This window comes from Ursus americanus, chromosome 6 (genome assembly GCF_024610735.1).
Source record: "Ursus americanus isolate L20-20 chromosome 6, mUrsAme1.1.p, whole genome shotgun sequence".
Lineage (NCBI taxonomy): Eukaryota > Metazoa > Chordata > Mammalia > Carnivora > Ursidae > Ursus > Ursus americanus.
The window spans coordinates 33,867,627-34,444,342 of NC_142132.1; the positions used below are offsets into that span (position 1 = coordinate 33,867,627).

The window sequence follows — 576,716 nt, forward strand, 5'->3', positions numbered from 1 at the left end:
TCAACCTACTTTTTTTTAATTAACAGATTTTATTTTGGGAGGAATAGTTTTAGGTTCATAGAAAAACTGGGCAGAAAGTACAGATTCCAAAATACCCCATTTTACCCCCCAACACAAGTTACTTTATTATTAACTTCTCACATTAGTGTACATTTGTTATAATTGATGAATCGGTATTGATTCATTATTATTAACTGAAGTCTATAGTTAACATTAGGGCTCACTCTTTTGTGTTGTAAATCCTTTGTACAAAAGGTTTTTGTACAAACACGTGTCCATTATTACAAAACCAAACAGAATAGTTTCATTACCTTAAAAATCCCATATTCTGCCTATTCATCTATCCCTCGCCCAGAACCTCTGTCAACCACTGATCATTTTCTGTCTCCATAGTTTTGCCTTTTCCAGAGTGTCATAGTAAGGATAACACAATACATGGTCTTCAGAATGGCTTCTTTCACCTAACAATATACATTTACATTTCTTTCAAGTCTTTTTTTGGCTTGATAGTTCATTTCTTTCTATTGCTGAATAATCCATTGTTGGACGTACCACAGTATATGCACTCACCTACTAAAGGACATCTTTGTTGCTTTTAAATTTGGGGAATTATGAGTAAGACTGCAGTAAATGTGCACGTGCAGGTTTCTGTGTGGAATGAGTTTTCATCCGGGGAACTACCAAGGAGCATGATGGCAGGATCATATGGCAAAACTATGTTTAGCTCTGTAAGCAACTACCAATCTGTCTTCCAAAGTGACTGTACTATTTCACATTCCCTCCAGCAATGAATGAGAGCTCCTTTGGCTCTATTTTCAGGCCAGCATTTGGGATTGTCAGTATTTGGATTTCAGACATCCTAATGGATGTATAGTGGTATCTCATTGTTTTAATTTGCAATTCCCTAATGACATTTGATGTTGAGCATATTTTAACCCACTATTTGCCATCTTTGGTGTCTGTTCAAATGTTTTGTCCACTTTTTAATAAGGTTGTTTGTTTCCTCATTACTGAGTTTTAAGAGTTCTTTGCATAATTTGGCTACAAGTCCTTTACCAGATAAGTGTTTTTGCAAATATTTTCTCCCAGCCTATAGATTGTCATTTCATTCTCCTAATGGTGTCTTTCACAGAACAGAGGTTTTTAATTTTTTAAAAAGATTTTATTTATTTGAGAGAGAGACAGAGAGAGAGCCAGAACTCTCTCTGAGCAGGGGGGTAGGGCAGGGGGGAAGGGCAGAGGGATCAAGTGTGACACAGGGCTTGATCCCAGGACCCTTTAGCATCAGTCTGTTGATATTCACAAAGTAACTTGCTAGGATTTTGATTGGGATTGTGATGAATCCATAGATCAAGTTGGGAAGAACTGATATCTTGACAATATGAGTCTTCTTGTCCATGAATATGGACTATCTTTCCATTTATTTAGAACTTCCTTGATTTCTTTCATCAAAGTTTTATAGTTTTCCTCATGTAGATTTTGTACATATTTTTATAATATGTATAATCCAACCCTATGTTGTCTACAAGAGACTTATTTTGGATTCAAAGACACAAAGAGGATGACAGTTAATGGAAGGAAAAGATATTCCATGCAAATAGTAACCAAAAGAGAGCTAGGTTTGCTATTTTATTGTAAGACAAAATTGATTATAAGTCAAAAAAAGTTATGAGACAAAAAAGAATATTATTTACTTATAAAGTTTTGATTCACCAAGAATATGTAACAATTTTAAATATATGCACATCTAATAGCATAGCCCCAAAATATATGAAGTAAAAACGGACAGAACTGAAGGGGAATATGCAACTACAATGACGGTTATTTTAATATCCCATTTTCAATAATGGATAGAACAACCAGACAGAAGATCAATAAGGAAAGAGAGGACTATAAACCAATTAGACTTAAGGGACGTATACAAAACATCTCATCCGACAATGGCAGAATATACATTTGTCTCAAGTACAAACAGAACATTCTCCAGAATAGACCATATGTTAGTTCACAGGTCAAATCTTAATAAATTTAAAAAGGTTGACATCATACAGAATATCTTTTCTGATCACAATGGAATGAAATTGAAAATCACTAACAGAAGAAAAAGTGGAAAACTCACATATATGTGGAAATTGAACAACATACGCTTAAGCAACCAATGGGTTGAAAAAGAGATCACAATGGGAAATTAGAAAATACTATGAGGCAAATGGAAATGAAAATCTAATATACCAAAAATTATGGGATACAGCACAGCAATGCTGGGGGGGATTAATAGTTATAAATGCATACATTAACAAAGAAGAAAGATCTTAGATCAATCACCTAACTATAGACCTTAAACAATTAGAAAAAGAAGAGCAAACTAAACCCAAAGGTAACAGAAGGAAGGAAATAATAACAATTACAGAGGAGATAAGTGAAATGAGAATAGAAAAATAGAAAAAAATTAACAAATCCAAAATTTGGTCCTTTAAAAAGATCAACAGGATTTGTGGGCACAGAGCTGTTCATAACATTCCTTTGTTATCCTTTTAATGTCTGTGGGGTCAGTAGTAATGGCCTCTTTTTCATTTCTATTAGTCATTTGTGTCCTCTCTCTTTTTCTTGGAAAAGAACCGGTAGCTAGGCTAGAGGTTTATTGATTTTACTGATCATTTCAAAGAATCAACTTTTGGTTTCTTTGATTTTCTCTATTAATCTCGTGTCTTCAATTTCACTGAAAAAACAGAAATCTCTGCTCCAATTTTTAAAAATTTCCTTTCTTCCATTTCCTTTGGATTTAATTTGCTCTTCTTTTCTAGTTTATTAAGATGGGACTTAGATGATAATTTTCGATTTTTTTTCCTAATAGATGCCTTCAATGCTATAAATGTCCCTCCAAGCACTGCTTTTGTTGCATCCCAGATTTTGTAAGTTGTATTTTCATTTTCATTTAGTTGAAAACATTTTTAAATTTCTTTTGAGACCTCTTCTTTCACCCATGTGTTATTTAGAAGTATGTTGCTTCATCTTTTAATAACAGGCCTGCTGGTTCTGTCCATTTCTGATAGAGGAGTGCTGGAGTCTCCAACTTTAACAGTGAATTGGTTTCTTTCTCCTTGCAGTTCTACCCAATCTTGGCTCATGTATTTGGGTGCTCTGTTGTGAGGTTCACTCACATTAAAGATTGTTATGTCTTTTTAGTGAATGGACTCCCTTTTCCTTATGTAATGCCCCTCTTTATCCCTGATCATTTTCCTTGCCCTGCCCTGGGCCACTGTAGACTCTGGCGTGGGAAGACTCTCCATCGCTTTGTGAAGGAATGGACCATCCCTCTTTTTCTGAGGTTGTTGTAGATGACCTGCTGTCATCGACAGAGGAACAGCCAGGAACCGGTCATGAAATGTCAAGCATCAGTGTCAGAACTCCGGGCCTTTTCCGCATCAACACCCACTCCCGCGGTGGTCTCTCGCCTTGGCTTAATACTCTGAACGTTCTGCAAGACCACCTGCAGTTCTGCCCAGAGTCTAAGGTCTTTTCACCCTGAGTAGGCAACTTGCAAATGAATTTTTCGTTGTGTAAAGTCTCCTGGCGCTTCATCGCCTCTTACAGCTCCGCCACACTTGGCTGCCCTGCGTTCGCAGTCCTGGGCGCTGGGGCTCAGAACTGCGGCCGCGAGGACGTCCACAGCCGGGCGTGGGGCGGGCGGGTTCGGAACCGGCCTCGCGCCCATCGCGGCGGTTAAGGATATTGCGGTACGTTAGGAAACCGCGGTTGGAAAGCCAGTCACCCTGTGGATTTCCATCAGAAATCATTTCATTACTGCGGGACTGGATCTTATTTTGGGTACCTATCTTGCAATCTATTTGATATTGGGGGGAAGAGATTGAATTTTTAAAATGTATTCTTTTTGCCAAAAAAGTGAGAATAACTAGTTCCCAGTAATGAGTCTGCCAGTCCAGATCTGTGGGTGGCGGCTTGATGTGATTTACAGAGGCGCTGAGCTCTTCAAGCACTGGAGCGGGGCTTAGACTTTGGAGCGGACAGATGCGTTTGAATTCTGGTCATTTATTACTTGTGCTATCTTAATGCCAATTTCTTCCTCTTTAAAGGATTGCTCAACTAGGTCTGTGCAAAGGGCCAATGGATCCTGGTGAATAATAGTGGATTATTATCAAGTTAATCAGATGGTCACCCCAAGTTGGCTGCTGTTTCAGATGTCTTTTCATTGCTGAAACAGATGGACACATTCCTTGGTGCCTGGAATACCTAAGTTGGCTATAATTCACCCCTGAACGTTTGCTTATGCACATAAGTAACACTTGTCCTTGTAAAGAATTCAAAACATAAATCAGAAGAAGGTCAAGGCAGTCTGAATGCTGCACCCTAAATTAACCAGCGGGATTCAGGGAGCCTAGTGGACAAGGGAGCCAGGGGGTCCCACCATCTGTCAGTAGCTCACTTGGTCCCCTGTTTTTCAGCACAGCTTACTGCCTGCATGGGGAGCCTGGGGCCCTGAAGTCCAGAGTGTTGTTGGACGAACATTTCCAGAGTAAACCTGGGGTCTTCTGCCAGACAGGAGCGGATATGGGCTTCTGACCACCCTGTATTCACACTTCCAGGGGCTCCCCGGACATTTCACCCACGTGCCCTCCGACTCACGATGCCTCCAGTTCAGAGCTTGAGAGGGACCCGTGGCAAGAGGGCGGTTGCTCACAGCAGCTCTGCCTCTGGGGGCTGGGGCTTCGCTCATGTTCACTCAAGAGTCACTCCGCCCACATCTGCAGACTTGCTCCCCAAGGTTCTTGCTCTGTCTCTCTGCCACTTCTATTTACCCTCGCGGCTTGACCTTTCAATCCAACCCCTTTACTATTATTTCAGTGGAGTTATAGGAGGGAGTGGAGGTAGATGTCCATGTTCATTTTTTGATGATTAGTGGAAAGTGTCTCAAAATTTTTACATTTTAATGCATTATTTAAGCTTCATTTAGTGTCCTAGACCCCTTAGAGCAAAGTCACTATTTTGCTGTGTGTGTGTGTGTGTGTGTGTGTGTGTGTGTGTGTGTCGAGGATCAGAGGGCATCAGTACTAGACTCGGATCCTTAGTTGAGCCTTAATTTTATGCTATTAATCACAGATTGAATCTCCCTTATTCCCTTCCCCTCATATAGTTTTAAAATCTGTTCTTTCACATATTGACATAAAATCTATGTCAAAGTTTATTTCTTTCCAGGAACAAATAGAACCTTCCTTGCCTGGAACTTAAAATGTTTCCAGAAGACAGTAGGACCTCTTCTTTTTTTGTTAAACATGTTTTTGTCCCACTTTAAGAAAAACTAAACCCTAAAAACTAAGAAGACCTTGTAAAGAAAACAAAATTTACCAAAGCTCTCACAGATGGAGGGTTGTAAAAATAAATCTATAATCATTTCCATTTTTATTCTCCATTTCCTTCTGATAGGACTTTAGAGTAGTTACTTAAGTCCATTTATGTTTGTCATCCAAACAAACAGAATCAACCAATGTTAAGTGCCAGTTTTATTCAAATACAGTTGTTTGTTCAATCCAGATTCTCTTGGGTATAAGTAATAGAAACTTATCTCAAACTAACTGGAATTGAAAAGGTAATTTGCTTGAATACCTGGAAATTCCAAGGGTTTACTCAGCTCTAGTAAGAGCTGAATCCAGGGGGGTGTCAAATGATATTGTCAGGATTTGAGTGTTTGTCATATCACAAATATTGTTTTATAAAAGTTTTATATGCTGTTGACAATATTTAAACAATTATCTGAACAAGTGTTTTCATTTAAGGTGGTTCCCTCAGGACATTGATTTTTCTCTTGGATTTTCCTTCTGGTAGTGTGGATCCGAGCCACAGAAGGAAATCAGTCCGGTAATTTTATAACCCTAGGACATTTGCTGGTCCCCATCTGATAGACTTTTCTTCTGGATAATTGTGTGTGTATTCTTTTAAGTCTGCTCAGCATCTGCAAGCCCTTGTGTGTTTGCTGTGTCCCCAGCCTTATTAGTCATAGTGGGATGCAGAGGCTGATGACAATGACAAACGCTTGCTTCCCCAGATTCCCTTGCAGCGATCACATGGTCAAGTGCCTTGCATGGACTCAGGAGCGGGAGCCTGTGACTCAAAGAGGTAGGGACTGGGAGCCTCTACTTGGATTGAGTTCCTACAGCAGTCGAGGCAGCGGGATTGGGGTGGGATGGAGGCAGGGCGCAGTGCTAGAGACGTGGATGGTGCGAACTGCAGGGCCTTTAGCTTGCTGCTTCTGCTGCTGGTGGGGACACCCGCCCGCGACGAGCTGTGCCGGGTGGTAGTGGACACTGACCCTGTGTTCCAGAGAGCCTGGCTCTCCATGCGCATTGGCAATGTGGCGATCTACTCAATATCATTATCATAAATTCCTTTCCTGTCGAGATCAAGCTGAGTTGGTTTCTGTCGCTTACAATGGAGACCGTGAACTGAGGGCCTTCTCTTCCTCGGTGCTACCTCTCCTTTCACTCTATACTTATTAATTTGCATCTTAGATGACTTCTTTTGGACTCTGCTGCTTGGCTCTTCTGATATTAGCTGGAAGAGGGGGTCCGGGAGAAGAGACAGAAGAGGACGGAAGGCCCTCCTGGGCCTGGGAGGCAGAGAGAGCCGGGCCGGAGGCCCCTCGGAAGTCATGCCCTGCTGGCTAATTCCACAGGTACGAGCTGCCGGACACAGGGACGCGCTCCTCTTCACTTTGCTTCCATAATCCTGGTCCTGTCCACCATCACCAGTCCCCTGGATGATGGCAATATTTCCTGGTGTTCCCTACTTCTGCCCCAGTCCCCAAACACTTTACCAAACACAGGGATCCTGTTAAAACAGTCAGTCAGTTTGGAGCACCTGGGTGGCTCAATTGGTTAAGAGAACGACTCCTGATTTCAGCCCAGGTTATGATCTCAGGGTTGTGAGATCGAGTGCCACAATCGGGCTCTGCACTGGGCCTAGAGCCTGCTTAAGATTCTCCCTCTCCCCCGCCCCCTAAAAAACCCAACAACAAATCAGTCAGCTTATGTCAGTTCTCTGTGAAAATACCAATGTCTCCCCATTCCTCTCAGATTAAAAGTCGTACAGAGGCCTAAAGTTTCCCTCCCCCACCCAAACATTCTTTTTACTATGTGTTTGATCCTGGGGAAAAATTAAGTGCAAGAGGGTTGCTGGGCGGTGGGGAGGGGGCCCTGGCTGGGGTTCCCCTGGCCCCACACCTGTCGGGAGCCAAGCCATGCCCTCCTGGACCCACTGGAGCATCTGGACAGTTCACAGGGCAGGAATAGGCAGTAGAGGGAAGAGGAACCCTAGATCTGAGCCTTGTCTCACGAACAGAAACAGCAGAGAAATAAATTGAGGGCTCCAGTGGCCACCACCGGCCAGCACCCGTAACCATCCAGCAGTGAGGCTGGCAGACAGGGAGCCACTTTGCCCTGCTTGTCCCCAGCCCAAGGATGGACCCCATTGTCGGGAAGTGACAGCTAGGGAGACAGATTGATGAGGTAGCAGGTGGGGTGAGACAAGGTCACTGTGGTGGAACTAGAGAGTGTCCAGATCAGTGCAAACCAAGGGGAAGAGGATGACGGGCAGTGGGTGCTTTCAGACAAAGTCTCTCCTAGAGTGGAGAATGCTCAGTGTCCCTGTCACTGCAGAGACAGATAACCCAGTGGACCCCAGAGGAGCCCTGCAGTCAGTCCCCTCCACACTCCAAGACCTGGAGGGCGGTGGGGAAGGTGATGGCACAGGCTGAAGGAAGGGGACAAGTACCCCTTTCATAGCACCTTGTGGAGAAGTGCCTGGCTCTGGGGAAGGAGGGAGGGCGGAGGGCTTGGGGCGGAAGGTGGCCAGAGCCCCCCAGCCACACCTCTGCAGCCCCAGAGCAGTGCCAGCCCACCATAGGGGAGGAGGGGCTGGTGGTCTGCCTGGAGGGAAGATGGGGAGAACAGGGTAGGAGTGGAATGGGCCTGGGGAGGCCCTGAGAGGGCTCCAGCCCCGACCACCACTGGCAGGAAGGCGCGCAGCTCGCACTGGAGCAGGGAGGACAGGTGGCCGCTGGCGCGACAGCCAGCAGTCCGCACCGGGGAGCCTTCCTTCTGCCCCGGGAAGCTTCCCCCCGCCCTGGCTGCTGGAGGCTCCGCCTAACGCGGTGAGGGTGGCGTCGGGGCGGCGCAGCCGGGCTCCCACAGCCTCGCGTGCTCTCCCTGCCGCTGTGTCTGTCCCCCTACAGGGCCGGCAGGAGCCGTGTCGCCGGCGGTGGTGTGGCCGTCCCCTCCAGTCCTCCGAGGTCGTGGAGGCGCGGGGGCGCTGTCGGGTGGAGCGGCGGCCGCCTCCCGCAGCAGCTCGGGGCCCCCACGGAGCTGTCACCTCCGTCCTCTCGGTCACCGCCGTCACCTCCGTCCTCCACCTGCAGCGCGGCCGCCTGCAGCTCCTTCTCTCGGCGTCACCGGCTCCGTCGCCACCATGGAGCGCTGGTGTCGTCCCTCGGCCTTTGCGCTCGGGCTCATTCGGGTTCCTGTCGGCGACCGTCGGACAAATATTCTGCCTGTAGATTCGAAATGGAACCGCCCGAAGACGCTTCCAGGGGCCGTGCGGCCGCAGGCAGAGGCCGGGGTCTGGCCGAGGGCGGAACCTTCGGGTCTGGCACCTGCCGGGCGGCCAGCGGGGGGCGCTCCCTGTGGCCACGCGGGGCTCCACCTCCCGGGGACCGGGTGGGTAGAGGGGAGGCCGCAGGCGCCTGCTGGGGGCGCTGTGCCGGGCGGTGGCTCCTCACAAGCACTCTGCAAGGGCGCAGCCCAGAGGCCTGACCCGGCCTTGGGTTCCCGGTTCAGGGGCCTGGGGGCCGGTGGCAGAAGCAGGGGCCGGGGGCCGGGGCCCCGGCTGGCTTAGGCTGTCTTTGCCGTTGTGCATGGAGGCCTGGCCGAGGCTGGTTCTCTCCCAAAGTGAGGAATTCCTGCTCTGATTTGTGCTGCTGGAGAGGCTGGTGATGGCAGCGGGGACGGGGCGGTCTTCCCCTCAGACGGGTAGAGGGCTGGCAGGCACGCGGGCTGCGCTGTTGCCTGGTCGTCCTCGGGAGCTGCGTGGCTCCTCGCAGCGGTCCTGGAGCAGCAGTGAGGGTGGGAAGGGCTTGCGCTTGGCAGAGAAGGTGCTGGCCCTGGGCGGTCGGAGGGGAGCTGCTGTTGGGTGGGTCAGCTGAAGGCGCGGGCTTCAGGGAGCGCGGTCACCCTCGGGTCTCTTAGAACCCAGGAGCGGAGATGCGCCATTGCCTCACGGCCTTTCTGGCCTCTGAGTCCCCGATCTCTCCTTCCCAAACCGCGTGCAGTCCGCCGGGGGTCCTTGTAGCCACAGACTGGCTCCTCGCAGGCCTTTGGGCCGTCGGATTCATGACCCCCGCAATCCGTGGAGCCTCCCCAGGATCCTCCACCTGCCGCTCTCACTGGGGTGGCAACGAGCAATGTCTCAAGCAGATTTCCACGTTCCACGGGTGAGAATGGAATGTGATCTATTCTGCCCGGTACCGGCCCCCACGGCTCCTTGAAGTTCCGTCCCTTAAAAGGCAGGAATGTGTGGACCAGTGTGGTAGGATGACTCCCTCTGGGTCTCCTCTGGGCGAGCTGGGGCAGCACGAGGGCCGGCCACAGACGGCGTCCGGCTTGTTGGAAAAGGCGAATTTGCTGCTGAAGCCAGAGTTTGCGATCGTGATGTTCCCGTCAGCTTCCAAGAGCAGGTTTTCCGCCTTCAAGTCTCTATGGACAGCGCGGCTCCGGGTCGGTGTGCACCGCGGCCACCGTGGGATGGAACTTGCCTCAGCCTCGTCCCTTCCCTGCTGCCACGAGCCACTGGCTGCTCGACCCCCCTCCGCCGCCAGCGCCCTCCCTCACGAGGCCTCGTCCAGTACTTCCCTGTGTTGGGGTGACCGGCGCCTTCCTGATTCCTGCTTTGCGGGGAAGTCTCCGGAGGCAGGAGGAGTTCTGCCGCGTCTCACCCGTGATCTTCGCGGCCTTCGCCTTCCCGGCCAGGAGGTGCTGGGCCAACCTCCCCGCAGCTGAGTCACGCTTGCCAGTGGCCTGGACGAGACCGCTGGCAGTACGAGTGAGTGTCCCCTCAGCAGAGGTGGCTGAGAGGCTCCGCAGCTGTTGGCCCTGCTGCGCTGGGAGTCAAGGTGTGCCAAGGTCGGCTTACATTTGGGAAAAGCTGGGGAGAGGCTTGGTCCAAGTCACCTCAAAAGAAAATCAGTTCAAAGTTCACCTGAGGAACTGATCTTTGGAATCAAAACACAATGCCAGACAAAAAGCAAATATCAACAAACTATAATTGAGTGAAAAACTGTAAAAAATGATAAAAGTAAAAATAAAAGAAAAATGAGAAAAACAAAAGAATAGGGTGGTGGGGGTAACCCAACAACCAAAACAGACCAAAGTGCCAAGGAGGAAACAAGCTAACTTTGGTCAGAGTCCTTCAGGTCGCTGAAAAGCAGCTTCCTGAGCTACAAAGAATGATAACCTAAGCCCAACTAAGGATTTATTTGGTTGTTGGAATTTCAAAAACAATAGTTCCGTATGAGGTTATAGGAAGAAACAGACCTATCAACAAGGTTGGCTGGGGATTACCCACAGTGGTCTTATCCCTTTCAGGCCCAAGTGAGACCCTTTACTCTCTCAAAATTATTGAGACCCCAAAGAGCTTTTTGTTTATATGGGTCATGGCTATCGATATTTAACTTATTAGAAATTAAAACCTGCAGGATGCTTCAGTGCCTTTTTATTTCTAGATTGAAAAGCTGTGCTAATTTTGGCTTTTAAAGAGCTTATAATGTCTACATTTAAAATATTCAACCCTTTAAATGATTCCAAAATGATACCACAACTTAACTGGCATCATGATCCTGTGTAAGAATGTTCTGTTGGGTAAGATACAATAAGGTCCCTTATCAACATTCGTAATGCTGAGGCGAAGAGAGCTGTCCTCGTATTTTCATTTCTTGTTTACAGTTTTGCCCTGTTTCTTTGGAGTAGATGCTCACCCAGGAGCCAGAGAACTCGCCATGCCGGTTTCAGCGTCTGGAACCCTAGAGGTTGCAGCTGTGAGCTGAGCAGGCACGTCTTCTTTCTTTTTCAGGCAACAATCCCCGTGCTCCGTGTTGCTCTTATTCAGCGTGGGATGGGGGAGAGGGGCGTCTGCGTGGAGGACCTGCCATTGCTCACCGTGGAGGGGGGAACCAAGATGCCCCTGCATGATTTTTAAACATTTTATTGAAGCATACTATACAGAAAAGTGCACACATCGTCAGTGTGCGGCTTGGTGGCTGTCCACACATCGAACACACGCACTTAACTAGCATCCAGATCAGGAAACAGGACATCACCAGTTCGTCCCCAAGCCCCATCCTCCTTTCCAGTCCCTTTCTCCACAGCGGTGTCTTCCCACGGCATAGATGAGTTTTGCTTGTTTTCGAACTTTGCATAAACGGAATCACAGTATTCTTTGTGTCTGCTTCCTTTGCTCACTGTTTTTGTGAGATCCATCTGCGTGGTCTACTTTGTTAATCTAAATGCTGTAGAGTCGCCCTCGTTTACCCTTTTCACAGTTACTGGGCATTTGGGTCGTTCTCAGCCGCCGGCTGTTAAGGATGGTGCTGCTCTGGACTTTGTTCCAGGCTTTGGTGGACATCTACATGGCTTTCTGTTGGACATATACCTAGAAATGGAACTGATTGCTTAAGAGGTATGTGTGTCTCTAGTGTCAGTACACGCCGCATATGTACCGATTTACACGCATCAATACTAATTCCTAGTGTTGCCTGGCTTTTAATTTTAACCTTTCTGTGGGCGTGTGGTGGTGTAGCATTGTGGTTTGAATTTGCATTTCCCTGATGATGAAGTAGAGCACCTTTTTATATGCTCATTGGCCATTTCCTTTCCTGTGAAGGGCTTGTTCCAAGTCTTCTGCCCATTTTTCTATTGGGTTGCCTGCAGTTTTCTTACTGGTTTCTAAGTATTCTGATACAGTTTGGGTATGGATTCTTTGTTGGCTCTGTAGCCTTACCCTCCCCCCACTCATCCCTGTGGCTCTGATGCCATCTCCTGCTCTTTTACCCATTGATCATCCCCTTCCCGCCATTGACTTCTTATTCCTTGAACATGCCCTGCCAGGCACACTCTCGCTCTACACTGGCTTCCATTTCTGCCTGGAATGTTCTTTCCCAGAGATCCACATGGGTCTCTTCCCCATCTCCTTCAAGTCTTTGTTCCACCATCCCCTTCTTGGTGACGACTTCCCTGATTTACATATGTGGTCTCACAATATCCTTCATACATTGTATCTGCCACCCTTATCCATCACTTAAAAAAAGAAAAGCTTTCTACCAACAGAATTTTCAAACATACACAAAATTAGAATAGTATATAAAGGCCTTTCCTCATGTATCTATTATTCAGCATCAATAATTAGCATCATTTTTGCAATCTTTATTTTGTCCATAACTACTTCAGTCTGCATCTTTAATAGATAAGTACTTTTTTGGGGAACAGTCACCACACCATTATCAAATCTAACAAAATTAATAGTATCATACAATGTTAGCCCATATTCAAATTTCTCAGTTGTCTCAGAAATGTTTTGTTCTAGTTGATATGTTTGAATTAAGGTCCGAAGTATGTACATCGCTTTAAATTGTTTCCATGGCAATATTACCATCCAAAATACTATACATTTTCCATATTCATTTGCTTATTGTCAGTCTCTCCCAACTGAGCATCAGCTGTAAGAGAGTAGGATTTTTGTTTTGTTCTTTGCTAATTCTTCAGCACTTAGTAGGCTTGAATAAATGTAGAATGAATGGATGGACAAAGTTGGCACTATTGGCCCAATAACCCCAAGAGTATTCTGTGTCACCCTGGTCGGATCTGTTCCTTTCCAGCTCTAAAACTTTGGACAACTTCATGAGCTTCAATTTTCTTATCTGTGAAATGGGCCTAATACCAACTTTGCAGAATTATTATGGCAATTAGACAAAGTATGTGTACAGGGTCTCACACCCAGTATGCTCTCAGTAAAGGTATTATGTTAACTGTAACTGCCTTTATAAGGCGTAAGCAGGTGAAGGGTGTGTATAAGGAATTTGGCCTTGCCAAAGAGGTCTGGCTTTTGTTTATGGTTCCTGGGAGGTAACCTTTAAACCCTTGGTATTTCCCAAGGGTTATTCATGGTAGGCCCCTTAGCTCACCCCTGATAATTTATGCTGAGGTGACTCCTCAGGGACTGCTTAGGCCAGGTGATATGAACCTGACCTCCAGGGAGTGGTGTGTGGCTGGAGTCTGAGCTCACAGCTCATGGGCAATTAGTCACTCATACCTCTGTAATAAGCTCCCAATAAAAACTCTAGACACTGAAGGGTGGGTGAGCTTCCCTGGCTGGCCAGACTCGGTGCATATTGCCACACATTGCTATCCATGCCAGGAAGGTAATGCATTTTGAGGACAATGGAAGCTTCACACTTGGAACCCTCTCGGGCTCTACCTTATGTGCCTCTCCTGGGTAATTTTGATCTGTATCCCTTTCCTGAAATAAATTGTAACTATGAGTATAATAGCTTTCAGTGAGTTCTCTGATTCCTTCAAGCAATTGTTGAACTTGAGGGTGGTTCTGGAAGCCTGAACCTGAAGGTGGTGTCAAGGCAAGCAGGACAGCCAGGTTCTAGTCCAGGCCCGCTAACAGGCTGTGTGAACTAGGACGAGCCATTTGGCCACAATGGCCTCAGTTTGCTCATCAGTTAAATGAGGAGGGTAAATAAAATTGTCTGTTGGTTTCTTTAAGGTCTGTTGTTAAATGAAGTTCTTTCCTTCTCAGGGAGTGTGTGTGTCTGTCTCTCACACACAAACACACACAGGTATGCAGAAACCACGTGAGAGGCCACAACACCTTTACTGTTAGGTGAAGACAACAAGAGACCATTTTCCTGGAGTAGTTGAGCTGACCTGATGAATTAACAAATCGCTTCTTCCCTGTTCCTGGAGAGAGTCAGCTGTGCTTGCTTCCTGGGTTGACAAATGTCTGCAGATGCTGGGCCTCCTGGGCCATCATGAGTTTCTTCAAGTGCCTCCTGAGGCCCTGCATGGAGGTTTGCCCCACACCAACCCTCCCAGCCCCACCCCCATATCTTCTCCCTCCCAGACTCCGGCTCATCCTCCACATCTCGCTTAAAGCCTGGAGGAGAGAGGGGTAGTTAGGGCTTCCCTGGGATCCCCCACTACTCCAGAGCCAGGCTTTAAGTCTTGCATATTCTAACACCTGCTACCAATCTTTGAGCACTTGTTACGGGTCAGGTAGAGTCTTTTCATAATTCACATCATTTCACATTCAGAGCTCTGAGGGAGAGAGATTATTATCCTGATTTTACAGATGAGGAACCTAAGGCCAGAGTGGTTAAGCAACGTGCCCAAACACAGATGAAAAAGTAGACATGATTCAAATATGGTGCATCCCAAAGTCTGAATCACTCATTCTGCTGTTTTCTGGGGCCTCTTTGACAATGGGATAGCAGACTTGAAATTGGGGCTGGTATGGTATGGTGGCTTGATTATGGCCCCAATTTTTCACCGCTCTGTATCCACACCTTGGGTAGTATCCTTCCCTAATGACTCTGAGTTTGGCCTCAGGAGGTGCTTTGGCCAATAGAATGTGGTGGCAGTGACCGGTATGTCAATTTCAAGCCTACAGCTGCAGAGTCCTTACATACTTGTGTTCTCTCTCACTTGGGTGTCTCTCACCATCTTCCAGAGAGGATAAGGAGCACAGGCGAAGCAGCCCACCCTAAACCAACCTAAACCAGGCTGCAAACCTGCCCAAATGTGGGAAAAAACTCAGCCACAATCAGCAGATCTCACAGCTGATAACTGTCGCAGAAATGAGCACAGTCAAAAAAAGAACCACCCAAATGACCTGTAGATTTGTGGGCAGCAATAAATTCTTACTGTTTTAAGCTATTGATTTTGGAGTGATTGGTTATGTTGCAATAACTAAAATACGAGGAAAACTTAGTTACGAGTTTCATCATTTTTTAGAGCAGAGAGAACTTCTAAAATCCTTAGTTCCTCTGATTTCTTCTCTGGCCCCTTAACACTCTCCTTCCCTGTGTTCCTTTATACCGTCTCTAACTCAAAAGTAACCCCGTCCTCACCCCACCCCCCAACCCCGCCTCGTCTTTGAGATGAACGTTCCAGTCTCTCTGTGCCCTACTTGTTAGCCTGCGTGTCCTTCCTGCTCCACAGTAGCTTGCCCTCCTCTCAGAAGCCCATGGTATAAGGGCTGCCTGGGTGTCACAGTCGGTTAACTGTCCAACGTTTGGTTTTAGCTCAGGTCGTGATCTCAGGGTTGTGAGATCAAGCCCCACATCAGGCTCCATGCTGAACACAGAGCCTGCTTTGGATTCTTTCTTCCTCTTCCTTTCCCCTCCTCATGCTCTCTCTCTCAAATAAATCTTTAAGAAAAAAAAAAGCCTGTGGTATTTCCTTCTTTTTAAGGCTCAATAATAGGCCACTGTATGTATATACCCTATTTTATTTATCCATCTACTGACGGACGTTTAAATGGACTCCATACGTTGCCTGTTGTGAGCAGTGCTGCAGTGAACACGGGAGCACAGACGCCTCTCTGAGATTCCACGGATGAGCCTGTGGACATGAAGTTACGTGAAATAAGCCAGTCATGGGGCACCTGGCGGCCTCAGTCAGTGGAGCGTGACTCTTAAACTCAGGGTCATAAGTTCAAGCCCACATTGGGCATGGAGCCTACTTAAAAAAATAAAAACGATTTACTTAAAAATAAGCCAGTCATAGGACAAATCCTGAATGACTCCACTTACTGAGGTACGTAAAACATAGTCAAACTGATAGAATCAGAGAGCACGGTGGAGGTTACCAGGTAATAACATCTCACTTCTGCAAGATGAATTTGCTCCGGAGCTGTGCCCTGCAGCATATGGTGCCGATGGTCCCCGATACCGCGTGATGCGCTTAAAAATTTGGTGAGAGGGTAGATCCGTGTTAAGAGTTCTTATCACCAAAACAAAACAAAGGGACACGAGGTGATGGTATGTCTATTACTTTGATTGTGGTGATGGTTTTGTGGGTGTCCCTATATGCCCACTCTCATCAAGTTGTATATTAAATATGTGCAACTTCTTTATATGCCAAATACACCTCAATGGAGCTGTTAAAAAAAAGCAGCAACAGCCCATGAAACAGGTGAAGCCAGTCCTTCGGGCACAACTGTAAGCTGTGGGCTTTGATTAAACTGGCCTGTTGCTCCACAGGAGACTGGTGAAGCTCGTTTCCCGTTCTCTAATCTCGCGTGTTGGGGAGACGAGGGCAGCTGCTGGAGAGGATACTGGAGTTCGAGGTGCAGAAGCTCAGGAAGAAAGGTAAGCCCCTCTCTCTCCTGGTGTTCAAGCCTGTGCCACGGTTCTGCATGCGGCCCCCGGAGGCCTGCTGGAAGGAAGCGCTGTTCTCGCCGCCCTGAAGGTAGCTAGCGGCCCAGGCCTCCGGAGCAAATCCAGCTTCCTCCCTGGCCCTGTAGTCTCTCCCATTCTTCCTGGGTCAAGGAACCACCGTTGCCTGGCGAGGCACCCTGGCCACGGGTTCCTGCGCTGTCCAACTGTTTTCTTCTGAGAGCTCTGAGCGGACGCAGAAAGTGACATCACATTTTAACGGGCGCCCTCCGGTTGCCGGTCTGCAAGGACGCAGGGCAGGGCGGCGAGACGGGTCAGGAGGTGACGGGTGGCGCCTTAGATGGGGCTTGGGTCGGGCGGGGCCCGCAGTGTGGTGAGATGGGGTTGGATTCTGGATATATTTTGGGAGGAGGGCCAGGGAGAGTTGCTGATGGATTAGCTGTGGGGACTAAAAGAAAAAGGCTTCAAGATTTGGGGACTGAACAACAGGAAAGGCAGAGATTAACGGTGGGGGTGGCGGGAGGAGGAGCAGGCTGGGATGAGAGGAGGAGACAAGGAGCTCCAACCACTGGACTGGGGATCCAGAAATCAAAGCCCTGATACCAGTTCTGCCACACAGGACACACAGCAGTTACCGATCATTTCTGCGGGCCAGACCCTCTTCTAAGCACTTGACACACATCTTCCCATCCTCCTCACCACTGCAGCCCCAGAAGGTAGATTTCTTCCTTGTTTTGCAGATGGCAGGAAATGGGCTCAAAGAGGTTAAGGGATATGCTGCCTGGGGGCACACAGCAGAAACGCCAGGACTCTAACCCCCTGTGTCTAACTGCAAAGCCCGAGCTCCCAGCTCCTGAGCGGGTGAAAACCGCCTCCTGAATCCTATATTCACTTTGACCTGCTGGGGTCTAATCAAGGGGCTAGTGGGGAAGTTCGTTATGTCCTGGCTCTGTAAACGTGCCTAACGGGGGCCTGTGCCTCCCTCTCTGAATGAGGACATGCGGTGCTGGCAGTCAGCGCACCGGCTTTGGGAAGCAGCTGCCCTGAAAAGCAGGGCGAGGAAAACGCCAAGATGACCCACATTCTCAGTTTGAGAATATTGTGATGTATTATGAATGGGTCCTTCTGAAGTTGGTTTGAACACGTAGCTAAATAATTCATTCTCTGATATGAGGCGTTTTGAAAGCTAGGCTCTGATGGAATAATATTATTTCTTGTGAATTGGAACATTCCATTAAATACGACATTACATTCTTTTCTGCCATCTCCAGCTTTCTCCTTGAGAAAAAAACAATCCTGAATTTTTCTGGAAAGCAGAGGCTCCCAAGCGCCCTCACAGGGGGTGTTTTGTCATTAATAAGCCAATCTTACTGGGAATAAGAGGAAAAACAGAATCTTGTTATGGGATTTTCACTCGCATATTAAGACCTGACCCTCCATAGGGACCTGAAGTGCTCAAGGCTCTGGTCTCTGAGCTGGGCCAGACCTCTGTGTGAATCCTGGATCAATGGCTTACTAGCCAGGGAACCTGTTACAGATGCAGGGACCATTTAGGAAACGTTTCCTGTTACAGATGCAGGGACCATTTAGGAAACGTTTCCCTTGTGAGTTACTTAAAAGTGCATTGTTTAATTTCCAAATATCTGTGGAATTGATAACTTTTCTACTGTGTTAGCTTTCTAACTTCATTCCGTTGTGGTCAAAAACCCTACTTCCTGCGATTTCAATCCTTTCATATTTATTGAGGCTTGCCTCTTTTCCTGTTGTTTTTATTCTGGAGAGTGTTCTGTGCTTGAAAAGAATGTATGTTCTGCTGTCATTGGGTGGAATATTCTATAACTGTCAGATCAAGCTGGAAAGCGCTGTCTGTATATCCTTCCTGATGTCCTGTCTAGTTGTTGTAGTTCTCGTTTCAGTTGTCAGCTTTTCCCCCCACATATTTTGAGTCTCTATTAGGAGGTGCGTAAACCATTGTAATCATCCTGTCTTCTCGATGTCATGACCCTTTCATTACGATGGTATATCTCCCTGTGTTTCTAGTATTATTTCTTAAATTTCATTTTGTTTGGCATTAGTACAGCTGTTCCAGTTCTCTTTTGGATCCTGTGTGCCTGGCATATCTTTTTCCATCCTTTCACTTTCAAATTATTTGTGTCTTTAAAACTACAATGTGTCTCTTCTATGGAGTGTGTAGTTGATCTTGCTTCGTTTTTAATCTATCCTGAGAATTCCTGTCTTTTGATTGTGATATTTAGTCTATTCATACTTAATGTAATTATTAATATAGTTGAATTTATAATCAGCCACCCGATTTTTTTTACTATTTGTTTTTTTAATAATTTTTATTTTGTTATATTAGTCACCATACAGTACATCCCCAGTTTTTGATGCAACGTTCGATGATTCATTATTTACTATTTGTTTTTTGTATGTATTATGTCTTGCTCATTTTCTGACTTTTGTATTAAATATTTCTGGCTTATCATGTTTTAATTCTTCTGTTGACTTTTTTTCCTGTCCATTTAAAAAATCTATTTCTTCAGATTGTTTTCTCAGTGGTTGCTCTAGGATGGTGGTTCCCAGCTAGGGCTGGTTTCCTCCCTCAACCTGGACATTTGGAAATATCTAGAGACCTTTTAATTTGCCACAACGGGGAGGGGGTGGGATGGGAGAATGCTACTAGCAGGAAGAGGCAGGAATGATGCCAAATAGCATACAGTGAAAGGGCAGCCCACTGCAAAGGAACAATCACCTGGCCCAAAATGTCAATAATGCCAACACCTACAATACACATCTTAATGTATCACGGTCTACTTACAATCAATACTGACTTAATTCTGGCAAAATACAGAAACTCTATTCCAGGGGCTTCTGGGTGGCTCAGTCAGTTAAGCGTCAGCCTTCGGCTCAGGTCAGGATCTCAGGATCCTGGGATCAAGCCCCGGATCGGGCTCCCTACTCAGGGGGGAGCCTGCTTCTCCCTCTCCCCCTGCTTGTGTTCCCTCTCTCACTGTCTCTCTCTCTCTGTGTCAAATAAATAAATAAATCTTTAAAAAGAAAAAAAAAACTTTATTCCAGTAAAGCTCATTTCCTCCCCCTCCACTGTGCTATTATTGTCATTTTTAATACAACTATATATATTATGAATCCAACATTACAGTGTTTTTATTTTTATTTTACTTATGCATTTTTTACATATTTTTATAATTCTTGGGTAACTTTATTGAAGTATAAGTTATGTCCCATAAAGTTTACCTGTTCAAAGTGTAGAATTCAATGGTTTTTTTATTATGTAATCATATTTTATAAGAAATTAAGAGGAGAACAGAAAAGCATTTATATTTATACACTTTTTTTTTTAAAGATTTTATTTATTTATTTGACAGAGATAGAGACAGCCAGCGAGAGAGGGAGCACAAGCAGGGGGAGTGGGAGAGGAAGAAGCAGGCTCACAGCGGAAGAGCCCGATGTGGGGCTCGATCCCACAACGCCGGGATCACGCCCTGAGCTGAAGGCAGACACTTAACCGCTGTGCCACCCAGGCGCCCCTATACACTTTTTAAAAAAAGGTTTCATTTATTTAATTGACAGAGACAGCCAGCGAGAGAGGGAACATGAGCAGGGGGAGTGGGAGAGGAAGAAGCAGGCTCATAGCGGAGGAGCCTGATGTGGGGCTCGATCCCAGACCGCCAGGATCACGCCCTGAGCCGTAGGCAGACGCTTAACGGCTGAGCCACCCAGGCGCCCCACATTTATACACTTTCTAATTTGCCCGTATATTTAATATTTTGGGAGCTCTTCATTTACTCTTGTGGATTCAAGTTACTACCTGTGTGATTTCCCATCAGCCTGAAGGACTTCCTTTAGTGTTTCTTTTTTTTTTTCTTTTTTTTTTAAAGATTTTATTTATTTATTTGACAGAGATAGAGACAGCCAGCGAGAGAGGGAACACAAGCAGGGGGAGTGGGAGAGGAAGAAGCAGGCTCATAGTGGAGGAGCCTGATGTGGGGCTCGATCCCATATCGCCAGGATCACGCCCTGAGCCGAAGGCAGACGCTTAACCGCTGTGCCACCCAGGCGCCCCTCCTTTAGTATTTCTTAAAATGCAGGTCTACTAGCAACAAATTCTCTCTAACGTTCTCTCTCTCTCTCTCTTTTTTTTAAATAATTTTTTATTATGTTATGTTAGTCAGCATACAGTACATCCTTAGTTTTTGATGTAAAGTTCCATGATTCATTGTTTGCGTATAACACCCAGTGTACCATGCAATACATGCCCTCCTTACTACCCATCACCAGCCTATCCCAGTCCCCCACCCCCCTCCCCCCTCCCCTCTGAAGCCCTCAGTTTGTTTCCCAGAGCCCATAGTCTATCATGGTTCATTCCCCCTTCTGTTTACCCCCCCTTCATTCTTCCCTTCCTTCTCCTACTGATCTTCCTGCTATTTCTTATGTTCCATAAATGAGTGAAACCATATGATAATTGTCTTTCTCTGCTTGACTTATTTCACTTAGCACAATCCCCTCCAGTCCCATCCATGTTGCTGCAAATGTTGGGTAATCGTTCTTTCTGATGGCTGAGTAATATTCCATTGTATATATGGACCACATCTTCTTAATCCATTCATCTGTTGAAGGGCATCTTGGCTCCTTCCACGATTTAGCTATTGTGGACAATGCTGCCATGAACATTGGGGTGCATCTGGCCCTTCTCTTCACTACATCTGTATCTTTGGGGTAAATACACAGTAGTGCTATGGCTGGGTCATAGGGTAGCTCAATTTTTAACTTTTTAAGGGACCTCCACACTGTTTTCCAGAGTGGCTGTACCAACTTGCATTCCCACCAACAGTGTAAGAGGGATCCGCTTTCTCCACATCCTCTCCAACATTTGTTGTTTCTTGCCTTGTCAATTTTTGCCATTCTAACTGGCGTAAGGTGGTATCTTAGTGTGGTTTTGATTTGAATTTCCTCCAACATTCTCTCTTTGGGAATGTCTTCCTTTTGTTTTCATTTTTTTTTAAAAGATTTTATTTATTTATTTGACAGAGATAGAGACAGCCAGCGAGAGAGGGGACACAAGCAGGGGGAGTGGGAGAGGAAGAAGCAGGCTCCCAGCGGAGGAGCCTGATGTGGGACTCGATCCCGTCACGCCGGGATCACGCCCTGAGCCGAAGGCAGACGGCTAACCGCTGTGCCACCCAGGCGCCCCTGTTTTCATTTTTAAAGAGTAATTTTGCTGAATCTCTAATTATTTGTTGACTTCTGTTTAGTACTTTACGGCACTTCACTGCCTTTTGGCCTTGTTTCTGATGATGTATTATGGTTCCTCTGTACACAGTGAATTTTTTTTCTCTTGTTACTTTCAACATTTTCCCTTTGTTTTGGCTTTGAGCAATTTGACTATGATGTGTCTAGATATGGATTTTTTTGTGTGCCTATTTTGGGGTTTGTTGAGCTTTTCCATAAAATTTGGAATGATTTCGGCCATTATTTCTTCAAATATTTTTTGTGCTATTCTCTCCTCTCCTGCTGGGACTCTCATTACACATAAGTTGATTTGTTTGAAGTTTTCCCCACAGGTCTTTGAGGTTCTATTCATATTTCTTCATTCTCTCCCCATCTTTGTTCATCAGATTGGATAATTTTTATTGATCTTTTAGTTCACTGATTCTGCCTCCTGCCCTCTCACATCTGTTGCTGGACCTATCCATTGAACCAAAAATTTCATTTGGGTTATTTTATTTTTCAACTCTAGAACTCCATTTGTTTTCATCTAGTTGATATTTTTTATCGATATTCACTATTCCCTGAATTCCTGTCATTATATTTTCTTTTAATTCTTTAAATGGTTTCCTTTAATACTTTGAGTATATTTAAAATCCTTGCTTTGAAATCTTCATCTGCTGGTATCAACATTTGGACTTATTCAGAGTTTCTATGGAGAGCTTTTTTCCCCCTTTGTGTGGAGCACATTTTCCTGTTTCTCTGTATCTCTCTCTCTCTCTCTCTTTTTTTTTTTTTGTCGAAAGCTAAAGAACATTTAATGTAATAGAATACCTAGAGATTCTGATTTTTTTTTCCTTGAGCACTTCTTTTAAATGCAGGGTTTTTTGTTGTTGTTGTTGTTGTTTGTTTTTATTTATTTTAATTTATTTATTTAAAGTAGGCTCCATGCCCAGTGTGGGGCTTGAACACATGACCTGAGCTCAAGAGTCACGTGCTGGGGCGCCTGGGTAGCTCAGTCTGTTAAATATCTACCTTCTGTTCAGGTCATGATCTCAGGGTCCTGGAATCTAACCCCCATAGGGCTCTCTGCTCAGCAGGTAGTCTGCTTCTCCCTCTCTGTCCTTCTCCCTCTGTGATCTCTCTCGCTCTTGCTCTCTCTCAAATAAGTAAATAAAATCTTTAAAAAAAAAAAGAGTCGCCTGCTCCCCTGACGGAGCTAGCCAGGTGCCCCTCCTGCGCACTTCTTTTAGTTTGTTTCTTTGTTTTGCTTTGGTTTGGTTTTAGTAACTTGCTTGGAACTGTTCTGCAGAATGTGCTTTTCTTACAGCACATGGCAACTGAAGTCTCCGCTCAGTGTTTTCATTCTGTTTTAGCCTGACTTCCTAAGGGAAGTCCCTGTGTCTACGTGGCTCAGCCCTTAGCCCTTGACTCAGGCAGACATTGTGTTTAAACACTTGGAGCTCCTAACAGTTTCACCCCCCACTGTTGGGTCGGTGGGCGGGCGCTCAGAGTTCAGGCAGTTCTTCTGTCTCAGCTTTTCCATTTCCCTGTGTCCTCTCTGGTTTTCCTGAACGTGTGTGTAGTTTCCCAGCCAACCAGAGAGATGTAGAGCTCTTATTTAGGCCTTTTATTGCTCTACGATTTCCGCAGGAAGACCTATGAGATTTCTGGCGGATCCAGCACTCGCCCCAACGGGGACCACAGCCGCGGGCAGCCGGAGGGGCACATTTTCTGTGTTCATTTTCTAGGGAGCTTGCTACTTTCATTGACGATGTTATCAGGCAGGGACTTTCCACTCTCCCTACCAACTCCAGTTTGCCCCGACTTGCAGCCAAGCCGTCCTGCCCTGGTTGAAACAAGGGCAGCTGTGAGCTGGTGGGCTGAAGCAGACTCCCGGTATTCTTATACGAAGTTGTAGACGGTTCTCTTGGAATAAATCCCTCTCAATGGGTTGTTTGCCTTTGGATGGTCTCCACAGCGTTGGCATGATTTGGTTTTGATAATTTTGTCCAGTTTTATTCTTGTGTTTTGGGAGGGAAGATTTGTCTACTTCATTCTGTCCTAGCTGGAATTCTAATTTCTGCCCATTTTAAAGTTTTTAATATCCGTGGTCTAACTTCTCTCAAAAAGGCTTTACCAGCAAGATTTTAAAGCACAAAAAGATAGATTAAAAAAAAAGATATTTATTTATTTATTTATTTATTTATTTATTTGAGAGAGAGCAAGAGTGAGAGATCACAAAGGGAGAGAGAGAAGTGGACTCCCTGCTGAGCAGAGAGCCCTATGTGGGGCTGATCCCAGGACCCTGTGATCATGACCTGAGCTGGAGACAGGCACTTAACTGAGCCGCCCAGGTGCCCCCAAAAGACAGACTTTTACATTTTATATTGGTCCTAGTTATCCAGATGTTGCCTAACACTAATGGGGACTTTTTACTTGGTTTTAGTAGTAAAACTCATGCTCTTTAATAGATTTAGCATTTTTTAAAGCTTTCATGGAGGATAAACAGAAATTGGAGAGTGACCTAAAGAGTTTCAAATAATTGCATATAAATATTCTTTGCCTCTTTCTTTACTTTTTCCCCTCCTTGGTGTGTATCTCCTCAGTTTCCATGGGAATATGGGTTTGGGAAGAAATCTCATCACATCGGCTTATGTTCCTAGCTTAGAGAGATAGGGACAGTGGGTAAGAAGTATCTTGAAAAGGGCATATCTGGCCCTACTAAGCTTTGGTGAAATGAATCCAGATTTCACAAGACAAACTGATTTGGTAGTTTGGTAGTAAAGATAATGCACACATAGTAATTTTTAAGATCTTATACAATACCAAAAAAATGAATGTATATGGTAAAGAGTCTTCCTTCCAACCCTGTCAGGTCCAGGTCCCCACCTCAGTGGCAACCAAGCTTACCAATTGTTTGCATTTTCTTTAAGACATATTCTATGTAGATTCAAGAATGTGAGTATGTGTATCCCTTTTTTACACAAAAAGTAACATTTAAAAAAATTTTTTGAAATAATTTCAGACTTAAAAATAAAATTGTAGGGGTGCTTAGCTGGCTTAGTCAGTGGAATGTGCAACTCTTGATCTTGAGGTTATGAGTTCGAGCCCCACATTGGGTGTAGAGATGGATTTTTTTAAAAAATCTTAAAAAAATAAAATTGTGTAAGTAGTACAAGAATTCCTGCATACCCTTTCTACAGCTCTCCCATGTGCTAACATCATCTATAAACACAAAACAGTTATCAAAACCAGGAAATTAGTATTGACACACTATTCATAATCTGACCTTATTCAAGTATTTCAGATGATCTCTTGAATTATATTTTTCTGGCCCAGGACCAAATTAAGGATTATACATTGCATTTAGTTTTCGTGTCTCCAAATTTTCTCCAGTTCTTTTCTCAGACTTTTTTTGTCTTTCATGATCTTGACACTTTTGAAAAAGCACTGTCCAGTGATTTATAGGGTATCTTTCAATTTGAGTTTATTTCATGTTTCCTCATGGTTACATTCAGGTTATACATTTAAAAAAAAAAAAGAATACCACAGAAGTTAATTTGTGTCCTTCTCATTGCATCATATCAGGAGGCATACGATGCCAATACATCCTATTACTAGTGATGTTCACTTTGAGCTGTTAGTTAAGTGGGATGCACCAGATTTCCCCACTGTAAAGTTACTATTTTCCCCTTTGCAATTAATAAGTGTCTTATAGAGAGATACTTTGAGACTATGTAAATATCCTGTTTCTATCATACGCTTACCCGCAAATTTTAGCATTGATAATCCTTGCTTGTAACAGTTATTACTATGGTATTTGCCAAGTGATGATTTTCTATTCAAGTCATCCCTTGTACATTTTTTAATTGGAATTCTACTGTAAGGAAAAACTTTCACTTTTCCTGCAATTTAAAGTTTATCCAACTATATAAACAAGGACTTATATTTTACTATGAGCAACAATCCACCACCATTATTATTAATTTCATTGCTCAAACTATACCAGATTTGGCCATTGGGAGCTCCTTCACATCATCTCCTGATTCATTCTTTGTTCTATTTTAAGTCCCCTAATAATTTTGATTAATGATTAGAATATCTTAAATTTACACTTGACAATTCCTTTTTTTAAAAGATTTATTTATTTATTAGAGAGAGAGAGAGAGCACACAAGCCAAGGGAGGGGCAGAGGGAGAGAATCTCAAGTAGACTCCCTGCTGAGTGCAGAGCCTCATGCCAGCTTGATCTTACAGCCCTGAGATCATGACCTGAGCTGAAACCAAGAGTTGGCGCTCAACCACCTGAGCCACCCAGGAGCCCCTACACTTCACAATTTCTAAAACAATTTCACAATTACGTCACATGATCCTTGTCAGATGAGGCTTATATTATTTCAGCACAAGGTAGAATTAATTTCCTGTGCCAACCAAACCTCATCAAGGATCTGCACCCATCTACCCCCAACCACAGTCCACTGAACTAGGGATGGATACTTTACTCAAACAGCCATTTCAAAGACCAGCTAATATTTTATACCCTGATGGACATGAAACAAGCAATCAGATGTTCTATTCTAGAGTCTACTTAAGAGACTGAAAGCATTATAGTTAGTTGTGGGGCACTCAGACTGGAAAATGAGGGGCTCCAAGAAAAAAGAAGGGAGGAACACAGGGAGAAGCAGAAACCATCCAAGAGACATGCTCACACTGCCCCCCAAAAGAGACAAGAAATATTGCCATGAAGCCCTGCTTCACCTTCCTTCCTGTGCTTGGCTTCTGTGTGATCCCTCCACCTTCCCACTGAGTATCTGCACACGCACATTTGACCTGGTGTGACTTGAGTAAACCTTGATTTCTTTAATTTAATTTATTTTAATTTAATTTAATTTAAATTTATTTGAGAGAGAGAGGAAGAGAGAGACAGAGACAGAGATAGCAGCAGAGAGCACAAGCAGGGAGGAGAGGGAGAAGCAGGCTCCTCGTTGAGCAGGGAGCCTGATGCGGGGCTCGATCCCAGGACCTGGGATCATGATCTGAGCCGAAGGCAGATGCTTAACTGACTGAGCCACCAAGGCACCTCTAAACCTTGATTTCTTATATCTAGAAGATTGTAGACTAGAACAAACCCATTCTAAAGTGGAAAGCCAGGCCTTGAGTATGTCCTGAATTCCACAGATGGTTGGCTATAGAACTAGGCCCCGAGTCCCAGACTGCTGCTCTGTTCTCAGCAAATCTCCAAAACAGCTTTCAAGGGTGGTATTTTAGAATACTTTTAAAGTTCTGATTCTGTTCCTCTAACTTAGGATGGAACAAGGAAATATGAAAAGCATTTTGGCCCATGCTCTGGGAATTTTCCTCTGCTAAATCTCATCATAAATGTTCTTCCAAAAGACAACCATGGATCATATTCATTATCAAGGTTCAGAGAGAAAAAATTGGTTTTAAAAATTTGATATGTCCGAGGCTCCTGTGTGGCTCAGTCAGTTAAGCGTCTGCCTTCGGCTCAGGTCATGATCCCAGGGTCCTGGGATTGAGCCCCGCATCTGGCTCCCTGTTCAGTGGGGAGTCTGACTCTCCATCTTCATCTGCCTTTCCCCTGTGCTCATGCTCGCTCTCTCTCTCAAATAAATAAATAAAATCTTCTAAAAATTTGATAGGTCCAAAATATTACTATATTAGTGATCTGGCAAGATAAAATTTTTAAAAGATTTTATTTATTTATTTGACAGAGAGAGAGACAGCCAGTGAGAGAGGGAACACAGGGGGAATGGGAGAGGAAGAAGCAGGCTCCCAGCAGAGGAGCCTGATGTGGGGCTCGATCCCAGGACTCTGGGATCACGCCCTGAGCCGAAGGCAGACAGTTAACAACTGAGCCACCCAGGCGCCCCAAGATAAATGTTTTGATTTCTAGTATTGCCAAAGATTGTCTCCCTAAGTGGAGTTTGACAGTCACTCAAACACCATAACTTTGTCTTACCACTTTCCTGCTTAGACTCACTGGCTTTCAAGCCATTTCTAATGAACATCCCCTGGTGCCTAGATCCGTTTGTCCTGCAATCCGATCTTGCATGCCTAAAAATACCTTTCTTTTATGTTTTACCCTGGCTTTTCAGATCTCCCTAGAGGTCTCTCATCTGGGCCCTTGCTTCTTGTCTAATTACCTCTGTCCCGGAACCTCTACCAGGCAATTCTCCCTCCCCCACATAATGCAAACTTTAACCCACTTCAGCATCCACTAATTGGAATTTTTTTCCTACCCTAGCCAGATAGGGATACTCTCAAAACCACATGCAAAGGGTACAGGCATTTTTGTCATGCTTCCCTACTCCCATATGTACCTCCTACTTGGAGAAACGATGCTCTGGAATTATACTACTGGGGATTATTACCTCCAGTCCTGAAGTCCTTTTGATCTTTCAGTATTTTTTGTTATGGATCTAATACTCCTGGGAGTGTAAATATCATACACGTTCACTACCCTGCAGTGCCATAGGACGGAACAAACTGAGCTCAGTGTTCTGATGGAGGGGTTCACATTGCGCCAGCTCCTCAGAGAGGACAAACATTGTAAATGTCATACAAAGAGCTGCAGTGAAATCAGCCATGGAAACCATGTAGCATAAATTAAAAATATCAGGGACAGAGTAAAAGTAACTGTCTCTCAGAGAGAAAATAAAAACCAAGGAAATCTGTTAATGCTTTGGTGACACTCAACCTAGGAACCTAGGACATTTCTGCTGGTGGTGTATCAATATTGGTCCTGCCTGTCCTCCTGGACCCATCCATACTTTTGACTCTTCTTTAGTCAAGTGATGTTTAGGCCATGGTTGGTTGAGGTTTCATTCTTGTTAGCTGATTTTTTTGAAAACGTGTCCAAATTAGAGCCATTCCTCCCTGGCAACCATTCAGCTTCTTTTCCTTGTTCTCACTCTGGCCTCAGCTCTTCTCCTCCGTGCTGCCTCTTCTCTTGCTTGATTCAGAATTTGTAGAAGAGAATTCTTAGGGGGGGGATGCATAAGAGTCACCAGAGTCCCAAGAAAGGTAGTCAGATTTGGTTGCAAGTAACAAAAACTCAACCCAAACTGGTTTAAGCAACAAAGGGAATGTATTGGTTCACCTGTCTAAAAAGTCCAGGGGAAATTCTGACTTCAAAGCCACTTGATTCAGAGCCTCAAACAAGGTTATTTGAGCCTGGCCTCCCTTTATCTCTCAGCTCTGCCTGCCTCTGAGTTGGCCCTATTAAAATGAAGGACCTCACCTCACACCTCCCAGCCCCATCCTTGGTTCACACTGGATCATCTTACAGTCAGTGGTCAGGAAGTTGAGATAAGTTAGATGCCCCAGAGCAGGGCCAGCCTTGCCCAAATCTGAGAATGGAGAGGAATGGCTCTCCTCATAAGAATCAGGGTGCATTTTTGCATTGGGGAATGAAGCTAACAGGAAAACAACAACAGATGCCCACTGTATAGGCTTAGAAGCAATAAGCCCACCCTAGGACAGTGATTTCCAAGCTGTAATCCATGGGATGACTATCAGATTCACCTGTGCTCTTGTTTTTTGTTTTGCTTTGTTTGACGCACAGACCTACTGAGTCAGAATATCTGGGGATGGGGCTTTGCAATCAGTACATTTATCAAGCTTTTACCATTGACTCAAATTTGCAGCCAGGTTGTGAATTACTGCTGCAATTCATAATGTTGGTTCAGGACCAAGGATAGCGGTCCAGATGCCCTACTCCTGACAGACCATGGTGAGTTTGCTCTTTCAGGAGAGGCCTGGGGGAAATGGGGCAGGGCTCCAGGAGGGGGAGAGAATCTCCAAAGGGGGCCTCTCCTGTAAAAGCCCCTTGTTAAGGCAACACCAGATGAAGGGATATGAAACTGGTCTTCTTTGCCATTCAGATCTTGCTTTTACTGTTCAGAGCCTTTGTGCTGGTAAAGCCTGGTGCTTGCTTTGTCCCTTGGCACCTGGATTCAAGGCCTTGCAAAATTTAATCTTCATCATTACCTTGATACAGCAATACATGTATAGCTGCTCCCTGTGAAAGAGGCACCACTGAGAAAGGGAGAATGCAGCTGCTGGTTTAACTGTCCATCTTTATCCAAAAAGTTGTGTAAGAGTGGGGCAAACGTTTTAATATCTATCAGTTTAAAAAGATCAAGGTTGTTAGAGCAGAGGCCTCTCTCAGATCTCTTGGACGTCAGCAGCCCCTAAGAAAGCCAAGCTAGAGTAAAAAACCCTACCCTACTGTCACCAGGAACTACCTGTCCACATGTCCTGAGGATGGATAGGAGGTGTCGATGTGTGGAGACCAGTTTGTGGTGGAATTCCAGGGGTGCCTTTATGGATCTCCTAGAGTCCATTCCTCATCCTTCTGTGAGCAGCACCTCAAGTTTCCTGTTGAGAAATCACCTCTTCCTCATGGGGAAGTTGACCAGAGATTAGATGTTCTTTAGGGGCTCTGCCCAGTGCTTCCCCAATTGCAGCATGCACAGATCTGGGCAGTCTGTTGAAATACAGATCTTGATACCAGAAATCCAGGGTGGGGACTGAGATTTTGCATTTCTAACAAGCTCCCAAGTGATGCTGAAGCTGCTGGCCTAAGTACCCATTCTCAAGCACTTGGCAGTCAGGCAGTTCTGGATTCTGGAATTTGAATCTGAGCTGTGTGTTGAAAAGCTTGGCGGAGCCCAGGCCAGACCTTTCTGCTCTTAGATTTGGTTCCTGCCTCTGTCCTTTGTCACTGGCAGGATCCTGTCTGGTTCTGGTCTGGGCTCTCCAGCCACCCCTCCCACCCTGTGAGCTCCCAATATCCCTGCTTAGAAATCCCCTTCCCTTCAGTCAGCTTGGTTTCTGAAGGATGTGAACCAAAAATCCTATATGATATGGTATCTGAGCCTCAGTTTCCAAGCTATAAAAGTATCTCAAGCTATAAGCTTCCTTATAGTTTCCCAAGCTATACATTCCTAGTGAGAAGATATTCATAATATTAAAATGACCTAGATGCAGGCCCTGCCCTGAGGTGCTGCTAGTCTCTAGGAAGTCCTAAATGGAGGCTCTGCCAGGAACCCTCATGGCCCTGCCCCCCCCCCCCAGGCTCTGCTTAGGGCCAGGTAACACATTAGGATAAAAGAACAAAGGAAGCTATTAAAACTTTCAGCTAAGGGATTGATTTTTTTTTTTCTAATTATCAGTTAATCTTGTTCACTCTTATTTAAAATATAAACCATTTGGATTTTCTCATGTAAATAGTTTAATGTAAAATTCTTCACATATGAAAATGTACTTCCATTAACTGACCTGTCTTGAGGTGGTAATGATAGAATTTTCTTAATTACTACTTTCTCAATTTACCCTGTTTTTGCTTTCTTGAAAAGTGATGATAATCATAATACTAGGGACTATTTATTAATTTTATTCATGGTAAAAATTAGGAGCCAATGTTTAATGAGTATTTAGGTGTGCCAAGTAATGAACTAAGCAGTTTATATAGTCTGTGTCATTTAATTCTTACAATACACCCTATGATTTTACAGCTGGGGAAATTGAGGCACAAAAAAATTTGGCAACTTGGCCAAGGTTACAAAACGGTGGAGTTGGAACTGGTATTTCTAACCCAGGCAGTTTAGATTCCAGAGTGCATCCTGGTAACCAGTATGCCAGACTTGAGATATGCTTGCACAAATGTGTGAGAAAGAAACAACCAAAACGGATTGAGTCAATAGGGCCTGATGTATCAAATACCATAGAACACGGGGCAACTATTAAGCAGCCAAGACAGACCTACATGAGCAGACATAGAAAGAAGTCCAAGATACATCATTGGTGAAAAAAGTATGTTACAGGATAAGCTCATGATGTTTTCAAAAAACCCAAAATACATGGATGTCTTTGTATCTAAGTATAAAAAGGTCTGGAAAGTAAGGTACATACAAAATTAACTCTATGAATTAGGATGCGGAAGGGTGGACGTTTTTGCTTTAAATTTTGATATGCTTCTATATCCACTGAATTTTTTTTCCAACTAGCACATAATATTTAGGAAATTAAGGAGAAAAATATTTTTTTGCTCTATAGAAAAACAAACAAACAAAACCCTGGGAGAATGTACTCCAAACTATTAACTGTTGTCATTTCTAGGGGCTGGAGAGGGGGATGATTTTTGTTTTCTATTACATATTTCTGTAATGTTAACATTTTTCAAGGGGAATGTATTAATTTTACAAGGTGAAAACCACAATATGTATTAATTTATCTAATATTTAATTAGTATTAATTTAGTATTTAATTTTAATTAATTAATGTATTAATTTTATTGTGGTGAAAACCACTATATATATATATTACAAAAGGTATTTTGCCTTGGTAAGGAGACTTGATAAGAAATCCATGGCATCCTGTTTTGAGAGTCCAAATTGCATTTTCCCCTGCAACGTAATTCCTTATTCCCATGTATCACTGTTATTCTAATGAAGGTGATATTTCATTTGCTAAAATGAATAATATCACCCTATAGTTGAGATGAACTGTGTTCAGATTGCAGGGATTGGGCATTTCTTCAGTTGGAATCCTTTACTGGGGCCCAGACTGCAAAGTACAGCAATCAAAACAAAATGTACAGAAGTGTTGAATTACTGTATTGTACATCTGAAAGTAATATAACACTATGTTAACTGGAATTAAAATTAAAAAAAAAAATAAAGCAACAACAAAAGAACCCAAATCCCCTAAGGCTGAAGTCAAGCATGGCCCTTCTTGGCTCATACACAATTAGTGCTACCTGAAGAATGCTCTGCAATACGTAGTTAAGAGTCCCAAGTCCCCAGTGAATTATTTTCATTTTTCTTTATTTACTTAGACTCCTGTGAGTTATTTTTATTTTATTTTAGATTTTATTTATTTGACAGAGAGAGCACGCAGAAGCAGGCAGAGCAGCAGGCAGAGGGAGAGGGAGAAGCAGGCCCCCCACTGAGCAGGGATCCTGATTTTGGGGGGAGGGGGCGCGATCCCAGTACCCTGGGGTCATGACCTGAGCCAAAGGCAGAGGCTTAACTGACTGAGCCACCCAGGTGCCCCCTGTGGGTTATTTTTAGAAGAGATGATGGAAATATCAAAAGCTAATAGAGGCAAAACAAACAAAGAAATAGAGGCTAGTAACATGTGGAAAATGGAACTGAGGAAATACTTCTATATCAGTAGAAGTTTTTACAACAGACACATGATATTGAGGAAATTAGGGAGCAAATAGGATAGGCCAGGGCTGACTTTAACTTTTTATTTTGCTGTTTTGTGTTTGGATTTTTAAAAGGAATAGCATATATTACTTCACAATAATTTATTTTTATAAAAAAGAGATGATATATTTATATTGTCCATGTGGTGTTTTTGAATCCATGGTATCTTGGGGACTTTCTTAGACTGTTTCTTTTTTTTTTTTTTTTTAAAGGTTTTATTTATTTATTTGACAGAGATAGAGACAGCCAGCGAGAGAGGGAACACAAGCAGGGGGAGTGGGAGAGGAAGAAGCAGGCTCATAGCGGAGGAGCCTGATGTGGGGCTCGATCCCGTAACACCGGGATCACACCCTGAGCCGAAGGCAGACGCTTAACCACCGTGCCACCCAGGCGCCCCTCTTAGACTGTTTCTAAGTTGACAAAATGAAGTGTTCATTGATTAAAAAAAAAAACTATGTAGAATTTGGCCATTTCTATAATCCTTTGCATTTTTAGACAATCATTATATTCTAGAGAAAGGGTCAGATTTGTCAATAACCAAAGAAAGCCAAGTACTAGGAGGAGAGAGCAGGGTACGAAAAGACTTCCTTCTTGGTACCTTTATGATGAAAACTTAGGAAATCTATACTAGATCCTGGGAAACATGGCATGTTAAGGAGAGCATTCTCTAAATGACACTTCTGGTAGCATGTGTAACAACCTAAAGGAAAGGATCAATTCTAGCTGGAGCCCAAGAAATAGTCAATTCTCTGGGAGGATGGATGTATCACAGCCAGTCAGCACAGAGCCTGGCCTGGGGTTGGTCCTTTGCAAAGAATGAAATGCGAATCAGTACTGTGTATAAAATTTACTCACAGTGTAGACTCTTAGACTTGTGTTCTAATCATGATGCCTCTCGTTTACTAGTGTATTGGCCTTGGCTGAGTTACTGTACCTCACTCAGCCCCATTTCCTCACCTATAAAATGGGCATAATCATAATTATATTTAGTTTTCAGGACTTGGTAAAGATTTAATGAGGTAATGCATGTGAATTTAATGAAGTGCCTTGCACATGACAAGCAATCAATGAATGATAGCTTTGCAAATTGTATTTCTCTTTTGGATTTCCAGTTTTAAGATGAAGAATAGGGGCGCCTGGGTGGCTCAGTCATTTAAATGTCTGCCTTCAGCTCAGGTCATGATCCCAGGGTCCTGGTATCCAGTTGCGCATCGGGCTCCTTGCTCAGCAGGGAACCTCCTTCTCCCTCTGCCTGCCGCACCCCGTGCTTCTGCCCTCTCTCTGATAAATAAATAAATAAAATCTTAAAAAAAAAAGATGAAGAATAAAAGACTCTCCTCCCTAAACCTTGTAAATCATTCTAGAATGAAACAAAAACAATGAGGAATGAAAACACAAATTGCATCTTTGATGAAATTGTAAATGCAGCTACTCTGTATGAGAACAGAAAGCTGATAATGGAGTGGTAACTAATTAGCAGAGTAGAGGAAAGGTAAAAAAACAAGCACCTAGAAGGGAAAACTAATGAGGGAGACTGGAGACAACACCTCGGAAGACAGGGATGAAAACAAGGTTAATCTGGGTCTTTACAAAACCATTTACACCAACACCACCTCAAGCAATAAGGCAAGTCTCCCACCGTCACTTACACAAGATATTGGAGGTGCATTCTTTGGAGGAATTGAACCTAAGAAGTTCAGAACTGCAGAACACCAAGCACATGGAAAGCAGCAGCGAGAACAGTAGTAAGGGCTAGGTGACAAATGGAGAGAGCAAAGGACAGCCTGCTGTCACTGGTCAAGGAGAGCCCTAAGCCCCTCCCGTACCTTTTCTGAGAACACCTGTTGTCTGGTGTGTTCAGGCCTGACAGTAGATTAGAGGACTGTTCGGGGGAAACACTGAATAGCCTGAGATAAAAGACTTAGAATATTAGATTGGATTATTGGTCCCAACTCCTGTATAAGAAAGTTCACCTCCTCTTTCTTGTGGTCTCATGGTAGGTAGAGTGTACTGCCTCACCCCTTGACTTTGAGTTTGGCCATGTGAATTGCTTGGTCCTGTTAGCGGATATGAAATGAGCAGAGACTTGAAATAAGCTTGCATGGTTAGTTTGCTCTCTTGGTCTCCTGCTTTTCACCATGAGACAAATGTACCATGGGTAGGCACTTGTCTAAGGAAGATGAGAGACACGTGGAGCAGACCTGAACCCAACATGAGGCTTGGAATCAGGCCCAGCAGAGCCCAGCCTACAGATGGAGGAAGCAAGAAATAAATGCTTGTGCTGTATGCCATTGCAATATTGTGATTGTTTGTAAGGGAAAAAAGCTAATACAGATATTGATTTATGGAAGTCCTCCCCAGAGAAAAAGTTGGTTTCCTACCCTTTCACTAAGAAGTCAGGGACAACAATTGACAAGCACCTCCCATTTTCATACTTTCAGTCAGCTTTTTAATGTAGTAATTTTACACTTTATTATTTATTTAAAAGTAAGCTCTACACCCAGTGTGGGGCTTGAACTCATCACCCAAGATCAATAGTTTCATGCTCTACCAACTGAGGCAGCCAGGTGCCATTAATGCAATTTTAAATGTGAAAAGACAGCCAAGGGGGTGCCTGGATGGCTCAGTAGGTTGGTTAAGTGTCCGACTTTTGGTCTGGCTCAGGTCATGATGTCAGGGTTATGAGATCAAGCCCTGCATCAGGCTTTGTGCTCAGCAGGGAGTCTGTTTGAGATTCTTTCTTTCTCTCCCCTATCCTCCCCCCTGCATGTGTGCTCTCTCTCTCTTTCTCTCTCTCTCTAAAATAAATAAATAAATAAATAAATAAATAAATAAATAAATAAGTCTCTTTTTTAAAAAAGGACAGCCAAGGTTCACCAGGCATAAGGAAATAAAGCAATGCAGAAAGTAGAACAAAATATGTTTTAAAAGCTATAATTAGGGGTACCTGAGTGGCAAAATCATTTGAATGTCAGACTCTTGGTTCTGGCTTGGGTCATGCTCTCAGGGCCGTGGGATTGAGGCCCCCATTAGGCTCTGTGCTTGGCAAAGTCTCTAGACTCTGCTTGAGATTCTCTCTCCCTCTGTTCCTCCCCACTGCTCTCTCTCAAATAAATAAATAAGTAAATAAATAAATCTTTAAAAAGCTCTAATTAATATTCTTGATGACCTAAAGAAGATATATCCACCAGCAAAGGTCAAGGACAGGATACTATTACTATACGGGGAAAAAAGATGGAAACTTCAGGGAATAATAATGAAAGAGCTCTTAGAAACTCAAAATAGGATAGTTGAAATGAAAATTGCAGTAAAAGTATTGGAAGTTAAAGCCAAGTAACTGTTGTTAGAGAGTTAGATCACCAGAGGGAGAAGATAAGAAAATTAGAGGATTGATTCAGGAAATTTAATACCTGGCTAATTGGGAATTGTAGAAAAAGCAATCAAAGGGGAGAGAATTATCAAGAAATGATTCTGAGAATGTTTCCTATAAACAAAACTCATGATTGAAAAGGTCCACCAAGTGTCCATCACATGGTCACAAAATTTCAGAATACCAGAGAGAAAGAGAAATTTCTAAAAGCATCTAGGGAAAATACAGGCCATGGTCAAAGGATCAGGATTTTATGGTTTTGGCCTTTTCAGCATCAGCATTAAAAGCAAGACACTATGAAGTAGTGCTTTAAATTTCTGCAGGAAAATGATTTCTGAGCCAGAATTCATTCAGTCAAGTGTTAAGAGCAGAGTGAAGACATTTAAAAACCTACAAAATTTCTTTGTACCTGATGTACTCCACTTAAAAAATATATAAGAAATAATGAATAAATGATGTCATCAGATCAAGGAAACAGGAATCTAATACCAGGGATGCCTAAATGGTGCTTTTGTGTGAACTATAAAATAATTCCCCCTCCTATAAGGATGAATTAGAGAAAGGGTTCCCTCTAGCCCGTTGGAACTGCAAGGATGCACATCCTTGGTAAGCAAAGGAGGGACTAAATTTCATTGCCCCCTCCACTGGGCACAAACTGAGGTAGCTCTACCAATATGGAGAGTGAAATCCCAGGATTTCAGTTGTGGCAAACTAAGATAGCAAGTCTTCCAGTTTGGAGCAGAAAGACAAAAGTCTCCAGGAGAAAGAACCTAGGGGAAAAAAGGAAAAAATATATTTGAAAGAACAGAAAATATTACTGATAGGCATGTGGCAGGTAGTATAGAATTTAGGTTAAAAAAATTTCCCCTTTTTATTTAAATTCAATTAACATATAACATTATTTGTTTCAGGGGTACAGGTCTGTGATTCATCAGTCTAATATAATACCCAGTGTTCATTACAACACATAACCTCCCCAATGTCCATCACCCGGTCACCCCATCCCTCTACCCCTCTCCCCTCCAGCAACCCTCAGTTTGTTTCCTATTATTAGGAGTCTCTTGTGGTTTGTCTCCTCCTCTGGTTTCATCTTGTTTCATTTTTTCCTCTCTTCCCCTATGATCCTCTGCCTTGTTTCTTAAATTCCATGTATCAGTGAGATCATATGATAATTGTCTTTCTCTGATTGACTTATTTCACTTAGCCTAATACCCTCTAGTTCCAATGAACCATGAGAGACTGTGGACTCTGGGAAACAAACTGAGGGCTTCAAAGGGGAGGGGGGTGGGGGATTGGGATAGGCCGGTGATGGGTATTAAGGAGGGCACATATTGCATGGTGCACTGGGTGTTATATGCAACTAATGAATCATGGAACATTGCATCGAGAACTGGGGATGTAATGTATGGTGACTAATATAATAAAATAAATATTATTTAAAAAAAAGAAAAGGAAAAAAATACCCTCTAGTTCCATCCACATCATTGCAAATGGCAAGATTTCATTTTTAGATGGCTGCGTAATATACCAGTGTGTGTGTGTGTGTGTGTGTGTGTGTGTGTGTGTGTGTGTGTGTGTATAACATCTGGGCTCTTTCCATAGTTTGGCTATTGTGCACTGTGTAAAATTTTTAATAAGTACATACAGGGTTAAGCCACTGGAAAAAAAGAGGCAAGTATGAACTCTAGGAGAAAATAATGGGATAACAGAAACAAAGTATGCTTCAGTAAATAAATTTATATAGTCATAATAATGTGATATAACTATATACTGGGGGGATGAAGAGAAGGTAAAATAAGGTGTTGGTCTTTGAGAGAGCTAATTTCTATACACCAGAGTGAGAAGTCAATAGATAACAGTTTTTAAAAAATGATAAAGCAAGAAGTAGGTGTATATCCTTTAGAAATGTGCAGATTGATGCCAGGGGAATTAGCTGAAACGGTGGAGTATCTACCTTAGGGGGGTGAGACTTGGAGATTTGTTTTTTTACAAATATAACCATGTATTACTTTGATACAAATAAAAACTAATTTTAGGGTCTTCTGGGTGGCTTAGTTGGTTAAGCTTCTGGTTCTTGATTTCGGCTCAGGTCATGATCTCAGGGTCATGAGCTCAAGCTCTGCATCGGGCTCCATGTTCAGCAGGGAGTCTACTTGAGATTCTCTCTCTCCCTCTGCCTCTCCACCCATATGCTCTCTCTCTCTCTCTCTAAATCTGGGGCACGTGGGTGGCTCAATCAGTTAAGTGTTTTGATCCTGGGGTCCTGGGATTGAGCCCCATGTCATCGGGCTCCTGCTCAGTGGGGAGTCTGCTTCCTCTCCCTGCCCCCCATTTGTGCTCTTTCTATCTCTCTCTCTCAAATAAAATCTTTTAAAAGATTAATAAATCTTTAAAAAATAAATAATTTAAAAATTGATTTCCAGAAAAATTTAATTTCCAGGTTCAGATATGAAATAATTGCATGTGGTAAGCAGTACATGGGAATATTTTTATCCAAGTTAGGACCTAGAGTTGTCAGGCCAAACTGAGTCAGTTACTCTCACCAGGGCTTTAGGCAAATAGCACATTAACAGAAGTTGGTCCTGGGCACCTAGGCTCTATGCCTTCCCCTTTTTGACAGCTCAGTACTTCCTGGGACTATAGAGGACTCCTGTGGGCCACTGGGTGTCCAAACATCCCCGTTAGCAGCTCCGCATGTATACAAGCTGCAAAAGAGATTCACTGGCCAGGGTCTAGTCCTACTTCTTTCATTTAATTAGTTTTTCAGCCTTGGGGAAGCCCATAAAATCCACTTTAACTCATAACCTGGTTGACTATTGGTTTAAAAGTCACCCTAGGGAGTCCTCAGAGGAATTACAAAATTGTTTGTATTAGGTAAAAATGATAAATGAGGCATTATTGAGTAATGTATGAAGGAAGGAAAACTTTTAAAAAGATAAGTCAGTTTAAGACATTAAGAACTCATTTTGGGGTTAAGATGGTAAATGTTTTTTAAAACTACAATTAAAAAAGCCATTTGGTGGACCTCTAGGTGGTAATTTGGCAAGAAACTTTGAAGAGAAATGATAAAAGAGGAGTGTTGAACTGATTAAACAAGATTTGGTCAGAAAGTTCTTGTTTTGATTAATTACTGTAAGAAGGAGAGAAAGGACCATTAATTGACAATTGCACTGGTGTGAACAATCAACCAAATTAGGACCAGCAGTTGCTGGTAAAAGAAGGGGGTACAGCAAAGGCTTCAAGGCCTCTTAGAAGTCTGTCAAATAGGTAAATTAAATTAATGGCTGTATTAACTACAAGTTAGAGGTTTCTTATAAAAGCAGACCACAAGCTCCAGGAGGACAAAGGCCATGTCTTGTTTCATTTGCTGCTGTAGCATACAGGAAAGCCACATAATGATTTATTGTGGAATAAATGACATACAATATTTGCTATAAATGTTATTTTTTCTGATTTAGTAATACAACTACAGAATTTTAATTGTACATATATCAATAGATTCCTTTTTATATAGAAGTGAGGAAATAATTGGGATTATAATTTGAATTATCACCATCTAAATAATAAAAAAATTGGGATTGCTTGATTGTTCAGCCAAAGCAATTAAATCCTTGCTACTTACTAACCCTCTTTTGTAGCAGTCTGAGGGCCGAGGTAGCACATTAGTTGTAACCTTAACAACCTTATTTAAAAATTACATCACTGTAATGAGATACTGCTACTATACATGCACCAACATGAAAATTAAAAAGACTGTTGATTGATGTCCAGGTAGGGTTGCCGCTAGGTGGGGGATGTATTAACTGGGAAGAGGGCTTTTTCTAGGGAGATAGAAATGTTCTATATGGAGTGGACTGTGGTCACACAGAAGTTATACATATATAAACATCCACTGAGTTGGGGGTGCCTGGGTGGCTCAGTCGGTTAAATGTCTGCCTTCGGCTCGGGTCACGATCCCAGGGTCCTGGGATCAAGCCCCGAGTCAGGCTCTCTGCTCAGCAGGGAGCCTGCTTCTCCCTCTCCCTCTACTGCTCCCCCTGCTTGTACTCTCTTGCTCTCTCTCTCAAATAAATAAATAAAATCTTTTTTTAAAGCCCACTGGGTTGTTACCTTTATAAATTGGTGTATTTTATTATACATAATTATAATAATAAAAAATGGCCTCAAATTCAAAATCACAGACATGTGGTAGATTTCTTGAGGAATGAATAAATCGGCCGAGGGAAGCGAGTGGAGCATTCAAAGCACTTAATCTCCACATTCCCTTTTGCTAAGTGGGGAGAATAAAGAGTGTAGAAACTAATAAAAGACAGGTACATTTGGAATTGGTTCATAAATGAGTCATCTAAGCAAAAAAGTTGAAATTGTACCTCTTCTGCTCTGAAAACTTACACACTTGTTCTCCTCTGTCCTTAAAGACCAACTAAGAGAAAAGCTTCTGTAAGAAGGGGGTATATTTGAACTGAAGTTCTCATATGGACAGATAAGCATACTTGTGGCCTCATAATCAGCACATTCTGGCCTAGTGACCAAGCTGCAGGAAAGACAATGAGATCATTTTATTAATTAGCCACGGGCGCCAGCAAGGCCAGGATGGGACACCCAAGAGGTGGGCAACATCTTCTTTAGGCTGGTCTCTGCAAGCCTCGGCGAGTTCGTCTGATGGACATGGCATGAGAACAAGAACAGCTGGATAGCTCCAACTGTATCAGCCTCAGCTGAGGGGCCCTCACGCCTTCTTCACACAGGGATGCCCTTAACAATGGAACAGAAATACTTGAGGTCCACCTCCTAAGATGCCCCACATCAGTGACCAATGCGTGTCACCCTGTGTCTCTGTTATTTATTGCTGCATAAACAAACAAACAAACAAAAACTTACCCTTTTATTTTGTTGGCAATTTTGTGTGTCAGGAATTCAGGAAGGGCCCAGCCATGTATATTGCCTCTGATCCCTATGGCATTAACTGGGACTGGTTGGGGCAGGCAGGGCCGGAAGGTCAATTTCCAGAATGGCTCCAGAACTCCCGTTATCTGTCACCTCTATGCTCCTTGTTCTCCCCCATCCCCTCTCTCTCCATAGACCATCTCACCCTCCGCAGATTCTCCACACAGCTTAGGGTAAATGTGAGATGCCTGTTCATATATATATGAAGATGTTGAATAGGAAATACTTAAGTTGGGAATTTAGTAGAGCAATTTGGGCTGGAGTACAGACTTGGGAATTATCATCAAATTATAGGTGACCAAATTTCTGATAGATGGTCAGGAGTCTGGATGAGTTCACTTGAACAGAGAAGTCCTAGGACTCTACCCTGGGGCTCATCAACACTTAGAGGTTGGAAAGATAAAGAAGGTCCAAAAAAAAAAAAAAAAAAACAAAACCCCAAAACAAAAAACCCTGGAAATGAGCAGCCAACGAGGTGAGAGGAGAATCAGGAGTGTGGCACTCCAAAAGCCAAGTGGAGAAACGGTTTCAGGACTGAAGCTATAACTTTGTCAAATACTTCATGTAAATTAAGTAAGGCGAAGACTAGGAACTGACCATTAGATTTAGTGATGAGGTAACCCATGACCTCGATTAGAGTAGTTTTGGTGAAGTATGGGATATGGGGACTAAAAGCATGATTGGAGTAGGCTCAAGAAAGAAAGGAACCAAATGTCTATCAATGGATGAATGGATAAACAAAATGCAGTATATTCATACAGTGGAATATATTATTCAGCCATAAAAAGGAATGAAGTACTGAAACATGCTATGACATAGATGAACCATGAAAACATGCTGAGTGACAGAGCCAGACACAAATGACCACATATTATATAATTCCATTTAAATGAAATGTCCAGAACAGGCAATTCCAAACAGAAGGTGTGTTAGTGGTTTCCAGGCACTGGAGGATGGGGAATTTGGGACTGACTGCTATTAAGTGCAGGGGTTCTTAGGGGGTAATAGAAATGTTCTGGAATTAGATAGTGGTAGTGGTTGTAGAACTCCATGAAAATACTACATGCTTTAGTATAAACCCCTGAATTGTACACATTTAAATGACAAATTTTGTTATAGAAATTGTATGTCAATAAAAAAATTTAAAAAGAGAATGGGAGGAGAGAGAGTTAAGACGTAAACAATACTTTTAAGGAGCTTTGCTGTAAGAAAATAGAGAAATGACAGTTATCTAGAAGGGGAGTGGGTCTTGTCTTTTTTTTTTTTTAAGATGTAAGGTGTGTGTGTGTGTGTGGTGTTTCATTAAAAAGGGAAAAATTTCTTATACAGATGGCCTTGGATAGGAACACTGACCGTTTGCCCAATGTAAGAAGAGGAAAGGTAGATTGCACTGCATATGGATGAGTGTGGTCATAGTGTAGTTATGTGTAGATATGTACTGTATATGGATGAGTGTTGATGAATGCAGGCATAGATGTCTGTAGTTGTGAGGGATTTGGAGGAGTTTATGGGTTTACTTCTGACTGCTTCTAATTTCTCAGTGAAACAGGAGGCAAGAAGCAAGATCATCAGTTGAAAGCAAAGATGGGCAAGGAGGTGTTAGAGATTTGAAGAGAGAGAAGAAAGTGTGAAGGGGTCTACTGGATGTGAGATGTTGAGTAGACAGGCAGTTATAAGAGAGTCCCTGTTTCCTCACATCCTGACCCATACTCTCGGATAGCAAGACTTTTGAATTGACTCAGGTTGTGAATTTAAATGAGCTAATACACATAAAGGATTTTGAATACCACTTGGCACAGAGCAGGTGCTCAGTAATTCTCACTGTTTGCTAAGATGATAGGTGAAACGTATCTCATTAAATTTTTAATTTGGATATTTCTTATGAATTAGGTTGAACATATTTTTATATTTTTCAGTGCCACATTTTTTTGGTAAACTTATTACATCCTTTGACTATTTTAAAAAATTGGATAGGGACACCTGGGTGGCTCAGTCAGTTATGTGTCTGACTCTTGATTTCAGCTCAGGTCATGATTCCAGGGTCCTGTGATTAAGCCCTGCATCAGGCTCTGTGCTCAGTGGGGAGTCTGCTTCTCTCCCTTTCTCTCTCCCTCTCTCAAATCAATAAATCAATAACTCAATCTTCAAAAACAAAAGATTCTCTTCTTCTCCCTCTGCCCCTCCGAGTCCTGCTCTCTCTCTCTCAAAAAAAAAAAAACTAGTCCTTTGTATATTGATTGATTTTTATTATTATTATTACTTTTTTAAAAAAATTATTTGTCAGAGGGAGAGCACAAGCTGGAGGGGTGGCAGGCAGAGGAAGAAACATACTTCCCACTGAGCAGGGAAGCCTGATGTGGGGCTTGATCCCAGGACTCTGGGATCATGACCTGAGCCGAAGGCAGTTGCCTAACCCACTGAGCCACTCAGGTGTCCCTACTTTTTTTTTTAATAAAGATTTTATTTATTTATTTGAGAGAGAGAGAGCGCACAGGGGGAGAGTGAGAGGGAGAAGCAGACTCTCCACTAAGCAGAGAGCGTGATGTGGGGTTCCATCCCAGGACCCCAAGATCATGACCTGAGCCAAAGGCAGACGCTTAACTGACTGAGCCACCCAGAAGCCCCTATTTTTATTATTACTTTTTAAAGATTTATTTATTTGAGAGAGGGAGAGAGAGAGAGAGAGAGCGCGAGTGGGCAGAAGTGCAGGGGAGAGAGAGAATCTCAAGCAGACTCCCTGCTGAGTGCAGAGCCCAATGCAGGGCTCCATCTCATGACCCATGAGATCATGACCTGAGCTGAAATCATGAGTCCGATGCTTAACCAATTGGGCCACCCAGGTGGCCCTGTTTATTGATTTAAAGAGACTTTATATGTAAAGGAAATTCATTTTGTATAATGAATTGTGATTTTTTTCCTTTTTGTATTTAACTTAGTGTTATTTTATGCAGTAATGTAGCTTAAAGTTTTCAGTCTTTTATTTTTTATTTTTTGTTTTTAATTTTAATTCCAACATAATTAACATACAATCTTTTATTTTTTTTAAAGATTTGTTTAGTTTAGAGAGGGGGGAGGGGCAAGGAAGAGGGGGAGAGAATCCAAGCTGATTCCATGCTGAGCTCGAGCCTGACTCGAGGCTCAGTCTCATGACCCTGAGACCATGACCTGAGCCAAAACCAAGAGTTAGATGTTCAAACAACTGAGCAACCCAGGTGCCCCTTTTTGTTTTTTGATGTTTTATTGTTTTGTTTTTATTGAAGAATAAGTGACATACAGTACTGTATTAGTTTCAGGCATACAACATAATGATTCAATATTTTTATATATTGTGAAATGGTCATCACATTAATTCTAGTTACTATCTGTCACCATACAAATTTGTGACAATATTATTGACTATATTCCCTATACTGTACATTACTTCCCCATGTCTTATTTATTTGATACCTGTACCTGTTAATCCCCTCCACCTATTTCATCCATTCCTCTACGCTTCTGGCACCCATCAGTTTGATTTATGTATTTATGAGTCTCTTTCTGTTTTGTTCATTCTTTGCTTTGTGTTTTAGGTCCCACATAAAGGTGAGGTTATATGATATTTGTCTTTCTCTGTTTGACTTATTTCACTAAGCATAAAACCTTCTAGGTCTATTCATGTTGTTGCAAATGGCAAGATTTCATTCTTTCTTATGTCTAAGTAATATTCCAGTGTGCATGTGTGTACATTTTCTTTATCCATTCACTTATTTATGGACATTTAGTTTGCTTCCATATTTTAGTTATTGTAAATAATGCTGCAATGGACATAGGAGTGCATGTGTCTTTTCCAATTAATGCCTTCATTTCTTAGGATAAATACTTAGAAGTGGAATTGCTGGATTGTATGGTAGTTCTATTTTTAATGTTTTGAGGAACCTTCATACTGTTTTCCATAGTTGCTTCACCAACTCATATTCCCACCAATAGTGCACAAGTGCTCCCTTTTCTCTACATCCTTATCAATACTTGTTATTTCTTATCTTTTTTTTTTAGGGGTGGGGAGGGAGAGAGAGAATCCCAAGCAGGCTCCATGCCCAGTGTGGAGCCAACTCAGGGCTCAGTCTCACAACCCTGAGATCATGACCTGAGCTGAAATCAGGTGTGGGACGCTTAACTGACTGAGCCACCCAGGCACCCCTATTTCTTGTCTTTTTTATTTATTTGTAAAGATTTTATTTATTTGAGAGAGAAAGAGAGAGTATGAGTTGGGGGGAGGGGTGGAGGGAGAGGGAAGAGCAGACTCCCAGCTGAGCAGGGAGCCCATCTGAGCTGAAGACAGATGCTTAACCAATGGAGTCACCCAGGCACCCCTATTTCTTGTTGTTTTAAAAATCTCCTGGTAAGAATGCAGTCATTCTCACCAAACCTCATTTTGCTGAATTGTCTGTAAATATAGCTTATTCATTAATTTTAATTCCACTATTGTTAATATACAGTGTTATATTAGTTTCAGGTGTACAATATAGTGATTCAACAATTCTGTACATTATAGTATTCTCTTCATCCCTTTCATCTATTTCACCCATCCCTCCACCCACCACCCCTCAGAAAACCATCAGTTTGTTCTCTTTAAAGAGTCTGTTTCCTAGTTGTTTTTTTTTCCTTTGTTGGCTTGTTTTGTGTCTTAAATTCCACACATGAATAAAATCATACAGTATTTGTCTTTCTCTGACTTATTTCACTTAGCATTATACTCTTTAGCTCCATCCATATTGTTGCCAATGGCAAGATTTCATTCTTTTTTATGACTGAATAATATTCCATTGTAGATATACACCAACTCTTTACTCATTCATCTATCAATAGATACTTGTGCTGTTCCCATAATTTGGCTATTGGAAATAATGCTGCTATAAACTTTAGGAATGCATGTATTTTTTTGAGTTAGTGTTTTCATATTCCTTGGGTAAATACCCAGTAGTGGAATTACTGGATCATATGGTAATTCTATTTTTAATTTTTTGAGGAATCTTCATACTGTTTTTCACAGTGGCCACACCAGTTTGCATTCCCATCAACAGTACACAAGGGTTCCTTTTTCTCCAGATCCTCACCAAAACTTGTTGTCTCTTGTGTGTTTTTTTATTATCATTTTTTAAAAGTTTTTATTCCAACTTCAGTTAACATACAGTATAACATTAGTTTCAGGTGTAGAGTTTTGATTTTAGCATTCTGATAGGTGTGAGGTGATATCTCATTGTGGTTTTGATTTGCATTTTCCTGATGATGAGTTTTGTCGAGCGCTTTTTCATGTGTCTGTCGACCATCTGGATGGCTTCTTTGGAGAAATGTCTGTTCAGGTCTTCTGCCCATTTTTAAATTGGATTATTTGTTTTTTTGTGTGTCTTGAGTTGTGTGAGTTCTTAAATATTTTGGATACTAACCCTTTGATATGTCATTTGCAAATATCTTCTCCCGTTCAGAAGGTTCCCTTTTAGTTTTTTTATTGTTTTCTTTGCTGTGCAGAAGCTTTTTATTTTGATGTAGTCCCAATAGTTTATTTTGCTTTTGTTTCCCTTGCTTCAAGAGACATATCTTGACATATCTGCCAAAGCAGATGTCAGAGACATTACTGCCTATTTTCTCTTCTAGGATTTTGTATGTTTTCAGGTCTCTTAGGTCCTTAATCCATTTTGAGTTTATTTTGGGGTATGGTGTAAGAAAGTGGTCCAGTTTCATTCCTTTGCATGTGGCTGTCCAGTTTTCCTAACGCCATTTGTTGAAGAGACCGTCTTTTCCTCATTGCAGATTCTTGCCTCCTTTGTTGAAGATTAATTGACCATATAATTGTGGGTTTATTTCTGGGCTCTCTGTTCTGTTCTATTGATCTATGTGTCTACTTTTGTGCCAGTACAATACTGTTTTATTTAGCTTTGTAGTACATCTTGAAATCTGGGATTGCAATACCTCTAGTTTTGTTCTTTTTCAAGATTTCTTTGGCTATTTGGGGTCTTTTGTGGTTCCATTCAAATTTTAGGATTATTTGTTCTAGTTCTATGAAAAATGCTGTTGGTATTTTGGTAGGGGTTGCATTAAATCTGTAGATAGCTTTGGATAGTATAGACATCTGAACAATATTTGTTCTTCCAATCCATGAGCACAGAATCTTTCCACTTGTGTCATCTTCAATTTCTTTCATCTGTGTTTTATCGTTTTCAAAGTACAGGTCTTTCACTTCTTTGATTAAGTTAATGCTAGGTATTTTATTATTTTTGGTGCAATTGTAAATGGGACCATTTTCTTAATTTCTCTGTTACTTCATTATTAGTGTATAGAAATGCAATGGATTTGATTTTGTATTCTGCAACCTCGCTGAATCCATTTACCGTTTCTAGTAGTTTTTTGGTGGAGTTTTTAGGGTGTTCTATCATGTTATCTGCAAATCATGAAAGTTTTACTTCTTCCTTACCAGTTTGGATGCTGTTTATTTCTTTTTCTTGTCTGATTGCTTTGGCTAGGACTTCCAGTACTACACTGAATAAAAATGGTGAGAATAGACATCCTTGTCTTTTTCCTGATCTTAGGAGAAAACTCTTCAGTTTTTCCCCATTGGGTATGATGTTAGCTGTGGGTTTTTCATATATGACCTTTATTATGTTGACGTATGTTCTATCTAAATGTACTTTGTTGAGGGTTATCATAAATGGTATTTCTTATCCTTTTGATGATAGCCATTCTTGGGTGAGATGTGATATTTCATTGTGGTTTTGATTTCCATTTCCCTGATGGTTAGTGATGTTGATCTTTTCATGTGCCTTATGATTTCTTAAAATTTTTTATGCTGTGACCTTATTAAAAATATAACTTTGGGGGTGCCTTGCTGGCTCATTCAGTGGAGCATGTGACTTAGGATTGTGGGTTGAAGTCCCACATTGGGAATTAGAGATTACCTAAAAAGAAAAATCTTAAAAAAATACAATTAAAAAAATAAATACAATCCTATATTTTCATGTAGTATTAAAATTTTTATATTAATAGATTTTTAAAAGAAGTTTTAGATTTACAGAAAAATTGAGCAGATAGTACAAAACAGTTTTGCCTCCCACCACCTCGTTTCTCTTATCATTAACAGCTTACATTAGTTACATTTGTTACAGTGAATGAACCAATACTGATACATAATTGTTAACTAAAATCTGCATTTTACATTAAGGTTAATTCTTGGTGTTACACAATTCTACGGATTTTGACAAATGTATAATGTCATGTGTTTACCATTAACATAATTAATATGTTAATTGCCATTATCATATAGAATATTTTCACTGCCTTAAAATTCCTGTGCTTCACCTATTTATTATCCATATCCTCTACTTCCTGCTCCAATCCCTGGTAAACAACTGATTTTTAAATTTTGTTTCTGTAGTTTCGTCTTTTCCAGAATGCTATATAGTTGAATTCATACAGCTTTTCAAGACTGCTTTTTTACTTAGCAATATGCTTTTAGGGTTTCTCCATGTCTTTTTTGTGGCTGTATAGCTCATTTTTCTTTCCTTGCTGAATAATCCACTGTATGAATGTACCACAGTTTATTCAACTTGAAGGACAACTTGGCTGCTTCTAGTTTTTGACAAATATGAATAAGCTGCTACAAACACTTGTATGCAGGTTTTTGTGTGAACCTAAGTTTTCAGTTTATTTGGGTAAATATCTCTGAGTGTGACTGTTGGAGGACATGGGAAGACTGTTGACCTTTGTAAGAAACTACCTAACCTCCAAAGTGACTGTATCAGGTTGCATTTTTATCAGAATAAGTGAAAGTTCCTCTCATTCTACATTATTTACCGGCATTTGATAATTGTCAGGTTTGGGGGCTTTAGCCATTCTAAAGCTGTGTAGTGATATCTCATTGTTATTTTAATTTGCAATTCCCTAATGATATATGCTGTTGAGCATCCTTTCATATTTTTTTCTTTGCCATCTGTAGGTCTTTTTCAGTGAGCAGTATGTTCAGATCTTTTGCTCAGTTTTGATTGGGTTTGTTTTTTTTTTATCATTGAGTTTTAAGAGTTATTTGTGTATTTTGGATACAAGTCCTTTATCAGATACATGTCTTGGATAGGAGAAAAAATATTTTCTCCCATTTGTTGTGTTTAAATGGTTAAGATTTTCATGCTTAAATTTTTGTTCCATCTGGAGTTTATTTTGGTAAAGGGAATTTCCAGATGGTACCAGTTGCTCCAAGACTATATTCTGATTAATCCATCTTCGTTTTCACTGATTTAAATGCTACCTTTTTCATATATAAAATACCCATTTATTTTTGGGTCTGTTTTAGGACTGCTAGTCTTCCAAGTGTTTTGTTCATTTGACAGCACCTCAGGTTTAAAGGTTCCCCCTTTCAATATATTTGAGTATATGATGCTAGTACATCAATACCACTCTCTACTTTTCAGAATTTTCCTCAAGACACTATCTGTCCCTTTCTTCCCACCTGTCAAGTTCATATTTATCTTCCAAGATCCACCTTTAAGAAGCTCTACTCCCTGCTATCTCTGTACCTCTTCTGTCCTTACACTTTTTTTCTTTTTTACACTATTCATGCTTTATTGGGATTTATGTTTTCCTTTCTGTCCTCTCTAGTAGAGTGTGAGTTCTATGAGGGTAGAGGAAATGTAACCCTGTGTAATTTACTTAAAAAACAAAACCCGAAACAGGGTGCCTCATTTTCCTCATTTGTAGTATACTATAACTTATAAAAACTATGTTTAGGTTGTTATGAAGATTAAATGAGTTAATATTCATATCTGGATCAGTACCTGGCATATAGTAAACATGTAACAAATAATTGGATACTATAAATTATTAGTATTATTAATTCTGAATTTTCTGTGCCTAGCATACTGTCAGATAGATACTAAGTTCTCAAGAAATGTTGACTCAACAAATGAATGAATGCATAAATACGTGAATAAGTGATAAACCTTTAAGATATGTTATTTCCCTGTTTTAATAAGTTCTAATATCCATTTTTATGGGTTGGATAGCTTTGTCTCAAAACAAACTCATTTGTACACTGCTGGACAAAACTAGTTGTCAAATGTTTTGTCAAAATCTAATCTTATGGGAAGCGAAATCAGTTCAATAGCATTTATTGAATACCTACTGGAAGATCTACTTGAGGGAACTGCAAAATTATTTCTCAAAAGGCAAACACATCAGTCTTTGGGAAGGAGAAATTTTTGTCATACAGTTCAAATATTGCTGTCTTCAAAAGAAACAAATTCCCCTTTGATTTTCAGCACTGCCCTCAGTGGGGAAATTTAATTCTTACTTACTTTAAAAATAATGTATTTACATGGTTGGGAAAAAAGTATAAAAGGTGACAGTAAAGAATATCCCTCCTATACCAACCTGCATTCTCCCAGTTCTCAAACTTCCTGTGGACAACTACAGTCTTCTTATGTCCTTCCAAAGATTTCTTTTTTAAGGCATAAACAAATATTTAATTTTCCCATCCCCTATTTTCCACTAGTGGTAACATACTATAAGCACTGTTCTACATCTTGAGGTTTTTAAAATAATATACATTAGAAATATTTTCATATCAGTAGGTAAACAGCTTCATTTTTTTTAATAGCTTGTAGTAGTATTCCATTATGGATGTACCACAATTTATTTAACCAATTCCATGCTTACAGACTCTTGATTCCAATCTCTTGTTACTAAATATACTGTGACAAGAAATAACTTTATAGATATGTTGCTGTACTTAAGTTCAAGTATATCTTAAGATAAATTCCTGGAATTGGAACTGCTGGGTCAATGGGTACATGCATTTGAAATCTTAACAGCTACTGATTGCCTTCTATACCAATTTATACCCTAACCAAAATATATGAAAATGGCCCATTTATCATCCTGGATGTTATGCTATTAAGTCACTTAGGACCGCTTATCCTGTGAATCAAGTATATTAAGGTTAGGTTTCCTTGTGGTAGGGGTGGGGTGGCGTGTTAGAGATTATTAGGAGGGGTCACAAAGAGGGGAGCTGGTTACATTGCCAACTTACCGTCTCAGTTGTAAATCCACCCTTCTTTGCCCAACTTTGTGACCTTGAACTGGATTCTGTAAACATTTTTCCTTTGGAACAGTAGGCTTTTTCAACAGAAGGCACAGGAGTGACACCACAAGGCAATTAGGTCAGGAAGACACCTTCCTTTCAGATTCCAGCCTCCATTATGACCTTTTAAGCATTGGAGCTCAGCAGCCTGGACACGTCCAGTTGCATCCTCAGGCCTCTCTCCCCACCTGCTCTGCTTCTACACACCAGCTCCATTTTGCCCTCTGGCAAATTCCTCTACCGCCCCTTGACAGAACTGCTGTGGGAGCTGCACCCTTTTCAAAAGTGTCTGAATCTCAGCCTTTTAGGGAAAGAGACCTCCAAGTCCTAGTTCCCTTAATGTCTACCCTCCTTCAGCCTAGAAGGAGTAGCTGCTTTTCTGCCCCTGCTACTTTTCTTCAAAGTCTTTTATCATTTCTTCCTACCAGCTAACAATTTGTGTTCCTTGTTCAAATAGCTGATTTGTATCTCCTGAATGGACCCTGACTGATAACGCGTGATCATTTTGCAAAAATTCACTGACTTATACTTAAAAATTCTTTTGATGTCTTATTTTTGCTGTACAATTATCTGAATTGATAAATACACTGATAAATGTGTATTATCAAAAGATCATGAACGACCTCTTAGTTCCTGTTATAGATTGTTTCTTGCCGATTTTAAACTGGAGAGTCCATATTCAAGCAGAGCACATCTTCTATGGGTTCAAAGTATTCCAGTTTAATCTTTAAGTGTACTTTTAAGGATAAATATTTCAAAGCAGGCTTATTCCGCATTGTACCCCAGGACTTGGCAGTGTCTGGCTCATACAGGTGCTCAGCGAACACCTGGTAAAGTATAGTATATATTGCTGACATATACTAATCTTAGCACGTGGTTATCAGTAAGTGGCTTAAATTTGCACAGGTTGACCAGAATGATAATATCTATCCTCTGTTGCATGTCCAAAGCTTCTACAGCCATTCAGCTGCAAATGCTTTCTTTCTTCCCTTTGCTCAGAATCTTTGGTCCAGGAAGGCAGTTAAGACATTTTATCGCTCTACCATTTCTCATGGGTGTATGGGGTGGCAGGTAGCAAAAAGGCAACCCTGAGATCCCAGGGGACCAAAAGAAGGCTATGGGCAAACAAACGTTTACTTAAATTGGCACGGATTTAGTTTTCCCGTATATCAAATTATCGTAGAATGTTTCCTTACTTAATTCTAATAACTGGGGAGATAGGTTTTATAATCTTCATTTCATTGATGAACTAAGGGTCTGAGAGATAAAGTAACTTGCCCTACAAATAATTACCAGAATATGCATCCAGGACTGTCTGACTCTATGCCACTTCTCCTCTGCTAGTCTCTCAGATGGGGGTAATAAACTAGAAAAAATATAATCCCCATGGATGGAAGGGTCTTTATTTGATGTACTCATTCTAGAAGATTCTCATCTTCAGAAACTTAAATCCTTAGTATCTCAGTGAAGTAACTTTTTTTTTTTTTATGTGTTCTTAACCCACCTGAATATACCCTGTAGCATGAGACCACCCACAGATCTTGTGTGTGGTTATTCATCTAGTCATAGTCAGTCCAAGTGGCTGGTATACATTTTAAATCTTAAAATGGTATACATTTTAAAAATCAGAATGTAGTTGGAATTTAGGCCAATCTGCTTGTATTATTGAGAGAGTTTCTCTTTAGTTTTTTTTTAAATTTCAGATTTTTTACTAAAAGAAAAATCTCACTAATAGCTCAATAATTAGGATTTAAAAAAACAAATTATGTTCTGGAAGTTGTTCAACAGACAAAGTACACCTAGAGAACATAAAAATTCTTTATTTAACCTAATCCAGCCAGTATTGAGATAGTCCGCTATATTAAAAACAAGACGTTTAAAAAAATTACAGCACAGTTAGCAAGGCAGTGACTAATGAAGTCACTAAGTTTAATTTTATATTCTTCACAGTCATTTGATAATCATGTAATGATGAACATTTTCAGCCACTTTGGAGATAAGTTAACTTCTGCAAAGGAGAGAATTTTACTAGTTGTCACTGAATTTTATAAAAGAGATTTAAAACATTAAAGTTCATAGAAATAACACAGTAAAGCAATGTGAAAATAAACTGGAAAACACAAGATGTACCCACCCATCCCAAAAGTCTACAACATCCCTTTAATCTGTCCCCTAACACCATTCTCTTACTTCTTCGTTCCCCTTTCCTGGAGCACGAACAGACTATTTAACAATTAAGAAACAGCTACTGCTCTATAGGGGCTGTCTTGAGCCTAAAGTGCCTCTGTTCGTTTAATTTCTCAGTTAATCCTAGAAACAGTCTTCCGAGACACAAGTATTACTTGCATTTCAGAGATGATGAAAACCGTAGCTGAAAGAAAGCCCCTCGGCCAGGTCACATATCCAGTTATTAAAAGCAGAATCAGGATTGGAAGCAGTCCGTCAACTTTAGTCAGCCCATTCTCTTTTGTTGTTCATGGTGGTACAGGCCACCCTTCTGAAGACTGGTACACAGTACTTTCTAAGATTTTTTTATACTTAAAAGTGTTCAATTCTAGGGCTAGAGGGACAATCTGGTTCCCAGGTACTTGCAATTCCCTCCCCCACAGCCCTAGAAACCCCTCCCTGCTGCCCCCAAAGAATTAAAGTTGTTTTCCTGGCCCTCATGAGCCCTGATGCCAATAGATGCAAGCAGCTACTCCCCCCATCTTGGGCATCAAAGTAGTAATTGGGGAATGGTGTGCTTGTATCATTTTATTAACGGTTGCCTAAAAGCTGTTCTATATAACAAAATTATGCAGGAAATATCTACTAGGTCTTTTTATATTGAAAATTAAAGAAGAGCCAATATATTTTATAATTACAGCTATATAATCTAAGTTATTTTTATATATAATCATAGATTTTATATTTCCCCTTCAGAACTGTAGCAGTGTTCTTAATAAGGCTGTCAAATATTCCCTTCCTCCCAAAATAATTACAACTCTGAATGTTCAACAGCCATTCACATAAATGTTATAACAATTAAGACATTCATACTATAGAAAGGTACCAGTCTTAAATTTAACTAAAGTTAACATACATTATTGCAATCTAACATAGCTCAATCTATATTTGCTACACTCCTAAAGAGAAGTGACCACTTATCAGTAAGGGAATCGTTAATTAGTGTCATGCATTAGATACTGTGAACAAGAAAATAAATAGGGTTTTTGGAACTATCTTTTAAAAATTTAATTTTAATTAATGAAAATAACTGTGAGACCATTTGGATTGCTGAACAACATTAAAAGGGCCACTACTGAAAATGGCTTAAAATAAATAATTGCTTTTTAAAAATGAACATAAAACTAGTTAAACAGTGATTAAGGTGCTAGCCTCATCAATATGACAAGCAGTTAAAAATCTAAAAACATTAGTATTGGTTTTAATAATAGATTGACTTAAGCCAAAAACCTCAATATTTACTCAAGACTTCTTGTTTTCATAATTATCTCTTCACTGACTGGTATAAAAACAAAGAGCTCAAGGCCTCACCTTGGTTTACTCACTGCTGGTTTTCTATCTGTTGAAACTAGACGGTAAACTGCATAAAAGCAGGAACCAAGTCTGTCGTGTTCACCACTGTATCCCACAGCACTTTGTATAATGCCTGGGCAAATAGGAGGTGATCAACAAATTCCTGAATAACTGAATCAATGAAAGAGAAGAGTAAAATAACTTTATTGATTTTTTTTTTTTTTTTGCAAATCGTTCTCTGTGCTCAAACTACTAGAAACTGGCAGCTCTAATTTCTAGAAATATGGATTTAAAAACCTTACTCCAGTGATTGAAGGTCCTGATGATATTCTCTCTCTCTCTCTCTCTCTCTCTCTCACACACACACACAGTAATTATGACTGCATGAGTCAAAATTACATTATGAACTATGAGATGTCAATATTATATAAATAAAATTTAATAGTGAAAAAGTGATTTGGAAGCCCTGTGAATTTTTACCCTACACATTTTGGAGGACGTCACATGGGTTAAGAAAAACACAACAAAATCGCATTTGTTCAGATAATCATTTGAATGTTTACATACATTTTTGGTTTGTTATTTTTTATAACTAATTTACATTTCCTTATATTAACATATACTCCTGTTTAGCATGTAATCAAATTATGCCAGTGAGAAAAATCCTCATAGTACCTTCATTGAGTTGCTGATTCTAAGAAAACACTGAACATGAACATGTACAAAAGAGGCATTTGAATAAAACAGCATGTGCATTTTTAAATATTTGCACAGTTTGATCTTTACATTTCTATCTGGAGAAAATATGAACAAAACCCAGGTTTACCATGCTAAGATAATGGTTCAGATGACTGCCATAAAAGAAGTACATACAAAACAATGAAAACAAATCACAACCTTAGGTTCCGTGATTACTGAGAGGATTTCCCCTGCCCTAAGTGCTTTATTATATTTCTTAAAAATATGAGCAGCAGCTTATCATAAGTCTCCACTACTGTGCATTAATAATGGAATCAGAACAACACAACAGACTCATAAGGATGAGAAGACTGCAGAACAACTAGAAGTCACAGTTTTATGCTTCTTCTTGCTCTGGATAATTTAGAATTTTGCGGTGTGCCTGACGTAAATATTGCTGTTGTTTGAAGTAAACCTTGAATGCTCCTTTTATGGCAACAAAAGCAATTCCACCCTAAAATAAAAAAGAAAATTAGCTTTTTATAATGCAGATTTAGAGAACATAATAATAAAAATAATCTTACTTAGATCAAAAAAGACACAGACATTGCTGCTAATTCAGATGAATGCAAAAGAAACAGTTTTTTTCCTACTATGGGGTGCGATAGGAGGAGACACTATAACAGAGACACCTTCCTTGTTCTCCTATTGAGTAATCTCTCCACTTAGCTCTACGTCCATTCTGGTATAACAGGGAGAAGGCGTGGGCACACGTGCAGGCTGTCATCAGAGAGGGGAAGTGAGAATAATAATGACATCAACACAAGGGTTGACTGTGTGAAAGCACTTCAAATTAATTATCTCATTTAATCCTCCCAGTAATCCTGATATAGCTACCAATATGATCTTTATTTTATAGGCACAGAGAATTCAAGAAGTTTGATTTAGGTTTTTCAGCAAAGCAGTATCTGTGATAGGATATGAATCAGGCAGTCTGACCCTAGAGCAGAAGCTCTTCATCATAATCATGTTGGCAAGAGGGATGGGTGTGATAATAATGCCTATTCTAGGAGAGAAATCACCCACAGCATTGTTCTGGAAGGCCAGAAGTAATGTAATGGATCCTCCCCTCTTTCTTGCTATTGGATAACAAGTGGGGATCAAATAGAACCTTAAGGCACAGGAGCCACAGAATGAATATTTATATAGTCCCACTGGGTTTTTTTTTTTTTTTTTTTTTAATATACAGTTCATTCTCTTTTGCATGGTCACTTAAAAAAAAAACAATATTAAAACCATCTTACCAAGATTGTCCTTTGTAAATTAGAGTTAACACTACTGAACATCAGTTTACCAACTATTGTTGCAATAGTAGGAAAGACAAGGGCTCCACACAAAATTCGGGTGGCAGAGACGTGATCTGCTAAAGGATTAGCCTCAGCTGGAATTCGAGGAACAGGACAACCAATGCCTAGAGAAAGAAAATGCAGGGTATTAGTGCTAATACATCAGAATACCTAAGATATCTATGCATACTAAGATTCTTCCACAAAATTAATTTGGTGCACTCATTCTAGCCACAATTCAGGGCCTTACCTGGAAATATACTGTTCAAAATTTGTAGTTTATTCGAGTATTTGCGCCATAGTCTAAGCACGTAGTCTTCCCAGCGTATCATCTTGCCTAATATCAGCATGACAGGAATAGTAGGAAGTCCAATTAAAAGGAATAAAGGATCAGCTCTCTCCATAACATCCAGACCTTCTTTATGGCCTACAACCTGTGAAACAGACAGCATTCGCTAGAATCATTTTCTTATCTAATGAAGGGTTGCATGCTTGAATTGAATTCATTTTAGAGGAAATGCTAAATTTCGAAAGAATACAGAAAAAAAAGTTTTAAAAATAAGCTGGAAAGCTATCAGTCCTGATTTATTTGTAAGTGTCTCTCATTCAGGGGAAGAAAAGCTCCTAAGCTATTTCATATTATATTGGAATAAAATTTAAAAAATGGTTGACCCACAGTGATTATAATTCAATAGAGGGGAGAGGACTTCTGGTTCTTTAATTCCTCTGATTGGATTAGACTGGACTACAATTTTAAGTCCTATCTGTGCTTCAGCACAGCATCTCTCTTCCTGCTCGTCTAGTAGGGTAAGCACAGGCAGCCAAGGGGTGGCACCAGCCTTCAGGAGATGGCCTGAAAGCTCACTTCTCTTTGGTTCTTTCTCCATACGCAGTGACGTCTGGGATAGAGTGGTTTTTCTGGCTGGCTAAATGCCTGTTCTACAGACCTAACTCGGCCAAAATGCAATTCCAAGGTCTACTGCAGTAGTTTTTGCTATAGGATCCAGTCATTTTTCCAGTCCAGGAACCCTAGCATATCCTATCTATGGGGTAATGAAGCTAAAACAATCCTTCCCTTCTTATCTGGGTCTTAGGGCTATTTCGCAATTGCATTAGATCCCAGAGGGCAAGAAGGACATGATTAATTCTTATTTGTGAATCTTCATACTTCCCCTCCCAAGAAAATCCTTTTTACTCGATCAATCTTGGCCTTATACTTCTCTCAAGATCTCCATTTTATTGGTGAGCTTCTTACTTTTAATTGGAGATTTTCCCTGAAAATTCTCTTTCAAAGGTCTCAAATGATCTTCCCTTTAGCCAAAGTCTCAATTGCTTCCAAATTAAACCTATTTCTCTGAGTGATTATTCTTGGCAGTTATGACAGGAGAAGGAGACTATTTCTGAATCTTAGTCTTATACCCCACCCAGGTATTACACAGTGAGGACAGCTTGCTAGGAGGATACTACCATAAAGACTTCATATAGTTTTTCTGATCACACTTGACGAGTAAACCAGAAGAAAGGATTGGGAAGAACCTTGTCTCTATCTTTGATAGGGAGGAGGTGAAAGGAAGGAAGGGCAGGCAAGGAGGAAAGGGAGGAAGAAAGAAGGTAGGGAAAACTAAAAGCTGCCAGGGACACTGAGGAAAACAAGTTCATGAAAAAGTAAAAAACTTTTTTTTTTTTTTTTAATGAGTTGCTCTTTATGTCAACATCATAGCAGCTTTTTTTTTTTTTTTTTTTTTAGGTGGACTACTGTAAAGAGATGTGAAATAACATAAAGCTGAGAATGGTCACAGCAAACCGAAATTCTAGACAACACACTCAATCCAGGTAAAAATACTTTATAAGTATGTGGGGAGAGCCAAAATGGATGCTTTTATTTATTTATTTTTTAAAGATTTTATTTATTTATTTGACAGAGATAGAGACAGCCAGCGAGAGAGGGAACACAAGCAGGGGGAGTGGGAGAGGAAGAAGCAGGCCCACAGCAGAGGAGCCTGATGTGGGGCTCGATCCCATAACGCCGGGATCACGCCCTGAGCCGAAGGCAGACGCCCAACCACTATGCCACCCAGGCGCCCCAAAATGGATGCTTTTAAAATCTGAGCTAGGGATACACAGTCCAGGCTTGTACTTCATTAATTTACCTAAATACAATGTAATATTAAAGGGCAGGAGGCTAACCTCTTCCAAGTGGTCAAAAACCATGGTATAGGTACCTGATATTCTTCTGTGTCTCCACGGAGAAATCTGACACACTGTATGTAAAGGATGATTGATCTGAGTTGCCCTAAAGTGAAATAGTCCGGTTCACAGTTGACCCTTGAACGCCACGGGTTTGAACTGTACTGGTCCACTTATATATATACTGATAGATACTGTACAGTACTGTTATTTTCTCTTCCTTAAGATTTCCTTAATAACATCTGCTTTTCTCTAGCTTGCTTTACTGTAAGAATATAGCATACAATACATATACAAAAATGTGTGTTAGTTGACTTTATGTTATTAGTAAGGCTTCAGGACACAGTAGGCTGTTAGTAGTTAAGTTTCTGGAGAGTCAAAAGTTATCCATGGATTCTCTACTGCATGAGGGGGGTTATCAGTGCTCCTAACCCCCATGCTGTCCAAGGGTCCACTGTATTTCATAAACCCTAATCCCATATCAGTGGCGACAGTGGATTAGCCCAGAGATTGTGTCTTTACCTATGCCTTTTCAGGACCTTCTATTTTTATATCATTTTATTATTTTCAATATAATGATCATTTACAAAGTTACAACTAAATGTGATTTAAATATTCTCAAAGTAGAAAATAAATTCAGAAATTTCAAAAATTCCTGTTGGGTTACACTATTCTTTTTAGAATTTGGGGTTCAGAAATATAAAGCAAGAGTGAATATTCAAGTAGAGACTATAGTAAGGGTAAGTTTATTCCTCATGGGTAGCAGTAAAAACCTTACAACCTGGTGTCTAAGAATGAGGAAACAAAAAAGGAAATAAATAGGACAAACAGTAAGAAAAAGACCCACTGTCCCACTTGTTATATCTAAAGTGGAGAGAGATGCTTTGTACTCAAGCTGGGCTCACTATGTATGCATTCAACTGAATACTGATTATGTGCCAGACACAGGCATAGGTGTTGGGGATAAAACAGTAAACTAAATAGATATCTTTTGGAGGTGAGAGACAATCAAATCAAACAAGCATGCAAATATAAATGCTGCAAAGGAAACAGAATAGTAAACAATTATAGTTTACCACCTGCTACTATAGTCAGACTCAAGGGCAGAAAATGAAAGCTGAATTAAGCAATGGGGGCTGATTTAGCTTTGGTCAATACAAATCCAGTGAATTGTGTATGATCATGTACATTCTGGTTTTATGCCCCAAGATTTAAAAAGATTATTTTTAAGACTTCAATTTTGGGGTGAGATTCAGGAACTATAGATTGTCTTCTCTAAGAATTTGTTATCTGTGTATAAAATAAAGGCCTAGGAATTGTAGGTGTACAGGAGGATTTGTTTTTCTGCTTAAGAGCTGAAAGCTAGATCTTCATACCCAGGAGTTCTGAAAGGCTGAGAGTTTTAACTAAGGCCTGATCTTATAAAGCACTTCCTTTTAGGAACCTACTTTTAAATGAGATAATGAAACAGTGGTGAACTAATAGGTTTTCTTAGTCAGAATTAAAGATAATTAAGGATAGTTATAAGAGTTAAGAATGGTCAATGCTTATGGGGGTTATCTTTACACTAGAGGCAAAAGTGGAACTAGGCTGGACATTAAGGTCCTGTTGTTCCAGGGTAAAATGTTCCCACTGCCTTTGGAACCAGGTTTCACCTAAGGAGCCCTAGATTAGGGACAGGGGTAGGGGGTCCTAATGCTTCTTTCTTGCTGTGTGGTAATGGACATGTAAACTCGCCAAATCTGTAAACTAGGAATAATTGATAGTATCTAGATCATAAGACTGTTACAAGGATTAAATATATCAGTGCTAGAAAGGTGTTTAGCCCAGTGCTGGGAAAAAAAGTTACCCATTATGTTGTCTTTTCAATAAAAATGTAAGCAGAAGGTCTCATTCAAATTCCTCACAACTAACAGGGATTGAACCTAAAAGTGGTTCATGGGAAAGTAAGTGGGAAAAGAACAGTAGTCTGGGGGCGTCTGGGTGGCTCAGTGGGTTAAGTGTCTGACTCTTGATTTCAGCTCAGGTCATGATCTCACGGTCGAGGGAGTGAGCCCCGTGCTGGGTTCTGTGTTCAATGTGAGAGTCTGTGTGAGATTTTCTCTCTCCCTCTAAAATAAATAAATATATAAAGTCTTAACCAAAAAACAAAACAAAACAGAACAAAAACGAGTGGTCTGATTTCTTAATCTGATTCATTGAAAACCTCAGACTAGTCAGAGAACAAAAGAAAAGAACACTCAAGGGTTAAAAAAGAAACCCCTAAATACTGCTGATGGTGTAGTGGGGCACATTTTCTATCACATAGGCTCAGATAGGTAAAAAATCTTCCCAATACTCTTAAATCATACAATATCTACCTACTGTCACAGGTAATCTCTTTCATTCTAGGCTTAAAAAAAAAAATCTTTTCAAGTGAGATAGTACATGTGAAGATTATTTCTAAATTGCAACAAACAATATATATGTATCATCATAATTTTAGGTCTTCTTCTTTACTGTCACCATTAACCAACATGTTCATTTTTGTCTCCTTGCTTGTATCATTTCTTCCCCTCTCCCAATCCAAATTATTGCCTTCAAGGGTCAGCTCAAGATTTACTTTTTTTGTAATTTCAAATGATCTTTCATTTTACTGAATTAAAATATTGTTTATGTAGTCTTCTGTACTCTTCATATTTGTTTATATAATGTAATAACTGTTCTCCAGTTATTCACTTATATACATCTTGTCTTAGACTATATTTCTTGGGGCTGGGGATCAGGGCTTTCAATTTGTCTTGTATTTTACATAGACCTTAGCTCGGTGTTAACTTTTCAAATGAATCATACCAATATGGATTCAAAGTGCCAAAATCCAGCTTGAAGCCCTGTTTAGGGGATACAAACTATATTCCTTAATTGGCTCTTGTTAATTATCAAATTTCTTTTACGACTGAGCGAGCCTAAAATCTTTCCTCAAAAAGAGCCATCCTACTTCTTATGGTCAATTAGGTCAAAAAGAGCCATCCTACTTCTTATGGTCAATTAGGTATTAAGAGAAATCACTCAGAGGGCCTTAGTTTCCTCATCTGCCAAAAATACATGTCTATAAAATGTGTTTGTGCATTAAATAATGTATATATCTGCTCTAAGTTTTTGTGTCTTTGTCAGTCCTACTGAATCATTCTAAACCTCCCTGAACTAATGATGTACTCATTACTGGAGTTTTAACAAATTATTGCAGAGAATATAGTCAGTCAAACAAACCTGCTACTACCTGATAGAACCAGTCATATAAAAAAAGCCCCAATGTTTATGAAAGCCTTTTAAGTGTTATTCTCTGTGTATATTCTATATTAGGAATATATAAGTGTAAGACAGTCTCTACTTTCAAGGAAACTACCTTCTCATAGGAAAAGCAAGGCCTGAATATAGGAAAAGTTAAGTAACAGGTAATCTATATAAGAAATACCACTTGGTCAGCACAAGATTAGCTGCCATTTGAGGACTGAAAATGTCATGAATGCAGAGGGAAAAGAAATAACAGTGGGCAGGAGTTGCCAGGTAGGTTTAGGGGGGAAAAGCAGCTGAACTAAGCCTGGAAGGAGAGTTTAGATTTGGATGAGTAGACAGAGGAATGGAAGGACAGGTATGAGGCAGGGAGGGTGACAAAAGCCAAAGGACAGAGGTAAAAAAACTAAACTGCATAAGGATGGGTTGGAGGTTCTCCTCCAATAGGCCTCGAAGTAGAATGAAGTGAGACTGTGATGCACCCTGTGTAACAAATCAGGTTAAGTAAATGGAATCTTTTTTTTTTAAGTTAGTGGTTCTTAATCTTTACCCATTACACTCATGACAAATGATGCAATTCATTCTACTGACTATATCCAGATTTTGGGGGTGTCATCAACACTTCATGAAGAAGCCTTGCAATATCTGTCCCACCATGACTATTAATGAAGCAACCAGAAACGCCATTCACTATGGATCCAGCATAGATAGGTTATGTGCAATTTCTAGAATATTATATAGTGTTTTAACTATTACTGAGTTATTTATGAAACACTTACCCAATCTAAGTGGTGCACTGGTAAAGCACTACTGAAGGCAGAGGAGATGGTGAGCTTGGAGTAGATGTTGAAGGTATTATTTTAGGAAGACTGATTTAGAAGAATGGACTGAGAGAAGAGAATGAAATTAAGAGAAACCAATCAAGAGCCTCCTTTAGCCCTCTGGTATAATGGGGAGTGACAAGGTCAGGGGGTTAAGACTGTGGAAAAGAAGCTACAGATATAAGACATATAAAAATGAAAATTGCTTGGACTTGGGTCAGTGGACTGATATAGATGTATGAAGTAAGAAGAGCTAAAGGTAATCCTAAGAATGTATGATACAGACTGAGTAGATGCGAAAATAATAGTAGTGATCAAAGGTATAGAAAAATTATAACGGGGAATAAATTTAGGTTTCAAATTGAGGAAAAGACTAGTCTGATTTCAATAATATTGACTGTGAAATCACAAGAGGTCATTTAAGGAGAAGGGACAAACTGTGACTGTAGGACTGGATTTGAGGCTAGATTAGGGTAAAGGCATAGATCTAAGCACAAAAAGCACAGAGATGATAGCTGGAAATCTTTAGAGAAGAAGTATAAAGAGAGGAGTCAAGGGTCTAGGACTAAATCTTGAAATTTAAGTCTGATAATCTTCACCAACAGTTAGCAACTAATTGTCTAATCAAACAGACTGGTTAGTAAATTGTTCTAATTCCACACATAGAATGCTATGGAGAGTTCTGCATACTTATATGAAAAGATCTCCAAGGTTCGCTGTTTGTGGGGGAAAAAACAAAGCGGGGTTATGCTTCCTTTAAGGGGAAAAAAAGTATGTGTGTGTGTGTGTGTGTGTGTGTGTGTGTGTGTGAACAAATTTATTTTTTTCTTGCACATGCACAAAGAAGACGGCTTTTCACTAGATAGTTTCTTACGTATTTCTTATTTTTAAGCCATGAGAAGGTTATTACTTGTTCGAAATAATAGTAATAATTTTTAAAACTCTCCTAACAGAAATATATTTAATAGATCTTCACATAAAAAATATTATCATTGAACAGAGTAAAATAGTGAACCTGCATCACTGTCACTGCTCCATAAGTCACAGCTGTCCAATAGATAGAGCCAACCATTATTCCCGCTGCAGCAAATGGACAAGCTTTTGAGATCAGTCTATCCGCAAGATCCAAGACGTAAACAACTGGACCTGTAATAAAAAAAGAAAGTAACGTTTCAACACAAGACAGATTTTTTAAAAATGACTTATTCAATATTTTCCATTGATCTAAATATTTTTATGAAGTTGGATATTCTGGTGCTTTAGAGATAACTATTATAAATGTGATGGGAACCTAGATTTGAATAAATTTAGAATTTCTCAGTTGTTTGCATGAATAGCTAAGTTTTACTTCCTAAATTCTAGGAAATAGCATCTTCAAATTTTTACCTTCATCAGTAAACCTATTAAAGGCTCAAACACAGCTGCTTCTTATGAAGAAAATAGATTCTCTCAATTCTTTTATTCACACTGGTTACTGCAGAACAAAATGGCCATTTCGGCTTGCTCTTCCCAAACAGTTCTTGCCCACATTTAGATTCTCTAGTACTTGGTAAAAATATCACTTCTTTGACTTCACTCATTACTTCCGTGGTGCAGTATGTGAAGGTAACCAAGACTATTTTCTTGTAGTTATACAAAGTCAATCTATCTTACTTTGATTTTCAATATGGAATAGTTGAGTATTATTCTCTAACAAACTTTTTCTTTTTTTTCAAGTTTGTATGTAAATTCCAGTTAGCTAACATATTATTAATTTCAGGAGTAGAATTTGGTGGTTCTAACAAACTTCTTCTAATGATCACAATGCCAGTTTTTATGGCATTTCAACAGCTGTATGTGCCAATTATATTTCCATTATTGTATACTTACTGTGAAATCTGGCTACCACCTTTCTATGGAAGGTATTTAGAATAGCTATATTTGGAGGTTTTCTAGTTGCTTAAGTCCAATATAATTTAGCTTCGGAATTTTTCAGAATAGTGGAAGGGTCTCAGGCCTGAATTAGAGCAAGTCCTAAAGAACTGAGTATCTAAGTTTAGTCACAGAAATATGATTTACTAATCACCATATTTGTTGAATACCCTCTATATACAAACTATCACTTGAGACATTTTCTTGGAAATGTATAAGAATTATTACCTACCTTCTGGGGGGTTACAATCTATAGGAGGATGCTGTATATAAAAAATTTATTTTTATTGCACAAAGAAATTAACATAGCAATATGATAAAATAATTAAAACACGTAAGAACAAGCACCCATCTATGGAGCCCCTGGTCGCTGGAGCCAGTAATATCACTAGTCACTGTATAAAGAAAGACCACACTGTGAAGTAGAAAGAACATTAGGAGGGACATCAAAGGACCTATGGTTTCAATTTAGCGTATTTACTATGTTCTCTAATAATAGTTAGCACTTCTTGAGTGTCTATAGGATACCAGGCACTGTGCCATAGGCATTACATGTTTCATTATTCAATCTCATAATGTAGGGTTTAATCCTTAAAATATACAAATTTGCTAGGTTAAGTTTAAAACTCCCTCAGAGGGTACAATAAAAGTCATTTTAGTGAGTGACCAAAGATCCCTCAAATGCTGGTACTAAAAGTAAAAAACCATAGGTATATATGAAACCTCCACACTTCAACTTTCATATTCTCTACTGATAATTCTTTAATCAGAAAATTGAAGCCACAAGTCCAAACTCTCCATGGCACATGTACCCACCTACCAACAGCACACCTATCTGAAGTTAATCCCTCCACTGACACACCAGATCCCATTCCCTTGCCAACTCAAAGCCACAGCTCCAGCAACTGTCTCCCACATTTCCTCTCTACTTTTTATTGGATTATTTCCATCAGACATGTCATTATTTCTTCTATCTTAAAAAACTCAAATTCTTCTCTTGATCCGTCTTCCCTCACTGCTCCACCTTTGCTTCCTTTCCAACAAAATTCCTCAAAAGATTTCCTGTTTTCACTCTCTCCTTCAATTCTCTCCACCAAAACTGCTCATAACGGTCACTAACAACCTAAGATTAGTTACGTTCAATGTTGTAATCTCAGCCTTCCTCCTATTTGGCCTAGCAGCAACATCTGACACAGATGTTCTCTTCCTCTTCCCAGTATGTGGTTCTTCATTATATTTCTAGGACATCACCATTTCTTGGTTTTCTTTCCATCACCAGTCATTAACTTCTCAGTCTTTCTTGGTTCCTTCTCTTCTTGACTTCAGTGAGACTCACGCTGCCAACTTCTACCTCATGATACTCCCTATTTAATTATTCTGCACTATTTTTTTTTCCCAAAGCACTTATCACCTAACATACTCTAATTTAATCATTCTGTTTCCACCTAAAAGAATATGGGTTGGGAAACTACGGGCCATGGACCAAATCCAGCCGGCCGCTTGCTTTTGTAAAGAAAGTTTTATATGGAACATGGCCACACACAAAGCCTAAAATATTTACTCTCTGGTTTTTAACAGAAAAAGTCTGCTGACTTTTGAACTAGAACATAAGCTCTAAAGGGAAAAATAATGTTTTTGCTTTGCTTATTGATGAATCCGAAGTTCCTATGACTCTCAAATATTTGTTGAATTCTCTATTGAGGTACTTATTTAAAACTATGATATGAAAATCTCTAGGTCTTTCTTTTTCACTATTCTGTACCAAGTCTAAGTTAACTGCAGGACTATTTTCCACCCAGTCAGAATAAAAATTGGTAAGGAAATAAGGTATTTTACATGCTTCCAATGTACCTTCTTCCTCTCTCCTTTCAAGAGGGTACTTGGAACTATCTACTGATGGAGTGAAACAATACAATTCCTAAAAAAAACCATCACTACCACTTTTACCTATCATGAACATGGGCAGTCTAGAGATGTTTGAATTGTTTTTCCTTTAAAGATCTCAGATGGTTCTAATATAACAAGCTCAATTTTCCTTTTTCTTCCTGAGTCAATGGGTGTGAATTCTTTCTGTGCAAGCAAAAACAAAAAATCTGTACACTTTTGGAAATTTTCTACTCATTCCTTGAATCACATACAAAAGATGTGCTAGAGTAAACGAAGACATTGGCTGTATTTTATAGTTCCTATTTCCAGTTTTTCTGAAATAATTTTGTCTAGACTTCTGTCTTTATTTTGCCTAAACCTCTCTTCAGGCTCTTCAGATAGACTAGTTCAAGAATAGTTTAATATTTAAAAGACAAATGTTTAGTAGTGAACATACCATGAGAATAAACTGCCACCCAGGGGAGGTGTTTAAGATTATCTAGGCAAGCTATTTAGTGAGTAAAAACAATTACTGAATTTCTCTGGATGGCAGTCCCTAAATCATACTCTTCCTATTAGGAAGCTTACCATGTGCTACTATCCCATGACTTGGGGTCAAAAGAAAAATAGCAAGTTACTAGATTCTTCTTACTGTTGTACTACAGCACAAAGAGTTATGGAAAGCAAGGAAAGACAAGACTAGCCCTATAAAACCTCAATTCTAGCGAGGAGGAAGAAGTATGAATAAGTGCACATCACACAAGTCAAATACCTAAGGGCATAAAAAGGCTTCAATATTTTAAAAAGGCATTATTGAATTTTTAATGTCTCAGTGGGCTTCACCACTTACGTTTTCAATGTACTGTATTTACACAATGGATGGCAACTGAAGAAGCTCTGTATAAATGTAAGTTTTGAAAACCCAATAATTTAAAGGGCACTAGGGAAGCTTGCAATTAAAAGAAAATCTATTGTGAATTCTTTTGTATAATAAAGAAGCTTTTGTAAAGAAAATACACCCTAATACTCTGGGTAAATTCAAATTTTCACATTTCAGAGGTGAATGACATCAAACAGTGAGCTGAAACTATTGGGGAAACTCCTAAGTCTGTATCTACTGAAAAAGAAGTAATCAGTTTTATCTGGCAGACATGCGAAAGTAGATTTGCTGCAGCTGTGATTTAAATTCAAATTTATGTATGCATGGTGTTAAAGGCACATCTTGGAAGATAAGAAATTAATGACTGAAGGGCAGGTAATATTTAGGGCTCAACATCTATGGGCACTGCTTACAGTAACAACCAGAATTTCTACGACCTTTCTCTGGCATAGAAAGGTATCCTTAAAACAAAACAAAACAAAACAAAACAAAACAAAACAAAACAACCTCTCACCAGTTCTTGAGAAATAATTTCCATATGTTGTCAGAGTGCTAAAGTTTCTAACACAGAACACAATTTAATGAACAAAAATAGGTGCTTCACAAGACAACCTTGTGTAAGTTCCTGAGATGATAACAGCCCCAGTGAAGTTTTCTGTTAAGTGGCCAATGGTTTATAAAAGAGTTTTAATAAGCAAAACAGACTGTTTTCAAAAGCTATGCAAGTTTCCAGGTTTTGTGGTTTGCTTTTTGCTCTGCATTGAACTAGTTTTGATCTAGACCCAACTTTAATGACAATCTGCTAAGCCAAAATGTCAACCCCACTTTCAGATTCGGAACCATGCAGAATTACAGATTTTGGATGTCATGAAGAGTCCAACAATACAGTTCTGAACTTCTCTGTTTGCTCCAAGTCTTCTTTTTATTGTATTCTATTTCTGGAATGTCCTGTCCCTACTTTAAATCTGTCTGTATGTAAACCCAAATTCCCAATGAAAACTAATCTAACCTGATAGAGGTTGACTAATTGCTCTACCCCCCCCTGCTCATGTCCCAAGAGGCTTCCTTTAATACTATTCCACAAAATGCACTTACCCCTTTGCTTGTGCATAATGTTAGTACTTTATGTTCTTGTTCAATGTTTGTTCAGTTGTCTCAATATCCTTATGTCTGTCCATGTCAGCATCATCTTAGATTGAAAATTCCCAGGGGGCAGGGGCCAAGTCTGTTTAACTCGTTTTGTACAGTGCCTAGGATAGAACCATGTACAGATAGGTGCTTAAAAAATGCTTTTGATGATGATTGGCATCACTCTCAGGGACTCTGTGGGCCACAGCTATCTTAGCACATGGTACTTGGCAGTACATTGGGGCACTTTGGCCTGTTCCACAGGACATTAGAATATAATGGCATAGGACCTAGCTGTAGCACTCTGTGGCAAGTATTTGATTTAATCCATTGTTAAACAAGGACCTTTAACAAGGGCACCTGGCTGGCTTAGTCAGTGGAGTGTATAACTCCTGATCTCAGGGTTGTGGGTTTGAGCCCCACATTAGGTGTAGAGATTACTTTAAAATAAAATCTTAAAAAAAAAAAAGTATATGGTTCCAAGTCAACAAATGTGGATTTTATTGAAGACATGAAATAATATCACAACAACCAACTCAAAAGTTAAAAGTAAGTGGAAATCCTGATGGGACAGTAGAGTTTTAACTCTTTCCCTAGCATTCATCACTACTTTAAACACTAGACTTCAGAGGCCAGGTTCAAGAGCCTCAGGCAAGCTTATGTAAATGTCATCTTTGATTGTTCTGCTTGTAGGCTGAGGTTTTACCAATTTTATTTAAGAATAAATATCCTGCAAACTCAGGCTATAAATTATTTGCTTAATAACAAGAAGTTAGACATTAAAGTATAAACAGAGAAGAAAGGATATACTGTTGGGCAATTTTTTAGATAACTGAACCAAAGCCCTCAAAACTAAACAAAAAAACAGCCCTGAGGAATAAAAGATCCAGAGTCAAAGTAGATGAGTACCATTCCTTCATGTGTATATATAGCATATTACCATGAACAGCAACTAAAGATCATCATAGTAACTCTTTATTACATAGTCTGTGCCAAAGGAAAGCTTAAATCTACCTCATAAGAATAGAATAGCCTACAGAATATCTGTGGGCTATAAGGTCAACAACTAAGTACCTATTAAGCACCTACTGTACACATAGCATTTTACTTTTCATTAAAATAAATGTAAATAAAATTTAACACACCAGCCTCTGCCTCCAAGGAGCCTCCAATCTAGTTAAGGACAATGAATAAATACACATTAAACAACTGAGAAACTTTTTTTTTTTTTTTTTTAGAGATAAGTACAAGTCTCTCTCTCTTTTTTTTTTAAAGATTTATTTGAGAGAGAGAGTGTGCACCAGGAGGAGGGGCAGAGGGAGAGGGAGAGGGAGAGAGAATCTTAAGCAGATTCCACACTGAGCCCCTTGTGGGACTCGATCCCATGACCCCGAGATCACGATCTGAGCTGAAACCAAGAGTCAACCACGTAACTGACTGCGCCACCCAGGCACCCCAACAACTGAAAAACTTTAAGGCAAATTTAGCATATGTACAGTAGTATGGTACAAACTTAACAGATACATGTTAATGAAATTTTAAGTAAAGATTATAGGGAGATAAGGATACAAAGAGTTTTTTAATGAATCAATGCATGTATGTATTTACTAATTAACAGAAGTGAATTTTTTTTTTTTTTATATACATCCCAGTATATTTGAGTTCACAGCAAGGAGGAATGCTACATTTTTCTTTTAAAGAATGAAATAATCTAATCCAGGGTCATTTATTTACATAATTATTATACATTTTAGCTTACATAGTAGTTTCCTAGAAATGGAAGTGGGTCTGAAATATTCCTTAGACTGACCATCCATGGGCTTGTTTCCTCATCTGTAGAACAAAAGAATAGGACTAGGTGATATCTAAGCAGTGGAGATCATCAAGAGAACTACTAGTTGACCTTAACAGAAGTGAATCTTGACCTAGACTTGAAGTCTATGATCTAAAAAGGGGGCATTCTAGGGGCGCCTGGGTGGCAGGTGTCTGCCTTCGGCTCAGGGCGTGATCCCGGCGTTGTGGGATAGAGCCCCACATCAGGCTCCTCCGCTATGAGCCTGCTTCTTCCTCTCCCACTCCCCCTGCTTGCGTTCCCTCTCTCGCTGGCTCTCTTTATCTCTGTCAAATAAATAAATAAAATCTTTAAAAAAATAAAAAATAAAAAGGGGGCATTCTAAGAGACCTTCTAACTGAGGCAAAAAGACTCAACAGGTTTATATGTTTTTTGTTGTTGTTGTTGTTGTTTTTTAAGCTAGTACACCATTAAGATCTGGGTTACTTGACAGAAACCCTGACTAGATCTTTGACACAATATGTAGGAAGTTCCTGAGAGACATGCTAAAATGAAAATGATATTTTACAAAAACTAATCTTATAATGGATTATTAAAGTCAGAATAAACTAGAATAAAATCCACAAGATTTTGTATCCAAAACAAGGATAAAGAAAGAGAAAGTAGTATCAGTCCAGAGAAACTTAATATAAGAGAGTTGAATTAGAAAACTCCATTTCTTCTAGAAGTTTTATAGTTTCAGGTTTTATATTGAAGCCTTTAATCCATTTCAAATTAATTTTTGTAAGTGGTATAAGGATCCAATTTCATTTGTTTGCATGTGAATATCCAGTTTTCCCAACACCATTTATTGAAGGGACTGTTCTTTCCCCATTGAGTATTCTAGGGTCCTTTTGTCAAATATTAGTTGAATGTATATGCATGGGTTTACTCCTGGGCTCTCGATTCTGTTCCATTGGCCTATGTGTCTCTTTTTATGCCAGCAGTACCATACTGTTTTGATTACCACAGCTTCATAATAAAGTTTGAAATCAGGAAATGTGATGCTTCCTACTTTGTTCTTTCTCAGGACTGCTTTAGTTATTTGGGGTCTTTTGTGATTCTATACAAATTTTAGGATTATTTTTTCTACCTCTGTAAAAAATGCCATTGGGATTTTGACAGGGATTACACTGAATCCATATATGGCTTTGGTAGTATGGACATTTTAAACAATATTAATTCTTTCGGGGTGCCTGGGTGGCTCAGCTGTTAAGCGTCTGCCTTCGGCTCAGGGCGTGATCCTGGAGTTCTGGGATTGAGCCCCACATCAGGCTCCTCCACTGGGAGCCTGCTTCTTCCTCTCCCACTTCCCCTGCTTGTGTTCCCTCTCTCGCTGGCTGTCTCTCTCCCTGTCAAATAAATAAAATCTTTAAAACAAAACAAAACAAAAACAATATTCTTTCAATCCATGAACATGAAATATCTTTTCATTTATGTCTTCAATTTCTTGCATCAATGTCTTATAATTTTTAGTTCTATTCATAAGTAATTACTTTTGATATTATAAATGGGATTTTCTTTCCTTTTCAGATAATTTGTTGTTAACTGTACAGAAATGCACTGATTTTTGTATGTTGATTTTGTATCCTGCAACTCTACTGAATTTATTTAACTTTTTTGGGGGGCAGTCTTTAGGATTTTCCATGTTATGACATCATCTGCAAACAAAGACAACTTTACTTCTTTCTGATTTGGATGCCTTTTATTTCTTTTTCTTGCCTACTACTCTGGCTAGGACTTCCAGTGTTACGCTGAATTGGAGTGGTAAGAATGGATCCTCCTGTCTTGATCTTAGTGGGATAGCTTTCAGCCTTTCAATGTTAAGTATGATGTTAGCTGTGGGTTTGTCACATATAGCCTTTATTATATTGGGGCATATTCCTTCCGTACAAAATTTGTTGAGAGTTTTTTATCATGAAAGGATACTGAATTCTGTCAAATGCTTTTTTTCTGCATCTATTGAGATAATCATATGATTTTTAACTTTCATTCTATTAATGTGGCATATCACAGTGATTGATTTGCAGATGTTGAACCATCCCAGGGATAAATCCCACTGGGTCATGGTGTGGACCCTTTTAACGTGCTGTTGAATTTGGTTTGCTAGTACTTCGTTGGGAATCTTTGCATCTATAGTCATCAAGATACTGGCTTGTGATTTTCTTTTCTTGTAGTGTCTTTATATGGCTTTGAAAGTGGGATAATGCTGGCCTCATAAAATGAGTTTGAGAATTTTCTTTTCCATTTTTGGGAAGAGGAAGGACTAGCACCGAATTGTCCTTAAATGTTTAGAATTCTCCACTGAAACCATTTGGTCCTGGGTTTTTCTTTGTTGAGAGGTTTATACCTTCTTGCTGTTGGTCTGTTCACATTTTCTATTTCTTCATGATTCGGTCTTGGTAGGTTGTATGTTTCCAGGAATTTATGCTTTACTTTTAGGTTATCCAGTTTGTTGGCTACAATTGTTCACAGAAGTCTCTTAAGATCCTTTGTATTTCTGAGAGGTCAGTTGTAATGTTTCTTCTTTTAAAGACACTATGCATTATATGCCTTCTGATGTAGTAAGTACATAGAACTACGAAATATTCTTGAAAAAAAATCATAGAGGCATCTGGGTGGCTCAATTGGTTAAGTGTCTGCCTTCGGCTCAGGTCATGATCTCAGGGTCCTGGGATTGAGCCCTGCATCAGGCTCCCTGCTCAGCAGGGAGTCTGCTTCTCCCTTGCTGCCTCCACCCCTGCTTGTGCTCTCTCATTCACTCTCTGTCTGAAATAAAATCTAAAAAAAAAAAAAAAAAAAAATCTAACTTCACTGATGAGATCTAACCACCATGATAAGAAATGCAGGGAATAGAGCAACATATTGCCCAAGTATTCTTGGGGTGTGAGTATAAACAAAATCCAGAAAATGGGAAATCCTATGATGACAAATGATCCTTTCATCTAATGAACAAGTTACAAGGGGAAAAGCTAAAATACTGGGGTTTATAAGTCATGCTAAGATTTAGGTCCATACATAGTTGGAGAGCTGACTCGGAGACCCGCAGAAGGGTTGCATGAACCATCAGTGAAAGGGTAAGCCAGAAAAAAAACAACCACCCACATGACAACGAAGTGAGCCAACAAGGAAAACTCTTATCTTCAAGAAGAAAAGTATGATGAGAAGGATAGTTTCCTCTAAAAATTTGTAACTACAGTCTACCTGATTACAGGTTAGAAATTCCTCTGTGCTAAAGGAGAAATCCCTAATGCAAATCCTTTCGTATCCACAGTTTACAAATAAGAACACAAATGTGAATGTAATCCCCACACTCAAGAGAAATAAAGCATCGTGAATAAGAACCAGAAGAGAAACAACAGATTTAGGCTACCAAAGACTTTAGATAATGGAATTATCAACCCAATCATAAAAATGATGTAATAAAATACAAGATAACTTTTAAATGAACAAAATGGAAGAGACTATGAACAATTACCAGGCACATTTAAGAAAAAACTAGAACTTATAGAAAGCAAAACCCCTTGCAGATTAGACACTGCTTGAAAAGAGAATTTGAGAACCAGGTAACAGTTAAGAAGAAAGAAAGGGGGGGTAATCAGAAGGAGGAATGAAGCATGAGAGACTATGGACTCTGAGAAACAAACTGAGGGCTTCAGAGGGGAGAGGGGTGGGGGAATGGGATAGGCTGATGATGGGTAGTAAGGAGGGCACGTATTGCATGGGGCACTGGGTGTTATACGCCAACTAATGAATCATCGAACTTTACATCAAAAATCAGGGATGTATTGTATGGTGACTAACATAATAAAAAAATATAAGAAAAAAAAGAAATATAATGCTGCAGCACAGAAACTAAAGATGAAAATCCATAAAAGTTAAAAGGCATGAAAGAAAATAAAAATGTCTAACGTAACTCTAATCAGAGGTCTAGAACGGGGGAGAGGCAGTATTTGAAGAGATAAAAGCTAAGACTTTTCAAGGGTAGCCATTTAAATAGGGAAAAAGTATAAAAGTTAAAAATTAATACAGGGGAAAATACAGTATCAGAGGAAAAAACACTTCAACCCAGGAGATAGCCAAGAAAAAGGGGCAGGGAAGGAAAAAGTGCTACAAATAGAACACACAAAATTTGACAGTAAAAACCCAACTACCGGTATCACAATAAATGTCAAGTAAAATAACTGAAGAACTGAAAATAAAAGGATGAGAAAAGATAAAAAGGCAAATACAACATCGTCAAAAAAAAGCTGATATAAAGGAGGAAAACAGTAGCATTGTAGTGGGGAAATCTGACAAACACTACCTTAGCCAGATGATCAAGGTCAGTATTACCAGCGATAAGTAATGTTGACAAGATTTGTCTTTGATGTGATGTGATGAAAATGGGACTTCAACTCTGTAGTTTTGCTCCCTAAAACTCATAACCCCAACAGATAATGGGAAAAACATCAGACAAAACCCAACTGAGGGACAGTCTACAAAACATCTGACCATTACTCATCAAAATTGTCAAGGTCCTCAAAAACAAGGAAAAGTCTAAACAACTATTACAGCCAAGAGGAGCCTAAGGAGACATGACTAAATGTAATATGGTATCCTGGAAAAGAATGAAGACATTAGGTAATAATTAAAGAAATCTGAATAAAATATGGACTTTAAGTTAATAACAATGTAACAACATTGGTTCATTAAGTATAACAAATGTACCACACTAAGATAAAATGTTAACAGTAGAGGAAACTGGATGTGGGGTATATGGGAACTCTCTGTAGTATTTCTGTAATTTTTCTATAAATCAGAAATTGTCCTAAAGCAAAAAGTTGATTTAAAAAAAGATTGTGTAGGTGCTCAGTCAGTTAAGCATCTGCCTTCAGCTCAGCAAGGAGCCTGCTTCTCCCTCTCCTGCTCCCCCTGCTTGTGCTCTAATAAATAAGATCTTAAAAAAAATAATACAAAAAGATGGTGTAGGTATATTATGATGTCCATTCTGTATTATCATGTCTATATTATATACAAGTTTAAGACAAAAAAAGTACTATTGTGGATAAAATAGTCATTACTTAATGATAAAATGTTGAACTCACCAGGATATTTTATTTCTAAACCTAAGGGGTAGGTTGGCAAGTGATGGTTTGTTAGTCTTTATTCCTCATATGTAGTTATGATATATTCTTTTTCAACAAATAAAATATTTTATAATAACAGAGAAAAAAATACCTGAGTGAACATTCTGCTGAGCTTTGATCAATGTTAAGGCAGTAGATATAATTAGTTCTGTATATTGATAGCAGCATGCTGGCAAAGGCAATGGAAAAGCAGGCACGCCAATACGCTGTTGGGAAGATTAAATAGGTATAATCTCTACAAAAACCAATTTGATGATCTCTATTAATGTTATAAATGCACATACTCTTTGACCCAGCAATTCTACTCTAGTCATTTAGATAGACTACATCTAGTCATCTTAGATATATTTGCGCATGTGCATAAAATTATTTTACACAGTTGTTTTTGACAGCACTGTTTGTAGTAGAGAAAGATTAGAAACAGCCTTTATGTCCATTAACAAGACTGTTTATAGAAATAACCATACATACATCTGTGTAATGGAATATTATGTAACTGTAAAGAAAAAAAGCTCTTTATACACTAATAAAAAACGGTATCTACCATATATTGCTGAGAAAAAAAAGCAAGTATAGAACATGATCTATAATATACTTGTACATAGTGTTTTGACATATAATCTAATTGTGCTCAATACTCTGCCTCTCCAGGTTTACTGCTCATCTTTCTCCACTCTGTTCTGTGCACAATTTGCCAAACAAATTGCATCTTCCAGGCAACCTTGCCCTCTAGCTTCTGGTGTGTTAAAACAATAAGTGGGATGGCTAGAAAATCAGAGGGTGGTAAAAGTGTCCCCCCCACCCTGTTCCCTCACTACAGGCAGTTGGCATTTCTTTCTCTAAAACCACAGATCCTGTTAAACAGTTTCTCTCCTTCTGTTAAAGCTCTTGTCAAGTTCTTCCCTTGCACTTTCAGGCCTAAGAGTGGGAATGATTTCATATAGTTGCTGATTCCTGGGTATTTTCCTGTCCCTTGTTTATTCCTTTAAGTCTACTCTAATATTTATAGCTTTTCATGGAGCGGGGGAGAGAGAAGAGAAACATCCTGGAAAAAAACACTGAGTCTGCTAACATTGGTTGCCTCCAAGTAAGAAACTTGGCATTATGGCTGGTGGACATGGTAAGAAGACTTTCATTGAACACCCTAGTATATTCAGTATCTTTTGAAATTGGTCCATGTGAATATATTATCTAGAGGGAAAATACATAAAGTAAACTCAAACACTTAAAAGAGACAAAAGAAAATACTAAGAGATACTACAGTTGTGGCATCTTTTCTTTCAAACTTTTGCTATTCTTTGCCATGTCCAGCAGCGCAGATATGGACACAAAGGAAAAAGAGAATAGACTATTTGTTGGTGCAAGCCCCTAGCCATCACTCTGCTTCTTGGCCATGTTTCTCCTTCAATTCTAATAGCATCAAACCACTGAAAATCTTTACTTACACATCATACACATAATTTATTAACAGTATCTCAAATAAATTCAAATTCACACCATCCCTGTTAATTCTTACAGTACGTGAAACTATTTCTTATCTATATGTGGGCTGGTAGCTGATCCACTGAGTGACAGTAACAAGAAATTCAGCAGTTTAAAATCCTGGCTCCCTCACTTACTTGCTAGAAGCCCATGGGATTCCATTAAATAAATCTGCTGAATCTGTTTTCTTATCTGTAAAATAAGGACAGTATCTGACTGTGTAGAGCTTTAGAGAGGTTTAAATAAAATAGCACAGGCAAAGCAACCCAAATAGTGTCTGGCAAATAGTAGGAGCCTGTTAACAAATGATAGCTATTGATATCACTGTTAATATTATTTAAAAAAAAACTACAAAATAAATTTTATTTGCTAGATTCTCTAGGAAAGGTTTCTCTTAAGTTTTACACTCAACATTTGATAACCACTTTTTTTTTAAAGATTTTTCATTTTTAAGTAATTTTTATACCCAGTGTGGGGCTCTAACTTACTACCCAAGATCAAGAGTCACATGTTCTATTGACTGAGCCAGCTAGGCACCCCTGATAACCATTTTTTTGAGGATGACTGTTATCTTCAACTCTACATAGATGTTTGAATTAATGTTTAGGTGAGAATAACAAAGAAATAAAAACAAAATTATAATAAAAATTTAGCTTGAAAGTAATCTAAGGGGGCACCTGACTCACTCAGTTGGTAGAACATGTGACTATTAATCTCAAGGTCCTGAGTTTAAACCTCATGTCAGGCATGGAGGCTACTTAAAAAAAAAAAAAAAGTAAGACTATACTAATAATCTACGAACACAAAAAAGCAGAAGTGGCTACATTAATATCAGTTAAAACCAACTTTAAGACAAAAATTATTAGAAATAAAGGACATTTTGGGGTACCTGGGTGGCTCAGTCAGCTAAGCATCTGCCTTTGGCTCAGGTCATGATCTTGGGGTCCTGGGATCGAGCCCCACGTTGGGATCCCTGCTCAGTGGGGAGTCTGCTTCTCTCTCTCCCTCTGCCCCCCAATCATGCTTGCTCTCTCTCAAATAAATATTTTTTTTTAAAAAAGGACATTTTATAATGACAAAAAGGACAAATCCATCAGTAAGATATAACAATTAAGAACATATATGCACCTCATAATAAAGTCCAAAATAAACGAAAGCAAAAATGGACAGAACTGGAGAAAGACAATTCAACAATAGTTGGAGACTTCAATATACTACTTTCAATGAAGGATAGGTAAAAGATCGACAAGGAAATAGAGAAGATTTGAAAGTACTATGAACCAACTAGATATTTACAGAATACTCATTCTTCTCAAGGTACATGGAACATTTGTCAGAATAAACCATGTTAGGCACAAAACAAGCCTTAATACATTTAAAAGGACAGAAATCAAAGTATGGTCTTCGATCACAATGGAATAAAATTAAAAATCAATAACAGACATCTGGCAAGTTTATAAGTATGTGAAAATTAAACAACACACTTCTAAGTAACCAATGGTCAAAGAAGAAGTCTAAGCAGTGCTTAGATGTTTACAGCTGTAAGTGACTTCATTAAAAAAGAAGAAAGAGCAAGAGAATGAGAAGACAACCTACAGACTGAGGAAAAAAACATCTGCAAAAGACAATCTGATAAAGGAATGTCATCCACAATATACAAAACACTTAAAACGCAACAGTAAGAAAACAATCTGATTTAAAAAATGATCAAAAGATCTGACAGACACTTCACCAAAGACATAAAATTACAAATAAACACATGAAAAGATGCTCCACATGTCATTAGGGATTGCAAACTGAAACAATGAGATATCACTAAACATCTATTAGAATAGCTAAAATCCAAAACATTGACAACACCAAATGCTGACAAGGATACAGAATAGGAATTCACTGCTGTGGGAATGCAAAATTTCAGCCACTTTGAAAGACAGTTTGGCAGTTTCTTACAAAACTAAATATACTCTTACCACATGATCCAGCAACCACGCTCCTTGGTATTTACCTAAATAAACTGAAAACCCATGTCCACACAAAAACTGGCACGCAGATGTTTATTGCAGCTTTATTTTTAATTGTCAAAACTTGGGAACAAGATGTCCTTTAGTAGGTGAATGGAAAATGAACTGTGTATATCCAGACAATGGAATATTATTCAGTGCTAAAAAGAAATGAACTATCAAAGCCATGAAAGATATGGAGAAATTCTATATATATTTTATATACATACATATATATTACTAAGTGAAAGAAGCCCCAATCTGAAAACCCTGCATTCTGTATGATTACAACTATATGGCATTTTCTAAAAGGCAAAAATATGGAGGTAGTACAAAGACCAGTGGCTGACAGGGGTTAGGGAGGAGGGAGGGATGAATATGTGGAGCGCAGAGGATTTTCAGTGGAATAAAAATACTATGTGTTATACGATAACGGTGGATATATGTCATTACACATTTGTCTATATCCATAGAATATACAACTATCAAGTGAATCCTAATGGATTCAAACTATGGACTTTGGGTGATAATGAAGTATCAATATAGTTTTGTTAATTATGACAAATGTGTACCTTTAGTGAAGGATGTTGATAATGGAGAAGGCTATGCATATGACGAGGCAGGGAATATACAGGCTTTTTCTGTACTTTCCTCTCAATTTTGCTGTGAACCTAAAACTGCTCTAAAAAACAGTCTACAAAAAAGCAAAAACTCAAACCAATAACCTAAACTTCTACCTTAAGAAACTAGAAAAGGAAAGCAAACTAAAGCAAACCAAGCATAAAGAAGGAAATAATAAAGACTAGCGTGGAAATAAATGACATAGAAAATGGAAAAATGGAGAAAAATCAATGAAGCCAAAATCTGGGTCTTTAAAAAAGATCAACAAAACTGACAAACCTTTAGCTATACTGACCAAGAAAAAAAAAGATTCAAATTACTAAAATTATGAATGAAAGAGGGGACATTAATACTAACCATATAGAAATAAAAAGTATTATAAAGGAATACTATAATCACAGGCCAACAAATTAGATAATCTAGATGAAATGAACAAATCTGTAGAAAGACACAAATTACTGAAACTGACTCAAGAAGAAACAGAAAATCTGAACAGACCTTTATAACAAGTGAAAAGATTTAACTAGTAATCCAAAAACTTCCTATAAAGAAAAGCCCAGGACCACATGGCTTCACTGCCACCAAACATTTAAAGAATTAACAACCATTCACAAACTCTTCCCAAAATAATGTAAGAGGAGAGATCACTTGCCAACTCATTCTATGAGGGCAGTATTACCCCAATACCAAAACCAGTGAAAGAAATCACAAGAAAACCACTGACCAATATCCATTATGACTACAGACAGAAAAATTCTCAAAAAAATACTAGCAAACCAAATCCAGCAACATCTAAAATCCATTAAATACCATGAGTAAGTGGAATTTATCCCATGAATGTAAAGTTGGTTTAACATGAAAATCAATCAGTGTAATACACAACAATAAAGAACAAAAACTACATGATCTCAATAGATTCAGAAAAAGTATTTACCCTTGCATGTAAAAACACTCAACAAAAGAGGAACATAAGAAACATTCTCAACCTGATAAAAGCCACATGAAAAACTCAGAGATAACATACTTAATAGGGAAAGACTTTCTCCTAAGACTAAAAACAAGACAAGGATGTCTGTCCTAACCACTTCCACTGAAGTACTGGTGGCTGCAGCCAGAGCAATTAGGTAAGAGAATGAAATAAAAGCATCAAGACTGGGAAAGAGGAAGTAAAACTATATTGACAGATAAAATGATCCTGTAAATAGAAAATGCTTAAAAACTATCAGAACCATTAAAAGAGTTCAGCATAGTTTTAGGACACGAGATTAAAATACAAAAATCAATTGTGTTCTATGCACTCACAATAAACAATCTGAAAATAAAATTAAGAAAACAATTCCATTTTTAAAAAGTGGAAAAAAAGTGAGATACTTAGGAATAAATTTAACAAAGCAAAAGACCTGCACACTGAAAACTACAAAATATCATTGAAAGAAATTAAAGAAAAAGAAGCTAATGTGAATCAGTCTCTGCTACTTTTGGGAATCAAGAACTCTGCCCTTGAGATACTCTCCTTTGAATTTTTCTGTTTGGCTAACCAAGATTACTACCTGATCTTAAATTTCATAGAAATGCTTTATTTTTAATAAAAGACAAACGTTTTCCAGCTGGTACTCTCTTCATGTTTTAAAGCAAAGCTTCTTAAATTTAACATGTACATGACTTATCTGGTGATCTCATAAAAATACAGATTTGAATTCAAACAGACGATGGGGGAAGGAAAAGTTAAAGTTCGAGAGGACACTCTGACCTTTTTAAGTAGTTGCATACATGCAACTGGCCTAACTCACTAGCAGAAAGAAGAAACCAAACCCTAAGATGGCTGACAAAGTGAGAGGAATGAAAGTCTGAGGAGTCTGCTAAGTTTTTCATAACTGAGCACAATACATTCCCTATATTGTGCTCCCTATATAATTAACACACACTTGCCACCACCCCTCCATTCTGACCACCATTAAGTACTAGAGAAGATGCAGATTTGGCAGCTCCCCAGCCAGACTGAGTTTAAATCCATATAAAACTTAAAATACCTGCTACACAGAGATCATCCCACAGAATATTAACCATCACCTCTTCCTCTCTGCAAATTCTCTTATCTTGTATTCCTTTGTCTAGCCAGTGTCTCTCACGTGTTGTTTGGAGACCAAAGGTAGTGCCTGGCAATTTATTAACTGGTCTACAAACAATTTGATGAAAAAGTAATAAAAATTCTGATCACAAACATTTCCCAAATTTGAAAAGTAAAATAATTAATTTCAAGAAAATTCTTGTTAGTTCTTAATTGTTATGTTTTCAGGGTCACACATACTCTACAAGAATAGTTAAGAGGAGACTGTTTTAGCTAACAAGCCTTCACATCACGTGAGTTGTTTACACTGGTTAAACATGTATTTTGTTAATATTGTCATGTGTTAAATCCCAAATTTAAGAATGAGAATCAATGCCTCAAATGTTCACTGAAGAGTAAAAGTGATAAAAACACATTTAACTCAGAATGTCACAAATGATAAATGGTATAATATCAGAGTGAAAATAGTGTGATCTAGGAATGGGCTGTGACCAGTGAATTAGGATTAGTTTGTACAAGGAGACCTCCTTGTTCCCACTGTACTGTAACACATTATTAAACAGGGACTGAAAAGTTATAAAACAGGGACAAGAAGTCACTGAAGCATTCATATAATTTTCAACCACTCCAGCTTGCAATCAAAGTCTGTATTATGAATTGTGTCACTGAAAACAAAGATTAAAAACTGTAGTCAAAGGAACTTCAACTTATTTTAACAAAAACAGGTATAAATGGTCAGTGCAAAATTAATCATGAATATGCTAAAAGAGAAAACAATCTACTGGCAAAATTCTATCATCACATGACACTACAGTACATCATGTATTTGGTACACAGCAAGGAACAACAATTAGTATCACAGATGTATGTTCTTAAATATTTTGTTTTATGGCTGAAAGAAACCACTAGTGTTCAGAGTATGAATCAACTCTTGGCATTTACATAACACGTAAATCAAGAAATATATGCAACTTTTAACTGATCATCAGTGAAAAAATGCTATAGAGGAGGGATTTTCTTTTAACCAACAGTTATTTTTGAACTTGACTTGAAAAGGTATACTGGGATCAGGGCCAAGAACACTAGCCATTTGTGTAGCAAGAAAGAGTATGGCACTTGAAAGCTAATTCACACATGGCTTCATTTACAGACAACAGCTGGCATTTGACAGTAAGTCTTGTGTTCTTGGGTCAGTGTTAAAAACTGCATGGAAGGGGATGCCTGAGTGGCTCAGTCGGCTAAACGTCTGACTCTTGATTTCAGCTCAGGTCATGATCCCAGGTTTGTAAGATTGAGCCCTGCGCTGGGCTCCATGCTGCGTGTGGAGCCTACTTAAGACTCTCTTCCTTCTTCTCCCTCTGCCCCTCCTCCCGGCTCACAAGTGCATGCACACACACTCTCTAAAGAAAATCTTAAAAAAAAAAGGATAAAATATAAAGACCAAATCATGATACAGATGACTTAACCACACAGAGTCTGAACTTTTCAACATCTACCCATTTTCTTTCCTTGCCGTAAGGGAAAGAAAAAAAAAATCAATGTCTTAGTATTAGGTATACCTAAAAATCGTATTACTAACACTAGACCTAAAAATTTATTTCCTAGAACTGAATACAACCAAAAGGACAGATTTACCCACTGCCATCTTCCAAAATTAAATATTTAGCTTCACTGCTGAGTGCCATTCGTCAACTCAGTGCCTCATATAACAATGTATGTAATTTTCAGTGAGAATTCTTACAGTAATTTTTGTATCCATCCATTTCAACATCTAAAACATTTAACAGAATCATCCTGTACTTGCTGCTATTCTCAAAAACCTATAGTTGAAAAGTGGGATTATCAGTAGAATTAAAGAGTAGGAAAAGAAACAGTTAAATATGAAACCTTTGACTTTAGCGAGCTAGGTATCAGTATGGTGAAAGAATGCAGCAGTAATTGCTTTTCCTAATGTTTAAATTATTTTAGAATACTGCTTTAATATTATAGTTGACTCCTGAACAACATGGTTTGACCTGTGTGGCTCTACTTATATGTGGATTTTTTTTTTATACAAAATCAGTACAGTACTATAAATGTGTTTTCTCTTATGATTTTTTTGTTAATTTTATTTATTTTATTTGAGAGCGAGAGAGCAGGAGCAGGGGGGAGAGGGAGAGGGAGAAGCAGACTCCCTGCTAAACAGGGAGCATGATGTGGGGCTCAATTCCAGGACCCTGAGATCATGACTTGAGCCAAAAGCAGAAGCTTAACTGACTGAGCCACGCAGGTGCCCTTCTCTTAGGATTTTCTTAACATTTTCTTTTCTCCAGCTTACTTTATTGTAAGAATACAGTATCTCATACATAAAATATATAAAATATGTGTGAATCAACGTTTATATTAATGGTAAGGCTATTAGTAGATAAGTTTTAGGGGGGTCAAAAACTGTAGGTGAATTTTTAATATTTTTATTTTTTAAGAGAGAGAGAGCGAGCGAGCCCACATGAGCGGGGAGGTGCAGAGGAGGAGAGAATCTCAAGCAGGCTCTGCACTCAGGATGGAGCTGACACAGGGCTCGATTTCACGACCCTGAGATCATGACTTGAGTGGAAATCAAGAGTCGGACACTTAACAGACTGAGCCATCCAGGAGCCCCGCTGTAGGTGAATTTTTAACTGCGCAGGGGGTGGGTCAGTGCCCCTAACCACTGTGTTGTTCAAGGGTCAACTTTTGGATTACTTTTTTGTCTTTATCTAAAATCCGTGGTGTACATGAAGACCCATCATGTGGTCCACATATTCTAAATGTTTGAGAAAACTACTTTCTCTACTACTTTCCTTTCACAAGAAGCTATTATTTCTTCCTTCATATTCCTTATGAATTACGCTAGAGAAATACAGACAATCAAGGAAATTTTGTTTGCCCTGATTAACTGTCTCACATTAGAAAAGCATTTCATTATCTGCATTTATGTTGCCTTATTTTTTTTAAAGGGGGTCTTATTTCAGTATGTATAGCCCCTAGAAAACACACATCTAATAATTATTTCAAATTTCTCCTTGAATTCTCCTCCCCCTTGAAAGTCATTCTTTGTCTGACCTTCCCAGAACCCAAAGTGCCTTCATATATCTCTTGACTACAGTCAAAGGTGGTATTAAAAATGTTTAACAACTGGTATGGCATAAACATCAAACAGACACCAGTTCATAATCACATGGCTGTAATGGAACATGGTAACTAAGTATCAGCCTTAGTTACAGCTTCCTTTAAATAGCGTGCTCTACTTTTTTCAATGCTAGTCCCATTCTAGAAGATCTTTGGTCATTCCTTGCCTGCCAAGTTACAGAAAGAAGAAAGCAGTTTTCATGAAGGACCACCACATAAATTGGATTCCAAAGATGAGATTAACACTATTAAGTCTTTAACTTCCCTACTTTTATTCCTTAATGGAAGAATTAAGGATAAGTATTAGAAAGAACACATTGTTCTCTTTCTCCTACATCAATGGTCTCCAGAGAATAAGGCTCTTTTGGTCAGCCTTTTTATTATAGTTTTGTTATTTGATTTTATCCACCGAATTAGATGTCCAAGTTTTTTATCCACTCAACCAAAATAAAAACATTTAACACACAAATGGGTGGATTTGAGGATACATTAAGGATAATGTAAACTGCTGGCAAAACAAATAACATTTAGAGAGGAAACAACAGAAAGAGAGAAATTTACAAAGCAGCAAACAGATGGGTCACTTTAAAATAAACCTGAGATCATAGAGTTATATAAAATAACATCACATATATCTCTGTTGTTTTTAAGGATCTGCTTACCCAACTTTGGAAAAACTATTAAGTATTCAGCATTGCACTGAGGACATGCCACTCTGGCTGTACTGTTTCCTCTTTGTTTTTCATCTACCCAGCGCTGTAGACAAGCCTGGTGAACCCATTTTGTAGATCCTCTGCACCTGCATGGTCTCACCCATTCAGCTGTTCTATCATCTTCATCAGTGGCAAAACACACCCAGCAACTTCTGTAAATTAAAACAGAAATAATGATGTTATCTTTAAGACCCCAGTCTCCTTTCTACTGTAGCTCTAACTTAATGGGATGAGCCCACTATTTTATATTATAGAACCTCTACTTTACATTTAAATACCAAGAAGACAAAACAATCAATACATTTCCAGTAGACGAATTTCTGCTTTTTCTTGTATTCCTCTGAAGAATCTTGTATTCTGAATTTTGCTTTTATGTAATTTCCTCCATCTTTCTAAAAATTATGCATCAGCACAAAATGACAACCCTCAAGCTGCTTTTGTTTTATAAGACCTAGTAATTCTTTGAGGAGTGGTAAGCACAGGAATATGTGAAATTCAGTATTTTCCCCACTTCAACAGCACTAACCTCTTAACCTCTTCAACTTGGGAAACTAAGTATTACAGAAATAATTTCACTATGGTCTTATTCAATTTTCAACCAAGGAAAAAAAACCATTTCTCTCTCTGGTAAAGTATGATTATGAGAAGAGAGATTATTAAGTTTTAAAAAAGAGCACAAAGGGAAGAGATGAAGGCATTAGGATCACTTGTTTTAGTATAGTGATATAGTAAATTTGGGCCTGAATGTTTCCATTATAGGTATGAGTGGCTTTCCTTTTTTGTGAAATTATAATTATTATATTTGAAATTTAGAAGTCTCAACTCTGAGGTGCTTATATTAAAAATTCTATTGAGATAGTTAATTTTAAAACATTTCCCATTTTGCTTTTAAGAGTACTTACTTCATGGGGACGCCTGGGTGGTTCAGTTGGTTAAGCGTCCAACTCTTTATTAGGTTCAGTGCTCAGTGGGAAGTCTGCTTAAGATTCTTTCCCTCTTCCTCTACTCCCCCCAACACACACTCTTTCTCTCTCTCCCTCCCTTTCTCTCCTAGAGAAAGAGAATGTCCAGCAGACTCTCCACTGAGCATAGAACTTGATATGGGACTTGATCCCACAACCCTATCATGACCTGAGATGAAATCAAGAGTCAGATGCTTAACCAACTGAGCCACCCAGGCACCCCTAAAAAAAAAAAAAAAAAAATCTTGAAAAAAAAAAAAAAGAGTACCTCATGAAGTCTAATTTGTTCTTGTGGGATTAGGTTTCAATTCTTTATTTTTTCTCCCAATTGACACAAGTTTTGACACTAATTTCCATTAGGGCAGAAACAATTCAACTCAGTGAAACCATTCACTCCTCCCTCTATTAAAGTTTGTACAACTGGAAACTGCTAATTAAAGCTTGCTACCTACTGTGTACTTTTCATTTAATTAGATGAGTGGCTTCTGTCAGAACAACTAGCTTAACTATGCTCAATGGGAAAGACTATATAATCAGGTACTATAGATGCGTGAGGTCTCCAGTCCTTGTAGAACAACATAAATTTTAATTGTGTTCTCCAATTAAAATTTTCCAACTAGAATAGGGAAAAAAGCTTAACTGAATTCACAGCAATAACATCCAAAATTGTGATTTTACTCTGCTTTCAAATTCAGTCAGGTTTCATATGACTTTGGTAAAAAATGGTAGGTAGGTAGTGTTTCTTTAGCACTCTGACCCACCTCAGCCAAGCGGTCTGAATTGGTTATCCAAAAGTGCAGTGCCCCCTCCTCCTCTCCACCTTTTAAATTTTATTGTAGGAAAATATACATAAATTGTACTACTTTAACCATTTTTTAGAGTATAATCAGCATGAAGTGCATTCATACTGTTATGCAACCATCATCATTAGCCATGGTTTGACTGGGATGTAACTCTATAATCTACAAAGTTTTCCACAGAACTTCAACTGACAAGTAGAGAGCAAACAGACTTCGTTAACTGACGTGTTAGTATGTATCTGACCCACAACTGAGGTAATTTTGTAAATATATTTATATACCTCTGGGAAATGAGATACAGAGTTTTGGTAACAACACACAGGCAGAATACCTAGAAACTTTCTAAGTTCTTCTAAATTTTTCATTTCAACAATGAGCATATTCTAGACTAGCATGATTAATCAGTATTACGGTGAATTGAATAAAGGCAATTTCAGTCATCAGGAAAAAAACCAAAATGTAAAAATACATCTACTCAGAACAACTTTAATACTAGGTTGAACCAAATGAAATTGCCTGTATTGTCTGTTTTTGACCTATATAAATGGCAATTTCGTATTTCAATCTAAAGCAAGTACTTGTATAGCTATATTCCCCACAAATTCTATTTAGTGTTAAGGTTATCTTTCCCCAAATTTTATTATGAAAAATTTCAAACTTTCAAAAAAAAGGTGAAAAACTGTTCAGTGACTATCCATATTCTCAATATCTAGATTTTATAATTCTTACCATTTTGCTTTATATGCGCTATACTACATATTCATCCATCAATCCATTTTTTTTGACGCATTTCAAAGTTAAGGCATCAGTATACCCCTAAACACTTTTTATAGTTTACTTTTTAGAAGGTACTCAACTGACATTTAAAGCATTTTAGGTATTTTTTCTAATTTCACAACTATGGTAGGTAAGATAGTTGAACAATTATTTATTTTCCATATGATTTATATGGAAACATACTAGGAGTTAAGCCCAATAAGAACTGCTAATACAAATAACCTTGCTTTTATTGTTTGATTCATAGTGATAGTATACAGTTTACAAATTTGGGTTTTGAAGCTAATGCTTGTTACAGATTAATTGAATTTATCTTACAGAGGAGATATTAAAAGAAACATTACTGATACCAATACTCTCAAACCCACTGACTTACCATATCCATTTTCTCTTTATTCCAGTCATTACACAGTTAATTTGATGATGGTCATTTGAGATCAAATATTAAACTTCTGATAACACCAAATTACTTCATCTAAAAATTATAGGTTAGCTACAAATATGTAATGCAATTTTCTAACAATAGTACACATGTTGCCAGCAACATTTACTGAGCATTCACTGGGTCCATGTTGTTGCACAAAATAAATGGATGATTGTATCTATTTGGAAAATCCTACAATTAGGGCACATCCAGTAGACAGAAGAGATTAAAGGTTCCAGTGAAATTACCATAGGTATATCCATTTTAAGAAGAAATTGAGGGATCAATTTGGATAGATCAGAGAAGGCTTCAGGGAGGAGTGACAGAAATTAGCAGAGGCAGGGACAGGTGATTACAGAGATTCTTGAAACAAAGTTTCCTGGACCAGCAGCTTCAGCCTCCCTTGGTAACCTGCAAATTCTCAGAGCTAGTGAATCAGAAACTCTGGAGGAGGAGGGCCTTGAATTCTGTGAAGGTGATCCTGAGGTGAAGTTTGAGAACTGCTGGTATAGAAAAATGGCAGGTGAGGGGCGCCTGGGTGGCTCATTTGATTAAGCATCCGACTCTTGGTTTGGGCTCAGGTCATGATCAGGTCATGAGACAGGACCCTGTGTAGGGCTCCATGCTCAGCACCAAGTCTGTTTGTCCCTCTCCCTTCCCGTTGCCCTTCCTCCCATTGGCTCACAGGTGCTCTCTAATAATTAAATATCTTAGAAAGAAAGAAAAAAGAAAAATGGCAGGTGAAAAAAAAAGTAAAGGGATTGGTGAAAGCAAACTGTATGAAGGAGACACATACTGGATTTGCTTATGTTATAAATAACTGCTTTTTAAAAAATATAAGTGATAGTACAGAAAATGTTAAGTTCTAAAGAATTTATTAACTGATTTACAACCTTACTAGATATATGAGTTTAATCTACCTAATATGTAAAGAACATTAGTCTGTGATAAAAGGGCCAGACACATGGGAAATTAACTTAAAGTATATAAAAATGGTCACATAAATGTTTTTAGGCAAATAGCTTATATAGGACAGAGTTACTAGTCTTCAGGGCTGGAAAACGGGGGAGGGAATAAAATATGTATATTTATGAATCCTTCCTTTCTTCATTTTCATAAAACTTCTGATAGACTGACCAGGAACATAAGCTGAGAAGATCTTATAATTATGCTTTCCCTCTTTCCTTCCTTATACCCTACTCCCTTCTTGGTGCAGTCTATTTCAGTTATTTATTCTCTGATTCCCCACCTCCCTCCTTTTAGGGAGAAAGAGGTCACTGAAAATGATGGGTTTACAGTTTCTCAAGATCTTAGAATGCTGAGGACAGAGAAGAAATTTGTGGTTTAATGGACAGCATGATTTCTCCTCTTTTTTAGGAACAGCACCCCACGCTTTCAATGGAAAACCACCCTTCTCTTATAACATCAGTCCTGTATGTAGTTTAGGCAGTTCGTCCTCCCCCATCCCCAGCTCCAGGAAAAGTAATCCTGAGATTGGTTTGAGAGCATATCCCACCCCCAAATTACAGTGATTGAAGACTGGGCCCATGAAGCTGGTTTTAAAGGACTGATCTTGGAATTTTTGCTGGCAAAGCTGGTAACACAGGCTTTCTCTTTTTTTACTGAGCTTGAAGGCAGGAAAGTGTGAAACTAAATGAAGGTGTAAGGCTATACTGCCAGGAGAACCACCATGTGGAGCCTAAGAACCCAGAGGAAGCTGAAAGAAACTGATAGCTTTGAGACATGTATCAAGCTGTGCTTAAAGCTAAATATACTTCTGCACTGTTCACTTACATAAACCTATAGCTGTTTTTTTTTTTTTTTTTTAGTTTAACCAGTTTGGGGCAGATTTCCCACCAAGTGCAACCCAAACAATCTTGATAGAGTGTGAAAAACTAGATATAGGAGACGGGCCCAGAACAATCATATGATATAAACTCCAAACAGCTTTTATAAGTACACACAGTATTTTTTGTCAACAGCTTTGTTTCCTACTGACCAGAACTTGAACAGAAAAGTCTTAAATAAACCTAATTCTCATTGCAAGTACTTTGAGTCTTCAAGCTTTTTTTTTTTTTTTTTAAAGATTTTATTTATTTATTCGACAGAGAGAGACAGCCAGCGAGAGAGGGAACACAAGCAGGGGGAGTGGGAAAGGAAGAAGCAGGTTCATAGCGGAAGAGCCTGATGTGGGGCTCGATCCCGCAACGCCAGGATCACGCCCTGAGCCAAAGGCAGACGCTTAACTGCTGTGCCACCCAGGCGCCCCTTTTTTTTCTTTTTTCTTTTTTTTTTTTTTTTCAAGCTTTTCTTAGATAAAAACAGACAACAAAGATAAAACCCAACATTTTGAAATTAAAAATTTTACTGATAATGCCATAATATTTGCATTTTAGGGTCGATATAACAATTCTACTTTAATTCGAGTTATCACAATTTTAATGTTATAATTTATGGGATGCATTCTGAATGTCCTAATAAGGGAGAATAACTGGCTATTTCCTATTTCAAAGAACAAAGCCAAAAACCTTTCAAAGTCCACACTCAAGAAGAGGTTGTAATTTCCGACCAAAGTCTAAGTTTCTCTTTAAGTCATCCCCTGCTCCCTGGTCCCCTTCAATCTTCCAATCTGTTCAATGTGATGCACAAACATCATTTGAGAACTTACTAGAAATGTAAATTCTCAGGCCCTACCGAAGACCATACAGAATGAGAAACTCTGGGAGTAGGAAGTGACACTACATTTAAAAATTTTATTTAAAAAACCCCATTTAATTATTTTTCTTTTTTATTGTGGCAAAATACATATAACATAAAATTTACCATCTTAAGCATTTTTAAGTGTATAGTTTAGTGGTATTAAATACATTCACAGGGGCACCTGGGTGGCTCAGTCGTTAAGCGTCTTCCTTCGGCCCAGGGCATGATCCCAGAGTCCTGGGATCGAGTCCCACATCAGGCTCCTCTGCTGGGAGCCTGCTTCTTCCTCTCCCACTCCCCCTGCTTGTGTTCCTTCTCTCGCTGACTGCCTCTCTCTCTGTCAAATAAATAAAATCTTAAATAAATAAATAAATTAATTAATTAATTAATTAATTCACAATGTTGAGGTGCCTGGGTGGCTCAGTCAGTTAAGTGCCTACCTTCAGCTCAGGTCACGATCTCAGGGTCCTGGGATCAAGCCCCCTGTTGTGCTCCCTGCTCAGTGGGGAGTCTGCTTCTCCCTCTCCCTCTGCCACTCCCCCTACTTATGCTCTTTCCCTCTCTCTGTCAAATAAATAAATAAAACCTTAAAAAAAAATACATTCACAGTGTTTTGCAACCATCACAACCACCCATCTGAAACTCTATACCTATTAAGCAACTCCCCATTCTCTCTTCCCCTCAGCCCCTGACAAACACCATTATAGAATAGTCAAAATCATAAAGACACTAAGTACCTCATATAAATGGAAACATCCAGTATTTGTCTCGTGACTGGCTTATTTCACTTAGCACAATGTCCTCAAGGTTGATCCACGTTGTAGCTTACCGCAGAATATCCTTCCTTTTTTAAAGCTGAATAATATTCCATAATGCTTATCCGCTTATCCGTTCACTGTTCAATAGCTACTTGGGTTGCTTCCATATTTAGCTACTGTAAATAATGCTATGAACATGGGTATACAAATATTTCTTTGAGGCCCTGCTTTCAATTCTTTGAGGTATATACACCCAGAAGTGGCACCGCTGGATTACATACGGTAATTCTAATTTTCTTGAGGAACTGTTGACATTGTATTTTTTGATCACAGGCTGACAGGTGATCACAATACTTGAAGTTTGAGAATCTGCTCTAGCTATCCTTCTTTTCTTTTTCCTTCTTTATTTCCTTTTTAAGTCTCCTCAACTCACCACAATACAGAAATAAAATTTCATCTTACACTCAATGTAAACTTTAAATTATTTGGTTTTTCATTTAAACAAAAATGCTTAAGATTTTTTTTTTCCTAAAGAAAAGAGCTAGCTAAATTTGGGGGAAAAGACTATGTGATTTCAGGATGTTCTAAATGAGTAAAGAACCTGGGCTTTAGAGCCAGATTGCCAGAGTTCAAATCCCTGCTCACCACTTACTATAGATATAATGACAGAATCTCTTGTATCGTAAAGAAGGGGTTCTTAATCTGGGGTCCATGGAAACTTACAGGGTTTGGCAAATTTGGATGGGGAAAGAAATCACATCTTATTTTTGCTAACCCTAAATAAAATTTAATTTTCTTCCAGTGATGAAGGTAAGCAAACCATAGTAATACTAAGCAGTACAGAAATTAGAAATTAGTATAGTGACCAGAAATTTTCATATTATTTTACAGGTAGAGGTGCATATCCCAAAATAACATTTAGCTCATTGCTAATTTGAATTTAGTTCTCAGACCAACCAACAGATCTTATACCTTAAGATGTTAAAGCTCATATTACTATGTCAGATTTTTAATATGATGATTTGCTATAGTTCAACATAATTGGTTTCATTTCTGATCCTATATATTTTGTTTCATTCCTTCAAAACATTCTGAGCAGGAGCCCATAGGCTCAGCCAGTCTGCCAAAGGAGTTCTCTGCATAAAAAAGGTTTAATGTTAAGATCCCTTATTGTAAAGGATTAAACAAGTGACCATAAAACTGCTTAAGAATTGCCTGGCAGGGGGCGCCTGGGTGGCGCAACCGTCAGGCGTCTGCCTTTGGCTCAGGGCGTGATCCCGGCCTTATGGGATCGAGCCCCACATCAGGCTCTTCTGCTAGGAGCCTGCTTCTTCCTCTCCCACTCCCCCTGCTTGTGTTCCCTCTCTCGCTGGCTGTCTCTGTCAAATAAATAAAATCTTAAAAAAAAAAAAAAAAAAAAAAAAAGAATTGCCTGGCAGGGGTGCCTGAGTGGCTCAGTCAGTTAAGCTTCTGACTCTTAATTTCAGCTCAGGTCATGATCTCAGGGTTGTGAGATCAAGCCCCTGTTGGGGGGCTCTGTGCTGGGCATGGAGCCTGCTTAAATTTCTCTCTCCCTCTAAACCTCCCCAAATGTCTGGCGTATATATAACCACCAAATGAACACCAGCAATAATGGCACTGATAAAGATGAAAAAGATGGTGTCAACTTTACATCTATGTCTAGATTTTATGGATACACTTTGTTACCTAAATTAGCACATAAAGCAATCCTGTTTGGCACCCTCGTATTCAGCGGAAAAAGTCCTGGATTCCTAATCATCCCCCCAAATTTTTCAATAGGCCACCACCACTGCTTAAGATACTCATTCAAGTCCTCTCAATTCTTTTTCTTCCACTGTCTTTTCTTTCCACTAGCTTTTCTTTTGTTTTTTAAAGATTTTATCCATTTATGAGAGAGAGAGAGAGAGAAAGCATGTGTTGGGGGGGAGGGCCAGAGGGAGAGAGACAAGCAGAGTCCCTGGCGAGGGAGCAGCCTGACACAGGGCTTGATCCCCAGACCCCAAGATCATGACCCGAGCCGAAGGCAGACCCTTAACTGACTGAGCCACCCAGGCACCCCTCCACTAGGTTCTCTAAATGCCTCCTGCTTGCTGATATATACACTGCTTACTTCCATGCCTTCCCACCTGCCAAGATGGGGCACATTACTTTCTAAAGTAAAGGGAAATCTGGGAATTATCACAACTGGCTCAGAGGTTAAAAAACAAATCACTATTATCATACCATGAAGACAAGAAAAAGAACTAGATGAACCTAAAGAATATTACTTATTCCCTAACATAAATGTATAGCCTTATTGGTATTGGTAATATCACTAAATCTGTACATGTAACATGCCACTCTTTATAAAAGATCATTTTATTCTACATGACTTTAAAATTGTAACTTTTTTCCAGTGACATATCCTTCCTAACAGTAAACTTTATATAAACTGTTTAAGGAATACATGGCTTATTTGCCTTAAACCTAAGATTATTCAAGATCTCCTCTTAAATCAACTTGAGTATCTACTAAGTACATTCACTATTTGATGCCACAAGGAATACACTAAATGTCAAGGAAAGATGTCAGAGACCATAATACAGAAATGTGATGATGACAGTAAGAAACACAGGATGAAAGAGCTGAGATGGTTTCATGAAAAGACTGAGAATTCATGCTGAATTGGGAATGAAAAGGGTATTCTAAGTAAGCAAAACAGCAAAAACAAGCTTACAGACAGAAATGAGCATATGGTCATGGACAATGAGAAGACCAACATGGTTTTAAGATAAAGCTATTACATAGATACTACATAGATTTTATAAACCAGTTAGGAAAGGTTGGATGACAAAGATAACCTCACTTCGTAAGGCTCATTTGTGAGTCATCCACTGTTTATATAATTATTTCTTAAAAGTATGTGAAAAAAAGGGGAGGAAACTTTATCAATAAAATAGTTTCTTGATAGCACATAAATTTACTGAGCAAGATAGGTATGCTATCTAATGCAACAACTGGCAGTAAAGTCTATCTTTACAGACTCAAATTACAGGTGTTTATCTTGGATTATCAGAAAGATGTGGGAAATCATAGGTTCCTACCTTAGAGATCACTTTAATGAAAACTGGGGTAGCAGAATAGAAGAATTTCAGGAGGTAGGAGAGAGAACAATGAAACAAGCTTTAAATTGCTGTGGTTTTATTATATATGGTGCCTTAACAATGTATTTGCAGGACTATTTTAAGTAAAGAGAACAAGCACTCCTTAATTCAGAACATGCTTTAGAGATCCATACTCTGGTTAATGCAAGAAAGGCCCCATTTAACAATGGAAAGAACCGCACACTGCTTGCTTTGTTTAAGGATTAAAAGTGTCACACCCCATGTATTCTGGAACAGGAACTATACCATCAAGAAGACTAAAAATCCCTTTATATGTCTGTTCACCCAAGTGGAATGGAAGTTAAAGTATCTGGATTCATCACAAAGATATAACCACAATCACGACACATTACCGAAGGGTAAAACTGAAGGGAAATATACCACAATGAAAGCAATCAAGCATATATTCATGCCATACATACACTTTGTCTCTGATCTTCATAAACTCTGCAAGCATAATTATTTCCATCTTAAATAAATAAGGAAACAAAAGCCCAAAAAGGTTAAGTAATCTGCCCAAAGCCTCATAGAGAGGCACAGATGCAATCTAGGCCTCAACTCCAAAACACTGGCTTTTTTCACTATACCACACTGCCACATGTATAGTGAATTCTGAGAAAAATTTCCATTTCTTATTTCATAGGACATTAGAGCCAGTATAAGAAATTGTTTCATTTTTGCTAAGATACTTTTAAGTAGTCATAAGGAGCTTTCACCAGACATCTAAATTCCTTCCAGTCTATTCCACTGTGCCATATAAATATTACCATCTCTCATCAATTTATGAACTTTGGCATGTAAAGAGTTAGGAGTCATGTATGTATACAGGGCATGTAAAGTATTGCTACATAAGTCTGGAGAAGAGGGGAAAATATTTCTGGCTAAAATAGCCAGAAAAGCTTTATAAATGAGGCAGAATCGAAACTGGGTCTTGAAGAATGGGCAGAACTTTGAAAGGCAAGATGCTAAAGAACATCTTGTGTTCAGAGGACAGTGAGCAAATAAATCAGTTGGCCTGGCCAACAGATATGTATGTATTCATTCTTCAAGAGAAACAAAGCTTTAAAAAGGTAGTTGGTGCCAGCCATACTCTCAGTGTCTTAAATGGTGTTTTTGCAAGATGATTCTAAGCACGGATGTCATAAAGAATGAAAAGAAAAGACACAGATTCAACAGCGTCTCCAATGTACTCCAAGGCTCTTGTGGGTAAAAGGAATAGGGAATAGTTTCTGTTCTCAATGAACTTCCAGTTGAATGTGCATGGTGGTGGTGGTAATGAGTATGTGCAGAAGGCTGAGACATAGGATAGGTGCATTAACAAAATTACAATACAATGTGATTTACTATGCTAAATGTGTAAATGTTCTATGGAAACACAGGAAGGGAGTAACTCACTCTGCCTAAAGGGGCTACATAATGCTTCAAGGTGATATTTGAGCTAATTCTTAAGATGGTAAGAGTTAGCCAGGTATTAAAAGGGAGGAAGTCACCTAAAACAAAAATAAGGAAATGAAAGCATAGGATATCAGGGTGACTGGGTGGCTCAGTCAGTTAAGCATATGACTTTTGGTTTCAGCTCAGGGGATGATCTCAGGCATGATCTCAGGGAACAAGCTCCATTTGGTGCTCTGTGTTCGGCTGGAGTCTACTTGAGGATTCTCTCTCTCTCTCCATCTGTCCCTCCACCTGCATGCACACACTCTCAATCAATCAATCAATCAATCAATCAGTCAAATCTTTAAAAAGAAAGCATAGGATATATCCAGAGGACAATGTAGTGGAATGCAGAAGAGTATGATGAAGGTATGTTGAGGCTGAACTACATTAACAGACCTAAACCCCTTCACCAGGGTCTTGAAAGTTTACATTTTATCATATCGGTGATGAGCAGACTGGCAGGTTTTGCATGGAAATGAGGTGATTATAATTATGCCTTGGCCAATTCTGATACTACTCTATAAGTCAAACTGGAAGAGAAAAAGTAGAACCAGAGAAAGAATCTATATTATTTGATGAGTGAATTTGGAGGGAAAGAAGCAAAAAAAGCAAAAAGCAAAACAAAACAAAAGACTTAGGTTTCATGGTTGGTGGACTAGAAGGATGGTCTAATCAAAATCCAAAAACTGGGAAGAAAAGTAAAAGCCAGGGAAATATCAGTTTAGTTTTAGATATGTTAAGGTGCTAGCAATACCACGTATACACAAAATGGAAATGTCTATTGGCCAGCTAGGAAAGAGACCCTGAAATATGGAAAAGTGGTCAGGAATAAAGACACACATCTGGGAGTCATTTAAACAGAGGTGAAAGTGAGATAGTTAGTGGGTACACTTCAGAGAAGAATGGTTAAGTGCTGAGGCTTAAGCCATACTTACGTGACTGAAGGGAGTAAAGGTAAGGTAATATATGAGTGGGGGGAAGCAAAAGATAGAAAAATAGTATGGTATAATAGAATAGAATTTCAGGGGCGCCTGGGTGGCTCAGTCGTTAAGCGTCTGCCTTTGGCTCAGGGCGTGATCCCGGGGTCCTGGGATCGAGCCCCACATCAGGCTCCTCCGCAGGAAGCCTGCTTCTTCCTCTCCCACTCCCCGCTAGTGTTCCCTCTCTCACTGGCTGTCTCTCTCTTTCTGTCAAATAAATAAATAAATAAATAAATAAATAAAATCTTTAAAAAAAAATAGAATAGAATTTCAAGAAGTTAGGGGGTGGTGATCATCAGTTTCATCTTCACTAAATATATGTCAAGGATATGAGGACCAAGCAAAAAAGGCGTTAGGTTTAGTAGTTAAGAAATTACTGGTGACCTTTACAGGGCACCTGGGTGGCTCAGTCAGTTCAGCTTCCAACTGTTTTTTGTTTTTTTTTTTTAAAGATTTTATTTATTTATTCGACAGAGATAGAGACAGCCAGCGAGAGAGGGAACACAAGCAAGGGGAGTGGGAGAGAAAGAAGCAGGCTCATAGCAGAGGAGCCTGATGTGGGGCTCCATCCCATAACGCCAGGATCACGCCCTGAGCCGAAGGCAGACGCTTAACCGCTGTGCCACCCAGGTGCCCCTCAGCTTCCAACTCTTAATTTCCACTCAAGTCATGATCTCAGGGTCATGAGTCAAGCCCCACATTGGGCTCCATGCTCAGTGAGGAGGATGTTTGATAGTTTCTCTCTCCCTCTCCCTCTGCCCCCCACTTCCCTCCACCCCTGCCCCCGGCTCTCGCTCTAAAATAAAATCTTAAAGAAAAAAAAAAGAAATTATTGGTGACCTTTAGTATACTTTTAGTATAGCTGAGGACAAAGTCCAATTATAAGGAAAGCTAATAAAAAGAAAATAAGGACCTAAATATCATGAACAGGGGAATAGATTAAGTAAAAAAGAATAATATGTCAATCCAATGAATAATATATATATATATATTCTCTTTAATTGCTGACCTAAATATCATGAACAGGGGAATAGATTAAGTAAAAAAGAATAATACGTCAATCCAATGAATATTATATATATATATATATATATATATATATCATTTGGTTTCATGAACCAAATATCATGAACAGGGGAATAGATTAAGTAAAAAAGAATAATATGTCAATCCAATGAATATTATATATATATATTCTCTTTAATTGCTGAGTATCACAGAACTCAAAATAGTATTTAGGGGCGCCTGGGTGGCACAGCGGTTAAGCGTCTGCCTTCGGCTCAGGGCGTGATCCCGGCGTTCTGGGATCGAGCCCCACATCAGGCTCCTCCGCTATGAGCCTGCTTCTTCCTCTCCCACTCCCCCTGCTTGTGTTCCCTCTCTCGCTGGCTGTCTGTATCCTGTCAAATAAATAAATAAAATCTTTAAAAAAAAAAAAAAAAAAAAAGCAAATTGTAGGCCGATTTAAATTTTAGCAACAAAAACAAAACCATGAATTATATATAGTATATATAAAAGCATTAAACAAAGGAGATGGGAAGACTATAAATCCATTTATGATACTGCAACGGGGATGGAGAAAAGATATGGAACTGATGAGAGTGATCAAAGGGGCTTTTTCTCTAATGTTTCCACTTTTAACATACAGATAGGCAAATATAACTAATTGCTATGCTTTTTAATTCTACGTATTGGTCTGTAGTTGTCAAAATGGGATAGTGATGTGATTGAGGAAAAGATACCAAATGACAAAGAAAATGAGAAATTGCTTTAATGGAAATTAAGAGATGATTATATAAATCCAAAGATAATATGGCATGGTCCTATCAGAACAGTGTACATCCTCCAAAGGGATGTACACCTGTGTTTGATAACACTCACAGAATGAGGATCCTAATTCACTTTGCCACTGCAGGAGAGGGGCAGGGAAGAGATTATTCTCTCCTCTTTCCCTCCCATATGACTGTATCAGGACACTGGCTAAGTGCCGGGCCTACTCACTAGGTGCAAATAAGTGATACAAAACCACCTCAACAAATTCCTGAGTGTTTACTGTGGGATGCGGTATACATAAGTCAAGTTTCCAGAAGCAAAACTCAGCAGGCCCAGGCTTCAAACATAAGGTCCGTTCCTGCAGTTTGTTACAATATTCTTTGTACTCTCTATACATTTAATCCTAATTTTGAGAAACATAAGAGAAATCAAGAAAATAGTTGGTGATAGAATAATGATATAAAACGTTTGAGTTTATAAATGCTTATAATTTCAGGGCAATGATTTGTGATCCCAAATCATTCACGATACTAGAAAACCACCCCTCTTCGCACTACTCTCAAAATCTGTTTACCCACAGCAATTTAAAAGATTTGAATAATAAATTTACACAGGACAGTTGCTTACTGTTACTAAAATGAAAGGCAATCAAAATATATATCTATATATATTCTTTCCACCTACAAAAACTGCGATAAAATTTATCAAGATAAACAATCGCTAAACCAGTTTATTCACAAAGGACAAGGCAATTTGACTTCAGCTATTAATAAGTTGCCATTAATTTATAAACCCTGAAAGACTAAGTAGTATAAACTGAACGCACAATCCGTGTTACAATTAAACACAATCGTCACTAGAATTTAAGACCCATATGAGCATTTTTGTCTGTGTTCACTATATATACCAAAGACCTAGAATGGTACCAGGTAAATGTAGGCAGTCAATATTTACTACATAAATTCAATAAATACAAATACATATTAATTCACTATCAAATACCCAACTTTTTTTTTTTAAGATTTTTATTTATTTATTCGATAGAGATAAAGATAGCCAGCGAGAGAGGGAACACAAGCAGGGGGAGTGGGAGAGAAGAAGCAGGCTCCCAGCGGAAGAGCCTGATGTGGGGCTCGATCCCATAATGCCGGAATCACACCCTGAGCCGAAGGCAGATGCTTAACCGCTGTGCCACCCAGGCGCCCCCAAATACCCAACTTTTAACCTGGAAGCAACAGAACAATTCATGTGTTACACATATTTCCTTAATCTTCTCAAGAATAAAACCTGCATTTGAGAAATAAACATATGGGCAGGTTTCTGAGCTAAATTCTGTCCCTCAAAAACTGCCACCCAAAAACCAAGCTGGGGGGGAGCCAAATTCATGGCAAGAATTATGAACCCGAGTAGGTTGACACATTTTAATCTGTTACGCTTGTCAGTATTCCTCAAATGAATCAATCAAGTATCTTTGTGTTCAATTTGTATGCAGGGCCAGCCCACATTAAGATGACAGTAAATATGAAGGAGATCAGGGGGGAGGACAGTGCCACACTGGTTGATTATAGGAGAATCTTAAGTACCTTCTGTATGCCTAACACACGAATAGCATTTTACTGTTTTATAAAGTGCTTACATGTGTTCTCATTTGATACAAGCCTGTGAGGATATCCTCATTTTTTTTTTAAGATTTTATTTATTTGAGAGAGAGGGAGAGAAGGAGAGAGAGCACAGAGGGAGTGGGGGAGGGAGAAGCAAACTTCCCGCTGAGCCCAGAGCCTGACATGGGGCTTCATCCCAAGACTCCCAAGATCATGACCAGAACTGAAGGCAGATGCTTAACTGATTGAGCCACCCAGGCACCCCATATATTCTCATTTTATAAATGAGGATGGATAGCCTCAGAATTTAAGTCCAAAATCACATTTTGCCGCTTACTAGGGGTAAAATGAAAATCTCACAATTATGGTCTCTAAAGCCCAAACTTTTCTCACGAATCTGTACTTTTATCATGAAATAATCCCTTATTTCAGGTCCCATCCTTCTAGAAATGTGATCTGACTGGTCTTGGGCACAGCCAGGCATCCTTCCATATATATATATATATATATATATTTTAAGATTTACTTATTTAGGGGCACCTGGGTGGCACAGCTGGTTAAGTGTCTGCCTTCGGGCTAAGGTCATGATCCCAGGGTTGGGCTCCCTGTTCAGCAGGGGAGTCTGTTTCTCCCTCTCCCTCTGCTTGTGTGCTCTCTTACTCTTTCAAATAAATTTTAAAAACTTTTAAAAAAAATTTATTTATTTGAGAAAGCCGGTGTACATGGTGGGAGTGGGGGGAGGAGTGAGAGGCACCTGCGGAGGTGGGTGGGGAGGGACAGGAGAGGGAGAGAGAGAAAATCCCAAGCAGATTCCCAGCTGAGCAGGGAGCCTGGAGGGGCGGGGGGGGGGGGGGGCTCGATCTCAAAACCCTGAGATCATGACCTGCGCCGAAATCGAGTCAGATGCTTAACCGACTGAGCCATGCAGGTGCTCTCCCATGCATATTTTTAAAATGTTCTCCAGGTGATTCTAATGTGAAGCCAGGTTGCAAAGTACTGAGATAATAAAAGTCTTTGAATGTCATCTTAAGAATCTATGTTGAGGTATGTCAAAAAGGTACAAAAGATGAGGTTTAGCCAATATTATAGTCATCAGCTTTAGTAAACGCACTCAGAATTTCCAAGTTTCTGTTGAGAAGTTGTAAATGTCTCATGAGTACCCCTTGGCTTTTTACTTTTATGGAAATGTCCAAAGAACATACGAAAGCCAGGTCATCTTTTGGACATAAAAATCCTTCTAAAAGTCATCTATGTAAGACTGAAAGCAGCAGACACTCAAAGGAAAAAAAAATCTAATTACAACATATCCTGCAACAGAACAGGGTCTCATTTGATTGGAACTGGCAGTGGAATGAGGAGGTTTCCTCTGGGCATTAGTAGTCCTTTGCAATTTGCCAGTATGCTAAATTATAACGAAGGAAAAACCTAGTAACTTATCAGACCCCTAGACAACTGGGGAAAATGACAAAAAAATTCATGCATTTGTTCATCAAACAAATACTTACTGATGATCTACCGAGTATCAGGCTCTGTTCTAGGATTTAAGATAAATAATGAGGACGTTTCTGCCTTCTAGGAGCTTATAAATGAGTTGTTACATTAAAAAGGGGATAGTCAATACAACCTGACCTGAATGCTGACCTCAAACAAGGCTGGATTAATCACTGGGTCATTCCAACTGAATAAAGTAAGGAACATGATTTTCATCAACACTGATGTCTCAAAATTCTAAGCTCCAGAGAAAATGTCACTCTGGGAGGAGATGTACTCTTGGGTGATCTGTGTTCTGGGTGTGGCTGATCCAAACAGTTTTTAACTGGGTATAATCTCAGGGAGGCCTTTCATTTAACGTCTTAACAGTTAGACCTCTACTCAACAGGAAGAACTGTACCACCTGCTTAACAGGGTGACCAGTGGTCTGTTGACAACTGTCAGCAACCACAAACATTATGCATTAGCCTGTAGCATTGGCAATGCCAGGAATTTAAGACTTGGCTAGGGAGAAATGTAGATTGAGTATCCAAAAACTCATGGTAGAACCCATAACTAGAATCTGAACAGCAGAGGGCGGTGCAACCGACTTCACAACAAGAGTTTCACAGACAGGAGCCCCCCAAAAATGGGCCACTTGTCTTCAGTACAAGATAAACCTTTCTCAGTGAACTCAACGAATCATAAAATATGCTAACTGTTCAGTGTTGGACTCATGTGGCTGTTTTCCATAACCTCTACTCTGGTCTGACCGTTAAAACTCCCTTGTGGATACGCTCGACCTTACAGTTTGGGGGTGGGGTGGGATGGGGGAAAGGAGGAACGAAATCGGACTCTCAGGCTTTCCAAAAGAATGCTTACCCTTGGTTTTTGGAAAGAGTCTTAAAACTGTAGGGGATCACTCCCCTGAAAGATAGTCTGGTTGTTCTTGCCAGTGACATCGCGACAAACACGTTACAACGTAGTTTTGGGGGGAGGGGAGGAGTGTAAGAAACCGAAAAAGAAACTAATTCTGTGGATTAACCCAAGCCCCTTTCACTTCAAAAGGGCGTTGCAACAAAGCTAGACGCCACTCCCTAAGTTTCGCTTTAAGTCTAAGCACCCGAGCCATCCGCCCTGTCCTCCCCCAGCACGGACTCCAAACTTTCTGCCCCTCACACGGCCCCCCGGCCGTGGAACTCCTCCCGGCACGCCGGGCTCCGCTTACGGAGAGCCTCGAGGCCCGGCGCGGGCAGGGCCAGAGTCAGAGCGAGGATCCGCGGCTCGCCTTCTCCCCCCAAAGCTGACCGTACCTGTCCAGCATCTGCTGTAGTGCTTGGTCCGGCATCTTCCGTGAAGCCGGCGCACTCGGCCCTCCCCAGTGGACCTGGTCAGGGCCGGGCCCAGGGACAATAGCACTGAGAGGCGGCGGAGTAGGCCTCAGTCCGGCGGTAGCCGCGAACCCGCCACCCAGCCTCCTGAGTTGGCTCCGCGAGCCCGGAGGCGGCGGTGCGCGTCCTGCGGGCGTCCGGAGGAGGCGGTGGAGAGCGAGGAGGAGGAGTCTGGGGTGGGGAGGCGGCGATAGCGGCCCGGGTTCCTGCCCGTCGGCCCGGGGTTCCGGTCCATGGACCGCGGGAGCCGAGTTGCTGCCGGCGGAGGAGCTACCTCTGTGAGGTAAGAGTCACCGCCTCCGTGCGCGCCGGGGTCACGACGCAAGGCGGCCCAGAGCAGCCTGGGAGATGTAGTCCTCGGACCGTCCCCGCTAGAGGCTGCACAGCCCGCCCTGACCACCGCCGCCGCGCCCGCCGCCGCCCGGCCGGCGCCCTCCCGTTTCCTTCCTCCAGGGGGAAAAATGTCCTTCGGGCCGCTTTCCAGGAAGCAGCAGGATGTGCCGCTCCACTGTCAGTAGCAACAAGGTCAGCCCTTCCTGCCTGTTTCTTTTCTCAGCTCTTGCCCTCAGGTGGGACCGAGCCAGGTGAGGGAAGGGGGCTGAAGGGCCATTTCTCGTCAGGGTCCCCAGCCCGGGTCGTGGCGTCGGGGCGGGCCGTGGCGGGGGTGGGGGGTGGCAGAAGCGCCTTCAGAAGCCCTCGGGCTGGGGCCAGCCTCTGGCGCGTCTGAGCTCATTTTGGGGAGTTACACAACCCGCGCAAGGGGTCGGATGCACTGGTGCGGGAGGTTATTCCTAAGGGGTCGGGGGAGGGGGGGCTGCCTTGACCAGATGGTTCCCACCGGAGCTTCTCAGTGTGTGTTTTGGGGGAGTGGCGGGGGAGAAAAGATTATTCTCTCCCTCTCTAGGAGCCTTCTAAAATGTGCCTGGTCTTTCAAGGGCTCGCCGACAGTCTCCAAATGGAACATGTTCGTGAATAAACAGCTCTTGCTTACTCAGCTGTGGGTTGTCAGGGGTGTTTGTTTCTTTCTCTGTTGCTGGTCACTGTTAACCATTTCCAGTCGCGTTGACACCTCCAAGCAGGTGGATGTGTGTGGAGGAGGGGGGCGGAGGGGAATCAAAAGGGAAAAATCATCAGTCACTCGTTGGATTATTCTTTGACGCTCTAGGGACAGCTTTGGCGGGAGGCAAGAGCTGTTGGCTAAAACGAATGCGTCTTTTGGACGACCTGTGGCGTTCTCCAGTGCTGTGATTGGTAGGACGTCTGGTAGTTTCCCTAGATTATGCCGCATTTCTGCTGCAAGATGTTTGATTCTTCTTTAAAATTAAAATTAAAATGTGTCTTTATGCTCTTTTTTTAATGTGGAATTTTACAATCAGCTCTTAATTCTCTGTTTAAAGTTTGCTTCCTGAGTATATTTGAACTAGAGTGTACATTGCCAGAAAAAAAAAGAAAAGAAAATATGTGAACAGAAGTTTATTTGGACTCCAATTTCTGAAAGATGCTTTTATGAAAGGCTTTGGGAATTTACATGACTAATTATAATTAACGATTCACCTTTTTCTCATGAAATGTAAGACAGGCCCCCGCTAGTGGAGGGAAATAAGAATTTAGTTTACTCAGGGTGTTTGATATTTTAAATTCCTATTTATCGCTCCTCCTACTGGGTAAGCCTTCCCTTACTGTGTATTTATCTCTTAAGCACTTGTGCAAGGCAAGGAGATGGATATATACATCCTGCTCAAAAAATAGAATTTGATCCTAGCATATCGATTAAGTAGGCTAGTGCAAACTCGGTCTAGTTTTATGATTTACACTAAAAGGAGTTCTCACCGCATTTTATAATTTCCACTTGAACCCCAAATTGAAAAGTAATATGATAACAGTTCTGTTGATAGAGAAGCTGTGTGCAGATTAACCTTATTTTCTTTAAAAAAAAAAAAAGGATTTTATATTAGATTTTCATGAAAAGTCTGTTTCTGGACTGTGTCAAAAATCCTTTGAATAGAAAAAAAAAATGTATGTTATTCATTGTAAGAGTGATTAGCACCTGACCTAGTAATTGCACTCCTTGTTGTTTACCCAAGAAAAATAAAAACGTGTGTCTAGACAAAGCTTGTATACAAATGTTCATAGCAGCATTATTCCTAACAGTCAAAAAAGTGGAAACAACCCAAATATCCATCAATTAATGAAAGGATAAATCAGATGTGGTAGCCTACACAATAGAATATTATTAGGTGATAACAGGGAATGACGTTCTGAAAAATGCAGCAACATGGATAAGTCTTGAAAACATGCTAAGTAAGAGGAGCCAGTCACAAAACCACTTATTTATTGTATGATTCCATTTATATTAAATGTTAAGAGAAAAATTCATAGAAACAGAAAGTAGATTAGTGATTGCCTAGGGCTGGAGGGGTAAGAGAGAAAAGGGGAGAGATTGCTAATGAGTACAAGGTTTCTTTTTGGGGTGAAGAAAATGTTCCAGAATTAGAGTGGTAATAGTTATACAATGTTGTGCATTATATCTCAATTTAAAAAATAATATAAAATAAAATTAGATTCTAGTGGTTGCACAGCTCTTTAAATATACTGAAAAAATTGAATTGTACAGTTAGTATGAGTGAATTTTATGGTATGTAAATTATATCTCAATAAAGCTGTTAAAAAAGCAATTAGCTCCATATAAAATGTTCATAACGACATCCAAAGAGAAACAGATAACTCATAATTCTTTATTATCAAACTTTAATTTTTAAATATTTTTAATTAGTATGGGCAAAAATCATGATTGATAAAACTCATGAAATAAATTAATTCCTTGCATTTGAAATGGGTGACACATATAGCCTGAATTTTAATATATATATATTTTTAAAGATTTTATTTATTTATTTGACAGAGATAGAGACAGCCAGCGAGAGAGGGAACACAAGCAGGGGGAGTGGGAGAGGAAGAAGCAGGCTCATAGCAGAGGAGCCTGATGCGGGGCTCGATCCCATAACGCTGGGATCACGCCCTGAGCCGAAGGCAGACGCCCAACCGCTGTGCCACCCAGGCGCCCCTGAATTTTAATATTTTCTGTTGATTTTGTTGTCCTCAGCTCTTGCATTTAAAAATAAGACTCAGGGGGACCTGGGTGGCTCAGTTCGTTAAGCTACTGCCTTCGGCTCAGGTCATGATCCCAGGGTCCTGGGATTGAGCCCCCCCTCCCCCGCATTGGGCTCCCTGCTCAGGGAGCCCGTTTCTCCGTCTGCTGTGCCCCCTGCTTGTGCTTTCTTGCCCTGTCAAATAAATAAATAAAAATCTTTAAAAAAAATAATAAAAATAAGACTCAGGGTGCCTGGATGGCCCAGTCGGTTAAGGATTCAACTCTTGGTTCTGGCTCAGGTCGTGATCTCAGGGTCTTGAGATCAAATCCGGCATCAGGCTCTGCGCTCAGCATGGAGTCGGCTTGTGACTCTCTCTCCCTCTCCCCCTTCCCCCTGTGCACGTACTCTCTCTCAAATAAATAAAAATGAAAAAAAAAAAGACTCAGATAATTGGAATTATAATTTACTTTCCGATTTTGAAAGGAAAAAAGTCTTAATTACTTAGATCTTAGTCTCACCGAAGGGGGAAAAAGTTGAAATGTACTACATTTTACATAGGGTTAAAGGTTTGTGGTAAAAGATAGTCGGCCAAGAGAGTTATGGAATCCTAGAGAGTTATGAAATATATTAATAATTCTGTAATGGATTTAGAAATCCCTGAGTACAGAACTTCTCTAAATATGTCAGGAAATTTAAAATAGTATCTTACTTTAATGTTCTTCCATCACACTTGTTTTGAACTGTCTGCCAAAAGGGTCCCTGGAGGTATTCCATGGAGAAATAGTGTAAAATAAACAGGTGCCCTCCAAAGAGAATTGTCTTTTGGTAAATTTGTTGATAACTGCAGGCTGACACATTTCAGGCCACAGAAAGTTCTTCATTAATTCATTCTGCAGATGTTTACAGAGGACTTATGACATGCCTGGGTACTCCAGTAGCAAATTAAACTACTGTTTAAGAACATGCAAACTCCCTAACAATGGTTATATTAAAAAAATAAAACAGGTTATATTAAAAAAATAAAATAAATAAAATAAATCGACTGCGTGACTCAGTCGATTAGGCGTCCAGCTCTTGATTTCAGCTCAGGTCATGATCTCAGGTTTGTGGAATCGAGCCCCACATCAGGCTCCACGCTCAGTGGGGTGTCTGCTTGAAGATTCTCTCTCCCTCTGCCCCTCCCCCTGCTCATGGGCTCATGCACTCTAAAAGATAAATAAATCGTTAAAAAAATAAAACAAGGTACTTGCATATGAAATATTACATAACGCAGCATATGATGAAGTACCAAATGGATGGCATGGAAATACAAAGTGATTTAGAAGTTTAGAGGCATTTGTTAGGGGCTGGTGTATTGAAGAGAACTTTGTGAAACAAAGGAAATTTAGTTTCTACCTTGTAGCAGTAGGAAGAATTATAGGTGAATAGGTGAATTATAAGTGTATATAGGTGAGGAGGTAGAGAAGGATCTTGAGTCTGGATAAGGATGAAAAGATGTAGAGAGAAGAGTTAACCTCTTCTGTTACTAGAACTGTAGGTCTCTGTTGAGTAAGAGTGAAAAATACATTTGATTAGTTAAATAGGGAATAGTTCAAAAGGCCTTGAATCTATTAATTCTTTCAACAAATATTTATTGAACATTCAGTATTTATGTGACAGGCACTAAGCTAGGCACTGGGAATACCATAATGGGCAAAAACAAGCATATTACCTATCTTTGTATAGTTTATAGTGAGAGAGAGATTATCACATAAATATTTTTTAATTTGTAAATGTGGTACATAGTGTTATGAGAGATTATACCTATCTTTGTATAGTTTATAGTGAGAGAGAGATTATCACATAAATATTTTTTAATTTGTAAATGTGGTACATAGTGTTATGAGAGATTATAACTAGGGATTTGACCTAGGCAGTTCAGGAAAGTTTTTCTCAGGAAGTGTCCATTATGCTGAAGCCTAAAGAAGAGCAAGAGCTAACTAGACAACGGGAGGGGGGTGAGCATCCCAGACCAAAGAACAGCATGTGCGAATACCCTGTAAAGGAAAGCCCTGTAATGAATAGAGGAGACCGAAACAAAAGGGAAGTTGGGGCAAGATGAGACCAAAAAAGGTCAATCAAATGACAGGCAATGAAGAACTTTGTAGGCCAATTTAAGGAATTTTGCCCTTATTCTAGAATCCTCCTAAGAGGAGTAATTTAGACATAGGAAATCCACTCCATTCTCTAGGAAATGGGAAGTTAACTTGTGGTTCCTAAACCTGGTGTGAGTCAGAGACTCGCCCTGGAAATTCTGATGTGTGTGCCTTGTCATTATGCCCAATTAGCTGTTTAAAAAAAAAAAAAAACAAAAAAAAAAAACGAAAAAACAAGTTCCCTAAGTGATTATTAGACCAGTAGTATCTCTGCGAAAATACTGCAGTAGTCAAGAGCTTGGGTTTGAGTCTTGGTATTGCCACTCAGAAGCTCAGCAACTTTGGGCAGGTTATCGAATCTATTTAAGCCAGGTTTCTTCATCTCCAGGAAAAGAACTATAGAATATATCTCATTGGATTACTGGGAGGATTAAATGAGAAAATTCATTTAAATTGTCCAGTATAGTGCTGGGCACATGGTTAAGAGCTCCATTAGTGTTAGCTTTTAATTACTACTGAAAGTTCTTGAATAAAGGTGAGAGTGATTTAGGGGGATTAACTTTGAAGTGGTATGCAGGATGGATTAGAAAGAAAGACAAGTTAGATCCCGGTAACTTGGCCATGGTCTGTAACTATTTTCAAGTTTGCTTAAACACAGCTATTAGTGCTTGAAGATCCTTAGATAAAGTAAGTAGTTCCTAAGTAGATAAGGCCCCTGTCTCTAAAGGACTTTCAACGGGAGAGTTTGGTCTCCAGAGTACATTTTACTGGCTTAGAATCTATAGGATTACTCTGAATTGACTTTGCTTAATTCTGGACAGAAGCTTCACTGGCCTTACAGAGGACAGTCTAAGACCTGTCTATCTTTATTTGCTACTTAGAGAATAGAATCCTAACAACTTATATCCACTCTAATGCAGTAGATATTTACAAAGGGTAAATAATTTTACATAATATCATCATCCACTAACTGGCCTTCTCCTCATACATACGGTGGAAGACCCATTACTTTTCATTATCCTTGCTTAAATTCCTCTCTCTGGGTTATGTGTCCCTGGGATGTGCAATGGTATGTCAAAGGTAGGCAAAAATCAGAAGATAACATGTCACATATTCCCTCTTGTATCTTGTTCCCGGAGTATCAGTTTATTAGAAAACATACATATAAGGAATTTTTTTTCCTTTTCAAATAAACATGAATGTCATAGAGTAGCAGTTCTCAAAATGTGGCCTAGCAGACCCCTAGGGCTCCTTGAGAACCTGTCCAGGAGTATGTCAGGTCAAGATTATTTTCATAATAATACTAAAACATTATTTGCCCTTTTCACTGTATTGCCCTTTTCATGTAAATTGGCATTTACATTGATGGCACAAGCAACGATGGATGAAACTGCTTGTACCTTAGCACCATTAAAGACATTGGCGCTAAACTGTACTAATGTTATATACTTTTTACCATCATGCACATGCAGTAAAAGCAAAACAAAAGTTCACTTAAGAATGTTCTTAATTGGGGTGCCTGGGTGGCTCAGTTGGTTAAGTGTCCAACTCTTGATTTGGGCTTAGGTCATGATCTCAGGATTGTGAGATTGAGCCCCACGTTGGGCTCCCCTGCTTAAGATCTCTCTCTCTGCCCCTCTCCACCCCTTGAGCATTCTTGTGCTCTTTCTCTCTCACACACTCAAAAAAAGATTGTTCTTGAGTAAGCAGTAAAAAATATTCACTATTTTTCAATATTTCATTAAATCTTGACCCTTACATACACACATTTTTAATATTCTGTGTGGTGAAATGGGAAATGTGTACACATCTGCATCCAAATATGATGGTTGTCTCAGAGAAACACACAGACATGATTGAGGTGCAAACTGAACTGGCTGCTCACGGCACACTATTTTTACCTGAAAGATTGACAAAAAATTTAAATTTTTGTGCTGTGGGGGATACTGTTAAGAAAGTGAAAGGACATCCCATGGGGTGGGAAAAAATTTTTGGAATCGTGTATCTGAGAGGGGACTTGTATCTAGAATATATGAAGATTTATTACAACTCTATAGTAAGAAAGACAACCCAATTTAAAAATGGACAAAGGGTCTGAATAGACATTTCTCCAAAGATATACAAACGGCCACTAAGTATATGAAGAGATGATCACCAACATTAACTATCAAGGAGATACAAATAAAAGAAAGGACAAATGTTGGTAAGAATGTGAAGAAATTGGAGCTCTAGTATACTGCTGTTGGGGAGAGAAAATGGTGTGGCCACGTTGGAAAACATTCTGGTAGCTCCTCAGAAGGTAAAACATAAAGTTTCCAAATGACCCAGCAATTCTACCTCCAGGTCTATAGCCAAGAAAAGTGAAAACATGTCTACATAAAAGCTTGTACATGAATATTCATAGCAGCATTGTTCATAATAGACAAAAAGTAGAGCAACCCAATGCCCATCAATTGATAAATGGATAGATAAAATGTGGTGTGTCCATGCAATGGAATATTGTTCAATAATAAAAAGGAATGAAGTACTGATACATGCTACAACATGGATGAACCTTGAAAACATTACACTAAGTGAAATAATTCCAAAGAGCACATGTTCTAGGATTCCATTTCATGAAATGTTAAGAAGACGTAAGTCTGCAGAGATAGAAAATAGATTAGTAGTTGCCTAGAGCTGTGGCAGACAGGGCTTTGGGGGTGGTAACTACTAAGTTGTGCAGGAATTTCTTTTTGAGGTGATGAAATTGTTCTAAAGTTGATTGCAGTGAGGATTGCAACTCTGAGTACACTAAAAGCCATTGAATTGTAAACTTTCAGTGGATGAATTATATAGCGTTATATCTCCATAAAGCTGCTGTTTAAAGTAACTTCAGATAAGGCACCTGGCTGCCTCAGTTGGTAGAAAAAGTGACTCTTGATCTTGGGGTTGTGAGTTCAAGCCCCATGTTGAGTTGTAAAGATTACTTAAAAATAAAATCTTCTAAAAAATTATAAAATAACGCCAGAGAAAAACCTTGAAATCCATTATTAGTAGACTGTTTTAATAACGTATAGTTAAAAATTATATCATATAATATGATATAGCTGAGATATTTAAACAAATGAGATATTTCTATACAGGCCATAGGAAAAATTGCCAAAGATATAGTAGCCATCAGTTAGGATTTTATTTTATTTTATTTTTTTGTTCCAAAGAAATCAGCTAGCTAATTCAGACCCTTTAGGGGACATTTGTTAATGTCTGGAGACATTTTTGATTGTTACACCAGGGGATGCTACTGGCATCTGGTGGGTAGAGACCAGTAATGCTGCTAAACATATGCAATGCACAGAAGAGCCCCTCAGAACAAAGAATTATGTAGCTCAAAATGTCAGCAGTGCTAGGGCACCTGGCTGGCTCAGTCAGTGGAGCATGGTACTCTTGATCTCGGGGTTGTGAGTTTGAGCCCCACGTGGGGTGTAGAGCTTACTTAAAAAAAAGAAAATTAAAAAAAATGCCACTAGTGCTGAGGTTGAGAAATGCTGAACTAACGACAGAAGGGAAAATCATTGGGAAGATATGCGTTAGTTCACAAGATTGGAGGTAAGGCAGGAGATCCAGGCTAGGACAGTGAAGTAGCAGCCACCCCAGAGAATATTGATAGCAGGAACATTCCTCATCCTTAAATGGGTTCAGCCCTGGAATGAAGAAACTATAACTGTTTTTATTCTGCTCACAGTTCAAAATCTAAGGATGGAGCATCTAATCAATCTTTCTTGCCACTTGGCTAAGAGTGGGCAGTATACCTTAAATGAATGAAGGCAATTCCTCAAAAGGAAGTACATTCATTAGCAAATACTTATTGACCATATGCTTATGTTTCAGGTTTTATTTAGGTGCTGGGGATAGAGTAGAGCAACAGAGATGAAAAGACCCTTGTGGAGCTTATATTAATAAGATATTAATCAGGGAAAATCTTTAAGAAAATCTTTAAACCTTTAAAGAAGGTAAGATAGTTGCCAGACCCCAAAACCAATAAATACTACCTATATATTAAGTGAAAAAAGCAGGTAGTTGATAGTCTCTATAGTACTATCCCATTCACTTGTTTTATTTTATTTTAACTTTAGGATGTATATGTAAGGAGATTTCTAGAAGAATACATAGGAAATTGCTTTTTAAAAAATATTACCTCTGGATGGTAAGACTGAATATGGGGAGAGGAGCCTGCTTTTCATTTTATTACCTCATAACGTTTTCATTTTCACCATGAGCATATATTTTATAGTTAAATTTTTTTTGTTTGTTTAGTTAGATTAAAAAGTAACAGAAGAAATCCTTGGTGCAAGTGAAGGATGATTAAAAACTTTTAAAAAGTCACAATATTGTGGTGTTTTGCTTATTATGGAAAAAGCTGAAAGGAAGAAAAAACATCTGACTGGAAAGTGTGGCTCGTAATCATTTAACAAATATTTGTTGAACACCTAGCTGCCTTAAATCTTTTTTGGAAAAGGTGGAGTAAAAATAAACTAAATATCAAGCAGCAGTCATGTGTGAGGCACTCTGTGAAGTGCTATATCTGGGACAGGATTGAAATTTGGAAAAGGTCTGACAACTGCCCTCACTGGTGCTTGTTGGCATCTATTTGTTGAATACCAAATATGTGGCATATGCTGGACCCTTTACACACATTATTTCAAATCCTAACAACAACCTTACCAGATAGGTATCTATGTCTCCCGTTTTACAGATGAGAACATTGAAAATTGGGAAGATGAAGTCATAGCAAATAAGTGGCATAGCTGACTTCACATTGATGTATGAAGACATATCTGACTTCACTGGAGAACAGTGTATGAGTATGTGAGTAGCTAAATAACAAGTAAAAAAGAAAGCGATTTTTTACAAGAGCAATCACAGTACTACCCTTGATTAATTTTTGAAGAATTTTATTAGATAAGTATTCCACGAGCTCAGAGAAGGAAAAAGAGATTGCTGCATATTGGTGGTCTGGGCAGGTTTCCTAGTTGGAGGAGTGGTTTGAATTGGGTCTTGAAGGAGTATGTAGATATATGAAGAGAAAGAGTGTCAACTTTTACGGAATGCTTGCTTAAGGCTAGAAACTTCTCACCTAAACCCCATAGCCCCATTTGAGAGGTGAGAAAATGGAGACCTCTCCTTACCTCCATGCCCTGCCAGGGATAGGCAATTAACAGGCATTAATTTTTGGCAATCTGATAGGTGCAAAGTGAAATTCATTGTTAAAACCAAACACTTAGCTCTATTTTATAGCTTCTGTGTTTTAAGTCTTGGGTAAGATGAATTTATGATAGAAGAGAAAGTATATATAATAAACTAATAGACCAGGAATATGGTCTATTATACCCTTTTGGGAGGATAGATATTCAGCATACGTACTTTTCCTCTGTGTAGGGAGTTTTAGGCCTTTATGAGGGTGTTTTATCTAATTTAAATCTCTACAGCTGAAATCTCAACTTGGTAATTCTGAGGAAGATCATCCATTCAATCATTTATTCAACATTTCTTGAGCTCCAACTATGTACCAGACACTGTAGGAGATATTGGGGATACAAAGATATGAATCATACACTGTTACACTGTTCTTGTCATCAGGTTGTTTACAGTTTAATGGAAGAGACGTAGTCATGTTTATAATATATGGAGATGTGAACCAGTATTTTGTACATACTCTGAGAAACCTAGGAGTCCTCCTTGAGTCATTTTTCTCCCTTATCCTCCTACCCTTCGGTCAGTCACCCAAATGGTCCATTTATCTCCTAAATATTTCTCAAATATAGTTGTTTCCATTCTTCCTGCCTTCACCTCAGTCCAGTTGACTGTCATCTCTTACCTTGGACTACTTAACAGCCTTAAATTGGTCTCTCCACATTTTCTTTCACCCCCCCTTCAACTGATGTGACAGTTGGCCTTTGACAATTTGACAATCTTTCTTCCTTTGATTCTCCAGTAGAATGACCCCTTAAGAAGTGTAAACTAAAAAGAAAAGAAAAGGAAAGAAAAGAAATGTAGAACTGGTCATGTTACCTGCTTAAAATCCTTCTGTGGCCTGTTTAAATCCTTACCGTGGAGGTAAGGAGAGGTCTCCATTTTCTCACCTCTCAAATGGGGCTATGGGGTTTAGGTGAGAAGTTTCTAGCCTTAAGCAAGCATTCCGTAAAAGTTGACACTCTTTCTCTTCATATATCTACATACTCCTTCAAGACCCAATTCAAACCACTCCTCCACTGGTTAAGCACCAGTGAAAAGCATAAATTTAAATTTAGCAATTTTGGAGAAAAGGGGAATAATTAATAAATTGGACCTTCTAGAATCTAAGCTTCAAGAGGGCAGGGACAGGGACCAAGGGACCATACCGATTTTGTTCAATATTATATCCTCAATATCTAGCACAGAACCAGGCCAATGGCAGGTGTTCAGTAAATATTTATTGAAGTAAAAAAAAAAAAAAAAAGGACCCTTCTGGGGCACCTGGGTGGCTCAGTGGGTTAAACGTCCAACTCTTGGTTTCAGCTCAGGTCAGGATCCCAGGGTTGTGAAATGGAGCCCCATGTTGGGCTCTGCACTCAGTGTGGAGTCTGCTTAAGATTCTATCTCCATCTCCCTCCCCATCTTCCCCTTCCCCCACTCACAGTGGCGGGCATGCACTCTCTCTCTCTCAAAAAAAAGAAAAAAAAATGACACTTCTAAGGTTATAATGAACCCTGTAATGTTTGATTGGAATTGGATGTATCAATACAAACTCATGATTTAATAGATGTATGCATAAATATACTTTTTAGTTCTATCTTCTGAGAGAGCCTAAGGCAATGACACCCCCAAACTAGTGAATATACCAAGAGGTGTCTCAACCTAGGCTCTTTAGAGAAATTATCTCTTTGCTAATTCCAAACTGGGGCAGGAAAAGTACATGAGCTGGAACATCTGCAGTGCCATAAAGTAGGGATGTGCTAAAAAAAAAAAGACCTCGCAATCAACCTGAAGGGATTCCAATGGAACAGGGGACATTTTAGTGACAGAATAGTAATAGTAATAAATTACAACTCATGGAATAAAATATGAATCCATGAGTCATTACTGATAAAAATAAATGAATAAATAGGGGAGAAAGAAAAACTCTTCCTTAGAGTAGCATTACAGTTAATGTAGAAGAGTTGATGAAAAGAGCAGATCACTGTTTGCAAATACCACAGAAATAATTGATGCAGGTAAGAATCGTTAATGGATGCTAAAATTATTGGGTGAAAGTATGTTGAGAAACAGAATATTCACATAGAAAATATCTTCCCAAAGATGGGATGCTTGGATGGCTCAGTTGGTTAAACGTCCGACTCTTGATTTCAGCTCATGTCGTGATCTTATGGGTCCTGAGACTGAGCCCATTGTAGGGCTCTGAGCTCAGTGGGGAGTCTGCTTGAAGATTCTCTTCCTTTGTCCCTCCCCTGACTCATGCGCGCACTCTCTCTCTCTCTCTCTCGCTCGCTCTAAAATAAGTAAATCTTAAAAAAAAAAAAAAGGATCTTCTCAAAGATATTTAAGTCAAAAGTGAATAGTTTTACAGTGGAGAAATCTGGCAGACACTATCCTAACCAAGTGATCAACATTAATAGCACAGTGGGACAAATCCACATCATATGATGTTCCCTCTGAAATGATGCACTGAGAAGGACAACATCCCTTTTGTGGTAAAAATGTATAACCTGAATTTGATCATGAGGAGACATTAGATAAACCATAATTGAAGTACATTCTACCTAATAACTGGCCTGTACTTCTCAAAAGTGTCAAGGCAATGAAAGATAAACACTGAGGAACTATCCTATTTAAAGGAAACTAAGGGAAAAAAAAATAAAGGAAACTAAGGAGACATGACAATGAAAGCAATGTGTGATCCTAGATTGGATTCTTAGAAGGGACATTAGTGGAGCAATTGGTAAAATAAGGTCTGTAAGTTAGATAATAAGTGTAGAATCAATTGATTTTGGTGATTCTGTGGTCACTTAAGTTGTTAACATTTGGAGAATGTGGTTGAAAAGTATAAGGAAATTATTTTTTATAATTTTGCAATTGTGAAATTATCTCAAGATGAAAAGATTTTTAAAAAAGCAAAATAAAATCCTACTTCTAATGGCTTTATATTGCCCTTGCTTACTTACCAGTTTCCCAGCTGAACCCTAAGCTCCAGAATGTGGCTACTGGCTTTCTCCCTTAGTTCCTTGAGTACACTGTGCACCTTCTCTCCAGAGCCTGAAGGTAGCCAGAAGCTATTCTCTTTGCATGGAACATACTTCCTTTGAACTTTATTCTTTTGTTCTTTAAGACTCATTTTGCTTACTTTAGAAAACACCCTGACCTCCTAATCCAGATCCTGACATCATATGGTTTCATACATCTGGTACTTTTTCATAGCATTTTTATCCCAACTTCTGTGAAATTATTTATCATGATATTGACTAAGACCTCACTCACTGAAAATTAATGTTTGTAAGAGATGGAGGGATTGTGTCTTCTTGCCCAAAGTTATTTCCCCAAAGCCTTATACAGACTTTCAATGACTGTTTGAGGAATTAATGCAAGTCATGCAGTGGAGCAACTTGGGTGAAATTGGACACAAGAGGCATTTTAGGTTTGAGGAGATGTAGGTGGGAACCAGAATTGGTGGCAGTGACAGAAGAGGATAGAGGAGTCTTATCACAGAAGGAGCCATATGACTTGATAGAAAAGAACCAAGAGTGAAAAATGGCTTAGGTTTAATCATCAGCTGCATAATGGTGCACAGTTGAAATGGTACTTGAGTCACTTTTCTAGCAGTATTTTTTTTTTAAAGATTTTATTTATTTATTTGACAGAGACAGCCAGCGAGAGAGGGAACACAAGCAGGGGGAGTGGGAGAGGAAGAAGCAGGCTCCTAGTGGAGGAACCTGATGTGGGGCTCAATCCCAGAATACCGGGATCACGCCCTGAGCCGAAGGCAGACGTTTAATGACTGCGCCACCCAGGCGCCTCTCTAGCAGTATTTTTTAAAAGTGTGTTCCTAAATATTTTAACATGAATGCTGTTTATTTTTAATAAAAATGCTGTGTGCTCAATAGTAAGATACTATATTACATAGTAAAACTTAGTGTTTTAGTGAAAATACTAATTAGCATGGTAATTAGTATATTTAACATACTAAACTTTACTAGAGTATTTTAATTAAAATACTATATACCCATGGTAAAATACTATGCACCATGATAAGCATTAAACAGTAAAACTGACTATACGAGAATACCTGAATATCCCTCTGTAGTGGATACTGTGATGCTTCAACCCAGATCCTCTCTTCATAGCTGAAGTGCTTATCCCATAGCTGATGGAAATACTAGCTCCCCATGGTGTGAATGTGAAGGTGTTTTTTTTGTTTGTTTGTTTGTTTTACTGGGCATTCCTTTAGGATGCAGGGAACTCCCTCACTTTAGGTTATGTTCCCGGGAACCCACAGTCAGTGACTGGCTGATTTAAGATGCAAAGGTTTAGCTTCCTTGCCTCGTTTGAGGCAAGTCTGAGGGCCATTTCAGCTCCAGAGCTCATCACAAGATCTGCTGAGTACTCAGTTGTAACCAGTTTGGGGGTCAATGTATCTCTCTGACTTTCCCTGCCTTCTTCATTTCATTGTAGATGTATTTGCCAATTGTGTCCTATCTGCAATAAAACATTTGCATGCAAAACTTGGTCTCAGAATCTGCCTCCAAGAAGCTCAACATATGACATGGTCTAATCTGCCTACCCCTTAAAGGTTGTGATCATTGGAACCTCTCTGTGTATCTGGATATTCCACCCCCACACACAATTTCTAAAAAAAGTCATAAGAAATATACAAAAAAAAAAAAAAATGCCCAAACTAAATGTACAGCTTGACGAATTTTCAAAACTTGGCAGTATTTTTTAAAAAAGATTTTATTTATTTGAGACGGGGGGGGGGGGAGTATGTGCACCAGCGGGAAAGGGGGGCAGAAGGAGAGGAAGAGGCAGACTCCCCGCTGAGCAGGGAGCCTGACCTTCGGCTGGATCCCAGGACCCTGAGATCATGATCTGAGCTGAAGGCAGACGCTTAACTGACTGAGCCACCCTGGTGCCCCTCTGCAGTATTTTAATGAAAGAAAGAACAAGGAAATGATTTTGGATAGTGTGAGAATCACTTATATTTACAACTTCCTCATGGTGGAAATTTTGAGAGAGAGGGGTGTATTGCCAAGAGAAGTTGGAAGTTTCTCAGATTTTAAGAGTAGTTATCTTTTGGTTGACTGCAGTGCAATCTGAAATGAGAGGAACATTCTAAGTCTATAATTCATTTAGGTGAAAAGGGGAAAATAATGAGTATGAGGAATCAGTGGAGATACTGTGAATCATTTCACTAGGAGGAGAGAGAAAAAGATGATCTTCCTGAAAGTCAAATAACTATAAATCAAAAATGTCAAAATATTGCTAAAATTTTGAGTAATGAACATTTTCCTATGAATCAAACTTAATACTATTTATAGCTCCACCTAAGCTCTTTATACTACTGTTGTGATTTTAAGGTAAAATTTCAAGAATCCATCCATGATTTTGTTCATCAGTGATATACATAGCTTTCATTAAGGGTATTCAGTTCACGTTCTGTCTGTACCACCACCACCCTCGTTTTTTCTGGCCTGGATGATACAATAGCTGCCCCCCTAATCAACTCTGCTTCTACTCTGACCCCAGCTACAGTCTATTCTCCACAGAGAGCCACAGTGGTCTTTTTAAAGCTTAAAGCAGACCATGTCACTGTTTTGCTTAAGATTCTCCAGGGGATTCCCATCGAACTTAGAAAAAAATTCAAAATCTTAACTTAGCCTAAAAGGCCCTACATGATCTGGCTCCTGCCTACCTTCCAGATCTCATCTTGTACCACTTTCCTCATTGTTTACTTGCTCTCTAGCTACAGTAGATTAGATGTTCTTCTAAAACGGGTCAGAAAACTAAGGCAGGGGCCAAATTTTGCCAGAGGCTTATTTTTATACCTTCAGAGGACTAAGAATGATTTTTACATTTCTAAAGGATTGTAAAACAACTACAACAACAAGAACAAAACCAGTTATATTCAGGAGAACTTATGTGACTTGCAAAGCCTGTAATATTGACTTCGTGGCTCTTTTACAGAAAAAGTGTGCCAACCTCTGCTCCAAGGCTTATTCCTCCTCCTTGCATGGATGGGTCCTTTTAATTCAGGAGGGAGCTTAATTCAGGTGTCATTGAGAATTTAAGCGATCATCTAATCTAAATACCCTACCAGATTCTCTCAGTCACATCACCCTTTTGTTCTTTGTAGCACTTATTTTTTTTTTTTAAGATTTTATTTATTTATTCGACAGATAGAGGCAGCCAGCGAGAGAGGGAACACAAGCAGGGGGAGTGGGAGAGGAAGAAGCAGGCTCATAGCGGAGGAGCCTGATGTGGGGCTCGATCCCAGAACGCCGGGATCATGCCCTGAGCCGAAGGCAGACGCTTAACCGCTGTGCCACCCAGGCGCCCCTGTAGCACTTATTTTTATCTGGTATTTTCTTATTTATTTTTATTTTTTCAACAACCATTCCTCCCTTCCCCCATGTAGAAGAACTTTTCTTTCTTGTTTACTACTTTTGAGTGTTCTTGATCTTGCATTTAGGTGGAAGAGAGCAATAGTGAATTTTGGGAGCCTACTGCGTAGTAGGTGCTCAATAAATATGTTGAATGAATGAATTTGCAGATTATTTCTGTAAATAAAATTTAGGGTTTGTGCTTTCTTTTTTTGTCTTCTCTTTTGTAGGGAGGACCTACAGTGCAAACAGCAATGAAGAGCCACTTTATAAAGGAGAGGCAGGAGCACCTGGCTGGCTCAGTTGGAAGAACATGTGACTCTTGGTCTTGGGGTCTTGAGTTTGAGCCCCACATTGGGTATAGAGATTACTTAAATAAATAAAATTAATTAATAAATACACTTTAAAAAATGAAAAGGAGAGGCATAATAATGTCTTTCCCTTAAGAGAACAGGTAAACTTCTCTTTTTCCTCCTCTCTGCTCTCCCCGGGAGAGACCATTTCTAGAAGAGTGGGATGTTTCAAAGGGATGTCTGAAGAACTTCTTTTTTTAAAAAATAAAAAAAAAAGAGGAAGGAAAACCTTTCTTCCTTTCATCTTTTTCTTCTGAGAGAGGAGTTTTTCAGAATAATAAGGCTAATTGAGGTTTCATTCTCTAAGAGACTCTCAGACTTTTCGGTAAAGATCGGTTTAACACTAAAGAAGATGGTTTAACACTAAGATGAGGCAGGCCTGGGCTCAAAAGAAAAGCCAAGAATGCTCTGAATAGGGCTTGTTTTCAGTGGTCAGGTATGGAGGAGAAAGACAAACAACCACAGGACCTAGATTTTTCTGGAGTTTATTTAAGATTGTCAGACCACATGTTTTCACTTTTGTTTGGAAAATATATGGTCACTAAAGTAAGAAGCAGTGGGAGGCAGAAGCCTGATTGTAAGGAAGAAAATGTGGGCACTGTTGTAAGTCCTCTGGGTTGTGCCTGGGTGTGGCAGGAGATAAGGGATAAGCGCTAGGCTTTAGAGCTTGAGTTTTGAAGTCAAAATAGACCTGAGCTTATTTATTCACAACTTACATCACCTTGGGCAAATTATTTAGCATTTTTTTAAAAAAGATTTCATTTATTCGTGAGAGAGAGAGAGAGAAGGAGAGAGAAAGAGAGCACAAGCGGGGAGCAGCAGGCGGAGGGAGAAGCAGGCTCCCCACTGAGCAAGGAGCCCGATGTGGGACTCGATCTTGTGACCCTGGGATCATGACCTGAGCCAAAGACAGATGCTTAACTGCTTAAAGGACTGAGCCACCCAGGTGTCCCTACTTAGGATTTCTAAGCCCTAGTTTCCTTATGTGAAAAATGAGAAGAATGATAACTTCTGTCTCTCGAGTTATTATGAGGATTAGCTGATAAGGCATATAAAATGCTTACCTAGATGCCTACGTAGACTAAATGATCAGTTAGTACGAATATCATCATCATCATCATCGTCATCACTAGATGATGAAGAAATTCTCTCAATCCACTGATTTTGAAACTAATAAAATCTATATCCTGTGGCACTTTAAGGGTATGTATGTCCTACTGTACCTGCTTCCATAGTAGGGAACACAGGTTATAGAAAGAGGTGGGATAAGAAATGTCTGGATAGGGGCTCCTGGGTGGCTCAGTCGTTAAGCATCTGCCTTTGGCTCAGGGCGTGATCCCGGGGTCCTGGGATTGAGCCCCACATCAGGCTCCTACACTGGGAGGCTGCTTCTTCCTCTCCCACTCCCCCTGCTTGTGTTCCCTCTCTCACTGGCTGTCTCTCTCTGTCAAATAAATAAATAAAAATCTTAAAAAAAAAAAGAAAAAAAAATGAAATGTCCAGATAGCAAGATCATTGTTGCTACAAGAAGCATGGGCTTAACGTAGGTCTTTTGACTCCTGGTGTTAAGTGGAAAAGAGACAAGGAAATATGTACTTGAGTGTAGACCTTCCAGATAAACACATCTGCCTGTCAGTATTAGCTTTAGATTTCATACATTGACCTTTGCTGCTTTATAGTTTATTAAAAATGCCCTCGTACACACTAATATAATTCTGATTTAGGTAGGGCAGCTGTTATTATAATCCCTATTTAATTCTAGAGGAAACAGAGACTGAGAAATTGAGAACGTGGGTTTTAGAATCATATTGCAGGGTTTAAATCCTGGCTTCTCCACTTACCAACAGTGTAATGTAGGGTAAGTTACTTGGACTTCTCAGAGCCTCAATATTTTTCATCTGCGAAATGGGGATAATGAAGGCACATAACTTATTAGGGTTGTGTGCAGTTATTCATCATGTAAACAAAGTACATGACAAAGCAAATAGTGTGTGCTTAATAAATATTTGTTTTTGTTATCTCCCAGGGCCAGGCAGCTAACAAGTGGTAATGCTGGTATCTAAACTTAGATAATTGGATTTCATATCCAATGTCCTTTCCACATACCACCTCCCATAATATTAATAATGTTGATTCCCTGCCACTGTGATGGTGTATGATCCATTAACATTAGGGCAGGTGGTCCAATGTGCTTTTCCAAAAGTGGTGGGAGATCCATCTAAAGTATCCCTCTTGGTACAGTTGACACATGTATCTGATTCTTAGTTTCCTCAATAAGAGAACAGCTATGGCCTCAGGACAGAGCTACACCAAAAAGCTGTGGATTTTGGTTCAGCCATTTGTAGCAAAGTGCTGAAGATACAGGTCTGCCACATGAGAAGACAGAGATCACCTGCATTAAACTGAACCAATGGGAAACTTATAGTGTCGTTGACAAAATGTGTTACCTAGTGAGTTGGAAGACCTGAATCCTAATCTTAGATCCACTACGTATTAACTATATCTTGAAACATCTTTGAACCTGGGTTTCCACATCTTTATTTTTAATTTTTCTAGCTGTATTTAGGTATAATTGACATCCACATCTTTAAAGTAGGGATCCCAATGGTTATCCTTGGGACTGTTACCTGTTCATACAGTCCCTTTGTGGAAATTAGGAAAAGGTGCCTCTTTTTCCAAGTAGATGCAGCTCTACATTAAGGTTCATGAGCTGGGTGAGCAGAACACGTACTAGATTTCATTCTCCACTAGCCTCAGAGGCTAGCCTTCTGGTGCATTGCACAATCTGGAGAAGTGAGTGTGAGGGCCCTACGTTGTCTATCCACTGTACAGGGCTGTTAACATCGAGTGAGATGATAAAGGTGAAAGAGTTTGGTAAAGTCTAATGTCTGTGAATGTTAGGCACTAACATTACACAAACACCATTTGGTTTCAAATACTAAGACCCACGGGCTACCTGGGTAGACATACTGACCGTTGCCCTTCCTTTTCTGATGATCCCTCTGATCATTAACTTGTACAGCACCTATAAATTACTGGCTGTTAAAGCAGATTATGGCAAAGAAAGCTTCTCTCCATCACTTTAAGGCCTGGACCAGTGTTGCTCTTGGGATCCTTGAGGACTAAAATCAGTTCTTTTGATGATTCATTCTCTTGAAGACATATTATTTTTAGAACACCTTGGAGTAGGATTGGGTCTTGCCCATGGGTGGAATTTGGAATCCCTTGGTTAGAGCTTATCTCTGGTTTTCAGGCAAAGGTCATTGTATAAAAGCTTTGTATCAATGGGAGAGAGAAAAGTTGCTGAGCCACAATTTTCCCTCTTTTCATACCTTTGAAGCCCAAACTGTGTCGTAGGCTGTATGGATCAAGTAGAACAAGAGGATCTGCTTGTATGAGTCTAACAAAAAGACAGCTTTAGAATTAGACAAACCTGAAATTAGGTCTTAGATCTGGCATTTACTAGTTTTGTAACTTGGACAGGTAAATCACCATTCTAAGTTTCCATTTTATCATCTGGAATTAGGGACAGTAACTATCTCATGAGTTTTTTACGTGGATTAAATGAACTAATATGTGGAAAGCACTTAGCATTTTATCTAGCACACATTATGTGTTCCATAAATGTTAGCTCTTATTACTAAGCTCACTGCAAAATACTCTGCCAGACTTTGCTGAGCTTTCCCCAGGAAGCTTAGAGTTCTAGTTGGGGAGTTAACATAATTATACCAGAGAAGATAAATAGAAATTGAAAGCAATAAATGCATGATACAGATAGATGCTATTGTTAGGAACTGGTGTTTGAAGGAGGCTCTGAAGAAAGGTGAAATTAGGATAAGTAGAAAGGAGGAGGAGGGCATTCCATATGGGATCAGTAACATTGGCAAGCTTCAGACCCTGAGTAGACCAACTTGCCTGGAGAAGTGGGGATAATACTATCTGGGAACATAGGTTAGGATTAGAAGGGGAGAGCGCTAAATACTTAGGGTAAGTGGTTGACCCTTGTTCTATAGATAATGATGAGTGACACGATGAACCTTGTGCATGGAAATGTCTAGCAGGTAGTTGGAAAGCTCTTAGGAAAATGCTCATAGCCATAGCTAAAACTTTGGGGATAGAAGTTGAAACTGTGGAAGTTGGTGGTACATCTTAGGCTAGCTCCCTGAGAGGTGCCTGTTGATTCCAATTTAGTGAGGGTGGCTTTTGAACAGCATTTAAAGTGAAATGGTGAAATTGTCAGGAGATTTGACGACAACTTAAAACATTAACTGGGTAGGGTTTGCTTCTCTGAAGTCTTCTGAAAGAACATGTGGCCTCTCAGAATAATTTTTTAATGGAAATTTAAAATCAAAATGAAATTAGTATGGGGAGAGAAAAATGACCCATTTAAGCTTAACTATATTTCTGAAATATTCTGCAATTTTTGCATTGTTCTGAGGGTTCTTTTGACTGAGTTACCATGATGAGAGTAGGAAAATGAATAAGATCTAGTAAAGGGAGGTATGCTGTATCAAATTGGCGAGTTTATTTATTTATTTTTAAAGATTTTATTTAAGAGAGTGAATGAGAGAGAGTACGAGCAGGGGCAGAGGGAGAGGGAGAAGCAGACTCCCATTTAGCAGGGAGCCCAACACAGGGCTCCATCCCAGGACTCAGGGATCATGACCTGAGCCAAAGGCAGATGCTTAGCCAACTGAGCCACCCAAGCACCCTGGGGCACTTTTTAAAGAGTGTATATTTAGTTTCTCTATAAGTTCACAAATTTTTATTTTAAAGATTTTATTTTTAAGTAATCTCTACAGCCAACATGGGGCTTGAACTTACAACTCTGAGATCAAGAGTCACATGCTTTACCTACTGAGCCAGCCAAGCACCCCAAGATCACAAATCTTTGATGTATAAAACTTTTTATATAAAATATCTGGGCCCCTGTGCATTATTTAGATCCTGGATGAATACAGATTCTTAAAATATATATGAATATTTTTAAATTGAGGTATAATTGACATAGAACATTTAATTAGTTTCAGGTGTACAACATGATCAATATTTGTATATATTGCAAAATGATCACCATAATAAGAGAACATCTATTACCACACAGTTACAATTTTTTTTTCTTGTGAAAAACTTTTAAAGTCTACTCTCTTAGCAACTTTGAAATATGCAATACAATATTACTAACTATAGTCACCATGTTGTACATTACAGCCCTAGGCCTTATTTTATAACTGGAAACTTGTACCTTTTGTCCACCTTCATGGATATTTGGTTTTAAAATAAAATTAATTACAACTGAAATATAGAAACATAGGAAACATAGATGAAGTGTGTTCATGTTTTTTTCTAATGGACTACACACATACACAGGTTGACATGTCATTTGAAATGGAATCTCCAGCTAATAAACATAGGCTGTAAGTATACAAACTTATCTGTAGTATTTCCTTACCACATGAAAGTATGATGAAGAATGACAAAAGTATTGAATATATTAGGGTGCTGAAAGACACTGAATTTTATTTATTATATATTTATTTAACTTTATATCAAAAGAATAGAGTTTTTCTACAGTAGGTTGTTATTGGAACAGTAACTATATTATTCTTTGTTATATACACTAATCATGGATTGTTTTCATATTAGAAGTTAATTTCTGCACGAGCTAGAAACTGCTGCAACCTTTTAAAAACAATTTGTTAATATGTATCTAAGGTCTTAAGGTTATGCCTTTCAACCAAGTAACTTTTTCTTTAGAAATGGCTTAAAGAAACATTCAGTTTGGAAAATGGTGAACATTTGTAAACAAATTAAATGTCCTGTGATAGGAGAAAGAGTAGATTAATTCCACGAAATTTTAGTATGGAATGTCTTCATTAAACATTAAATATAGCCTCATTAAACATAATGTCTTTGAAATACTTTTAATGGCAAGAGCATTTCTCTTCACCTAATGTTCAAGAAGTGCTCTCAGCTTTTATAATTTGTGGTAAAAACCTTGTTCTATTTGGTCAACAAACTTTCATCCAGCAAACTTTTATTTTATCTTTAAGTTTCAGGCCTGGGCCTGGGTTACAAAGATGAATAGAGTCCTGATCCTGGAGCTTTTCTAGGAAAGATAGGTGTATAAGCAGATAATTAAACTAAAGTATGAAGAATATTGTAATAGAGGTATGTTTGTATTATGGGGGGTTGTGAAGGAGGGAATGGACAATTCTGCTTCCATGGCCAGGGAAAGCTTCAAAGAGGTGACATTTGAACTAGATTCTATTGGGTCAGTAAGAGGAGGTTATCAAGAGGTAGAAAGATATTTCAGGCAGAAGTAATATGTGCAGAGGCATTATGGTAGAAGACCATGGCCCATCCAGGGACCTGTAATAGTTAGGTCTGGGAAGAAGAGTAGAAGAAGAGTTAAGTTTGTATTTTATCCTCTTGTCAGGGGAAAAATAATTTGAAAGTTTTAGGAAGGGGTATACCATAGTAAAACTGTATTTGAATGATTATTTGGGCTTTAGTGTAGAGGCCACATTTGAAGGGGTACTAGATGAGATATATTAGTGCATTACTGCCACAATCCAGGTGAAGTGTAAAACTGGCTGCAAATGAAGAGGAGGGGATGTCAGGCAGAAATTTAGGAGGCTGAATTAATGAATTTTAGTGACCAGTTTGACTTGTCCCTCAGTGAGAGAGAAGGGAAAAGACAAAACATGTCCAGATTCCTAACTTGGGTGACTACGTGGATGGTAGTCCCATTAAGTAGGATAAAGATAAGTAGACCAGAAATAAAGGCAGAAGCACATGTGGGAGAAGAGGTGCTGTAGGATCCTCAGAGAAGTTGTTAGTTAAATAGTGGTTTGGAGCTTAGCAAGAAGATTTGATCTGGAAACCTAGGTGGCAGTGAACTCAGTTTCCCAGTTCATGAATATAATATTGTTCAGGGAGAGTGGAGAATTAGGAGAACCCTGGGGAAAGGTCTGTTTAGTAGCCAGGAGACTGAAGAAACTTTAGAAGAACCAGGAAAGCAGTGTCTTCAAAGAAAATATAATAGTGTTGTGTTAGTTTGCTACTGCTGTGTAACAAATTACCCCAAGCTTAATGGCTTAAAACAACACTCATTTATGACTTAACAGTTTTAGGGATCAGAAGTCTGATGCAGTATGACTGGGTTCTCTGTTCAGATTGTCAAATCTGTTTTCAAGCTCATTCTTGTTGGCAGAATTGCAGTTACAGGACTAAGGTTCCTGTTGTCCTTGTAGCCTGGAATACTGGAGGGCCATCTTAGAATTCTGCTTACTACAAGTGTTTTATGAAGGATGAATGGCAAAGTAAAAAAATAATTGAGAAGTGTCAGTTGGTCATTGGTGACTTTAGTAAGATTGGTAATAAGAGTACTTTCAGCAGGATAGTAGGGGCAGAAACCACATGCAGTTAGATTTGGAAGTCAACTGGAAATGAACATAGAGCTAGGACCTAGAGGTTTCTTTCAAGCAACCTGTCTGGAATGGGAAGGAGAATGCTGGGAATAATTAACTAATGAACTAGGTTTTAAGGAAACTAGAAGGAATGAGCTCTAGACTATAGATGGAGTGATTAATTATGGACGTGTAGGGGAACTCAGCTTCCTCTGAGATAGAAGGGAAGGAAGTATGGTGGGGATTACAGGTAAGTTTGTAAGGGGAGACTTGCTGATAGGCAGCTGAGAAATTGAGGGCATTATTCTCTAATAGCCTCAGTTTTCCCTTCTAGGTTAGAGACAAGGTCAAGAAAAAAGTAGGTGAAGTTTTATAATTACTTCTTTATGGCTAGGAGGCCTTTCATTAAATTGTTGAATGAATGAATGAACTCAAAGCTAGTGGAGAGGTGAGAAACACGAACTCCAGGTGCTCTCCACATTGCCCACTAAACCACATTTGGTTCACCTGGTTCCCTTTTTGCTCCCTTTTCTCTTGTTACGTTCTCAAACTTAGTCTGATCTAGAATTGCTTAATAGATCCTCACTCAGAATATGTGGATTTCCTGCTTGTAAATTGCCTTAGGCTTTAACAATCTTAAAGGCTTTCTAGGTTACCTAGGGGATATCTAATTTACCATAGTTGGACGCAATTATTTTTACCTCCTTAGGCTGCGAGGTATTTGAAGTCAAGGGACTTTGGCTTTTTTCATCTTTGCATGTAGTGCCCATAGCACAGGCTTGGCATGTAGGGAACCCCCCCTCCATTTATTTTTCTAGCTTCATGACCTAGACTTAGGGCTCTTCTTTTTACTTGGCCAGATTGTGCTATTTTTTCTCTTTATCTTACAGAAGTCAGTCTTTGCAAATATATGTATGTAAGTTTTAGAAATTTAATGGAAATATAACAAAAATGCAGAAAAGTGCATAAATTGTAAGTGTCCAGTTTTCTGAAATTTCAAAGTAAATACACCTGTGTAACAGCATCCAGTTTAAGAAATAGAGCATATCACCAGAATCCCTGCAGTCCCCTTTTATAAATCCCCTGCCAATCATTATTTCTCTGCAGAGCTAACCACTATGGTGAATTCCAACCCATAAATTAGTTTTATTAGAACTTTATGTAAGTCAAATCATACAGTATGTCCTCTGCTTTTGTTAGGCTTCACTCAGCATTGTATTCATGCAGATTATCTATGTAGTTCTGTAGAGTAATAATCTCTTCTTTATCTTTGCCTTATGATATTCCTTGTATGAATCTATCACAAATTTACTTATCCATTTGTGGATGAATATTTGGATTGTTTCCAGGTGTGGGCTATTTCTGATTAATGCTGCTTTGAATATGTCTTTTGGTGAACATGTTTGGATTTCTGATGGGTATATATCTAGATGCAGAATTGGTGGGTCATAAGGTGTATGAATGTTGCCTTTTAAAAAATATTTATTTGAGAGAGAGAGCGCGTGTGCACACGCACATGTTCCCGCACATGCAGGAGCAGGGAGGGGGAGAGGGAGAGGGAGAGAGAGTATAAGCAAGAGCATACCATGGGGCTTAATCCCACCACCTCAAGAACACAACCTGAGCCTAGACCTGAGCCCAAACCAAGAGTCAGATGCTCAACTGACTGCACTACCCATGTGTGCCTGAATGTTTGCTTTAATAGATCCTGCTAAATAGTTTTGTAATGTGGTTGTATAATTATATTATTCTTCCACCACCGGTGTTTGAGAATGAGTTGTTCCCACATCTTTGCTAATATATGGTATTATCTGCCTTTTCCAATTTTAGCATTTTTGGTTTTATTTTGTATTTCTTTGATGATTAGTGAGGTGTTCATATGCTTTTTTTTTCATGTATTTTTGAGCATTTGAATATTTTTGGTTGAAGTCAGTTGCCTTTTTCTTTGGGATGTTTACTATTAATTTGTAAGGGTCCTTTTTATATTCTGATTACAAATCTTTTATTGAAAAATGTACATATTGCATATATTTCTCTCATTCTATGAGTTTTCACTCTTAAAGCTGTCCTTGGGTAAACAGATGTTCTTAATTTACTTTGTTTAGCTTATTAAATTTTTCCTTTATGGTTAATGGTTTTGTGACCTGTTGAAATTGTTGCCTATGCCAGTGTCATGAAAATATTCTCCTATGTTCTTTAAAGGCTTTATTGTTTACCTTTTACATTTAGACCTACAATCCATCTGGAATTGATTTTTGTGTATGTTGTGGCAAGGGTGAAAGTCTCTTTTTTGCCATGTGGATATTTAGTTGACTTCAATATACTTTATTGAAAAAAAATTCTTTCACTACTGTAGTGTTACTATTTTCATAAATCTGGTGACCATACATATTTGATCTGTTTCTGGACTTTTTATTTTGTTTCATGTGTCTATTTGCTTATCCTTGTGCCAATACCACACCCTAATTACTATAGCTTTATAATAGGTCTTGATATCTAGTAGTGTGAGTCCTCTAGGTTTATTATTTTTTGCCATCTAGATTGCCTTGGCATTTTTGGCCCTTTGCACATAAATGTAACTTTAATCCAACAAATATTTACTGAATGCCTACTTCTTATGTGCTAGGCACAGTGATAGATGTTGGGAATATAGCTATCAATATGACAGGCCTGGTCCTTTCCTTAGAGTTGGGGAAAACCATACACACAGAGTGAGGTGAGAAAACAGCCTAGGATAGAGCCCTGAGGAATTCAATATTTAAAGTCAGCAAAGAAGACTGAGAGCTAGTGAGAGAGAGCACCAGCATGCCAGAGGGCACATAACCCCAAATGTGGAAAAAACAAAACAAAACAAGACAGCATGAAGGCAGCAAAGGGAAGATATATCCAGAAAGTGTGGTCAGTTAGTCAGTGTTGCTGCAAGAGCAAGCAAGATCAAGACTGACAAAACATCCACTGGATTTAGCTCTGAGTGCTATTGTGAACTTAAGCAGTTTTGGGGGTGGGGGTGTCTTTATTAGATTGTAAACTCTTAGATGGGAACAAAGTTCCTTGTTCAATTAGTGCTGAGTATCTGTTATTTCATAATGATAATCAAATGATCTAGATAGTGCTCACCATCCTAAGGATCAAAACCAAAAATGGTTTTCTGTTTTATACCACTCCTTTCCATATCCATTCACGCAGCTGATGAAAAAGCAATTGCTCTTCTAAAGGGAGAATAATTTAATACTTACTCAAAATTTGGCTGTTTTAGATAATCAAAAACTATATTTCATCCATCCATTCATTCATTTATTCATTCAGCAAACATCTGTGGAGCAACCACCAATTACCCAGGAGTCATAAACCCTGTGCTAGAGATGTAAGTAGGGAAGGCAGGGAAGAAAGCCAGCAGGATGTACTTGACCCATGTATATCCCAGTGAGTTAACTCTGCAGAGTCTATTTTTACAGCTTTCCATGACTATTCAAAGGGATATATGGTTAAGCTCTGTGACCTGAAGACAAAATTTAGAAAGTTCTTCCTTTCTGGTTAAATAAAAAACAGGATTTCAGTAGAGGTCTTTATCCTTGTTGGGGGGGGGAGGGTCATCCTGTAATTTATAGTTTGCTTGGTATTTATACATCTTGGTATTTATGTTTAAGTCATTTTCTTGTGGGTTTGTTTGTTTGTTTTTTTACTTTTTTAAAAAAGATTTTATTTATTTGAGAGAGAGAGAGTAGGAGGTGTGGGAGGAACAGAGGGAGAAGCAGAAGCAGACTACCCATTGAGCAGGGCCCTAGCCCAGCTCTGGACTCCATCCCAGAACCCTGGGATAGTGACCTGAACCGAAGGCAGGCACTTAACCGACTGAGCCACCCAGGTGCCCTGAGTCATTTTCTTTTTAGATTTGAATGCTCATTTTAGCAAAGGAAGAGCAGAAATTACTTCATATAATAAGATTACATTAAGTATGGGCAGTGCAAATAATTACTGATTGCCGTTTATCATGGGTCGGTGCCAAAGTTTATTTATTTTTTTTTATTGTGTGAATTATTATTAGACCTGCACTTGGGGTCAGGTGGATAAATAAATGTCCAAGTAAACCACTTTCAAGCACACCTGAATAACAAGAATTTCTACCAATAAAATCTTGCCATATTAATTATAAATCATTTTAAAAATTATATTTTAAAAACAAATCTTTGTAAGGTTTTTATGAAGGAACTTTTTTTGTTTGGTATCTAATTGATGTACTTGAAAATGTAGAAGTTTGGTAGGTTAAGGAGGTCTTCAGGAATAAGATTAACCTTGAGTGATCCTGAGGGACTCTGGAATGCAAATAGTAAGTACAGCACATTGGCAGAAGTGAAGCTTTCTTTAGGAGAGCAGAGGAAGAGAAAAATGGGGAGTATAAAATAAGTTCACAGTAGGAATAAGAAGGCCATTTAGTTCTTTTAAAAAGAGTGTTTCACAGGTTGATTTACAATAATTTGTAAATTGTTTTGGTTTTTTTCCTTAGAAATAACTAGAAACAAAGACCACTAATGCTGCAAATTGGTAGTCTCTGGTAATTCTTTAAATTCTAATTGGCGAAGAAAGGAAATAGAGAATTAAGATAGTTTTAAATGATGCTTAACATTTTTAGTTCCAAGTTCAATCAGCATAGTCATCAACTGACATTTACTCTGAACCCCTTGGGTGAATAGCGTTGAACCAAATCCCACAAGAAGTAGTATCTTCTGCCTACGTGAGCAAACTGGTAGTTGAACTATTGCTCTCAGAAGCTATGGATAATAAGGGTTGACGCTAATATGTTGTGAGATTCTAGCCTTGGAGTCATGAGGTTAAGATAGGAAAAATATACACCAAAAATTTTTTTTTGAAAAATAGAAATTGTATTTACTTTTTGTGTTGAATAAAGAAGTCACTGTCCTATGCAATGAAACACTAAATGTCAAATTATTTTTAAATATTTCACCAAATATTATTTTAGCTTAAAAGAGTTGAATTTTTTTTGATTGATCATTGTATGAATAATGCAAAGTAAACTTTCATTTTGACAAGTAAAATAAGGAGGTGAGTTGATTCAGAGCATATCAAGTAGAATCTTAAGTGATTTGTGCCTTCATTGAAAACTCAAATACAAAGAAATCTTGGTGGATAAGATGTCAGAAATTTGTGACTGAAACCTATTTTTACCTGATCTCCACGGTTAATATCACATTTAATATTAAGGTATTTTTCATTCTATGATACTAAAAATGTTTCTTTGAAGGATGGTCAGATTTTAAGTATTTATCTTTTCCTTGTAGTCCTCCTCCTTTTCTAATCCCTCCCCACCCCAATCTCTTTTTGCTCCGGTAGGGTTCCTATTGCTGGCTACCCAGTCATTACCATTCTAATACCATTTAAGGTAGCTCTGCTGGGTTTATTTATTTTGAGTCCTTCAATCCAGTTTCTCTTTTAACCTGGCTTCCTAAATCAAGTAGACAAACCAGTTTATTTTTCTCCCTTTTCATTTCAACAATTCGTGATTCAGATTGGTAGGAAAATATAATGTAATCCGGGCACAACCGCTTCCCCTTGGAATCAGTATTTTCGAGGCTTCCTCCTTTCCTTGGCTGAACGTGCTTAAGTCAGGCAGAGTACCTAGTGAAGGACTTCAGCCCCCACAGTTCCCTGTGTGCGCATGCCCTCTCTTCTTACAGTTGTCAAAGTGCTTTTGCCAGAGCGGTCACATAATCAACCTGAAAGAAGAAAATAAATACTGTACACTTTTTAATTTTATCGATCCTTAAAAACTGGACACTCAAAGGTAACTGCTACTAAGAATTTGTTACTTGAGATTGGGTGATTGCATGTAAAGGAAGATCTATTGTGTGTGTGGTGGGGGGAGGGGAAGGAGGTATCTATTTCTCGGACTTTGCTGTAAATAAGAAAAAAGAAAAAAGAAAAAAAGAAACACATACAAAGAAACTATACAAGCAGTTACCGAGAGACATTGCATATTAACTTTGTAAATGTTATCTTAATCTATTGCTTTCCTTTTGTTTAAAAGGATCTTATTTATTAAAGATGGGTCTTGACCTTGACAGAGTGAATTTATGCAGAAAGTGAAATTTATATCTTTAAGGAGTGTTGAGAAGAGAAATGGGTGTTCCTGGTATGATAAAAAAATTTTTAAATTCAATAAATATTAATTATAGCCTTCACAAAAGATTGAGTCCAGCTTACTTTTTAGCTTTTTTTGCTATAGTATAGCATTAATTTTTCCATCAAGAGCATGTGGTTTAAACTGAAGGCATTAACAAAAAGCATCGATATAAACATCGGGAAAGCTGAGTGATATTAAAATTATAATCAAATGCATATTTCAGCCATGATGATATGGCTATTGTAAAGATAATTCTAGCCCACTGGAAGCAACTCAGATCCCAGATTATTATAATGGTTTACTGCAGCACTGCTTAAACCAAGTATGAAAATGTCTCTTTCTATGACCATTTCCTTTGGCAGCAATAGAACTTTGTGCTGTTGGAATCTAAGCTTTGCTTGCCTCTTTGTGTCATATTTTACAATACTGATCAAAGCCATTGTTTTAGACCAAGGGAACTGAGGAACATCAAATCAATCTTACGTAGGTTTTATTGGTAGTAGCTGGCAATTTGTGAGGTATGTTGGGCTGGGTTTTGAGTGCGGGGTAAAAGGGGAGGGAAGAGAAGAGAGTGAGGTGGCTATGAAGCATTTCCTTGAGCCTACTATTTTGTGTATGAAACTTTAAAATTAAAGATTAACCATTTTAAAGATAGTCTTTAATAAAATAGTACTACTTTAATCCCATTTCTTGATCTGACATATTTTGCATAGTAGTTAAGAGTGGTGGCATCTCCATTTTCCAATACATTTATTTTATAACAGTTGTCATGAGGATGTCCAAAGGCAGAGCTTCTGTGTGATTCTGAATGTCCTTTCACAAGTGTTCTGGGAAGGATGCTTCTCCAAGTATCTGAGTTAATTAAGTAACTGCATTAAATATATTAATAACTTTGTTGCAATTCTACTGAATCATCATCTAAAAATAATTGTTTGGTTATATGCTCCTTTAATATCTCAAAATATTTGTTTTTAGGGTCTCAGCACTGTAATATTCATATATTTAAAACAATTAACATGTTCTAAAGGACAAGCTAACTCAGTGATAACTATGTGTATGGAAATCTCCTGATTTTGAGTGATTACTATTTTCATCCTTGAATGAGAAAACAGGCTGTATGGCAGAGGTGAATATAGCCCTTCTATGAGAGATGGAAAATACCATACGCTCCTTATATGGCTAAATGAAGCAGTGATGGCAATGCTCTATAATTACAATGTATGAGAATTTGGGACTTTGTACTATGCTATTTTTAACACTTTTGCTAGCATATGGTAATTCAGGGTCTTCAAACCATAATCTCTCATTGCTAATACCAGTGATAAGAGAATGGATTCTAAATTTGCCGAAGTCTTGTGACCAAGGCAGCATCAGGAGGATTCAAAAATGAAAATCTGGCAACCCCAGAAGTATCTTGACTTTGTACTTAAATCTCAGGGGGATTTTTTTAAAGCTCCGCCCCCACCCCATCTCACAGTCAGTCTGTCTCTCTCTTTCGTTCTCTCTGACCTCAAATCCAACCAGAACATTTCTGCACGCTGCAGAGAAATTCTCAGGCTCCTGTTGAGACCTGAACCGCTGAGAAGCCAAGAAATTTCTTGTATGGCAGAATTGGAGACAAGAAGATTGGAGAATAAGCAGAAAAACCCTAATCCTTAGAGTGTAACAAGAAGCAAGCGTTTACAAACGTTTCAGTAGATTCTTACCTCTTTAAAAACGGTGTTTTTTTTTTTAAATGTCTCCTAACAAAATGGAGTAGCTGCAGCTACTGGGAGGCCAGAGAATGATTGTGCAGCTGAGTCCTCCTAACAAATGCCAAGGATTTCCTCCCTCGTGGTTCGCTGCTGCTAAATGAAACAATTATCAACGCAAGAAGGCAGTTTGCTAATCAAGAGGGATAAGACTGCTGTTTCTTTAAAGTGCCGAGCAGGGAAGGGGGAAGAAAGGGTCGTGTGCGGTGTCTTTTTAACCTTGCTGAAGGACGCAGCAGTATTTATTGACGTATGCAAATAACTGGGGGAGGGTGGTGCTTGGGAAAAAACAGGAACCAGAATCAGTTTCTCATTGCAGGGTGAACGTTCTGAGTTCCGGTGAAGGGAAAAGAGACGTGGCGAAATTGCTGTCTTTCTGTCTTATAAGCACATCTCTCACTAATACAGAAAAGGAACCAAGACATCAGAAAGGGTGAAGACGCTCTCACAGTATTTTTAGAGATCTTGCACGAACCGCCCCCCCCCCCCCATCCCCAGCCCGACCTGTTCTTCTAAATGGGAGATTATGGATTTGCATTGCAATTGGCTAGTAGCAGTGGCACTGGATTTTCGCAAGTAAAACACCCGCCCGCTTTAGCTAGGGGCATTAACGATCACATTGACAATAACGCGTCTCTCTTTTTTCCCGTTTCAGCTGCGCAAACCATGCAGGATGATTTACTGATGGACAAAAGCAAAACCCAGCCCCAGCCCCAGCAGCAGCGGCAGCAGCAGCAGCAGCCCCAGCCCGAACCCAGCGCAGCCGAAGCCCCGTCCACGCCCCTCTCCTCAGAGACCCCCAAGCCGGAGGACAGCAGCGCAGTGCCGGCCCTCAGCCCCGCCGCGGCCCCGCCGGCCCCCAACGGCCCCGACAAGATGCAGATGGAATCGCCGCTCCTGCCGGGCTTGAGTTTCCACCAGCCCCCTCAGCAGCCGCCGCCGCCGCAGGAGCCCGCGGCGCCGGGCGCGTCGCTGTCGCCGTCCTTCGGCAGCACCTGGTCCACGGGCACCACGAACGCGGTGGAGGACAGCTTCTTCCAGGGGATCACCCCAGTCAACGGGACCATGCTCTTCCAGAACTTCCCGCACCATGTCAACCCAGTCTTCGGAGGCACCTTCTCTCCGCAGATCGGCCTGGCGCAGACCCAGCACCACCAGCAGCCGCCACCGCCGGCGCCGCAGCCCGCGCAGCCCGCGCAGCCCCCGCAGGCGCAGCCCCCGCAGCAGCGCCGCTCGCCCGCCAGCCCCAGCCAGGCGCCCTACGCGCAAAGGAGTGCCGCCGCGGCGTACGGCCACCAGCCCATCATGACCAGCAAGCCGTCCTCGTCCTCGGCTGCAGTAGCCGCCGCGGCCGCAGCTGCCGCTTCGTCCGCCTCGTCCAGCTGGAACACGCACCAGAGTGTGAACGCCGCCTGGAGCGCGCCGTCCAACCCGTGGGGCGGCCTGCCGGCGGGCCGGGACCCTCGCCGGGCAGTCGGCGTGGGCGTAGGCGTGGGCGTCGGGGTGCCCTCTCCGCTCAACCCCATTTCGCCGCTCAAAAAGCCCTTCTCCAGCAATGTGATCGCGCCGCCCAAGTTCCCTCGTGCGGCCCCGCTCACCTCCAAGTCCTGGATGGAGGATAACGCTTTCCGGACGGATAATGGTAACAATCTGTTGCCATTTCAGGTAATGCTCCAGTGCACCTGCACACACCTTCCTTCTACCCCACTCCCTGTGCCCCTTCTTCCCTGCCATTTAATCGTCCACGGATTTTTGTTCTTTAGAAAGGGCAGCGATGTCCAACTCCCTTGTCCGCTTCCAAAGCCTCCATTTCACCGGGGCTGTTCCGGTACCGGGGACAAGATTGGGGGAACATTGTGACTGAGGAATCGTATTTAAGCACCCTGATAAGACAGAAAAGGGCCTTTTTCTTTTGGTATGTTTTTCCTTTAGCGTGTATGTGCCTGTTATTTTGACCCTCTTTGAGAAGTAAAGGTGCAAGCGTATGGCAAAGTGCTGGTTTGGTCCCAGGATGAGTAGGGTGAGATTCCTGTCATTTTAAGTAGCTACACATTTCAGGTTATGCAATCCTGGGTTCAGAGTGCCTCCTGAAAGCCATCCACTCCCAAACTAAGCTGGGCCTATTCTTAAAGAGGTTAACAGCCTTTGAGTGGTGCTATTTCAGACAGTTGCATATGCTCAATTAAACTAATGTGAACACATGTGTTTATGTCTCACTAAGGTGCTGGCATCATTAATAGCAATCAGCATATTGCCCCTGCTGGGAAAATTATGAGTGTGAGATTCCAATAAACTCCCAAACTCCTTAGGGAACTGGTTGGAAAAGTGGAAATTCTAGGGGTAACCCTTCCTATGTTACCTAGAAGAAGGACTTAGACATTGTTTTTTTCTAGAGCAAAGAGACAATAGGACACGACCTTCAGAGCCATATTGCAATGGAGTCTATTTGCTAGCTAGCACTGAAATATTTAAAGCTGCAGTGTCCTTCAGATGGGTTATTTAAGAAGACAGTACAGATCAATTACACCATTTGAAACTGGGCAAAGTGAAAGTCTTGCAACTTTAATGAAAAATGAGCCTTGTGTCTTGGTGTTAAATACCAGTGAAAAACCCAGGAAGTGCCCCAGACAAAAAGGTTGAATGGAGTGTCCTTATTCTGTTCTTGTTTTCTGATCCAGCCCACAGCCACATCGGTTGGCAGTGTCCTGAACATCTTGAGTTGGAAAGGGGTGGTGAGGGTGAGTGTTCACTGGGGACTTTTGTTCTCAGGCAAACATTTATCCTTCACTTACAGATTGATTGGGTACAAGCTTCTAGGCTCAGTTAAAAAAGAAGAGAAGAAAGGAAGGAGAGAGGAGGGCTTTGGATAGACCCAGTCAGCGTGGTCAAGGAAATGAAACAAATCTTTTGAGCATTGCTAAAAAATGGCAGAACCGAAATTTGACAGAGGTTTTTGAAAGCATCAGGTGCAATTGGAACCTTCATTTTGTTGTTCTTTACATTTCAGATGTGATGTTTGGGGTGGCTCCCATCCATGAAGAAGGAGAGAGGGTTATTGAGAAGCACATGATTCTCTAGGCTACAGCAAGGATTTTTAACCTTGACAGTTCAAGGGGGTCCATGAAACTTGTAAATTGTGTATATGAGAGTTTTTCATGAGAGAGGATCTTAACAAATTTTCACAGGGGTCCTTTAGGAATGGATGATTTTAATATTAAAGTGTATTTCTTTCCATTCTAGTTTGTCTTGATAAAATGAAGAGACACTGCAAGATGGGATTAGTTTGGTAGAGAAAAGGAGGAATCTGATTTCTGGAATTTCTCTATGTGCTTATTTTTGTGATGAGAACGTAGAACAGGGAGGCTGCATTTGGATGGAGAGCGCTTCTTTTTTCCAGCAGTTCCTCTTTTTATTCTGATGCTCCCTATCCAAGCCCAGGCTTAGAAGATAACGTAAAATCTGAGCGGGAGTTTTAGGGGTGAGAGCTGATGGTGTAGACATCAGTTACCTTTTTCTAGGCACTGAATCTGAATACAGCTAGCTTTTGATTAATTGTCTCTGGAAGTGAGGGCTGGGGAGAGATTAAATCCATAAAATTTCCCCCAAACTGATATTGACAAGTAGTGCATGGATTGCCAATTGTTTCTGAGCAATTTACCAGCGATGCTAATGAGAGCCAGACAGACTGGTTTGAGTTTGGTTTCTTGTCTTTTCGTCCCTGGTGGTGCTATTGAGTAGGCAAAGATGGCCAAGAGACTTGTAGGAGGAGAGATTTTATTAAAAATTGAGCTTTATATATTTGGCCTCAGGAAAAATTACATGGACTTTATGTCTCACTTCTTTGCCTTACTTAAAATGGAGCTTCAGGGTTTTGAAGCAATATTAGAACCAGATTAGAAGTAACCTGGTTGTGTTTTAGTTTGGGGTTAGAATATTATAAGACTTTGTGTTAAGTGTATCACATATGTTTAAAAAACAAAAACAAAACACCTTGAGTCTTGTGTTTAGAATTGTACATGTTCGTGTATTTATTTAAATCATTTTTCTATGAAAAGGAGGAAATATTTTAAGTAGTCCTGGAGACTATTTTACAGACTCTGAGCTAAAAGGATCTTGCAACAGTGACCTGCTCTACTGTGTCTTAATATGTATTTGTAAAATCCATATCCCCTCAGTGTTGTTTCACTTTCTTTTGCCATCCAACACAATAGATTTTTTTGGAGCTTTATTTCTGTGGTTTATATTGTAAAAGCAATAACTGTATTTGGATGTGCTTTTCCAAACCATACATTTCCTTACCCCCTTCTCTCAATTCTAACAAAGTCGATTGGTTTCGCTGAGTTGGGGTGGCTGCTTCCTTCAGGTTTACCACTTCATATCTGTAAACAAGGGAACTGAGGTCCTCAGAGGTAGAGTGACATAGCTCCAGTCCTAGGGGTTTGGCTAATTTTGTTGATGTGTGAGCATAACTTCCTTGTAGCACTCGTGGTGTCAGGTAGAATTCATTTTAAGTCAGGTTCTCTTTGGGCTCCATTCAAAGGGACTTAGTTATGGAACTATCAGGTAAGGTTCTCTGTCTGGCTGATGCCTCTTGGTGATGTATCTCCCACTAATGGGCTCAGGAACAGTGAGACAATCCACTGGGGGAATTATAAATATGCATCATTCTATATTTGTATAAGACCGAGAAGCCTAGGTATGTAAAAGGACCAAAGCAGAGATGTTTTCTATATGTAGTGAATTTGGGTTTAAATAGCATTTTTGTCCAGAGGAGTTTAGAAGGGACTTTTAAGAATATCTGTTCCACCACTCTATTCATTTTCTAGAGGAGGAAATTGAAATCCCAATATGTGAAATTCCTTGCCCAAGTTTAGGTGGGTAGTTTCTGTCAGAAGCAGGCTATGGAGGCAGATTGTCTAAGTTCAGATCTCAACTATGCCAGTTACTTGCTTTGTAATCTTGAGCAAATTATGTATACATGTTGACCCTCATCTGTAAAATGGGAATAATAATAATTCCTTGCTTCATATGAATTCAAGTGAGAAACTGCATATTAGCACAGTGCTTGGTCCATGGTAAAGTACCACATAAACGTTGGGCTACAATTATTGTTATTGTAATGGTGACCAGAGGTTCTGCATGATTTTGTAGTATGGATTACTGATTTTTCATACAGCGCACTCTGAATATCTGTAAGTTTATTTATAGTGTCATTTGGTCTTTTTTTTCTGTCTGAAGGTATCCTCTGGTTACTGTAACAATTTGGTGACCTGCAATTTACTTATGGGCCAGGCCCTGTGCTAAACACTTCAGTTATAATTCCTCATTGGAACTCCTTTGAGGCTTAGGACTATTATAACACTCATTATACTGATAGAGAAATTGAGTGTTAATACATTTACTTTATTTGCTTAAGATCACACAGCCGATAACTGGCAGGTTTGGGATATGAACCCAGGCAGTCTGCCTCTGGAGCTAAGTCTCCACTGTAATACCCTGAGTGTAATAACTCTAGGACATCAGTTAACATTGTAGTGTAGAAGCAGGAGACAAGGCTGAATCTGTACTTGACCTTATGATATACCCTGAAAATAGTGCTTTTTAAAAAATCTGTATTGTTGGAAATGGAGGAAGAAAAATACGGTGCTCATACGTTTACTATCACTTATTTGCAACAGTAGTCAATATATTCCCCTATTTTATTTATTTATTTATTTATTTACCTAATTTATGTATTTTTGAATATCGATTTTTGGAAAAAAAATTCAAATTATGTTTTGCTTTCTTTCTGCATCTCTGCCTTTATCCCTCTCCTCTTCCTTCACCTCAAATTTAAAGTGATTATACAGATTTCATATTTTCTGGCATAAGTCTAGTTAATTGTAATTTAGTGTTAATTTTGCTAGTGGGTTATCTATAACAGAGGAACAAATTCCTTACGTGAATTAATGGAAATATAGATTATTATTATTATTATATATTTTTAGAGAGAGCGTGGGAGAGGGAGGGGAAGGGGAGATGGAGAGGGAGACAGAGAATCTTTAAGCAGGGTTTATGTTCATCTTAGAGCCCAACGTGGGACTGGATGTCAGGATGCTGAACTCATGACCTGAACCAAAATCAAGAGTCAGACGCTTAACCCACTAAGCTACCCAGGCGCCCCAGGAATATAGATTATTTTAAAAAATAAATACACCTATTCATAATAAATTTTGAGGAAACAGTAATATTTTCAACCAGTCTATGCTCCTTTTTTTTTTTTTTTTGTAAACCATCTTTTTAGGAAGTAGTATAAATTGTCTAGTTTATGCTTACTTTTGACCAAGGATAGTATGACCTAGATTTAAAACTGGAGACTCTTCTGTAGTTGGTTTCTTAACTACTGCTCTAATGCAAAACCGCTTAAGGTCCACCCAACCCCACAAACTTTCAGAGCCTATTATGGCATGGTAACTGTGAATGCCAACAAAGCCACATTATCTATATTCTATTTAAGAGATGGGCTGGTTAGGAAATATTAGAAGGTTTTCTATGCTACTGGAAACGTTAATCTAATAATATAAACTGTATGCCTCAAAATTGCATTTTGAAAAGTAGTTAGCTTCAAACTTTTCATGACCTTGCAGTGAGTTGATACAAAAGTACACCCTCAGAAATGTAGTGTTTTTAGATATTCTGGACAACACAGTTTTCTACTTAAATAGCTTTCTCCATTGGTTGGTCTACTTTGCTGTTTTTCAAGGGCTACATAAGGTATAATGCTTGTCTATTTGGAACTTGTCATTGCTCAGGTGAGTTTTATAGTGTTTTGATTCACAAGTGTCAGAAGATTATGGTTTTGTTTTCTACAATATGAAAAGTTTGATTAAGTTGTGTGGATTTTACAGAGGAGAGAGATGGAAAGGAGCATAGAGTAGTGGACAGCCCATGAAGCTTGGAATGAGAAAGACACTGGTCAAAGCCACAGCTCTGTCACTGGTGATTGAGTCATGTCATTTATCAAATGATTCTTTTTCCCAGTCTGCAAAAATGGAGAGAGAGCACATGTCTTCGTTTGCTTTTGAGAGAATGCGTACAAAGTGTTCAGAAAATTAGGTACTCTTATGGCCCTTAGATGCCTACCTAACTACCTCTAATTATAGTCAGAGTTTAATAGAGGAAATATTATTGATAATCAGTAGTTCAGAGTTAAACACTAGTTGATGGCATCTGGAGATGGAGAGGGGCTGGAAAGATGTGTCCAGCAGGAATGGAAGAACAATGAAAGGCTCTTTGTATATTATGGTGACTACCTGACCTAGAAAGGCAGTTAACTACCTGCTTTTTGTAACTACCTGCTTCTGCTTATGGTTGACTCACCAATGCAAGTGTAAGCATTTTCCTTGTTCTGTGAGCATTTGATTTGTTATGGGAGAAATGCTTAAACTTTTAATTTCCAGACTGCTACCAATGCTGATTTTGGTAGTTCTGGAGCTAAAAAGGCTGTAATTTGAAGCTCCTTATCACCACTTTCTGGAAGATGATGCCTGGCTCTCTGTAAGGCCAGTGTGGTTGTCAGAGGTAGAATTCAGTATAGAGTCACAAGTTTGGATCTTGAAAATCGGGAAATATGGCCACCACTTCAGAGGGGCTTTCTTGGAGAGATTGCGGTGTTTGCAGTAGTATGCAGCCTAACAAGGAATTTTCCACAGCTGGTCCTTATTCCTTGTAAATGGCTTGTATGGGGGATCTGTTATGTTTTGGTTCTGTTACATTTAGTTTTCCTATCTTTTAGTGTTCTTTACAGTTGCTGGGCATGTAAATTTCTTAATGTGAAACCATTCTAATATTTGCATTTTGACTTAACTTGAAATAGAAAGGTACTACTAAATGAAAATAATACCCTAAATTAGTATCTTGGAATCAAGCCTACTTTTCTTTCCCCAGAAGCTTTATTATATAATCCTCAAAAATAATAAATATATGATATGAACCCTTGTTGGCATACGTCAGAGGAGAGAAACAGAAGTGGGCACCAAACAGCCTTTATATCATTTGAGATGATCATAGAATTAATACACATGAAGGGAAGGAAACATTGTGTACTAATTTTGTGTGGGTAAGACTGTTGTACAGCCAAATATCTTCATTTCTTAAGCATTCAGACTTATTTCAAAGTCAAGATCAAGTACAAGAGGAAAAAAAATAACTCCCTCTCTTTAGTAACTCAATGCAATTAATTAAATGGTCAGTGCTACCAAATGAACCAGTGTCTAGACGTTCACAAGCCTGACACTTAGTAGCTGCTCATTAAATGACTGAATAAACATTTAAACACAAGGTACTATAGTTTTGTTTTTTCTACAATATAGTATTTTTAACATTTTTGAGACAGATTTGACATTGTACCATTTCTGTACAAGATGTCTGTAGAATGTGGAAGCGTGAATGTATGTAACGTCATAAAGGACATCTTCAATTTGTAAAAATAGAAAATATTATCTGTGTTCCCAGATTTAATGGACATCCGATAGTTTCTGGGCTGTGACTCTGTTTGCAGGTTTGGTATGCCAAAAAGCAAGCAGAGTTCTTGTTTTGACATAACAGATTTTGGCAGCCAGTAGATGGGAACACTGGCTTGCATCTTACGAGTTAAATTTTCCTTTACCTACTCAATGTTAATCAACTCATTCTTGTGGAGTTAATTTATCCTGTCATGGTAATCTGTTTTGTTCCTGATGTCTCAAATCAAGTTATTAATACTAGAACTGATCAGAATGAGGGTCTGAATAATTCTGACAATAGCACTTAGAAATATTAAGAAGAGAATTCTTTGGTCTAAGTGTTTAGGTTGTAGTAGGCCCATTCAATCAGTCATTCATTTGAGGAAGGTACGATTGGAAAGCAGAGAGGTAAAGGGCAAAACACTTTCTATCTTAAATATATGGTGGGTTTGGGGAACTAATAAGGGACTGAAATACTTCAGAGGAAACATTTTCATGATCTGACAATTTAACCCCCTACTCCAAGTCCAGGAGACCTAGTTCTTAGGTTTCAGATACACAGCAATTAAAAAGGACAAGAAGTAAATGTGCCCAGCTCCTCTCTTTTGCAATCTGCTGTGGAAAATTTCCTTTCCTCTTTTGGATCAGAAAAATATAACTGAGATTTGCAGGGGATTAAAAATAGTGAAGATCAGTAATGTTTATGAGATTGTGGGGAAAGGCTGAGAGACGATTTTTGGATATGAATCTGTTTGAATCTGTTTTTATGTGTTTGCATTTGATTTTGTGGGGAGACTATTCAACTCTTTGCCACATTGTTGTTTAAAGCAATTGTAATCAATAGAATCCTGAGTTCAGATAAATAGTTAAGAAGGATAGCATATGCAGTATTTTTATTACTACAAATCTATTACAGAATTCTTTGATCAAAGGGGTAAGATTGACATTGTTGAGTTTCTTTTGACATATTCACTCACAGTCATAATCCATGTACTCCAGTTTTTGGGTGTTGTATTATTTTTGATGTTCTTGTCCAAATAGAGCTAAAAAAACCCCAAAAAACAAAAAACCCCACAGGGAACCCTGAATGCCAAGTGCTGGCCTCACCCTTTTCATGTAAATTATCTTATTTAATCCTTACATGTTCTTGTAAATTAGGGATTGTCATTTCTAATTTAGAAATATTGAGACTCAGAGAAGATTACCTGACTAGTGGATGACAGAGCAGGAATGGAAACTTAGGTCTTTTGACACCACGTCCAGTTCTGTTCTGCTATCCCTGCTTGCCTCTTGTCATGCACCATCTTTCAATATGCCTTTGATGTCACGTCTTTAGCCAGATCTTCCCTGATTCCCCTCATCCCACACTGTCTTTGTAACACTTGTCACTCTCTGAAATGAGCTGCTTTGTTTGGTTTTGTTTCTCCACACTAGAGTATAGCCTCCACAAGGGCAAGGACCTTTTCACTGCAGTGCCTGCAGGCGTTGTGATAGCCTGGGTTATTTTAGGCATATGGTAAATATTTGTTGAATGTGTTAATGATTTACATTTAAAAATGATTGATTAGGCCTTTATTGGTCATTTGCATGTAGCTAGCAATGTAAAAGTAATTTCATTTTATAGACATTTAACTGGCCTCTAGTTGAGATCAGGCAGTGAGGATTAAAGCTGAACCAAATCCTGTCAGACATCTCCCTGACAAACATGAATTAAAACATAGGGTAATAAGGTTTATAACAGTGTGAAATATACACAACAAAGAGAGTGTGTACTTGAATCAAAGGAGGGAATGATTACATTTTTGTGTATGTGTGTGTGTTTGTTGGTTGAGACATCTCCAGGTAAGTCTTTACAGTTTAAAATATTTTCAGTTTTTCTGATTTTGGAAGTAATACATGTTTACCATTTAAAACTGGAGGGAAAAATTTGCTTATAATCCTATTACCCAGAGATAAGTACTGTTGTTTTGGTGCACTTCTGTCAGTTATCTCTTTTTTATGTGAATGTATAATGTACTTTATATGGTTGAGATGATTCTGTGTAAACAATTTTATAGCCATATTTTTTAGCTTTTCATATCATTAAATTTATAAACACTTTTTATTACTGCATAATATTCCATTGTGGAAATCCATTGTAATTTAACAAATTGTTTTTATATTTGGAGGATTTAGGTTGTTTTCAGGTTTGTTTGTTTTTTTAAGATTTTATTTCTCTGAAAGAGAGAAAGATCGAGCACGAGCAGGAGCAGAGGCAGAGAGAGAGAAAGGGAGAAGCAGACTCTCTGTCAAGCAGGGAGCCCAATGTGGGGCTGGATCCCAGCCCCTGGGATCATGACCTGAACTGAAGGCAGACGCCCAACTAACTGAGCCACCCAGGCACCCCTGTTTTCAGTTTTTAACCATTTTTTTTTTAAGATTTAATTTATTTGAGAGAGCACACAAGGGCTTGCGCACACAAGCAGGAGGGGCAGAGGTAGAGTGAGAGAGAATATCAAGCAGGCTGAGCATTGAGCTGGACTTGGGGCTCGATCCCACAACCCTGAGATCACCACCTAAGCTGAAATCAAGAGCCAGATGCTTAACCGAACTGTGCCACCCAGGTACCTCCAGTTTTCAACTATTAAATACTGTCACAAAGATCTTTGGGCATTTTAAAGCTTTATTTAGAGCTGAATGGACAGGATTCCATAGGCAGACCAGGGGGGGAGTTGCAGGGGTAGGAATTGCAGCAAAAAGAAGATTAGCTTTAAGCAGAGAGAACAGCAGGTATACAGGTAAGAACAACAAGGTGTGTTGAGAGAGCAGATGATTCAGGGTGAGGCAACTGAGAAATGAGGCTGAAGAAGCAGAAAGGGGCCAGAGCACAAGGACATTCCAGCATTCTTTGCCTTCAGCTTTGTCCAATGGGGACATTGAAGGATTTTTAAACTGAGAAAGATAGCCATTTTAAGGCTTTTAAATTGGTGAGTGAAGTGATCACATCTTTGTTTCAGAAAGATTATTCTGGGATATAGATTGTCAGGGACAAACATAGGCAGGGAGGCCAGTTAATATGTAAGGACCTAAAGCTATTGAGAGGAAAAGACAGACTTGAGAAATAAATTAGGAGGCTGACTAGAAGGACTGATAATTGCTTGGATGTGGGGAAAAGGGGAGAAGGAGGAGTTTAGAATGACTCCTAGGCTTTGGTTTAGGCAGCTGGGGAAAATGATCTAGAGGTGAAAATGCTCAATAGTGGCAGATTAGAATTTTCATGACTCATAAGCCAGGTGGGTTTATAGTGGAGGAACTTCAGAAGGGAAGGCTATGTGTTGGGAATATTTGAACAAGTGATTTGACATCTCTTATCCTCCCATGCTTTTGTGTGACTCTCAATGTGTGGGAAGGAAAACCTTATTAAGATAGATTACTTTGTGGACTACTTATTAGAACACTAAATCTGAGAGAAGAAATAACTACCATTCTAAGTCAAGAGCTTTTTCTGATTCTAGCCTGATTTTATTTTATTTTTTTGTACCCTGAGAATTAGAGTGTATGCTAGCTGATTAGTCATCTTGTTTATGAGTTACAGCCTGGCATTGCAAAGAACTACAAGGAATTGCTAACCAATCAATCATATGGGAGGATCACAGGCAAGAAGAGAAATGAAACCTGGAATCTGTTATTTTTAAGTTGAATAAACTCACTTGAGAGGTAGTGGATATTATTAGCCAATTTGAAATACCATTGAGGTCTTAACAAAGTCGAGATTAGACCTTATGGAATTTAGTTGGCTACACTAAGATGTGCTTAGTTTTTTAGTGGGCATAAACATGGTAAAATCTTTAGAAGCTTAGGATCCATTGAGCCACAAGGGGATGTGCTTTGGGGAAGCTTGGAGGGTGGAGGGGAAAGGAAATGGGGCCAGGGTGTAGGAACCACCAGAATTGTATGTTGTTTATTCATTTGTAATTCTAGGGAAAAGGGTGGAATGTACCATTCATTAAATTTCCAAAGGGGCCCATAACTCAAAAATGGTTAAGAATCCTGGATTAAAAGCACTGCTGCATCACACCCAATAAACCTTTAAAATATTTGAAAAACTTAGATGTCTCATAAAATTTTTCTCCCTCTTCATATTTTCAGAGAAATTCTGCCTAACTCTAATTTGAAAGCTTTCTAAATAAAAAGGTCCCAACTCCTTTTTTATCAAGCTTTCTGTAGAGCATTCAAAAATACTTTTCATCATACAAGTAATTTTTGGCATTTGTTTCATTGGTTTACATATATTAAATTAAATCACATAATTACAGTGACACAGGCATTAAAAAGGCTTGGGGGCAAACCCACTACCTCTAGGTAAGCTTTCAGCTTATCTGATAGGACAGAAGTTTATGGGTTAATCCCCATAACAGGTGTTGAGTATACTATGGGTATTTTATATATGGAAGATGTAAGTCATGGGTTAACCTGGAAAGTCAATTAAGCAAAGTTTCAACTATAGTAGATGCTTATGTATTTTAATAAATAAATGGGCCAGCAAGTTTTAACTCAAGAAAGGGATGTTGTTTCATTTTGGTTTAGGAAGTACAGCTTAGAAATACTGACTTTCAGAAATTGCTAATACACAAATGATCTCTCCTCAGGGGAACATTTGCACTCTCCCATTCACTTCTTTATTGTTGCTATGACCTTAGAAGGCCTACTCCTATTACTGTAACTTAACGAAGAGAGAGTAGAACTTGGGGAGGGGGGTAGAAGTTGGGGGTTTGTGCTGTAGGGGCCGTTGGCCTAGATCTCTGTGATAGATCTACAACTCACTGAAGAGAAGTGCATTAGACCTTAGGGTTTCACATGGAGACAACGTTGGCTGCTGATCCAGGTTTTTGTCTGTTTGTTTGTTTAGCTTTGTAACCAGTTAGCTACTTAAAAGCTAGTGTGGAAACCTATCCATCATCTATTTCCTGATTTCTGTTGGTAAAGAGCATTTTAACAGCAGAGCATTTTGGAATACAGGTTAAGATGTGTGATATCAAGTCCTAGTAAGAACAATTGACCAAACGTTTGTCAGTTCTCAGTATTTTCCAGCATCATGTTTTGCATATACCTAGTTTAAAAGAGACCCTGTTTTGTTTGTTTTGGGGAAGGTAGTTGCTGTTTTTTAATTGGTAGTTTAAGTTAAAGCTTTACCAGGCTTTTCATTGCCATCGTGCTCTTTCAAAGGGCAAAAATTATCTGGAGAAAGAAAAAGACTTTATTATTTAAATCTTTGTAATGACAGCATCAAAATAGTCAAATCTGGTTAAAAATAGTTGGTCTTTAAGCTGCAAAAACACAATCTAAATACTTTGAACCATTTTATAATGCTGATGAAACATTATTTTGCAATGTTTGTCAGATTAAACTTTGTATTGATTTTAAGTAGAATAAAAACAGATGAATTGTGTTAATGCTTCAGGCTATTGAACAGTAAAACTTTGATGAATGGAAAATTTTAAACTCCCCCTTTCAAAGGCCTTATGAATTTAGCATTTTAGAAGATTTAAGACTGGGTAGGGAGATTGATTTTATCATATTTTGACCTTGAATTCCTCAACATTCCAAAGATATGAGCTCATCTGAAGGTAGCAGAATTTTTTAGTTAACATTTTAGAGCTTACTGCGTACTTTCTACTTATTTGCCAGTATAGATGATCCTAATTGACCTATCAACTGGTGTGATCTAGCACAAGAAATGTTATTCCTTTGTAGCTATTTTAAAGTTATTGAGCAGAATTAAAGTTGGTGAATCATGCAAGTATAACACATGATTTTCATTTTAAAATACAATGGGGATATTTGATATTCTAATTTAGGCCTAGATTCTGTTAAATGTGAAACACAGAGACTAAGGAAAATTATAGCTTAATATCAAAAATGTAAGGCCTGAGCGAGGAGGAAAGGAAGAAAAATCTTTTGATAGTGAATATATTGCTTCACACTGAGGGACAAATGGAGGGTTGAAGCAGACAAGGGAGTTGGAGTGACATATTCTTTCAGAGGGACATAAATAATAGAGAATGTATTGAATGCTGAGACGTCAGAGGACATTGAAAGACACGAAGAAGATTTCAATGAAGAGGACAAAGCTAGGTAAAAGGATGCTTCAGCTTTTGTTACAATAATTAAATATTCAAAAAGGCAGCCATTTTATACTGTCCAGGAAGTTAAGCAATTACTCATTTGATATTCTAGTTTTATGCAAGCAAGCCATAGGCAAGTACGCTGACACCAGGGATTTATATTAAGAAGTTTCTTCTAGGGAATATTATAAGCAAGTTCAAAACCCAATCTTTTAATCTCCTGTGGCATGATCATAATATTTATGATGCCTCTAAGACACTTCGTGTTTGTTCTAAACCATCAAAGACCATGTGTTCAGTATAATTTGCATTGTGTATATTATTAATGGTCTAGTCTGATGACTTCTTACAGTACTCAGTTATTGTAAAAAGACAACCTATGTAGAAAAGAAATGTTCTATAGATTTATGTTCCATAGAGATAGCTATATAAACCATAATGCTATGCAAAAGTCTTATATATTCTTTTGCATATTTTCTCTTTCTTTTAAATCCAGAGAAATTCACATGCATTATATATGGCAGTGTTGTTAACTGGAGTTTGATTTCAGTGTTTACAAGTTACATACTGTGTTCTTGGACTGGTGTAGGTATTGTGTATGACACAAATTATCTGAATCCTGTCCTTAGGAACTAACATACATGCAATAGAGTATTATGTGAAAGCAAGTAGCAGATGGTGCGATGTGTTAGTTGTCATGAACAGCCAAGGAGGGGCAAGAATTTGGCCTAGGATGGCTAAAAAAAAAAAAAAAAAAAAGTGATAGAGATGGTCCTTGTAGCTCTGCTTTGTAGGATAGATAGGATTTGGCTACAGAGAATGGGAATCCAAAATAAGGAAAGAAAAATGAGCAATAAGTGGGGTTATTGAGCAGAGCTTCCTGACTAGAGTGGGGGACTTTTAGATCTTACTGGGAGATAAGGATGGATTGAATTTTTTTAGGATTAAAAAAAAACCAATGCATTTTTATTTACTAGATTCTACTTGATTTAAAAAAGCATTTAAGATGTGTTTGTACATACTACACTGCAAGAGAACATAGATTAGAAGTAGGTGAGAAAGATGAGATAAAAGTAAATTAGGAGTAGGGATACAAAATGGAGTCCAGAATTAGACTAATACTGATGATGCTTATCATGACAGTGACAGTCTTCAGTATCTGGTTTAGGGATGTGGATTCTACTGCAGACAATGGGAACCCTGAAGGACTAAGATCACAGCAGTGGGACAATAAAAACATATGTTTAGAAAGACCAGGCAGGTGGATTGGAGAAATGTGTGTGCCTGCCACAGTACAGCTTGGGGTCAGGGAAGGTGGTGAGAAGGCATATCATGGATAGTTGTCTTGGGTTTAGCACATGGAAGGTAAAACTGTGAGAAACCTTTCAAAGGAAAATATGTCACAAGTGCTGATGGAGTAGAGGATATGAAGGAGAACAAGCTGTTATGCTTAAAACGTATCTACTTTTAGGCTTTTTTTTTTTTTTTTAATCTTTCTATTTCGTTACATGGTTTTGCCCCAGCTAAAACTTGGTGACACTGTGTTGCTCACAGCATTCTTCGTAGAGGTCCCTATCCATTAAAAGGTTTAGGAAGAAGAAAAGACGATGGTTTGTCTCCCTGCCCCCCTTTCTTTTTTTGGTACTTCCAGAGCACCAAACTGCTGCTTTCTGAATTTTATCATTTGAAGTTAAAGAAGTCAAAAGTGCTGTTGCTTATTCTCATTCTTAAACTATGGATAAGGGTATTTCCACTTCTTGAATATCTGTCGCCATATTAGGTTGAGTGTTACAGCACTGAGGGGCTATTCAAATGAGAATGAACAGCAGGCATGCAATTCAAAGTGGGAAAGTAGAACCAATACAAGGTCAGGCCCTGGGAGTGAATGAGAGCATCTTTTTATGTTATATATATATAGAACTGTATATAGTGTTCCTTATAAGAACTTCTGCTCTTCCTCCATAGACTTCATAAAAGGGTCATCTTATCTGTTCAGCAATTTATGTTGACTCACTGTGAGTAGAACCCAGCAGGTAGGCTGGAGAACAGAACAGTGTCTGTGCTTGTAATATTTTTTACATGAAAACATACCCATATATCTCTCTCTTATGTTTTTGTATGCACACACATATACATGCAGCCTTGTAGAGACTGAGTAGGGGACATCTTGAGTAGACCATGTAATCGTGAAGTAATACTAATGATTTAAAAGTCAGAATTTCTCTGATTTTTGGAATACTGTTTGTCATTGGTCGTTCTTACTCGTGTTCTGTTAATATGAACTTGATTTGAGCATTCGTTGATGGTAGAGAGACTTAGCATGCTTAAAATCAAAGTAAAGCAGCTAAAGTTGCAAAATTGGTTGTGGATCATCATATTGATAAATCAAGTAAATGTGTTACTGTTTAGATGGCACCACAATGGGTTTTGTCATTGGCGTATGGCTCTGAGTTGGGAAAGATTTTTATTTTCATATTCTATAGTTACATTGCCATAGGATTTGGAATGTATCTGATATCTTTGTTTATTTTTAAAATTTTTAAAGATTTTATTTATTTATTTATTTATTTAGAGAGTACAAGTCGGGGAAGGGGCAGAGGGAGAGGTGGAGAGTCCCAAGCAGACTCAGTGCTGCGCTTGGAACCCGACACGGGGCTCCATCTCACAACCCTGTGATCATGACCTAATCTGAAATCAAGAGTCAGATACTCAACTGAGCACCAGCTGCCCCTGATGTTTGTTTATTAAAAAAAAAAAAATCTTTGAATTTACTGATGTAGAGAACACTGAAAAAGTTGAAAGTAAATATTTAAAACAAGTTTGGGTGGGATGGATGACTATTTGGGGTAAGCAAAATATGTGTTACTTGAGATTAATATGTGTTCAATGATGAAAAGTTGAAAACTGAGTCATATATAGGGTTTTCTGTTTTGTGATTTGGGGATAAGTTTAAGTTTCATAAATATGGCCTACTTAAGTAGTTATAATTCTAGAGTTTAAATGTGGCCATTGATTGGAATCTAAATGGCAGGGTGTAATTCACTCTACTGGGGAGACTTGGTGGACTTCAGCTAACTTGCCACATTATAATCAGCTCTAGACTAGGGGGTATATCCTGGCTGTTGGGCTTTAAGATGGTGTTCCACTGAGTCCTGAGACTAAAAGAAAAGTAGTAGAGATGGCCACATTTGCTTTGTGTCTCCCCTAAAACCCTACCCACTTCTGTTCTGGTACCAAGAGTTGGGTACCAAATCATGAAAATAGTAAGAGTTCTATAATGTCTAAAAATTTAAATCATGATTCTAGCCTATTTATAAGACTCAGAAACCTCAGTGAAACTGATATGCCTGTTTCTAACTTAAATGTTACGGTCTTCTGCTCTGGCATAACAGGAACCTTAGGGCCCACGTGATTTGTTCTTTCGTTCTTCCAAAATAAGGTGTATTGCTACAAGTATGGATTTTCATTAAGTAATTTAAATCACTTAGGACAACTTATACATGCATTTGACCTTTGAACAATACAGGGGTTAGGGTCACCGACCCCCTGCACATCCAAAAACCCACATATAACTTTGGATTCCCTGAAAACTTAACTAATAGCCTCCTGTTGACTAGAAGCTTTACTGATTATACAAACAATTGATTAACACATGTTTTCCATGTGAAATGTTTTATATACTATATTCTTACAATAAAGTAAACTAGAGAAAAGAAAATGTTATTAAGAAAATCATAAGGGAGGGCGCCTGGGTGGCTCAGTTGGTTAGATGTCCAATTTTGGTTTCAGCTCAGGTCATCATCTCATGGTCGTGGGATCAAGCCCCACATTGGATTCTGCACTCAGTGGGGAGTTTGCTTGAAGATTCTCTCCCTCTGCCCCTCCCCTGACTCATTTTCTCTCTCTCAAATAAATAAATAAATAAATAAATTTTAAAAAAACCATAAGGAAAACATATTTCCAGTACCGTACTGTATTTATTGGAAAAAATTCACATATAAGTGGACCCACGCAGTTCAAACCTGTGCTGTTAAGGGTCAACTGTAATTACTTTTTTCTAACTGTTCTTGTTCATTATGCATCCTCAACACAACTTACTGCATTTACAAGGCATAGTCGTTAACTTTGGCAAAGCCCTGTGCAAAGACTACCGGGAAACCTGTTGATCATACGAAGCTGGTTTTCCTAAACATGCTGAACAAGCACTACCTTGACATTGGCTCAAGAGTGTCTTAGAAGAGGGGGAGGGGAGAATTAAGGTACTTAAATGAAGTTTTGGGGGCCAAGGTTAGTAATTGGGTGCTTTTAGGGCAGAAATTAATAAATGATATTTGGGCAGGGATTATTGGTTAAATTTGTAAACTGGTCTAGTTGGTGGGATAGTCAGTGGTCTTAACTTTGGAATATAAAAATTCAAGCTCAGTTTCTGTTAAGCTTGTCTGTAGCCCAATAGAAATAGACAGCAAGGCACATATGATAATTTTGAATTTTCTAATAGCACATTGACAAAGAAAAAAGAAATAGGTAAAATTAATTTTAATAATATATTGTGTTTAACCTGCTATATCCAGAACGTCATTTCAACATGTGATCAATATAAAAATTATTAATTAGGTATTTTACTTTATTTTTTTCATACTAAGTCTTTGAAATCCAGGGTGTATTTGATACTTATAATACATCTCAATTTGTTCTAGCAATATTTCAATTACTCAATAGCCACATGTAGGTAGTAGCTACTATATTGGACAGTGAAGATATTTTAGAACAAATGGGTCTGAATGAGCTGATATTAAAACAGTTTGATCTTAGATAGTGTATGTTCCATGTCATGATTTGGCAGTTTATCTATATTGGAAATCATAGTATAGTTTTATAATTTGTGGTTTCTGTTTCATTTTGCACTTTTATGCATAGATCTGTGGTCTTCCATTAGCATGCCATTATTAATAAAACATGTTAGATACAATATGTAATTTATAAGGAGAATAAAAGAGTTTTCTTGTATACTTGATAGACTACTAGATTAAGCCTTTGTTTCTAGTAGATAGAATGTTTCATCATATTTTCTAAAGCTGTTGAGTTTTTGAAACAACAAATATTGCCCAGAAATGGGCAAATAAATATAATGTACCGCCACTGTTTCTATTAATTTTATGTAGTGCTTTCTTTGCAGTTGAGAAAAACATTTTAAGTGTGTTCTCATTGTTTATCACTGAAGGTATCCCTAGTTTACTATCTTTGAGCTTTTATGCTTACATTTTAAATGAAATTGTTTTTATATAGGATAGATGAGTTGTCGACAAAATCATAAAATTTTTCAAGTGAAACGTGTCTTAAAAAGCACTGTATATCCACTGAAGCTTTGTTCATACCTACAGTTTTTCTAAGTGGCTACAGATTGCTCAATAATTTAGATATCACTCCTTAAAGTGTGTATGTGTGTATAATATTTTTGTTCCTTTCTTTGGTCTTCACAACTTCCCTATCTTCCATTATTTCAAGATAATCACTGCAGATTTTTCTTATGCCTTCTGTATAATCAGTTCCACTGAGTGTGTGTAGTTGAATGTAATTTATTTGCCACTTGCTTTTTTCACAGTTCCATAGTTTTAAGCCCGTAAATCATGCCTGACTTTTATGTTGGTTCATCATTATTTCATGAAAACAGAATTGAGGTTCATTCTGGACTTCCATACCATGCTATATAACCACCTTACCTTCCTGCACGATAGAGAAGATAGTATTCATTTGCTTATTTTAACATTTATTTGGTGTTTGCTTTATACTACATAGTGTACTAAGTGCTTTACAAATATTGTTGTCATAACATCCATATGAGGTAGGTATTATTGTTATCCACATTTTTATCGTTATTGTTATTCACATATGAGGAAACTGATTCACAGGGAGATTGAGTAACTTGTCCAAGTCTACTGAAATTTGAGTGCCTGTGCTGTGATTTACTATCTTTACTTTTACCTAACTACAGAGCAACAAAGCATTATAATTCTGGCTATCACTGGTCATCCCAGTGAAGAGACTGATTATCTCGTGTGTACAGTTGTGCAAATAGTGAGTTCTGTCTGCTTTTTCTTTTTTATATTTTCATAGCTTTTCTCTCCTTTTTCCTTCCTCAAATTTACTTTCCTTGAAATTCCTTTTTAATCTTTGCTTTTGGAATATTGTATATACTCCCCCCAAAGTAATAAATAAATCTTAAAAAGGCGGGGGTTGTGGCTGGGTGGCTCAGTCGGTTAAGCATTGGACTCTTGGTTTCGACTCAGGTCATGATCTCAGAGTCATGAGACCGAGCCCTGCATCAGGCTCAGCAGGGATCTGCTTGAGATTCTCTCTCTCCCTCTGCCCCTTCCCCCCATGTGCATATACACGTGCTCTCTCGCTCTCTCTCTCAAATAAATAAATAAATAAATCTTTAGAATGTTGTATATACCCTATAGTTTCATTGAATGAGGGTAATCATAACACTGCCAATCAGCTTGCTTGTTTTTTCCTCCAGAAGGCATAATATATTCCAGCGATGATAGAGTCTGTGCAAAGAGTAATGTGTGTGTATTTATACATAAACATGTATTTATGTTTATATATAAAAATTTTTTACATTGGAGGGTGTCCGGGTGGCTCATTTGGTTAAGCGTCTGCCTTCAGCTCAGGTAATGATCCCCGAGGTCCTGGGATCGAACCCTGTGTCAGGTTCCCTGCTTGCCGTGAGGCCGGCTTCTCCATCTCTTTCTGCCTTCCTCTCTCCCTGCTTGTGCTCTCTCTCTCTCTGTCAAATAAATAAATAAAATCTTTAAAAAAAATTTTTTTTACATTGGTATCTCACTTTTTAGGCAGTAAATGTTTCCACAACATTTTGGGATTAAAATTAATTTTGTAAATTGAATCAGTTTAAGAACCTCCAAATAGCTATACCTTAAAAGGAGATCCTACTTCAATTACTTTCCCCCTTTTTTTTTAAAGATTTATTTATTTGAGAGAGAGAGTACGTGGAGGAGAGGCAGAAGGAGAAGGGGAAAGAATCTTAAGCAGAATCTGAGCTGAGCACGAGGCCGCCACTGGGCTCCATCCCACGATCATGAGATCATGACCTGAGCTGAAATCAAAAGTCCAACACTTAACTGACTGAGCCACCCAGACGCCCCTTTAATTACTTTTCAGAAGCAAATTATTACTTCGTGTTTTTCACTGAATTATTTCCCTAAAATAGAGTTTGACAGATAAATTTAAGTAAAACATTAAGTTTTTTTCAGTTTTTAATAGGTCTGGAATTCAGCTTAATGAATAAGCAATATATAAGGAGGTACATTTCTCTTTCATACTCTATTCCCCTCCCCCCCACACCAGGATGAATGGAAAAATAAAGGTTAGGCAATAACAGAAACAAGAATTATTAACTGAAAATGATTCTCAACCTAGAGGCAGAAGAGCACAATGGTTTTATGGTTCTGAATTGCCTGGGTTTGACTCCTGTCTCACATACTTTCTGTGTGATATCTTTGTGCCTCAGTTTTCTCATTTGTAAAATGGGATGATAATAGTATTTACTTCCATAGACTTTTGTGAGGAGGAAATGAGATAAAACATGTAAAGTGCTTAAAACAGCACCAGGCACATAGCCAGTATTGATCAGTTCTGCTATTATTTAATTCCAAGAGTTTTTGATAGCCCTGTTGTTGGTTTAATAGGAGGAAGATTCTGAGATATGTCAGAGTGGGATAGGGCATGCTAAATAAGGCTCAAAAGAACACCTTAATGAGATTCATATGAGCAAGGGTGTGTGTGAAAATGCTTTATGTGGTGTAAAGTACTCTATAAATAAAAGGTAATAGGAAGAAATTAGATTATTTATAGCTTAGTATGCTGGAGAGTGAATGTTTGCAGATCTAGCTCAATAGATAATGGTAATATTCCCTTCTAGATCCCCTAAGTTGAATACCAGGAAAAAGATTTAAGGCCTCACATACACACAAAAGTCTTTAAAATAAAGTTGGGCTCTTTTGTGGTAGAATATTATTCTGAAATTGTGCTTATTTACATATAAGTTAACCTGATACTGTCCTGTAGAAAGGATTTGCTAAATTACATCCTTAATGTTAATGTATTCACAAAAAAGTGTTATCTGCTTGTCACCTACATCTAGCCTATATATCCTTTGGAGAATCACTTCTTGGGTCCTTCCAAATTTCTTGAGGAAGTTGGGCCCAGATGTCTGTGCAAGTCACTGTGCCTCTGGCCTTCCTTTTCTGGAAGCCTTTTTGATCTCTCCATCATTCTTGCTCCCATAATTCCAAGCACATAGCTCTGTCATTGCATTTACCTCATTATATAGTAATTATCTGTAAACTCGACAGCTGGCTTCTGTGGATGGAGACTATGCCTCACTTAACTTTTTAATCTTTAATGCCCGGCATATTAAAATTCCCAATAAATCTAAGTGGAATAAATGAAGAAAGAGTAAAACAGCCCTCAGCACCCACGGCAAAATTTTGTTAGCACTAACATTTGAAAGTAATAAAGCTGTTCTTCGGGGTACCTGAATGGCTCAGTTGGTTAAGCATCTGCCTTCGGCTCAGGTCATTACCTCTGGGTTCTGGGATTAACCCCTGCCTTGGGCTCCCTACTCAGTGAGGGGTCTGCTTCTCCCTCTCCCTCTGCTCCTCCCCCCACCCGTGTGTGCACGTGCTCTCTCTCTCTTCCCCCCCCCAAATAAATAAATCTTTAAAGCTGTTCTTTTTTTTCTAAGATTTTATTTTTTAAGTAATCTCCACCCAGTGTGGGGCTTGAACTCACAACCCCAAGATCAAGAGTCACATACTTTACCAACTGAGCCAGCCAGGCACCCCAAGAAAGCTTCTTCTAAAAAATATTCGGTGATGTGGACATTTTGGAAATTCTGACTGAATTTCCCTTAATCTAAATTATTGCATTTTACATTATGATCTCTGAAGTACCTTAAGATAGCATTACTAGAATTATACAGGCTTTATTTTAAAGTAAATTTTTTTAACCTTCCACATACCAAATATTTTAATAAATGTAGATGCTTTGCATTTTAGATGCTTTAATATGTTCATCTTTTTTTTATTGGAATGGTTGATATACTTCTTTTTTCTTCCCTCAAGATCCATTTATTTATCCTGTAGAGAGAGAGCGCACGTGCATGAGTGTGTGCAAGTCGGGGAGGGGCAGAGGGAGAGAATCCTAAAGCAGACTCCCCACTGAGCATGGAGCCCAATAGGGGCTGGATCCCATGACCCGTGAGATTGTGACCTGAGCTGAAACCAAGTGCTGAATGCTTAACCAACTGAGCCACCCACGTGCACCTTTAATATGTTCATCTTAAGTGTGGTAATAATTAAATTGAAGATTAGGATAAGGGTTTATAAGTGTTCTTTTCTTCCTGGAATGCTTACATAACAAATAATTTGTGTGTAGATAGCCTTCTTCAAGGGCACCTGATCTATATTAAAAACTAATTTAATATTTAGTTTCCTCATCTGTAAAATAGAGAGTGTAATACCTTATAGCACAGTTGTAAAGATTAAAGATGTAAAGATTAAATAAAGTAATCTAAGTAAAGTTCTCAGCACAGGTTCTGGCATGTATTAATCATTATATGGTAACTATGACAATAAATTTTACAAGTTATACACATCCATTTCTCTCTCCCCAGAGGCAGATTGATAGAGGCAGATTGATGTTTTTATAAACCTGCATTATCTTATATCAGAGATGGGCTGGGCATAAAGGGGGCTAGGGAGTAAGCCCTGCTCAAATTCAGAAGTCATAAAGCTTTAAAAATGGTTAAGACGGTTTGCGCTTTGACCAAACTATCCTATTATATTTGTTTTGTTACTTAATCTATTTTTATTACTGGTCTCATCTGGAATCAGAATTATAATAAACTTGAGATGTGGGCTTTTTGTTTGTTTTCCTTTCTCCTTCCATTAGAAGAGAAGGGTTCAAAAACTGAGAAAAACTGATGTGCTTCTCTTCTTCTGTTCCCAGTCCGTCAACTTGGAGTCAAATTTTTTGGTACTTACCAGGCACCCTGCTTAAAAATAAACACTTGTGTACATTGGTGACCTCTTCACTGGTGGCCAGGGAGTGACAGTGAAGAACTATAGCCCATAGCTCTTAATCTGTGTGTACACTGGGCATAGCATCACCTTAGTTTCTGAAAGGAGGAAGAACCTTAGCTGCTAGAGCTGCTATAACAGACACATGAAAAGATGCTCAACATCACTCATCATCAAGGAAATACAAATCAAAATCACGATGAGATAACACCTCACACCTGTCAGAATAGCTAAAATCAACAACACAAGAAACAACAGCTGTTGTTGAGGATGTGGAGGAAGGGAAACCCTCTCGCACTGTTGGTGAGAATGCAAACTGGTGCAGCCACTGTGGAAAACAGTATGGAGGTTCCTCCATACCGTTAAAAGTAGAACTTCCCTATAATCCAGCAATTGCACTACTAGGTATTTACCCAAAGGATACAAATATACAGATTTGAAGGGGTACATGCACTCCAATGTTTATAGCAGCATTATCAACAATAGGCAAACTATGAAAGAGCTCAAATATCCGTTGACTGATGAATAGATAAAGAAGATGTGTGTGTGTGTGTGTTTGTGTGTTGGAATATTACAATGGAATATTATTCAGCCATCAAAAAGAATGAAATCTTGCCATTTGCAACAACATGGATGGAGCCAGAGTATAATTATGCTAAGTGAAATAAGTCAGTCAGAGAAAGACAAATACCATATGATTTCACTCGTGTGGAATTTAAGACACAAAACAGATGAACATATGGGAGGAGAAAAAAAGAAGGAAACAAACCATAAGAGACTTTTTTTTTTGAGTAGGCTTTATGCCCAGTGTGGAGCCCAATGTGGGGCTTGAACTCATGACCCTGAGATCAAGACCTGAGCTGAGGTCAAGAGTTGGGTGCTTAACCAACTAAGCCACCTAGGCACCCCAAACCATAAGAGACTTTTTAACAATTGAGAACAAACTGAGAGTTGATGGAGGGAGGTGGGTGGGGGATGGGCTAGATGGATAATGGGTATTAAGGAGGGCACTTGTTATGATGAGCAGTAAGTGTTGTATGTAAGTGATGAACCACTGAATTCTACTCCTGAAACCAATATTGCACTGTATGTTAACTAACTTGAATTTTTTTTGACCAATAGTGAAGTTTATTGAGTGATAGAGTACAATGCTCCCGAAGAGGGAGGGGACCCAAGAGGGTTGCCCAACTCACTAGAACTTAAATAAAAAGCTGAAAAGAAAAAAAGAAAGGATACTTTGTAGCTAGATCATGTTGGCACAGTTTTGCTTTATTGCTTTCATTGTCATAGGGCAGTCTTTCTTTCCTCTTTCTTTCTTTCTTTCTTTCTTTCTTTCTTTCAGGGAAGAAGAGGGAAGGGGAGAGGGAGAGGGAGAGATAATCTTAAGCAGGCTCCATGCCCAGTGTGGAGCCCAATACAGGGCTTGATTTCATGACCCTGAGCTCATGAGCCAAAATTAAAGTAAGACACTTAAGCAACTGAGCCACCCAGGTGCCCCAGGACTATTTGCGTAAAAGTAGCTGTGTTTTGCTGCTCAGTTTTTAAATACAAGGATCATAGAGGGTAACAGGGGGCCACAGCAGAAGCGTTCACGTCGCGGCCCCTGTCAGATTCTGGTGAATCTGCGAATTCTGCTGTGTAACTCCTCATTTATCCATTCAAGCCAAACAACAATTGAAATGAACAGGGGCAGGGCTGACTTTGGTGTTTATGGATATAGGTGTCCTTTGTGGTCTAGTAATAGTTCTAGATAGAAGCTGGAGCATATCCTTTTTAAAATGTGCCTTGGTTACAAGTATGGGATAAGCTGGGTCTCTGAAGGACACAGCACATCACTCTAAGATTGGAATCTCTGGAATAAAAAAAAAAAAAACTCCTTAGAAACAATGGGAGAGAGAACATGCTGTTTGTGGGCAATATGGTTAATAACTGCTGGTAGGTCTCTGCAGGAGTATTAAAGACGTCCTTAGAAATGTAAATGACACATTGTGACAAGGGATGGCATTAGTTATTTGACTGGCAGTAGGTTTGCCTCTTGAGCTTTACTACTGTCTGATTTAGATTTTATTACCTGAGTCCTGTTGTGGCTCTTGAATGGAACAGCTACAGTCAAGACTTTGCCTTCCTTCAGTCATAGCTGAAGAAAGTTACTAGATCTTATGTCCTATACCTAAAATAGACAATTTGCAGGTAGTATCATAGTTCCTGTTAAAACATTAGAAAAACTTTAAAAAAATAATACCTTTCTTAAGATATAATTAACATACCATAAAGTTCATTCACCTTTTAAAATTTTATTTAAATGCTGTGGTTTTTAGTATATATACAAAATTGTGTGTCAATAATCACCATCTAATTCTAAAACATTTTTGTCACCCCAAAAAAGAAACACCTTAACCACCAGCAGTTAATTTCAGTTACCCTCTTGACTACCCCAGCCGAGGCAATAAGCAGTCTACTTTCTGTCTCTTTGGCTAATTTACCTATTGTGCGTATTTCATGTAATTGGAATTATACAACATGTGATCCTTTGTGACTGGCTTCTCATAGTGTTTTCAAAGCTTATCCATGTTATAGCACATATCAGTACTTCATTTTTTTAATTGCTGAATAATATTCCATTATGTGAATGTACACAATTTGTTTATCCATTTACCAGTTGATGGGCATTTGGGTAGTTTCCACTTTGGGGAAATTATGAATAAAGTTGTTATAAATATTTGTTTACCGGTTTTTGTATGGACGTATGTTTTTATTTATCTTGGGTAAATACTTAGGGTTGCTCGGTTATACGGTTTAGGGTATGTTTAACTTTTTAAGTAGCTCCCAAGTTGTTTTTCCAAAGTTACTGTACCATTTTGCATTCCCACCAGTAATTTATGAGAGTTCTAGTTGTTCTGTGTCCTCATCAACATTTGGAATTGTCAGGGATTTCTTTGTTTGCTTTTTAGTCATTCTAATAGGTATGCAGTTCTTCATCAGTTTTAAGTGAAAATCATGTCATATGAAACCATCTGAAGGATGATTAAAGTGTAAAAAAAGCATTTACTGAAAGCCTATGATGTGCTAGGCCCTCTGCTAGGTGATGGGAATACGAGTAAGACACATCTCTGCTCCCATAGAATTTGCAATTTATTGATGATGGTAGACATGTAAAAAGTTATAACAATATACTGAGTTAATGCTAATTATTTGGAGCAAAAATATTGGGGTGGGGAAGGAGAGTCACAACTATACTTAGAATTGGTCAGTTTTATGGAAGGATTTTGACATTTATGATCAGTAGAAAGATAACAATATGAAGGGCTACATGTATTTTTGCCTAATATTCTAAGGTAGGTTTTGGTTGCAAAGGTTAAGCCTCTCCCTGCATTATCATACCTAATAAACCAATGCCTAATAGGCTGCTTGGGTTGATATTCTGCTTGCTAACCACCTAGTGATTTGGGGCAACGCCAGTTAGTCCCATATGCCCAGTAATCAAGGAAGGGGGCAACTCTAATTTTTGTAGTTTCTTGAAGCCTGCTCTTTTGAGCGTTGTATTTATTTTTCTCCCTTTCTATATCCTTCCTAGGTCTGGCTTTCTGCCTTTTACCTAACACACTGCTAAACTACTCCTGCTCCTTTTTTAAGTGCATATTACTTAGCTCTGAAGTCTTTACCATAGTCAGAAATGGTAGCAATGGACATTTGTACTTTTTGTCCAGTTCACCTCTTTACCCTTCATCCAGCTAGATTTGGCCTTGATATATAAGTTATTTCAAGTGAATAAGGTGATTCCAAAAACCATGTTTCTTGGTGTCTGGTGAACTGGGCTTCTTACCTGGTCTGGGTGGCAAACCAGTGAGAAGAGCTGTGTAGGAAGATTGGGGATAGCCAGGAGCTGGAAGAGGCTAGGTGAAAATTGCCATTTGTCGTTCTCATCTGATTGTTGAATGAAACTATCATCTTGCTTTTTTTTTTTTTTAAACTCCTTAAGAACCTTAGTTTGGTTTGCTTTTAACAGCAAGAAAAAAAAATAATCTGATTAGAAAAAAAAAAAAGGTTAAAGTAACTGGAATTAGTCAACCTCAAGAAGGAAAAGATGAGGAAGTCGTAATTTCTTTGTATACCCTAATTGTACCCCAGGCTGTATTGAGGGTTCTTGAGAATTTTTTGTATGGAAGACTGGGTTGAACAATAATCTTAAAGAATATTAAAATTTGCAGCAGGTCCTGATCAGTTATTTCTCTTCTGAGAATAGAGAAGGGAGAAAGGTTTCAACTTTGTAAGGACTTTAGGTTAAATATAAGGAGCATTATCTGCTTGCTGTTGAGTGACAAGGAGAATCTACGATCATGTTTTCCAGAAGGCTACAAATGTAATAGTCTCATTTGGAATGGTTAAAATTGACCACAGACTGAAGAACTTGATACATACTGAAGATGGGATGAAAATCTTCATTTGAAAAGTTATTTTTTCCCCTTTCTGTCATGTGAGTGACAGGTTTTCCTTTATTTGGGAAAGGTTTTAATCTTAGGGCAAATGTATGTCAAGCTGCTCAGTACTATAGTAAAGTTCAATTTGATCTAGGAACCTCAGTTTTTGATAGATTCTGACAAATAATGACAATAATTGGTTTAGAACTATAAATTCCTAGACTTCTGTTTTGTGATACATAGAAATTTTATGTTACTACTCCTCTAATTGTTTGTTGCCCCCATCTAGTATTTGTTGTTACATGTCCTGTCTATTCTTTATGGTACTCTTAAGCAGATTCTGTGCTTGAAATCACTACATGTTGAACTTTCGGACTTATTGGCTCTTCGGTTTTTACTCAGGACTGATAAGTTGTATAGATTCTTATGTTTTGTTATTAGTAGAGTCTTTCATAGAAACTGGAGATCAGAAAACCATTATGCTAAAGTAGATCAAGCATGGAACAGATGCAGTTAAAGGGCCAGAACAGAAATTTTGAGAAAACTGGGGGATGGGAAAGAAATCTCAAAATCAGAAATTATTTTATAGAATGTATATGGAAGTAATTACTTGACTCTTTTAATATAGTTACTATGCATATATTTTGTAGGAGGGGTGTGTATATGGTTGGGTGGGGGAGAGGCAGGAACATACCTATTAAAAGGGACCGATCTCAGAAGCACAGTATTGGTCGAAGAAAGCAAATTGCAGAACAATATGCATACTTCTTGCTTAGGGGAATAAATAACATGAAACATTTTTCTATGGGTACATATATGTATGAATGTATTTTTAAACATCTGAAAGAATACATACCAAATGTGTGTAGTGGTCTGAAGAGTATAAGAAGGCAGGATTGGAGACTTTTGCTTTTTCTGTAATAGTCTTTTGTTTGTTTGTGTTCAGGAAGAATGGATTTATGTGTGAGTTATGTGATTAAATGTTCATTTAAAATAAGTAAAGCATATTAATTACCACTAACAGTGTTTATAGTGTAAATAGGAAGCTGAGATAGTTTCAAATAATGTAAACCCATTAGAATATAAGAGTGGTAGGGGTGCCTGGATGGCTCAGTCGGTTAAGTGTCCAACTCTTGATTTGGGCTCAGGTCGTGATCTTGGGGTCATGGGATTGAGCCCCGTGTTGGGCTCTGTGCTGCGTGTGGAGCCTGATTGAGATTTTCTCTTTCTGCCCCTCCCCCCCCCATAAAAAGAATTTAGAAAGTAAGAGCAGTAGAGTGGAAATTTAAAAATGGCTAGTTTTTGAGTTAATCTTCCCATATATGTTGAATGCATTTAACTTTGAAATGTTTTATCCATACTTATGTTGAAACCATATGATAAATGTAAAAACCTTCCTTCAGTAATTCCTCCTGTTTTTCTATATTGTTTCACAACCCCAATTATCCTTTCCTAGCCTTTTCAAACATCTACCCACCTTTTGATTTTTGATCCTGCCTGTGCCTCTGTTTTTGCTAGCCAAGTGCCCACTGTCTATGGGACACAAAGCAACTGATCAGTGTAGAAGTTCTGGAACATTACTGGCATAGACTTGAAAGTCACAGACCTGGGTTCACATCTTGCTTTCTGCCTAGCTTTGTGACTTTGAGCAGTTACATAACCTTTGTGAGCCTCAGTTTTCTTTTCTGTGAGATGGAGATAATGCTGACCCTATAGGGTTGTGGTGAGGGTTGAGATCATGGTAATAAAGCATTTAGCCCAGTTCCTACCACATAGTAAACACCATGATTAATTTTATCATTTGGTTCTGGAGCTGCTTTTTCTCAGCTGTTGTTGGGCCCTTACAGCCTTCTATCTTGTATCTCTAAGAGAGGATATGTCTGGGGATAAGCCAGAAAGAATAGGAAAGGGTCCTAGATTTCTCTTTCAAGAAAAAGGCAGGTGAATGGATTAGGGCTGGTGGAGGTGGGTCTGTGGCAATGCTAGAGGGTAGATAAGCTACTTCTTGAGTTTAACTGTCATTTGAATAAGAGTAAATGACTAAGGGCAAGTGAGGATTAATTAGGTTGCCTGTGTGCCAGGGTGGTGGTCAAAGAAGCCCCTCTCTGAATGTGTTAGGATTGGGTTGAGGGAATGTTTGTGAAAAGGATTTAAGGTAGAGGGAGTCAGAGGAAGTCAGGCAGTAGAGTGAGACTCCTTCTTAAGAGTACAGTTCGGATTTGAGTGGATTGGGGCCTTGGCTCTGTTGCTTACTGTCCTGTAATATTGGGCCAGTTATTAATCTCTCCAAGATTTAATTGCTTAATTTATAAAATAGAGTTGTGAGGGAATGCATTTAGCGTGCTTAGAATAGTGACAAGCACGTATTAAATACCTTATAAATTTACTAATATTAAGTCAAGCTGAGGGAAGAAAATAAGCAGGGCTAGTGAACTGTACAATGGGAGTGGACTCCCTCTATGTACAACCAACTGTTGTCATAGGTTATCTTCAAAGAAAGAGCCAATAATGGGATGCATTATTTATAGATGTTCTAATACTTCCTGATGTATTTGCTTGTTAAAAACAAATGAAAAAAGATGTGTTCCTTATTTTCCCTATATTGAGAACCAAAACTTACTTAAAAAAAGCTTAAAAGGTTAGTTGCCACTTCTAACTTTTGTTGTTGAATGATAAATTATGGTCTAGTTTTCTCTATGTATGATTTCTGCTTGAATTTCACTGCAAATTTTGTAGTGTTTCTGTCCTTTTTATTCTGTTTCTTGCAGTTGTTAATCTGGTTAATCAGTTGTTTTTTAGCAATGTTTACTACTTATGGAACAAAAAGGATGAATAGTATGCTGCAAATATAAATCAGTGAGTCATAGATGAATAAATTTTAATGAGAAAATAAGTCTCCGCATTGAAATTTGTTCAATTAAGAAGGCTGTGCAAATTTTGTCCTGCATTCCACCTGTCATCTTTTCATTTGTTCAGCACTAGTGAACCTCTGGGTTTTTAAATATATGTCCCAGTACTCTAAGGTGGCATCATAGAAGTTTCTTAGTGTTCTTGCTAATATTCCAGTAGCCACCACTGTACAGATGCCTTGTTGTACATTCTGTCATTTAGTACTGAAAATAACCATAGGAAAAATTATCATCATTTTATAGATGAAGATACCCAAGGTTTAGAAACTTGTTCAGAGTGACGTGCCAGCCACTGGCAGAGCCAGAATTTGAAAATCAGATGGCTGATTTCAGAGTGTGTACTTATAAATGCCAGACCACCAACTGCTTTCCTAACCCGCAATCAATGAGAGACTGCAAAGCTGACCCTTGGCAAAGTGGCCATGCTTGTTTCTTTCCTGCTGCTATCCTTGTAGTCCCTCCCTCACTTCACCATTCCATTTTACTGATCAGATACAGGTTTGAAGGCTTAACTTGAAGAATCATCCAGTCTAGTGGTTCTCAAATCTTGCCAGTCAAAAGAGTCACCTGGGACACTTATTTCTTTTAAAATTATGACTAAGTTGGTTTTAGCTGGAGCCCTGGAACCTGCATTTTAACCATTCTACATGTGATTTTGACAATTTGACAGGTTTGAGTACCACTTCAGATGCATGAGTCCCCACCCAAACGCCCCCTCCAATTTTCCTGACAGTCATTTAATAATCCAATATTGTCTTCTGACGGGGACTCACTACCATCTTGCCAAGAAGGTCATTTCATTGGTATTTAGATGCAATGCTGTGCTTCTATAGAACTTTTCATTTACTATCCTGTCTGGACCAGATCAGTTTCTTTGGGCTTGTGTCTGTACTCCATAGGTATTGGCTTTGAGGTTAGATCCAGGCTGGAATCTTCTCTGAACCTCACCTTTCTCATTTGTGAAATGAGTATATTGTTATCTACCTTGAAGAATTATATCAAGAACTAAATGAAAAAAATAAACTGTCCTGACTGGAAAGATTCTTGAATGCCTTCAAACAGCCATTTCTTTTAGTCCCTTCACCTTATCAGTCTTTTTTGAAACAGTCCCACACCTTCAGGGCTCTAGTTAGCAGTGTGGAAATTATATATATATATATATATATATATATATATATATATATATATATATGAAGGCTCCTAGACATCCATTCCAGGATTGTCAGTGCCAGAAATAGGTTGTCATTTTGACTTCTCATCTGTACACTTCCTTTTTTTTTTTCACCTGTGGCCTTTCCTCTGGACAAAGAATATGATACCTCTTATGGGGACACATAAGCCAACATTTCTGGAAATTCAGTTTTACTCCTTAAGTAATTGGAGTTTCCACTGATAACTTGAACCCAGTGCAAAACAAATGATCTGCAGGAAGACCTTAAAGGTAAAAGACCTTGAATTATATAGAGAACAAAATGGAGAACCAAAGAAAATATTTTATGTCTCTTTCTTATCCAACAGTAGACAGATAATTGATGACTGTTAAAAAGAAAAAAATGGGGAAGGGTGCCTGGATGGCTCAGTTGGTTAAGTGTCTAACACTTGATTTCAGCTCAGATCATGTTCTCAGGGTTGTGAGATTGAGCCCCATGTTGGGCTCCGAGCCCAGCGTGGAGTCTGCTTGGGATTCTTTCCCGCCTCCCTCCTGCTCTGTTCCTCCCCTACCACCCCCCACCCCATGCTTTCCCTCAAATAAATAAATAAAATCTTAAAAAAAAGAAAAAAGGAAAAAAAATGGGGTGGAGGTAGCAAGTGAGAGAGGGCAGTGGCAGTAAACTAAGAAATGTTGAATGCTTGCTCTTTGGCAAACACGATGTGAGTAAAATAAATACTTAAGTAATTTCAACCTAATCTTCACAGGTAAGTTCCCATTTTACCAATGAGAGTACAGAAGACCACTGAGAATAACTAAGACAAGCCTCATACCTGGTCAGATGGCAGGTCCAGATTGAGGAGACCTGGGATTTTTCAGAATGTGATTTTTAAAAAATTATAATACATACATGTTCTTTAAGAAATAAATGTCTTAGTTTCCATTGTACTGTACACATTCCCCTGTCAAAACACCTGTCATTCTCTTATTTTAATTGGTTATGTCTCTCTCCTTCTACTAGTTACTTGTACATAGGGACTAGGTTGCAACATTCATCTCTGAATCATCAGGGCCTAGTATAGGAGTTGACCCTTGACTTGTGCATTAAAGATTTGTAAAAATGGAATTTCTGTCTGTTTGAAAACATCTGCACCCTCCACCCCTACTCCTCATCTCTGAGTTTAAAGAAAAGTATAAGTTGTAAGGGTTATTAGAGATACTCTACCTCAGTCCTCTCATTTGTATAAAGGGAGGAATTTCAGGCACACACTGGAGAGACAGATCATGATGTACCCCAAAGCCCCCAATTGATAGTAGTTATTCTAGCATTCTTGCCTCCTGCTTCTCAGTTCAGGGCTCTTCTTAGAATCTGCATGTATACATTCTGCTTTCATTCATTCAGTACCCTCTGATTCTCCTTTATGCTCAGTGCTGAGGAAATGCCACTTTCCTTTCTGCCTCCCCGAATAAATATACAGCCGTGCTTTCCAGAAACCAGAAGAAAAATAGCTTCCCAAGAGTTAAGACTTAAGCTAGAAAATGATCACTGAAGTTGGATTTTTACCTGTTGTATCCCATTTTGCTCATCCAGACAGTTACTTATTATTGTTGTTCATTGGAGACGATAAGTGATCATTTGTAGGGCTGGGTAAACTGTTCAGGACCCTGAAAATAATCTCTCATTGCTATAGTTTGATTTGGTGTGGTTGTTGAAATGTGTGTTTTGCTTTTCTTTTTTAAAGATGTATTTGTTTATTTGAGAGAAGAGCCCACGCGGGCGTGTGGGGGGAGGGGGCATGGGAGGGGGAGAGGGAGAGTAAATCGTAAGCATACTCTGCTTTGAGCCCAGAGCCCCACACAGAGCTCGATCTCAAGACCCTTAGATCACAACCTGAGCTGAAATCAAGAGTCAGATACAACCGACGAAGCCACCCACGTGCCCCTGTTTGCTTTTCTTAATCAAAAGCAAACTTAATCTGTAACGTAATGTATTCTGTAAGGTTAAATTAAGCTGTGAGTTGTGCTTCCTTTTAGCTCAGACTCGTAAAAATAATTTGTACATGATGGTTTCCCATGGGCTTGAGTGAAATGTGGTGGAACGATGATTTTTCTTCACTTAGGTTGTGTTAGCTCTCTACTTTCAAAACGTTTTTGACTCTAGCATCATGTAAACACTATCTTGGGTTAAAGTTTTTTCATGTGAGTGCTTTTCAAAAGTTAATTTTAGTAGTACTTTGGACACATTTTAAGTTTTATAGAGTATATCTAATGTATGGAACTTACCAGTAATGAATATTAAAGATACCCAATAAAATTACATTGAAACTATAGTCACCTTTTGATTTTTCAGGAAAGTGATACTGTTTGTAGACTGAGAGTTCTTAATTATGGACTTCCTCTAGATAAAAAATTCTCTGTTCATTTGAATAGAATGTTTATTTGACAATGGAGCCGGAGGAGAAGGACTGAGGGCAGAGTCAACTGGCTTGACTCTTTCCTTTGAATTACTTTAAGTTCTTTAGAGAGAAAGTCTGAAGTAGTGGGACATATACATTAAAGAATATTGGAGAAAAGGATGCAATTAATTATAGAAACTTGTATTAAGCTTAATTTTGCCAAATCATTATTCTTAATGAAAAGAATGTGTGTTATTAGAACTATCTGGAACTTTGATTCATGTCATCAATCCATGGCAAGAAGCAAATGATATAGTATTAATTTTATGAAGTAATTTTATGTATTGTCATGTTCTGTGTTTTTTTGTTTTTTTGTTTTTTTTTTTTTAGGACCGGAGTAGGCCGTATGACACTTTTAACTTGCACTCGTTGGAGAACTCCTTAATGGATATGATAAGGACTGATCATGAGCCTCTGAAAGGTAAACACTACCCTCCCAGTGGCCCACCAATGAGTTTCGCTGATATAATGTGGAGGAATCATTTTGCAGGTTAGGAATATTCATATGTCCATTCCTTGCTTGGTGTTTTAAATAAAAATCAGCTTCTTAATAATTGTGATTTTTTTCTTTTTTTTTTTTCCCGTTTGTTTTTTTTTGCTTCTGTAAAGCATTGTGGAATGTATTTAAAGTTGATTTTTTTTTTTTAACCTGGGTTTAGCTACCTACAATAATCAAGGTTGATTGCTTTAATCATAATGTCTGGCAGAAGCATGTGTTGGGTAGCATGAGACCAGGAGTCAAGTTTTCTGGGCTTGGTGCGTTTGGAATCCTTAGCTGAACCTGCATTTAAGTCAAAGTACACTGCAAGGAAATGTGAGATTTAGTAAACCAATCTCCAAAGACTACTTCAGAAAACTGCATAGAAAAAGAGTTCCATTTTATTAAAATATAATCACTCTCCTCATATAGGAAGTATCACTACACAGACTTAAGAGCAGCCAGTGATTCTTTACATTCTCTAAGGCTAAAACAGAAAGAAAATGTCTTAAAGTGTGTAAATGTTTTGGGTTAAATGTAAGGCAGAAAGTCCCAAGGTCAGCAGTATTAGGACTTGCTATTTTTAGAGCCCATGTAAATTCAGGTTAGTGGTTGATGTTACATTCCTAAGTACAGATAGTTCTTTTTATGTGTTATGGGACTTTTTAGGGGCCCTGTGATATTTTAAAATACCGTAATGGAAATTTCCTGTGGAAATATCCACTTGGGTTTAGAGCCTAAATATCTGAAAACTGTGAAGAGTTGGCCACAAGAATGCCCATCTTGTTTGAATCCTTATGTTCCCTGGAGCTGTGAGGAATTGGATCCTCTCTGGTTCTCTCCAGGCTTTTATATAGGGTGTGACTGACTATGAACACCTGATAGTCATTTCCTCAAGCCACCTCAGAAATCCATTTCATCATTTTCTTGTCACACTCATGATTTTCTGTTGCTTTCCTCAATTTCCAGTGAAAATAAAGTAGTTAACAGGCTATCAAGAAAGTAAAGGATTTTGAGAAAAGCTGTATTTTAAGGCCTTCAGAATTAGAAAAAAAGATCTTTCATTTATTCATTGTTATATTTAGTCACCGTTACCACGTCTTTGCTCAGTTGAAAGATTAGGTACATGATAATTTAGAGAATATTTCACTTAGAAGTGAGAATGGTGTTAAAAAAAAAAAAAAACCAGTGATATTCACAGACTGTTTTGTGTTTTTAGTATCTTCTAAGGCTGCATTTGTCTTCCTTCTCTACCACAAACAGCTATAAGCCTCTCCTAATTATTCTAAAATATTCAGCCTTTGTCCTTTATGCATACCTGTTTTATCTTGATCTGTATTCTTTTCTTCTAGCAATAAAAGATTATGAAAGGATCTTATATTATAGTCTGTAAATAATTTTCCAGAATTTTGTGAATATTGTTTACACAGGAGCTATTGTGCCCTGTTCAGAGTAGCAGTGGCAAAGTGTAAAAGAGGGTACTTCACTATGGGGTAATGTAAACCCCTTATTCCATTTTTGGAGGCGCCTTTTTAAAGTGCGTGTCCAACTACCTCTGCATATATTTCTCTGCCACATTTGCAAATGTGAGGTTTCATCTGTAAAAGTCTTTTGCATTGTACTCACAATATGTCCTAATAAGTTGGGAGGCGTATAATATGTACTTTTTTGCAGCCTTAGTATGCTTGCAACTTCTCTGTTCATCATACCACCCACCTTGATTTCCTACTAATGGACTATTTCCCATGGTCAATTACATCACCATGTCATTGTCCTCTGGTTAGAGTGTTTGAGCTTCCTGCTTCCCTTTTCCAGCTGGGAGACTTTTAGATCTGGCCTATGGCACCATGTATTTGATTCTTATTACTTCTAATAACATAATTATGATGCTGGCATTTTAAAGGAAAAATTTTAAGTAATTTTTGACTTAAAAATGGAGAAAATTATAATAACAAAAATGTAACTGAAAAAATAAACGTGATAGTGTATCCTTATTTTTATATATCTTACGTGGTAAACGTTATCCATGTTTTTATCTGATCTTTATAATTTATTAATAGGCCTGAACTTTGGACTCTTAGATTGTTTCCAGCTTTTTCTCCATAATAGGTGATGCTGCCATGGATAAGTTCTTGCACATAGCTTTTCCTTAAGGTAAAGTCATAGAGAAGATCTCTGGGTCAAAAGATGCAGACATCTAGGTGAACAGAGCTTTAAGAGAAAGGTGGTAGGCTAGGGGACTTACCATGTGGCTTCCCTAGGAGTCTGTCCAAAAACACTTTCTTCTACTCCATCCTGTTTTTCCTCCTACCTTTAATATCTTCTCCCACTTGACGATGGGAGCACTTTTTTGAGCGTCTCAAAACTCAAGTTACAGAATCATAGGTTTTTGTATGCTTGTTTTGTTTTTCTTCCTGGAGTTTGATTTTCTTTAGGAAAAAAATACTTTCTTACTTAGTGTGGGAATTTCAGATAGTACATTAAAAAAACAAAAAGGAAAGTGAAAAAATAATCCGAGACTTACTACCTAGAGATAACAAAGATTATTATTTTTATTAACATTTTTCCAGGCATTTTGTATTCTCTTGGTAGGAGATTAAATTTCAACTTAGCCTTTCTGACTTTGCAGTCATTCAAACCTGGGTTTGAATCCTGGCTCTGTCTCTATGGCCGTTGATCTAGATAAATCAGTTAGCCTCTTCAAAGCCTTAGTTTCCTCATCATTGAAATAAAGCACCCACTTCATGGAGTGGCTGCAAAGGTCAGATAAAGTTCCTTGAGACTAGAAACTGCTCAGATGTTATCTTTTTTTTTTTTTTTTGGCTGACAGTGGTAGTGGTGTGCTATTGCCTGGCCTGGGTAATAAATTAAACCTTATATTCCTACAATATTTACTTTCCTTTTAGCTAGACTGTAGCTAAATGTTAAAAGCTTTCAGATGCAAGTTGTCAAAATTTTGTATTTGCCATAGATAAGTAGTGATTACTGAAGGATAAACATTTTGTCATTATAAAAAATCACCTGAAGGAGAAAGGAAAATAATCCTCTTAAGTTATGTTGGCTTTCCAAAATTGTGTATCTAAACAATGTAAAGAAAATATAATAGGATATCACATTCATGAAAAATAAAGTACTTCATGATGTATTTAAAGTGAACCCAATGAAATATGTTCACAGCAAAATTTCGTCTTAGAAATGTATGCAATGAGGGGTGCCTGGGTGGCTCAGTGTTAAGCGTCTGCCTTAGGCTCAGGGTGTGATCCCAGAGTCCTAGGATCGAGTCCCACATCAGGCTGATCTGCTGGGAGCCTGCTTCTTCCTCTCCCACGCTCCCTGCTTGTGTTCCCTCTCTCGCTGGCTGTCTCTCTCTCTCTGTCAAATAAATAAATAAAATCTTAAAAAAAAAAAAAAGAAATGTATGCAATGAGGGGTGCCTGGGTGGCTCAGTTGGTTAAGTGTCTGGCTCTTGGTTTCAACTCAGGTCATGATCTCACGGTCGTGGGATTGAGCCCCACACCTGGCTCTGAGCTCAGTGTGGAGGCTGCTTCAGATTCTCTCCCTCTTCCACTCACTCTCTCTCAAATAAATAAATAAAATCTAAAAAAAAAATGTATGCAATGAGAAATCCCTTTAACTGTTAGTGGGAGAAATGACAGAATAGGAAGTTCAGAAAGTAATGACATCTGTTTTAGTAAAGAATTTTATTTTTTTTTAAATATTTTATTTATTTATTAGAGGGAGAGAGAGAACGAGCAGGGGGAAGGAGCAGAGGGAGAGAGAAAGAGAAGCAGACTCCCTGCTGAGGAGGGAGCCTGATATGGGGCTGGATCCCAGGACCTGGAGATCATGACCTGAGCCAGAGGCAGTCGCTTAACCAACGGAGCCACCCAGGCACCCCTAGTAAAGAACTTTAATGGTTTTTCAGTCACATTTATACTTATACTCAGTAAAACTAAGGCAGTCTTGAAGATGTTTGTGGAAAATATCGAAGAGTCTCTACCTCCTCCCCCATGATAAAAATGTCAAGTAATATGGAGGAAAAGTTGAATTAAGCTTTCTTCACAGCACTTGAGGAAAGTGTTGTTTAGTAGTGTTGATCAGATCACAGCACCCTTATTTAAATAAAAATTAGACTAATTTATTTGGCTTCTTAAAGATATCAAACTACAGTTCTTGGTTATAACAGAATAACATATTAATAATTATCAATCGTCTTTTACCATATTATGTATGACTTTTCCTATTGTTTATTTGAGAGAATGCCTCCAAGAAGTGAGAAGGATGGTTTTGAGAAGGGTGATCAACTAATGAAAACTGTCCCTTATTTCTTTTCTAAGTGCAGAAATCCTTGGGTTGATAGAGATATGAGTGAGACCTAGGAGAGAGGAATTGTTCTCTGCATACTTTTCACGTGGGCTGAAGGGAAGGAAAGCCACAATTTTCCTTACAACTATGAAGATTAAAGGGATTTCTGGCATTGGGAGAGGTAGGATTAAAGATAGGGAAAAAGCGAGCACCTGGGTGGCTCAGTCGATTAAGTGTCTGCCTTCAGCTCAGGTCATGATCTCAGGGTCCTGGGTTCAAGCCCTGTATCGGGCTCCCTGCTCAGCGGGGAGTCCTCTTCTCCCTCTCCCTCTGCCCCTCCTCCCTACTCATGTTCTCTCTCTCTCTCTCTCAAATAAATAAATAAAATCTTTAAAAAAAATTGTTTGCTGTGAAGATAGGAAAGATTCCTCTCTGTACCCTTCTTATAGGTGTTCCCCAGCTTGCTACTAATGATGAAAGTTTACCTAGCCACTGGGGAACCCCTATGAAAATCCAGGGTCATTAGGTCTGATTAATCATAGCCTCCCTTAGGATTAACATTCAAAGAGTACAAAGTGATAAGAGGAGGGATAATAGGGAAATACCAAGCAGAGTGTTGGGCAGTGTAGGTGACATTGTAAAGCAAGGTCCATCCCCTGGTTGGGGTAGCACTTTATAGAAGATATCTTGGCAAAGAGTCCCCTTTCTGTCATCCATGTAGTCTCCCTCTTACAACAGAAGAGTAGACCTGGCTGACCACTTGGGGGTTGTACCTGATGAAACATTTCTATATATTTGAATTTTCTCTTTCCTCACTATTCGTGGAACTGAAATTTGAAAAATGAAAAGACCAGGTGTCAGTTGAGAACTGATATTGAAGGGTTTGCTTTTCAAATGTATACTGAATCTGGGAAAAAATAACTATCTTCTGATAATAGTGCTTTAAAACATTTAAACTGACAGAAACTTGGAAGAAATAAGTGCCACCCTTTTGGTGTTATGGAAGCATTTTTCTTTATTCATCATAATTTAAATTTAGTATTGTATAGCCTTTCACAAAATTGGCCCCTTTTGTGATATGTCGAGGTTCCCTTGTTTCAGAAAAAGTGCATCTTCATTACATTTAGTTTGTTCCAGAAAAATATGCTGTCTCCTTACTTATATTGTTGCTTGAGTTCTATTTTTGTGCTACCTACCTTTGGCCCATAGCAGTTTGTCTTGTATAAAAGTTAGCAGAGTCTACAAATTGTTTGGGGCACAGGTTCTGAGTTAGCAAAAAGTGATTGTTCTGTTTCTATACAAGAGGGGGCAGTAAATACAAGTTGAGTGATTTTTTTTTTAAATAAGAATCTCCCATTAATTTACTCAGTGGTCCTTTCTATATAGCAGTGTAATCACCTGAGAGTTTTACTTATTTATTTTTTAAAGATTTATTTGTTCATTTTAGAGAGAGCACAAGCAGGGGGAGGGACAAAGGGAGAGGGAGAGAGAATCTTCAAGCAAACCTCCTGCTGAGCACGGAGCCGGACACACCTGCCATCCCGGGACCCTGAGATCATGACTGGAGCCAAAATCAAGAGTTAGGTGCTTAACCCACTGAGCCACCCAAGCACCACTATCTGAGAGTTTTAAAAGAATGATTTAACTATTTTAGAGTAGAGCCTGTAATGAGGAAACATAGGAACAAAGAAATTGATAGCATGCCAAAAATTATCCATTACTGGTATGAAAAGAAACTAGAATTTGACCTCAGGTCTAAGCTCATAGCTTTTGCTTCTTTGTTCTTTGGAACATATTTAGAATACTTTAGTGCCAAAATTTTATCATTTTTCCTTAAAAGGACTTTAAAACACCATTTTATTGTATTCTTACATAATATGTTATTTATCTTGTGGATACTTTTTCTGAAGGAATGTATCTTCAATTTTATAGAGAAAATTGGTGGAAAGTACAACCCAGCAGAATATGCATTTTTCTTATAACCTTTTCTAGAATACAGCACTTACATTCTATTATGTGAAGGTCTCTGAAGGGCTTGACTTTTTAGAGCAAATAGGAATGATTAGAGGAAGATATAGCGGTTGTTCCCTATCTCATAACATATTGCAGAAGTGAAGAGGTGACTTTCGTAATTAATTATGAATTCATAAAAATTCCAGTTTTTATTTTGGACATGTAATAATATGGGTTGGTTGGACTCTGAAACTTTGGATAACAGTAGAGGTCATTTTTTATAACTAGCCTTTTAAATATGAATGTGACTTGAGCTTATGAGATTGTGATTTTCACAGTCCGGATAAACATATGTAACCCTATTCTCTAACCTCTCCCTCCAACCCCTCACCTCCATTTATCAGGCCCTGTACAGTGGGGAAAATAGGACAGTCTCAGATTTCCACAGCATCATTTAACTCTGTAAAACCAAGTATGCCTTTCAGTTTTTGAAACCTTATATTTTACACTATACTTAAAAGATAGCTGGCTGACAAGAACAATTTAAAAATAGCAGACCATAGACAGGTGACAAAATGTCACGCTGGCAGCACCAGACTGCATTAACAAAAATCACCAGATGTCACACACTTGATTCTATTTTCACAGCTGATTAAACAGCAGTATTTGTTGGACAAAAGGAAGAAAAAAGAAATGGCCTCATCTGAATTTAGAATCAGTTTTTCTTTTGCTGTTATATATTTTCTCCTTCAAAATCTCATAACAATAAAATTTAAGATGCAAAATATATTAAGAAAAAAACATATAATTCTACTTTTAGAAAAGAATCTTTACAGATAAACACTCCTTAAACTGGAAGACTATAAACCAAAGTGTTAATAGAGCTAGTATTTAATTGGTGATCTTATTGTTTGCATTTTTTTGTATCATCCAATTTTTCTCCTATGAAAATATATTGCATTTTGTAATCTAAACAATTTTTGAAGAGGTAAAGAAAGTAGCTTAAAGAAACCATAAGTGGTTTAATAGAAAGAATTTGCATTTAGTTGGGAAACAGATTGTATTTAAATAATTGGTTCTGATGGGTCTGGCGTGACACAGTTTCTTATAAAATCTTTTGTGGATGATGTTGATCAAGAGATCCACTGACGTTAGAGAGACCAACAGAATCAGGAAGGATACCAGGAAAGGCAAAAAGTTTTCTGCTTTTCAGCGAATTCTGATGCCTTCATCTACAAAACATTGCCTAAGGCTCTTTTTTTTTTTTTTTTTTTTCTGCATCTTTAGAAAGATTGAATTGGAAGTCATCAGTGTGGGCTAGGGGATGATAATCGGAAAACTACTGAGCTTCCTTTCAGTCATCTTTTCAAGCTGTAAAGTCCTAAGACCTCCTGGAAAGAGCCCAAAAAGGACCCAGCTTCTGGACGAATGCAGAGAGGGCTACCCTTTAAATGTGGGAACAGCAGTGGTTCCAGAAACATATAAAAACTGTTATTTGATGTAGCCAATTTAAAATCCCATAATTCTTTAACATAAATGATTGTAGCATGGGAAATAAAAGAAGTTTAACGAGGATGAACTAAATTTGGGCTTGCTTGGTTTTTGTTTTTGTTTTAGAGGGGGCGGGAGGGACAGAGGAAGAGGGAGAGAGAGAATTCCAAGCAAGCTCCATGCTGAGCACAGAACCAGATGCGGGACTTGATCTCAGGACCCTGTGATCATGACCCTGACATCATGACCTGAGTTGAAATCAAGAGTTGGATGCCCAACCCACTGAGCCATGCAGGTGCCCCAAGCCTTGCTTAGTTTTCTTGATAACGCTTTATGATTTTAGGGAACACCCTGGCTTTTTAGGAACCACACCCACGTCTGAATATTCCTTGGTCAGAGATTGAAGAGACCATCTCTATATGCCATTTCCTTGGGTTCTCCTGGGCAGTGATTTTGATCTCTTGTTGGGTTTTTAGGCATACTTTCCAGTGACTGTCTATTTACTGTTAAATTTGGGTATCTTAGAATATAATGAGTAAATCACATCTAGTTCTTATGGATGTTAGTATTTGGTGGTAATGAATATAAATAAGGTCTTGATTATCTGAAAATAATAGAATATTGATATAGCTAACTAAAACCAGAATGTAAATTCTCCCTACTGATCCGCAAGACTTATTCTCATGACAAATTTTCCTATTATAGGTTCTGATCAAGGTGGTGGTAGGAGGTAGCACTCATTGCATATGGAGTAGACTATAATTTTTAGAAACTCTAAAATGACTTAGGAGCTGGAAGAACATAAGACACCAGAGTAATTACATATATAGATACTGTTAAATGTGTCTTTAAACAATGGGTAGTTTCTGAAACTCCTCACAATTAACTTCTAGTAAATATGAAAAGATCTATGAAATCAACAAAAAATAAAACAAGCAATTCTATTATTTAAAAAATGGTTCTTTACTAATATGATTTTTCTCTAGAAAACATTAAAATACATTCTAAAAATGATATTACTGTAATATAAATGCTAGCAAAATAGTTTCCATAAAATTAGAGATAGATGTATGTAACATCTTCCTCCTAATAAGTTTAAAATAATGAAAGCTAAAAATAATTTTTACTGAAAGTCCTATAATGCTTCACAGTAAAATTAGAATAATCTCCTTAGAATCCATCAATTGTTGAAGAGCTTGGTCTAGAAAATTTAAATACATTTTTTTTTCCACATAAGACTCTCTGTTCCATTATTCTTTTAATATATCCACCTCCTTTTCCCAAATAATTCATGAAACACATACCAGCTGTCTACATCTTACACTCTCTTAACCCTGGAGGCTATTTGTTAAAACATCTGATTCAGACTTACCATGTTATAGACCAGAGATTGGCAAACTTTAGTCTGTAAAGGTCCAGAGAGGAAATATTTTAAGCCTGTGGTTCATATGGTCTCTGTCACTATTATTCTTTGTTTTTTAGTTTTTATTTTTACAACCCTTCAACAATGTAAAAATGATTCTTAGCTCAGAGGTGTACCAAAATAGGCAGCCAGTCAGTGTGGGCAAATGTTTGAAATCCGTTACTATAAGGATGAAGGTCTGGAGATAAGCATTATGCCCAAGGTCATATAACTAGTTAGAGGTAAGGAAAGCTTAAGAACCCTAGATTTTTAGGCCGGTCGTTGTTCCCCACTATACCTGTTGTATAAATTTTACCATCTTTCTTCTTGCTGCCATTCTGATAATTATGTTGCATTTTTGAGCCACTGTGAAACATTTATCTTCTATTCCCTCTATATAAGCTTCAAGTTTATATACTTCTCTGAATTCATTTTTTGCGGCTTGAATTTGAAGGGCAGTATGAATGATTGTTTAAATAAAATGCTTAATCCAGTTGGCATGTTTAAATCGGAATGCGAGAAATGCTTTAAAATTTCAGTGTATTGTAATGGAAGCTTCTTTTTCATTTTGTTTTATTTATTTGTTGTTATTGAGATTTTGGCTTTGTTTTTAAGATTTTTTTCATTCGTATGTTTTATGACTTGATTTAAAAACTGTCGTAACTGCTATGGCCTTGTTATAGATTATGGCATTGTTATAGATTAATCTGTTTTAGCTTTTTGTAATGTTTATCTTTTACAGTGTATTTGAAATTATATTAAGCATTCTTTTCTTTGTGCTTAAAATAAAATTATTTTATTTTTTAGGACGCATGGGAATAAATTTCCATCATCCAGGAACAGATAATATTATGGCACTTAACAGTAAGTCTTCATATGAAATATTCTATAAAATTAGCAGTAAAGGTTACAGCATATAATTTCCACTTTCTTAATTGTTCATTACATTTCAGCCTCCCACTTAGTGCAGGATAGACCATTATTCTCTCCCTGTGGTTCTTGAAGTGTGGTCCCTGGACCAGCAGCATCAGCATTACTTGGGAACTTAGTAAAAATGCAAAATCTCAGGCCCCATAACAGACCTGCTGCATCAGAAACTTTAAGGATGGGGTTGAGAAATCTGGGTATTAACAAATTCTATAGGAGATTCTAATGCAGGCCGAAAGTTGAGAACTGCTACTCTATGCCAGGGGTTCACAAACTACAGCCCTTTGAGCCAAATCTGGCCCATTGTCTGGTTTTATAGTTTTGTTGAAACACAGCCACGCCCATTCATTTAGGGATTATTTCTAGCCATTTTTGTGCCACAGTGGCATAGCCCAAAAAGTCTGAACTATTTACTGTCTGGCCCTTAAAAGAGAAGTTTGCGGACCCCTGCTGCATACCATTGGGGTGGGGGAAGGAAGGAGGAAAGGAAGAAAGGAGGCAGGTGAAGGGAGAGAGGAGGAGTAGGGTAGAGAATGTGAATGGATAGATCGATTTATTTATTCATAACTCAGGCTTTTCTCATTTTGGTGGATAGCCAGCAGGTGCTTCAAACTGGACATCAGGGGTCTCCCATTAGTGGAATTTGTGTGGGATAGGTGGCCAGCAGCTTTGCAGGTTAGAAATGGTTTTGTCAGTATAATTGTTGGGTTGAGTTCTGGAGCATCAAAACCTAATTAACCAAAAAGTCATTGTATTAGTTAATACTGGAAGAAATGTCTGGCTGGCATCAGTTCTTCTTCCTAGTGTCTGTGGACTGAATAGCTTTGCAAAACAGTCTCTAAATAGAAATTGTCAGTTGTCAGAAGGAACATAAAAGCCATTGAATCTCTCAGGACTTAGGTTTTTTTTCCTCTGTTAAATGAGTGATATCAAATTGTTCCCTGTTATCCTCCGAGATATACAAGCTGACTGTGGATGCACATAGGAGACATACTGGTAAATCTAGAGCTGTGTACAATATTACCCCTTTCCTTCCTACCATTGGAGTTCCTTAGGGGAGATTTTACCTACGTTATCTCTAAAATACGTATTCTACATTTCTTTTGGTTCTGACATGTAGCCTACCTCGCAGCGGCCACTGCTGAGAACCACGGGCAGTACTCGATGACACAGGTCCTAATCCACTGCATGCGCATTTTTTTCTAAATAGCGAGTATCCCCTCTTTTGGAGTGTCTTGGAAACTGTAAAAATTTCAGACTATCCACCTCTATTTTCTAATTTCTAAAAGAAAGGTCACTTTACCTTTAGATTATGGTACCTCTATTTTTTTTTTTCCTTAGAAGCAGGTGCATTGGGATGAGGATTAATAAACATGCTTAACTTGCTGAACCTCAGCAATTTTGTGAAACTTTGTGGAAACACCTGAGTGAGGTGATGGATCTAGAGTTGAATGTAAATGGAAAAAACAGTATGGTAGAATGTCTGCCTGAAGGAATGAGTGTGTATTTTAGAAAAGACCGGATTTGCTGTGGTGTGAGTCCTCTTCCGCAAGAAGGAGAGGATATAATTTACCATTGTTTTGTGTATAAAATGAAGCTAAAAGACACTTTTCTTTTTAAAAGGGTTTGATTCTCTTTGATTTGATTCTCTTTAATTATCTGCTTTTAAATAAGATTTTGTTTATGTTCTTTCCAGTTTGTGCATGATGCTTAAATCCCCCTTTGAGCCTCTAAGTTTCCTTATCTGTAAGAGAAGGGGACTGAATTAGGTCATCTTTAATGATTGTTTTGAGAATGAAGATTCCGTGAGTCTGTAATATTTTTTTATTTTCTTATTTTTACTTTCTATTTTTACTATTTTTTTTTTAAGTAAGCTCTATGCCTACCCAACCTGGGGCTTGAACTCAAGACCCTGAGATCAAGAGTCACATGCCCTACCGACTGAGCCTCATGTAATGTTTTCTTAAAGTACCAAAAGGGGCATTTTGCCAATATCTATATCAAATGTTGATGAGTTACAGATATTTGCTACATTATGGCAGATATGAGAGTATATCTATCTTCAAATGACTCTGAGTACTGCCCTGTAGGCTCCTCAAAGTAAACCATAAAAACAACCAGAATTTGACATTTGCATTACTGTCAGTTCTCTTTCAAAGTTGACTCCAACTTGAAATGATGAGAATAAACAAAATATCCTCCTTGGTAGATAACTTGTGAGACCTACAGATTTTGACAGACTTGCTGTGATAAAGCTTTGCTTCCCTTTTGTGCGGTTGAGCCTACTCAACCAGTGCCTTATATATGTGACACATGGACAAGCACATCTATGTATTGTCTTTCCTTTTATATCTACCATTTGTCGGCCCAACAGTTATTGTCTTGTGACTTGTCTGTCCTTCCTTCCCCTCAGCCTTCATATAGACATAATTGAAATCACTGAAACTTTTTTGGTGCTTACTGAAAGGGACTGGGTTGAATTGTATTTTCAGACAAGAAGGGACTGGCTAAGAAAATTAAAGAGAACTGAATCAAGTTTAAATTTTTAAAAAAGAAATTCCTTCTTTGTTACCCTTTTTTGCTTAATTTTTTCCCTTTTTTTTTTTTTTGCTTTACAAAATCCATGCTTCCTAATTCTGCACATAATGCTGCCATTCATTGTGTCTTCAAAAAACGTCCATCCTTATTTTATTTCCTTGGCCTTACCAAACCGCAGTCTCTTCTGAAGACACCATATTCTAACCTCTCCTGACTTGAGGGGAATGACAAAGGTCTATGGTGAGCATTCTTACTTCTCAGTACTGCTTCCCAGCTGTGAACGGGCCAGTTTCCCATGTTTTGGTGTTCTTCAGGCATGTCTTCCAGTTACACTTTCCTCTGAGGATCACTGCCGCTGAAGTCATCTACAAGACAGAAAGTGGGAGTGGAGGATAGGATACTAACTTTAGAAAATAGTAACTCTATAGACATGTAGGGTATGGAAGAACTAGCAAGATTTGTGTGAAACCAAAGAATCTACTGATTTTTCCTGTTCAAGACTATGAATCTAGTAAGAATTAGCAAGCCAGCCTTCGGGGAGGAAACCAAGAGACATATCTAAATTTTAGCTTTCCCCCAAATTATTAGGTCCTCAAGCATTATAGAGTATGGAAGGGAAGATTGGGGGAGGAAATTCTGATCCATCAGTAAGACCTGCCACTTGTCTGGTATTTCCAAAATAAAATTAGTTTTGAAGCAGTAAGTCCCTTCCATTTAAACTGATAATATATTTTTTCTTAACTTTGTAAAAATTCTGTCCTTTCGTCTCTTCACATTTACAGCAAAAACACTAGAAATTTGCATAATGTATTTTTATTTTTCCTGCTGGAGGAGGAAGAAGGGTACTGAGAATGCATCCAGCTATATATGTAGTAGTTCTATCAGCCAGATTTTTTCTAACACCAGCAGTAGCTTTTGGTTTTGGTTTTGTTTTGTTAAACTCTTAGGTATAGAGTTGAGCTTAGCAGTTGTGGGCTTGTGTAGCATTGATACCTGACTTTGATGATTTTTCCCCTGTTATGATGATCCTCTGAAAAGAATATTAGTTACCTCCATGATTAGTCAAGTGAACCAAATTTATGGTCAAATTAATGTTCAAAGCCAGAATGCCTGGTCTGATAATTTACTCTAAGAGATAATCACTGCCAGGTGTATCCACTTTATGTTTCTTGACCAGTCAGCTCTTCTTTTTCCACGTAGAGATTAGGCTTGGAAAACCAGTTGAATATCAGAAAGTTGCTGATGAGTATGAAATTGGAAGTGTTGCTGAAGGGGTAGGATCATTCAGCTTCAAGAAGGCATCCTCCAAGCAGGCTGGAAGGCGTGTAAAACCTGAGGATGAAGCAGTAAATTAGCAAAGCCATGAAAAGCATTGTCTAGAGCCAGGCTGTTCTCCTTCCGTGCCTTACGAGCCATATGACCTTAGTGCCACATTCTTAACTCCTCTGCCTCTGGTTTCTTCCCTGGAAAAATGGAGATAGTGACCACTGAAGTAGGCGTATATAAATCTTATGAAGCTTAGCATAGTGTCTGACTAGGAAATAATGCTCTGGTGAGCTGCTGTTGTGATTGCTTGCATCAGCTTTATTGCTGCCTTTTAAAGATTTTTTTTTTTCCTTGCATGTGACTTCCCAAACACGAGTCTATATTATATTGGTTGTTTTTAAATAGATGTTTTCCTGAGGTGGTTTAACGCAGCACACCTACAAGTTGCTCATAAACTACAATGACTGTACCAGGGAACAATGCCACTTCTTTTTTAATGAATCTTTTTTTCTGTATGAAATGCCTTCTGCCTCTATCCCCTGACTTTGGGACATGCACCTTTGGGGCCTTAGAGTTGCTCCATCTCTAGTGAAGTTTAGCACCTTTAGAGATGCCATACTGTAATGTTTGTAATGTAAAATGGTATAGTCATTTTGGACAACATTTTGGCAGTTTCTTAAAAAGTTAAACATACACACACACAAAGTTAAACATACATCTACCATATGATGCAGCAGTTAGTTCTACTCCTAGGACTGTACTTTAGAGTAAAAATGAAAATGTATCTCCATGTAAAGATTTTATGCACATGTTCAAAGCAGCATTATTCATGATTGCCAAAATTACAAATAATCCAAATGTTTCTCAACTGGAGAATGGGTAAACAAATTGTGGTACATTGATACAATGGAATACTTTCAGCAGTAAAAGGAAGTAAACTATTGATACATGTAACAACACGAATGACTCAATTATGCTGAGTTGAAAAGCTGGACAGAGTATGTACTAGATGATTCCGTTAATATAAAATTCTAGAAAATGTAAACTGATATAGAGTGGTAAAAATATGACAGCTTCAAGGATATTTTGAAGTAATATTGTCTCCCTTTCTTCAGATGACAGATGTAAGGGCTTAGATCTTGGAGGAGTCATGCGATCAGGATGGCAACTAGCTGAACAAGTCTCTGAATCTCCTAAGTCTCTCCTTGTTTAAGAACCTGTAAGAGGACAGTTAGGATACTCTAGCTCATTGTTTTGTGAGATTTAGAGAAGATTAGGTACATGTACAAATAAGGTATCACTACTGCTACATTTGGAAAGTAAGGGGCATAGTCTCATTCAGAGAAGATATGCCAGAGAATGATTTTTTTTTTAGACAACAGTTTTGTAATGTAACAGTGTTTCAATTTTATTTAAATTAAAAGTTTTCTTGGCATTTATTTTCTGATATCTTTCGGTTTGTAACTAGAGTCTATTCTAAGTTACAAGAGGTGAAGACTTAAACTTTTAATATCTTAAAAAAGCCACAAAGACATTCACCTGCTTGAGAAACTGAGGTCAGTGATTGTTAAACAACTTATACATAGCCGATGCACTAGGAAACTTGGAGCTTTAGTTTATGCTGTCTTCCACTTTTTTCCTCTTGAAAATATTTTGGAAGATTTTGCTTATATTTCTGTTTGAACTGTGGGCTGCTAGAGCATTTGTTGAATCAAAAGAGGAAACATGAAAGGGTTTTTTTCTGAACTTTCAAGTTGGGCAGAGACTCCTGTGTGGTTGCAGGGCTTCCTCTTCCTCCACCCTTTCTTTCTGTGCTGGGAGTGAGCTCCTTGGGGAAAGGCTCAGCTGAGAGGAAGTGGCAGAGAGGGAGCTGAACACATGATGCTTTTATGCCAAAACGGGAAGAGAGCCAGGTTTGCTAGAATTCCAAATGGAATTTTCCAAAATTTGAAGAGTGCATTGTGTTTCTGCTCACCATGAGTGGATATAAGTAAATAATTTTTTAGCAGAGTAATGAGATAGTGAAGGAATTATTTTGAGATTCTCATATTAAAGACGTCATCTCTGAGTATTTTGAACATTTAGAGACAAGATCTGCTGTTGCTTCCGTATGAACAGATTTAGGAGTAAAATTAGTATACAGCTGTGGTATGAATATATTGTAAAAGATGGCTAATTTAAAAATGAAAAACAGTAATTATAGAGATATGTGATGTTCTATAACTTTTAAGTACTCAAGCTTCAAACTATATTAAGTGGATGCTGTATGTGAATGTGGTAGGGAACCCAAGGGCATTGCTGTTTTGTTCTGTTTTGACCTTCTCATTTACAGATGTGGAAGCTGAGGTTCCAGAGACTGTGTGAATTGGGTAGGGTGACAAGGGAGGCAGGAGTAGAACCTTTTGCCTCCAGGTTGAGGATGATAACCTTTGCTTTAAATACTTAATTGTTAAGAATGGTTGTATTATTTTTATACTAGTTTAGCACAAACACACAAATTCATTGTCTTAGGGAAAATTGTTTTGCTAATAATGTTCCTTGTCACCTTGTTTATGCTCTGAATGCTTAATAAAGCCTCTTTTCCTGAAAAATAGAGCAATAAACCTGGTCTACATAGTCGGACATTGAACATTGTAAATAAGTGTAGTCTGAAATATTCTTGACTTATTAATTGGATTTTGGAAGAAGTTCCTTACGTGTGTGACTATGTCCAAAGTGCTAGTAATTAGGTGCTTCCAATCCAATAATAAAAGATACAGGAAACTGAAAAGTTACCTACTTTTCCCTCCCCTCCCTGTTTGCTTTCTCCTCTTGTGTAGGCTGTAGAACCTGGACTTCCCATTTATGGCACTCACCACACTTATAATTAACTATTTAATGTTGGTCTTTAATATGTATGTTTCAAGAGAGCTGAGACTAGCTTTTATTCACAGGTCTTCACTGGCTTCAAGTGCAGTGCCAAACCTATTCAGTAGGTACTCAATATTGGAGACCAAAAGACATGGAAAAATAGCTCAGAGAAACTGTGAAAAGCACAGTGTAACAGCCTGAGAGAATATCCAGGCTACCTTAGTTCCTTTATAAAGATTTGTTTTAACTCTTCTTTTGGAAAATGGTAATGATATATATGGATCTAGCAATGAACAGTTTATGAAGTGCTTTCTTAGACCTCTGTGCTTTTGTAATGCATATAATGGGTTGACAGGACATGGTCAAAATCCACTTTCCTGAACACCAGTTTTACCCAAGATTCTTCTCTTATCCAAACAAAACATGGGTTATGTGATAGAGTAATATATGAAATTGATATGCAGTTTTTAAGAGAAAGCTGACTATTTCAAAGAGGATCCTAAGATTTTTTTTTTAAGATTTTTATTTATTTATTTATTTATTTGACAGAGATAGACAGCCAGCGAGAGAGGGAACACAAGCAGGGGGAGTGGGAGAGGAAGAAGCAGGCTGCCAGCAGAGCAGGGAGCCTGATGCGGGGCTCGATCCCAGAACGCCAGGATCACGCCCTGAGCCAAAGGCAGACACCTAACGACTGCGCTACCCAGGCGCCCCGAGGATCCTAAGATTTTAATAAGTTTTAAGAATGCTCTGTGATCTGTTTCCCTCTGCTTTGGGGGCACTTTGATAGAAAAGTTGAGAATCATGGCCATTCATTTCATTTATTGCAGCCTTATTTAAAACATAGCAGTATCTTCATTTTCTGAAAAAGGTAAAGGAACTTGCTGGTGTCCTACAGCCAACGAATAGTCATCTATGGCTTATACATAAAGATTATTCTGCCAGCCAGCCCCTTAATCTAGTGTGACTTCTACTCTTGGATTTTCCCAAAAAGATACTTACGTTTCATTTAGCTTCTTTTGTAACATTAGTTAAATAATACTTTATTGATTGTGGAGAATTAGTGCATTTCCAAAAGTGACCAGTTTTACTTTCTAGAACATAGTCTCCCTTGTCAGTGGCAGGAATTTTAACCACCCTTCCACTCAGGCCTTTAGTATGTGCAGACAGGGAGTCTGAGACTTGAACAAAAACTTGGTATACAGGTGATCCCTAGGTAAAGTTAAGTAGGTGAAACTCTGCCTTTTCTGTTATCCTCTGCATACTTATACCTTTGTTATCTAACTAAAGGGGTTTTCCCCCCTAAAATAAGTGGTAATAATGAAGTTTTGGGTGGCCGAACAGATCTGAAAGTAAATCCTAGATCTATCACTTATTTTCTCTGTGACCTTAGACAAGTTACCTGTGTTTTTTTATTTTAAATGGAGTTATTAACCCCTTCTTTACAAACAGTAAGGACAAGTGTGCAATGCTTCTGTTACCAGACCTGGCAAGAAATACACACCTAACAAATGCTAGGCTCTGCTTCTTCCCTCTTTTCCCCCTCGTCCCCCTTTTTCCCTTTTTGAGTTAGCAGTAATTCTTTTTCTTTTTAAATTAGTTTCAGAGGTAGAATTTAGTGATTCATCAGTTGCATAAAACACCCAGTGCTCATTACATCAAGTACCCTCCTTAATGCCCATCACCCAGTTATCCCATTCCCCCACTCACATCCCCTCCAGCAGCCCTCTGTTTGTTTCCTAGAGTTAAGAGTCTCTTACGGTTTTCCTCCCTCTCAATTTTCATCTTATTTTATTTTTCCCTTCCCCTATGTTCATCTGTTTTACTACTGGGTATTTATCTAAAGGATACAAACATAGTGATATTTGAAGGGGCACATGCACCCTGATGTTTATAGCAGCAATGTCCACAATAGCCAAAATTTGGAGAGAGCCCAGATATCCATCAACAAATGAATGGATAAAGAAGATGTGTGATATATATGTATGTATGTATATACATACATACATAGATTTATATACACAATGGAATATTACTCAGCCATCAAAAAGAGTGAAATCTTACCATTTGCAGTGACATGGATAGAACTAGAGGGTATAATGCTATAAGCAAAATAAGTCAGAGAAAGATACCATATGATTTCACTCATATGGAATTTAAGAGTTAACAGTAATTCTTAATCCCAGCTGTATGGTCAAAATGGGAATAAAAATAGAAAATTCCTGTGACACTGTACCAGAGACTGTAATTTAATTTATTTGAACTGTAATTTAATTTATTTGAAACTTGGCTGTGAGTGGTGGGCAAGGGGTGGATGGAAAAGAACAATTAGAAATTACCTCTTGGGAGATCCAGTGCCACTCCTCCTTGCCAACGTCTGTCTTTATCTGAGCATGAAGGAATCAAGTAGCATAAGGACTATGCTATGCATTCCCTTCTATTCTTCCTTCCCTCTCAAAGCATGCTCTGCCTTTATCATTCCCTGAGGTTTTCCCAAGTCCAGGTCAGAAAAGGAAGCTGTTTTGGGGCGGTCAGGGCAAGGGTGAGGCTAATGAGCAGCATTCCATGTTGCTGGAGCTCTTCCCAAATTCTCAAGTCATTTCTTTTCCATAATTTTCTTCCATGAAGGAACCCTCCTTCTCACATGATAAGAGCCTTGTTGACAGGGAGGACAAAGGAATGGTGACCAAGGGGCTGGGCCTTTGGTTCTTTTTAGACTCCTGAGCACACTAGCACCCATTTATTCATACTTTCTTCTCTCTGTATAATTCCCTACATTATTTTGGAGTTCAAAAATGTAGGATTAGCAAGTATTGTTTGTCCTGAACAGTCTAGAAATTGAGTTGTTATATAAAGTTTGAAGAGACCTCATCAGATTTTGACATAGTGGTTCAGAGAAGATGGTTTCTTGAGAACATATGCCAGATATTTGGGTGCATACTTCTATAGTAGGCCTGACCTGATCTGGACAGGTTGATCTGTGTAAAATACAAAATACTCTGGCATGTGATTAGAATTCTCAGGACTTTTCTTGATTTCTTCCCTTTTTTGGTGGGGGGGACAGTTATTCTATGATTTAATAACATTCTACTGAAAGTAAGGTGGTAGTTACTCTCAGTGGAATGCTATTAGGCTACAGATGTGAAGGTGCATAGACATCACCTGATGTGAGTAGCTGTGGATGCCCACCCTCTACAAGTAGGGAGAGCAGTATAATGCAGAGATTCTTTAGGTTTACTTCCAGAGAGATCTTGTTAGACATACAGATTTTGATTGATTTTTTTTTCTGCTTTCATGAGGAATTTAGGAAATGGGCTTAGAAGTTCTAAAGTGATTACTTTGATAACATATCACATATTGAGATTCTTTAAGTAACCTATATGGTAAATGTACTTTGGAAACTAACTTAATACTGAGTATGTGTGGATACAGCAAGATGATATAGAGAAGCCTTGAACTTATATTTTGAATGAGATGGGAAAAATAATAGTGCGTGGAAGTGGACTAATGGGGTTAAGGGTTTCTTAGGGTCAGAGAAGAATAGATGTTAAGACATGGATATCCAGATTCTTATGCTGACCAGATAAGTGTTTATATTATATTGATAGTATGGGAAGAGTGGGTTGAATTGGTGCGACTGGAATATATGGGTTTGATGTGTAGAATAATAGGTATGAGGATCTGAAAGGTGGTTAGGGGTCAGATGGTGAAGGGCCTTGGATGTTCCCATGAGAAGCTTGGGAAAGACAAGTGTTGTCTTACTGGAAAATTAGGTTTATCCAAAGGAGAATGTTCAGGATGATATGGGTTAAGGAAAACCATTTCTTATGAAGAGTAGCTAACTATATTTTCTTTATAGAAAAGAGAAAACCAAAAAGAGATTAAGCAATGACCTTCAAATAAAAGTGGGATTAGGCTGGGGTCTGTGGTTAAGGATAGTAGAGAGGCACATGTTAGAAAGAACTTTCTACCTCGTAAGAATGGTCCTACCATAGAGTATAGCTCTTTAGTTTTCTAATCATGTTCTCTGGAACCCCAGCATCCAAGGAGGTACTTTAAAAGCCACTGTGGGGGAAGGATACATGACAGGTTGGGCTCTGGGTCCTTGTAATGCTTTGGGGAACAGTTATTTCACATCTGTTGGGGTTCAGCTTTTGAAGGAGAGAGAGTTCTGCTTTAAAAAAAAAATGACTGGAAGAGGCTGAAGTGTGAGTCTCCTTAGTCTTTTATCTTAACTCTTGATTTTAAGGTATTCTAGCTGAACCAGGTAGAACACCTTTGTGTTGGTTAAAGAAGGAATTCCTGTTTTGTTTGTGAGATTGATTAAAATCTATAGGTTTCCTATAAGATTTTGTAAGCAGTGAAGCAGAATATTGCAAAAGTTCAGTTGTTTAGGATGCAGGATACAATTTCATATGTTATTAATGACAATTAGATTTTTCTGACCAATCCACAAAAATGTCTATTAAAAATACTGATTTTAATTCATAAAATAGCAGTGTAGTGATTAATAGAAAACATTAGTGCTATGGTAGTAAAAATGAAATAAAACAAAAAAAATTGGAGTGAAAAGTTCCTTTTTATTAAACTTGGATTATGCTGCTAAAAGCAAACACTTAAAGGATGATGAAGTTGTAGAAATTCTAAAGGGAATTTTTAAGTACTTTCACGGACTTTATAGGTTTGAAATACTGGCTCTTCAGTCTTGCTAAGTTAAGAGTAAGGGCTTTTCAAATGTCCATGGACTGATGTATTTCTTTACTAGGGCTGTCGTAACAAAATAGCATAGGCTGGATGGTTTAAACAACAGAAATTTATTTTCTCACAGTCTGGAGGCTGGAAGTCCAAGATTAAGGTGCTGGCAGGGTTGGCTTCTCTTGAGGGCTCTCTCCTTGACTGGCGGATGGCTGTCTTCTTGCTGTGACCTTCCATGGCCTTTTCTGTGTTCTGAGCATTCTTGGTATCTCCTTTTCTTATAAGGACACCAGTTGTATTGGATTAGAGCTCTACCCTTATGACTTCATTTAACCTTAATTACCTCTTTAAAGACCCTGTCTTCAACTAAATCACACTGGGGATGCTTCAGCCTATGTGTTTTGGGGGCACACATTTTAGCCTATAACAACTGATGAGTAGATAAATTGTGGTATTTCCATACTATGGAATATTAGTAATGAGAAACAAAACATGCACATATGTAACAACATGGATAAATCTCAAAAACATTAAAGGAAGTCAAACACATTGATTCTATTAATATGAAGTTGTGGAAGGGGCAAACAAAACTATAGTACAGAAAGCAGATTAAGGGGCACCTGGGTGGCAGGGTTGATTAAGTGACCGACTCTTGGTTCTGGCTCAGGACGTGATCTTGAGTTTGTGAGATGGAGCCCCACGTTGGCTCTGTGCTCAGTGTAGAGTCTGCTTGAGATTCTCTCTCCCTCTAAAATAAAATAAATAAATCTTTTCTTAAAAAAGCAGATTAAGTAGGAAGATCAATTGTTCTGTATGATGTAACACAGTGGTGACATGACTATATATGATTACCAAAATTGGTCAAACTGTACATTTACAGGGGATGAGTTTTATTGAATGTAAATAATACCTCAACTTAAAGAAAGAATAAATGCCTTAGAACCAGTGTGGACCTGGATTCAGTCCCAGTTCTGTGTAGCTGAACAACCTGGAGCCAGTCATCCTTTCTGGCCCTCAGTTTACCCATCTGAAAATGTATATTATGATAGCTGTTTGTGTTACTTTTTAGGCTTGCAAATTGAATAGAAAGATTTTTCTGAGAAAAATGGATGAGTCAAAGTGAGAAGGGTAGGAAGAAGAGATTTTAAAACATCCAAATACTTTATGTGAATATAACAGTGGAAAATGTATCCCGTCCTTTCAAGCATAATTTTTACCTAAGTTCATATTGTTTGTGGAAAAATTGATCACTTTTCAATTATAATTTGCTAGATTTGGGACTCATTGGGCTAAAAGTGTCTTCCCTGCCATTATAAAGACAAAGAGGAGGAGCATTTATGGGACAAACTCCATCACTCCTGCTCTTTGGGAATTATCTAATTAGGGAAAGAAGGGGGTATTTTTGTACAAATTTTAAGATCTTACCCCATCTTAGGTGGAATTTTTTAAAAGATCCCTCCCTCCTTCCCTTTCTTTCAGAGAGAGAGAGCACAAGCAGAGGGAGGGGTGGAGGGAGAGGGAGAGAGCATCTCAAGTGGACTCTGTGCTGAGTGCAGAGCCCAACTCAGGGCTTGATCTCACGACCCTGAGATCTGACCTGAGCTGAAACCAAGAGTCAGACGCTTAACTGACTGAGTCACTCAGGCGCCCCTTGGGTGGGATTTTTTTATTTTTTGTATGACTTAGATGGAAGCTGAAAGGGACCATTAGATGTTTCAATAGAATTTAATTTTGTATACTGAAATGATATTCAAAACATAAGTTTACAAGGGTTTTTTTGTTTTTTGTTTTTTTAAGAGAGAGAGAGGTGAGGGGAAGGGCAGAGGGAGAGATAATCTTAAGCAGGCTCCACATCCCGTGTGGAGCCCAATGTGGGACTTGATCCTACAACCCTAAGATCATGACCTGAGCTGAAATCAAGAGTCAGACACTTAATTGACTGTGCCAGCCAGGTGCCCCAAGTTTACAAGGGGTTTTTAAGAAACTGATTTTATTACAAGGAAAGTAATTAACAATTTGTTCCTAGAGTTGACTTCTAACCGTCTTGACAGATATTTCCAGGCCAGTTAGTAAAATGTTGTACTAAGGTCTTTATATCTTGTTCATTTGTTTTACATCAGTACAGGATCCCAGGGACTCTGCTTAAGTTCCTGAAATGGTGCATGCTACTTTGATACACAATAGAATAGAGATCTTTCTCTGCCCTGCTTCCCTTTCCCTCTCTCTCCTCTCTCTCTCTCCCTCTCTCTCTCTCTCTCTCTCTCTCTCATTTTTGAGCCTCTGTGGTGGAATCTGTTTATGTTGTTACTCTGCTTAGAGAAACTTCAGCATATTTGGGTGAATCCATGTGGCTGAAGAATTAGTTTAGATTTTAAAATCAGATCATAACACGCTCTTGGGGAATCATATGGATGAATGCAGCCATTTAAGACTCAGTGCAGGCCAAGTCATAAAGAGTAACAGATGATCCATTTTATTTTGTTGCCTCATATGCCTAATAAACCATAACATTTACATGAAAGTATCATTCACAACGTACTAGTCACTGATCACATAAGCTTATTTTTAGAATAACTCTGGCATATCCCATTGTAAAATACATGTACCTTTTCATATTTATTGTGATGGATGAAAAATCTTTAATGTTTTCAATTTTAAATTATGCAGATTTAAGATTTAAAGACTATAAAAATGTTAGCATTATGGATTTTCTACATTAGTCTTATAACCTTTTATCTTAGTGAAACAATCTAAAATGTTTGTGTTTTGTTTTTTATTGAACTATAACATACGTACCAAATAATGCACAAATTATAAATATATAAGTTAATGTATTATTACAAGTTGAACACACCCATATAACCAGTACCTAGATCAAGACCAAAACATTAGCAACACCCCAGAACTCCCGCTTAGTCTGCCTTCTGGTTAATACCCCTAGCCAAGGGTAACCATTACCATGACTTCTAAAAATTAAATGTAACTTTTTATGAGTTCTAAAAGTAATACATATGAAATGGTAAAAAGAATTTTATCTGTAATGATGATGATGGTTGACAAATAACAAAGTTATTGGAGAAACTATTTAAGACTTTGAAAGTATATCATACCGTCTTACATCTGGTATAAAACTGTACTAGCATAAGACGTATTATGCAGATGGTATTAGTCATATTTACTCCCCCTTTTTTAATGTGGGATCGTTTTGTGTCAATCCATGTAAGTTTATGTGTCTGATATTCTTGTTTAAAAGTCATATTTGTTCTCAAGGGAAAGCACTATTTTTGTGCTCCCAAATTTCTCTCCGTGATGTTCATTTCATTACCTTTCCCTTAGGGAAGAGGTTGACTCTAATTAGTCTATTTGCAAGTGGCCTTCATATGAGCAAATTTTTAATCACCAACAGAGGTGGCATATATTCCAAAGGCCATCAAGGCATGTGTTACTCCTTCCCTAGATTACACACTCAGCTAACAAACCTGTATTTGTTGAATACCAGCTTGGTACAGAGCATTCTACCAAGTGCATGAGAGGATATTAAAAGGAATACAAGATATTGACCTTGCCCTCTAGGAATTTAATAGTACAGTGAGGTGGTTGCAAGTGTGAACTCTGGAGCTGGAGTGCTTAGATTCATATTCCAAGTCCTCCACTTCCTTGCTGTAAGATTTTAGGCAAGTTACTTAATTCTGTGTCCCATTTTCTTCATCTATAAGAAGAGGCTAATAAGAATTCTTATGTCATAAAGTTATCAGTTGTATTAAATGGCATTAATACATGTAAAGCATTTGAACTATTCTGGTACATAGCAAGTACTCATTAAGTGGTAGCTGCTATAATAATAACCACCATAGGGATCATAGATAAAATACTGAAATTAGAACCAGGGTAGCACATAATTAAATTCCACAATGAATGATGAAAGCACACTGAAGCATCTCACATCACCACTTTAAATTGGCTACCTATCCCATATGTTGTCTTGCCCCCATATCCGTCACCAGGCCAATGTGAGCCAGTTTACTGTTTGTGATTAGAAATGGAAAAAGAAAAAAAAAATCCATAAAAATCATGAATTATTTAAGGAAGCTTTGACTAAAACTCCCAAGTATGTCTTTTGCAAGTCTTACCCACTCCCCAACTCAGGATGCTCCACCTCACCCCAGGACTGGATCTATTCACTTCATGTTCTCTATTACCTGAAAATTTGGCAGTTGAAGACTCGAGTGAACAGCATTCTCATTTATCTTTTAGGGGTGTTAAGGTCTGATGAGTCATTTGTACCTTAGTATTGTAATCAGATTCTTTTTCATTGAGCATCTGGCCAGAAATCAGATATAATGAAAGAATGGGAATTTGTTGTTTGGGAGAGAAATGAGTAATTTTGAAATACAGAATGTTTTATTTCCTCTCTAAATAAAGGTTTGCAGTGGGGGGTGTTGGGCAGTATGACATCATTGGGCATGGGAATGGGGGAAGGGACAAAGAAATAATGGTATGATATCAAAACATACTTAATCTCTCTCTTTTTTAAAGGATTTTATTTATTTATTTGAGAGAGAGAGCGCACGAGAGACAGAGAGGGGAGAAAGCTCAAGCAGGGGTAGGGGCAGAGGGAGAGAATCCAAGCAAACCCAGTGCTGAGAGTAGAGCCCAACATGGGGCTCGACCCCACAACCCCAAGATTATGACGTGAGCTGAAATCAAGAATTGAATGCTCAGCTGACTGAGCCACCCAAATGCCCCCATACTTAATCTCTTTTTAAGTGTTGTCTATTAGTATTAACTCACCCATGTTATTATAAATGAAGTAGGCTTTTTGGGGGCCAAACTAGGAAACTAACTACCATTTATTATACATTCTGTGGGGAGATGAATTCCATGTTCTACATAATGAAAAGTATTAAAGTTCCTTAATTTTTTTTTTTTTGGTAATATGTTCCTTTTGTAACTGATGTAAGCGGTACTGCTATGTAAATTCAGAAGAGATTGTGTTTTTTAATTTTTAAATTTTTTAAAGATTTTATTTATTTGACACAGAGAAAGAACACAGCAGGGGGAGTGGCAGGCAGAGGGAGAGGGAGACGCAGGCTCTCAGCTGAGCAGGGAGCCCAATGTGGGGCTCGATCCTATTACCCTGGGATCATGACCTGAGCTGAAGGCAGACGCTTAACTGACTGAGCCACCCAGGTGCCCCAAGATTGTGTGTTTTTAAGTTGAGAGTTATAGTGGTGGAAGGAGTTAGGGAGAAAGTAGGGCTTGAACTGGAAAATCCTTTTTACTATTTATGTCATGGGAAAGTGAAGAGGCCAAATGTGTGTAGGTGAGGGTATGATGTCTGAAGAAAAGAGGGAACTGGCAGAAGATGAGATTGGCCACCTGGTATTTCAACTTTCTAGCTGAAAAAGTCTGAATTCTTTTTCTAGGAGAGAAATAGTTTTCTTACTACCTTATACTGTATATGTCACCACAAATTATCTTTGTTTTTTGTTTTGATTTGTGTTAAGCTAATATTATAACATGTCATGCCTTAAAAAATGAATTAAAGTTCTCATTTATTTGATAGACCTCGAGTTTTCAAATTTGAAAAACTTTCTACTTTGAAAGTTATTTTAGATGACAGGATCTCCTAGCAATTTATGTATGATACCAGTCTAGCTCTATTAAATGTTGTAATAATGTGTTCTGTGGGCCTTGAGTTTTGAAAGGGAAGAAAATCTTCAAAGCATTCTCTTTTTCAACCTGACCTGGATGTACCTAGTACCTTAATCCCTTTCTACTTTTTCAATTCACATCTCAGGTGAAAAGATGTTGTTTTCTCCCTATCTGTGCTACTGCATGGAAAGTAAATGGGGAGATCATGAGAAGCTTCACTGAAATTTTCACACAAACATATTCTGTAAAACCAGAGTTAATTGTGTGTAGAATTTCTATGTGGTTTTCAGGGGACTCTATTTATAAGGTGTGTGTGTGTGTGTGTGTGTGTGTGTGTGTGTAGGTGTGTGTGTGTGCGTGTGTGTGAGGAAATTTAGAATGACCACCACATGCTACAGTTTTTAACTTAGAATGAATGAATTTTCTTTAAAGTGATGTCTGATGGTAATTTATAGCACAAATGAAGATTTATAAATCAGAAAAAAATTTTTTGAAGAACTCTATTTATCTATATCTGATATAGATAATGGACCACAGTATAAATCCTTATAAAACTGTGTAACTTAAGCACCCATTGTATCTTTTCCAGTGGCTGCCATATCCAGGTGAATTTCTCTTTGTGAGTGTGTTTTAACTTGTGCTTCATAAAGGTTTTTTTTTTTTAATATAATATCTCTGCCGTCAGGTTGAACAGTATCTCCAGATTAATTAATACTGAAAATACTTAGAAAAGGTTTATATGAATATTTTTTTACTTCTAAATTCACCATTTTGATACAGATACCCATGGTTTTCTTCTGTGTTTACATGCAGCCAGGAGCTATGGGCGGAGACGAGGTAAATTTTTTTTTAATGAGATCTTTTGCTTGCCAAATTGTGAGTAAATATGAGTGTGTGCGTGTTTATACCCGTGTGTGTGTAAAACAATAATTATTGTATGGTATGATGTTCTAGCTTATTTTAGCAAAATAATTCTCATCACTTCGTTATAGTTATTTTTTGTTGTTAGTTGGTAGTTTGTTCTTTTAATCCTAATGTAGACATAGCCAAGACTATTTCTACCTGGAAATTTTTGTTACATGGTTTATTATGAATAATCTTGAGAGAATAAAGGCCAAGCATACATATGTTTTTGTCCTTTATTTGCAGTGTTCTTTTCATACTACTTAGAAGGCAAAAGTTAGGTTTTAGAGGGCAATTCTTGGTTTTAGTAGGTTGACTGGTGAATTCTTCTGTGTTATATCCAGAGGCAGATTTACCTTGAAGATAAAGAAGCCTAAGTTTCAGGGACCCTCACTTTCAAGGGGATCCCCTCCAAGTTCTTAACCTTATCTTTGTGTTCTTTTTCTTGAAGTGGATCCCCAACTTATATAGGCTCTAAGCCCCATAAAACTTGCATCCTCTCCTGATCACACCCAAACAAAATAATGTTGCTTTTATTTGTGTAATGCTGTTACCTTTCTAAAGCATTTCCATATCTGTAATTCATTCAAATAGCTTTATGAAGTAAGTAAGCTAAGCCTAACGTAGTGTTTCAACGGAGTATGAGACTTAGGGTCAAAGACCTAGGTTGTCATCACTGCCTTATTACTTCTGTCTGGTATCATCATCTGTAAATTATGAGGTAATAAAACCAATCTTGTCCAACTTTGAGCGTTAGTGAAGTTATAGTGTAAAAAACGGGAGAGGAAAACCTATTCATGTACACTAAAAGCATTCCACAAATGTAAGTTGCTTTGAAAGGACTCACTTTCATTTCTTTTTTTTTAAGATTCTATTTTTATTTATATTTATTTGAGAGAGAGTGGGGGAAGGGGGAGAGGGGAAAGGAGAGAGGGATAAGCAGACGCTGTGCTGAGCGCAGAGCCTGACGTGGGGCTCGATCTGACAATCCTGTGACCATGACCTGAGCCAAAACCAAGGGTTGGACACTTAACCAACTGAGCCACCCAGGTGCCCCAAATTCATAGTATTTTATTATTTATTCCACAGTAAATATTTGTTGAGGGGATGAAAATTGGCAGAACCTAATATGTATTCGAGTTACTACTCAAAACGTCTTTCATAGTGGAATCATATAGTCAGTTTTGTTTTCAAATCATGGTGAAGAAAAACATTTGTGTAGTTTATTATTTTTTAGCTATGGAAATAAATGCCATTTAATATTTTTAACCTTATTGTTTTTAAATTGAAAGTATAGACAATAATATTACTGGAAACCATTTTGTACTATACATATAATTTTTCATGTTGCTAGAAAATTGATCGCTCTTGGGAAGGAGTAAGGAAAGGACAATTTTACACAGAAAATAGACATCGTCTGGAAGGTAGATAGCAGGGACTAGCCTCTCCCCTTCTTACACACTGATTAGTTACCACATCTTGTTGAAATTTTTTCCCTAGTGTCTTGGGCCTCATCCTTCCCTTTTCATTTCTATTGTTTTTCACTTCTGTTGTTTCTTTCTTTCTGAAACACCACTTAGACCATGTTGTCCTCCTCCCCATCATCTGGCTCTCCCTGTTTTACCAGCCTCATCATCTTCATTTTCCCCATCTCACCTTCCCCTACTAGTCTCTGTACTTTTCCCACAGTCTGGCTGTTGAATGTACTGTCCTCCCTTCCTTTCATTTACTTATCTAAGGCCTATCCTTAGTTCATGCATTTAAGCCAAATTTAAGCTTTATCTCTCCCATGAAGCCTTGCCCAGTGGCCTTGCAGGCAGTGTTTTCCTCTGCTTCTACTGCCTTACTTTTCTCTTGTTTTTTCTGTATGCTCTGATTCTTCAACTGGAGATAAGTTCTTTGAAGACAGCTGTATCTTGTGCCTAACACTGTGACCTACATACAATTAGCACTTATTAAATGTTTATTGATGAGGATTGTTTTTGAAGTAACATCCTACATCTATGCAGACCAGAGTTTGGCATCATATTTTTAAAAATTATTTTATTTTTACAAATCATAGTATATTAAGTACCAGACATCAAGAATATTAAGATCACCTATAATTTCTGAGTGCCTGAAAAAATTACTCTTCCTGTTTCGATGTTACCTTCCCCATATCTATTTGTAAAGCTTGACTTAATTGTTTTCACAAACATGGTCATCTTTGCATCAAGTGTTAAGCTAAACACGGCCTAGAATGACTTGGTCCCTGCTGTCTGTAAGTCTGCAGTTCGATAATTGTAGATGAAGAAGATAATAATGAGAGGGTGTGTGTGTGTGAGAGAGAGAGAGAGGGAGAGAGAGAGACAGACAGCGAGAACATTAAAAGACGGAAGGCTGACTTTTTGTAATGAGAAAAGAACAAATAGAAAAATTTTCTTCCATTTTATTTAGTCTTCTATTCCCAAAGCTGAAAAAGAAGTCATCTTCCTTAAATGTGGTGACATAGCATGTGAAATGGGGCAGGAATACCTCATACCTACTCTCATTTCCTAAAGCATACTGATCTGGGCCACTGCTACATAGTATAAATTTGGTGAGCTGGCAGATTTCCTCATGCTCATTTATTTGTGTAATCAGGGATTATATTATTGCTCGACTTCTTTCCTCCAAACAGAGCTTAGACTTTCCCAAAAAAGCATGAAACATCAGCTTGGCTGGAATTTAAATAAAAAATTAAAAAACTGAACTTGCTGATGTATGTTACATTATTATTAAGAATTACCTGTAACTCATATTCTATACATTACATATACATGTTGGTAAATATTTTAGGAATAGAAAGCAAAGGAACTTACCCATGACAGTTTTGAGATCTGTCAGTAAGTATTAGGCCAGTGGAATCTTTCACCTCTCCTGATAAACCTGGCAAAGCTTCCTGGAACAGGTAGAATTTCAGGAACTATTTGGATAATGGAAGAGGAGTGGGAAGGAGGCCTCTCCAGGTGTATGATTCAACTTAAAAGAAAACTTCAAGGTGAGATTGGCATGACCAGATACTTGGAGCGTATGTCCCTGAGTATATGCATTGGGGGCCAGCTGGAGAGGAGAAATTTGCAATGAAATGGTCTGTGTTGCCCTGATGAATAGTTTTTGAAACAAAAGGGAAGACTCCTAGACAGAGATATATCAGGCTTTCGAAAGAGGGTTTCATGATCAAGTGACAAAAACAGGAGAGAACCTGGACATCAGCTGAAGGCTTAGCTGGGGGTACAAGTATTGAAGGGTAGACCTTGGCAAACCAAGCACTTTTAGTAGTGTAGTTGAAACCATAGTAGGGAAGCAGAATTAGATGTGTAAGAATAGAACTTGAAAATGAGTGATTGTATATAAAGTTTTTAAATATCCAAGTATATTTCCTATTATACCCACTTTTATTTTAAAGATGTGTTCCTTTAGAGAAATGTTAATTTCTCTTCCCGTATTCCCTTATGGAATAGAAATGACTCCAAATAATTTTAACATTTTCTTTCTGGAGTATTTTGACTTTCACAAGCTTTGATATGTGCCTTCCTGTATAACTGCAGACCCTGTTAGAAACTAGTCTAAAAGGTAGTGTCATACAAGAACTTCGCCTACATATTTCACACCTGATTAAAATATATGTTTTATTTTTCATTTCATATGAGCTCTTAAGGTCTCTTGGAGACTTCTATTCATAAGTAGGCATATTTAGCTGTGCCAGTGCTCTTGATGTTTAACGGAATTGCTTAAAAAGCAGCAAGGAAAATATAAAAGATCTTTTTAAACAATGTAAATAAGCAAATACAAAGAATGATCGGTTACTTTACTATTGGAGTTACTGTTGAATTGGAGTTACACTTGTAAAATATACTTCTGTGTATATTTAATCCATAAAAGTCTGTTGACATGATATGAGGTATTAAGCTTAGTTAATAACAAAGGTTCAAAAAATCCAATGAAACAAACTTCTGTGCCAAATTGAAGTTGGGTCTTTGTGCCAAAAGCCTTCCCAAGGGAGGGGAGATCACCCATATCAGTGAGACCATGGTACAAACATGCCATTCTGCTAATTCAAACCCAGTTACATGAGCTTTCTTCTCTCAAGGAATGGTTGGTCCCTCGGTGAAACATGGACAGCTGAAGAAATTTCCAACTGTTCATGGTTATAATATCTGAAATGTTACTCCTTATAGTAATATGGAAATTTGAGCACAGAAAATGGTAGGGGAATAAAATAACAGTTTTTCCTTTTTGCAGGAAGTTGGTCTGGGAGTGTCTTAAACAATGATGGAGGAGTTCTAGGCTGTCCTCCCTGATTTCATTCATTAAGAGTTTGTGTGCTTACTATCAGATCAGATGCTGTGCCAGACTCTAGATGTGTTCTGTCTCCCTATAGAGTGTTTATTCTAGTAGGAGAGAGACAATAAGTGAAACATTTCCATACTCAATAATTGTGAAAAGTAGTAGGCAAGAAAAATGTGAGGTTCCCTCTAACCTGGGATGGTTTTCTCTGAAAAGATATTATTTAAACTGAAACCCAAAGGATGGCAAGACAAGTATCTTTAAAGAAAAATTTTTATTGTGGAAATTTTCAAACATACACAAAAATAGAATAGTTTATTGAACTATCTACCCATCAGTTAGCTTCATTTTTGCCAATCTTGTTTCATATGTTCCCTCTTTTTCCCCCCTTAGAATGTCTTAAAGGAAATTCCAGACATTATAAGACAGCTATTTTAAGGGGCTTGAGGCAAAATACTGATAGATGCGACAACATTGATAAACTTTGAAAACATTATACTAAGTGAAAGAAGGCAATTACAAAAGATTGCGTATTATATTATTCCACTTTTATGAAATGTCCTTTCTGTTGACACAGAAAATAGACTAGTGTTTGCCTAGGCCTGAGAGAGTTCAAGGAAAATGGGGAGTGGCTGCTAATGGGTTAAATGGATGAATTGTATGATAGGTGAATTATATCTTCATAAAGCTTTTATTTAAAAAGTGGGGGGGGGGTAGGTGAGGCCTGAAAGGGCTTTGTGTATTTGAGGAAGTAGAGACCAGAATGACTGAGCTTGATAGGAGAAAGAGGAGGGTATATTAAGATGAAGCTGGAGGAAGGAAGGAAATATGATCTTGCTGTGCTTTAGCTCCCGGTAAGGATTTTGAGTGTGGTCCAAGTACAAGAGGAAATCTATGAATGTTTTAAAGCAGGGTCAAATGATCAGATATATGTTTTTAAAAGAACACTGTGGCTCCTACTGTTTAAAGGGAAGTGAGAAGAGAAGTGGGTTGTCTAGTTCAGAAAGAAGGTAGTAGTAATCCAGGCAAGAGATGATGGTGTTTTAAAATAGAGTGATGGCAATAGAATTGGAAAGAAATGAACAAATGGAAAATATCTTCTAGAGGGTAGAATGAACCTTTGTTAATGGCATTAAACTGAAGGATTGAATGTGGGAAGTAAATAAGGAAGACTCAAAAATGATGTTCAGCTTCTAGCTTGAGCAATTGGGTGAATTGCGATGCCACGTATTGAAATGGGACTGGGAGAGAATATGTTCAAGGTGGATGTCAAGAGTTCATTTAAAAACACATTAAGTTTGTGATGCCTAAGAGATACCTACATAATAATGCCAAGTAAGATGCACTTTAATATTTGTATATTAAAGTTTTATGAAAGATTTTTGTGTAATAAGAGGAATTCTGCTCCCAGAGACTTGAAAACCATTCATCTAGTTCAAATCTCTCATTACGTAAATGAGACTCAGATGTGTGAAATGTTTTGTCCAAGGTTACAGAGTAAAGCTGGAACCTGACTGTCAGGCAATTTTTTTTTCCTTAGGGGAGTCATGCCTCATAATCCATTTAAAAAAAAAAAAAAAGCAAAACTCCTGAAGTGACTAATTTCTGAGCTACTTACAAAAACTAAGATGAAAATGGTCAGGCTTGGAATGGAATTACTGGGCTAGAAGTATGCTGGAGCTGCTGGATTGACCACAGAGGCTTTGGTGGGAGCTTAGAGGTGAGGCCTGGGCTGCTTTGGCAACCCATCATGGCCAGTGGCTTTTGTTTCCCCATCATAAGCTGCAGGAAAGGGAGCCTCCTAAGTAAGCAAGAGTTTTGGACAAGCCTTCCTGCTTAACTAGTGCTTTGTGGGTTTCTTATTTTGTACTTTTCCTACAAGGCTCCTACCTCTTCCAGAGCATTCAACATAGTTTTAAGTTACCTCTACATTCAGAGATTATTTGTTCAATTACATTCTGGTTATTAATTGAAAATAAATATCATAAACCAGACCATTGGTGGAAGGGAAAGCCAAATGGCCAAATGGCAGCTGTTGGGAAGTATTCTCCTTCTCTTGAAATACTCAATAAGAATATTATACAAGGAAGTATCAGATTCTAAAGCAGACTAATATGCTAGGTACATAAGAATATAATTTTGGGGAAGTAACATGGCTTACTTAAAACGTTTTGGTCTTGGGTGATGTTGTTATTAAAGAAAAGTAGTGTGTCAGAGAGATGCTAGCTTGTAAAGTAGGGCCTCTCATGGGACACAATTTGGGTGTAGCCTCTTAAAGTTTCAGTTTCTAGTAACACATATGTGAGAACTAAAACTTTACCAGTCTTCCCAGGGATGGTTTGTCTTGGGGGGAATGGATTTATGCCAACCAAATGAATGCACGAATACTAACCTCATGAGGAACCCTGGACAAACCAGAATACCAATGTTTTAACTTACAGAGATGAATGTAACAGAAGACAATTTTAGTGGCTGATTTGTCTACTAGTTTAGGAGTCACAGTGGTACCTCTTCCCAGTAGCAAGGTACTAAAGTAATTAATAGAACAGTCCTTCAGGAGCTTATAATTAGAGCATGGGGAAATAGATGGTTTTCAGGCTATGGAAACATCAAACGAACCATTCTCTCCACAGAGGAGTAGTCTTACCCGTATGATAAAACCCTCCTAACTTCTTTTGGTCTACAATTCTGTCTTTTAAATGCTTCCTACAGACTAACTTTTTGTCCATCAGCACTTAGGCAGTCATATTACAGTACGGTTGACTAGATTATAGATTTTACATTCTGTTCTGAGGATATACTTTCTTTAACTTGACTGAACTTGGATGTTTCCCAACACTCCATACACCTCACACAATATCACTTTCAGTGGATGCCTGCTCTACAGACAGTTAACCTCCATTTTAGTTGCTTTTAAACTTGAGCATAGGGATCACTGGGGAACTTTGTTAAAAGTGCAGACTTTCAAATTTGAACGCCATGCATTCAGATTAAGTAGATCTGGGGATTGGACTCTGAGACCTATAGTCTTCGTTCTTATCCACAGAGAAATGTCATATATGTTTGGATTGTTCACAGTTTCATTTCCAAGGGCAACTTTATCACTAAAGTCCATGGTACTCTAAATATTAATAATCAGAGGTTTGGTTTTAAAACCTTGGCAAGTTTCTTAAGTACCCATAAACAATTTTTAAAACAGTCCCAATTTTTACATTTAACTCTTGCTTTTCTTTTCTTTGCCAAAATATTCTGGGAAGCTGTGGTTATGTCGGCCATGCACAAAGGCAGTTCTCTTTGTTCCGAAATGTCTTGAATATCTACTACTTCTCCTTCTTCACAGCTCTTGTTCAAAATTTCCTTGTTTCTCATTTGGACGGTCCCAGATTTCTTCAGACTCTCACCCCATCCCCTCTTTCCCTGGGTACAAATTGCTGGTGAAGGTCATGGTAGCTTTTGTAGGGTGTGGGGTGGAGGGAATCACATGGTCATAGGCATCTCAGAAAAGTCATTCTGACAGGATGGAAGATGAATTAGATAGGAGTATCAGTCTCCAGGAAGTGAGTGAAGTTTTTTTTTTTTAAACTAGTATTAGAAGGAAATATTAAACTTGGGAAATGGGGAAATTTCTTATTGCTTTTGTAGTATAGAGTATGGAATATGTTTGAGCAAATAGAAGCAATAGAAAAGGCCTCAATTTCCTAGGATGTGGTTCCATCTCTTGCCATTCTCACACGTGGGTGCCAGCATATACTTGCAGCCGCATGTCTTTGCATGTACTGTTATCCTTTTCTGGATGCTGCCTCACTTTTAATATTTATTGAATACCTTTTATGTGCCCTCATTAGGACATGAAGATACAGTGGTGAACAAGATTAAATTGGTCCCTGTCCTAATAGAGCTTACAATTTAATGGGGCTGGGGAATGAGATACCAAATTAAAACCCACATGATAGTATAATGGTAATTGGGAAAAGTGTTAGGAGACGTGCTATGAGTGGATAGAAACGGGAACCTAACCTGATCTAGAAGTTCAGGAAAGTTCCACTTGAGGAAATGACTTTTCAACTGAGACCTGAAGGATTAGTGGGAATTAACTAGAAAACTGGGGAGTTGGGAAGAGACTATTTATTTGGGGGAAGGGGGTAACACCTTGTCCTTAGTGCCAAGGCAAGGAGGAATTAGGAAATTCAGAGGAGGTCTGAATGATAGGAGGTTAGTGAACCAGACAGAAGGAGAAAGGCAGCAACTATGATGTAGGAGATGGCAGAGGGCTTAGAGTTTACCGTGATGTTTTTGTACTTGATCCAGAAACAGTGGGACGTTATCGAGGGGTTTTAAGAATGAAGGTGAGGAGTGTGGCTATGTGGTCAGATTAATATTTGAAAATGATGACTTGGGCTGTTGTGTGGAGAAAGCATTGTGGGGTTCAAGATAGAAACCAGTAGACTAAATAGGCTGTCATATAGACTTGTTGGAACCCATTAGTTCAGGGCAGAGATGATGACGATTGGGACCCTAGGGTGTTAGGACCGAAGATGGGAGAAGTGAATGGATTGAAGAGTTACTTCATAGCTCGAATTGATAGGAGTTAGAGATTAGATGTGGAGTAAGAAAGAAAGGGAGATGTCAAGGAGGACTCCTAGATTTTTGGATTGAATTGGGTGTGGATAATAGTCATTTCTGTTGAGATTGCAGGGAATGCTAGAGGACCTGGTTTGGAGGGAAAAGTCTAAGCTGTTTTGAAAGTTCTTTCTCTGTGGATTCTTGTTCTTTATCTTAGAAACTCCCAGCCCCACAAGATTCTGCTCAAGGTTGCCTTCCTATGAAATCACTCTAAAGGTCTCTGCCCGCCCCATCTCCCATAGGGCAGTAAATTGAGCTCTTGGTACGGTCTTCACTTAGTACTTATTTCTCTTTTTTATACTTATGCACTTGCCTATCTCTTACCAGACTTGATTTCTTTGTCAAGAACTTTCAAATAACTCATATTAGTTTGGTGATTCTAGAATATGGATAAATATTTCTTCAAGTGTTTTCCCCTGAGTTATATATGTTAACATTTCCTTTATCTTAAATCCAGGTAATGCTGGATCAATTTATTTTACTGCATGACTTTTCCCAGCCTTTTATATTCTAATGTGGATTGCGAATGTCTGGGAAGGGCATAAGGTGTGCAGTATTTTCCAGTATTATTTTGTTGTCTCCCCACTCCCTGCCCCCAACAGCCTTTGTTTTCTGAGCATCTCACGTTGCTAGTGTTGAGGGTAAGAGGTGGGGATAGGTGTTTTCGGCGGGCAATGCTGATTTGGGTGTGTGCCTGTCACAGAGCAAGCATAGAACTCACTGAGTGTGGCCTCCGTGAAAAGCAAACCTGACAGTTGTGTGAGTACTTCTCTGGGTGTCTTTGGAAAGGTCATTTTGCCTATAGTTGCTGCAAATCTATTTCTTTTACCCCCAGTGATCAAAACAGACATCAAGGGATGAGAATTTACTGCCTATTGTTTGTTCCCCCCAGGCTAAGAAGCTAGGTGGCATGAGGTGACAAATTTTATTCTGTTTCTTTGTAGCTAATCTGGGAAGAGCTGAACAAAAAATTCTTAGGTCCTTTTATTTATTAACTCCCAACATCAAAATAGGGCCTTTCTTGTACCACCTGGGTTGTTCATAAAATAAATAGTTATATTAATAGCCATTTTTTTTGTAAAAGAAATAAATGTTCAGTATTTTTATAAGGCTATTTATATTCTGTTTGAGAGTTGGCTATAGTGACGCAGAAACTAGGTTTCAGGGAAAGATAGACAGGATAGACTAAATGCGGAAGACACTGTTCTTTTTTTGAAGAGTATATGAATTTATTTTAGAGGGGAATTCTTCTTTTTTCAAAAGTTAGGATGTTCAAGACAGTTCATTTTTAGAGTGTAACCTAATGGAAAGTTTTACCAGGAACTCACTGACTCAAACAGGAAATATATTTGTTTTTAAACTTAGATTTTATTTTGTAATGCCGGATGGAATTATTATGTTACGTTTATTAACAGACTCTAACTGCTGGCATCTTTCTTACAGTCTTGTGGAATGGGTAGATGCCTTTGCTGTATAAACTCTATTTGGCTATAGAAATTAACAATGTAAATAACTTTTTGAGGGATATAAAATACTGCCTAGATTAGTAGGGTAAAAATGTCGTAACCACATCTACATACTCCCACATCTTAATTTATGTCTTTTCATTTACTTGTTTCACCTGGTATTACTGCAAATGTTTATTCCCAAATTGGATTAGTTCAGAGTGGCAGGGAAAACTTGATCATCTTTAGCCCTGCTATCAGAGAGGCTATCAGCCTTTGTCATCAGTTTAATATTCCTTCCGTGGTTAGGGCCAGCCAGCCTGAACCTTTGAGCAAATAAAAATCTGTGAATAAAGATTACTTTTCCATTTATTTTAAGAAATGTCTGGGGAAAGGAAAAATAGCTGCTGAATACTTTTAGTAGCAGTGATAGGGACTCTATGAGTAAAAGGTGGTGATTTTTAGCAGTGAAAACAGCTGTAATTTTTGATGCTTTCTCCTATTAGTCCAGGTATTTCTGTGCTATGCATACCTTTACACAAAAATGATGGTATTGTCTAGGCTCTGCAATCTACAGTTGCTTGTCCTATTGTAAAAATCACAGTTCAGGATACATTTTTTTGGATGATTCACTCTACGCTTTGGCTCCTAAAAAAGCATTTGTTGTCCAAGAAAATAATTTTAACTGTAGAAACTTCCACATTTGTTTCAGGTCGGTCTTCTCTCTTTCCCTTTGAAGATGCCTTCCTGGACGACAGTCATGGCGATCAATCCTTGTCATCTGGCTTAAGTTCTCCCACTCGCTGTCAAAACGGAGAACGAGTAGAACGTTACTCTAGGAAGGTGTTTGTTGGAGGCCTTCCTCCTGATATTGATGAAGGTATGATGCATTCATTAATGACTTTATAAAGGCCAGGTTTGTTCTTTGTGTGATTTGACCCTGCCTCTCCTCTCCAAGCACCTTTGGGACATTCCTATTTTAGTGTTTGGAGGAGGAAAATATTCCATAGATGGGGAAGTAATAGATGGTGCATTTCAGGTCTGCTCTTCAGATGTGTTCATACAGGGCAGTCTCCCAACAACTTCCTGTTTCCCAGTCATTAATTTGGGGGTAAGCTGTAAAATAATAATGAAAGTTAATATTTATGAAATTCTTTATAAGCCCATAATTATGCTAAGAGCTTCACATTACATTATCTCATTTAATCCTTACAGCTATCCCTTAAGACATATCCTACCAACTCCATTTTATAGATGAGGAAACTGAGGATCAGAGCGAGACAGTTTGTCCCAGGTTATGTGGCTAATGGTGCAGCTGACATTCAAAATTAGTCTTATTCCAGTGCTTTTGCCCATGTTCATCACACTATCCCATCTCATATTTTAATATAGATATCTATTAGTGAAAAGCCCCCCTTGCCTTTAAAAGAATAAAGACTAATTAGAATTTTTCTTAATAATGTTCTTAAGATACTATCAATCCAAAAGTGAGTTTTCACTAATGCCCGAAGCCAATGAGCACATAGTAGGTTGTCAATAAATATTTGTTGAACAGATGAATGAAATAAAATTGCGACAGTTAAAGGAGAAAAACAACTCTAGTCCTAGTTAGTAGGCTTTGGATCTGCTGTAAAAATATTGTTAAAACAATTGCTTCATCAACATTGTTCTAGTTGTGACATTTCTCTAATTTATCATGATTTTCTTTTTCATGATGAGAAAGGAATAGTGTAAAAATATTTTTATTTAAGACTTATTGCTTTAAAGTTGTACAGAGCTGGAGACTCATTTTCCTCCAAACTATTCTCATACTAGTGTTAATCTCCTCTATCAATTGGATTTTTTTTTTACGACATAGTTTAGATCATGGCTAAGAGAGTAGCAACTTAAATCTGAGTTGGACTAAGTTATAACCTTCTGCTTTGAGTCAGGAGTCAGAAGGAAAAGGTAAATTTATTGAGCCTATAACTTTGGAAACATTTTCTTTATAGGATGTGTAGTAGGTAAGTATGAGGGAAAGAGATCATTGGTTTATTAACTTTTATCATCAAATAGAATTACCTACTTATTGCCCCTATTTCTTACCAAAAAAATTGTATCCATTTGTAAAATAATCTTATAGATAATAATCTTAGATTACTAATAATCATAACCTAATATTAATGATCTTAGATATTTTAGAGATTATCTTACATAAGTGAAAGCACACTTTAAACATTTTGTGTACTTCTGCCTTTTTTCTCAGAACAGAGAACATTTCTATTTTTAGAATTTTTTTTTTCTTGACAGAGAGGTCACCTTGGTTATGTCAGATTTTTTCCTTCCAAATTCTTTATATCAAATTTGTTGGCAGTGAAGAGCAGTGAATTATAGTTAGAAACACATTCTGCATGGTTGAAAGTGAATAACCAAACGTACCCAGCAAACAATTGTATTTCACTTAGTAGGTCTGACTTCTGTAAAAATGCTTTAGAAATAGTTCTCAAAATATTTTTTAAATAAAAAGATACGCTTTATGCTATTCCGCTTGCAATATTTTTTTTTCTCTTGCTGAGATTACTTCTTTACTTTGTAGATGAGATCACTGCCAGCTTTCGCAGGTTTGGACCTCTCGTTGTAGACTGGCCTCACAAAGCTGAAAGCAAGTCCTATTTTCCTCCTAAAGGTAATGCACTTAAAATGTCTCCACTGCCTGCCTGTTGGAGAGCTAGCATGACAGTTCAATAAAAGACAGCCTTTTAATTCTAGAAATAGCAATTCGCTTTTTTCCCCTAAGAAAATATTTTAATGTTGATCATCTTTTTGTGTCTTACTGTTTTCATTTGGAGACTATTCCCCGAGGAGCACACTGATTATTTCAGGGCATCTATTGTACTGACAGTGAGATCCTGTGAGTCTGTTGTAAATGAGCCTTGTGCTAAATTTTCATTATTTGAGAGAAAAAAATCTAGGGGTTTGAAGAATGTCAGTGATGGGAGAGGAAAAGATCATTTAGAGTCAAATTTTATTTGTGTTCTGTAGTCCTGTGATTTTATAGATCTTATAAACCCCAAACTTGGAAAACCTGGTGGCTAAAAAGTGACATTGTATGAAATTACCTTTATTCATGTCTGTATTTTAAGTGACTTAGCTTGTTGAGGGGTGGAGGCAAACTAGCAAAGAACTCCTCACGTGACCTCATCCCTTATGTTTGGGGTGTAGGCTTTTTGGTCATTACAAAGACATGAAAATATATTATTTTGTTCATAGTTTGTCATTTCTGCAGAATTCAGGGAACTTTTCTAGTGATGTTAACTCTGGGTGAGTTCCTAGAATTATATAGAAGAGTGTTTTGGGTTAAAAAGGAAGTTTTCTTCATGTGTTGTGTTCTGTAGATATGTTTCAAGGATGTCTTTCATCTCTAAAGAATTGGTTTTTTTTATATGTATTATTACATAACATTAGTCACCACAAGACGATGGAGCCAAAATACTGACCCTTCCTGTGCTTTCTTACAGGAATGAAATTATAGCTTAACTTGGGAAAGGCAGGTGGCTTCCTTTTATGTCTGGTTTATTAGGTTTCTTTGCCACCTGTATTTCTCCCCACTCCCTCTACAACCTATGAAAAGAAGTTACTCACTAAATAGAGGCTGTTTGTTTACTTTTAACATTTCCTTTTTAATTTTCTCCAAGAATTTTTAAAGTTAAAAAATAAGTTTTGTATTAATCAGAAAAGATAAAAATCACCATGTTGATTATTCCACTGAAGGAACGTGTTTACCACTTCGTACTACATGTTTGACACTCTGTAAAGCCACATGTTTATAACGTGTTTCTAAGAGTGCTAATAATTCCTTGAATCAGAGTAGGGTTATTTCAGTGAGCGAGTGAGTTCACCACCCTGTGCTGTAGGTAATATGCTCTGGAAAGTCACATGTATAAAAAGATACTCCTAAGAGTACGAGTTGCACATGAGCATCAAGACATGTTATCTCAGTGAAACAATGTCTTCAGTACACTGTGGTGCATGTAGCACACTCTGTAAAATACATGTATAAAAGATATTTCTAAGGGTTCTGGTTAAAAAAAATCATACTGAGAAGGTTATAAAAACAACTCTGGGATAAAAGGTGTCAGGTGATCATCATAAAAAAATGAAGATAAACATATATAGTTGTGTCCAAAGAAAATTATCCCAAACCTATATCAGACATAACCACTGTAAACATTTTATTAAGTTTCCTTCTGATGTCTCTTTATGAATATGAACATTTATATGAAATTTTGCATTTTGCATAAGTGGGATCACACTGTACATGCTGTTCAGTAACCTGCATTTCCCCCTCCACAATGTAAACATCTTTCTGTAAGAGACCCACATAATTTCAATGACCTTATTTTATTTAATCTGTCCTTTTGATGGACACGTAAGTTGCTTCCAGCTTTTTCTTCTTATGGATCATGCTTCAGTGAATATCCTTGTGCCTTCATCTTTTTGCTCTTTATCATTACCTCTTAGGGTGAATTTCCAGAAGTGAGGTACATATTTATACAGATAGCAAAGCTGCCCTTAAGAAAGGTCATATACATTTATGTTCCCACCAATAGTATCTGATTTGTAAAGCAGTTTTATTAAGTCTGAAGAAATGACTGTTTTTCAATCTTTGCCAATCTGAGGGTTAAAATAACATCCTCTTCCCCCCCCCCCCCTTTTTTTGCATTCTTTTCTCTTTACTGGCCTTTAAATGTATTTTACTTTCTTAGATTGACTTCTCATCTTTCTCTGGACTTCATATTGGAGTAAGGCACAAGAAGAGATCCAGTTCTCTTTTTCCAAGTAGATGCCAGTCATCTCAGTAGTCATTTATTGACTAATAAATTTTTTCTCATCAATTTGAATCATTAGAAATAAGTGTAAGAAAAAAAAGAAAAGTGTTGATTGGAAGGTTATCACTTCTGTTTCTCAGTGGAGTGCACAAGTTTCTCTGGAACTACTCTGTCCAGTGTGATAGCTACTAGCCACGTGTAGCTAATGAGCACTTGAAAGGTAACTAATTTGAATTGAGATATGCTGTAAGGGTAAAATAGACACTGGATTTTGAAGACTTAGTTTTAGAAAAAAGTAAAATATCTCATCAGTAATTTTGTATTCATGTTAGAATGATAATTTTTTGATATATTGGATTAAATAAAATATATTAAAATGAACTTCACCTGTTTCTTTTTGCCTTTACAATGTAGATATTAGAAAATTTTTGTGTGGGTTTTTTTTTTTTTTTGGTGTTTTTTGTTAGTGAAAATTTTAAGTTACATATGTGACTCATCTTTCTATTGGAAAGCACTTCTCTAGAACAGGAATCCGCAAACTACCTGTTTTTATATGGCCTATAAGCTAAGGATGGTTTTTATATTTTTAAAGGTTGTAAAAATACACATGCAGGAAGAATATGTAGCAGAGACTATATGTGGCCCTCAAATTCCTTTGCAGAAAGTTCGTTGTCCCCTGCTTTAAAATAGTCTTTGGATCTACTCAGTAGCTTCTGAGACACCCAGTGACAAAGGAGGCAGTTTATTTTAGAGGAAGTCTATATATTTGCTAGACCTAGCTAATTCTTAAGTTTGCTTTTCAATTAAGTCAAATGCTTCCCTGCGATCTTTACCCTACTGATCAATTGTGTCCTATAAAGTAAAATAGAATAAATTAGCATTGTGACATCTGTCTCTTGGTACTTAGAAGACTACTAGTTTCTCTTTAAGTCTTCTCTTTTCAAAGATAAATATTTTCACTTCTCTCAGTCATAACTTATGTCTAATGGTTTGTGTATCACCATTTTTTTGGTCTGCCTCTTCTGTATATATGTCACGTTTACAATATCCTACTTAAATTTGTTGCTTAGAGTTGGAGAGAAAACATTTGTGTTGGTATGAGCAGTACAAATGTTAGTTTGTAAAACTAAAAACTCCATGGTTTTTGGTGCCATTCCTATATACCAGCATAATAATATAGAGCTGTAGAACATTATTATATCTGGTGCCTTTATTTTGCACCTGAGGTTAAGTGTTGAGATGGGCCAGTGACAGCAAGGCCAAGAGGAGAATCTAGATGTCCCAGTTCTGGTCCACAGGCTTGGATCCTTGCAGAAGAGATAGCCTTCCCTGTGATTAGGGGTTAGGAAGAGAAATAATTATTATACTGTTGGTTCCTTTTGTGTTTTGGCTTTCAGCTAAAGTCTGAAGGTTGACCTGTTTTGGGAGGACCTAAAGAGATTCGGGGTTACTCCAAGATTGAAGTAACTTTGAGAATCCATGCCCATTGCTTTGAATGTTGGGGACATCTAAGGAGTTCACCCCAACTGTTCTTAATAATGCCCCCCTTGTGCTATTTTTACTTTTCCTTAAATTCCTTAGGTTTTAATTCGGGTCCATGCCTTCTTGCTAATGCCCTTCATGCTGAGTGTACCTTTCTTTAGGTTACCTTAGGTTGGCCATTAGGTACAGTTTGTTTGGCTGTCCTTTATGGTTTATATGTAAGTAGAAAGGAACCATCCACTATTGAGCCCTTTGGCCTGTTTCTCAGAAAGTATATGCCTAATGAAATACACATTCATTCATCTGGCAGGTTTACCTCTACAGATATAGGGTAAGGCTTGTAAAAACCATGACCATTTCAATGGACTATGGAGAGTTTAAAATCCATGTAGAGAAACAGTGACCAGGCACTTCAGTTGTCCCTTCAAGTGCTGTTGGGCCAACACAATGGGAGGTAATGAAGTCTGGGGCTCTCTCCCGCACAAAGACCACTGAGGTATTTGATCAGCCATTTGAGGTTATGCAAAGTCCTGTGGATCAGTTTGTCTGTAGGCCACAAGCAGGTAATTGCTGCTTGTTCTCCAGAGCAACACTGAGAACATGAAAAGTGGAGGAAGGCATAGAAGTCAGAATGTGTCCTTATAGTCCTGTGGGGAAAATAAGAAATTAGTCAACTAGTCAAAAGATAAACACAATTACAAACTGTGATAGTTCTGTAAAGGGTAAGTAGAGAGTGCAGTGACTCTAAAAAGGGGGCATCAATTTAGAGGAGGAATATGGAGAAAGCTTCTCTGAGAAGATGACAGTTAGGCAGACCTGAAAATTGAGGAGTTAGCTAGATAGTTAGTGAAGCAGGTTCTGAGTGGAGGAGTACCATATGGGAACGACTGAGTATGAAAGGGTGTTAGTGCCTTTGAATAAATGAAGTGTGGTTGGAATGTTAGGAGAAAATGATGCAAAAGAATGAGCCTTGAAACAGTAGGATTTATTTTTCTTCCTTAAGTTGATTTCATCCCCCAGAGAGAGTGGACGTGGAGGCATTTGTGTGGTGTTTTTGTCTTTGGGGTGAAGGAAGAATGGAGTTGGTCTAATAGAAATATCAGTTTAAAATACTTTCAAATAGCTATTGATAAAATTGAAGCAAAGTCTTGTTTTGTGTTTTCTGCATTTAGTTCTTGATATGAAAAGAAATCCAACTCTAGCCAAGCTATTGAGGAAAAGTTTTCAAGATTGTGTTTGCATACTTTTTAGTTCTGGAATAGCAGAGTTGAAATTGTGAGGTCTGTAAAGAGAGGTTCTTCCAAGTCTTAGGGCATGAACCCAATCCCACACTTATATGGAATAGTGTCAATGTCACTTACGTTTATAATAGCTTGGGTGCAGGTAATTTAAAGATAGTTCTTGAAAGGGGATGGCGAGAGAACAGAATAAATGCAAACAGAGGGGTTAGGTCCTGATGCAAGTGATTATGCAGCATTGGGAATATCAATCCATCAAATGTTTGTTGCTTGTCAATCTGTGAAGGAGTCCATATTTGGCCTTATGGGGGATCTAGAGAAGATACCATTCTTGTTTTTGAGAAGGTTGCAGTTTCCTGGAGGAGACATGGAAACAACAGATGTGAAATACTAAGTAATGGTAAAGAGCATGGATTCTGGGACTAGACTTGCTAGGCTCCTCCATCTATTGTATGACCTTAAGCTTGCTGTTTAACCTTTCTGTGCCTTAGTTTCATCATCTGCAAAAGAGGGATCATGATAGTACCTACTTCAGAAGGTCACGATGAGGATTAAAATGAGTACATAAGTTCATGTGGGGTGATTAAAGCAGTCCCTGCATACAGTAGATATTATGAATGATACTGTTATTTTTATTAAAATACAGATCAACTTATGCTTAATGACAAATGAGCAAAAAATATTCTACGCAGCCAGAAGAGGAACAGATTGCTGCAGGCTATGCAAGACCTTGATCTTCAAAGCTAGGCAGGAAAAGAATAGGCAGAAATTGCAGGGGTCTGGAATTATGATAATTAGGATGGCTAACCTTTACTGAGGGCTTGCCATCAGCCAGGCATTGGGTTACTGTTTTCTAAATCATATTTAATCTTCCCAACTGCACAAGGTAGATACCCTTAGTATTTCCGTTTTATATAGAAGAAGAAACAGATTTAGAAGAGGGCAGTTTGGGGCGCCTGGGTGGCTCAGTTGTTAAGCGTCTTGCCTTCAGCTCAGGGCATGATCCTGGAGTCCTGGGATCAAGCCCCACATCAGGCTCCTCTGCTGGGAGCCTGCTTCTTCCTCTCCCATTCCCCCTGCCTGTGTTCCCTCTCTCGCTGGCTGTCTCTGTCAAATAAATAAATAAAATCTAAAAAAAAAAAAAAAAAAGAAGAAGAAGAGGAGGGCAGTTTGTCCGTGGTCATGTGTTAAATGCTAGAGCTGGGATTTGAGCCTAAATAGGCTGGCCTCAGAGCCCAAGGCTCTTAAATATTGCATTCTACTATTCTCATTTAGGAATAAGGATGGCCCAGAGATAGGCAGCAGGCTTAATTCAGGCAAGATTATGTGGTAGCCCGACTGCCAAGCCTAGGGTTTAGGCCGAGTTATCAGTGATCAAGAATAAAGGCTCTGGAGCAAGCTGTCTGGGTTGGATTCCTGTTCCACTACTTACCATATCTGTATCCCTGGGCTGGTTATTTTCCTAAATCTCTATTTTTTTTTTAATCTACAAAATGGAAATAATAATAGTGTCTAATTCTGGTTTGTTATGAGGATTAAATGTATATAGAATTGTTATGAGGAAAATGTATATAGAATACTTTCATAGTACCTAGATATCATTGAAGCCTTTTTTTTTTTTAAAGCAAGGGAGAGGTGGTTGAGTTTTTTTGTTTGATTTTGGTGTTTTAGCCAGCATCAGAAAAACTAGGAATTTTCTGTAATCCAGTTTATAAGCAGTAATAAGGACCGCAAAGACCTAAGATATTAGCGTTGAGATGTTACCAGAACAGTGGCAGTAAGAGACCAGTGGTTCTGAATGAGAGTAGGTCGTGATAGTGGTAAACTTTGATGGTAGGGTTGTACTTAAATTACTTCCACTGAATGGGAGAGTCGTGATTTTGCTGAATGTAGGGCAGTTAATTGAGAGAAAACCAGTTTGATGATGTGACAATTTGATTAAAGACATATAGAGTTCGGTGTGTCTTCACATGTGATCTGAGAGGAAATTACTAATAGGCAATGAGATTGTGGTGAGGTAGTTTGGGAAAAGAGACTGGGGCTAGAGACACACATCTCTTGAGAGTCATCTTTACAGAGAAGAGGGAGAAGAAAATGATAAATAATAAGTAAATGTTGTTAGGAACTAAAAGAAAATAAAAAACATGTCAGTAGAGATGTGGGTGAGTGAAGGACTGGGAGTATATTTGTGGCCTCAGAGGCTAAGGAAAGAAGCTTCAAGAAAGTACATCAGCACCATCAGATATTGTAGAGTCACTGAGAAGATCTCCAGGGAGGGGCATCTGGCTGGCTCAGCCAGTGGAGTGTGTGACTTCATCAACAACAGTGTGTGAGTTCAAGCCCCACGTTTGGTGTGGAGATTACTCAAGAAAAACATTTTTTTAATTAAAAAATAAGTAAAATGTTTAAAAAAAAAGACTGCTATGGAATAGAAATGAGTGTGGCCCTCTTGTCAACTACATGATCATAGGAATTTCTATTGTTATCTTAATTCTAGGTGTTAGTGTTGTAATGAAGTAGGAAAACCAGAACAAAGAAATCTAGTTTGCACTGAACGAGTGTTATAAATAAGAATAATCCTGCCTCCCCAGCAGAACCAACCATCATCATTTTTTGTTTCTTTCCAGTCTCTATTCATATATATCCTTTTTTGTGGGGGGTGTAATTATAGCAGAAATAGTTTTCTATCCTTCTTCTCTGCCACGTTACTACATAATTTTCATATTTTTCAAGAGTCTTCCAACCTGTTGTTACACTTTAATTACTTGCTTGCTGGTTATTTAGGCTATTATAAATAATATTCCTTCCTGTTAATATATACTTGTATGTGGTTTTTTCTTTCATAGGATTCTCTTTAGGATAAATTGGCAGAAGCTTAACTAGAGTTAAAAGAAATGAAAATCTTAATGACTCCAGATTTGATGTCACATGGCTTCCCAAAGCAATTTTCTTTATGAAGTTTATGCTAATTTAGACATCTGCAGCACCATTTTTGCTTTGTTCCAAGTTAGATAGATGGTACGTTGCAGTGTAGACTTACCTTTTGCCTGTGGGCTTGGAATGTAATGGACCCCGGCAGAAGCCAGAAACCACATTGGTATGAATCTTCTACTTGAAGCATTTAAACCTTTCCACTTGGGTCACATCTGTTGAATCTTGGTGTTCTTTGACTTCATCTCCTATCATTCTCTCCTTTACCCATTCTGGCCACACTGACTTCCTTGCTATTCCTGGAGGTCCACTCAGGCCCTTCAGGGCTTTTGTACTTCCTTTTGTCTGAAACCAACTTTTCCCAGATTTCTGAATGGACTGCTCATCTCTTCCCTTAGGCAGATCTCTACTCAAATGTCACCTTAACAGAGGGATCTTTCCTGATTTCCTTATCTAAAATAGCAGTCCCTCCATCCTCTTGCTCTTTGTCCCTCTTACCCTCATTTTATTTCTTTTTTAGTCTCATTTTATTTTTCTTCAAAGTGCTTATCATGACCTGAAAAACTGACATTTCTCTCTGTTTTCTGGATCGGAATGTAAGTTTTATGAGAGTAGGGTGTTTTTATGTTTTGTTCACTCCTCTGTGCTCAGTACCAGTGGCTGGCCCTCAGATATTTGTTAAATGAATGAATTTTATCTTTGCAAATGATGTGTTCACTACTTGCTCAGAGAGTAGAAGTCTATCATATTTTAAAGCTGGGAAGTTCCATAAAGATCGGCTCATTTTACTATAATCATTATTTTAAACTGAGATTCGAAGAGGTAAAGTGTCTTTTTCTAAAGAACACATAGCTTTTATCAGACCGTCTTGGAACTGGCTGACCAAGAGATTATACTATTTTTTTTTAAAGATTTTATTTATTTATTTGACAGAGATAGAGACAGCCGGTGAGAGAGGGAACACAAACAGGGGGAGTGGGAGAGGAAGAAGCAGGCTCATAGCGGAGGAGCCTGATGTGGGGCTCGATCCCAGATCGCCGGGATCACGCCCTGAGCCGAAGGCAGACGCTCAACCACTGTGCCACCCAGGCGCCCCAAGAGATTATACTATTTTATCTGGTGAATTATAAAAAAAGTCGTTTTTATTTGTTTGACTGGTGTGTATCATTTGTGGGAAAGGAATATTGGTTTAAACTATAAAATCTGATAAATTATGCTGTTACTTACAAGACTGGATTTTATATAAAAATTTGCAACTTAAGTTGTGTGACCTGTGGAACGCTTTCACAGCTTTTTAAAAATGAAAGTGGTCCTTGGCTTTTTCCTGAATGCTTCTGTTCTCTCCGTCACGCTCACATAACGGGGCTATTTCCAAGAGCTGGTTTAGGCTCAGGCTGTGGGTCTGAGCTGTCCTTTAGCTATAGCTATGAGCATGGGATTACATCCCATGTAGTGTAACCGTGGGGGTCTGCCTCTTGGGTGATGCCACACCATTTCCGGACATGAGTGCTCTGCTTTGTAATTGAGTTCTTTGAGTACAAGGATCAGAGGTTCTCTTGTACTACCTCAAATTGGGGATGTGGTTATAAGCGACAAGGAGAGCCCCAAAGTAGGAGCTGTGGTAGAACCAGATATCATGGAGGTATCTTGCTAGGGGGTGGCAGGCTGCAGGGATTCAAACAGTGGGAGCTATGAATTCTCCATTTTTATATTTCACCATTATCGTGACTCAGCTCTTCTCTGCATGTGTGCTCATCTCTGACTGTGCTTCCAGTGGGAAAATTGTTTTCATATTTCTACTTGAATTCCAGAAAGAGGGAATCTGATTGGCCCAGTTCATTTTTTAGCACCTAGCTGTGACATAGGCCGTCCTAAAGACAGTGGCCTAGAACCCTTGACTGCTTAGTAAAGAAACAGCTTAGTTCTGCTTCCTTGAATGTGGGGCTGTGAATGTGACTAGTAGGAGGATAAGGCGGGCATGACAAGCTTTTATGATGATAGGTATGTTTATCATAACCTCCCTCCTGGAAGACTAGCCTATGTCCAAAGTTGCTATCACTAGAGCTACAAAAAAATCTCTGTCCACCCTGAGCCTTCTACCCCTCGTTCTGTACTAAGCAGCTGCTCTTGATACTGCCAATAGTCCCACGTCTTGTGGTGGGGCGGGGGCCAGGGAAAAGAACTGGCATCTCCTGGGCAGTCACTACAACTGCAGTACCACTGTTGGCAGAGGCTTCTGGGACAAAGGTAAGGAGAGCAGCCAGCTGCAGATGTTGGGCAGGAGATTGACCACATGGGTCTGAAACCATGTTCAGAAGTTGGCGATGCAGGCCGCAGAGTGGAGGAGGCTGCCTCAGCCCACATGGGCAGCCAGTTTCAGTTCCGGCAAGTCCAGGGGCACAGGATTCAGATGCACAGCTGGGTGAACAGGAGTGGTAACAGGCATGCAGATTTATGCAAGAATAACTCGTGCCTTTCCATCTGGTGATTCCCAGCCACCTCGAGTAAAATGTGCAGTTGTGAGTGGCTGTTCTGGTGATCATGTATTCCTTCTGCGCTGGCCAGGCTGGCTTGACTACTGGTTCTCGGAACCAGGGTCATGCAGTTGTGGGAGGGTATACAATAGCAGCGTAGTTTATGAACCTGGCTCGAGCCAGGCCACATGGGTTTCAGATTAACTTTGAGGCAGCCTGCAACAGAGATACTGTTTGAAGAACAGGAAAGAAGACTGTAGTTTAAATGGACAAAAGTAGGTCATTGTGAAGTTGCATAGGCTGGATTCATGGCATCTATTTCTTTTTCCTTCAGTTTATCTAAATCTGGCTTTGGAAAGGAAGGTTTTCAAACTTCACATTTTTTTCCCTTGTAGTATAACTTGAATGGAAATAAGTCTGTTGTTTTAGGCCCAGATTCCAAGTTTTTCTGCTCTCTGAGTTACATAAACTGATCCAAGTTGGGAAACTAAAGGGTTTTAGCCTGTACTTAACCTTTTGCAGTTTGCAAGCTTTTGAGTAATACTTTGCCCTTTTTTAAAAAGCAGGCCCTGCCTTATAAAACTCATACTCTTTAGTGAATTCTGTATTTTAATTGATCAAAGTTTTCATCCTCCAGAAGGATTTTCTTATAAAAATATGGAAACTGTACTGCAGGGTGGCAGGAGTGGGCTTTTTGTTTTGTTTTGTCCTTTTTCGACCTATTACTGCTTTTCAAAGCTTAGGACAACCTCAGTTTAAGCTGTTTTATTAAACATCTATCTCTTCTGCATTGTACCAAAGGTGAACTGAAAGAGTGAGTCTTTGATTTCCGAGCATTTATGGTTTGAGGGGCGGTATAGAAAGGAGTAGGCAGAGGAATGTACAGGCGACAAGACGGAGCCTGAGCGGCCGCATACATAACAGACACCCTGTAGTCTGTCATAGCAGTACCTGTCATGCTATGTCCACACAGAAGTGCTAGGAACGGGGGAGATGCTTGTTTATACTAGTATAGAGAGGTCAGAACCACCCCTGAGGAGAACGTTCTTTGGAAGAGAGTAGCTCTCAGGAAGTGAAATGGAAGGTGCAAATTTGACAGGCCGAGGCAGGGTGAATGTTTTCGCAGAGGGTGTAGATTGGGACAGGACTTGCTGACAGGAATTGGATGAGCAAGTGAGACCCGGAGAGGATATGTCAGTTGAAAAGGTTTGGAATGGGAAACTGAGAGTATCTGGTGAACAATTTTGAAAGCTGAGAACAAAGACTTGGGTTGTCTTTTAAAATAGAATGGAGAGCTTTAATCATGGCTTTAGTCTTGCGCAGGGGAAGTGGTGGCACAGAGAAAACCTGTTGTCAGCAGCGTCAGGAACTCATCAGAGGAGTATTAAAGTGCAAGAAGGAGGAGAAATTAGATTGTCCAAATTCAAACACTGTGCAAGCAGGTTTGGACCAAAGCTTCATCTGTAGAGAAGTGTCTGTTAGGTTAAAAGTTGTCTGGTGCTAAATGAGGAGAGTGACAAGCAGTGGGGCAAGAGCTGGGTATTTATGGACTCAGACATGGGCAGCAGTTACTAACTGGGTGACACTGAGCAAATTATTTAATCTCTGACCCTCAGTTTACTCATCTGAGTTAATACTACTCATTGGGTTACTAAATGGATTTGGAAACAGGGCACATTCATACCAACACAGTACTTAGGCTTAATAGATGTTAAGTAATATTAGTGTCGTCCCCCCCCACCCATGAAAATGTAATGCTCAGTAATAGTAAAACTGCCCAGCGAGTTTGACCAGTTTCCTCCCACACCCCCAGTCTGGTGTCAGTTTTCATGGTCAGGTGCTTGTTAGAACTGACTGTGACTAGAAATGACAGACTGGCTGACTTCACAAGGACCTCTTTATGTAGGAAATGTGAGGTTACATAAACAGAGCAGGTTTTAAGCCCAAATGCCCCAGGTCACTGCCCTGGACTGCAGGACTTTACTAAGAACACGGAAAGTAGATTGCCAATTTTTAGCTCTGAGGTGGTTCTGCCCATCAGACTTGTTTTCTTGTCCATTCCCACTTTCCTCTGCCCCTGTCTGTCAAGCCAGAAGTCCACAAAGAAACAGTTACTAGTGCAATAAAAACACAAAACAGGCTAGACCAAAATGTTTGAGCCTCAGCCTTACGTAGGAAATATAGTCAAAGAAATATGTTTAGTTCTGAATCCACAGGAAACGTTCAGGAATCCATGGATTTGGGCAGTATCTGCAGAGCCATCTCTATGTCTTATCTTAGGCTAATTCCTTCGCTTGGAATGTCCTCCATTTTTTTCACCTATGTCATGCCATTGAGCTCTGCTACCACCTACAGAAAGACTTCCCTGATTTCTCTATCCGTGTCTTCCTCACTGAAAGATCTGTCTTCTTTCTATGAAGTCCAACTTTTACAAACACTTCAAAAAAATACTTCTTGGGATCCTTACTGTGTTGTTCCTAGATTACAGGTCTTTATGTACTTATTCTTCATGACTTTCTTGAACTAGCTTAAAAATTCCTTAAGAACAAAGTCTTTCTTATGTTGGTATTCCTCTGCAGTGCCTAGAGCACATAGTAAGTGTTCAGTAAGTTTTGGAAGTCGCATGTTTTCATCCAAGAGGGAAAATGAATAGGGAATCCAGTTCAGAGACCTACAGTGTTCTCCAGGCAGCAGGCAGGGAATTGATGAGGTGTTCCAGCTCTTCCTGCCCACTGCCCCTAATCCTATACTCTTAACTAATGAACTCTAGTCTCTGTTTTCCAAATGAGCCAAACCTTTGACCTTCTATGCCTTGGCCTGCACTCTTTTCTGAACTTGGAATGCCCTTACTTCCTGGAAGACTAATTTTCATCCAGCTCATATATGGCCTTTGTTCTCTGGCTTTCCCAGAGTTTGGGCACCTCTGCTCCATTAGTATCTCACCTGTGTTCTGTAGGACACACCCCTAACACAACACTTTTCATGGTATCCCTTAGTCATTTATTTGTAGGTTGGATTTTTCTAGGACTTGGCTTCTTCATCTTTGTAGCTTCATTGCCTAGCTTCATACCTTGTCCCTCATAAGTATTTTTGGTTCTATTGAATTGAATCTAAAGACAAAGACTCCTGAGGCAAACCAAGTAAGTCTTCTGACCTGAGAGCCAAGGTTAGTGAGAATGTTTAGAACAGCCTTCTGTGCCAAAATGTGTCTGAATTCAGGCAGCTCTGGCTGGGGGGGGGGGGGGCGCCCTTCAGGTCTGTCTAGGAAGGTCAGAGGAAATCAGGGAGCCTGGATTCTGTGCAAGGAGAGATCTCTCTCTGTGTATCCAGACCATGGATTTTTTTCCTTCTGCGGCTGATCTCACTTAATCAGAAACTGGCTATCCCTTAATCAACTACTGTTTTATGAATGTAGTAGTGGTTTGGGGCACAGCCCTACAAGCCGAAATTGTTTTCCCGTTGTAGTTGATACTTGAAACATATAAATCACCAAGAGCATTAGTTGATTTTAAGAACTGTTGGGTCCTTAAAAATACCAAACAGCTCTTGAGAGAATGGGAGAATACATTACTCTCTTCCCCAAAAAGACCTTGTGGTTTTTATTTTTTTTTCCTCACAAATTTTTATTTTCAGAAATTAAAAACCTACAGAAATACAAATCAAAGTCATGATGAGATACCACCTCACACCTGTCAGAATGTCTAAAATTAACAACACAGGAAACAACAGATGTTGGCGAGGATGCAGAGAAAGGAGAACCCTCTTACACTGTTGGTAGGAATGCAAGCTGATACAGACACTCTGAGAAACAGCATGGAGGTTCTTCAAAAAGTTAAAAATAGAACTACCCTATGACCCAGCAATTGCACTGTTAGGTATTAACCCAAAGGATACAAAAATACAGATTTGAAGGGGTACATGCACCCCGATGTTTATAGCAGCATTATCAACAATAGCCAAACTATGGAAAGAGCCCAAATGTCCATCGACTGATTAATGGATAAAGATGTGGCAGATATACACAATGGAATATTACTCAGCCATCAAAAAGAATGAACTCTTGCCATTTGCGGCAACATGGGTGGAGCTAGAGGATATTACGCTAAGCAAAATAAGTCAGTCAGACAAAGGCAAATGCCACATGATTTCACTCATATGTGGAATTTAAGAAACAAAGCAGATGAACATATTGGAAGGAAAAAAAAAAGAGAGAGGGAAGCAAACCATAAAAGACACTTAAATGATAGAGAACAAACTGAGGGTTGATGGAGGGGAGGAGGGTGAGGGGATGGGCATAATGGGTGATGGGCATTAAGGAGCACACTTGTTGTGATGAGCACTGGGTGTTATATGTAAGTGATGGATCACTAAATTCTACTCCTGAAACCAATATTACATGTACTACATGTTGACGAGTATTTAAACAAAAATTTGAACAAACAAAAAATTCAAACCTAAAAAAAAGCTGTAAGAATAAATGCAACAAACACCTGTTTAACCTTTTTCTAGATTTACCAGTTGTCAGCATTTTGCCATATTTGTTTTTTCTTTTTTTTCTCTGTGTGTGTGTTTGTGTGTGTGATTATCATTTGAGAGTAAGTTGTAGACATCAAGACCCCTCACTCCTAAGTGCTTCTGAATGTCTCCTATGAACAAGAAATATCCGGATTGTTCCAGTAATGTCCTTTAGAGCTGTTTTTTTTTTTTTTTTAATATCCAAGATCCAAACATATAGCCTTAACATCCAGATGTAGTCTTACATTTAGTTTTCAGATCTCTCTATGGTCATATCTCATATCTGTCCTTTAATTTAGACAGTTTCCTAGGCTTTTTATCTTTTGTATCATTGACAGGTCCATGTCAGATGTTTTATAGAATATTGCTTAATTTGGAATTATCTGATATTTTCCTCATAATGAGATTCAAGTAAAAAACCGTTAGCAGGAATAGTATGTAGATGAGATGCCACATTAAGAAGGACGTAGTGCAGAAGGCACATTAAGTCAGTTTGCCCCTTTGTTGGTGATGTTAAGTTTGATCATTTGGTTAAGGTATTGTCTGCCAGGTTCCTCCATTTGAAAAGTGCCTCTCTCTCCCTTTGCAAATGCTGATTAATCTGTGAAGTGATACTTTAAGAGTATGTTAAATATCTGGTATCCCCTTCCCAAATTTACCAGATGGTTTTAGAATCCATTGATGATTCTTGCTTAAGTCAATTATTACTGTAATGATGATATTCATTTTTTTAAAATCTTAATTTAGTGAGATATATGCTTTTTCACGCCCTCAAGTACCTTTATCCTAAATACATAATTTATGGGGCACCTAGGTGGTTCAGTCGGTTGAGCGTCTGACTCTTGGTTTAGGCTTAGGTCATGATCTTTCGGTCATGGGATTGAGCCCCATGTCTGTTTCAGATTCTCTGTCACTTTCCCTCCTGCTCACTCTCTCTCTCAAATAAATAAATAAATAAATAAATAAATAAATAAATAAATAAATAAATAAATAAAGTCTTTAAAATAAATAAATACATAACTACATAACTTAGAAATACATTGAAAGCCAATAAGCATCTTTACTAAATATGACAATTCGATTGACCTAAATAAAACTAAATCCAAACTTCTCCTGATGATTTTGAAATTCATCATTTCAATTCTTCTTAATATAGTACTGTGTGCTTTAGAGCAAATATATCTGCATAGGCCTTAAATTGTAGCATTAAAGCACAGGTGACCACTCTCTGCTACTTAAAACACTGGGAAATGATCACTGTCACAAAAGTAACCATAAATAATAAACAGGCCAATCCTCATTTGCTAATGATAATGAAATTTTTGCCTCATCATTTTTAGGCAAGACAGTATAAGTGAATGGATAAAGAATGAGGGCTCTGTAAACTGACCTGGTTTTTAATCTGAGGTGTCCCTTAAACCCTTGGAGTTTCGGTGTGCTCATCTGTAGAATAAGAATAACAACTGTATTTACCTCATAGAATTACTGTGAGGACGAAAAGAGCTTGCAGATGTAAAGTGTTTATCATCAGCAAAGTGGTACACTGTAAGCACTTTGTAACTGGTGTTTGTGGTGGTGAAGTTGGTGGTGATGGTTGTTTGTACTAGGGATCAAGTATGAAAAAATTCTAACATCAAAAATTATGTATTTAAGAGCTCAGGAAGCGTTGTTTTTATAGGTAGCCAAGAACATTTTGGAGATTGTTGTACTTAATGTGTTCTCTGGTATTAAGAAAAAAAAATCTATTAATTAAATTTACCCTGTAAAAACCTGGCCAAATAAAAATGGAATTATCCCAATTAAGTCCCCTAAGCCCATACCTTCCTGTTCCTCTTTACCCCAGAGAAGTGTGGTCAGTCCAGGCTTGTCTAAAAGTCCCTCACTGTTTTCCCCTTCCTCTCCCAACCTATTTGGCACCAGTGGGAAAGCAAACAGTTTCCTGTCATCCATTCTGCCCAACCCAGAGTCATGATGGTGATAGTGTTAAGAGTTCCTGTTACTTCCCCCAGAGCCCATAGTTCCACCCACAGACTGGCTCTGAGTTGAGGGCCTCCCACAGCTCACCACATCTCTGAAACCCCCTCACCCTCCTCAGGTATGTGGGAAACAAAGTACCATTTCTGAAACTTGAGTTTTATGATCCTGTTGTTTCTTACTGGCTTAGATGGCAAGGGAGAACCTTATAAATTTTTTGTCAAGCTTTTTTATATACCTTTCAAACTAATAGAAGAACCTGCCATCATAGTGACAGTTTGAGGAGATCTATTTGTAAGTATAATAGGCTTTTATTTGTTTTTTTTTTTAAGATTTATTTACTTATTTGAGAGAGAGAGAAAGCCCATGCACATGTAGGGGGAGGGGTAGAGTCTTAAGCAGACTCCCCGCTAAGCATGGAGCCCAACACCGGGCTCGATGCCACCACCCTGAGATCATACCCTTAGCTGAAATCAAGAGTCAGATATTCAACTGACTGAACCACCCAGGTACCCCAATAACAGGCTTTTTTTTTAAAGAATGTATTAGAATCAGCAAATAATATCACATGGGATAATTCTCTCTCCTGGTGGAAATGGCTAATTATGTATGGAAGCAAAATATTCAGTCACTTTATTATTTGTTTACAGTAATACTCAGCCTATTATTCAAATAACTTTAAGGTTTATCTTTAGTATCTAGATTACTGCCCTTTATTCACCAAACACTTGAAAATGCACAGTAGAAAGTGTACATCATTAATTTGAACTCCAAATTTTATGAGACTGTATGCAAAACTCAATTTTACATATCACACAAATAACTGAAAATGCAGAAAGAAAAATTGACACTTGCACAATACCTAGTTTACAAAGTACCTTTACATATGTTCATTTCAAAACCTACAGCTCTGTAAGTTAATCAGGACAAATACTTTCTTTTTTCATTTTACAGAGAAAAAAGCCAAGACTCAGAAACTTTAAGTTAATATTCAAATTCATGGTTCCACCACTTGTTAGGTTACCTTGAGCAAGTTGCTTAATCATTCTGTGCAATTTCTTTAACTGTGAAACAACTAAAAGTAATCCCTACTTCACAGGGTGTGTGTGATGATGAATGAATGCACTTAGAATGGTGCCTTGTACATAGTAGATAGATGCTCACTAAATGTTAGCTATTATTACACACAGCTAGTAAATGTGAGAACTTGAATCTAATTCTAGACCTCTGACTCCTAGTTCAGAACTCTTTTTATAGTACCATGTGGAATTTGCCTTTTAGTAAATAATTGGTTTAATTTTCATTTCACATTGACCTTGTTATTCTAGAAGGAATCTTTTTCTACTTTGTTTACTTTGGTCTTAAATTTCCGAAGGTCAAAAGGGAGACATGTTTGAAGGATTCTTCCTTCCTGATTTGTTTTTAAGTACTCTGATTTCTGTTGTCATCTGGGTTTAGTTGACCTTGAGGTGTCAGAAGGTGTTTTTAGTAGGTGAAGGTACAATAAAGTTGTGTTCATTAGTGATTTTGGGTGTCTCTGGTGAATTTTGTTTTGGTTGGAAGGCCTGAGGTACAAAGTAGGGTTGAAGGAAATTGTTGAACTGGAGTCAACACCCCTTATCTATAACGCTAGGAGAATATTGTCATTACTGTGAGTGGCAGCTTGCTGATCAGGGAGTAGAGATGATTTATTATAAAAGATTATTTGTTGTAAAAGAGTTATCCTGAAAAAATTGGTAAAGTATTATGAGCCATTCTTGGGAAAGGAGAAGAAGTTGTTTGTAGATATTTTTTTTTTAAAGATTTTATTTATTTATTCAACAGAGATAGAGACAGCCAGCGAGAGAGGGAACACAAGCAGGGGGAGTGGGAGAGGAAGAAGCAGACTCACAGCGGAGGAGCCTGATGTGGGGCTCAATCCCATAACGCTGGGATCACGCCCTGAGCCGAAGGCAGACGCTTAACCGCTGTGCCACCCAGGCGCCCCTGTAGATATTTTTCTTGATAATAGTATTTGTAGCAAGCTTTTACTTCTGACTCCCCATTGTTTTTACTCTGTCTACTGCTAATGTTAACATTCATGGCTGTGAGAGAGGCCTGATTGAAGATCTCCAGGCTTTTGTGGTAGCTACTCAGCTGCTATGGGGAGATGCTCTCCCTCTCTTCTGATGCACAAGTTGAGCTCAGTGCAGGAATCGATGTGGAAGATTCCAGAGTGTGGGCAGCAATGTGCCAGAAAAATGTATTCAGCTTGGTGACCTTCTGATGGCAAGGAGCTGGAGAAAGCCCCAGCTCAGTGAGCATGCCTCATTCCCAGGCCTTTTTTTTTTTTTTTTTTTAAAGTAGGCTCCATGGCCAGCTTGAAGCCCATCACGGGGCCTGAACTCATGACCCTAAGATCAAGACTCAAGCCAAAATCAAGAGTTGGACGCTCAGCTGACTGAGCCACCCAGATGCCCCTCCCCAGGCCTTTTTGATGGGCCTGTGCGTAATGTACACAGATGGGGTCCTCTCCAAGAACAAGATATCCAGAGTGCCTCTTAGGACCTTTGTGGGCCATCTGTACCAGGGTTTAACGTGGTGAGACAGGAAGTTTGAGAGGACATGCTGAGACCTCCTCTTTGTGATTGGCATTTTTTAACTCACTCATCTTTAATATTCACTTTGGCAAGTGGAATTAATGTTCTCACATTAAATGAAAACACTGAATTTTTAATAGATTCCTTGGGGCTTGGTGATTGTTTGATACTGTTTCCAGTAGAGAAGGGATATGAAGAAATGATATTTTTTCTGGTTTTGCAGTTAGGTTTTATTTTTCTTGCCTAGCCACCTGCTGAATCTTCTGACCCATCTAGCCTAGGAGCAGAGCCCAGAAAACAGCTCTGGATCCCCCATGTCAGCAGCCTCCCTGTCGTATCTATATACCCACTCCTGTGGGCTTGGTGTTCCCCTGTGCATTGACGTCTTCCTGTTGAATTGGCCACTCTTGGTGTGTCAGGTAATGGTTGATCTTTTTCCTGCTGTGTGTTTGGATGTAGTGGTTAACCTTTCTTTGCTCTTATTTGCTTGGATGTTGTGTATAGTAGACAAGGAGTTGAGAAAAAGGATTTAAAAAAAAAGTACCCATTATTCATTATCTGTTGCTACTGTCATTATGTGCTGCCCAGGACTCCAAGAGCTTTGCTTCTAGGCCAGTTGATTAACATCTTTGTTTGATGTGTGGGAATCTTCTGAATATTGAGGTTCTTATTCTTCTCCACCATTTACACCTTTCTGGTATGCAGTGCACCAGGGTAGAACCATATTGGTGATGGGCTTTTTTTGAGGTCAGTAGCAGGACTGGGGTGACAGCTGAGAGACTGAGCAAAGCTAGAGGGGTTGCAGAGGGGTTGAATAGTTGACTAGTCAAACATAGACTAGCTCATGATGGGCCTTTGCGCAGCTGCCATACTTGAATGCCGGTTTGGCAGCAGATGCCAGAATTGGTCCCTTGAACATCTGTTGACCTGTTTGAAGTCTGCTGATTCTCTCAAGTCAGAGTCCTTGCTCCTCTGGGCAACCAAGGCACTTTTTGTCCCCATATATCTCCTTCAGTTTTGTAGCAAATAGTTAATTGTCTAAATGTTTGTTTCTTCTACTACGTAAGTCTCTTAACAGTAGGAGTGTACTCTCCTCCATCTCAGTTTTCTCATAATCCATAGATTGTGTCCCACTTGTAACAGTTGCTCAATAAATCTTACTGAATCTAAGTGAGCAAAGCTGGCTGTCTCTATGGAAATTCTGCAGCTGGTATCCATGTTTATCAGTTGTATACTCTTCCGTGAGATAGGGGAATATCCTTGGAGAAAGCAAGCAACATCATCAGAAGTAACATGTAAAAACATTAGACTGTTATTGGGCTTTTTTTTTTTTTTTTGGACAGCTTTTGTTGGGATATAATTCACATACCATACAGTTTACCTGTTTCAAGTGTAAAATTCAGTGGTTTTCAGTATGTCCATTGAGTTATGCCACTATCATCACCACAATCAATCTTAGAAAATACTCATCATCTTCAAAAGAAACCCTGTACCTATTCCCTCCAGTTCTTAACCCTAGGCAACCACTAATCTATTTTTTGTCTCCATAGATTTGCTTATTCTGGGTATTTTATATAAATGGAATCATACGATATTTGTGCCTGGTTTCTTCACTTAGCATAATATTTTCAAGGTGCATCCATGTTGTAGCATGTGTCAAACCTAAAGCTTGATGGAAGTTGGGGGGCAGATGATGCTAGTTTTTTGGCTAGTGGTTGTAGGTCAGGCCAGTGATGATTCTGCCTACTCTCTTGATGATCAGATCTACAGTCATACCATGGAGATATTGTGGGGTCAGTTCTAGACCACCCCAATAAAGCAAATATTTCAACAAAGTGAATCAAATTTTTTAGTTTCCCAGTGCATATAAAAGTTGTGTTTACACAGTATTGTAGTCTATTAAGTGTGCAGTAGCATTATATCTAAAAAAACTCTACATACCTTAATTAAAAATTACTTTATTGCTAAAATATATCTAAGCTTTTGGTGAGTTGTAATCTTTTTGTTCGTGGAGAATCTTATCGTTTATGAGTGCTGACAGATCAGGGTATGGGGATTGTTAAAAGTTGGGATGGATGTGGAGATTTCTTAAAATAAGACAACAATTAACTTTGCCACATCGATTGACTTCTTTCACAAGTGATTTCTCTGTAGCATACAATGCTGTTTGATGGCATTTTACCTACGGTAGAACTTCTTTCAAAATTGGGGTCATTCCTTTCAGACTGCTCTGCTTTATCAGCTAAGTTTATGTAATATTCTAAATCTTTTGTTATCATTTCAACAATCTTCATATCATCTTCACTGGGAAGAGATTGCATCTCAAGAAACCACTTTCTTCGCTCATCCACGAGAAACAGCTCCTCATCTGTTAAAGTTTTATCATTAAAACTGGCTGAGATTACAGCCATTCAGTTACATCTTCACCTTACGTATGCTTATTCAAATTCTCTTGCTATTTCTACCACATCTGCAGTTACTTCCTCCACTTAAGTCTTGAACCCCTCAAAGCCATCCTTAAGTTGGAATCAACTTCTTCCAAACTCCTGTCATGGTGATATTTTGACCTCTTCCTGTGATCATAATTGTTCTTAATGACATCTAAAACAGTAGATCTTTTCCAAAAGGTTTTCAATTTACTTTGCGCAGATCCATCAGAGGAGTCTCTGGCAGCTATAGTCTTATGAAATGTATTTCTTAAATAGTAAGACTGGGAGGTGCCTGGCTATTTCAGTTGGAGGCGCATGTGACTCTTGATCTTGGGGTGTGAGATTGCTACTAAAATAAGTAAATAAACTCTAAAAAAAATAATAATAAAACTTGAAAGTTGAAATGACTCCTTGATCCATGGGCTGCAGAACAGACATTGTGTTAGCACGCATGAAGACAACATTCATTTCATTGTACATCTCCATCGGTGCTCTCGCGTGACCTAGTATGTTGTCAAAGAGCAGTAATATTTTGAAAGGTATCTATTTTTCTGAGCAGTATATCAACAGTGGGCCTAAAATATTCAATAAACTATCTTGTACACAGATGTGCTGTCATCCAGGCTTTATTGTTCCATTTATAGAGCACAGGCAAAGTAAATCTATCATAATTCTTAAGGGCTGCAGGATTTTCAGAACAGTCAGTGAGCTTTGGCTTCAGCATAAAGTCACCAGCTGTATTAACGCCTAATAAGAGAGTGAGCCTGTCCTTGGAAGCTTTGAAGGTTAGCATTGACTTCTCTTTAGCTGTAAAAGTCCTAGATGGCATCTTCTACCAATAGAAGGCTGTTTCATCTACGTTGGAAAAGCTGCTGTTTAGTGCAGGCACCTTCATTAATTACCTTAGCGAGAGCTTCTGGATAACCTGCTGCATCTTCTACATCAGCGCTTGCTGCTTTACCTTGCACTTTTATGTCATAGAAATGGCTGCTCTCTTTAAACTTCATGAATCAACCTCTGCTAGCTTCCAACTTTTCTTTTTTTTTTTTAATTTTTTTTATTATGTTATGTTAGTCACCATACAGTACATCCCTGGTTTTTGATGTAAAGTTCGATGATTCATTAGTTGCGTATAACACCCGGTGCACCATGCAATATGTGCCCTCCCCACCACCCATCACCAGTCTATCCCATTCCCCTACCCCCTTCCCCTCTGAAGCCCTCAGTTTGTTTCTCAGAGTCCATAGTCTGTCATGCTTCATTCCCCCTTCTGATTACCCCCCCTTTCTTTATCCCTTTCTTCTCTTACCGATCTTCCTAGTTCTTATGTTCCATAGATGAGAGAAACCATATGATAATTGTCTTTCTCTGCTTGAAATAAGCTTCCAACTTTTCTTCTTCAGCTTCCTCACCTCTCTCAGCCTTCACAGAATTGCGAGAGTTAAGGCCTTGCTCTGGATTAGGCTTTGGTTGAAGGGAATGTTGTGCCGGTTTGCTTTATCTAGACCACTAGAACTTTTTTCATATCAGCCATAAAGCTGTTTTGCTTTCTTATCATTCATGTGTTCACTGGAGCAGCACTTTTAATTTCCTTCAAGAACTTTTCTTTTGCATTTGCAACTTGACTAACTGGCCCAAGAGGCCTAGCCTTCAGCCTCTCTCAGCTTTCAACATGTCTTCTACGCTATGCTTAATCATTTCTAGCTGTTGATTTAAAGTGAGTGACGTGAGACTCTTCCTTTTACTTGAACACTTAGAGGCCATTGTAGGGTTATTAATTGGCCTATTTTCAATATTGTTGTGTCTCAGGAAATAGGCCCACAGAGAGGGAGAGAGACAGTGGAATGGCTGGTCAGTGGAGCAGTCAGAACAGACACAATATCTGTTAAGTTCGCTTTCCCATGTGGGACCGGTTCATGGCTCCCCAGAACAATCATGGTAGTAATCTCAAAGGTCCCCGATCACAGATCGCCATGACAAATATAATAATAATGGTGAAAAATTTTGAAATATTGTGAGAATTGCCAAAATGTGACACGGTGACACAAAGTAAGCAAATGCTGTTGAAAAAATGGCTCCAATAGATTTACTTGATGTAGGGTTGTCACAGGCTTTCAATTTGTAAAAAAAAATGCAGTATCTGCAAAACACAAAAAGTGAAGGACAATAAAATGAGGTATGCTTGTATTTCATGGAAATTCCATAGAGGAGTTCTGAACTTGCTCCCCTGAGTAATTACGAGAATTAAGCAAGATAATGTCCACAAGTACCTAACTCAATGCTTGGCATATGAAGGTCTCAGTGGCTATTACGTCCCTGTGTCCCATTTCAAGTTCTTGGATTTTAGTAAGAATTTGCCAAAGTGAAACAACATGTAAATTTTTATTTGGTACTTTGAGTTTAATGTACTGATTTCTCTCTCTATCCTTTTGTTTTTGTTCTCCCAAGGCTATGCCTTTCTGCTGTTCCAGGAGGAAAGCTCAGTGCAAGCGTTGATAGATGCCTGCCTAGAAGAAGATGGGAAGCTGTACCTGTGCGTGTCAAGCCCCACCATCAAGGACAAACCGGTAAGTGGTATGCAGCCCGCTGGTGCTTTTCTAGAGCACATATGCATTTGAAATAGCTGATCACCTCCTTTTTGTAATGGGAATGCTGGTAACTAGGATCGTCTTACCCGGGGTGACCTTGCTATGCAGTAGAGCTGGACTGTTGTGGATGAGGAACTAATAACAAATTACTCAGTATTTCATTTTATACCTTTGGGACTGCGTGTAAACAAATGTGTCCTTGTCTTTCACTTTACAGCTCTTTTAAGCTAATTCCTATTCAGTAACTCTGAATTGAAGTAAACAATGCACTTAGTGGTTTTGGCAACTGGTTTCTGTCATTATTTCAGATCAAGGACAGAATAATTTATTTTTTTTATAAAGATCATAATCGGCAATGTTTATGCTCCTATGAATGCAAGGCATTGTGCTGGATGGTACCCACAATCGACTAACTAGAGCCTTCTGGGCCAGGAGCTTACACTCTCAAATGGATAGCTTCGAAGGGCAGGAGAAGGCAAGGACAGAGAACATGAAACCAAAACCATAAATAAATGTACACTTATATGGAGTTTGTGTTAACAGTTTGTGGTTTCTGAGCCAAAGGGTGTGAGTAAGTCGTTGGGTAAGAGAAGAAGACTGTTTCTTTTCTCCTGACAGAAGGGTGATCAGTGGAGAAGGGGCAATACTGTATACAGAACAACAACAACAAAAGAAATTGGTTAACATGGTAGAAGTAGGATGGAGGAAAATTGGGAGGGGGTGAGTTTGTGTATCAAGACTTAGTGCTAGGAATGGGAAATAGGGTAAAAATAGTGATATAGACCAAGGGACCAATGCAGATATCTCTCATGGGGCCTGCAGCATGTCCTATCAGACTTACACCAGACATGTGGGGCTTGCTTGGCAGTTAGGTTTATTCTCAGAAATGCGCATGGGGGAAGAGTTGGGGTCAGAAGTAGAAGTCCTGACTCCAGCTCATTTAAATTATCTGCTTCACTCAGAATAAGTCACCTAATACTTGTAGAATCTTGGTTTCCTTATCTATAAAATGGCAGGGATATGGTTTCTCTCTGGGATGTTGAGCAGCTCAGGTAAGAGGAAAATGAATGCGAAAGCATTTGGAACTTGTACAAATATAACTGGATGATGCTATTAGTGCCAAATAATGCTGTAGTTAGGAGAGCAAGTTTAGAGCTTATCTACATGGTAAGGTCTGCTGAGAAGAATGGTGACAGCTAGAACAGGGTTTACAGTTGGTTGCAAAACAATGATGCTAGGACTTGTCCACCTATAAGGGGAAGACTGCAGCATGGAAAGTAGAAGGAGTTACTAAAGAATGGGGATATTGAGTCATAGAATGATGGATGCAGAAGAAGCAAGGATTTTAGCAAGTGTGACAGTGCCACTGTATTTTTCAAATTCTGGGGTCATTACCAAATTTTTATAGCAGACTTGGATAAGGTAGTTGTACAGGTCAGGAAAAAGAGTAGGGAACCTTTGTTAACTTTGATCTTAATTTAAATGGTGTGGAGAGGCTGTGCTTTGTGTCTAGAATGGGAGTATGCTGTGTTTCATCTGAGTAAATAATGAGAACGCTGAAGTAACGTCTCTAAATCTCTTTGGGATAGTGATTTGGGAAAGACTGATCCCAATTTGGCAGGGTCGGATATCTGAAAGGTAAATGGTCAACCTCCAGAGAGCCTCTGTCGCTGTAGGAGAGGATTTGAAATATATTTACACATAAAGAAGGCAGAGGGGTAGAGGCCCACATGGAGATAGTTGTGCCCAGAGTAGACTAAGAAGCTGCTGAATTGAGGGGAGGAGAATGGAGATGAGCAAATGGGCTTGTGTACCTTGGAAGGGTCACGTTACTGGCTTTGTGAGAGAAGGAGGATATTATGGCTTGTCAGGGCAAGCCTTCACCAGGACTGGACATCTCATGAAAAGGGAATGAGCAGTGGTGGTTGCAGATGGCTGTGGTATGTTGATTGTTTTCCCTCCAAATACATGTATTACCCTGGGCTTGAAGGACTTTTGAAAATAATTAGTGTAATTATCTGTTTTGGAAATGTTGATGGGAAAACTAACTTTCACTGTTTGTGTTTCTACAAATTTCTGCCTTATTGCAGTTTTCATTTTCTGAACTCAAGTGAAGCGGTCTTATTGGAGCTTGGTGAATTCTGAATGGTGGCTGCTGATCACGTATTTCTTTAACCCAGGCATACTCAGAATTTTCAGCATAAACAATTTGAATAAAACTTAGGATGGGAAACAGAAAAGTCCCCAAATACCTGTAATTCTAATGAACTGGATCCCATTTTGGGTTCCAGCTCTTTTGGTTCCATTTTTGAAAGCTTCTCTTTCTTGGCTTCAGCTCCACATCTATCACTCCCAACCTCATTTGGCCACACTTCCCCACCCAAGTTTCAGTACATTCCACCTCATTTTGGATGCTCCCACAGAAAGTGAGAGCTGGGTTGAACTATTGGGAGTACATGAGGACCTTGGCGATAACTCAAGGCAAAGTCAACCTTTGGAACTCATTTACCAAACCTTCTGAGCTATGGCTCTTTCTTGCTTTTTCTACTTCTTGGCTTGGCTACCTTTCAGGATCCTAGTGCCCTCGTTCTATTGTTTAGTTCTCTCTGATCCTCCCTGGATTTCTCCTTGGAAATACACAGTGTTCCAGAATGGTCTCACAGATTTTCTATCCTTTGACCTTCTCCCTTATCCCTTCCTCCCAATCAAACCCACATTCCTTTTGTGTGGATTAGGTTAATCAGATTGTTTTCCTAATACAGAGCCTGATAGCAAGGTCCCCTCTCACCTTTCTAAGATCGTATTTGTTTTTTAACTCAAACAAATCCCTAATCATTGGATTTCAGATAGTATTAGGGAGATATTTTTGGTCGGTGATTACATTTCATTTATGACCACGCAGCCTACCCTATGTATAGGTCTGATCCTGAAAGATGGCAGAGGACTGTATTTATAGCTTGTTCAATTGACTTCTTGGTCCCAAAGAAGGGTTAACAAATTGGCAAGGGCAGGAGTTATTGCAAAGCTTCTAGATGTGTGATTTTTTTTTCCTCCTCCAGCAAGAGAAGTTCCATTGTTCAGATGTTCTAGGCATCCCAAAGGATAGCTGTGTTCTTGTCCAGGCTTCCAGTGAAGTGGACAGACATTGTGACAGTGGTCTCTCTTGTCAAAGTGACTCCACTTTTTGAACGTATAAAAAGACTGAACCTGAAGGTTCAAAACAGCAAATTGATAGAGCAGGAAACTTGCCAGAGACTAACAGAGATAGGGGCTGAAAAACAGTAACCTTGAAGATCAGGTATGGAAGGAGATGTTTATGGTTCTTAACCTTCTAAAACACTTTGGCCAGAGATGTGAAATAATAGACACCTTGAAAAAAGTATCCTAGAAGTTTCCTGCTTCCTCCTCCTTATAATTTATAGCATAATCACAATTTATAAATATCCTGAAATATGACAGATTGATTTTGCTATGCAGTTGACTCTTGAACAATGGAGTGGGGTAGCGGTAATAGGGTCACTGACCCCCATGTAGTTGAAAAATCCACATATAACTTTTGACTCCCTAGAAACTTAACTACCAATATTGTACTATTGACCACAAGACTTAACGATAACATATACACTTGATTAAACATATTGTATGTTTTATGTACTGTATATCATATTCTTACAACAAAGTAAGCTAGAGAAAAGAGAATGTTACTAAGAAAATCATAAGGAAAAGAAAGTGTACCATCCTGCATTTATCGAAAAAAATCTGCATGTAAGTGGACTTGTGCATTTCAAATCTGTGTCGTTCAAGGGTCAACCGTATATTTAAAACTGAAGTTTGGTTATTTCTCAGGTAACATGGTCATCCACTCAAAATTTGAAAAACAAAAACTGAAAAAAATGTTGGGAGCAAGGAAGCTGGAAACCAGTTGGAGGCTGGTTCAGTTCTTTAATTTTTAATTCTGTCCAATCTGTCTGTAATTCTGGTCTTTCCTACTCCCGTTTATATATCAGCGGGATCTCTAGCACTTTTAGTCTCTCTTTAGGTACAAAGACAGTCCAGATCCTTTTGCCTGGGACTGAAGACCTTCCCAGTCTGACTTCAAGATTTTTTTCAATCTTTCTTTTTTCTGCTTTCCTTCTGAACCCTGTATTCCAGTCAACTGCAATATTTCTGTTCCTGTCTCAATTTCTAATTGCTACACTCATTTTAAGATCCCTCTCAAATGCCATCTCTCTCCTGAAGCCTTCTCTGATCACTACACCATCTATAGTGACTCACACCTACTATTATAGCTATCTCCAGCCCACATACAGCCATCTTTTCAAAATAATGTGCCTTCCTTCCTTTAAATCATGTTTGAGTGCCAGCTATGGGCAAGACATTAGAGCTGGTTACTATGAATTAGACATAAAATCCTGTGTTCAGAAAGTTAATAGTATAATGGGTAGATAAAACAAGTATATAAACACACAAACCTATAGAGCCTGGCACATAAAAGTTTTCCAAATATTTGTCAAATTAGGAAAAATAACAAATACAATGAAGATAAGATTTAGTGCTTTGGAGAGTTTATATATACCTGGAGTGATGAAAGAAAGCCTCTTGGATGAAGTGTCATTGGAACCAGGCCTTGAAAGTTGAAAAGGGTTTGGAGATTAGCCAGAGGAGAGGTGGAGCTGTGGAAGTGTGGGAAATGGACATTGCAGAGAAAGGCAACGGTATAAACACAGAAATGAGAAAGTGTGCAGAATGAGTGGAGAACATTTAGGTTGGTTAGATGGAGCACAAATGTATGAAAGGGAGCAGAGGGAAATTAAATTGGGAAAATAAGTAGGGGCTAAGTTACAGGGCTCCTTGACTGATGGCTTCAGCCCTTGGGTTTGTGGTTTATTTACTTAAACTCTTTCATTCTCCACCTACTACCTCCTAAGACAATAACTATAATTTTATCTTGGCTCGGTCAAATTGGATTTGTCATATCCCTCCTTGGAAATCTTCAGCATTTCTAATCTTCTTTATTTATTTATTTGTTCCTTTTGGTCTAAATTCGTGGTTTGGGCATCTTCTATCATAGGAATTTCTCCAAAGAAGGAATTTCTCCTCTAAAATGAGAGAAATGCCCTTTATTCATAATAAATCATTCTCCTCTCCCCAGTCTCTGAATTTGCATTTAGTCCAGAGTTTCTTAGTGTTTGAGTCTTTGGACCTATTTTTCTTTTCTAGGAAGGTCTAAAAGATGCTGCAGTTCTGATATACTAAAATAGTTTCTAGTGGACAAAATAGCTAATACCATCCCCTAAGGGACCATATTTAGTGTTTTTCAAACTGTATTCTGAAGAACACCTGTCCCATCAGACACTGATCTCTTGAGAGCATCCTTGACAAAAGATTTGCTCATAACAATAATAGGTGTCATTTGTTGAGAACTTCATGCATTTTCTATCCATTTCCTCCTTCTATTATAGGTTCCATAGCCAAGAACATTTGGGAAAAATTGATATATTAAGGTTCTGAGAAGTCTTCTAGTAAATAAATTTGTGTAGTATTTTTTAATCCAGCATTTGATATACCTGTTTGGGGATTATACTTGTGAAAATTTTGGTGGAATTAGTATTCCATGAAGCTCATTCAAAGAATAGGCTTCTTCCCAGGAAAAACTTAGGTAACTTGAACTTTTATGTGTACATTACTCTCAAGAGTTTTAGTGATTTGCATGCCAGTAACAACATCCTTGTCCTAGTACCATGGAGCTGAAAATACACATTTCTGTAGACATTGGACAAAATTGTCTGGCTGCAAGAGCACAATTGCTTGAGGCTATGAATCTGAAAGTTAAAATAGCTGAACATAATGCCAGTTCATTGCTAAATCATTTTCTTCAGCTTTTCTAACTGCTAATTTTGTTAGTAGGTTTAAGAAGAATCTATCAGTCATTTCTTAATTGGAAAGGAGCAGAATGAATTTAGAAAGAAGAGAGAAATTAATCATTCACAAATCAAAATGCATTTTGACTTGTTCAGGTAACTCTCAGGAATCATGGCTGGTGGCCAGTAGCCTGGAGGACAAGGAGTGTTGCAGGCACAGGACATCATTGCATTGGAAAGAGTATCTATATAGACTCTGGGTCAGGTAAACCTGAGTTTCAGTTCTGACTTGACTTCAGTCTTCTTAGCCTTAGTTTCCTTATCTCTAAAGTAGGGATAATGTTTACAGCATAACAGTTATGGTGAGTTTAAGTGTGACAGTGTGTTAAAATGCCTAGCACAGTGGTGTAGTGTATGTCTTCAAAAGTGCTAGTTTCTTCATTCTTTCAAAAGGAAATCATCTGTCATGCTTATGTTTTCTAAATGATGTTAAGAGTATCAGCAGCGATGATGAGCACTAGGTAATTCTGATCACTGAGTAGGTCACGGTGGGGGGAGGGGAGCATCAGAAATTTGCACTGATTAGGCCAAGCTTTGGGGCACCCACTGGTGATCAGACACACTGTATTTCCATATCCCTGGCAGGTGGCTTTCAGTGGAGTGAGGAGGGTGATCTGGGAGCTTTAGAAAGGCAGCAGCTGGACATCTTGTGGCATCAGCATCTGCCCTTCAAGAAAACTTTTGTTAATTCACCAGAACACCAAGGAGCACAGAGAGCTCACTCTGTTGGGCACTTTGCCAGGCAGTTGGGACCCCACTCAGATATATGGTCTCAGCCTTAGAGTACCCTAGAGCCCAGTGGAAGGAAATAGACATGTAAATGCTAAGTGAAGTAAGGAGTCAAAGGTGCTATGAGATAAGTTTTCTAGGGAGTGGCCATGGGTGGGGGCTCAAAGGCAGAGTGGTCACATGTACCTGAGGGAGTCAGGAAAGCCTTTAGAGAGAAGGTATTCCCTTGAATCTTCCAGTTAGAAGTATGGGTATTAATCATTGTATTTAATTGATAATTGCTTTACTAAGTCAAGCACAGAACAAGGGTATACATCACCCTTTTCAGGGCACAGTTTATGCGTGTTCTGTTTTTGTACTGGGTGCCCTTATGAAAAACAGTATGCAGAGTGCTATTTGAATTGTTCAAAAGTAGCTGAAGCGCTGAAAGCGCTGAAAGCCTGTGGTTTCCGTACGTCAGACAGGTTGTGCAGCTTGGTACAGATGGCAGGGGTTTCCTTTTTGTACCCAGACCATTTCCTGACCCTGATGGTGGACCTGGAGCATTCTGGGAGGACATGAGAGAATTTCCCAGGGTTACTTTTGGCTCCCTGTCCAGGAAGAATCCTGCCTATTTTTGATGAAGCTCTCTGGGGCCTGTAATCTATTTCTATCTAAGGAATGGGAGGAATAGTTTGAGTCTGAGAGTTAGTTTTTTGCTTAGAGACCCAGTGGAGTTCTGACTGGAGGCCCCAGAGCAGCCCAGGGTAGAAAACTCTTATCTAGAGCAATGAAACCAATGAGCTATTAAGCTGCTCTCTGGCCACTTCCCCCAGAAGATACAGGGAGGGTATCTCCTCCTCTCCAATAGGTAGAGAGAAGCACTTGAGAATAATAAGTAGCATCTAAACTCCTGGAAATTGGCTGACCTTTTTGTTAGGGTGCTGTATGGTAGAAATTATGTTGAGGGACGCCTGGGTGGCTCAGTCGGTTAAACATCCGCCTTCAGCTCAGGTCATAATCCCAGGGTCCTGGGATGGAGTCCCACATCCGATGGCTGCTTGCTCAGTAGGGAGCCTGCTTCTCTCACTGCCTGCACTCCCTCTGCTTGTGCTCTCTCTCTCTCTCTCTGACAAATAAATAAATAAAATCTTTTAAAAATTAATTAATTTAAAAAAAAAGAAATTAGGTTGAAATGAGATAGCAAATATGAATGTACATTGGGGAATCCAAACCACAATTATTGCTGTTGTGGTTGTTAGTTTTGGTGGTTAATAATAATAAAACAACCCATTATAGCATGGAAGAGATAAAGATGCCTCACAAACCACAAACTAGTTTATTTGTGATACTGTGGGGCACTCCAGTCATTCTGTGAGGTCTGTGATGCTTAAAATAGAATTGCTGACAGCTGGGGTGGGCCTGAGTTCATTACCAGTACAGCCGAGCTGTTGCAGCTGTAAGTCAGCGGACCTAGTTTAGCTGACTCATCCTGGCCGTCAGAAGAGCCGCGATGGTGCTGCTTGCTAGAGAGAGCAGTCCTGACAGTTCTGCAGTGTTGCTTTTGTGATTCATGTAGATTGAAAGGATTGTGTACGACTAGGGGAGAAAAAATGGAGACCTTCTCCTGAGTAGGAGTTTGAAGGGTATTGAGAAAACAAAGAGGAAATGGAAGGTAGGGAGACTAGGCCATGTGCTTTATGGGAAATTCATGGGAAAGAAAACAGCCAGGAAGGGGGTTTTGATCAGGTAGTTTCCTGAGCTGGCCACCAGATTGCACTGTTGACTCTGAACAGTTTGGTTGCTCTGTGGCGCTGTACTGAGATGACTAGATGAAAGGAAAGGCACTATGTAGAAGGATGTTTCTGTGTTGGATGTTTGTAACCTAAAGAGATGATCAGATAAGGATGAAATATAGGTGAAATGTTCAAAATGAGCTCAAGATACTATTATTTATTGGTAGGTAAATGTCCAAATTCTAAATAGTGGTCTAAACAGAGAATTCTAGAGCCATAGGGTGGCTTGGTCATGTGTGGAGACTTAAAGCCCTAAGGTTTATGTTAAAAAACTGTTCTTACTAAAGCTATGTGTTTTCTCTTATCCAGTTATTAAAGATACAATAAAAATGCATTTTGTATTGAATTTTTACTTAGAGGCTTTTGCAAATTTTCAACGAAATTTATTTTTTAGAAAATGATCTTATAGCTTCTGGTCAAAAAAAGTGACCCATACTCTATTTCTTAAACTTTTTCCCCTAGCACTTGGCCTGATCTTATACCTATTAATGATTTTTAGTTTTAAATAGGAAGCTTCAGTTTTTATACAGAACTGTAATTTAATACTTTATACTTTATTGATATCAAAGTAGTTGAACATCTCTTTTGTGCAGTTTAGTCAGAAAGCTTTCAATTCTTTGAACAGCTATAATTTATATTTACTATACTCTTAACCACTTAACGTTAATTTCTACAAGAACAACCCTTTTAGAGCAATATCAGGAAATAAGTGAGAAAAAGCTGTGATCGGAGTGAAGTTTCTACATTTTGTTTAGTTGGTTCAACCTTGTTATGCCATATATTTTTTTAAAGATTTTATTTATTTATTCAACAGAGATAGAGACAGCCAGCGAGAGAGGGAACACAAGCAGGGGGAGTGGGAGAGGAAGAAGCAGGCTCATAGTGGAGGAGCCTGATGTGGGGCTCGATCCCATAACGCCGGGATCATGCCCTGAGCCGAAGGCAGATGCTTAACCACTGTGCCACCCAGGTGCCCCTTGTTATGCCATATTTTGATACAAACTAAAAGTAAGATATAATAGGGCAGTATTATCCAAAGTATGGATATTAGTAGGTGTTATGAAAAAAAATTTGGAAATGCTGGATTAAACAACATTTGAACAGACTTCTTTCCTGTAGAACTTCTTAGAGCCTTTGATTAATATACACCAATAGGTACCATGAAACTCCAAGAAGGAAGAGATCTCCTGTAACTTTTCCTAAACACTGCTTGTCTGGCAGAACAACCCTACGGACCTGCTGTTCACAGAACACACATTAGGAAACCTTGAAAAGGAAAATGAGCGCTTTCTGTACTAACTGTTGATATGATTAATTCTTTTAGGTTTCTTGAAGGTTATTAGAGTCACTATATGGCATAAATTGATATATTAATAGCACCACCTTTACGTTTGGTTTTTGCCTTTATCCTTAAAAAGATTTGCCTTTGGAGATAAGCAATTATGCAAAGAAGATTATTAATTCAGATAATAATTCATATCACTAGTTCTTAAGAATTCAGAGGCAAATAATTCAGCCAAAGACTAGGTTTCATGATCCTCACCAGAACTTCCATAGGAACATACGCTTAAAAAAGAAACTAAGGAAAAACCATTTTTTGTTTTTTCTCTCATGAGTGCTTATGGAAGACAACATTCCATTGGGAGCTGTGGGGTAAGTAAACCTTTCTAGTCAGAGATCACAAGTCTGGGGCCCACAGGATAGATCTGGTTTGCACTTAGTTTGGTTTAGCTGTACAGTGGCTTTAACGTTTGAATTCTTTCTCAATATTTTAAAATCTTGAAGTTACACATAAAAATCTGAATTCTAGTTACTCTTGAAAAATGGAAAAATCTGACAACACATTCACAAATGGTAACTACTTGCTGGAGCTGACAAGTGTCTGCTTCCTTTAAAAGGAATGTTTTACTCCAGTGTGTCATTGCCTGCCTAACAACTGTTGTCCTGCTGGCTGGTAAATTTATGCTACCTGTCCATCCCTAAGGACTTTTGGTTTTACGTGACCCCTGCTATGAGGACATGGCGTGGCTGAAGGGCTATGGGCCATGCCTCTTTCTAGAGTGACCTTTTTAAGCAAATGTAGTCAGGTTTCTCCAGGAAGGAGTGTTGGAATCACTGTCAGGCTCATTTAAGAGAATTTTCACCATGTCTGATGAAGTCCCTAAACTTCCAACCCTCAGGATGTCAAGGCTCTTACTGCCCAGAGTATAGCCTATTTGACAACATACTGAAAGAGTTGTTTCACACATACACACAGTGATCCCTATATATGTAAAGGTTGTTTTGCTGGGGGAAGTTTATATTGAATTAGAACAGAGCTCTAATTTCATCCGTTCTCAAAAATAATTATTAAAGAAAGGAAGATAATAAAAAAGCAGTTCTTTTATTTGAATTCCACCCCTTCCTGCAGTATATTTGAGTCAGCTTAGAAAGCATGGTATTTAAAAAGTAGAAAAATATCCATATATATAAATGAGGACCAGAAAATATATTCAAGGAGTAAGTCAGAAAGATAAAATATGGATATCAGGCCCCGAGGGCTGAGAATAAACTTAGCAGATGGAGAACATGCCTTATGTGAGAATGGGCTTATATTTCAGAGAGAAACCAGAGTGTGAATGTAACTTCCCGGTGCAAACAGTACCACAATATTACTTTTTGCTTAGCGTGTAGAATGTGCTGATGTTGGCCTATGTTGACATTTCTCTGATTCTATAGTGGTGGGAGCTCTGAGGAGCTATTTTCTGGTGGCAGCTGGGAAATGCAGGTTCTGTGAATAGGGTTTAATCATTACAGTCTCTTGAGTCTTCTTCCTGTATTTTTACCTAATCTATAATACACGAATAGGCTTAGGGAATGGGTTGCGTGTGATGTAATGAAGCGAGGGTGGGCGGGAGAAGAGGCAGTAATGAAAGCTCTCAGCGGGAAGGTTTGAGATCTTTTGCAGAGTTCTTTTGAGCAGCAGTAACCTACAGCTATTATAGAAGGCTGCATTTTCTGTACTTCCATTGAAATGAAACTGGAACACCATGGATACTACAAGGGGGACTAGTTTTCATTTGTGAAACAAAGTGACCCGCAATTAAATTCAGTTATCCTTAAGTGATTGGAATTGCCTTACCAGGTCCTGAAGCTGCCTTAAATTATCGTGGATGAGACTGGAAGAAGAGAGGGCTCTGTGTAGAAAAAGATATGTCCTACTTTTTTGTTATTGGTGACATTAAAATCTTTGTTCTTACAGTATGAAGAAATTATGTTTTTAATTAAAAATTAGTAGTGGGCCCTCATGAAGGGATTTAGAAGTGGTGCTTTATGGTATTCATGAATCTGCCTTTGTGGTAAATGTCAAGGGAACAGTAATTTAGTCAAACAGACCAAATGTTTCAAGGAAAGAGCAAGGATTTTTTTTTTTTTTCACATGATAAAGGTGGAGCAGATGCCTAAATGTTAGCAGAATTGCAAACAGGTCTATGTTTTTAGGGTCTAGGGAAGAAATGGAGATTTTACCGCTTCTCACTAACTGGTGAAGGCAACAGTGTTATAAATGACAAAAAGTTATGTGGGGGGTGGTGAACTTTGTAGCAATCATAAGGAATATGTGGACTGGCCAGTTCTAGAGTTGATTTAAGGTGCTTTGAAACTGTAATTGACAGATTTACTACCTTTCAAATGAGAGTACTTCTAGATATAAGTCAAGTCACATAAAAAATCTTATGAGTTTTTTTTGCATTAAGTGATGACAGTTGGGCAATGGGGAAAATGAAGAATTGTGTTGATACTAAGGAAATGAAAATTCATCTGTTTTGTTTCCTGTCCTATTGGTGAGACTGGGAAAGGAGAAGCGTGTTCCCTAAAGATAGAGGCTGGTTTCTCTGCTTCTACACCTAGCTCATTTCCTAGAGCACCTGGCTGGCTGAGTGACTGGTCAATTCTCAGGCAGTACTGACGCTCCCCTTTTGGTATGGGAGGGGTTTTTTGTGGTTTTGTTTTAAGCTATTCTTTGATGATTGAGTTATGGATTGAAAGGAATATGTTTAAAGGTTACGATTCTGATGAAATACCTTATTTTTTGTAGGTAGGAAGTCAGAGTACCAGTGAAGAGATATTACCAAATAGAAAGAAGTATGTCCATAAAGATTTCTTTTTCTACTCTTTGAAAAGTAACTTCAGTTTCTAGGCTCACCTTTGTTTAACCAAACTTGTTTAGGAAAATCAGATAAATCAAAAATAGATAACACTATGTGCTTCAGTATTTGATATTGCTGGTAATTCCATGCTAACCTGATGAGTGTCGATCTGTGTTAAACCATATTTCTGAAAGATAAATGTTTCAATTTTAGGGGTTGATAAAAATTTTTAAAGCCAGACGTATAGATAATTTTTAGAAAATATTCCTAATGTTCCTGTTCCCTTTCTTCAAGTGAGCTCTTAAAAAGCTAATTGCTGAACTGTAACATGTTATAAACAGTCTTATCATGTGGTAAAGTGGATCTGATTCAAAACCCCAAGTCTGTCTCTAAAAAACTTCCTTTTTTCAAAACCACAGGTGGTTTCTGAAGGTTTCATGGTATATGGCTTTTAGAGTGTTGAGTAGAGTACCTGTAAGTAGATTCCCCAAGTTCTGTTGAAAGGCACCTAATGCAGATAACATAAATTAATAACTGGGATTCTGTTTGGGTTATGTATGTTGTAAAATGCACAAATCAGTGGGTTTGTCTTTAGTCACCTTATTCTCATTTGGGGTTGATGGAAATGAAGTAAGGACCAAGTAAACGACTTTTTTTCAGGTGCAAATTCGACCATGGAACCTAAGTGACAGTGACTTTGTAATGGATGGTTCTCAGCCTTTGGACCCCAGAAAAACTATCTTTGTTGGGGGAGTTCCACGACCCCTTCGAGCTGGTGAGTGGAAATAGTAACACCGCAACAAACAAAACCACCAACAACAAAATCCCCAATGTAGTTAGTCTTCAATATTTTCTAGATTTCTGCTCAGCTTTACACAGTCTCCAAAAAGAAGTTTCACTGAGCTAACTCTTTCAGGATTAAACATTTTCTCCCCAAATGCTTTATTTTCTTATGGTACAAAAGTCAATTTCATTTAACTGTTATTTTGAAAGGATGAATTCCATTTAGTGCTCTCAACCACACGTTTTAAAAATAATAACAATACATTTGGCAGTGTGCATTCTCGTGCTAGTCAGCATTGTTATGTGTGACAGAAAAAGAAGTCACCCCATCAGAAATCTGTCCAGCGCAGCTGTGTACCCCTCAGTGACAAGCCAAACCACTGCTAGGAATTGTGTCGCTGGGAATCAAACTGAACTCTTCCCAAGTGAAACAGATTCCTGTTATATGGCACTTTGAAAAATGACTAATGTATTTGAGCATCTTTATTACGACTTTTTAAAAGCTTCCCTGTTTTTTTTTCTTTTTTAAGTTCCTTTCCAATGATGAAATAATTGTGGGCTGAGATTGGGCAGAATCATAATTGACTGGGGCATTTGATGTGATGCTGAGCCGATGACTTCAATATTTAAATCCAAAGATAAATCTGATCAGTTGCGGTTCGGTGTTCTACCAGTAGAATACAATAGAATTATTTATAAGAACGAAGTTTTTAAAGTGCTTAAAATAATTGAGTTTATTTTCAAAAGTAAGATGAAAAATAAGGTTACTTTTGCCCTGTAGTTGCAAAAGTGCAATGTTCTCTCTGCTATTTGTAAGCAAGCAGACTTAGTTTTACCTTAAAAAGAAAAGAAAAAGCAGAGACCATTGAAATCAAGTAGTGAAAAAAAATTATAAAAGAATTATAAAAAAGAATTACAGCTATTTGTCTCTACTTTGATGACTTCTTAGTTCTGAATATTCATCCACATTTCTAATGTATTTATTCAAATCTCAACTTCAGTATACTCCTAAAAGATAACTGTAGGCCCATCTAAAGATATATTCATAATTCCGTTTTGAAAGGACTTTAAAACACATTAATTGTAATTATGAAGTTTGTAATTTTACAGTTTTTCAGAAAATCAAACATCGTTAGGTCTTGTTCTCACTGTAAGAAAACTGAGCCGAGAGGAAGAAAGCCAAGCAGCAGAGATGCCTCCCTTTTATCCTCTGTCAGAGAATAGAGTCTAGGAAGGCCTAACCCAAACGTGAACAGCATTATGAGATGAGGGCAAATGTAGTCCTTTGTTTCTAAACTGCTTGTGCTTTAAAAAAAAAAAAAAGTGTGGGTGGGGGCATGGAATATTCCTGTCTTTTTCTAACTGGTGGTATATTTGGGATGAGGGAGAAGAATCCCCTTTGATAGTCTTAATCGCATATGTATTCTAAAAGAATGAACATTCATTGCTAGCATTCTAGTTATTCTTTTTTTGCAGCGAACTACAAGCACAAAGTGGTTTTCGTATTCTAGTCCCTCTCCTTTTTTTCTAGATGGGGATCTGAAAAAAAGAATTCTGAAAGAAAAAGTCCCACAGTTATAAAAATAACAGAACTGGCTTTAACTTTTTATGTCTGTTTTTAAGTCGCAGACACAAAAGTTTACAAACTAAATTCCCTTTTTACTTATTATTATTCACCCTTTTTACTATTATTCACAAGATGCTGCAAGTCCTAGGATTAGACAAGAATTATATTTAGTTGTCTAGTCAGAAATGGGATTTTGCATTCCCTATCTAGAGAGTATACCTTTTATAAGTCTCGATGTTCTCTCTCTTTTTTTTAAAGCTAAGCTAAAGCTTTTTGTTTTAAAATGGTTTTGTTTTACATGTGTGTGGATAGTAATCTACATTCACTTGGTCTAGTGAAAATGTTCCCCCATCCACACTTCCTGTAAGTGTAGCTGGTTTCTAGATAGCTAAACAATCCATGTTGGCATCTTAGCATTTTACTCTATACAAGCCCTTCAGGTTGGAATCCATGTAATCTAAACAAAAAGAATTAACATCTGCAGCTTTTATCCATGTGCATAGAATTGGGTTTCTTTGCAACACACTGAGCTTTGTGGACTGGTGTGTGCCTTGGAATAGAAGACTGTTTTTTAAAGGAATTCATTTTGACTCTTCTAGGTAGTCTTGAATCGAATACAATGCGGTTCACTTGAACAATAAACATTTATTGAGCATCCCCGTGTTACTGGCCCAGAGCAAGTTCATGTCCATGCCAAACTGAATGAACATCCCACTGTCGTGTTAAACAGGTCATCATCTACAGAGTCAGAGATTTCAGAAGCAAAGAAGACAAGAAATGTATTAATAGAATGCTAACTCAGAAGTACTTGGATACTAAATTATATTCTTCAACACAGTGATTCTCAGATTTGGTTTTTAAATACTTCAGGGCATTTTTTATTACTTCTAGAGGGTATTGTGGTTATGGAATTCTGAAAAGTCTTTCAGATACTGTATATAGCGTGATCCTGGACTAGACATGGTTCAATAGTACTCAACAGGTGAGCTTTTTAGGTGTCCAGATTGATTTTCACCTCACTGTAGGCCAAAAACTGTCCTTTAACATGTTACAGTGACTAAAATGTTATCACTCAAGAATTATTCCTTTGAATCTTGGGAGGCTTTTTCTTTTTGATATCTTCCCATTGTAGACAGGGAGTATTATCACTAATAAATTATTCTACCAAACAGAAACACACAAACCCTTCTAAAGAAACAAGGCAACCTGTTTTAAGCAGTATTGCCCTGGCTGAATTTAAGTTGGTGCTTCCAGTCTTTTTGACAAGCCTTCCTTTTTAAAATTCAGGTTGGGGAAAAAAAATCATAGGCCTAAAAAAATTAACCAGAAAATGGGAAAATATCAATGGAAAATCTAGATGTTTACCCAAGGTTAGATTGCCTGATTATTGGTTGCTCTAGGTTAAATAATACACATTCCTGTTGTCTCTTGTCCATCCCTTCCATTGCTGGTCAGTGACAGTGGCAAGTCAAGGATGGTTCGCCTTGAGTCTCTCGGTGTTTCTCGGGTCTTGTTCTCCTTCCACTCCCCACCTCTTCCCACCACCATCCTAGGAAATACTCTAGGTAGACTCACCATGCCATCATGTGGCTAAAGTTTACATATTCTTCAGAGAGTCAGTACCAGAAAAGGGGTAGTCTGTCTGGTTCTCTACTTGCTACCACCTGCAGGTACAACAGCTTGTCGCCACTCTTTATTCAAGTAATGTAAACAGCATGTCTTCCTGAATCTCAATACAGAAATAGCCCTGTTGTATTTCCCTGGGGGATTAGGACCTCTCTAGAATGTATCTCTTTGCTCTGAGAGGAAATGAATGCCAGTCTTGGGGATTATAAAGAGGCCACCGGGAAAAGGTGGAGAATGAAGCGTCTGGTCCCTGTATGCTCCCCCAGGTTATAAACATGAGTGTTCTGACCCCAGCTTAGACTCTGACCCCAAGAGGCTTAGATATCTAATCTGAGGACTGCCTCAGTGATCAAGCTTTGGGTTCCATCCACTTCCAGCTTTAATCATGCTTGGAAAAGCCTCAGACTTCCTCTTTAATTAGGGACACGTGAGCTGTTCTACTTCATGACTTCCTTCTGACAGTTTATCAGCCAGGTCCTGCAGAACAGATCAGTTCTGAGAGATAGCTCATCTGAGTCCCTGGAGCCTACATTTGCTTGTCATCTTTGGATCTCCTGCCTTTCCTATTGCTCTGATAATTCTTTCCCGTCTGTTAGTCCCCTACTAATATTCTGTGATAGATCCTGAAATTTCCTTCTTTGCCTTTTTCCCCCCACTGACTATTATGAGGATGGCTTTTCTGGGAGGAACACAAAACAATAAAAAAAAACTTTTGAGGTAAATATTCAGTGACATACGGTGTACATTTAGAGAACATCCTGAATTTTTCTTAGAGCATTTATTTCAGACATTCTGGGGCGCCCAGGTGGCCCAGTTGGTTAAGTGACTGCCTTGGGCTCAGGTCATGATCCTGGAGTTCCAGGTTTGAGTCCTGCGTTGGTCTCCCTGCTCAGCCGGGAGTCTGCTTCTCCCTCTGACCCTCCCCCTCTCATGCTCTCTCTCTCTCTCATTCTCTCTCTCTCAAATAAATAAAATATTTAAAAAATAATATTTCAGATATTCTGTACAAACATTCTGGTAGTTCATAAGTATTAGTGATCACATCCTGATTTGTGACTTAGGAAATAGGAGGATCGTAACCATATCCTTTTGTTGTTGTTGTTCTATAAATGGTAGCAGGCAGAAATCATACCAGATTTCTCAGTAGTAGAAGTTTTCTCTTCACCAAGTCCCAAGTTCAGTATGAGTTGTCCCAGATAAACTCCAGATTTGGCACACTGACTTGATTAACTGGATTGCTTTTAGGGTTAAGGATTTTTTAATGCTAGTACATGCTTGTGTTCTCTCTCACCCTGAAAAGCTAACACTCACCCACAACTGATATCAAACTTTGCCATATCATTGGCAGGTTGAGTAACTTTAGCATAAAGCCAAAGTAAGTCTGGGACGAATTGGTGCTTATGGAGCAGAAACCAAGCCAAGTTAATATTAAGCAAAGATTTATGAGTAGACAGAAAAACACCCCCTGGGCAAAACTAAACATTTGAGCACCACTCTGTGCTGAGCCGTGTGTTTAGAGCTCTCATGTATGTTTAATCGTCATGATAACCTTATGAGATTGTAAGTGGTAGACTTTTCATTTTAGTGATAAGGAAGCAGAGTTCAAAGGGGGTGATTGGCCAAGGCCACAATAAGTAAAAATGCCAAGATTGAAACTCCGATTTCCAGACTTCAAGTATGGATATTCTTTGCACAGAAGGAAGCTTCTTTATCAAGCTGAGATCTGAGATGTTGTCTCAGTAACAGTATTAACAGTCAACTTGGTACCAATCTGATTTAATCAAGTTAAACACTTAATCTCTCTGGCTTAGTTTGTTGTTCATACCACTTGTTTGAAAATATTCTTAACTTCCCAATATTTGGTGCAGAATGGAAGTTTATGAGCACATTTCCTCTACTTAAGGTGTGTGAACTGCCTTGTGAACCAATTTGGCAATTGTGGAAAACCTAGACAGTCCAGCTTCTAGTTGAATTGTGCTTTCTTTCCGAAGTCCAGACCTCTTCGTCCTCCTGAGGTGCCTTATACTTTCCCGTCTGCTTTGTTCTTATTTCCAAAGGGAAGAAAATGTGGCTTCTAGATTCACAATTTGGAATCTGGAAAGATGAATGTGTTGATATTTCCCTTGGGAGTTCTCATTCCTGCTCTACCCCATTTGATTCTCATAGTGTCTCAAATTTAGACACTACCTATGGCTGCCTTTGAAATACAATTAAATGATAGGAACAGAATCCCAGTGTAGTACCCAGTGTAGTCATCATGATTTTCTCTCTGGTGAGCTAAAGTCCCTTTCAGATCTCTGTGAAGATTCAGAAGCAAATCCAAGGAACCATAATTGGGGTTTAGATTCAATTTCAGAGGCATAGTCCCCACAACCCAGAGGAATTTATAGATTTCTATATGCTACACAGAACTGCAGTAGTCTTGTTTCCCTCTCCAGCTGTGGCACAGGGAAGCTCATCACAAGAGCCAATATGTAGATTAGAGTCATAGTAGTGTTGCTGTTCCCATTCATGAGAAGACTTGAGTTGTCTTAGGAGCACAGAGCATCTCACCCAAAGTACAAAATGCCATTGGCTACCAGACCTGCTCGTTTCCACCCCTGTGGTGACCAGACAGATCCTGTGAACACTGTCTGGATAGGAAGGAAAAAATACAAAGTGGTCCAAAAACTCCTGACCTCCACATGGCCTCTGGCTATGCCTGCTGTCACTTCCAACTGTCTGAATTCCAGCCTCCACCTGTATGCCCTGCTCCTGGGAGCTGCACTGTCCCCATCTTCTACAGAGGATAGTTTAGAATGAGGATTCACTGTCAGAGGCTTAGTAAAGGTAGTTTGACTACGTTTTCTGAATAAGACACATCCTTGATCAAAGGCTCACATTTCATGAGGAGGGTTGAGACCACAAGATATACATAAGTCCATGAAGGTTTTAGTTTACTTCTGCCAGATCCTTACTGCCTTTCTTCTGTTTTTCTCTCCTTCTCCCAAGTAGTCAAAGTGGGTGGCCCTCCTCATGGCTCAGTTTCACCCACATCAGAGGAAGGGAATCTATGTGGGACTTTCCTGTATTAACTGGTGATATTCACTTTAAAGAATCCTTTAAAACCTGGTCTCTAAAACTAGTTGTACATTTTGACATCTGTAGGTGAAGTTTTATGTTCTATATACAAAAGTGTTTCAGATTAGAAATTTTTAGGACTTAAGGAAGGCTTATCCTGTGTTTCTGTTAGTCACCTATGTTGTGGATGAATTAAATTAGTCTCTCTCTCTTTTTTTTCAATGCTGTTTTTACCAAACATGGCTACTTTTCTCAATAATTAGAAACTCTGTTTAGTACTTAAATAACACCACTCTCGTGTTAGAGCCCAGCGTGAGGCTAGCCTGCAGGAAGTGTGCTTTTAGTGAAGATTTGCTGATTGAATAAAGGACCAAATATAAACAGCAGTTGTTTGACTATTACTTACTTTTCTTCAAGGGTGATCACAGTATTAGACCTTCTGTAGTTAAAACATGGATTAGGGTAGAAAGAGAGATGGGAAATCTTAATACTCTTTCCCAAAACAACTCTTTAGTCACCTTGGTTTCCTCTAGCTTCTCAACAAATTGCTCTTCACACGAGTGAGATTTCATTAGCTCAAATGTCTGCAGACTTTTTGGTGGCCAAGAAAATGACTGTATATAGGGTTGTAAGTGGAAATGATTTATTTATAATTTGCTTTCATAAAAGCATAAATGAGTGAGGGTTTGCTTCCTATCAGAAGTACTTAACTGCCAGCAACATCAGTCATGACCTAATCTTTGGCATGTGAAGATGATTTTCTAATAGCCAGATCCACGAAGTAATAGAGGGTTTGTGCTATGGAAGGCACCTTCTCTGACATCCAAGGATCCCTAAAATTCCTTTGGAGACCACTATGCTGTAGAAGAACCTGGGGTTTTAGTAACTTTGTGGTTAACTCTCCTCCTTAACTGGAGCTTCAAGCTTGCAGGTGATATACCTTCTTTCTAAATCAGATGCAATCCTGAGTCCTTTCTAGGTGTGGAAGACAAGTGCCATTCAGCCCCTTGCCAGCATTCTTCCCCTGGCTGTTCACCAGGCTGGTGGAGTGTTTACTCTCTTATTCCAGTCCATGAGAAGCTTGGTCTTTGGAAAATTGGTGTTTAATTTCCAGTTCCTGAGGTTGCTTATTTTAGTAAGTCCATTGACTAATAAGGGAAATTCATTAATGACTACATTTAATTATTTCTACCTTCAATGTGTTGGTCTCTGCTACTGGAATACTATTAGCCATGGGAGGAAGTCCTCAAGCCATCGGAAGTTGTTGGGCTGAAGTATGAGGACTCACTGAACTCTGATATTCAGGGTATGTGCGTGACTCTTATTGCATAATCTGAATGAATGTGATTCCTGGATCCTGCCCCAAGACTGCAATCAGAGTCCACTTGGGCTGTAATCAGCAATGTCCTTTGGTTGATATGACTCAGAAATTCTGATCATAATGGGATAATTGGGATAGCTTTCTGCTGTTCTATCTTCAGTAGTACCTATTGTAGGGCTCAGTTATTGCCAGCTTATTTTCTTACCTTCTGAACATTCCAGAATCTGTTGGTTGCAGATCATTCTTCTTCTTAAAAACAGGCGCTTAGGAAATAGTCACCAATATTAGGCCATCTGGTATGGAGAGAAATTTTGGAGAAGTTAAGTAGAAAGACATCCTTTCTGTCATAGCAACACAGCTTTTCTTACCGGCTCTGCAGCTTCCTGCTGCAGGAACCAGTACTATTTGGCTTTCCTTCTGTTTGTAGAAATCTGGTGGGGTTCTTACACCATTCAACCCTTCAACTCTTGTATCTGCTACAAAATTCCTCCTCTACCCCACTGGCTTGTGCTGCTTTCCTTCTCCCCAAATACTAATTCCCACGGAGATCTGTTGTGTGATGTGACGGTCTTTGCACACTGGCTGTGACCCAGGTCATCATCCACCTACCCTCTTCTCCTTTCTAAATACCATATGTAGGTGTTTGAGGGAAATGGGTTCTTTGGTCATTCCCCAGGGGTAGGGCTAAGTCTTCTGGACTTAAGTCATATGAGTAGCCTGAAAGAAATGGTCATACGTGGAGGAAGTGACATCCAGTATCAAGTAAACAATTACCTTCAGGCAGTTTGGATCCAGGTAAGTAACTGCTCCCTGTCTCTCCTTGACACCTTTATGGTGAGGGTAATTCTAGGATATCAGACCTTTGGAATGTTCCAATTTCCAAATGCCTTCTGTATAGGTGTTTTGTAAATATACCAATATAAAGGTCTATGTAGAAGAAATGTGGCAAAGAGTGCAGACCAGACCTCTGGATTTATAGCAGAGTACAGGATGGGTATGTTTTTACTGCCTTCATAGCAGCTTAGTGTTTCCTGGTACATTGTAAGTGCTCAATAAATGTTCATTGCTGCTATTATCATTACTAGTATTATTATTTAGAATTCAGTGTGAGAGGCTAGTGTGGAGATTTCTCAGTTGGGATAGAATATACTAAAAAATACATATTTTTCATTGTAGAGATTTATCTTAAGGTTATAAATATATTGCCTCTAGTTAAAATGAGCAGTTAATTCTTTCTATAGCTTAATCTTAATATAGCAGTGTGACTGTAGTAATTGCTTTTTGTCTTAGAGGTCAGTAAATAGGGCTATTTATAATTAACTTGTTAGGGCATTGTTTGAAATGCTTTGCCTACCCAGGGCCCACTCCAGTGGACTAAACAGTTAGAAATTAGAACAGGAAGATTGCTGATAGATCCTTTTATACTGTTGCTAAAGTTCCGATTATGTAAATTTGTGTGTGTACTGTGTAAATTCTAATTTTTTTTTCATTTTATTTTTAAATATGAGGAGCTCCCCTACTTGAGTTGTAAGACTGATGTGGACACTCTTCATGATACCTAACATGGGTTTTCCTTTTCTTAATTATACTGCATGATCTTTAAATAGTTCTTTCTTCCCCTGGGCAAAAGTACCTTCTAAACATTTATACCGAATTGTGTTTATTTTCTTGCAGTTGAATTGGCAATGATCATGGACCGTTTGTACGGTGGCGTCTGCTATGCTGGCATCGATACGGACCCAGAGCTGAAGTACCCCAAAGGTGCTGGCCGTGTGGCGTTCTCCAATCAGCAGAGTTACATTGCAGCCATCAGCGCTCGCTTTGTGCAGCTCCAACACAACGACATTGACAAACGGGTGAGCAACCACTCGGGGTATGATTGCTATGGGAAAGAAATGAAGTTTATTTTCTGGGCCCCCAAGGAGAAAAGCACCTCGTGATCATAAGTGAGCAGCTCTACCTTACATGCTATCAGTCCCGGAGTCCCTCTAGACCGCCTGAAAAAGAGAGTACCCACGGTATTTCAGGCGTTAATGAACCTTCTGCCTCACCCATCCCCAGGGTGATGTTACACTTATGAAAATAACCCTGCAGAATTTAGCATACCCAACTGGTGCTGTTTAAAAGATGATGCCAACAGCGTATTAACAAAGGTCGCAAGCTGGTGACCTGTTTGACCCATGTGGTGCTCTTAAAACAAGTAAGTTTGGACTCACATTTAATGTTAATGTTCAGGAGTATACATAAAATTTTGAAATTCTGATTTCTCTTAAAATTGCAAGATCGCACATGATAGCAATCATTGGAGCCAAATAACTGCTGTCTGTTTCAGTTCCCTCCAATTCCCTGTAGTCCTCCAGTTCCCTTTCGTCCCATTCTTTAAACACACACACACACACACACACACACACATGCATATACATTACCTGCCCTCTTCTGCTCCATGGTGTTGCCTGCCTGGCCACCAGAGGCATTCTGATTTGCTGCCTCTAATCTAAAGAGGGGACACATGACAGAGTTGTAGGGAATTGGTGCGCTCTATTGATTTTGTGGACAGACATAGGTCTAAATCCCTAAAATCCCAGCTCTGCCACTCTTTGGAAGTTTGGGGAAATAGAAGGTGGTAGGAGGAGATAATCTGAGACTATATTAATGGATTAATAGAGCAAGTAGGAGAATAGATCAGGTATTGAACACCTACCTCCCTTTGCAATTGTACAGTGGCTGTTAACACTTCCAGCAAAGGATATTCTTGGGGCATACATTGGACAGGAATAAATAAAGTAGGAAATATGTTCTTTTTTTTTTTTTTTTAAGATTTAGTTATTTGAGAGAGAGAGTGAGGGAGAGAGAGAGAGTCTTAAGCAGACTCCACACTGAGCGCACAGCCTGACACAGGGCTCAGTCTCAGGACCCTGAGATTGCGACCTGAGCCAAAACCAAGAGTCGGACGCTTACCGGCCAGGCACCCCAAATACGTTCTATTTTGAAGTTTCACCTATACTCTCTATGGTCGACTTTGACTAATTTTGTGTAGCGACTTAAGTTTCTTAGAAGGTGAAAGTTTCAGTTGGTGGTGAATTCTTAAATATTCAGCAAGTTATGTTTTTATTAAGACATATATCTGATCAAGTTTCAAAAGCCAGTGCCTAAAATAAACAGTTGCTACATTACCGGGCTCCTTATAAGTAAGTAGTGGTGGTTTGTTTGTTTTTTAATTAAAATAAACAAAATAATTCTTTTTTCAGAATTTTGAAACACTCTCTGAATTAGGGGAGACTCAGAGGTGTGATAAAGACTCAGCTCCATTCCTAGCTTTCAAGCACCCAGAGCATCGAGCTTCCCCTTTTGTAGCAGTAATCCCCCTACAGACTGTAAGCTCCACAGAGATAGGCACGGGGTCTGTCTCCTTCTCTGCTTCCTTCCCAGTGCTTACCCATTGCTTGATGTATACCGTAGAAGGTGCTCGATAAACCTTTGTTGAACTGACAAATGGTTATACTTAGAGGAGTTTCTTTACTGCTGCTGGTGCCAGTGGACTTTCTTGTCCCTGTGCTTTTGTGAGTCTGAAACACCAGATTTTAGACACCAAACATTTAGACTGCGATGGCACTCACCACTGGTGATCCCAGGTCATAAACTTAACCTGAAGAGCCTTAGATTCTCATCTTTGTGCTTTCTGAAGCCAGAAGTAGTGACTGGACAGGAGGTGGTACTAGGGAGATAGAGAAGGCTCCATTTCCCCATGCTTCTATCTTCCCTTTGCCCCCAGGCTAACAACCTCCTGGCCTATTCCTTAATGGAGGGAAGTACACTTGCCCCAGGGAATATGGCGATTTTTGAGCACCTTTTAAAATCACAGGAAATTCAGATGCTATTTGTTTTGTTGCCCACCCCTACTCCTTCCCCTGCTATACTCAGGTCCTCAGTATTTCTTCCCACAAGAGTTAGACCTAGGTAAAAAAGAGAAAGGTGGCTTTGCTTTTGTGAGCATGATCATAGGCCACACTTATGAAAATGTATTTGGAACATCAAACTTCTGAGGACTCGAGAAAGTCATTGACAATTTTCTGCCTACTGCATTTGGGTCAGCTGTCTGTCGTTCCACCTTGTAGAGTAGTCCTTGATAAACATGTAGAGTAGCAGCCAGGTGCAGTGGAAAGAATATGGAGTTTAGAGCTAGAATAGATTTCAGTGCTTTTAAATCTCTGCTGCGCGAGTCCACGGTGACCCCAAGTCAGTTAATGCCGGGAGCCTTGGGTCCTCATCTGTAACTCCCTCCCGGGGATGGTCTGAAGAGTAAATGCGATTTGAGGATTGAACAGCCAGAGCTATACGACCTTTGGATAGATGTTTAGTAACTAGCACTTGATGGTTCACAGTATTTGTCTTGCTACAAATGCACTTAATACTGACGTCGTTAATATTATGTAGCTTGAATTTTATCAGTTGTTCGCTGAAGATGTAGTGAACAGACAGATGGTTAGTGAAAAGAGCACTGGTCACACGGCTGGGTCTACAACTGGTCCTGTTCCCTGTGGGCTTTGTGACTTTGGGTAGGCCACTTGCATGCTGAGCTTCCATGTGTAATGAAGGCAGGAGGAATAGCCCTGTGGGAAACCTGGAAGAGGAAGCAATATATACAACTACACATATGTAGATACATATGTATATAAGTAATTATATATTATATCTTATATATATATAAAGCAATAATGGTGTCTGGAAGGGACCTGTCCATTCTGCAATGCCCTGAGGTGAGAATCGTCTAAGGGAGAGAATTAGAAATCATTACAAGTGGCACAGTCCCTCCTCTCCTCTGCCTCCCAGCTCCATCTTCGTGCTCTTTGTTTTCCCTGCCCAATATGGAGACCACTTTCTTCATTACAAGAGATAAAAGCCAGCTTCCATCCTGAAATAGGTTCCTTTTTCACTGTTCTTCTGTGAACATTACATTCCCTTCCCGCAAATTGTTACTCTGTCCTCTTGTTTTCTTCTTAATTTGAATGTAGCCAGCAATACCTTATTTTTTTTGACTCTGGCATTTTTTTTGACTCTGGCATTTTGACTCTGGCATGTTAACTGCACCCTTCTTAGATGCTTTTTAAAATTCATCCCTAGTTTTAATTTTGTTTATCTTTCTCCTAAAGCTTAAGTTTGAGCTTTCCAGAGATCCCCAATTATATATAATCACATCAGTATTTCCTTAGGTAATGCTCTATTTCTTGGGCACTCTGTTCTTGATTGTCTACAGAGAATTTCTATTAGGCACAACCTTCTTTCCTGAATAACCCTCTAGGTTTTTAGCAATAGTCTCATAGCTAAGGTTTTGGAACTTGTCCTAAAAGTCAGGAGCAGATATCTTCCTGTACCCATAATCCCTTTCCCTTACTATTGCAAATTCCAAGATGCTACAGTCCTACTCTCCTTCCTTCTTATGTTAGCCTACAGTTGCCTTTAAACCAAGACCTTGACTGTTTTAAACAGCATCAACCTTTGTTACCCTTCTGGTCAAAGGAACTTCCTTTGTTGTCTGCATCATTATGAATGCAGATACAGTGCAATCAGATAGCAATTTATGGGGCACTTCCTTGCTTTTGCAGCCCCATATGGAGAGTAGAAGAGGGCCACCTGCAGAGCAGCAATGCCAGGAACCCGGAAGTTCTAGGACTCTTAGAGGTGTGTGCTCTCAGCTTGCACCTTTCCTAGGTAAACTGTGGGAGGTACATGAAGAAGAATTTGGTGTATTTCTTTTACCTCTTTTGTATGGAACCAGCTTTTCTCGAAAAACACATCTCTTTTGAGAATTTAAATGTTTATGTATTTATTATTGTTGTTGTTATTGCTGCTCCTTGGCTGAGTGTTTAGATGGAGTGGTCCATGTTCAGTTAGCCACCGTATAGTACACATCATTAGTTTTTGATGTAGTGTTCAGTAATTCATTAGTTGCAAATAATACCCAGTGCTCATCACCACGTGTGCCCTCCTTAATACCCATCACCCGGCAGAGTGGTCTACAGAGAAAATACAACCTTTATAGATTCGATTTCTTCTCATAGACTTAGAGACGTTTTGGTTTGCCTATGAATATAAAATAAAATATGTCAATATGCAACATCTGGGGGAAGTGTCAGTCCTATAGCTTCGGGACTTTCATATCTCTGCTGTCCTGTCACTCATCATTACTGCCATCTTCTTTAAGGAAGAGATGGCATCTTTATTTTTTGTTTTGGTAACAGCATTATTTAGATATAATTCACATACCATACAAATCACCAATTTAAGTGTACAGGTCAACAGTTTTTAGCATATTTACATAGTTGTGCAGCCATCACCACAGTAGAATTTAGAACATAGGAAGAGGTATTGTAATGTACGGCCTTCAAGCCTGCGGTAGGAGGACCAACGGAACAGTAACCCCAGGGGGGGACGGAGTGGGGGCACTGCACTTATCCTACTTAGTTATTAGAGGGAGGGGATCCTCCTTACTTAACCTGTACTCTTTGAAGTCACAGGAACAAGGTAGCCCAGGCTGCAGGGACAAGCTTCTGACGCTATAACTGTAATTAGAGTCCCCCAAGAATATGTGTGTTGCCGGAGTTGGCTGATAAAGCCACACCACAGACTTCTTGCGGTGGTCTGGCTAGCGATGGGAGGACTCACAGAGGTGGAAGGGGCTTCTGATGGTACTTCCTGACAGAGCTGCTAGGATCTTGATTCTGCCAATGTGCCCAGAGGTCTGAATGGGGTGCTTGGCACATGGGTGGTGCTCAGTAACTGTATAGAGTAGATCAGGCTGATGTGTGGGAGAACAAGGACCAGAAGCGAGCATGGAAGGCTCTCAAGTATCCTGGAGTAAGTCACTCTCATCTATCACCTGGATATCTAGAGGAGGCTCCTCACTGGTCTCCCCAGTTCAGCTTAGCCAATTCCAGTACATTCTTTACATAAAAACTTGAGTGACTTTTTAAAATCATAATGTCCTCCTTTAAACCTTTTGGTTATGTCCTACTGCCATTAGGATAAAGGTCAGAATCCTTCATTAATACTGCCTACATGACCCTTCATGCACTACACACTTCTTTTGCCTGAGCTCTCTCTTCCTCATCTTGAGCCAGTCACAACTGGCCTTTTTCTCTCTTTTTCAGGGTCGTTGTACATACTGTTTCTTCTGCCTGCCTAATACCTACTTTTCCTTTAGGTCTCAGCGTAATTATAATATTTTTAGGAATCCTGTCTTCAGCGGAGCTTACATGTCTGTTACAGATCATTGTCATAAAGCATCTACCATTCCTTTGTGGCCTTAAATACCTCTGTAATGAAATATTGCTTCATTTAATGTCCATCTACTCTGTTAGACTATACAATCCATGAGGGCAGTGACTGTCTTTCATGTTAGCTACTGTATACTTAATACTTGACACATAGTGGACACATTAATTATTTGTTTTTAGATGAATAAATGAGTGTCGACTGAGAGGTAGCTCAGATGGGAAGCCCTTAGATAGCAACCTTTGGCATAACCAGCTGCCCACCAAAGGGCACTTTGCACAGCTTTCCTTTTCTACTTCATTAAGAACACTCACTTGTGGGGGTACCTGGGTGGCTCAGTCGGTTAAGCGTCTGCCTTTGGCTCGGGTCATGATCCCAGGGTCCTGGGTTCAAGCCCTGCATGGGGCTCCCTGCTCAGCGTGGGGGGCCTGCTTCTCCCTCTCCCTCTGCCTGCTGCTCCCCTGCTTGTGCTGTCCCTCTCTCTGTCAAATAAATAGATAAAATCTAAAAAAGAAGAACACTCACTTGTGTGGGGCACCTGGGTGGCTCAATCGGTTAAGCTTCCAACTCCTGATTTTGGCTCAGGTCATGATCTCAGGGTCATGGGAATGAGCTCCACATCGGGTTCCATGCTCAGCGGGAGTCTGCTTGAGATCATCTCCCTCTGCCCCTCCCCCTGCTCCCTTGCTCGCACACACATGCATGCTCTTTCTTGCTCTCTCTCAAATAAGTAAATCTTTAAAAAAAAAACACTCATTTATGTAATAAATTTAGAATGTCAAAAAATGTTCTTTGACATTAAAGCTGGACTTACTAACTTTAGACATGACGTGGTCCAACCTCCTTTATTTTGCAACAAGTGAGACTCTAGGAGAGGTTTGGAGACTGTCAAGAAACCTGTCAATTCAGGGCAGAGCTGCCTTTGCTCATGGGACTCCCTCCCAGAACCTTGGGCTCACCCAGGGTCCAGTGTCTCTTCAACCCACTTCTTTCATGAAGTCCTTTTTCCACAGACCTTATATTTGGGATGTCTGAGTTAGATTACAGGTCCTTTGTGGGTTTTATATATGTTTCAGTAGTTCATATAACTTCCCAGGTGAACATATTCTACAGAGAGCAGAGCACATCTGGGGTTTGTTATCAAGCGTTTCTGATATGTCTGTAGGTCATTTTTAACATTAGCCAAATGAGCTGGAAAATTTTCTGTGTCTTTTTGCAGTTGCTTTGCTTTGGATTTTCACTTTTATGTTGTCTTCATATGAAACCTTTTACAAGTGAGTGCGAACCAGTGCAGCTCCACTGGATTATAGCATTTGATTGAAATGTTTGGCATTTTAAGTGCTATAATGACCCTTGTTATGAAACATAATTATTATAAATGACACAAGTGGTGGGGAAAATAAAAAAATTAAAAAATGTTTTAAATGATACCTACAACTTATGCTTGTTTTTACTTCCAAGGAAACATTATTAGCATCTTGAAATAAATACTTTAAAGGTTACATAAGGCATATGTTAATGGCAAATATTCACCAGTTATCAGCCAATTGGTAATTTGTCCCTGTGTTGACAATATTAAGGTTGTGTGATGCCCAGCACAGCAGTTCTTGGTGTCTTTCATGTAAGCTACTGAACACTTAATTCTTGACACGTAGTGGACACACATTAATTATTTGTGTTTAGATGAATAAATGAGTGAGTTGCCTCATTTATCTTCTGCCTTGGCACGCAGGAGACATGTGATATGTTCTCCTGGGTAACAGGTTCCCTAGAACACTAATAGGGTGTGGCATTTCTGGGGCATGGCCATCAGTATCTTAGAGGGGGTACACCCCATGCCCACCCGTGTCCTGGCTACACAGAGAGCTATGGTGATAGCGAAAAAGTGTTCTGTTCTGGCTTGGGAATTGTGAGATCTGAGTCAACACTCCTAGCTCTTCCCCCAGGAATGGTGTGACCTTGGACAATTTACCACCTTTTAGAGGCTTGATTTTATTGATGTTATTGATTTCATTTTCCAGTAGTCGTAAGAAGCCCAGTCTGTCTTACAGTTTGTGGTGCTGATAAACGATGACAGATGAAGGAGCGCTTTGGAAGGTGATTTGGCTGTGTAGATACTGATTTGTATTATTGCCGAGCCCGGTATTTAAATTGGGCAGTTGCCTAATCATGCATCCAAGGCCAATTTGTTGACTCTCTTTTTTTTTTCCTTTAAAGCACCTACTTAGTTCTGCTAAGGATCTTTAATATAGAGAATGAAATAGTTGAAGTTCACACACACACACACACACACACACACACACAATTAACACAGCTGCTAATCTGCCGACACGCGGGTTGGGTGTTAGTCAAGACACACACAGAGACTCCTAAGTCCCTTTTATAGATGTAAACACCTAAATGCATTTTCCATGTAAATGGCTGAAGAAAGAAAGAAGTCCTGTCCAGAAAGAAGTATTTTTACCAGTATCTTTTCTCTGATAATGAAAAGATTTTGAACCTGAAGTTGAATAGAAGGTTAGGATTAAATTTTGCTTATAATCCGTGAATAGTGTTTCTGTGAAAAACTGAAACAGTTTAAAGTATTTAAGTACACTAAGGGCAAAAGAGGGCACCTGTACTCATTCTGTCTGTTTTAATGGTATTTTTAGAAGTGATGCCAAATGAACACTTAGGACGTGAAAGCCCTGCTAAATTCCGTTTTCTTTATAACTCAAGGCTAGGTCACTCACATATGAAAGATTTTTGTAGTGTGAAAAATGAGATCATTAGAAAAAAGGTAATCTTTTTACATGGCCATTTTCTACCCTTTTGTCTACTCTGTGTGGTCCTAAGAAAATTCATAAAGATTGAATCAGTTAAATCTCCTTTAGTCTAACAAAAGCATATTTGATTGATATGAACAATTTCTTTATAAAAATCTGAGGGGTTCCCCCCACACACAGCTATTGTTTACCACAACTTGGTCATATTGTCTCCTAGCAATTTTTTAAAAGTTTTTTTTATTTATTTTGGAGAGAGAGCATGGGAGAGGGGCAGAAGGAGAGAGGGAGACTCTCAAGCAAACTCCAAGCTGAGCATGGAGCCCAATGGGGAGGCTCAATCGCATGACCCTGAGATCATGACCTGAGCTGAAATCAAGAGTCAGCCACTTAACCGACTGAGCCACCCAGGTGCCCCTTCCTAGAAATTTGTAAGTTAGATGTTTATAACTTGAAATGCATCATGCAGCAGACGTTGGTTAAAGTCTGCCAACTCAGCCAACAGAGACCTTTTTACTACTAGAAAGGATAATAGGCTGTAATCAGCCAATCTGGAGTTTGGTCCTCACTAAACCACTTACTGTATAACTTGACGGAAGAATACATAGGGGTGTGGGTGTCTGGGTGTGTGTATGTGTGTGTTAATGAAAGCAATTTTAGAAACTTAAAGCACTCTGTCAGTATACAGGGGTACTGAGAATACATTGATTTACATGAAACCATGACTAATATTTGAACTCTTCTGTAAGATACTCATTAGACAATCTAATTAGAATTTCACAAGATAAAAGGGGTTAAATATGTCAGGCAGGACAGGGGTACGTTGGTTGGTTATCTCAGTTTTTGAAACAGGAGAAGGAGCTCTCAGTAGGCAGGTCCGGCCTGCCTTGCAATCTGTCCCTAAAATTAGTTCCTCTAAACCACCATTTCCTAAATTGTTTTCTGTAAAACATGAGTCCCTTTTGATTTTAATATCTATTTTATTTTTTTTAAGTCTTTTTCTGAGTCAGATGAGTTTGGAAATGCTTTCTTGAAGAAAGTTAAATAGACAGGTTTATTCTAAGACTTCTTAGAATCTTTTATATACCAGTCTTCATTGTGAAGACCCAAGAAGGAAACAATATGCAGTTTTTCATAAATTTTTTGATCACGGAACTCTTCTGAAGTTTATCATCTCTTGGAAATAATGTTCTAGGAAAGCCAGTTGAGAAAATACTATGTTTTCAGCTGCTTCTTCATGCTCAAATTCAGAAGTTTAATATGTATGTAGTGGTGGTTTGGAGTTTTGTTGTTGTTTCAAATTTTTATTTAAATTGTAGGTAACATGTAGTGTAATATTGGTTTCAGGAGTAGAATTTAGTGATTCATCACTTACATACAACACCCGTTGCTCATCACAAGTGCCCTCCTTAATCCCCATCACCAGTTAAGCCCATCCCCTTCCTCCTCCCTTCCAGCAACTCTCGGTTTGTTCCCTATTGTTTAGAGTCTCTTACAGCTTGTTTCCCTCCCTCCTTTTTTTCTTTTCCCCCTTCCCATATGTTCCTCTGTTTTGTTTCTTAAATTTCGCATATGAGTCAAGTCATATGGTATTTGTCTTTCTCTGACTGACTTATTTCACTTTGTGTAATACCCTCTAGTTCCATCCACGTCACTACAAATGGCAAGATTTCATTTTTTTTTTAAGATTTTATGTATTTATTTGACAGAGAGAGACAGCGAGAGAGGGAACACAAGCAAGGGGAGTGTGAGAGGGAGAAGCAGGCTTCCTGCTGAGCAGGGAGCCCAATGTGGACCTCGATCCCAGGACCCTGGGATCTGACCTGAGCCGAAGGCAGACGCTTAATGGCTGAGCCATCCAGGCACCCCAAGATTTCATTCTTTTTCATGGCTGAATAATGTTCCATTGTGTGTATCTGCCATATCTTCTTTATCCATTCATCAGTGGACGGACATTTGGGCTCTTTCCATAGTCTGGCTATTGTTGATGGTGCTGCTATAAGCATTGTATGTTGATATAACACATTTTCTTTATCCATTAATTGATCTGTGGACACTTAGGTTGCTTCCACATCTTGACTATTGTGAATAATGCTGCAGGGAACGTGGGCCTGATTTCAATTCTTTTGACTAAATAGCCAGAAATGGGGTTGCTGGGCATATATTTTCTGTCTACAGAGATTTGGGGTGAGGCAGGGGAAGAACTACTGCTTGGCCAGAGCTGGTGGTGGGACGTTGAAGCTGTGTTTGATAATTCCCTGTAGTATTTATAGTCCTTTGTCTTTTGATTACTTGAGATTATCTAGTGTCTCTCTCTGACATAACAGTCTCTATCTATATTAGAAGGGAAATCAGTGGTTTTGAAATCAATATGCCTTTGACAAATAACGTTCCCTTGACTATTTTGTTTTAGCTGAACGTAGAGGACCAGAGAGACTGCCTTTCGGTTAGCTAATTTGGGGCTTTCTGATACTTTTATTTAAGGAACATTGTGATAGTGAAGCCATAGCGCATAATATTTGCTTTGAATAGCATACTTTAAAATAACCCATTTTTGATTTAATGAGATGTTATCCATTGCACCTTCCTTTGCAAGTACTTCAAGTACTTCACATATTTAATCTTTTTTTCTCTCTTACCTGGAAACATGTGGGGCCTGAATTTTAGCTACAGACTATCAAAGGCTTTATATTTTTAGCCTGCATGAAGATTAATACGACCCAGTAACCATACGAACAGAAATGCCGATGATACTACACGTTGTCCTCAGCCACAGCTGGAATATATATGATGACTCAATAGCAAAAGATGGGCAGGTCCTGATGGCTCGTTCTCGGACTAGTTCTGCCTCAGCCTTAGCCTGCGGCTCCGACAGCCCAGCCTTTATTCTGCCGCTGCCTTTGGCCCCTGCCGGATCTGGCTTGAAAACTTCCCAGCTGTAGCTAGAGCTATGTTTGATTTGACCCTTTGAGAGGAAGCAGCACCCAGAAGTGAGTTCATATGTCATCTGAACTAATCCTTCCTGGGCTTGTTTTGAAGCTCTGGGTATCTCAGAGCCTTTGACTAGAAATAGTTTTTAAATGGAGTTTGGGTCATCTAAAGAAAGCTATCCCTCTTCTCCAAAGAGCATGGAACCTTTTTGTCTTGTCTCTCCTTCCTAGTCTTGGACCTTGATCGCTCCTGTCCTGTTATCTCTTTTTATGTCTTCTCTCTTGGAATTGGGATAATTTTTAATTTGAAGACTCTTTAGAATGATTAAATGTTGTTCTTTCCTGCTTATATTTGAGCAATGAGGCTGCTTGTGAGAATACTAATGGGGAAAGTATCACCCCCATTTTTCTAAGTAGTTATCTCAGTAGGACATTCAAGTTCTTTAACCCCAGAAGTCCGATAGTATTAGTCAATTAGCAGTTTGTTGGTGAGTGCTGATTCTCACTTGGAAGAGCTGGTGCACAGCTCTCATGGGGTAGGAGAAACTGAGGCCTGAAGACCATGACATAGCCGGTGAATGGATAGAGCCAGGGCGCTCTGCACTTCTGCGTTCTGGGAGGGTGGTGATGCCTTGGCAGTTATGCATTTCACAGATCTTTAATGAATTTTCTTACCCTATGTTCTCCACGTGATACACTCTTCTGCTACTAGAACACATCCTCACCCCCAGACCCATTCCCAAGCAGCGCTGAACAAGACCAGACTAGGGGGTGAATCTATGGATTGCACGGGATACTGTCAGCTGGCCCTTCTTTGTTTCATGAAACAGAGCACTCACAGATCTCTCCGCACTCCAGAAACATATGGCAAAGGTGGCAACATAAGCACTCATAAGCACACTCAGAATTGTGGGAAAGGCACAAGGACGATTTTAAAACCTTCCTTCCCCTCACACTTGAGAATATGAAAAATAGTAAGTCCCATCCTTTGAAAGGTAAAAAGAAAATTCAAACCATTTATTTCTTTAAATCTACCCCAGATTGCTTCTAAAATTAATAACTGTGAATTTGCTATATCTGGAAGGTTGTGGATAACTTTGTTGCTAAGGAAAAGCCATTTTCACATCACTGCTTTAATTTCCTAGGCATCTGTCATCTGTTTTCTAAACAGCAGGATTCCAGCTCATGGTCTGTTGAAACACTAAAAATTTATGTCAATACAATCTTTGTATTGCCTGCTGGTAGAGGACCTGCGTTAGCAACTGTAAAGACACCATGTTCGGTGGGAATGTTAATGAGGTTACTGTGATTTTTAGGCATGGGTAGATGTACTCTGTGACACATGCCAGGGAGATTAGGAGCACATCATGTTTTAAAGCTTTAGTACACCAAATAAAATGGTTTTTCCAGGGAGTATGTTATTCCCGATGATAAAAAATGGCCTACCTGACTTCTGAGCAAGCCTTTTCATCTATCCCTATTAAATTATACCTCTTGGCCTCTTTCTCCAATTTGTCCGCTCTGACCCCATTATCTAAAATCTTTGCTTCTACTCAACTTCCAGCCCACTGTGAGCGTGCCTTACCTGCCTTGGGGTGGCTGGGTATCTGGCAGACTTAATTTGGTGGTTCCTGTCACCATGGGGCAGACTACAGCAGGGACCATTCTTTAGTTGTCCTTAATAGGACATTTAGAACATCACTCAAACTGAGCTTTTACCTTGACTAATGCCCCTCTTCTCTTTTCTACAACCTTTCAGGCCCAAGGAGAGGGAATTCTGGATCTGTGAATAGTTTATATTCTCCCCGCTGCCCCCAAGAGCTGTTTGGTCATTGCTTTATTTTATTGGGAGGTCATTTTGTTGACTGATATCAAAAAAACTGCGTAAAGAAATATTTTCTGTAGCTTATTAGATACAAAACAGTGTCAGCATTGAGAACAGTTCGTTCAGGTATGGCTTTCTCTTTGTTTATATCATTCTAAATATATTATTCCCTTTATCCAGCTTACAGCTGCTTATCCTCATTCAGCCCTTCTTATCCTTAATGGGTATCATGGTTCATCAAGAAGTTCCACGTATTTGTCAGCATCCTTGGGCGTGGCCATCTCCTTTAGGTGTGTTGTGTGACTCCAGTGTCCCTCTGTAGGAAGTTTTCATCTCCTGTACCTGCAGATCCCTTTAAAGCAGAAGGTCTATTTCATGATATGACTGGCTTTGCATAGCATTGTAATATTTGGACTTTAATAATGGAAGTGTCGATCAGTAATATGATCCCAATGGGTTGGTGTCTCCATGTGTTACAGTTTATTGGTAACAGAGAAACCCTCATTTTTATTTTAATAGCTACATGTCTGTGTATTGGGAAAAACAGAATCTGGATAGTCAAGTAAAACATCATGTAATAGTAGATAGCATTAAGGTACAGCAAAAATTACAAATGGTTTGGGAGTGCCTTTAAGAAACCCTCACAGGAGCCTGGGTGGCTCCGATGGTTAGACGTCTGACTCTTTTTTTTTTTTTTTTTTTTTAAGATTTTATTTATTTACTTGACAGAGAGACAGCCAGCGAGAGAGGGAACACAAGCAGGGGGAGTGGAGAGGAAGAAACAGGCTCCCAGCAGAGGAGGGAGCCCAATGCGGGGCTCGATCCCAGGACCCTGGGATCACGTCCTGAGCTGAAGGCAGATGCTTAACGACCGAGCCACCCAGGCGCCCCTAGACGTCTGACTCTTGATTTTGGCTCAGGTCATGATCGAGCCTCACGGCTGGCTCTGTGCTTGGCAGGGAGTCTGCTTGAAGATTTCTCTTCCTCTCCCTCTGTCCCTCCCCTCTCTCTCTTCTCTCTCTCTCTCTCAAATCTTTAAAAAAGTTAATAAAATAAAATGGTTAATTTTTTATGACTTTAACCTCAATTAAGAAAAATTGATTTCAGGGGCGCCTGGGTGGCTCAATCAGTTGAGTGTCTGCCTTCAGCTCAGGTCATGATCCCAGGGATTGAGCCCTGTGTCAGGCTGTCTGTTCAGCTGGAAGTCTACTTCTCCCTCTGTCCCTCCCCTTCCCCCTGCTCCTTCGCTCTCTCTCTCAAATAAATAAATAAAATCTTAAAAAAAATAATCGAAGCTCTTAAAAGAAACAGAGGAAAGAAAAATTCATATAACCACAATACCTTGTTTATACCTGAACAAAAGTAACCTTTTTAAAATATATATTACCAGACTGTCTCCTTTGTGCTAGACTTAAATCTCCTTACGTGCTCTTTTTATATTTGTATGTATTATAAATGGCTATTGTCTTTCTCCTCCAGCAGCTTTCTTTTGCTGAATGTGCATTCTGTTTGTTCAGACTCTGATCTAGGCTTATTGAGGCGCAGATCTGGTTTCTGGAGCACCCTGAGTATAGGGATCTGTGTGGTGGTAGAAGCAATGTGGTCTTCAGCTCATGGACTGGAGGTGGAAAAGCAGTTCCCTGAATGTCCTGTGTCTACCAGTAGTCCTCTAGCTTCAGGACAGAGGGGGTTCATTCCACCATTTGGACTCCTTCTTGGCTTTCAGATGCAAGGAGATCAGGCCAAGTTGATACACTCTCATAAGCCAATAGCTCCACTCCCCCAGGAGTCCACAGTCTCTGAAGACCACCTCTGGACCACCCGCTGTCCTGTCTTGCTCCAGGACTTTGTCATCAAATTGCTTGAAACTCAGGAGAGATGCTGACCAAGGAACTACTATAGACAGGAAATGCCAGAGGAGCAATATGGAGTAATAAGCTCAAAGGAGGAAGGAATAGACCCCTTGGGGACTGAAATAGTTAAGGAAGGCTAGGCCTGTCGTTCATATTTGACGAGGTTGCCATTCAATGGGTAAAGAGCAGTTCTCTTCAACAAATGGTGCTGGGGTAACTGGATATCCACATTCAAACTAATGAATGAATGAAGTTGGACACCTGCCTCACACTATATACAACATTAATTAAAAATCAACCTAAATACAGGAGCTAAAACCATGAAACTCTTAGAAGAAAACAGGTAAATCTTTATGACCTTGGATTTGGCAGTGGATTCTTAGACATGACACCAAAAGGAGGAGCAACAAAAGAAAAAATAGATAAATTGGACTTCATCAAAATTAAACTTTTGTGCATCAAAGGACCTTGTCAACAAAGTAAAACAATTTAGAAACTATTTGCAAATCATATGTCTGATGAAAGTGTCTAGTATCTAACATATGTAAAGAGCTCTCACAACTCAACAACAAAAAGACAATACAATTTAAAAATGGGCAGGGGATTGTTCACTTCAAGAATGGTAATAGCCATTTATAATACAGATAAGAAAAGAGCAATGAAGGAGATTCAAGTGTAGCACAGAGAGACCTTTTGGTGATTTTTTTAAAGGTTACTTATGTTTAGGGATAAAAATGATAATATAATAGAATATAGTTAGTTATGTGGGTTTTTCCCCCTCTAGTATTTTTAAGAGTTTAAATTAATTTTTTAATTGAGGTTAAAGTCATAAAAAATTAGCCATTTGAAGTGAACAATCCAGACCACTTAATACATTCATATTAAATAGACCTTTTTCCAGAGATCTACACCAGCAAGCACATGAAAAATGCTCAGTGTCATTAGTTAGTAAAGAAATGAAAATCAAGCCACAGTGAAATACCTCTTCACACCTACTAGGATGGTGAGTCACAGAATAGAAAACAAGTGTTAATGAGTAGAGAAACTGGAACCCTGTGACTTTGCTGGTGGGAGTGTAAAATGGTACAGCCTCTATGGAAAATGATTTGGCAGTCCCTCAAAGAGTTAAACACAGAATTGCTATATGCCCAGCAGTTCTTCTTCTAGGTATATCCTCAAAAGAATTGAAAACCGGTTTTCAAGCAAATATATGTATATACATGTTCATAGCACCATTCACAATAGCCAAAAGGTGGAAACCACCCAGTGTCCCTCAATGAGCAAATGGATAGACAGAATGTGTGTGTGTGTGTATCTGTCTGTCTGTCTCTCTCTCTCTCACACACACACACAGGAATATTATTCAGTCATAAAAAGGAATGAAATCCTGCTGCAAGATACAGCACGGATTGAACACTGTATGATGACGATAAGTGAAAGAAATCAGACACAGAAGGTCACCATACTATGTGATGCCGTTCCTATAGAGTAGCTAAATCCCTAGGGACAGAAGGTGGGCTGGCCGTTGACGGGGGTTGGGGAGGGATCACTGCTGAGTAGGTACCGGGTCTTGGGGGATGAAACTGTTTGGGGACCAGATAGAGGTGGTGGTTGTCGAGCGCTGTGAATGTATTAAATGGCACTGAATGGTCACTTTAAAATTGTTAATTTTATGTTAAAAAGAAAAGAAAGACCTGGCCTCATTGGGTACATAAAATTGAGTGGGCTGAGCATTGAAGGTGAGAAGAAAGTATAAGTAAAGGTGGGGGCCAGGTAGAGTGTGAGTTGAGACTTTTTTGAAGCCCATTTACTAACTTGTCAGGTTGAGGAGGGGGAAATTGGGGGAAGGGAACCAGAGCCCTTTTCCCCTGGGTAAAGAACCGATACAGGTCTTCTCAGGCGGGTCTTCCAAGCCAGAGTATCTGGCTGGCTGACAGTCCTGTGGACTGGAGTCGTGGCTAGAGACAGAACTCGGAGGAGGCCAGCAGAGGGGCCTTCCAAAGGGGAGGGGCACCAGGAAAGTAGAGTGTCTGATCCTAGGTAGGCCCCCTTGCGGGGGGGCTGTCCGCCCTGCTGCCCCTCTCCTGTACCCTGCCTCGTGCCCTGCTAGACCCTCCCGGCTGCACCCAGAGGCAGCTTGAATGGCCAGGCAGTTAGCCCCTGTCAGAAAGCCCTGGGTCCTCATCTCTATAGCCACAGTGGTCACTTTCCCCCAGAATGGCTCTGGAGGGCTGCGTGGGAAGGGGCCCTATCACAGACTTGCCACCTTCTTGCTAATTTCTAACATTCGAGATGAAAATATGAACGATGTCCCTTTTCTGAGGTTCTAGGAAGGGGACATGAGGAAAACTCTGGTAACTCTATTCTTCCTTGCTTTTGGTTTCCACATATACAGCATTGCTTCATTTCAGTTATGAAATGCCTCCTGAAGGGCTGTGAAGAAAATCTCTCCTCTAGTGAAGCTTCCAGTTATGGGGGGAGATTAAGGCAATAAAGTCCAAAAAATAAGAAAGTCTCAATGATTATAGTAGCTTAGCATTTCACTAGTCCCCTCGGCTTTCCCATTTAGTCCTCTGGACACGGCGCTTAGTTGATAGACTTTTGGAAGCCTTGTCACTGAAACACAGAGGCCCAGAGCCTCGCTGTGGTATCACATCTCGGCCCGTCTGGCCAGCCAGCGTGACTCATCCCCTTCCGCCTGGCTCGCACCACACTGTTCCCCAACTACATGCCCTACCTTTGCCTGCTGTGGCCTTTGTCCCAGCTGGTTCCTCTCCCTGCCCCGCACTCTCTCGCCCCGCATGGCCAGGTGCTGCCTGGCCTTCCGGATTCCACTCAGGGGCGTTTACACGCACTGCCTCTCTTAAGCCTCACCAGCGCCCTTGGAGGCGGACATTGTTGTACCCATTTTACAGATATGCAGATATGTGTGCACATCTGTGTATAAATTACACACACTTCACAGACACACGAGTGAAGGTTAAGAATTTGCCTGTGATCATACATCTGTGAATGGAGCGATTCCAAAGCCTTGGTTTGCACTTTGACTCTCGCCTTCGTCTGCCCGACGCCCATCCTTAAGCCGTACTGTAAACCCTCACAGGAAGAAGTGGGACGGAGCTTTGCTAAACATGTTTTCCTGTCTTTCCTCTTTGGGTGCAGGTGGAAGTGAAGCCATATGTGCTGGATGATCAGATGTGTGATGAGTGCCAGGGCACGCGCTGTGGTGGGAAGTTTGCCCCGTTCTTCTGTGCCAACGTCACCTGTCTGCAGTATTACTGCGAATACTGCTGGGCGAGCATACATTCCCGCGCCGGGCGGGAGTTCCACAAACCGCTGGTGAAGGAGGGAGGCGACCGCCCTCGGCACGTCCCGTTCCGCTGGAGCTGAGCCCAGGGCAGACCCAGCCACAAGTACTGGAGTAGATAACGAGGAGGGAAAAAGAGAGGGCACTGCCTCAGGGCTTACAGTGTTCTGGAAATCTGTGCATTCGTTCTCGATTTTTAAAGAAGAAATGGGTCTTTTTATTATTACTATTATTTACAGTCATATTACTGAACTCAGTGTCCAGTATAATGCAAAATTGCAGAGTGTATAACGGTACTGATTTGCACTTTGATTCACACCTTTGTCTGCTTGGTACCTTAATTTCTTACACCTGATTTGTCACTCGTAGACTGCCATTCTCATCAGCGGCCATCAGGTTGATGTCTGTGATTTTGTCTGTTTGTTGTTGTTGTGTTGTTGTTGTTGTTGTTCCGATTGTTTTTGAACTGGAGCATGCACTTATTTTCAGAAACTTAGAGAGTTGCCCCTAGGAGAAGACTTACCAAAGGTAATACTCGTGAGTAGGTGGCAGATGTAGCAAAAACTTCACAACAGTTCAGCAATCATTAGTTGGGGTCATTTAGAATAAGGGTAACCCTTAATGAAAACAGGCCTTTAGTTTTCTATTTGACATGTAAGGATACCTCATAAGCTGAATCTTTATTTTTCCTTCATGTTTGATTTTTGTTTTGCTGAGGATTTTGGTTAGATCTTTTAGTGTTATGTAAATTTATGCTGCAATAGCTTTTGCTGCTATTAAGATGGTATTATTAATACCATAATACTCTCTTCAGGCTAAGGTATCAATTTAAAGAAACCCAACAACACACGTTTGTGATTTAGGGATAGAATCAGCTGCCGAAAGGAGATCAGAATAGACTACAGAAAGCTTCAACGGAAGGTCACTATTTCTGACTGCATGTTTACTTAATCAGGTTGCTGCATGCAATAAATTTTATATCCAATGTCTAGTATAAAACCTTCCCACAATGCACAAATTAAGAATCTATATAAGCTATAAAATACGGATTTTTTTTAAAAGAGTTTTTTTCACTCAAAGAATTGGTAATTGACGGGAGGAAGGCATGCCTCAATAAATGGAATGCTTCTGAAATTAGGAAGAGCCCATAACAGAATGACCTATATTACAACCAATATAAAACCTAGGTGTAGGATATTCTTAAAGCAAATTTGTGGATGGTAGATGAAGTACTTTGCGGTGCTCTGTTATATATTGTGCAATTTATTTTATATAGTAAAGTGATTATGTCTAACTGTGATCAAACTTAACTGTTTAAAGCCTCTGTGTCAGACATTAATGAACTTGACGGTTCATAACTGGTATATTATTAACTAACACATGAGCTCTTAGTTACACTCTCCTAGTGCTTGCACCATTTTACATAGCTTCAGACCTTGTCCAGAAAACCAAAGAGCTCATCTTAGCTTACAAACACTAGGAATATATACAGTATATAGAGATAAGTTGTCAGATTGACAAACTAGGCACATTTTAAGAAGGATGCGGGGCGGTGATGCTAAAGAAATGTCTGTCCAAAACAAGATGGCCTGGGCAGGGCTGGTTGTCCGAGTGAGAAGTTGAACTACTTAATTCCCTGGATTTATCCTGTAAAGCTTGAACAGAACTGAGACCTGCTAGAACCACCGTGGACATTTTTTTAGCATTCACTCCTGGGCTGCAGATAGTAATCTATAGACACACACAGTGATTGTGAGACTATGTAAATCTTTTTTTTTTTTTAATCTTCTTCCTATGTTTTGGAATTCTGGGGACAATCTGACTGGATATGACACTGCAGAATAGATTTAAGTCGCTGTTTTATGTGCTGTGATGTCCTTGTCCTGTCTCTTAAGTTAAGACTGCTTGGTTTGGTTTTGTTTTGTTTCTCCAGTGTTTAGTTGCAATTACCAGCTCTCAAACTATAGTTTGTTTTCAAAAAGGAAAAAACAAAATAGTTTTTTACTGGATTAAAAATGCTTATTAGAATTCTCCCCTTTTGAGGTTACCTCTGGGCTTTTTGGTAATAATTGCTTTTTTCCAGCCCAGCTGTGGTTTTCTGTTTGTTTGGTTTTTTTTTTTTTCTATGTTTGTGGTTTTTTTCATCTGTACAAGAAATTTTGTTATGCACTACTACTTTTTGTATTCTAGACAGTTTTCAAAAGTTGGCTGAAGATTTTTTTGTTTGTTTGTTTTTAAGGAAAAAGGCATGCTTTCTGACTGACATGATCTTTTGCAATACCTCAATTTTGAAATATAGGAAAGAAAATGATATTTTCTAAGTAAGTTTATTCAGAAAAATATATATTAATTTAATTCTGCAAGAAAAAATGATTTAACAGATGGGTAACTTTATTTTTTTCATGCTTATTTGTGTTTTTTGAAAATGAAGAAGTTAGAGCTTTATAACTATAATATTAAAGATCATATCTAACCTACAGAAATCTACCTAATTATGTGAAAGAAGCAAAACTTTTTGAAGAAGCACCCCTCTTTCATGTACTAAAACAACACTGAGATTTAAAAAAAAAAAAATAAAGCTGGAAGCTTTTACAGCGGGAAGCTGATGTGGAGGTGAAAACCATTGTCACGAAGAATAGGTTACAAAGAATAAACTCCCTTTGGTGCTGAAGGTTGTGGATAGATGGTGGAAACTACTTTCCCTTCATTTGTATATTTATAATCAAGCGTTGATTGTGCACGACTGACCAGGATTGTGAAAGAGTTCTTCTGTTTGTATTTTTTTAAAGAGAACTTTTTTAGTTTATTAAATTATAACATGTTCCCTTTTGTTTTGTAAATAAATGTGCCCCCAAGTTGTTAATGTTATATTAAAAGAGAGGGTCCTTCAAAAAAAAATTATTTTTTAAAACACAAGAGGTGTTCTGACCTGCAACTTGACTGGGAAGCCCCTGGGTATCACAGGTCCTGTTGTGGCCTTTCCTTGATGTGACACTTGAACTAGTCGATTTTTTGAAGGCTATAACCTAACCTCGACTATTTGTTGTTATGTGCAATACTGTTTGTACTGTTTGTATAAAAAATAGAAAAAAAAAGAAAAGAAAAAAGGCATAAATCTTTATTGCAGATTTATTTTCATTGCAAACTTTAGACATTGTGATTCACTGAAATCATTTTTCTACTGTCAAATATGTACCTTTTCTTCATGCTGGTATTTTTTCAATAGTAATGTAGCCTTTGTACTGAGACAAATTTTCATTGTTATTTTTAGAAAGATTTTTTGCTAAGAAAAAAATTAAACATATTTACATATTTTTCATTTTATTTCGTATTTTCTTTAAGGAGTGCTTTCTCAATCATTAATAGAGTTGTTTCTGGGAGGGACTTTCATATCTGGTCAATGTCATAATATTATTTTGTATTTTTACTTGGAATAAATTAATTTTATGATGCTAATTCTTTAAAAGTTTATTTTTTTCATTTTCAGTTATTTTTGAAGCTAAAACCTTTGTAATATTGTTACTAAAGTGTCTAGTTTTTTGAAATGCAAAGCTTTATGTATTAACTTGCTGATGTGGTTTACAATAGTGTGACAACGATGAACATGGTTGGTTATGTAAAGTGATTGGAAAATGTAATGGATAATTGGGTAATAAAATGACAGAATGAGCAGAACATGTGAGATTTTGACAAGCCTTTTCCTTTATTACAGTGGTTTAGTGTAAGACTAGGGATGTCACAGTACAGTTCTCTAGGGATGTCACAGTGGATTTATACAACACCAGGTGCAGCCAGATCTGGGGCCCTGATAATGGAGTCACCCCCACCGAAATACCACCAGGTTGAAAACCCGGCTAGGTCAACAGAATGATTCATTGTTTTTCCCCTCTAACTCTTCATTATGTCCTGTGTGCGTGTGTGTGCGTACGTGTGTGTGTGAGAGAGAGAGAGAGAGAGAATCTGCCACCAACTGCTGTCCATGTGTGAGACGGTGCCTTTCGCCCAGGCCAAATCTTCCCCATGCATTTACAGTGGTGACGTCGGAGAGCAGAGGGGCGCTGCCGGGTGACACCGGCTTCTCTGTAGTTAGACTTGGATCTCGGTGTCTCTCCTGACTTCCCTCCCGTCCGGCGTGGGTCGCGTGCTGAGGACGCACACTCGGACGTCACCACTGTATATGGACAGTCTCCGACTTCATCTTCCTCCACCACCACCCCCTCCCCTGTTATGGTGCCCCTTGTTTGTCCCTCTTTGTGGCAACATCTGGCCACTCCAAGCATGATCTGTCCACCCTCCTGCTTCTTTTCCAACACCCACCTCACCTTGAAGCTGTGCTGTTAGGGCAGCGTGTCCCTGTAATGGCACCTAAAACGAAAACAAAGTACCTACGACTGCAAAACTGGTGTTGCGTAAACAGAACATTCGATGACTTGCTCTAGATAGATGGTGTGTTTCTACTAGTCCTTGATGGCCCCCTTCCAGCTCCGTTGCCATGGAGGTGAGGTTATCAATAACTTGGAGAAACGTGTGTCCAGAGTTGGCTCCTGGGTATGCTCTATGTATTCAGTTTTGTAAATAATATATAGATTAGATCAAGTCGTGATGTAAAATTTTAACTCAAATTGGGTACTACTGGCTGGAATTTTACATTAACTACAAATAAGTGATTAGGAACAGAAGAAAAGAAATTGGAAAATTCTTGCTTAGTGGTATAAAGATTATGCTTAGATTTCTGCCTATTTCTTGTGTTTTATAGCTTGTTAGTGAGGCATGGGCTAATGCAGAGTGTACTGCATTTATGCAATTAGCAAGTAACTGCTAGTTTTCATTTTATCTATTATATTAGCAACAAAATGGCATTTAACTGGGTAAAGCTCCTACCTAAATATTTGAGTATTGTGACATCTCTACTTGCAGGTTTGAGTGAAAGATTAGTCACAGATTAGTGAAAAAAAAAGTATCTTTTTGTTAAAACTGGCTTATTTGTATGGATTGTTGCTTTTTCACCAGTTTGTATGGTATGTCGGCTAACATTTTCTGTTTGTTTTTTTTTTAAATAATAACCAAACTTCTCTATCTCAGCTGCAATAGTGTTCCATTTTACCACAGAGTATTTTATAATTAATGCTGTTGACTTTATACCCCAAAATGGGTCAAGAAGTGGATATGTGATTTGGGGATGTTTAAATTTGTATGGTAGTAAATGGCAACAAGTAGAAAACTCGGGTGCTAATACAGGATAACTTCTGCTCTCTTTCTTTTCTGGATATAGTTCTGTTGGGGTATAAAGTATTAGGTATTTGTATTTTTGCTGTCAAAATAATGGACATAACTTTTAGAGTGTTCACAGCTAGGATCTCTGTATTTGTTTTTCAACTAACAACTAATTTTAAATGTATTGTATCTTTTATTACCTGTTCTCTTAGATTGTTTTGCTAGTAACCCTTACTCGGCTTCTGCCTTTGGGGCTTGGACTAATATTGCTTGTATGGAACTGCAGTACTGTGACTACACATGGAGCTCAATGCAGCTATTGCTTACAACTGCTTAAACTTTGTAGTTTGGACTTCATTTTTTTCTGTAATAACAACTTATTAAATATAGTTGTATGAAGTACTGACACTTGTCATCCTTTGCATTTGCTAAGGAATAGCTTGGAGTATGTGGATTGCATCTGGGAATATTTGCGCATTCAAATTCGCTTGCCTTTGGGGGGGGGACAAACGACTGCAGGTTAAGTACAGCAAAATTCACCTTTTCTCTGACACAACACTTTTTTTTTTTTTTTTAACACGAGTATAGGGGCCCCTGGGTGGCTCAGTCGGTTAAGTGTCTGCCTTTGGCTCAGGTCATGACCTCAGGGTCCTGGGATCCAGCCCTACATGGGGCTCCCTGCTCAGCGGGGAGCCTGCTTCTCCCTCTCCTCTCTCACTATCTCTGCCTCTCGCTCTCAAATACATAAATAAAATCTTTAAAAAGACAAAACAAGTATAAAGCACAAGTGTACTCGAAAAAGGAAGGTATTTGTTGACACCATGCACGTGTATTCAATACAAGGTTTTTAAAGGGCCAGTTAGGTTTTTATGCCAGCACTTGAAACCAATTTTCAAAATCAAAACCAAGAAAGTCCATGAAAACGTTAAGTACGCCCCTTTCGTTTGACTTTTTACCCTAGACTCTCTCTGATCATTTCAGAAAATGGGTAAAATCCCGTATTGACTTTGGACGCTCTAGAAGCTCTGTAATAGGCACTAAGTTTAATCCTTTTAGAAAATGGATCACAGGTCGCTGCACAAAGAAATCCCCTGGAGAGCTTTTACAAACTGCAGGTGCGGGAGGCCCACCCCCCGAGACTGGTTTCGCTGGTTTGGGGTAGGGTCTGGCGCCGGTGTTTTTAAGCTCCCCCAGCTGTCCGCCAAGTCCCAGGGCCGTGCGTGGGCGCCCGGGGTGGCCGGGACCCGCGGCCGCGCAGCGCTCGGGCCCTCGGGGAGCCCAGCCGCGGCTCGGGGCCCTCCCGCCGCCCCACCGTGACCGGGGCGGACAGAGCCGCGCGCAGTGCTCGGCTCCGGGAAGGGGTGGGGGCCGCTGGGGGGCGTCCGCAGGCTCCCTCGGTCCCCGCTCGGGCCGCGGCCTAGGGGCGCCCGGTTGCGCACACGCTCTGTCGTCGCGGGCTCCCGCAGGCCTTCCCCCACCTAGAGCTTCCGCACCGCACCCGCTCCTGCAGCCGGCCCCCAGATCCGGGGCCCACGGCCGCCCCTCCCCCGAGGAGGCCCCGTTTGCCCCTCGCCCAGCCCGGCAGGTAAGCTGACCCCGCGAGTGCGCCGCGCTCCTTGCGGCCGGGGGTGCGGGTGGGGGGGCTCGGGTTGCCGGGCTCCGCGTGCGCGGCCGGCAGGGTGCCCCGGAGCCTGGCGCCGACGCGGGAGGCCGGAGTCGGAGCCCAGCCGTCCGGCGGCACTTCACATTTGGATCCCTCCCGCAGCTCCCTCCAAGATGGGCGGAGGAATATTAAGTTTCAGGTCCCTTTTACTTTTGATTTTCTAAAAATATATCCTCCTACACTAAGCCACAAATGGAACCCTACTTTCAGAATGCTGGGCTGACTTAGGCCCCACATTTATCCCCTGGCAAAAAAAACCGTTCTGCTGCCCCAGCTCCTGGCGTGGAGGGGAAGTGGGGCAGTGGAGGGGAAGTGGGGCAGTGAATGGCGCCTTTGTGAGCAGGGGCCCCTTCCTTCCAGGGGCGGGCGTCGGGAGCTCCTTTTTTTGCGGGTGCTCCTGGCTAGACGGGAGCCCCGCCGAGCACATGTGCGGACAGAGCGGACTGCCCCCCAGGCTGGGGCACTCCTCACCCGCAAACGCGGAGGAGCACTCCGCTTGAAAATTGGACTTGGGTGGCTTCTCCCCAGACCCTTGTCACAGACGTGGGTCCCTGGGGCCGTCCCCAAATCCTGAACGGCTGTGCTACCTAGGTTAATGTTCGGGGAAATGGGGCGACGGGAGTCCGGGTGATGGGTCCTACTGCTCTTCCCAGGGCGGTTGACACGAAAATCCTTGCCTCGACCGTTTTGGGTCGTGATTAAGCGCCTTCGAATGAGCTGACAACAGACAGATTACGAGAGAGGAGATGGAGTTTCCTCTTACGCACGTGGGTGACAGTAGCCAATGCAGGAGGCGACTCACCGTGCGAACGCGGGTGGGCTTTGGAACCCAGCGTAATGCGAGAACGCGAGGGGGAGAACAGGGCTTCAGACGGTGTCTTTAGGAAAGACGGTGGGTTTCCGGGAGGAGAAATGAGAAAGTCGGTGATGAGGTGGGTGTGTGCAGGTGCGTCTTCCTCCCGGCCCGTGAAGACCTCCCCGGAGATCCCTGCCTGTGGCTTCGCTCTCGGGACTCGCCGCCAGGAGCCACACGAGGGAGGCTCGGCAAAGCTGCCTTTGGGCCTCCGGAATCGCAGAGGCCTTCCGTTTAAAATCCTCTTCAACTCTGGGGGCCCGAGGGGGTCCCCGCGGATATACGGCTGGAATGCAGCTGTCACCGGCAACCTCCATCTGGGTCGGTGTATAGTGTTGGGGACCGAGTGAGATTCTGAGTTTGCACCTCGTTGGGGTCCCGGGAAAGGGGCGGCGGCCGTGCCCGTGAGCGCGCTCACCGCGGCGTTTCCTTCTGGCCCCGCAAGGGGCAGCCCAGGTCGTGTCATTTTCTTCCTTGTTGTTACTGGTCAGATCTTTGGCTAAGATGGTTTGCGCTGTAATGTCACTTATATGTGGAATCTAAAAAACGGAGCAAAACCCAGACTCAGAACTGATTGGTGGTTACCAGACAGAAGAGGGGAAGGGGGGGCACAAAAACGGGTGAAGGGGAATAAAAGTACAAACTTGCAGCTGTGAAATAAGTCGTGAGGAAGCCATGGACAGCATGGGGAATATGGTCGGTAATAATGTCTTGACTTCTTGGGTGACAGCAGGTAAGGAGACTCACTGTGGTGACCATGTCACAACACAGACAAACGTTGAATCACTGTTGCACACCTGAAACTAATAGAGTATGTCACACCTCTAATGAAGAAGATGGTTTGAGCTGAACTGTTCAGTGAATTGGAAACATTCCAGCTTGTCACCGTCAGTGCAGGCCTAGACCAATGAGATTTTGTGAAGGGAAAGACTCTCTGGCTCTGGTTCCTATGAGGACCTGTCTGGGTGCTTGGGCTCCCCTTTCAAAGACAGAGCCCTCTTGCTCAATTTCATTACTCCTCATTAAAACCAAAACGCCAGGGGGGCGCCTGGGAGTGGGTTAAGCATCTGACTCTTGGTTTCGGCTCAGGTCCTGAGATCGAGGCCCCGTGTCAGGCTCCGTGCTCAGCAGGGAGCCTGCTTAAGACTCTTTCCCTCTCCCTCCGCCTTCCCCCCACCATCTGTAAAATGAATAGATCTTTTAAAAAACAAAACACAATTCCAATCCATACCCACAAAAATGAATAAAAATGAAAATACCAAACATTAGAGAGGCTCTAGATAAATCCCAGTGGAATGGGAGGGGGTGCAGCCATTCTAGAAAGGGGTTTTACAAGAGCTAAATGTGTATATATCGTATGACTCGTGTTTTTCATTCATATGCCCAACAGAAATATGTAGCCTGTTCCCCCAAAGACATGTAGAGAAGTGATCGTAACGCTGCTCGCGTAGCCCGGAACTGGGAGCTCTCCCCCGGCCCCGCCACATTAGGATGGACACTAATGGAGTACGTACTGAAAGGGGCGTGAAGGGGTGCAGGTGACTTTCTTGACCTGCGTTGAATACTCGGGTGTGTTCAGTTTTGAGAATTCCCCGAGCTATACGCGGTAATCAGTGCCCTTTTCTGTTCGATGCAATGTTTTTAGAAAATGGCTCCATTTCTCCAGGTAAAAGCTGATGCGTGGACAACATGGAATTCTTTGCAGGCAACCTCCCTATAATCCATTTTTCATACTCCTGAAGAACTAGATGTGATTTCCATTGGTCATTGCTACCAGTTTCCCCTCTGGACTGGCCTACTTTCCCAATCCCCCAAACCCCAATTTCCCTGCTCCCAATTTCCCCCCTTCCCATCTCCAGCCTCTTTTCTGCCCTTCCTTAAGTCTACCAACATCTGGGAGGGGTTGATTTTGTTTTAATTAGTCAATTTATGGGGAGAGATAGAGAAGTATATGAAAAAAAACACCCATCCATTAATCTTTGCACTTCATGGTTGAGTATGAAACATTGAAAGCCAGTTACTTTCACAGGGCATGTGCCTGCTGGCTTCACAAGTCTCGTTTAATAACATCCAACATCTGTTGGCTCTACTACCAAATAGTCTGATTTTTTTTTCACCTAAAAACTTAATTTTGAAATACCTGTAGCTTCAGATACTGTTGTAAGAAATGGCAGGGATCCCATGTATTCTTCACCCAGTTTCCCCCTAACATTTTGCAAAACGATATTAAATATCACAACCAGAATCTTGACATTGATACAAAGAACACTTCCATCACCATGAAGAATAACACTCAGGTTTCACCTACTTTTCTACCATTCCCACTCCCCTTCATCCCTGGTGATGACTAACCTGGTTCTCTAGCTATAGGACTTTCTCATTTCAAGAATGGTATATAAATGGAAACCTACAATATATAACCTGATGGGCTTTTTTCTGTCCGCATAATTCTCCACAGACTCGTCCTGGTTGTTGTATCAATAGTTGGTTCCTTTTGACGGCCAACTAATGTTCCATGGTGTGAATGTACCCTAACTCGCTTAACCATTTACTTGTTGAAGAACATCTGGATGGTGTCTAGCTTGGAGCAATTACAAATGAAGCTGTTACGAACGTTCGTGTACAGGTTTTTGTGTGAACCTGTTTTCAGTTTCTCTGGGATAACCCAGGAGTACGGTTGCAAGGTAACATGGTAGTTTCATGTTTAGTTGTTTGTTTGTTTGTTTGTTTGTTTTAATTTTTTTTAAAGAAAGGATCTTTCATATCTTTTTTCTTTTTTTAAAGATTTTATTTATTTGAGAGTGAGAGAGAGCATGCAGGGGGAGAGTGAGAAGAGAAGCAGGCTCCCCACTGAGCAGGGAGCCCCATGCAGGGCTCGATCCCAGGACCCTGAGATCATGACCCGAGATGAAGGCAGACGCTTCACCAACTGAGCCACCATTAGGCACCCCTCATGTTTAGTTTTTAAGGAAACTACCAAATTGTTTTCTAGAGTGGGTGTGCCTTTTTACGTATCGACCAAAATGTATAGTGATCCAGTTAGTCTATACCTTCTCCAGCATTTGGTTTTGTCACTACTTTTTAGTTCAGCCATTTTGTTTGGTGTGCAGTAATAGCCCATTGTCGTTTTAATTGGCATTTTCCCTAACAGCTAATAACGTTGAACATCTCCTCATGGGCACATGCACATACGTCATCTCCGTATCCTCTCCAGTGTCTTTTGCCCGTTTTCTAATTAGACTTTTTTTTTATCACATGCCTATTTTTTTTTAAAGACTTATTTATTTTAGAGAGAGAAGTGCGTGTATGTGCACACACGTGTGCGAGCGGGGGAGGGGCGGGGGGAGAGAAGCCATCCCAAGCCGACTCTGCGCTGAGCACGGAGCCCAGCGTGGGGCTCCATCTCACAGCCCTGAGATCATGACCTGAGCCGCAGGCAGGCACTCCACCGACTGAGCCACCCGCTCCTACATCTACTTTTTAGATTTATACCTAAGCTTTTCATTTTGGGGATGCTAACGCTGGTATATCCAAAAATGATGAACTTTTTAGCCCTATATCCCACAACCTTGCTATAATCACTTCCAGTAGCGTTTTTTGTGTGTTGATTCTTTGGGATTGTCTACAGACAACCCTATGTCATCTGCGAATGAAGACAGTTTGTCTTCCTTCCTAATCCATAGGTCTTTTATGTCCCTTTCTTATCGTAGTAGCTAGACTTCCAGTATAATACCGAATAGGAATGAGTGGTGAGAGCAGAGCTACCCTTGCCTCGTTTCCAGTTTCAAGGGGAAAACATCTAGTATGATGTTAGCTGTAGCTGTTTGGTCGTTGTTCTTTATCAAGTTGAAGTTCCCCTCTATTCCTAGTTTGCTAGTTTTTATAGTGAATGGGTGTTGTGTTTTGTCAAATGCTTTTTCTACATTTTTGGTCATACAATTTTTCTTCTTTAGCCTGTTGACGTAAGGGATTATATTGATTTTTGAATGCTGAATCAGCCTCCTATGGCTCCAATATATCCCACGTGGTCATAGTGTATAATCTATGTATACATTGTTGGGTTCAATTTGCCAATATTTTGAGGATTTTTGCATCTGTGTTCATGAGAGATATTGATCTGTAGTTTTCCTTTCTTGTAATAACTTTTTTGTTTTTATTTTTTTATTTTAATTTTTTTAAAGATTTTATTTATTTGAGAGAGAGAGAGACAAGGGGGGTGTGGGGGAGGAGCAGAGAGAGAGGGACAAGCAGACTCTGTGCTGAGCTCCATGAGGGGCTCTATCTTGGGGCTTGATCTCATGACCCTGAGATCATGACCTAAGCCAAAATCAAGAGTTGGTTGCTTAACTTACTGAGCCACCCAGGTGCTCCTCCTTTCTTGTAATATCTTTATCTGGTCTGTTAGGAGCATAATACTCTGCTTATAGAATTGGTTGAGATGTGTTCATTCTGCTTTTATTTTCTAAAAGACATTTGTAGAGAATCAGTATTATTTTTTCCTTCAGTGTTTGGTAGAATTCATCAGTGAAACTATCTGGGTCTGGTGCTTTCTGTTTTGGAAAGTTATTAAGGATTGATTCAATTTCTTTATATATGTGCCTATTCAGAGTATCTGTTTCTCCTTGTGTGAGTTTTGGTGGACTATACTTTTCAAAGAATTGATCTGTTTCGTGTAAGTTATCAAATCTGTGGGAATAGAGTTGTTTACAATCCTTTATTCTTTTAATGTCCATGGGCTCAGTAGTAGTGGCCTCTACTGCCTCTCCTTCAGTTCTAATATTAGTAATGTTTTCTTTTTTTTTCTAGCTAGACAAGGGTTTATCAATTGTATTGATCTTTTCAAAGAACCAACATTCTTGGTTTCATTGAATTTTTTTCCCCCTCTATCACTTTCCTGTTTTCAGTGTCACTGATTTTTTTACTTGAATTTTTATTTTTCTGCATTAGGTTTATCTTTCTTTCTTTCTTTCTTTCTTTCTTTCTTTCTTCTTTTTAATATTACTCTTCTTTCTATAGTTTACTGAAGTGGAAGCTTAGATTTTGATTTGAAATCTTTCTTCATTTGTAATGTGCACATTCAATGCTAGAAATTTCCCCTCTATGTGCTTCTTTCATTGCATCCCACAAACTGATGTTTTATTTTCATTTAATTAAAAATATTATTTTAATTTTTTTTTTTGAGATTTCTCCTTTGACCCATGTTATTTAAAAATGTGTTATTCAGGGGCGCCTTTCTGGCTCAGTCAAGTAGAGCATGTGACCCTTGATCTCCGGGTCATGAATTTGAGTCCCATATTGGGTGTAGAAATTACATAAGTAAATAAATAAACAACCAACCAAACAAACAAACATCTGAGAGCACCTGGGTGGCTCAGTCAGTTGAGCATCTGACTCTTGATTTTGGCTCAGGTCATGATCTCGGGCTTGTGGGATCAGGCCCCACATCAGGGTCCGTGCTGGGTGTGGAGCCTGCTTGGGATTCTTTCTCCCTCTTCCTCTGCCCCTCCCCTCCCTCTCAATCAATGTGTTGTCAATCTCCAAATATTTTGGGATTTTCCAGCATTTTTATGCTAATTTCCAGTTTAATCTCACTGTAGTCTGAGAGCACACTTTGAATGATTTTTTTCTTTTGCGTTTATTGAGGAGTGTGTTATGGCCCAGAACGCAGCCTGTCTTGGTTAGTGTTCCATGGCAGTTTGAGAAATATGTATATTCTGCTTTTGGGTATTGTTCTGTTCTATATCCTTTCTTTCTTTTTTTTTTTAAGATTTTATTTTTAAGTAATCTCTACACCCAACATGGGAAACTCTGCGATCAAGAATCACACGCTCTACTGACCGACCCAGCCAGGTGCCCCACCTCTATGTCCTTTCTGACTCTTTGCCTGCTGGATCTGTCGATTACCAGTCGAGCTCTATTGATGCCTGCAAGTATGAGAGTGGATTTGTCTATTTTTCCGTGCAGTTCCACCAGTTTTTGCCTCACATATTTGGGTGCTCTGTTGTTAGGCACATACATCTTAAGAACTGTTAATTCTTCTTGGAGAATGATCCTTTTATCATTATGTAATGCCCCTTTTTGTCCCTGATAATTTTCTTCGTTGTGAAGTCTGCTTTGTCTAAAATTAGTACAACTACTGCAGCTTTTGTTGTTGTTGTTGACAGCAGTGATTCTGGTGAGTGGCTTTGGAGTAGAGAAGTTTCATTTTTTTTAAGATTTTATTTATTCGTTTGACAGAGAGCACAAGTGGTGGGGAGAGGCAAAGGGAGAGGGAGAAGCAGACTCCCTGCTGAGCAGGGAGCCCGACATGGGACTCGATCCCAAGACCCTGAGATCATGACCTGAGCTGAAGGCAGACGCTTAACCATCTGAGCCACCCAGGCACCCTAGAAGTTTCATTCTGTATCTTTGAAAAAAAATTTTACAATCCTGTCAGTTGAAAGATGCTTCCTAATCTCCAACCCTGCCAAGACCCCACATCCCCAGGTCTTATACCATCTAAACCAGAGCGTGAACTCCAAATTTGGTCCTTATTCAGCCCAGGAGTCCTATCTCCCAGCCTCCTCCTCCCTTAGACCCAGGAGTCCAGCCTTCCCACCCCTGTATCCAGACTCCAGCCCCACCCCTCACTACCCTGCAGCTTTCTTTTGATTTATGTTAGCATGGGATAGCTTCATCTCTTTTTTTTTTCTTTTAAAGATTGATTTATTTACTTTAGAGAGAGAGTGCAAGTGAGGGGAGAGGCAGAGGGAGAGACTCTTCAAGCAGACTCCCCCTTGAGCATGGAACCCCAATGTGGGGCTCAATCTCATGGCCCATGAGATCATGACCTGAGCTGAAACCAAGAATTGGACGCTCGACAGACTGAGCCACCCAGGCGCCCCTTCATCTCTACTTTAAAAATGTTTTAATTTTTAATTCTTAAAAAAAACCCACATAACACAAAATTTACCATCTTAACCATTTCTAAGTATACAGTTCAACAGTGTTAAGTATGTTGTTGTGCGATGGATCTCTATAGAACGTTTTTAATCCTGCAAAACTGAAACTCTATGCCCGTTAAGCAACAGCTCCCCACTTCCTCCTCCTCAAGCCCTGGCAACTATCATTCTTTCTGTTTCTAAGAATTTGCTTACTCCAACTACTCTAGCTACTTCATTTAAAAAGACAAATACACTTTGTGATTCCATTTATGACTAGCTTATTTCATTTAGCATAATATCCTCAAGGTTCATTCATGTTATAACATATGTCAGAATTTCCTTCCTTTTTAAAGGTAATATTTCATTGTTGGTCTGAACCACATTTTGTTTCTCCATTGATACACTTTGGTTGCTCCTACCTCTTGGGTATTGTGAATAATGCTGCTATGAAAATAGGTGTGGCAAATATCTCTTCAAGATCCTGCTTTCAATTGTATTGGATACTCAGAAGTAGAACTGCTTGATCATATGGCAATTTTATTTCTAATTTCTGAGGGACCACCATACTGTTTTCCATAGTGGTGGTACCATTTTACTTCCTACCAGCAGTGCACAAGGGTTCCTATTTCTTCACATTCCTCTGAATCCTTGTTATTTATTTTTTAAGATTTATTAGAGTGAGCACAGCAGGGGGAGGGACAGAGAGGGAGAAGCACACTCCCAGCAGAGCAGAGAATCAGACATGGGGCTCAATCCTAGGACCCTGGGATCATGACCTGAGCTGAAGGCAGACATTTTGACTGAACCACCCCGGCACCCCTGTTTTTTTGGTAGTAGCCATCCTAGTTAGTATAAAGTGATTCCATCCCTTTACTTTTAATCTATGTCTTTATATTTAAGGTGGCTTTCTTGTAGATAATGTGTAGTTGGGTCTTATTTTTCAACTCAACTCTCTCAGTCTCTGCCTTGGTGTATTTAGGTCATTTACACTTTTTTTTAAAATTATGATATGTTAGTCACCATACAGTACATCATTAGTTTTTGATGTAGTGTTCCATGATTCATTGTTTGCGTATAACACCCAGTGTTCCATGTAATACGTGTCCTCCTTAATACTCATCACCAGGCTAGCCCATCCCCCCACCCCTCTCCCCTCTAAAACCCTCAGTTTGTTTCCTAGAGCCCATAGTCTCTCGTGGTTCATTTCCCCTTCTGTTTACCCCCCCTTCATTTTTCCCTTCCTTCTCCTACCTGTCTCCCTGCTATTCCTTATGTTCCACAAATGAATGAAACCATATGATAATTGTCTTTCTCTGCTTGTCTTATTTCACTTAGCATAATCTCCTCCAGTCCTTCCATGTTGATGCAAATGTTGGGTAATCATTCTTTCTGATGGCTGAGTAATATTCCATCGTATATATGGACCACATCTTCTTTATCCATTCATCTGTTGAAGGGCATCTCGGTTCCCTCCACAGTTTGGCTATTGTGGACAATGCTGCTATGAACGTTGGGGTGCATATGGCCTTGCTCTTCACTACGTCTGTATCTTTGGGTAAATACCCAGTAGTGTAATTGCTGGATCATAGGGTAGCTCTATTTTTAAATTTTTGAGGGACCTCCACACGGTTTTCCAATGTGGCTGTACCAACTTGTATTCCCACCAACATGTAAGAGGGTTCCCCTTTCTCCACATCCTCTCCAACATTTGTTGTTTCTTGCCTTGTCAATTTTTGCCATTCTAACTGGCGTAAGGTGGTATCTCAGTGTGGTTTTGATTTGAATTTCCCTGATGGCTAATGATGTTGAACATTTTTTCATGTGTCTGTTAGCCATTTGTATGTCATCATTGGAAAAGTGTTCATATCTTCTGCCCATTTTTTGATTTGATTATTTGTTTCTTGGGTATTGAATTTGAGAAGTTCTTTATAGATCTTGGATACCAGCCTTTTATCTGTAGTGTCATTTGCAAATATAATCTCCCATTCTATGGGTTGCCTCTTTGTTTTGTTGACTGTTTCGTTTGCTGTGCAGAAGCTTTTATCTTGATGAAGTCCCAAAAGTTCATTTTTGCTTTTGTTTCCCTTGCCTTTGGAGATGTGTCGTGAAAGAAGTTGCTGTGGCCAATGTTGAAGAGGTTACAGCCTATGTTCTTCTCTATGACTTTGATGGATTCCTGTCTCACATCGAGGTCTTCCATCCATTTGGAGTTTATCTTTGTGTATGGTGTGAGAGAGTGGTCAAGTTCCATTCTTCTGTATATAGCTGTCCAATTTTCCAGACACTATTTATTGAAGAGACTGTCTTTTTTCCACTGGATGTTTTTTCCTGCTTTGTCAAAGATTAGTTGACATAGAGTTGAGGGTCCATTTCTGGAGTCTGTATTCTGTTCCATTGGTCTATGTGTCTGTTTTTGTGCCAGTACCATGCTGTCTTGGTGATCACAGCTTTGTAGTATAACTTGAAATCAGGCAATGTGATGCCCCCAGCTTTGTTTTTCTTTTTAAACATTTCCTTGGTGATTCGGGGTATTTTCTGGTACACAAATTTTAGGATTGTTTGTTCCAGCAGTTGGAAAAATGTCATTGGTATTTCGATCGGGATGGCGTTGAAAGTGTAGATTGCTCTGGGTAACATAGACATTTTAACTATGTTTATTCTTCCAGTCCATGAGCATTGAATGTTTTTCCATCTTTTTGTGTCTTCTTCAATGTCTTTCATCAGTGTTCTATAGTTTCTAGAGTATAGATCCTTTACCTCTCTGGTTAAGTTTATTCTGAGATATCTTATGTTTTTTGGTGCTATTGTAAATGGAATTGATTCCCTAATTTCTTTCTTCAGTCTCATTGTTCGTGTATAGAAATGCAGCTGTTTTCTGAGCATTGATTTTTGTATCCTGCCACATTACTGAATTGTATGAGTTCCAGTAGTTTGCAGGTGGAGTCTTTTGGGTTTTCCATATAAGGTATCATGTCATCTGTGAAGAGAGAGAGTTTGTCTTCTTCTTTGCCAATTTGAATACCTTTTATTCTTTTTTGTTGTCTGATTGCTGTTGCAAGGACTTCTAGTACTATATTGAACAATAGTGGCGAGAGTGGGCATCCTTGTCATGTTCCTGATCTTAAGGGAAAGGCTCTCAGCTTTTCCCCATTGAGAATGATATTTGTTGTAGGCTTTTCATAGATGGTTTTTATGAAATTGAGGAATGTACCCTCTATCCCTACACTCTGAAGGGTTTTAACCAGGAAAGGATGCTGTATTTTGTCAAATGATTTTTCTGCATCAATTGAGAGGATCATATGGTTCTTGTCTCTCATCTTATTAATGTGTTCTATCCCACTGATCGATTTGTGAATGTTGAACCACCCTTGCATCCCAGGGATGAATCCCACTTGGTCGTGATGGATAATCCTTTTAATGTACTGTTGGATCCTATTAGCTAGGATCTCATTGAGAATTTTGGCATCCATATTCATCAGGGATATCGGTCTGTAATTCTCCTTTTTTTGGATGGAGTCTTTGCCTGGTTTGGGGATCAAGGTAATACTGGCCTCATAGAATGAGTTTGGTAGTTTTCCTTCTGTTTCTATTTTTTTGAAACAGCTTCAGGAGAATAGGTATTATTTCTTCTTTGAATGTTTGGTAGAATTCCCTGGGGAATCCATCAGGCCTAGACTCTTGTTTTTTGGGAGGTTTTTGATCACTGCTTCAATCTCTTCACAGTTAATTGCTCTATTTAGATAATAAATTTCTTCCTGTTTCAATCTTTTTTTTTTTTTAAAGATTTATTTATTTATTAGAGAGAGACAGCCAGTGAGAGAGGGAACACAAGCAGGGGGAGTGAGAGAGGAAGAAGCAGGCTCCTAGTGGAGGAGCCTGATGTGGGGCTTGATCCCAGAACGCCGGGATCACACCCTGAGCCGAAGGCAGACGCTTAACGACTGCGCCACCCAGGTGCTGTAGTTCCTGTATCAGTCTTGGTAGTTGATAGATTTCTGGGAAGGCATCCGTTTCTTCCAGGTTGCTTGATTTATTGGCATATACTTGTTGATAATAGTCTCTAATGATTGTTTCCATGTCCTTGGTGTTAGTTGTGATCTCTCCCCTTCCATTCATAATTTTATTAATTTGGGTCCTTTCTCTACTCTTTTGAATAAGTCTGGTCAGTGGCTTATCGATCTTATTAATTCTTTCAAAGAACCAGCTTCTAGTTTTGTTGATCTGCTCTACTGTATTTGTGGTTTCTAATTCATTGATCTCTGCTCTAATCTTAATCGTCTTTTCGTGCATGGCTTAGGCCTGTTCTTCTGTGCCATCTCCAGCTGTTTAAGGTGAGAGTATAAGGGCTGCATTTTAGATTTTTCTTTCTTTTAAGTGAGGCTTGGACGGCTATGTATTGCCCCCTTAGGACTGCCTTTGCAGTGTCCCATAGGTTTTGGACTGATGTGTTTTCATTCTCATTGGTCTCCATAAATTGCTTAAGTTCTTCTTTAATTTCCTGGTTTACACAATCATTCTTAAACAGGATGGTTTTTAGTTTCCAAGTGTTTGAGTTTCTTCCAAATTTTTCCTTGTGATTGAGTTCCAGTTTCAAAGCATTGTGGTCTGAGAACAGGCAGGGAATAATCTCAGTCTTTTGGTATCGGTTGAGACCTGTTTTGTGACCCAGTATATGGTCTATTCTGGAGAAAGTTCCATGTGCATTAGATAAGATTGAGTATTCTGTTGTTCTAGGGTGTAGTTTTCTGTATATATCTATGAGGTCCATCTGGTCCAGTATGTCATTCAAAGCTCTTGTTTCTTTGTTGATTTTCTGCTTAGATAATGTCTATTGCTGAGAGTGGAGTATTGAGGTCCCCTACTATTAACGTATTATTATCTATATGTCTCTATTCTGATTAAGAGTTGGCTTATGTATCTGGCTGCTTCCCTGTTGGGGGCATAGAAATTTATAATTATTAAAGGCTGTATCCAACAAGAGGATCTAAGAATAATACAGTGTCCTTCTCTAACTACAGTCTTTAGCTTAAAATCTAATTTGTCTGATATGAGAATTGCTACTCCAGCTTTCTTTTGAGGTCCGTTGGCATGAAAAATGGTTCTCCATCCCTTCACTTTTGATACGTCTTGATGTATCTTTAGGTTCAAAATGAGTCTCTTGTAGACAGCAAATGGATGGGTCATGTCTTTTTATCCATTCTGCAACCCTGTGGCATTTTATGGGAGCATTTAGGCCATTCACATTAAGAGTGATTACTGAGAGAGATGATTTTAATGTTGTCATGTTGCCTGTGAAGTCCTTGTTTCTATAGGTTGTCTCTGTAAATTTCTGTTCTGTATCACTCTTGGGGTCTTTTTATTTTATAGAACCCCCCCCCTTAATATTTCTTGTAGGGCTGGCTTGGTGGTCACATATTCTTTCAGTTTCTGCCAGTCTTGGAAGCTCCTTGTCTTCCCATCCATTCTGAATGACAGCCTTGCTGGATAAAGGATCCTTGGCTGCATGTTCTTCTCACTTAGTGCTCTGAATATGTCTTGCCAGCCTTTTCTGGCTTGCCAAGTCTCTGTGGATAGGTCTGACGTTATTCTGATGTTCCTCCCTCTGTACGTGAGGAATCTCTTCCCCCTCGCAGCTTTCAAGATTGTTTCCTTGGATCTAAGATTTGCGAATTGTACTATTATATGTCGTGGTATTGGTCTGTTCTCATTGATCTTGGGAGGGGTCCTCTCTGCCTCCTGGACATGAATGCTTGTTTCCTTTGCCAGATTAGGGAAGTTCTCAGCTACAATTTGTTCAAATATCTCTTCTAGATCTCTCTCTTTCTCCATCCCCTCAGGGATGCAGATGATTCTGACATTGGAATGTTTCATTGAGTCAGTAATCTCCTGTAGCCTTTTTTCTTGAAAATGGAGCTTCTTTTCCCATGTTTCTTCTCTTTCCTTCTTTTCTATCATCTTATCCTCTAACTCACTAATTCATTCTTCTGCCTCATTTACCCTGGCAGTCAGAGCATCCAGTTTAGACTGCATGTGATTCATAGAATTCTTAATTTCTGCCAGATTCATTCTCATTTCAGCCCTTAGAGATTCTATATTTTCGTTAATATTTTTCTCAAGCCTATACATCACCTTGACCATTGTTACTCTGAACTCCATTTCTGACAATTTGGTTATATCCATACCCATCAGTTCTGTGGCAGAGGCTTCAGTTTCTGTTTCTTTCCTTTGGGGGTTCCTCCTCCTTGTCATTCTGATGAGGAGAGGTTGTGGGAATGTACAGAGCCCAAATTATTGACCAGGACCCAAGCAAGATGCATTTGTTTTATAGGGACCTTAGGGATGTGGGCTTCTTGTTCTTCCAGCCTGCCTTACGGGGGAGGGGCCTGCCTTGCTGATACTCAGGCAACCCTGTTTGGTCAGAGTTGCCCTGTCCTGGGCAGGGGGAGGAGGCACAGTGAGAACGGGTTTTTCAGGGCTTTTTGTTCTCTGGCAGCTTTCCGTTCTCTTCTGAGAGTCAGAGCAGCAGTGACTGTATCCAAACCTCTGTCTCAGAACAGAGAGATCACAGTCTGCTCTTCACTGAGCTCTCCAGGCCACATTGACTGTCGGTGCTGCTAAAAACCCACAGCATCCTGGGTTGTGCGCCCCACAGTCACTCTCCCAGTCCTCGCTCCCAGGGCTGGCACGTTTCTGCCCTTTGTGTTTCTAGAACCACCAGCCGCCCCGAGTTCCCACACTCCGGTTTCAGTCTGGTTTCCCCGCGGCTACTGATCTGCAGTCCGCGAGTCTGGCCTGCTCCCCAGTGCAGGAGGCTACTGCTTCCCGGTGCCTGAGCGCGGCGGCTCCCTTCTCCCTTCCGTTTATCTTCCTATATCTGTGCGAGGACTCTCGGCTCCCCACTTCGTACCTCTATACCCAGCGCCGGAGATGTTCGTTTGTAGAGATCCAGATGTATCTTCCTACGTCTCAGGCTGATTTCGTGGGTGTTCAGGATGGTCTGGTAGATATCCAGCTCGATTCAGGGGACCAGATGAAAAAGGGGCCCCCTACTCCTCCACCATCTTTCCCCAGGTCATTTACACTTGAAATGATTACTGATGTCATTGGATTAAAATCTACCATATTGTAGCTGTTTTTTTACCCATTGTTCTCATTTTTTGTTTCTTCTAAAGACTCCCAAACTTTTTCTGCCTTCTCTGGATTCTTTTGAGCAAATTTTAAGATTCTCTCATAGAATGTCAATTTTCCTTATTTTACAAAATTTTTACTGGTGGCCCTAGGGTTGGCAGTTTACATTGGCACTACTCTAAGTCCACTTTTACATAACACTATACTGTGCTTCATGGGTAGTGCGGATACCTCATAAGAGAGCATTTCCAATTCCTTCCTCTTGTTCTTTATAACATGGTTGTCATTCATGTCACTTATGTATAATCACCAAGTACATTGCTGCTGTTTTTTATTACTAAATTGTAATTCCAGTATAGTTAACATACAGTGTGTTATGTGAATTTCAGGTGTACAATGTAGTGATTCAACAATTCCATACGTCACCAGTGCTCACCATGACAAGTGTTCTCCTTAATCCCTGTCACCCATTTCACCCCCCCAACCATCAGTTTGTTCTCTATAGTTAAAAGACTCTCTATAGAGTTTGTTGGTTTGTCTCTCTCGTTTTTGTCCCCCCTTTAGTTATTTCTTAAATTCCACCCATGAGTGAAATCATATGGTATTTGTCTTTCTCTGACTTATTTCACTTAGCATTATAGTCTTTAGCTCCATCCACATCATTGCAAATGGCAAGATTTCATTCTTTTTATGACTGAGTAGTATTCCATTGTGTATACATACAACATCTTCTTTATCCATTACTATTGATGGACACTTGGGCTACTCACCAGTAGTTTGACTAGTGTAAATAATGCTGCAATAAACATAGGGGAGCATACATCCCTTTGAGTTAGTTTTTGTATTATTATTATTTTGAACAGTTTTCTGTTAGATCAATTATGCACAAAAAAAGTTAAAGGTGTTATTTTACCTTCATTTATTCCTTTTCATTTTCCCTTCACGTGGATCAGAGTTTCTGACTTGTACCATGTATTTTCTTTCTTCCTGAAGAATTTCTTTCAACACTCCATGCAAGGCAGGTCTACTGGTGACAAATTCCCTCAGTTTGTGTCTGAGAAAGTCTTTATTTCTCCATTTTTAAAGGATAATTTTGCTTGACACAGAACTGTAGGTTGGTGGTGTTTTTACTTTCACCACTTTAAAGATTTCATTCCACTCTTTGTTTGCATGATTTGTGAAGAAAAGTCTGATAAATTTTTATCATTGTTCCTTTATAGCTAAGGAGTTTTCCTCCTCCAGCTTCTTTCAAAATTTTTTGTCTTTGGCTTTCTTTTTTTTTTTTTAAGATTTTATTTATTTATTTGACAGAGATAGAGACAGCCAGCGAGAGAGGGAACACAAGCAGGGGGAGTGAGAGAGGAAGAAGCAGGCTCATAGCAGAGGATCCTGATGTGGGGCTCGATCCCAGAACGCCGGGATCACGCCCTGAGCTGAAGGCAGACGCTCAACCACTGTGCCACCCAGGCGCCCCTGTCTCTGGCTTTCTGCAGTTTAAATATAATATGCCTAGGTGTCGATTTGGGTATTTATTCTGCTTGCTGTTCTGAGCTTCCTGACATTAATTTTAAAATCCTCTCAGTCATTATTACTTAAAATATTTCTTTTGCTTTCTGTTTCGATAGTCCATTACACATATGGTACACCTTTTGTAATTGTCCTTTGGTTCTTGGGTATTTTTCATTCTTTTTTCCCCTCTCTTTGCATTTCAGTTAAGTTTCTATTGACATATCTTCAAGTTCACTTGCCTCAGTGACAAGTCTGCTGATGAGGCCAAAGATATTTTCATTTCTGGTACAGTGCTTTGATTTTTAGCATTTACTTTTAATTCTGTCTCAGGTTTCAGTCTCTTGGTTATTATTCATCTATTCTTGCATGTTGTTTGCATGTTCCATTAAAGCCCATGGCATGTTAATCATAGTTATTTTTAATTTCTGTTAATTCCAAAATCATTGCCATAGGAGTCTGGTAGTATTGCTTGCTTTGTCACTTCATATCATATCTTTCTTGCCTTAGCATGTTTTGTAATTTTTTGTTGAAAGTTGGGCATGAATGGTCAATGGGCCTTTAGTGTGAAACTTTATCTGAGTGTATGGGAGTTTCAGTTGCTCTGCATCTTTAACAGTTTATAAAATTTTTGAACTATTCTCCTAGGTGACATGCCACTACACTATTGGAAAAGATGTTGTGCATCTTTTCATGTGCTTATTTGCTTTCCAGACATGTTCTTTGATGATGTGTCTATTCAAATCTTTTTAAACTGGGTTGTTTGGGGGGGGGGAGGTGCCTGGCTGGCTCAGTCAGCAGAGCATGCAACTCTTGATCTTGGGGTTGTTTGAGCCCTGTGTTGGACATAGAGATTACTTAAACAACAACAAACGAGTTGCTCACTTGCTGAGTTTGGGGATTTCATTATATATTCTTGATATATTCAAGATAGAAGTCTTTTATCAGATGTGATTTGGAAATATTTTCTTCCTAGCTCTTCATTCTTTCTAAAGTATCTTTCAAATAGTGTAAATTCTTATTGTTTAAAAAACTATGATGTATAATTTTTTCTCTATGACTGTTTTTGGTATCCTAAGAAATCTTTTGCCCAATGCAAACACAGAAATTGTTTCCTCCTAGAAGTTAGTTTTATCATGTATGTCCATGATTAATTCTGAATTAAACTTTGCATGAGGTATAAGGTATGTCTGGAGTTGTTGGGTTTTATTTAAGCATAGGAATACCCATGTTTAGAAAAGAGTATCCTTCCTCTATTGTCTTGCCTTAGCACATTTGTAGAAAATCAATTGACTAAAGTGTGAGTATATTTGTGGGCAATCAATTCTGTTCCATTGATCTATCTTTAATGCCAATACTACACTCTTGATTACTACCAGTTTATAATTTTAAAATCTAACTGGGTGAGTCTTCCAACTGTTGCTTTTCATAGTTGTTTTTTTATTACTCTGGTTCTTTTGCCTTTCCATATAAATTTTAGAATCTGTTTATTGACTTCTACAAAATATCCTGCTGGAATTTTGATTGGAATTGCTTTGCGTCTACAGATCAGTCTGGAGAGAAGAACTGAAATCTTAACAATATTGAGTTTTCAATCCATTACATTTTTTAAGGTCTTCTTGATTTCTTTCATCAGCATTTTGTAGTTTTCAGATTTTAAAAAAACAGATTTTGTAATAGTTATACCTATTTCATGGGATTTGGTGCTACTATATAAAGTTTAAAATTTTCAAATTCCAATATTTTATTGCTAGTATATAGACATACAACTTTTTGTATATTGACCTTGTATCCTGTGAACTTGCTAAACTCCTTTACTTCTAAGTAGGTGGGTTTTTTTGTTTTTGTTTTTTTTTGGGGGGTTTTTTTTTGTAGATTCTCTGGAATTTAATACAATCTATACTATCATTTTAAGTATAAAGTTTTACTTTCTAATCTGTATGCCTTCCTTTTATGGCCTTACTGCACTGGGTAGGACCTCAAGTATATCTTTGATCTATCTTTATGCCAATACTACACTCTCTTGGAGGAAGTAGACACAACATATGATTTCTTGAAATTTGCCAGGACTTGCATTATGGTTCAGAGATGGTCAGTTTGGCAAATATTCCCAAGACTGTATTCTGGAGTTGTTGGGTATCTCTCTCTCTCTCTCTCGAATCAATTAACTCACGTTCGTTAATTATATTACAATTATCTATATCCTGTTGCATTTTTTTTTTCCTGGTCTGCTTGTTCTGCTGAAGGAGGTGTGTTAAAATCTCTGTGACCTTGTCCATTTCCTTTTCAGTTTTGTTTATTTCTGCATCATGGATCTTGAGGTGTGTATCAAGTTGGAGTTATAACAGGTTAACTGAATCTCATCATGAGATAATTCTTTTATTACAAATAGTACCATTTTGCCTTGAAGGGTAGTTTTTCTGAAATTAATGTAACTGTACCAGTTGTTGACCTTGGTAACCTCCCTCTTCACTGGTCTTTGAGCTTCTCTCATTGTGTTTGGCACAGAGTAGAAAATGACAAATAAATGATGTGCAGATGACTGCCATTTAATTTTCTATTTTTCAAATGCGAGATAACTATATAGGTGATTTGTATTTCCCCAGTGTTTCATTTCTGCCTAATCCATGTTTTCCTACACATTGATTTTTCACTGCTGTATTTCATTATATAAACCCCCATCTTATTCAGTTTCATGCCTTCAAATATTATCTTCCAAATTTGTTTCTAGTCTTGATCTTTCTTTTGAGCTCTAGATTCCTATAACCTACTATAACCTAGACTCTACTCACATCATTTCTACCTTTGATATATAACAAATCTCAAATTTAATGACCAAAAGACAATTCTTGATTTCCTAACCCTTCTTCTCTCCCAGATTTCCTCCGTTTTTAGTCTTCTGTATCTTCCCATTACACCACTGCTGTGCAAGAACCAAACCAAGATGGAAATACATTTAGATTTGTGTTGAGGTACAGGCAGGAGGACTGATTTGACTGGGGTAAATATGGTGGGATATGATTTAGAGGAAATCAGAGGCAGGGGCCTGTAGACTGTGATAAGGAGTTCACATCCAGTGTGAGTGTTAGAGGAAGCTACTGGAGGATCTGGCAAGCAGGGAAGACCAGCTAGAAAACAGTAGTTCAAGAGAGTTAAGATGATGGAAATTATAGGAGTAGTAATGGAGAAAGATGAACAGATTTGGAATTTATCTTAGAGCTAGAGATGGTACAACTTGCTGCTGGACTAGATGCAGGGATGTGCAAGAAATAGATGTAGGTCAAAGGTGACTTCCTGTCTCTTGTCCCATAATCTCCCTTTCCTTCTGGACTTCCTGTTTAGTGTATATTAGATGCTTTCATCCCATCTCCCAGGATTTTTGCCTGCTCTTTCATAGTTTCTATTAATTTATCTCCATATCCCATTGTAGGTGATTTTGTAAGATCAATCTCCCAGTTCAAAGTCTCTCCTGTTGTGTCAAATCTGCCTTGATAACTATCAAATTTTCAATTATAGTACTCATTTATGGATCTTTCATGAAATTTGCCTTTTTTATATTTAATTATCTTAATCATATTACTTTACAGTTGTTGAGATTCTTCTATTTGCAGTTAAGAACTAATTCTGTTTGCAGCTCCTGACTTTTCTTCCTGGTAGTTCACTCCCTCCTATAGAATGTCTGTGTAAGCTTAATCTTAGAATCTTTCCCCCTATGGTAGTCCAATGGGACCCTAATCTGAAACTGTCCCTAAATGGCAATTTTATATTTGCTTCTGCTGGGGTCCCAGAATTGTTATTTTCTTGATTTGTGGTTTCTACAGTATACACTTAGCATAAACCCAGACCTTAAGCTTACCTGTGGTACAAGTCTAGGACTCTGATTTCTCACAGACTGTGTTTCTGGGCTGATGGACAATTTGTGGGAGTCCCATTTGAATACATGAGCTCTATGATGCTTTATAAAGGGAATTAAGTTATAGTTCCATTTTCTGCTAAAACCTGAACCCAAGTCTCTTGTCCCTACACAGGTTATAAGATCTCAGCCCCTACATTCTTCAACGGAACTTCACTGGTTTGAGGGAATCTACCACACACTGGCAGGAATTCTTAAAGTAGGAGGCAATTTTTGTCATTTTAGAAATGACGACTGACACTGATTTGTGTGCCTAGCAAACATTTCTATTAAGTGGCAAAACTCTATGTTTTTGCTTTATAGATTCACAATGAGTATCTGGCACTTGGTAACAGATGTTTCTGCAATCAATTTCACTTTAGATTCCACCAATGCCAGTATATATTCTGAGAAACTGAGATCTACCTTTAATCAAGAGGTATAAGATTGTATTGGGATTAAGTATTTCTAACAGATGTGCAATGCCACACTAGCTGCTCTTCTATAACTTCTATTAATTACTTAGTTACCCCACTTTTGCCTCTATTTTGTATAGTTCATAAAGTGTTATTAAAAGTATTTACTTTTGAATAAGCTTATATAACCACCCAGAAGGAATAAGGCTATACTGCACTGGTTCAATTGGTCCCAACATCAGAGACTTACCCATGTTACCATTATAATAAGCTCTTGCTGAAAGACTAGAATAGTTTTTTGGGAAATGTTTGTGGATATATACATGTAACAAAATTATACCCAGAACCTCAAATTTTAGTATTTCTTTAGTGCTAATAATGTAAGATTTTCCTGTAAATATTACTGATGACAGATTATTTTTAACTTTTTGAAATTTTCCATAATAAACACAAAACAAGGGAACTAGTACAATGGACCCATTACTCATCTTAAAATATTAACATTCTTATGCTTATTTTGTTTCCCACATGCACACTTTTTTTAAAAAGTTAGTTAACTACCCTATCCTTATCACATCCACAAAATTAATATCATGTACCAGTCAGTTCAGTTTTCCCTATGTATCCAACAGTCCTAAGCTAGACTACTGTGACTTTAAATGGGTCAATTAACTGAGAACACTTAGTTCTTACCTGTTTAATTTGGAAAGCTGCAATGTGTGATTTTAATTTTATACAATTCAAAAGAGGGTTTTTGTTTGTGTTTGGTTTTTTTTTAAATATTTTATTTATTTATTTGACATGACAGAGACAGCCAGCGAGAGAGGGAACAGAAGCAGGGGAATTGGGAGAGGAAGAAGTAGGCTCCCAGCGGAGCAGCCTGACGTGGGGCTTGATCCCAGAACGCTGAGATCACGCCCTGAGCCAAAGGCAGACGCTTAACGACTGCGCCACGCAGGCGCCCCTGTTTTTGTTTTTTAAATGTTACAGTCACACTAAGTCTTCCTCTGACCTCCAACCCATCTTTTTCCATTGAGGGGCAATCACTTTGGTGTCTATGCGTGCTACTAGAAATATTTTACGCTCTCAAAACTTAAACTATCTAAATATCTGACCTTTCAAATTGGAAAAAGACCTTTAACTTTTATGGTGTGAATTCTTTTGCTCCTTCCTATTTCTTTAATTATACATTGTTGCCTACATATTCTTAGAAAACATGGGTTATTATGAGCTATGTTAAAATAGGCGGCTTATGTAAATGGCAAATATTTAACTCAGGTATACTGGTTCAGCTACCCAGTGCTATTACGATGGATGTTCTAGATAAGAATTTCCTTTTGTCTTCTATAATCTGAATATAAATACTAAACAGTGAAGAAATAACCATTTAGTAAGAAAAAAACATGAGCTTTTTTAGAACCTTGATAACTGAACTAATAATTTTGCTTTTTCTAGTGGTATTTCCTACAAATAACACACAGTTGCATATATTTTACAGTTTCAATCTTGTTTTTTTATTCTCTGTGGAATGCTAGGTTTAATGTTACAGTATGGTTGTCAAAGCTACTGAAATGTGACAAATGTCCATGTCTAAATGCTGCAGAACAGTATAACTTTAATGATTTTAAACAAAAAAGTTGTTTTACAGCTGAGGTCTGATGGTTTTTAAACCGATGCCTATATGTATGGCCAGCCACAAACCTTGGGGATGTTTATTACCTGTACACGTATATACAAATATATCCCATACATATCTATGCACATAGGCATGTATTAATTTATGTGTGAAATTTATAAAATTATATACATACACATACATGCATATCTATATACATATACCCACCCTCACCATTGAGCTCACTTTTCTAACACTAATCAGCTTCATGCCCAATTATTATTGCTGCCCAGTATAACTACATGATTTTAGTGCCAATACCAAGCACCTTGTAGGATGCAGGATAGGTATGTCTGTGCATATAGATATGTGTATTTATGTATGTTTGTGTATATAAAGGAATTATTTCTCCCTTTTATGCTTCGGTCATGCATTACTACAATAAACAGTCTTTTCACCATAGGTTTTGGAATTCTAAACAGTGTAAAATCTACTTCTGGAAAACTGTATATGTTCATAGTTACAAAAAATATATTATATATATATGAATCATATATATATATGATTGAAACCTATTGAGTACATATGTTCTCTGAATCTGGCTATATCCTAGCCATTAGATAAATTAAAAAAACACCCTATTAATAGGATGTTATGATAGCCTTAAATAGACCATTACCTGTATTTAGAATAGTTGATATATTTTAAAAGTTGACAAAATGATGTTAAAGATTTGAAAAACACTATGCATCTGCATTAAATATATAAAGGTTTCCACCAAGGGCCAGGTTCAATTCATTGTCTAAGATTTTCATGTTCTAAGAGTGACCAATATCATAGTCATTATTCTTAAAATTATGGCTCATTAAGGCTTTTATACAAAAAAAGCCCTATTTTTAATCATTTATAAAAACAAGTTCTATTTAAAAGAAAAAATGTACATGAACATTAAAGTACTCATGGATATTATCCTGTACAAAGTGACTATGTAAAGATAGGAGGCTCGTTCCCAGTAAGAACACCTCATGGTAGCACATGTAAACCTGGTTTGGTTCCTCTGCTCTGCAGCTATTCAGCATGTAAAATTTAAACCATTTCACATTAACACTTAAATTTAATACAGTGCAAATATTTGAGAATAACTTGTTCCCCCCAGTGAAACAAGAACCAGCGTTATGCTGAATATTCTTCAGATCTATTTACACATTGAGCTAAAAGTTCACCATAAACTTTGAAATTTGCTGAATATCAGCAGAAATATAACTGAACTAGCAGCAATTGCATTTACAATATTTGATGGTTACTTGAGAGAATGCATAAAATTTTCCAGGCTGTATTCTGAATCATATTGCTCTTGATCCCAAAGATCACTCAGGTTTTCAAGAATTGATTTCATACTTGCTTTTCCGGAAGTAGAGGTGTCAGCTTTTTCTGCTTTGCCATCCTTAAGAAAAATTGGCAGAAAGATAAAATGAAAGATGATGAACTTCAGAAATAACATTGCACTCATTCAACAGAGTTAAACACTTCAAGTGATGTGCAGGTTTGTGATCTCATAAGATAACCTATTTTCCCACAGTCCTAACAGTTTTATCATTTTAAGCTTTTTATTTAGGAAGAATTATAAGTACAAAGAACTCATACTCATTGTTAATTGTATATATATTAGATGAATAAATTATCAGCTTTTCTCCCAAACCATTTGAGAGTTAAGTTGTAGATATTATGCCTTTTTATCCCTAGACAGGAATCATCCTATATTCTTAAGAACAAGGATGTTCTCTTACATAATCAACATATAATGATCAAATTAAGGAAACTTAATACTGCTATACAGTCCATATTAAAATTTTGCCAATTATCACAAAAAAGTCCTTTATGGCAATAGCTTTTGCTTCCTTGGAACATCGCACAGTTCTGCTTGCTAAAAGTCACCCATAGGAATATTCTTTCAGACAGAATAAAAGCTATTTGAAAATAGCAATCCAGGTTTCTTTGAGCCTTCTTTTTTGTAGATTACATGTATCTTATTCAACCTTACTTACATGACATGACTGAACAACCTTCCTCTACCTGGGCCATCTCTTGAGTATTTACTTATTAATTACCGTTTAAAATGCAGCACCCAGCACCAGACATAATATTCTAAATGTGGGTTTAACACAGAGTACAATGGAACTACTTTCTCTCATATTTGGACATTACAATTCTTAGAGCTAGTTTAATTATGTAAGGTCATTTCTCACCATAATTTATACTGAGTGTGCAGTGGATTTTCTGAACCTATGCAGGACTTTAAATCCAACACTATTGGTTTTACATTATTATACCCATATTTCTAAGCTGTTGCATCTTTTGATTATGGACTGTTATCTAATGTATTAGCTCCATCATCCAAAATAACAATAATGGCTATTTATTGAGACTCTATATTAAGTACCTTTTCTAAGTGCTTACATATACTATTTAATTTTATCTTCACAACCATGTAGTGATACCAGCATTTTTATCCTCCTAAGGGCACAGAAGTTTCTGAGCAGACAAGTTAATTTGCCACAGGTTACGAGTTAATAGGCAGGGCAAGAAACACAGACCCGGTCTAGCTGACTTCAGTGATAGCTGTCATTTAGCAGGAAAGGGCTAAGAAACCTTGAGGCAAGACACTAAAGACAGCAATCAGAAAGTCAAAACAAGAGTTTTATCTGGACATCAAAAATTCCCTCAAAGGGTTGCCTAGTTAAAGTGAATGCCTTTTGCTGCTTTCTTTAATACTTTCACCAAGCAGTCCCAGGAAGTCTGTGAACACATTAAAGATACAGCAAATTGTGTAAGTTCTTTACCTTATCAAGAGTAAACAGATCAAGAAGTTGATCTGTCCCCATACTCTGCAGACTAGAATTCTCTTGGCTAATAACAGTATTTGCTATGTTCATCTTGAATTTCTGCAAACCCATTATTTTCTCTTCCAACGTTCCTCTCGTTATCAATCGGTACACGTTAACCACACGTTTCTGAATGACAAAAAGAAGTTAAACAACTGTAGTACAAAGAAACTGATAAGCTTTGAGGTTCACCAAGGCAGGGGGCTTCCATACTTGAACCAAGTACTTAACTACTATCTAGTTAGGATTGGATTTTCCTTCTCTGGCTTCATGAACTTCAAATTTTATTTTGCAGAGAATTAAGTATTAGGAAGGGACAGTGTCCAAGGTTTCCTTAGCCCAAGTACCTTATTTAATGCATGAAGAAGTGGTGCCACAGATTGGATGACTTCCTAAGGTTACAACACTTAGCATCAGAAAAGGAACTTAAACCATGACTTCCTGGCTTTTTTGGGTGAGTATTTTTCCCAGGGTACAAGATAACACCTGTGAGTGATGACTTTTTACCTGCCCAATGCGATGGGCCCGGTCCATGGCTTGTAGATCACGCATAGGATTCCAGTCGTGTTCCACAAATACTACTGTGTCAGCGCCTGTTAAGTTAAGCCCCAGGCCGCCAACATGAGTTGTAAGTAAAAGAACATCTATGGATGGATCATTATTAAACCTAAAAGTATAGATATTAGAAAATAAAATTAGTACATTTCTAAGGTTTCTGTAATAAACTTGACTGTTTAAAGAGCACAAATGAGAACACTACTTTAAAAATCTATGATATGTGGGAGGTGCCTAGGTGGCTCAGTGGGTTAAGTGTCCAACTCTTGGTTTTGGCTCAGGTCATGATCTCAAGCCCCACACTGAGCTCCACGCTCAGGAGGAGTCTGCTTGAGATTCTCGTCTCTTTCCCTCTGCCCCTCCTCCCACTTGCATGCTTGCTTGCTCTCTCAAATAATCTTAAAAAAAAAAATGTGATATGGGGGTGCCTGGCTGGTTCAGTCAGTAGAGCATATGACTCTTGATCTCAGGGTTGTAAGTTCAAGCCCCACACTGGGCACAGAGCTTACTTTAAAAAAAAATATGTGGACATTTCTGTGACCACTTGAGATGAAACGATCTTCTTTTAATGTACATATATATTCAGTAATATAAAGAATGTATTCTAGAAATTTCACAAAAAACAAGTCAACTGGGTTGTATTTTAGGATGCCAGATAAAAACTAACTTGAAAAAAATGTAATTAAACACTAATTAAGACAAAACCCAACTATGAACCTTTAACATGTAGAGACAGAAGATTTGGGCGAAAGGGTAGATCAGTCAGGAAAACTAGAGGATGAGGGGGTTGCTACTATTGTGCTAATCCTAGAAGATACGGATAAAAGTTCTGACATCTAATAACTTCTAGGAAAAAGAAAAACTAACATTATTACCAAACTACCATTTATTCCATTCTCACTATGAATCTAAGGATGTGCTTTTGTACTTTATGTGCATTACGTTGTTACGATAGCTCCATAAGGATATCATCATTGTCCTTATAGATATTATCATTTTTGATAAATAGGCCCAACAGAACAATGTCTAGAGTCAGGAGTCAAACCTGGGTTTGTCTGCCTCCAAAGCCCCTTTGTGGGTCTCTAATACTACTATGCCTAACAATCTCTTAGAGATGCTTGTAAAACAAACAAACACCTCACTCTTAAAGTCAGCAGGTCTGGGACAAAACCTAGGAATTTCCATTTAAAAACCCAACCCCTGAGGTTTCTAAAGTAGAGAATGCAGACCACACTTTAACACTGCACTCACCAATTCTGCTTCCTACCTGGGCCGGCTTCCAACTTGTTCTCAGCAGAGACACAGAGATGTTAGAGATCAAGTAGCTAAGCCACTTGTTTGCTTCCTCCTACCCTAACCCCCAAAAAAGGTAAGGGAGAAAGTCGTTGTCTCTATCTTTTGTTGATGCCTTTAATTTCTTCCATGCCCTTCAGAGCGCTTTCCTAGTATTGTCATGCTTTTTCTCTAACTAGAACTATTCAATTGTATTTCTGGAGTTCTGTATTTTAAAATGGGTTTAGTTGTGTTTTGTTATTGTATAATTCAACCCATGTGTAGATATTAAGTCAAAGAAAGTTTCATAAGGCAAACGTCTATTTAAGTAATAACTGACTATAGCTTGCTTTCTAAGACTTTTAGAAGCCACTTACCGTGAAACAATGGAATGCCTCTGACCAGGAGGTATGCTGCCATCTAATCTCAGGTAAGTGACAGAGGGTAAGTGAGGTTTGAGAAGATCATGTTCCACTATATCAAGCATGCTTTTAAGCTGACAGAAGATCAGTATCCTGTGCTGGGCCACAACGGACTCTGTGCCACTCTCTGAAGTGCTGCCATTTCCCAAACCACAGTCCAACAGCAACTTTAAGAAAGAATCAACTGTTACACAGGTATTCAATAAAGTAGGCAACCCATTTCGCTGTGACAAATACTTCTCCTGTGGTAAGGAAAGGTTAAGCTTATCTGTCACCTGGGAAGCAGATCAGCACTCTGGGCTGTAACCTGTTAACCTGCACCCTCTGGAACTAGTTTTTGCGGTGTTCAGGCTTAGAATTTCCTGAACACCTCTTCAGGAGGTTCTCGAATAGGCCCTTCTCCCCTTTCCTGAGTTACCCAAGGCTCACTAGAGTCTCAATAAATGTTTATTAAAAATGAAGATCTCCATGGGGCGCCTGGATGGCTCAGTCAGTTGAGTGCCTTTGGCTCAGGTCATGATCCCAGGGTCTTGGGATCAAGTCCCACATCGGGCTCCCTGCTCAGCGGGGAGTCTGCTTCTCCCTCTGCCTGCCACTCCCCTTGCTTGTGCTCTCACTCACTCTCTCTGATAAATAAAATCTGAAAGAGAGGAAATGAAAATCTCTGGCAAGATGGTTCATGAAAAGTTATAAAAGAACAGACTGGGGATGCCTGGCTGGCTCAGTCAGTAGAGCATGTGACTCTTGATCTCCGGGTCCTGAGTTCAAGCCCCACATTGGCTGTGGAGCCTACTTAATTAAAAAAAAAGAAAAGAAAGAACAGTATGAAGAAAACATAATGGAGCAGCTCAATCTGGCAGAAATCAAAATTACAAAAAAGAGAACCAAAAGCATCTAGTGAGATCTCCTGGATTCCTGAGCTTACTACTATAGCTAGCGACCAGTATCTTTAACAGGAAGAACTATGCTGCTGTAGATCTTTTGTAGTTCCAGCTACATCATGGTTTAGTGCCTGGCACACAACAGGTACAATAAATGAACAAGTGAACAAAATCCAAGAGAATCATGTAGATATCTTTTTGGGAAACTAAAGTACCCAGTATTAATCTTCATTCCTAGGACCATAAGATAGTGAATTCTGTCCAAAATGTAAGATCTTAATGCAAGAGGCTTTCTCTTTTCTACTCCTGAAAGTTACTTAGAAAACCAAAAGCTCAGATGGGCAAGATAACCAAAAGGCCACCCAGGTAAACTCCAAATTCAATGTAAAACTCTTAGAGTATTGTGCAGAAAAAAGCTAACATAACAGACCTGAAATGCTTTTCTTAGAAAGTCCAACTTGCAAGGTCTGTCCTTAGCTAAAACAGATCTTGCAACTTGCGTTTTGAGTCTTTCCATTGTTTCCTACCTGATAAGGGTAGCCTACTATGCTTGAACTGTTGTGCAAACAATATGATTATACTGAGACTGGCTTGCTTTCTGGGAGTCTAGAATTTTGGAATCTACATGATCAGACCCAATAAAAACTTTGGGCACTGAGTCTCTAATGAGCCCACCTGGTAGGTTGTCATATTTGATGCTGGGGGAAGAACAGATGTTCTTTCTCTTCTACCTTAGTAGCCCTTAAATTATAAATTTTAATTATAAATTTTAATTAGATTGCCCTAATCTTTCCCCCCTCCTTGATATAGAGTACACATAGGGTATACTACCAAGGAACTCCTCCAGGTAGACTAAAGAAATCTGATAAATGTAATTATCTCTATCCCTTACCCCTAAATCTGCAATCAGATTCCTATCTTTGTTCTTAAAAATCTGGGGTGTTTTAGGAGAGTATAACTGGGTGGTACTACGTATAAAGACTGTGATATCAGTGGAACATTCTACATGGCTTCTTTATATAAAAGGAATTCTAGAGAGTGAGAAGTTATCAGAATGTGTGTCACGCACATTCAATTATCTTAATCCCTTAGGCAACAATATCAAACCTTCCAGATAACGAGTCATATTAAGAACATCCACCTAAAACTTCTCCCAAGTCCACACTTACCATACAATCTTCCTAATATCTTCTTCCAGTGTAGCTATCCTACTGGATGTATATGAACTCATCTGACATAAATATTCTTGTCTGGCAGAACTGGCTTTCTCATTTTCCCAATAATGTCTTATAACCTGAGTTTGCCCTGAGAGACTGATGAACTCCAAGTATTCTGGCAAAATCTAGTTTGCAGCCTTGAAAAATTGATTACTAGAGTCTAGAAAATGGTTACCAAGACCACCTGATATGGGTGTCTGAGAGGCCAGCTGCCTCCCTAGAGAGTAATTTTATCTTGCCCTCATATACGATGGTTTCCAGATTCTTTTGATCTTCCACTTAGAGTTCTCAGAACTATAAATGATACTCAAAATCTGGTGTGACAGATATAAAAAGACAGTGAAACTACGATGCTCTCATTTTGGCCATTACATTATTATTAATCCCGCCCAAGATCATATGAGCTTTATTTACCAGTAACTAAGTCATACAACAAGTTTATAGTGAACCTGCCATCAAATCAAACTCAACTTTACACTACATGAAATGTTTGCCAAGTCTGACAGAATCTGTACCTTAGTTTAAAACTGACTTTGCTTAATTAAATTTTACCTACAGTTTCAGTTCACCAATCCAGTATTCTGAGATTTTAAAATTCTGGCAATATTAGATAATTCTGGCACTATTACTTGCTGATAAACATGTTTATATTTCTAGTGCCAGATTTTTTAAAAAGCAAATAAGACTTCTCCCCTAATTCAGAGAACAGACATATTTTAGATGAAAGCAAGCTAGTTCTTTCTCCCCTAAGACAGAACCTTTGACTGAATGGCTGAAAAGACCTGGGAAAATGGAAAAGACGGGTTCTAGAAAAGTACTCCATAAGTATGGCCGGAAACAATCTGGGCCTAAGCTGCAGAGTTCCTAAGCATTTTAATTCCAGACACTTCAGAATAACAAGAAGCATTCTAAAATGAGACATCAGTTTAAGTACTAACTGCAGGGGGAAAAAAATAATGTGCAAAAGGATAAACTAAAGCATATAATTAAAGTGGATGAAATTAAACATTTTTTGGAAATCTAATTAGCTGATTCCTTGACTAAGTTTATCTTACGGCTTTATCTAATGTATCCACTATGTGGGCACCTAGATGGCTCAATCAGTTAAGCGTCTGCCTTCGGCTCAGGTCATGATCCCAGGGTTCTGGGATCGAGTTCCACATTGGGGGCAGTCTGCTTCTCCCTCTCTTTTCCCTCCTCCCCACTAGTGCTCTCTCTCTAATAAATGAATAAAATCTTAAAAAAAAATCAGCTATGTTAAGAAAATTGTGAACATTTTATATACAAAATTTGGTCAAATAAAACTATTCTATATATAAACAATCTAAAGGCAGTAAGTCATTCTTCCATTTTATGGTAAAAATCCATTCTTTTACATTTAGTGATATAAGGATACATGCCTAGATTTCATATGTCATTATGTAACATTTTCTATATTAACCCACATGAAATCTAAAATCTTCTTTCATTAGTTCATTCTCAATGAAATTTAGGCCAGAATAACTACAGAGAGCAAACACAATTACTAAAGTCCAGATTTTATAGTAAGCTCTTAATTTTTAAGACGAGTTAGAACTAAATGTATTTGCTCAACATTTTGGTGCTTGAAATTGGTTCTTTTAAAAAGTTTAACCTTTTGAAATCTTAGAATTTTCAAAACATTGTTTCTGAAAGCTATATACCAAGAGAGCAAAATGGCAGAGTAGGCAGCTCCGAATAAACCTCAGAGGACCATACTGACACACATTACAATCAAACCATTCAAATAGAGTCCTGAAAACAGCAAGAGAAAAGTGAATTCATCATGTAAAAGGAATCCTCAATAAGGTCAACATTGGATTTCTCATCAGAAACCAGGGAAGACATTATTGAAAAAAGTGAAAGGATAATCTATACTAATGGGAGAAAATATTTGCAAAATCATGTATCTGGTAAAGGCTTAATATCTAGAATATAAAAGAACTTTTAAAACTCAACCAAAGGACAGACCATCCAATTTAAAAATGATCCAAGAACTTAGAAGGCATTTTCAAAAATGAGATAGCACTTTATACCTACTAGGATGGCTACAATATTTATTAAAAAAAAAAAAAAGTTGGCTAGGATGTGGAGAAACTGAAACCAATGGCATATTGCTGACGGAAATGTAAATCGTACAACCACTGTGGAGAAGTCTGACAGTCCCTGAAAAAGTTAAACATAGAATTTCTATAAGATCCAGCAATTCCACTCCTAGGTTTACATCCAAAAGAACTGAAAAGAGGGGCTGTTTAAACAGATACTTATTAGCCTATGTTCACTGCAGTATTACAACAGCCAAAAGGTAGAAACAACCCAAGTGTCCCTCAACACATGGCTAGATAAACAAAATGTGGTATATACATAATAATAATGGAATATTATTCGGCCATAAAAATGAAGTACTGATACATGCTACAAACACAAATGAACCTTGAAAACCAAGAGAAATAAGCTAGTCACAAAAGCACAAATATTGGATGATTCCACTTACGTGATCTATTTAGAACTTACAATATCAAGTAGACTAGAGGGTACCAGGGTTTGGAGGAAAGGAGAATAGGAAGTTGTTACTGCTTAAGGTGTACAGTTTCTGTTTAGGTGATGGAAAAATTTTGGAAATAGTGGTGATAGCTGCCCAACATTGTGAATGTAATTAATGACACAGAATTGTACACTTACACATTGTTAAAATGGCATATCTTATACTATATATATTTACCACAGTTTTTTAAAAAGCTATACCAAAAATGGAAAAAACCAAATTAAAAAATAAATGGTAAACACATCAGTAATCTTTTGGAAAAGCAAATTTACCCAGTGTTACAGATCAAGAACGTATAACACACATCTAACACTCATGAGACCTACATACCTGTTTCAAAGCTGAGAGTTTAGGGGCATGCTGAATATCATGAAGAGAAGAATTCTGAACTGCCAGTTTTTCAGTAGTACTCTTGAACTCTGGATGTTGAGGTGTTAAGACTAATGCTGGATGGTTGCACAGTTTACGTAAGTACTGTAATGCCTTCAAGGGGGAAAAGAAGTATATACAAGTCCATACATGCCACAAATGTCCATGTCTCAGTATCTTTTCTTATCCTACTCCATCCACAGAATGCCATTTTTCCTCTTCTTGCTACTACTCATTCTTCAAGAACCAGTTCAAATATCTCATCTGGGATGCCTTCATCTGTGCTTCTTGTGCAGTATATGAGAGTATTTATAGCTTGTATAAACTGTACAGTTTATGTCTCCATCACTAGACAATGAGCTTCTCATGGCATTAAGACCTCTTTCCCATTCAAAGTGCCTGATAATGCTTACAGATGCTTCTGGAATAAGGCAACATTTCCTAAAGATTTCCTAAGGTTTTTTCAAACTTCAGTGGGTATAAAAATTGCTCAAGGACCTTATAAATCTGCAAATCTCTCCCCTACACAGTATTCTAATTCAGCAAGTCAGGGAGAGGGGAAGGTGGAACAAGGTAGTTATTTCAAGTGGTTGTGTTTAAGAATCAGAACCCTATACGGTCCTTCTTTAATTAAGCTACATTCTTTCTCTTGCCTTTTACTTGGCTTATGATTTGGGTCTTGAGATTTGTATTAGAAAGCTCCACTGACAAGGCTCAAGAGACTCCGGGACACTATGATAGAAACTGTGGTAGAGGGGCACCTGGGTGGCACAGCGGTTAAGCGTCTGCCTTCGGCTCAGGGCGTGATCCCAGTGTTACGGGATCGAGCCCCACGTCGGGCTCCTCTGCTATAAGCCTGCTTCTTCCTCTCCCACTCCCCCTGCTTGTGTTCCCTCTCTCACTGGCTGTCTCTATCTCTGTCGAATAAATAAATAAAATCTTTAAAAAAAAAAAAAAAACTGTGGTAGAGTGGGGTGCCTGGGTGGTGCAGGTTAAGCGTCTGCCTTCAGCTCAGGGCGTGATCCCAGCGTTCTGGGATTGAGCCCCACATCAGGCTCCTCTGCTAGGAGCCTGCTTCTTCCTCTCCCACTCCCCCTGCTTGTGTTCCCTCTCTCGCTGGCTGTCTCTGTCAAATAAATAAAATCTTAAAAAAAAAATATGTGGTAGAGGTATGAGCCTTCACAACTACCTTTCCCCTCCTCTTCTATCTTTAAAAATGTTACAGTATTTAATTTACTGGTGAAAAAGGGGTTTGGGAAGATTTTCTATGGTGGAATATTTCAAAAGGGACAGAAAGACCAAGTTGACACGTTCTCTTTTTCATTTGCTATTCCCTTGAGCACATGAGGCATACATGTCTCAAGACGTCTGTACTGTTGGTATCCTTACCTGGAATCACTCCCCCCCCCCCACATATCTGCATGCCTCAATCCTCCAGATCTCTGCTCATATGTCGTCATCTCAACGAAGCCATTCCTGATCCTGTGGCTTTTATGAAAAACAACTCCTATACTGTGTAACCCCATACTCTGCTTTATTTTCTCTTATATAATACATATTTTACTTTTTTACTTTTTCAATGTTACAAAGGAAGCAGTTTGTTTTTTCCACTGCTTTAATTAAACCCTGACCTTACAGAAATTACTGCCTTATAGCAGGCATTCCAATATTTTTTTAATGTAAAAGCAAAAGATTCTCTAAAACTCTTCATGTAATATACAAAAATATACTGCATTTTGTATAATTTTAATATTAATTATAAATATGAAAATATATTACTTTTATTTTCAACAATGTATATGCGATATTGAAAAAATTTAAATAAACCCATACACTTCAGTATTCCATGTAAAAATTGCTGCACTGAAGAACATGATTCTTCAAGAATTAAAAAGAAGACTATAATCTATACCTGGAATACATGGCCTGTAGCTTTAAGCTTTGGTTTTTCAGTTTCTTCAGAAAGTGCAGCTGAAGAAACTGTTTCATCAACATCACACTTGGCGCGAGACTTAGCAAAATCCTCATAGAGCTGAACCTGTAAAATTGCCCCCCCCAAAGCAGTAAGTATATTTTCAATTATTCAAAGCATAGCTAGCAAATGCCAATAAGAGCAGTAATTTAAACCAACCCTCATTAAAGAAAGTATGATACCTATGCTTTCCTTCTGATCACAAATTATCCACTGCATCTTGGTAAATTCCTTTAAAATTACATTTAGAACAAGTATAACACATTAAGCTTGGCTGCTAAAATATTAAAAACTAGTCAAACAGTCCTAGGCTCAATTTTTCTACTCTGTTGAGGAAGATAAATACATTACCAATAAAAGAGAACCTGAACTTTTACAAGTGAGAAAATCTTCTCTAAGTGAAGTTATGTGGTACCCTATAAGTACATTCCAAAGACCAACTTTTAAAAGAATACTATTGCTGGGGTGCCTGGCTGGCTCAGTTAGTTGAGCATGTGACTCTTGATCTCAGGACTATGAGTTCGAGCCTCAGGTAGGGTGCAGAGATTACTTCTGAAATAAAACTAAAAAAAAAAGGTAAAAAGAATACTATTGCTACCTAAAAGGAGAACTCATGAACGTTGAAGCATTTCCTTGGGGTCTGGGTTCCTGCCTTGTACATGCTAAAACACTATGAAAGGGAAGAAAATCTAGAGTGCTAAAAAACAGAAGTCAGTATAAAAACCCATAAATGCAAAATAAAGCCAAATGTCACTTCCCTCCCAGCTTCTCTCCTCCAGGCTACTTAAATGTGTTTTATACCACCATCATACCATGGATTTTTTTTTTAAAGTAATCTCTGTACTCAACGTGGGGTTCAAACTCACAACCCCGCGATCAAGAGTTGCATGCTCTACCGAATGAGCCAGCCAGGTGCCCCTACCATGGATTTTTTTCATATGGCACCTCTTCTCTATTGTACTTCAAAAAGTCTTCATCTCATTGTTCCTAAAATATTCCTTTCCAGAAATCCTAATCCAGTTTTTACAAATGAGGAATGGAGACCCAGAGAGATGAGGTAGATAATATAAAGGATCACAGAGACCTCAGCATCTAGATTAGTGTCCTGCTAAGCTCTAAACTCAAGTTGTACAGATAAGAGAAGAAAGAGTAAGTTTCTGGGTGTGTCTGTGTATCTTTTACTCATTTTACCATACTAAATCAACTCATAATACTGAAATGGATGGATTCAAACTAACCTAGAACCTAAAGTTAAAACAGAAAATTCTGATTTTGGCCATGTCTTACTAAGACAAGGGATAGTTTCCCCTCACAAAATACTACACAGGGAAAGGCATACAGTAAGTTCCTTTGGAAAAAAATAAATAAAATAAATTCCTTTGATAATGGTCTCTGTACAAAATCAGAACTGTACAAAAGCCTTAAAAAATACTGGCAATACAACGGTACTTTTAAAGGGATGCAGTCCCACTTCCCAGGTTTGAAACTCAGCCCTGATATTTATTAGCTGTGTAACCTTGAGCAAGTTACTTAAATTTTCTGAGCTTCCCTTTCCTTATTTGCAAAAATGGGGATTGACAATACCTATAATGTCATTGTGAAGATACGACATTACAGGCAGATTTTTGCCCTTATAAACACTGGCTCATTTTTTAATCAGTTTAACCTTGCAATTTTTTGGATTAATTCAACATGTAAGAAAGCAACTATGATACTGGTTTTTATTTTAATGCCATAACCAAAAATGCATATATTCAAATGTATATCCACATGTCCAAATGGGTTCATGCAGATCCTATCTCTACCTGTTTGGAACAGAATATTCCTAAAGTCTATGAAAGTAGAAGCTAGATTTCAGTGATAAAGCCGAAGTCTAATCCCCTTTATTCAATAGTTGTATGGCTTTTTCAAAGCATTCTAATAAACATACCACCAACAACCACAATCACCAGATTTCTAACCTGAAGAGGACTAAGAGTACAGTAGTAGTCTTGAATAATTTTGGGTGGAAGATCCTGCAAAACATCTTCTTTCATTCTTCTCAAAAGAAAAGGCAGGACTTGGCGGTGCAGTGCATCCATTGCAAGAACACCTGTTAACAGTAAAAGAAAATGGCTTCAAAAAAGTTAGGAATAAGTTATAGTCACTTGCATGGTATAGAATTATATATTTTTCATACCTGCTTCTTGTTCTCGACTAGAGCTTCGAGCATCCCTACTTGCTAATATAGGTTTACCATATCGAGCAGCAAACTGGCGTTCAGTCCCCAAAAATCCTGGCATGAGGAAATCGAATAATGACCACAGCTCCAAAACGTTATTCTGAATATAAGAAAGGAACATCAGTTATCTTTTGTACTGGGATTATTTCCTTACACTTGAAAAATGGATATTAATGAAAGTCCATTATGATGACATACATCAGGGGTAATCAACCACATATATATATATGTGTATGTGTATGTATATATATATACACACACACACACACACACACACACACACATATTTTACATATATTGTGTAAGTCTGTATTTTAATGTGTAAAATTCACATCAGTATCCTTGGAGAAAATATTCTATCCTATTGGGTGGAATTTTCAAGTCTCTTCTACCAGAATAAGCCTTGGTCCATAGTGTTTAAATCCTACTGGTAGCATCTATCAAGTAATAAACAGAGGAGCAGAAAGATGAGTATGTTTCTGAATCTTGTATCTTCGACACTAAAATTAACAGCAAGATTTAAAGAACTTGGCCAACATCACTATTTCTTAAGGAAAACCTAGAAGAGTTTCGTTATAGGTCAAGTCTATCCATTATTCAAGGGTCATGACGAACAGGCATAGGTTCTTTCCAATTCTATGGCCGAAGTTTCATTTTAAAAAAAGGAAGAAAGAAAAAAAAAAGAAATCAGCACTTTTTCATTTTAGATGCATTCCCAGTATGTGTGGATCCTAAGGTACCATCCCACCCCCTTATCTCGTTCCAGAAACCCTCTTCATCCTGCTGAGGCTCTGGTTCACCATGGTAGGCTGCCCTCCCATATGGACACTTCTAATCCCACTTAGGCTCTGCCTCCTAACTCTGGGCTACCATGGGTCTTCAGTGCAGAAACCCTCATAGCTTCAGAGCTAAAATGTTCAGGTGGGGAAGGAAGAAAGAAAGAGGGCCTTTAAGCAAACAAAAAAACCAAACTTGTTATGAAAGTAATATTGTGAACAAAAAGCGTTCACTTAATGAACAAAACCCTAACACAATAATCACTCCATCACCAAAAATAAATTTAAAAGAAAAGTAACAAAGATGTAAATAAAGAACTGTCAATGTTTTTTAGAATCAGAGGGAGTCTTAGATGTCACTTGGTGTTCACCCTTCTACTCTCTGGAGAATGATGAAGGGTATCTTCCCATTAGAGTTGGCTATCCAAGCTAGGTGTGAACATTTGCAACCAATTCCTCCAGAAGATAAAAGAATCTCTCAGAAGTATCAGATTTCTATAAAGTTACCCATGTCTGTCGTCTTCCAAAACAAGCTTCTATAATCTCTTCCAATTCCCTCCTAACCCCAGGTATCCATACCTCTACTATATGATGATTCCCTCTGAATCAGCTCTAGCTTTTCAATGTTAAATCAGATTGTAGTGTAAATCCACAGAAGGAGAATGGCCAGTGTGGAATGAAGTCTGATTAGTCTCCCATACTTTGGACACAAGACTTCTATTTACATAGCCTAAAATCACATTTTATTATTTTAATCCCAGTATAGTTAACATACATACAGTGTTATATTAGTTTCAGGTGTACAATAGAGTGATTCAACAATTCCATACATCACCCAGTGCTCTTCACATTGCTTTTTTTTTTTTTTAAGATTTATTTATTTTAGGGGCGCCTGGGTGGCTCAGTCAGTTAAGCGTCTGCCTTCAGCTCAGGTCATAATCTTGGGGTCCTGGGATCGAGCCCAACATTGGGCTCCCAGCTCAGTGGGGTGTCTGCTTCTCCCTCTTCCTCTGCCCCTCCCCCTGCTTGTGCTCTCTCTCAAATAAATAAAATCTTAAAAAAAGAGATTTATTTATTTGAGAGAGAGAGAGAGAGAGAGAGAGAGAGCACAAGCATGGTGGGGAGGGGCAGAGGGAGAGAGAATCTCAAGTGGGCTCCACCCTGAGCGCGGGCTCAATTTCATGACCCTGAGATCATGACCCGAGCTGAAACCAGGAATCGGTCACTTACCCAACTGCACCACCCAGGTATCCCTTCATATTGCTTTTAAAACCCAGTTTGCTCAGGTACTGTTACATACCAAATGAACAATTATAAAACACAATTACTGGAAATTATCATTCCTATAGACAAAAAAAAAAAAGAAAGAAAGAAAGAAAGAAAGAAAGAAAGAAAGAAAGAAAGAAAGAAAGAAAAGTAAAGAAAAATACTTCTTTACCAAATGTCCAGCCTTCCTTCCACATGGCAAATAAATAGAGAGAGAACAGTAAATAATTACCTGGATTGGTGTTCCGGAAAGAATAATCCTATAATTAGCAGTCAGTTGTTTTACTGCTTTTGACAATTTTGTTTTTCCATTTTTGATGACATGGCCTTCATCAAGAATACAGTAGTTAAATTTAATATTCCTAAGGGAGAATAAGCAAAAAAATTTAGCATCTTTTAGTATATGGCAAGAACTATCTGAAGAGTCTTTCAGGCAGGAAAATACTAACTAACTCTCCTTCAAATCTGACACTAAGTTTTTCTAAAGAAAAAAATTTTAATTCTTACCTAAAGAAATCTATGTCATTTCTCACAACATCATATGAAGCCACTATCAGATTGTGCCTTTTTACTTGATGCTGTAACCTGTATTTAAAAAGAAATAAGATTAGGAAGCAAGGAACCTGCAAAGTTTGTAATATAATTTCAAAGGGGATGAGACTGCTACCATCTTACAAGGTGTTTTCAATGTGCCTACTAAGTCCAACATTCCTTTCTGCTTACTCTACATCCATGACCCTGCCACTTGAAGACCATTCTTCTTTTGACTTGGCCTTGTTAGCCTAATTCAGTCTGACTAGAAAAGAGATGCGCACCTGATTCACACTGTGGTGGGGGGACACTTTAACTTTATTTGCTAACACCTCTTCCTTAAAGGCCCTATTCCTTCTAAACTTCATGTTGTCCTGGGGGTGAGGGGAAGTCACATGTGCCCTAATCACCGAACAGATGCACTGAATCAGGGTGAGCTATTCACGATATTTTATCCCCAGACCACAAAGACTAGTTTGGGAGCATGACCCAAACAAGGCCAGTCAGTCATTTCTAGTATTGATATAATCATGATGGGAGAGGGAAGATCTCTATTTACTACAGCTGCCAAGTTAGGAGAATGTGGGTCTAAGACTGTCTGTGGTCTTTTTTTTTTTTTAATTTTAATTTTATTTTTATTTATTATTTATAATAATAATAATAATATTTTTTATTATGTTAGTCACCATACAGTACATCCCTGGTTTTTTATGTAAAGTTCCATGATTCATTAGTTGCATATAACACCCAGTGCACCATGCAATACATGCCCTCCTTACTACCCATCACCAGCCTATCCCATTCCCCCACCCCCCTCCCCTCTGAGGCCCTCAGTTTGTTTCCCAGAGTCCATAATCTCTCATGCTTCATTCCCCCTTCTGATTACCCCCCCTTTCTTTATCCCTTTCTTCTCCTACCGATCTTCCTACTTCTTATGTTCCATAAATGAGTGAAACCATATGATAATTGTCTTTCTCTGCTTGACTTATTTCACTTAGCATTATCTCCATATATAATCATGATGGGAGAGGGAAGATCTCTATTTACAACAGCTGCCAAGTTAGGAGAATGTGGAGCTAAGAGTGTCTATGGTCATCTTTTTTTTTTTTTTTTTAATTTTTAAAGTATACTCCCATGGAGCCCAACACGGGGCTTGAACTCACAACCTGAAGATCAAGACCTGAGCTGAGATCAAGAGTCAGATGCTCAACCTACTGAGCCACCCAGGTGCCCCTATCTATGGTCATCTTATCCACCAACTGCCCAGACCAATAAAACAAGCTATATATGGGGAGGAAGAGCAAATGAGAGCAATCTAGATGTACCTGAAGCAAGAATTCACCCTTGAAATTCTCAATTTAGTGAATTAATGAGTTTCCTGTTTGCTTCAGCTAGTTTGAGTTTCTGTACTTTTAAATGAATAAATTCTGACAGACACTACAGTAAAGTCTTTTAAAAATGCAAGCTGTTGACTTGCCTGTGTTCAAATCCTCACTCTGCCCATTTAATTAGCTTTATGACCTCAGACCCAGGCCCCATGTCTTAGATTTTTATTTGCAAACTGGGAACAAAAATAATAACCATACCTCATATGGTGATTGTGCAAATACATAATACACAATTTTACATAAATGTGAAACTACTAAGAATAATGCCTGGCTAATAAATGCTCAACATATGTTAGCTATTACAGATACAGAGGAGCAGCAAATCTATGAACTAATCAGCAACCTATGACTCTCCATGCTTTAAAAGATGACCTGAAACCAATGAAATTCTGCTCTTCAAAATTTGTATTTAGGAACATAAAGGATGTACTAGTGAAAGAGAGAAAGAGTAAAGCTAATAGAACTCTAGCAATGCTATGGTATCAGGGCAGCCAGAGGAGCTACTGTGAAGCAAAAGCATTTCGGAGATGAGGGAGCTCTAAGAGATAGATATGCTATGATCACAAGGCTCCCAAGAAGGGCACAGAGAATGGCTTGATTCCTAGGTCAGATACTTAGAAAACCCAACTGACTGTTAACAATGGCTGAAGTCCTTAAACTTTGATGAGTCTTACTGATTATATCTTTATAATGTATATTCATCTTTCTTATTAAATAAGTTAAAGTTTCTGACAACCAAAAAAAACTAGAATTCATTTTTAATAAATTTTATCCTAAAGTTCTTAAAACAAAAGATTAAACATTTTTTGTTGTATAGTTCTTACCTTATTCTTTCAGTAGGAGGTCCAGTATAGTGCAATGGATTGAGATATTCTTTGGAGCAAAATTTACCTACTTCATCCACCCAGTGACCTGTTAATGTTGGCGGACAAACAACCAAGGAAGGAAGTGGCATACATTCTGCCAATTTTGATCTTGCATATTCTTGGGCCCTTTACAACAATAAAACACAATGAATTAATAGCTCGTTTGCATTTTATAGCATCTGAAAACTCTTTTTAAAAAATAATAGTTTAAATTACCTATGACAATGATCTCCTGCTAGAATGCAGATGGACTGTAAAGTTTTTCCTAAACCCATGTCATCACACAGAATTCCATGAAGCTTATACTTATTAAGAAATGCCAACCAGTTCACACCATCCTGAAAGGTTGGGAGAAAGAGGAAAATTATAAATGTGAACAGATCATAAAAAATTTTTTCTTGTAAAACATGTATGCACAGACCAAAAATCTTTATTTTTATAGACAAAAGAGAAACAAATGGGTACAAGACACTCAACACAAGCTTTCATTAAGTCAATTTTAAAAACTCTTCAAGGTACATTCAAAGGAATAATCACTATTTATAAGATAAGCATAAAACTTTACCTGCTGATATTTTCTGAGTTCAGCATTGATTGGTACGGGTATTTTGTAATTTTCTAATTTTTTCCCATCTAATAATTGCTCCAAAAAGTGTCGCTCCTTGGCTTTCAATTGGATTAGTTCTTCTGACATATTTGGAGGGTCTGGAATGCCTGCCTGAAGCGATTTTTTTAAAGGGTATTAAAACTATTTACCACAGTTAATTTTTTCATACTCAGATTATGAATAATTTCAAATCTTATCAAAATGCAAATATGGAGAATAATTCAAAAACTGTAATAAATTAAAATAAGTAATAGTAATAAGTAATATATTTTTAAAAGATTTTGAGAGGAAGAATGCGTGAGTGAGCACACCAGCAGGGAGGCAGGAGCAGAGGAAGTATGCTCCAATAATAAATAATTTTAGAGACTGGACAATAGAGTTTAAATTTGACAGGTATTAAAAGTGCTATGGGGGGGGGGCACCTGGGTGGCTCAGTCATTAAGCATCTGCCTGTGGCTCAGGGCGTGATCCCAGCGTTCTGGGATCGAGCCCCGCATCAGGCTCCTCTGCTAGGAGCCTGCTTCTTCCTCTCCCACTCCCCCTGCTTGTGTTCTTCCTCTCTCACTGGCTGTCTCTCTCTAATAAATAAATAAGATCTTTAAAAAAATAAAAATAAAAGTACTAAAGGACTACTAAATAAACACATTTGAGGTATTTTAAAGAACACTGTTGCAACTTTTTTCCCTACACCAGGCATTACTTGATAAAGAGGCAGACACAAGCCGTAAACTATTTTAAATACAATGCCGTTATTGACGCTTCTCAATTTTAGTGTTATGATGCCCCAGGGTACTGATTCTCAAAATGTACTCTGCAGACCCCTCAGAATCCCTAAGACTTTTTCAAAGATCACTGAGGTCAAAACTATTTCATATTGGGGCGCCTGGGTGGCACAGCGGTTGAGCGTCTGCCTTCAGCTCAGGGCGTGATCCTGGCGTTGTGGGATCGAGCCCCACATCAGGCTCCTCCGCTATGAGCCTGCTTCTTCCTCTCCCACTCCCCCTGCTTGTGTTCCCTCTCTCGCTGGCTGTCTCTATCTCTGTCGAATAAATAAAAAATCTTTAAAAAAAAAAAAACTATTTCATATTAAATAAAGGAAAGACACTGCTTTTTTCACTGTGTTGACATTTACACTGATGCTGCAAAGATAATGATGGGCAAAACTGCTTATGTCTCAGAAAGAACTGAGGCAACAGCATTAAATGTACCAGTAGTCACTGTGTTACAGCCATGCACCAGCATTTTTTTAAGCCAGTTTCACCTAAGAATGCCCTTAAAGCAGTAAAAATGATTTTATTAGACTTCAACCCTTGAATGCACATCTTTTTAACATTCTGTGCAACAAAATGTGAAATTCACATAAAGCACTTTTCCTGCTTATCAAAATACAATATGCTAAGGAAAACCACTTGTGAGACTGTTTAAATTGTGATCTGAATGAGCCATTTTTCATAGAACAACATTTTACTTGGATGGACGGACAAACTATAGTTATTTTGACTTGGCGACATGGCCAACATTTTCTCAAAATAAATCTGTCACTTCAAGGAAAACAACTGACATAACTTGTTGTCAGTCGTAAAATTCAATCTTCCAAAAGAAATAGCATTGTGAGCTTGAACATAACTATAAGCTTCCCAATACTTGAAAAGAATTTCTGTTGGTGATACTATGAATCTGATTTTTTGCTTTTTTTTTTTTTTTTAAAGATTTTATTTATTTATGTGACAGAGAGACAGCCAGCAAGAGAGGGAACACAGCAGGGGAGTGGGAGAGGAAGAAGCAGACTCCTAGCTGAGGAGCCCGATGTGGGACTCGATCCCGGAACGCCAGGATCATGCCCTGAGCCGAAGGCAGAAGCTTAATGACTGTGCTACCCAGGTGCCCCCTGATTTTTTGCTATTTTATGACACAATACACCATAAAAGATTTAGATTACCCAGTGAACCAATATTTTCCAAATGACCAAGACTTATGTTAAAAAACATGTGTGGATAAAAGATAAACCAATAAATTTTAATGCAGAGAGATTTTACATTCATCGATTGGATTTTAGATTCCACACTGCATATAAATTTAATAAGCTTTTGAGTTTTGGTATGCTCCTTTTGAGTTTTGGTATGCTATCAGATAAAAGAATATCTACAATTATTTGAAAAGGTTGTCAAAATACTGCTTACTTTTCCAACTACCTACCTCTGAGGCTTGACTTTCTTCATATACCTCAACCCAAGAAACATTTTACAACAGAGTGAACGCCCAAGCAAATACAAGAATCAAGTTATCTAGGGTACTAAACAAACAAACAAAAAAATATGCAGCCAAGAATACTATATCCAGCTAGGCTATCATTGAAAATAGAAGGAGAGATAAAAAGCTTCCTGACAAACAAAAACTAAAAGAATCTGTGATCACCAAACCAGCCCTGCAAGAAATATTGAAAGGGGTTCTCGGGTTCTCTAAGCAAAGAGTGACCATAAAAGTACCATAGACCAGAAAGGAACAGAAACAATATACAGTAACAGTCACCTTACAGGCAATACAATGGCACTAAATTCATATCTTTCAATAGTTATCCTGAATATAAATGGGCTAAATGCCCCAATCAAAAGACACAGGGTATCAGATTGGTTTAAAAAACAAGATCCATTGCTATGCTGTCTGCAGGAGACTCATTTTAGACCCAAAGACACCTCCGGATTTAAAGTAGGGGGTGGAAAACCATTTACCATGCTAATGGACATCAAAAGAAAGCTGGGGTGGCAATCCTTATATAAGATAAATCAGATTTTAAACCAAAGACTATATATATAATAAGAGATGAGGAAGGACATTATATCATACTTAAAGGGTCTATCCAACAAGAAGATCTAACATGGGGTCAGCCAATTATATAAGCTAATTAATAACAAAATTAAAAAAAAAACATACAATAATACAATAACAGTAAGGGACTTTAACACCCCCCTTGCTGAAATGGACAGATCATCTAAGCAAAAGATCAACAAGGAAATAAGGGTTTTAAATGATGCACTGGACCAGAAGGACTTCACAGATATATTCAGAACATTCCATCCCAAAGCAACAGAATACACATTCTTCTCTAGCGCACATGGAACATTCTTGAGAATAGATCACATCCTGGGTCACAAATCAGGTCTCAACCAGTACCAAAAGACTAGGATCATTCCCTGAATATTTCTGGACCACAATGCTTTGAAATTTGAACTTAATCACAAGAGAAAAGTTGGGGAGAACTCAAATACATGGAGGTGAAAGAGCATCCTACAAAAGAATGAATGGGTCAACCAGAAAATTAAAGAAGAATTTAAAAAATTCATGGAAACAAAATGAAAACACAACTGTTCAAAATCTTTGGGAGGCAACAAAGGTGGTCCTGAGAAGAAAGTATATAGCAATACAAGCCTTTCTCAAGAAATAAGAAAGCTCTCAAATACACAACCTAACCTTACACCTAAAGGAGATGGAGAAAGAACAGCAAATACACCCTAAACCCAGCAGGAAAAGAGAAATAATAAAGATCAGAGCAGAAATCAATGAAATAGAAACCAAAAAGAACAGAACAGATCAATGAAACTAGCAGGAGCTGGTTTTTTGAAAGAATTAGTAAGATTGATAAACCCCCAGCCAGACTTACCAAAAAGAAAAGAGAAAGGACCCAAATAAATATAATCATGAATGAAAGAAGAGAGATCACAACCAACACCAAAGAAATACAAACAACTATAAGAACATATTATAAGCAACTATATGCCAACAAATCAGACAATCTGGAAGAAGTGGATGCATTCCTAGAGACGTATAAACTACCAAAACTGAACCAGAAAGAAATAGAAAACCTGAACAAACCTACAACCAGCAAGGAAATTGAAGCAGTAATCAAAAATCTCCCACCAAACAAGAGCCCAGGGCCAGGTAGCTTCCCAGGGGAATTTTACCAAACATTAAAGAAGAATTAATATCTACTCTTCTGAAACTGTTCCAAAAAATAGAAATGGAAGGAAAACTTCCAAACTCATTTTATGAGGCCAGCATTATCTTGATCCCCAAACCAAACAAAGACTCCAACGAAAAAGGAGAATTACAGACCAATATCCCTGATGAACATGAATGCAGAAATTCTCACCAAAATACTAGCTAATAGGATCCAGCAGTACATTAAAAGGATTATTCACCACGACCAAGTGGGATTTATTCTTGGGCTGCAAGGTGGGTTCAAAATCTGCAAATTGATCAATGTGATACACTACATTAATAAAAGAAAGAACAAGACCATATGATCCTCTCAATTGATGCAGAAAAAGCATTTGACAAAGTATTGCATCCTTTCTTGATTAAAACTCTTCACAGTGTAGGGATAGAGGGTACATACCTCAATATCATAAAAGCCATCTATGAAAAACCCACAGCGAATATCATTCTCAATTGGGGAAAAACTGAGAGCTTTTTTCCTACAGTAAGGAACATGGCAGGGATGTCCAATATCACTGCTGCTGTTCCACACAGTACTATTAGTCCTAGCCTCAGCAATCAGACAACAAAAAGAAATAAAAGGCATCCAGACTGGCAAAGAAGTTAAACTCTCACTCTTTGCAGGTGATATGCTATTTTATGTGGAAAACCCAAAAGACTCCACCCCAAAACTACTAGAACTCATACAGGAATTCAGTAAGTGGCAGGATATAAAATCAATGTACAGAAATCAGTTGCATTTCTATACACCACCACCAAGACAGAAGAAAGAGAAATTAAGGAGTTGGTCCCATTTACAATTGTACCCCAAACCATGATACCTAGAAATAAATCTAGCCAAAGAGGCAAAGAATCCGTACTCAGAAAACTACAGGATATTCATGAAAGGAATTGAGGAAAACACAAAGAAATGGAAAAACGTTCCATGCTCATAGATTCGAAGAACAAATATTGTGAAAATGTCTATGCTACCTAGAGCAATCTACACATTTAATGCAATCCCTATCAAAACACCATCAACTTTTTTCACAGAAATGGAACAAAGAATCCTAAAATTTGTATGGAAACAGAAAAGACCCCGAATAGCCAAAGGAATGTTGGAAAAGAAAACCAAAGCTGGAGGCATCATAATTCCAGACTTCAAACTCTATTACAAAGCTGTAATCATCAAGACAGTATGGTACTGATACAAAGACAGACACATAGATCAACGGAACAGAATAGAGAGTCCAGAAATGGACCCTCAACTCTATGGTCAACTAATCTTCGACAAAGCAGGAGAGAATATCCAATGGAAAAAAGATAACTGGGGAAAACTGGACAGCCACATGCGGAAGAATGAAAATGGACCATTTCCTTACACCATACACAAAAATAGACTCAAAATGGATGAAAGACCTCAATGTGAGACAGGAATTCATCAAAATCCTAGAGGAGAACTCAGACAGCAATCTCTTCGACCTCAGCTGCAGCACCTTCTTCCTAGACACATCGCCAAAGGCAAGGGAAGCAAAGGCAAAAATGAACTACTGGGACTTCATCAAGATAAAAAGGTTCTGTGCAGCAAAGGAAACAGTCAACAAAACCAGAAGACAGCCAACAGAATGGGAGAAGATATTTGCAAGACATCAGATAAAGGGCTAGTATCCAAAATCTATGAAGAACTTATCAAACTCAACACCCAAGAAACAAATAATCCAATCAAGGAATGAGCAGAAGACATGGACAGACATTTCTGCAAAGAAGACATCCAAATGGCCAACAAACACATGAAAAAGTGTTCAACATCACTCAGCATCAGAGAAATACAAATCAAAATCACAATGAGACACTATCTCACACCAGTCAGAATGGCTAAAATTAAGACGGAAACAAGAGATGTTGGTGAGGATGTGGAGAAAGGGGTACCCTCTTACACTGTTGGTGGGAATGCAAGCTGGTATAACCACTCTGGAAAAGAGTATGGAGGTTCCTCAAAAAGTTGAAAACAGAGCTACCCTACAACCCAGCAATTGCACTATACTGGGTATTTACCCCAAAGATACAAATGTAGTAATCTGAAGGGGCACACGACCCCAATGTTTATAGCAGCAGTGTCCACAATAGCCAAACCATGGAAAGAGTATAGATGTCTAACGACAGATGAATGGATAAAGAAAGTATGGTGTATGTATATATACAATGAAATATTTTGCAACCATCAAAAAAAAAAAAAAGAAATCTTGCCATCTGCAACTATGTGGATGGAACTAGAGGGTATTATACTAAGTGAAAATAAGTCAATTAGAGAAAGATAATTATCATATGATCTCACTAATATGTGGAATTTGAGAAACACGGCAGAGGATCATAGGGGAAGAGAGGAAAAAATCAAACAAGATGAAACCAGAGAAGGAGACAAACCATAAGAGACTCTTAATCTCAAGAAACAAACTGAGGGTTTCTGGAGTGGAGGGGGGTGGGAGGGATGGGGTGGCTGGGTGATGGACACTGGGGAGGGTGTGTGCTATGGTGAGCGCTGCAAATACTGTGTAAGACTGATGAATCACAGACCTGTAACCTTGAAACAATACATTATATGTTAATTAAAAAAAAAATCATGCTATCTACTATTGGGCCAGGCATAAAAGAGATATGCAAACATGTCAAACAATATCACTCTTCTCACGAATGTATTTTCAATTTAGAAAAAAAGTTATTTTCCATTTAAAAATGTTACTGATGGTAACATCTGATGGGTTTATTAAATGAATTAATAAATCTTTTTTTACATTTCTCAGTTTTAATTTCCATTATAGAAAATATGATAAAAGGTCTTTGGGGTCTTTAGTTTTTAAGAATGTAATGAGATCCTCAGACCAAAAAGTTTGAAAACTACTGCCCTGTGGTGTCTCTAAAGTTAAGAAATGTCAAATTCGGTAGGGGCGGTGGTGGTAGAGAAAGAAATGTAAAATTCTGGAAACAGAATTTTAATTAAAGTCAATTAAAATACATATTCCATATAACATGAGAAATAGTATTGGAGGAATGAGATGTGTACACTGAGTCTTAAAAATAACTACCCGTTATATTTTCAAAAGGTTTTGGAATTAACAACTGTATCTAGTAAGATAGAAACTAACACTTTAGCACATCTAATAGCATAATGATAATCATCAAAATGGGCCCTTTCTGCACAATGCTTTACAAAGAAATAACAAAATTTTCAAACATCTGTCTTCATGGAATTTTTAGTAGGTGACAACCAGCTATAAGGCCATATAACGAGGTCCATTTCCTACCAACGAAACCCTAAGCCCAAGAGTCATAAATTTTACTCAGTGCCAGGAACCTTTCCTATGAATATCTTCCTCATTCCAATTCCTATAAAATCAGTAACAGTTACTAATAGTGCAGGGAATTAGAGCTTTTGTCAAAATCAAGGTTGATATTCCCTGAATCCTCCTCACTGTATATTTCAGAAAAGTACATGTTCTTTCTGTGAAGATGTAACAGAGGAAATCAAGACAGAGTGGAACAGGAATATACTTGCATGATATTGTTTCTACTGCTACATCTTCAAACTCAGTAATTTTTCTTTTGTAGTATCTAATCTGCTATTAATTCCATCCAGTGTTTTTACTTATAATTGTATTTTTTCATCTCAAGAAGTTCAATTTGTTCTTTTATCTTCCATTTTGCTCATTACATTCATGCTTTTCTCTACTTTCTTGAACATATGGGGTATATTTTACTGTCCTTGCCTACTATTTCTATTATCTGGGTCATTTCAGGGTCTGTTTCTATTGACTGACTTTTTTGATGTTATTGGATATATTTTCATACCTGGTCATTTTTTGATGGGTGCTAAACATCATTTACGTGGTTGGGTGCTGGATTTTTTGGTTTTACTATTTTAGAGTTATTTTCTAGGATGCAGTTGAAGTTATTTGAAATCTTTTTAATCCCCCCTTTAAGGCTTATTTTAAAGCTTCCTTAAGGTAGGTCCAAATAAACATTTTGCTAAGGGCTAATTGATCCCACTACACAGGCAATAGACTTCTAAGGACTATAATTAATGCTCTAAATGGTGGAAGGTCTTCTGATTCAGTTTGGTGGAAACACAAACTATTCCTGGCCCTTTGTGAGCTCCACCTATGCCTTTAATCATCCTTTTCTTCTAGTCTCAAATATAAATATGCCCAGATACTCAGCCCTGGTGTGACTTCTGAAGTTTCTTCTCCATGCCGCTAGTACTTCTTGGGTACTCTGCCTTGCAAATTCTAGCCATTTTGTCCTATCTACACTCTGAACTCTTGACCATTCAACTTGGTGAGACTGTGAGGCTCTGTTTAGGTTTCACTTCCCTATCCTATGGCCTGGAAACTCACTCCAGGCAGCAAGCTAGGACAATTCATTTGTTTCTCTTCTCTCATGAATCACTATCCTATGTTGCTTGTTGTTTAATATCTGAAAACCACTACCTGATTCATTTTGTTTCGTCTTCTAGTTAAGATGGGAAGATATATCTGGTTGTTCTTTTTTCTTTTGAAGATCTTATTTTTAAGTAACTGTACACCCAATGTAGGACTTGAACTTACAACCCTGAGATCAAGAGTTGCATGCTCTACCAACTGAGCCCGTCAGGTGCCCTGGTCCCTGTGTTTCTATCATGGCCAAAAGTAAAATACAGAGCACATTCTTGTATTTTTGACATTAAAGAGAATTTTACCAATCTTTTCTCAATCTGTAAAGGTCAAAGTCTCTTTACTTTGACAATCTGTTTATCAAATATTGTCAGTCTCCCCTTAAAAAAAAAAAAAAAGATTCTAGCAACTGGCCAGCTCAGTTGGAGGAACATGTGACTCCTGATCTTGGGGTTTTAAGTTCAAGCCCCACACTGGGCATTGAGATTACTTAAAAATAAAATCTAAAAAAGACTTTATCACCTCATAGTGGATTGGGCTCTGTTTTGGGGTACTTCCATTCTAATCCATAAATAGCTACTAAACTGATTTTCCTAACAGCTTTCAGTTGTTAGTTTCCCTAAAACACTGTTTTTAGCATCTACTCTTTTCCTCAAAGAATACATGATGGTTTCCTATCACTTACTGATTCCAAAGCAGAAAAGAGCCAAAGAGAACAAATTCAGTTTACAAATAAGATGATGCAAGGACCAAGAATTTAAAAATACTAATAAGACCCAGGAAGCAGAGGATGGAAACTATTCTGGAAATGACTTGTGTCTTTCAATACAGTAGTCTAGTATTTTTTTTTTAAGATTTATTTATTCATTTGAGAGAGAGAGAGAGAACACAAGTGGGGTAAAGGGCAGAGGGAGAAGCAGACTCCCTGCTGAGCAGGGAGCCTGATGAGTGGCTCGATCCCGGGACTCTGGGATCATGACCTGAGCCAAAGGCAGACACTTAACCCACTGAGCCACCCAGGCACCCATAATCTAGTATTTCTTTTTTTTGTCATGGTAGTTATTTTATTACTTTTTATTGTGGAATAAACCATGTAGAGAAATATATAAATAAATGCACAGTTTTATAAAACAACTTTATAACCATTACCAGATCAAAAAAAAAAAAAATAGCTCTGCCACAATCCTAGAAGATCCCATATGCTCCTTCTCAGTGACAACCCACTCTCCTTTCCCCTAGAGGTAATCACTTCACTGACTTTCACGGCAACCTCTTTCTTACTTTTCTTTATGCCTTGATCACCTAAGTTTGCATCCCATGTACTTTTTTTTTTTTAAGATTTTATTTATTTATTTGACAGAGAGAGAGACAGCCAGCGAGAGAGGGAACACAAGCAGGGGGAGTGGGAGAGGAAGAAGCAGGCTCCCAGTGGAGAAGCCTGATGTGGGACTCAATCCCAGAATGCCAGGATCACGCCCTGAGCCGAAGGCAGACGTTTAATGACTAAGCCACCCAGGCGCCCCTGCATCCCATGTACTTTTAACTATTTTTGAACTTCATAAAAAATAAATCTTATGTTAAAAATTAATATTGCTGTGTTTCTACTTTGTTCATTTTTTGTAGTATCATCATCACCATTATCATCCAGTTAACATATTTACTCCACCAATGATGAATATTTGAGTGGTCTTAGACTACTACGAATAATGCTATGATAAATATTCTTGAAGATATGTCTTGGTACATGTGTATGAATTTCTGTAGGCTATATATCTAGGATGAATTTGCTGAGTTATTGTGATGGGAATCTTCAACTTCAGCAGGCATAGCTGAACTGTTTTTTATAGAAGCTATCCAACTTATGCTCATAGTTTGCGGTAGGAATCTAAAATGGTACGGTTACTTTGGAAAACAGTTTGGCAATTTCTCAAAAAGTTCAACATCATATGACCCAGTAATTCCATTTCTAGATATCTGCTCAAAAGAAATAAAAACATATATCCACACAAAGACTTGTAAGTGCATGTTCATCATAGCATTACTTGTGATAGTCAAAAGGTGGTAATAATCCAAAAGTCCATCAACTGGTGAGTGGATAAACAAAATGTGGTACATTCACACAATGGAATACTATTTGGCCAAAAAAGAGAAGTACTGATACTAAAACATGGATCAACTGTGTATTTACTTATTTCCTGAATTATAAAAATCCCATCGAAATATTTTAAGCAGTTTGGTGGCAGGGTCCTGGTCCTTCCCTTGCTTCAAGCCACTTTTATTTCCTGTACTGGCCACATATTTTATTTCTGGCCCATGAATATACTCCAAAATTCTCCAACCAACCTTCTAGTCTGCTTTCTCCACACTCCCACAGACACTTCATTTGCTTTTTACACTTTCTTTTACCATCTCTCACATTTACCTTTCATGTAAACATTGGCACAGATTCTTTACCTAGATGTTACCAGGGATACTTAGGAACAGTAATTCTGTTTCTAGAATAGCATCAATAAATGATCATTCTTTTAGGAATGATAGTTTTACTTAAAACCCTATGTTAAAAACATATATATATATATATATATATATATATATATATATCTCCATCCATTAAAGTATAAGATTCCTAGTGCTTGGAAAAATAAACATATTCACGATTTTTTTTTAACCTGACATTGTTTTAAAAGAATTACAATTATTACAGATGAAGTTATAGAAAACATTAAGTCTGTAAACCAAGTATTTCAACTTACCTCAAGTGGCATGAGTCTAATTAGTGTTGCAAAGCACTGTGTAGCCATGAATCTTACGCTGTCTGTCTGATCACTCATTCTTCCCAACACAGGCACAACTAAAAGGACAATATATGGAACAATACCAACATCCAGTTGTTCCATTACACCTGAGTAAGTTATTAAGGAAATTTCCAAACTGTTCTGAGGTAAATGTTTTCACAAACTGATATATCAAGATTTTAACTTCTAAAATGGTTCTCCATTTTCTCATCTATATCATGAGGGAATAGACTGTCCCTTGAGATCTATGATTCAATTATAACAGCATTTGTAAACTGTTCCTCCTTTGTAAATACTATGTAACTTTCTCTTAAGACTATAAAATTGGGTTTTTCACCTAAAAGAGGCTGGAGGAAGTTTTAATCAGGTTTTTCTCACAGAGAAATTCTTACAAGTTGCTAGAATTCCAGTACCAAAATAAAATGAGTTACACTGCAAGCAAGGGAGAATTCAATGTCACTCAAAGGTTAATTCCAAATATCCAACCAGGATCTGGACAATCATCAACTGGACACAGCCGGGCCCAGTAAGTTCAGTCCTCCTGCAATCCTCAGCATTTCTGAACCAGAGTTTCTACTGATTTGATCTCCATCCATATTTCTTACTCTTAGAAATATCTTTCAGATACTTCAAGTTAAAGAATGTCAATGGATGCTGTACCCATAGCAAAAAGCTTGCCTGTATATTTCTAGTTATTTAGTACAGTTAGTCATTTTCCACCCACATAATGAACTTTGAAAGTACAGTATGTTTATAAAATACAAACTACATAGTGTCTGATTAGTACTAATACAACACTGATTATAAACCAATAGATCAGTTACCAGAAATACATTTCATAAAGTACCTAAAATTATTTTTGCCTATTAAAAAAGATCTCTTAAAATTAGAGTTCTTCAAACTCTCCATGTAAAAATTTTCAAAATAAAATGTAAATACATTTTAATGTATTTATAATGTAATATAAAGATACTTCAAAATAAGATATAACAAAGTAGTTTTCTTTTTGGAATAAGACAGGTTATGTATGAATATTTAAATGAATTAATGAATTTTATTTTAGTCATCCTTAAATAAAATGAACATAATTTCTAAAGTTTGTAAAAATAAAAAAGGATACATGCAAGTGCTTCAATTGCACCCTCTTGTTTGATATTGTCATCAATTGCTCCCAGCCATGGAAGAACCTTCTCCAAAAAAATATTCATTGTTTCCATGGTAGCTATTTTGCTCATGACGCCTACACAACGAGCAGCCATGTGCCTCACTGCAGTGCTGGGATACTGAAGGCACGTATAAAGATGAGGCAAATGCTGTACCAACTAAAAGAAAAAGTTTAAGACAATCAGAATATTCATTAGGGGATCTACTGTTTAAAATAGAACTATTATAGCCCATACTCAGAGGATCTTGATATTCTAAATAACTAAATCCAAGAATATCTCCAATTACCCCAACCATTATTGCCAAACATCCTCAATAAAAAATTAATCTAAATCCAACCTAAGGTACTGAAACTCTTTTTAAAATTAAAGGTGCATAACTTCTCCTCTGTTCCTTTTCTCTTAAGGCATCAGGGTGCACATCAAAAGGTACCTGTAAGATTCTCCTGAGGTTGGAGAAATGACACACCACCAGTCCCCTCCCAATTTGGTAGCTCTGGCTTAGGTTTAGGTACATATGTTTTGTTTTGTTTTGTTTTTCAAGTAAGCTCTACACCCAATGTGGGGCTTGAACTCATGACCCCAAGATCAAGAGTCACATGCTCTTCTAACTGAGCCAGCCTGGTACCCCTAGATATATACTTTCTATTCACTGGGTTGAGTGATCCTGATCTTGCTCTAGGCACCATCCTTTGGTAGCTATTTCCCACTTTCACTTCCTGGCTTACCATAGGCATTATGATCACAAGAACATGATATATCTCATTAATAAATGCCTACTGCATGGAGTACCAGGATAAATCTTAACGAGAGTCCGGTCCATGCTGACCTTACAGCTCAGATGAATGTTAAGCTGATCACAGAAGGGTGAGAGCACACAGATGGATTCTGCCCTTCTCTAATGATAAATCAGCGAAATTTAACAAGTAAAAAGATGTAACTTCATTACTATATATAAACAGAAAAGGGTTGCTCTTCTTTTTCTTCTAGATTCACCCTTTTCTGTTAGATATGAATAGGGAATTGGAGCTAGCACACATAACAGCACTATAAATTGCAGAGTTATATGGAAAGAATACTGCTTCCTTCTATGGAAAAACCAGATATTAAACTCTCTAGTCTATTTTTCTCCTCCCTCGGTCACAATTTTTTTTAAAAGAAATATTTATTTTAATAGTCAAAAAACACAAACCAGTGTTCTTTCTTTGCCACTGACTAGCTTCATCTCAGGCAGGTAACTTCCTCTACCTTTACACTTATCTTAGGAAGAAGTGTTATTACCTGTGCTCTTCCTTTCTTGGAGCTGTATTACTAAATATGACATAAATTAACAGGGCTGTAACTTTCTTTCCGTTTACACCTGGCTTCTGTGTCATTAGAGCCCTGTCCCCACTGCTCCATATTCAAAACTCTCAAAGTGAGTTTTCTAACATTCATGCACCCAACTCTGCCACAAAGCCCACAAGAAATGTGCTGTCAATAAAGGACTCTAGTTATACCACATAAAAGAAAATGCAATTACTAGGGATGACACCAAAGTTATACATTTTAAGCCTTAAGACTTTTTAATAAAATCACTTGTTTTATTAGAAGAAAACTACACTTGCATTAGTTAGTTACCAAGGGATGAAGCTCAGAATCCATTGAGGCTGCTGCTGTTTCAAAAACTTGCAGAGAATTCACCAATTCTTGGGCAGGACCATCTCCCTTTTCCAAGAGGGACTTTCCATCTATTAAAATATATTGATTTAAGTGTGTATCACCTTGCAAATAATTTTTCAAAGTCCAACTCAGAAAAATATGTACACACCAAAATTATTTATGTCAATTGTATTCCTCAGTGGACCAACCATAGCGTCCCAGAGGTGTGGCAACTTCACTGCCATTTCACTACCAAAATGCTTCACTATAGTCGTCAAAGCAAATTCAGCTCCTCTTCGCTGTACCAGGTAAGGCTTCTGGGCCTAAAATGAAATGTTAGTTAATAAGAGAGTTAAAAAAAAAAAAAGTATAATGGATTTGAAATTTTATTGACAGAATTTAAAAGTCACCATTTAAGAATTCATGGTGTTACCATTAACCAACTATAAACATATTTATCACTATAAATGTCTTTTAATAATTAAATTTACATGGGCATAAAACCCCAAATTAGATTCTTCCATCCAAAGTAAAATACTTCTTTGGAGCTGAAAAGTAAGGAAAAGAAGAATATGCAGTTTCTAGAGGTAGTTCTAAGTGATGGTTTTTTCCCCTCTCCCTGCCCCAAAGAAACTTACCAGCCAGGGAGAAGATAAGGAGATAAAACAATCTGTCCTTATATTTATATTCACTTAAAGGATACAATAAAAGCATCTGTTTAATCTAATCACAAGATTAATAACCTCTTGTCAATAATTTCATTGTAATACAAAAAAACTGTCCCTCCAGAAAGATGCATAGATTTTTACAATTATTTTTTAAGGAAGAACTATGTAAAACATAGATATAAATTCCAAAATCACAGTAAAGTTTTTATTAAAATTATTATGGGAAGAATAGGATCAGAGAAAAAAATTCATTCATAGCATATTTTAAAAGAAATACAGGTAAGAAAGTGATTTTTATTTAAAAGAAACTTAAAATATTCATATTTTACAGAAATATATTAGACACATGTCTTTTAGCATTGATAATTTATTGCTGAACTCAGGTAAGTTTCTATGTCATGCTAACCAAAAGAGCTTCCTAGAGCATCATTCCACCGTTAATACTATGACTATAAACATTTCAAAAAACACTTTTTAATTGTCCTTAAAGAAGACTGTACTGTAGACAAGTAGACCACTGAAACAGAAAAGAAAGCCCAAATAGATACTCACATATATGAAGCATGACATATAACAGAGATGCCATTTTAAGTCAGGGAGGAAAGGATTCAACAGTGGATAACTAACTGTTCATATGGAAAAATAAATTTAGATCCCTACCTCATACCACACATTTAATAAATTCCAGGCTGACTAAAAGCCAAGCAGGTGATAATTATTTAACACCTATAAACTAGTACCAACAGAAATTTGAAGAAGTTTGCAGTTTTTCTGCATCATGTTGGGGGGTAACTACAGAAGATTAACTCCAGTTCTATCACTTAAAAATATAAAAATATAATAATGGAGGCTCATATGACAATTTAGCTCTCAATCTAGAAGGTATTTGTTTAAAATTCAGAGTAGTCAGAAAAACCCAAAACAACTATTTACCTCATCAAGTTCAACAAGGATATTTCCACTACTTCCTGCAGGAAGATCTGCTATTTGAGCTTTTACTGCTTTGGGGGTAGGACCTCGCCTACTTGTGATAGCAAAAGCAGCTTTCTGATGCCTGTAGAGTGTAATTATACCTCTGTGTTTGGTGACCGTATGGTGCATACCATCTTTTTCGGAGTTGGATCCTAAAAGGAAAAAAGTTAAATAACTTTTTAAGAATAATATAGGTGCGCCCAAATACTTCCTGCTCCAAAAGAGATATGACATATTTTTAAAACTATGTTTTTCAGTCTCAATTTTTATAAGCCAATGACATTTTCTTTAGCCAATGAAATGGTAACAAAATAGTCAATCATTTACAACATTAAATATTTTGATATTTGCATAGGACCATACTTATTATAAAATTGTAGAATCATGTTAACAAGAACTATAACATGCAAGAATGATTTTGACTGAAGTTAAAGTGTATTAATTTTAAAAAAATGAATGCTTCTAGGCATAAAAAAAAAACAATAAAAAACACTGCAAGCACGTTCTAAAAGAAATGTCCACAGTCACCATAAATTCAGAATTATCGACCACTGTAAAATATTACTGGCTCAAATAACACTAGGGGTTGGCGGTAGGGAAGGGAGGGAGATATATGATACATGATATGATATGATATGATATATTACAGTTTTAAGATGAGGATATTCAAAATGTCACTTTCCTCCTTTGTTCACGTTTTTTTAAGACCTACACTGCACCAAAGTTGTAAATCTATTACAATTTGAATAATTCGCTTTTCCAAAATCTTATAAACAAACAAAAAATTAAACATATAGGACTAAGGCATGTAAAGAAACATCAGTCCTTGATACTAGCCTGCAGAGAGCAATTCTTATTTTCCAGATGAAATCAGAATGGCTATGCATTATTTGCTGAAGGTAATTAGAGTTCACTTATAAGACATGCACTAAATTAGAGAAACCAGAGTTTTATAGGAAGAATTTTTATTCAACATTTGATACATTAAGTTTTCTAGCCCCATAAACAGTAAAACCTTGTAATGATGGTCTGGAAAGAGAGGGCAAGGGTTAACAACGGTTTCATAGATTTCAGTCATCTTATATGAAATATCAGGTCTTTCAGGTCCCTTATGAATAGTCTGAGTTTAGACAGTTGTTATTTGATTACCAATATGCAAAATGGGAAAAAGCTCACACACAAACTGGATCTATGCTTAAATGATACCTACAGTAAATGAAAACAAATTTAAATGGTTAATTCTCTACCCCAAATGTAGGTTTAGATATGTACCTTTAGAATTGTCCTGGCCACTTTGTGTTGGTACTGGACATGTGACACAAGGAGTCAGATATGGGTCCACACAAAGTGAACTACAGAGGTTTTTAATAATTTTTGAATTGGGGCAGGGCGTCCTTGTTGTGCACTGCTGAAGCAGCTTTGCTATGCACTGAGCTGCATAGTTTTGCACTAGTGTATTCTCTTCTTTTTTAATTGTCTCCATTAAAGGCTTTATGATAGGATTTAATTTCTCTGGAAGCTGCTGCAAACTCACAACTGCACATGCAGCAAAAGTATGCACTCTCAACTGCAGCACTTGCCACTCCTGGTTGGTCTCTGTAACTGTCATGTGGACCTGCTGTCGTTTACTATCTAACTGCTGTAACACTTGAGGATTTAAATCGAAAGATGATGTGACTTCATTAAAAACAGTAGTGACCTATTAAAAAAGAGAAATAAAAAATCATTAAGGACATCAATCCCAAGTAGTCTGTAAACTAAAGGGCAACAGCAAGCTTTGTTTCAATTTTGAGTTTCACAATATCTAGTATTATTTTAGTATTCAGTACACGAAATAAACGTCTAAAATCTCCCAACTTTGAACTTTCATCATTAGCACTGTATTCTTTAAGACAGTCTTCATGCAACACCATCACAATACCACTGACTACATTGCCTGTTATGTCACATACCCGAAACTAACACTGGTGTGTCAACTACACACACACACACACAGTCTTCTAAGATGAACAAAATTACCTATCCTTTAAACATATCCAGTAAGCTTAAGAGAAAATTACACGGAATGCCGACACAGTAGTTTGGTGAAATGAGAAACCTATCAGCAAATATAAACTAACTTAATTAAGGAATACCAAATCTCACAAACTTCCTTTCAGGGAAAATATTCTCAATTTAAAAGCTTTTCGGACAGCCATTGTTAAGTGGCTAAGTGTTGCTAACTGGATTATTTTCATTCTTTCTTTAACCTCCCTTCTCGTAAAAATGCCCGGAAGTGGGGGGGGGGCATAAAAAAGGGAAAGAAACTGTGCAATAGTCATGAATATTTTACTTACCAAGAGCTGCCTAAAGCTGTAACCCTATGACATCAGACTATTTTACAAGCCACATTAAATGACTGCTCAATACATCTTTAACAATTTTGAGATATAATTCCCATATAATACATCCATTTAAAGTATATAATTCAATGATTTTTATTCTATTCACAGAGTTGTACAACCATCACAATTTTAGAACATTTCCATCATCCCCAATATAAAATTCGTACCAATTAGCAATCATTCCTCATTTCTTTCCAGCTGTATGCAACCACTTACATATTTTCTATCTTTATAGATTTGCCTATTCTGGACATTTCATATGAATGTACTAATACATGTAATCTCTTGTGACTGGTTTCTTTCATTTAGCATAATGCTTTCAAGGTTCATCAGTGCTGTAGTAATGAATATGGTTCTTTTTTTTTAATAGTTTTTTCTTAAGATGTTATTTACTTATTTGTCAGATAGAGAGCGGGACAGAAAGAGGACAAGCAGGCAGGCACAGGGAGAAGAAGGCTCCCTGCTGAGCAAGGAGCCTGATGTGGGACTTGATCCCAGGACCCTGGAATCATAACCTGAGGTGAAGACAGATGCTTAACCAACTGAGCCACCCAGGCATCCTGAATGTGGTACTTTTTTTCCTTTTCTTGCCAAATAATATCCCACACTATATGGCTATATACCACACTGTATTCATCCATTCATTAGTTGAAGAACACTTCCACCCTTTAGCTACTATATTGAATAATGATTCTATGAAGATTTATGTACAAGTTTTTGTTCCTGTGAGCATGTTTTTTTAATTACCATCTAAAGATTGTGTGACGGCTTCTTGTTTGACAGGTAACTGTAATCATATAGAGGCTGTATAAATAGATTCACTCTGATGAATATTAGAGAAGCCTGTAACGCTGAAGAACTTTTTTTTTTTAAATGGAGAACCTAATTTTTCAGCCTTACAAATAATTCTATTATGGACAAGACTGATAATACTGGCCTACTATTATGAAAAAACAAAACAGGCACACAATTAAGATCTCCTTTTATCATTATAAAATATGAAACTCTTTAAATTGAGTTATATCTGCTTGACCTTGTCCATTTACTCACCACAAAGAAACACATTCACATACCAGCTTATACTTTCCATTTCGAGTTCTGCATAAGATTTATCGGAAACGGGATTTCACTGCTAAAAGTCTGAGAACACTGTCCTAAATATACTATGCTTCTGTGAATTTTCAATTATTCTAAGCTAAGGAAAAGTTTTCCAATCACCCCAAATTCATTAATTCATTCACTCACTCAACAAGTATCTGTTGATGAATACTAAAAGATGAGTAAGACCCAATGGCTTCATACACTCAAAAAATGTAGAGACTAATATGGGAGAAAGATACATAAGTAAACAAGACAATGTAACATATAATCTAGGTAAGTGCAAGTTACCGTGGGACACAATGGGTTGCTTAATTCTTCTCAGAGGATAAGATTAGTGGAGGCTTGCCAGACTAGGTTAACACTTGTGATTTTTATTTTTAATTTTCTTAAAGATTTTATTTGAGAGAGAGAGTGGGAAAGAGAGGTATGCACAAGCAGGGAAAGGGGGCAGAGGGAGAGGGAAAGTAGCTCAAGCAAACTCTGTGCCCAGCACGGAACTGGGCGTGGGGCTCCATCTCACGACTCTAATATCACGCACAACCTGAGCTGAAAGCAAGAGTTGGATGCTTAACCAACTGAGCCACCCGGGTGTCCCTTGTGATGGGTTCTTAAAGAATGGGTTAAGTCTGGAGTTGTGAGACATCTTGGCAAATAGAGTGAGGTGGTGAGTGGAAAATAAGTCACTGTCCAGGGAACTGAGAACAGATGATCATGGCTTGAGTATAGGGTACAGATGGAGGAATGTTAAAAGATGAACCTGGGATAAACACAGAGGGTTGAGGGCAGGGAATTCCTGACAAAAAAACAGGAGCTCAGACTCAGAAGTGAGAATGAGGCACAGGAAGTGAGTGACCATGGTACACTTCTGCAAGAAAAAAGCCAACTACGCTGAAGGGGAGGAAGTTTGAGAAATAATGAAAAGAAAAAGAGATGAGGAATTTAGAGAAGGTGTGAAAAGAAAGAAAGAAAAAAACTATAATTAAGGAAAACAAAAATAATGTTTTTGGGCAGGGGAGGGATGCCTTTAGAGCGGAACTAAAGGACTTCACAAGTCTGGCACAACATGTGAGATGAAATGGACCAGAGACTGCCTAGAGCTTTAGAGATGAGTCAGCACCTAGTCATAAAGTACTAAGGCCCCTGACCAGGTTGTGGCAATGAAAACAGAGAAAAGATAAACATATGAGGTTTTCTGAAAGGAAATGGTAGCAAGATTTACAACTGTAAAAGGCAAATTGAAAAAGGCAATTTATTGTTAAAGAAAATTCCAGTTTTGGTTGTGTTAAGCTAAAGTGACAGTGAGCTATCTAACTAAAAATCCCTAATAGAAGAACTTAAAGAGATCAAGAGAAGATAGCATAGCACAAGGATAAGAACTAAATTGTGAGAATGGTGACAAAGAAAGATCTTAGGGAAATGCTTTTATTGGCAGGTAAGAGAAAAATAGGGAGTCAATGGAAAGATTAATAAAGTACTGACTCTTAGCCAAGACTAAGACCAATCTTTTAAAATCGCTTTTCCTGGGGAAATAAATAAATAAATAAAATTAAATTGCCCTTCCTGGGTAGGGAGGTGGTGAAATAGGTGATGGGGACTAAGGAGTGCACTTGTCATGATGAACACCGGGTGATGTACAGAATTGATGAATCACTATATTGTAAATCTGAAACTAATATAACACGATATGTTAACTGCAATTAAAATAAAAACTTTTTTAAGTGAGCCAAGACTAGTATTTTTATTTGCCAGTACTTTTAGGTCAGATATAATTTACAAAGAATGATCTGCACATAATTTAAGGAGAACAAAAGTGTAAAATTTGTTGATACACCCATGTAACTACCAGTCCCATCAAAATACAGAACATTTTCATTCCCCAGAAACTTCTGCCCCTTTTTAGTCAATGCCTCCCCCCACCTGCTTAAGAACTAACCAGTTTTCCAATTTCTATCTCTATGGGTTAATTTTGCCTTTGTAGAACATCATATAAATGGAATCTCACAGTATTTACTCTTGTATGCGGGTATAAAATAAAAACTTTAAATTAAATAGCCTTTCCCTCAATACTTTCTTCCTGATATTCTGATGTGCTCGGTCAAGACCATTGGACTAATTAAGTTGATGAAACAGAACAGTTTCACTGAAGAGTAAGAGTAAGAGGTTTGAATAAGAAAAGCTTGAAGAAGGGGTCATTTGATAGCTTTACTTTTATTTAAAGATTTCATTTATTTATTTTAATGAGACAGAGAGCTCCTGTGCACGAATAGGGGGAGGGGCAGAGGGAGAGGGAGAAGCAGACTCCGTGCTGAGCAGAGAGTCCAAAGTCGGGCTGGATCCCACAACCCTGAGATCATGACCTTAGCTGAAATCAAGAGTTGGACACTTAACCGACTGAGAAACCCAGGTGCCCCTGATAGCTTTAAAAAGAAAACGTTTCCATACAAAAGCAAAAATACAAAACAAAAAAACAAAAAACAAACAAAAAGCCACACACAAAAACCACCAAAAACCAAGTGGGACTATATCAAAACGAAAAAGCAGAGGTGCCTGGGTGGTTCAGTCAGTTAAATGTCTGCCTTTGGCCCAGGTCATGATCCTGGGGTCCTGGGATGGAGCCGATGGAGCCTCCGCAGCCTCAGCAGGGAGTCTGCTTCTCCCTCTCCCCCCACTCATGCACCTGTGCACGCTTTCTTGCTCTGTCTCAAATAAATAAATAAAATCTTTAAAAGGGGCGGGGGGAGGCGTGCCAGGGTGGCTCAGTCAGTTAATTGTCTGCCTTCGGCTTGAGTCATGATCCTGGAGTCCTGGGATTGAGCCCCATGTCGGGCTCCCTGCGTATCAGAAAGTCTGCTTCACCCCCTCCCTCTACCCCTCCCTCTGCTCCCTCTTTCTCTCTCTCTCTCAAATAAATAAATAAAATCTTTAAAAAATAAATTAAAAAAAAACTAAAAAGCTTCTGCACAGGAAGAAAACCACCAACAAAATGAAAAGGCAACCTACTGAATGGGAAAAGATATTTGCAAATCATATATTTGATAAGGAATTAATATGTAAAATATATAAAGAACTCATGTAACTCAATAACAAAACAAAAACAATCTGATTTTAAAATGGGCCGATGGGGACACCTGGGTGGCTGAGTCAGTTAAGCATCTGCCTTCGGCTCAGGTCATGAACCCAGAATCCTGGGATCAAGTTCCACATGGGCTCCCTACTCAGTGGGGAGCCTGCTTCTCTCTCTGCCTGCCGCTCCCCATCCTTCTACTCTCTCTCTCTCTCTGACAAATAATCTTAAAAAGGGGGGGGGCAGATGATCTGAATAGATATTTTTCCAGAGAAGACATACAGATGGCCAATAGGTACATGAAAAGATGCTCAATACCACACGCATCATTATCAGGGAAATGCAAATAAAACCACGATGAGATAACATTTCACACCTACTGGAATGGCTTATCAAGAAGACAAGAAATAACAAGTGTTGGCAAGGATGTGGAAAAAGGGAACCCTTGTGCACTGTTAGTGGGAATGTAAATTGGTGCAGCTACTATGGAAAACAGTATGGAGGTTCCTCAAAAAATTAAAAATAGTACTACCATATTATCCAGCAGAGCCACTTCCAGATATTTATCTGAAGCAAATGAAAACACTAACTTGAAAAGATATATGCACCCTTCTGTTCACTACAGCATCATTCACAATAGCAAGATACAGAAACAATCTAAGTGTTCATGGATGGATGAATGGATAAAGAAGATGCAGTATATATCCACAATGGAATACTACTTAGCCATAAAAGAGAATGAAATTTTCCATCTGTGACAACATGGATAGGCCTTAAGGGCATTCTGCTAAGTGAAATACATCAGAGAAAGACAAATACCTTATGATTTCACTTACATGTGCAATCTAAAAAACACATGAACAAACAAAGGTAATAGATACAAAAAGTAGACTGGTAGCTGCCCAGAGGGGAGGGAGGTTTGGAGGAGGACGGCAAAATGGGTGAAGGAGATCAAGAGGTACAAACTTCTAGTTATAAAATAAATAAGTTACGGAAACGTAATGTACAGCATGATGGCCATACTCAATAATATTACACTGCATATTTGCAAGTTGCTAAGACAGTAAACCTTAAAAGTTTTCATCGTAAGAAAAATAAAATAAAAAAATAAAATTCCCTCAGTGTGTAGGGAAGACAGACTGAAATTTGAGATTTCACTGCAAGGCAAAAAAAAAAAAAAAAGAAGAAGAAGAAGAAGAAGAAGAAGAAGAAGAAGAAGAAGAAGAAGGGGAAGAGGGGAAATGGATAAATTATAGAACAGCAACAATCTGAAAACAACTTTATCAACAACTCAAAAAAAAGCAATTTTAACTTTTTCTCACAGGTAAGAACAAAAAAATTTCAACTATTTAATTTTCTAATTAGAAAAGGGGTAAGAAATGAAGACTACTCTTTCACAGGAACCAACACAAGTGAAGTGACTGAGCTTCTGATCCTGTAACTCAAAAAAGGAAGAACTCATTCACACCTAAATTCAAGAACCTACTAAGTACAAAGCTACAGTCATCAAGATATTGGTGATGGCATCAGAGACAAATAGATTGACTAGAGTACAGATATAGATCTACACTTACACTTCAACAAATGTTTGACAAAGGTGCCAAAGCAACCTAATGGGGAATGGAAAATCTTTTCAATAAATGATGCTAGAAAAAATGGTTATCTTTATGAAAAACAATTCAATTTGTACTTTGCACTATAAACATTAATTCAATATGGATGACAACTCTAAATACAAAAGCTAAAACCGCAAAGCTTTAGAAGAAAAATGTAGGTGAATACCTTCACAACTTGGAGAAAAGGTACTTTAGGTCAAAGAACACAATAACCATAAAAGAAAACAACTGATAAATTAGACTTCATCAAAATTAAAAATATCTGCTTATCTAAAGACAATTAAGAAAATGAAAAGGCAAGCCACATACTGGGAGAAAATATTCAGAAAGCATCTATCTTACAAAGGACTGGTATTCTAAGATACATTAAAAAAAAAATTCCCAGGAGCGCTTGGGTGGCTCAGTTGGTTAAGCGTCCAACTCTTGGTTTTGGCTCAGGTCATAATCTCAGGGTTGTGAGATCAAGCCCAGTGTTGGGCTCCATGCTCAGCATGGAGTCTGTTCAGATTCTCTCTCCCTCTCCCTCTGCCCTTCCTGGCTCACGTTCTCTCTCTCTCTCTCTCAAATAAATAAATCTTTAAAAAAAAAAATTCCTATAACTCAATAATAAAAAGACAACCTAATTAAAAATTACAAAAAATCTGAACAGACATTTCAGAAAGGAAGATCTACAAATGGTAAGACATAAAAGTGTCTGAACATATTAATCATCAAGGAAACACAAAGTAAAACCACACCAAATGCTGGTGATGATGCCGAATAACTAGAACTCACACATATTGTCAGTTAGAAGGTAAAATGGTTTAGCCACTTTGGGAAATGGTCTGCAGTTTTTTATAAAACTAAATAAACACCTTCCCTATGACCCAGCAATTCTACTCATACATATTTATCCAAGAGAAATAAAAATATAGGCCTACAAAAAGACTTGTATAAGTATGTTTATAGCAGCTCTGTTCATAATAGCCAAAAACTTGGAACAGCTCAAATGTTCATCAATAGAAGAGCTTATCTGTGGTGTATTTATACAATGGAATAAAACTAATCAATAAAAAACAATGAGTCATTGATACACATAACAACATGGATGCATTTTAAAAATACCATGCTGAAAAAAAACCTTATACCAAACAGCACAGAGTGTATGATTCCAATTATATGAAATTTAAGAATTGGCAAAAGTAATCTATGGTGGAGGAAAAATCAGAACAATGGTTACTTGTGGGCAGGGATAGGCAGGGATTGACTGCAAAGTGGTGATGATATATCTATAACTTGATGGGTTTGAGTTTCATAGGTATATACATCTGTTAAAATTCATCAAATAGTTTAAGATTTGTATACTTTATAGTAAATAAATTTTACCTCACAATAGAGCAAAAAACAAATACTGAATTTTAGTTAAAGATATATACATCCTGAAGTGTACTGATATCTGCAACTTACTTAGAAATGCATCAAAAAAATAAGATGGACTGATGGCTGGATAAGTAGATAGCTGCATATATACGTGATAAAGGAAATTTAGTAAAATGTTAACTATGCAATCTAGGTGGTGAGTATATGAATACTCACTGTATAATTCTCTTCTTACCTTTTCTTTATGTTTGAATATTTTCATTGTAAGTTGAGAGAGGGGATGAGAAACACTCAGGAACTTATATAGAAGCAGTTTTTTCTATACTCTGACAGTTTCACTTTTTTTTTTTTTAAGGTTTTTATTTATTTGAGAGAGAGAGCCCTTGCACAGGCAGAGGGTGGGACAGAGGGAGAGGGAAAGAATCTCAAGCAGATCACACGCTGAGTGCAGAGCCTCATACAGGGGTGACCTCAGGACCCCGAGATCATGACCTGAGCCGAAACCAAGAGTCAGACCCTTAACCAACTGAGCCACTTAGGTGCCCCTCTACTCTGCCAGTTTTAAGCAAAACTGAGAAAGGACCAAAAAATGGAACAGCTTTCTCTGATAAAGGTACACTGGTTTGTTAGAATCTGAGATTTAAAGAAAATTCCTTCCCCATTCTCTAAGTTCAAAAAAAGTCAATACAATGACTTTTCTATAGGGTATGGGTGGCAGGCTATCAGGCCATGGACAGATTCAACAAATTAGTGTTATTGTGGTAAACATCACATGACAAATTTCTAATCTTTATTTCATGCTCAGTCTAAAATTAAAAAAGTCACTTCTTGGGGCTCCTGGGTGGCTCAGTCAGTTAAGCATCTGCCTTCGGCTCAGGTCATGATCCCAGAGTCCTGGGATCGAGCACCGAGTCAGGCTCCCTGCTCCAGGGGGAGTCTGCTTCTCCCTCTGCCTGCTGCTCCCCCTGCTTGTACACACGCACTCTCTCTCTGTCTAATAAATAAAATCTTAAAAAAAAAAAAAAAAAACCCTTAAAAAAAAAAAAAGAAAGTCACTTCTTTACTCACCAGGTCATTAGCTTGATCTATTGTAAAAACACTGTTGTTTACTCTATTACCAAGTTCAATATGTGCATCAGCTAATGATGAAATAAGCTGTTTACACTCATTCTGCATTCGCGTGAATGGAACGGCAATTTCATCATAATACAAATGTTCTGAAAGGATATCAAGTAAACGTGGCTGCACAGCTAGGGTAACAGCTTTACATTCCTAAAATATAACAGACAAAAAATACTCAGGGCAAATATATAAACATAATTCTAGAGATACATACATCTTCACTTGCAAACTATAAAGTTCTAAATTCCTATTCATTTTGAATCTATGTTCTGTTACCTCCCAGAACAACATCGTTAGTTGCACAGAGAAAAGGTATCGCACCCAAACTACTCTAAAATTTTAATATAAATGACTTCAGAACATGCACATGGAACTATTACAATTCGATTAAATTTTGCACCTAATTACTCTTACTTCACTCAGAATTTATACTAAGTTTACATACATATAGCACAGACTTAAAAATATGTAACTGTAAAAAGAAATCAGTCAGAAAAGAACACTTAGCATGCACTAAAAATGTTATTTGAAAACTCATTATTTTATTAGACTTCTTAACAGTTGAACCCATAGCTTCACATGCCATACTGTAGAAATGGATATATAATTTAAAAGCTACTTACCTGCCCCCAAATTTAACTAACCCTTCCCACTCTCTCTGGTTGTTGCCTGCCCCAACCAGAGGGGGAATGGCCTCAGTGGTGAGCCATGAGGGGTTCTGTGGGATCTGGGTGATCAGCCTGGGCTTCACAGAGTAAGTCCAGAGAAGCTCTGTGAGGGTCCAGAAACCGAACTGTCAACACTTGCTGCTGAGTCTGAGAGGCACAAAAACACAGCATCACTGCCTCTCCAGCACACCGAGTCCTGCCTAAAAACAGATGAGCCTTGCTTCTTTCCAGAGGCAAAGCTGGGGTCTCAGTTGCAACAGAGCATCGCTCAATTACTTTTAGACATAGCTTATAGCTTTGACAAACTGCTAAGAGGCAGTAACAAGAAACTCTCACAGCAAGTGCAGACAGTTAAATTTCCAGAATTCCAGTTAATGGAATAAACAAAGCCAGCAGGAAGTTTCTCTGATTTACAGCAGTCAGTCTTACACAATATCACACATCTTATTGGAAGTTAAAGGTTAAAGGGGCTGCAAGGAATGGCTTATTTGAAAACATGAAGATTTTCATTTAAATGTGGAGGTTTTATTCTTCCTGTGACCCAAAATTCTGCCCTTGCTACTACTCATACAAATGGATCTCTATTACTCAAAGCCTCTTATCTTTTGTAGTTTTCAGGAACATCTCAGATATAAAGGAACGAATGACCAACAGTGTCTGGACTGCTTCCATACATACACGTGTTTTTAGGAGGGGCATTTCTTAACAGACTGTAGTATCAAGAGCAAACATTAAGCACGGTCATAGCTCGTAGTCTCAGGTACCAGACTAGGGGTCATAAGAAAAAAGTCTAAGGTTAAAAGCAAATGGAAGAGAAATAATGTTTCACATTATATAATTTTGAATACTTTTCTGTAACTGTTGGGTTTTTAAACAGGGAAATTTTTTTTCTGTTTGTAAAATATAATGAAAATAATCCTAACAGCTAACGGAAATTGGTTTACTTATTTTGTCTTCATTACTTTCTGGGCAAAATCTTACCTTTTGCAAAGCAGCCCATTCACAGATTACCAAAGCAACGCTAATTCTCTGTAAGGCAGATTTGGAGTTCAAATGGAAGAGTAGTAACTGGCCAAGGGATTCAGCTGGTTTAATTTCCTGGGTTACCACATTTACACCTGGATCACAAATACAGCAACAAAGCGCTCCTAACAATCTACAAATGAGAAAAAAGAAGTTACTACAGAAATTAAAGTTTCCCTTCTTGAAGCTACAACTTTTCCCAACAGACATAACTCCTATTTTAACTTCATAAGAAGACAGACATCTTATTTAAAACTTCAAGAAAGTGAAAAATATTTTTCTTACACCTTTTCTTACTCTGTAACTAGTATGCTGGAGGAAGTACTGACAAACACATTAGAAGAATATTTTGGTTAAAAAGCTTCTGAATTTTTGCATACTCACTTGGCTGCCATGATTCTGGCCCGCATAACCACAAAATCCCTAGTGGAGGGGTCTTCCATGATGGTGTCTGCACCTGCAATGTATTCCTGAAGGACTTCTTTCGTTTGGCTTTGGCCTTGGCGTACCTTACCACCTGTTTTTTCCTAGAGGGAAAGAGGGGAAAAAAACAAGTAAAAATTAATCATTAAAATTTAATAGGCAATTCTCCTTTATACACAAAAATACTCTGATTTGTTCTCCCAGTAAAATACATTCTTCTCACAAAATTTAAATGGATAAAAATTATTATGCATTTGTAAAGGTCCTCATAAAGTAATAATTTCTCCATACAGTAAATTAATTAAATCACAATTAAAGCAATACAAATTTCTTGCATGGTTACTGTATTAATAATTAGAGCTGAACATACAAATACATTTTGTCCCTCTACACTTACCTTGGCTCTAGCTTTTACTTCTAGCAACATATTTAAATCAATAGGTAAATGAGAAGGCTGCATCATTAAGCAAAGCCAAGCACCCATCCATGGACAAGCAGCTGCTACCACATATTGAACTGAAGCTTTGCTCAACAGTTCCATCCAAACCTACACAGTGAAAGAGAAACATGAAAAGTGAAATTTTCGCAGTGAGAGCTAATAAAACCTAATACTCATTTTTAGAGATACTGAATTGGGAAAAAAAAAAAAAAGTAGGAAATAGCACAGATGAATTTTAAAAGTCAATATAAAGGCTTATTTTTAAATATTGCTTGATAGGTTTGTGTACTAAAAAATAGAAAAAGTTTTAAAGAGAGGAACAGAAAGAATTTCCTTCAATATTCTGTGAAAATCACTTAAAATGTGAGATATTCATAACAATAAAAGTTGTCAAAATTTCAGTTATTGAAATCTTTTGCATATATCATAAGCTTGATACTAATGCAGCCCTATATTCAACACACACACTTCAGGGGCACCCGGGTGGCTCAGCTGGCTAAGCGTCTGCCTTCGGCTCAGGTCATGATCTCGGGGTCCTGGGATTGAGCCCCACATCGGGCTCCCTGCTCAGCGGGGAATCTGCTTCTCTCTCTCCTTCTGCCCCTCCCACCCCACTCGTGCTCTAATTAATAAATAAAACCTTAAAAAAAAAAAAACCACATGCACACACACTTCAAGATATAATAGCTCCTGACAGATATCTTCTGCTAAAGTTAGAGGTAGTAATATCCTAGCATAAATTAAGAACAGTTTAAGTCTTGATTCATAATCTTACTCAATAAGGTACCATTCTTGATGCCTAACATTAAACGTAACTAAAAACAAATAGAAATAATACCACTTCAGCTGCCTCAGAGGCAATAATTCAAGACTGAATTACAACAGTACCATTTCCCTTCATAAACATTATTAAATATATCAAATGGCTCTTCTTTAAAGATTCTAACACATATGACCAATCTTGCTAAAGGAAGAAAGTATAAATCTAAACCGCAACAATCAGACTTTATATATTACCAATGAATCCCAAAAGATACTTTGCAGAATCAATAACCATAGGAATAAACAGCAAAATAAGTGATAGAGAAAAACAGTCTTTTATTCATTTTATTTTCTGTATTGAGGCTATCAGAAAGGCTTTAAACACTTGCCTAGTAGACTTAACTATTATACTCCATAAGAAGCCTATTTCTTTTTCTCATAGATCTCTACACTTTTCAAATGTCTTGATTTCCAATTTCTTAAAATCTTTGACCAACAATTATGTACAGCAATTATGAAAAATTTTAAAAATCTACGATGTTACCAAGGAAAAGAGTACAGATATATTCAATGTGTACCTTGTGAATGAGATCCAGAATTTCCTGGCTGCTTTCTAAAACACAAAACTGAAAAATGTGTCGCAGCATATCAGGCAGGATAGGTATAAGCCAAGATGAAGAGTTCTGAAAACAAAAACAGCATCAAATCTATAACACAAAATTCTTACGTGTTAGCTTTTTTGAAGAGCTACAAGTCAAATAATACAAGTGTTACCATGAAAAGATGGTATGGCTTTATCAAAAAGGTTCGACTGGGTGATAAATTTTAACAAGATTTTGGAGCAACAGTATCATATTTGTTATTCCAATGGTTTAGAGAAATTAAATATCATAAGAACTAGTATTATTAAAATGCAGATTCTCTAGTAGTATTGCATAAAGTCTGCTTAGTAGAAAATACAAGATAAAGCTGGGAAAACAGCTGAAGGCCAAATTCACTTCACCTGAACAACTGTGCAAGCATCTCCTTTTCCACGTGGTTGCAAAAAGTAATAGGGCTTTAGTTCACCATTAGTATTATCTTTTAAAAAAATCATAAGGTATAATCTGGCCCATCCAGGGCCAATCTGTCTCTTGCAGATCTGAAAGTTGGATCACTTATTTTCACTAATTTTGCACCTGTCTTCCAGGAGTCAATGATTTAGGCAGGAAATCTAATGCTGTTGCTTTGTATTTATAGGTTTATTTAATTAGATTGGTGGGGAAAACACGGTACAGTGAAGACTGCATTATTATTTTTCAGTCCTTTAGAGATTATCCTCCTTCGAATTCCTCTCTCCAGAACTTTTTAAAAAAGTAGTTAACAGACTTTTAGTATGCTACTAACTAGGACTCTACTTATCAAAAATAGCCCCCCTAATCTTAGGGAATATCTACAAAGTATTGATGACCATTTAGCATTAGTCTAGCACAGTGTAACTAAAATAAAGAAAAACTCCTACCACAGTCTGTTTACTTCACCAAGTTTAAGTTAACAATAATCAGGAACACTATTACTCAAGTTATAAGTGAATTCAAGCATTACAAGGGCTTTTGAAAAAAAATTTTGGTCTGTGTTAAATAACAGAGTAATTATTGGCACTTCATGTTAGTACTAAACATAGTCCCCAATATTTTTGTAGTGAGTATCAGACGGCGGGGGGGGGGGGGGGATTTGTGGGAATTACTGAGGAAAATGACTAATGGTTATGGAGTGTGACACTGACGGGGTACTTTCTCCCCAGTTGCTTTATTAAGATTGATGTTCCTTGCTGTGTTCTGCCTTTCTGGAATGCAGAGTAAAGAGAATTGATAACAAATGGAAATAGGACTACCAGACCGTTCACTGTACCAGACAATCAAGGTGAAACTTCTAGCCATCTATACTCCCTCACACTCTACCCTCCAGCCAATTTCCTTTCACTTCCTCTTTAGTGCCATTATGCTCTCTCTTGCTTCCAGAGCTTCACATGCTGTTCCTAACCTGCTTAAAGTCTACTCATCCTTCAGCTTAATCTTCACTTTTAGCAGGCAGGGTACCTTCCCTGACCTTCCTAATTTCCCTAGCTAGGATCCAACAGCATCGTCTACTTCCCCTACCAAATACTTACCTCATTATGTTATTAGAGCTTGTCTAGTTGTCTGTGTTTCTCCTTTCTTGTTTAGTTTCCTGTTTTAAGCTCTACAGAAGGGCAGAGACCTTGTCTCTTACTGATCAGTATCTAAAGAATTGCAAGCACAGAGTAGGCACTAAAATATTTGTTGAATAAATTCATATTTCTTATAGGAAATGGTCCCATGTCACAGAGAGTAGTTAGTAATATGTGAAATTTCTCACAGTTGTAGTTGGTAATAAATCCCTAATTTGCAAAATTGACAGGGTAAGCTCTTATCAGTACCCTTTTGCTACACCCCTTCTTTTATCTTCCACAAAATGGTTAGATGTGGAAAAAAGCAGCAGTCTGAGCATCACTCCCATGAACACCTAATTCCTGCCTGTAGGCAAATTCATCATCGCTTCTTATCTCCATATCGAATGATTTTGGGTTGCAGGGGAGGAGATTTGGAAAGAAGCTACAACAAAGTGATGAATCACACCCAGTTCTTTCATTAATTTGGTCTGAAATCCCATTTTGGCCCAGTGCCAAAAGACACACACACACACACACACACACACACACACGAACCAAACTCTATTTTCATAATTTATAATGCCCTGTTCTAGTCATTTGTCCAATCAATACTAACTGAAAGTCAGCTAAATATTTAACCTTTGCTCTTGCCTTTTAATACCTTTGTAAAATCTGGCCAATACCTAATGATGCTAATGTTCTCTAATGCCAATCTTAGTTAAATGTAATTTTTTTGGTCTTTCTTTCCCTCTCTACATATGAATATGAAAATTTTTACATCCTAGATCCTTAGATTCCAACTCAATCTCATATTTATCTTTATGCTAAATATAAGTTTCATGCTAAAGCTTGCCTTTCAAACAACTCAATGCTGCATGTAACTGAAATTTTGGAATGACCCATAAAGGGGCTGTGATGCAAGTGGAATGGAAAAGTTGACCCAGTCAGCAGAACAAAAGAGTATTGTCCAACATATTCTTCTAGATTGAGGAGTCAAGTTCTACCTGTAACACTTACTGGTAACCATGCTAGTTACTCTAGATAGTCCAGTAATGTAGTTCACTGATAGACATACAGACTCATAGATATATTCTTATATGTATAAACACAGTCACAGGCTAAAGAGACAATACAGAAAGGAAAATCAAATGGTAAATTCCTTCACTTTGATTGCCAAACTGCCAGTTTAACAAAAAAAGTTACGCCTTGATTTTATGTCCTTACCAAATGAAACTAGTTTGGTTTTGCTTAAAAGTTCTCATTTCATGCTCCCTAAGAAGCCAGGCTTGCCAATACTTTCACATGTTAACATCACAGATGCTATGGTATATCACAGAGAGTCTAATGGTAATAAGATTTCATAAATAACTGTATTAACTGTCATTTTATTTAAGGATATTTTAGAAATGTACATGCCTGCATACATACTCATGATGGGATAAATTTTAAGATTAAGGACATTTTTGTTATAAAATCTTCTGGTTTCATAAAGCAAAACAAAACAAAAAAATTACTGAAGATAATCAGAATACTTTCAAGGAAATAAAGGCATCAGACTTTAAGGGTTATTGATGCACTGAGCTACAGCCAGATTTAGCCCCAACATTGTAGTTATTGAGAGGAAAGGGTTGAGAAGTTAGAAAATGAAACCAGAATAGAACTACTAGTAATTTAAAGATGAGTTCATTTTTTTCACTTTGTACTTAAGATGACTTCATACACAAAAATGAGAAAGTAATTCAATAGACGCTTAATCCATTTCGTCTCCATGTAAAATTTAAAACGGAAAGTCAACCAGAATTGGACCTGAATCTGAGCCAAATCACTTACTATGAGTTGTGTAGGTGCACGAACTTGGGGAAGTTTAATTTTTGGTCATCAGTTCCCTCTTCTGCAACACAGGAATGGTGGTAGCCACCCATGTTACATGTTTACCAGGGTTCACAGCATAAAGTAAGCCCTCAATAATAACTTGGATTATTACTATAATTAAATATCATTCTTACACCTCAGTATATAAATGAGAGTTCCAAACTGTTAGGAAAGAATTCCCATAAATGGAAGTGTTAATTATTGTTCTTACTATCTGTACTATTATTTGTATAGCATTAACATTTTAAAGAATTTCATGTACATTATCTTACTTAGCCCATATAATTCTGAGAAAGACTGGGTGGAGATTATCGCCAGAAGGGTTAAGTAAACTTGACCAAGGTCATAAATTTAACATATTAGGTTAGAGCCCAGATTCTTTATTAGTTAAGCGATCTTTTCATTACACCACTAAAGAAACAACAGTGACAGAAAGCAGATCAGAAAAAGTAAGACAAGTTAAAGTGAGAACAGATTTTTATCACCTAGGCCTATCATCTCTCATCCAAATTCTCTGGGGCCAAATGTGTTTTGAAATTCAGAATTTTTCTAATTTTAGAATAATGAGGTTGTACATGCTGCATGCTACATAATATCCCCAACAGGGTCTGAGGTAGCACCCAAATAAAGCATGTTAATATTCTGAAGCAAAATTTGTGAATGGGCACATTTAGTAGGATAAAGACTTATGAACAGTCTCTCTTCAGAATGAGCAAGTTTTTCCAATAATGAGTAGCTTTATAAGTTTATCCACCTTACAAAAAACTCTTTGGATTTCAAAACTGCAAATAAGAGATTGTAAACTTATATTACAAGACAGTTTTCAGGTAGCAATGAAGCAATCAATAGTAACCATCAGGGAGCGGTGCCTAGATGGCTCAGTCAGTCAAGACATGCTGTCAGCTCAGGTCATGATCTTAAGGTCCTGGGATTGAGCCCCACGTCGGGCTCCCTGCTCAGCGGGGAGTCTGCTTCTCACTCTGCCCCTGCTCCCATTCATGTGCATGCTCTAATAGATGTATAAATATCTTTTAAAATTTTTTTAAAAACATGAGTAACCATCAGGAAATGCTGTAGTGAAGAATACAATAACAGAACCATCAGACATGGTTTATTCTGATACTGTCTCAGAAAGCAAATAATGTTGCTGAGATCATAAGAGTAATAATAACCATTAAGTGTTCGCTTATTAATGACTTTAGATAAAGAAAAAATCACAGTGAGTTGTAGAAGTTGGAATTGTTTTGTGGCACCTGTTCCCTGAAGTAAAGGAAAGACAGAGGAAGAAAGGGAGATAATATTTTGGAAGGACAGTGGTTATATGTAGGGGAGGGAATTGTAGGGGGCAGGTGATGAGCCACGTGCCATATACTCTCAACAAAGGAATCAAAAGGCATCCAAATAGGTAAAGAAGAAGTAAAGCTTTTACTATTTGCAGATAACATGGTATTATATGGAGATAACTCTAAGGACTCCACCAAAAGCCTACTAGAACTGACAAATGAATTCAGTAAGGTCAAAGGATACAAAATCAATATACAGAAATCTGCAGCATTTCTATACAGCAATAGTGAAGCAACAGAAAGAGAAATTAAGAAAACAATCCCATTTACAATTGCACCAAAAATAATAAAATACCTAAGAATACAATTAATCAAGGAAGTGAAAGACCTGTACCCTGAAAAATGAAAACATTGATGAAAGAAACTGAAGATAACACAAACAAACAGAAAGACATCCACACTCACGGACTGGAAGTACAAATATTGTTAAAATGTCCATACCATCCAAAGCAGTGTACAGATTTAATGCAACCCCTATCAAAAATACCGAAGCATTTTTCACAGACCTATGACAAAGATTCCTAAAATTTGTATAGAACCACAAAAGACCCTGAACAGCCAAAGTTATTTTGAAAAAGAAGAACAAAACTGGAGGTATCACATTTCCAGATTTCAAGTTATACTACAAAGCTATAGTAATCAAAATAGTATGGTAGTGGCACACAAAACACAGATCAATGAAATAAAATAGAGAGCCAGAAATAAACCCATGACTATATGGTCAATAAATTTTAATAAAGGAGGTAACAATATGCACTGGGAAAAAGAGTCTCTTCAACAAATAATGTTGGGAAAACTAGACCACTACATGCAAAAGAAAGAAACTGGACCACCTTCTAACACCATACACAAAAATTAAAACTCAAAATGGATTAAGGACTTAAATGTGAACCTGAAACCATAAAAATCCTAGAAGAGAGCACAGGCAGTAATTTCCCTGACACTGGCTGTAGGAACATTTTTTAGATAAGTCTCCTCAGGCAAGGAAACAAAAGCAAAAATAAACTATTGGGACTACAAAATAAAGAGCTTCTGCAGAGCAAAGGAAACAATCAAGAAAACTAAAAGGCAATCTACTGAATGGGAGGAGATATTTGCAAATGACATATTCAATAAAGGGTTAGTATCCAAAATATCTAAAGAACTTAGAAACTCAATGCCAAAAAACCCCAAATAACCCAACTAAACAATGCACAGAAGACATGAACAGACATTTCTCCAAAGAAGACATACAGATGGGCCAACACACACATGAAAAGATGCTCAACATTACTCATCACCAGGGAAATGCAAATCAAAACTACAATGAAATATCACCTCATACCTGTCAGAATGGCTAAAATCAACAACACAAGAAACAACAGCTGTTGGTGAGGATATGGAGAAAAAGGAATCCCTGTGCACCATCGGTGGGAATGCAAACTGGTGCAGCCACTGTGGAAAACAGTATATAGAGTTTTCTCAAAAAGTTAAATATAGAACTACCAAATGACCCAGTAATTGCTGTACTGGGTATTTACCCAAAGAATATGAAAACATTAATTCAAAAAGACACATGCATCTCTAAGTTTATTCAGCAATATTTACAGCAGTCAAAATATGGAAGCAGCCCAGTGTCCATCAATAAATGGATAAAGGAAATGTGAAAACGTGGAAACGTGGGGTGCATACATACGTGCACACACACACACACACACACACACATTACTCAGCCATAAAAAAGAATGAAATCTTGCCATTTGCAACAACGTGGATGGATCTAGAGATAGAATGCTAAGTGAAATAAGTCAGAGAAAGACAAATACTATATGATTTCACTCTTGTGGAATTTAAGAAAGAAAACAAATGAACAACAACAAAAACGACAGACTCGACCATAGAGAACAAACTGATGGTTACCAGATGGGAGATGGATAAAACAGGTGAAGCAGACTGAGTACACTTATCTTGATGAGCACCGAGTAATGTACAGAACTGTTGAGACACTATATTGTATACCTAAAAATGATATAATACTGTATGCTAACTATACTGGATTTTTTTAAAAAATTCATCAAATAGAACACTGTTAGAGTAAACAAAAAAATTCTCATCAAATAAATATAACATGGTTACAGTTGGGATACAGAGGTGGACTTGACAATTTTTCTTGACTCCAGGTTATATACCAGGAAATAGCAGGGGAAAGGATTGATAAGAGCCAAATAACAGAAGACCAAGAGACAGGCATTTAATTCTAATGTACCAGGCAATAACAAATTACTAACCAGTTTGCAAGTAACTGAGGCTATAGTCCCCCAAATTATCCTTAACTCAAATTCTCCCCTTTTACAAATATTACTGTGTAGATACTAAACATGCAAAACCTGATTCCAAACTATAAGGAGCAAACTACTAAGGAAAGCAGGATACTATTTTTTATAAACATAGAGAAGGAAGAACGTGGGTAAACTAGAAAACAGGTGAAGTTCTAAGGGGATTACAACTTACAGTTAATATTTTGGTTACAAAATCTTGAAGCAAATAAAACAGAATTATAACTGGATGGTGGATATATAAATCTTGTTTTATAATTCCTTGCTCTTTTGTGTATTTTTAAAAGTTCCCAAAATTAAAAAATGGGAATAGGTGGTGGTCTTGAGGAAAGCTGGTTTTTTTTTTAAAGATTTTATTTATTTATTTGAGAGAGAGAACAACTGGAGGGGAGAGGCAGAGCGAGAGGTAGAAGCAGGCTCTCCACTGAGCAGACAGCCCGATGCAGGACTCAATCCCAGGACCCTGAGATCATGACCTGAGCTTAAGGCAGACGCTTAACCAACTGAGCCACCCAGAAACCCCGAGAAAAGTTTCCTAAAAGGGTTTGGCTTCGGGACACCTGGGTGGCTCAGTCAGTTAAGCAAGGCTCAGGGCAGTGACAAAGCACAAAATATTCTATATGCATCCACATTAAGTTTCGCTGACAGTGTGACTTTCAGTAAAGAGACAATCTGAAGGTAGAAGCTAGACAGAAACTGGAAATTTCATTAGTGATACCACTGAAAATTTTTCAAGAAGAAAAAAAGAACTTAGAAGGCATAGATAACACAAAAGGATATTGAAAACACAATAAACATTAAAACTCAAAAAATAAAGGATCATGCACATACCAGAATAACGAAGAAAAATACAAAAGCGGGATAAGTTTAAATGTCTAAAGGGAGTAGACTGGAAAAGCTCTTTTATTCCAAAACATATTCCGTATGCTTGCCTAATTTAAAATTGACCTATTACTCAGAAAAATGGTATATGTTTGTAAAAGTACATACTGAAGATATTAGATATTAAATAGGGACAAGATTAGTTTTTTAACCCTATCACCCAAATCCTCCTGGTCTTTCAGGACTTAGTCTAGCCCTCAATGCCGCTTTCTGACACCTATCATATTCTGCTCTTCCATTATTTAACTCTTTGCAGGGGTTATTAAACTTATCATGGAAGAGTCTTGTCATGATTACACTGTAAACTTTTGCAAGGCAAGAATAAGAACAATGTTGGATTTTTAAAAAATTTCTCAGAACACCCTGCAGAGAATTTTACACAAATTTATTTAACAAATATTGGAGACTTATGCATAAGTAAGTGGTGGCTGACATGCTACAAATTTTGGTATATGACCAAGAGTTATCATCATCAATTCTTTATATATGTAAGGCCAAAGTTTTCATTTACAAGCTAGTAAAGGCAAATTCAAAAGACAAAAATAATAAGTCCTGGATAAGAAAAGCAACACCACCAAACACAGAGATGTTTTCAAAACCATGTAATTTTAATAGCCAGTATCAACACTCATTTAGGGGCTAAAAAATATGGAAGAGGATTTGGAACAATCGTGGGATCTTATCTAAACTGTGAAAAATTTTGAAATATAAGAGGAAACACCACACTATAAGACCAACAAGAATGAGAAGTCTCAGTTGACAGATGAGAGGAAAAAAGTAGGAAAGAGCAATTGAAAAAGAACAGTTTAATCACCAACAGCAGTGGCTCTTGTATATCACAACATTCTCACACTATACTGTAATAAACACCATATAAATACTAATAACCAACAAATAATATTGGTGGGCTGATTCATCGAAAAATATTACCTTATGTTCAATATAGTTTAAGATAATTATCAGGTGTGTCAATCATTTTAATGTTAACTATTTTGGGCTAGAAAATATGTTTATTTTAAAAATTCATTTATATATAATGCTTTTTCCCCAATACTATACATAACTAAAATAAGTAACTTTAGTAAATAAGTTACTAAATAATTAAAAACCACAAAAATAAGTTAAAAAGAGCCTGCAGGTGATTTAATTACCTTATAAAGATCAGAAAGGCTTAAAAGAACAATGCGGGACTCATATACAAAACACGCAAAGAGGGGCACCTGGCTGGTTCAGTCGGAAGAGCATGCAACTCCTGATCTTAGGGTCATGAGTTCAAACCCCATGTTGAGTACAGAGATTAAATAAATAAAACTTAAAAAAAAAAATACACAAAAAAATCTTAAAATTCAAGAGTAATAAAACAACTCAATTTTTAAAAAAAGAAAAGACCTGAATAGACACTTCACTGAAGAAGAGAGATGGATGGCAAATAAGCATGTGAAAAGGTGCTCAACGTCATATATCATTGGGGAACTACAAATTTAAACAATAAGATACCACTACACGCTTATTAGAAAGGCTAAAATCTATAACACTGACAAAATCCAAAGCTGGTGAAGATGTGGAGCACTAAGAACTCTCATTCACTGCTGATGGAAATGCAAAATGGTATGGCAATTCTGGAAGACACTTTCTTACAAAATTAGAAGACACTTTCTTACAAAATTAAACCTATTCCTTGTGCTCTTTGGTGTTTACCTAAGTGCACTGAAAACTTGTGCCCATACAAAAACCTGCACATGAATGTTTAAAACTTTATTCATGGACGCCTGGGTGACTTAATTGGTTAAGTGTCTGACTTCAGCTCATGTCACGATCTCCAGGTCCTGCGATCAAGCCCTGCCATCAGGCTCCCCACTCAGAGAGGAGTCTGCTTCTCACCCTCTCCCTCTGCCCCTTCCCCCGCTTGTGCATGCACACTTTCTCTCCCTCTCATATAAATAAAATCTTAAAAAAAAACTTTATTCATAATTGCCCAAAATAGGAAGTAACCAAGATATCCTTCAATAGGTGAGTAAATGAAATGTGGTACATCCATACAGTGAAATATCATTCAGTGATATAAAGAAATGAGCTATCAGACCACAGAAAGACATGAAGAAACCTTAATTTCACATGGCTAAATGAAACAAGCCAATCTCAAAAGGCTATACAGTATATGATTCTAACTATTTGACATTCTGGAAAAGGCAAAACTATGGAGATCAAAAAAGGAGAAGTGATTGTTAAGAATTTGGAAGGAGGAAAAGAGGGATCCATAGATGGAGCGTAGGAATTTTTTTAGGGCAATTAAACTATTTTGTATGATACTGTAATGGTGGATACATATCCCTGGGCATTTGTCAAAACCCATAAAATCTACAATACAAAGAGTGAATCCTAATATAAACTATGGACTTTAGTGATAATTGATCTATACTGGGGCACTGAGATGGCTCAGTTGGTTAAGTATCCTATCTTGATTTCAGCTCAGGTCATGATCTCAGGGTTGTGAGATCAAGCCCCACATCAGGCTCCACACCCCGTGTGGAGCCTGCTTAAGATTCTCTCCCTCTCTGCGCACCACCCCCCCAAAAAATTTTTTTAATGGATCGATACTATTTCATCAAGTATAACAAATGTACTACACTAATGCAAGATGTTAACTATGGGGAAAACTTGTGCATATGGTGTGTGTGTGTGTGTGTGTGTGTGTGTGTAGGGGCATATAAGAACTATGTACTTTTTGCTCAATTTTTTGGTAAACTTAAAACTGCTCTTTAAAGTCTATTAGAAAAATAATAAAGAACAACATGAAGTGAAGAAATCTGCCAACTTCAAGAGGGCTAACGAAAGTAAATTTAAGAATACTTCCATCAAAACATTTAGACAGGGGCGCCTGGGTGGCATAGCGGTTAAGCGTCTGCCTTCGGCTCAGGGAGTGATCCCAGCGTTATGGGATCGAGCCTCGCATCAGGCTCCTTCGCTATGAGCCTGCTTCTTCCTCTCCCACTCCCCCTGCTTGTGTTCCCTCTCTCGCTGGCTGTCTCTATCTCTGTCAAATAAATAAAATCTTAAAAAAAAAACCAAACATTTAGACAAAACCACAAAACAGAAATGAAGTGAAAATTCAGAACAACTCATGCCATTTTTGTCATGCCTGATCAACTGAGAAACATAAAACAAACCTAACAGTTTTTTCTCAGAAGATTCTGATTAGATAAAATTAAAAAAAAATAAGGCAAAACAAAAGTTAACACATACTGAGTCAAAGAAGTACAACACAATACCATGTTGCAGATTAAAGCAAGTCTACGTGGAATATCCCCCCCTTTCTTAATATTCCTAATTTATACAGAAATGCATGATTAGTGAACACAGTTCTATACTATAACCTATGGTCTAAAAATTAAATAACCAACCAACCAACCACTGCTTTGTAAAGATGACTGGCTCAAACTGTTGTACCCACAAATAATAGCATGTCAGAATGGATTCTTTATGTTATCTCCCCAAATTCTAGTATTTTGTTTGACCTATACTTATTTTTAAAATAGAATGTGAAGCCTTTTATAGGCACGGCAAAGACCCCTCAAGTCAGCACAGACTCCATTCACACAGTGCTATCATCTGAATGATCTTTCTAGGCACTCCCATGTATGACTCCTGAAGTACACTATCCTTGGAAATACCATGGTCTTAAGATTAAGTAATTCTTGGGTGCCTGGGTGGCTCAGTGGTTAAGTGCCTGCCTTCAGCTCAGGTCATGATCCCAGGATCCTGGGATCGAGTCCCACATTGGGCTTTCTGCACAGCGGGGAGTCTGCTCTTCCCTCTCCCTCTGATCCCACCCCCTGCTTGTGCATGTGAGCCCTTTCTTTTTCTCAAGTAAAAAAATAAAATCTTTAAGGAAAAAAAAAAAGATTAAGTAATTCTTAAGAGGAGGCAAGTACCTAGCAATTTCATCATCAGTCTTTAGGAGTCATACTGTAGCTACAAATGTAGCCTCCTAACCTCGCATGAGCTCTGCCAACCATCCAGCTGTCAAGCACACAAAGCAAGCAAAAACTGAATAACAGGTCTCTGACAGACTATTCAATCCTCTACTCAACAAATATTTGTTGAAGGCTCTTACGTGTTAAGCACTATTCCAAGAACTGGGAATATGACCTAGAACAAAATATTAAAATATTTCTGCCCTCATGGTGATTATATTCTTATGTGTCTACATTGGTCACCATACAACTTCTATTACGCCCAGAATTCTCCTGATCTTTGAATATGTAGCATGGATAACCTGATGGTCAGATTTATTTTATAAAATTATTTTATATAATTTCAAGATCACTATACATAGTTATTAGTTCTTACCTGGTCCTGTGTTGATAATAACGTAAACAGAGTTTCCAATGCTGCTCTTCGAACTGATGATATAGTATGATGCAAAAAAGGCCAGACACGTGGAACTAAAACTGTGAGTGACTGCTGAATACTAATAAAGAAAAGAGATTAATCTTACTCATTCTCATTTGAAACTCTCTTGATATATTATCTAAATACATCCTTGTGGACCTAGTATCTTTCTTGATGAATAAATTCTAAAAACACAATACAGTTTTCATATGAACATTCATTTAACATCCTTTTTCAGAACTGTTATTATAGCACCAGAATAGCCAGAGCAAATGTAGTCAGAAAAAAACATTAAGTTCTATGGCACTAATGCCATGAATTACCTTTTTCAAATAAGAACTCTCTAATATAACTGCCCTTATTTTCAAACTGTTCTTACACAGCAAAATGGGACACGTATCTTAACTGATAATCAGGCTACACAAAATCAAGATAACTGTTGTTTCTTCTTTCCCATGGCTAACCCCAATGGGTAATCCTTAGATGCACATAATTTATATTCCCCTTTGGGGTCACCTCTGCTGCATATCAAATGAACAAGAGGTGGTATGGTACTAACTTTGAAATTTGTTATCCTGATGTAGCATTACTAAGTTAAGAAAACTCATTTATCTTTCTTCTCACAGATTAGAATTTAAGTGGAAAAACAAGCAAAGCCACATCTATGCTAACAACATGGACCACAAAATTCCTGTCACAACCATGAGTCATTTATAAAAATTACCTTGGATTAGGAAATGATTTATAAATAGCATTTGAAATATGTAATTCTGTAGAAAAAGGCATGAATAAAAAAGAATATGGAGGGTGTAACTATCTGTTCTTTTGTAGTTTCCCTCAGGGGGCCTATCTTTTAACACTATTTTCATTACTTGCAGGTTTATATGAACATCACTTCTTACATTTACTTACACATTTAGTAAATTTACTTATAAAATTCTAACTTACACACATGCACACAAAGACCTAAAACAGAGCTGATCTATGTAAAAGCATTGTAACAAGGTCTTGTTAATAGTGTAACTGTTCATGCTCCCAAATGACATGCTGCATTGCTTACATAGGCTGGAAAGTATCTGCCAAATATAATATATGAAGCAAATTTTCTAATAAGACAACTTTGAAAAAAATTAAAAACTGTATTATTTTACATTGAATTAACAGAATTTTCATTACTACCTTCATTTTCTTACATCATCTAACTTTCCTGACATTATCTACTCAATGACTTTTTTTTTAAAGTCCTAATTCCTTTATTTAGGGCAGCTGTTAACAAAGGCTCATGGTCCAAACCTACTCCACCTCGTTTTTTTAAATAAAATTTCACTGGAACACGGCCATGTCCATTCCTTTATGTACTGTCTATGGCTGCTTTCGCACTACAACGGCATAGTTGAGTGGTTTTAACGATGATATGGCCCACAAAACCAAAACTACCACCATCTGGGCTTTCACAGAAAAAGTTTGCCAACCTCTGATTTAGGGTAATTAAAAACTCTTGCATTTTGCAGCTTGAAAAGGGCTTTCACATAGATGAACTCATTTAGTCCCTACAGCTTTCACTACTAATTGAAAGTACCTGAAAATGAGGAAATCCCGTGCATGCACTACTACCTTTTCTCTTTGTTTGCTTTTACAGGCACTTATTTTGCTACTCCAACTTGTAGGCTGTCTCACTGGCCTAAATTTAACACTTTGAAACATTCTGTACATATTTTTAATGCATCTATGATTTTCATTGGAAATAGAATCACAGAGCCAGAAATCATTTATCATCATACTGAGTATTCACTAAACATCCTCAACTAGCCTAAGAATGAACAGTACTTAATTTTCTCATCTGTGGTATTTAAAGCTGCATTATGAATTTTTCTTCGGTATCTCCAAAGATACTATTAATAGAAACAGTATTATTCAGTGGCAGTCTAAAAGGTAGGGAAAACATTAATTAGCTGAACTTTATTTCACTTATCAGGGCAGGAAAACAAGTGACACTTAAAATTTTTGGTTTGCGTTTTGGCTTCACTCAATCTCTACCTTTGGACATTACATTATTATGTATTCCCTTCCTGCTGAGTAATTAGTGAAGTCAAGAGCAAGAGCTGGAAAGAACATTACAAGAAAAAGTTCACAGAGGAGCAAATTTTGGAAAATGTAATGCTGATATTCAATGATAATTCTATTAGCTAAATGTCTCTAAACAAAGCTGAAATTCTATATTCTGGGGCTAGAGATGAAGATAATATGCAATGATTCTATTTCTGAAGTTAACTATCATAGGATGAATAAGATGAAAAATTATACAACCAAAGTAGCCCAAGGGTAAAGAATACGACCTTTTTAAGTTCCTGCCCCAAATGTGCTGGTGGTCAGAGATTAAAGAAGAAAAGGCTGCTTGAAAACAGTAGTCTCTGGCATCCCCAACTTACAGTGCTGTTCTTAAAGATGCTAGACTACTGTATTTTTAGGTTTCATTATCTGGAAATGTATGTAAACACTTCTTACTTTACTCCACTAACTACAAATAATTACCTGCATTGTTGGACCTGAGGATAAGTTAGTAAGGATGAAAGAAGAGTCATAATGCTATTTGTTGAAGCTGTAAGATCATCTAGTTCCAGAAGAGCATCCCATAATGTATTTATAATGAAGGGTACCTATAAGATCAGTTATTAAGAAAACAGTTATTTATTTTACACAAAATATGCACAAGCCATACCAGATTGTAGCCACTACTGATTCAAAAATATATACAATCTCCACGTCCTTGGACAGTACCAGTTTTGAGCAAAATTGAAGAGACATTATTTGCCTTTAGTAATTCTCTACCCCTCTTTAAATGCCACTCAACTCTACTTTGGGACTTTCGTTTCTAACCAGGCTCATAATGGGAGGGAGAATTCAGGAATTAAGACAGCCAATACTCCACTTTATGCCAATACTCTATTTTATGTAAAAAAACAAACTCTGAAAACAATATAGTATACACACACAAGACATGACCAGCTGCGTAAACTAACATTAACATATTTAAAACAATACTAATCGTCATAAAAACACAAATTTAGTTTTTGAGATTTTAAGTAAATACTGCTTGCTGTACTTCCAAATATACATGTTCTGGTTTTGATAATACAAAACAAAGTCATATCTTAAAAGAGGCCATTCAAAAAATGAGATCAGATTAAATAAACCTAAAGTCAAAACCAAAATCAAAACAAAAAATCCCATACGTCTAAAAACCAGGAGTGAAATAAAGAAGAAATGGTTGCTTTCTTCCCCAAGAAGTTCCCTATGAATATTCTGTATATGAAAGGGAAGTAGATTAGTAGACAAAATTCACTCCTCCACAGATAATATATAATTGAAATTGCACACAACAGAGCCCTATCTGTCATAAGAAAAATGGAGGATGGGGTGCCTGGCTGGCTTAGTTGGGTAGAGCATGCAACTCTCAATCTCAGGGCTGTAAGTTTGAGCCCCACGTTGGGTGTAGAGATTACTTAAAAATAAAATCTTAAAAAAAATAAAATAAAAAAGGAGGATGAAGGAGAAAAAAGTACTTAATGTTTTTCCTAATACTTTAAACCCTGAATGTAAACAAGCTCTATAGAAGAAAATGCAAAAATATCAAATTTACCTTCTGTGTCTGAAGATACACAAGGCTTTCTACCACAGGTACTAATGATGCTGCAGCAACAGCTCTGACATCATCATCCAGGTCCTGAAGTCCTTCAATTATTCTAGTTAAAACTTTAGGCAATAAAGTATTAATTACGTCCTGTAAAACAGTACATCAAAATAGATTAATTTTCTGTAATTTAATTATTGTGCTTAAACATTTTTTATTAAATTTACCATATGAAAGCATAAATCCTAATCATTTTTTAAAGTTAATTTAAGTAATCTCTACACCCAGTGTGGGGCTCGAACTCACAATCCTGAGATCACAAGTCACACACTCTTCTGAGCCAGCCAGATGCCCCATAAATCCCAATCTTTATTAAAAAGGAATCACATAGGGGAGACTGGTTGGCTCAGTCAGTTAAGCATCTGCCTTTGGCTCAGGTCATGATCTCAGGGTCCCGGGATTGAGCCCTGCATCAGGATCCCTGCTCAGCAGGGAGTCTGCTTCTCCTTCTGTCTTTCCCCACCACTCGTGCTTGCTTGCTTTTCTTCAAAAAAGAAAAAAAAAAAAAAGGAATCATATAAACAAAAAAGAAAAATAACAATAACAGAAGCCTATATGTAACTAATCCCATTTGAAAAAGACTACAACAGTATCAAGTACCTTATTATTCAGTGGGGCTTAAAACATCAAAACATGTTTTCAAGGTAAGACTGTGCACTCCCTATGTGAACACACACACACACACACACACACACATCCACTGGTGCTGGAACCTCAACTTCTATTTCTTATTCTACACCAATGACAACCAAAAGGGGTATGCGAGAAAAAGGCAGGAAAAGCCATCCCTTCCTGCTTCTCCTAACTCCAATCTAATCTTCTTTCAATTTCCCCAAAAGAGCTAGCCCACAGGGCTATTCCTAGGATCACACACTAGCAATCTCCCTGGGAATTGGTCTTGCTATGAAACAGAAACAGGTTTTCAAACCTAACAAACCATCTTTTGATTTGTACTTAAACTCTTATTAGCTCTATCTAGCTCTATGACATTACCTCAAGAAGGCAAATCTTGAAATACTGGCTTATCTGTAATACTAAGAATCTAGAGCCATTTCATATGATTAATGAAAATAAACTAAGAGAGGAAAAAAACTATCCCATACATGCTTCAAAAACTGAAGTGTTTACCTGACGAACTGCCAAAGCATACTTTATTCCCAGCAGACCACCATGCCTAACTTCCCATTGTTCTTGTGTAAGTAACTTAAGCAGCACATCCACAGTCTTATGAACTCCTGTTTCATTCATGTGTTTTAACACCACACCTAATGTCTGAGCACAAGTTTCACGAACTGGTGCCACAACCTACGAATGAGAAAGGAAGAAAACTCATATTTACAGAAAATCTATTCTGTTGAATTTGAAATTTGATTGGGCAAAGCCTCCTTTAGGTGATACTTACTTCATCAGAAACAAAGTCTCCAAATCTGTCTAATGCAAAAACACAAAGGAGTCTAATAACTAAGTCTTCCAACCACTCTTGATGCTGCTGAATCATCTGTTAAAACAATCATTTTTTAATTAACAAATCAAGATCATACTTCATATTAGGGATTGAGGAAACATTAGGTCCAAAATCAAAACTAAAATATTGGGACAGACTATTTTAGCTATAGGAACAATAAACAAAATATAGCATACTCCCAATTACTACCTTTACTATTAACCACATCATGTCTGTTGATTAATTAGGTTCAAATATACTATACCAAAATCTTTAAAATTCAAGAATTCTATTATGTTACTTGCACTCCAAGAGAAATTAAGAAACTACTCAAAGTTGCTCTGATTTCAATCATATCTGTCACGTATCTATTATCTATCCTATTGCCAGTGTCTCATGCTACACCAATCATATTGCTTAATGACCTCCAAACTATCTTCTTATTCCTCTATTTTCTAATCCATTATATCCTGCTCAAATACTCTTGCTTCTACATATTCCTCCACTCAGTGTTTCTGAATATATCTTTCCCATGAACTCAATCTTTCTCTGTTTATAAACAGACTTCTTTCTAAACTTTCTACTTTTTCCCTCATATTCACCTTTCCATATTTCTTATTATTTATCTATTATACCTATGTCATGGCCCAAACTCTAACTTCCCTGTCTTGGGGAAAAAAAGCCAATTACTGAAATTTGGTAGTAACTGGTCCTTCATTACATTTACCTCTTCTAAAGTGCTATCTCCCATTTTACCACCACTTTTTCCATGAGCTTTAAGGATTTCCCTAAGTCCAGTGCCTGCACCATGTCGAACCTAAAAACAACAAGAAGCAAATGTCAGAGGCTAAATGCTTAAGAAAATGAGTTTAACTTTTCTTCAATATGAAAAAGGGATATTAAATTTTTAAGAAATCAGAAGAAACTAAAGTGACACTTCAAAAGAATATATTTTTCTTCTGCTATCCAAGAAAAATTACATATATTAATTTCACAATTTGGTTATGTCAAATTTTTCTAAAATGAAGCTAAGAAAACAATTACTCTAAAATCCTTCTGAGATATTAATCTATTTGGCTATCACTTCCCTACCCTTTATCTGCATTCAGCATTATCCTCAGCCAGAGAAGAAAGAATGCTGTTTTAAGTCCAACATCAATATTTTAGAAACATACACATTAAAACTAAGTTCCAAAGCTACCAGGGTAAATGTGAAAGGAAAATTATTCAACTCTCATGACTAATGCTTCACTGTCACCCCATGGCCTTCTGAAGCGTCATATGGAAGGGAGGAAATGGGCCACTGACACTGCACCCACTTATTCAAGACCCAATTTAAGACTTGAATAACTTTAAACAGAAGTATATCAAGGAGCAGAAACACTACAAGGTATTCCAAAGCAGTGCTTTTTAAATTACCCAGAAACCAACCAAGGTAGGAAAGAATGCTTTGAGACCACCAACCCTCAACTTCAACCAGAGGAACTTCACTTTCATCTCTTTTACATATTGGGATCTGATCAAGATTTTCTTTGAAGAAATATTTCTGAGACTAAAAAGCTGGTTTGGAAACTACTGCTCCTAACCAAAACTGTCCACTTAAAAAGGAAGTTTTTACTATTTGGGAGAGATATACAAGTCCTTATACTATAGCAAAAAAATGAAAAGAAAGGAACAGCTCACTAAAGAAATATTACCAAAATGCATATGAAAGGTAAAAATCAGTCTCAAGTTTTCTACTTAGAAGGTGATTGATATGAAGTGCCAGGTCAGTGTTTCTGAGAGGTACACAGGGAAGAATAGGGACCCTAACAAAACAGACTGTGCTTGACATGACTCCCTTCATTAGTAAAAGGAAAAAAAAAAAAAAAAAAAAGAGGTAAAGCTGAGAAAAGTGGAATGAAGAAATCTTACCTCCCAGGAGGGATTAAAAAGGTCATTGCAAAGTTCTTCGCAAAAGCTTTCTAAAGGCCATTCGTTTGTCTGAATAAGAAAAACAGAATTACTACTAATTCAAAAGGTCTGTTTTATGCTAACAATTTAAGTAATTTAATAAAGTGCAGATCAAGTAATAATAGGCTTTAAAATTTTAAATAATTAAAATTTTTACTAATGAAGTAAAGATACTTAAAATTTCTCAATGGATTATTAAATATTATCTACTGACACATTAGTATGAAAAAATTATAAACAATTTCAAAAGACACCTTAGGGCATTTCAATAATACCTCTTCAATTAAGGAAGAACTGTCTGGAATATTATCAATTAAGACTTTGGAATCATTTGCAGACTGATTAATAACAACATTTGTTATTTTTCGTCTCTTTTCTTCTGGTTCCCCATCAGTGCTATCATTGCTGAAAAATAAAAGGCACCATTTAAAAAAGTGAATAAGGAATAATGTGAACCACAATAAATGTAAGAGAATCCATCATTTGAACAAACGTTTTGCCATATGCTACTTATACGGTTTGCTTAAAATTTCATGTATCAAGTAAGATTAACCACTTAAAACATTTTGAGTAAAATATATTCTCCTACCCTCACTGATGAATGTAAAATAGGTCCATGGATTCTTGCTTTCAAACTGAATCTCAAATCTAACAAGTCTTTTTTACTTACTCTCAACAACCTGCTCTTCTCCTTTTTATTTTAAACTGTCTTGGTCTAACAACCTAAATCTGGCCCAGCATAACTTTACTAGGCTTTTGGACCCTGGAGGAAACTAATATATTGAGTAACATACTATAATCCTACTAGCTCTTGAAAAACATAGAGATAATTGACCAATGAAAAATGTGTCCAGAAAATCTGAGGAATGTTATTTTAGGACTAAAACAAAAATATTAAGGCTAGCCTAATAGTAAAACATTACAAAAGAGAAGGCAAATAAAACTATTCAGTATTAAAAGAAAGGACAATTATCACAGTTAAGGTATATACAGCATTATTCTCTAGAAATATCCCTCCATCTTAATGATTTATTTGGCCAACCATTTCTTCTAAAGGTGATGAAAGAAATCTGACCCTCCTTAATATCATTCTTAATTATTATTCCCCTAATTCACTCCCAATTATTCCTCCCCTAATTCTCTCCAATCTAACCACACTGGTTGGTCACCGTACTGTCCTTGAATTTGTTAGGCATGTTTCTCCATCCAGGCATTTGCCCTGTTGTTTCCTCTACTTGGAATGTCTTTTCCAAATATTCATAGGACTAGCATCCTCACTTCTTTCTGATCTTTAATGAAAAGTCACTTCTGTGAATCCCTCCCTGACCATCCTATCTAAAATTTCAAACTCCCCACAAAACATTTCACGTGTTCCTTGTTTTATCTTTGTCTTTCCTAACCCTTATCATTAACATGATATATAAATATATATACACTATATTTACTTATTTATCTTCTTTTTTAAAAAAATTTTATTTTGGGGGCACCTGGGTGGCTCATTCGGTTAAGCATCTGCCTTTAGCTCAGGTACCCCCCCATCGCGCTCCCTGCTCAGCGGGGAGCCTGCTTCTCCCTCTCACTCTGCCTCCCCTTCCCACCCCTCATGCTCTCTCTCTCTCTCAAATAAATAAATAAAATCTTTAAAAAAAAGAAAGATTCTATTTTTAAGTAATCTCTACACCTACCGTGGGACTTGAACTTACAACGCTGAGATGGAGAGTTGCATGCTCTACTGACTGACTCAGCCAGGTGCCCCTCTTCCTCACTTATTTTTCCCTCTAGAATATAAGCTCCATGAAGGCAGAATTCTTATCTTTTTTTTTATTCCACTGCATCCTGAGGGCCTAAAACAGTACCTAGCACTTAGAAGGTAGTCAGCAAATATTTGTGGAATGAATGAATCATAAACTGTGAAAAATACGGTTGATTATTTCAATATTCAAATATTTGGGTAAACATGCTTATATGACTAAAGCCAAAAGAAACTGATTAGATTACTACATATCATCCTAGTAAGTTGTTCGCTTAAAAAACCCTGTAGTTTAAGAAAGCCTAATAGAAATTTTCATAATAAAAAAACCCACCAAAAAAACAACCTAACAAGTAAAAATTTATACCAAGTAGATGTTCATTATTTATTCCACCTTTGTGCCTAGTCTTTAAATAAATGCCGTGGACACTTACTTTTTTAGCTTTATATGAATGGAAAAAAAACAAAAGGTTCTGTCGCCCGCAAAAAAAACTTTTAAGTTCTCATGCGTTTAATTTATCCTTTACTCAAATACTTCTAGACCACCACTAAAGATCCTAATTCAACACAGCAAAGTGTGGCATGAAAATCTGTATTTTAATACATCCCTCAAAGTGTTTCTGAAGAAGGTTGTTTTGAATAACTCTAAGAAATGCTGTTTCAAACCATACACAAAATACCACTTTTATTATTTCATTAAGAAAATGAGGACAGTGATTTTGTCCAGAGTTTTTCTTACAACAAGATTAGGTAAACAAACCTGCATTATTACCTACTAGACCCCAGGCTGGAAGGCAGAAGACGTAACACTGGGACAATTCTATACTCATTCTTAACTTGTGGCCCTTAGATCATCTCTCTGACCTCACTGTCTACCCTCACTTCTGTCTACTCATCCTAGACACATTGCCTTTCTGTTTCTTGAATAGTCTATGATTAAGGCATTTACACTTGTTCTCTCTACCTAGAATGCACTTCCCTTGGAAGATCTTCAGCCTCCATCCAAAGGTCGAAACTAGTACGGAAAAAATCTGCATATGTAAATTATTCCGGGAAGCCGTCCTGGTCCCTAGTAATAGTAAATAATCTCTGACAATTGAGCAAGACAATCCAAATGATATTCCACAGCCAAAGACAATGTCAGCAAATATTTTTAAAAATCAAGCAGACACAGATTTAAGCTACAAAGCAGCATTATTTTAAATGAATAAGCAAAAAAAGATTACTACCTCTTCTCATTAGTTTCCACTGCATCCCTGGATCTCTGTTTTGCAAATAACTTGGCCATTCTTTTAGCTTTGTTCTTTTGTCTATTGCTCATTCCTGCTCGAAATTCTGAGTCAATCAATTCAGCTGCCTGGAGAGTCTAAAAGAATAAAAGAATACTGTTTTAACTTCTGAAGTTAAAATAAATACCCATAGTCTTAGCCTCAGAAGAGGATTATGTCTATATATAAATTTCACTATATCCATATTGACCACATTTTGACAGTATCATGCTATTCTGTTGTATGGCTCTACCATAATTTCACTCTCTTCTTCCTTTTTCCCTATTCTTCCAATTCCCGAAAGATGCTTGTGTTTTAACTTTTATTGTCACAGATGTGGCACAAATATATGATCATAACCCACAAAATAACCACAGTAATAAAGGAGATGCAGTATATAGATACAGTTGAATATAAAATGAAATCTTTCCATTTGCAATAACATGGACGGATCTAGAGAGGTTAATGCTAAGCAAAATAAGTCAGAGAAAGACAAATACTGTATGATTTCACTCATATGTGGAATTTAAAGAACAAACAAACGAACAAAGAAAAAAAAAAAGAGACAAACCAAAAAACAGACTCTTAATCATAGAGAACAAACTGATGGTTACCAAAGGGGAGGGGGATGGAAGTATGGGTAAAATAGGTGAAGGAGATTAAAAGTACACTTATCTTGATCTTGATGAGCTCTGAGTAACGTACAGAACTGCTGAATCAATATACTGTACACCCAAAACTAATGTAACACTGTATGTTAACTATACCGGATTTAAAATAAAAACAAAACAAAAATAATAAATAACCATAATACCACCCAAAAGTTATAATAGAGAACATCAATAAAAGAAACTAATAATCGGGGCGCCTGGGTGGCACAGCGGTTAAGTGTCTGCCTTCGGCTCAGGGCGTGATCCCGGCGTTATGGGATCGAGTCCCACATCAGGCTCCTTCGCTATGAGCCTGCTTCTTCCTCTCCCACTCCCCCTGCTTGTGTTCCCTCTCTCGCTGGCTGTCTCTATCTCTGTCAAATAAATAAATAAAATCTTTTAAAAAAAAAAAAGAAACTAATAATCATCTGCTGAAAATACTAAAAATTACAGCCATAAGTGATCCAGCATTCTATAGTTAACTTAGCCCATATTGCTCCTCCCCTCTTAAGCAATCACTGTCTACTGTTTTTTGCTTTTATGTTTTTTGGGGTTTTTTAAAAGATTTACATATTTACTTAAGAGACAGAACGTGTGTGCGTGCATGCATGTGCACAGGAAGGAGCAGGAGAGGGAGAGAGAAACTCTGCAGACTGCTTGCTGAGCTCGGAGCCCAATTTCAGGCTCAATCTCACGATCCTGAGATCATGACTTGAGCAGAAACCAAGAATCAGACACTCAACTGACTGCGTCACCCGGGGCCCTGTCTACTATTTTTGCTGTCTTTTCCATTCATGACATCATAAAGGCTGTGAGGTAGAAATGCTTTGAACTCAAGCCTAAAAATCCTTTCTGCTCTCAAGTGATTTAAGATTCAACTGATATTCACACTTTGACAACCAATCAGGGTCACTCATATGGACTGGCATAAATACATGCAGTGATGAACCTAAGACAATAAGTAACATTAAGCAACTCCTACCACAGGTCCATGACATATAAGGCCAACCCAACTTGGATCCTGCAAACCTCAAACTGGCTGTTGCACATCCCATGTACAACTATTCTGTCTATAGCCCATTTTCTCTAATATACCTGGCCCATCTTTTTTCTTATATCATACACAATTACCACACTGTGATCACATTACTACATTTTTATCTTCCTTTATTCTATTTTCTTCTTTACTTTTTATTTACACCTTATGCTTCCCTTCGTACCCCATTTCTTTCTGTTCCTTCCTGATGTCATTATATCTCCTGCCTCTTTATACTCTTCCTTTTTTCCTCTGGAATTTGCCAATTATTTTCTTGTCTGCAAAAGTTTTTCATTAACACATACTCCCTTAACCCTAAATAATAGTTTGCAAATTCTGATACTTTAGAGAACAACTAGTATAAAGGCAAAGGAAAAGGCCAAAAGAAAGAGAACATAAGTGTTTCAAGACTACAAAGCAGGAATTCTTAACAAGGACCAGGAAGCCGTAAAAGATACCGCCGGGACAAGAGGAAAGAATACTAAATCCCTTGAATGGTAATATTTCACCTGCATGTGAATTTTTCTGAGCAGAGAGCCACAGTTTTTACTGGAGCTTAAATAGTTGGGACATTAAAAAAAAAAAAAAAAAAGGCAGTAGCAGCACATAGGCATCCAACAGGAATTGGTAGAGAAAACGGAGAAATACAGCCAATACAACAAAAGAGCATGAAGCTATCAAAAAAATATATAATCAATCTGTATATACTGATATATTCAGCTATATGAAATGGGAAAAGGTAAATATGGCTTAAAAGGACACAAATACTCGTGTATATATGTACAAGTAATTTATAAAGGGTTGCCTGTGGGGTATGGGGACATAGGCGTCCATCAATTATTGAAAACTTCTTTTACTTCATATTGTATACCTTTTTGTACTGTTTGAAAGTGTTCTTGTTATCATGTCGGTTATCTTCTCAAATAAAAGAGTAAGTCATAGCTCTAAAGATTTTTAGGAGCATCATACTAGCTAGCCCTTACTATCTTCCACTCTCTCAAGCATTTACTATTTTTTTCTCACTAAAGAACAGAAGGAAAAAGCAACTAAGATCCCTCAACAGCAGTGACTCCTAAAAGGTCTCCCACAGCTTTTATCCAACAGTCAATTCAGAATCTACAACATAGGTTGAACTACGGTCTCTTAAGAATCTGTTGTTAGAAATCCATTTAAGAAGACACTAATTATGGTGGCACAAGCGGCAATGAGCAGAATTAAGAACAGCATTTTTTAAATTGCAATTACATGGTAAAATGAGGCAAAACCTTCGTATTATTACTTGCAATCAAACAACCAAAGATTTTACCTACAGGTTGTTTGTTTACAAGGGCTGCTGAAGTCGGGGTATAATCCAAATCTTCATCATTGAAGAGTTCTTCAGTACTCATTCCAATGGCTTCTCCCATATTAAGACCAAGTTTCTTCTGTAATAGTTTCCGTTGGCGTGCTATCCTCTCCTTAGGATCCACTTCACCTTTAAACAGAAAAGAAATACATTTCCTCCAAATCAGGTAAGAAGTTTTCTAATAAATGAAGACCAAACTTGATTAAAAATTTTAGCTATTAAAATTACAATAAAACCATACTCACAATCTCTGTGAGTCATAACTATGATTAAAAAATAGTGTTCTACCTAACAAAACACTCTAGGACTTTTCATTGAGATTCCCCCATTGCCCTACTGTTAATGATCACATATATGTAAAATGAGATCCATTCCTATGGAAATAAACCAATTTTATTTATTTATTTTTTAAGTAGGCTCCACGCCCAGTGTGACTTTATTTCCTTTGTGTGAGTGAACTGAAATCATGCCTTCAATCAAAACAACCTAGGGTTTTCACTTCCCCAAAATGGGAACTCGAAGCTGAGGACCTACATGTCAACTCCATGGGTAGTTTATGCATTCTCATTCAGCAGGTCATAATCTGCATGTTCTTAATTTAATACACCACCTACGGGCCCCCCAACACAGCAAGGATGTGGAGAAACCGGAAACCTTGTGCACTGCTGGTGTGAATGTAAAATGGTATACCCACTATGGAAAACAGTATGGCAGTTCCTAAAAAAATTAAAAATAGAAATACAATGTGATCCAGTATTTCCTCTTCTGGGTATATAACCAAAGAATTAAAGGCAAAAATTCAAACAGATATTTGTATACCCATGTTCATAGCAGCATTATTTACAATAACCAAAAACCAGAAGCAACCCAAGTATCTACTGATGGATGAATAAACAAAATGTGGTATAAACACACATTGGAATATTATTCAGCCTTAAAAAAAGAAGGAAATTCTGACACATACTATGCCATAGATGAACGCTGAGGAGATTACAATAAGTGAAACAAGCCAATCACAAAAGGACAAATACTGTTATGACAAATACTGTTATAACAAGTACCTAGAGTAGTAGTCAAATTCAAAAAGACAGAAAGTAGAATGGTGGTTGCCAGGGGCTAGAGGGAGGGAGGAATGGGAATTGTTTAATGGGTACAGTAATCCCCATTCATCCATGGTTTCACGTGATATGGTCTCAGTTACCCACAGTCAACAGTAGTCCAGAGGCAGATGATTCTGCTTTCGACATATTGTCAGAAGGTCAACAGTAGCCTAACGCAACATCACAATGCCTATGTCATTCACCTTACTTCATCTCATCACCTAGCATTTTATTATCTCACATCACAAGAAGGGTCAGTACATTACAATAAGATATTTCGAGAGAGATTTACATAATTTTTATTAAAGTATATTGTTAAAATAGTTCTATTTTATTATTCATTATTATTGTCAATTTCTTACTGTCCCTAGCTTATAAACTTTATCATGGCTCTGTATGTACAGGAAAAAACAGTATATATATGGTTTGGTACTACTACCTACACTTTCAGGCTTGAAATATATCCTTTGTGGATAAAGTTTCAGTTTTGCAACATGAAAAGAGTCCTGCAGATTGGCTCACAACAATGTAAATGTACTTAATATTACCAAACTGTACACTTAAAAAATAGTTAAAATGTAAATTTTATGTTATATACACTCTACCACAATTAAAAAAACTGATACATCCAGTAATAAAAACTATTTAGGGAAACAAAAGAAGTATTGATATATATTACAGGGTGGATAAACCTTGGAAACACACCACTAAGAAGCCAACCACAAAAGATCACATATTAGATGTGGGAACTGTCCAGAATAGGCAGAGACAGAAAGATGCTTAGGGCCTGGAAGGGAACAGAAGAAGTAGGGCATAGGAGGTTCACAGCTAAAGGATATAGGGTTTCTTATTGAGATAAGGAAAATACTCTAAAATTGACTGCATATATCTGTGAATGTATTAAACACCAATGAACTGTACACTTTAAAAAAGGGTGAATTGTATGGTATGTGAATTATATCTCAATAAAGCTATTTTAAAAAAAAATTAAGACTGCTCTACCTGGAGGGAAAAACACTAGGCATCCAAAACTGAAAACTGCCAGATCACAACTCCATGACACATACACAGAACCCAAAATCAGTCCTCTCATTCCAGGGAAAGTCCTATAGGGGAAAATAACCTATACAACTGCAAAGGAAAATCAGACTAGCACCTATACTAATCATGTATGTGTCCCTCATTATGAGGAAACACACACAGATAGACAGATATGTAAAGAAAATCTAATTAGAGAATTTTAAATGAGCACTAATCAGCGTACTGAGACTTAAGAGCATTAAAATATGAGTTGCTCAAAATTGGGGTTCCCGAGGAGTTAAGATGGCGGAGGAGTAGGAGACACCGTTTTCAGCCGGTCCTCCGAGTCGAGCTGGATAGGTACCAGACCAGCCTAAACAACCACGGAACCAGCCTGAGACGCAGGAAGACGCATCTGGATCTCTACAAATGAACATCTCCAGCGCTGAGTATTGAGGTACAAGCGGGGAGCCATGAAACTGTGCACAGATATCGGAAGATAAACGGAAGGGGGAGGGAGCCGCCGCGTTTGGGCACCGGGAAGCGGTAGCCACTTGCACGGGAGAGCGGGCGGGCTCGTGGTCGGCACTCGCAAAACAGCAGACTGAGACCGTGAGCTGGGTGCGCGCGCCACCAGGCATCTCGCGGAACCCCGGAATCCCGGTGCGCTCACTGGATCCAGACTGACACCGGGAGATCCGGGAGCGCGCGCGGGGCGGCTGGCGGCATTAGAAACACAAAGGACAGAGACGCGCCGGCCCTGGAAGTGAGGGCTGGGACGCCGGGTGTGGGGCGCACATCCCGGGACGCTGCAGGGTTGAGCAGCACCAACAGTAACAGAGTTAAAGTGGCCAGAACATTAGTAGAGAACGGGCCGCAATCCCTCTGTTCTGTGACAGAGGCTGAAATTTGGCCGCTGCTGCTCTGACTCTCAGAAGAGGCACAGCAAACCGCCAGGGAAAGCCGCCAGAGAACAAAAGCCTGGAAATACCGGCTCAGGGAGTGCCCATCCCCATCCCCCCTCGCAGGGGACGCCGAGACTCTACCCAAACATGGCTGCCTGAGTATCGGCGCGGCAGGCCCCTCCCCCAGAACACAGAAGGCAGGCTGAAAAATCAAGAAGCCCACAACCCGGGCGCCTGGGTGGCGCAGTCATTGAGCGCCTGCCTTCGGCTTAGGGCGTGATCCCGGCGTTCCGGAAAGGAGTCCCTCATCGGGCTCCTCCGCTGGGAGCCTGCTTCTTCCTCTCCCACTCCCCTGCTTCTGTTCCCTCTCTCGCTGGTTGGCTGCCACATAAATAAATAAATAAAATCTTTAAAGAAGAAGCCCACATCCCTAAGATCCCTATAAAACAAGGGGCACGGCCTGGGACCCAGTCAATAATTTGGGCTCTGGAAACCCCGCAACCTCTCTTCATCAGAATGACAAGAAGGAGAAGCCCCCCCCCAGCAAAGAAAAGACAGTGAGTCTGTGGCCTCTGCCACAGAAATAATGGATATGGATGTAACCAAATTATCAGAAATGGAATTCAGAGTAACGATGGTCAAAATGATGAGTAGAATTGAAAAAACTATTAACGAAAAGGTTACTGAGAATATAGAATCCCTAAGGACAGAAATGAGAGCGAATCTGACAGAAATTAAAAATTCTATGAGCCAAATGCAGGCAAAACTAGAGGCTCTGACGGCCAGGGTCGCAGAAGCAGAGGAACGGGTTAGTGAATTGGAGGATGGGTTAATAGAGGAAAAAATGAAAATAGAAGATGGTCTTAAAAAAATCCACGCCCACGAATGTAGGTTACGGGAGATTACTGACTCAATGAAACGATCCAATGTTAGAATCATCGGCATCCCCGAGGGGGTGGAGAAAAACAGAGGTCTAGAAGAGATATTTGAACAAATTGTAGCTGAAAACTTCCCTAATCTAGCAAGGGAAACAAACATTCGTGTCCAAGAGGCAGAGAGGACCCCTCCCAAGCTCAACCATGACAAACCTACGCCACGTCACGTCATAGTGCATTTCGCAAATATTAGATGCAAGGATACAGTATTGAAAGCGGCCAGGGCAAAGAAATTTCTCACGTACCAAGGCAAAAGCATCAGAATTACGTCAGACCTGTCTACACAGACCTGGAATGAGAGAAAGGGTTGGGGGAGCATATTTAAAGCTCTTTCAGAGAAAAACATGCAGCCAAGGATCCTTTATCCAGCAAGGCTGTCATTCAGAATTGATGGAGAAATAAAGACATTTCAGAATCGCCAGTCACTAACCAATTTCGTAACCACGAAACCAACCCTACAGGAGATATTACGGGGGGTTCTATAAAAGTAAAAAGGCCCCAAGAGTGATACAGAACAGAAAGTCACAGCCAATACAAACAAAGACTTTACTGGCAACATGGCAACATTAAAATCATATCTCTCAGTAATCAGTCTTAATGTAAATGGTTTGAACCATCCCATAAAACGCCACAGGGTTGCAGATTGGATAAAAAGAAATGACCCATCCATTTGCTGTCTACAAGAGACTCATTTCAAACCCAAAGATGCATTCAGACTGAGAGTAAGGGGATGGAGTACCATCTTTCACGCAAATGGACCTCAAAAGAAAGCTGGGGTAGCAATTCTCATATCAGATAAATTGGATTTTAAACTACAGACTATAGTTAGAGATGCAGAAGGGCACTATATTATTCTTAAGGGAAGTATTCAACAAGTGGATATGACAATTATAAATATATATGCCCCCAACAGGGGAGTAGCAAGATACACAAGCCAACTCTTAACCAGAATAAAGAGACATATAAATAAAAATACATTAATAGTAGGGGACCTCAACACTCCACTATCAGAAATAGACAGAACACCCTGGCAAAAACTAAGCAAAGAATCAAAGGCTTTGAATGCCATACTCGACGAGTTGGACCTCATAGATATATATAGAACACTACACCCCAGAACCAAAGAATACTCATTCTATTCTAATGCCCATGGAACATTCTCAAGAATAGACCATGTTCTGGGACACAAAACAGGTCTCAACCGATACCAAAAGATTGAAATTATCCCCTGCATATTCTCAGACCACAACGCTCTGAAATTGGAACTCAACCACAAGGAAAAATTTGGAAGAAACTCAAACACTTGGAGACTAAGAACCATACTGCTCAGGAATGACTCGATAAACCAGGAAATCAAAAATCAAATTAAACAATTTATGGAGACCAATGAGAATGAAAATACAACAGTCCAAAACCTATGGGATACTGCAAAGGCAGTCCTAAGGGGGAAATACATAGCCAACCAAGCCTCACTCAAAAGAATAGAAAAATCTAAAATGCAGTTTTTATATTCTCACCTCAAGAAGCTGGAACAGCAACAGAGGGACAGGCCTAATCCACGCACGAGGAAGCAGTTGACCAAAATTAGAGCTGAAATCAATCAAGCAGAAACCAGAAGTACAGTAGAGCAGATCAACAGGACTAGAAGCTGGTTCTTTGAGAGAATCAATAAAATTGACAGACCCCTGGCAAGACTTATCCAAAAGAAAAGAGAAAGGACCCAGATTATTAAAATTATGAACGAAAAAGGAGAGGTCACGACGAGCACCATTGAAATTGGAAGGATTATTAGAAATTTTTATCAACAGCTATATGCCAATAAACTAAGCAATCTGGAAGAGATGGAATCCTTCCTGGAAACCTATAAACTACCAAGATTGAAACCGGAAGAAATTGATTCCTTAAACAGGCCAATTAATTATGAAGAAATTGAGTCAGTGATAAACAACCTTCCAAATAACAAAACTCCAGGCCCAGACGGTTTTCCTGGGGAATTCTACCAAACATTCAAAGAAGAAATAATACCTATTCTCCTAAAGCTATTTCAAAAAATAGAAACAGAAGGAAAGCTACCAAACTCATTCTATGAGGCCAATATTACCTTGATCCCCAAACCGGGCAAAGACCCCATCAAAAAGGAGAATTACAGACCGATTTCCCTAATGAATATGGACGCCAAAATCCTCAACAAGATACTTGCTAATAGAATCCAACAGTACATTAAAAGGATTATCCATCACGATCAAGTGGGATTCATACCTGGGATGCAAGCGTGGTTCAATATTCGCAAATCAATCAGCGTGATACATCATATCAACAAGAAAAGACTCAGGAACCATATGATCCTCTCAATTGATGCCGAAAAAGCATTTGACAAAATACAGCATCCTTTCCTGATTAAAACCCTTCAGACTGTAGGAATAGAAGGTACATTTCTCAATCTCATAAAAGCCATCTATGAAAAGCCTACTGCAAATATTATTCTCAATGGGGAAAAGCTGGAAGCCTTTCCCTTAAGATCAGGAACTCGACAAGGATGCCCACTCTCGCCACTATTATTCAACATAGTACTAGAAGTCCTTGCAACAGCAATCAGACGACAAAAAGGGATCAAAGGTATTCAAATTGGCAAAGAAGAAGTCAAAATGTCTCTCTTTGCAGATGACATGATACTCTATATGGAAAACCCAAAAGAAGCCACTCCCAAACTATTAGAAGTTATAGAGCAATTCAGTAACGTGGCAGGATACAAAATAAATGCTCAGAAATCAGTTGCATTTCTATACACGAATAACGAGACCGAAGAAAGAGAAATTAGGGAATCCATCCCATTTACAATAGCACCAAAAACCATACGTTACCTTGGAATTAACTTAACCAGAGACGTAAAGGACCTATATTCTAGAAACTATAAATCACTCTTAAAAGACATTGAGGAAGACATAAAAAGATGGAAAGATATTCCATGCTCATGGATCGGAAGAATTAACATAGTTAAAATGTCCATGCTACCCAGAGCAATCTACACTTTCAATGCTATCCCGATCAAAATACCGAGGACATTTTTCAAAGAACTGGAACAAACAGTCCTTAAATTTGTATGGAAACAGAAAAGGCCCCGAATCTCCAAGGAACTGTTGAAAAGGAAAAACAAAGCTGGGGGCATCACAATGCCAGATTTCGAGCTGTACTACAAAGCTGTGATCACAAAGACAGCATGGTACTGGCACAAAAACAGACACATAGACCAATGGAACAGAATAGAGAGCCCAGAAATGGACCCTCGGCTCTTTGGGCAACTAATATTTGATAAAGCAGGAAAGAACATCCGGTGGGAAAAAGACAGTCTCTTCAATAAATGGTGCTGGGAAAATTGGACAGCTACATGCAAGAGAATGAAACTTGACCACTATCTCACACCATACACAAAAATAAACTCCAAATGGATGAAAGACCTCGATGTGAGACAGGAATCCATCAAAATTCTAGAGGAGAACATAGGCAACAACCTCTACGACATCGGCCAAAGCAACCTTTTTCATGACACATCCCCAAAGGCAAGAGAAACAAAAGATAAAATGAATTTATGGGACTTCATCAAGATTAAAAGTTTCTGCACATCCAAGGAAACAGTCAGAAAAACTAAGAGGCAGCCCACGGAATGGGAGAATATATTTGCAAATGACACTACAGATAAAGGACTGGTATCCAAGATCTACAAAGAACTTCTCAAACTCAATACACGAGAAACAAATAAACAAATCAAAAAATGGGCAGAAGATATGAACAGACACTTTTCCAATGAAGACATACAAATGGCTAACAGACACATGAAAAAATGTTCAAAATCATTAGCCATCAAGGAAATTCAAATCAAAACCACACTGAGATACCACCTTACGCCAGTTAGAATGGCAAAAATAGACAAGGCAAGAAACAACAATTGTTGGAGAGGATGTGGAGAAAGGGGATCCCTCCTACATTGTTGGTGGGAATGCAAGTTGGTACAGCCACTCTGGAAAACAGTGTGGAGGTCCCTTAAAAAGTTAAAAATTGACCTACCCTATGATCCAGCCATTGCACTACTGGGTATTTACCCCAAAGATACAGACGTAGTGAAGAGAAGGGCCATATGCACCCCAATGTTCATAGCAGCAATGTCCACAATAGCTAAATTGTGGAAGGAGCCGAGATGCCCTTCAACAGATGACTGGATTAAGAAGTTGTGGTCCATATATACAATGGAATATTACTCAGCTATCAGAAAGAACGAGTTCTCAACATTTGCTACAACATGGACAGCACTGGAGTAGATAATGCTAAATGAAATAAGTCAAGCAGAGAAAGACAACTATCATATGATTTCTCTCATCTATGGAACATAAGAACTAGGATGATCGGTAGGGGAAGAAAGGGATAAAGAAAGGGGGGATAATCAGAAGGGGGAATGAAACATGAGAGACTATGGACTATGAGAAACAAACTGAGGACTTCAGAGGGGAGGGGGGTGGGGGAATGGGATAGACCGGTGATGGGTAGTAAGGAGGGCACGTATTGCATGGTGCACTGGGTGTTATACACAACTAATGAATCATCGAGCCTTACATCAGAAACCGGGGATGTACTGTATGGTGACTAACATAATATAATAAAAAATCATTTAAAAAAAAAAAAAAGAAACAATAAACAGATGGGACAAATACAAAAAAAAAAAAAAAGAAATACAAAGGGAGGGATACAAGACTAGCAACTCTCACTTTGGACGGCCAACTTCTTTCCCCATGTCAATGAAGAAGGGGCCGCTAGACAAATTTGTCATTTGCCCCATCAGAGTGAAGAAGATGAGTGACATATAAGTAAACAGAAAGGATGGGCTTTGAGATACTAAGATATTTAGAACCAGTTATTGTCTCTTTTTGATGAGTAGATACACAGAATGTCTTTAAGCAATTAGTAAAAATTTCACGAATAGATAAAAAAAAAAAAAAAACAAAATTGGGGTTCCCAATCCTGGTTATACATCAGTCACCCAAAGATTATTTTTTATTTTAAATACAAAGTCCTAGACTTCAAGCTGTATTACAATGTTATAATCATCAAGACAGTATGGTACTGGCACAGAAACAGACACATAGCTCAATGGAACAGAACAGAGAACCCAGAAATGGACTCTCAACTCTATGGTCAACTAATGTTCGACAAAGCAAGAAAGATACCCAATGGAAAAAAGACAGTCTCTTCAACAAATGGTGCTGGGGAAAACTGGAAAGCCACAGCAGAAGAATGAAAATGGACCATTTCCTTACACCATACACAAAAACAGACGCAAAATGGATGAAAGACCTCCATGTGAGACAGGAATTCATCAAAATCCTAGAGGAGAACACAGGCAGCAATCTCTTCAACCTCAGCTGCAGCCACTTCTTGCTAGACATCTCCAAAAGCAAAAGTAAAAATGCACTACTGGGACTTCGTCAGGATAAAAAGGTTCTGCACAGCAAAGGAAACAGTCAACAAAACTAAAATGCAACCTACAGAACGGGAGAAGACATTCACGAATGACATGTCAGGTAAAGGTCTAGTATCCAAGATCTATAAAGAACTTACCATACGCCAACACCCAAAAAAAACCAAAAAATCCAGTCAAGAAATGGGCAGAAGACATGAATAGACATTTCTCCAAACACATACAAACGGCCAACAGACATAAGAAAATATGCTCCACATCACTTAGCATCAGGGAAATACAAATCAAAACCATAACGAGATACTACCTCACAGCAGTCAGAATGCCTAAAATTAACAAGTCAGGAAACAAGAGATGTTGGTCAAGATGCAGAGAAAGGGGAACCCTCCTACACTGTTGGTGGGAATGAAAGCTGGTGCAGCCAGTCTGGAAAACAGTATGAAGGTTCCTCAAAAAGTTGAAAATAGAGCTACCCTACGACCCAGCAACTGCACTATACTGGGTATTTACCCCAAAGATACAAATGTAGTGATCCAAAGGGGCACCTGCACCCCACAGTTTATAGCAGCTATGTCCACAATAGCCAAACTATGGAAAGAGCCCAGATGTCCATCAACAGATGAATGGATAAAGAAGATGTGGTGTGCGTGTGTGTATATATAATGGAATATTATGCATATATATAATGGAATATTATGCAGCCATCAAAAATTGAAATCTTGCCATTTGCAACAACGTGATGGAACTAGAGGGCATTATACTAAGCAAAATAAGTCAATCAGAGAAAGATAATTATCATAGGATCTCACTGCTTGGTGGAATTTAAGAAGCAAGGCAGAGGATCATAGGGGAAGAGAGGGAAAAAATCAAACAAGACGAAACCAGAGAGGCAGACAAACCATAAGAGACTCTTAATCTCAGGAAACAAACTGAGGGTTGCTGGAGGGGAGGGGGGTGGGGGGATGGGGTGGCTGGGTGATGGATATTAGGGGAGGGTATGTGTTGTGGTGAGTACTGTGTATTATTTAAGACTGATGAATCACAGACCTGTACCCCCAAAACAAATAATACATTATATGTTAATAATAAAATAATATGGAAAGAGCCCAGATATCCATCAACAGATGGATGGATAAAGATGTGCTACGTCTGCAATGCAATACTACTCAGCCATCAAAGAGAATGAAATCTTGCCATTTGCAATGACATGGATGGAACTAGACGGTATTATGCTAAGTGATATAAGTCAGTCAGAGAAAGACAAATACCATATGATTTCACTCGTATGTGGAATTTAAGAAACAAAACAGATGAACACAGGGGAAGGAAAGGAAAAATAAGATAAAAACAGGGAGGGAGGCAAATCACAAGAGACTCTTAACTATAGGAAACAAACTGAGGGTTGCTGGAAGGGAGATGGGTGGGGGGATGGGTTAACTGGGTGATGGGCATTAAGGAGTGCACTTGATATAATGAGCACTGGGTGTTATATGTAACTGATGAATCACTAAATTCTACCCCTGAAACTAATAATACACTATATGTTAACTAAATTGAATTTAAATAAAAAATGAAAAAATTAAAATAAAGGGGCGCCTGGGTGGCACAGCGGTTAAGCGTCTGCCTTCAGCTCAGGGCATGATTCCAGCATTATGGGATCGAGCCCCACATCAGGCTCTTCCGCTATGAGCCTGCTTCTTCCTCTCCCACTCCCCCGCTTGTGTTCCCTCTCTTGCTAGCTGTCTCTATCTCTGTCAAATAAATAAATAAAATCTTTTAAAAAAGAAAAAGAAAAAATTAAAATAAAAACAAAATAAATACAATGTCCTAGAACTCTCCACAGATCTATTAAATCTGAATCTTGAGGCTAAGACCCAAAAATACACATATTTTTTTAAGTGACAATGGTTGGTGACACTGACTTTTACTCCTGGGTAAGGTCTAATGATCTCTGACAAGAGTACAATAGTAAAATTAGTAAACTTACTGTTTAGAGAGAACTTTTTCAAATCAGAAAGTTTTTTAAATGACTTCTACCCCCCTTATTAGAAAAACTATGTTTTTCTAGAACTTAACCAAATTCTCCTCTTAATTCTCTCCAAAAATAATTAAACTACAATTGATCCTTGTAAAACATGGGAATTAGGGACATCAACCCCCCCAAGCAGTTGAAAATCTGTGTATAACTTTGACCCCCCCTCAAAACTTTACCAGTAGCCTCCTGTTGATCAAAAGCTTTACCAATAACATAAACAGTCGATTAACATGTATTTGTACATGTACTGTATACAATATTCTTACAATAAACTAAGCTAGAGAAAACATTAAGAAAATCGTAAGGAAAACACATTTACAATACCATACTGTGTTTATCGAAAAAATTTGCATATAAGTAGACCTGCACATTTCAACGACCTATGTTGTTCTGAGGTTAACCAGAGATCTTTCAACAGAAACCATATTAAGCAAGAGTAAATGGGTATTTGACTTTAAAATGAAAAAGTGATCATTTCATTAACTTAACTAGATAGATATGCTTTGAGTAATGATTAATTTTATTAGCAACAAAAACTGTTCTGTTTTGGTTTTAGTCAAAGAGCAACTTACTTACAGAAATCCATTAAAAACATCAAGGTTTTTTCCACTCAAGGCATCAATCTTGAATGGCCAAAAGATTTTATATCCAGATGGATTCTGTAAGTTTAAAGACAATGGGACGATTTCCTATCCAAGATTTAATTTTTCATTTTTAGTGTTTGCTTTAGTGTTTCAGCACGATATCCAATTATTTAAATTTTTAAAACATATGATAAAAAGAAAACTGTCATAAAGCCTCTCAAATGTCCAGAATTATGAAAACAGGATCACAAACTGTACTAATCCTGGCTTTTAAAATCTATTCAACCAAGGCTCTTGGGGTATACTTTATAATTTCTCTATTACATAATAAAATACCTGCTGAAATACTAATATGTATCTATTAACAAGTATAGACATGGTACATATTCACTTAAAAGGAGGAAAATATTCATATGGTATAGTTTCAGACCAAATACTTTCAGTTATCTTCTCCACCCACAAAGCCTCCCCTTCCCCAACTGCAACTTCAGTCAATTTACATTTTGTAACATCTATTAAGATTCTGCATGACTGATATGTAGCATACCAAGTGATAAATTAGTCTGAACACAAACATTTCAGACTTTCTTCTACAGGACTACTACATACCTGATTTTTCATCTTGTACTTCAAATTCTGCACCAGCAGATCCCAAAAGTGATGCCCCATGCTGTAACAATCTACATATATCAAATCTGTCAAAATTCAATCGATCTGTAGTAGGTGAATCTTCCATAGCACTTTCTGAAGTAGATTCTAAATGAGGTTGAAAAATATTTAATTCGATCATAAAGCCAAAGTGTAGAATGAAAGAGAACAGCATTACTTGGGGTGGTTGTGTAACATTTTTAGAAAAGTAAAAGGCAGAGGAAGTAAAAAAAGCTATTGTGGATTTATTTATGATCAAGTCTTACTTATGAATAAACTATTTAGTTGGTGACTCCCCTTGTACAAACTATCAGAATATCAGTAAGTGTACTTATAGCTGCTTTTCACTGCAAAAGCACATTATTATATGAAGAAATGCATCCCATATTGAAATATGTATGTTAAATATCGTATGTATCAGGACGCCTCGGTGCGTCAGTTCCAGGGTCCTAGAATCGAGTCCCACATTGGGCTCCTTGCTCAATGGGGAGCCTGCTTCTCCCTCTGCCCGCTGCTCCACCTGCTTATAGGCACACACTCTCTCTCTCTCTCTCTGACAAATAAATAGAATCTTTTTTTGCGAAAACAACTATATTGTCTCCAGTTACTGTTTAACTGTTTGAAAATACTACCAAGGTAACAGCCTGAGTTCATCATAGTGCTAATATGGAAAACAAACATATTCAGAGGAATATATTCATATATAAGCTAATAAGCACCATTCATCCCTGTATCTATGGAATATCTATGACACAAAGCAACTCAGGTAACCCAGGTAACAGCCTGAGTTCACCATAGTGCTAATCTGGAAAACAAACATATTCAGAGAATATATTCATATATAAGCTAACAAGCATAATTCATCCCTCTAAGGAATATTTATGACACAAAGCAAATATTCATTCAATAGGACTCCTCATAATATGTGCAAATTATAATCTCCTGGTAAACTGCTAAAATTATATATCCATCTGAGGCCTAAAAGTAACGTAAAATGTTTTATATTCCTCCCCAAAAAAGGTTATGCCATTATAAATTTTTAAATATATTATAATCGTTCATTGACTTAATAGTTTGTTTAGCTAGTACTTGCACATAATTCATTTATTAAACGAAAGTATAATTATATTTTAAGTTTTCCAGTGATGACAAGCAATCTTACCATAAATTTTAGTGCTGGTGTAACCGTTTCGTAAAAAGAATCTGAGTTTTAATATGTCTGTATATACCAAAATAAGCAGGGAAAATAAGCTAAAAAAGAAAAAGCTCCTTTCTAAAACAAGTTACAACTCCTTCTGGTTATATATTTCACTTGATGAGAGAGGACAAATTAATAGTTCCTCAACATAAAAGGTGCCAGATAAGTAAAGCAAAAATTTTAGACAAGCTAAAATGTATGATAATAGTGATGTTATCAAAGTGACTTGAAAATGAAATCAGGTTGAATCACATCAAATTTTCACTTAAGGGATGCCTGGGTGGCTCAGTTGGTTAAGCGTCTGCCTTCCACTCAGGTCATGATCCCAGGGCTTTGGATTGAGCCCCATGTCAGGCTCCCTGCTCAGAGGGGAGCCTGCTTTTCCCTCTGCCTAATGCTCCCCTTACTTGTGCTCCCTCCCTTCCTCTCTCTTTCTCTCTCTGACAAATAAATGAGATAAAAAAAAATTTTTTTCCACTTAACTAAAATGTATATCTTAACAAATTTTTTGAAGCAAATGTTCATTTTTAAATATTGTTGCAGGCAATCAGAAAAATAATTTCCACTACAAGACATCTAAAGGACACATTAGAAACTAAAGATTCCCCCCTCCAAATATCCATACATAATTGTGCTTAAATTTAGAAAATAATTACACTATTCTCACAGCAACAAGAAAAAACACTGCTTCAAATATTTATGCTGCATTGATTTAGTTTCTTTTTCTTAGGATGTAAATTCTTGAGGGAAGCAATGTCTTTAAATCAAGCATACTGTACAGTTAATAATTTAAAAAAATATATATGAAAACATAGTTTATCTAGTAGTTTTTTAAAAGCATCACTGAAGAGGAGCCTGGGTGGCTCAGTCGGCTGTCTACCTTCAGCTTGGATCATGATCTCAGGTTCCTGGGATTGAGCCCCACATCAGGCTCCATGCTCAGCAGGGAGTCTGCTTCTCCCTCTCCCTCTGCCCCTCCCCACCCCTTGTGCGCTCTGTCTCTCAAAATCTTAAAAAAAAAAAATGGTGAAAATCACTTTATTCATTGTCACTTGCCCTGACAAAGCTGCACCTGAAAATTAAGTCTTTAAATTAAAATCAAAATTATTAAAATATAAAATGTATAGTTAATTCTATAGGTAGATTTTTACTGCAAACTACTTTTATCACTCAACAGCACCTTGTTTGGTTCTTGGTATTGGATTCCACTCAGGTACATTTTTCACTATAGCTTCAACAGCTTGTCCTGCTGCAATCCGGGTATCCCAATTTGTACTCCTCAAATATATCAATACCTTAAAAAATTATAAGATAAAATAATTATACCAAAAATATTATTTGTTCAAAGTAACCAGAACAGAGAAATATAAATTTACTTGTTATTAATTTATAATTTAGCAGCCATCAGACTTTATATAAAAATTTATATAAAACACCTTGGAATTATTAATATCATTTACAAGATTCTATCATTCACAGGAAATATCACCATGCCTTAAAAAACAGGAAACTTTTAGTTAAAAAATAATTAAGTACATTTAAAAAATAACCTACCTTTTAATATAGTAAAAAGCAGAATGTATATTCATTTAGTCCTATTACTTAATACAACGGGTTAAGTTGTAAAAATTAGCAGAAAGACCAAATGAGTTCAGCAGGATTGGAAGATGTAAGATCAACAGACAAAAATCAACTGTTTTGCTAAATACTTTCAATAAACAATTTGAAAATAAAATTTTTAAAATCCCATTTATACTAGCACCAAAAAGTATAAAATACTTAAATGTAAACTTAAAGTACAAGACTCATATACTGAAAACTAAAGAAAAATTCAAAAATACCACTGAAAGAACTAAAATAAGATCTAAATAAACAGAAAGACACCTCACCTCATGTTTGTGGATCTAAAGATTTAATACTATTAAGAGAGTAATACTCCCTCAATTGATCTACTGATTCAACAAAATTCCTATCAAAATCCCAACTGACTTGTTTTGCAGAAATGGGCAAGTTGATCCTAAAATTTATATAGAAATGCAAGGGACCCAGAATCACCAAAACAATCTTGAAAACGAATAACAAAGTTGGTACACTCACACTTCTTGATTTCAAAACTTACTACACGTGAACAGTAATCAAGACACTGTGGTACTGGCAAAAGGATACATAAATCAATGGATTAGAATTGAGAGTCTAGAAATAAAACTGTCTATGGTCAACTGATTTTTTTGTTTTTTTACTCAGAAAATGTTAGTCACCATACAGTACATCCTTAGTTTTTGATGTAGTGTTCCACAATTCACTGTTTGCATATAACACCCAGTACACCATGCAATATGTGCCCTCCTTCATACCCATCACCGGCCTATCCCAGTCCCCTACCCCCCTTCACTCTGAAGCCCTCAGTTTGTTTCCCAGAGTCCACAGTCTCTCATGGTTCATTCCCCGTTCTGTTTACCCCCCCCTTCATTCTTCCCTTCCTTCTCCTACCGATCTTCCTGCTATTTCTTATATTTCATAAATGAGTGAAACCATATGATAATTGTCTTTCTCTGCTTGACAAATTTCACTTAGCATTATCTCCTCCAGTCCCGTCCATGTTGCTGCAGATGTTGGGTAATCATTCTTTATGATGGCTGAGTAATATTCCACTGTATATATGGACCATATCTTCTTTATCCATTCATCTGTTGATGGGCATCTTGGCTCCTTCCGCGATTTAGCTATTGTGGACAATGCTGCTATGAACATTGGGGTGCATATGGCCCTTCTCTTCACTATGTCTGTATCTTTGGGGTAAATACCCAGTAATGCAATTGCTGGGTCATAGGGTAGCTCTATTTTTAAATTTTTAAGGGACCTCCACACTGTTTTCCAAAGTGGCTATACCAACTTGCATTCCCACCAACAGTGTAAGAGGGATCCCCTTTCTCCACATCCTCTCCAACATTTGTTCTTTCCTAGGTTGTCAATTTTTGCCATTCTAACTGGCATAAGGTGGTATTTCAATGTGGTTTTGATTTGAATTTCCCTGATGGCTAATGATGTTGAACATTTCTTCATGTGTCTGTTAGCCATTTGTATGTCATCACTGGAAAAGTGTCTGTTCATATCTTCTGCCCATTTTATGATTTGTTTATTTGTTTCTCGCGTATTGAGTTTGAGAAGTTCTTTGTAGATCTTGGATACCAGTCTTTTATCTGTAGCATCATTTGCAAATATATTCTCCCATTCCGTGGGCTGCCTCTTAGTTTTTTTTACTGTTTCCTTGGCTGTGCAGAAGCTTTTTATCTTGATGAAGTGCCAAAAGTTCATTCTTTTCTTTTTTCTCTTGCCTTTGGAGATGTGTCATGAAAAAAGTTGCTGTGACCGATGTCAAAGAGGTTGCAGCCTATGTTCTCCTCTATGACTTTGATGGATTCCTGTCTCACATAGAGGTCTTTCATCCATTTGGAGTTTATCTTTGTGTATGGTGTGAGAGAGTGGTCAAGTTTCATTCTTTTGTATATAGCTGTCCAATTTTTCCAGCACCATTTATTGAAAAGACTGTGTTTTTTCCACTGGATGTTTTTTCCTGCTTTGTCAAAGATTAATTGAGTCTGTATTCTGTTCCATTGGTCTATGTGTCTGTTTTTGTGCCAGTACCATGCTGTCTTGGTGATCACAGCTTTGTAGTATAGCTTGAAATCCGGCAACGTGATGCCCCCAGCTTTGTTTTTCCTTTCAACAATTCCTTGGCAATTCAGGGCTTTTTCTGGTTCCACACAAATTTAAGGGCTGTTTGTTCCAGTTCTTTGAAAAATGTCACTGGTATTTTGATCGGGATGGCACTGAAAGTATAGATTGCTCTGGGTAGCACAGACATTTTAACTATGTTTATTCCTCCGATCCATGAGCATGGAATGCTTTTCCATCTTTTTTTGTCTTCTTCAATGTCTTTCATCAGTGTTCTGTAGTTTCTAGAGTATAGATCCTTTACCTCTCTGGTTAAGTTAATTCCGAGATAACGTATGATTTTTGGTGCAATTGTAAATGGAATCGGTTCCCTAATTTCTCTTTCTTCAGTCTCAGTGTTCGTGTATAGAAATGCAACTGATTTCTGAGCATTGATTTTTGTATCCCGCCACATTACTGAATTGTTCTATAACTTCTAGTAATTTGGGGGTGGAGTCTTTTGGGTTTTCCATATAGAGAATTATGTCATCCGCAAAGAGAGACAGTTTGACTTCTTCTTTGCCGATTTGGATACCTTTTATACCTTTTTGTTGTCTGATTGCTGTTGCAAGGACTTCTAGTACTATGTTGAATAATAATGGCGAGAGTGGGCATCCTTGTCGTGTTCCTGATCTTAAGGGAAAGGCTTCCAGCTTTTCCCCATTGAGAATGATATTTGTTGTAGGCTTTTCATAGATTGTTTTTATGAAATTGAGGAACGTACCCTCTATCCCTACACTCTGAAGGGTTTTAACAAGGAAAGGATGCTGTATTTTTTCAAATGCTTTTTCTGCATCAATTGAGAGGATCATATGGTTCTTGTCTCTCATCTTATTAATGTGTTCTATAACACTGATTGATTTGCGAATGTTGAACCACCCTTGCATCCCAGAGATGAATCCCACTTGGTCATGACGGATAATCCTTTTAATGTACTGTTGGATCCTATTAGCTAGGATCTTGTTGAGAATTTTGGCGTCCATATTCATCAGGGATATCGGTCTGTAATTCTTTTTTATGGGGTCTTTGCCTGGTTTGGGGATCAAGGTAATACTGGCCTCATAGAATGAGTTTGGTAGTTTGCCTTCTCTTTCTATTTTTTGAAACAGCTTCAGGAGAATAGGTATTATTTCTTCTTTGAATGCTTGGTAGAATTCCCCGGGGACTCCGTCAGGTCCTGGACTCTTGTTTTTGGGGAGGTTTCTGATCACTGCTTCAATCTCTTCATAATTAATCGGTCTGTTTAAATAATCAATTTATTCCTGTTTCAGTCTTGGTAGTTTATAGGTTTCCATGAAGGCATCCATTTCTTCCAGGTTGTTTAATTTATTGGCATAAAGCCGTTGATAAAAGTTTCTAATGATCCTTCCTATTTCCTTGGTGTTGGTCGTGATCTCTCCCCTTTCATTCATAATTTTATTAATTTGGGTCCTTTCTCTAATCTTTTGAATATGTCTGGCCAGTGGCTTATCGATCTTATTTATTCTTTCAAAAAACCAGCTTCTAGTTCTGTTGATCTGCTCTACTGTGCTCCTGGTTTCTAATTCATTGATCTCTGCTCTAATCTTGATCATCTGCCCTCTCGTACGTGGGTTAGGCCTGTTCTTCTGTTCCAGCTCCAGCTTCTTAAGGCGAGAATATAAAAGGTGCATTTTAGATTTTTCTATTCTTTTGACTGAGGCTTGGATAGCTCTGTATTCTCCCCTTAGGACTGACTGCCTTTGCAGCATCCCATAGGTTTTGGACCAATGTGTTTTCATTTTCGTTGGTCTCCAAAAATTGTTTGATCTCCTTAATTAGCTGGTTTACCCAATCATTCTTGAGCAGGATGGTTCTTAGTTTCCAAGTGTTTGAGTTTCTTCCAAATTTTTCCTTGTGATTGAGTTCCAGTTTCAAAGCATTGTGGTCTGAGAATATGCAGGGAATAATCTCAGTCTTTTGGTATCAGTTGAGACCTGTTTTGTGACCCAGTATATGGTCTATTCTGGAGAAAGTTTCATATGCATTTGAAAAGAATGAGTATTCTGTTGTTCTGGGGTAGAGTGCTCTGTATATATCTATGAGGTCCATCTGGTCCATTATGTCATTCAAAGCTCTTGTTTCTTTGTTGATTTTCTGCTTAGGTGATCTGTCTATTGCTGAGAGCGGAGTGTTGAGGTTCCCTACTATTAACGTATTATTATCTGTAATAATAATACTATAACGTATTATTATTAACATATGTCTCTTTATTCTGGTTAAGAGTTGGCTTGTGTATCTAGCTGCTCCCCTGTTGGGGGCATAGATATTTATAATTGTCATATCCACTTGTTGGATACATCCTTTAAGAATAATATAGTGTCCTTCTGTAACTCTAACTAGTCTTCAGTTTAAAATCTAACCTGTCTGATATGAGAATTGCTACCCCAGCTTTCTTTTGAAGTCCACTGACATAAAAAGTGGTTTTCCATCCCTTCACTTTCAGTCTGGATGTATCTTTAGGTTCAAAATGAGTCTCTTGTAGACAGCAAATGGATGGGTCATGTCTTTTTATCCAATCTGCAACCCTGTGGCACTTTATGGGAGCATTTAGGCCATTCACATTGAGAGTAATTATTGAGAGATATGATTTTAATGATGTCATGTTGCCTGTGAAGTCTTTGCTTCTATAGATTGTAAACTTCTGTTCTGTATCACTCTTGGGGTCTTTTTACTTTTATAGAACCCCCCTTAATATCTCACGTAGGGCTGGTTTAGTGGTTATGAATTCCTTCAGTTTCTGCCGATCTTGGAAGGTCCTTATCTCTCCATCAATTCTGAATGACAGCCTTGCTGAATAAAGGATCCTTGGCTGCATGTTCTTCTCACTTAGTGCTCTGAATATGCCTTGCCAACTTTTCCTGACTTGCCAGGTCTCTGTAGATAGGTCTGACGTTATTCTGATATTTTTCCCTCTGTACATAGGATTTTTTTCCCCGTGGCCGCTTTCAATACTGTATCCTTGGATCTAATATTTGCGAATTGCACTATGACGTGACGTGGTATAGGCCTGTTCTCATTGATCTTGGGAGGGGTCCTCTCTGCCTCTTGGACACGAATGCTTGTTTCCTTTGCCAGATTAGGGAAGTTCTCAGCTACAATTTGTTCAAATATCTCTTCTAGACCTCTCTCTTTCTCCACCCCCTCGGGGATGCCGATGATTCTGACACTGGAACGTTTCATTGAGTCAGTAATCTCCTGTAATCTACATTCTTGAGATTGGATTTTTTCGAGCCAAGTTTCCGTTTTAACTTTCTCTTCTACCATCCCATCTTCCAATTCAGTAACGCATTCTTCTGCCTCATTTACCCTGGCCGTCAGAGCATTCAGTTTAGACTGCATTTGATTCATAGCATTTTTAATTCCTGCCAGATTCACTCTCATTTCTGCCTTTAAAGATTCTATATTCTCCTTAACATTTTCGTTAATATTTTTTTCAAGCCTACACATCATCTTGACCATTGTTACTCTGAACTCCATTTCTGATAATTTGGTTATATCCATATTCATCAGTTCCGTGGCAGAGGCCACAGTCTCGGTCTCCTTTCTTTGCTGAGGGTTTCTCCTCCTCGTCATTCTAATGAGGAGAGGTTGTGGGGATGCACAGAGCCCAAATTATTGACCAGGACCCAGGCAGTGTGCACTTGTTTTATAGGGACCTTAGGGATGTGGGCTTCTTGATTTTTCAGCCTGCCTTCTGGGGGAGGGAGGGGCCTGCCACGCTGATACTCAGGCAACCCTATTTGGGTAGAGTTGCCCTGTCCCCTGCAAGGGGGGATGGGGATGGGCACAATGTGAACCGTTATTTCCAGGCTTTTGTTCTCTGGTGGCTTTCCCTGGCAGTTTTTTGTGCCTCTTCTGAGAGTCAGAGCAGCAGTGGCCGTATCCTAGCCTTTGTCTCAGAACAGAGAGATCGCAGTCCGCTCTCCACTGAGCTATCCTGGCCACTCTAACTCTGTTTCCGTCGGTGCTGCTAAAAACCCCACAGCATCCCGGGATGTGCGCCCCACAGCCACTCTCCCAGCCCTTGCTTCCAGGGCTGGCACGTCTCTGTCCTTTGTGCTTCTAACACTGCCAGCCGCCCCCGGTTCCCACGTGCGGTTCTGAGCTCTCTGTTTCAGTGTCGTTTGCGCGCGCTCTGGAGCGCCAGTTTTCCGTCTGGTTGCATGCACGCTCCCGAGCTCCTGGGTTCAGTCTAGTTCGAGTGTGCGCTCCAGAGCTCCGGTTTTCAGTCTGGTCACACGCGCGTTCCCGGGCTCACGGTCTCAGTCTGCTTTCTCGTAGGTACCAGTCCACGAGTCTGGCCCACTCCCCAGCGCAGGTGGCTACTGCTTCCCGGCGCCCGAGGACAGCAACTCCCTCCCTCTTCCGTTTATCTTCCGATATCTGTGCACAGATTCACGGCTCCCTGCTTTATACCTCAATACGCAGCGCTGGAGACGTTCATTTGTAGAGATCCAGATGTATCTTCCTGTGTCTCAGGCTGATTTCGTGGGTGTTCAGGATGGTCTGACAGACATCCACCTCGATTCAGGGGACCAGCTGAAGAAGGGGTCCCCTACTTCTCCACCATCTTTTTCCCCCCATCAACTGATTTTCAACAAGAGCGCCAAGACAATTCAATGGGGAAAAAATGGTTTTTTCCACAAATGGTGCCAGGGCAACAAAATAATGATTGTGAACCCCTACCTAATAACACACACACACATACACAGCCTCAAAACGAGCCATAAGTCTAAAAGTAAGATCTAAAGCTATACAATTCTTAGAAGAAAACACAGGGGTAAATCTTTGTGACCTTGGATCAGGCAAGATTTCTTAGATATGATCCCCAAAAGCACAAGGAATATGAAAATCAAAATTAATAACTGACTAAATCAAAATTAACAGCTTTTATACTTCAAAGGATACCATCAGGAAAGTGAAAAGACAACCACAGACTGGAAGAACATATCTGCAAATGAAATACCTCGTAAGGAGCTTGTATCCAAAATATATAGAGAACTCTTACAACTCAATATTAAAAGAACAAATATCCCACTTAAAAATGGGCAAAGGATCTAGAGGCGCCTGGGTGACTCAGTGGGTTAAGTGTCCATCCAACTCTTGATTTCAGTTCAGGTCATGATTTCAGGGTTGTGTGATCAAGCCCACACTGGGCTCCACATTGGGCATGGGGCCTACTGAAAATGCTCCTTTCCTCTCCCTCTGTCCCTCCCCCCCCCCAAAAAAAGAAGAAATGGGCAAAGGATCTGAAGAGACAGTGCTCCAAAACAGATACACCAAGGGTCAATAAACACATAAAAAGATGTTCAACATCACTAGTCACCAGAAAAATGCAAGTCAAAACTACACTGACATATCACTTCACACTCACTAGTATGGAAATAATCAAAGTCAGTTAATAACAAGCATTGGCAAGGATGTAAAAAAAAAAAAAAATCAGCTCTCTCATACACTACTGCTAGGGATGTAAAACAATGGAGCCAGTTTTGAAAATAGTCTGGCAGTTCCTCATAAAGTTAAACATAGTTAACTATATGATCCAGCAATTCTATCCACAGGTATAAACCCAAGAGAAATGACAACATACACCCCACACAAAAACTGGTACATGAATTTTCATAGCAGCATTACTCATCAAAGGCCAAAAAGTGGAACAACCCAAATGTCCATCAACGGATAAACAGATGTGGTATATCCACGTAATATACTCACATTCCAGCTATACAATGGAATATTATTTGGCAATAAAAAGGACTTAAGTAATGAAACAAGCTTCGATATGAAAGAACCTTAAAAATACTATTTTAAGTGAAGGAAACCAGTCACATTTATATAAAATTTTCAGAACAGGCAAATCTACAGGCAGAAAGTAGATTAAGCGTTGCCTAGGACTACGTATGGGAGGGACAGTGATGGAGAGTGACTGCTAATTGGCATGAGGTTTCTTTTTGGGGAAATAAAAATGTTTTAAAATTAGATTGTGGTGGGGCGCCTGGGTGGCACAGCGGTTGGGCGTCTGCCTTCGGCTCAGGGCGTGATCCCGGCGTTGTGGGATCGAGCCCCACATCAGGCTCCTCCGCTATGAGCCTGCTTCTTCCTCTCCCACTCCCCCTGCTTGTGCTCCCTCTCGCTGGCTGTCTCTATCTCTGTCAAATAAATAAATAAATAAAATCTTTAAAAAAAAAAATTAGATTGTGGTGATGATTGCACATATCTAAAATCACGAGGGGCACCTGGCTGGCAGAGTGGGTGGAGCATGCAACTCTTAGTCCTGGGATTATAAAGTTCAAGCCCTACACTGGGTATAGAGATTAGTTGAAAAAAAAAAAAAAATCTTAAAAAAAAAAAATCCTAAAAAAAATCTTTAAAAAAGTAAAATAAAACAACTGAATTGTACAATAAGCAGTTTAAAAAAAACAAAACCAAAAGGCAACAGGAAAACACTGAGGAGATAGAAAAGAGGATAAGAGGTGAGAAGGTACAAAAGACAAACTTTGCCTCTTTTGGAATTATTTGATGACAGCCAATATGCCAGGATCTACATTAAGATGACCAGAACTGAGAAGACTGGAAACCTCTTCTCAGTTCAGCACAAATTAGTTCTGCTCACTGTTTCCAGTTTCAGCTCATTCAGTCCCCCATCTTTTCCCCTGGTGTGAGAAGAAATGGGTATGCCTCTCTATGCCCCTACCTTACACATGAGTATAATAGTGTCTAATATGCATCCTTCTCCATTCTGAGAACATGGAGCCTGTGGATATCAAATCACTGTCTCTTCATCTACATATTGGGTTAGAAAGTCCTGATAATATCTAGGTGGTAAATATACTGGAAAAGACAGTTACTGTCAGCCCTCATGGTGGGAACCATATCGTACAGATTTGTATATTCACAAGTAAAACTCCTACTCATATGAATCAAGAAGGGACAAATGAGAATGAAAGGAGGCGGTAAGGCGTGCCTGGGTGGCTCAGTCAGTTAAGCATCTGCCTTTGGCTCAGGCTGTGATCCTGGGGTCCTGGCATCGAGCCCCACATCGGGCTCCCCGCCTGCTTGGTGAAGAGTCTGCTTCTCCCTCTTACCCCCTGCTCATATGCTCTCTCTCAAATAAGATAAAATCTTGAAAGGAAGGGAGGAAAGAAGGGAAGGGAGGAAGGAAAGGAGGGAGGGAAGGAAGGAGGGAAGGAAGGGAGAGAGAGGGAGGAAGGGAGAGAAAGGGAGAAAGGAAGGAAGGAAGGAGGGAAGGGGGGAGGGAGGGAAGGAAGAGAGGGATCTTGGGATTTCCATATTGCTCCCCAACCCTATCCTTTGTTCCTACCCTCCTTTCCACCCAAGCCCCCCAACACACAAAGCACTCCAGTTTTTACTTCGTATGCCAGAAAAAAAATTTTTTTTAAGATTTATTTATTTAGAGAAAGAGAAAAAGAGAACACATGCATGCAGGGGAAGAGGGAGGGTTGGGGGTAGGAGCAAAGGGAGAGAGTCTTCAAGCAGACTCCCCACTGAGGGCAGAACCCACACGGTGCTTAATCCCATGACCCACGAGACCACAACCTGAGCTGAAACCAAGAGTTGGACGTTCAACTGACTGAGCCACCCAGGTGCCCCTGCGTGCCAGAGAATTATTAAACACATGGAATGTGTTGCTTACCATCATCAGGCACACTTCTACAAGCTCAGAGTTCAGTAAAAATACAGCCATTGCTTAGGGAAAGAATAGGGGCTAATATTATGAAAACACTGATTCACCAAAGCAGAAAGCCTCCACTTTCAAAACAGGTGATAACTTAAAAGGTAATAACTAGCTTTTCATATATTTCAATCATTTCCCATGAGTACTCAATCCATTTGAAGACTGCCAACTATGATATAATTACTAGCCGTTAAGAACAAGTCAGACCACTAACAAACTAGATTAACAACTTAGTGCATTACCAAATTGGGTCAGATTCAAATTTGTGCCACAGGCAAAAGGTTGTATATTGTCAAATCCCTTAGACAATTAAACCTGATGTAAAAAAAACCCCGAAATATTTTAAATCTTGTGACAAAAAAGAAAGACCAAATTAAAAAAAATATCTGGAGAAATAGTAAGATATTTAATGGAATTTGAAGACCACAAACTGCCACTAAAATAAGACAATTTCTATTGTTATATTCCTATCCACAGACAAATTTCTATAATTGCGTTATACTAAAAGAAAAAAGTTCTTACTTTAGATAAAAGATTATTTAGTTCATGGGGATGAAGCTTTACCACTTCTCCAAGTTGCTGTGCAGCAGCTTTTCTTGTAACTGGAGTAGTGCCAGTATCCAGTAAGATAAAAAGACGGTCAAGCCTAAAATAACAAAAATATAATGATTATTTTGAAATGTGTTTCCTCATAGGTGTAAGTTTAAGTCAATAAATGTATTGAGCACTTATGAATGAAGACCTATTCTAGGGCTGCAGGAGAATCTCTACTCTCAAGGAACTTGCAACTGGGGGTAGGGTAAGTAGGAAGGCAAGTACACAAATAATTAGAATACAGGGTACAATAACACACGTGTCAGCAAAGAAATACAAAGTGCTCTGAAGAGTGGGAACAGAGGGAGCAAATACTATATCCCTAACTGTGTAATACTGAAAAGGCTTCATAAAATAAATGGTGTATGAGATGGACCTTAAAGGTCAACCATGAAAGTCTTGGTTCAAGAAAGCAATGGAACGGGAGCTCTATTTTAGGAAGATTAATCTGGCAGCAGTGTGAAGCAAGAAGTGTAATGGAAGAAAACTTTTAGAAAGTTTTAGACTAAAAGTGCAGACCTAAACTGCCATCACGGCGAGAAGTCTAGAAAGAAGTTGGGAGAGGGGTGCCTGGGTGGCTCAGTCAGTTAAGCAGCTGCCTTTGGCTCAGGTCATGATCTCGGGGTACTGGGATAGAGCCTGACATCAGGCTCCGTGTTCATCGGGGAGTCTGCTTCCCCCTCTGCCCCTCCCCCTGCTTGTGTTCTTTCTCCCTCAAATAAATAAATAAAATCTTTTTAAAAAAAATTTTTTTTTAATTAAAAAAATAAAAGAAGTTGGGAAAGAGGCTGCAGAGGATTAACACACATGGTGCAATAATGAAATGTCAAGAAAATTAAAGGACTCTCAGACTCTGAATGTTAGAAAATGAAGATGTCATTTTAAAAAATGGGAAGACCTGGTGGAGAAAATATTATGGGAAAAGATGACAAGTTTACTAGTGGTGGGGACAGGATAGCTAGGAGAGACCAAAAAGGATAGCTGGAATAGAGATGTGAAGTTCAGGAAGAGTTGAGACTAAAGTCATTTGTACAGAAGTGACAAATGTGGCAATAAATAAGATCTCTGAGGAAAATGTTTCCAAAGGCATATAGCATAATGGCAACAATTCTAGAGCCACGACACCACAGTTCAAATTGCAATTCTGCCATTTATCCAATGAATAAAGCTTGGAATAGTATCATAATGCCATAATAGGTAAGAAGTGGAACCCTGTGTTACTGTCATTTTGGAATACAAGAAAATCCTAAGGTTTTAGAAAGGCAAAGTCACAAGTAACTACCACCAACTAACCACGTATCATAATATAGGTCTAGCTTTCCTTTTTTTCTTTTTTAAGATTTTATTTAGTTATTTGACAGAGAGACAGCAACAGAGGGAACACAAGCAGGGGGAGTGGGAGAAGGAGAAGCAGGCGTCCCGCTGAGCAGAGAACCTGACGCAGGGCTCGATCCCAGGACCCTAGGATAATGACCCAAGCAGAAGGCAGTCTCTTAAGGACTGAGCCACCCACACGCCCCAGGTCTAGCTTTCCTATCACACTCCTAATCAGGCTCAAAAAAGCAAAGTAAATGAAGGTAATGAAAAGAAGGCAGCTTCATACTTCATATACGGAATAAATGGGTACTTAAAAAGATGGAGGATAGGGCGCCTGGGTGGCTCAGTCAATTGAGCATCCAACTCTTGGTTTCGGCTCAGGTCATGATCTCAGGGTGGTGAGATGGAGCCAGAGTCGGGTTCCACACTAAGTGGGGAGTGTGCTTCTCCTCTCCTCCTGCCCCTCCCCACCACTTGCACACGTGCACTCGCACGCTCTCTAAAATAAATAAATCTGTAAAAACATTTTTTAAAAAGATGGAAGATGACAAGGGGCAAAGTTATACTGACTGCCCAATCCTATACGAGAGGAGATTTAGTGAACACATTTTCAAATTTTATCTAATGAGGAATAGAAAGGTACCAATGAAGCTCATATTTTACTTCTGGGATTATTTTTCTACCACAAAGAGCTAAAAAAAATTACACAACAAAGCTCTAAAAGTCTTTTATAAGAAAAGATAAACCTTTAAGAGGCAGATGAAATGGGCAGGATTGTTCTTTTCTTTTTTCTGGTAGTATTTATCAAACTTCTAGTCACTAATAAGCACAAAATCATTGTAAGTAGTAAGAAACAGAACTAAAATAGATCTTTCTTGTTCAGGAACACTAACTGTACTATGAAAAGTTTTTAACTGCTTCAGAACAAAACACTAAGAGGTAAGGTTCAAATTTATAGTTAAGGGTATGTAGGAAGGACAAATTTCAAGAAAAATATGTGAGGTAATAAAAAAGCCAGTAGCATAAAGCAGAGTAATACAACACAGTTTCTGCTTCCAATATACTGAATGGCATACAGAGTGATTATAAAGAAATTAATTTTTATAAGACATGCAAAAATTAATTTACTTTATATATACACTATACATAGACACATCCCACCTGCTAACACAATATTTCTCCTTATTAATTCAAGGCTATCTAAATACTTGCCTTTACCCATTCATTCATCAGGTTTTGCTACAGGATTTGGTGAACAGTGACTCAGAGATTGTGGAAGAGAAGGGAGAAAAAAATTTTTTGACAGCTGGTGTTATTTGAAAGTTCTAAGACTAAGTCAGACACAAATCCCTTCCCCATAAAATGATTTCCCTCACCCATCACATATATAACTCTCAGAATGCCCCTTGAATTACTTTCATTTTTAAATAGAGTTGTGATGTTAAAGTTCATGAGAACCATCTCTGAACCTCCACAACAAACATCTGCACATTGCCATGACCATATGATTTTGTCCATGAAATTTGCAAAAAGAAATTTCAAACATCTGGGATGCCTTGGTGGCTCAGTCAGTTAAGTGTCTGTCTTCAGCTCAAGTCATGATCCGAGGGTCCTAGGATCGAGTCCCGCATCGGGCTCCTTGCTCAGTGGGGAGCCTGCTTCTCCCTCTGCCTGCCACTCCCCCTGCTTGTGGTATCTCTCGCTGACAAATAAATAAAACCTTCAAAAAATAAAATGTAAAAAAAGGCTTAAAAAAAAGAAATTTCAAACATCTATGAACAACTTTCTATAATTATCAAGACAAAAATTCATTTTAAATATACTATATTATTAGTTAGGGGTGTCTGGCTGGCTCAGTTGGTAGTGAGGCGACTCTTGATCTCATGGTCATGAGTTCAAGCCCCACAGTGGACATGGAGCTTACTTTAAAAATATATATATATATATTCCGGGGCACCTGGTTGGCTCAGTTGGTTAAGCATCTGCCTTCAGCTCAGGTCACGATCTCAGGATCCTGGGATGGAGCCCATGTCTGGCTCCCTACTCAGCAGGGAGTCTCCCTCTCCCTCTCCCTCTCCCCTCTGCTTGTAGTACTCTCTCTAAAATAAATAAAATCTTTAAAAAAAATTTTTTTCCAATTATATGGCAGCAAAATTACCAAAAATTAAATCAGTTTTATTACAAAGAATAGGTTAGTCTTAGGTTAAATTTATGCTACTATTAAGTGGATCTGCTGCATGTATTCTTCATAACAATATCAGGCTCTTGGGGCATCTGGGTGGTTGATTTTGGCTCAGGTCATGATCTCAGGTTGTGAGATCCAGCCCTGCGTCTGGCTCCATGCTGGGCGTGGAGCCTGCTTGGAATTCTCTCTCTCCCTCTCCCCCTCCTGATCTCTCTCCCTCTCCTGCTCTTTAAAAAAAAACAAAAAACAAAAAACAAAAAACAAAAAAAGCCCACCTCACACTATTGGACTCTCTTATATGTATACAGTTCACATAGGTTTAGGACTTTTCTATAGAAAACTGGGGCAAAATGAAAAACAAACTAGACTGGAAGTTAGGAGACTTTTAAAGGTCCTACTTCCGTCACATGTTGGAGGACTTAGGGAAGTTTACTTAACTTCACTTAACCTCTTACTTTGGAGGGTAAAACTAGATAATTTAGGCATATTTTAGTTTTGCATCATTGTGAGTTTTCTTCTTTTTTCACTTTTTTTTTCTTATGTAACATAACATTTGTCGTATCTTTGACTTATTTGATGCCAAGTTCCTTAGACTGCACCTCTGGAAAGATTTCAACTACTACATAATTTTTTTTTCTGTAACAGAGATTCTGCATTTTTTTAAAGATTTTATTTATTTGTTTGTGTGTGTGAGAGAGAGAGAGCACGCGCGCACCCACGCACAAGCAGGGGGAGCAGCAGGCAGAGGGAGAAGCAGGCTCCTCGTCAAGCAAGGAGCCTGACACAGAACTCAATCCCAATCATGACCTGAGGGGAAGGCAGATACTTAACCGACTGAGCCACCCAGGAGTCCCAGATTCTGCTCTTTTGAGCAAAAGCAAAACTGGCTGCAAAATAAACAGCATAAGGAAGTGACAATACTAACCTGTTTATAAATATGTGTGTAAAAGTTAAAAGAAAATGGACAGTTTCCAAAATTCTCCCCAATCATTTCCACTTACCTCAAGCCCCAATTACCATTCCTTATTCCTTAAAAAAGAATGGACTACTTACTTCACTGAGTAGATCTCTAGGCTTTGGAACACAAATTATCTCAAGTTCTCTCCTCACTACCTCTAAAGATTGCTCTTTACACTCACCCTCTCTATTTCAAATGGAAAGACTATCCTTACTCTTCTTCAAGGCTTAGATATTGTCCCACTGTTTCCCTGATATCATCACCTTCTATCCTCATTCAATTATCCTTTTTCTAATACCTCAAATCACTGCCTTATTAATCCATTCCCTTCTACCTTCAAATATGCAGAGCTCTGTCTCTAAAGAGGAATTAAACTACTTGACCTTCATCTTCTAGCACACTTTTTCTTTTTTACTGTCAAGCATCATGAATAAGTGTTTAAAATCACTTCTTTATTTCCTCACTATACACAATTTAATCCTTATCAGTCAAGTTTCTGTTCTCTTCAACTGAATGGCACACCTGATGGTCACCAATGAACTTGTAAACTCCAAATCCAATTTTTTTGGTTATGTCCAATTTTCTTGACTCTTCTACGAAATCTGATATCAGCAAGTACCCCATTTTTAAGATACTTTTCTTCCTAAGTTTTCACATTATATTACCCTGTTCTTCTCTGAATTCTCAATTCTTTCTCTGGAATCCCTAACTCTTAATGTGCACATTCTCCCATATCCAATCCTTGGCTCCTCATCTCAGGAAACTACATTATTTGTTTAAACTATAACACAGTACAAATCATCCCCAACTCTAGTCCATCTGGGAGCCAAACTTTCAACTGCCTGGGGCACATAACTCCAAAGTAACATGATCTTATTGCCAGATTTACTTCCTAAAGCATCTTTTGATCTAATTATTACCTTATTCTAAAGCTGTCAATGGCTCATCATTACCTATCAGATGGTAATCAAAAACAAAAAAGTACCTCCCAAACAAGGACCTTTTTGATTTTCACAATTTCTTCTGTACCATTCTCTCCACTTAGAATGTCTTTTCTTGGCTCAATTCTTCAGCTAAATCCCATCCATCAAGATTTAAAGTCCTTTACCCTCTTGAAACCATCTCAGACTGCTGTATCATAGAGATGAAGTCCTCTTCTGAAATCTACATGAATTCTCACCTTGAATAACCATTTTGGTATTTGTTAAGCTGTTTTGTTGCATCTCTTACACTAATTTGTCACATGATGCCTTATGTTCATGAGGCTTCCCCTCCTTCAATGATTCTGTTTGTCTGCCACAATACTTTGCATCATGTCTCAGCCATGTCTTTGCTCAGTATTCAAATAATTCTTTAGTTGCTATTTACTATAATTAAAATTATAAAGGAAAGTGCAAGTTTCTTGGGGCCAAGTTTAAGCATCATTTTTAAGCAAAGAAAGTGTGTGCTAAAAAAAAAAAAAGTGAGCTATATTAGAATTTTTTTGTTTCCTTTGAAAAACACCCTAATCTGTAATAGCTGTATTATGTAAAAACAAGTTATAAAAATAACAGAACTGGGGGACCTGGGTGGCTCAGTCAGTTAAGTGTCCATCTCAGGTCATGATCTCAGGGTCATGAGGCCAGGCCCTGCATCATGCTTCACACTCAGCAGGGAGTCTGCTTGCAATTCCCTCTCTCCCTCTGCCCCTCCCCCCCAACAAGCTCTCTCTAATAAATAAATAAATCTTAATAAAAACAAAAACAAAAACAACCAGAACTGATGCTTAAGGTAATGTTTCAGTAAGTGATAAGATCAGCTCAGCAGTATTTCAGCATTCTGAACATCAAGGCAGTTATACCTGTTTCCAAAGAGCAAGCTGAGAAAGAGACCATGAAGTAGGCACTGTATTCCTTCAAAAATCTCCACCCTTCCTAAACTTTCCTTTAGTCCCCTGCTACCCAGCTTCATTAGAACCACACTCCAGGCCAAAGACCTTGACTCCTCTCTAACCTAATGCTGATCCTGTCTCACAGCCACACAGTTCCTCATGCCTCTCCTTATGCAAAGCCTTTTGTCCCAATGCAGTGTCATGTAACCTCTGCTCCTCCAGCAGCCAACTGTCCTGGGGGTAGCAGATCAGTTCACTCTCTCACCTAATCCAGGCCTATTTATCCTCACCATCTTCCACCTTGGTGGTAGCCAAACTTGCCTCCCTGAATAGAGGAATGGGGATACAAGAATACTTCTTTGGTTTTTTGGAGTTCTCCCTTCCTCTATCCAGAACAGCAGAATAAACACCACACAAGGGGAAGAACAAAGGTATGAGCAGACCAGGATCTGACAAGAGGGCAGTCTGACCTGTTACCCCACGGTAGCCAGCTATGAGGCAAGCAGGGTAAGCATCAGGGCCAGGACACAACGGAAAAGGCTGGTACAGTGAACTGGTGGGGGAGGGGAAAGGGCATGAGACAGGGTCAGTATTGTGTTGGGAGGGCAGGTAGGGCCCTTGGTGAGGGAGGGGTGTGACAGAAGCTAGGTGGTCAGAAGAGAAAGGAAGTTAAAAGAAGGGCTAATTGAGGAAACACAGTACTTACCACAATACTTCTTTTGGCTAAAACTTCTCTTGCAGAACAGCTAGTAGGAAAAAAATGCCATTCTTCATTCTTTGAAGGATAGACAGATGGAGGAGAATGAGGTAATAGATGTCAAGCTGTATGAAAGGTACCAAAGACTGGAAGAATAATTTAAATAAAATATAAGGCAATTGACAATACCTACTGGTTAAGAATTTACTGGTAAGAAATCTGGCCCATTTTCAATTTGGATTTTAATTCAAACAGAATTTTATACAAGACATGATTCATGTTTTGTTTACCAACCTGTGACTTCAGGCAATTGCTCTAAATGACGAGAAAAACAAAAGAATATATGGAAGTTTGCAGAGATTATGCTGGCAGCTGCAATCTAACCCCTCATCTCTTCAGCTGTTTGCATTATGATAATTCGTGAAGTAAAGATATAAAAGGATACAGAAAGAAATTACAGGTATTTTGAGCTATGTCCTAAGTTACTATTTCATCATTAATAAACAAATATATGTTGCACTGCCACTCCTAAACCATTTGAAGAAAAAAAAAAAGAAGATACGGCATGCCTGGCTGGCTCAGAACATGCAACTCTTGATCTCAGCATCATGAGCTAAGCCCCATGTTGGGGGGCAGAGATTACCTTAAAAAAAAAAAGTATAAATATAACTTCTTCAGTCTATTTCCGACCTCAATATTCTCAGAATAAATTTAAACTTAATCTCTTTGAAAAATAGTATAAGGTCAACTAGCAGAATACCTCACAAGGAAAGCTTTGTAACCTTAACTATCAGTCAAGTTTGTCCATTTTGTTATGCATTTTTTTACATTTAACAAAAGTACAGTAAAATTTAAAACAGAAACTATTTGAACTTTTTTACTTGTCTGTGTGACTTAGGGAATAGGAAAAGAAAGTAAATGTCTAATACAAACACTGTATTAAGTCTCACATATTATCATTAAACAAGAAAGTTATGGTCAAAAGAAAAAATTTCCAAGAAATTCTCTAGACCAATGTTTTTAAATGTATACCTTCTAGTTCATATTGTGGGTAATTTGAAACCATGCTAATGTTATATTCTTTAAACAAGGAAGATCACTTTAGGACACCACACAGTACACTGAGATCAATATGAAGATGTGAAACCACAGCAAAGCCAGGTGCAAGGCCAGGTGCATGCTACAATAAACTGCATTCCCTCACTACCACACTAGAACATAATTCCTTACAATAGGGACTCTAGGGGCACCTGGATGGCTAAATCGGTTAAGTGTCTGCCTTCAGTTTAGGTCATGATCCCAGGACCCTGGTATCAAGCCCAGCATTGGATGCCCTGCTCAGCAGGAAGTCTGCTCCTCCCTCCCCCCACCATGCCTGTGCTCACACTTTCTGAAACAAATAAATAAAATCTTTTAAATTTTTTTTCTTAAACGGGGAATCTATTTTTGTTCTCTGCTGTTTCTCTAGTGCCTAGAACATAGAAAGCATTCTACAAATACTCATTAAATGAATGCTGAAATAGTACAACCAAACAGTTATTTCCTTTAGGACATTTTTTTCTAACCTCTACACTTGATCCACCCATCAAGCTACAGCCTTTTGCATGACTTTATCTTAAAAAGAAAACCTAGGTTCTTCAGAAGAAATATCTGTTATTTTAAAAGTTCACACAAAATTGTGCACTTTAAAATGGTTAAAATGATGAATTTTGTTATGTGTATTTTATCACAATTTAAAAACAACAAAATGCTTTATATAAGTACTCTGAGGAATAAACCAAAGAAACGGGGAGGAATTTACCATACAGACTGAAATATAAAAGCTATATACCTCTTCTACCTTTCCTAGCTTTTTTGTCCCTTTTTTAAAGTATGAAATATTTGACATATTATTATTTACAATAGTTCTGTCATTCCTATAATGGATTGAAATGAGCAGTAATGGCCTAACAAACACAAGAAACCTGTGCTGTCTTAGAGATCATCAAGATCATTTTAGCATTTTCCCTGTCAGTAGGAAGGATCCACTGGAACTTCCCCCACATTAAGAAACTTCCTTGTATTTGGTAGAACAGGACTACTGAAACAATGTTTCTCTGAAGTATCAGCAATACAGAGAGAATTAACAAAACTGAGCAAAGTTCTGATCAAATGTAGCAATTTGTTTCTTCCATAAGAGGGTGTGTTCCCCTTTCCAGAAACCTTTCTGAACTCTGCATTATTTTCAAATGCAAAAGTGTCACAGACCTGAGAAACCGTTTCTAATAATGCAGTCAAATCAAAACTACTGTCTAGACATTTTAGACATGATCTTTATAGCTTAGGTCACTAAGGAAAAATTCTCTAAGTTGTATTTTTTTTAATTTATATGATCAAGGGAAAAGTACGTTCCTATTAGCTAGTCAATGTACAATAGTCACCTCAGCCAATTATAGCAAAGGTATGAAAAACAACCTTAAAAAAAAACAACACAAAAACCTGTAAAAAGCCACGGTACTCAACGCTGTCACAAATTCACCATCTTCTGTAATAAACATATCTTAACAATGCTTCTAAGGCTGTCTTTACTGTTGATGGCCCAACCCCAACCAAGTGATAAATGATACTGGAGAAAGGCTCACAAAGCAAAAGAGCAGTATTCAAAGATTTAACAGTTATTACTTCAATAGTTTGCAAGCAACACTGAAAGCTGTAATATATATTAGTGTTTTTGCTGAGGTTGGGTTTGCGGGAGCAAGTGGCTAGTTGAATGAGCTTCGCTGACCTTCCAGCATTCACATCTTAACAGCAACATTGTTCTCTACTCCTACATTTGTATACTTGTCTCTTATTAAGGGTCTAAATGAGTCCACACATTTTCCAGTAATACTTCACTGCATTTTACTGAAAACTTCAAATGCTATAACTATATTTGGAATTTTAGAGAGTTTCAAAGTTTGTTTACAAGATTTAACTCTCCCACAAATCAAGAGTTGACCATGTATTTGATAATTTTGCCACATTCTTATAATTCAAAGTATGGTAAAACTAGACCTTTATAAAACTATATGCAAGGTCCGAAAAAATTGATCACACAGAGTGCAAAGTTGTATTATATCCAATTTGCATTATAAAAGGCCACACTATCACAGAATTCAATATGCTATACACTTTTAAAAAATAGTTCTGATAACATTATGTTTTTAAAATTCTAATCCTGGCAAATATCAAAGGTATAGTTAAAGTTTGTCTTCTTAGGGAAAAACTATAGCTGAACTATAAGGACTCACTGAAAAACACTGGAAATGTTCTACTACATACATAAACTAGGATAAAATCCTGACAGCTATTAAAACAAGAAACAAAGTCACTCGTTTGTTTAAAAAAAAAATGCGTAGGGGCGCCTGGGTGGCACAGCGGTTAAGCGTTCGGCTCAGGGCGTGATCCCGGCGTTGTGGGATCGAGCCCCACATCAGCTCTTCCGCTATGAGCCTGCTTCTTCCTCTCCCACTCCCCCTGCTTGTGTTCCCTCTCTCGCTGGCTGTCTCTATCTCTGTCGAATAAATAAATTTAAAAAAAAAATCTTTAAAAAAAGAAAGTGTGTAGAGCACCTACTAGGAGCCAAGCACTCTCCTGGAAAGAGAAAGATCAGACATGTTCCCTTATCTCCAGAGTGTATGTAAATCCAAGCAGGGAGAACAATTAAACAATTATAAAATATACAATGAGTGATGGAAGTACATATTGGCGCAAATAACTCAGATGAAGTAAAACCAGAGAAAGCTTCCCAAAGTGACGTATGAGCTTAGACTCCAAAACTAAGGTTGTACTAAAAACTAAGGTTAGCCAGATTTGGGGAGGGAGGTGGGAGGGCAAGAAAGAAATGTTCCAGACATAAAGAATAGGAGGTGAGAATACAGAATCAAAATGAAAGGGAGAGAGTTATGCAGGGAACCTGACACAAAGTGAAGCTAAAAAGGTGAAGCAGGAACTAGTTCACAAAGAACCTAGTAAGGTAAGTCTGTTAAGGAATTTGGACTTTATGCTAAGACAAAAGAAAACACCTAAAGGTTTTAAGGGAAAAATGACATTAAAATTTGCATATTAGCAAAATATGGCTGAAGTGAAGAATAAATTAGAGATGCCATGGGAGGCAGGAAGAGCAAATGGCTGCTTTTGCAGGTGTCCTGGATCAGAGATGATGGTGGTATGGAACAAGACTGTGGTAACTGGTATGGTAAGAAAGAAGACTGGCCGGAGAAAGATGAGAAAAAATAGACTAACAGGATTGGATTTGGTAACTGGCTGGATGGGGCGGGGGGGGGGGGGGGGGGGGGGAGGAGAGAGGGAAAAATCATTTATTATTCCCAGATTCCTGAACCTGGGAATTGAGGGAATGATGGTACAAACTAACCATTTCCCTTCTATTGGAAATATTTACAAGGTCCTAAAAATATTCCAGGGCAAAAGAATATTTTAGATTTGATTCTGGCAAATATGATTTGTATCTCTTGAGCTATCTTCAACCTATTCCACATAAAATATAAATATTCAATTGAGTCTGTATTCTACAAGCATACACCAACAAGAAAGTAAATTCCACTAGTAAAGAAACATGCTTAGTGCATGGAGAAGACCGGCTTGAAATTCAAGTTTGCTATTCAAAGTGAATCTTTCTAATTAAAAAAAACAAGAACTGACAGTATCCCCAAAACACAGAAGGTGCCTCAAAAATGTCTTTCTTGAACCATCATATTAGCAAAATATACACAGGAGTAGTTTTTAAATAAAACTATGACAGGCTTTTTAAAAAAATAATTTAACAGGATTTTGGCAAAGAATCTACATAAAAAAGAACCCTGCTCTTTGAAATCCAATGTCAAGAACAAAAGGCAGTGGCTTTCAAACCCCACTCATTCATTCAGAAATTTACATACCCTAAACTTCTGAAAACAGATTAGCATAGGGCAGCAGATTAGTTTCTCTTTAAACACTTTCATTTTGTCTCTATAAAACCATATCCAATACTGTGAAAACAATCTGCTCTAAGAGAAATTTCAAGAGCTGATCTTTTTTTTTTTAATTTTTTTTATTAAGTAAACTCTCCACCCAATGTGGGGCTTGAACTCACGACCCCTAGATCAAGAGCCGCATGCTCCACCAACTGAGCTTTCCAGGCACCCCAGGAGCTACTCATTCTCTTAAACATTGTATCACCTACTGAACAAATCTCATATTAAGTTGCAGTATCAATGTATTTATAACATATATATATATTTATATAGGAGGTAACAAATGAGAAGATACACCTTTCAATATTCACAAAAAGTTAAATTACCACTTTATTCTCTCAATTTTATATATCACAAAATAAGACTTTCCTCACACTGACTGAATTCAATTAACGTATGAAATAAAATTAGATGCTCCATACTACAGGTACCTAGCAACCCCCTTAAACCAACTCCCATAGACTTCTCCCACACACTATTTCATCAGTTATCTAGGGAGTCTGCGAGGGATGGGTTATCCTTTTGGCTTGCAAACAGACACAGCTTGAGCACCTACTGTGTCAAGTGTGTTCAATTAATTGTGAAAAATGAATGAAAACTATTTGTTTTCTGAACTCTCATTGCTTCCTTTAGTCTATGTGATAGAAAGACCCAGTTCTCATGAAAACTTACCTCATCAACGCTAGTGAACTTGGTGATTCCTGATTGCTATCAGTGGGACTATCCCCTCCCTACATTTCCAAAATCAAACCTCTAACAAAAAGTTCTCCCACCATTCTTACCATATTGGAGGAAAGGACTTTCCTCCCATAGCTACACGTCTTGTTGGCTTTTCTATAGTTTCCCTAGACGTTCCTGTTGATAGGCAACATTTTAAAACAATTTAAGATTTGTGATATCTTTCACGCCTTAGTTAAGAAAGACGGTGCTAATACAATAACTTGCCAAAGATTACAATGCTGACTGAATGTTTACTGCTAAACAAAAGAATTATACTCTAAGAAAAATGTCCTCAGGAAAGAACATATTCCTAAAGCCATAAATAATTTCTAAGACAATTAGAAGCTTACTTGAATAATAGTAATTCAAATCTCCCAGACCTCGACAGTTACTACCAAGTTTTCCCATGAAATGGAGGTTAGGAATCAGCCTCAGGAACGCTAAGAGAGGTAACAGGCTCTAGAACTGAAAGGGGGAAGAGAAACCAGAGAAGAGAAGCATGGTGAGGAAAGAGCAAAACTAGTTCTAACGTGGCACAGGGCACAAGAAAAAGACATTTCTGAACCGTTTCACGATGAGTAACTCGAGCCCAAACCCTCACAGACCCAGAAGCGAACTCCGAAGTCTTTGGAAGAAGGAGCCCGAGCCCGGTGACAATGGGAACCGCTCCTTTCTAGGAGTGAGGGCACCGAGAGGAGACCGTGACTAGCCTGGGCCACCTTCCCGTCCTCTCTTCAGGAGCGAGACCCACCTGGAGACCGCCATGGCCGGGCGCCGGCGGTTCGGGGCTCCCCGCGAGCTACGCGCCGCACCGCTGAGGCGCTAGTTTCCAGAGAGCAGAGCGGCGAAGGCCCAGGCCGCGGTCAGAGGGGAGCGGCCGGTGCGGCGCGGGGCGTCCCGCCGTGGGCCCTTGAGCATCTGCCCCGCCGCCTGCCCGAATTCGTCCCCGTCGCGGCCGGGGAGCAGGGGTCTGAGGCGGCGGCGGAGGCGGCAGTCCTCCGACCCGCACGACTTCAAACCGGGGGCCCCCAGCCCCGCTCTTTGCTGACGCAGGCGTCGGCACGCTGGACTGAGCGTCAGCGCGCCGGAAGTGACGTCAGCTCACCGCCAGGGCCTCCGCTGCGCAAGTGAGGCGAAGGCGTACGAGTAGTTTCTGTTCGGCTGCGTGCACCTGAAAGGAAATGTTTGTGTCTGTGTGTCGTTAACCAGGCAGGAAGGATAAATAAGGGTACCCTTTTTTCCTAGAGAAGGAGAATGGGCGATTTAGCCGAGGTTCTGGAATTTCAAAAACTTGGTTTCTAATTCCTTCCTGCCCTGATCCTCATCCAACCAGACTGTAGACAAAACAGGATCCTGAAGACCTTAGGTGCTCTACTCAAGGTGGCGATGCCAGAGGGAAAGCAAGAAAGATTTACAGTGGCACTTAGGACACGGCTCCAGTGTTTGCCATATTCGCCAGATGTTCTGCGTAGCTATCGTAGGGAAGGTCTTCTGCCAACCATTTTGCCAAACCGAGTTTGTTTTCTCAGTTGTTTATGTTGTAGATACCATGATTTTCTCAACCCCACGTAAAAATTCCCACTCCCCCCCCCCTTTTTTGGCTTATCTGGCTATCGGGTAACTTAATTCATTAGGCTTTTAAACATTTTTCTGTCACTTAGTGCAAGTCCTTACCACCTTAAACTTGATTTTTATGATAGTGGCTAAAGGATTCTTTCTCCAGCTTCTTTAGTCAAGTCCATCTTAGAGGCCACTAACAGATCAAAATCAAAAAACACTGCTTTTGGAGCGCCTGGGTGGCTCAGTCGGTTAAGAGACTGCCTTCCCCTCGGGCCATGATTCCAGGGACCTGGGATTGAGCCCCACGTGGGGCTCCATGCTCAGCAGAGAGCCTGCTTCTCCCTCTCCCTCTGCCGCTCCCCCTGCTTGTGCTCTCTCTCTGACAAATAAAGAAAAATTTTTAAGCAGACACACACACACAACCACTGCTTTTATCATGTCACTCTGCATATAAAATTTGTCCACTGGCTTCTCATTACCTGAAGAGTCTATGTCTCAACCCCTGAGTCGTCTTTTCATCTATAAAATGAAGCTAGTGAGAAGTCCTATGGAAGGTTATGGAAATACAATGAGGTCATGTATCTAGGAAAGCTTGCAAGAGCTTTGTAAACCATAAAGTAGTATGTAAATGTAAGGGAAAAGAAATGAACTTAATGCCTGCTATGTGGTAGGCATTTGGCATCATCTATAATTCCTAGGCTGACCCTGTAAAGTAAGTTTTAACCTTCAATTTACTTTTTTTGAGATTTTATTCTTAAGTAATCTCTACACCCAAGATGGGGCTCAAACTCACACCCCGAGATCAAGAATCACATACCCTACCAACTGAGCCAGCCAGGCACCCCATTAATCTTTAATTTAGAGGTGAGGAAACTAAGCTCAGTAATTTGCCCATGATCCAAGCTACTAATATTTACTGTTGTTCATTCATTCAACAAATATTTGGCACCTGCTCTGTGTCAGACACTTCACTAGGCACTGTTTGTACTGTTAGACAAAATCTAATTAAGCTGATGTTCAAGTATCTTCACATTTCACAGTCTTCTCACACCCACCTTCTCAATATATTTCCCACCACTGAAACTAAAAAGCAGGTACTACTTAACTGATCGCGTACTACATTCATTTATTCAGCCAAAATTAAGTACCTACCCCTTGCTGAACTCTACTAGAGATTGGAGCTTCAAAAGAAACCAAAACAGACAGGGTTGAACTTACATCCTAATGGAAGGAAAAAGAGTAAACAGATAAAGAAGAAAATGTCATGTTCATGTTCCATGTAAAGTAGAATGATGGGATAAATAGGGTGATTAGAGACTCTAGACTGGGTAATTAGGGAAAAACCAAGGAGGCACTTAACCTGAGGCCTGAATGACAGGAGGGAGCCAGCTGTGTGAAGATCTGGGTAGAGGATATACCTAGTGTAAAAGCCTAAGGGAAGTCTGCTGTGTGGGGAGACGATCTAGGAGATAGAAAGGAGCCATTGTAAGGAATTTGGATTTTACTCTAGATGCAGTAGAAAGTCATAGGAGAATTTTAACATGTGAATAAAATGATCTTATATACATATTAAAAATCTTACTCTTTAATATCCAAAGGTAAGTAGGTATATAGTTTGAAATGATATTTAGAAGAGGAAACGGCTAGTATCATAGGTTTGTAGGGGATAGTGTAATAATAAAATATATTGATGTCAGACTGTCTTGTTTTCAAATCCGTCCTCACCACACTTAATAGCTGTGTGTCCAGAAGAGTTGTACAACCTTTCTAAGCTTCAGTTCCTTCATCTGTGAAATGGGGATAATAATAGGACCTCCTACAGTGTTAGTATTAAATGACATAATGAATAAAATGCATTTAACCAAGTGACTTCCACAACAAGCCCGCAAAAATATTATTAACTACATTGATTTTTCTTTTTGTTAACTATGTGAACTTGAGTAAGTGACTTGACTTCTATGTCTCATCTGTTAAATGGCGATGGTCATCATACTGGTCCATGACACATATTTGAAATCCCTGCCAGGTGGTTTTCGAATTTAGAGTTTTTTTAGATTTAGATTTAGCTTTTATGTTTTGATTGGATTTAGTAATCCAATGCATATATCTTGTATTATGTCACACCCCAACAGCTTCTAGGGCAGCACCCTATAACCAAATACATTTATAGCCCTGCAGCAAAATGTATGAATAGCCAGCCATACTGAGAGGAATAAATCAAAGACTGTAAACCAGTCCAGGTCAGGTTTTGCTCCCAAATGAATTTTTTTAAATATGGTTTTTAGACCCTTTTCAGTTTCAGAATTGTAAATAATGGATTACAAACCTGTACTCTGTAAAGTTATGGTAAGGATTAAATGAGCAATACATGATACACTTAAAAATACTAAGTGCTAAATAAATATTAGCTGTTATTTTTTACCACCAGAAAAGTGGTTTAAAAAAATCAATGGCGGGCCTTCCCTGGGCCTGTGTCCGAGCGTCCCCCGCTGTGGGCCTGCTCAGACACTGAAGATCTAACTGTAGCCATGAGCAGCAATGAGGGTTTCAAGAGTGGGCGATCTGGCTATGAGGCTCAGGAATGCCCTACTAGTGGAGGCCATGGTCATGGAACGAGAAGCCGTGGCAGAGGTGGAAACCTCAGTAGAGGTTTCCAGTTTGGTTCCTTATCTCTTCCAGACACCTGTTATCACTGTGGTGAGTCTGGTTATCTTGCGGACGATTGTGATCTTTAAGAGGATGCCTGCTCTAACTGCAGTAGAGGTGGCCACATGACCAGAAGCCTGAGAGAGACAGAGAGAGAGAGCAGTGCTGCCACAACTGTGGCAAACCAGGCCATCTGGCTCATGACTGCGACCATGATGAGCAGAAGTGCTATTCTTTTTTTTTTTTTTTTAAGATTTTATTTATTTATTTGACAGAGACAGACAGCCAGCGAGAGAGGGAACACAAGCAGGGGGAGTGGGAGGGGAAGAAGCAAGCCCATAACGGAGGAGCCTGATGTGGGGCTCGATCCCATAACACCGGGATCACGCCCTGAGCCGAAGGCAGACGCTTAACCGCTGTGCCACCCAGGCGCCCCAGAAGTGCTATTCTTGTGGACAATTTGGACACATACAAAAAGACTACTCCAAACCGAAGCGCTATACATGTGGGAAACTGGTCACGTAGCCATCAACTGCAGCAGAACAAGTCAGCTGTTAGCACTGTGGCCAGTCAGGGCACCTTGCACAGGAATGCATGATTGAAGCCACAGCTTAATTATTTTCTTTTCTTGCCCCTCCTTTTTCTGACTGATGGTTGTATTATTTTCTCTGAATCCTCTTCACTGGCCAAAGGTTGGCAGAGTCTACTCCCAGGCCAGTGAGTTTTACTTGCCATGTTAAAGGAGAAAATGGGAAAAAATAAACTTTATGCATTTAACTACAAAAAATAAAAAGGGTATGCTTAGTTTGCTAGAGGTGTTATGTATGATGCTTTGTTAAAGAAACCCTTTCCGCCCCCTGGTGAATAGGGATTGATGAATGGGAAGAGTTGAGTCAGACCACTAAGCCTGTTCTGGGCTTCTTGGATATGTTCCCATGTAGGAAGTAAAACCAATTCTGGAAGTATCTATGAGTTTCCATAAATAACTTTAATTTTAGCATAATGATGGCCTTGGATTGTCTGACCTCAGTAGCTATTAAATAATATCAAGTAACATCCGTATCAGGCCCTACACAGAACATACAGCTGAGAGGGAGTAAACAAAATAAAAAGACAAATGTGTGTTAACGGCTGTGTGAGAAAAATCAAGAGAAAGGCCTAAACAGGAACAACTTCATCACAGCATTGAGGCTGGATATACATGAGGTGATGGCAAAGGTTTAGAACACATTTTTTTCAAAGACTAAATCTAAAACCCAGAGTAAACACTTATGCTCAGAGTGAGCATAATTTGGAGTTACTCGGGAATTGCAGAGAAATGCATTTTCGGAGAAATCAAGCTGTTATTTTTGTATACTATATCACTTAGACAACTGTGTTCCAGTTTTAAAAAGTCAGATGGAAAAAAGCAACAGAAATCCTAGAAAACAGGAATGTAATTTTAAACTACCCAATAAAGCTGGAGGAGGAAGGGGAGTTTGACTAAAGTTCTTCTTGTTTATTTCAAATTTTCCTTAATGTATATGGTGCAAAATGCCATAATCCCATTCTCCTCCCTACCTTCCCAGATATAGCTTACAAAGTTTGTGTATATACTTCTTGTCCATGTTTTTATCATTTTGCTACATATAATGTGTATCCATAAAGAACAAAAAGTATCATTTATAAGCTCATTTTTAATTAATTAATTAACATTATGTTTCCAAGATCTAGTCCATTATATGAAGATCCGTAATTTATTCACTTCTTTACTGACGGATACTTAGGTTTTTCCGATTTTGCATTATTATAAATGAAGCTGCAGTGAGCATACTTTTTTTTTAAGATTTTATTTTTAAGCAATCTCCACACCCACTGTGGGGCTTGACTTACAACCCCAAGATCAAGAGTTTGCACGCTCTACAGACTAGCCAGCCAAGTGTCCGTGCAATGAGTATGCTTGACATGAACTTTACATATATGTGCATAAACAAATATAAAATTATTACAAGTGTATTGAAAGAATACACCCCAAACTTATGATAAAATACAGGTTATCCTGGCTGGGAGTGGGGCAGGAGGAAATGGGATTTGATAGGGGTAATGAAAATGGAAGAGTTATGTGACCTTTTTTTCCTTAAAAAAAATTGTGGAACACAAATATAACAAGATATTAACATCTGTTAATTCTTAATTGTAGGAATATAATCTTTAAAATTGTTTTTGTTATTTTCTGTTTTTACATTTATTGTAAAATATTTCAAAAATATAAAAAAGTTGAAAAACTATGCAGTGAATGCCCATACACCTACGACCTAGATTCTACAATTAATATTTTACTATATTAGCTTTATAACATAACTATCTACTACTTATTTCCCTCTATTCATACCATCCAATTTTTTATACGTTTAAAACAAGTTGCAAACATCAATACACTTTATCCCTAAACACTCAACACTGATATCTTTAACTTAGGTTGACTCATTACTTACAGATTTGGCTTCTTTTTTAGGTAAAACTGACATGCAATAAAATACATAAATCTCAGGTATAACCTAAACCTTTACCAAAATAAAATATATAGAATATAGATATATAATATATAGAAATACATAACCCCTAGGAAGCTCCTTTTTATCCCTTCTTGGCTAACACAAGCCATCATTCATCCCCCAGAGGCATCTGTATTCTAATTTTTTTCCACCATTGATTAGTTTCATTTGCTCTAGAACTTCATATAGTTGCAATCATACAATATGGGCTCTTTTGTGTCCGGCTTCCTTTGATCAACACTATGGTTTTGAGATTCATTCACACTGTCGCATGCTGCAGCGGTTCGTTCCTTCTTACTGCTAAGTAATAAACAGATTTTTATTACAATTTGTTTATCCACTTACTTGTTGATGGATAATTAGGTTGTTTCCACTTTGGGGCTATTCCAATGATTAAAGTGCTATAAATATTCTTTTACCTGTCTTTTTGTGGTCATATGTTTTCATTTACATTGGGTAAATTCCTAGAAGAAGGATGGCTGGAGCACAGAGTATATAACTTTATAAGAAAACGTCAAACAGTTTTCTAAAGTGATTGTACCACTTTATGCTCCTACCAGCCATGTGTGAGAGGTCAAGCAATCAACTTTTTGCCTTGAGCATTGTATTAGGTACAAAAGAACTAAAAAAATTATCTTTGTCTAAAAAGCTTACATTATAATTTGCAAGATTAGGCAAATACTGATGAAACAAGGAAAATTTGAATATTGAACTATGCAAAGCTGATTTTACATGTAGAAAGAATTATGTAGTCGTAAGAAACCTAGGGCACCTGGGTGGCGCAGTCAGGAGAGCACACAACTCTTGATCGCGGGGTTGTGAGTTCAAGCTCCACACTAGGTGTAGAAATAAGACACAACTCTTGATCGCGGGGTTGTGAGTTCAAGCTCCACACTAGGTGTAGAAATAAGACACAACTCTTGATCACAGGGTTGTGAGTTCAAGCTCCACACTGGGTGTAGAAATGAAAGGAAGAAAGGAAGGAAAGAAAGAGAGAAAGAAGGAAGAAAGGGAAAAAAGAAAGAAGAAAGAAAGAAAGGGAGAAAGACCAAGAGGCTGGAGGCCTATTCACTGTAGTAATTTGTTGGGTCAGGTGCTGCAGCCAACTTTCCCTAGGAGAAGAAGGGAAGGAGGTGCTACATAGTTCCTTATGGTAATGTATTTCCTTCGTATTATTCACAGGGCAGGACTAAGAAGTTAATCACTGAAATTACCAAGAAATTCACCCCATTCTAAACTATTAGGTAGCATATGGTATGAATCCAAACAGGCCTGTTGGATCACTGATGCATTAAAAAGATTTTTTTTTTAAAGATTTTATTTATTTATCTGACAGAGAGAGAGACAGCCAGTGAGAGAGGGAACACAAGCAGGGGGAGCAGGAGAGGAAGAAGTAGGCTCCCAGCAGAGCAGGGAGCCTGATGTGGTGCTCGATCCCAGGACCCCAGGATCACACCCTGAGCCGAAGGCAGACGCCCAATGACTGAGCCACGCAGGCACCCCTAAAAAGATTTTTTTAAATCAATATTAAAATATTTATTTCATGTTTTCTTACACATCTCACATCATGATATTTTTTAAAATGTCTTCCCTTCAAAAACTGGGGATGTACTATATGGTGACTAATATAACAAAATAAAAATTATTTTAAAAAAATTTAAAAAATTATGTTAAAAAAAGATTCAAAATCTTATTTAAGATTCAAAATAAAGGAATTACATCTGTTGAAAAATAAAATAAAATAAAATGTCTTCCCTTAGACTACATCAAAATTTAAAACTCTTGTACATCAAAGGACACTATCAACAGCGTGAAAGACAACCTACAGAATGGGAGAAAATATTGCAAATCATATATTCATAAGAGGTTAATATTTAGGGGCGCCTCCCTGGCTCAGCTGGTGGAGCATGCAACTCTTGTTCTTAGGGTTGTGAGTTCGAACCCCATGTTGGGTGTAGAGATTATTTAAAAATAAAATCTTAAAAACATTTTTTTAAAAAAGAGGTTAATACCTAGAATATATAAAGAACTCCTGTAACTCAACAACAACAAAACAACCTGATTGAAAAATAGGCAAAGAACTTCAACAGACATAGTTGCTGAAGAGATACAAAGAAGAGATACAAATGGCCAATAAGCAGATGAAAAACATGCTCAGTATCACTAATCATTAGAGAAATGCCAATGAAAACCACAATGAGATACCACTTCACACCCATTAGGATGGTTATTATAAAAACACCACCAAGCAAGCAAGCAAACAAACAATAACAAGCATTGGCAAGGATTTGGAGAAATTGGAATATTTGTGCACTGTTGGCAGGAATGTAAAATAGTGTAGCCATTATGGGAAACAGTATGGAGGTTCCTCAAAAAGTTAAAACTAGGGATTCCTGGGTGGCTCAGTCAGTTAAGCGTCTGCCTTCGGCTCAGGTCATGATCTCAGGGTCCTGGGGTGGAGCCCCTCAGCATTAGGCTCCTTGCTCAGCAGGGAGTCTGCTTCTCCCTCTCCCTCTGCCCTTCCACCCCCGTGCTTGCTCTCTCTCTCTCTCTCCCTCTCTCCCTCTTGCTCTCTCATGTGTGCTCTCTCTCTCTATCTCAAATAAATAAAATCTTTATTTAAAAAAAGTTAAAAATAGGGGCGCCTGGGTAGCGCAGTCATTAAAGCGTCTGCCTTCGGCTCAGGGCGTGATCCCGGCGTACCGGGATCGAGTCCCACATCAGGCTCCTCCGTTATGAGCCTGCTTCTTCCTCTCCCACTCCCCCTGCTGTGTTCCCTCTCTCGCTGGCTGTCTCTCTGTCACATAAATAAATAAAATCTTTAAAAAAAATAAAAAATAAAAAATAAAAATAAAAAAAGTTAAAAATAAAATTACCATATGACCCACTAATTCCACTCTGGGTAAATACTCAAAAGAATTGAAAGCAGGAACTCAAACGGGTATTTGTACAGCCATATTCAGAGCAGCAATATTCAGAAGAGCCAAAAGGTGGAAGCCACTCAAAAGCCCGTTGAGAGGTTAATAGATAAACAAAATATGGTGAATACATACAGTGGAATATTACTCACCCTTAAATAGGAAGAAAATTCTGACAAACACTACAACATGCAATAACCTTGAAGACATGCTGAGTGAAATAAGCCAGTCATAAAAGGGTAAAAACTGCATGAATGCACTTCTATGAGGTGCCTAGACTAGTCAAATTCATAGAAATAGAATGTTGAATGATGTTACCAGGAGGTGGAGGAAGGAAGACACGAGGAGTTACTGTTTAATGGGTACATTTGGAAGATAAAAAATGTTCTGGAGCTGGATGGTGGTGATGGCTGCACAACAGTGTGAATGTGCTTATGCCACTGAACTGTACTCTCAAGAATGGTTAAAATGGCAATTTGGTGATACGTGTGTCTTACCACGGTTTATAAAAAGTAACTTGTGGGGAGCGCCTTGGTGGCTCAGTGGGTTGAGAGCTGGACTCTTGATTTCAACTCAGGTCATGATCTCAGGGTGGTGAGCTTGAGCCCGCGTTGGGCTCTGTGCTCAGCGTGAAGTCTGCGTGGTATTCTCTCTCTCCCTCTCCCTCTGCTTCTGCCCCCCTCCTCCGGATTGTGCTCACAAGCTCTCTCTCAAAATAAATAAGTAAAGTCTTAAAATAAAATGTAACTTGTGGTAAGACATACCTCTTTCTGACATGGCAAAGCACATCTGTGTGTCCCTTTTCTTTGGGGAACAATGTTTCCGACAGAAAGCTCGGTCTCTGGAATATCTCTCCTAGTGATTATGACTTTCCAGATAATGAACTTTTTCATTGTAATTAGGGCACAATGTCACAAGATGTCACTCTTTAGCCGAAAAACTCTTCCAATTCAGCTCTGTGGCTGATAACAGGAAGTCAAGACAGAGCAACAGACAAAAGCCTCTATCCTCATAGGTGCTTCACTCCTACAAATACAGTTTTCTGGGAAACAGAAGGTTTCCATCTTTGAAGTACATTAGTAAGCTACTCTTGTTTATGAAACTTACACAAATATTTGTTAACTTCATAGGTACTTTTCATTACAAATCAGATTGATGTAACAAAAACATAACTAACTTTGAAAGTGATAGTATAATACAAAGCTGAAATGTAAAGATTATGTTTTTAAAGATTTTATTTATCTATTTGAGAGAGATAGAGAGCAAGCATGAGTGGAGAGAGGGAGAGGCAGACACCCTGCTAAGCAGGGAGCCCGATGCAGGGCTCTATCCCAGGACCCTGAGATCATGACCTGAGCCAAAGGGAGACGCTTAACCGACTGAGCCACTCAGGCACCCTTGAAATGTAAAGATTATTGGTCACTGAGTCAGGTGGCATGTGGCTTTATCACTAAATGATGTGTGACATCTGTAAGTCATTTAATCTTCCTAATCTCACCGGAGAAGTAAAAATTTCCTTTCTTAGGTCAATATACACTGCTATATATTTAATATATGCTAACATATATTTAAATACATCCTTCTAATTCTGAAATATTTTGGTTTATATAGTACTAATCAAGTTATAACTGTTCAAATACAATGTCAAAAATGAGTCCAGTAACAGAAAATACAGTCTGCAACAAAACATTAGGAAATATAATGAGACTTCTTGACATCTTGGGTAATTATTTTAGGAAAGTACTCACGTGTATAAAACAATCCTAAAGTAGTGGGGTGCCTGGGTGGCTCGGTCTTTAAGCGTCTGCCTTCGGCCCAGGGCCTGATCCCAGGGTCCTGGGATCGAGTCCCACATCAGGCTTCTCCACTGGGAGCCTGCTTCTTCCTCTCCCACTCCCCCTGCTTGTGTTCCCTCTCTCACTGGCTGCCTCTCTCTCTCTGTCAAATAAATAAATAAAATCTTAAAAAAAAAAACAATTGTAAAGTAGTATAAAAACTCTTGAAGTGAAAGGAAAACATTTGTTACTGAGAACATTTTTTTAAAAGATGATGGAATATTTTAAGCTTTGCTTAAATATAAAATTCTCAAGATTCAAGAACACAGTAACTTAAAGATTACACCATTTGAATTGGCAATATTATCTTGTAACTTTAATCCAAACAAATTATTTTTTAACTTCTGATCTTTGCAAGCAGTTTGTAATTGATTTATAACACCTAAAATAATCCCAAACCCAAATACCCACCCCTGGGTGAACTGCAGGACACTATGGTATATTAATACACGAGGGCCTATTTCTGTTTGTAGTTAACAGTTACTAGGATTAAGATTACATGATTAGGATTAGGAAGACTACCAAAGTGCAGGCTGAGAACACAGAACTCAGAATGATATGAAGAGAGTGCAGTGCCTGGTTTAGAAAACAAAACAGTTGTTTTGTTTCTAACATGAAATTTTTGTTTAACTCTTAAAAACTTAGATCTTTCTGTTTAACTTCATGTTGGAATGATTAATACATAAACAGAAAGAAAAGAATGACCTGTTAAAATATGCGTGATTCACTTCTCTCCTACATTTGGGGTGTTTGTGTGTGTGTGTGTGTGTGTGTGTGTGTGTGTGTGTGTGTGTGGTGGTGGTGGTGGTGGTGGTGGTGGTGGTGGTGGTGGTGGTGGGAAATCTCCCAGGGTGAGAGAAGTCTGGGAGGGGCAGAGAGTGGGGAAGGCCCCTCCTGTCCCATTCATAACACGTTCATTCACTGGGAGCCAGCGAAAACGGACTAATCTCTCATGCAGTCATTCCTTCTACCCCAATAAGACTCCACCACCTCTCCTAGAACTCGGTAAGTTCAAAGTGCAGTAAAAATGCATGTTTCCCAAGAATGATCTGAAATGATTTTGTAGATAGTATACTGGAGGGTGAAAAAAGGAGGGGATGGAGGTGGCAATTTTCAGGAATCGCTTTGTTTTTGTCTTTGCACTGGGTTTCAAAAAGATATAAAAGGATTATTTGGACAGTAAGCGATTTTCTCAGAGGGTCTCTCTCAGGCTGCTGCTACCCCCTGGAAACCAGCGTATGGGAACCGTAGACGGCACGGGAAGGGGAATTCGTAGACGCCTTTGCAGCAGCAGTCTCTGCCTCTGTCCCCAGGTCCGAGGGATGCCGCTCTCCTGGCCCAGCCGCCACTGAAGCGCCCAGGCGTCCCGAAGACCCGACCTGAGCGCAGACCCGCGGACCATGAGTCCCCTGAGGCTGCGAGCGTCGCTCTCGCTGCTGCTCCTGCTGCTGCTGGGTGGCTGCCTCCTCGTGGCCGCCCGGAGAGACAAGGGCGCGGCAGGCAGCGCGGCAAAGCCGGCCTCGGGTCCCGCGGGCGGCTCGTCCGGGCGCTTCGTCAGCCCCGAACGGCACGCGTGCAGCTGGCAGCTCATGCTGCGCGCCCCAGGGCCCGCAGCGGGGAGCGAGCTGGCGCTGCGCTGCCAGGACCCGGCCGGGGCGCTCCAGCGGTGCGCCTACCTCGGGGAGCCGGAGCGCTGCGCCGCCTACGCCGCCCGCAGCGCGCACTACTGGAAGCAGGTGCTGGGCGGGCTGCGCAAGAAGCGGCGGCCGTGCCAGGACCCCGCTCCGCTCAAGGCTCGCCTGTGCGCAGGCAAGAAGGGCCACGGCGCCGAGCTGCGCCTGGTGCCCCAGGGGTCCTCACCCGTGCGCCCCACTGCGGCCGGCTTCCCCCGGTATCCCGAGCCCCCGGCCAGGAGCCGGGGGCGGCTCCGGGAGCCCGCTCCCGCCCCCGCCGGAGGGGCCCGACTTCCCGCGAGCAAGTCTCCCAGAGGGAAGCCCTCTGAGAAGACCAAAGCGGGCAAGAGGAAGGCGGCCTCGGACCCAGAAGAGGAGCGACCCCTAGGGACCGGGCCGGATCCCGACGGGTTGGACGAGAACGCGAAGCTCACGGAGACCTACTGTGCTGAGAAGTGGCACTCCCTTTGCAACTTCTTCGTCAATTTCTGGAACGGCTGAGGCTGCCCGCCGGGGAAGGAACGTGGGGGGGGGGGGAGGTACGCAGCCGGAGAGGAGACGTTAAGGGCATTTTAGGCCAAGAGATAAGGGATGGAGCGTGGGGGAGGAGTCCAGGTTCTAGAATGGGGCTGGGGGGTGGGAGGGCGTGGGCCTTGGGACGGGAGTGTAAGGGGTCTGGAGAATCTCTGAGACAGCAGAGAAGTTTTAATTTTTGAAAAGTCCGACCCTGATGAAGAGCAGAAGAAATAGTGGAAACAGAAGTAGGCATACCTTAAATGTACAAAAACTGTAGACTGGGAGAGAGGCGAGTACAGAGGAAGACTGGAAAAAAAAATAAGGGGGGAAAAAGTGACGAAAGCGATGTAAATCTCCTGTGGGAAGCAGGATACAATGTATATTGTTTAACACGTTTATATTAAAATGTAGTCACCAGGGGCGCCTGGGTAGCACAGCGGTTAATCGTCTGCCTTCGGCTCAGGGCGTGATCCCGGCATTAGGGGATCGAGTCCCACGTCAGGCTCTTCCGCTATGAGCCTGCTTCTTCCTCTCCCACTCCCCCTGCTTGTGCTCCGTCTCTCGCTGGCTGTCTCTCTCTGTCGAATAAATAAGTAAGATCTTTAAAAAATAAAATAAAATAAAATGTAGTCACCAGCAATTGGTAACCTGAGCCGGGTTGAATTGTTTAGTGACTTCTCACCCAATCAGATGACAAGATTCCCAACTTTTTTTTTTTCCTTTTGGAATTAGTATGAACTTGGGTACTGCTTGGTGTCATAGATGACCTCTGTTGGGATAGAAGCCATTCAGAGGTCAAAATTGCCTCCAATGAGAAGATTTTCAGGATGGTTGCCCTTGGATTCTTTTAAGAAGTGTTACTTTTAAACACAGGGATGCCTTATGTTCTGAAACTTTCCCATTAACATTTTCAATTCAGAGGTGGATTGTAGTGCTCCTGTAGGTTTCTAAAAATAATTCTCTTTATATTTGATCGTATTTTTTATAAATAGCTGAAATTAAGTATGTATCTCAGAGTCATTTGGACCACTATGGAAGTTATATCTCTGTTTCATGGAATTAATTGTTAACATATTTCATTTTAAGTAAGATGTAATGATAACTTTGCACATGTTAGGTGCTCAATCAAAACTGTATGAATTGATTCAAAGAACTGGCAGGGCAATGGAAATTCTGACCGCATATGATATAGTTCTTGAAGTAAGTTCCCAAACATTTCCTGAATTGTTAGGAAAAGAAAGGAGCCTGCATAAAGCAACAGTGACAAACTGGCAAACCCTGGGTTGTATCATTGCTCTGCTGGGCCTGCATGCGTTTCTCTCATGTTTCCTCTTCTTCTTCCCTCCCAATTTAGATTTGTTGCCAGCATTTAAAAATTAAATAATTTCATATAACATTTCAGATTTTTGAATTCTCTTGAAAAATTAGATCGACAAACATTGGGACCTCCCTTCCCATGTGGCGACAACTGGCCGACACTGAATATTGGCTGCCCCCTTTAGATTTGGCAGGTTTTCTAGAGTTCTCCGCTGCTCCTACAAATCTACGGTAAACTTCATCCATTTATATTACAGGCCTGAGCCCATAAGACATTTAAGCCACTGACAGATATAAGGCTTTTCCCTTTTTGCGGACCATCTATTCTTCTCACACCTTCCCCTTCAAAATAGTGGTAAATGCAACAATTTTACAGAGAGTAAACATCTCCTGAACTCTTTCCTCTTTGACCAGCCTCTAGGAAATGTTAACTATCTCTTACCTATTCTGTACATTCTTATATTCATACAACTGGCAAAATATTCAGATTGCACATCGTTCCGGGCCAGGTTTCTGAGGTCACATACTGAGTAACACTGACCATTAGTTAAAACTCATCTTGGCCAGCGAAAGGAAGTTTGGAGTAGCTACAGACCACTCCCTTAAGATAGGGACCAATGTACACTTTCTCTAAAAAGTTTGGCAAAATTTGGGTGTCATCAAAGAAGGGTATTGGAAATGAAACACTACCACCTAAAACCATAGCTAGAATGATACATACAAGACAAATGCCAATCCTTCTTGTGTGCCCTTTGATAGTCTGATGAACTCACCTCTATGAAAGAAGGGAAGGCCAAACTCTAGGCCCAAGTACACAGTGCAAATTGCTACTGCTTTTGCTCCTTTACTCTTTAAGAAGAACTAGATCAGGACTTCATCTCAAGAACAGAATACGGACTGATATTCTTTGCAGTGAAGGGGAAATGGACAGATCCCGCCATCAGCTTCTGGAGTGACTTTGACTAAGTCCCAATGTGTCCAATATGTACATTGAGGGGAGTTAGGCCAGGTTAAATCTGAGGTCCCTATGGCACATTACTAGCACTCCAGAATCCTATACATTGTTTTTGCATAGTGATAATAGCATGTGAAAATCCACAGCTACTCTGTGTACAGTACCATATGTTATACCCCAAGAAAGGTTATGGAGTTGGAATAGCTCCAGAGACAGATGACTGAAATAGCCAGGGAAATAGAGAAGGGTGTATCTGGAGCATCTAAAAAGATTTGGAAGGTTGGGCCAGAAGGACAAATCTGTAGGTGGGAGAAGACAGGATCTAAACGTCTAAAATAATGTGGAGGATGGACAGGGAAAACTTGGGTATTCTCTACCCCACAACTCCCCCTGCCAAGTGCCATCCAAAGGGGGAGGGGGCACCTGGTTGGCTCAGTTGGTGGAGTATGTGGCTCTTGATCTCAGGGTCTTGAGTTAGGGCCCCACGTGGGGTGTAGAGTTTCCTTAAAAATAAAATCTTTTAAAAAATGTGAAGGGAAAGACACCCCCGAGTTTACTGTCCGAGCTGGGATCAGTGTGGGCATCAGAAGTATCAAGACATCTGTCACTCAGTCTATTGGAGACAGAGAAGTTATTAAAAGTGTTGAACCATCTTACTCTCTTGTACGTCCCAAATTATTTAGCACAGAGATAGCAGTGAAAAGTGGAATTACACCCATGTACTCTATTCCCAGTGTGCTTCTCTCTATTTTTATTTTTTTAAAGATTTCATTTATTTGAGAGAGAGAGTGTGTGAGCAGGGGGAGGGGCAGAGGGAGAAGCAGACTCCCTGCTGAGCAGGGAGCAGGACTTGGAGCTCCATCCCAGTACCCCAAGATTATGACCCAAGCCAAAGCCAGATGCTTAACCAACTGAGCCACCCAGGTGCCACTCTTTTCCTTCTTTCTCTTTTTCTTTCTTTCTTTCTTTCTTTCTTTCTTTCTTTCTTTCTTTCTTTCTTTCTTGCTTTTCTTTCTTTCTTTCTTTCTTTCTTTCTTTCTTTCTTTCTTTCAATGAGCTGGGGGGGGTGGGGAGAGGAGCAAAAGAAGAGGGACAAGCCGACTCCGTGCTGAGCCTGATGTGGGGCTCGATCCCATGACCCTGAGATCATGACCTGAGCTGAAATTAAGAGTCCAATGCTTAACTGCTTAACTGACTGTACCACCCAGGTGCCCCTCCCAGTTTGAAAAATCTTTTATTTCTTTATTATTATTACTATTATTATTAATCTTAAGTAGGCTCCACACCCAATGTGGGGCTTGAACTTGGGACCCCGAGATTAAGAGTCACATGCTCTACCAACTGAGCCAGCCAGGCACCCCACTTATTAAGGATTTTAACCAAAGACAGGATCAGCAACAGTACTATGGGAAGCTATATTGGAGCCTGAGGCAAAAGGAAAATCAGTGAAGAATGATAGTGTCTTTATTGAAAAATTTGATGTTTTGTGTATCAGGGATTGTTTTGCATTAATTTTGATTTTTTAAAAAATATTACATTAAAATATTATTTATCTTGGGACACCTGGGTGGCTCAGTCAGTTAAGTGGCTGTCTTCAGTTCGGGTCATGATCCCAGGGTCCTGGGATCAAGTCCCAGGTCAGGCTCCTTGCTCAGCCGGGAGCCTGCTTCTCCCTCTGCCTGCTGCTTCCCCTGCTTGTGCTCTCTCTCTCTCTCTCACTCCGACAAATGAATAAATAAAATCTTTAAAAAATATATTATTTATCTTGACTACTGAGTTTGTTGGTACTCCATTATATTTTGCACCCTAGGCAAAAAGCCTCACCAGTCCCACTTACCTCCTAGTCCTGGCCCTAGGAGGCAGCCCCCGTGATGTGGGCAAGCACTGCTGTTGGAGTCAGGGATGACTGGTTTGAATACTAGTTCTGCCACCTCTTACTCTGGGTTGCTTTGAGAAGATTGCTTCATCTCTTCACGTTTCTTTCTCTTCACTTGTTGAAGAAGGGTTACCTATTTCTAGGGTTACCATGAAGAATAAATTATGTGACATACTGGATACTGCCCAGCACCACGCGATACTTGGCATGTAACAGGTACCCAATAAATATTATGCCATCTTTTTTTTCCCTCATAGAATGATACATTTAGAAATGCCTTAATTAAACAATAAACAAATAATTGTTGATACTGTGTCAGATGCCCTGGACTTTGTTTGGGGCTGAGGAAGCAGGGTGGGGATACCCTGACAAAGTACTAGCCTTCAGCAAGCAGGGATTTAGGATTACACCGTGAAACCCTTAGAAATCAATGAGAACAACAACCAAAGAAATTAGACTTCTTCATGTAAGAGATTAGAAAGATGAAAGATGAATGTAGGTCTGGTTATCTGGGAAGCCCACCTAGAAGGTGTTAGCTTGAGGTAAACTTTGATGTCACAAAAAACAGGTGTGGGAAATGAGTGAAACCCTAAATTAAATGATGAAAAGAAATGATGTAAATCTAAAATTCTTGAGCCAACTCCCAGCTCTGCTTCTAGATCTAATTCTGGGCAAGTCCTAAAAATGTTTGTGTCTCAATATGGTGTAAGGAAAAAATGTATACTATGCTGCAGAAGTCTCCAGAAAACAAGAACACTCAGGTAACATTGGTGGGAGTATAAATTGGCATAACCTCAATGGAAGACAAGTTGGCAGTTTATTTTAGCAAAATTTAAAATATCCATACCCTTTAACCTGGGAGTTCTCTATTTTTATCCTTAAGACTTATCAGTACAAGGACACATAGAAAGACATACAAAGGTTTTTTTTTTAAGATTTTATTTATTTATTTGACAGAGAGAGAAATAGCCAATGAGAGAGGGAACACAAGCAGGGGGAGTGGGAGAGGAAGAAGTAGGCTCCCCGTGGAGGAGCCTGATGTGGGGCTTGATCTCAGGACTCCGGAATCACGCCCTGAGCCGAAGGCAGATGCTTAACGACTGAGCCACCCAGGCGCCCCCATAGAAAGTTATTAATAGCAACATTGTTTATGTTGGCAAAAAATTAGAAACAACTTCAATCAATGGGAAATTGATTAAGTAAATTGCAATTTGTTCATGTTAGATTGAACTATATTGTGTGAACCAAACTAAGGCCATCTTGGACAAATCCACCATGATGACTATGCTGTGACTTGAAACCTCCTTGAGCACAGGCCCCTTCCCACATTCTTTCCTTTTGTATAACCGTACCCTTAAGCACACCCTAGGGGCATAAGCTCCTTGATCTGCCCTGGAGATATGACTATGACACACACCTATTATTTAGCATCTGCGCCCCCCCCCCCAGTTCCCCCAACACTTACTCCCAGCCTCCAGGGCTAAAAAGAGTAGCTGTTAAGGGAGGTGGAGTGGAGGAGATCTACCAGTTTTGCAGAGCCCAAGACATGCTTCTGTCTGTAAGTTCCCTTAATAAGCCATTTCTTGTCAAGCTGGACTTCTTGGCCTTTTTCTTCCCTCTTACGGTCCTTCAGCCTTTGGAGCTCATTTTGCATATACTTCCCTTTCACGGAACACATATGAAACTACTATTTGACCATTTTAACCTCAAAAAGTGACAATTTTATATGGTTCAACTTATTACAATACTATGTGGCCACTTAAAAAACGAAAGATCTCTCCATAAACTGATATCCAACAGTATCAAATGTATACTGTTAAACAAAACAAATAACAAATATATGTGTGTGTGTGTGTGTGTGTATGTTATAATATTAAATATATATAAAATCAGGGAGGGGAAGGTGGGGAGAGTCAGATTACCAGTTAATGATTGTTAGTGAAAACTTCTTGACAGAATGCAAGGATCCCGTGTGACAACTACTTACTCCCAAGCTTGAAGTTCAGTTTTCATTTCTTCTTAACAAGGTGGGGTAGTTTTATCCTGAACATTTTGGTCCTCCATTTGGAACATACAGTTGCATATTACATTAAAACAATAAGTTCTTGGGGCGCCTGGGTGGCACAACGGTTAAGCGTCTGCCTTGGGCTCAGGGCGTGATCCCGGCGTTATGGGATCGAGCCCCACATCAGGCTCCTCCGCTGTGAGCCTGCTTCTTCCTCTCCCACTCCCCCTGCTTGTGTTCCCTCTCTCGCTGGCTGTCTCTATCTCTGTTGAATAAATAAAAAAATCTTAAAAAAAAATAAAATAAAATAATAAGTTCTTGGTCCTTGCAACCTAAACACTTATGACCTCAAACAACAAACAAAACAAAATCTATCTAAAAGAAATCAAAGTTAAATCCAAATCCTTCAAATAGAATAAATATTTATGTTATTTTATCAACTCTATGAGTTCTGTACTGTGGCAGACTGTATATATGAGTATATATGTATATATAATTACTTATATTTATCCTACCTCCTAGGATTCATACTCCTGTGTAATCCCTTCTCCTTGAGGATAGCCAGAACCTGTGGCTTGCTTCCAACCTCAATAGAATGCAAAAAAGGACATGAAATGTCACTTCCATAACTACATCACATAATATTGCAACTTCTTTCTTGCTCACAGACTCTATTGATTCTCTCTTTTGCTGAATTTGATGAAGTAAGCAACCCTATGGGAAAGCCCACATGGCAAGGAACTGAAAACAGACTCTAGCTGACATCTGGCAAGGAGCCGAAGCCCTCAGTCTGACATCTGCAGGAAACTAATCCCTTCTAACCACTCTGAATTTGGAAGCAGATCCTGCCCCAGCTGAGCCTCAGATGAGACTCCAGCCCAGGCTGATGCTTTGATTGCAGCCTCATGAAAGATTCCGAAGCAGAAGATCCAGCTGAGCTGTCTCTGGCCCATAGAGCATGAGATAATGAATGTGTGTTATTTAAGCTGCTAAGTCGGTGCTTGTTTGTTATGCAGCAATAGATAACTAAGATAAATACATAAAAATAACTTTGAAATTATTTTATTGTGCACATGTGCAAGTGTGCAAGTGTATCTGCAAGGTAAATTCTTTTTTTTTTTTTTAAGATTTTATTTGTTTATTCGACAGAGATAGAGACAGCCAGCGAGAGAGGGAACACAAGCAGGGGGAGTGGGAGAGGAAGAAGCAGGCTCATAGTGGAGGAGCCTGATGTGGGGCTCGATCCCATAACGCCGGGATCACGCCCTGAGCCGAAGGCAGACGCTTAACCGCTGTGCCACCCAGGCGCCCCTGCAAGGTAAATTCTTATACATGGCTTAAAGGACAGGAGGACATGTGCCCTTTTGGCTTCATTTTTTTTAAAGATTGACTGATTGATTTCGAAAGAGAAAGCATGTGAGCATGGGGAGGGGAAGAGCACGTCCCAAGAGGACTCCGCAAGGAGCGCGGAGTGCAGAGGTGGGCATGAGCTAGCGATCACCACCTGAGCCTAAACCAAGAGTTGGATGCTCAACCAACTGAGCCACCCAGGCGCCCCGCCCTTAGGATTTCAAAAGATGTTGACAGATTGTCTTCCATAACGTCGTACTAATGAAATTCTGAAAAAGACATTTTCATTGAAATTTTCTAAAATATAAATGTATAGGGGTGCCTGGCTGGCTCAGTCGGTGGAGCGTGCAACTCCTGATCTCAGGATATTGAGTTCAAGCCCCCCATTGGGCATGGAGCCTACTTAAAAAATAATAATTTTTTAAAAAGATTTTATTTATTTATTTGACCGAGAGAGTGACAGCCAGCGAGAGAGGGAACACAAGCAGGGGGAGTGCGAGAGGAAGAAGCAAGCTCCTAGCAAGGAGCCTGATGTGAGGCTCGATCCCAGAATGCCAGGATCACGCCCTGAGCCGAAGGCAGATGCTTAACGACCGTGCTACCCAGGCGCCCCCAAAAAATAATAATTTAAAAAATAAAATAAAGATGTATAAAGAGTAAAATGTGAAGATCTCTATTCAGCTTCTCTCTCTCTCCTCCCTTTCCTCTTCATGGCAAGTGACCGCTGACTGGTATAATATATCAATATATAAAACTAGGGTTTTGTTTTTCTCCTCTGGATGTGATAGATACTTAGACGACTGAGAAGTGGTCTGAGGTTCTTATCCTAGGATGTATGTAAAGTTTCAGACCTTGTTCAGTACCAGTGTGTATATATATTTACAAATATGCTGGTTTTTTTCTTAGATAAATGGAATCATGCTATATGTTGTATGCTACAATTTACTTATCACATAATATATTTTCAAGATGTTTCTAAATTAGCACATGTGAATATAATTATACCTCAGGCTTTCTCATTGGTACATAGCACAAAGTATGAATATAAAATAAGTATACTCCTACTTAATATTCCCCCCTTTTTTATTGGAGTACAGTTGCCACTAGCATTACATTAGGTTCAAGTGTACAACATAATGATTCAACAACTCTGTTATGCTGTGCTCACCACAAGGGGAGCTACCCTGTGTCACCATACAACACTATTACAATACCACTGACTACATTCCCTGTGCTGTACTTTTTATTCCTGTGACTTATTCATTCTGTAACTGGGAGCCTTGTCTCCCATGCTCCTTCACCCATTTTGTTCTCTGAATTTATGGGTCTGTTTCTGCTTTGTTCTTTTGTTTTGTTTTTTAGATTCTACATATAAATGAAATCATACAGTGTTTGTCTTTCTCTGACTTATTTCACTTAGCATAATACTCTCTAGGTCCATCCATGTTGTCATAAATGTCAAGATCTCATTCTTTTTATGGCCGAGTAATATTTCATTGTATATATACATCCCATCTTTTTTATCCACTTGGCGATAGATATCTTGGCTTCCATATCTTGGCTCTTGTAAATAATGCTGCAATACACATAGGGGTGAATATATCTTCTTAAATTAGTGTTCTTGTTTTCTTTGGGTAAATATCCAACAACAGAATTACTGGATTGTATAGTATTTCTATTTTTAATTTTTTGAAGAATCTCCATACGGTTTTCCACAGTAACCACTTCCCTCTTGATGAACAAAACAATCTCTTGGGGCATCTGGCTGGCTCAGTCAGTGCAGTGTATAACCCTTGATCTTCAGTTTGTGGGTTCGAGCCCCACCTTGGGTATAGAGATTATTAAAAAGAAAATCTTTTAAAAAAACTTGTTATTTAAATAAACAAACAAAAACTCAATCTCTTTAGCCGCATGGGAAATGATCACAAAGTTGAAATCCCCTGAGTACTTCCGTAAAGTTTCGTTCTACACTTAACACTTCTTTTTTTTTTTTTACCTCAGATTATTTATTTATTTTATTTTATTTTTTTTTTTTAATGATTTTTTATTATATTATGTTAGTCACCATACAGTACATCCCCGGTTTCCGATGTAAGGCTCGATGATTCATTAGTTGCGTATAACACCCAGTGCACCATGCAATACGTGCCCCCCTTACTACCCATCACCGGACTATCCCATTCCCCAACCCCCCTCCCCTCTGAAGTCCTCAGTTTGTTTCTCATAGTCCATAGTCTCTCATGTTTCATTCCCCCTTCTGATTACCCCCCTTTCTTTATCCCTTTCTTCCCCTACCGATCTTCCTAGTTCTTATGTTCCATAGATGAGAGAAATCATATGATAGTTGTCTATCTCTGCTTGACTTATTTCACTTAGCATTATCTCCTCCAGTGCCGTCCATGTTGCAGCAAATGTTGAGAAGTCATTCTTTCTGATAGCTGAGTAATATTCCATTGTATATATGGACCACATCTTCTTAATCCAGTCATCTGTTGAAGGGCATCTCGGCTCCTTCCACAATTTAGCTATTGTGGACATTGCTGCTATGAACATTGGGGTGCATATGGCCCTTCTCTTCACTACGTCTACTTAACACTTCTTTAAATGGTAATTGTCTTAGTTTGCTAGGGCTGCCGTACAGAGGACCACAAACTGCGCGGCTCAAACAGTAGAAATGTATCGTCTCAGAACTCTGGAGGCTGGAAGTCCAGATTAAGGTATTAGCAAGTTTGGTTCCTTCTGAAGACCACGAGGCATAATCTGTCCCATCTCTCTCTCCTAGCTTCTGGTCATTTTGTTGGTAATATTTGACATTCCTTTGCTTTTAGATTCCTGCCTTCTTCACATGGCATTTTCCCTGGAAGTGTCTGTCTCCAAATGTCCCCTTTTTATGAAGATACCAGACCTTACCAGATAAGGACACCAGATAAGGAGCCCATTTCCCTGTAATAGGACCTCATCTTAATTAATTGCATCTGCTATGATTCTATTTCCAAATACGGTCACATTCTGAGGCACTGGGGATCAGGACTTTAACTGAATTTTGTGGGGGACAAAATTCAACCCATTATATATAGTAACGAACCTCTCTGCTCTCCTCAATTGCCACAAAAAAAATCAGTCCTGGGGCGCCTGGGTGGCACAGCGGTTAAGCGTCTGCCTTCGGCTCAGGGTGTGATCCCGGCATTATGGGATCGAGCCCCACATCAGGCTCTTCCGCTATGAGACTACTTCTTCCTCTCCCACTCCCCCTGCTTGTGTTCCCTCTCTCGCTGGCTGTCTCTATCTCTGTCGAATAAATAAATAAAATCTTTAAAAAAAAAATCAGTCCTTTGTTATTATACACTAACATATTCCCTTTTCCTATGGATAGAGTTTTCCTTATTTTTTTTTTTTCCTCTCTCAATTTTATTTAATGAGAAGGAGGTATTTAGAGACTGGTCCAATTTGGCGGTAAGTCTGCCTGGCACTCATGGGAAATGCTAGGCACAATGTACTTAGCATGCTGTCGGTCTGCCCTGCTGTTTCCATCCAGAAAGCAAGTATGTACAGGAATATAATTGGGCCCATAAAATGCCAACTTTCGACCATATCTCATTGCCTGAGCAGACTGTCACCTGAAAAATCCGTCTTAATTTTCTGCATTCTGATGACTGAAAGAAAATTCTAGGGGTAAACTTCAACAGGACAAAGTTCAAGGCCAAAACAAGATTCCTTGAAACAAAGGCCAAGCTAGAAACAGCAGGCAGTCAGGCCACCTGAGAAAAAAGAAACAATGGAGAATCCATTTCCTTGGCTTTTCCAGTTTCTGGAGGCTGCCCACATGCCTTGGCTCATGGCTGCCTTCCATCTTCAAAGTCAGCAATCACCTCACTCTGACCTCTGCTTTCATTACCACATCTCCTGCTCTCTCACTGTCCAGCCTCCCTCTCTTACATAAAAGGACCCTTGTGACTGTGTTGGGCCTGCCCAAATAGGCCGGGAGAGTCTCCTCATCTCAAGGCCGGTTGATTAGCAACCTCAATTCTGTCTGCAACCTTAATTCCCGATAGTTATCGAACACAACTCACAAGTTCTGGGGATTAAGACATGGACATCTTTGGGGGCCATGATATTGCCTACCACAAGGGGCTAGGTGAATACCCAACAAAGCTAACTCCAACACAAAGAAAAAGGAGAAAGGCGACATTACAGGGGTGCCTGGCTGTCTCAGTTGGTAGAACGTACTACTTTTGACTTCGGGGGTTGTGAGTTTGAGCCTCCTGTCGGGGAGAACTTCTGAGTCCTATGCAGGGAGAGTGGTAGGAAAGAGGATTGGATAGGAAGAGCCTTGGCTCTTGCCGCTCTGAGGAGACCGGCTCTTGCCGCTCTGAGGAGACCGCAGCCAGGCCCATGCGGAGCCCCAGGACAGAAACTGGAGGAGTCCCACAGTGACAGAAATGGCCTGGGTCCAGCTCTCCTGCAGGCACAGCCATTGGCTGGGAGTGGCCTGGGAAGGACATGCTCCGGGTGTAGACACTGCGGTAGTTTCTGAAGGCGCTGCTGCTGGACACGGTCAGCTAACGACACGGCTCACGACGGCTCTCACACCAGTTTAATAAAAGAAACGATTCCCGTTTGATTGAGGTACATTTTCCGTCTTTTTTCTTCCACTACCACGAAAGGATATTAGGTGACAGAGACCAATATGCATGGGTTCAAGTCTTGGGGTTCCCGCTAACCAGCTGTGTGACCTTGGACAGTGTATTCATCTCTCTGAGCCTCAGTTTTCTCCCATGTAGAATTGGGAGGAAGATACTAGTAATTTCCCATAGGGTTGTTGAGGGGATTAAGTGAGCCGCACATGGAAAGCACAGCCCCTGGCACCTTGCAAACATGCAGTAAGTGCATCCCTAGCGCCCCCTTTCCTTCAGTGCGCCAGTGCCAGCCTCTACGGGGAACCTGCAGCCTTAAAGGGCACTGACACGAAAGGGTGACCAGCAACCCTCCACCTTAGCTAAGAACAGCGTGAAAAGAAATATGCGAGAAACGTGCAGCCGCAGAAGAGAGAAGTATCTGATGGGAACGCCCTCCAGCGCTCCCATCCCCGATGTGGGAGCAAGGGGGTATGTGAGACCTCCTTCGATGAGGATGACTTGAAAAGAGACAAGAATGTTTGTGGCCTTGGAGGCTTGGGGACTGCAGCTGACCTCCCAGCTCCACTCTCCTTACTCCGCAGGGCCCTCTGCTTACAGCTGCAGGGCTTTGATGCACTTAACCCAAGGGTGTCCCTCCTGTGACCTCTAGCTCACCACATTCAAACTCTTCCCTGTTTCAATTTTTAAAAGCAGGCTTAAAAGCAGAGCAAAGCCCTCCTCTCTCCTTTAAGGCATGAAGGCCATTTCAGCAATATTATTGGGTGGTCATCACATACAGACAACAGCAGTTAGAAAAGATCATAGAAAGGGCCGTTAATAATAGCAACGCAAGGTAAAAGTCCTAAGAACTAACTCGGGACTTTTGCAAGAGCCATATGAGGAAATCAGAAACACTTCCGAGGCCAGAAAAGAAAGACCTGTAAATATTTACATTTACATCACGTAAAATATTAACTCATGTAAAAATGATGACAAAACCACCAACAGGATTTTGGAACGTGAGGCCACTGATTGTAAAGTTCTCAAGGAAACCCAAAATTAATTTGGGGGCTGGAAGGATGCAGGACTGTATGCTTCAGAGAGACCGAAAGAGAAAGAAAAGGACGCCTTCATGAAGCACACAACTTGAAATGGCTAAATACGGAATCTCCCCAAGGATGTTGGCAGCACAGTGCAAAACAATGTAAATGACGAGAGGGGACTGTTTCTAGGTAACCACAGGGACTCTCCGGGAAAGGCCAGAAGCTTCCGACCAGCGCTTCTGTTGACAGTTGCCTCCTTTGAGCTGGGTGGTCATGTGACGGCGGCGGGGCTGAAGACCCTAAACCTTTGATCCATAAGTTCTTTTGTTCCCACGCACAATGATCACAATGAGAAGGATTCTTCTCCAAATCGAGACAGGGATAGGGCCCTTTTGCATTGATTTGAAGACGTGGGGAGAGGGGTGAAGGGAAGATGGCCAGTGTGGGATCCCCAGGAGGGGGAGAGGTCACAGTTTATGTTCAACCATGAATAAGCATTCCTTCACAGTGCCCCAGGATGAAATATTTACCAGCATTTACAGGACTTACTTACCCTTCTCTCTTCTCATCCCTTCCACCCCTAGCCCCAAGGCTCCGGAATGCTCTCAATTAAAAAAAAAAAAAAAAAAAAAGGCAAAGCAAAACAATATTGAACACAACAGCACGCACACGTGCACCCACACACTCAGGATGGGAGTATTTTGAAAACCTACCAGCAGCAGTGCCTAGAGGAAAGATATTTAGGACAGTCCTATCTATAATTCCTCCGCTCACACCAGCAGCCTCAACCTGTGGGTATGCAACCAGTTCCTTAGATGGGTTTGGATGTTCCCGCAAAGCCCTGTAAAGTCTGCAACATAAACCCTTGGGAAAATCTGGAGGGTGAAACCACTCTGAGTAACTGAATGGCTGGCAACTACAGTGTTATAAAAACTTCGGGTGAGTCACCAGAATGAAGGGGGACCTCAGTGCAAGCATGTGTGCGTACATGTGTGCCTAAAAGCAAGTAGGCCACCTGAGGAAGGCTGGGGGCCGAGTAAAGCCTGGAGAGCCAGGGTTCTTTGCAGCGGGATAATCCGCTGGGTTGGTAGGACGTAAGAGGGGAGGGGCAGGGAGGGGCCTGTAGCGGCATTTGGCTGCAGCCTTAATTAAGTCCCTAGCAGCCTCAAAGTTTGACAACTGCTTAGTGGTAAATTTGTTTAAAATAGCAGAAGATGGGGCACCTGGGGGGCTCAGTCGGTTAAGCATCTGCCTTCAGCTCAGGCCATAATCCCAGGGTCCTAGGATCAAGCCCCACAGCGGGGAGTCTGCTTCTCCCTCTCTGGCTCCCCCTGATTGTGCGCTCACTCTCTCTCTCTATCAAATAAATAAATAAATAAAATCTTTAAAAAATAAAATGAAATAAAATAAAATAGCAGAAGAGGTGGTCTCTTTTAATAGCCACGCAGTTCCATTTGCCATTAGAACCAGCACAACTATTGTTTAGAGTCTAAAGTATCTTCTTTGAATTTTGAAAATAATTTGGAAAACCATTTAGGCATGACCGGTGTGTTATTTTGCAGTTTTACAAAATTTAATATCGATGACACAAAATTTCCTTTGTTTATCATTTGTTTATCTCCATGTTTGCCATTAGTTCTGAATGGAAATTCATAGACTTCCATACTTGCTGACTATTGAAAGGGAGAGCTCAGATCGAAGGGTGGGAGGAGACTTGCTGCGGTCTGTGAGCTTGTGGGCTCATGCGGGTGGGGCGGGGGTGCCTGTTGCCAAGTCTGAACCCTGTACCTGGTCGGGCAACAACTGCTCCCTATTAACCTCCCAGGTATAACAGCTGGTGGGAATCAAAGGCACCTTATACTGTGTGGTGTTGCTAAGATAGACGGGGGTCCCAGCCCCAGTAAATTGTGCCGGGTCCTTCCCCGAGGACGCATAAGAAGAGATACATGAACTTGTTGAGTGTTTCCTCTCAGATAGCAGGAATGCAGTAAATTCTTGCTTATGATGATGGTATTATATATTTCCCAGTACCGCTGAGACACAATTTTCTTGCTTCTCCTCTGTCTTCAAATTCATAATTCCAGAAGTACTCATGAAAAAGTGCAGTATTCACAATACATACACCAGCTAAAAAATGTTTTCAAAGGTAAGTGATTCATATAATATTTTAATTTGTATATATGTGGGTCTGGACATAACATGCATAAAAGCTTGATAGCAGTGCTTTATATTGGCAATGAGAAATGGACATTGAATGCCAGAACCAGAGGTTGTGGGTTAGAGCCCCACACTGGATGTAGAGATTACTTAAAAGAAAAAAAAAATCTTTAAAAAAGGATAGAAGGAGCACCTGGGTGGCACAGTCCATTGAACGTCTGACTCTGGATTTCATCTCAGGTCATGATCTCCGGGTCGTGAGATTGAGCCCGAGTCAGGCTCCAGGCTCAGTGGAGCCTCCTTAAGATTCTCTCCCTCTCCCTCTGTCCCTTCCCTCCCCCCCCTCCTCTTGCACTCTCTCTTCTTCGCTCTCTCATTCTCTCTCTGATAAAATTTTGTAAAAAATAAATAAATAAATAAAAATTAAAAAGAAGAAGAGCATGTGACTCTTGATCTCTGGGTTGTGAGTTTGAGTCCCATGTTGGGTATAAAGATTACTAAAAAAAAAAAAGGTTTTTTTTTAATTCAAAAAAACTTAAAAAAATATTGTATGGTTCTAGATATTGTTTTAAGAAATGAAACATTGGGGATGCTGATGCCCCAATTGGTTAAGTGCCTGCCTTCGGCTCAGATCATGATCCCAGGGTCCTGGGAAGGAGCCCTGCATCAGGCTCCTTGCTCAGCGGGGAGCCTGCTTCTCCCTCTCATGCTCCCCCTGCTTGTGCTCGTATGCTCTCTCTCTGTCAAATAAATTTTTATAAAAAGAAAAATCTTTAAAAAGAAAGAAAGAAATGAAACATTGCAGTAAAAGTGATAGCAATTTATATGATGAAATTAAATTATTTAATATTTTCTGCAATGTCAATTTATCATATGCAATTCCAATACAATTCTTGAATATAATATGTAAAACTTAGGGTTCATTTCTGAATTAAAGAAATTTATTGACATATCCAGTTGCTACTGCCTCAGCAGAATGAAGTATCTCAAAATTGAATTGAATAAAAACCATCTAAGAACTATACCGACTCAAAAATTATTCTCTAATTCGGCATTTCTGGCAATAGACCACAAATTATGCTGTTATAATCCCAACAACATAATTAGCAATTTTGCTGATATGAAGACAAAAAATATGCAATAACTTGTGAATTATATTTTGCTATTACTCATCCTACATTCACTGCTCTATCAACAGAACACCCGACACGCACCCTAATCATTAAATCTCATTGTCTTAGGCATTTTGCCAACTTTCATTCATATAAAATCATAGTTTTCACATGTGCAATTTAAAAATTTTGTTATTTAAAGGTAGAGCGAAGAGAGGATAGAATATATTTTAAGCTTTTGTTATGATTATTTAATATCTAGATTATTTAATATTCAGACATATACGTGAACTTCCCTCCACTGGACCTCTCGCCCCAGGCCCTGCAATGTTGGAGGGAGACCTTAAAAAGGGAACTGTTACTTGGTGTGAGGACCATATTACACCCACTAGACAAATTACTGATCTTAAGACTTAATATCTTCATCTTTAAAATGGAGGTAATAAGGGTACCTTGGTGACTCAGTCGGTTAAGCATCTGACTCTTGATCTCAACTCAGGTCTTGATCTCGGGGTTGTGAGTTCAGGCCCCACATTGGGCTCCACGCTGGGCATGGAGCCTACCTGAAAAATAAATAAATAAATAAATTAATTAATTAATTAAATGGAGGTAACAAAAAAATAAATAAATAAAATGGAGGTAACATTGGGGCACCTGGCTGGCTCAGTCATTAGAGCATGAGACTTTTGGTCTTGGGGTGGTGAATTCAAGCTCCAAGTTGGGCATAGAGCTTACTTTAAAAAAAAAATGTTGGAGTGCCTGGGTGGCTAAGACGGTTAAGTGTCTACCTTCAGCTCAGGTCATGATCTCCGTGTCCTGGGATCCAGCCCTGTGTCTGGCTTTCAGCTCAGCAGGGAGTCTGCTTCTTCCTCTCCCTCTCTCTCTCTCTCAAATAAATAAATAACATTTCATTAAAAAAAATTAAAAATGTTAAGACAATGGAGGTAACATTAATGGCGCCAACTTTCTAAGACTCTCTGAGGATTAAGTGAGGTATATGCAAAGCACTTAATATACTGTCTGCCATATAGCAAGCACTCAACACGCATTCATTGTATCTAAGCCAGGAGAGAAAGGCAATAGGACTGCAGGAAAAGAATTCCGAGGTCCACACATGGGACAAGAGTGATAGGACTTTGGGGAAGTTCAAAAATGTTTTCAAATGTCAGTGTAAAAAGAGAAAACAGAATGGTTTAATTTGGGCTTAATCAGAATCGTTGTAAAGCAACAAGTAAATCATTAGGACCCAAAGGAGCAGTAAGAGAAAATGGAAAGACTGAGAGCCACCAGGGGGACACTTGGCTCTGGAGAAGAGGGTCTGTGAAAGGGAGTTTTATTGCATAAGCTCTGGGTGAGACCCTGGGGCAGAAAGGCCCACTGGTCTGCATATGAAACCCAAGATTTGTACCAGAAGCTTAGCAGCAAAGGATTTCTGTCAAAAGCTTGGTTTGTCTGTTGTTGTTGTTGTTGTTTTTATTTATTTACTTATTTTAGAATTTGTACTTATTTAAAATTTTTTTTATTTATTTTATTTGAGAGAGAGTGAGAGCAGGGAGAGGAGCAGAGAGAGAAGGACAAGCAGACTCCACCAGCTTTCTTTCCAGCTTTCCACAAGCAGACTTTCCAGCTGGAAATGGGACTCCATCGTCCAACCCTGAGATCCTGACCTGAGCAGAAATCAAGAATCTGATGCTCAACCAACCGAGCCACCCAACCGCTCCTTGTTTTTGTTTTTTTATTTTTAGTATTTTTTAACGATTGTATTTATTTGTCAGACAGTGCACAAGCAGGGGCAGCGGCAGGCAGAGAGAGAGGGAGAAGCAGGCTCTCTGCTGAGCAGCGTGCCCCATGCAGGGCTTGATCCCACCATCCTGGGATCATGACCTGAGCCAAGGGCAGACACCAACCCACTGAGCCACCCAGGCGTCCCTAGATTCTGGATTTTAAATTAAAAGTTTAAAAACTTAATTAAAAGGGTTTTTTTTTAATTGAGAAATTTTAAATGTGGCTTATATTTTAAGTGATATTATTTAATTAGGGTTAATTTTCTTAAGTGTGATAATTGTGGTTATGAAGGAGACTGTCCTTATTCCTAGTTGCTGCATGCAAATTATATCAGGGCAAAATGTCACGAGATCAGCATTTTACTTTCAAAAGATGCAGGAGAAAGAAATCTCTCCATGCAGATGGGTGATAAAGCTAATAAGGCAAAATGCTATCAAGTGGTGAATCTAGATGGATAGAGGAATGTTCATTTATATTATGGCACTCCACTGTCAGCTTTTCTGTAAGTTTGAATATTTCCTAAATAAAAAGTTTGAGGAAAAACTAACTGGAAACTGACCACGCCTTTACTTGGGAATATACTGAAGTTACAGAGAGGAGAAGAAAAGAGACAGGGCTTCTGCCTCAGTGCTCCCAGGTGCAAAGTGTGGGGGAGACAGCGGTTTTAAGAGCCTCTGCCCGGCCGCCGGCTCCCCTTCTCCCCTTCGGGGCGCTTGTGCCGGGACTTCCAGTAAAGAGAAGCCACCAACATTGCCCTGGCTTCCCGGGCCCCCAGTGACCTTAAAACGCTTTCCAAGTCATTTGAATTGCAGCGAGAATCTATGGTTGTGGGGGACGTGAGCACAGTGAGTAAACGGCGAGATTAAACCCAGAAAGACGCCAGCGGAAGAGCCGCGCGCCCACGTGGGACGAGGACACTGGCCCGGGGCCCGGGGCGCGCAGGGTTAACGGCAGGCCGAGGGGCCCGCGCCCCCCGCCCGCCCGCATTCCGCCGCTGAATGGAGGCGATGGCCTGACGCCGGTGGGGTGATGTCGCTGCTCTGCGTCCGACCTTCCCACTGGCCAGGCCCGCGCCCCTCCCGGGGCGACCCCGCGCGGCTCCGTCACGTTACCTCCGCCGCCATTCACGCGGCGCGGCGGGGGTACAAAGCGGGCCATTACGGAGTCTGCGGGCGTCGCAGACGGGGGCGATGCTGGGCCGGGAACGTGGAGACAATTACGCGGGGTCTGAGGGCCCCCGCCGGCCCGCCGCCTAATCTGACCCCTTCCGCGATGTTAAGGGGGCCTGTGTTTGCAGATCTGTGTCTTTGTCTGATTTTGGAAACAAAGTGTGGTTCAACTTCATGAGTGTGTGTGTGTGTGTGTGTGTGTGTGTGTGTGTGTGTGTGTGTATGTTCGCGCGCCCTTCCATTAAATCCATATGGACTCAGCAAAATGGACATTTTTACTGATTTGCCTTTGCCTCATTTTGTAAAGCGTATCATATCAACTTTTTTTTTTAAATAAAAGAGAAAAACCAAGTTTCAAGTCTACAGAAACCTAAATTCAAAAATATATTTTCACATGTAACGTTCCTGAACCAAGTCTAATCATTTAACCTTCTCTTGTGAAAAACCACATTTTTGGATCTTTTATTTGATAGCTTGAGCTGGCAGTATTTCCTCAATTTATGAAATATCTTAAAAATAAAATACTGTAAATACTTCATTTTTATTACATGATCCAATGACCATGAAAATTGGAGAAAGTGTGATTAAGTGGGCAATATACAATTACATTTATTATCTATGACCAGAGAAAGTAAATTGGCATGGTCACAATGAGTAAAATGGCATGTCCAAGTAGAAAATTAATTCTCACACACACACAGAAAATTAATTCACTCCTTCAACTAGAATTTGGAGAGCCCAGGATGTGCCCAGCTGTGGGGATTCACACTGGTCCTGCCTCAAGAATCTCCCAGCATTCCCAGGGACGAGTGTTGAGTAAAGTGACCAGTATTATGAAAGGCTAAGTAGCAGGTTCCGCAGGAGCCCACGGGAGGGCCACCGCACAGGGTCAGGGTCATGAATGTTTGTGATGATAGGAGAGGGAGAAAATCAGGGAAGTGTTCCTGGAGGAAGAGATAGGAGTTAAGCCAGTGGTTCCCTAACTCTGTGGACATTAGACTCACCTGGGGAACTTATAAAAATCCTGGTGGCTTATGTCACACCCCTATTAAATAAAAATGGGGGTGAGAATGTGATGTCAATTTTTTCCCCTTAAGTTCCCGGGTAATTCCAACATACAGCAAAGTTTGGGCAATTACTAGGGCAAAGGGAGGGAAGCTGATAGATTTAAGTTTTCTGCAGGAAAACATTTGCTGGAAGGCACTTAGTAAGAGCTAGTAATTGTTTTTGCTCCCTCCTCCTCCTTTGTACTGCCTTGTCTCTAAATAGCATTCAGGAAGAGGCACCTGGGTGGCACAGCGGTTAAGCAGACGGTTAAGCGTCTGCCTTCGACTCAGGGCGTGATCCCGGCGACCTTGGATCGAGCCCCACATCAGGTTCTTCTGCTATGAGCCTGCTTCTTCCTCTCCCACTCCCCCTGCTTGTGTTCCCTCTCTCGCTGGCTGTCTCTATCCCTGTCAAATAAATAAAATCTTTAAAAAAAAAAAAAAGCATTCAGGAAATGTTTACTGATTAGCAAAAGCTAATCAAAATCTAGATGTAGAAGAAAACCAGGTCTTGGGGCGCCTGGGTGGCTCAGTTGGTTGAGCGTCCCAACTCTTGGTTTCAGCTCAGGTCATGATCTCAGGGCTGTGGGATCGAGCCCCTCATCGGGCTCCGAGCTCACCGGGAAGTCCGCTTGAGACTCTCTCCCTCCCTCTCCTTCCGCCCCTCCCCCTACTCTCTCTCTCTCAAATAAATAAATCGATCTTTTAAAATAAACAAACAAAACAACAACAAAAACCCACGTCTTCCTAAAAAATGCCCTTTCATACTCGCTGCGGACTAATTCGGGTGTAAATCTTGCACTGGCAGGTCCTCACCTAAAGAGAAGGTACAATGCAGCATTTTGGCAACTGGAAAAAATGCACTTTTCTCTTGATTTTCCTGCCTCATCTTCAGCTGTGTGCTGTAATTGCCCATTCATAGACAACAGCTGATGAACTATTGTTCCTATCTTCAAATGGCTTCCCTTTTTCTATTAAAAAAAATCACAAAGCCTGCCAAAATGATGAGTACATTAGTCATGAAAGGTCAAGAACAGCCAGCCTAAGGAGCAGACCCCAGGAAAGAACAGTCCTTCTGGTCAGTTGAGGTCAGGTGTGCGGGTGGGAATCTAGGGCCACTTTCTATGCCTGCTGCTCTTGGGAGGAGAAGGATTTGCCCGCAGCTCTCTCTTAGCTCACATTCCCTGAGATTCTATTCTGCCTCGCAGGAAATGGCTGTTTGCAATTTATCTCTTGTTTTAAATGGTGGATCCAAGCCTACGGCACTTTAAAAGGGAGAGAGAAAAGAAAATGTCTTTTAATCCAGGCTGAGGCAGGCTGCATTTTCATTAGATCAGAGACCACAGAGTAGGAACTCCTTTTTTGGGAGGAGGGGGTGCTATTATCTGACATTCTAAGAGACCCACTGAAGGCCTCACTGGACAACTGGTGAATCAACATCACAGCCCTGAAGGAGAGCCCCAGGGACCCAACCTCACCCGGCTCTGATGAACTAGGCACCTTGGCAGCTCTCCGTGGGAAAGCGGGGAGGCAACTAAGGTGCTAATGCCCTTTCAGCAGTCCTCCCCTGGCCCAGCGGGTGCAACCGTGACCGGCGGGATTACCAAGGGCAATTCTGTGACCTAGATTCAAGCCACAAAGGCGCTCCTAAATCCAGGGTACACCGAGGGGCAGGGTCGGGAATGGGTCTGGGGGGAGAGGACTGTTCATCGTCCCATACCTGATGCCAGAAGGAGTCTGAGCCTCTGAAACCATCCAATCCGCAAAGCCCCGCTAGGGGAAGCTGACCTAAACTGAGTCACAAGCAAAGCCCACTGACGGAGAGGATGTTCAGTGGGAAAATAAGCGTGGATTTTGAAGCCGACTTCCCAAGGATAACTGGGAGCTGCTGCGGAGCTCTGAAAATAAATCAGGCTCTTCCAAATATCTTCCTTTGGGGCATGGTGGGGTAACCCCTCCTCACATTTATATGCGGCCTATAATTTGCCAAATATTTTCACAGACATTACCTCGTCTGAACCTCACAACCACCCTGTGAGGCATGATCTTTCCCTACATTTAACACTGTGAGAAACTGAGGCTCGGAGCCGGCGTCTTGAGGGAAAGAGCTGCCCCGAACCCGCGTCTGATTCTAACGTGCTCTTTCTAGTCCCTGGTTTTTCTTCAAATCTGGGCTGAGCATTGGCGCTATTTGAACCACTCAGGGAGCCTGGGAAACATACAGATCTCTGGACCCCACTCGGATCTGCCAAAAGTGACCCCTGTGGCAGCACCTGGGAAACGCTTTCGCCTGCAGACCGCCCGGGTGCTTCCGATAGGACACCGACATTGGTAACCACCACGCGATTCACCTGGACTGGACCCGGGAGGGTTTCATTTTGATTCCTGGTTCTTCTGTGAGCTCTGGGATCTGGCGATTCTTCGGCCGTGCCCTGACGAGGCTCGTGTGCGGCAGGAGAGATCGGACGTCGGCCTCCCGCCTCCGTCCCTGGTGCTCCGCTAGCGGTGCTGCCGGAAGCCCAGAATGTCCGTTGGCTCAGGCGGTGCGTGATCGCACGCGCACGTGCCGTCTTGGAAGAGCTGGTGAAACGCCCTGCTGCCCACTGAGGACGCAGTCCGTCCTGAGAAGGGGTGAGGGTCCCGGCGCGAGGACAGAAGGATGTAGGCATGGCTTGGGAGACCCAAGTTCTGGTGCTGCTCATACCAGCTGGGTGGCCTTGAGTAAGCGGCACAACCTCTCTTGGCCTCACTACCCTCTTCTGAAATCCAAGGGGGTGCATCAGACACAAAGCCTTGCTTCTAACAAAATCTTGTGCTGGGCACCAATGCGTAACGCAGGTGAAGGCTGAATGGGGTAGGAGACTTGCAGGAGCTTGAAGTGACAGATTCCAGGAGTCCCCAGGACCGGGCAAGTCAGACACTACAGAGCATTTGTGAGGCTTCATTTCAGGTTTTCCCTCCTGCATCCTTCTTCCTCCCACATAATGGTTCAGAGATGGAAATGCAAACAGGGATATTCAAATAATACCCCCCCCCCCATCACACACATCTTAAAAAACAGATGTAACCTCTAAGAGTTTTTCCAACTCTATCAGAATCTCAGGCTTGAGCTAAATTACTTTCTAGCTGGATGAGAAACACAGTGAAAAGGAACGTGTCTGATTGCATCACACCGAGTATGGCTAGAAAATCCCCCTTTGCACAGAGGCGATAATACACCAACATGGAAATATCTTGGAGCTTTAGTGTAGACGGGGGAAAAAAAGCAAGGTGTCTTGTGTACTACTCTTTGGGTTAAAAAAAAAGAATAAAAGAAAGAAGAAACCAATATATATTTGATTATGCACATAATCTCTGGGGAAATACACAGGAAATGAATAATTCTGTCTGTTTCCATGAAGGGAACTGAGTGGCAGGGGATGGTGTGGGAGGGAGGCTTGCTTTTCACTCTACACTCTTATACCTTTTGAATTTTGCACTGTATGCATTTTATTTTTTAAAATTGCACTTTGGTCTCCCCCATCACTCCCTCCGACCCCTTGATCAGCAATCCCACTTCTGGGAATTGATCCCACAGATACACTCACACAGGCAACTGTGACCATGTAGCTGTTCTGAAGCTTTCTTTCTCTTTCTTTCTTTCTTTCTTTCTTTCTTTCTTTCTTTCTTTCTTTCTTTCTTTCTTTCTTTCTTTCGGACTATTTTAGAGACAGAGAGAGAGAAAGAGAGAGCAAGAGCACAGGGGTGAGACAGGAGGAGGGGTAGAGGGAGAGGGAGAGAGAATCTCAAGCAGACTCTCTGCTGAGCATGGAGCTGGATGCAGGGCTCCATCCCAGGACCCTGAGATCATGACCTGAACCAAAATCAAGAGTTGGAGGCTTAACCAACTGAGCCACCCAAGCACCCTCCCCATTCTTTTTTCTTGCTTGCTTGCTTTCTCTCTCTCTTTCTCTTCCTTTCTTTCTCTCTCTCCCCTTCCTTCCTTCCTTCCTTCCTTCCTTCCTTCCTTCCTTCCTTCCTTCCTTCCTTCCTTTTTGTAATGACAAATATTTGAAACATTGTCACTGTCTAGCAATACAAGACTGGTGATATGGATTGTGCCACATCCACAAAAGGGAATGTCATGCATTTGTAAAGAAGCTGCAGATGTTCTCTCTATACTAATGTGGAAAGATCCACAAGATAGTCATTGAGTGAAAACAGGAAAAAGCAGAAGAGTGTGTATAATATGAATTTTAAAAGGGGGTGAAAACATATTCATAGATATACATTCTTTTGTCTGTGTATGTCTTAAAATCTCTGGTAGGGTACACTAGAACCATAATAGCATTTCTCAAATGTGGGTGACTGGGGAATGAGGATAGGAGAGAGGCTTTATTGAATATCTTTTTGTCCTTTAATAATTTTGAGTCATGGTAAATATAATACCTATTCAAAATGAAATAATATGTCAAACAAGCGAATATATAAAAATTACACTTTGGCTTCCCCCTCCTTTACACTAAGCACTGCCATTAAGATTTTGTTTCAGGGCCAGAAACACAACACTGTGCAACACAACACAACACAACACAACACAACACAACACTACTTTAATGAAGCAGGACTTGGGCCTCCCTTCATCCTTTCAAATAGGCACTTGCTGAATACCCAAAGACGCATCTCTTCCCTCTGGCTTTCTAGTTCTGGAACTGTTCTAGATCAGCTTTTTAATCCTTCTTCCCCCACCCATCCCCCTTACTCAATTTTCGCCCGTCTTCTCTGATCACTGCTCTAGCCTCTACAGCTCTGACAGCAGCTCCCTGGGCTTGGCCAACCCCTGTCCCTGCTGCAAGCTCTTAACTGCCCCACATCTCACTTTTCTCATACAGTTGAAATCCCAGGTTTCTTCAAGGAGTAAGTAAATTCAGCCTTTCACACTCAATTGGTCTTGTCACACTCAAGGCCAGCTGAGCCTGTCCCCAGCCTTTGCTAAAAGCCCCCGCATACCCTGGTCAGCCATCGTGTGCTTATCCTCACCTGTTCCCTTCAGTTACCTCCAAACTTTGCTCAAACTAGTTCTTAGAGCCTACAGCCCCCCCCCCCACGACCCTCCACCCCTGCCCAAAGCCAGTGCTGGGTCTAAACAAGCTGCCATTCAGGCTGTAAATCAATGAGCTTCCAAGAGCATCATCACATTCATTTAATACAAATGTCCGCGGCATTGGGCGGGATGCTGGGCAGATAGTCACGAATAAGACTGAAGTGGTCCCTGTGTACATGGAGCCAGCAGCCCCATTGGAAAGGCATCAAATACTGCATCTCTCAACTCTGGCTGCACATTAGAACTTTCTGGGATGTATGTATTTATGTATGTATGTAATCCCTGCTCTCAACACAGGGCTCAAACTCACGGCTCTGAGATCAGGAGTCCCATGCTTTTCCGACTGAGCCAGCCAGGCGCCTCTGATATTTTGGGATTAAAACAACAACAACAACAACAACAACAAACCAATACTCTAAGTCCATCTTGACCAACTGAATCAGAATCTCTGGAGGCGAGGCCCAAACAGCAGTATTTTTAAAACTTTCCAGGTGATTTTACCCACAGGCAGCATGGGGAACCCCTCTCCAGTACAATATATTTACACAGCCTCCTACTTAATAATACAATCTAAATGACCCCTAGATGATAGTCCTTATTTGAATAATAAAATCTGAATTTATTTTCTGTAGACACAAGGCTAGGAACTAGGGTATGGCTCTGAAAACCCATGTCATACCACAAACAACAATTTAATCCTGAAAATAAAAGACAAGAAACCCAAATACATGCTTTAAAAAGATCTAATGGCAGGCATACAACATTCTGACATGTCACAGGGTGATCATGGCTTATCTGTGAGACAGGATGGACCCGCTCGGTGGTGAAGACGGGAGAAAAAGCAGCAAAGGGTAGGCTTGGCAGCAGCTCACAGTCTCCAGGCAGAGCTCTTGAGGCTGCTGCAGCTCTCAAGGACTTTATTGCTTTCCCACTACAGCTTTGCTCTTGTTAGTGTTGCTTTCCCAGAAAGCCGTGAACACTCCCCAAGATACATGTTAGCAATCATCTTTCAAACCTATGGCCCACTGATACACATCCGAAGGGTCTCAAGTCTGCTGTTGACTAGGCAAGAGTCAGTAACCTTATCTTAGCAGCAGCTGGGCCCTCACGGTCCCGAAAGCTTCCCTTCCAATTCCTTAAAGACTTAGGCTATCCTTAGCCCCCCACTAACTAAAAGGTATTTAACCAGTCACTTCTCACAGACACAAGTGCAGCTCTTTCTGCCCATGGGTCCTGTCCTCCTATAATATAATACAGGAACATTTTTGCACTGAAAACCTCCCAAGAATTCTTTCTCCACCATTTGCTCCTGGCCCACATCACATCATTTTGGCATCCGATTGTGGGGCCTGAGTCTTCTTAACTGGACTCTGAGGCTCGGTGCAAATATGGTGAGTACTCCTTCTCTTCTTTTACTTTCATTCCAGGGGCTTTACAAGGAATACGGTCTTACTGGAACACTTTCCTGTCAGTGGGGCTGGCTGCAATCCTCTAGCCTCTGGCTACTCTCCAGGGAGGAATAAAAACCTGCCTTTCGCCTGGAAGCTAGTACCCTGGCCTGAAAGGTAATGAGACCCGAAACTTGATGCCCCCTCTTTATCCCTATTCTTACACAAATTGTCTTTCTGGGGCACAGGCAGCCACCTAAGTCACGAGGACAGCTGCCAATCTTGACTCCCTGTAAGCTTTCCTCTTCATTGGTCTAATGTGATCGCCTCCACATCTCTGGGCTAGCCACTTCTGGCCAAGAGACCTCCACCCGACTGAATTAAAACCAACTGGGGACCATTTTCTAGGAAAGTAGGCTGAAAAGACCACATGTGTTGGAATGCTGCTTAGACCATGATGGATTTCTATCTTTACTGTTTTTCACCAATGACCCCTACTGACTACTTAACTTACAATATTGGGTAATTTCCAGTTTCCCCTTGTAGAGTTTTTCTAGTGTTCTCCATGAGTTACAACAGTGGGTTCTTCTTTGGTCATTCACCGGCACCCACTTATAGCCTAGGACGCAATGGGGACGTGGTGGAATGCTGGCATAGGGTAGGGCAGTGATCATAGCGGTTTTGTTCAAGGGATGCCACAGGTTGCTTTGATACCAGGAACCTCTGACATATCCTGCGTGGGATGCCACCTGGGAGTTGGGGTTGGGGTGGGATTTTCTTAGTAATGGACCTTCCCTACTTTTCTCGGAGCATGGGATCTTCTTCTTCAGTTACCAAAGGACTCTCCCTGGGGATGCCTTTTAACCCAATGGCAACAATCCGGATTGCAAGATTTAAGAAAGAAAAAACTGATCCTCTGTAATGCATCATGGCTTCAGTTCTCCTGATGAGACAAGAAAAAAATGGCCCATTAATGGGACACTAAACTTCAATACAATCTATCCTGCCCTTCTGTAGGAAACAGGGCAAATGGACTGCGGCACCCTGTGTATAGGCCTTCGTGGCCCTAAATCAGGACCGTGACCTAAGAGCCTCTTGCAGAATGTGTTTGGCTCTAACCAGGCTAAGAAGCCCGCTCCTGATACACTGGATGATGACCGTCTACGCAGGCCTCTTCCTCCCCCTAAAAACCCTGATCGCGAGAAGAATCACGGGCCAGCCCCAATGAAGGGGACGCTGACCCTCTCACTGCTCCTGCCCCTAGTGAACTGAGCTTACTGGAGGAACCACGGGCCTCTTCTCCAGATAAAGGGGACACTGATTCTGACACTTCTCCTCTTTACAAGCCCCCAGAGTCTTCTGCATGCAGCCTGGCAGGACACACTAGGAGCAGGACTCCTTGTCTTCCTGGGATACGCCCTCAGTGAGGATTTGATCCTGGAAGGGAGGTTGCTAAAGGAGAAATGGGTGCTGTCAGAGTCCGTGTCCTGTTCTCCATGGCAGACTTGGCTCAAATAAAAAGTTAGGACGATATTCCCGGAAACTCTTTTCAATTTGTTGAGGTTTTTCAACAAGTATCCATTATGTTTGATTTGACCTTTCCAGGTGTGTGTGTGTGTGTGTGTGTGTGTGTGTGTGTGTGTGTGTGTGTACTAACTCGTTGCAGCACCCTTGAGGAAAAGAGCTGGATCTGGGGGGGGGGCGGGGCTCAAGAGTTCGCCGAACTGGCCACGATCGGTGGGGAACGTTATCCAGTAGGGGGCAGTGCTGTCCCAATTACCGAATCACTGGCACTATCAGGAGGCTAGTCAGGGAAGAAATCCTATGATGGATCATTGGTCTGATGGAAGAAATGAAAAAAGGATTTATGAAACCTGTAAACTGACAAAATGTGGGAAGTCACTCAAAGAGCTGATGAAAGTCCTGCCCCATTTCAGGGTCCTGGCAGAGAGGCTATCTCTAAATATACAAACCTGGACCCTTCTACCCCTGAGGGAATAACCATTTTATTTGATTTATTTTAAAAATTTATTTACTTAAGTAACCTCTACAGCCAACGTGGAGCTCGAACTCACGACCCCGAGATCAAGAGGCCCACGCTCCTCCGACCGAGCCAGCCCAGGAGAACTATTTTCAACACGCATTCTATGAGTCAGTTGGCAACTGACATGGGCAGAGAGTTAGTTAAAATGGCTTTAGGCCCTCAAACGCCCACCCAATGCTTCCTGAAGTGGCTGCAGGAGTTTTTAATAATAGAGGCACGCTATTCAGCCGGGAAAAGGAGGGAAGGGCTTAGTTACAGGGTAAGGTACAGGCTGGAGTGTTGGCTGCCCCTACTGTGGACCCACCACACCAGACCAAGCAGGGGCAACGGCTGACTGCAGATGAGAAGGCAGGTAAGACCCCATGTTTCAGATGGAGCAGAAAACGTCCCGACAAAGGCTCTCCTCTGGGGTCACGTCCTACTTGTTGACAAGAAGGACCCTGGAAGAGAGACTGTCCTTGTCTCCAGAGAGAGAGGAGGTCAGGCACCACTTCCCGGCCTGAGAGCGGGAACCGGAGGATTGGCATGAGGGGCCCTGAGGCTGGTCCGCTCCCTTCGAGGGCAAAGTGACTGAGCCCCGCGGTACCCTGGATGGGGAAGGTAAGTTCATTATTTTCTCACTGATACAGGAACCACTTACTCCGCCTTGTTCAGCACTCCTGGTGCTACTTGTCTTTCTGACCATAAAACTGTTGACATAGAATGGGAGACTAGAATGTGCCATCACACAATGCCTTTAACTTGTAAATACAAAAGTCAGTTGGTTGCTCATGTTTTTCTGGTCCTTCCGGCTTGTCCCACTCCATTACTTGGAGGGACTTGATGTATGAACTAGGGAGCAGGTTTGCTCTTTACTAAAGGAAAGGACAGCCTGTTCTTTTTAGCACTTGGAGAACCAAAACCTGACCCTGATACCCCTTCTAATATCTGGAAGGGAGTAAATCCACTGGTCTGGGCTTGTGATGTCCCAGGATGGGCTTTTAAAGGACCCAACTACTATACCTCATAAACCCAATACCCTTTAAAACCTGCGGCAAAACCTGGGATACAACTGCGTTTTGATAAATTTCTTAAACATGGTATTTTAAGGCCTTCTTAATCTCCTTATAACACTCCAATTCTACCAGTAAAAAAGCCGAATGGAGAATGTCGCATGGTACAAGATTTAAGAGCTATAAATGAGGCCGTGGTGTCTGTTCATCCCATCGTGCCCAATCCGTACACTCTTCTCCCCAGGTGATGCTAACTGGTTTCCAGTACTTGATTTAGAAGACCCCTTCTTTAGCATCCGTCTAAGTGGGGAGATGCAGCCACTCTTTGCTGTTGAATGGACCTCACCTTCAAGTCCCCAGGCTGCTCAGTTAACCTGGACAGTCTTGCCCCAGGGATTTAGAGACAGTCCTCAGCTATTTGCGACTGCACTTAGTAAAGGCCTGATAGATCCTTGCTTCAAGGGACTATAATTCAGTATGTGGATGATATTTTAATCTGGAGTCCCACCAAGGAACTGTCTGACAGTAATTCTATAACCTTGATTTCTTGGCACCTCCCCTAACAAGGCACAAATATCCAAACAGAAAGTACAATACTTAGGATATGAGCTAATAACACCAGGTCACTGTACTCTATCTGCTGACAGAACAAAAAGCGGTACCGGATCTTGAGCCCCAACGACAAAGAAGCAGTTCCACACTTCTCTAGGCGGGGCAGGCTTCTGCCGCCCGGGGGTTCCTGGATTTGGGCTCTTAGCCAAGCCATGCTATGATTCGATGAAGGGCCCTGATGAAGAGCCTTTACTCTGGACTAAAGCCCAGCAGATGGCCTTCAAACATTAAGAGCTAACCAGCCCCAGCCTTGGCTCTACCAAATTTAGAAAAACCTTTCACTTTATATGTAGCCGAGAAACAGGGCCACGCTTTGGGAGTTCTAGAAATTAGGAAATGAAACAAGACCAGCCATTTCTCAAAGCCACTTGACAAGGTAGCACAAGGGTGGCCGGCTTGTCTTTGAGCAGTGGCTGCAACAGTCCTCCTGCTAGAGGAAGCCTCCGGAATTTTCTATGGGCAGTCCCTGACTGATGACTTCATGTCAGGTTGAAAGTGTTTTAGAAACTAAAGGCCACCAATGGATGAAGGCGGGTGGGCGTGGGGCTGACTGACTAAATCCCAGGCTGTGCTCTTGGACACACCTTACGTGGTCTTTAAGACCTGTCAGACTTTAAACCCAGCTGCCCCTATGCCTGGACCTGACCATCGTACTTCTAGAGAACATAACTGTCTAGAAGTTATTGATCTTGCTTACGCTAGCAGATCAGACTTAAAAGACTCTCCTTTTGATAATGCAGATGACAACTGGTTGACTGATGGCAGTGGTTTCATGGAAAAGGGGATAAGAAAAGCAGGGTGTGCTTTAGTCAGTCTAACGCAGATCTTGAGGCCGAAGGCCTCCCAGCAAATACGTCTGTCCAGAAAGCGGAGCTAATAGTACTCACCTTTACAACTGGCAGAAGGCCTTGGGGTTAATATCTATACTGACTCTAAATGTGCTTTCCTAGTCCTACACTCGAATGGGACAACTTGGAAAGAGAGAGGGTTATTAACAGGTCATGACTGTTCCATCAAATACGGACCTGCAACAATAGCCCTTTTAGAGGCTGTACACGACCCTGCAGAGGTGGCTGTGGTTCCCCTCGGGGACATCGAAGGACGTGTCTACGGAATCTAACAGAAATAACTTGGCGGACCAGGCCGCCAAGCAAGCCGCACAATGTCTGCAAATACTGAGGCTCATACCAGTCCTAATACCAATTAAAGATATGCCCCTGGTCTATTCACACCAAGAAATCCGAGTAGCTCAGGAACAGGGATTTAAAAAAAAAAAAAAAAAAAGCCCAAGACTGGTTTATAAATGATAGACGAAAAGTGTTTATATTCAGCATTGAGACTCAAAAAAATTGGACTATTCTTTTTACCAGTAGAGCTTCTCAGAGTGAGAACTGCCCAAAACAACCAATAGGGCTAAGTCCCTTTGAGTTATTATATGGGAAGCCTTTCCTCACTGTAGACCTACCAATAGACGAAGGCTGTAACGCTCTGTTAAATTACTCACTTGAGGGTTGGCTAATTCCTTAATCTCTACACGAATACACAGGCCATATCCTCCACACACCTGACTTAACAGTTACTAACAGCTTACCGCATGTAAACCCAGGAGACATGGTCTAATACAGCAGGGGATTCAACTCCAAAAGGTACTCCCACAGCCATAAAATTAGAAGAACAATCCTCACGGAGTCACATATCAAGCATTAAACCTGTATCTTCCTTGCAGGGGTCCGCGTGCCAGCTAACATGCCTTCTTATTCCTGTGAGCCTGTGGAAGGCCTCGAACTTCTCTTCCAATGACAATGAAGGTTGTACCTCTCTCATTCTCTTTCCCCCAACTTATACTGCTAATTCCTTCCTACAATGGGCACAGCGTTATGCTGAACTTCAAAATCAAACAGCTTGCTGGATACGTGGGCTTCTGCCTGTATCGAGTGCATCGAGGCCCTGGTGGTCTCCCCATGCAGGGCCCAGACTGGCATAGAACTCAGTCTTAGCTACGACCTATGGCCCATGATCACCTCAACAAAGTGAAATGGTCCTCTCTGGCCTATGGTCAGTACGACCTGGGATCTCCCAGGCCACCATCAGACCTTTTCATACTCTCCACCCACTCAGCAACCCGGAAATGCGTAAGGCAGTATTACAAAATAGAATGGCATTAGAGGTTTCAACTGCTGTACAGTCTGGAACTCCTCAAAGAGCTTCCCAGCCCTCCTTTTTAGATATTAAAAGAAACAGTAACAAATATCATCTACTGTGTGGTGTTGTATATAACAGATTGATGGCCAGAGGGGTTCCACCAATTTACACTCCCACCTGCAGTACCAGGGTACCCATTTTTAGCACCTTCACTCAGAATATTATTCTTTAAAAAAATTTGCCATTTGAGGGACGCCTGGGTGGCTTAGCTGGTTACGCATCTGCCTTCGGTTCTTGTTATGATCCTGGGGCCCTGGCATCGAGCCCCTTGTTGGGTTCCTTCTTAGTGGGGAGCCTGCTTCTCCCTCTGCCTGCCGCTCCCCTTGCTTGTGCTCTTTGTCAAATAAATAAATTAAATCTTTATAAAAAGAATATTTTACTTTTAATCTACTCGGGATTTATTTTTATTTAAAAAAATTTTTTTCTTTTTATTCATTTGGATTTTATTTTTTAAGTAATCTCTACACCCAACGTGGGGCTCGAATTCACAATCCCGAGATGGAGTTGCACACTCCACCAACTGAGCCAACCAGGTGCCCCAAGATTTTATTTTATTTATTTTCTTTGGGGGGGGGTAGAGGGAAGGGAGAGAATCTTTTTAAAAAAGGTTTTAAAAGATTTTATTTATTTATTTAATATTTAAAAAAGATTTATTTATTTGAGAGAGAGAATGAGTGGAAGAAGAGAGACTCTCAAGCAGAGTCTTCGCTGAGCGCAGAGCCTGCCACTGGGGCTCCATCCCGTGACCGTGAGATCGTGACTTGAGCCAAAATCAAGCCAGATGTTTAACCGACCGAGCCACCCAGGCACCCTGTAAGATTTTATATTTTTAAGTAATCTCTATATCCCATGTGGGGCTAGAACTCACAACCCAGAGGTTGAGTCACATGCTCTTCTGACTGAGCCAGCCAGGCGCCCCACTTGGAATTTATTTTAGAATATGATGTGAAATAAGCATTTAACCTAATTTAAATTTTCCCCTAATCACTTGTATTAGAACCATTATATAATTCATTCTTCTCCCATTGATTTGAAATACCATTTTTTATTGTTTCAATAATTTCCAGTCTCTTCTTGCAATAATAGCCCATATTTTAATTATTATAGACTTAGAATATCCTTTAGCCTAATATAATTTCCTATAGCCCTTTTTTAAAAAAAGATTTTATTTAGCCATTTGAGAGAGAGAGCGAGAGCAGGAGCAGGGGAACAGAGGGAGGGGGAGATGCAGCCCCCCCCGCCCCCCCCACCCCCCGCTAAGGAGGGAGTCCACTGTGGGGCTCCGTCCCAGGACCCTGGGATCATGACCTGAGCCGAAGGCAGGCGCTTAACCAACTAAGCCACCCTGGCGCCCCTTGACTGAACCACCCAGGCGCCCCTTTGAGACATTTTATTCTTTATGATGGAACACTATGCAGTCATTAAAAATAAGCTTTTCTCTTAAAGAGATATTTAAGAACGTGGGAAAATGCTTCAGATATAATATTGAAAGAAAAGATTGTTAAACAATAAGATCTGGCTTTGTTAAAACAAAAACAACCAATTACTTGCCGATATGCATAGAAAACAGATTGTAAATAAATATAACCGAAGTGTAGCAGTTAGCTATTTCTAAGAAATGGGATACTGGGTGATTTTTCACTTTGCTGCATTTTTTAGCTTTTTCCAAATTTTCTACAATGAATATGCTTTACTGTTACCATCAGAAAAATCGGTAATTAGTATTATGTAAATGGTGTTTTTTAGGCCAACCCTCAGGGCTTGTCTGGGCAGTTGGAAGAGTCAATCCCACCCCAGAGAAGAGATGATCTTTCTCTCCCTGGGGAGTCCGGACGGGTAGCTAGCCCTGAAAGGGGATGCATTTACCACTTCAGTTCAGTCCTTTTGATTGGGGGATGCTGCTATTAGATGTTAAATGCCAAATAACATCATCTGGAGTCTCCTGGTGACCCTTTGTGTTGCCAGCTGCGAGAGGGGAGCATGGTGTCACCTCCTACGTGCGCCCTCCCCGCACCCCACCCAGAAGGGCTGGGAAGGCACAAAGATGTGCCCTGTATCGGGGCGGTATGCAAATGCAGGCATGTCTCCGACCCTCTAATCCTATCAGGAATGCTTAGGGTGTTAATTTGACCATCTTTCACAGCTCATAAATCTACTTGGGGGCAAAGCCAAGCTGCCAGACGCCATCAAGCAAAACTCCTTCTGAGGCTGGCAGCTTCAGTAAAGCAGTGGGGATCATGCCTCAATAAAGTCCAATAAAGAGCTTTGTATGTGGGGAACTGGAAAGCAGCTTCTCACATTTGGATACAATAGAACAAAACGGTGGGAAATGTGAATGTCTGATTATCCGGACTGGTGGTCTCCTCTGGGCTCCGCCTGCCCACTGAGCCATGGATCCCCATTCATTCACGATTCTTTGCACGCAGATGGATCTATCTTGCTCCCAAACAATTGCCTCGAAAGACTCCTGTCGGATTAGTTTATTTAATCCCTGTCTATAAATACAAATTGACTATATTCCCTTCCACTGGAATCTGCTAGCCTTTTTATATTAAAATCTATTAAACTTCAGCCAGGTCATTTCTGCCTGGATTCATTCTCCCTTTATTCAGTGGTCAGAACAGAAAACGTTCTTTTCTTTCTGGGACAGAATACTCCCCCAGAGTTCCCACTCTTCCCTCCTGACAAATAGGGTTGAAACTGCCAACAGAAATCAGTTTCAACCTCGGGATTACAGCTTCATCCAGGATCCATCTGTTCTTCCAATTGGTCAGTTTAAAATTCCATTGATTAGGGATCCTAAGTAAAAACATCGTCCCTAGCATCTGTTTGAAGAGGCGAGGCACTGAAGGCATGTTGGACTGGTTCTCTGCCCAAATCTGCAAGCTGACTGACGTGGGGAGAAGTGCTGCTTCCAGGAGAGAAACACAGCAATCATGACCCATGATCTGAGACTGAAAGTACCAGAAAACTCAAGAGACTGACCCATCCTGCATCTCTGTGCGGTTCAGGCAGCAAATGGCATTCCCACAGAGTCTCGAGAAAAAGACTACAGCTTGCCAAGAGCACTTACAAGGTTGAGGAACACAGAAAAAAGGGAATCTGAAAAGATTTATCAGCCTTGCCCACGGGCAAGTTGAACTCTTGGCTCTAGTTCCCTGATCTGAAAGATAACCAGTGTGGGATTATCTGGCTCATGGTGTAAGGATTTAATACATAGTGTCTGGGATTCCTGCTATTATTGTTACCGGTGGTGAACTTTAAAAATAACAATGAGTATTCACAGTACATCCTTGCTGGCAGTGAGTTAGATAAACAACTGTCATTACGATTGTTACTACTGCTAATGCCACTATTAGCTGTTACTCTGTCCATATAACGGTTAAGTAGACTTTAGAAGAACTGAGTGAAGAACATATAAGCCCACTCACTCACTCACCAGGTATTTACTGAGTATCATCCATGTGCCAGGCACTGTTCTTGGCAGCGGGCGACATCACTGTAATCCATCCTTGTGAAGTTTATCTTTCAGTGAGGGGAGATGGGCAATAAATATAATCAATACACTACAATGAATTTAGAACCTGTTTAGTTTAACAGGAAAAACAGAGCAGATTAGGGAGGATTGGAGTAAGCTGGGAAGAGGGAGGAGACAATGAAATTTAAAACAAGGTGGCTGTGGAAGGCTTTCCCCGAGAAGGTGACATTTGAACAATAAGGAAGTGGGGGAGTAAGTCATGGGGATGATGGAGGGAGGCCTGGCTGCCTGCTCAGGCCTGAAGTGACCGGGGGTAGAGTGGGAGGTGGTGACACGGGGGTGGCACAGGCAGGTCATGCATGTCCAACTGTGCATTTGAAGGACTTCATCTTTTTAAGTGAAGTGGGGAGTCACTGCAGAATTCTGAGCAAGAGGCAGGACATAGTCTGACTTATGCTTCAACAGGATTATTCTGGTTCCTGAGTTGAAAGTAGATTAGAGTTTAATTAAAAAAAAAAAAAAGACTATGGGACCTGAGAGTGGGAGGCGGTGGTGGACAAGGGTGAATGTGGGCCATGAGGAAAAGAAGATAATGACTCCAAGGTTTCTATTTTGAACAACTGGAAGACTGGAGAGGCCATGAACCAGGAAGAGGAAGACTGAGGATACAGCAGGTCTGGGGAACTTCTCAGTTCAGTTTTGGTTACCCTTTTGCAGACTTAAGAGCTTAAAAGAACCCTTAGCTATTACCTAACTAATCTCATCTTAAAACAAAAATATATATATTTTGTTTTTAAAATTTTTTAAGTAATCTCTGCACCCAACGTGGGGCTCGAACTTAGAACCCTGAGATCAAGAACCTCATGCTCTACCAACTGAGCCAGCCAAGCGCCCCTAAACAAATTATTTTTTTAAATGAGTCCACATAGGGGCACCTGAATGGCTCAGCCGGTTAAGCGTCTGCCTTTGGCTCAGGTCATGATCTCAGGGTCTTGGGATGGAGCCCCATGTTGTGCTCCCTGCTCACTGGGGAGCCTGCTTCTCCCTCTCCCTCTGCCCCTACCCCCATGCACTTTCCCTCTCTCAAATAAAGAAAAAAAAAAAAAAACTTAAAAAAAAATACATGACAAGTACAATGAATACAGAATGGAAACTTAGCTTTCATTTCCATCTGTAGGTCTCCTGCCAGCCAGATCTCCTCCTCAGATTACTGTTACCATATATTTGCCATATATTCTCCCCCCCCCACGGCCCTCCGCCCCCAGAGACAGCCTATGAGCAAACAAGCCTATATGTTGATGTTTCCCCTCTATTTTTTTTTACAGCGGTAACTTATACACACTTCTGAATCTTGCCTCACTCCCCACTCCCTTCTCCAATAATCTGTCTTCATCAGTACACATAGGACTGGCTCATTCTTTTCGTGACTCCAGACTTTCTGGGGTATGAATGTGCTACAATGTATGTAACCAGTTCCCTATTGATAGACAGATGTGCTACTTATAACTTTGTCTTTCCAAATGAGGCTGTGATGTATTTTCTTATCACGGGTCCTTTCACTCAAAGGACCCATTTAAAATCTGGGCAAACATTACCGTTTTCCTTTTCAAGGCTGTTTCTCAACAATGCAAGAGAGGTACTCTCCTCCACCAGGTGTGACAGGCAGCTCTACTGCACCAGTGGGGTTGTACTGGTAGGTACGGATCAGCACACTTCCATACCCACTGGCAACAAGCTGCTGCCCCAAGCCCGAGCGCTCCACTCGGGTTTCTGAGACTCTAGTTCCCCCACCCCCTTCCGCAATCCACCAACTAAAGGATTGGCACCAGGCAGAGAAGGAGTCTTCAGAGTCTGTTCTGCCTGACCAGTGCTAGGGTGTTAAATATTTTGAATACAACTCTTTGATCTTTGCTAATAGAGGTGGAAAATAGTATCGCAGTGTAAGGTAAGTTGCATTGCTCCTCTTTAAATGCCATTTTAATTTCCTTTTCTGTATATTCATTTTCTTTTGGGTTGTTTTTTTTTTGTTTGTTTTTTGCTTCTTGATTTTCCAGGAGCTTTTTATGTTAAAGAGAATTCCTTGTCTGCTGTTTGTGTTGCAAATATTCGTCAGTCTGTCGTTTACCTTTTTGTTTGCAGACGTAACATTTTTCTGAGGTTGGATTTATCGATCCTTTCATTCGTAGCTTCTGGGTTTTGTGTTACATCAGAAAGATCTTCGCTCTGCCTAGATGAGTAAGATTGTTCTGCCTTTCTTCTTATAATTTTGTCTTTTCATTTTCTATCATTACACATTTGACCCACCTGAAATATTCTGATGTAAGGAATAAGGCTTGGGTCCAACTTTATTTTCCCCAGATGAACGCTCAGTTGTTGCAAGACCATTATGTTTCCCACAATTTCATAATATGTTACCTTTATCACCTACTGTGGATGTGAAACCACTTCTGGGCTCCCTCTTCCGTTGCACTGATGAGCTTCATGTGTCAGGATTACTGTTTTAGTAATAGTTTAAAAATATTTTTAGTACATGATATGGCTAGTAGTCCTTCAGTACTTTTTTCTTAGTTTAAAAAAAAAAGATTTTATTTATCTGGGGGGGGGGGAGCAGAGAGAGAAAGAAGGAAACAGATTCCACGCGGAGCCCGATGAGAGGCTCAGTCTCAGGACCCTGAAATCATGACCTGAGCCAAACTCAGGAATCAGACGCTCAACCCACTGAGCCACTCAGGCGCCCCTCAGGTAATTTTTAATGAGTCCTTATATATTCATTTTTCCATGGTAGCTTTAGAATCGGTTTGGTTTTCCATTCATCAAAAAGGCTGACATGTAGACAAAGACAAATACTGTATGATTTCACTTATACAGGGAATCTAAAAAAACAAGCGAATGAACAAACAAAAAGCAGAAACAGATCCATAAATAGAGGACAAACTGGTGGTTGCTGGAGGAGGTGGGGGGAATGGGCAAAATGGGTGAAGAAGGGGAGTGGGAGACATGGGCTCCAGCGACAGAACGAGTAGGTCACCAGGATAAAAGGTGCAGTACCGGGAACGTAGTCAATCATACAGTGTTGTATGGTGACGAATGGGAGCTACTCATGTGGTGAGCACAGCGTAAGCAGACTTGGGGAATCACTGTTGTACACCTGAAACTAATGTTAACATTCTGTGTCAACTGTATTTCCATTAAAAAAAAAAGGCTCAATATGTTATTAGGTCATGGCAAATTTATATATTAATGTAGGGAGAAACAGTATCTTTATCCTGTTGAATCTAAGAATAGCACGCATGGTATTATTCTATTTGTGCTGTCTTACTGTCTCTAGCATTCCGTATTTTTTAGGTATTACATGTATTTTATTATAAATGGGATCTTTCCATATCATCTTAACAACTGCTGCTTAGGCATAAATAGGAAGTCTGCTACTTTCTGCTTATTTTGTACCTACTCACTGAATTTTCTTACTGTAACAGTTTTTCAGTTTTCTTGCATTTTTCAGATATCAACTGTGAGTAAACAGTTTTACTGTCTCACCATTTTTAACGTTTTCCCTCTCTTGACCACCAGTATCAGCTAGGTCCTCTGGAACAGCACCATGTGGTGATAACGGGCAGCCCTCACGTGGTTCATGTTCCCCCCATATGCAGGAGGCTGGCTTTTGGCTTATATATAAAATTGCTCTGAATACATATTATTTATTATATGCAGTTTTTAATATAGTCTGAGTCCTTTGCCCTTTATATGTGTTGCAGATATTTTCTCCCACTTTGTGACTTGTCTTTACTTTCTTTACAGGGGCTATTAGATGAACAGATGTTCTTAGTTTTAATATGGTTAAATTTATCAGTCTTTTCTTTTAGGGCTAGCATTCTTTAAAGCTCTGTTAAAAGTTCTCTCGTCTCTCCAAAGCAGAAAGTCTTCCATAGTTTCTCCTAAACATTTAATATGCTTTGCTTTTCATATATAAGTACTACATGAAATACACTTACAATTTTTGTGTATGCACACCCAAATAGATTTTTTCATGTGGATAACCAGTTGTTCCATAGTAATTGTTGAAAAGGTCCTCCTTTCCACATTATCTGTATCTCTAGTGTACGTAGAAATTCCACATATACTCTGTTCAATTGGTTAAATGAGTTTATTCCTGCACCAATATTACACTTAGTTGCTAGAGCATTAATTCGATTCTTAACCTCTGCTCCCCCCCCCCCCCAGGAGTGTCTAGCCTATTCTTAGCCCTTTACAGGTATTTTCCACTTACCCAAGGTTCTTTTATGGGAAAAAATTGCAGGAGTTGTCTGTTATTTCCATTTCTGTGGGAGTGTTCACTTTTTTAACCCTTTTTTCACCTTTTCAATTCTATTTCCACTCTTTCAGTGATTATCCTTAAAAACTTACTATGCACACTTAACTCTGAAGTTCATCAACATTTTAAAGTTTCTCCCATCTTCCATATTATTGTCAAGTAGTACATTCCACCTTGTCTTTAAAACATCAAATCTATTTTTTACTTCTATTTTCATAGACAACACTTACTACAGTGTTTCATTTAAATAGATAAAATAGCCTTGATACACAATTCGAAAGTAATGAAAGGATATACAGCGAAGGGGCACCTGGGTGGCTCAGTCGATTAAGCATTTGCCTTCGGCTCAGGTCATACATGATCTCAGGGTCCTGGGATTGAGCCCTCTATCCGGCTCCCTGCTCAATGGAAAGCCTGCTTCTCCCTCTCTCTCTGCCCCTCCTCGCCTCGTGCTTGCTGTCTCTCTCAAATCAAATCTTAAAAAAAAAAAAGGGATATACAGTGAAAAGTCTTCAACGCCTCTGTCCCCCTGGCACCTCAGATGTCCTCCCAATAGTTTCATGTGTATCCTGGAGGTATTTTATGCATAAAGAAGCAAATGCACATAGTATTTTTCCCTTTTATAGAATAGTAGCAAATCATAGGTATTGGTCAACCTCTTTTTTTTTTCTTTTTGTATCTTTTTCATGTTATGTCTTGAAGATTATTCCCTACCAGTTAATAAAACATTTCTTCTGTTTTTACATGAGTATTTCTGTTTACCAATTTCTTCGTTCACCCTGTTTGCATCTAACTCTTTCCTTCTGGACTCAATTGCTTTCTTTCCTAAAGAACAATCTTATGTTCTTTCAGCAAAATCTGAAAATGTTTTTCTCACCCTCCCTTTTTATTTTTTAAAAGGTTTTATTATTTATTTAGAGAATACAAGCCAGGAGAATACAAGGCAGAAGGAGAGGGAGAAGCAGGCTCCCTGTTGAGCAAGGAGCCCAATGTGCAGCTCAATCCCAGGACCCTGGGATTATGACGGGAGCTGAAGGCAGTCGCTTAACTGACTTGAGCCACCCAGGCGTCCCCCATCCTCCCTTTTAAATACTAATTTATCTACATGTAGAATTGATAGCCAACATAAATTTCTTTTTTCTCAGCACTTAGTTATTTTACTGGCTCCTGGCCTATATTGCTGCCATCGGAAAGCCTGCTGTTAATTACTCCTTTGCAGGTGATGTCTTTTCTCTTTGGTTGCTTTTAGATTTTTCTCTTTTGCAATTCTACTACCTGTCTAGATGTAGACTTGTTTTCATTCACCCTCCTAGATATTTTTTTCAATTTCACGTCCTTAATAAATTGTGGAAAAATCTTCAAATGTCTTCCCTCCCTTCTGTAAGCTGGATCTTCTATACTCCCTATTAGCCCTCTTCTATTTCCCATTTCTTCCTCTGTTACAATGCAGGTATTTTCCTTATTTATCCTCTAGTTCACAAATTCCCTCCAGATATGCCCAATCTGTGGCTTAATCTGTCCACTGTGTTCTTAATTTCACTAATTATACTTTTTAGTTCCAAAAGACTTAGCTTGTCGTATCTATTTTGCCTTTTTCATGGTGTTTTTTCTAATGGTTTTTATGCTTTCTTCCCTTGCTCCAATTATCGTAACCATTTTTATTCCAGTTATTCTGTTTCAAGTTTGTGGAGGTGCTAATCCTCCAAGATTATGTCTGCTGACTTGTGCTCACAGTGCACAGTGTTTGATTTTTCATCATGAGTCCATTTGTTTTTTCTGTACTGGAGGAATGATGCGGCTTGGGCTATGGGTTCCCCAACCAGGTTGCCAGAAGGTCTATGTGCTTTTATCAGTAATTTTCAAACTGAGATTCTTGGGCATCTAAAGATTTATATACTTTACATTTTGAGCTTTTAAAAGATTTCATTTGAACACTGAAGGGATCAGTGGCTAATAATTCTTGCTGCTTTAAAATTCTATGTTCTATGTCTCCATGACAACTGAGAACACTCAACCACTAGTCCTAAAGCATTCTCAGTAATATTGGTTACTACAGAACTTAGTGGCACATACAGAACATCATTCAGTTCTCTCAACCCTATGAGACGAGTACTATAAAGGTTATGTAATTTAAGGCTGCACAGTTGGCGGGGGACAGGGTAAAATTCAAATCTAGATCTATCTGACCCTAGAGCCCAATCACTTAATCACTATTAATTTATTCACGCAACAAAAATTTACTGAGGAACTATTATGTGCCGGGATGTGCTAAGTGGGTTAAGTATGGGGTTAACAAAACAGATATTTTTCCTATTTCAAATGATCTGTGAGGGGCCAGTTTTTTCTTCCTCTTAACTTCCAATTTGTTGCAGACCAATATTTTTGTTAAATTAAAAACATTGTAGCAATGTCAAATTGCTATAAAAATTTCCTCTCAATTTTGTTCTCATCTCTCCACGTACCAAATGACGTGCAGACCAACCCCCTGCGGGAGCTTCTCTGTGATGCCGCTCCACTGGCAGACCACGTGGGGCTCTGGGGAGGACAGCTGTGGGTGGATGAGGAAGAAAAAAGATACTTTAAAAAAAATTATTTTTTTTCTGAAAGAGACTTCTGACAATGGTGGCTTCTCTGTGGGGAGCAAGAACCTTCTAAAAGGGTGTAATTGAAACCAGTACTATATGTTAACTAAAATTTAAATAAAAAATTGAAAAAAAAAGGGTATAATTAAGTATTTTAGGTCACAGTCTACCTAAGGAGTATGCATGAAAAGGAGGTGGCAGGGTGGGAGGTGTAGACTGAGTAGATAATGAAAAGGCCACATTATGGTCTAACTTTATAAAAATCTGACCATTTTCCTGGTGAAGACTGGCTACTATTACTTGCTTCCTCTGTCACTCTAGTTCTCTAACAGGGCAGGACAGTAAGTAAAAGGCCAGTCAGGAAAACTAATTACAGAAGCTTATGGAAATTTATGTACATGTTTTCTTTCCTCACCACCCAGCAGACAACTGGATCATAGCAGACACTGGGACGCTTAGGAACTAGCAAGCAAACACTTTAATATTATCCTAACTGAAGCAGTAAGATGAAGTCGCTGAAAAATCTTTCAAGCAAAATGACTCATGGCTTATCTGCACCATGATTTTCCTATCACGGAAAGCAGAGAATTGATCACATACACAAAAACACTTATACTGAAATCTAAAATAGAGACATCATTATACTTTAAGACGAATAAATACCACTAACTTTAGGATTTTAAAACCTATAAAGATTTTTTTTTTTTTTTTAGGAGTGCCTGGCTGGCTCAGTCGGTAGAGCATGCAACTCTTGATCTCGGGGTTATGAGTTCAAGCCCCACAATGGGTCAAGAGCTTACTTAAAAAAATGATAGAAAACAAAAAATACATTCCTCTTTAGAAGAAGACAGATTTCCCAGGAATAAGCTTTGAGGTTTGCCAAAACTTGTACTGGAGCAATTAAATGTCTGAAAGCATCTTATAGCTACTTCCATTTTAAAGCATCTAAGTTATGGTCACAACATTCAAAATTTCAAACTTTAAACTGCACTCTATCACTGTTAAACTCAGAACTACATTGTTTTCCTGCAATTGTGGTTTATTGTAATCTTAATCCATTTTCTCAAAGACCATTCAACACATTTATACTATTCCAGTAATTACCATGCTACCCAGAAAAACAAATGAACACTTTATTAAGAATTAAATGAAGGTATGGAATGTGATACAGTACAAGTAAGACACCCAAGATGGATATAATAGTACTACTCACACAAAAAGTTAAATCTCACTTCAAAAAAAAAACAAAATCACAAGACAAAAGAAAAAGCAATTCCATCATTATAAAGTAAGATATTTCATGCAAAAACTCCAAAAAAATCCTCCCAACCACCCCCCAACCACCCCCCCAATTGCCAACAAACAAAAGCTATCTGAAAATATTGCCATGCTAACATATTAACCACAATGTAATCATTCATAGGAAAACAACACAGTAATTAAGCAATGGATTAGATGACAACACAGGCTGCAGTATCATAAACTCAGAGACCTCGGACGACTACGTGATAAGCAGTTCCAGATTCACTTATGGGGGAGTGGTATGGGCTCAATGTTGAGAGATAAGGTGTGTAAATATAAACCCCATTAACTCATCCCATTATCTTCTAATTATAAAATCTGGAAGCTTCCAGTATCTGAAAAATTATATAAAATTTGGCATACTCCATTTGTGTTCTAAGAAATTACTTTAGGATCATAACTGCAATTATTAGAGAGCTGTATAAAAGCACTTCAAGGTCAGAAATTGACCTCTTAAATAATGATCACAATTTACATCATAGAAACAACTCCAGATATTCATTTACTCTGATTAACTCTTACTTAGGGCGAGAAACATGACTTGCTAGCACTTTGTGTACAACTTACTGCAAAGAGCCAGATAATTTATAGATGGAATAAAATATAAACCGAAAGTGAACTGGTACAGAGAGTGAAGGGGAACATTCTCACTTAAAAGAGACTTAAGTCAGTAAAAACCTGCCTTGCCTCCTGAGGCAGCTAGAGTCAACAGACTGCCAAGCTGTAACTCATGTCTCTGTGCCAAGAAGCTTTAGCCTGTTTCATGGAAAAGACAGTTTTCTACTAGAAAACAGGAATGGCATTTTATGGGACAGCATTCCCCTCCACAGCTGCCCAACAAGCCTGTCACCATGTAGTGCACACACAAAGCATATTTCCAAGCATCTGTGGATGTCATGATGAGGCTGCCCAGGACCAGGAGGCACCATGTCACAGCACCTGCCCATTCAGGTGACCTGGAGAGAACTGGGACACCTACATTTATTTCATGGTTCTGGGTTCAGCTTACCTATGGTGTACAGACTTGCTGTAACCATGAGGCCAAGGAAGAAGAAGAAGAAAATACTTAGGACAAAAAAATGACCCACTCCCATCTGCTTTTTTTTTTGCCCCTTTAGATTAAGGGTAATTAGAACAGATTAGAAAATTATTCAGGATTACCCTTCCAGGATTACCCTGAAACGTAACTTCCTATTCACACTCCACGAAAAGAATACCGTAATTGCTCAGTGGCAGGATTTAGCTTCTAAAACACAGAAGCACTTGCTCTAATTTTCACAAAATGAAATGAGAAAATTTTCCAATGTGAAACCCAGAGTTTGAAGCCAGTAAAGAAGTGTCTTTAATAATCAGGACGTTCATAGAGCTCTTTGGAATGTGTCTTATACATACAAAGTTATCACAAATTAAATCCCCAGAGCATTCATGAAATAAGTTCTTCAATGGGAAAGATTTCTAATGAGAGATAAATGCTTCCATCAGGAAATTAAGTCTGATAAACCAATCTTTCCCAATTGACCAAGTCTTCGCTAGTAGCTCAACATGGCCTGTGGAGTCAAATGTAAAGTTCACTCAATCACGATGATGCAAGATGAAGTACAGATGTGCAGTGCGTATGAAAAAAATGTGTAGACCGCTGCAGTTCTAAAACAGATTTATATTACAAAGCAATGTAAATAAATATTGGGCTAGTACAAAAGCTCTTATTTACAGTTTTACAAATGAAATCGTATTCAGTGTAAATGCTGTGTTTTAAAGAACACAGTACTGTATTAGTAAAATGAGTTCTGTTGAGGGGATTACAGTTTCTGTTAGAATCAATGCATAACATAGAAAAGATTCAAGTTAACTTGGTTTATAATTTAGTACAGACAAACCCAGTTTAACCTGGAATGGCATCTGTTAAAGTGCTGAAAAACAGGAAATATTTAGAAAACACTGTACATTATTAAAGCTTTATCAAGTCAGAATGTTAAACTTCTTTCACATTTTTATCCTTTTGCCTCAGGCTTGTGGACAAGATGGTATTTCTCAGCAAAGGAGTAAAACTTAAGAGGCCACCAGCTGCTTAGGTGATTTTAGGTTCAGTGGATTTCGCTTCCTAAAACAACTACTTATCCATCAACCATACCTTCAGGCCTCATGATCTGGTAAGTAATTAAATACTCAGGATAAGCCTGGAAGAGAAAGATTAAATATTGGTAAACACATTTTTTGTTTAGGTGATTTTACCATAAGGATTCCTAATCTTTAGAGAAGAGGTTCTAAATTAGAGTGTGAATCAGAATCATCCAAGGGTATTTTCTTAAAACATCCTTACCTTGATTCCAATCCCCCTTAGGTGCCAAATCAGTAGGTCTAGGATGAACACTAACCATGTGTTTCTTTTTAATAACTGAGGCCATCCTGCTACATATCCTCAGTTCAGAACACTGCTCTAGAGATGCTTCTGACTGGATCTGTGTCACTAAGAGCAAGAGGGACGGTACACTTCTTTGCCACACACGCGTTAACTACTAAATACAGGATTCTGATTAATTATATTTTACAGAAGCTAAAAAACAGAAAAAGGATCCACTATAATTGAAAAATCTGAATCAAGTCTGTAAGATAATATTCTATCAATGTTATTTTCCCAATGTTAATAATTTAAAAAGAGAATGTCCTTGTTTTTGGGACATACACCCTGAAACATTTAAGGTTACACAGCAAGCCTACAACTTCCTCTCCAGCAGTTGGGGGAAAAAAATCTGTATTCACACACACAAGGGAGAACAATAAAATGTTAACATTGGGAAAACCTGGGTGAAGTATATATGGGAATTCTCTATTATTTTTGTTATTTTTCCATAAACTTAAAATTATTTCCAAATAAAAGTTAAAAAAAACCACAACCCAGTTCTTAAGGCAATGTGCCTTGTCAATTTAAGAGATCAGTAAGAAGAGGTTAACGTAGGACTCTAAATAATTTCTGAAGATGAACAATAAAACTGAATTACCTGTTCTCCTCTGTAAATAACATACTCAGCTAAAGCTAGACCATTTACGCTGGGTCGACCAGTGACTGAGTGATGTCCTGGAGGAGAATGTGCCATTTTCATTGCACTGAACTGCAGGAAAGACTTTCCCAAGGTTACCCGGCAAAAGAGCAGCTGCCTGGAACATGAAAACAAAGAGATCTCCCTGACGACAAGGCAGTCCAGGGAAGGTTTATTTCTGTACACTGCATAAGCTTTTTAATGTATTTATACATAAACAGAGTTGTTTGTCATTTCATACCTGAAAGAACTTTCTAAGAATGTCTTCTACTACTCTCATTAATGAATTTGCCACTTTAATTCTTATTTTAACTATATAAACTAAAAATGTAACAACCTTATAGAGACGGAGGCTCTGCTATCTTGTTTGTACCCAGAGCGAAAGCACAAACCATAGCCCAAGTGGGAAGGAGGGGATTTAAGGGGCTCCCATGAAGTAGCCTGCAAAGCTGGACATTTATCCGACTAGGTCTAATTGATCCCACCTTCAAAATAGATTTGAAGTTCATTCTCTTAATTTTATTGCTACTGTTAAGTTCAAATCACCAAAATTTTTACGTGGACTGGGAACAATGGCCTCTGAACTTCTCTTCCTATTTCTCCTCTAATTCCCAGCTAAACTATTTTCCATCCAAGCAACCAGTTATTTAGAAAAAACAACCCAACACATAAAACATTAATCATATCACATCACTTTTCTGCTTAAAACTTTGTAGAGGCTACTCAGTGTACTTGGAAGAAAATCCAAATTCCTTACAATGACTCCAAATTCTCAAATCTTACTTTGTGTTCACCGTGCACCAGGAACATTAATTTTCTTTCTTCACACAGGCCAACTTTCTTAATCCTGTGGCCATCATACACACTGTTTCCTTTACCATAGAAAGTGGTATCTATTCTGCCACTCTTCAACTGGCTAACACTCATTTTTTTAGATTTCAGTTGAAATGTTAGTTCTTCAAATAGTCTTCCCTTACCAGAAGTTTAAGGAGATTACTCTCCCAATCCCCTCAGGCATTTGACTGACCTTCCTTATTTCCAATGAACCTTTTTTTTTTTTTTTTTTTAAATTACTTCATGGTTTCTGTTTTTCAGAGGAGAAAAGATTTTGGTGAACCAGTTGATTCTGTTCTCCAAAGAGAGGCTATCCATACTTTTTATTCTTAAATATGCCTGTTGGAAACCCTAGCATTTCTAGTAGATTTCTATTACACTCACAATCAGCCCTGTGATAATCCAAATACAAAAGTCTTAAGTTAATAAGCTTATCTGCAGACAACCAACCATTCTGTTCCAAAGACAGTTTACGAGAAGTACTAAAACACTGCTTATTAAAATCAAAACCATTTTAAGTAGGAGTTAAACAGGCTAAGTGCTCAGAACTTTTACCTCCAGATAATACAACAGCAGAGTTCAAGTTATAGAATCTCAAGAAATTATAAGCCTTTTAACCTGTTCAAGTAATTCATGATCTAAAACAGAAGTGGATGGGAGTTCATGCCCAGAAGGACTGACTTCAGGCACCTACACAAGTCTAAATTTAAGGGGAAAACAAGAGTAATATAAAAACAGACCTTGTTTTTCTCTAGGACTACAGCTCTTTACCCTGGCAACCTTTCAAAATCAGCTGGGAAGACTTAAAAAAATCCTAATGCCCAGATCAATTATAAGAGAATCTCTGAGAGTGGGACATCAGCATCAGTTTTTAAAGATCCCCAGGTGATTCCAATGTGTCACCAAGGCTGAGACCTACTGCTCTAAGGTCTTCTTCTGAATCAGTGATCAGAAACATCAGCATCACCTGGGAACGTGGTAGAAATTCAAGTTCTGTAATATTTAAGGGACACAATAAAATCTCTCATGTCCAAAGATATTTTCTACTCCATATTCTTTAAAACACTAGGTGTTCTAATGATTAAATGAGTTAAATCGGTCAAATGCTCAGAACTGTGCTTGTCCTATACAGATAATTTAATAAATACTAGCTATTATTACAACTAGTGAGAGGGCCAAAAGCAACCTGAAACATGCCTAGCTTGGATTCCTAAAGTTGTCCAAGATGATGCCCTTCTCCCCAAATTTCTCAAATATGAAACCAGTTCTTACCAAATTCTTACCAAAATAAATGAGAATTCAAGAAATAAGACAGAGGATCATAGGGGAAGAGAGGAAAAAAAGAAACAAGACGAAACCAGAGAGGGAGACAAACCAATAACAGACTCTTAATCATAGGAAACAAACAGGTTGCTGGAGGGGAGGGGATGGACACTGGGGAGGGTATGTGTTGTAATGAGCACTGGGTATTACATAAGACTGATGAATCACAGACCTGCACCCCTGAAACCAATAATACATTATGTTAATTAATTGAATTTAAATTTTAAAAAATGAGAATAAGTAATCTCTTACCTGTGGCAAACATAACAAGATCTATCTTTGTGAACTGGACACCCAGTACCTCCTCCAATTCCATAGACATACTGATTGCTTTTGGAAGAGTTTTCAGCAAAATAAATCCCAGCTCCAAACATGCCACCTATGTAGGCATGCCTTTCATCGAAGCCTTTATGGATAATTGCATTCACAAAGGGAGATCCTAAGATACAGGTAGATGGATAACACTTTAAAATTATCTTAGAAGAAAAATAAAATGAAATCCTCTTTGAAGTTAAATTCTTATACATACATGACCACCACAATAAAGGATATAAAAAATAAGGATAACAAGTTAACTGTCAGCTAGTTTATGCCTTTAGAATAAATAATTACTTTAAAAGAATTGCTAATATCAATTAATGTTTCTAACAAGGTCGTGGATGAGATGTCAAAAAAAAAAAAAAAAGACACACACAGATTCAACTAGAAAAAAGAGAAGATAACTTGAAATACCAAAGCTAAAGTTATCAAATTCGACCCCAAATCCATACAAATCCAGAACCAAGAGTCTCATAATTCACCTCATACAGCAAGGCTGAATGCAGTTAAGTCTTACACTGACATCCACATCTGCGTACATTTTCTAGGAATCAAATTGGCTAAAACTTTTTTTTTTTTTTAAAAGATTTTATTTATTTGACAGAGAGTGTGTGAGCACAAGCAGGGGGAGCTCCAGAGGGAGAGGGAGAAGCAGGGAGCCCGATGGGGAACTCAATCCCAGGACCCTGGGATCATGACCTGAGACAAACGCAGATGCTTATCCGACTGAGCCACCCAGGCGCCCCTTTATTTTACTTTTTTAAAAAGTTTATTTATTTGGGGCGCCTGGGTGGCGCAGTCCTTAAGCGTCTGCCTTCAGCTCAGGGCGTGATCCCGGCATTATGGGATTGAGCCCCACATCAGGCTCCTCTGCTATGAGCCTGCTTCTTCCTCTCCCACTCCCCCTGCTTGTGTTCCCTCTCTCGCTGGCTGTCTCTCTCTGTCAAAATAAATAAATAAAATCTTTAAAAAAAAAAGTTTATTTGTCAGAGAGAGAGAGAGAGAGCACAAGCATGGGGAGTGGCAGGCAGAGGGAAAAGCAGGCAGAGGGAAAATCAGGCTCCCTGCTGAGCAAGGAGCTCGATTTGGGACTCGATCCAATGACCCTGGGATCATGACCTGAGCCAAAGGCAGACACTTAACCCACGGAGCCACCCAAGCATCCCCAAAGTGGTCTTTTCATGTTCATTCGCTTCTTCTCCTTTTTAAAAAAAGATTTATTTGAGAGGGAGAGCAAGCGAGCAAGCACGAGCACACATGTGTGGGAGGGGCAGGGGGAGAGGGAGTGTTAAGCAGACTCTGCATGGAGCCCTACATGGGGCTCGATCTCACGACCCTGAAATCACGTGAGCCAAAACCCAGAGTTGGATGCTTAACGGACCGTGCCACCTGGGTGCCCCTGTTCACTCTTCTTTATACCTCTTCTCTCCCATCCTTTCGCTTCTCTTGCCTTTCATTCCATTACGCCAGATTCTATCTGCAAATGTGGTGTGTTCCTTCATTCTCTGCATACTGACTACTTTCTCCCCCGTCCTTGCATGTGTGCCAAGGAGAGCTTAGCCAAAGGGAAGGAGGTAGTCATGGGAACCAGGCCCGAGAGAAGGGTGAGTGGTGGGCATTGGGAAAAGCCAATATTAACAGTTAACTGATTCATCAAGATTAGCGTCCCTGTTCATAAAGGAATGGAAAAATACGCTGAATTCCACTTTACAGATATACTGAAGAACAGAATCACTTATTTGAATTAATTTGCAAAAACCATAACCATTTATATTATAAAACAGAGAAGTCATTCATTCTAATTATCAAGTCAGTACATTAATAAATATTTATTATACTCTGTGCCAAGGGATTTATCATGATTTTCAGAATGAGAAATACTATTTAGATATGCACCAATTCAGTCTGCTATAGCCATTCTTCCAGAGGATTGTGAAATTTAAATGCTGTGCTTTATGGAACTTTATAGGTCTCTAAAAAATTTTCTGCAATCAAGGCCAAATGAAAAAAACAGGTGGGAGGTACTATGTGATTGAAGACTTGATAAACACTGTATTACTATCTATATTCATCTTTGCTATAAATTTAAAAGACCAGGGGTGCCTGGGTAGCTCAGTAAGTTGGATGTCCGACCCTTGATCTCAGCTCCAAGACCAATCAACATCTGTTAGTTTGCAACATAAAAAAACCCAGGAAACTTCAAGAATAAATACTGGTGCTCTCAATACTACAGAAGTTCTCAGAAAATTCCCTAAGTTCAATGACAATGGTTTAAAAAAAAAAGATTTTATTTATTTTTTAAAGTAATCTCCACTTCTAAAATGGGGCTTGAACTCAGGAAACCAAGATTAAGGGTCGCATGCTCTATCGACTGAGCTAGCAAGGCACCCCTGACTGACAATGGCTCTTTTAACACAATTAAGTTAAATGTAGTTTTGACACTTAGACTCAAAGGCAGAATAGGATGTGTACAGTCTTCTGAGGTGATTTTCAGACCTTATTTTATTTTTATTTTTTTTTAAGATTTTATTTATTTATTTGACAGAGAGACAGCCAGCAAGAGAGGGAACACAAGCAGGGGGAGTGGGAGAGGAAGAAGCAGGCTCCCAGCGGAGGAGCCTGATGTGGGGCTCGATCCCAGAACGCCGGGATCACGCCCTGAGCCTAAGGCAGACGCCCAACGACTAAGCCCCCCAGGCGCCCCCATTTTTATTTTTTGAGAGAGAGCGAGCAAGCTTGTGTGAGGCGGGAGAGGGGGTGGAGGGAGAGGGAAAGAGAATCTTTTTTTTTTTTTAAAGATTTTATTTATTTGACAGAGAGACAGCCAGCGAGAGAGGGAGCACAAGCAGGGGGAGTGGGAGAGGAAGAAGCAGGCTCCCAGCGGAAGAGCCTGATGTGGGGCTCGATCCCAGAACGCCGGGATCACGCCCCGAGCCGAAGGCAGACGCTTAAGGACTGCGCCACCCAGGCGCCCCAAGGGAAAGAGAGAATCTTAAGCAGACTCCACATTCACTGCAGAGCCGAACTTGGGGCTCGATCTCCTGAGATCATGACCTGAGCCAAAATCAAGAGTCAGGCGCTTAACTGACTAAGCCACCCAGATGCCCCTCAGACCTTAATTTTAATTCAATCAACTAGTTAAAAGTAAAACACACCATTTCTCAGTGATCATAATATGCAATATCTGTATAAAGAGAAGGAAAATATGAATAGTCAACATTTCTATTTCTGTATTTTGTCCTTATGGCAATCCTATATAGAAACAATCCATTATAAAATATACAAATTCAAAAGAGGTTGGAAATACAAATATAAATGTAATAGTTACAGAAATAATGTTTATTTTTAAAAAGTGGCATGAGAAAGACTCATTATTTCACACGTGAGAAAAAAAATGTAGCAGGGGACGGCGGTAGGGTAGTGGAAGAAGAATCTTTTTTTTTTTTTTTTTAAAGTGAGGTTTGAACTCACAACCAGCAATGCTCTCCCAATTGAGCCAGCCAGGCACCTCAGGGAAGAGGAAACTTACCATGAAATAGCATTCTTTCATTTGCATGGTTGTGGTTTTCTTCAGAAACTTCTTTTCTCCTATGAGTATATCTTTCCCATAGTTTCTTATTACAAACTTTCTGAATCTATAAAAAAAGAAATCAGAAAAATAAAAATCTTTAGGTCATAATTACTTACCTACTTGTTCATCTTAACCAAAATGGGCCACATAGCCAGTAGAGAGGCAAAAGTTTTTTCTGAAATGTAAACTATGTTTTATTTTAGTCAACTAAAAATACTTGGTCTCAAACAAAGGGACGGAAATATAGCTAACATTTTGGAAATCAAAAACTTCAAAGTAAAAAAAGCTACATATAGCCTTACGTGAAGGTCAAGAATACTGTTCATTGACTAAAATACTTCTAATTTAGTATTATTACTAAAACATCTCCCCATCAGGTATGTTGAGTTCTGTATATAAGTATTAAAAAGAGAGTCTCTTTCACCTCTCCCTGCTTTATCTGGCTCAAAGTATCATCTTTTTAATTAATTAAATTTTTTAATTAAAAATATTTTAATTTTTTTAATTAAAAATATTGGAAATAGCCACACCAAATACCATTTTTAAAACCCTGTTTTTTATTAAAAATATTGGAAATAGCCACACCAAATACCATTTTTAAAACCCTACACAGACACAGAGACACACCCCTACTACTTCCTCTACTCTTCCCTATCCCTCCAATTTCTAAAATTTTTGTCCGGCATTTGGAGTACTTCTAGGATCAAAATTCACACTCCTAGAGCTGTTTCTTGGCTGTGTTTAAAGGTGTTACAGCCCTCTGCTGGTCCCAGAGCACATCTGGGAGGTGGTGGTTTTAGTCTTGGCTCAAAAAAACTCAAAATACTGCCACAGATGTAATCAAGGAACACAAATGACACAAAGAGATCTCATTTATGTTTAAAAAAAAAAAAAAAAAAGTAACACATATACAAGTTTTATTACTGAAAGACTCATTAAACGTTGTATTAAAATGTCTTTACAGAGGAAGAAAACAGCATATCTTTTCTCGACTTTTAGCTATTTTGAAAATCAAAAACATATTCTCTCTCCTGCCCTCACCCTTAACAAGTCTCTATACATTGTTACTGCTTGCAGATAATGCAGACCTCACTGAAATTTCCCTGTAATAGGCATAATTGTCTTATTAAAAATTATTATATATGTTCATGAATGGAAATCTCAAGATATTATTATCATACTATGATATAAACTAATAAAAAGGAGCTTCCAGAAGTAGGATTCCTCTACATGAATGTGTACTTGTTATAAGCCATCTAACAGAGCAATCTCGATAAACAGTCTTAGTATCCACTAAGTCTAAAATATGACGTCTGATGTTACACTCAGTTTACTATTTCGAAACAGTAATATCAAACAGATGAGAGATGTGATGCTGTTCAGTTTTGAGTTTAAAATTTAGGTATTATAAAGACACTTGCCACATTCTGATGATCTTATTTTAGAATTATTAAAATACATCAATGTAGTTAACAAAAATATTTATGCATCTCTTTTTTGCTTGCTGTAGTTCAAGAAAAACACAGAAAAGCTGGAAAAAGCCCTGAGAAGAGCACCTGAGAAAGTCCTGTCAAGAAAAAGATTGGACTCCCATGCAAATGACTGAAAACATTTTTTAAAGACTGTTTTTGGAAAAGATGAAGGTACAGAGGTAATACTACCAAAATTATAGAAAAGTGGTATGTATGGGGGCTCACAGAGACCTGGAGTAGCTGCGAGACAAATGAAAGGAGCGTGGTGTAAATATAAAGATGGAGGCCTTTCCTGAGCCACAAAAAAATTCAGCTTTGTTTTAACAAAGTACCTTAGTAGTAATTCATATATTTAACGTCCTAAACCTACAGGATTTATCATTATTCCAAGATAAAGCATATCCTCTAAACTTGAATATGTTCAACAGGGGCTGAATTATTCATTATGAAAACAGCACTAAAAAACCACGAAAAACCAAAAACAAAACAAAAAACCAGTACAGGGATTTTGTGAATCTTAACCTTCCAAGGATATAATGGTTCCCAAACTATCCCCTGAGGCTATGTCAAAGACAAAACTAGGCTAGAAAGATCATTATAGTCTTACAAAAGTTAATTATCATTACAGGCTTTGAAAAACTATGGTCTCAGAAAACTTTATTTTCACTAACTTCTTACCTTGAGAATATTGTATCTGTTGAAGATTCCACCTGCATGACCTCCATCTCTGTGCTCTCGGACTGTACTTTGCATCTGATGGGAAAACATGTCAAATACATGTGTATTAACTTTTTTTTTTGATGTGGGGAACATGGTTCTTGACTCCTATGATTCTATATACAAAATGAGATTTTAATATTTTTGCTGTTTAAGGAATATGAGTTCTATAAGTTCACAAGTACTATTTTCTAGAGATATTACCTAATTAGCTAGCCAACCTGAAAACTATTTACAGGTGAAAATTATATAATGCAAACTAAAGGAAGAAAAAAGAAACAGATGCACAAGTGAGTTAAACATACAAAGCTAATCACCTGACATGCTACAAAACAATCATTTATTTGTTCCCATTCATGTTGCCCTAGTAAAGCACAATTTGTACTTCATTGAGAGTTGGAGTTTCTTGAATTTTAGAACTCAGTCCTACTCAACTTTTTATCTCTGTGTTCCTCACACACGTTCTTCAAAGTGTAAGGCACTATTCAGAGATTTCAGGGGATCCAAGAGTTTTGTGAAAGAAAGCTAGAAGAAAAATTTCCTGGATAAGTAGCATCCACATATTCTGGGTTTTGTCTGAGATACTGGGCTTTGTAATTGCCATCATGAAGGGAGGGAATATTGGCAAGCCCCCCCCCCCCCAAATGACAGTAAACTCTTCTCCAACAGAATCATGGGTTAGTATTAATTGTAGTACTGAACCAAGTTACTGGAATTAAAGTTTATTGAGGGAGTGTACCTTAAATGCTAATTTTGAATGTTTTCCAGGTGGTAAAGAGTTAGGGACAATTAAAAAACCCTAGTACATTTTTAAGATCTGGAAACCTCTAGGAAGTTTAGCTACTGAACCAACATTCATTTAAGGTATATAAACATACCTCTTCCTCCACAGACTGAAACTCTTTATCATCAGGAGATAGATCTATGAGAATTGTTCCACTTCCAGAGGTGTTCAGAGTTAAGTATGGGTTAAGACCTAGCAAATGAAATTTAAAGGTAAAAAAATATATGCCAAAAAAAATCCCCCAATTAACATCAACCAGAAACAGCCGCTTGATTTATCTGATACCTACTACCAATTTTTAAAAACTTTTAATTTTGGACTAACTTAGATTTTCAGGAAGGCTGAGATCATACAGGGAGTTCCTGTGTACCTTTCAGTCAACTTCCTCATGTTACCATTAAGAACATTAATGCTGCCCCAATGTTACCATTTTATGTAGCCACAGTGCATCTGTTGCATTTACTAATAAGTAAATTACAGACTTTATGTGGATTTCACTAATTTTCCCCACTACTGTCTTTTTTCTGTTCTAGGATCCAAACCAGAACACCACACTGCATTTAGACTACTAATTTTGACCTGACAAGCTCTAAGGGTTCTCTGGGAATAGTTCAGAAAATATTTTTATTTTTTTATCTCTTATTCTTAAGGAGCCTGTCACACATTTTTTCTTCAGATTATTTCCTTCACTAACTATACAGCCCTTTCAGCAGTTAGTCTTTAATTTTTGTAAATATGAGGAAGAATTACGACAGGAACTTGTATAGCCTCAGGTAATTTTGAATCATCTCAGAATGGTAACTCCATAAAGTTTACTAACTACTGAATGCTTATTCTAACTCCTAACAGTTTTTAATTCAGCAATGAATATTGTTTTCTGAATGTCAATAGTCAAGATGACTATATATTTTATACCTTTACTCTCACAAAGTTTTTAAATGGAATCTTAAACAGAATTTTCTAATTTCTTTGGTATATTTTAACACAACCTCTCCTTCATTCCCTACAACAAGATGTCTGAAGCTCTGCTGTTTTCCCAAGTAGGGATCAAATCCATTTCTATTGGGTCAGCGCATGGCAGTTAGCCCCTGGAGAGTTAGAGCACTATGCTAGTTCTGAGTTCTGGTCTGAGTAACAAGACTACCAGCAACATGCTAAACTCTGATGAAGACTTATAGATATGGCTGAATTACAATAGCTCCAGGAAGTATGGAGACTTACAAAGGGGAATAGTTCAGAGAATAAAGACTTAACAGAATAAAGACTACGACACATGCTTGACTAAAGCATCTATGTACCATCCCAAGATGTTTTATCAGTGCTCAAAGATAAGGACAAGTAATCTATTGATTGATGCACTGAATGTTAGCTAGGGTTAAGCCAGCAAAATGAGAGACTCTCAGGAGACTACCACTGGTTCCACTTTGCAAATTAGGTATAACATAGGTAATAGAATCCTGGCTTCAAACGAAGAAAAGAAAGGTGGTAACTTTATGCAGGCAAGTGACCCTGATGTGCTGGAGCAGACACAGTCATTCTGTCACGACAACTCTCCTTCATGTAGGAATGAATGTCCCTTTGCACTTGCAGCTGGATGTATCAGAATGACTACAGAGCAGAAGTGGCACGGAGTTACCTACCTCTGATGTTTTTGATATTGTATACTAACATTCCAGGGAGCCAAGGGTGTTCCCTCCTTTTTCGCTTATACAATTTTGTCATCTATAAGACATATTCCAGGCTACCTCACATTTTAAACATTTTAGCCCTAGACTCTACCAGGCAGGTAAAGTGCATCTACCTTTAATTGATCCTATTCCAGAATTCCAGTTTGAGTATTCCTTAGCTTCAGTCACCTAATTTTTAGAGGTATTTTTTCTTTTTCAAGAGATGGACCCTATCCTGCCTATCACACATCCTTCCCTGAAAATGTCTTCATTTTCGCTAGTGTAGGTTTTTCTTCAACTCCAGTTGTATAGCCAGGACCTCAATGACAGGAAGTGTCTGACCCCAGGCAGGGTAAATCACACCCTCAGTTTAACAATGTGGTCTTGATACTTAGAACAATTCACCTTTTCATACCCAGGACTTGGTACACAGGAAATGTTAACATCTGTTGAACAAATGCAATCTGCATTTTTTTCAAGTACCAACATTCAGAAGAAATAAAGATATTATTCATTGCTGTTTTGCCAAATTTCCTCAGTTACAACACTGTTTCCCACTACTTCAAGTGTTTAGAATTCAGCCATTTACAACAAAAGAGAGATTTACAACATTATTTTATGGGTAGGCCTGCATGCCTAGGCATTGCCTATTATATTACCATAAGATAGGAGATATTCAAGTTTCTGATCTTTTAGAATTATAAAATTTTAGAGCTAGAGTAACTTCAGAGCGAAAGCAATTCCCAAACTTCTGAATGGTCCAGAAATTTTACTTAGGTTCATACAGTTACCAGCAGAAGCTCAGGAACTAAACAGTAGCAGCACTATGACTTGATACCAGGTTTCCCGAATCCTAATTATTGTTCTTCCTATTAAATGGACTCGCTCTCACAGACTTATAAATTATCATTTAGTAAGTTGAGGGTTGTCTTTATGCCAACTGTTAAACTGATGATAGCATTAATTTAAAATGAAATACCTTGTTGTCCAGAGATAAGTCTCTCAACTCCTTTAATTAGTTTGTGTCTATGTCCATAAGCATTGATTCCAATCTCCTTCAGCTCCTTGTGCCCCATCTCAACTAATACATCCAAAGTGATCTTACAAAAGAGGATGAAACTATTTAGAAGACTTACATTTGGTAGACATTCACATACTGATGCTCTTATAATGTATTAGGTTCATACATTTACTTCAGATTTTTGTGAACAGCTTAGAAATGAAAGCAAACTAGTTGTTAAACTGAACCTGAGAAGTTGCAGCTAATTAAATTTCAGGTACGAACTACCAAAAATGTCATCGTTTTCATTTAGTTTAAGAACCTGAGCCGACTTAAACTGCAAAACAAGAGTGCACTTTCAAATTAACCACATTCACATCTTCTATTTTGTCTTATCCACCATCACTCTACAACCAACCCATTTATACAATGTCTTCACTGCTTCCTCCAGACTCCGCTAACTGCCTTGGGGTTCTAACTACTCTTTTTCCCTCAAATATATTATTCCCACTTTATGAAACTGAAGACATTCAGAAATCCTGTTTTATTTATACATCTTCCATGAAGCTTTCCCTGAATAGTCCAGCTTGCGGTAACCTTTTTTTCCTTTGAATTTCTTTTTTTTTTAAAAGATTTTATTTATTTATTTGATAGAGAGAGAGACAGCCAGCGAGAGAGGGAACACAAGCAGGGGGAGTGGGAGAGGAAGAAGCAGGCTCATAGCGGAGGAGCCTGATGTGGGGCTCGATCCCATAACGCTGGGATCACGCCCTGAGCCGAAGGCAGACGCTTAACCGCTGTGCCACCCAGGCGCCCCTTCCTTTGAATTTCTAAAATCTATGCCCAAAACTTTTTTCTTTATATACTGTTAGAGCTCCATTAAGTAGATCAAAAATTCCTTAGGGGTACAAGTCTATACTGACCATATTTTCTGAACCAAAAAAATCAGTAAATATATTCTGACAGTGTAATTTAAACTAGGACTGTTCTAGAAAAGCCCAGATATATACTTAGCATACCTATATACCTTCCCATAGCAGCTAGTTAAGTGTCAGACTTAGAACAGGTAGTGACTGACACAACTAAAGTGAACAAACAGAGCTCAAAGATAACCTACTTTAAGGGCTAAATAAGCTAAGCTTTCCATTAGAGAAAGCTATTTTACTATTACTACATGAGAGTCCATTGTTGCATGTATTTTTAAATTTCTTCTTTGATGTCCTGTTGATCCCATTCATTGTTTAACAGCAAACTGTATAACCTCCATGTATTTATGGTCTTTCCAAACTTTTTCCTGTGGTTGACTTAAAGTTTCATAGCATTGTGGTCAGAAAATATGCATGGTATGATCTCAATCTTTTCTCTTTGTTGAGGCCTGATTTGTGACTTAATATGTGATCTATTCTGGAGAATGTCTCATGTGCACTTGAAAGGAATGTGTACTCTCATTTGTTTCCATGGTTTTTTTTTTTGTTTTTTTTTTAAATTTCATGAGAGTCCATCTTTATGTGCTAATAAACTAAACAGAAATTCCAAGATCAAGCCAAATTAGAAGAGTGACTGATTCCCAGTCTCTTAAAAAATCATTCTCTCCCTACAAACAGGTTGAATGGTTCAAGGCATTTCAAGTATGTCCTAATTTTTCCTTCAGGTCCCACAGAAAACCAAATCAAGCAAAACAATTCATCTACTCACCTGTTCTCTCTCAAATATATCCATCAGGTGCTCAAGTCCAAGATTCCTTACAAACTGAGTTATGCTAAAATCTACTGCTGGAACTGGAAAATAAAAAATCCAGAACAAACGAATAGAATAATGTATATCAACATTATAACAACAAAGTTTTGTGGTATTACTGTACATATGAAGAATGTAAAGATGAAGCAAAATACTAATTGGCATTTGGGATATAATACTGAATATCTGAACATAGCATCAAAAATTACAAAAAGAGAAAGTTACAAAATTTCAACATCACTAGAAGAAACAGCCAATGGGGCACTCTCAGGTTAAAAAAATTTCTTTTCATTATAAAAATTTTTATTTTTAACTATCTTTAAAGTAAGTTTCCATACTGAAACTAATTTGTCAATTTTATTTTCACTCAAAAAAAATTCCTTATTTTTGAGAATGTAAGTGACTTCACAAAAAAGTTTCTGCAAACAAGTTTCATTCACAATGTTGCATAAGGTGCGATGAATTTTGACAGGTAAAAGGTAAAGAGAACAGTTTTACAGACTGTGTGTCTTTTTCTTTCTCTTAAAAAAAATGATCTTCACAATTGGGTATTTTGACATGGAGTAAAGGTATTTCATAACTCTGTAATAATACACTGGAAGGGGTAAATAAAGGCATACCTACTCAACCACAAGACTTGTAACCTTTCAAAAAGCGTATTTACATCTAAAGAGTAGGTCAGCAGTGTAGGACTCATTAAGTCTCAACTCAGGAGAACTTTTCATTACGAATTCTACTAACATAAAGAAAACAATAAAAGACTAAAACTTAAAGGCTATGCTAATTAATCTGATATTAACAGTTGTATTTAAGGTTAAATAATGACTTGTTAGCATTCTAAATGACAAATATGTGGCTACATTACAAGATAGAAAGTTATTTTTGCAAAATGTCTCACCCTCCTTTTTCTCCAAACTAGAGGCACCCTCTGTTCCACTTGAACTAACTACTGAAGACAGTTCAGAAAAACTCCCAGATAAGTTGTCAAGACTGCTGGCTGCGGAAAGACTTGATGGGCTGGATGGACTTGAAGACAGAGCGTCTCCGGTAGCTCCGGGGCTTCTCACGCCGTTGAGCACTTGAGGTTTATAACACGAAGGCAGAGCAGAAGGGGGCATTGCCGCTGTCAGGAGAGCACTAACATCATCTGCCTGGTGTGTCAGAGAGAGATTAAATCTGTGATAAGCAAGTTTAAAAATTCTCCTATATTCAACAGAATGCGTTTAAAAATATGACTCGGCAGATTTGCACTAGAATTGCATATTATATAAAAACAACCATTTAAAAAAGTAAAACAAGTGATTATCATTAAACTGTTATTAAAATAAAACAATTCAGAACACGTTTTAAGACACAGAAAATTTAAAAAACCTGTTAAATGTGGCAAAGCATAAAAAATCTAACTTTGATACTATGATTTTCTGAAAAACACTAAAATGAGTTATAATAGTATCAATTTTATTTTATTTATTTATTTTTAAAGATTTTATTTGCTAGAGAGAGAGAGAGAGTGAGAGCGCGAGCGTGCGCGCATGAGCTGGGGGGAGGGGAAGAGGGAGGGAGAAGCAGACTCCCCACTGAGCAAGGCACCCGCTGCGGGGACTCAATTCCAGGACCCTGGGATCACGACCTGAGCTGAAGGCAGCTTAACCGACTGAGCCATCTAGGCACTCCTAAAGATTTTATTTTATTTTTTAAAGATTTTATTTATTTATTTGACAGAGATAGAGACAGCCAGCGAGAGAGGGAACACAAGCAGGGGGAGTGGGAGAGGAAGAAGCAGGCTCATAGCGGAAGAGCCTGATGTGGGGCTCGACCCCACAACGCCGGGATCATGCCCTGAGCCGAAGGCAGACGCCTAACCGCTGTGCCACCCAGGCACCCCTAAAGATTTTATTTTTAAGTAATCTCTACACCCCACGTGGAGCCCGAACTCACAAGCCCAAGATGAAGAGTAGCACGCTCTTCTGAGCCAGCCAGGTGCCCCTTAACGAGACATATTTTGCCCCCATTTACAGATGACGCGACTGACACTTAGAGATGAGGCAAGGCGAAAGAAGACTGTTAAATGGTAGAGCTGGAATTCTATGGCAGTTCTGTTTGATTCGAAAGCCCACGCCTGTCCTCTAGAGCATTTTGTTTCATGTCACTTATGTCTGGTTGACTAACAAATGGGTGGAATGAATTAGAAAAGTGCACTTCCAAGGTAGTTTGGAACTAGAAAGACAATTCCCTTAAGAAATATTGCAACTATGTTTGGGTTATCAGCCTGCTGAGAAAGATCTATTTAACCCCCAATGCAGATGAACTAAATCAGCTTCTCCGTGTAACTTGTTAACAGTGGAATCTCTCTCAGTAGAAAGCAATCTATAGAAAAGACTTCCCTTCCATCTCAACAAGAATTTCTTCTCCCTTTCCCCCCATTGCCGTGGTCAATTTCCTCAGTGGTCGAGACAAGACAGGCACCTGTGTCACACTGGCCAAAGCAGAGGTAGAGGCTACAGTGGAGATGCCTACATGAGTACCCCTGGGAGAGGAAGGAAAAAAACAAAACAAAACAAACAAAAACTTCATAGAAAACTGGAAGAACAAGCTTGTTTTATGAATGCTGTTGGTGAGGTAAGCAACAGGAACTTTGGGAAGAGGCAGTGTAGGAGGGAAGGGAACCCCTACTAGAAGCAGGCTTTGTGACTGCACCTTGAGGGCAATGTCCCTGGCTGGGAAATTTCATCAAGACCCGGACGTCCTATATGACTGCACAGTATGCACTGTTAACAGCCTTCACTGAGGGCCTGTGCCTGTTTTGTTTTGCAACTAATAACAGAAGCAGCTATGCCATGTACTTCTTTTTCCTATTTCCAAAAGCACCCGGGATAAAATAACTGATTGATAATCCTATTATTTACATATTGTATTTTAATGCCAAAGAAGTCCTACATTTAAATTGGGCTAAAAAATAGATTTTGCAACATTCACCATGAAGACATTTTCTATATACCAACTGAACTTCAAAAAGTCAGAAAAGCACTAAGATTTTTCAAAGATTCCATCACTTACTGAAACTAAATCTAAAGGCGTTTGTCCTTCCTGATTTTTAAGAGTAGGGTCAGCTCCATGGGCCAACAATAAAGCACAAAGCTGTGTTCGTCCCTTTTGGGCTGCTTCATGCAAAGGTGTGAAAGCCCATTTGTCCGTGGCATTGACACATGCATTATACTTTATTAGTAAAGCTGCTACATCTACATGCTGTAAAAGAAAATACTGTTACCGTCTGAAATATTATCACATTTTAGTTCCTAAAAAGAAACTAGCTATATACCTATTTTTCCATATTTTCAAACGTACTCTGGAAAGGAAAAGAAAAACTGTGTTTCTCCCCAACATCATAATTTATCAGTAGTTGATTAAAAACTACATTAGATGTTTTAATAATTTGAGAAATTAGAAAATATTTAAGAATTCTACACAGGACGGGAACTAAATAAATGAATACAACTTAAACAATTTCTCATTTTTTCAAGGATTGTAATTGCTGAACATCAATTTATAAACCAGCAAGCTTTCTCAGTTATTCCAACTACACTACTGAAGATGGTCAATACTGATGATAACATCTAGGGCTGCTGTAAACTCAGGAACAATGCATCTGAATCTCTACAGACTCCCAGGAGGCCTAGCGGGTTTCCGGGTTTCCGGCACCAACAAATAAACAAAGCCATCAACACCTCACTGAAAGTAAGAGGGGCCAAGGAAAGTAATACAATGAAAGACAGATGTGCTCACAGCTCACTTACAGCAGATTCGGAGCCGAGACCTGGACATTATTTAATCTCTTTAGTCCTCATATTTACTCTTCTATAGAATGAGAAAGTCAAACTAAATGCCCTTTTAACTGCAATACTGATTTCCACTTAGAAAATTTCATAGATTTTTAAAGGTAATATGAAAGAACTTACCCCATAAGATGCCGCATTATGTAAAGGAATAAGTCCTCCTTTGTCCTGGGCATTCACATCAGCTCCATGTTGTAACAAATACTCTGCAACTTCTAAATTATTATAACCAGCTAATTTAGAAAAGAAGTAAAATTACTTTCACTTGTTAATATAAAAAATAATTACATCTATATATCTGTATAAAAAGCACAGACATTCTTTAAAAAACAAAGAGATTTTATAGGAATCTGATATTCCCCACTGGAGTCTATTAAAAATTTATCTCATGGAAAAAACTGCCCACTGGTCTCAAGCTGGAAGCTTTCAGGGATGACACTCATTCATTTCAGACTCTCAAAGTTATAATGATTGATTTGCTTGTATCTTTTCTTTTAAAAATCTACCAGAGTCCTTGCCTTTATGGTTGTTATATGCAACTTCCTAAACTCAGGTACGTGGTGGTCTCAAGGGCTACAAGTAAAAGGCATTCAAGCATATAAAAGCCAAGTTAGGAACACAAGTGGCCGGCAGAGGAGACAGCACACTAGCATTGGTCTCAGGACCCCATTTTCCCAGAAGGACACAAAGACATGCTTTTTGTAGACGGAGATCTTAGGGATATACATCTCTGCAAGTCTGGCAGCAAAATCCAGTGTTGCTGAAGCCCTGAAATAAAATTTAGTATTTTATAAATATACCATAATATCTTAGCTGTCATCCTGGGAGCTGTCAGCTATCTTAGTACAGTCTTATGGTAAAGTATATTTTATTTGACACATAATCATAGACTGAGAGCAAATCTGGAACTTAACTTTGTCAACATAACACCAGCTATCACTTGAAACTTTAGAACAGTTCAAAATATTTTTCACATTTATTTTCTTGTAGTTTTTATTCTTTTGCTGAAGGATTTGAAGCCAAAAAATTTAGTAAGATCAAGGAGGGAAAAACAAAACCAAAGAACTACCATAAGCTAAGTATTACAAAGAACCAAAAAAAGTCCTTCTAGGTCTCAAGGTATAAAACTGCACAAGTGGGCAGAAATGTTTTGTATATACAACCTATTTACCATTTACAAAGACAACATAGATTTATTTTTATTTTTTTAAGAGATTTTTATTTGAGAGTGAGAGACAGCAGGAGAGAGAGCAAGCAAAGGGGAGGAGCAGAGACAGAGGGGGAGAGAGAAGCAGGCTCCATGCTGAGCACGGAGTCCAACATGGGGCTCGATTCCAGGACCCTGGGATCATGACCTGGGCTGAAGATAGACACTTAACCAACCGAGCCACCCAGGCACCCGATAACATGGGTTTAAATAGTAATTATGAAATGTTCCAGATATGCTACCATAAAGATACAGAAAAGCTAATATAAATAAATATACACAGCATAATTCAAGTATACACAGGTCACATCCTGTCTTGCATGGAAGAGAAACTCCTGATTGCCAGTGGAAGTATAAAAGCCTTTTCTCACCATATTAGCATGTGTGGTTATCACTTTCAAAATTCTCTAAAAAACATATAAAGTAATTCTTTTCCTTGGACAGTGGGGTCCTAACTTTCATGGGATGAAAATTTAAAAGTAAAAATCACATATAACCAAAATTATCTTTTAAATACTAGGAACACACTCAGTTATTCACACTATGAGACTAAGAGAGAAAAAAAAGAAGGGTAAACTATCTCCCATATTACACAAAGTGGCAAAACACATGCATTACTTTTTTCTCTATTTACTTTTTTCTTTTTAAACTGTATGTATTTAGATAAACTTGTATGAGTCAAATTATTCCTGCAGTGTAACCCCACTGAATATTAGCTGTAAGTTCAGTGATTTTAATGGCCCATTCCCGAGGATTTTCATTGCAGCTAAGGAAACTGAACCAAAACGTGCACCTGCACTAAAACAAACGTGCACTGTGTCAATTTCATGAATGAAACTTGTAAAAAATGTTATGTACTCAATTTTCTCCCAAATTCTTGTATTGGCTCTAACCATCAGTACCTTAGCATGTGACTGTATTAGGAGATAAGATCTTTAAAGAGGTAATCAAGTTAAAATGAGGATGTTAGGGAAGGCCCTAATCCCACCTGACTGGTGTCCTTATAAAAGATTAGGACATACAGTCAGAGAAACCAGGCATGTGCACATAACAGACAAAAGGCCAAGTGAGGACACAGTGAAAAGGTGGCCATCTGCAGGCGGAGAAGAGAGGCATCAGGGAAACCAATGTTGCCACTGCCTTGATTTCCGCAGCTGTGAGAAAAGAAATTTAAGTCACCCAGTCTGTGGTACCTTGTTACGGTAGGCCTAACTAATTAATATAACAACTCTGGCAATAGGTTTATGTAACTTCTGAAAGTCTTAAGATTTTTTTTCTGCTTGTGCTTAACAGCTGTCATAAGAAGAATGAAAAGCTTTAACTTCTCATGAGGAAGGCTGGCTCAAGAAGGCTGATTTTTCAAGTTTCTATAGCCAAAACTCACTCACCAAAGAGGATTTAAAACTATGGTGACTGGAATAGAGATTCCAAAGCACTATAGTGACTGGCAGAGTCTTTTCCCATTATTCTTACTCCAGGTAATGCACCAGCACTAAAGTGACCACGAAACACAGCTGGCCTATACACACACACTCAGGTGTAATGGTGGCACTAGGAGATATTTGAGCTGCATCTTTTCAGTTTACTTTCAGGAAATATTTTCCTTTGGTATAATGAACCTTAGACGTCACCAGCTTAAATCTGTGAAACTTCATTCACTTACCTGCTAAATGTAAGGGGGTTGAATGTCGGCCTTGGGTATCACGGCAATTTACATTATCAGGAGAAGACAACTTCTTTACTCTGGCTAAACAACCCTTCTTGGCAGCATCTAACAAAGCTGCATCTCCCCTAAGTAGATCTTGGATATCTGTATCTCCATCTTTAACAAGATCCAAAGGGGTATTTCCATCTCTGTTTTTCTTTGTAGGATCTGCACCATGCTGGGCATGTGAAAAACAGACAAAGAGGAATGGCTTAAGTTTGCCCTTAGTCTATGAGAAAATAGTCAATGGAACTACAGTAAAAAAACCTATTTTATACTGAGAGACTCTACCTTCAAGGTTGACATGTTTGTTATATTTAATTTAGTACACGGAAAATTATAATGAAAAGAATACAGAGGCAGTTAAATATTACTGGGTTTTTATAATGCAACTTATTATTATTATTCTTGTTTTTTAAAGTAGGTTCCATTCCCAGCGCAGGGCTCGAAATCATGACCCTGAGATCGAGTCGCATGTTCTACCGACTGAGCCAGCTAGGAGCCCCTATAATGCAATTTAGTTAAAATTTTAACTACATTCAAAATAAGGCAGAATTTCATAAACAACTTATTTTCATGTATGTTATTTTTAGTTTTCATAAACCCTGAAACAAAGTATAAATTTAACGTATTTTTTTTTAATTTAACATATTATTAAGTAAGTGCTATGCCCAAAGTGGGGCTTGAACTCACGACCCTCAGATCAAGAGTTGCATGAGCTACTAAGCCAGCAAGTGCCCTAACTTTTGTTTTTACTGTAAAATATGTACACGGCTACCTGTATTAAACCAGTACTATCAATCTTATTAGTGCCAAATAAATCTGCCTTATAAATTACATAATCCATCAAATATTTTGAGGTTAAAGTACTATATAGAAAATTAGGATAATAATCAGAAAACTGTTACTTGATGATAGCTGACTTTTTCATACAATAATAAATCTATGTGTGGTAAACATCCCCGTAGATTAAAATATTGTGTTCATGACATTTATTCTGAAATCTAGGTAGAGAATTAGATAGCTTTGCTTCATACCCCTTTACCAGTTTAAGTTTATATTGAAAGTTACAAGAAATATAAACACCTATGTAATAAACCATGTCTACAGTAAATACTTAAATATACCTGGAGCAGGAGTTTGCAAATTTCGTATTTTCCTTTTGCTGCAGCTTCATGTAAAGGTGTAAATTTCCATAAATCAGCTACATTAACTACTGCTCCATGCTTAACAAGAAGTTCTGCAACTTCATAATGTCCATAAGAACATGCATTGTGCAAAGGTACAAGGCCTCTGAAAAGAAAAATTACATAAGCAATGCAACACAAAGATATGTTTAATTAAGATAACTGCATATAGCTGATAAATTTCTTGAACTGCATAAAGGATCACACTGCTTATATTTTATAGAAACTCAATTTATTGAAAGCAGAAATGGAATTGTTTTCGGAGGGTGTGGGGAGGAAATTTTAAAAATACATATTTTTTTCTTTTTGGTGGGAGCAATAGTAAAGTGATAGCACGAAGCTCCCCAAGAGGGAGGGGACCTGAGAGGGTTGCCCTAAAAATATTTTAAATTGGAGAGAATATAACAAACACCTATACTCGATCTAGAATGGAGGGGTATTGTGTGTGTATATTTTAAAGATTTGATTTATTTATTTAGAGAGAGAGTGAACACAGGAGTGGGGGGGGGAGGCGGGGAGAGGGAGAGAGAAAATCTCAAGCAGACTCTGGGTGGAGCTTGATTCCCTGACCCCAAATCATGACCTGAGCTGAAACCAAGAGTCAGACACTTAACCGACTAAGCCACCCAGGCACCCCAAGAACTGTATATTTTTTTAAAAAAGTAATTTTAAGATAAACTGGAAGAATTCAAATATCTTCAATGCAAACTGAAAAATTTACTTAATATTAAAAATCAATCACACTAATCTCCTTAGTCATTGTAAGACTATAAGGCATTATGCAAATAAGTCTTTATATAAATGCTAATCATCATAAAATCTTAACTGAAATTAAGAAGCTACATTTAAACCAGTGTTAGGTAACAGACTTTCCTAAAAACAAATGACCTACCAACTATCATAAAATTACCAAAAAAATGTTTTTTCCAGATTTTCCTAAAAAGGTCAGGTAAAGGAAAAGAGGCCATGGCAATTGTCGGTACTTGCCCTTTATCTTTAGCGTGCACATCAGCTCCGTGTTGCAGCAGATACTCCACCACAGACACCCGATTGTAGCCAGCTGCAAAATGGAGCGGCGTTGACTGACGCCCTTCAATGTCTCTGCAGTTGACACTCTGAACAGTACACAGTTTCTGCAGGATGGAATACAGTATACACACGACGCTACAGTCTGATTTGTTTTCATTCATTTAGTAGAGATTTCAAACGTCTGATTTAATTTCTTGTCTCATTGAATCAGTATTCTCAGAAACTACTTATTCTTATTTCACCTTGTCATTTTTTGGGAATCCCTGTGGTCCTCTTATCTATGCCTGTATTATCTTTTGCTTAAGTTAGTGGGTAAATTTTATCATTATCACTACTACTATTTACATAAAGGTAATCTAAAGTACCAATTATCAGCATTCTAACTTCCATTTTGTGACACATGTAAGTAGAGGTATGCTGGATCCTGGGGTTTGTTAAGAATGCAGACTCTCAGACCCCCATCTGAGTCAGAATCTGCATTTTAACGAGATCCCTAGATGATCTGTAAGCACATTAAAGTTTAAAAAGTTCTGCTGTAGACCAGCAGTTCTCAAATTTTCATGTGCACTGGGTCCTGCCTCCAGATTTTCTAATTTAGTGTGTCTGGGGTGGGGCCTGAGAACTTGCATTTCTAACAAGTTCCTAGGTGATGCTCGTAGTCAAGGAACTACACTTACAATCCTTGGGAAAACTAAGAAAATAGTCAAATACTTATTTGTGTTCTTTGGTTTAGATGAGGAAGCCTGGCTGAGAAAAAGCTTTAAGAATAACACTTTTATTCATGCTTGTATGAAAAGTACAAATGTTTGGGGAAGAAAAGCAACATAAATAAAAAATCATGGTGCTCAAAAAAAGTTTAAGGACTATCAATAGTAGTAAAAAGTCCCCTATCCCTTAGGGATAACCTAAGCCTAATAAATCAATGGAGGTAGCTATCTGTGGGTTTAACTTCAAGGGGTTTAATTATTGGACTAGTAAAGCTTTTTTATACTTCCTAAACAAGAGGCTGTTTGATATACAGATTCAGGGTCCCGTCTGAGACAGTATTTCATGGCTTTGAAGTTGGGCTCTAGGAATGAATTTTTTTTTTTTTTTAAAGATTTTATTTATTTATTTGACAGAGAGAGAGAGAGACAGCCAGCGAGAGACGGAGCACAAGCAGGGGGAGTGGGAGAGGAAGAAGCAGGCTCACAGCGGAGGAGCCTGATGTGGGACTCGATCCCATAACGCCGGGATCACGCCCTGAGCTGAAGGCAGACGCTTAACCGTCTGTGCCACCCAGGCGCCCCAGGAATGAGTATTTTTAATACATGTGCCAAGTGCTGCTAGGTTGGGTACTTTTCACCAGCCACTTTACTTCCTACTTCTCAGTTTAGTTTTCTGTACTCTGAGACAAGTTTTCTAATACTTAGAAGTATCTAGCATGATGGATCACCACTAAACAAACTGAGCACATAATTTAGTGTTCATTGGGTAATATGCAGATGTTACTGTCCCAGTAATTCACACCAAACCCCCCGTCTACAGATAGATACTGGCTAGAAAGGTTGTGGAGATAAATTACTATCAAGTGAATTCTTTTCTTAACATTTTTTAAGGCAATCTCTACACCCAAGGTAGGGCTTGAACCCACAACCCTTAAGAGGCACACACCCCACCGAGCCAGCCAGGTGCCCCGCCATCAAGTGATTTTAAAAGCAGGGGTAAGTGAAGATGGCTCATTCACAGAGAACGAGGGAGAAAGGACAAGCTTCCTCAATCCATTACTGAGCATCATTTCGTTCCTCAAGTCCCAATTCCTGCCCCAGCTCTTTTATTTCTTCCTCGAGACGCCTAATGAAAACAAAGTCTAGCCTTCAATATTATATATAATGAATACAGCTCTATGCTCTTTAACACATGTACGTGCACGAACGTCTGAAATTTTTACCCCCCCAAACAAAAAAATCAGCTAGTTGCCCTTTAACTAATTGCCTTTCATTTTTAAATTAATTTTCCAGAAAAAAAAAATCAGCTCACTATTTTCAACTCAAGTAACTTGTTTTTCCACAAGTCAGCAGTATTTAGTAATAGAAACCAAATCTTCCTTCCAGTATCTTATTAACCTCCCACTTAAGGGAATGAGAATGTAAATATAAATTACGTCAAACAATAAGATTCCATTATAATGGTTTTTTTCTTTGAAAAATGAGATTATTTAAAAAATAAAATCTTAAGTTACTTGGAGATGATTGTACTATCTACATAAAAACGCAGTAGGAAAAGATCACATGGACTTTTAAATCAATTTCCCCAAATCTCTTTATTTAAAAGGACAGTGAATAAGTTTCCTCAGAGCTCAAGTTCAGCTGAGACCAATGTATTTCATTCTCAGAAAATCTAAAATTGACTTTGTGTGGTGGGTCTGTTCAGGATTGAGGACACCAAATAGAAATATCGTGAAATTGCTTCATGTAGCTACTCCTGTCACAAATCAATAAATTCAGATTTTTATAAAATTTATTACAAGTCATTGTTCCCTCAAATAGGACCAGCACTATTTTTGAAAAAGTCCAGGGGCAAGGTGGGGGGAGGGATGGCAGAATATAACAAAGCTTTTTTCTCCCTGCTAGCTTTGGGAATTAAAATAACACTACAATAAAATGGAAAAAAAACCCGAAACCCCATTGCATTACTGAAGAATTATTTCATTCATAAAACATGTTGAGTTAATTTTAATCTATATTAGTTGAATGGAAAAGTAGTCTTGCTCTTTCAAAACGTTAGGCTTCTGAGTTATGTACTGGGATATACAACTTCTATAGGTAACAGAAGTATCTGGTACAGGCACTAAGACATTACATATCACTCTACGGTAAAAAGTAAAGGAAAATCTGAGGAAGGGTTATTCTACGGAGGATAACCCCAGGAGTTGGGCCCTGTAAGAGCTGAAGTTGGCTAGATGAACTGAAGATTACTAGGAGACAGCAGCTCTGAAAAGTGGCAACACAGTGGTAGAGAGAGCAAAGAAATAAAAACAGAAGAAATACATCGACACAGTGACACACTGTTTAGTTCTTCATCCCTTTCCTGTTCTATGTGTCGTACGTAAACAATGGACAATTTGATATTATTCTTTTAAGGGGACAAATAGGTCATTAAATGAAACTTATTTCCATAAACATGCACTTTATTTAAATTTGTGATTGTGAAGTATTTACTGAGATGCACGTGAAACTAAAAAGTTTCTTCCACTGAACAATGATTCTTACTTGCGGAGAACTAGATTATCATTATTTACCTTTAAAAACAAGGCACATATAAATAACTAGGCTCTTCATTAAAATAGTAGAGATTCATTAAACACTGAAAGTAAAAACCCAAAGTTAACAAAAACATAAGACCATATCTTACTTTTACAGTTTCTACATCGCCAGCCTTTGCAGCTTCCAGCAACTGTCTGTCTGCCTCTGAATTACCCAATGGGATACCCTCTAAAAAGAGAAGGAAAGAGTGATTAAAACTCCCATGGAGAAGGCAGGACCAGGCTTTAAGAGAGGCATCTTATCTCAAAGTAAAGTTCTTTTACAGTTTGGTAGATTATATAGTAAATCTCCACAGCAGAGGAAAACCAGAAAGACTTTGTTAAAAATTTTTGTGAGACAAAAAAAGATTTTTGGGGGAAACACTTCATGTATATACATATAAATAAGCAAAATGTATGTAAATGTGAACAATAAATGAGATTTAAACAATAAAATGGAATATAAAACTGATGAAAGATGGCATGTTCTACAACCAAGGACACTGGATGGTGGAAAAGCTTTAAATCAGGAGACCAATGGCCAGAAACCTAACCATGGGTCTGCCCTTAACTAGCTATCAGAACTGGGGCAAGGGGCCTTAGATTTTTTCAGTTCTAAAAAGAGAAAAGAGAGACTAGGAGATAACTAAAGTCATGTTCAGGTCTGAAATTCTGCTTTATAGCTCATTTAAAATTTCACAAGAAAGGAAGAAAACATGTACCTTTATATCTTAGAACAAAATAAACTCCAATGGATTAAAGACTTAAGAATAAAAAAATTACACCTTAAAAATACCAGAAGAAAATATAAGTGAATATTTTTATACCTGGAGTAAAAAAGCATCTTAGAGTAGTACACTGAAGGCAAAACCAATATTGATTTGGAAAAATATGTCAGGCAATAACATAACATTAAACAAAGTTATAAGGCAAATAAAAAATGGAAAAAAATATTACAACATATTATCTTAAAAATGCAAATTAAAATAATGAGATCCTGGGTTTTTCTTTTTCATCCATTAGTGGGCAAAGAGGAAATGGGGGAGCTACACTGACAATATTTCTTTTCTTTTTTTTTTTTTTTTTTAAAGATTTTATTTATTTATTCATTCGACAGAGATAGAGACAGCCAGCGAGAGAGGGAACACAAGCAGGGGGAGTGGGAAAGGAAGAAGCAGGCTCTCAGCGGAGGAGCCTGATGTGGGGCTCGATCCCATAACGCCGGGATCACGCCCTGAGCCGAAGGCAGGCGCTCAACCGCTGTGCCACCCAGGCGCCCCGACACTGACAATATTTCTATACTCTGCGTTAAAAAAAAAGCATTACTTCTGAAGTTCACAGATACACATTCACCAAACGTTAAGAATCATAATACCTAGTGCTGACAAACAGGTCTTGTCACATGCTGTTAGTAGGAGTATAAAATGGTACTTAACAACCTTTCTAGAAGATGATTTAACAATTACAGGTTATCTGTAAGTTGACCTGGAAATTCTACTTTGACAATTTACTCTAAGAAATTAGCTTGAGGGGCACCTGGGTGGCTCAGTCAGTTAAGCATCTGCCTTCAGCTTAGGTCATGATTCCAGGGTCCTGGGATCAAGTCCTGCATCAGGCTCCCTGCTCAGCAGAGAGCCTGCTTCTCCCTGTCCCTCTGCTGCTCCCCCTGCTTGTGCTCTGTCAAATAAATAAAATCTTAAAAAAAAACAAAACAAAAAACTAGCTGGAAAGGTAAGAAATTGCACTTAACACAAAACTAGTAAGACTGTAATCCTCCATCACGAGGCAACTGAATAGGACTGGTGTTATAACCCCAAAACTGACACTGAAACAAATGTGTGGTATATGAGGAACTAAAGGGAATCCTGAAAGAGTCTTGTAGTTAGTTCAGTTTTGGCAGGTTCCAGGTTGTTTTGTCAACCTGCCTTCATCTATTCAGTGCTTTTCTCAAAAGGTGGTTTCCAGATCACAGGCATAAGGATCATCAAAAATGACTGTTAAAGATACAACAGGCTTGACTGGTTCTATTTCTTCTTATGTGAGCTTTCAGATGTCAAAGTCACTTTAAAATTTATTGGACCAGATTTCTAGGGTGAAATGTATAACTTATGCAAAATGTATAGATATTTGATCTAGATATTTAAAAATATAATGAACATGCATGTATTCAATAGTTAAATATGTTTTGGTAAGTCAAATAGTTGGTTACCTTATATAAAAATTCTACATGCCTTATATATAAAGGACCTTTGAAGAGGCAGGGCCAGTCTTTAGAGTATTATTTATCATTATGGATGCTCAATTGAGAAAGACCTACCTTTTTATGTTTTCCTGTCTTTAAACTATTACATCTTTAACACTATCTAGATAAAAACTTAAGAGCCAGCTATTAGAGAAATTAGGCAGATGCTTCTGGAACAAAATCTTAGTAAGATTTAATGACATTTCAAAAACTGAGTATAATGAATTAAGAAGTAACAGCCAAATATTCTACATTTTCTTTTTATTACCAACTTCTGCATAGTATGTGAAAAGAACTATTTTTATTTTTAAAGTTTTATTTAAGTAATCTCTACACCCAAAGTGGGGCTCAAACTCCCGACCCTGAAATCAAGAGCTGCATGCTCTTCCGACTCAGACAGCTAGGCACCCCTATGTGAAAAAATTTAAAGATTAATTTTTCAAAGTTGATTTCACGAAAGCACTTAATACCTTGAAGAAGTTGCTGCACGTTTTCATTTCCCATCTGTAAGGCAGTAAAGCCCTGAAGGGATATGATGTTCGGATCACACCCATAGCTCAAGAGTAGGCGGCAGGTTTGCAGATGACCACAGTGTGCAGCTCTGTGCAGAGAAGTCTGACCGAGATTATCCAGAGCATTAACCTTAACAGTGCAGAAAAAGCTAAAATTAGCCTGTAAATCAAAATTTAAAACCATCCAATCATGTATTTAACGCCTGCTACTAAAATTTAAAAATCCCAATTATTCTCTAATGAAACCTATTATCCAGTGCTAAAACAAGTGTTTTTGCTCAAATATAGAGCATATATTCACCAGTTTATTAAGGCTGATTTTAGAAAAGAACCCTTTTTGGATTAAGAGCAGGTGTTGAATAACAGTTGTGTTTGGCATTAAAGTATTAGTATATTTACTGCATTTAAAGGTAGACATTGCCTAAGAAAGTTTAATCCGTGTGTTTTTATGGAACTCTGAGGTTCTGAAATGTGGTGACTATCCCAAGATAGACAACAGTAACAAAGCCGGAGACTAAATTAGCATTAAAACATTTATTCTTACTGGCTTAGTTTACTTTTTTAATCATGTAAAATATAATCTGTATAGATAAATATATTATGTTCTATTCACACAACAGAATACTTTTAAGCAATAAAAAGGAACAAGTGATTGGTACGTGGATCAATCTCCAAAACAAACAGAGGAGAAAGCCTTACAGAAGAGTATGCATTGTACAATTCCACAGATGTGAAGGCCTAGAACAGGCAAATCTAATCTACACAGGAAATAAATGAAATGGTTGTTGCATCTAGGGGTGGAGATTGCCTTGGATGGGGCCTTGCCTCTGCCATGAAATAACATTCTATACCTTGATGAGTTTTGGTAGCACAGGTGTATACATTAGTCAAAATCTAGCAAATGTACATTTAAGATTTGTGCATCTCACTGCATGTAAGTTTTGCACCCCCAAAAAAACTGTAAATAAATACTGACCTCTAGATGATGCCTACATGGAAGTATTTAAGGAAAAGTGCATAGCAATTTGCAAATTACTTTGAAATGTGTAGTAGGTATATATACATTTATGGATAGATAACAGGAGAAACTGATGAATATGTAGTAAGACAATATAGTAAAATGCTAATTCCACCATCTAATCTCCACCTGCACTCTTCCCCACCAGGTAAGTAATTTTCCTAAACGTAAGTGAGAAATTAAGTTCCTCAGTAATTAACCCTGTGGCCACTACTGTGATCTGAGACATAGTCCAATTCATATTCATGGAATTGGAGAATATTTGAACAGGAATATAGTAAGACTTTCTCAATGAAACCAAAACTGGATTATAAATTGCTAGTCTCCAAGCTTAGGGGACTTGAAAATTGATTTAAAATGTTCAGGACAATTAATCCACTTATTCACATACCCAAACTCACTGAAATGTGAAATACACCCACTTGAAAACTTTATTTGGGTACCACTTTGTGTTAAGATGTGGGTGACAAACTGGTCCTGCTTTGCCTGGGACTTCCCCGCTTTTAGTACTGACAGTCCTGTGTTTCTGGAAATCCCTCAGTTCCTGGACAAACCTAGATGGTTGGCCCCACTAGTCAGGACTGTTTCACTGAGTTTCACAACCGAGATTTAATACGCATCCAGATATTCTAGTAATGCACCACATGTATGAAAAAAAGCAATCAATGAAAAGTTACAGAACAGATAGACGAGATATGCCAAGCAGTCAAGCAGAATAAACTTTATTTTATTCAATAATTTACAATAGGAAAGACTGAGATTATACATTATCAAGAATTCCACCAAAGAGAAATTAGGACACTGAGAGGAAACACAAACAAGAAGTTGTAGAAAGAATTCTAAATGGTTCCATGAGTGGGAACCCAAGGAAAGACATGTCAGAAAACTATTCTGCAAAGCACCTTTAGGGAAGAGCCCTGGGGTCACCCAAGGGCTAAGGGTCTCTACTCCTTTCTTTTCCCTTCATTCAGAGCAGCTCCATTGTTACATAATGAATTTCTACTAAAGATTTTGTTTGGAAAAGGCAAGGATCCGTGGCTAAAACCTGTCAAAACTGTTGAATTAGGGGACTGTTATCTCTTCCAATCTGGGATGCCATGTGTATCTTTTACTGAGTAGTATTTTTTAAAGTTCCTAGGTAAGAAATGATGATTTCTAGCCTGATGAAAACATAATTATTTCAAGAATAAAATGCTTTGTATACAAATGCCAACTAAAGAACACTGACTTGGGAACTGTTTTCCATCAAATTATTATTATTTTTTTTAAAGATTTTTTATTTATTTATGTAACAGAGAGACAGCCAGCGAGAGAGGGAACACAGCAGGGGAGTGGGAGAGGAAGAAGTAGGCTCCCAACGGAGGAGCCCGATGTGGGACTCGATCCTGGCACGCCGGGATCACGCCCTGAGCCGAAGGCAGACGCTTAACGAGTGCGCTACCCAGGCGCCCCTCCATCAAATTATTTAAATAATTTATTTCCTTCTGTTCCAAGTCCTTTGGTTTAGTCACAGAAATAACAGAGCAAGACTGTGGCTGGGGCAAACAACAAGAGTTATCATGGTAGCCAAGGAACAGAAGACAAGAGTGAGAGAAGACTGGAGATGACTGGTCATAATCAGTGTGTTTCTAGCTGAGGATATTATGAAGAGTATTCCGTTACAAAAAGCCCTTAAGGATAACTTGACCAGTGGGGTGTGACTAAAAGAAATGGAGAAGGAAGGATATATAGGAAGCATGTATTTTTGAGTAAATCCTTAGGCTTTCTAGCAAAAAATCAAATAAAGTATCTGCTAGACTATTTTTAAGTATAGATTAACAGGAAAAAAGTAATACTTATGAGAGAGTAAACAGTTTAGGAAGCCAGGAGTTTCATCTGCTAAACAGAAAATAACTCATTGGATTACCAAAGATTACCAAAGAGGAAGTATACCTTTGCTTCATGTTTCACCACGACTTCAACAACGTCATTATGAGCTTTCTCAGATGCCACGTGGAGAGGAGTCAAGAATCTTAAAAAGAAAAAGTCATCCAATCAATGTATTTTCAAAAAAAAAAAGTGCCAATAATTTTTAATTACTAAAAGTAGACTTACTCTTTAGTTTTTTCATTGATGTTTGCTCCTTTTCTTAGCAACAGTTCACATATTTGCTTTCTTTTGGGGTATGGAGATGCGGCAGCACAATGCTAGATAATTTAAATTGCAGCATTAATCAAGGCCTATGTGTAACTAATTTTTACTTAAGAACATTTGTGTTTACAATCAAGAACAACTAAGAAGTTATTTAACTTTTCTTTCTTTCTTTCTTTCTTTCTTTCTTTCTTTCTTTCTTTCTTTCTTTCTTTCTTTTTCTTTCTTTCCCTCCCTCCCTCCCTCCCTCCCTCCCTCCCTTCCTTCCTTCCTTCCTTCCTTCCTTAAGATTTTATTTATCCATTTGACAGAGAGAGACAGCCAGAGAGAGAGGGAACACAAGCAGGGAGTGGGAGAGGAAGAAGCAGACTCCCAGCATAGGAGCCTGATGTGGGGCTCGATCCCAGAACGCTGGGATCGCGCCCAGAGCCGAAGGCAGATGCTTAACAACTGAGCCATCCAGGCACCCCTCTTTGTTTTATTTTTGACCTGACTTTGCTACTCAAAGACTTTCTATTGGATAGAACGTATAACAATTACCAAATTCTGGCCGGGTCTGCAAATCTTATTTATCAGAAATGTTACTAAATATTCTGATCAAGTTTTATAGTTGCCCTGTATCTTTAAAAAAGCCACTGCTGATGTGATGAAAATTTAAATTAATGTCACCAACACTCCTTTCAAAGCTATTCCCACATAGCATGGTGTCTATGTTATTTTTAAAAGTTTAATTAATAAAACAGTCCAAAGGTTGGAGTTTCTTTACATCAAGTAATAAAAGACACTCATCAGCTCTGGAGGCTGCCTGGTAACAGCACAGATCAAACAGCTGACAAGATTAGTATTTACTTCTTTCTCAACCAGTTGCTCAAATAGAATAAGGAGCTTGGATTACCTGTTTGTCAAAATCAATGGGAGAAGATGATATACTCTAAGCTGGAGTCTATAGCATCTATATCTATGGTATATCAAAGAGCAAAGGAGACAGGAGGTAGGGATTTGCTAGTTATACACCTAGAATGTATCTCATGGTCATGTCCCAAATCTTTGCATCCCCAATATTGGGGATGATAGTCATTTACAACAGGTGTTCAATAAATGTCTGGATGCATGAATGACTAGGTCAATGTAAAAATATGAAGTTAAACTGAAGCTTGGGAATTCATGGAATAAAAGTTCTGGATAACTGTTAAGTTGTTCCATACGCCTAAATACGCAGTACATATGGAATTTGTTCTCTTATTTTAACCTGTTGTTAATTGTAAAGCTTATCTGATCTTCATGACTTTGCTTCAGATTCATTCTTTGTTGTGGTTGCTGTCACCAAAATCATTTCTTTGCCTTCAATAAAACCATTTCTAATTGGTAAACATAGCTACTTTGGTATGTTGTGAGTATCTTCCCAGGACATCTATCGGGATAGTACACAGAATGCAAATCATTTATTTCCAAGAATTCCTGATCAGGCCCATTTCAAAATCGCACTCCTACTCCTCTGACCCATCCTGGAAACCTGAAAGACACTGCCCCTGCACCAAAACTATCCACCAATACCTAACTCCTAGTATGTCTTGAGGTTAATAACAAAAATAAGTTGTTTAATAGCAGAATATTTAGGGAGAGATAATATGTAGTATTAGCTTTTCAGACCAGAAAATTTTCCTGTCAGTCTTTCTAAATTTCTCTGCACCATCTTGATAATGTTGTGATTTTAAATTTGCACTAGCCTTTCTTAATAGTCTGCAGCTTTGCAATTTTTTTACTTGGACATTTTTTACAACTTAAGTTAGAAGAAGGCTTAATATGTTTTATAGATATGTTTCTACATAACCTTCACATAGTTTACATCATAGCATAAGGAAGAAAATTAACCAATAACCAAGAAAATTAATTACCTATAAAACATTAGGTAAGTAAGACTATGAGTTAAATTTGCCCTGAAACACACTGGTTTATTTAGGGTCCTCTTCCCTCCCCCACAGCACATTCTGCAATTCATACAGCAAGACTGATTTTGTTCCTTTTAAATTGCTATTTGGAGAGCCTGGGTGGCTCAGTTAAGTGTTGCTTTCGGCTCAGGTCATGATCCCAGGGTCCTGAGATTGAGCCCCGCACTGGGCTCCCTGCTCAGTGGGGAGCCTTGCCTCTTCCCCCAGTCTGCCCCTCCCCCTGCTCACATGCCCTCTCTCATAAATAAATAAAAATCTTTTTTAAAAAATTGGTATTTCTAAGGTAGTCTCTGATTACACCATTGCCTTCCTATCTTCCATCACTTTATCCCTACTAGCTCTCATTCTTCTCTGACTGCTTTTCTATAGACTGCCCAATTTTCATCTCCTTTGTTACAGCTCCACGGAAGTGTTATTACCTCTATCAGCGAAGTAGCCTCTATTCACATAGACACTTTATTTACATAGTATAGAGGGGATACATAGAGACTTCAGATCTAAATTTGAAAAAAATTATAATACTGGAAGGAAAACCAAGTGGTTGTTATATGGATGACAGAATTATTTTCTTTTTCATTACTTTCAGATGGTTTAAAATTCTCAATTACAAGCATTTATAATTTTTATAATAAGGAAACAATATGTACTATTACAATAATAAAAAAGCTACATATAACATACGCCAGTATATGAATGAAATTTTTTTTCTGGAAGGATACTCAAATGAATAATAGTACTGCCTTTTGGGGGGGTGAGATTGTCTATTTTTCTGTACTGCTTGACATTTTTTCTTTATATATGTTCAGGCATTTTTAAAACACAGATTTTTAAAAACAAATCTATTACTAGAAGTAGGACATTATGATTAGTTCAACATGTTTTTGGTTATTGCATCTTAAAAACTTCAATCTGAAATATTACCAATGCTGTTTCATGTGTTTGAGGATGCTTAAAATTCACCATTTCCAGAGAGAGATGTTTTTTGATTCGTGTTACATCAGCTTCCCGTGCAGCCTGCAGCAATGAGTGGCCTTTAAACTCATCTAGATGAAGAGAAAAACATGTCAATTGATGGGACTTAGCTAGTAAAAGATACTTAGCATTTTTTTGAAAATTATTTTCAAAATAATCTGACCAAAATAGTCAAATAAAAGCTCTAAAGATATTCTCCAAATATAACCCCCCAAGAGACAGTGCTATACCAGTTTCCCTCAGTTATGATATAATTTATCCCTAAACATATACACAGATTTAGCTGATGGCCAACTCAGGGTCTATTTTGGTCTGTAGAAATCTGGAGTACTGCAATATATTACCAGACCAGAGAGTTCTAAGAATTTTCCAAAGCAGAGAACTTTTCTCAGTAAAGAAATAAAACAAAGCGTGATCAATCGTTCATACACTAACATCATGGTGGTAGCAGATGATTTTGCTCACACATCAGAGAACTAGTGGCTAGAAAACTGAATATTTCCAAGAACCACCTACTGATGAATAAATGAAAGAGTATTTTCTCAAGATTCCTCTTCTACTCATCAGATTTGTGAAACCACCCATTATCCTTTATTGTTTCAGAATAATACAAATTTAATACAAGTTTCCTATCAATGTACAACAATACTGTATCTGAACTAGGTGGTTATTTCTCACTACATTTACTTCAGTTACAGACAGAAAACCAAAGAACTGCCAGATACCAAAGAATATTAGATGGTTAAGATCTGGGGACCATGTTTACAAGACAGCGATCCTACGAATAACAAGGCAGACTAATAAGAAACTCACACCAAAGATGGGAACAAAACGCAAATTCATTCTTTTCAAAAACATACCATCTCATTTAACTTGACTTGAAAAAAAAATACAAATATATTTTCTTTTCATAGCATCTTAACAGTAGAATGAGTAGAAACCTCCAGATGACTAAATATGCTAGTATGAACAATAGATACCCACGGGTAAGGAAAATTTTCCATTATTTAAAAATTTCTAAAAACAAATGAGAAAGAACAAATTTTTAGTTTGTTGGTATTTTAATATCCTGGTTGAACATTCATCATTTTATACTCACATGATAATCTTTCTTTTAACTGCGGCGTGGGAGCCAAATCTATAGCACTTTTATTATGACAATTCACCAGTGTTGGATCTGCACCATAACTTAGGAGAAGAGAACACACTTCAACCCTGTTCTTTGAAGCTGCCTCATGAAGAGGAGTGAATTGCCACAAGTCCATTGCATTTACACAGGCACCATGCTGAGGGGTTGGAAGGGGGTGGGAGGGTAAAGCATATATTTAGTGTTCAATTTTTAAAGAGAATTTAGAATTATTAGTACTGTGTAATTTAACATCATGCAAGCTTAAACAGGCTATATCTTAAAAGTTCACTTTTTAAACCTATTATTTCGGAAATACATTTTTTCCCTATGGAAAACCAGTAGCTGGTTGCTAGGCTTATGTACAGGGGCCTTACTTAACTCTTTTATTGTTAAAAACAGTTAAGAATGAAGCTTTAGATTTAACTTGCACCTTTTCTAAGTTTCTCCCTTTTCTGAGGTACAATTTACATACAATAAACACAGTTCTTTTATATTGTACATATACATACATATATATAAATATATATATATACACACACACATAGATCTCCATGATACCATCATCCAATTCAAGATATAGGACACTTTCATTACCCCAGAATGTTCCCTCACGTTCCTTTTATAGATAATTCATGCCCCCATTCTGTTAGCACCACATTAGATTTATGTTCTTGAACTTCATGAGAATAGAATAACACAGTATGTACTTTTGTGTCTACCTTCCTTCACACACCATGTTTCTGAGATTCATCCATGTTGTTGTATCAATAGTTATTATTGAATAGTATTCCACTGTATTGATGGACCATAATTCACTTACCCATCATCCTGTTGATGGGCATTTGGACTATTTCTTTTTGACTATTTTGAATAAGGCGTTATGAACATCCATCTGTAAGTCTCTTTATGGACACATGCTATGTCCCTAGGCACGGAACTGCTGGATGGATGATACATTAGATACAGGTTTACTTTTATTAGAAACTGACAAATAGTCTTCTAAAGTAGCTGTATTATTATTTTTAAAGTGGCTGTAGTATTCTTACACTGCCTTCATCAGTATTTGAGTTCTAGTGTTCCTCCATCTTTGTTAATACTTGGTATTTGTTAGTCTTTTTAATTTCAGCCATTTCCAAGTATTGGAGAAGTCATTCTAGCTCAATCTCTCATCTCTCACAATTCCTTCCCATAGCATTCCTGCAGATGGCAAATGAGCTACTCACTCTTTTAGTACTTTCAGTACTAATTCTCAACTAACATGACTTTTCATAATTACTAGATAACTCATCTTATTAGAAGTTCTCTTCCACATTAAGTTAAATATGTATTTTAAACTTTGATCTACCAGTCTTCTTTGGAGCAAAAGAGATCAGTACTCTTGGCAATATCTGAAAGCAACTCTTACGTTTTTCTTTTTGAGTTTAAACACCTTCAGCTCCGTCACTCATCTTTCTTATCAGATGGTTTTAGATTTCCTTTCACCCTCATGGCCCTCAGCTAAATATGCTTCAGTTTAAAAGCTCCATTAAAGAAATTACTGAGTGCCTAGAATAACAACAGAGTCTCAATGTGTTCTGAGAAAAGTACTTTGCATCTGTTGTTACATTTGCTTTTGACACTATACTTCTACTACTGGCATAAAATCACCTTAGCTTCTTAAGCAACTACATCACGATTTATTTCTACAGTGTCCAGGTCATGAAAAGCAGTTAAGTGAATGTTTGCAGTTAAATGCCAGCTTCTGCTAGCCAACTGTTTAGCAAGGGTTGCCAACTGACTCAGTGTTGCCTACACCTCCTGCCTGTATTCCCTGTCTCTGTCTACTTGCCTAATCCAGACACTCCTGAGCCTGACTGCTCTGGTAACTGCACCCTCACCTCAGCTAACCTCTTCTATACATATGACCTCTAGTCAGCCTGCCATTCTTATTTACTGAACATCGGGTCTTAGGAAAACACCATTCAGTTGTCTGTAGGTCCCAATGCAATCTGTCTCATGTTTCGCCTTTATCCACGGTAACATTCCAAATGTTCTACTGAATTCAAGATTCAGTTTTACAATAAGAAAAGCATTACTGCTACAAATGTATAATGTTGTAGCTGCCTTATACATTTAAAAGGGTTTAGGGGCTACTCAGATTATCTAATCGTTGAAGTCATTTCTACGGGAAGATATTCCGTTGTAGCACATGCCAAAAAGCAAGCACGGAGGCACTGGAAACAAATATACTACCCATGACGGCTGCTGCTAGAAATGAGGAAAAGTATTAAGGGGCAGAATGGTGAAGAGTAAGAGAAGCCTCAAGAATGTGGTTAAATATATGTGTAGAAACTGGGGGACAAAAGGAAATAGGTGTGGGTAACATTCCTGTATCTACTCTGAAGGAGAGTATGTATCTTCTATTTTCATCCAACAGGGAGCAAAATAAGTTTGTTTTCAGTCCTGGGAGGGTGTTTGTTAAACAAGAGCCTCCCAACATATTGGAAGAAGCGCAGCTTACAAATGAGCCTTCTGCAACCCAAAGTATAACTGGGAAGATCTTGCAAATGTAACAACTGGTTTTAATAATATATATGAATCACTAAAAATTGCTTTCTGATATTTTCAAGAATTTTGAAACTTCACCGTTAGCCACAAATTACAGCATCACTTCAGGTGCTATTCACAAGATGACAGTGCTATTTTATATTTAAAATCTTAAAGTATCTCAAAAATCTCAAAGCAGTCAAATGTTTGACCTATCAATCATCTACATCTTATGATTATACATATTCCTTCTATATCTACCCATCCACCAAGCACTAAAAACACATAGTAAACAGGTATATAATGTATTTCAAATGATTTTATATAATTCTAAGAAGAACAGAAGGGAACTAACCTTGACCAGAAGCTCAGTTACTTCATAATGACCATAAGAACAGGCATTGTGTAAGGGCACCAGATCACTACAATAGGGGGGGAAGGTGAAAAGAAGCTTGTGTTAATACAGATTCCCTATAGGCCTAGTTTATTTAATTTTAATTAACTTAAATTTACACTTAGATTTAAATAGCAAACAGCTTTTGTGATCTTCTAATAGAAATGCACAGAATTTAACATCCATCTGAACACTTAAGTTCTAACAATTCTAACTTCCAAGTCTCTCCCACATCCACCTTTTTTTCCTCCAAGGCTACCACCACTGCCTTTATTATTTCTTCCTGTACTATTCAGCTTCCTATTTCAATTTCGCCTCCAAACTGTAGCCAGATTTTTCTAAAAGTAAATCTGATGTAGCTACTCTTTTTTTTTTAAGAGGGGGAGACAGAGACAGAGGGTGGGGGACAGAGAAAAAAATCTCAAGCAGGCTCCATGCCCAGTGTGGAGTTCCATGCAGGGCTTGATCCTACCACCCTGAGCTGAAATCAAGAGGTGGACACTTAACCGACTGAGCCACCCACGTGCCCCCTAATGTAGTTACTCCTTGTTTTAATGTCCTTCATTGGTTCTTCCTTGCATTTGAAAACTGGTTTCAACTGCTTAGCCTGGCATGCAATAGTCTGACTCTCTGGAGCCTTACCCTTCAATGATGGTATGCTCAACCACGTGCAGTTCCCTCCATGCCTCTGGGCATACTGTCCCCTTGGTGTAAACAGATTTCCCTCCCTCCTGGTTTACTTCTACAATCTTTTCCAAACTCAGAGCTCAAACACTGGCTCTTCTTTGAAACTTTTTTTCAGATTCTGTAGCGTAAATTACTTAATAAACTAAACCTAATTCCTTCATGATAGCAACGGAGAAAGAACTTCCTATATAGGAAGGTACAGTGGAACCTTAAAATCCTGACCTGTACCTTCAAGCTGCTCTTCCTTGGGCATCACTCACTAATTACCACAGACACTGCCATGATGGCCTCTGGTGAGTAATGGCCACTCACAGTCTGTAATTCTACCTGTCTGCTCTTTAAAGGCTTATGGCTTTCCTTACCATTTTTTTTTTTAAAAGATTTATTTATTTTAGAGAGAGAAAGTGCTCACTCAAGCAGGCTCCCCACTGAGTGTGGAGCTCAACGCAGGGCTTGATCTCACAACCCCAAGATCATGACCTGAGTGGAAATCAAGGGTCAGATACTCAACCGAATGAGCCACCCAGGCACCCCTCACCAGTTTTTATTGTAGGATTTCCTTCCTGACCACCAATTTCATTTCCAATTATCAACTGGCTGTCTCTACTTGAGTTTCCTTCATCATCTCACAAAACCAAGAGTTCTGGTTCCAAAATAATTCTTCCAAAATAATTTTCCCTCCTGGATTTTAATATGTGTATCATTGGGTATCAGTCGTTCAGTTTCAGAATTTGAAATGCAGTTCTATTTTTATTCCTTTCTCTCTCCTCACATCGACAGTCAATGAATCTTACCCATTCTTACACTATAATAGCTCTTGCACCTGTGTCTTCATTTCCCTTCCTCTACAACATTATTATGGATCCTCATTACGCCTGAACCCCTACAATGATTACTTTCACTGCTCTTTGACTCTGGTCTTTCTCTCCAAACTACCTGACACATTACTACCCAGAATGTGTCCCCTAAAACTCTTTTAGAACGAATCTTTCCCCTTGCTTAAGATCTTTCAACGGCTACTGTGGCTCACAGCGTGAATTCCTTAGACTAGAATACCAAGTCCTCTAAAACCTGGTTCTTACCTACTTCTCCAACCCTAACCTTCATTACTCCCCAGCCACACTGGTCTAGTCACTGTTTCTTAAATATGCTGTAGTATCTGCTTTAGCACATCCTTTCACATAAATTCTCTCACACAATGATGTTCCCTAAACTCTCTGCTTTCTTGAGCTGAGTCCAGCTCAAGTATCACCTCCCCCAAAGGATTTTCTGTCCAGTACAGCCATCACTGACAGTTCCCTCCTGGGAACTCCTACAGGACTATTTCTATTATCACCTCACACTTAGTAGAGAACTTATATTGTTAGGTATCTTTTCCTGCTTCTGGAAGTGTAGTGTAAGTCCTATGTGTGGTAGCTTTAAGGTTTTATAATTCCCTGTGTCCTCAGAGCAATCTGCATATTGTAAAAGCTCAATAATGTTATACTGTTTAGCAAGAAGATTTTTATAAGGTTACAGAGATAATTATAAAGACAGTAACATTTAAGAAATCCTCATTTTCCCCCAATGCTTACTTACCCTTTATCTTTAGCATGGACATCAGCTCCATGTTGCAGTAACAGCTGTACAATTTTTACTCTGTTGTATCCTGCTGCCAAATGCAATGGAGTTGACTGAAATATTAATCAGACAAATTAATGAAATTACAATAGCTTAAAAAATGTGTGTAAAAGTAAAAATCCAAATACAATACCAGAAATCCAGAAAAAAACTTTGTATCTTCATAGTTATCAATTTGGTTTTACAAAATCCAACATATTTACTGATGGCATTGTATAAAAGTTTTTAAGTTCATTATTGTAAATAGGAAGCAAACAACTATTTATTATCAATAAAATTTTACTAAGTTTAAGAATTAATCCAAATTACTGCTTAAAAGAAAGTATCAGCATTCTCATCAAATGTTTTAATTTTTACTAAGACAAATGCATTTTCATGTTACCGGGAGGATGAACACAACTTAGTTGCAAAAGGAAGTACCTTTCTGCCATCACTTGCATGGCAGTTGACATTTAATGGTGTCAGTAGAGCCATCATTTTTTCTTCATTGCCACTCCTAGCACACAAAAAAAACGTATTAGCAATTTGTATTCTTCATCAGATGCTATCTGGAGACATACATGTGATCAAACAAAAATTCATTCTTTTTTAAAGTTTCCTTATTATTTAAAAAAATTAATGATGAAGTTATTCACGATACATATTTATAACACCAGTACACACCTGGCACTTTCCAAAAGTTCATCTTTCTTATATTCACCTGTGAATTAGGGGGAAAAAATTTTTAAAAAGTTAATCACAAAAGTAATAACAGTTTAATGCATAACGATCCTCATGAACTATAAAGTAGATAAATTTAGAAATAAATTTCCAACAAATAGAAAATGATTAATTAACAGATTATTGTGCAGTTTAAAAATATTTATATGAAGAACATGGAATACATTTGTTATGAAAGTAAAAAAAAAAAAAATCCAATGTTATGTAATGAAGCTATTTGAAAACAATATGCACCAAAAAAGGAAAGCCAAGAAGAAAATATACCAAAATTTCAACAAAGTTTGTCTTAGGTGGTAGGTTACTGGTGGGCTTTTACTTTTCTTTTTACTCCTCAAATTTCCTAAAACCAATATGTTATTTGTGCAATGGACAAAATGCACTCACAACTTCATTCAAAAGTAACACAAAACAAAATCCAATATGCCATAATTATTGAGGTAACAAAAGACAATCTATGGCATTACAAACTAGACATAATTGTTAATATTTTTATGAATGCATAAGATTTTCCAACACTAAAATTACAGTGCTACTTTAAATATATACAAATAAAAACAGGATTAAATATAAACTCTTTATGCCTATAGCCTCCATATTTACAAATGAATACAAACAAAACTTTAAAATGAATACAACTTAAATTAACATAATTTAACATAACAGACAGTATTTACTGATTTGTTGAAATAAAATCCGAACTGCTATCCACAATACAAATATACACTGATTGCTAATGCAAGGATTCTTTGAGTCCTAAGATTTTTTAAAAAGAGAAAAGCAGGGAATATAGCATGGAATAGTGAAGGGAGAATTGAACACTGAAGTGATAGTTATAATAACAGCTTGCTTTTCTAGAACCTTTTTGGGGGACTGATCTAAATTTTCCCAGTAATACCAGAAGAAATATCACAAAGTCCAAGCACAAGAGTTCATAGCAGAACTCCTCTGACTCTTGAATATTAGATCCGACGTTGATTCTCATGGTGATCACACAGATAAGAATCCAGAAAATAGTATGGCAGAGAGCTTCTTAAGAGGAAACACTCTGATGAGGGAGAAACATGTGAAATGGATACTACTACTCAAAAAAGCTTGATAGTCTAAAATGAACCTAGAGACTAAGCCTTATACATGTTAATAGGTTCCAAAGACATGAACAGGTTATGAGAGAATAACTGACATTCTTCAAGGCACTGAAATTGGTATGCCCAGAATCCTCTGTTCAGAAAAGAGAACAGTTAGAGCTTTTTGAAAGGTTTTCATAAAAAAAAAAAAAAAAAAAGATTAAAATATATTTAAAAAATAGTACATAAAGGGGTTAAACATGTTATCTGGAAAAGTCAGGGACATTTATTTTATTTTTTTTAGATTTTAAAATATTTACTTCTTAAAACTGACAGCCTATATAGAACCTTATCATAAAACCATATACGTTACAAAAAATTTTTATCAGAACAACTACAATGCCTAGAAAAGTAGCATTTTAGGCAGTGCCAGCTTGGAAATATAAATTCTTTGATTTCAAAAGGAGATGTTTCATAAACCTATTCACTGGTCAATAAAAATTAATTTCTGAGATTTCAAATATTTTAAGCTTTCTTTTTTTTAAAGTTTTTATTTTAATCACCAGGTGCTTGCCACAACAGCGCACTCCTTAATCCCCATCATCTATTTCACCCATTCTTCCACCCACCTTCCCTGCTGGTAACCATCAGTTTGTTTTCTATAGTTAAGAAGTCTACTTCTTGGTTTCTCTTTTTTCCCTCTTTGCTTGTTTTTTTGTTTCTTAATTTCCTCACGAGAATGAAATCATATGGCATTTGTCTTACTCTAACTGACATTTCACTTAGCATTATACTCTCTAGCTCCATCCATGTTGTTGCAAATGGCAAGAATTCATTCTGTTTTATGGCTAATACTTCATTGTGTATATATACTATTTCTTTTTTATCCATTTATCTACGGATGGACACTTGGGCTGCTTCTGTATCTTGGCTATTGTTAATAATGCTGCTATAAATATCAGGGTGCATGTATCCCTTTGAATTAGTGTTTTTTTTTTTTTTTTAAAGATTTTATTTATTTATTTGACAGATAGAGACAGCCAGCGAGAGAGTGAACACAAGCAGGGGGAGTGGGAGAGGAAGAAGCAGGCTCCTAGTGGAGAAGCCTGATGCGGGACTCGATCCCAGAACGCCAGGATCACGCCCTGAGCTGAAGGCAGACGCTTAACGACTGTGCCACCCAAGCGCCCCGAATTAGTGTTTTTGTATTCTTTGGGTAAATATCCAGTAGTGCAGTTGCTGGATCTTCGGGTAGTTCTATTTTTAACTTTTTGAGGAACCGCCACTCTGTCTTCCATAGTGGCTGCACCAGTTTGCATTCCCACCAACAATGCATAAAGGTTCCTTTTTCTCTACACCCCCACCAACATATGTTGTTTCCTGTGTTGCTGATTTTAGCCTTTCTGACAGGTGTAAGGGGATAGCTCACTGTAGTTCTGATTTGCATTTCCCTCATGATAAGTGATGTTGAACATCTTTTTTTTTTTTTTGAGTGAGAGCTCGAGTGCACATGCGCCCAAGAGTGGCGTGGGGGAAGGGGCTGAGGGAAAAGTAGAGAGAGAATCCATGCTGGACATGCAGTCTGATCCAGGGTTCGATCTCACGACCCTGAGATCATGACGTGAGCCAAAATCAAGAATGGGAGGCTAACTGACTGAGTCACCCAGGTGCCCCAATGTTGAGCATCTTTTCACGTGTCTGTTGGCCATCTGCATATGTCTTTTTGGAGAAATGCCTATGCATGTCTTCTGTCCATTTTTAATTGGATTATTTGTTTTTTGGGTGTTGATTTTTCTAATTTCTTTATATATTTTGGATAGTAATCCTTTATTAGAGATGTCATTTACAAATATCTTCTCCCATTCTGTAGGGTGCCTTTTAGTTTTGTTGGCTGTTTCCTTCTCTGTGCAAAAGCTTTTTATTTTGATGTAGTCCCAATTGTTCATTTTTGCTTGGAAAAGGCAGGGACATTTAAAAAATATCCTGAATACATGATAGTAACACACAATTATCTATTACCCCTGACCGAAATAAGGCCGGAAGCACAAATTTAAACACCAATTAAAAAAAAAAATAGATGGGGCGCCTGGGTAGCTCAGTCATTAAGCGTCTGCCTTCGCTCAGGTCACGATCCCAACGTCCTGGGATTGAGCCCCACATCGGGCTCCCTGCTCAGAGAGGAGCCTGCTTCTCCCTCTCCAACTCCCCCCTGCTTGTGTTCCTTCTCTCACTGTCTCTCGCTGTCGAATAAATAAATAAAATCTTAAAAAAAAAAAAAAAAAGCTTTACTTTTCTTAGACAAGAATCAAATGCCAATTGTCCAGATGTAGAAAAGAGTAACAACTGAACTGAGAGTATTTTGAAAATCTAGTTGAAGTCGTTAACTGCAGGAAGCAGACTGTCTACCTAGCAAGCTCAATTTTTTATATTCTTCGTAGAATACCCGAAGTGAGTACACAGACTTACCAGTCAGCACTGCTTTGGCAGAAGGGTCTGCTAAATCTAATGCTGTCCTTCCGTCTGTATTTCGGATGGTTGGCTCAGCTCCATGCTGTAAGAGCACTGCAACATAGCAACACTACCTTTCAAAATGGTAACATGACAATTTGATTTTAGTAAATCATCTTCTCAAAAATTTTGGTCCAGAGGTGTTGGAGTTATTTAAAGACCTTTCATATCCTGATAGCATGCTAAATGTTATATCTTAAAGATTAAGATTATATAAAATATTGCATTATTTTATGTACAAGACACATTAAATAAATGTCCCCTAAGCTCAATGTCAGGTTTCCTTTGCTTTGTGACTAAGGACAGATAAGAGTATATAAGGAAATAAAAGGCTAGTTTGCTTGAAAGCATGTTCTTTCATTCCAAATGAACGACTGCCTATGTTAAAGACTGTCCTATCATAACAAAAACGGAATTTCTAAAGCTATAGATAGCCCAGGAATAGGGATCTGTGGAATTAAAAAAGAAAAAATGAACTCATACAGGTAAATTCTTTAAAAAAGAAAAAAATACTCTCTGTAGGATTAACAAACCCCATATCAAAACCGTTATATTACATCCCAGAGCACATTAAAAAAAAAAAAAAAGACTTGTGCTATATTCTGTATTGTTATTTGTTATATAAAGATATTCTAGCACACTCTGTAAGTAAGGTGCTGGGGAAAGACAGGCAAATAGATGCAGAAAGGGGAGCCTACCTCCTGTTCTTTGACAGGGTTATATTCATTCTACTCTACTACTTACTACCTGTAATAGTGCTGGCCAATAGAAATAAAATGTAAGCCACATATGTAATTCAAAATTTTCTAGTAGCCACACTAAAAATAATAAAAAGAAACAGGTTAAATTATTTTAAACACATTTTATTTAACCCACTATACCCAAAGTACTGTCATTTCAATATTTTATTTATATTGTGATCAATATAAAACTGAGATTTCTGCACTCCTTTTTTTCAAAGTAAATCTCTGAAATCTGGTATGTAAAAAGTACATCTCAATTCAAATGAGCCATATTACAAGTCCTCAGCTACCATACTGGACAGTAAAGACATAACTATATTTGGAAAACCCTACATTATTAAAGCTGATTATTTATACATCTGAGACTCAGGAACTAGAAAAGGACTATAAGCAGCAGGAGTAGCAACTTAGATAACACACAGGAAAGGAGAATTGGGCAGAGGTTACTAGATAATGTGTTTTGAGTCTTTATAAATGACCTCACTTGAACTAAGCTAGGGACCAGTATAGTGATCTGGGGCTTTGGGATAAGGGGAGAACAGTTAAGTCTAGCTTAAAGCACCTGGACTTTTCCTAGTGCACAGACCTGGTTTTCTATCTGTCCCAAGGATTTCCACCGTCCCTGTTTTGCATCAGGAAATAGAGCTAAGATAAGCAAAGTCCCAAATCCCTGACTGGTAGGCTCAGAAAAGTCAATACCAGATTAATGAAAACTCTCAAATAAGCAATTTTTTCAATGATAATTTTCTGTCAGTGATCAACCTGTCAGGTAAATCCTCTATCATTTGTTAAAGCAATCTAAATGACTGGTAATTTGTCCTTCAAATGTTTCTGTACTTATCCTGCCATTTCTATTCTACAATAATCCTACTTCATGCCCTCATCATTTCTCATCTGAATTATTCTACAGCTTCCTAGCTGGTCTCCCTGATGCCATCTATTCAACCTAGCCCCCTACCAGATCACTCTTTTGAAAATATACTCTCATCAGACTGTTTCCTTAAAAATCTTCAATGATTCCACACTACCTCCATAACAGTATCAAGCTCCCTAACCTGGAATTCAAAGCTCTTTATAAAGAAGTCTACCTACCTTTTTAATCCTTCTCCCACTACTTCCAGGAAAGACTCCAGGAAGAAGCAACCTGACTCCAACCAAGTCACTGTACTCAGTTCCCTCTAATACTTCCTGTTCACTTCCACCATGACTTTACCTGGTTCTTCATGTGTCTGATCTCCCAGGAGCATCTAAATTTCTAGAGAACAGGAATTTTGTATTCTCTTCTTTAAAGAACTTAAGCTTAATACCATATAAAAGCAGACACTCAGTAAATAATGATTAGATTAAATCACCAAGTGTTCTTTAGTATTTAAATTCAGCCTGGCAGAATTTGATCATACTAACAAATGAATTCAACTTAGACTCAGAATAGTTACAAACTGTTTCAGGAAAATTCTGGAAAGTAAATAGTCTTACCGATGCAAACATCAATCTTTCCTTTAATTGCAGCTTCATGGAGGGGGGTATAATTCCAATTATCACGAGCATTTGGGTCTGCACCATGTCGCAAAAGGAGACTGACTACTTCAGCATGACCAAAAGAACATGCGTTATGAAGAGGGATAAGCCCCCCATCATCACGTGCTTGGACATTTGCACCATTCTGAAGCAAATATTCGACTACATCTTTCCGCCCAAAACCTAGAAGAAAGCAAATTATCCACATTTAAGTGTGCCAAAGAAAATATATCAATTAGTATTGATAAGTACTAGCCATGCTAAAGTGTCAATAAGTATCGATAAGTATCAATAAAGTATCGATACATACTAGCCATTTAGCCATGCTAAAATGCCTCTGGATGAATAATAACAAAAGATTCAACAATTCAAAAAATAACGAAAAGATCTGGAATATATCAATAATCTTAATGAGAAAGCCAAGGGTCTCTCTAATGGTTTAGGTAATACAGCTGATCCTTGAACAACATGGGTTTGAACTGCATGGGTCTACTTATAAGGAGATTTTTTTTTAACAGTACTGTGAATGTATTTTCTCTTATTATTCTAAGAATACAGTATACAGTACATATACAAAATATGTATTACTCCACTGTTTATGTTATCAGTAAGGCTTCTATGGTCAACAGTAGGCTGTTAGTGGTTAAATTTTGGGGGAGTCAAAAGTTATATGCACATTTCTGATTGCACAGGGGGTCAACATCCCAACCCTCACATTGTTCAAGGGTCAACTGTACTACTAACTTCAGAGAATGGTTATGAAATACGTGACAGAAAGCCCAAAGTTCAAATGTTTTCCACTCTATAACAGCATTTCTAATTGCAAATATGGAGTTCTGCATATTTAGGAGCATACATTTTCAGACTTTTTAAGTGTGTAACTCTTGCTATATAAAATGGTTCCACTAAATTGGGGGACTATGAGATAGCAACAAATAAATCTACTTACAGTTTATATTTGTCTATGCAGTGAAGATAAAAGTGATCCCAGGCAAAGGTGTGACATCAGGTGTCTTCAAAGGAGCCCCTACTTTGTCACATGCACAACGCAAGCAACTTCTTTCTAGGTAGGAGGCCTCCTTTAGAAAACCATGTCCCACAGTTCTGCTGTAACTGCCCCCGTATCAAACAAAAAAAGCCCTACAACTCATTTATACTAGTTTACAGATTTAGTACCAATGAATTTCAATCTCTTACAATTCTCATTCTCACGTAACAGCACTTAAAACCTTTTTACGCTAAAAAAAAAAAAAAGAAAGAAAGAAAAGAAATGGAAAACAATTTCAGGGATATGTTAAAGCAGACGGGGAGGTATACGTGTGTGGTGGGAGAGAAAAAAGGCCCTTCTCACTCATCTGAAGTTTTACCCCAATATTCTTGAAACCACAAGGCTGAATACAGTTCTTCTAAGACCAGAGTGGGAGCTGAATGAGAAAGCAGCGATAGTATGTTTTTAAGGTGTATGCCTGGGGATGGCCCAGTTGCAGCCGATGGAAGAAGATGGCTGGAAAGATTAACGAGATCCTATGTTTTAATATTGCTAGGCTTCATGTCACAAAGATGAGTATCTTTGTATCTCTGATTCTCCTTATTCTCTAAGAGCTCACAATTTAAGACAGGGAGAAACAAAAAGAACCAAGAATTTCAATACAATATGACTGCCATAATAGAGGTATATAAAAAAATGCTACTAGAGTCCAAAGAAGGGAATACCCAAATTGGGGGAAAGCAGAGAACAGGAAGGACTACCTGAGGGGATTCCAACAATGACATCTGAGCTGAAGGCTTACAGAAAAATCAAGGGGTCATTAGGAGAATGGGGAGAAGAAAAGTGAGGGGAAGGACTGGAACAAGGGAAGAGCACTGCAGTCCAAGCAGAAGAGACAAAATGTACACAGCCATGGAAGCATGAAAGAGCAGATCATTCATAATAGGACACAGAATGCCAATTAGTAAGATGCCAGATGAGGACCCTTTTATATGTCATACTGAGGCAGCATCTGGATTTTGTTTTATGGAACAGTGAATAGTGTTTTTTAAAACTGTTTTCAGGCAGCAGATTTTAATGGAATCATTTTTTGTCCTTAAAAAAAAAATGTGAGATATATGGGGCGCCTGGGTGGCTCAGTTGTTAAGCGTCTGCCTTCGGCTCAGGGCGTGATCCCCGCATTATGGGATCGAGCCCCACATCAGGCTCCTCCGCTGGGAGCCTGCTTCTTCCTCTCCCACTCCCCCTGCCTGTGTTCCCTCTCTCGCTGTCTCTCTCTCTGTTAAATAAATAAATAAAATCTTAAAAAAAAAAAAAAGTGAGATATAATTGACATAAAATGTATTAGTTTCAGGCATACAATATAATTCAATAATTATATACACTGTCAAATGATCATCACAGTAAGTCTAGTCAACATCCACCACCACACATAATTACAAATTTTCTTGTGATGAGAACTTTTAAGATCTACTCTGTAAGCAACTTTCAAATATATAGTGATTAACTATACTCACCATACTGTACATTACATCAGCAGCACTTACTTATTTTTGTAACTGGAAGCTTGTATCTTTGTACCTCCTTTACCCATGCACCCACCCCTCATCCCCTACTTCTGGCAAGCACCGATCTGTTCCATCTATAAGTTTGGGTTTTATTATGTAAGATTCCACATGTAAGTGAAATCATACAGTATTTCTTTCTTTTACTTAGCATAATGTGCTCCAGGTCAATCCATGTCACAAATGGTAATATTTCACTCTGTGGTTAAATAATATTCCATTATATATATATACACATATACCACATTTCCTCCATCCATTCATCCATCAATTGACACTTAGGCTGCTTCAGGTCTTGACTATTTTAAGTAACACTGCAATGAACAGGGGGGTGTAAATATCTTTTTGAGCTAATAATTCCTAATGAAATCTTACAAAATTCCAAAATATGGCATGATCACTGCAAAAATACCCAATGCCTGGTACATACTGGCACCCATACGGTTGCAAATTAACTGAATTCAATGTAACAATACAATTCAGGTTGAATCCTCCTTCAAAAGCCCTCACAAAGACCCCAATTTCCAAAGGAAATTATCCTTGTATTGCTGAGGCATCTCTTAGAAATAGTATGAAAAATACTGCTACACATTTTAAGTGGTTACTGAAGGACAAGCAAATACCTAGTAGTGTTTAAAAACAACAACAAAAAACCTGTTCTGCATCTTTCTTTAAAAAAATCTAATATCCTAGAAATCAACTCCTATCAGTACCTATTTTATTTGTTGGAAGTATCATAATTTAACTATAGATCTTCCTCAACTTCTGATGGGGTTATATCCTGATAAACCCACTAAAATGAAAATACTCTTAAGTCAAAAATACACCTAACCCACTGAACATCAATCATAGTTAAGCCTAGCCCACCTTAAATGAGCTCAGAATACTTATATATTAGTCTACAATTGGGCTAAATCATCTAATACAAAGACTATTTTATAATAAAGTGTTGGGTATCTCCTGAAATTTATTGGATACTATACTGAAAAAGAGTAACATAATGGTTGTACAGAATGGCTTTAAGTGAACTGGTTGTTTACCCTCATGATTGCATGGCTGACTGGCAGCACCTCAATGCCCCTGCCCAACATCATGAGTATCGTATCGCATAGTGCCAGCCCAGGAAAAGATCAAAATTCAAAATCTGAAGTATGGATTCTATTGAATGCATTCCACTTTTGCACCACTGTAAAATCATACAATCTTAAACCATCATCAATCAGAGATCTGTAGTTCCTTTCTCATGGATAGCTGCTACAATTTTTTTGCTATTGTACACAATGTTGCCAGAAGTAGCTAAAAAGAGAAAATTGACAGCATCTGGTGACTTCTTTAATTTGGGGACAGAGAAGGAATGGGGGTGACTACCAGATCTCTGAGAAACAAAACAGGTTCCGTGGGTTAAGATGATTTGGTTTTGGAAATGCTTAGTGAGGTGCTTGTGGATCAAACACCAAGTAGAAAGTTCTGCAGATCTTGAACTCAGGAAATCAGTATGAGCGAGAGCTGTGACCATCAAGATGGCATTTGAAGCCATGCACGAAAATAAATGAGGCTGACTACAAAGCACTAGTTTTCTATCCGTTTTGTTGAAAGAAGTGTACTTTCTATCAAAATCCATCCCTTTTCATCTTGCACTTTAGTCCCTTCTTATCTTCTCAAGGTCTCTGTTCTCTCCCCACTCCCAACAACCTCTTCCTTTCTACTAGATCATTTTTGACAGTATGTAAACATGCTCTACATCTTCCATTTTATGGAAAATATTCTCCCCTAAACTCAAATTTCCATTTCTCTGCTCCCCTGCATAATCAAATCTCTATAGGCTGTCACCAATTCTATCCTATTCACACTTCTTCCAAATCAAATCTGGCTTCTGCTTCTTCAACTGCTTTCATCAAGGTCATTTAAAATCTCCATGTTGCCAAACCCAAGAGACATATGTCTGTGTTCATTTGACCAGACCCCTCAACAACATTTGGCAACTAAGTACTCCCTTCCTTGCTGAAACAGCCTGTCCAAAATTTCCATTTCATGGCATGCTCCTGGTTTTCCTCCTGTCTCATCCACTCATTTAACAAATGATCAGGGAATACCTACTATGTGACAGACACTTTTTTTGGTGCCTAGGACATGCTAGTGAACAAGAGACCAAATCCCTGCCTCTGAGGAACTTCTATTCTGTGGAGATGGGGGGAGACGAGCAATAAATGCAAAAAATAAATATGCTAGAAGGTAACAGGAAAAAGAGCAGAATAAGGAGTGATCAGGTGTGTGTATGGAGGTGGGTTATGAAGTTGAATAGGGAGGTCACCATAGGTGTTGTTGAGATGGCAACATTTGAAAGACAAGGAGTTAGCCTTACTGCCAACAGTACGGCCGGAGTGACTGGAGCTGAGTGAGAAAGCAGCAGCAAAGTAGGAGATAAGGTTAGAAGAAATGAGGGCCAGATATATAGGCTCAAGGACCACTCTAAGAATCTGGTGGCAATTGTTAGAATAATTAGTGGCAGATTCTGGATACTCTGAAGGTAGAGCCAGCATAGTTTCTCATGCATTGGATGTGGGGTGAAGGTAGGGATGAAAAGGTGAGAGTGAGAGAGGAATCATGGATGACATTAAAGATTTTGGACTGAGAGATAAAGGGGTGGAGCTGGCATCAACTTAGATGGGAAGGCTGCAGACAAAACACGTTTGTGGCAGAAGAGGAGTTCAAGTCTTGGACAGTCCTATCTACCTGAGGCCATCTTGCCTCCTCCACCCAATTTCTAAATGTCAGCATTCCTCCAGACTCAGGTCTCTACCCTTTTTTCCCTTCTTAGATTATCTCATCTACTCCTATGGCATTAAATACCATTTAGATACACAACTGCCAAATTTAAATCTCCAGTCCAGCTAGACTTTTCACCTGAATTCCGGATAGTTTACTGGACATATCTCCACCTGAATATTTCAAGCATCTCAAACTCAACATGTTCCCAAACTTCCCTTCATTTCCAATGACCCCTGATCTGACCCAACCACTACTGTCTCCAGCCTGAACTACTGCAATAGCCTAACTGGGCCTCTCCACTTCCGTCCCCAGTGACCTTTTAAAACCAATCATCAAGGGGTGCCTGGGTGGCTCAGTTGGTTAAGAATCTGACTTTTGATCTCAGCTCAGGTCTTGATCTTGGGGTCCTGAGTTCAGGCCCCAGGCTGGGCCCCATGCTGGGTATGGTGGAGCCTACATAAAAAACGAAACAAAACAAAACAGAAAAAACTCACCAAAAAACAATCATCGTTATTAAGTTATTTAAACCATGATATAATATGTACCAATATTATATTATCATTATATTGTCAATGATGTATTTCTTTAAAATAGTTCACTGGCTTCCCAGTAATGCTCACAGAATAAAATTCAATCACTCTACTGGCCTACTGCATGAACTGGCTCTTACCTACTTGCCTAACTTCATTTCATACCACTCTTCACTTTCCAAGCTATGATCCAGCTTTCTTTCAGTTTATCAATGTTACTTCAGGGACTTGGTACATGCTGCCCTTCTGCTTAGACTGCTCCTCCCTTGTGCTCTGCATTTCTCACTATTCACTGTAGTCATCCCTATTTATTCTTTCTACTTATTGTCTAATCCACTTCAATGTCGCCACCTTAAAGAGGCCATCCCTGACAACCCTACCTAAAGCAGTCCATTCTACCCACCAGTATTACTTCTTATCTTAACATTGTTTACTTGGTCTCTCCCTCTTCTCCACTAGAATGCAAGCTGCAGAAAAATGAGGATTTTTGTCTTTGTTGTTCACAGCAATATCCTCTGGCACTTTCTAAAATTGGAATTTACTATTTACTTACCTCCTTATGGACTATTAAGTTCCGTAAAAGGCAGGAACCAGTCTCTCTTAGTTTATCATTACCGTCCCAGTGGCCTTCATACTGTGTGGCGCACAGCAGTTTACTGGTATTTGCTGAGTTAATGTATCATAGTAAGAGAAAAGGAGATGAGAAGTAAAATTAAGAATGACATTGCAGAAGCCAAGAAGGAAAATTCTGAGGAAAAGGCCAAATGTCTTGCGACTATGCTCTGACTTGAGTCTTCCTTATCTCTGCCTGGGCGTCATTGATCTTACTGTTCTCTTCAAGTAAGTCATCCAGTCGCCCCAATTGATGGTTCTGCTACTGCAGCCATTCAGTACCCACATGGAGGAAATGCTTTTAGAAAAGAATTCTTAAACTAGAGAGTAAGAGAAAAGTAATCAGAATAAAGAAAAATTAGTAAAGTACCTCTTCTTTTAGAAAGTTACTCTATATGCCCAAGCACTTTTAGGAAGATCACTATTTTTTAGTGATAATCAACATATCTGACGTAATCAAAATGGTGACTCACAGGCTAACTTCTCAAAAAAGGTGAGGTGGGCACAGAAATAACTTTAGTTGAACATGTGGTTGTTGCAACAAACAGTGTCAATTAGGAAGGTATCTGTTCTAAAGGATCGGTAATCTAGCTAAAGACTGGTCAAGTAGTAGCCTTTTTTTTTTTTTTTAAAGATTTTATTTATTTATTTGAGAGAGAGAGAGAGACAGAGATAGCGAGAAAAAGAGAGAGAAGCAGGACCCAGGGATCATGACCTGAGCTGAAGGCAGATACTTAACTGACTTAGCCACCCAAGCAGCCAGTAGTAGCCTTTTGTTAAAGTATCATTTGGGAAGAGAAGGTTGCTTAAAACCAGAGTTAAAGAGACTCAATACTGACATGTATGAAAGAATACTAGACTGAATACTAAAACTAAAGTTTTAGCTGGGGACAAGATACAGGTGGAAATGGTCAAGTTATTATAGCTACATAGTTACCAACAGTCCGAGACACAGATGACTAATTCCATAACTTTCTATCAACATGATTCTCTAGCCATTAAGATCACTGAAACCTGTCTGGAGACTGACAGCAGAAACCAACACCTTTTTTTAATTTATTTTTTTTAATTATTTTTTTTTAAAAGATTTTATTTATTTGAGAGAGAGAATGAGCAGGGGGGAGGGGCAGAGGGAGAGGGAGTCGATGCAGGACCCGATACCAGGACCCTGGGATCATGACTTGAGCCAAAGGTGGATGCTTAACCAACTGAGCCACCCAGGTGCTTCTGAAATCAGCATGTTTTTAAAGTCGCATTGTAATGACTACAATATGTGAGTGGAGGTCATGTTGCTATCCCAAAAGACTAGATGAAGAGCAAGCTTTTGAAGGTCTGAAGCCACTTCCTGGCATGAAAAAAAAAATTATTTAGAGGAGGTCAGTAGGAGCTATTTCAAATTTTAAAATCTTTGATTTTTGGGAGTTTGGCAAAACCTTTAGATTTTTTTATAAAGATCTGAGAGAGAGAGAGAGAGAGAGAGAGAGAGCGTGCGCGAGAGCAAGAGAGAGCACAAGCAGGACAGAGAGAGAGGGAGAAGCAAACTCCCCACTTAGCAGGGAGCCCGACGCAGGACTTGATCCTAGGACCCTGAGACCATGACCTGAGCCGAAGGCAGACACTTAACCGACTGAGCCACCCAGGCACCCAAAACCTTTAGATTTAAGCTGCTTCTCAAACTCTGAGGGCTAATCCTTGATGAAATCCTCATTCTTATGGTCTCCAGAACAGTTCAGAGTCTTCCGGTAAGTACTCTTAAAAAAAAAAAAAAAAAAAGCTTTGCAGGGTATATTCTGATCATGTTCTCACTGGCCAGGTAAAACATGAGAAGGCATATCCTTAGAGTTAATGCCAATCTCCAAATCCTAAGGATGTCTTTACAAAGGTATCAGAAGCCTAAAATTAGTAGTCATGACTGCTCAGGATACACGGGAGTCTATTTTACAAATATGGAACAGGACTCATATTCGAATACTGCTCCACATTTGAAAATACTGATGAAATCATACATTGAGTTTGAATTCACTAAAAAGCACCGACAGGGAAACATAACAGGCGTATCTGGGAAGTAAATCTGCTGATCAATAAACTGTGTCACTAAATAGTAGGTATTATGTCCTGTTCATTTCTGTTCACTGGCCAAGGCCAGTAACTGGGATATAGGAGGACTTGATAAACATTTGTTTAGTACATTCTCTAATACTTTGTTGGAAGAGTAAGCAAATGACCCTCACAAGAGAATGTGCAGTTGATGATTTATGACCATTGAAGAGTCTACTCAATTTTTTTTGTCAAATTTCACTACTATCTTGGTGCCATCAGTTTCAGGACTATTGCCAACCATGACTATTATTAATAACATCTTATTTTGCTACTATGCTAAAACATGATTTAATTTGAATGGCTTCCAAAGAGCAGTGGAAGTCACAACAGAAAAACCAATGTAGACTCTTAGGAAGTTCCACCACCCCCCCTTTTTTTTACAGTCAAAATGTGGGATGGGCCATTGATAAAACCCATCCAATATGAAATGACAGTGATGTCCAGGCTCGTGTCACACAGCACTTTGTCAGAAGGAAAAGCTCAGAAACAGAAAATGTCAACACCATGAAACAGAGAAGGCTCTTGTGGTCTGAGAGTGGGAATGCATAATCAAGCAGCCTTCAGCTTTGACTTATACAGCCAGGACTCTCACCAGATTTTTTTGTGGGATGACATATTAAGCCTCTCATTTTCTATTAACTTTAGTTCACCAAGATTCAAAAAAGGTATTTTCCATATGCATTTCTTTAGAATGAGGAATACAAGGAATAAGGTTTTGCCCAGCTCAACCTGGGACAGATACACTACCTCTCCCGTCAGACTAGGAGAAACCTGGAAAAGAATGCCATAGCCTCTGGGTTGATCAAATCCTGACAATCTGAATGGGCGAGTATTGAAACAAATACCCCAAACTAGTTATTATTGAAGTCAATTTCTAAGTCCAACAAGATCTGAAGAAAGAGGTGTAGCTCAAGTCTTGGTAATATACTGAGAGTTCTGGTAAGTCAGGAAAGATTCTGAATTCTTAAACAGACTGGTCTTTATGCGATATTGGTTTTCTTTTTTTTCTTTTTTTCTTTTTTTTTTTTACTGATGCAGGATTTAATCATCTCCCACAACAAAAACAAATCCGGGAAACAATCTATAATTCTAGTCCTAGGTAAGGAATATGGGTCCATTTTGTGCATCTCCTGTAATTATTGCATTAGCCTATAGCCAAAAGTAGGAAATGCTATTGAGATGTTTTTGGAGGTCTTCAACAGCACCATTTTGGGAAAGGATATGAATGGCCAATTACAAAGGCTATTATATCTTTGGTAGCTGAGTTGTTAAAACATTCAATTGGGGTAAGCATTCCACTTTCTTATACCACTCCAGATTCTGACCTGTTGGTCCAACTGCCCACTCTTTCTACAACATCTCCGAAAGATGCCAATCCAACCACTGTTTGGACACTTCCAGCCTATTCCACAAACAGATTACTAAAGGCAGTCTGACTCCTTGTAACCTTTCACCTACTGGCCCTGGTTTTGACTGCCCAAGCCAAACAACTCATATCCAATACCCATTTTACTTTTCTACTTGTCTTCTACATATGTGAAGACAGTAGCATTGTCTAACCTTAGTCTTCTTTCATCTCTAAAGTAACTCTAGTTTTCTTATCTGTTGCTTTTATAATAAATTCCACATGCTCTAATTCCACTTCCCTCCTCTGAATAAAAAACAAAACCAGGGGGGCTTGGGTGGCTCAGGTGGTTGAGCAGCTAGACTCTTCATTTCAGCGCAGGGTCGTGGGATTGAGCCCTGTACTCAGTGGGGAGTCTGCTTGAGATTCTCTCTCCCTCTCCCTCTGCCCCTCCTCCCTGACAGCATGCTTTTCATCTCTCTCTCAATTTAATCTTTAAAACAAAAAAGACACTAACCCTCCCAAGACCCTCTTACATGCAATTCACACAACTGAATATAATAACTGAAATTCAGTCTGATTAATCCAATGTATATGTCTGAGTAGCATATAAATACAAGTGTTAACCTTGTTTAGCTAGAACTCTACAATGCAAGCTCTTTTCAACTTGTCATTCTCCAATAACATATAAATATGTACCTCATCTCTTTCCATCATCTCTGTACTTGAATTCCTTAAACCTAATAGATGTTTTACATATTTCTCTACTGAATGATACCTCTCTGCAGACCCCAAATACTGAAGCCACGGAATTCTATCACCACCCCCAACCCCATTCTAAGATTCTAGAGTATGCTATGTATTTCTTTCTTTGGCTAAGACAGACAACATGACTTTCTCCCAAAGTTTTTGTCTCTCTTCTTTACTTTTCAGAAATAAATTCAGAGAACCAATCTCCTTTACTGAAATCTGCTGTTTTCTAGGGGATTATACTGTCAAGAATTTCAGACGCTACTGCTTTTGGCAAAATTAGACTTGCAGCCTCCCTATCCATCAACTTGCCCCCACAAGTTTTGTGATGTATTACAAAAAAAAAAAAAATTTGTTCATATCGTGTGTGTGTGGTGGGGGATTGAAGAGGAAACAATTTCTCTCATAAGAAATGGCTTCTGAAGGGGCACCTGGATGGCTCAGTCCATTAAGTGTCCAACTCTTGATTATGGCTCAGGTCATGATCTCAGGGTCATGAGATCAAGCCCCACATCGGGGTCCAAGCTCAGCAGAGAGTCTGTTTGAGATTCTTTCTCTCTCTCTCCCTCTGCCCCCTCCCCACCCCCGTACCCTATGCTCTCTCACTCTAAAATAAATCAATCTTAAAAAAAAAATGTCTTCTTAAATCATATTTATCTTGAAGAAATGCAATCTAGTTTAACAGTAAAAAGCACCCAACAGAAAAAAGTTCCTATTTATACTGGTTATTTTTCATTAACAGAAGAACTTAACTCCTTGGGAGTTAACTGACTATTGGGAGCAGGACTATTCATTTAATTTAACTAACAATTTTAGATGAGAAGACAAACCAAATTTTTTCTAAACTGTTCTTCTACCATGATTCATTTCCTTAGCCTGCACAGATCTCATTCCAACTCCCTGGAAATCAAGAGAGAAAGACAAAAACGTGTCCCCTCCCCCCATAAAACCTCCAAACTTTAATTGGTTAAAATATATAAATAAATAAAAAGAATTTCACCCCATAGCTTACCGTACAATGTACAAACACCAGGAACTGCTTGGTCAAGCAGTTCCACAGTCCCCACATCTACACTGAGCTTCCAATGGCATGTTTATATGCACACCAACATGAGTGACAGCTCACTGTCCACAAGAAATTATAAAATGTATTTTCCACATAGAAGAGAAAATGCAGCTGGATGCATTTATTTAAAAATTAAAATAGCTTCTCTCATTAATTGACTGAATTTACAAAGCAAATTTTTAAAGTTTCTTATACGCCTGGGTTTAAATGCAAGGCTCTTAATACTGTGGTTTAATGTACACCATTAGCAACTTTTATTTTATTATTCTTTTACACCTTAAGTTCTTAGTTGTATAACCTGTACCAGATAATCTGGGTAAATAGTGAGACAGGTTGGTTCCTAAAGCAAATTTTCCGTTTCAGTCAGAGCCACCGGAAATCTATGTAAAAAAGTACTTTGAAATGTTGGGAAAGAACTGAGGATGGGATGGTGGAGGAACAAGGTCAATAAGAAGCTAATCCCACAACCTCTAAATATTACTATTTTCAGATATGAACTCATTAATACACCAAATTCTTGAAAGGTAGCAACTGAGATCTTGCTTGGCTATTTTTATCCCACAGATCAAGTGAACAGAATCTAAGTAACACTACCCTTTGGATTACTTATCAGTTGGTTATGACAATTTGCCAAATCGGTTAAGTGTTGACTACATGGCCAAACAGGATAATCCAAATTAGCTGAGAAAAGATAGCACTGATCACTAAAATTTTAGGGAAAATGGCAAACAGGTGAGATTTGACTTTAGTATTTTTCTCCTTTCCCTTTCTGCAGCCCACAGGCTGTTTCTATTTCTCCCACCAAACCTTCCTCTTAAAAAGGCTCCCCAAATAGGAACCCAACAAAGTTGGAACTGATAAAGAAAGCATACCTTCTAGTATTTAGATTTTAAAACAGGGACAAAGTTAAAGCAAACAAATCAAGTAAAAGCAATGTCTGTGAACATGGAAAATTTTCTTACACTCTTTCTCTGCTCATCATGCCTACTCCAAAAGAAGGGAACGTTTTAAAACGTATCCTTTTTTTCAAAAAATTATTTTAAACAATCACGTAATACAAAATAAAAAAACCAAGATTATCATGAGTACCTACTCCTATTTTCAATCATGCATAGCTCACCTGAGGATATAGTCATGATCTTTCCCCAAGTGAAAGGTATAAATGCTTTATGGAAATAAACTGAGTGTCTCATCCCTAGTTCCTTTAAATTCTTCAATTAAACTTAATACCTTTATATCATAAAGTCAACCTAGTAAATATGAAAGGAAAAGTAATTCAAACGATCTAAATCTCAGAATGGGGCGAGGTTCGTCCTAACTTCAATTCTAGATCCAGGCTGAAGTACCTCCACCATCTTTTCCTCTCATCCTACCACTTTCCACCCCAAGTTGTGTGTGTATGTGGCAGCCACGACCCGCCCGCACCCACCCTAAGTCAGATCTCACTCAGTTCACCCAAACTTGACTATTTCCAGTTCTAGCCTCTCCAGAAACTTGCTAATGACTGACCGTCCTGATAAACCCATTAACAATAACGTGTCAATGGCTAATTAAGCTACTCCTCCTAAATTACATCCTTGCATTTTACAAAGGCCTTTAAGACCTTAACCCAAAGGATTGATAAGACTTATAGTGGAACTTGCGAGAACGATAGACTTTGGAGATAACTGGCCTTTCAAATCACAAGGTCTCCTGAGTCCCCTACTCTTTTTAGCGTATGGGAAGGCTCTTAGAGCAGCAAGGCCGGAAGTTGGTACAGGTATTGTTGATACAAAACAAAGCAAAAAAAAAAAAAAAAAAAAAATCCCGTGAGTGGGGCACTCTCGCCCCCTAGCCCCAGGTCCTCGCCTCGGTCCCCAAACGAAGAGAGCGAGATGACCAGCACGGGAGTCCTCGGGGGGAAAAACCGGGGGGCAGAAGAGCACCGTGCTTGGTTTCAGGCCTGAGAGCCAGGGTGGCCAGGTGGGGTGTAGGGCAAAGCGAGGCGGCGTCGGTCCCGGTTACCTGCGGCGAAGTGGAGCGGGGTGGATTTCCTGCCTGCCGTGTCGCGGCTGTTCACCTTCTCGGGGGTCACTAGCCTCTTGACTCGCTCCACGTCCCCGTTGCGGCACGCCTCGAAAAGCTCGCGGGCGGCTGGCTCTACCGCCTCGGCCGCCGCGCCCGCGCAAGCCGCGCCCCCGCCGGCGCAGCGGCGGCCCGACATGATCCTGGCCGCCGCCGCGGCCAGCAGCAGCGCCAGCAACGGCAGCAGGAGCCCCGGCCCTGCGAGCAAGAGGGCGAGGCCCCCCGGAGGAGACGCGCTCAGGGCCCAGGCCGCTCGGCTCCCTGCTGTCACCGGGGTCGGCGCAGTCCCATGGCCGCGCCGCCGCGTGCCCCTCGCTCGGCCCCGCGACCCCCGGCTGCCCCTCGGCGGCGGAGGCAGCGCGACCCCGCCGTTCGAGCCCCGAAGCAACGCGGCGGCGGAAGCTGGCAAGGCCCCTCCTGCCAGCTCCGCTGAGCCCTGGGAGGGCACGTGACGTGGTGCGGCGCGTGCGCAGTGGTGGGAGACCGGCCAGGCAGGTTTCTGAGAGCGGGGCCTTGCGGAGGGGCTTGTGGGAAATGTGAAGCGAGAACCTTTGGCCGCGGGACGAGAAGGGGCTTCGTCCCACCGCCATCTTTGCAGTGGGTTTTGCTGAAGTCGAGTGGTTTTCGTTATTGTCTTTTTTTAAAGCATGGATTTCCTGAGCTGAATTTCTTTATTGTTATTACACTGAAAAGAACCCTTTAAAGTTTCCCCTCCGATCTTGCATATTATTTTGGGAATCTTGGCGTGGAAATTTTCCATTTTTCATCTTTCACAATCCCTTTCTCCTGGGGGATTTCTTTTCCGTTTTCCTAACTGCCTCTTCCCTTCCCTTGCAACTGCTATTCTGTTGCTTCTTGTGAGCCACATTTCGAGAACGAATGAGTTGCTTTCCACTTCATGGGAAATTTGGACGAGCTGCCCCAAGTTCATTTAAAATTAGGAAAGCAATGAAAGTTTGTTCCAATTCTAAATTAATAATTGAGAGGGATGGCTCTGATTCATTACTCTTCCCATAGTTGTTAGCTCAGAAGTTACTAATGGGCCCATAAAGATATCAGCATTGTACTGACTCGGTTGGGATGTGGATACACTGGGTATACACATCACCAACAAAGTTTAGTGATTTGCCATATATATATATATATACTATAGCATATGTACCATCAAAGGAAGGAAAGCACAGTTAATTGTCACGCTTAAGGTAGTGCTCTAGCTGTTATCGTTCCCTACTCCATGCCCTGGCCTCAGGAAACTGCTTGAAAGTAAGCTATGCTTACATGAAATGATACATGTTGACCTTTGGCATGCTGACAAGCATTTTCCCCCTTGTTGTCTTTAACTTCTTAACCTGTTTTTCAGGAAATTCAGTTTCTGTTTGGGAATGTTGACTCACTACGGTGCAAGAAGATAGAGGATGTACACTTTTAGGAAGGAACATTTTTATACATACATAAGTTTAACTATATATACATAATAATATATTTAGTAATTTAAATTATATTGCATATTAATAAAATGAATATCCATGAATGCATGTAAGAACTAGAGCACCAATACTATTGCATCTACCCTTTTCTTTCCCATTTCATCCACTTGGCAAATGTGTTCCCAATTTTATTATTCTGTGTATACTAATTTATCCTTATTAATCCTTTCCCATGTGTGTATCCCTCAACAACATATTGTTCAGTTTTACTTGTTTTGGAGCTTTATAAAAATGTCAGTCTTTGTGGTCTTTTTTCACTTAAGGAGATGTTTGTAAGTCTCATGAATTCATTTTCATTGCTTTATAGAATCGCCTTGTATGAATATACCACAAATTTACAATTTTACTGGCCACTTGGTTTGCTTCTAAGTTTTGGTATTATGATCATTTTGTTTTTTTATAAAGATTTTATTTGTTTGAGAGATAGAAATGCAACTGGTGTCTTCAACCAGTAAACACACTTCTCCATTGCTTAAAAGTGCTAATTGTGACTCTCAGTAAATGGTTTACAGAACTCACAAATGAGTGTTGACTCAGGATTTGAAAAGCACCACAGGAATGGACTACCTAGGAATAGAATTGCTGAGTCTTAGGGAAAATGAATGTTTACTTTTACAAGGTAATGCCAAATTATTTTTCAAAGAGATTGTTGATGATGTATATGCCCACCAGCAGTGTGTATTTTTAAAAAAATCTCTGTCCTTGTCAATTCTTGGTATTGTCAAATTAATTTTTCCAATAAATATAGTGGAGGTAAATGGTATTTGAAAAAGGTCTTAGTCTGCATTTTTATATATACCGAATGATCATTAGGAAAATGCAAATGGAAACCATGCTGTGATACTACTGCACATCCATTAGGATGACTACTATCAAAAGAACAGAAAATAGTAAGTGCTGATGAGGATGTGGAGAAATTGTGGAATTCTTGCGCAGTTTTGGTGGGACTACAAAATGGTGCGACTACCATGGGAAACAGTATGGCATTTCCTCCAGAAATTTAAAATCAGACTATCATATGATCCAGTAATCCCTCTTGCATATACACAGAAGAATTGAAAGCCTGATTTCTAAGAAATATTTGCACAGCTGTGTTCATAGCAGCATTATTCACAACATCCAGGTGGAAACAACTCAAATGTCCACAAGCAGATGAATGGATAAATGAAATGTGGTACACATATACAATAGAATATTATTCCACTTTTGGGGGCGCCTGGGTGGCTCAGTTGGTTAAGCTTCTGCCTTCTGCTTAGATCGTGATCCTTTTGTCTTGGGGTCCTGGGCTCTAGCCCCAGAGTCAGGCTCCCTGCTCAGTGGGGAGCCTGCTTCTTCCTCTTCCTCTGCCCCTCTCCCTCCACCTCTCTCTCTCTCTCTCAAATAAATAAATAAAATCTTAAAAAAAAAGAATATTATTCCACTTTTAAAAAAGGAAGGAATTCCTGTCATATGCTATGACATGGATGGAGCTTGAGGAAAATATGCTAAGTGAAATAAGCTGGTTACAAAAAGGACAAATACTGTATGATTCCACTTATATGAAGCGTATTAGTTTGTTAGGGCTGCCATAATAAAATACCACAGAATGGGTAAATACATTTCTATACCTTAGCAAAAAATAAGTAGAAAATATAATTTTAAAGTCTATTATGGACAATTTCAAACATACACAAAAATAAGGAGAATAGTATAATGAACTCCCTTATAACCATTACCCAGCTTCAACAATTGTCACTATTTTGCCATTCTTCTTTTATCTCTTCCCTTATTTGTAAAATAAACTATTTAAAATGATTTTTATTAACTTTTAAACAAGCAAAATATCATGTCACTTTACTAGTAAATATTTAGGTGTATGTTTCTAATAATTAAAGATCTTGTTTTTTTTTTACCATAATGAATATCATTTAAACATATTAACCTAACCAAATTAACATCAATACCTTAATATCATCTAATATCCAGTTCATATTTAAATGTCTACAAGTGCTTTGAAAATGTCTTTTTACAGTGGTTTGATAAGCCATACTTAAAAAAAACCCACTTATGATTGCAATAAAACTAGAATGTGCAAGACCTATATGAAGGAAACAATAAAATTTTATTGAAATTCATTAAAGAAGACCTAAATAAACAGATATGCCATGTTCAAGGATGGGAGGACTCAATATCCTGAACACAGCAATTCTTCCCAAATTGATCTATAAATTCAATGCAAGTCTCATCAAATTCCCAATGGGGTTTTGAAGGAATTCGGGACTCATTCCAAAATTTATATGGGAGACCAAATCTCAAAAAAAAATCAAGGAAGAGTTAGGTGTGAGATTTGCCCTACCTGATATAAAAACTTATTACCAAGTTATATTATGATAGTATTAGAGGATGTGTTAAGATGTATTGGAGGAGGAATATCGAAATGAATCAATGGAATGAAATACAATCCAGATATAGACTCATGAATATATGGAAGCTTGAAGTGGCCCACAACTCTTATCTGAAAGGAAGGAGTTCTAATAAATGGTGACAGGACAATGTGAATATAGTTACCACTACTGACTGTACACTTAAAAACAGTTAAGATGATATAAAGTGCAAATAAAGTTGAGTGTATTTTCACATGTTTATGGTCTATTTGTATTTCCTTTGCAGTAAATGCTTATTTATATCTTTAGCCTATTTTTCTGTTGGGTTGTTTGCCTTTTACTATTGACTTGTGGGCACTCTTTATATATTCTGGATACTAATCCTTTGTCAGTGTTGAAACTATCTTCTCCCAATTTATGGTTTGCTTGTTTACTTTCCCAATGAAAAGATGTCTCAGTTTTAATATAGTTGAATTATGAATATTTTCACCTACTTTGTGTTTCTGTGTGTGTTTAAGGAATTTTCCCTTATCCCAAGATGGAAAACATATTCTTTATTTTCTTCTAAAAGTGAAAATTTTCACTTTTTACACTTACATACTTAATCCTTCTGCCCTTGATTTTGGAGTATGGTATAAGATAGGTATTCAATATCTTTTTTTTTTTTCAGATAGATAGCAAATTGATTGTTCATGATATTTAGATTTAATGCTGTAATGGGTTAAGATTTGGGGGGATTTTGAGATGGGGTAAATGTATTTTGCACATGCAATGGATGTGGGTTTGGGGGAGCCAGAGGACAGACTATACTGAATTAAATGGTATCTCCTCTAAAATCATGTCCAATTTGACCTCAGTATGTGACCTTATTTGGAAAATAGGGTCTTTGCTAATATAATTAAGTTGAGGTCATATTGGATTAAGATGGACCCTAATACAACCACTGGAGTCCTTACAAGAAAGATAAGGACACACAGACACAGACTCATTGGGAAAATGCCATGGGAGGATTGCTGGCAATCACCAATAGCTAGAAGAAGCATGGGAGGATCTTCCATAGAGTGTTTCAGAGAAAGCATGGCCCTGCTGACACTCTGATAATCCAGAATTATGATTTCTGTTATTATAAGCCACCCAGTTTGTGGTACGCAGCTCTGGGAAATTAATACACCGAGCCACTGATGGTTGTGAAGAAATGCTTGTCAAACATAGGTATGTGTAGGACTGAAAGCTCACAGGATCATGGTAGATGGGGCAGGTGGATCAAATGAACAAGTGGTGAGGGAATGAAAAAGCATTACTAAGTGATCTTGGCTCAAGTGTGATATTGCAGGACCTTGGGAATGAGACAGCCACTGCAAAATGATTTAGTGAGGAAGCTTTGGTTTGGTATTTAACTTGCTACCTAATGGGAACTGATTATATGTCTATTTACTTTTCATTGTATATTCCTTTGAATTTCTCTAGATAAATAGCGATGGTATTTTGGCTTTTCAATTTCTATGGTATTTTCAGCTATTTTATGTTCAAGACAAAAATTTGGCATGCTTTGTTATTGCTAAAGCTGATAGAAATACATCCTCATCTTATTTTGTAAAAAAAAGAAAAAAAAAGAACGTTTCATATTTTTTCTTTTCCCCAAATATTTGTTGTTGAAAATTTGAAAAATAGAGGTCAGCAAAAGGGAAAAATATGTTAACAAAGGTTAAAGCCACGTTCTTGTATTAATGTTTGTGTCACAACTTGGGTTCTTTGGAAAGCTGACTCTGAGATGGAGATTAATGTGCAGGACATTTATTAGGGAGTGGTCCTGGGAAGGGAGGCAAAGGAAACAGGATTGGTAGAGGGAGAAAGTTGAACCGAGCTGCAGTCCCAATCAACCAACCTGATGATAAACTCTGGATCTGGGAATCAAAACTGTCCCAAGTTTGGGCAAGGGGAACAGATGCTTATACTCCTACACTGATCAGTCACTGGATATGAGCTACCCTTGGAAGGAGGTAGGATATTGGGCCAGTTTTCTTCAGGCAAAACAATCCCCCAAAGAAGGCTGAGAGCTCAGGGGTGTCTTCCTACAGCACTTCCAGGGGCTGAGGGGATAAATACTCCATTTCTGGAGAGGGGATCTGGGTGGCAAATGCAGCATCTACACATATAGCTACAGAAAATTGAGTTAATCGTATACCACAATTCATGGCTACTGTGGACTGAATGTTTGTGTCCCCACTTCATACATTGAAGCCCCAATCCCCAGTGTAATGGTTTTTGGATGTGGGACCATGAGGGTGGAATCTTTACAATGGGATTAGTGCCCTCAGAAGAAACACAAGAAAGATGATCTCTCTTTCCACCATGTGAAGATCCAGCAAGAAGGTGGCCATCTGTAAACCAAAAAGAGGGTTCTCATCGGACATGAGTCTGCTGGCCCCAGCATCCAGAACTGTGAGAAATATTTGTTTTTTATTTTGTATATTTATTTTTCTAAATTAATTTACAGACAGAAGTGTCCAATGACAAGTTCTATAATTTAAATATATATTTTGTCATAGGACACCTAATTACAGCTGGGATTTAGAGACCATCATATACCTGATTTAAAAAAAAAAAAGATAGGGGCGCCTGGGTGGCACAGCGGTTGAGCGTCTGCCTTCAGCTCAGGGCGTGATCCCAGCGTTGTGGGATCGAGCCCCACATCAGGCTCCTCCTCTATGAGCCTGCTTCTTCCTCTCCCACTCCCCCTGCTTGTGTTCCCTCTCTCGCTGGCTGTCTCTATCCTGTTGAATAAATAAATAAAATCTTAAAAAAAAAAAAGATAAACTCTCTTGTTCAGCAGTCTAAATTCCCAAATCATAATCAATAGCTCTACTGAAGGGGAAGCTCTGAAACTCTGTGGTTAGAACGTCTACTTTTAGCACTATAGGGTAACTTATGGCAGAAAAATGCACCCTTTAAGAATAACTAGAGAAGTTGGATTTTTAAAAAATCTTGGGTATGGGGACGCTGCTAAGGCAACTTAGAACTTGAGAGGTCAAGATTCTGAACAGGGGAAAACCATGGAGAGCTGAACTAACATTCTGCAGTCATGTTTTTCCATGGGGAATTTCACAAATATGGGCTCAAGGAATGTGGCTGGAAATGTATAAGAGTCTTGGGGGGAAGGGTTGCTGCTGGAAGGCAGAGAAACCATCAGAGCTTTTGGCAGTCCGGTGGATCTAAATAGACACAAACTGGAAGCTGGAGGGGCAGAAAACTGAGCCCCATTGAATAGGTTTATTCTAAGCCATTTTGCTGAATCCTGAAGCAACAAAGTGTAGGAGGCAGGAAGCTAGGGAGAAAGTTTCTGAAAAGCAGAGTGGAGTTTTTTGATCATCTCAGTCTACCAAAGAGTTAGGGATTAGAGTTCAAGACAGGTCATGAATAGGACTGTGGGGAACTGCCCACGCTGTTGGCTGGAGCTCTGCAGGCTACACTCTAGGGTGGGAATGACGAAGAGGTCAAAAAGCGTATACGGTAAAACTGCAGCCTAACCTTTAGTCATCAGTCCTGATTAGATTAAGGTGATTAGCCTTAACTCTACCCACCTAGCAGAGGAAATGATGAGCCCTCCCCGGAAATTCTGGCATGATGCAGAGCTTCTACAGTTTTTCAATACAATATCTGACTGTCAATCAAAAAATATCAGGCATACCAAGAAATAAGACAAAATGACCATGAACATGAGAGAAAAATCAGACAGGAGATTCAGAATTATAGATATCAGACAATTTTTAAAATATAACTATGATGAGGATATTCAAGAAAATAGAGAAAAAGGAGAAAATAGATTAAGAAAAAGAGAATTTCAGCAGAGACAAATGGGACATAGCGAACAGATCTGACATACACGTAATTGGAGTCCCAGCAGACTAAGAGCAAAAGGGAAAGCAAATGCTCCAAGATGGAAAAATAAAATGTAGAAAACAAATGAAGGGCAATGAAAAAGCTAAATATATGGGTAAATACAAATGGGTTTTGACTATATAAAATAGCAGTAACGTTCTTTGCAATTTAAAATATACAGAATTAATGTACAATAACAACACAAAAGGCAGGAGATGGTAAATGGAGTTAAAGTGTTCTAAAGTCCTAGCATTGTCAGGGAAGTAGTAAAAATAATAATTAATTTAAGGCTGTGTAGTGGGTTAAATTGTGTTCCTCCAAAAAGATACAGGGAAATTTGTAGCTTTAAATGCATATATTGGGGAAAGAGCCAAGAGGTCCTTCAATAGATGAATGGATAAAGAAGATGTGGTTCATATATACAATGGAGTATTACTCAGCCATCAGAAAGGATGAATATCCACCATTTGCATCAACATGGATGGAACTGGAGGGGATTATGCTAAGTGAAATAAGTCAAGCAGAGAAAGACAATTATTATATGGTTTCACTCATATGTGGAATATAAGGAATAGCACAGAGGACTAGAGGGGAAAAGAGGGAAAACGAATGCGAAGAAATTGGAGAGGGGGACAAACCATGAGAGACTCTGGACTCTGGGAAACAAACTGAGGGTTACAGAAGGGAAGGGGGTGGGAGGATGGGGTCACTGGGTGATGGATATTAAGGAGGGCACGTGATGTGATGAGCGCTGGGTGTTATACACAACCAATGAATCACTGAACACTACATCAAAAATTAATGATATACTATATATTGGCTAATTGAACATAATAAAAAATAAAATAAATGCATATATTGGAAAAGAAGAAAGACTGAAAATGAAGTATCTAAATATTCACCTTGAAAATTTAGAAAACCAACAGCAAAATACATCTATAAAGTAGGAAGAAGTAATTAAAAATATGAGCAGAAATTAATTAAATAGAAAACGAATGCACAATAGAGAAAACCAACAGAACCAAAAGTTGGGTCTTTGAAAAGACTAGTAAATTTGAGAGACCTCTGGCAAGATAAGTCAAGGAAAAAAGAGAGAGAAAGCACAAAATTCCAAAGCAGGAATAAAAAGAGGCCATTTCTACAGATTGTATAGACATTAAAAAAATAAGATGATATATACAACACAGATTGTATAGTCCCATATCTACCAAATAAGTTGATTCTGTAATTAAAAACTTTCCCATAAAGACGTTTTCAGGCCCAACGGCCTTATGGGTCAATTCTTATAAATATTTCAGGAAGAAATAACATGACTTTTATGCAATAGAAAAATATGAAGCACTTCCAACTCATTTTAAGACGCTAGCATAACCTCTGATACCAAAGCTTGAAAAGGACATTAAGAAATGAAATGAAAATCACAGGCCAATTTCTTACAAAAAGAGATATGCAGAAATCCTAAACAAAATATTAGCAAATTAAATCCATCGATGTATAAAGAGGATGACATATTATGACCAAATTGGCTTTTGTTGAGGTTGGTTTGACATTTGAAAATTAATCAGTGTAACTCACCATATTAATGGAAGAAAGAGGAAACTCATGATCACCTTAGTAAATGCAGAAAAAGCATTTGATCATGCAAAAACCATTGATGATAAAAACTCTTAGCAAATTTAGAGTAAAAGGAGTTTCTTTTTTTTTTTTTTTAAGGTTTTAAAAATTTATTTATTTGTCAGAGAGAGAGAGCACAAGCAGGGGGAGCGGCAGGCAGATGGAGAAACACACTCCCTGCTGAGCAAGGAGCTGGATAAGGGACTCAAGCCCAGGACCCTGGGATCACAACCTGAGCTGAAGGCAAACACTTAAGCGACTGAGCCACCCAGGCGTCCCTAGAAGAAATTTTGTTTTATCTGATAAGGAATATCTACAAAAAACCTGGAGAAAACATAATACTTAAGAGTAAGTTATTTAAAAACACCCCCTTGAGATGGGCAATGAGACAAGGTTACCTTTTTTTTAAAAAAATATTTTATTTATTTATTTTAGAGAGACAGAACAGGAGCAGCAGGGGGAGGGGCAGAGGGAGAAGCAGACTCCCCATTGAGCAGGGAACCTGATGCAGGGTTCTGTCCCAGGACCCCGAGATCATGACCTGGGCTGAAGACAGATGTTCAGCCGACTGAGCCACCCAGGTGCCCACAGGTTACCTTTTATCATCACTTCTACTCAACACCGTACTGGAGGTCCCAGACAGTGCAAAAAAAGCAAGAAAAGGAAGAAGGAAACACATTAATCTCACATGATATGATAGTGTATGTAGAAAATCCAAAAGAGTTCATGAACTATTAAAACTACATTTAAGCAAGGTTGTAGGATACGTAGATCAAAATGTAAAAATCAATTTGTATTTTTATCTACTAGCTATGAACAATAGCAAATAAAATTTAAAAAGATAAAATCTATAATTGCATCAAAACATCAAATACCTAGCAATAAATATAATAAAAGGTGGGCAAGACCACCACACCAAAAGACTACAAATAATTGTTGAGATAAATTAAAGATGACCAAATTAATAGAAGTCAGAGAAGCTGAAAGAGCATTCACAGGAAGTTGGAGCAATTGCAGGCCCCCCTGCTGTTACCACACCAACAAGGTGAGCCATGAAATAAGTGACAATGTGCACGAGCTATAACAGTGCCTGCTTTGGAACTCTAAACATAAAAATTATGACTGCTGCATTACCTCTGCCCTTCAAATCTCATGAAAAAAAAAAAAGTCTCCTGTGGTCCACTTTAACCAAAAACCATCAGGGAAAGGAATTCTGGGAGATGTAGTTTTACCTACCTAAATTGACACATTATAAAGCTACCACAGGTATCAATTTTTTCCAAGTTGATTTATTGATTTAATTCAATTCTAATAGCAATCCTAGCAGTTGTTTTCATTTCCCCATAGAAACTGATAAGTTGATTCTAAAATTTATCTGAAAATGCAAAGGACCAAGATAGTCAATACAATCTTGAAGAAGAAGAAACAAGGCTGGTGATGCAGAATACCAGTTGCCAAGACTCGTCCTGTTGTTGTAATAATGAAGACCCAGGGAAAGACAAATAGACCAATGAAAGAGAACAGAAATTCCAGAAAGAAACCCACATATATATAGTTACCTCATTTATGACAAAGATAAAACTGCAGTACAGTAGTGAAATCATGGTCTTTTTATTTATTTTTTAGAAGATTTATTATTATTATTATTTTTAAAGATTTTATTTATTTGAGAGAGAGGGAGAGCTACAGAGAGAGTGCACACACAGAGGGAGAGGCTGAAGGAGAGAAGCAGACTCCCCACTGAGCAGGGAGCCTGACACAGGGCTCGACCCCAGGCCCCTGGGATCATGACCTGAGCCGAAGGCAGATGCTCAACCACTGAGCCACCCAGGCACCCTTATTATTATTATTTTTAAGGTTTTTTATTTATTTAAGTAATCTCTACACCCCATGTGGGACTTGAACTCATGATCTTAAGATCAAGAGTTGCATACTCCTCCGACAGAGCCAGCCAGGTACTCCAAAACATTTTTTATTATTTTTAAGTAATCTCTACACCCAAATGGCACTTGAACTTATAACCCAGAGATCAAGAGTCACATGCTCTGCCGACTGAGCTAGCCAAGCTCCCCATGATGGTCTTTTTAATAAATGGTGTTGGTGTTAATAAAATAAAATGAGTTTTTGCCCTTGTCTCACACCTCACACAAAAAAACAATTGCAGATGTGTTAGATTTAAATATAGATGGTTAAATAATAAAGCTCTAGGAAGAAAGCATAGGGTAATATATTCATGACATTGAAATAACCAAAGGTTTTTTAAAGATTTTATTTATTTATTTATTTATTTATTTATTTATTTATTTATTTATTTATTTATTTAGAGAGTACATGAGTGGAGCCAGGAGTAGAGAGAGAGGGAGAAAGAGAATCTCAAGCAGATTCCATGCTGAGCGTGGAGCCCAATGTGGGGCTTGATCCCAAGACCCCAAGGTCATGACCTGAGTCGAAATCAAGAGTCAGATACTCAACCAACTGAGCCACCTAGGCGCCCCTGGAATAAGCAAAGTTTTAAAAAGAGGGCCCAGGGGCGCCTGGGTGGTGCAGTCGTTTAGCGTCTGCCTTTGGCTCAGGGCATGATCCCAGTGTTCTGGGATGGAGCCCCACATCAGGCTTCTCTGCTGGGAGCCTGCTTCTTCCTCTCCCACTCCTCCTGCTTGTGTCCCCTCTCTCACTGGCTGTCTCTCTCTGTCAAATACATAAATAAAATCTTTAAAAAAAAAAGGAAAAAAAAAGAAAAAATGCATTAAGACTTTAAAAAAAATAAAAAATAAAAAGAGGGCCCAAAGAATGTGCTAACATAAAGGGAAAAAATTAGTAAATTAAGTTTGTTAAGCAAAAATACCATTAAGAGAGTAAAAAGGTCAAGCCCCAGAGTGGGAAAAGATAGTTACAGTATATTTATGTCTGACCACTGACTTGAAAAGCCTCAGATATATAAAGAAGTCCTATAAATTAATTTAAAAAAAGGTATAGAAGATAATAAAAAATGACCAAAAGACAGGAACAATCTTAATAAGCATATAAACAATTTCATAGTCTTTAAGGAAATATAATTTAAAACCACAGTGAGATATCACCACCTATCCATCAGAAAGTCTACAATATAAAAGGACTGACAATACCAAATGCTGGGGAGGAAATAGAACAATGAAACTCATGTCTTGCTGGTGGGAGTGTAGATTGGTACAACCATTTCAGGAAACTGGCAGTATTTTCCAAAGCTGAACATATGAAAATCCCATGACCCAGCAATCCCACCTATTCTAGGTATATACCCACCCCAAGAAATACATACACACTTTGATCCAAAGTATATTTATGAACTTCATAGAAGCAGTATTCATAATAGTTCCAAACTGGAAATAACACAAGTGTCCATTAATAATAGAATGAATAAACAGTTGTGATATGCAGCAGTGAAAACAACATGATTGGTCTCACAAACACCATGGGAAGCAACAGAAGCAAGAAGATTCATATAAGCTTCAAAAAAAGACAGAAGTCTTCTATGGTATTAGAAGTCAGGATAATGGTCACCACTGATGGGGAGTGACCAGGAAGGAGCACAGATAGGCTTCTGAGTGGCTGGCAGTGTTCTAATTCTTGATCTAGGTGCTGATTACTTGAGGGTAATCAAACAAATAGCAAATGAATTTTTAAAACATATAATCTACAATTGCACAAAAACATTGAGATTCATCTCACTGTGTGAAAATTAAATTATATGCTTATGATTTGTGTGCTTTTCTTTAGTTATGTTATACTTCAATAAGAAGTTTACAGAAAAATTACCAACAACCAATCCTCCCTCAAACAAGGTGCTCAATTTTTTCTACTAATCAAATAACAAGTTGTTAAATATTAATAAATAAGAAAGCATTTGAGGGGAAGAAACAATCTCATTGATGACCAGAGGAAAAATTGTAGCACATGATAAATTCTACTCAATAGATTATATATATATATTTAAAGATTTAGTTATTTATTTGAGAGAGAGAGAGAGAGAGCACGTGCGCGAGCATGCACACAAGAGCAGGCATGTGGGGAGGGGCAGAGAGAGAGAGAGAATCTTCAGGCAGACTCTGGGTTGAGGGCGCGGGTTGGGGGTGGGATCAGGAGTAGCTCCACAAGGGGCTTGCTCCCGCAACCCATTAGATCATGACCTGAGCCAAAACCAAAAGTCAGATGCTTAACCAACTGAGTCACCCAGGCGCCCCTCAATAGATTATATTTTAACTTAAAAATACTTTCATCACCTGGAGAAAAAGATGCAAAACAAATGCCAACTACAAATAGCAATAGTCAATCTCTTTTCCCAAATATTGTACACAACTTTATAATCAACAAGTACTTTTTGATTTGAGAATATGAACAGTTACAAGAGATAATTTTTTATATATGTCTTTCAGTCTTTCTTCGGGGTGAAGCTCCTTATTTATATACATGTATTTCTAAAGATTTTATTTATCCATTTGACAGAGAGAGAGAGAGCACAAGCAGGGGGAGCAGCAGAGGGACAGGGAGAAGCAGGTTCCCCAGTGAGCAGGGAGCCTGATGCTGGACTTGATCCCAGGACGCTGGGATCATGACCGGAGCTGAAGGCAGATGCTTAACCAACTGAGCCATCCAACTGCCCTGAAACTCCTTATTTCTTTTTTTTTTTTCTTAAAGATTTTATTTATTTATTTGACAGAGAGAGAGAGACAGCCAGCGAGAGAGGGAACACAGGAAGGGGGAGTGGGAGAGGAAGAAGCAGGCTCCTAGTGCAGGAGCCCGATGTGGGGTTCGATCCCAGAACGCGGGATCACGCCCTGAGCTGAAGGCAGACGCTTAACGACTGCGCCACCCAGGCGCCCCTGAAACTCCTTATTTCTTTAAGAAAATTTTCAGATGTTGTTTAAGGCAACAAACTTGAAGTGAATAGTAAGTAAGTCCTAGAGATCTAATGCACAGTATAGTGAATATAAGCAACTATATTGTTTTATTATCATCATCAAATTTGCTGAGACTAGAACTTAATTATTCCAATTACTAAAAAGAAATGATAAATATATAACATGATAAAGGTGCTAATTAATGCTACAAACATATTATATGAACGTAGCAAATTAACGTGTTGATTTCTTAAATTGACAGTTATAGGTCAAATATATTTCAACCAAAAAAAAAGAAAAAACAAGAAAAATTTTCAACTTGAAACACAGTTGTTCTTCTGTTTTAAAAAACACATTACATTTTTAAAAGACTTTATTTATTAATTAATTTATTTATTAATGTATTTATTTATCGAGTGTGCGAGCTGGGGGAGAGGCAGAGGGAGAGGAAGAGAGAGAATCTCAAGCAGTTCCTGGGGTGAGCTCAGAGCCCAACCTAGGGCTTAATCTCAAGACCCTGAGGTCATGACCTGAGCCAAAATCAAGAGTCAGATGCTTAACTGATGAGCCACCCAGGTGCCCGAAGGTTGAACACATTTTTAAACATTTATTGATTTTTTCCAAAGTGGGGGCTAAAAAATGGATCATGGATAGAAGGTTTGCATGAGTAAGTCTACTAAATGGTCGCACATATACCTACCTCTGTAAAAGGTACACTTTCAAACTTGTAAATTGCCACCAGCTGGCATAGCTCTTACAGTTCTTGGTAAAGACAGCCATCTAGTGGAAATAGTTCTACTGAGTTTTAAAGACTGGCAGAGGATGAATAGGAACCTTCAGCCCAACTACAAACCACAATGTTGGTTTAAGGCATAAAAAGAAGTAAAAAAATATCCAGTATTCACATGCTTTCTTATTTTATGTGCAGGTCTGGAAGTGAAGTGGGAGGCAGGTTGTGGGGTCGGGAGAGAAACCCATGCTTTGCCTTAATAGGTGCAGAAGACAGAATAAGTGCTTTGCAGCTGGTTGTGATGCAGGAACTTCAGTGAGCTAGTAGCCATCAACCCAGTTAGAGTTCTAGGATAAATATTCCTTTAAGTTGATGGTTTAAATAGCTAAAACAATGTGTCACTTACACTAAAGAGGAAGAGGGAGGAGGTGGAGGAGGAAGCAGGGGGAGGAGGAGGAGGAAGAGGAGGAGAGGAAGAAGGAGGAGAGGAAAAAGGAGGAGAGGAAGAAGAATACTAAATGAGAAAAAACAAACAAAAACAAAACAAAAAAGGACTGTACTATGCCAAAGGCTCCAATTCTGAGAAGGAATGGTGCAAAGCAGAATCTGAATTAGGGGTGAGAAACCTGAGTTAGATCTGCTTCCAGTGTGTACAATCTATATGACTCTACTTATTTTCTTACCAAAATTACAGTTTTCTTATTTATAAAAATAATATGATATAGTAACAACATGTATCTAGGAAGAGAGTGACTCTCTCCTTCCAGTCCCTGCCGGAAACCTTGGATGCTAGCTGTGAGTCAGTGGTATGCACAGGCACAGGGTAAAACTCTCTCTCATCATAACTTATTATCACTCTGTGTTTCTCTAACTTTAGATGTCCATGGGCCACTTAATGGATTTTTAGAGCACATATAAATCACCAATTTTAGGTTTAAAATCTATTAGCATTTAAGAAAGTAAAGCATGTTAAAATTAATAATAATATTCTCTGACAGGTTAGATCATGGATGACTTAAGCTGTAATTCAGGTTTTACGTGGCTGTTTTCTTACACTTTATTTTCTTCTAAATTAGAAAATGCTAAATCACAATTATAAGTCATTAGAAATGGGAACGAGTGTTTGCAGACTTTGTCAGATAATTTTGGATTTTTGGATTGAATATAGATCCAAAAGTGTGGGGAAATTTTTCTCTGAACAGCACATTTTGTTCTCAGTCGGATGCTAACGTGTCCAGTGTTTCAAACATTTGAATATCTAACAACATACTCCTTGATTGTATGTGGCTCTAAGAAATATTTCTTGATATCCTCTTGCAGCATCTGGTTGCAGTTTTAAAATATGCCCATTAATACACCATAGATTTCTTTCTTTGAAGAGTAAAGAGAATCAAGTATTGGCAGAGTGAAATTCTTGACTACTGAATTATTTTCACTACAATTTACTTTTCTTATGAAATCTCAGTATTTTAACCTCAGCATTATAAACATTGTGGTATGTGGAATACAAGAAACGGCGCAGAGGATCATAGGGGAAGGGAGGGAAAACTGAATGGGAAGAAATCAGAGAGGAAGATTAACCATGAGAAACTCAACTATAGGAAACAAACTGAGGGTTGCTGGAGGGGAGGGGGGTCAGGGGACGGGGTAAATGAGTGATGGGCATTAAGGAAGGCATGTGATGTGATGAGCACTGGGTGTTACATGCAACTGATGAATTACTGAACTCTACATCTGAAACTAATGATGTGCTATACATTGGCTAATTGAATTTAAACTAAAAAAATATCCATCATGGTATTTTTAACCTTAAAATAAGAGGTTCTGGTTAGTCAAGATACTAGGTATATTTTTGAAATGTGCAGATTAAGGAAGCCATTTGAAATCTTTAAAAATTTTTTAAAATTTAAATTCAATTTAATAAAGATATACTGTATTAGTTTTTTTATTTGCACAGCAGCACATCCCTTGCTCTAATATATAGCTGCTAGTCTATCACTACTAAGTCTACTATACGTTTTTCTTTTCACATCACAGACTCACAAAGTAATTGTTATCCATAGTCTCTTTCCCTGTAGCATGCATTTGCAGTGATAAACACATGAAGCCATCAAGTGCATCTCTGTTATATATATAATATATAATGTATACAATCATCTAATAAAATGTATATAATGTTAAGAGGTGATTCATAGTTCCAGTGGTTTTGAACAACTATAGAGTGAAATACCTTCTAGCATGGATACGTGATAGTAATGGCCTTCTACAACCGTACTGCAGATATTCAGAATTCAATTGTCTTATTTGATAAAGAAATTTTGCCAGTAGCTTATTATGCTTCTTTCTAAGAGAAAAACACCGATTTTACTGATCCTGGCTCTTACTACAAAATTCCTACCAATAGTATTATAATTTATACCTGCTTTTACTACAAGAAATGAAACTTTGAACAATGCCTCTGTAACGTTAGCCTCTTTTTCTGCCTTTAGTAACCAAAATTCCTCATTTCAAGACTGGGAAGCATTGGCTTACTACAGAGATCTAGGTGCTTTAATTGAAAATAACCGTAATGCTTCAATAGCATGAACTATTTGACAAAGTTCCATAACAGATACTGCTCTGGAGACTAAAAGCAAATGGATTGTTAGTTTTCAAAAATCTAATATTCAGATACCAATCATACTTGGTTGTGATTTTCTTTTGCAGTTCTTATACGTAATAATCATACTCAGAGACGTCTCTGAACCAACTCTAGTTCTGTATTCACCCTGTAGATTTGTAGTATAGTTTTTAAAGTTTTTATTTAAAGTCTAGTTAGTTAACATACAGTGTGATATTAGTTTCAGGTGTACAATGTAGTGATGCGATACTTCCATAAGTCACCCGGTGCTTATCACAAGTGCCTCCTTAACTACCATCGCCTATTTAACCCATCCTCCACCCACGTCCCTTCTGGTAACCATCAGTTTGTTCTCTGTAGTTAAGAGTTTGTTTCTTGGTTTGCCCCCCCCTTTTTCCACCTTTGCTCATTTGTTTTGTTTCTAAAATTCCACATATGAGAGAAATCATAATTATTTGTCTTTCTCTGACTTATTTCACTCAGCATAATACACTCTAGCTCCATCCATGTCATTGCAAATGACCAGGTTTCATTCTTTTTTTATGGCTGAGTAATATTCCATTCTTTATCCATTTATCAATTGATAGACACCTGGGCTGTTTCCATAGTTTGGCTACTGTAGATAATGCTGCTATAAACATCGGGTTGCATGTATCCCTTAAAATTAGTATTTTTGTATTCTTTGGGTAAATACCTAGTAGTGCAATTGCTGGCTCATAGGGTAGTTCTATTTTTAACTTTTTGAGGAATCTCCCTACTGTTTCCCACAGTGGCCCTACCCATTTACAAGGAATAGTTATTTTTAATAGCAAATGATTTCTCTTATTTTCAGTTGCTTTTTTTTTTTTTAAGATTTTATTTATTTATTTGTCAAAGAGAGAAAGAGAGGGAGGGAGAGTGCACAAGCAGGGGGAGCAACAGGCAGAGGGAAAAGCAGGCTCCCTGCTGAGCAAAGAGCCCACTCAGGACTTGATCCCACGACCCTGGGATCATGACCTGAGCTGAAGGCTGACACTTAACTGAGCCGCCCAAGCGTCCCTTTCAGTTGCTTTTATAAGATTATGGATTTTGATAGAAACTTCTATATTACTTAGGAATGAGTCTAAAAGATCGTTTACTCCATCTTTATTTTTAAAATGAATTCTCTTTTCACTACGGGCAAACTGTAAATGGGAAAAATATAAAACAGTAGCACTTTTTTGGGGTAACTTTTACTTTCCAAAAATTAATTTTTAAAAGCTTTTATTCCAAATCACTAAATTTTGGTTTGTTAATTTTGCACTAAAGCTATCTTTTAATGTAGTGGTAGTTTTTGTTTAAAAAAACCAGGTATTTTATTAAAACTGGTAAGTAGAATTCTTTCTAAATATCCTTTTATTATGATGCAGCCACATGTTTTTTTTAAAGTAACATTTAAAATCTTTACATTTCTGTTCTTAAATAAAGAAACAAATTTATTATGATCCATAGGCTCATTTCCCTAACTGGTTCAATTAACTAGCTACTCTAGAATCTTTGTTTGCTTATGACTGTGTCAGCAGTCTTATACCATGGCCATATATATATATATATATGATATATTTATACCATGGCCATATATATATATATCTTTCCTCATAACTCTTTGCAACTTATCTTTCAAAATAACGCTTCTTTTTTGCAACTATAAAGGGATTTTTTAGATTGGTCTCATTCTCAAAGACCAGCTTTTAGCTCCCCTCTTGAGGCAGAAACTAAAAAAGGGCTCATAGTCCTATAAAACATTTCTATGGTGGTTTTTTTTTTTCTTTTAAAAATCAGGACATGGTTTTCCAACTTTTAGAGAAAACTAGGATTAAAAATAAAAAGACTTCACTTCTGCTACTTTTCTTTGACTATTTGCTTTCCATGGACATTTCTTTAGGTAAAGTTGTCCTGTGTATGCTTCCTTGACTAGATGATTTAGTATTATAATGATGTCAATAATCCAAGACTTGGTATATAAATTCAATGTAATCCCAATAAAAATTCCAGGTGGATATTTTGAGGAATTTGATAAATGTTTGAAGTTATATGGGAGACTAAAGATCCAAAAGTAGCTAAGACAAGAATAAAAAAGGAGAGTAAAAAATGGACTCTACTTTTGAGATATAAAGACACATTAGAAACTATAATAATAACAACAGTGTAGTATTGGCACAAGAATAAACAGACCCAAAGAACATAACTGAGAGTCATAGACAGACCCACGTATACTGAGAATTTAATATGTAATGAAGGGGACACCATAAATCAATGGTGAAAAAATGGATTTTATTAGCAGTGGTGTTGGGAAAACTGGCTCAGTACATGAAGAAAAATAAAACTGGATTCCCACCTAAGCTCACATACAAAGTTGGAGTCTAGATGGCCGAAAGACTGGATAAGTTACAAAGCTAACAGAAACAAACTTAAGAGAATATTTTTTGTAACCCAGGGGCAAGGGAAGACTTAACAAAAGTCCAAAAGCACAGATCGTAAGACAAAGATATTACATCAAAATTAACAATTACCCCAAAGGATACTGTGGACAAAATTAATAGGTGACATACTGAGAATATATTTTGAAATTTTAAAACTGACAAGGAATTAATATTTAATATATCCAAAGAACTCCTATAAATCAACAAGAAAAAGACAATAATTCTAACAGAAAAATGTGCAAATTTGTTGAACACAAATTGCCTGATTTACAGTATAGGAAACTCCAACAAGCACATGAAGAAATGTATCAGTAATTGAGAAATGCAAGTTAAAACAGTGAGATAACAGTTTTCATTTATGAGAAAGCTACGTCATGCCAGGTGTGATGTTACAGGAACTCCCAGGTACTGCTGGTACTGTTAGACAGGTGTTAATCCAGCAGCACTTGATAAAATTAGAGGTTTATAGCGAGTATATTATACTATGCCTGTATACTAGTACATAGCATATATGTATATTGCCAGTATATAACAGTTCTATTCTTGGGTATATACGTCAAAGAAATGTCATACAGGTAAATGTGTGAACTCATATAAAAATGTTCATTTTAGCATTATTTGTGGTGGTAGGTGGTTGGATGCTTTCTTGAGTGTCCATTGCTGGCTGGGAAAGTGGTTAGGTAAAATATGACGGTTGCACACCATGGGAACAAGGCAAGAATTAGAAATGGCTAAGTAGACTTCAGATTTACACATGGCACTAGAGATGAACTTAAAAGCATAGTGCAGAGTGACAAAAATAAGAAATGAAAAGATACAGAATGATAGTATTTAAATAAATTAAAATTATCTTTCCACAAAACAATATCCTTTGCAAGGACACTTAATAAACAAAAAGATACCCATTCAACTCATTGGCATGGCTGCCTATCAGGGGACGAAGGAGCAAGCATGAAGAATGGGGATTAAAGGGAATAAATAACTTAAATAAGGGCGAGGCCTTGCACAGACCAATGATGGTAATGGACTGTGAAGTGGAGAGTATGATTAACTCAGCCCTGGAGCATGCACTGCAGCACCCTCCCACCTCTGCAGATAAAAAAAAACTGCATGCTTTCATCATGTATTTGCTTTGCACGTATATCTAATCTCTTCAGATAAAGTTGTTCCAAGCAAGTTTGGGCATACCTGACTTAGAAAGTCTCGCTTTTGAAAAGGAGCTGTGAAGGACTAATTCATAACAGTTTTATATTTTTCCCAAACTACAATAATAAGAGACAAAGAACTCCTCCAAGCCCTAAACCAAAAAATAAATAGGATAAGGACTAGAAGGAGATATATTATATGATACTATTTATATAAATTAAAATTACATGCACACACAAAACCGTATCCTTTGCAAAAACACCCTATAAACAAAGATACTCATTTAACGCATCACTATAGAGGAGTGGAAAGGACGCTCACATACGTCCCTATTGGCTCATAATAGTAAGCATGGAAGTTTGAAGATGAAGGCGGTTTGAAGGAAATTCACTAGATTCTACCCACTGAACTAGGTATTTCATATATACTCTCTCATTTAATCCTCACAACAGTTCTGTGAACTGGGTTATTAACTCTATTTTACAAATGAAGAAAACTGAAACCCAGAAAAGCTTATGTCACAGTAATTGAGGGGTAGAACTGGGACTCAGATCTTGATTAATTCATAGGAAAAGGTTTATAAAAATTATGAGTATGCTTGAATCAGTACTTGAAGACCTAGTCTTCACACCAGACAATCAAGCCTTAAATAATAGGATATTGGTGGAAGTTATTTATTGTTTCTGCAGCTTGATATATCATAAGATATCTTTCTAAGACCCCAAGGAAAAATCAAGCCCAGAATGAGAGTAACTTAACCTATAATCAGAAGCACTTATTCTTTTCAATTTTCCTAGCTATGTGGTATTTTTTCTGTGGCCTTTTAAAACATACTTGTTACTCTTTAACTGTGTTAAAAATAGAAAAAAACAGTGGTCTGGCATGTACATATCATGCTGCAATCAAAGAGATCTCACTCTCCAGCTAGTTACTCATTAAGTGGAGCATATGATAATCAGATACTTGACACTGGAATTGATTGAAGTTGAGGTTGCAGCTCTGGATTGCCTATTAAACTCATGTCATTGAATCTAGTAGGAAAGAGTTTATAATATTTCAATTTTATTATCTATCGTAATGTGATATCGGTATAATGTGAGTATGCAACTTTCTAAAATAAGTTTCCTGAGAAAAATTTTACATTTCTCTTTAGAAGTACTTTATTGAATCTTAAACAGTATTAGATTTATAAGGAAATAAATGACCTATTGAGTCAAGTCTAGTCATATCCAGTTTTTTAAAAATATTTTATTTATTTATTTGACAGAGAGAGACAGCCAGCGAGAGAGGGAACACAAGCAGGGGGAGTAGGAGAGGAAGAAGCAGTTTCCCAGCGGAGGAGCCTGATGCGGGGCTCGATCCCAGAATGCTGGGATCATGCCCTGAGCTGAAGGCAGACACTTAACGACTGAGCCACCCAGGCGCCCCCATAACCAGTTTTTAATATACTGACTTTAAAATCTCAATTATAGAGTACCCTAAAGTTTTTAGAATTTCTGTTGTTCAGGTAGAGGACAGGAAAAATGAGGCCAAAGGGAAGAGAAAAGGGAAAATGGGAAATGCAGTAGTTACTGATGACAAAAAATGTTAAATTGAGAAGGGAAAGAAAATAGGCCAAAAAGGAAAGTAAAATCAGAATGACTTGTCATTGGCATGGGGATAGAGGGAATATGAATTTGGCTCTTGCTTTGTTAAAAAATTTATTTTAAAATGAGGTGTCTTGGCGAATGTGTGGGTGCAAGTTGAAAAACAATCAGAAATTTGGCTTTTTGTTTTGGATGATATATTTCCAAGGCTACAGGCCCATCCTGGAAAAGCTTACTCGGTATGTTCTCTGCCAAACAAATCAGCTAATGATTGCAATAACGGAAATAGGCAGTGTCCACATTTGCAGAAGAATACTGTCTTCCTTTTACATCATGGACTGGCACCCTTTTAAAATTAGGATGCCAAAGTTACCCCTCCTTTCCCTTTGGCATGTTGGAGGCAGCTCATGGAGAGCGTCTTTGGACATGATTTCCAAATAGGGAGAGAGCAGGATAGCCCACTACCAATGAAGCGGAGGAAGAAGCAGGCTGGCTGCCAATTTTTGTCAGTGAGGTGGGCAGGAGGGAGGTGGGCATGTGCTGGCAATCAGTTTTGATAAGGCACAGATGCTATTGGTTGGCAATCTATGTTCTGATTTAAAAGACATATTTTTGATGATGGAGGTAATAGTAGTGCTGGGTGAGAGGGGTAGGAGTGGGACTGGGTAGGGATGATTAATATCTGACCAAATGAGTTCCTGGGTGGCTCTCTCCTTGCCTGTTAGGAGAAACTCTGCAAGGAACAATTGGTTGAAATTGGTGGACTCCTGCAGCACTTCATAAAGGGGGATTCAGTTCTTCATTTACTGATGCTTGTTATAGTACCCTACTTTACAACTTAATCCAAGATTTATCTTTAGTCTAATAGTTTGCTGATAACTCTTGAAACAGAAAATATTTTTATTCAAACATTCATTTGCACACCAGTCATGTAAACTGGCAGGTCAGGGGTTCAAAAGGTATTCACTGCATTCTTACTGTTCTAGTTACAATGTGGGAGATTAAAACAAAAGTACAATAAATTCTAGAGGGTATTTTTGTGAGTGGGAAATTTTGAGTCTAATAAGAGAGAGGAGCTATAACTCACATAGAGCAGTTTACAATACAAATAAGTGTATATATTTAAGTGGAGACTTGAGTCTAGTTTTTAATATTTTTAATGAATTTTATTTTTAATAAATTTTATTTTTAATAAAAACTAAAAATTCAATTAAAGAAGATCCTATTGTGGTCTTAGGTTTTTTGGAGGAGATTAGATTTTTTTAATAATAACTTTTTATTATGTTATGTTAGTCACCATACAGTATGTCCTTAGTTTTTTTTTTTTTTAAAGATTTTATTTATTTATTCGACAGAGATAGAGACAGCCAGCGAGAGAGGGAACACAAGCAGGGGAGTGGGAGAGGAAGAGGCAGGCTCATAGCAGAGGAGCCTGATGTGGGGCTCGATCTCAGAACGCCGGGATCACGCCCTGAACCGAAGGCAGACGCTTAACCGCTGTGCCACCCAGGCGCCCCTATCCTTAGTTTTTGATGTAATGTTCCATGATTCATTATTTGCGTATAACACCCAGTGCACCATGCAATATGTGCCCTCCTTAATACCCATCACCGGCCTATCCCAGGTCCCCACTCTCCTCCCCTCTGAAGCTCTCAGTTTGTTTCCCAGAGTTCATATGGAGCAGATTGGATTCTGACTTGCACTCAAGGGATACAGCAGGCTTTAGATAGGAGAGAAGATGTGTTCTGAATGGCCAGCACTTAACCTTTAGAAGAAAATTTATGATGTTTGTATACCAGATGTAATTCAAAATAAACAATTCTATAACTGTAAAGCACAAAACCTGCATGTATGATGAAATTAAAATGGTTTACTCCATATTTTCTGGTTGAAAAATTCTGGGTAAGTCCATTATAATCATCTCTCTCTCTCTCTGCTTTGCTAGTGTTTTAAATACCTACTTTGTCTATTGGGTCATCCAGCAACTAGGAATATCAAGATCAATTACTTAGATGTAATAAGAAATAAGAATTCAATAAGGAGGGGCGCCTGGGTGGCACAGCGGTTAAGCGTCTGCCTTCAGCTCAGGGCGTGATCCCGGCGTTATGGGATCGAGCCCCACATCAGGCTCTTCCGCTATGAGCCTGATTCTTCCTCTCCCACTCCCCGTGCTTGTGTTCCCTCTCTTGTTGGCTGTCGCTATCACTGTCGAATAAATAAATAAAATCTTTTAAAAAAAGAATTCAATAAGGAGAGTTTGTTCTTACTTGTTTATTTGAGCAGGAAGGCTTAGGTTAGGAGATAGTGGGAGGTAAATTCAATGAATTGGTGTGACTGGATTTTAGGATCTTAGAATACTAAGTAGATGAACATTCTCTGATAAATTATGAGAAGCCATTAAAGGTTTTATAGTGTGGTGGTAGATGTATGAAAACAGTGGCTTAGTTTATGATCCTTCAATATCAGTGGAAAGATCGGAAAAGACAGAGTGGAGGAGGCTGAGACCAGGTGATGAGTGAAGGAGATGTATATATATCACACAAACTTCTATACTTTTACACACACACACACACACACACACACACACACACACACACACACACACGTATACTTATCCTTCCTGTAATTTACTCCACTTCCAGGATTATGTCATCCACAAGTCAGTTAGTTGAGTTTGTTTCTCCCTTTCCTCTCTCCCTTCTTCCTTCCCTTTTCTTAACCAGAATGTTCTATGTAAAGGAAAAATACATTTGTTCTCACAAACACATTCATAAATAAAATAATTGAATCAGTTAGGATTTCGTTTGGTAGTTAATGAAGGAAAACCTAACAAACGATAGCTTAAGCCATAAGGACATTTATTGTTCACTTAAAAAGAACTTTGGAAGTAGGCAGTTCCAGGTTTAATCACTGGCTCAATGATGTCATCAAGGACCTATTGGCTTTCTACTTTTCCATTTTACTGTCCTCACTGAGTGACTTTTAGTCTTCATGCATGTCCCCTCATGGTTGCAAGATAACTGCTACAACTCTGAACATTTTATCCTCACACCCATATTCCGAGAAGGAAGAAGAGACAGGGACAAAAGATCAGCTACTTCTAAGACTCTTTTATTTGAGAAGGGAAATCTTTTTTTTTAATGATTTTTTATTATGTTATGTTAGTCACCATACGGTACATCCCCGGTTTCTGATGTAAAGTTCGATGATTCATTAGTTGTGTATAACACCCAGTGCACCATGCAATACGTGCCCTCCTTACTACCCATCACCGGTCTATCCCATTCCCCCACCCCCCTCCCCCCTGAAGCCCTCAGTTTGTTTCTCATAGTCCATAGTCTCTCATGCTTCATTCCCCCTTCTGATTACCCCCCTTTCTTTATCCCTTTCTTCCCCTACCGATCATCCTAGTTCTTATGTTCCATAGATGAGAGAAATCATATGATAGTTGTCTTTCTCTGCTTGACTTATTTCACTTAGCATTATCTCCTCCAGTGCCGTCCATGTTGCAGCAAATGTTGAGAACTCGTTCTTTCTGATAGCTGAGTAATATTCCATTGTATATATGGACCACAACTTCTTAATCCAGTCATCTGTTGAAGGGCATCTCGGCTCCTTCCACGATTTAGCTATTGTGGACAATGCTGCTATGAACATTGGGGGGCATATGGCCCTTCTCTTCACTATGTCTGTATCTTTGGGGTAAACACCCAGTAGTGCAATGGCTGGGTCATAGGGTAGCTCAATTTTTAACTTTTTAAGGGACCTCCACACTGTTTTCCAGAGTGGCTGTACCAACTTGCATTCCCACCAACAATGTAGGAGGGATCCCCTTTCTCCACATCCTCTCCAACAATTGTTGTTTCTTGCCTTGTCTATTTTTGCCATTCTAACTGGCGTAAGGTGGTATCTCAGTGTGGTTTTGATTTGAATTTCACTGATGGCTAATGATTTTGAACATTTTTTCATGTTAGCCATTTGTATGTCTTCATTGGAAAAGTGTCTGTTCATATCTTCTGCCCATTTTATGATTTGTTTATTTGTTTCTCGTGTATTGAGTTTGAGAAGTTCTTTGTAGATCTTGGATACCAGTCTTTTATCTGTAGCATCATTTGCAAATATATTCTCCCATTCCGTGGGCTGCCTCTTAGTTTTTTTGACTGTTTCCTTGGCTGTGCAGAAGCTTTTTATCTTGATGAAGTCCCATAAGTTCATTTTTTCTTTTGTTTCTCTTGCCTTTGGAGATGTGTCATGAAAAAGGTTGCTGTGGCTGATGTCAAAGAGGTTGCTGCCTATGTTCTCCTCTAGGATTTTGATGGATTCCTGTCTCACATCGAGGTCTTTCATCCATTTGGAGTTTATTTTTGTGTATGGTGTGAGAGAGTGGTCAAGTTTCATTCTTTTGCATGTAGCTGTCCAATTTTCCCAGCACCATTTATTGAAGAGACTGTCTTTTTTCCACCGGATGTTTTTTCCTGCTTTATCAAAGATTAGTTGCCCAAAGAGCCGAGGGTCCATTTCTGGGCTCTCTATTCTGTTCCATTGGTCTATGTGTCTGTTTTTGTGCCAGTACCATGCTGTCTTTGTGATCACAGCTTTGTAGTACAGCTCGAAATCCGGCATTGTGATGCCCCCAGCTTTGTTTTTCCTTTTCAATAGTTCCTTGGCGATTCGGGGCCTTTTCTGGTTCCATACAAATTTAAGGACTATTTGTTCCAGTTCTTTGAAAAATGTCCTTGGTATTTTGATCAGGATAGCATTGAAAGTGTAGATTGCTCTGGGTAGCATGGACATTTTAACTATGTTAATTCTTCCGATCCATGAGCATGGAATATTTTTCCATCTTTTTGTGTCTTCTTCAATGTCTTTCAAGAGTGATTTGTAGTTTCTAGAATATAGATCCTTTACATCTCTGGTTAAGTTAATTCCAAGGTAATGTATGGCTTTTGTGCTATTGTAAATGGGATGGATTCCCTAATTTCTCTTTCTTCAGTCTCATTATTCGTGTATAGAAATGCAACTGATTTCTGAGCATTGATTTTGTATCCTGCCATATTACTGAATTGCTCTATAACTTCTAATAGTTTGGGAGTGGATTCTTTTGGGTTTTCCATATAGAGTATCATGTCATCTGCGAAGAGAGACATTTTGACTTCTTCTTTGCCGATTTCGATACATTTTATCCCTTTTTAATGAGGTTTTTGGATTGAAAATTTTAGTGTAAGAAGTAGATCTTCTAAGCAGATCTACTCTCACCTTCCTAGGGAGGGAACTGTTCAAGCAGGTTCACAATTCATTCTTTAACATTAATTGACCCTGACCATTTGAGTAGGATTATTTGGTCAAATGAGCAAAGCAGTGTTGCAGGTAGAGGGAATAGCATATGTGAAGACCCAGAAACAACACAGAGTAATGGCTCATCTAAGGACCCAAAAGAAGTTCAGTGAGACTATTTGTCAAGTGTGAGTTATATGTACAGTACCCAGTGGAGAACAAGGAAACAAGTGCTGAAATATACCAGTGTCGGGGAACAGGAGTGTGATTGAGAAAGAAATTATAGAAGAAGTGGAGCTTGAGCTGAATTTTCATGTATTCATTAATGTAATTGTTGAAAAAAAAAAACAAAAAAACCCAAAACCCAAGACCATGTGCCAGGTGCTGGCAGAGTGCTGGTTATAAAAGTGATGAGCCAAGTAAATATTTGCTGGCATCTGTTCTCATGCGGTATATGATCTAGCTCTAGTGGGAAAACACACCAGAAATAATTGCATAAGTAAGTATATAATACAAACCGAAGTAAATTCTGTGAAGGCAAAGTATAAGATGGTATGATAGAGAGATCTAATTTAGATTGGCAGGGGGTGGGTAGTGGCGGTTGGGGAAAGCCTCTTGGATGGAATGACTTTTAAGCTGAGACCAGAAGGATAAATAAGGGTTAGACAGGCAAGGAGTCATGGGAAATGGTTTGGTAGAGAGCAAAGCACATGTGAACTCCCTGACAGGGGAAGAGTTTGATATGTTTGAGGGCTTGAAAGAAGAGCAGTATGTCTGGAGTAGAATGAGAAGTCAGAAAGGATACGAAATGAAGTAAAAAACATACATGAAGCCAGATATTGTAGAATCATGGTGAGGATTCTGGATTTTTATCCTAATTTTAATAGGAAGCCACTGAAGAGTTTTGATCAGATTTACATTTCAAGAGTATTTTCCTGGCCGTCATGTGATGAATGGATTGGAGAAGGGGAAGAGTAGGAGTGAGAAGTGTCAAAAGGCTCTGAAAATAGTCTAGAAGGGAAACGAAGATGGCTTGGATGGGGCCAAGTCCTCAGTAGAGGAGAATGGGTTTGAGATCTATTTTGGAGGTAGAATGAGCAAAAACTGGTAATGGATTAGATACAGAAAGTAAGGAAGAGGAAAATATCAATGAGGACTTCCAGGTTTTTGGTTTAAGCAACTGGTTTGATGGAGGTGTCATTTACTGACATGTGGACCAACAGGCTTGGATGGGGGAGGGTGTAGAAAGGGAAGATCTCCGCTTCGAACACATCAGCTGTGAAAAGCTTACAAGACGTCCAAGTGGAGATATCAAGAATGTAGTGGTGATATGGGTTTTGAGGTCAGGAGAGAAACCTGGTTTGGAGGTAAAAATCTGGAGGTTGGTAGCAAAGAACTGATGCTAGAATAAATGTGAATGGATGAGATCATCTAATATAGAATGAGAAGAGAAGACCCCAGAATAGAGGCCTGGAATACTCTTTAGACATTAGCAAGAGAAGGGAAGCTGGAAAATGACACCGAGAAAGAGCAAGCAGGAAGGTAAAGAAGAAAAAAAGCAGAGTGAAATTTCATGGCATCAGAAGAGAATGGTGTTTCAACGTGGAGGATGTGGTCAGTTGAGAGGTTTAATAGGATGAAAACTGACAATTGTCTATGGGATTTGGCAACCTGATTAAGAAATATTTTACTAGAGTGGGTGAGTGAAGGGGGTAGAAGGGGGGAGACTGAAAGTGAACGAGATATAAGGAAGTGGATCCAGTTGGTAGACATTGCTCTAAAATGCAGTTACTATCTTTAAGAGTAGGACAACAATGCTATTAGAGGAATTTAGTGGGGTTTCAGGGCAGTGCGGGGTATCTATCTGATTGGGATTTATGGTCATTAACTTAAAGCCAGATTGTCTGCACAGTTGTGTGATTTTCTCCAGCAACATCAGTTGCCTGGGTGCAGACACAGAGGTGGGGTGTTTCTGGCTGCAGTTTTGCCAGGTAAGATGTTTGCCTGTGAAGTTGGCAGATACGGTGAGACTTGCTGGGGAGGTGGGGTTTTGGGATAACATTTGGTTGGGAAGGGATGAGAATTCTAAGCCGAAGGAACAGGCATAGGTTTGAGAAGGGGCCATAAGAGATGGGGCTTGAATATTTTGAAAGGAGGTATAAAAACTGTTACCTTCTGGGGCGCCTGGATGGCACAGTGGTTGGGCGTCTGCCTTCGGCTCCGGGCGTGATCCCGGCGTTATGGGATCGAGCCCCACATCAGGCTCCTCCGCTATGAGCCTGCTTCTTCCTCTCCCACTCCCCCTGCTTGTGTTCCCTCTCTCACTGGCTGTCTCTATCTCTGTCGAATAAATAAAAAAAATAATAAAATCTTAAAAAAAAATTGTTACCTTCTCTTTGTAGACTTTCCATTCATGTTCTTTTCTCATTGGCTATTGTCCTTTCTATATTAATGATCTGAACTTCTTGTTGGTCTATAATTATTTTTTTATATACACTTTTATTCAGTTTCATTTACGGCCAGTAGAAATTAAGTTTTTTAAATTTTAGGTTGATTCATCTTTTCCAAACCTTCCCCACCCAACCTTCCTTTGGAGCTTATAAATTCCTTTTGCTCAGAGATTGGGTAAATTTTAATTTATATTTTCTTCTTTTAAGGTTTTAATTTTTTCACATACAATTTTAGAACAGTCTTTGTATATATTTTTTTAAAGATTTTATTTTTTCAAAGTAATCTCTACAGCCAATGTAGGGCTTGAATTCACAACCCCAAGGTCAAGAGTTGCACACTGTACTGATTGAGCTAGTCAGGTGACTCTAAAATAGTCTTTTTATAGTTAAGGTGTAAATGGGGGGCACCTGGGTGGCTCAGCTGTTAAGCATCTGCCTTCGGCTCAGGTCCATGATCCCAGGGTCCTGGGATCAAGCCCCACATCAGGCTCCCTGCTCGGTGGGAAGCCTGCTTCTTCCTCTCCCACTCCCCTTGCTTGTGTTCCCTCTCTCGCTCTGTCAAATAAATAAAAATAAAATCTTAAAAAAAAAGGTGTAAATGGACTTTTTGTACAAAAAGCTAAGCAATGGCAATTTTTAGACTAATTCTTTCCTACAATTATCATTTATTAAATTTATATTATGTAGATGTCTATGTGTATATATATACGTGTGTGTGTGTGTGTGTGTGTGTATGTTTCTAAGTTATCTGTCCTAACATGTTTTAGTGTTTAAACATCCTGATATTTTTCTGAGTGTCTCTACCTACATGTAAGTCCACATTTGCATTTACACACACACACACACACACACACACACACACAATATTAACCAATAAATTCATATTGTAGGGTTATGTATCAGTCAGGGTCCTGCCAGGAAATCACACTCAAGGGTGTTGCTAAGGGGAGTTTAATAAAGGGAGGATTTTCAGAGGGGTGGGGACAGGCTGGAACATCCAGGGACTAGGTATTGCAGGAAATCTTTTCTACCTGAGGCCCATGGGTCTGAAGAGGAATGGGGAGGAAGCTGTTACTAGAACCTGGTGGGAGTTGTAGCTTCTTGGGGGGCCATCTAACGGTTATTGTGGATAGAGGTAGAGCAACAGCACGGCAAACAGCAGCCCTAAAGTGGGAAATAAAAATTCCAAATTCCAATCTTGCTCCCCTGCTTCCTATCTCTTTCTGGTGACTCCCTTTGGCCAAATTCAACAAAAAGTGACTTTCTCACGTTTTTACTGTCATAGTGTTGTTTAGGATTAATTTCTACAGAATTTACACCTTACCACTGAATCTTCCTATTACAGGATCATAAAACATCTCTCTAGTTTTCTAAGTCCCATTCATGCGCTTCAATAAAGACTTGCAACTTTTTCCCACATTAAATCTGCTTATTTATTTATTTATTTAGAACGCGAGTATGGAGGGGGTGAGGGGGTGAAGGGGTGGGGGGGTGGGGGGTGGGACAGAGGGAGAAGGAGAGAAAAAGTACCAAGCCGGCTCTG

The 576,716-nt window shown here is 38.9% G+C and overlaps 5 protein-coding genes and 1 pseudogene across 14 annotated transcripts; 3 read left to right on the top strand and 3 right to left on the bottom strand.

Moving 5' to 3' along the window:
* Positions 1-53,150: 53,150 nt before the first annotated feature.
* MARCHF5 (membrane associated ring-CH-type finger 5) lies at positions 53,151-104,466 on the bottom strand. Its single transcript, XM_045809919.2, has 6 exons — positions 104,106-104,466; positions 85,896-86,098; positions 64,186-64,316; positions 57,140-57,323; positions 56,848-57,014; positions 53,151-56,057 (listed from the first exon to the last, which is right to left on the bottom strand). The coding sequence occupies exons 1-6, from the start codon at positions 104,138-104,140 to the stop codon at positions 55,941-55,943; spliced, it is 837 nt and encodes a 278-aa protein (XP_045665875.1). The 5' UTR covers positions 104,141-104,466; the 3' UTR covers positions 53,151-55,940.
* A 99-nt stretch (positions 104,467-104,565) lies between these two features.
* CPEB3 (cytoplasmic polyadenylation element binding protein 3) lies at positions 104,566-284,625 on the top strand. 9 transcript variants are annotated; one of them, XM_087862907.1, is made up of 11 exons: positions 104,566-104,708; positions 114,143-114,255; positions 137,327-138,336; positions 172,625-172,784; positions 182,731-182,787; positions 211,846-212,013; positions 213,709-213,798; positions 238,012-238,130; positions 251,364-251,478; positions 260,735-260,916; positions 278,865-284,625. In XM_087862907.1, exons 3-11 carry the CDS (start codon positions 137,338-137,340, stop codon positions 279,090-279,092), a joined length of 2,118 nt encoding a protein of 705 aa, XP_087719033.1. In that variant the 5' UTR covers positions 104,566-104,708; positions 114,143-114,255; positions 137,327-137,337; the 3' UTR covers positions 279,093-284,625. The 9 variants fall into 9 exon arrangements, with proteins under 9 accessions (XP_087719033.1, XP_045665908.1, XP_045665907.1 ...); XM_045809952.2 differs by lacking the exon at positions 114,143-114,255 and having other exon boundaries at positions 104,566-104,767; XM_045809951.2 differs by lacking the exon at positions 114,143-114,255.
* Positions 284,626-307,083: 22,458 nt separating this feature from the next.
* Positions 307,084-423,430, bottom strand: BTAF1 (B-TFIID TATA-box binding protein associated factor 1). Its single transcript, XM_045810056.2, has 38 exons — positions 423,124-423,430; positions 409,563-409,686; positions 398,790-398,904; positions 396,373-396,519; positions 383,683-383,846; positions 380,648-380,784; positions 377,944-378,073; positions 377,630-377,698; positions 376,443-376,532; positions 375,674-375,769; positions 375,400-375,576; positions 374,221-374,361; positions 373,113-373,237; positions 370,539-370,659; positions 358,185-358,289; positions 356,803-356,952; positions 356,367-356,509; positions 355,941-356,115; positions 354,238-354,441; positions 344,918-345,344; positions 343,607-343,797; positions 342,175-342,328; positions 341,985-342,094; positions 340,322-340,523; positions 339,160-339,308; positions 327,966-328,118; positions 327,617-327,738; positions 327,359-327,526; positions 325,123-325,200; positions 324,848-324,977; positions 322,532-322,673; positions 322,314-322,444; positions 320,293-320,418; positions 318,342-318,494; positions 313,306-313,517; positions 311,609-311,768; positions 311,060-311,230; positions 307,084-309,663 (listed from the first exon to the last, which is right to left on the bottom strand). The coding sequence occupies exons 1-38, from the start codon at positions 423,135-423,137 to the stop codon at positions 309,520-309,522; spliced, it is 5,550 nt and encodes a 1,849-aa protein (XP_045666012.1). The 5' UTR covers positions 423,138-423,430; the 3' UTR covers positions 307,084-309,519.
* A 3,030-nt stretch (positions 423,431-426,460) lies between these two features.
* Positions 426,461-427,193, top strand: LOC123800364 (CCHC-type zinc finger nucleic acid binding protein-like; annotated as a pseudogene).
* An 8,072-nt stretch (positions 427,194-435,265) lies between these two features.
* On the top strand, positions 435,266-436,039 carry FGFBP3 (fibroblast growth factor binding protein 3). The gene has a single exon (XM_045809930.2). The coding sequence runs from the start codon at positions 435,266-435,268 to the stop codon at positions 436,037-436,039; it is 774 nt and encodes a 257-aa protein (XP_045665886.1).
* Positions 436,040-480,287: 44,248 nt separating this feature from the next.
* On the bottom strand, positions 480,288-545,104 carry TNKS2 (tankyrase 2). Of its 2 annotated transcripts, XM_045809866.2 has the most exons (27): positions 544,647-545,103; positions 530,876-531,100; positions 528,615-528,710; positions 525,028-525,064; positions 524,785-524,860; positions 524,323-524,417; positions 522,019-522,085; positions 519,108-519,294; positions 517,958-518,079; positions 515,052-515,143; positions 514,890-514,968; positions 511,898-512,069; positions 509,296-509,375; positions 505,861-506,006; positions 504,814-504,979; positions 503,645-503,864; positions 500,898-501,007; positions 499,999-500,187; positions 497,840-498,092; positions 496,900-496,982; positions 495,184-495,304; positions 492,632-492,729; positions 491,715-491,789; positions 489,523-489,628; positions 485,928-486,114; positions 483,480-483,636; positions 480,288-482,657 (listed from the first exon to the last, which is right to left on the bottom strand). In XM_045809866.2, exons 1-27 carry the CDS (start codon positions 544,843-544,845, stop codon positions 482,595-482,597), a joined length of 3,501 nt encoding a protein of 1,166 aa, XP_045665822.2. In that variant the 5' UTR covers positions 544,846-545,103; the 3' UTR covers positions 480,288-482,594. The 2 variants fall into 2 exon arrangements, with proteins under 2 accessions (XP_045665822.2, XP_045665823.2); XM_045809867.2 differs by lacking the exon at positions 499,999-500,187 and having other exon boundaries at positions 544,647-545,104.
* Between the last annotated feature and the right edge of the window lie 31,612 nt (positions 545,105-576,716).

Excerpts from the sequence above, each read along its gene's own strand:
- CPEB3 (XM_087862906.1), top strand. The coding sequence starts at position 137,188 with ATGGGAGATTATGGATTTGCATTGCAATTGGCTAGTAGCAGTGGCACT. Across the intron at positions 172,785-182,730 it reads GTGGAGGAATCATTTTGCAG|GACGCATGGGAATAAATTTC; the intron begins GTTAGGAATATT and ends TTTATTTTTTAG. Across the intron at positions 260,917-278,864 it reads ACAACGACATTGACAAACGG|GTGGAAGTGAAGCCATATGT; the intron begins GTGAGCAACCAC and ends CTTTGGGTGCAG.
- MARCHF5 (XM_045809919.2), bottom strand. The coding sequence starts at position 104,140 with ATGCCGGACCAAGCACTACAGCAGATGCTGGACAG. Across the intron at positions 64,317-85,895 it reads AATAGTTTTTCCAAAGTTGG|GTCCAGTTGTTTACGTCTTG; the intron begins GTAAGCAGATCC and ends TTTTTATTACAG. Across the intron at positions 56,058-56,847 it reads ATTTACAAAGGACAATCTTG|GGTGGAATTGCTTTTGTTGC; the intron begins GTAAGATGGTTT and ends TTTTTATTTTAG.
- TNKS2 (XM_045809866.2), bottom strand. The coding sequence starts at position 544,845 with ATGTCGGGCCGCCGCTGCGCCGGCGGGGGCGCGGCTTGCGCGGGCGCG. Across the intron at positions 528,711-530,875 it reads AAAGATTGATGTTTGCATCG|TGCTCTTACAGCATGGAGCT; the intron begins GTAAGACTATTT and ends GCTATGTTGCAG. Across the intron at positions 483,637-485,927 it reads TCTTGTTATGTTTGCCACAG|GCAGCTGCTCTTTTGCCGGG; the intron begins GTAAGAGATTAC and ends TTCATGTTCCAG.
- BTAF1 (XM_045810056.2), bottom strand. Across the intron at positions 380,785-383,682 it reads CCCTTGTAAACAAACAACCT|ACTCTCCAGGCAGCTGAATT; the intron begins GTAGGTAAAATC and ends TTATTCTTTTAG. Across the intron at positions 345,345-354,237 it reads TAGATCAAGCTAATGACCTG|GTCACTACTGTTTTTAATGA; the intron begins GTGAGTAAAGAA and ends CTTTTTTAATAG.
- FGFBP3 (XM_045809930.2), top strand. The coding sequence starts at position 435,266 with ATGAGTCCCCTGAGGCTGCGAGCGTCGCTCTCGCTGCTGCTCCTGCTG.